Raw genomic sequence first — 576,716 nt, 5'->3', positions numbered from 1 at the left:
AAGCAGATGACAAGCTGGGATCGGCCTTCTTGTCCCATTTCTATCGCTTTCGATTCGCCCTCACGTAGACGGCTTGGCTTTGCTGGGCCCAGTTTCCCCAGCTGGAAAAAGGATGGACTTAGATCAGCGTTTGTGTCCCAGGGCGTGATGTCGTTACTGGTGGAATAAGGGATTATTTGGGGTCATATATGGATAGACATTTTTTTCATTGTTATATATATTTTGTCATGTCTATTTAATATATATAATGTATGTATATGCGTGTGTGTGTGTGTGTGTGTGTATAAAACAGATAAATATTCTCTCTCTTTGTCTTTTGATCCCTACATATATACACAAAATGTCCCCAAACCTGTGATATCAAGGCTGTTGTATGGGATGAGACCACCGTGGATAGTGGCATCAGAGTTGGGAACTGAGCTCAGAGCACAGAATCAGAAAGCTGACAGACAAGGCGGGTCCTTGACCCCCACAGTCCCCGCCCTGCCGATGTCAACGCAGTTGGGTGAGGATAACTCCATCCAGGGCCCCCCGGGCCTGGCCACACTGAGTGCCCTGGAGAGGGGCACGTGATCCAAATCAGCCATCGAGGCCTCCCGGGGCTTTTGCCGGCACAATGGGAAAGGCCAGCACTGCCAGGAGCATCTTGCCACCGTTAAGAGGTGACAGGGAGAGGACGGAGACACAGAGGGGCCAGGAGAGGCAGACAGGGCCCCCCCGCCGTCTCAGGGCACCCCCTGAGTCTCACAGCCGGCTGGGCAGACACCAGATCTGGCCCTGGACCTGTCCTTTACGTAAGACACACGTCTTCCCCTAGTTTGACTTTGGGTTCTGTTCCTCGCGGAGTCTCCTTTATCACAGGTATGAAGACGGTCTGGGGACTTTGTGACCAGCTGCTGTTTCCTAGTACAGGTGCTGACAGCATCATCGAAAAAGCCACAGCAACTTTGGTGGGGAGAGAGGAGAGACTGGTGTCGCATCCACTCCTCTGCTGGAAGTGACATCTGTGTGTCTCACCATGTGTCAGACAGCACGGGGGACAGAAGAGAAGCAAACCTCAGGATTGACTTCCCCAAGCCTCAGTTCCTCATCTGTCAAATGGGAATACTAATGTTTCCTGGGCCTAGATGGCATGACATCAGCAACCTGTCTAATGAAGTGTCCTGGCCCAGAAAACGGTCGTGATTGTCATCTTGGTTTTTTATAAGGTATTGCATTGAATGTCACCCTTACCCCAACCCCACACTTCAAAACCATCAACCCCATTTTACTGCAGAGGCACCGGAATGCAGAGAACTTAGGTAACTTGTCCACTGTCATTCGAGCCAGGTCTGACTCCCCTAACCCAAGTCCTGGGTGCCTTGAAATAACATCCCAGGGTCCAAAGCATGATCCCAAGGAGTCAATCATCAGAGGCAAAGGGCGTGAAGACCACCGGCGGTGGCGAAGAAGTAAGACAAGATAGTAAAGCGAATTCCCCAAAGAGCTCCTTTATATCCTGCCCACCTTGGAAAGTTCCTTGGAAAATCCTGGGGCTAAGGCTTGGAGGAAAATCAGCTTCATGGAACAAAGGTATAGAATAATCCAGCAAAGCGCCCAGTCCCGATGCATCAAGACGAGCTGACATTAATACACGACCACAGATCCCAGATGTTGTTATGGTTGGATTACACGGACTTGGAAAGTTCCGGCATGAAATGCCTGAACGATAACAATAGAAAACAGATCAAAAGCCCAAAGAAAGAAATGAGGAGAAATGAAAAACAGAAGGAACTGCTGGGGAAGATGAAAGCAGAGAATTTCAATTTGACACCAATGTGGAGCCAGTGTTTAAGGTTTTGCTGGCAGTTGACCCATATCCAGATGAGATTTTTGCAGCATTAAATTGGAGGTATGAAATTACCATCTTTGAGTGGTTTCGTAGACTTCTGGGACCTCAGGGTCAAAAGAGTCCCCCAGCAGTCTCCTAAGCTCACCTCTCTCTTTAAATAATCTTGGAGGTGACCAGTGCTTGAATCTGCACAGACCCTGTCATGATGCGTTCCTCCATAAAGACCAGGGAGGTCAGCAAGCCACAATCCCCCTGGCCAGCTTCCTATGCCTCATTGTACCATGGATCGGAACACTCTCTGTGTCTCAGTTCAGATGACAGAGAACCCAATTTACACCGACTTTAGCAGAAACCTATCGAGATGCGATGGCAAATTTCAAGCCTGTGTCCTTCCAGGTTTGAGCCCAGCAAACGTCTTTCCCAAAGAGTCCCGGCAAAAGACTCATCAAGACCCACTGGCCCTAATCAGGTCATAAGCCCAGCCCACTGGCAAGAGGGACATGATGCTCTGATTGAGCTGGGTCACATGCCTGTACTTAGAACAGGTAGTAAAGTCAACTCCATCCCCAGATTGAGAACCGAGATGAGAGTTTCTCCCGAAAAAGTGGGTTTCCATCTTTGGGAGGAGGTAAATGAATGCTGGAAATCAGCGCCAAGGGAAGTCCACAACTCCACAACCCAGCCCTGTCCCCTGAATACGACTCCCCTTCGCGATTCTTCCCCCATCACGACAGAACAGGAAGTAACAGCATTATTACCTGGTGCCTAAATATCAACGTCATGTATCATCCAAATAAGAAGCTCTATCGACACCTGCCTTGACGATGCAGTATTCTAGGAAAGCGGGGACACAAAGGGAGTTATCATGCAGAAATATCATGTGGAAACCCACGCTCTAGGAAGGTTTAGGAGAACATTGGCCTGAAGGGAGAAATATTAATATTAAACAAATTAGTATTACATTTCTCATGGAACTCCTTGGTTCCTCAGTGAGGTCTCTTGGAAAGACACCTGCCCTGCCCCCATTTCGTACCCCAAATTGTAACTAATGGCAGCTAACAACACACAGTTACGTTTAGTTTTACGTCTGAGACTCCCGATATCTCAAGGAGCTGTTCTTATGGGGTGTTTTACGGATGGGAGAGAACAGCTCAGAGAGGTTGGGTGACTCACAGGGGCTCACACAGCTTCGGGGTGGTTATGCTCAAACTTCAAATCCGCCCCCCCACCCCCCCCCACCCCCCCCAAGCCACGGGAACCTGCCAGAAAGAAGTCACACACTTTGTTGCTCGACCTGGATACAAAGGAGGCCAGAGGTACAAACAAGAGGTTGTCCCAAGACGGCAGAGCCAGAAGCCGCTTAAGGCCCACGTTGTCACCTTTTAGCCTGTACTACTCAAGCCACACGTGTACAATTGTAAGCCTGACGCCCCCTGAATTCATTCAATCAGCAGCATTTGTTTGCTTTTTGTTTGTTTGGCCTGCTACTAGAATGCCCTGGGATTACCGACACAGAATGAGTCCCCGGCCTTCCAGGAACACACATTCTGGGAAGGCGGAAAGAGAGCAGAAGCCCTGCGGTGAACGCGGTGGTTAAGAAATGCGCAGCCAGGGGCGCCTGGGTGGCGCCGTCGGTTGAGCGTCCGACCTCGGCTCAGGTCACGATCTCGCGGCCCGGGAGTTCGAGCCCCGCGTCGGGCTCCGGGCTGACGGCTCGGAGCCTGGCGCCTGCTTCCGATTCTGTGTCTCCCTCTCTCTCTGCCCCTCCCCCGTTCATGCTCTGTCTCTCGCTGTCCCCAAAATAAATAAACGTTGGAAAAAAAAAAAAAAAATTAAAAAAGAAATGCGCAGCCAGCTCCAGGATCCAGGAGAGGGGCTGAGAAGGCTTCCAGGAAGAGGAGGCCTGGGGGGGGGGGGGGGGGGGGGGGGAGGGGGAGGGGGCTGGGTAGAGAGACTGTGGGCTGTGCCGGCTATCGGGGTTGAGAAGAAAGAATGTTCACGTGGACTGGAAGCAGAGAGAAATGAAGGGAGTCAGGGAGGCAAGGGTGGTGATTCTGGAAAGGCCACAATGGGTACAAAAGGAGACCAGCCACGCAAGCCGGCGGGCCAGAGGGGTCTCCGAAGTGGACGGACGTTCACTTCCCTCGGATGGGTTGGCTGCGGGCAAGTCTGCGGGCAAACAGAACTGATGGGGGAGCTGTGGAATCGTCCCGGTGAGGCTCGCGGCCTCTGGAGCCAGGGCTATATGGTGGGGGTGGGGAGGAAGGCAGGGATTGGGGCAGAATGCGCCCGGAGACACGGTCCGTGAGGGGGACGCGGGGCATGTGCGAGGGGGAGGCTGAGAGGTCTGAACCGCGTGGTTTCCGGAAAGCAGAGCAAATCCCTCCGCTGCAGGAATCGAGGCAGAGACTGGGACCAGAATCATCCCGGGGTATCCATGGCAGCGCTCAAGCACCTCTGGGATTGGATGCCATGGCCTGGGAAGAGTTTATCCACGAGAAACAGACCCAAGTATAAACTCCCGGAAGACAACACTTAACCAGTACAAAGAAACCCAGGAGGGACAGGTGCCCTGGGAGCCACGGGAAGGGAAACCTTTTTTTTTTTTTTTTTTTTTTTAATTTTTGAGAGAGAGAAAGAACAAGTGGGGGACGGGGAGGGGGAAGGAGAGAGAGAGACAGAAACCGAAGCAGGCTCTGAGCTGTCAGCACAGATCCCAGGGTGGGGCTTGAACTCACAAACCACAAGATCACGACCTGAGCCAAAGTCAGAGGCTTAACCGACTGGGCCACCCAAGGCGCCCCAGGAAGGGGAAAAGCTTTTTAAGGAGAGATCAACGCTCCAAGACTGCGAGGCATCTGGAGAGATAAGGGCAAGAGATAAGGGCAGCTCTTGAGGAGTGAATGGGAGGGGACAAAGCAATGGTGGCTGGAGACAACTCTTTTCCAGAAGCTTGGCAGGGAAGGGACGGAGAGAGGGTTTGGAGCCTGGAGGGTTAGGCTGTTGTTATTTTAAGATGGTAAAAGGCCCGGGTGTTTTTTATATGATATCTTAGGACCCTGGGCGCTCAGGCAGGGGTTGATTCAGAACTCGGAGGACGGGATAAGTGCCTTCCTCTGATGCTGGAAGAAAGGAGAGGAGGGCAAGTCAAGATTTAGGTAAATGTGTTGGTGTGAAGGCAAGACTTTGAGAGATGTCAGCCCAATAATCCAGATTTTTTTGGTCAAAGAACCAGGGGAAGGAGTGTCAGGGGCCAGAAGGGGGGCCAGGCTGGGCTTGGAGATGGTGGTAAAGATTCCAAGCAACACTGGAGAGGACAAGAAAGGCAGCCAAGCGGTGATGGGACCCTTGCATTTGAAGCTCTGAGCCCTTGTGCTTCAGAGCAACCCAATGTGTATGGTTTTCCGGTCTTCTGATCTGGATTTTGTGGCCAGGCCAAGGGGGCTGGGCTGAAATATTTTACTTATATAGAACGAATTGTCAAACTGATAAAGACAGTAAAATAAAACTGGAGAGAAATTATTTAATACCCTCAAGGGAACCCACTTTTCAAGGATGTGGGCGGCCTCCATCGACTGCCCAAGCGATAAAAAGGTGGAAAAAGACGTTACACGTTCTTGGAGGTAGGTCCGCACAGTTCCTCCTTGACGACACTTCTTAACCTGGACTGTTTCCCTCAAAGTCCTTGAACGTTAAGCTTTTCCAAATGTACCCTGACTTCTATTTTTTTTTTCTTTCAATAATTCAGGCTGGGCAATGGGAATGAGTAAAAACATATTTTAACATCAAATGGAATTTTACATTAAAAAAAAAAATGGATGCCAAGAACCAAAACCCCGGCATAAACCAGGGGTGGTTTGGGTGTGTGTCTTCCGCTGGGAGCAACAGGCCAACATTCTTGTCTCTGTCCTTCTAAACCCAAAACAGATCCGCTGAGGATGGAGAGGGAATAAGGGTGGTTATCCAATGGTCCCCCTACCATAGGAATAGAACATTCTGCGAGGGGAGTGGGGTGGAGGGAAAGGTCGGTCCCCTGAGAGGGACCACTATCTGGAGCAGGTACCCTGTTGGTGATAATATCAAGAGCTAACATTTATTGAGGGTCCCTCTGGTCTGACTTTGCGCTTAGGCCTTTACGTGGGCTTTCTCGGGGGATCCAAAGAATAGCATGTGTTACCATTAGTTACCGTCATTGCCACCTCCATTTTGGAGCTGAGGACAGACATCGAGACCCGTTGAGGGGAGGTAGCAGGTTCAAGGTGGCACAGCCAGCAGGGGGCAGAGCCGGGATGGAAGTCCAGATTGGCCTGACTCAAGGCCAATGTTTTGAACCAAGGCACTTTACTGCCCTATTTATTGTCCATCCTACAGAAAAGATGATACCGAGTATGACACTTTATTGCCGTAAAGAGATTAACCCATTTGCTTGTATTAACAAATGCGTTTCCGCACCTCTGATCACCTACGTATGTGTCTGTTCTTCAGGTTCTCCTTGGAACAGGTTGTAACGTCTTAGCGGAGTTCCCTCGATAATTAAGGAGTTAAATAGAATCTTTGATGTGTCCATTTATATTTGCTTGACTGTCACAATGTTACCTTTTTGAACATTACCTTTTAATAGCCGGCATGGCAAAACGTTGACGCGGCAGACCAAGGATTGGCAAACTATGGATTGTGAGCCAAATCTGGCCTGCTGCCTATTTGTATAAATAAAGTTTTATTGGAACACAGACACACAGGTTTGGATCCTGTGGCTCTGCTGCTTATCAGCCATTCGTCCTGCAGATCTAGTCGTCAGGGTGAGGTGAGGTGAGGTGAGCATGTGAACAGGTGCTGAGGGAACCTTGACCGTCAGTGCAAAGCATTACTCTCACTTTGTCCCCCACATAACATTACGGAGCGGCTAGACTCTGTGTAACGTTATAAATAAATAAGATGAGGGAACGATTATCTAGGAGGGGGTCGTATAATTAGGAGGGAACCGTACAATTTTTTGTCCAAACCAGGATGGTGTTGAGCATGAAAGGGAAACTCTTACCAATGATACGGGGGTAGCAGTAGGAAACCGGGACAGAGGGTCACCGGGTCGTGGACCACACAATGACTTGGGAGCAGCCCAGTTTCATGGGCGTGCCACCTGTTCAGCAACAAGGGCGTCACACGTAGAGCCCCGGGCATGGTTGAAGGCTCTCGCTGTTGCCATCTTGAAATTCTTTGTTGAACGGGGCACCTCGCAAATTATGCAACTGGCCTTGGAGGGAGGATCCTGCTGTACGGCGAGCAGATAGGGCATGACCTCCGAGCCCCCTTCCAGGCGAAGGCAGCCCCCTTCTGGGCCCGCGAGGGGTAAGTTCTGGTTTTAAGCCCGGCCGATTCAAATCCCCTAGACCTAAAAGTGGCAGCAGGTAATCAGGTGAAGGAGGGAGCCTGGGGTCCCCGAGCTGTCGCTTTACCCGTTCTGCCCGGCTCGGAGCAGGTGCTGGCCTGCAGGGAAGGGCCCGCCCGCACAAGCTCAGAGGTGTTCCCGGGAGCGACCTCGTGCCTGTTTGAACTCTGGTTTTGTTCTTGGCTGACATTTCCGCAGCCTGGCAGAGGCTTGGGCAACTCGGCGGCAAGATGAACCCTGGAGGGTATTTGCGTCCTAGCCATCCTGTGAAGTCAACCCTACTGATCTGGCAAGCCCCAGCCCCTCTAGTGGCGGTGAACGCCGTTTACAGGGCTTTCAAGGGCACTAACTGTAAAACCCAGTCCACCGTCTTAACAACCCAGAACGAAGCCAGGCAGCGTGCTTTCACAGAAGGGTACAGCGGCTTCAACCCCAAACGAGAAGCGGATCCGAAACTCTGGGGGGAGCCCTACGTGAACGGCAAGAAGCCACGCAAAGGACAGACCGCCCCAGCCTGATGGGGGGCGGGGGGGGGGGGGGGGGGTACAATGGAGACCAGCGTTTCCGGGGCCCCCCTTTTCCCATCAGTTGGGGCAATTTCTCAGCCCTGCACCGTGCCCGACGCTGGGGCTGGGTCATTCTGTGTTGGGGGCCCTGTCCCGGGCCCTGTCGCACGTTTAGCAGCGACCCTGGCCTCCACCTGACAGATGCCCACTGGTACTCCCTCCCCCTCCCCCTCCCTCCGCAGCTTAATGACCCCAAAATGTCCTCGGACTTTGCCAAATGCCCTTTGGGGAGCAAAATTACATCCAGTTGAGAACTCAGGTTTACGGCAGCAAAGAGCATCTGTATTTAGGCTGATGGCAAGGATGAGATGAGCTCATCGTCGTTAACTTCGAACGGCGCCCCACACGGACACGGGGTTAGTTGCATGCACTGTAAGGACACCACGGGCTCCCCTTGCCTGCTCAGCTCCCCTCCCCCCCACCTCCCAACCTCGTGTTGTTCGTGCCACGTGCTATTCTTGCGACAACAGGTGGGGGAGGGGCAGAGAGAAGGAGAGACGGAATCCCAAGCAGGGGCTTGAGCTCACGAACTGTGTAATCGTGACCTGAGCTGAGATCAAGAGTCGGACGCTTAACTGACTGCACCACCCAGGCGCCCCTTCTTTCTCTAAGATGGGGGTTCGTGAGGGACGCCTGGGTGGCCCAGTCAGTTAAGGGTCCAAGTACGGCTCAGGTCATGGTCTCCCGGTTCGTGGGTTCGAGCCCCGCGTCGGGCTCTGTGCTGACAGCTCGGGGCCTGGAGCCTGCTTCGGATTCTGTGTCTCACCAGCTCATGCTCTGTCTCTCTATTTCTCTCTGTCTCTCAAAATTAATAAACGTTAAAAAAAAATTGAAACGGGGGTTAGTGAGAGGACGGTAGAACTGAGTCCTGCTACCAAGGGCCCAACCCCACTGCTCTAGACGCTGCAAGGGCCACCTTGTGTTCCTAAAAGGCTCTTCTGCAGCTGATCCGTCCCCCGCAGCCCCTTTGGGGGAGTGGGCAGTGGGGCGGTGTGCCTGATGGCAGGGTGAGCCAATGTCCAGGTTTGCCCAGGACCGAGGGGGGTCCTGGGAAGCTAAAATCCAGAAAGTCCTGGGCCAGAGTCAGGTGGTCGCCCTGGGTGAGAGTTTGGGACTCCATTTGGACTCCTGTCTGGATTACGGGCTTACCGGCTGAGATGATCCTTCCTTGTCCACAACTCTTTCCCAGAGGGAGATGTGAAATGGGAGACCGAGAGATGCCTTCCAAGCGGCCCCAGCTACACTGAGGGCAAGCCCTGGCTCCCCTCAGCCCCAGCAGGGGTGTGGGCACCATGACCGGCTACCGCCCTGCTCCCGTTCTGCCCTTTGTGTCCAGGAGTCTGGCAGCGGCCGTCCAAAGCCTGTCCCTGGGAAGGGGCTCTGCTGTGCCAGCCCCAGCCACCGGCACCTTCCGGCCCCCACCTGTGCTGGGGTCCCCTGTGGGTGCTCACAGGGCCCCCTGCTCCCTCCCTCGGGCTCCCCTGCCTCCCCCTGGGTGGCTCCCAACACTGGGTCTCTCTTCCTAAAGAGAAACACTGGAATCAGACTTTAGGGATTTATCGGTGTTCTTCTGCCTTCCTCCAAACCTTCCAGAAAGCACACCTGTGGACAAGGGCAGCCATTAACATTACGATCCATCAAGAATCACAAATAAAACCCAATGACTGTTGTGAATCATTAGAGCCATAACCACTTCAAACATCGAGGGGTTTGTTCTATTTTCTCTGATCCAGAGAGGGTGTGGAGAGGATGTATGTATATATGAGTCATATATGTTGTGTGTATGTGTATGGATATGTGTATGTGTATATAGGTGTGTACATGTGTGTGTATATGTGTGTATGTATATGTATGTGTGTATATGTGTATACGTATGTCTATGTGTGTATGTGCGTTTGTGTTTATGTGTATGTATATGTATGTGTGTATACGTGTTTGCGTGTATATGTACGTGTGTGTATATGTGACTGTGCCACTTTTCAAATTTATTGCTCCATACCTCTCTCCTAGAGGCAGAGAAATTGGACCCACTGAAAAATCGCACAGCTCTGAAATTGGCCACAGGGAAAAAGCCCGGGCAAGGACACCAGACGGGACAGACCCCAGGCAGTCCCCATGGAGATAGAAGATTGAGGAAGCCCTCTGCAATTTTAACTCATGCTTTTAAATTTAACTATGCTCAAAATTTTAACTATGCTTTTGATATCATACCAAGTCCCCAAGGAAAAGGAAAGAGAAACGTGCCTTCACACACACACCTACCCCTACCCTTTGCCAGGCATCACGGGGAAATGATCTGGGGAGGAAAAACACGAGGGGAAGAAAACCAGAAAGCTGCTTTTGTCAACTTGCATTTGTTTGCAGACGAATGCGGTGTTGATGGGAAGGAAGTCTATTTGTCCCAAGAGGGGATCCCCAAAGAAGAGTAAGCTTTGGAGTCAGTCCCCCCAAGACACCTCTACAGACGGGGGCCACCCCCTCCCCAAGTCTGATGAGAGTTCTAGGGTCACTAGTTCTGCAACCATTGGTGGTCCGTCCTCGACAGTGACTGAGTGGTTATTGAGGGCTCGGGAGGCTTTTCCTAGAGATAATTTACATCTCGTTTGGATCTCAGCTCTTCAGTTTTCTGCCACAGCTCTGGGCTTTTTTTTTTTTAACTAAATCCATTTAATACTCATGCTTATTCTCCAAAATGCCTTAGATCAGTATCTGCAACTTGAATCAAGTTTCCCCCCCCAACCCAAAATGAAGAAACTCTCTGGCTCTGATCCCTACTGATCTTTCTTGCTCTTCTGTAGTTGAAAAGTGCTTTGGGGCGGGGGGTGGGGGGGGGGAATTTAAAAATAATTACCGCCAAATACTTTGAGTGGAATTCAGATTGGAGCCCCATGGCACATTTCATGCTTTCGTGACATTCTTGTTCGGGAATGAATCTTTTATGAAAGGTCTATTTTAAGTTGCACCTTCCAGAACCTTATTTTTGTCTCAGAAAGGAAAAGGCAGAGGCAGGAGCCGAAGTCTTCTGATTCACCGTGAGCTTAACTTGGCTCCCCGGGAGGGCGGTGGGCTCTAAGAGGACATTCTGGCTGTGCGCTAGGGCCCTGCCGTTTTTTCAATCAGCCTGTTTTACTCAACGGAAAACAAGTTCCCGAGGATTTAAGCACGCGTCCGCTCTTTCCCAGAGGTGGGGAATCTCGTGTGATCTCAGGCACCAACTGCGGACCAGTGAGATTTCTCACCTTGGCCAGGGAACAACCCCTTTGAATTCCCAACACCTCGAGGGGCCTGGAGGCTGCTTCTGGCCCTCTGTCAGCCGACCCAGAGTTGTTTTTCCAGGTGTGGGGGACGGTTTCCACGGAGTCTTTTCTGCCCACTCTTGTCTGTTCATGCCACAGATTTTTACGAACTTCTGTTAAGAAGAAAATATCCCCAAACCTGGAAATAGGACGAAAAGATTCCTCCATGCCCTTGCAAAATGATACTAGATCATTATTTAACAAGCCCTCCTGGACTTGAACTCTGAGACAGCGGAAGGTCTGCTGGGGGGGGGGCGGGGGTGCAGAGAGCCTGATGCGGGGCTCGAACTCACGAACCTTGAGATCATCACCTGAACTGAAGTCGGACACGCAACCAGTTGAGCCACCCAGGTGCTCCTAATATCTCTTCTCCCCATGACAACATACACGTCAGCCTCTTGCACACTCCTCTGAACCAGCTTTGCTGTCCTGCTGGTTTCCTGGTTCATGAATTAAATAAATCTCTGCCCCATGGAGGACTGGGAGTGGGAGGAGGCCATCTCTGCCTCCCCCTAGTCCCCACCCTGGACCCATTCTCGCTATATGAACCTGAGTCGTGTTCTTAATTTCTTAGAAGTTAAACTTTTTTTTTAATGGTTATTTACTTTTGAGAGAGAGAGCACGAGCAGGGGAAGGGGAGAGAGAGGGGGGCGGGGGGACAGAGGATCCAAAGAGGGCTCTGCGCTGACAGCAGAGAGCCCGATTCAGGGCTTGAACTCACAAACCGTGAGATCATGACCTGAGCCGAGGTCAGAGGCTTAACCAACTGAGCCACCCAGGCGCCCCCGGAAGTTACACTTTGATACCTGTGAGCACCTGTTATACTGTCAGTGTTGATTCGGCCATACTCTGGTGAGGTCCGGGTGTTTGCTGGGGTCTATCCCTCACTCCAGGGTGGCCGGAGGCCAGCAGGTGCCTGATGTGTTCCAGGCAGTGTCTGAGACACAAGGGTGAAGCTGGGAGGCCGTCCGGTAGGGTAGGTGGGAGTCGAGGCCCTGGATTCAAATCTGCGACTTACTGTTAGCCTTATGGTCCTTGGCAAATGGCTGAAATTCTCTGAGCCTCAGCTTGTACATCCTTAAAATGACGCTTAGGGAGCTGATGCATGTAAGGTGCTTTGCCCAGGGACTGCCAAATAATAAGAATTCAATAAATGGCAGCTGTTAGTACCAGACATTCTTTTTTTTTTACTGTGATAAACAGAGAACACAAAATTAAGATTTTAGCCGTTTTTAAGGGCACAGTTCTATGGCATTAAGTACATTCACAATGTTGTCTAACCATCACCGCCATCTATTTCCAGGACTTTTTCATCATCCCCGACGGAAAACCTGTGCCCGCTAAACACGGACTCCCATTTCCTCCTCCCCACAGCCCCCCCTCTACTTTCTGTCCTCTGTGAACTTGACTACTCTAGGGATCTCATCTAAGTAGAGCCATACAATACTTGTCTTCTTGTATCTGACTTACGTCACTTGGCATAACGTCTTCAAGGTTTGCCCATGTTATACCATGAGTTAGAGTCTCATTCCTTTGAGGGCTGAACAACATTCCACTGTATGGATACACCATATTTTGTTTATCCATTCATCCACTGATGGACACTTGGGTTGTTTCCACCTCTTGCCTCTTGTAACTAAAGCTGCTGTAATTATGGGTGTACAAATATCTGTTCAAGTCTCTGCTTTCAGTTCTTTGGGTGTATACCTAAGAGCAGAATTGCTAGACCATGTGATAATTTTATGTCTTATTTTCTTGAGGAACCGCCATATTGTTTTTCCATAGTGGCTGCACCATTTGACATTCCCACCAGCAGTGCACAAAAGTTCTAATTTCTCTACATCCTCCTCAACATTTGTCCTTTTATGGCTTTGTTTTTTGTGTTTTAACAATAGCCACCCTAATGGTTGGGAAGTGGTGTCTCATTGTGGTTTGAATATCTGTTCAAGTCCTTTGCCCATATTTTGATTGGGTTGTTTTTTAAAAAAAAATTTTTTTCAACGTTTATTTATTTTCTTGGGGACAGAGAGAGACAGAGCATGAACGGGGGAGGGGCAGAGAGAGAGGGAGACACAGAATTGGAAACAGGCTCCAGGCTCTGAGCCATCAGCCCAGAGCCTGACGCGGGGCTCGAACTCACGGACCGCGAGATCGTGACCTGGCTGAAGTCGGACGCTCAACCGACTGCGCCACCCAGGCGCCCCTGGGTTGTTTTTATCATTGCTGACTTGTAGGAGTACTAGCCATCCTTTTTTTTTTTTTTAATTTTTTTTAACATTAATTTATTTTTGGGAGACAGAGTGAGACAGAGCATGAGCGGGGGAGGGGCGGGGGGTGGCGCAGACACAGATTCTGAAGCAGGCTCCGGGCTCCGAGCTGTCAGCACAGAGCCTGACGCGGGGCTTGAACTCACAGAGCACGAGATCATGACCTGAGCGGAAGTAGGACGCTTACCCAACTGAGCCATCCAGGCGCCCCAGTACTAGATATCCTTAAGAAGACAGCTCTATCCAGCACACACACACACACACACACACACACACACTTACCCAAATATACTCTAGACCATGTGATGGACTTGGAGGATCGGGACAGATCTCTGAAATACGAAGTAAGAAAGTGCCACAGCAGTGCCTAGACCTGCCTGAGATTCAGCCACTCGGGTCAGGGGGGCAGGTTGCCCACCTAGGCAGAATACTCCAACCAACTCGAGCACATCGAGACACTGGCTTCCTGAGAGCGGCGTGCTCTAACCCAGTGAGATAAGTGGCCACAGATGAAGCAGTTCAAACACCGAGACAACTTGGCTCACCACCCACCCACTGGGAGAGGATTTGGTCTTTGCACACCAGCCTCCATACTGGCCTCATTGATCTCCTCAGGTAGAGAAGCTGAACAGACTGGGGCCTTCCCCTCTCACCCTGAGGCCGAGCCAACGAGGGAGCAAGTGACCAGGAAGTCTGAGCTTAAAATAGGAGACCCAGTGCCAAGACCAAGGCTTCCCTTTGCATTAATTAAGGATAGCACCCTGGACTCTTCTGAGTCTAAACTGGCTTCTTCTGGGTTGTATACCTAACTCAGCGCCTGGAACATTAGAAGAGATTTGATAAAGTTGCATTGGACTTGGGAGCCCTGGGTGAAACCTGGGATCAGCCCACAGGTAAGTGTTTCTGTCTCTTCATAAGGGAAACCAAGGCACGCCCTTGCCGAGAATCTGACACAGATTTGCAGATAGCTGAAGTACTCCCCAGGGCCAAGCCGGACAAAACATTGCATCTGTATTAGCTTCCTAGGGCCTCCATGATAACCTACTCAGTCACAGGCTGAGTAGCTCAAACACCAGAAACCCAGTGTCTTGTGGTTCCAAAGGCTGGAAGTCCAAGATCGAGGTGTCAGTATGCTGGGTTCTCTCCGAAGACTGTGAGGGAGAATCTGTTTCATGTGTCTCCCTTTCTGGTGACATCTGGCCATCTCTGGCATTGCTTGACTCTGTCACTCTGATGTCTGCCCTCACTCTTACATGGTCTTACGTGGGTTTCTCCCTGTATTTCTGTACCCTCACATGGCCATCTTCCTATGCAGACATAGGGGACATACAGCCATATAGGACCAGGGGCCCATCTATCCTGGTATGACCTCGTCCCAGTTTAACTCATTATACCTGCGATGATCCTATTTGCAAATAAGGTTATTCTGAAGTATTAGGGGATTAGGACTTCAGCATATGAGTTTAGGGGGATATATTCAACCCATAATAGCATCCAGCATCTCCATTAGTCCTCTCCTTTCATTTGGAAAAGCCAGAAAATAGCACCAATATTTCCTTTTTTAAAAACTTTTTGTAATGTTTATTCATTTTTGAGAGACAGGAACAGAGAGTGAGTGGGGGGAGGGGCAGAGAGAGAGGGGGAGACACAGAATCTGAGGCAGGCTCCAGGCTCTGAGCTGTCAGCGCAGAGCCCGACGCGGGGCTCGAACCCACGAACGATGGGATCATGACCTGAGCCAAAGTCAGACGCTTAACCGACTGAGCCACCCAGGTGCCCCAGCACTGATATTTCTTAAATAATGTCAGGGAGAGGGGGTATCCTATCATCCTATCCCCAACCCCTACCACAGGCCTTATGTAAAAAGTAGCTGCAGAGGTTTGAGCATCAGATAGGCCTTTCCCTGAAGCCCAGTTCCACCATTTCCTTCCTGGGTGACCTAGAAAACATTACATAATCCCTCTGACGAGCAGTTTTCTAATTTATTTATTTTTTGATGTTTATTTTTGAGAGAGGGCAAGCAGGGGAGGGGCAGAGAGAGGGAGACAGAGGATCTGAAGCAGGCTCTGTGCCGACAGCAGAGAGCCCAATGTGGAGCTCAAACTCCCAAACTGTGAAATCATGACCCGAGACGAAGTCGAACGCTTAACTGACTGAGTCACCCAGGCGCCCCTGTCATTTACACGAAGGGGAGGAAAAGAATCAAATGGCAGAGTTGTCGAGATAAGAAGATAAAATACAGCGCTTGATCCAGAGTGAAAACTTAAACACATCAGTGCAGGAGAATGGTAATGGCCACTGTTCTCTATAGTAATAAAGACTCAGTGGTTAGCAGGGCATATGGCCACTAAACTTCCGCTTGTTGCTAAGTGTGGTCATGTGACCAAGCTTGGCCGATGGTATCTAGGCGTAAGTATCACACGAGAGCTTCCAGGAATCATCATTAAGACAAAGCCAGGGCCCCCTCTTTGCTTTTCTTCTCCATCTCACCCACCTTCCTGTTGCTGATGGACCTGATGGCCAGAGCAGGTGTCTGAGACCATGCGGTGACACTGGGAATGGAGGGCATGCATGGTGGACCCGCAAGATGAAAGGAGCCCGGTCCAGCCGGACTTCCCAGGGCAAATGATATGAGGGGCTCCCTTTGCTGGTTTGGAATAAGTGACCGTCACACATTTGCTGGACGGAGCCACATATGTGCTGCTGCTGGGAGTCTGAGACATTCATGTTCACAAGCTTTCATTGTTCGACTCTTCTGAATCTTCAGGGTTGAGTGTTCCCTCGGTGGGCAGTGGAGAGGCTGGCACCCCTCCCTTGGATCCCATGCCCCTGTGCAGGTAGTGGTGAGTCCGTGACTCAGAATAAAACCCTTGCTACCCTCCGGGCACAACAGAGCATGTTACTGAGGGCCCACTGGGGTAGTTTGTTCTCCGTGAGCACACGGAGGTGGGCAAGGGAAAAGAATAGAAAAAGAGCGATGCAATCTCTTGAGCCCCTGCTGCTCATTCTGCTTTGTCTCCCAGCCTCTCCAGAATAACAGGGCCACTCTTCTTGAACACAGTCTATATGCATGATTAGCAATCTTGCAGACCAGGGAACACTTCTCCCATTGAGCGGACGATGCTTGCCGGTTGGCTCGAGGCTCACAGCTATGGAGTCAAGATTTGAGTCTGCAAAGCTCCAAGATCTGAGCTCTCCCCAAAACCCTATTTAACTTCCCAACTCTGTGTCCTCCTTGCTGTTGGGGAAGCTGCACCTTTCTAGACGTACACTCACGTTGCTCTGAGTCTCTGCCCATGCCAGAGCCCATCACAATCCAGAATGCACAATATGGCAGAAATAGGTAGGCTTTAAGATACAAATCCCCACTGCCCTCACTCAGCAGCTCTATAGCCCTGGACGCCTTCCTCGGCTTTTCGACATTCATTTCTTCCTCTGCAAACAGCAAGAACACTTATCTTAAATGTGTCCCAGGAGGACTGAATTGGAACCGATGTGACAACTTATGAAAGTCTCTGGCAAAAGAAGGGGCTCCATAAATATAAATAGTAACTCTCTCCCCTTTGGTTTTGTCTAGAAGTCCTGCCTAGTAAAGAATGTGGGGACAGAAATGGGGCACGTCTGAATTGGCTGTCCAAACAGTCTCCAGCACCATCATGCCTCTTGCCTGGAAGTCTGGTGGAATTGAGGGACATGAGCTAGAGAATCAAAAGACCAGGAGCCCCTTGCTAGCTGGGTCACCTTGGGCAAGAAGTGTAACCTCTCTGCAGACCTCATGAGATCGCACACATGAAAGAATTTCATAAAGTATAAAGGGTGAGCAAACAAAAATGGCCGCCCAAGTGTTCAGACGGAGCCCGGGGAGAGAAACCATCACTCCACTTGTGTTCTTTTTAGAGGACAGCTGGACAAAGGACTCTCCTCCACAAAAGACTGGAGAAGGCAGTTTGGTTAATGGTCCTTCACCCAGAGGCCAAAAGGTGAAAGGTTACAAGGAGGCCTTGTCTACCAGGGGGGATTCCTGCTGAGAGGCCTGGGGGCTGCTTGCCCTTGTGAGGCCCAGGGCAACTGGCTCTCTATCCAAAGAAAGGGACACTTTGTTCTCAAGATTCCAGGGAGGCTGAAAGAGAAGGAGGAGAGTGGGCAATAAACTGAGGCTGCCAGAGTCACCCCTCGCTTCCTGACCAACTCGCGGGACACTCAGCAGGATCCAGATGCTCGTTTGTTGATGTCCATCATTACTATGATTGGCTGACCTCTGTCGTACATGGTCTGAGGCCCAGCACCTCGCCAAGGAAGCACTGTCTCACCGAACCCTCGTGACAACCTGATGTGAGATTGAACTACCTTAACATCTCCATTCAGCTGACCTGGTGACTGAGGTTCGAGGAGCCTTCCTGAGTGACCCCAGTGCCATCCTGTGTGAGTGCTCTCTAGACATCAGACTCTGCTAGCCATGGCTGGAGAGATCGAAATGACTCTAGCAAGGTCACCAGCTTGAAGCCCAGGGAGGAACGAAGGCTTAAATAGGAAGGAGGATGTTCACAGAGCTTGGGGGCCCCACCTCCAGCTACCCTGCCCTGGGTACCACCCACCCACCGCCCTGGGATTTCAGAGACTGAAGAGTCAGTCTCTCTCACCCCAACCCTTACACTCAGCCACTGGTGCGGGTCAGCAAGTTTGACCCAAGGTCCCGGGCTAGGAGTGCCTGGGCGTCTGAATCATCCGATCCCCATCACCAAATGTCCTGAAGAAATCGGTACAAGTTCTGTTGCCGGAAAATGGGTGAGATGGTGACAAGAGCCAGTCATTCCAAGTCAACACGGATCAAGCTTCTTGGGCTGCTTCGCTTGACCAGTTGTCTCACGGGTTCTTATTCCCTCCTCCCAACCGCTCTGGGATGTGGTTTGTATCCCTACTTCGCAGATGCGGAATCCGAGGATCAGGGGAAGGAGGAACCTGCCCAGGGTCACGCGGGGAGGCAGCGGGAAAGCCAGATCTTCTCCATCCAGGTCATTATACCGTCCAGATTTATAGACCGGGAAGATGGGACAAAGACGCTTCTGGAAAGGCTTCTCTGAGGAGGGGTCCCTCGCCCTTGGAATAATCTTAGTATGGGCTTGGAAGCCAAGCTGCTTGAGTTCGAATCTTATCTCCACACTCACTAGCCTCACAGTCTCAGGATCCCCCTATAAAACAGAGGGGATAATAGTACCTATCTCTTGGGACTATTGTGAAATTAAGTAAGTCGATGAAGATGAAGCAGTTGGAATAATGGTGTTATCGTATCATGGAAGGATACTAATCTTAGCCCATTGGTATCACTACTGAAGGATGATGGCGATCTGCTTGCTGAGCGTCTGTCCTGTGCCGGGCGCCATGTCGGATGGTTCCCTGGACATCATCGCTACAGCTCACTGGCTTTTCTGCCCCACCGGAAGAAACTCAAACCCAGAGAGGACGCGGTAGCCGGCCTCCACGACAGCACCCCAGTGTCCTTCCCCTCCTGGTGTTCATAGCCCTGAACACCCTTGTCCCACACAAGATAGAGCTGATCTACGTAACCAAGAGGACGTTGTGAAAATGACAGCGTGTATCCTCTGAGGTCTGAAAACACACGTGGCAGCTTCTGTATTGCTCTCTTAGATCCCCCGGCTTGGGAGAAGCCAGTGGCCGTGTCATGCACCTAGGAGGAGGAACCGCGGCCTCCTGCCGATGGCCAGCATTGATTCACCAACACGTGAGGGGCCGCTGAGGCCACCGATCTTCCAACTGCAACTGACATCTTGACCAACCTCACGAGAGATCTGCAACCAGCGCCACGGGTGAGCCACTCCTGAACCCTTGAAACACAGACACTGTAAGACGACACAATTTTGGGGGGGGGGGGGTCTCTACGCTCTGGGGTTATACAGCAGATTATAATGAATGCAGAAGATGAGCGAGTTGGATCACAGGATTTAAACTCAGGTCTGCCCGGCTCCAGTCCGTGCCCGTACCCACCATGTCATGGTCAAGGAGTGATTTCCAAGGCAGAAGAGAAGGGGAAGGATATTCTGGGTGGAGGTGTATTGCCTCCTGTACTAGCCTGTCCGCCCGGAGTCCAGTTGGCTGGAGAGTCAGGCTCAGAAAGACGCCGTGCTGGAGGCTAAAGCCAGACCCAGCCTGATTCAGGAGCAGAACTGAGGGCCGCCTCCAGGTTGGGTGCAGCTGGCTGACCGCCGTACTCTTTATTTGCTGAGGACCTCAAGAAGGGGCTGTTCATCTTGTTGGAAGCCCCCGACTCAGGCCAGTGTCTGTGGCAACATTCGGCATTCAGAGCTTCCTCTAAGCCTGGGAGCTGCCCAAGGAGGCAGCCACTACTGTCCGGATGTGCCCTCCGGCATCCTAGGGCTCCCAGCTTCCCCCAGGCAGAGCCACCCCAGGCTGGGCACAGCCACCTCCTAGAGGAGCTCTGCTGGGGGGAAGGCAAGGGGCCCTTTCCCACCCCTCAGCCTCTTTCTCTCTGCTCCCAGTTGCCCTCTGCTCAGCAGGGCACTTGACCTCTCTTCTGGGAAGGGCCCAGTAACCACTGAGCCAAGTGCTCCCAGAGCCTTTCCCCTGGGCCAGCCAGCATTCTGGGCTGTGAGATGGCCAAAGCACCCTGGCTCGCTTTGAAAGCGTCTGGGGAGCTTTTGATCCTCTGCAAAAAAAGAAAACAAGAAAAGAAAAAGTATTTATTATCAGAGACTGTTTGTCCCAGGTTTTAGTGTCCTCAAGAGACAAAGTGAATTCTCTCTGCTATTTAGGAAGCTTCAAAATAGGAAATCGGAGGGGCGGGCAGGCGTGGGCACCGGTCAGAAAGTTAACATCTATCACCCAGGATGGAAGGGGGGCTATAAGCCTCGTGGGGGCTGAGGGGCCCTGGACGCCCAGCCCTGCCCCAAGAATCCAGGTCTATCTGACTCCAAGGAGGAGGGGACGCGGGAGGGCAGAGTCAGTGGGCATCTCAGCCCTTCTGCTCTCGGCTTTGGTGGCCACAGTCAGTCTGTCTGTCTGTGGTCTCCTGTCTTCACCCCTCCCTTCTCTATCCTCCCCGTGCCCAGTAAAAACCTTCTCTTAGCATTGGTTGGGGAAAGGACATCTCGCAGATCTCACAACTCCCCAGCATGTCCCTGAGGCCGACGATGGGAGTCCAGCCGCCGTCCACGGCGTGCTTCCTCACCGAGAGCTTTTAAACCTATTCCTTCGAGTGAGTCTCACGTCATAAAATAGAAAGAACCTGGGGCTTTGGAAACAAATGGACTTGGCAAATGGACTTGGATTTCAATTCTAAATTTGTGGGCTCCCCTGGGTCAGTGGGATGAATCCCTGTGGTCCCCAACCCCAGAGTGCTGTTGGAGGACTAAACAGATAGCAAGTGCAATGGCCAGTGCAGGGCCAAAGCTCAAAGACAACGGCTGTCATTAAGAATGAGGAAACTGAGGCCCAGAGGCCATTTCAAGGTCACAGAGCCCAGACCGGCCCCAGATCCCCACACACCTTGCCATTTATTTCTCTAAACTGGCTAGACATCTCCTGTCCCCATCTGTAAAATGGGCCTGGGGCTACTCTCTATCTGTAAGGGATCTGTAGGGACAAACGAGGCCAGTGTGGGTATGGCTGATCATGTGCACTCTGGAACCAAGTGCCTGGGTTCAAATCCCAGTTCTTTATGTATGGACTCTGTGACACTGGGTAAGCTATCCACATCTGGGTGCCTCATTTCTTCCATTTGCAAACTGGAGCTAATAAGGTCCAGGGTAGGCTTGTTGGGAGGAGTTAAATGGGTTAGTAATCAATAAGCAGAACCATTATTCTAAAGTCCCAATGCCCAGGGGTGCCCGTGCCACAGAGACCCAGGCTAACCAAGCACAGGGAGATGGAAGGAGCTGGCCGAGGAGCGAGCGCCCCTGACCCTGACCCCACAGAGGGCTTGGGGACAAAGACAGGCACTACTGGATGGTGACCGGATGGGGCTGGGACAGAGAGAGAAGACCCAGCAGACTGGAGGCCGGCCCTCCACCCCCACTCTGCCACCATCAGCCCGGCGTTACATGATGGGGCGCCTCCTGTCCAGCATTAGGAGAATGGTGGGCACACAGCCCAAGTTCTTGGGTAACCTGGTTTTGAGCAATTCCCTCAAAGGATACAAAGTCCCAAAGGAGCACATGTCAGCGGTGTCATTACATCCTCCAGTTTGATCCCTGTTTTAAGGACATTCGTTAATCTCTCCCATTCTATTTTTAGACAGCTCATGCCTAGCCATCAGCCAGACGCTGGCCCCTCTCCGAGACTGGACTTTGTTTTCCAATTTTTTTTTAACCACTTTTGTTGTTGTTGTTGTTGTTAATGATCACTGAAGCAATTTCTTCATGCTCCTTTCAGAAAGGGGAAATAGACAGAGGCCACTCCGCGTCCTATCAACAGCTTGCAAACTACGGAAAATCAGGGCTTTCTCTTTTGCTAAGTTAAGACAAAATGAGTTATCCCGCCAACAGCGTGGTCATCCATTTCTGTTTTGGGATTTTCACCCTCTTTTGCGATTGTGTCTTCAAGAGCCAGCCTCCCCCTGTCAGCCTGGGAAAGAACGGGGCCTTACTCCCTCACTGTCGTCATGATTTCTGTACCTGTGTTCCCAGAAACCAACACGGTGCCGGGAAAGTGAGGGTCTCCAGGGATGTTTGTCAGGTGAGTGCTCCTTCTTGCCAGCCCCACCCCCACTTCCCTTCAGCGAGGCATGTGGCACGTTGGGGGCCGGCTGTGGGGCGTTTGGGACAGCCCACACTGTTGTCCTTCCCTCTTCTGATACAGGAATCCTCTTTCTACTGGGAACACGTCCCATGTGGTTCCAATGAGGTGAACGTTGCCCATGGGGTCAAACGTGACCCCCCCACCTGGGCAGAGTTCCCCCACTTCTATGGGCCCGGACTTGTGAGCTAAGAAGAGCGGCCCGGAGCACCCCAAGAGAGTGGGACAGCAGTAGTCACCAGCCACACGGAGCTATTTACCTTTAAATTTATAGCTTTCACATGGTTCTATGTCTCGGGACACTTGTCCACAGCACCCGGCCAGGCCGCGAAAAACAGACCACGTGGAGAGGACCACGTGAAGAAGACCCAAGCACTAGCTGAGCAACCGAGTGATGGATGCGCCCACGGCCAGCCATGAGTGTGCCATCTTGAAAGCAGATGCCCCAGTCTGCTAAAACCAGGCCAGACAACACCACAAGGACCAGCAGTGAGACTTCCTCACCGAGCCCCATTTGAACTGCAGAATCAGGAGCAAGAAGTGATTGTTGTTCGAAGTCCCTACCTTTTGGGGTGGTTGGTAAGGCCGCAGGAGATCGCTGGAACAATGACGCGCTGTCTTGGATTTACGAAAGATACCCCTCTATCCTTAGAGCACGTGGCTTACGCTGGTTCACGTGGATTTCTTTGACCTGCAACTAAAGAATGAAAACTATGGAAGGCCTCTTTTCCCGTTTTAGACAGGAGTGGGGGGGGGAAGGAAAATAAACTCAGGCTGTCTTTCTGATCTGCACCCCTCCGTGTGCATTCAAGAAAGAGTCCTGAGTTTTTTACACATGCATATGTGTATTTGTGCAGCAGGGTCCTTGGGGTTTTTTAGTCTCTTGGAAACTAGTTATGGGACTTTGCACACAATGGACACTCAACCCTGGACATGACCATCAGCCACACGGCAGTCACAAAACCAGAAGACTGCTCTGATTGGGAGAAATGATCCGTCTTGGCACAGGCCGCCCTCCCCAGCAATCGTTGCATAATACTGCAGGTGCACATGTTCCAACACCCCTTCAACTGGTGCAGAAGGGAAAACAAAGGTTTAAAGTCTGGATGACTTGGCTTTTTACACTGCACCCTCAGAGACCGGATGCCCAACCAATGTCAGGGCGCTCAAGACGCCCAGGTGCCCTAAGGTTGAGCTGAGCCTTCAGCCGCAAGCACTAGGGATCCGTCATCAGGACAGAAGCAAGCAGGAATTGGAAAAAGCTGTAGTCCATTAAAAAGTTCCAGTCACTCGAGTTGTGCCCGTGACATATGTTCACCACAAATCCCATCACAACAAAATCTCCATGTCATGTGAGGTTTCCAAGACCCGTTGGCAAGCACCCACATACTGAATTCCAGGGCAATCAGTGACTTTCAACGGGGCTTTGACACATGGGGCAATGAGACTTGGCCCATTATCATTTCCAGGGATGGGGAAATAATTGGCATCAAAGAGGCCAGAACATACAACCCTTGCTGTGCAACTCCTCTTACCCCCAGAACCGGGGGCCACTTCACCCTTCTGATACTTAAAAACCGACCTGCCTCCCGAGACCCCTGGTTACTCCGCCGGTGCCCGTGTGCAACCTGCACGTGGCCCTGCATCATGTGCACTGTCCTCCTCCCCTGGGGTGTGAGTTTGTGTGACTAATAGCCCACCGTTGGTGCATTTGATCACGTGTTGTGCATCCTGCCATTGCCATAGCCCGAGGATAGGAATCCCTTCCTCACCAATGGGATGACCAGAAGGCAATTAAACCAGTAGCCTTTGAAAAAGCTTTGGGGTCTCCTCACCAGCGTTGTTGGCGGTGCTGAGAATATCAGAGCTCATCTGCGGGGTAGTTGCCTTTGGTGGTCCTGGGCCTGGACGCTACATGCCTCCCCCTTGGTACTCTCTCAGACAGTGCTCTCCACTCTTCAAGGAGCGCCACCTCCGTTCCCATCCGCTGTCCCAGCAGCTCAGGGAGTCAGGTGGGGGAATGTGATCATCTACCCCATTTGACAGGGGAGGGCCTTGGGCTTGAAGAGGTTCACGCACTTGCTGGAGGCCTCCCCCTTGATCCGGAAACACAGACCCCATCTTGGCTTTTGTGGCACCTTCAGTAGCTCCTGAGGGGCATTGGGAGTTCTGGCCCAAGGCGAACAAAGGTGACTCACTCCCTTATTCTTTCACTATGGCTGTTCTTGGGTAATAGGATCAGAGAAGTTCATCCTCCTGTTCTTTAAAAAAATTTTTTTAATGTTCTATTTATTTTTGGAAGAAGGTGAGAGAGACAGCGTGAGCAGGGGAGGGACAGAGAGAGAGGGAGACGCAGAATCTGAAGACAGGCCGGAGGCTCTGAGCTGTCAGCACAGAGCCCGACGCGGGGCTCGAACTCGCCAACCGTGAGATCACGACCTGAGCCGAAGTCGGACGCTTAACTGACTGAGCCACCCAGGTGCCCCATCCTTCTATTCTTTTAATAGTTCCCAGCCTTGGGGCTGGAAATAAAAAATAAAAGTTCCCAGCCTTTCAGAAGGGAGGAAAAGGCCCACGATCAGAATACCTTCCAGCGAAAACACGCTTCCAGGAGCCTTACTGTGTTTGGTTTACATTGGGTATCAGTTTCCTGGGGCCTCGGTAACAATCTCAAACTGGGTGCTTTAAAACAACAGAAATGTATTCTCTCACAGTTTTGGAAGCTAGAAGTAGGAAACTGCGATGTCACAGGGCCGCGCTCCCTCTAGATGCTCTAGGGGAGAATCGTCCTTGTCTCCTCCAGCTCCTGGTGGTCCCAGCCATCCTGGGCGTGCCCTGGCTTTTAGCCGTGTCACTGCGATCTCTCTCTGTGTCTTCACATGGCTTTCTTCTCTCCACGTGTCTCTGTGTCCTCTCCTCTTAGAAGGACACCAGCCATTACATTTAGAGCCCGCCCAAACTCACTATGACTTCATCTCAACTTGGCTAATTACATCTGCAAAGATCCTACTTCCAAATGCGGTCGCATTCGGAAGCTCTGGGTGGACATGTGTTTGGGGGGACACAACTGAACCCACCACACACATTGTGCTCATCGGCGCTGTGACCAGAGGCTCACTGGGTTAGCCAGCACTGAACCCAGCTAACTACATACACAGCATCTGTGACTTCTAGTTCCCCCAGAGCATTGTCACCTCGGTATGTCTTCTAAAACCCCCGTCTCCCTCCTTCTCGAGCTGCTTCTTCTCCCACATTCCCCTCGTGGGCAAACAGTGCAGCCGCATGTTCAACAATCGCTGGTGCCAAAAACTTGAGGGTCAATCTCAACGGCTCATGCCCCGCCCCCACTTCCTCCAGCTCCAAACCTAAGAGTCTCACAGCCTCCTACGTGCTTATTCTTACACCTGTCACCTTCTCTCCACTCCTTCGCATTTCTGCCTTACGTCTCGCCCCCTTTCACCTGGCCCCCTATGGAAATTTCCCATCCCCCATCCTCTCTCCACTGGAATAATCTAAAATGTAAAACTGGCCCCGGGCCTTCCCCAAACCCCTTTGGGTAGCACTGGAAAGTACCGGACCCTCGGGGCACCTGGCTGGCTCAGTCACTACAGCGTGTGACTCTTGTGACTCTTGATCCCGGGGGTGTGAGTTCAAAACCCATGTTGAGTGCACAGATTACTTTAAAAAATAAAATCTAAAAATAAAAATCATAAACATAACAGATCCGGGGCGCCTGGGCGGCTCAGCCGGTTGAGCGTCCGACTTCGGCTCAGGTCATGATCTCGCGGTCTGTGGGTCCGAGCCCTGCGTCGGGCTCTGTGCTGATGGCTCAGAGCCTGGAGCCTGCTTCGGATTCCGTGACTCCCTCTCTCTCTCTCCCCCTCCCCTGCTCGTGCTCTGTCTCTCTCTCAAAAATAAACAAACATTAGGAAAAAAAAAATTAAAAAAAAAATAGATCCTCAGCTTCAGGAAAACGTCCGTGGGCACATAGCACACAATTTCACACAGAATTTCAAGGGGTTCACAAAGTCCCGTTACGCAGAGGGCAAGGCTTCTCAAACTTGAAGTCCCCCGGAAACCTTGTTAAGATGCTGGCTCTGTCTCCGGGAGTCTGGGGTGGACTGAGAATCTGCATTTCTCCCAGCTCCCAGGTGAGGTAGACGCTGCTGGGTGAAGACATCGTCATCACGACAACCTCCAGTTATAGTAAAATCGCATTTAATCCCTCCAGCGACCCCAAATGATTGGCATCATCGGCCCATTTTGTAGGTTAAAAAACAGAGTTTTAGCCAGGAAACTGCCCAGGGTCAAACAACCAGTACTCTGGAGAGCCAGGATCTGAACCCAGGAATTTCTTGTCCTGAAATTCGCTGCTGTTAACCCCACATTAAAATGCCCGATAAACCCTGCTCATCCCTCTCGGAACCAAGGCGGATGGGACTGTCTCCTACTCGGGGACCTGTGCCGAGAACTCTGTTCACAGCGCTTTTAATATTTCCGTCACAACTATTTGTTCGTGTTCCTGCCTTCCGTGTCTTTGACTCCCCAGCCCTCAGACAATGTGCCACACAGAGTAGGGGCTCCCTAACCCCACAGGTGGCCTCCCACCCCAGAGAGGTGGATGGGGGGCCATTTGGCCCCAGCCTGTGCCTGTGAGCTCTGAGCCGAGAACCGGACCCCTGCTCTGCGCCAACCGTTCACGGGGGAGAAACGATGAAGAAGCTGGAGAGGCCGGCTCACGAGGAAATATGAAAAAAAGCGCAACAGGCCCCAACTATGTTTCGCTTGGCTCGCACACAAAGGGGGGACGTGATAAGGGCTCCGAGTTGGAGGCGGCCACATGGAGGCGGGAGAACTGTGACCGTGGCCGACCAGGAGGGGTCCCCACCCATGGGGAGGAAGGAGGAAACAGAGGCTGACCCAATGTGGGGTCTGTGCCTCAGAAAAACCGGTTCCCAGAGCTCAGGGTCGGCTTTCCCCGGGAGGGACGGAGTGGAGGGGGGCCTCTCCATGTGGGCTCCGCGAGGCCTTGGCCCCGGGAGACTAACGGCTGGTTCCTCCAGCAAATGCCCCATGCCCACCCCAGGCCAGGCACCCCAGGCGTCCCAACTGGGCTGCAGGCTCACCCAGAGAAAGAAAGCAACGTCCCTGCCCTCAGGCAGCTGATATTCTATCAGGAAGAAGCAGCCCCTGAGGCCTTTGCCCTGGCCATCCCCTCTTTCTAGAATGTTCTTTCTTCAGATATCCCTAAGGCCAACTCCCTCGCTGCTGTCAAGTTTTATTCGGATGATGCCTCCTCCGTGAGAAGGTTCTGGAACATTCTCCCTTGTCTTCTATGGCAACCATACTACTCACCACCTTATTGAATACCACCACCCACTCCTCCACTCTGTTCCACTTGTTCCGTTTTCCACTTTGCACTCACACACTAATTACTGGTTTGTTTTATCCATTGTTTCTTGTCCGCAACTCCCCCTCAGAAAGGCCTCCCGCTCCCAGTGACCCACAGGACCGGGGCAGAGCACATACTGGGTTTGTCCCCCCGCTTCAGGGTTCCTGTGTGTGAGTCGAGACCCCTCTTCACCTTGCTTCCCTCCCAAGTCACCTCCTTTGGGCCTCTTTTCCTCCAGCCGCTCTGTGAGCCAGTCTGGCTTCCCCACAGTGGTAAAGAAATAATAAAGAATCATCAGGCCAAAGAGGAGGGAGGTGATTGCTGGAAACTCCCAGCCACATGACAGACAACCGCCTGTTGATTTATTGTGGGAAAGACGGAAATACCGGTCTGGGCCCTGAGCAGGAACACGCGTTCTTAGCCACGTGGTAGCTGCTGAAAACGCACCATCGGGGGTGCTCACCCTCTAGCGGGGTGCAGGGGGGTGCCGAGACGCCAAAGCTGCACCAGGAGTGAGCGACGGTTAAAACAACAGCTTCTTGGGGCGCCTGGGTGGCTCAGTCGGTTGGGCGTCCGACTTCGGCTCAGGTCATGATCTCGCGGTCCGTGAGTTCGAGCCCCGCGTCGGGCTCTGGGCTGACAGCTCGGAGCCTGGAGCCTGTTTCAGATTCTGTGTCTCCCTCTCTCTGCCCCTCCCCTGTTCATGCTCTGTCTCTCTCTGTCTCAAAAATAAATAAACGTTAAAAAAAATTTTTTTTAAAAAACAACAGCTTCTTTCCCTTAGCCCCTTCACCTGGCTACCACGAAATGAGCCCAAATAACCCGCAGGGTTAAGCATGGGTCAGAAACTCAGAAGGCTTAAATCCCAACTGCCAGTCAGTACCGTGTGACCTTGGTTATGTTGGTTGATGACGCCGAGCCTCAGCTTTTCCATCTAAAAATGGGCTTTAATGATCGTTCCTTCCCCGCTGGGTTCATGCGAAGTCAGGAATCAACGTCAACCGCTCAACAGGGAGGACGCATTTCATGGTAGCCGTTGCCGTGATGGAGCAGGGTCGCGTTAGCAGCCGTGAGGGACAGAAGGTATGAGGGGGACAGTTTCTCCCCTCAGGGACTCCGCGTATGGTTGGGAAGATAATATGGGGCCCCATAGACTTAGGGGGCTGTGCCCCACCAGATTAGGGCATCCCCACATCCTGGTCTGACTTTCAGCTCAGCCTTGTGTCTCCTGCTCTCGCACACGTGCTCGCTTGCCCATCTTTGTTTCCTGGGGCGAGAACCACATCTCGCGCCTTCCCATCCTCCATCCCAAGCTAACAAGGCGCTTTGCACCAGCAGGCATCCAACATGTTTGTTAATGTGCAGTGAGATAGAGGTAGACAGTTGATGAAGGCGACCTAAGCGAAGTGCCTCGGTATAGCTGGGGGTACCGTGAGGTACCTGGAGGGTGTGGGCGGAGCCCAGGGCCACACAACCATTTAGAAGAGCCCCGATGCCTGGCTCCAGCCTCGCTCGTTAGCCCTCAAGTGATGTGCCGTTCGTATCCCCTGGTACCCAGTGACCCAAGAATGTTGTTCCATTATCAGAAGGATGGGGGAATGTGGCCTTTCACGAATGAGACGAAAGGTCAATGGCCAAAAAAAAAAAAAAAAATCTACTGCTGTCTGAGCAACAGAGACAGAAGAGGAAATTCTAGAGAACCCAAGAAGTACTGAGCAAGAATGAGGCGTTGCTATCTTGTTAAAGGCTAAGCTCTGCCTTCTGCCCGGAGCTTTGAAGGCCCAGCGCTTGGCAGGGGCTGTGGGTGGGGGAGGGGAGACTGGAGCCTGCGCCAGGGAGGGTGGGGGTGGGGAGGGCTCCAGCTCCTTCCACTTCCACCCTAGCTTTCATCCGAGGTCTCTGCTTTTATAGCTTTTATTTGTATATATTTCTGGGTACAATTTCCTTTGAACAAAGGGATCTGTGACTAAGAGAATGTTTGAAAGGCACTTACTATTTCCAGTACGAGATCAAGGCAAAGAAAAATCAGAAATGGCTGGGAAAGCTGGGGCAGGCCTCCGGGAGGCATGGTCAGGATTTGGGTGGGGAGAGGGAAGAAGAGAAGGGGCCTTGGGTAGGAGTGGGGCGACCACCAGCCAGGTGGCTGTTGGACAGCAAGGGACCTTCTCAGATAAGAGCAACAGTCCTGTTGGAAAACACGGAAGTGTGGAGAGGGGATCTGGTTTGAGGGGATGGATCTTCCTCCGTCCTCCAGAAGATCCCTCTGGTCTCTCACTGGTGAGGTCCCCCGTGTAGCAAGGCCAGATTTTAGGGCCTATGATGGCCATTCCCAAACCCTGCTTCCAGAACATTCTAGGCATCTCCCACCATCTTCAGGAAGTCTACAGTCTGTGATGTAATCTGAGAAGCTCCAGCAGAATCCAAGTGCTCAGAAATACCTTCCCTACCCTGCTGCGCCGACCTCCTTGCCCCAAGGATTCACGCCTAAGCTTCCAAAGGTATCTCTCATCGTTAACATACCAGCATCCAACCCAGCAGTTGTACTCTTGGGCGCTCATCCCAGAGAAACGAAACTTAGGTTTGCCCCAAACACCTGTCCAGGAACGTTCATGGCAGATTGGTTTGTAGCAATCCCAAACTGAAGACAACTCCTTCACCACGGTCACCATGCCCGTCACCGTGGTCATTCCCTGTGGGTGAATGGTCCACCTACGAGGCAACACCACTCGGTAATAAAAGGAGCGAACCATGCCTATGCACAAGTACTTGGCTGCATCTCAAGGGAATTCTACTGAGTAAAACCCCAATCTCAAAAAGTCACCTACTATTTGGTTCCATTTATATAACATCCTTGATGGGACAAAGTTGCAGAGGTGGAGAAAAGACTAGTGGCTGCCCGGAGTTAAGGATGAGTTAAGAGTAAGCGTGGCTATAAAGGGGTAACACCAGAAAGCCTGGGGGGTAATGCAACCGTTCTGTATCTTAATGATGTTTTTTTTAAGGTTTGTTTTTATTTTAGAGACAGAGAGAGTAGGAGGGGGGCAGAGAGAGAGGGGGACAGAGGATTTGAAGCAGGCTGTGTGCTTACAGCGGAGAGCCCGACGTGGGGCTCGAACTCACGAACCATGAGATCGGGACCTGAGCCGAAGTCAGATGCTTAACCGACTGAGCCACCCTGGCGCCCCAACAGTTCTGTATCTTGATGGTGGTGGTGGTTATGCCAATCTACACGTGTGGATAGAACTGCATAGAACCACATACCCATACACGTCAGGGCACGTAAACAGCTTTATGGATTTTACCAACGTCAACTCCTTGATACTGTACTATATCCTTTTGAAATCGTACTAAAGTTACACAAGAGGTTATCACTGGGGAAAACTGAATGAAGGGTACACAAGACCTCCTACCAATGTTTTACTGTTGTTGTCATTGTTTTTGTTCGCTTGGTTTTGCAATTTCCTCTGGATCCGTACTTCAAAATGTTAAGTTTTTAAATACCCAGGTGTTCCCGGGAGGGCTAACACTTGTTAGGTTAAGGTCTTATAATTGTATCAGTTAAGGTCTTATAAATTAATCAAGTCTTTGGCAGATAGCAGAGGAGGTGGCCGGGAAGGGAAGGTCCCAGAATCTCAGCCAGCATCTCAACTCTGGGGGGCACCTGCCCTGGCCCCAAAGCCAGTGGAATGTTACAAAATTAAAGCAAAACAAAACACCTCCGGCTGAATGTATTGTTGGGTTACTTTGAAACAGAATGGTCCAGGGGTGTGCTAGAGCCCGTGGGTAACATTTCTTCTCAACTTCAAGTTCAGTGAGTCATGTTGTAGCTTATAATCAGTCAGAGTGGGGGTATTTACACCGCAGAAATTGGCAACTGCTACAAATTCGGGTTTGTTGGGTTTTTTTATTCAGAAAGCCCATGGTTAAATATTTACCTGTACGCTGTTGAGAATATCTGACCAGAATCATCTTGGACTTTAAAGACACTTATCAACATCTAAAACGAGGTCCTATAAGGCAGGGGGTCCCAGGACTGGTCAGTGTGGTAAGCTAAATAATGGCCCTCCAAATATAGTCACATCCTAATCTTTAGAATCTGTGAATGGGACCTTAGATGGCAAAATAGACTCTGCACATGTGATTAAATTAAGGGCCTCGAGAGGAGAGACCATGGTGGATTATCTGCGTGGGTTCGATGCAATCACAAAGATCTTTATGGGAGACACAGAAGGAGTTGGAGTCAGAAGAGAAGGCACCGTGGTAACAGAGGCGGCTGGAGGGATGCACTTTGGTGATGCTCTGATGGTGACCCAGGGCTCACAAGCCAAGGAATGCAGGAAGGCTTGTGAACTGAAACAGATATGGAAATAGATCCTTCCCTCAGAGCCTTCAGAAGGAACAGCCCTGCTGATACCTTGACTTCAGCCCAGTCAACCAATTTCAGGCTTCTGACCTTTAAAACTGTAAGAGAATAATTGTGTTGTTTAAGCCACTGAGCTTGTGAAAATTTGTTACAATAGCAATAAGAAACACAGGGCGCCTGGGTAGCTCAGTCCGTTAAGCGTCTGACTCTTGGTTTGGGCTCAGGCCATGACCTCATGGTTTGTGAGCTCGAGCCCCACATTGTGCTCTGCGCTGACAACATGGAGCCTGCTTGGGATTCTCTCTCTCCCTCTCTCTCTGCCCTTTCTGTCCCCCACTCCTGGATTTTCCCTCATGGTCACAAAATAGTTGCTGTAGCTCCATGTATCACACATCCTCACATAACCACGCTCAAAGGCAGCTAACTTATAACCTTTGTAAATAAGAAGGTATTGTGTTTGGCTGTACTCAGCTCAATATTTTTCCTTTGTTTGTTTTATGTATATTTATTTGTTTTTGAGAGAGAGAATGTGAGCAGGGGAGAGGCAGACAGAGGGAGATAGAAAATCCAAAGCAGGCTTCTCACTGTCAGCACAGAGCCCGACATGGGGCTCGAACCCACAAACCGTGAGATCACGACCTGACCCCAAGTCAGACCCTTAACTCACTGAGCCCCCCCAGGCGCCCCAATATGCACCCTTTGTGCTGAGAAAGGGTTCATGAAACAAGCACCTATCAGTATTGGAACACAGTCGGGTCTCGGGACAGAGGATAAAGAGAAAGTAACACAGCTCAGTGATCTCCAGAGGTCGTAAGGTTCTCAGGTATATGGACGGTCTTCCCAAGAAAAACAGCTCCTCTCCACCCGGTGCTCAGAACGTGGAGCGAAGGGAGAAGGACTGAGTAACATTTACTGAATGTATGCTGGGTGCCTGGTGTCTTCCCTGCCACCTCACTGTGTGTCTTCACCGTATCCCAGAAGCTCAGGGACTCAGAAAGTTCTAGAAATTTGTCCAAACCTACACAGTCTGCCAGAAACCAAGGTGGGATTGGAGCTCAGGCCTTTCCAGCCACAAAGTGTGCGGGCTGTCCAGGACCATGGCTTCCCAGACAAGTATAAGCCTCACCGGCCCCCACCCCCCTACACACATTCACATCTGCCTCCCAGGCTTCCCACCTCTGTGAGCTGACTTGAATCAGGCATTGCTGTTCCCCAGACTTTTAACACTTCATCTAGAATTCCAGGAGCCTGGGTCTCTAACAAGCTGGCAACTTCAAATGACTTCTCTGGCCTTCCACATCCGCCGCCCCAACCTCACGCCCTCTCCGGTCACTTAACTCTGAGTCACCACCTCCTCGCTGCCAGTCAAAAGGAGGAGGGTGCCTCCATCCCTCCAGTCGTGCGGTTGCCCAGAGTCACCCCTTCCCCACCTCGGCTCTATCACCCGTCGGCTGCGTGAACCTTGGTCAGGTGATTAACCTGTCTGAGTCTCAGGTCCTCGCGGACAAAAGGAGGTGACGGGGTTCGTGGGAGAACTATAGAAGAGTGGGATTGCCCACACTGGGGCGCCTGGGCCTTAGGACATTCTTAAGAAATATTAGGCTTTTGCCAATAGAAACCTTCGGGAAACCGAGCTCAGTGTGTGGCAAGTTGTAGGTTACGGTGAAAACCAGGCCTAAGGGCCTGAGAAAGGACGGGCCTCTTTGGCCCCGAGCACACCAGGACATGCCTCTTTGCGTCCTTAATGCACCTTAGCGTCACGCAGGCACGAGCGGATGACTCCATCTGTTGTCCTCAGGCCCTGAGGAAGGCGGCGAGCACGGCTCCGTTAGAGCCGTGAGCCCTGAACACATGCACTGGCCGAAGGAATGGCTGAGGGCCTAGCTCTGCTTTTGTTCGGCAGGTGCGATCCGTGCGCTTGATGTGATGCATCTTCGTTGTCACCTAAAGAGATGTGACACGATGGCGGGTGACTTCTCCGGTTGCACTCCATCCAGCGTAGTGCCTCTACGGGGCAAGGTCCGTATCACCAACCACTGATCTTTACTGGGCACTGATACCCATCAGGAGGCAGAGGGCTCCTCATCTGGACCACTGCGGACACCGAGGCAGGGAAACCAGAGGGATTCCTTCAAAGACAACCGCTTTTGCTCCTTTTCCTGCTTCTGTTCTTGCTGGGACTGCACCCCCGCCTTACACACGCCTTCTAGAACAGGGAGCGTCTGTCCTCCTTGTGAAGGTCAAGGAGTTAATGATTTCTCTGGACTCTTCCAGCAAAGGAGATAACATCTAAGGAGGGACCGGGCGAGTTCCTCAGGAACCTGTTCCGAGACCATTGACTCACCAAGCCCCCTTGCTCCGGTGCATAAGTGGCTTCTGCGGAACACCTAAACACTCGTCTTGGTTCCCGGATGCCTGAGAAGGCATCCCGGATGCCTTGGTTCCCGGATGCCTGGACCACAATCCTCAGTAAAAGCCCCAGACTCCAAGCAAAGACGAGACTCAGCGTCCTTTCCTTCCTCGTCTCCCAGACACTCTGTATCTGCACTCTATCTGCTCTCACTTGCTCTTGGCTCTCGTTTGATTTCTATCCTGCAGGGTCCCCTCTGGGCCCTCAGACCTGGCCAGCCTTCATCAAGAGAAATTGTTTAACTGATGGCTGCTCAACAGTTTAGCTGATGGCCGCTGCCTCCTTTGTTCAACTGATGGCTGCTGTCTCCAATGGGATAGGTAGAGTACCTGCCCATTAGTAGTTACCAGTTGGAGGCTCACATAACTATCACTTATTAGCTATCTGAACTTGGCCCTGGGCACTTAGTCCTCTGAGTCTCAGTTTCCCTCTCTGAAAATAGGTATGATGCTGATGCTGGCTGTCCTGCCTGCACCTGGTTTCCTGGGAGGAGATAAGAGGTGTAGACAAGGAAGGGCTTTGTGAACGGTCAGACTCTGCTGCAAACCCCACCATCATCACCAGATGGCCTACTGATCGCACACAATGGGTGTGATCACAGGCGTGTTCCTGAGGACTAAGGACAGGGGCAGGATATACCCTTCTGATAGCTCAAAATCCATCCTCCGGAGAGACGAGTTATAAACTCAGCAAGGAGGCCCCAAAACAAGTATAATCTATTTGATCTATTCATCACACGATGCTAGAAAATCCATTCATGGCTCCAGCCCTCAGTTTCTCCATGTACAAAATAAAGGAGGAGCCTGGGTGGGGTGATCTACTTGTTGGCTCTCTGGCTTTCCGTGGTTACTAACAGGCGTGAGATTCTGAGGCGCACAGACCCCGACATCCACAACCACACCGCTGTCCGAGCGCAACTGAATCACCCCGGGAAGCCCTGTGCTTCAGCTTATCCATCCCCACAACAACCTAGTCTACGAGGAAAGAGAGGATCCGAGAAGGTAGCCTTCCCCGGGCCACGCTTAATGAACAACGGGCCAGGGCTTGAACTTGGGCCTGCCCGCCTCTACACCTGCATTCTTCCTTCTTTTGGCGGGGAACACAGAGGTTTTCCAAATTTGCAATGAAATATTTCTATGTTGCTTTGTAGGGCAGCCAGCTATATTTCCCAAAGCCCTTTAGAAGGCCAAGACTACAGTCACTTAACAGGGTGAATGGTCGAGCCCCTCAACATACGACACCCTGCGTGTAAACCGCACCCAGAATCCAGACCTTTCGAGACGGAGGAGGAGAGGCCGCGGGAAGGACGGATGCCCGGTGGCACCTGTCAGGTCTCTGAAAGATGGAAGAGGTTGAAGAAAAAAGAGTAGGAGGAGGGTTTACTTCCCCTCCCCCCACCCCCTAGTTGGGAAGCAGGCAGAGAGAGAAAGAGATCAAAAACCACTAAAGGTCCCTCATGTCAACCTCTCCCTGTTTTAATTAAGCAGCCAGTCCACACGCCCACCCCCTCTCCCTCAAAAATGCTTTGCACTCAGCAAGAGCTGCTTCCCAGCGGCTGGCAGTTAAGCCTTCAAACAGCCAGCAGCCTCAGGAAATGCCAGCCGCCCACAGGTGCGGGCGCGGCAGGGCCCCTCCCGCCATCCCGCACCCGGGCAGAATGGTCACAGGATGGACCGAGAAGCTGCAAGAACATTCCCTGGACTCTCCTCCACGGAGCCGTGACCCACAGCAGCGTGCCTCCGGCCGCAGTGACCCTCAGTAGGAAACGCATTTTCTGTGTCGACCCAGGTCACTCCTGCCCACGTCCATACCTATAAAACTCAAGCCTCGTAAAACAGCACTTACCTCCGCGACGGGCGACGCAGTCGTATTTTCCACTCTTTTGTAACGCGGGTGGCAGCCTGGTACCTCAGTCTCACCTCTCCACCATGGCTTCCTTTGGAAAACCTAGCTGCTGGAGGAGACGAGGCCCTGGCCTGGCCTCCTGGGTCTTCTCCTCTCCTCTGCTGGGCCGAGGTCCCACGCTCCAGCAAGGGCCAGATGGTTCTAGAATTCTTCTAGTTCTTCTGCGCCTCTGGGGTTTGCCCAAATTCCTTGCACAGGCTGGATGTCCGTTCCTCTGTCCGCTGACTTTTCCTACACTTGTGACCACCTCAGCGAAGTCTTCCCTGAATTTCTGATTTGTACCCCTAGCCGTTGGTGAGCACCTCTGTTCTCCACTGATCATACTAGGCATGGTCATCCTACGGGGACAGGGTGTGAGTCCTCCCGGACGTGTTCCTCCCGCATGGCCGGTGTCTCACAAATCACGGTTTCTCTACCTGCACGTGGATGGAAGAGGGTGGCAAGAAAGGAAGAACAAGTGGAGGCAGGATCTGAACCCCCTCCAGGGGCAGGACCAGGTTCTCAGGAAGGAGAGTGGCATTTATCGAGCGTCACCTCTGTGCCAAGGACCTTCCAGGCTTAGTAGAAAGAAGACAGCGCTTTCCAAACGCAACACTTCCCGCAGCAGCCTGGCCTCCAGGGTGGGGACATGATCCATCCTGGAGGTGAGATGTCTAAGAAAACCCTTAGTGATCCCCTGATGGGCTTTCTGGGAAGAGAAAAACAAGACCCATTGGGTCTAATCCAGAAAAGGAGGAGCGAAGTGGAGATCTCGGAATCGGAGATGGGAAGGGAGCCAGGAGAGAAGGAGCCCCCCACAAGGGTCTGCCACTGTGAAGGGGACTGTGGATCGCCCTGTTTCTAGAGCAGTGTCGCCCTTGAACCTGGAGAGTGACCCCAAACCCCGGCCCTTAGTTACTAGCGTCGGGGCCCTTCAGGGGCCAGAAGGAAGGGGGAACAGACGCCCTTCCCCACTATCACTTGGGGACTTAAATGGATTAACACCTACAAGGCACTGACGACAGGGCCTGGTGCAGAACAAGAGTTCCATCCATTTTATTACCCAACACATCAACTCCTCAAAGTGAGTATCATTGTCTCCATTATACAGACAAAGCAGCTGGGGCTTCAGGGCTCCGAGACAATCAATTCAAAAAGAATGAGTGTCATGGAATCAGCTACATAAAGAATGTTTGATTGAGCACCTCTCCAGTGAGAGGCACTAGAGAATTCAGGGCTGTCTAAAGTCCCCTCCCTGCCCTGGAGAGGTTGGTGTTGTTGGTTGGGCTGGAATGGAAGTTCCAATAAAGGCTTTCTAAATTCAAAAGGGCAGAGAGAGCCTGGGGGGAAGGGAGGTGGGAAAGGAAGGGATTTGGGCTGGGCAGGGAAAGCGTTGCTGGTGAGCCCGGCCTTGAAATTTCTAATCACACGTTTGCTATCAGGCGTGGGGGGTAGAAACCATCAGGATTCAGAGGCAAGATGTTGGAGTCATATTTGCATCCTCCACCCTCGGACCCTGCACTCGCGGGTCCTGATTGCAGACACAGTCCCCTCTGGGCCAGAGGACATGGAGGGATGCAGTCACCAAGGGCAGCTCATGTCGACTTTTGATCTCCAAGTGAGGTTACGTACCCCGCTTCAACTCTGCCAAGGTGGAAAGCGGTGTCCACCCTCTTTATGATCATCATTAAAGGTAAACATGTAAGGCACAGTTACAAGCCAGTGGCCCTCAGCCTTGGTGGCACACTAGAACCCCATAGGGTGTCCAACCTCACCCCAATTAGGTCTGAATCTCTGGGGATGGGGCCCTGACTGGCATCAGGGTTTAAAGCTCTCCAGGGCTGCTGTGTTGGTGGGCATGAAAGGCAAGCTGAGGCTCTGTTCTTTCATGAAGAAGAAGAAGAAGAAGAAGAAGAAGAAGAAGTGGAGGAGGAGGAAGAAGGAGAAGAAGAAGAAGAAGAGGAAGAAGAAGGAGGAGGAGAAGGAGGAGGAGGAGGAGGAAGAGGAGGAAGAAGGAGAAGAAGAAGAGGAAGAAGGAGAAGAAAAAGAAGAAGGAGGAGAAGGAGGAGGAGGAGGAAGAGGAGGAAGAAGGAGAAGAAGAAGGAGGAGGAGGAGGAGGAGGAAGAAGGAGAAGAAGAAGAGGAAGAATGATAAGAAGAGGAAGAAGGAGAAGAAGAAGGAGGAGGAGGAGGAGGAGGGAAAGAAGGAAAAATGGAAGTGGCCACAGCCTCCTTCCAGGCGAGGAACAGAAAGCAGGAAAGAACTGGCTTCTCCTTGTGATCTCGGTCCAAACCCTTTCTTCTCTCACTGAGGGATTCTCCCAGCAACCTCCCAGCAACCAGCCAAAAGATGCTGCCCTGAATTTTCAGTTCTCAGCTATAGAACAAAGAAGTCTTTGGAGTTTAAGAAGAGGCTTCTCAGCTCTCTGGCCCCTGGGCTACTAGGATCTAGAGCGGGAGTCCAGGCTGCCCCATCTAGGACACAGAGAGCCTCGGAGTGGGGCTGTTGGGCTGGAGGACTCCAAAGGCAGCATCCCTGCTACCTCTAACCACCTCTTTCTGACCTGAAAGCCAGCAGCTCACCCTGCAGGACCCCTGTACTCTGTTAGGATTCCAGGCAGGGAACCACAGACCCCACCCCCACCCCTCCCTCACTCCACTGGAGAAAAACCTGCCTAAATCGGACTTGATCAGTGGGAATACCTCTGTTTGTCAATGCCAGGGTCTCTCAAGTGTCCTGCTCCCCAACTTTGTTCCCCGGGGATGCTCGTTCAGGTAGGCAGAAACCTAGCTTGTCTGAAGTGGTCCCGAATCCCAATCCCCTCGGGTTGGGAGAACAGGAAGAGAGTGCTTGCAATGGACTTGGGTCATGGGAATGGGGTGAAGGGTGAAGGGGGCATTTGACTCCACCTTCTCTACACTCTGCAGCCTTGGGGGCAGGAAATACTGAGTGGCAGTCCAGAAAAAGTTGACGCCCCCAAGCCTTAGTTTGGGACACTGCTAATCACCCTTCTCATTCCTGCAGTTTTAATGGCTCGTTCTTTTTTTTTTTTTTAATGTTAATATATTTATTTTGAGAGAGTAAGCATGAGCAGAAGAGGGGCAGGGAGAGGGAGGCGAAGAATACCAAGCAGGCTCCACACTCCACGCAGAGCCTGATGCAGGGCTCAATCTCACAACCGTGAGATCTTGACCTGAGCTGAGATCGAGAGTCAGACATTCAACGGACTGAGCCATCCAGGCGCCCCTTAATGGCTCACTCTTAACTTTTAAGTTGGCTCTATGCGTGTCCATTTCTCTACAGGGTCAACCGTCAACCTACCCTCTCCCACCTCACTTATTCTTTTGGGATCCTCACCTTCTGGTCATGCTTCAGTCCTTCCACTGGTGGTTCTGTCTGATGACTTCCCAGACCCACGTTGCATGGACATTTCCACTCCTCTTGACCAGTATCTCAGCTGCCTTGGATACTGCCTCCACACGTCGCAGTTGTGGTTATAGGAGGGAGATGCCAGGGGGGGACAAATCAGCTCCTCGGCATTGGTTTGAGGCCTGATGAAAGTAGCCATCCCTGACCTCCTTGGTCCACCTTCTTTGAAGACCACCATCCTTGGGGTGGAGAGAGACAGTGAGTTTGTCCCTTCCTTATCTTTCCAAAGAAGCAGCACAACCAGAAGTCAGGATGGGTAGGTCTTGAGATAGAAGTGACTCGTGATGCCCCAGTCTTCCCAGTGGCTCCTTTAATAAGCAATTTTTCCTATTCTTTTTCCTTTGGAGACTTGGGGTTAGTTTGCAACGGAGCTGGTAGCCTGGTTGTTCCGTTTTAAGGATGTACAGCCCTGGAAGAAAACACCAACTAAGAAAATGAAACACCTATAAAAGTCAGACAAAGGAAAGATAAGGAATGGCTAAATCCATAGTCTTAAAAAATTTAGTAAGAGAAACACAAAAAATATTAGTGAAAAGTTATGAGCTCAGCTATGGAAACATTTCCAAGCATAAACATCTTCAGAATATATATTGTTCTTAATTCATTTGAATACATTTTTTAATGTAAAATTTCTCTATGTTAAAGAGAATAATTTCTATGGGTAGAAGGAAAAATGTATACAACTACACAGGTTAAAGAATAAAATATTTGAACATATATGACAAAGTCAATATCCTTAATATGTAAAGAGCTCTTATAAATCAATAAGGAAAAAAAAACAAAATCCCTGTTTAAAAAGAAGCTCAATAAACATGAATATGTAATTTACAAATGAAGACATATACATGTAAAAAGTAAATCCTATCAAGTAATAAAATAAGTCCAAACTAAAATAACAATGAAATTCCATTTTTTTCCACTTACTTTACAGTCAGTTATTAAAAACCAACATTTAGGGGCGCCTGGGTGGCGCAGTCGGTTGGGCGTCCGACTTCAGCCAGGTCACGATCTCGCGGTCCGTGAGTTCGAGCCCCGTGTCAGGCTCTGGGCTGATGGCTCAGAACCTGGAGCCTGTTTCTGATTCTGTGTCTCCCTCTCTCTCTGCCCCTCCCCCGTTCATGCTCTGTCTCTCTCTGTCCCAAAAATAAATAAACGTTGAAAAAAAAAAAAAAACAAAAAAAACCCAACATTTAATGTTGCTAAGAGTATGGGAAACAGGAGCTCTGATTCAAAGCTAGTGAAAATATGAAGTGATACAACATTTCTGGGGGCAGTTTGCTAATATGAATTAAACCTTTTTAATCCCTTGACTTAACCACGTTCATTTTCAGGAATGTCACTGAAGACAATAATTAGAATTGTGTATGAAGATTTGCATATAAATAAATTAATCACAGAGTTCTTCATATACTTTACAATTAAGAAGAACCTAAATGTTTGTAGAAGGACCTAAATGTTTGTAAATAGGGAATTGGTTTAATATAGTTTGACATAAATATATTGAATAGAAACTATACAGCCAATAAAAATCATGTTTTCAAAGAACATTTAAGAACATACAGAAACGCTCACAATGTAACATTAAGTTAAAAAAAAAAAAAGCAGACCACAATACTTTGTATGCGATGGAAGACAAATATGGTTAAAAAAAGAAAAGGGAAAAAAACTAAAGGAGATTGGGAAGCTATGCCCATCCCTGAGCCAAATACTTGGCCAGATGGATAGACTATATGAGTGCTTCCCCTTAGATATTTTACCCCTGACACAGGAGGTAGGGCTCTGTGATTAGCAGCTCATCAGAATCACAAGACTTGGGGCAAGGAATTTCCCCAAGGGATAGAATGCAAGATAGACAAATATGTCCACATGTTTGCAGTTGTGGAAGTTGGCTGTGGTGATGGTTGTGGGCAGGGGGGTTGCGGAGGGATACTGAGGGGGTGCCGTCTGCCATGCTGGAATTCCCAATGGCATTCTAACCATGTGCTTGGACAGCCACCTACAAAGCAGGGTACAAGAAACTAATTTTTAAATGTTTCCAAAAAGCTTCAAAATAAGGGAAAACCAGAAATTACTGATTTCCTTATTTTTATTTTGTAGTTTAGCATTCTATTTATTTGCCAGTTTAGTATTGTTTTCCTTTTACCTATTCCTTATAGTTTATTTGTGGTTTAGTATTGTTTTTCTTTTGGATTAAAGGTGGCGGGGCAAAGAGGGGGCACAGTCGTAGTCTGGTGCTCATTATCACCCTGTGTCACCCCCAGACTGCTGGGCAGGGGGTGATCTCCAGCCCACCCAGAGGAGAGGAGCTTGGTCCCTCCTACCTGGGGAACTGAAGGGTGGGAGGAGATACAGAGTCTGGAGAGTCTCCTAGAGAGTGCCAAGGCTCTCAGACCAGAGCTCAGTACAACCCCCAGAGGACAAAGTGGGAATGAAGAGTCAAGATGGGGAACCTGGGGCTCAGAGGACCTTGTTTCTGATTGAGGAGGGTATGCCTCCATATCTTTTATGTAGTTTTTATGCCAACGCCTCCCCCACAGCCCTCATTCCACCCCCACCACCAGGTCCTGATGCGCTAAAAGCATTGAAGTCAGCTGATGCAGCAGAGAAGACGAGGGAAAGCCCCTCAGATGGGGGTCAGAAAACCCAAGTTTTCACATAACGATACACTTGTGTCCGAGCACGCTGGGTATGAGGCTTTGTACCAGGAATTTACATTTAGGACCTCATGCAATCCTCAAAGCATTCCCGTGAGGTTGGAATGATTCTTCTCTTTCTCAGAGTAAGGGAATTGGGTCCAAAGTTAAGGGAAGGGAGGAAATAAACATTTATTAAGTACATCCTATGTACAAGACTTTATATTCTTTGCATATGACAGCAGCCTGGGTTTTGTTTTGCTCTTTTAATTTTATAGATGAGGAAAGGAGGCACAGAGGAGATGAGTACATTATACAAAGTTGAGTGGGGAAGGTTAAGTTCAAATTCAAGTCGATTGGGCCTCAAAACTCACTTTTTTCTGCCTCCCTACTTGTTAAATAATTTACCTAGCTAGTAGGAGAACAAAAATAACCATTAAAGTAGCTAACATCCATTGGACACTTTCTTTTTTTTTTTTTGTAATGTTTTATTTTTGAGAGAGAGAGCGTGAGTGGAGGAGGGGCAGAGAGAGAGGGGGACCAAGGATCCGAAGCAGGCTCTGTGCTGATAGCAGTGAGCCCAATGTGGGGCTTGAACTCAGGAACCATGAGATCATGATCTGAGCCAAAGTCGGGTGCTCAACTGATTGAGCCACCCAGGTGCCCCATCATTGGGCACTTTGTATATGCTCATCTTGACATAGCACCTGCTATAGATTGAATGTTTGTGTTCCTCCAAAATTCATATGTTGAAACATAACCCCCAAGAAGATGGTGTAAGGAGGTGGGGACTTTGGGAGGTGATTAGGTCATGAGGGTGGGGCCTTCATTAACGGGATTAGTGCCCATTATAAAAATGACCTGAGAAAGCTCCCTTGCCCTTTCCACCATGTGAGGTACAGCTAGAAGATGTCATCTCTGAACCAGAAAATGGATTCTCACCAGACACTAAATGTGCCAGTGCTTGGATCTTGGACTTCCAGCCTCCAGAGCTGTGGGAGATAAATGCTGGTTGTTTATAGGGCACCCAGTCTGTGGTATTTTTTTAGCAGCCCCAATGGATGAAGACCTTCCATCTCGTGCAGTCCTCACGCTGACCCTCTGAAGAAGACTCTGTTGTATTCATTCCCATGTTATAGATGAAGAAACGGAGGCTCACGGAGAAGCACCCATGGTCACCTGGCTAGCAATGGCAGATCAGTTTTCTCAAGCTTGAAGCTCCTATCCTCTACTCTGCTGCCTCTGGCCATGGCCCTACTCCTTGTCCACGACTCCCCAAGCTCCTCAGGGCTAAGGAACAATAGTGACAGGAAGTTGCCTGACGAAGTAAGAGATGTGCAGGGACTCTGCCATTTTGTCACTGTGGCCTGGACAAAGTGTCATCCTTTCTCATGGGTATCAATTCCCAAGGGCTGTGGTAATAAAATCCCACAAATTTGGTGGCTTAAGACAACAGGAATTTAATTTTCTCAAAGTTCTGGAAGCCCGACGTCCAAAATCAAGGTGTCGGTGGACCAAGTTCCTTCTTCTCCAAAAGTTCTACTAGGTGAAGATTCATCTTTGCCTCCTCCAGCCTCTGGTGGCTCTGGCATTCCTTGGCTTGTGGCCGCATCAGTCCAATGTCCCTGTCTTCACATGATGTCTTCTCTATGTCTCTGTGTGTCCAAATCTCTCTTTGTTCTTATTTAGACCCTGCTCATGGCAATTGGGGTCCACCCTAAATCCAGGATGATTTCATCTCGAGATCCTTAACTAATCACATCTGTAAAGACCCTATTTCCAAATAAGGCCACTTTCTAAGATTCTGGGTGATTATGAATTTGGAGGGAACATTATACAAGTTACCACACCATGGTTGTTGAGGCAGGCTTCAGTCCCTTTAAAGATGGTGGTCAGAATGATGCACTTGACCAGTCGGGCACAAAAAAATCCACTAGTCCCTTTGGAGAATCCTTCTGCCTATTCTCACAGGTGAAGGATTCCCCAGGTTATCCTTGTCTTCCTTAGAACAGTGTCTTCTTCTGGTAAGACCCTCTGCCTAGACTGTATCCTGTGGCTAAACATTGCAGTCCGGCTTTCTTCAGTCAGAATCCCCATCACCTCAGACTTTTCAGCAGCCTCTTCCCGCAACCCCAACCCCACTGTCGGCATGACCCCACTGCCAAAGGTCAGACAGCAAAGAGTGGAGATGAGGTTTGAACCCAGTCAGATGCCAGACCCTAAAAGCCTAAGCTCCATCCTACACAGTCTAGGTTCCTGCTACCCAAAGTGGAGCTCATCATCACAAAATCCCCCTGGCTCATAGGCACATTTAAGAAACGCTGGGATGTTGTGACCTTGCAAATCCTGATTTAGCAGGTCTGGGGAGCACCTGAGCTTCTGCATTTCTCATCAGATCCCCGTGGATGTGCTACTGCTGGTCCGCGGACCACACTTGGGGGAAAGAGGGTCCACTTTGCTCCACTCTGACACAGAAGCAGGACGCAGGATGCCCTCTTCCCTCTCACCTGCAGAAGCAGGGCTCAATCTCTCTCACCTGTTCTCCGCAGCCTCCCACTTACTACACCACCTGGCTCCACCATGGAGCCTCCAAGTTTAAATCTCCTCCATTGCCCACCCACCCCCACTTTCACTGACACATTTTCATGACTTTGGCTCTTCCTTTTCTTTACCGATTCCCTCAGAAGCAACCCTAGCAATGGCTTCAGATCTCCCTCTCTCTCTCTCTCTCTCTCTCTGCTAACTAGATTTTCAAAAGTTACCAACAACCTCCTAATGATTATTGATCTTTTCTTAGTCTCCGTCCTTGACCTTCTGCCCCATTGAATGCTGGTGACCAAACCCACACAGCTCAGCATGAAATCTTTATCCTGGCTCATCTGGATCGCTTCCCACCTCTCAGGCCTCTCTCCTTCATTCCAGCTCTTCATTCTGTTCCCCACATTGTATGCCCACTTGCAAGTTCAGTTGCCATGCAAAGCTAAATCTTCAGCCCCAACGTCTCTCTAAATTTCCAGCCATGTATTTCTGATTCCTGAAACTCAAAGTCTCAAAAGAAATTCATTATCTTCCCATTTAATTCGTTGGCACTCAATAAACAAGAGTGGCTAGGTGTTGTGCCGTGAAAACAAAATGGCAGAGCCCTTCCCGTGAGGGGTTCCCAGGAGCAAGCCCGCCTGAGCCCACAGGTGTGCTGGTAAACCAGCTTTCCTAAAGAGAAGGCTCTGCCTTGTGGCATGTGCCAACTCCGTGTAAATATTCCACGATGGCTGATTTCAAGCTTCTAACATAACATTACTGAACATGGAGTTGGGAAGACATGCCCAGAATCAGTTCTCCTGAGCTGGTATGAGCCAGCTCCAATACACCACTGCATGACCTTCACATACATACTGGCTACTGGCTTTTCTCCCAGTCACCCACTGTCAAACCTTAGAAACATCCTTGACAGTCTCCTCTCCCATTCATCCTCACGTCTAGTAAATCAGCAAATGTCATGATTTGCAAATGAAGCCCTAAAATTCTTTAAGGTAGATGTTAAAAAAAAAAAAAAAAAAAAAAAGAGTTAACAGCACATAAAAAAAAAAAATAGCAAGATGGCAGAGATTTAAACACAATCATGTTGATAATTACATGAAACATAAATGGTCCAAACACTCCAATTAAGAGGCAGAGATTATCGGGTGCCTGGGTGGCTCAGTCGGCTGAGCGTCCGACTTCGGCTCAGGTCACGATCTCGCAGTCCGTGAGTTCGAGCCCCGCGTCGGGCTCTGTGCTGACTGCTCAGAGCCTGGAGCCTGTTTCCGATTCTGTGTCTCCCTCTCTCTCTGACCCTCCCCTGTTCATGCTCTGTCTCTCTCTGTCTCAAAAATAAATAAACGTTAAAAAAAAAAATTTTTTTTTAATTAAAAAAAAAGAGGCAGAGATTATCAATAAAATGGATTTTTTTTTAAAAAGACCCGATTATTTGTTGTCTATAAAAAACACACTTTAAATATAAAGACATAGATTGAAGGTAAAAGTATGAAAAAAGATAATACAACATACATAGGAAAGTTAGCTATATTGATATCAGACCAAAGTAACTTCAGGACAAGGAACATGATCAGGGATAGAAAGAGATATTTCTTAATGGTTTAAAGGTCAATTTATCAAGGCATATCGATCAAAATGTGTATAAACTAACAAAATTAAAGCAGGAATAAAAAGAAATCCACAATTGTACCTAGAGGCTTTAAGCCTCTTTTTCAAAATTGGTACAGCAGATAGATAGAAAAGCAGTAAAGATGTAGAAGACTTGAATGATGCTGCCAACCATACTGACCTAACTGCCATTAATAGAACACTCTACCTGGCATCAGTAGAATATACATTATTTTCAAATGCACATGGAGCATTCATCATGGTAGACCATTTGCTCTACCATAAGTCAGCTATCGATACATGTAGAAGGGTTGAACCCATAGATGATATTCTCTGACAACAGAATTAAATAAAAAACAAGAGAGAACAATATACTTCTAAATAGCACATGAATCAAAAGAGAAGTCAAAGGAGGAATCAGAAAATATTTTGAACTGAATGATAAGGAAATCACAACGTATCAAAATTTGGAATTAGGAAATATCTGAAACTCCAGCTGGAGTAACCAAAGGGAAAAAAAAGAGAAAGAACGTGTAAATCATCATTATCAGGAATGAACAAGGGATATCATTACAAATCCTATAGATAATGAAAGGATAATTAGAAAATAATATAAATATTTTTTGTTGATTAATTCAACAATGTAGATAAAATGGACAAATTACTGGGGTGCCTGGGTGACTCAATCGGTTAAGCATCCAATTCTTGATTTCAACTCAGGTGCACACTGACTGGATCTCGTGGTTCGTGGGTTCAAGCCCCACTTCGGGCTATGCCTTAACAGGGCAGAAAAGACGGATGAATTACTTGGGCAAAAATTTACAAAACTGGCCCAAGAAGAAATAGTCAACGAGAAAGAGCCCTAATCTATTAAAGAAATTTAATTTGTCAAAATTTAAAAACGATTTTTTCTGCAAAAGAAAACTCTAGGCCAAATGGCTGCACTGGTAAATCCAAACACTTTAAAGAAGTTATATGTCAATCTTTCACAAATTTTTTGGAAAATCAAGGGGGGAAGGGACCACTTCTCAAGTCATTAGCAATTCAAAGCCAACAATAATTAAAATAGATAACACATTATGACTAACTGGGATTTACCCCAGAGACACTAGAATGGTTTAACATTTTAAAATCAACCAACGTAGGGGTGGCTGGCCGTAACTCTGTAGAGCATGTAACTCTTGATATCAGGGTCATGATTCGAACTCCATGTTGGGTATAGAGATTACTAAAAAAAATTAATAAACTTAAATAAAATAAATACAAAATAAAAATCCACCAATGTAAATCATCTGACTCATAATAAAGGGGAAAATTCGATAGTCAAATCAACAGACGTAAAAAAACAAACAAACAAACAAACAAACTATTTGACAAAGTAAAACTTACGTTCACGATAAAAACTCTGAGGAAACAGCAACACAAGGGAACAACATCAATCCGATCATCTGCCACCATCTGCCACTAACCCCAAACCTAATCATGAATGACTGGACACTTTCCACTTAAGACTGACAATGAGCAAGGATATCTGACCTCATAACCTTTACTTAACATTTTATAGCAGGTCTTAGTGCACAAAATAATTGTATACATAGAAAACCTTTATGAAAGTATTTTTTAAAAGCTAACAAAAATAAGTGAATTCAGCAAGAGCATATGATACTAGGTAAAAATAAAAAATCAACGATATATCTATATACTACCAAAGAACAATTAGAAAAACACCTAGGGGGGCCTGGGTGGCTCAGTGGGTTGAGCGTCCGACTTCGGCTCAGGTCATGATCTCGCGGTCCGTGAGTTGGAGCCCCGCGTCGGGCTCTGTGCTGACAGGTCGGAGCCTGGAGCCTGCTTCGGGTCCTGTGTCTCCCTCTCTCTCTGCCCCTCCCTTGCTCATCCTCTGTCTCTCTCTGTCTCAAAAATAAATAAAACGTTAAAAAAAAAAAAGAAAGAACACCTAAAAATACCATTTATGGGACGCCTCGGTGGCTCAGTCGGTTAAGCATCTGACTCTTGATTTCAGCTCAGGTCATGATCTCACAGTTCATGAGTCCGAGCCCAGCACCTGGCTCCACACTGACAGTGCAGAGCCTGGTTGGGATTCTCTCTCTCTTTCTCTCTCTATCTCTTTGCCTCTCCTGTGTACTCTTTCAAAATAAATAAATAAACTTACAAAAAATACCATTTACAATAGCGTCAAAAAAACCCCCATGAGATACTTAAGGATAAATTTAACAAAATATACCCAAAATATGTACACTGAAAATGTACAATTAAAGAAGGCCTAAGTAAATGGTAAAATATGCTGTGTTCACGGGTTGGAAAACTCAGTGTTGTTAAGATGTTAGTTTTACCGAAATTGACCTATGGATTCAACTTGGTCCCAGTAAAAACTCCAAAGCTTTTTGATAGAAATTGACAAACTGTAAAATTTGTAGGGAAATTCAGAGGGCCTAAACTAGCCAAAAAGCATTTTTAATGATTATTAAAGAATAAATTGAGAAGACTTACACTACCTGATTCCAAGACTTATTATAAGGCTACAGTAATCAAGACAGTGTGGTATGGCATCAAGAAAGATAAATTTATTAATAGAACAGGCTAGAGAGTCCAGAAATAGACCCACACATACGTATGCAATTGGTTTTCCAATGAGGATGCTTGGATAATTCGACAAGGAAAGAATAGCTTTTACAAAAATGGTGTTAGAAAAACTGGATATCCATATGAGAAAAAAATTAACTTTAAATCTTACCCTACATCATAGACAAAAATTAACCCAATATCAGTCACAGAGCTCTACTTTATAAAAGCTAAAATCATAAAAAATAAAAATAAAAATTGGAGAAGAAATAGAAAGAAAACTTTTTGACCTTGGTGTAGACAAAACTTTTTTTATAGAAAAACCATAAAATGCACTACTGAAAAAGAAGAATAAATTTGACTTCACTGAAATTAAAAATATTTGCTCTTCAAAAATGCCATTAAAGAATTAAAAAAGAAAGCCAAGGACTGGTAGAAAACCTTTCAAATACAAATGTCTGGCAAAGGACTTGTACCCAGAATATATAAAGAACACTTATAACTCAGTAATATGAAAAACACTGATCTAATTTTAAAAATAGGCAAAAGATGTGTTCAGATATTTCCCAAAAGAAGATATATTAATGCCCAGTAAGTGCACGAAGGTCATCAATGTCACTAGTCATCAGAGAAATGCAGGCACGGGCGGGTTTAGAATGAAAAAGACTTGTCTTCCAAATGTCAAAGAAGATTCGGATCAGCTAGAACTCTCATACATTTTCACACGCTTTCAGTGGAAATATAACATGATAAAACCACTTTGGGAAAGAGTTGGGCGTTCTTGTAAAGTTCAAAAAATGTGCTCACATTCATCTCCGTGATTTCACTTCCTACCGAAAAGACGTAAAAGCATACGCTCACCAGACATGTAAACGGATGTTCCTAATAGACTTGGTCACTGTGTCCCCATGTTGCAAACAGCCCAGGGGCACCCGGGTGGCTCAGTTAGTGGAGGGTCCAACTTAGGCTCAGGTCATGGAATCAAGGTTCGTGAGTTTGAGCCCCACATGGGGCTCTCTGCTGTCAGCACAGAACCTGCTTTGGCTCCTCTGTCCCCGTCTGTCTCCGCCCGCCCCCTTCAGAAATAAATAAAACATTAAAAAAAGCTTTAGGGGCGCCTGGGTGGCTCAGGCGATTAAGTATCCGACTCTCGGTTTCGGCTTAGGTCATGATCTCACTTTCATGAGGTCGAGCCCCCAGTGGGGCTCTGCTGGTAGCACGGAGCCTGCTTGGGATTCTCCCTCTCTCCCTCCCTCTCTGCCCTTCCCTCACTGGTGCTGTCTCTCTCTCTCTCTCTCTCTCTCTCAAAATAAATAAATAAATTAAATAAATATTAAAAAAAAAAGTTTAAAAAGGAAAAAAAAAAACAGCCCCAATGTCCAGCAACAGGTGAGCAGATAAAATGAGTTATCATGCAGCCACACAATGGACTAACACTCCACAAGAAAAAGGAACACACTTTTCAGACGCTCAACAACAGGGACGAATCCCCAAACCTGGACTGAGCAAAGGAAGCCAGGCACAAAAGAGCACATTGTGTAGGACTCATGTATGTGAAATTCTAGAAGTGTCACCTGTGGGTGATTTTGCCCTTCGGGGGACACTCGGAAATATCTGGAACCATGTTTGGTCTGTCACAAGTTGGCGAATGCTACCGGCATCTAGTGAGTAGAGAGGCTGGAGAGGCCGCTAAATATCCTACTTTGCCCAGGTCAGCCCCACCGCAAAGAATGACCCCAAATGTCCTTAGTGCTGAAGCTGAAAACCCTCAGCTAAGTTAACCTACAGTGACAGGAAGCAGATCGGTGATTGGCACTGGCTGGGGGTGGGAGAGTGAAGGTTGCCTGCAAAGGAGTGAAGAAAATGGTTTATATCTTTTTCTTTTTTTAATCTTTATTTTTTAGAGAGAGAGAGAGAGAGAGAGAGAGAGAGAGAGAGAGAGAGACAGAGCACGAGCAGGGGAGGAACAGAGAGAGAGGGAGACACAGAATCGGAAGCAGGCTCCAGGCTCTGAGCTGTCGGCACAGGGCCCGGTGCGGGGCTCGAACTCACGGACCGCGAGATCATGACCTGAGCCGAAGTCGGACGCTTAACCGACTGAGCCACCCAGGGGCCCCCCAAAAATGGTTTATATCTTGATTGTGGTCAAATGGAGCATTGTATTTTATGGACAATATACCTCAGTAAAATTGGGTTTTTTTAGAGAAACGACTGAAATCTTTCCTGTCATTCCCATCGGTCGGGTAACTTAAAAGTGCATAATCCTTACCGTAAATGACGCTGAGCAAATCTCTCCACCTTAAATAGACTGGAGATACCACCCCTCACATCCTACAAAATTGAATACGGTAAAACACGGGATTGTGAGTAACTTGTTCCGCGAGTGTGCCTCGAGAGGAGCAAATATTTCTAATAAGTTTTAACCTGTTAAATGAGCGATGTCTTGCAACACAAGTCGTACGTGATGCCCAACGTCCCGTGATCACAACTGAGCCAGAGGTTCTTGAAACTTGCTTTGAAATACGAGAGCTTTGGATGGCAAGCATGTTTCGGGAATGAGTTATGCTTGCAAACCAAGGTTTTACTGTACTTGCTTTCTAATTAGAATATGACGAGACAGAACAAAGAAAGGGGCAAGAACAAAGATGTCCCTTGGGCAGTCAACAGTATGATAGTATTTCCTACATACACGTGTGTGTGGTGTGTGTGTGTGGACACAGGCACACAGCCATTTAGCTGCACATGTGCCATTTGCATGGTGCCCAACACAAAGAGACACATACTAAGTGTTAATAACGTTCGCCCCAGGGCGCCTGGGTGGCTCAGTCGGTTGGGCGTCTGACTTCGGCTCAGGTCGTGATCTCGCGGTCCGTGAGTTCGAGCCCCGCATCAGGCTCTGGGCTGACAGCTCAGAGCCTAGAGCCTGCTTCGGATTCTGTGTCCCCCCCTCTCTCTGACCCTCCCCTGCTCATGCTCTGTCTCTCTCTGTCTCAAAAATAAATAAATGTTAAAAAATAAAATAACGTTCGCCCCAACCTCACACTCTTTCTGCTTTTCAGCTCTACACCCACTGATGCTTTCATAAAGCAAAAGACTCCTTAACCTTTTAGCTTAGGGTGCCGGTCTTCTAGAACAAGGGCCTCATGAAGAGAAGGCGGCTTCCGTGGCGCGTTAACGACAACGATGGGGCCTTTTTCAGGGGTGTCTCCTAGCTAGCTGTTTCCACCGAAAATCAACGGAGATGGGAGCATTTACACCAGGGATGTTGGCAAATGCTGCAAATGAGGGCAGGTTGCCTGGAGAGCAGGTTGTTCGACCATTTGCCAGCAGGCTACGGCCTCTGACTCTGAAAGAAAGGAAATTCGTACAAAAAGAGAACGCACGTGGGTGTAAACATGGATTTATGATGTTTCCTCTTATGTCGTAAACACAGTTGCGATCGCCCTGAAGACCGATCTTTCTGTAAAACGAGGGGGTGGGGGTGGGGGCGGAGCCTGGATATATTCCATTTGGTGGTTTAAAAGAACATCATAATTGGTAGCATAGGGGGCTTCTGGTTAAGCAAAACAAAATGCTGTTTTAAAAAAATTTTTTAATGTTTATTTATATTTGAGGGAGACAGAAAGAGAGAGAGAGAGACAGAGTGTGAGCAGGGGAGGGGCAGAGAGAGACGGAGACAGAATCCAAAGCAGGTTCCAGGCTCTGAGCTGTCAGCCCAGAGCCCAAAGCGTGGCTCAAACCCATGAGCTGGGAGATTGTGACCTGAGCCGAAGTCGGGCGCTTAACCGACTGAGCCAGCCAGGTGCCCCAAGCAAACAAAATGTTTATTTTAAAAACCTGTGTTGGGGATAAAGCTGAATGGAGGTACAGAGTTGGGTGAGATCTTAGAGCATGTCCTCAAAGGAAGGGCAGAGAAGACGTAATTTAAAGGCAGGGTCTAGGGGCGCCTGGGTGGCTCAGTCGGTTAAGCGTCCAACTTCGGCTCAGGTCATGATCTCACAGTCCGTGAGTTCCAGCCCCGTGTCAGGTTCTGCGCTGACAGTGTGGGCCTTGCCTGGGATTCAATCTCTCTCTCTCTCTCTTTCAAAATAAATAAATAAACTTTAAAGGAGGGACTGGCTTCTGCCTGATAGATGTGCTTTCCCGTGTTTCATGATCCCTCAAGGACGTGGAGCCCAAGACAGAAGCGCTCACCTTAATCCTTGGCTGTTTTTCCAAGCCAGGAAGGCCAGGGCAGAAGGAGGGAAACATTTCCCAAAGACCAGACGCTCTGGCGAGCTGTAGCTCTGCCCTGAGCTGCCTCTAGCTTTCTGGGTGCTGAGCTGGCCCATGAGAGAAAGCTCACCTCCATCTGGCATGGGGAGCAAAGAGACTCCCCCGATATCCCAGGCACAGCTCAATCGAGATCAGTAAAACTGAGGCCTTGGATGGGGGAGCCAGAGTCCTGTGGTTTGAAGGCTCTTCTAGAATTTATTTAAACCACCTTTAAAATGTGATTCCCCCCCATCAAGGAATAGTATGGGGTCGCTACAAGATACTCATCCATGTCCTTGGACTTGGAAATCAGACCTGGAAAACTGAAGGCCTTCTCTGAGCCCCTTCTGAGGGCAGATGCTGGGAAACCCCCCTCCGCTACCCTGGGTAACAAAATGGAGCAGAGAGAGGTAGAGAACCAACTTCCAGCAGCCCTGCTGGGCCGGCCAGAGCCAGAGCTGGGCCCAGAATCTAGGCCAGCACCCTACTGCCACCCCCCCCACCCCCCACCCCCGCTTGCTTCTGAAAGAACCCTGGGCTCCTACGGATCCCTCTGGACAGACCAGAATGGAGTCATCAGCATGTCAGTACCGCCCCCCCCACGCCCCCACCCCCACCAAACCCAAGCAGAACAGGGGGAAGGGCGACCTGGTCTCCTGGATTTGATGGGGTGGGGGCAGACCTTTCCCTCTCTCTCTCTCTCTCTCTCTCTCTCTGCTGCCGTCACCATCTGATAGTGGGATTTTAAGAACTTGATCAAAAAAAATAAATAAAAAAAAAAAAGAAAGAAAGAAAGCAAAAAAGCAGGGAGGTGGGGGGAACCCTAGGTAGAAATCAATGAAGCCTTTAAACCTTCCACACTGAAAAAGTCTGCATTTCTCTGTTGTCTTTGGGAACCCGCTGAATGGCTGGGAAACTGTTTTTAATAAACAAGAGTTCAAACGCTGAGGCTCCATAGCCAGCAGTCACGCCTTAAACTCTAAACTTTACATGAAAACTCTCCCATCCCTTTGAACTCGCCTTCCCTCTCCGGCGGAGCATTCCAGTGTTTATGCATTTTTTGAGATTGCTGGCAGGATTGCTTTGAATACTTTCCCTCTCTTTAGCAACCTCCTCCCTTCAGAACCCATTAATGCCCCACTCAGCAACATCAAGGTATTGCTTTGAAGTCCCTTCTGGCTACGGGCCGCTCACACTCTTTGGTTACTGTGCAATCAAATAATTAAATGGATTCTCAGGGAAAAAAAAAAAAATCATTCTTTTCCTTGGTAATTAAACACTCCAGGTTGGACAGGAGTGCTGGGTTGCCAAGGGAGTGAGGATCTATAAAGACTCGGAGCCCAGAATTCTTTGCTCATGACCCCCAGGGGAGAAAAATAATAACAAGAGAGTCTGCTCAGTCCTCACTTCCCTTGCGCTCTGGCAGCTTCTCTGGGCCCAGGACTTCCCTTCTGAGAAAGAGAGCGAGAGAGCGGGGTAGGGGGCAGCCCGGCCAAGAGAGTTCCTTTCTGGGGTGGGGGATGGCCAGGGTTGTGGGAGCATCTCTGGCCCAAAATAAGCCTGAGAGGGATTGTGGCTGCTGGAGGGCAGGGAGCGGGGCTCACCAGGGGTCCCAAGGTGATTCTGCCCCTAATATGGCTGGGAGGTGGGGGACAGACGGAGGAGGGCGACAGGGGGGAGGGGGAGGGGAAAGTAAAGGGAGGAGAAAGGGAGTAGGAGGAAGGAGAAAGAAGGGGAGAAGGAAGTGAGGGGAGGGGGAGGCGAGGGGGGAGGAGGGAAGGGAGGGAAACAGGGAGGGAGGTGAGTGGGGAGAGTGAGAGGATGTGGACGGGGAGAACTAGGGGGACTGGGGAGGAGCGGGCAGGGCAGGGAGGTAAGCGTGGGGGAGGGGAGGGCCAGCGGACAATCTGCTTCTGCAGCCGCTGCTACTGGTCTTGTGTCTCTCAGGCCTCCACCAGGGTCAGCTTCTCCCAGGTTAAAGGGGTCCCACTTTCAGCTGGGGTGAAGACCCCAGGTCCTCTTTGCCACCTGCTCCACTTTGTGGCCTCCACAGTCCACCCCCCCCCCCCACCTTCTCCTTACTCACCTTCTTGCCTCTCCCAAGATTGCCCTTCCATTAGTCTGATCACTCCCCGGGGCCCTGCAAGTCCCAGCCCAGAAGTGGCTTCCCTCCGGGTCTGCAGACCAGCTCTCTTTAGGCACTTCTCACAGTGAACTGTAATGCCTTCACCGGGGGCTGCTCCGGGTTGGGGGCCGTGTCTTCATCGTCTGTATGCCCCCCAACCCCCAACTCCTGGCACGGGCACATGGTACCTCTCAGTAGGTATTGGTGATGAGGATGTTCATCAGAGAACAGTGAAAGTGGCCTCGGGTCCCACGAGTCACGTTACACAAAGACCATCGTAGAACCTAAGCCTTTGGTTGCCAGCATCTAAACATGGCATTCTTCATCACTTGAACTTGAGGTTATCTCTCCGTCATCCAGCTGTTTCTCAAAGCCACCGGTTTCTCCTCTTGAATCTCTCGCCCCTCATTTCAGGCCATGTAAGGCACACACCTCAAACTCCAGGAGCCTAGACTCTCTACCACCCAAACTGGCCTTGAGAACAGATCCTCCGTGCCCCCCCCCCCCCCCCCCCCCCCCCCCCCCCCCCAGGGACAGGAGCTGTATTATTAGTCTAAATTCTTTTGGTTGAGTATGACAAAAAACCCAAGTCAAATCAACTTAAGAAAAAAAAAGAGATGAGAGGATTTACTGACTCACAGGCTGGGCAGTTGAATCTAAGGATCCAAGGGACGCTGACAATCACTTGGGTGATTGTTCTCCCTCCCCCTCCATCGTGTGGCTCTGAATTTCTTCGTTGGCTTTCCTGGCAAGGAAGCTCTCTCCAGTCCTGGGCCCCCAGAAGCTCCATGATTTTGCCCTACCATTTTAGAAGCCCCAGTAGAAAGAGAGCACCCTATTCTCCAAATTGCTGGCCCAAGTTCCATGGCTGAATCTCATCGGACCAACTTAAGTCACGTGTCCATCCCTGAGCCAATCACGGTAGCCAAAGCTATGGACTCTACCAATTGGCCAGATCATGTGCCATTCTTTTAGGTGAGTGCTCTTCCCCGAAAGAAAACCAAGGTGCTATTATCAGGAGATGAAAACGTGGATCCTGGCCCCAATAAAATAACAGATGACCACTGCAAGAACAAATCTCACTGGTGTCATTTATGGAGATTCTTGGAAGACGGTGACTGGGAGAAAACACTGTGTGTTGGAAGCAAAAGGGCGCAGATAAACCAGGACAAGACTTCATCCGATGTGGTACAAAGGCGTGAGTGATGAAACTCGACAAGCGGCAGTCGAATCAAGCAGCCATGATCCAGGAGCAGGTCTTCCCAACAGATTGGGGGGTGGGGGGGGGGGGGGGGCGAGGCAGGCAGGAACTCCAAACTACTCCTTCTGGGCACAGAGGGTATTCTACAGTTCCTAGAGCATCAGGAGCCTATGCGGGACCTCACCTGCCTCTCTGCCTCCGTAGAGGAGAGGCTGTGCTATGCTTCATTTTGGAAAAGGAGGTTCCGGTTAGAAGGATCAAGACGGATCTGCACAGTGACCAGGGCGGTTTGCAGAAATGGCCACCAAGGCTGCCGGAAACAACGACAATATTCACACATGTCGAGATTTACCCTAAAAAATGATGAGAGGCTCAGAACTCTTTACTGAGCAAGAGAGCATGCCATATATTGGCAGGAGATCTACCAGAATGTTATCAATTGGTATCTCTGGGTAGCGGGATTATAGGTGGGTTTCTTTGCCTTTTGTGTAATTCTATGTATTTTTCCTTTTTTTTTTTTTTTTTTTTTTTTACCATGATTATTTATTTTCGTGGTTGGGGGAGAAAAATACGAACTACACGGAAACAAAAACAAAAACAAAAAAAACCTCTAAAGGGAAAACACTCTACAAGTCAACCTTTTCCTGCCCTGATCCACTCTTCTTCCATTTAATTCATTTTCTCACTGTCTCTCTGTCTCTCGCCCTGGGGACCTGGCTGTCCCTCAGTCTGGATAATTGGCCTCTGGCCGACTGGGAAGCAGGTGGCTCAAGCAGTCCTGTCCTCTCAAGTGAGGTTGGGAGGGGTCGCTGCTCCTCCAGGCGAGGCGGGCTCCCACTGAGCTCAGATGGAAGGCAGCTGTGACCCTCCCCCAGAGCGCGCCCCTCCCCCTTCCCTCGCCCCCTGGGCTCTTTCGGGCTGGATGAATGAACAACAAAGGCCTGTGGCCATCTCAGGCATGCCAAGAAGTGGGTGTCATCTGGAGGACGCTTCAGCCCAAACCTTTTAAGTTGACACACCATGACTCACGAATCATTTATACAATTGATTATCGCCGAGAGATTTTACCCTGGTGGAAACAGACACCCGGGCACCCACTGCCTGGCTGGGGATGGGAGCTGAGGCTCGGTTAACCAATGAAGGTCCCTGCCAGGACACAAAGCCTCCCCTGAAAGTCCATAAGAACTGCCCGCTCGCCAGTGACCAGGGGGCTGATCCCTTCTCTTGGGAAAATACGGTAGAATTGCCCTCGTGGGCCTGTGCCACACTCAGAATCCCAGAGAGGAGGCGTTTTGGACATCTCCTCCAGTAAGGGTGCAGCCTCCAGACCAGAAGAGGCCCAAAAGCCATGGAAGGTATGTTGGCTTTCTATCCTCCACCTGGAAATCTTTGGAGAAGAACATTTCATAATTTCTCCCAGGGACCTCTTCCAGGGTTTTTTGATATCCTGGTAGCCAAGATAGTTTTTGGAGAGATGGTCGCATCTGCTTTTCATACGGTTCTACCATGAGCATCAGGGGGAAAGGGCTCAGATTCTAGCTTCCCCTTCAGGAGGGCCGAAGACGGGCAACCTGGATTTTCTGGCGTGACCCAGGCTGAGTGGAGATGAAACCAGAGGTGTGTGAAGTCGTCAGGACGGAATGTGCCCAGGATAAACTGGCCTCGTCTGCACGGGGCCGTGAGGGCAGGTGGGCAGGGAGGATGTAGTGATGTGGGAGGTAGCGATGAAGGGACCGGCGGGCAGATGGAAAAAGGGAGATCGTGCACGGGGTCATGGGGCATTTCTCCTTGAGGTGATTATTGAAGTTTTTGTCCTTGAAAGATCTGTGCTTTTCTTTGCCTGTCAGGACAGACAAATGATAGGAGTCGCAATTTTGTCAGTCGGGAGAAGGACACCACTCTAAGTATTTGTTAGGGGTTGGATCGTGTCCTCACAAAAAGGTATAGTGAAGTCCTAACTAACCCAGGACCTCAGAATGTGACCTTCTTTGGCAATAAGGTCTTTGCAGATGTAAGTTAAGATGAGGTCAGCTGGGCCCTAATCCAGTATGAGTGGTGCCCTTATAAAAAGGGGAAATTCAGGCACAGTCACAGACAAGTACAGAGGAAGGACTGTGGGATAAGACGCTGGGAGAGGGGCGCCTGAGTGGCTCAGTGGGTTAAGCGTCTGACTCTTGATTTCGGCTCAGGTTGTGATCTCACGGTCGTGGGATTGAGCCCCGTGTTGGACCCTGTGCTGAGTGTGGAGCCTGCTTGGGATTCTCTCTCCGCCTCTCTCTCTCTCTCTCTCTCTGCCCCTCCCCTGCATGTACTCTCTCTCTCTCAAAATAAATAAATAAACTCAAAAAAAAAAAAAAAACAAAACCCACAGGGAGAAGACTCTTAAAGTTGGAGTTTTGCAGCCACAGCTCAGGAATGCCTGGGACCACCTGAAGCCTGAAGAGACAGGCAAGGCTCCTTCCCTTCCAGGTTTCAGAGGGAACACGGCCCTGTCGATACCTTGTTTTCCGATGTCCAGCCTCCAGAACTGAGACAATAAATGTCTGTTGTTCTAAGCTACCAGTTTGTGGTGCTTTTTCACAGCAGCCCCAAATGAGTACAACTTAAAGAAATTTTTTTTAAATGTTTATTTCTTTTTGAGAGAGACAGAGAGAGAGAGAGAGAGAGAGACAGAGTATGAACAGGGGAGAGGCAGAGAGAGAGGGAGACACAGAATCGGGAAGCAGGCTCCAGGCTCTGAGCTGTCAGCACAGAGCCCAACGCGGGGCTCGAACTCGTAAAGCACGAGATCACGACCTGAGCTGAAGTCAGACACTCAACCGACTGAGCCACCCAGGCGCCCCATGACGAGTTTCACTTTTTAACAGAAAGTAAATTAATACAAGGTTTGAGGCGCTTAGGCATTTGTTTAAGGAGTCAACAAATGGAATAGACTGAGCCTTTGGCCATGACTTCCAAATCTCCTAGGCTCATCTGGCCTAGGAGTGTTCATGTGCCATGGGCACAGCCATGTTATCAGGAAGCGGCCACAGCTGCCGCACATCCAGGAGCTAGTGGCTGGACACCGAAATGGGGAGTCCGGACATCTGTCCCAGATCCACGCCCCCCAGTACCGAGGATGCTGGGAACAGACGCCCACGTGGTTGCAATAAAGCCCTATGACTCCATGACTTTGTTGGCGAACACAAACCCGAGGAAGATGTCTCCGTCTCCCAGGGAGCAAACCCCAATGATGGAACCCACTTCGAATCGAGACACAAAGCAGCCTGGAAAAGGGAGAGTTTCGCTTTCCAATCTCTGTATTTGAGACAGCACACTGGGAGCAAAGAGGAAGGAAGGTTGAGTGGGCAATCCAAAGCATCGACCACAACTGGAGTCGCCAGTCTAAATGCCAGATGCCCGGTTAAGTATGAATTTCAGATAAACGACAGATATGTTTCTAGTATAAGTATGTCCCAACTACTGCAGGGGACATACTTATATTAAAAAAAATTGTTCATCATTTATATGAAATTCAAATTTAATTGGGCGTCCTGTATTTTAATTTGCTAAATCGAGTGACTCTAACCACAGTATCATCCATGGCTGGTTTCCAGTCTCTTCTTGTTGAGATCACTGGGAGATGGTGGGAGGGAAAGCCAACCTCAACCCCTGTGACCATCGGATCCTCCCCTGCTCCTCCCCATGTCCCATGTCTGATACAGAGAGCATGAAAGTCTCAGGGGCTCCCAATAACATAATTTGGTCCAAAGTTGAATTTGGGAAAATGAAGCAAAGTCAGATGGAGAGTTAAGAAGGGTGGTGTGGTCACAGGATGTCTGGAGGAGTCTTACTCAACACTCTGTGTATCACTCAGGGTGACTTTTTTTCCTGTATAGCTCTTTTTATTTTCTTTTAAAGATTTTGGTTTTAAGTAATCTCTACACCCAAGGTGGGGCTTGAACTCACAACTCTGAGATCAAGAGGTGCATGCTCTGTGCACTGAGCCAGCCGGGAAACCCATAATGCTCTTGTACATCAATGTCTGAGCCACAGACCCGGTTCCCTGTTCTCAAAGTGGTTTACCACTCAGGGGAGGAAGAAGAAAAGGAGGAAGGGAGGAAGTCACCATAGGCTGAGCACTGGAGGAAGTCAGGTCCTCCTGGATTCTGAAGGGGAAGCCGGGGTAGGCAGGGAGGGGTGTCAGGGGCCACATTGGGGCTTGCATATCACGGGTGAGAGAAAGGAGGGGAAAAGGCTGAGCAGAGTCAGGTATAAAGACTGGATGGTGGGGATCAGCAGGTGATAATGGCAACGGATGTGTATGAGGCCTTGAGCACGGGCCAGACTCACCAAGAACTCCGCACACCTTCGCAACTTTCATCAGCACAGTGAAGGTGTTAGTGACTCTCCTCAGTTGAGAGTCAAACCCAGGAACGGGGACGTTCTTTGCTCAAGGCCACTCAGCTTGTAAATGGAGATAATACCAGGAAGGCAGGCTTGGCTCAGAGTGGGCAGAGACTTGACTATGTAGGTTTGAGATTGAAATTTTTGTTTAATGTTTATTTATTTTTGAGAGAGGGAAAGACAGAGCATGAGCGGGAGAGGGGCACAAAGAGTGGGAGGCACAGAATCCGAAGCAGGCTCCAGGCTCCGAGCCGTCAGCACAGAGCCCCACGTGGAGCTCGAACTCTCGAACCATGAGATCATGATCTGAGCCGAAGGCGGACGCTCAACCGACTGAGCCACCCAGGCGCCCCTAGGCTTGAGATTTAAATGGATGGCATAGGGGCACCTGGATGACTCAGGTTGGTTGAGCGTCCGTCTTCGGCTCACGTCGTGATCTCGTGGTTTGTGAGTTCGAGTCCCACTTCTGGCTCACTGCTGTCAGCTTGTCAGCACAGAGCCTGCTTTGGATCTTCTGTCCTCTCTCTGCCCTTCCCCCGCTTACACACACACACTCTCTCTCAAACAAAACGAAAACAACCAAAAAACAACACTAACTAGATGGATGGCATAAATATGGCTTGAATGCCAACTGTGGGCAAGTCACTGGAGAGTCAAACACAAGCCACTCTCTCAGACAGTCTGGCAGGATGTGGCCAAAGCCCTAAAAAGGAACTTTGATCTAGAGATTCTACATGAAAAAACCTACATCCTAATAATTAAAGACTATTTAGCGATGAATACCGAGGGAGGGTTTAGGTGGAAAGAGTTCACTACAATGGGACCTACAATGGCAGAATTTGTAAACTATATAAATGTCCAACCATAGTGATGAGTTAAATAAATGCAGCCATACATTCAGCTCGTGTTGTAGAACAATACAGAAAAGTATTTATTGATATGGAAGTATGCCAATGACATATTACTGAATGAGAAATACAGATTACAAAATAGTGTATCCCATATGGGTGCCTGTGTGCGTGTCTGTGTGTTTTACCCAGAGACAGATACTGTAAAGTGTTAATAGTGATTATTTTCATTATGGGTTATACTCTAGTTACCAGAGGCAATTTCTGTTTTCTTTTTTCCTTCCATTCTATAATGCCTGCTAAGTGCCAAGCACCATGCCGGCCATTACATACATAATGGTGAATAAAAGCGTATTTACCCCCTGCCACATGAACGAGTAAGTGGGCAATGAAATCATTATTGTACAGGTACAAATGAGAATGTGCAGTGAAAGGGTGAAGGAAGTTCTGTGGTGGAGAGGGCCAGGTGAGGACATACAGGGACCCCGGATGGTCAGGGAAGATCTCTTGACATTTAAGTCAACACCCAGAGGCTGAAAAGCAGACAACCTCAGGAAGGGCTGAGGGAGGGGGCGAGCCCGGCACAGGGAACAGCATATGCAAAGACGCTGAGCAGCAGAGCACGTTAGGGACACTAAAAGGTCGGTGTGGATGACGCACAGGAATTTATGTTTTCAGAATTAGGCATTATCCGTATGGAGGACCCCCTTCCTGGGACACAGAATACAGCATAGGTTCACTCTCATATCAGAATTTTAGGAACTCTGGTTGATAAAGTAGAATAATGATGCGAAGGAAGGTGTGGATCACTCTTTTGAATCCTCTATGCAGTTTGGGGAGTTCCTGTACAACCAAATTAAGTTCCTGTACAACCAAATTCTTTCTTAAAGGTAAAAAAAAAAAAAAAAAAAAAAAAAAAGGAACATTTCTCTTTTTAAAAAAACATTTTTTTAAGGCTTATTTATTTTTGAGAGACAGAGAGAGAGAGAGAGAGGGTGTGAGCAGGGGAGGAGCAGAGAGACAGAGGGAGACACAGAATCCAAAGCAGGCTCCAGGCTCCGAGCCGTCAGCACAGAGCCCGACGCGGGGCTTGAACTCATGAGCCGTGAGATCATGACCTGAGCCGAAGTCGGACTTTTAACCAACCGAGCCACCCAGGCGCCCCAATAAAAGAAAATTTAAAGATGCTCTGGGGCCAAAGCTCTGCTCTAAGCTGAAAGCCCTCAATCGAGCAGCCTAACAGCCCCTTTGTCCGCCGCCCTCTTGGTTTTGCACCCGGGGCAAGGGAAGGGGGACGTGGGAGCCCGGATGTTGCAGCGTTAGGAATGGGGCGGGGTGGGATTTCCAAAGGAGGAGCTGATAATGATACAGGACGTCAGAAGGGAGCTGAGGTTTCCCTGGGACCCTGAGCCTCACTCCGCTGGCACAGCAACCCCGGAAGGCCACCCAGGCCAGGTAAAGAGCAGCTGGCAGCTAACACACAAAAGGCAGAGAAAGAGGACCTCCGAGGGGAGCCGCACATGTGAGTGACCGCCTGGCCTGCTTGCCTTCTCACGGGTGCGACGGGCCCCCAGACGGGGCCGGCACAGGGACTGGAGCCCGGGTCCGTCTGAGCCCCAGGCCTGCGTTGTAGCGCGTTATGCTTGTGGGATGAATCAAAAGGCCTGAAGATTAAAAGCCAGAAGCTCCTACCCGCACCACACACAGCAGGTTATGTCTCGTTGTCTTTTTGGATTGCAAAGAACCTCACAATTTGGCAGTGGGTCCGGGACGCCGTCCGCTGTGAGCCCCCATTCCAGCTGGGAGGGGAGGGTGCGTCAGGCCGCATCACGAGGACCGAGATCGAGGACTCCTGCGGCCCGGCGTCCCGATTCCCCGGCACCCTGGCCTGGCCCCGCCAGCGGCCGCCCCCGATGCCTCCTCACGCTGCCACGCTGAGGCTGGCCGGTTCAAGACGGCCGCTAACCCCACGCGGCCAGGACGCCGGCCCTCCCCTCCCGTCAGGTGTTGCAGCAGGGACGGAAAGCCACCCGGATCTGCTGCAGACCCCATCTCAGGAAAGCTCCGTAGAAGAGAAGTCAAGTCCAGCAGATCCTCTTTTCCTAAAATGGGTCCATTATAGGGATCTTCGAAAGTAGACACGCTCTCCCAGATTGGAATTACAGCCCGGCCTCCGAATGCCCGACACACCGGGAGGTAACCCGAAGTTTGTGGAGTGAAACCACCACCGACGACCGGCTTCCACGGCTGCACGAAGCACACTTTCCTGGGAACCGTGTAGTTTTCCTGCTGAACCACCTTCTTCCCACCACCTTTGCAGCCCGGACGCTTGCTGAAGGTATCGTTTGAGTTGGCACAGCCACGGAGCGGGTGCCTGGTTAGCCCCGAGCTCAAGGGTCATTCGTCCCACTAGACATTCCAGATCCACGCACCATTTCCTGGAAACGCAAGGGTTCCTGGGAGAAGGCCATCTCAGCTCCGTATCTCCGGTCCCCGCCTGGCCGGATCAGAGGAAGAGGCAGCACAGGAAATGAAGTTGTCTACGGCCTGCTCCGGGACAAGAAAATCCTCAGCCAGTAACCAGGTGATTTTTTGAAGCACTGGTTTTTCAAAACCCCCAGGTGGGGTGAGAAGACGTGGGGGACAGTCAGAGCTGGGCTCAAGCAAGACGGGACATCAAGGGCAGCTGCTCACACTCGGAAGGGTGCCTCTGCCCTGCTCCCACCCCCGCGGATGCAAAGACGAGGCCCATGTTTTGAAAAATATAAAATTTTAATAAAGGCTACATCTCTTAATTGCAATAATTATTGTACCAAGTAGATTTCCTTAAATGAACTCTTTATAGTGCATAATTTACAGTATAAGTAGAACAAAATGCCATGGCGAAAGTCGTTGAGTACAAGACTTGTAATAAAAAGGCGTAAAATATATTTATACATAAACCCCTTTCAAAAAACAAGGGAAAGCTTGAGCCCTCAATATAGGGCGACGCACGGAGCAGGACCCCGTGCAGGTACAGGTACTGTACTGATTTAAAGTCAAGCACTAGAGATAGTGGATTAATACTCTCTTGTCATACAATATATACAGACATATAGTACAAGGAACAATGGCAAACAGAATGTACAGATGAACTTCACACAAAAACCCGAACGTCAAAATGAAGGTGTCTGGAGGAAAGGGTGCTGCTAGGTCTTGCCACAACTGTCCGCTTCTTTGCAGGGCAAGGAGTGGGGGGGGGGGGGGGGTGTCGGGGTGGTTTCCAGAACGGCGGTGGTCCAAAGACTAATTAAAACAAAAAAACCTCCTCCCCCCCCCCCAAACTCCAAGGAGTCGTTATCTCAATAAAAGCACAAGTTGAACTCCAAGGTTCTAGCAAGCCTCCGCCATGGGGCGCCGGACCTCGGTGGGGTTAGAAAAGTTACTGAGTAAATCTGGGGTCCCAAAAGGGAGGCTTCCCACCCTGCACCCCACAATGGATCCCCATCCAATGTGATGACACTACATGGCGGTGACGTTGCCATATAAATCAGGGCCTTTACGACAAAATAGAGCAGCACAGAAAGAAAAAAATGCACCAATTTCTGCGTGTGTCAATGGTAGGGCACCATTTGTAAAAGTCTATCTTCGCTTGGAGAAGGGCAGGGCAAAGCATAAGAAATCCTCTTTTAATGAAGAAATCATTCATGCAGTCCTAGCTCAACCCCTAAGTTTGGATAGGGCAATTAAAACTTCCTCTCTCCCCCTTCTGTGTTTAAAGCAGCATATCCATAAACTGGGGACAGGGGGAATCAATTGTTCAATAAATAGCAGTAAGGGTTCCTGTTCAGGTAAGCTATACACAGTTTCTCTTAGTTTATGGATTTCAGATCCCTAGGCAGTCATATATTATGTATGGCAGTCTCTCAAATACAGTCAGTATCTTCAATAGCCAAGAGTGGTCATGTTTTTAATAAATAGTTCAGGCTTTTCTTATCTCAGTACCCAGCTCGTGAATAATGAAAACCAACCTCCCCCTCCCCCCACCCTCCTCCCCAAGTGGCCAGTGGCCAATTCTCCCCTAGACTTCGTCTTCTTCATTGGTTTAGTTTTCCTTCAAAAGGTCTTGTCGCGGTCCGTCACGGCCAAGGCCGGGGGCGTGGGTGTCGGCCCCCACAGTCCGCCAGAGCCCGACCCCAAGGGCTCAATCGATCCTCTCCACCTTCCCCAGAATCCTGCCTTCGTACATGGGGAGCACGGCCTCATCGTCCCAGATCTCCTCAAACACGGCTCCGCAGGCAAACTCGTCGCTTGCTTTTTTGAAGTAATACCTTAAAAGGAAAACCCAAAACGCGTCTTGGTTAAGACTGCATTTTCTGCTTTGTTTAAAAGAGAGGTTATGTCAACACCGAGACGACAAAGGGGTCCTGAGGGTTCTGCTGCAGCTGGCGTGCATGTAAACCTCGGCCCGCATCCGACTGACGACGGCCACCGGGGCGTCACGGGAGGCCACCCCGGGAGCAGCGGGCCGGGCGGCCAACCGCCTGCGGACAGCTCCGAGGCTGCGGTCTTCGGCCCGGCACGCACACCAGGGCAAGCGCACGTTGCGGGCAGAGCTGTCTTTCTCCCTTTTTACCAAGGGGGGCATGGGGAGGGCAAAACATGCCTGGTGCATCTGCAGCAGCAGCTGAGACGGGCCCCTCAGAGAGGCCCCAGCCCCCCGGACCTGCAGAAGTCCGGAGAAGGCAGAGACCCCAGCCTCCGCTGCCCACAGGCCCGCTCTCCTGGCCCGACCCCGGCTCAGCCATGGGACAGGCTGCTGTCCTCAGTGGCCCCTGCGGGAGGCTGGCCAGCCCCACCTTGCTTCCCAGGGCTGCAGACTGGCCCCGGCCCCGCTGCTCTCCCCTCTTCGCCCCGTTTCCCTCCCACCCCTCCGGGGTCAAACACTAAAGACCCTTCTATTATGCCCGTTGATTAAAGGTTCCTTTTATCCCACCCCAGACTTCTTTCTTCTAAGGCTGTTTAATTGTCTGGACGCAAATGACCGGCCTCTCTCAGGAGAGCCACATTCAGAAACGACGGCTTGTCCTCCAGGCGGGCTCACCCCCAAGCCCCTTCCTTCCCCGGTCCCCTTCCAAGGAGACCCCCTCAGGCGGATTAAACTCGCCCCTGCAAGCCGGCACCTCCAGCCAATAAAGGCCACTCACGGAGGGAGGGTCACGATCCTCTGGGGGTTGGGCGGGGGGGGGGGGGGTGGGGGGGGTGGCCGGCTCTCTTAAAAAATTCAATTGTGTCTCAGGGTTACAGTTGGTTTTTGTTTCTGTCTTTTCATTAAAAAAAAAAAAAAAAAAAAAAAATTCCCCTTGGTTAGAGCTAAACTTCTTTCCTCTTTAATGAAGGCAAGCCAAATACTTTCATAGGAGATAAGGCTGAATAAAGTGAACCAGCTGGGTTTAGTCAAGGTTCCTGGTTTTTAGCCCTCGCAGCTGGGCCACAAGCACCGGGGTGAACGGCACGGCCCGGACGGGTCAGTGGGGAGAGCGCTTCCTATCGAGGGGGTCGGAACACTCGGGGGGCCGGAGAGGAGATGGGGGTGGGGGGGGGAGGGGCACTGTGCACAGGAGATGCCGGACAGAGAGGGGGGGAGGCCACCTTTCCCACAAGGGTCTCCCGTTCTGACGTCCCCCTCCATTGAGCCCCACGGCCCCCCAGCTCTGACCCCCCCGGGTCTACCGAGTTGGGCCCTCTCTGGGCACCTCTGAGCAAACACACAGTGACCTTTCACAGAAATACAACCTCTTCCAGAGAGGAGAGAGGCCTCGCGTTCCCTCGGCCCCAGCCCCAAGACTTCAAACACACTGCGCTGCCCTCATTTTCTCCAAGAAACGGGCTTTTCCACTGCAACATGCTTTCTGTGGCAAACTTTGCTTTCTTCTGACATCTGGCACCGATAGCGTCTGGCACGTCTGGAGAGACTGTTCTCCTTTTGAACCCCTGCCATGTTGAGATGACTCAATGCGGCCCAGGTCCCCCACTCCCGTGGCCCCATCCCCGCTGGGCTTTTTTATTGGGGGGGGTGTTGCTGAGGGGGAGCCCCACCCCTGCCGGGCGGGCCAGGCACGACACCCTGTGCCCCCACGAGCCAGGAGAGCAAGTACAGAGAGATAAGGCGGCTGGGAAGGGCCTGGCCACAGCCTGATCCAATCAGTAAAGAATTCGAGAGTCAACCATTTGTGCAAGTCTTTGTGCATTAAAGGGGAGGCCGAGGCTTCAAAGCCAGGCTTATTAAGTGTGCCTTAGGAAAAAAAAAAAAAAAATCAGAGCCAGATGTGGCCGGAGTGGCTGAGCGCGGACCCTCCCCTGCAGCCTCAGCTCGGCGCTCCGTGGCCCTTTCTCCCCTGAAGGTCACCTGCAGCTCCACTCAGAGTCCAGCCGAGTCAAAGCTGAGATCAAAATGAATCCCTGGAGGGGCACACTTGTGTAATTAGTTTCACCTTGTGTCTGTTCAAGATAAAAAAGAAAGAAGAAGAAGAAGACGACGACGACGACGAAGCGGAAGCAGCCAGGCCCGTGCCCCAATCCCTCTGCAACATTTGCAGCATTGTCTCTGCCCCGCCGTAAAATGGAAAGATCTAAGCCCAGCTCCACACCCTGCTTCTCGGTCACTGACAGGGTCCTGGCCTCGGAGCCCTATCCTTTCCCTGCAAAAGGAAATCACTGTGGGCCCCTGCCCCAGTCAGCGCCTAGGCAGAGTGCCTGGGAGAGATACGCAAGGCCCGCTCCGGCAGGGACAAGGTCTCGGGGTCCTGGAGGTGGACTCTGGGAGCCAGCGCCCACCGGCACGTTGCTAACTGCTACTCGGGTTCTCCGTTCCCATCCTGGGCTGGCGGCGGGAATGGGCGGGCACCTTCCGAGCACGTACCGTGCTCCTCCTGAAGCCGTGTGTGCCCGGGCACCTCACCTGCCTCCCCCTTGCCCTGGCCCTGCACACGGCACCCCAGACACAGCTGTAGCAGAACCCACATATTCCCTTGGGATGAAGGCCATGTGAGGAGGGGCGGCTAGGCCTCCGGGCGAACGGGGGTGGAGTCATCACCCACCCCAAGTTAAGGGGAAAGTCACCAAGAAAATGGTCCCTGCTCTTGGATCCTCTCGGGGGCCGTAGGAGGCCAGAGGAGCATCTCCGCTGAGCAGGCAGGGAAAGGAAGCCTGGGTTGGCGGGGTGGGGGGCAGGTTCCCTTGCCAAGGCCCCAGCAGAAAGAGTAGCCAGCCCTGTCCGCCCGGCGCCCACCCATGGGTCCTGCCCCTTCTCTGATGAGCATTCCTGCTTCACATGGCCCGTTCACCACAGGAGGTAGTTCTTCAGGCAGAAAGGCTGAGTAAGGAGAATGCTGTCTAGATTCCTAGGCAATGGTCCCTGCCCTTCCCCAAGCCTTCAGCGTGGACAGTCTCTCCTAGACCCAAGCCTCCCTCACTGGTCGGTCCGTCTGTCTCTCCCCGACACACACACCCCTCCTCTCCCTTTCAGGTAGGGCGTCCACAAGATGGCCCAAGCCCAGCTCTCCTGGCAAAGCCCCTTTTCCCCTCAGAGTCTCGTTCACCTGGTAGAAAAAGCCCGTCCCGGTCCCCACAGAGCCCTCCCAGAGGCCTCCCTGCTGCTGTGTTATTTCTGTCAGTGGTGAGGGGAGAGAGGAAATGAGAAGGAACCAAGCACCAGGCAGCCCAATGGCCTCCCGAAGCGCCTGCCTCCTGGCCCCTCCCGGGTCCGGCCGGGCCAGGGAAGCGACTCTGGCTCTCGGTTTTGAGCAAACAAACTCTGGAGCGGCAAGAAGCCGCAGGGCCCTTACCTATAATTTCCCTTTTTGCTGAGCTGCTCTTTAAAGTGGCCCAGGGTCAAGCTCTGAGCCTTCAGCATCCTCCTGTATGGAATTTCTTCTCCACAGAAAAAGTATGTGACGACCAGCTCGCTGGCCTGGAGCGCGTGCACCGCCGCCAGCTTCTTTGGCTCTTTGTGACTGAAAAATAGGATGGAACGCAACGAGTTCAGCATCCGAAGGCAGCAAGTGCTCCCCGCACACACACAGGCTCTCAAACAGTCTCCAGAGATAAAGCGGGGCTGTAGCTAGAAGCTCAAAGGGGGCTTGGGTGGGGGGGCCCCTGGATCACAGAGGCAGCCACCTCTGGGAGCACACAGCCCACCTCCGGGTCACCTGCACGGCGCACAGAGGAAGGGACAGTTTCCTTTTGGTTGTAGACACTGCTGTTGTTTCCCTCGCTAGCTCCAAAAGGAGGGGGGGGAACAGAACAGTCTCTTTCAGGATGGCACACGGGGTGCCTGCCAATGAAGACGGGAGGGGAAGCGACCACAGAGCCATGGGAATGCTGTAGAGACAAACCAGAGCATCTCCTGGGATGGCATGGATGCCAGAGCCCCCTGGGAAGGCGAGCCCAGGCATTGTGACCTCCCTCGTTTATTCGGAGTTTGTAGAGTGGCATTAAGAAGAAAAAAGAGGGGCGCCTGGGTGGCGCAGTCGGTTAAGCGTCCGACTTCAGCCAGGTCACGATCTCGCGGTCCGTGTGTTCGAGCCCCGCGTCGGGCTCTGGGCTGATGGCTCAGAGCCTGGAGCCTGTTTCCGATTCTGTGTCTCCCTCTCTCTCTGCCCCTCCCCCGTTCATGCTCTGTCTCTCTCTGTCCCAAAAATAAATAAACGTTGAATGAATGAATGAATGAATGAATGAATAAATAAATAAATAAATAAATAAATAAATAAATAAATAAATAAGAAGAAAAAAGACAGCTGGTACCCTTCAGGTCGACCAATGAAAACAAAAGGGTCCAGGGCGGTGGCTTATTCAGGACCTCAAACGTTGCTCATCGCTCAAGAGGAACAAGTTAAGCCAAGAAACCTCGAATCACTGAGCCCATTTCACACCCCTGCAGATTTCTTTCTAACTGCACCAGCCTGTAAACGAACCAAGCTCCTCGGTCCACTTTGCAAGAGTGTAAATTGACGACAAGGATCGTGGCCCGACTGGGGAAGGCAACCAACAGAGCAAACAAAGCAAAACAACAAACACTGTCCTCTCTCCATCTCTGCAATGGCGGAGACTCCTCTTCCTGCTCAAAGTTTCCAACTTGCTAACTTCAAGCTGAACGAAGGCAACTTTTCCATCCAGGTTTGGGGACCCCTTTTATCCACCTGCTAACGGCGTCACATCTCAGCTCTTTGACGGCGGCGTGCCCAGGAGCCCTGAGCCACCCACCTCTTCGGGAAACAACACCTGTGTACGAGCCACGGTGCGTTTCCGGTAAAGGCCGAGTTTCCGAGATCCTGGTTTACGGCCACCTCTGCATCTGCTGGTCCTCGTTGCTAATGTTAAAATCGAGGTGATTTTAACCTACTAGAAAAAATTTCCAAAAAATCCCAACGCCAGAGAGTTGACGCCCTGAAACGTAAACCACGAGGCGGATCCCAGGAAGGTCGGGGTAAAGACACTCACTCTTCTGAAGCCAGGCTTGGGTTAGAGGAGGGCGTGGCTCCCGCCTGACCAACGGCCGAGTGGTTCCTGTCCCTCTGCTGACTGGCCGCACAGCACCTGAGGGCACACAGCCGGAGCGGAGGATTGAGAGAGAAGCCTGCTGTCCCCTGGCAAAGGGGGAGCAGACAGAAAAGGAGTTCCCCGTAGGCCCTAAAGAGACACAGAGCCAACTTCCATCCCAATGGGGCACAGCCATCCTAGGTCCCCTGGGAGCCTGGGACTGGACACTGCCAGCCCAGGCAAAGGGCTGAGCTCTAAGTTCGCCACCAGTCACGGCTTCTTAAGTGTTCATCTAACCGGCTTCACGTGATCAGGGCGGCTGTAGGGAATGGGATTTGTAAGGAATTACTGAAATTCATTCTCCTGCAAGGCCTGACTTGCCCAACAAACAGATCCTTTACCGGCTGGCTCTTCAGAACAAACAGAACTAAGAGGAACAATTTCCAGCAGGTGGGAAGGGGACTCGTTATATGGCCAGAAGCCTCCCCTCCTCCCTGAGGGGCGACGGGGACCCATGTAGAGAGGGCAAGAGGCTCTTTTGTGAGAGGCCAGGTCCCAGCCTCTGCCTTCACCTCTGTGCTGCTTGCACTCACCGCTGCTTGGGGGGCTTGGACACCTCGGCCAGCCTGCGGCAGGCTTCCTCTAGCTGCGCCAGCGTGTTGGGTGGGGTCAGGGGAGGCATCGCGGGGTCCTGGGTGAACGGGTGGGCTCGGGGGGCAGCGCGGGGGTGCCCGTTACTGCCCCCCAGCAGGTGGTGCCGGCCGGCTCGCTCGGCGGGGGACGCGCGGGCGCACTCTAAGGGGTAGGCCCTTTTTGTGCTCTGGGCACTGAACAAGGAAGGAGAGAGAAAGCAGAAGGAAAGAAACTGGGTTAGAGAAACTGGAAAATATGACTTCAATAGAAACTTCTCTATTCTGCCTTCAAAGAGAGGAGAGAAAAAAAAACCCCTACCATAACACGCACAGGGGGTGTTGCCAAAACATGGCATTTTTGTGGTCTGCTCAGTCCAACGTTTAATATTAAGGCGGCAGGAGCAAACAGTCATATTTGTTTTCGGCCCACTGCAAAATTAGCCATCCCCACGATACCTCTGTGGTGACTGCCCGTGACCCCCGCCGCGGCCGCGGTGTTTACCTATGGGGCTTGGGCTTGCTCTGCCGCTCACTCTCCAGCATCCACTGCCAGACATCCTGCGACCTGTCTCCTTCCTCCCCGGGCAGCTGCAGGGCCCCGGGTCCGCCTGGGGCGCCTCCTTCCCTGGCTGGCAGGGCCGGGCCCGGCTCCACGCTTTTCCCGGTCCGTCTGGGCGGGGTACCACCTCTGCTGCTGCGGGGAACCAAGAACCACACCCATCCCAGGGGCCCCGTTACACCTCTGGGACCCCTTGAACCGGTGGGTTCAGCGGGTTGGGGGGGGGGGCAGGGGGACACCAAAGACCCCGCCCCCCGCGCCTCCCTCCCGGAAGCCAAGTGCCCGTGACCTCCCACCCCCACCGGGAAGCTCCAGAATCGCCAGTCTGCCCTCCACACTTACCCGAACTGCTCGGCTGGCACGGGCTCCAGAGCCCTGGGGTGGCTCTTGCACTTCGAGTAGCAGTAATACTCGGAGCCCCCCGGGCAGAAGCAGCGCACCCTCTGGGCGGCCTCCGCCTCGATCTCCTCCTTGGTCTTGGGGAGGGCGTGGTGGTGGATGTAGTGGTGGTGGACGTGCTTCGTCGTCTGCTTGGTCACGAAGCCCTTGGCTCCCAGGAGGGGGCAACCGGCCTGCGAGGCGGCCACGGGGGGCAACTTGCCCCCGGGCGGGAGGAGGGGGTGGTGCTGCTGGTGGTGGTGGTGGTGGTCGGGGGAACGGGAGCGGGGGCTGTAGCGGCCCACTCCCGGCGACTGGCAGCCGGGGGTCTTGAGGACCCTGGACAGGTGGTCGTCCAGAATGGTCTGCGGGTCCTCCTCGTAGCTGCCGGAGGGCAGGAGGGAGAGGGGGTGCGGGGTGGGGCCCCCCTCCCTGGAGCTCAGCGCTAGCTCAGAGGCCTCCTTCTCTTCATCCTGGAGGGAAAGGCAACACAGGGGTGGGGCGGGGGGGGGGTGGTAAGCGGACAAGCAAGCAGCAGGGAACGGCCAAGTCTCCAGTGGGCCGGGGGGAGGGGCGGGGCCACGGCTGCGCAGGGTCAGGGGGAGGGGCGGGGCCACGGCACAGAGGTGGGGCCGCAGCAAAGGCACCTGCCAGCCAGCCAGCCCCAGGGTGGGCGGTGGGCGGTGGGGGTGGGGGTGGGGGCGGGGAGAGGGACAGGGCCCAGTGCTACCTCTCGGATCTGCTGCAGGCGCTCCTCCAGGCTGTGCCGGCTCTCCAGCTCCAGCTTCAGCTTCTCCAGCCTGGAGATGAGCTCGGCCGCAAAGGTGGCGGGCTCCACGGGGGTCATCTCCTTGGGCAGGCGGTGGGTTCTCTACGGGGCGCGGGGAGGGGAGACACGACGCACGTTCAGGAGGGCCGGCACGCGGCGCCCGCCGGAGCTTCCCGGGCGCGGTGGCCACGGCCACGGCCGCACGGGCGGGCGGAGAGCGGCAGGCGCGGCGCCCCGGCTGCTCCGGAGCTTTATGCGCCGGCGCCGCGACCTCATGGAGAGCCATGGTCCCCACCAGCGTTTGCCTTGGGCAGGAGCAGTTGGTCGCACTCCGAGAGGCCCCGCTTGTTCTCTCTGTAGTACAACCAGCCCATCAGTAGCTACTCTGAAGTAGAAAATCTTCAAAGACTGTTGTCAAACATCAAAAAAAAAAAAAAAAAAAAAAAAAAAAGCAGCCCTCTGAGGTGGGGAGGGGAGAGGGACAACTCAAGGAATAAAAAGTAGAGTCTAAACAGAAAGGGAGCTGGAAATTAAAAAAAAAAATAATAATAAGATTGGAAGGGAGGTGGGGGTGGGGGAGGGAGAAAAGGGGGGAAAAAAGGGAGTCACACGGCCGGATCAGAAGAAGTGGTAATTTATTTCCTGGCCGCACACTGCGCACCTTTGAGGTGGTGTTGTCTCAACAGTGTCCTAGATCTCCCTGGTTCTCTCCACCCCTCCTCCCCGTCTCTTTGTACAGAAAATGAAGAAAGATGCTGCGGGCTAGTAGCAGAACACTGCTGAGCTTGGCTGCCTGAAGCTGATCTATCAAGGGAAAAGGGAACATCTCCAAATCAAGTGCAGAATATAAAAAGGCATCGAGGATGCCTGCCAAGAGCAGCAAACAGAGAACTCCCACCGCCCGGCTCTCTGTCCTCCTGTCCTCCCGCCACCCCCTCCCCTGGCTTGTCTGCCTCCCTCTTCCTCACTCCCCTCTTGCTCTGCCCTTTGCTTTAGGGTAGGCGGGGGCATCGGAGAGCCAACCTGCGAAAGCCGGCTTTTCCCTGCAGAGAGCAGGCCTCACCACCGTGACCGGCAACCACTTAGCCACAGAACGGAGTGGGGGAAAGAGAAGGCCCCCCAACCCCCACCCCCACCCCCACCCCCTGTAGGAGCCGGCCCTTCTCATGCAGGCTGGCTCCGCGCAGCCCCGATCAAAGCGCTGCCTTGTGGAGAAAGTCGATTTGCGCACCCCAGGACCAAATCATCTAATTTACAAGCTTGGGCCACAGAACTTTTCTTTATTAACACACGTTCGCCCCCTGCATCCCCCAACGCCCAGCCGAAAAAATCTGTATCATCAATACTGTTGTGTTTGGGGGGGTAATATTACTGAGGAGGGGAGGGGGATGCTGAAGGTCCCTAGAAAAGCATCCTAACAGGCCAATTTTAGGACAAAGTCTGCCCTGTGGGAGGGGCTTTTGGAGAGGAGTTGCTCTAGCAACTAACACCCCATGCACTAATGCAATGTGGGATTAGCAATGCGACGTGTTAATTTTCTGAATGCAACCTAACTGATGAACCAACTGAATTCTTGGAAGCCGGCAGAAAGGATTCACAGACAGAGATGCCGCTCAAAGGCGGGCACTCTCTTCCCCTGCCCAGGGAGCAGTTTTCTTGCAGTCTGGGTCTCAGCGGATTGCATGAGGCTTCTGAGGCTTTGCAGAGTACAGGGGGCCACATGCTGGCTGCCCTCTGCGACGTGGAAACAGATGGGGGAGAGGCCAGGAAAGCATCTTCACGCTTTGGTGGCCTCTCACATCAGTCGCAGGGAGGAACTGTTTATGAGATCCTTGCTTCCAAACACTTCACTCGTTCTGCATTCATTAGATGCAGATCCAACTGCAGGTACTAGACCAAGTTCTGGGGTTGGGAACAGACAGGACAGAACAGCTGCCCTCCAGGGCTTGGGAAGTCAACAGGAGAAATGGCCAAGTACATAGATGAATGGAGGACCGAAACGATCGAGCTGTACCGTCAACACGAGGAGAATGTCTCAGGGACAGGATTTTCCTTCTGCAGGAGGCAGAGATTTCTCTAGTCTCCTCATTCACAGATTCAGTCAACACATCTTAGTCAACACCTGTTACGTGCCAGGTGCTGTTCTAGTCTCTGTGGACAGGGCTTTCAACATCACAGACACAACTCCCTGCCCTCAGGGGACTTCCATTCTAGCGGGAACCCAATGAGAAGCATGGACTAACTCCTACCATTTCTTGGTTTCTGGAAAAGCACTGGTATGGTTTTCTCATGGAGAATTTTCTTTTTTGAATTGAGAAAACATAGAAGTTCAAGTAGGTCATCTTGAGCTCTACTCTGCTCAGCATCACACCTCAAGGAAGCATGTAACCCTCTTGCCTGGCTCCTCCCTTCCCCTTCCCCTAGTGGACACCCCCAGACCCTGCTCCTCCTCTTACCCTACACCTCCCTCCTTCCACCTCCCATCCCTTTTCTTCAAGACTCAACACGGCTGAAAACATCTGCCTTCCCCACCAGACTGTACTCACCGGGAAATGAGGTAGAGACACTTGGCCATTGGCCTTCACACTGCGATGCATTTCTCTCTGGAGCTGTTTCTTACTCCCCACACGATAAGGAGGGATTCCATCTCTAAGGGAAGGGAAAAGACAGAAGCCACAGGCTCACGAGGATGCTTTCAGGATGTGGGCTGATTCACAAGCCATTCTGAGATCCCACCGGAGGTCAGAGCCACCCACCTCCATGCAAGTGTACCACCGTCCTGGGCGCCATGGCTGTTCCCAAGGTTGGATTGAAAGATCAATCCAAGATCGAACTGCCAAACTCCCTCTCAGGTTCAGGATCGTTGACTTGGAAAGAGCTTGGTAAAGCTCATCTCTCAAGCTCTGCCTTCGAATGGATTACATTCCGGCCAGCCCAAAGTAAAGGCTCCCGTTTTATTTTACAGGCGTCCCAAGCAGGAGAATCTAAGGCCTCTTTGGTCCTCCCAACCGTCTGTCGTACTGCCCCAAACCAGGAAACCAGGGCCTTATGGAGTCCACCAGGGCAAAATATTGTAAGAAGAGGGACCACGCCCGCAGAAGACTGAGCCAGGCATTAATGAAGGTGTGTGTAATTCTCCAACAGTCAAGCTCCCGACTGTTTCCAAATTTCTTCCTTTTATAAATCACCACAAGAGGGGCGCCTGGGTGGCTCAGTCGGTTAAGCGTCCGACTTCAGCTCAGGTCATGATCTCGCGGTCCGTGAGTTCAAGCCCCGCATCGGGCTCTGTGCTGACAGCTCAGAGCCTGGAGCCTGTTTCGGATTCTGTGTCTCCCTCTCTCTCTGACCCTCCCCCGTTCATGCTCTGTCTCTCTCTGTCTCAAAAATAAATAAATGTTAAAAAAAATTAAAAAAAAAATCACCACAAGAGTATCTTTGGGCTCCTTCCTTCCCTCAGCTCCAAACCCTCCCACCCCCAAACTAAGGAAGTGCCAAGGACACACGATTAATGTGGGCATAAAGAGAAAGCCCCTACTATGTGGCATTCTGTGCAATTCGTTCAAATGTTTGAGTACCTACTATGTGTCAGACCTTGTTCCAGGCACTGGGTGAGACAGCAGTGAAGGAAGGGGACAAAAATGCAGACAATTGCCCCTCACAAGGCTTAAGGTCCAATGGGTGGCAGGCAAGAAGCAAAAATACAAAAACAAAGTCTACAGCAGCTTAGAAAGTGGTAAGCACTAGGACAAAATACAGGGCAGGAAATGGGAAGAAAGGATGCGGTGGGGGGTGAGGGGGAGTTCCGATGGAGTTCTCGCAGTGAGGGTGACCTTTGAGCAAAGACCTGAAGGCAGGATGAGCCCCTATGTCCTTCATCTTTTAAAGCAAGTGGACTTAAGAAAAGCCTCCACCCTGGCTAGTCTGCACTAAAACATGACTTGGCACTAGTAGGATTTCTTTTAAAAAGAAATTTGAGCCTGGAAGTCGTCAAACGCTCAAGGTGTGACTATATTCCCATTGCCGTCCCTTCTGGAGGCCACTTATTTACAAAAGCGCCAGGGTTCCAACATTCCCATACTGAATCATACTTGGAGGCTGTAAACATCGAGATTAGGTACTTGGTTATTTCCCTTTTCCCGGTGTTTTGTTCATCACGGGGTGGAAGGAAGAACAACATCTGGGCTCATCAGCAGTGGGTGAAAGTCAGCAATGCCTAAAAATACCCGGGAGCACACGGGGGCAACTGGTTGACCTCTAGCTCCTCATGTGTAATGCCCTAAAATTCCAAGTGGCTGAAATGTCCAGAAGTCTGTTGACCTAGGCCAGATCACAGGGCCACCGCGGGGATGATACAGATCGACCATGGTAGGTCAATACATCAATGAGGTATGTCAGCCCAACTCTGGCTAGGAATTAGCACGTGAAGGAGACTTGTACTGAGGACACAAGGGGACAAACAGGATTAATCTAAAGCAAGGACATACACACAGGGTGAGCCCCGTCCCAGATTAAGGCCAAGAGGGCCAGAGATAGCACGCCAGTTGACCAGCGCAGGTTGAGAGTCCCAGACATCTTCTCACTCACTTGACCGGGCCCTGGAAGGCCAGGCGGGATAAAAGGTTCTAGGTTCAGAAACTTACTGAACCACCTGGAATGTATTCACCGGGACTCCATGTTTTCACTATGGGATCACCTCCAAGACGGGAGAAAACTGGGTGCTCACGAGCTGAGCTTGACCAGCTGTTACTGGCTTGGCCAGTAACCAGATTCTACACCAGGGGTCTGACTCTAACTCGAGGCTGCCAGCCCCCACGTACCGGTTCCCACTGTAGGTCAGACACACGTGACGTCTAATCCGACTGTATTTTCACAAAATCCCAAATTCACCAAGTTTTAAGATGGTCAGGGACTCTCTGCAGCTCTCCTAGAGTCAGTCAGTAGCAGTTAGACCCAGGGTACAAATCTGAGCCACTGCTGGGCCCCAGAACAGGTGTCCTTAACTCAGCAACCCACCCTCCCGCCCCACCTGGAGGTGCCAAGCTTCCCGATGGCCCATTCGTTAAGCCCTGTGAAGTCACGTGACATTCTGAAGGGGCGAATGGAAGATCTGGGGAACATTCTGGAACATCCTACCCCACCACTTAGCACTCACTGGCTATGGGGCATGCCAGGTGGTTCCCAAGGCACAGTGAAGATCCCCTTGTCTCTTACCTAACGTTCCTTGTGGGGTGGGGGTGACCACGGGGGTCCCCTAGATTGGGTCTCACATTGGTATAACCAACTTCTACTGCCCCAGGGCTGCAAGACAAGGTCCCTGCCTTTCTCTCCTGACCAGCAACTCCTCTGGGGACTTAATAAGGATAGATGGCCTCTGCCCCAGGCCTCCTTCCTGACAATGTCGGGGGGAAGGAATCAAGCACCCCCCAGACTTTGCCGTGACACAGGCAAGGCTTCAAGAGTCCTGGAGGAGGTCCCCATCCACCTCCTCCGAGACTCTGTCCTCGGGTGCCAGCTAGTAGCCTCTGCTCTTCCCCTTTCCACACAGATGCAAATTAGTGGGCTCTTTTATACCTCTTTTGCTCCTTCCATACAGGACAGAAGGAAGAAGAGAACTGGAGGAAGTACGTAGAGCTTCTCTGCGGGGGAAGCAGGTCCCTGGCCAATCGAAGGCAAGAGGAACAAATGATTCCAGCACCCCCACCTCCCAACCAATGCACGCCCCCACCACACCCAGGGCAGATGCCAAGAGCGGGACAGGAAACTCGTGACCAGGGCAGACAAGAGACGTCAACTTGTAGAGGCTCAGAGGCGTAACCGGTGCCTTCACGGAAATGGCGCTTTACCTCCCCACCAGCCAAGAGTCCTCTTCCAAAACAGCCGCTCATTCCAGAAGAGGGCCACTCTTCTTTGTGCTCAGGCCCTAAAAGTCTACGATCCATTTCCTGGATGCCCAACGCTGCGAGCTCAAGAGTGTCCGAGTTTTGGTCCCTATACCATCTCCTTTGATTATGAGCCTTTTAGCTAACGAGCCCGCTGCTGGGCCCAGCTGTTTCTGGGGAGCAGTGGTTTTGAAGTGTGGGCTCCACTTAGCTGCCATTTAAGCCGAGCCAATTAGCTTAGCCTTTTGACTCCGCCGTGCCCCGCCTAACCCAAGTGTCATCCTCCCGAGGCTTCGCCATATACGACTCACTCGTACATGCGTCCACTCGCATTCCCATTTGGCAACCACTCAGAAGGCAGCCTCTGATCGCAGCCAACATCAAAAGCCTGGTTTGTAAGATAAGATAATATTTGAAGTTCACTCAGATGCTTTCCCTGGTGTCCAAAGCAAACCCATAAATAAGATACAAGGAAATAAAAATAAATAAGGAAAAGAACCTGAGCCACCCCTCCGCACGAAACGCGAGGGAAGCATCTTGCGCTGGTTCGGTGACACCCTGGGCGGAAGCTAATGTCGAGCTGACCCCGACTGTTAGAGAGGGCTGCTCTGCGCACACAGCCAAGACAGATGCCCTCACGCTGCAGATGAAGCTTCCACGCTTTCGGGCAGCCTCTGACACAGAAGCCGCGCTTAGGCGGCGAAGAACCTGCTGCTGGTGATGTTTTCCGCCTCCGCCCACCCCCACGGGCTGCATCTTCCCAGGCCTGATGCCCTAGAACGGTCCCCACAATCCTCTGTGCCCAACACTCCAAGGACTGGGCTTTAGGACTTCGCTGGCAGGCTGGCAGCTAACTTCCCCCCCCAAAAAAAAGAAAAAGAAAAGGAAAAGAAAAGCAAAGCAAGAAGCAAGCTATTTCTTCTGAGAATGCAGGTTTCAGAGTAACAGGCTCATAAAACAGCCTTCTCAGAGGCCTACCATGAAGACCCAATCCCCAGCCATCTTTAACAGGGCTTTCTACTTAGCAGGAAAACAGAAGTCAGCAGTGGGCTGTGGGAGAAGGCAATGATTTCTTTGGAGCCCCTGCCAGCTCTGTACCTGTGGGCCCTGGCGCCCGGTTCCCTGAACAGCCAAGTGCAGGCTGGCCCTGCCCAACTTCTACTCGGCCCTCTTTGCAAAGGCCCCCAGGACTTAATTGGTCCTGTGGCAAATGAGACCATTGCTTCTCGGGCTTGTGTCTAATGAACTCCAACCTTCTGGAGTCTATTGAAGGCCGCCTGTGACCCCCTCTCCCCCTCCCCGGCCGGGTCCCCTCCCCAGCTCCCAGCGGGGCGGCCAGGCCCCACCCCCCAGCCCCCCACAGCCCCCCTGGCAGCCAGAGCCGGCCATTGTGACAGGGAGAAACAGCCAGGGTTCTTTTCACGCTTTATGGGGCGCTCCTATTCACTTGTTCAAGGAAATTTCAAAGGGGCCTGCTACCCTCTTATCCCCGCTAAGCTTCCCCAGAAGAACAATGGGCTGAAAGCGGTTCAGTTCAGCTTTTCATCCCCCACACATTTTATTTCTCGCCTGCTCCGTGCTCTCATCTGTGCGAGGCCCACAATTGGCAGAGCTCTGAAGAGGGGTCTAATCCCAGCCCTGGGAATCCCGGGTGACCCGCCCAACACTGGGCAGATCACACACACCCAGGGCCAGCCGGCCAGAAAGCGGCTCGCACAGCCCGGGCCCTCACGCCAAGCCTGAGGAGAGCAGGAGGGCCCAGGGACCCCCAGCGCCTGGCAGCCTGAGACCCTTGGGAACATCCTCCTCCCTCATCTGATGGGCTCTTGATCCGGAGTCCTCTCTGTCCCCCACTGTAGGCAGCATGAGGCAAACCGCCCTGGACAAACATCTCCCCAGAGAGAAGGACCCCGCACTGCTGAGCAATTCGTCCCAGTCGGTATGAACATGCCCAAGGGGGTACAGATGTGATGGCTGCATAGGATAGCCTGCCCACTTGGTTGGGAGAAGATTCAGACAGAGCACCTAACACTCCCGTCAAGAAGATCACACCCGGGCCGCCTGGGTGGCTCAGTCTGTTGAGTGTCCAACTCTTGGTTTCAGCTCAGGTCATGATCTCAAGGTTCGTGGGTTTGAGCCCCACATCCGGCTCTGAACTGGCAGCATGGAGCCTCCTTGGGAGTGTCTCTCTCTCTCTCTCTCTCTCTCTCTCTCTCTCTCTCTCTCTCCCCTTCCCCTTCTCACTCATTCTCTCTCTCAAAATAAATAAATAAACTTAAAAAAAAAAAAAAAAAAGAAGCTCAGACCCAACATGGAGGCCCCAGGTCTCCGAGCCTTCCAGGCACTTTCCCTTGGCCTTGGGGTCCTGGGTCCTCACCACCAATCCCAGACAGCTACACTGCAGGAGGGGTGGACAACACTGAGGTCCTGCCTCTTGGGACCCAGTGCCCCAAAAAGAAAGCTGCTCATCAAGGGCTTGCCCTTTGCTGTCTCTATATCCAAGTGGACTTTCCTGGCCCACACCCAGCCCCTGGCTACCTAGAACAGCCGGCTGGCCAAGGTAACTTCTCTGATCCCAGACGGGGGCTAGTGGGTGTTCCAAGTCCACAAGTGTCTTAGCTGAAGTGGGAAGGGAGAGAACTTTCAAGTCGTCTCTAAATAAAATTGAGAAAGTTCTTCTGGGAAAGCATTAAGGAAGTGGGGGGCAGTGTGCAGGGGAGAAGTTGCAAATGTGCTCCCTCCTACCCCTCCTCCAACCCATTACAAAAGAAAGCAGTGTGATTCCCTCATAAATAAAAGAAACGCAAAGTGGCTCAAAGGTCTCATTATCAACTGGTCCTACTAACATCTCATGTTGGCAATTTACATGCTTGTGGGGAGGGGAGTAGTAGGCAAAGAGCAAGGACCTATGTCTGGTCTGGATTTGAGCTCTGTCTTGCGGGGCCAGCACTGGGCCTTACTGTCCCATCTGTGAAAGTCACGAGTGACTGCCTGCCTTCCTGCGTGGGTCTTGTGAGGCTCAAACATGCGCGGGGACTACAACCACCAAGTCAGCTTATCATGTACCCAGAGTGACACCTCCATCCATGGTGGGGACTGAAATGCAGACAAGGACCAGGAAGCAAGCCAAAAACAGTCTCTAAGAAAACTAAACAGAGGCCTTTACAGTCTTAAGTGCATCTGACTTAGGAGATTCACTCAACCCCCTCGTTCAAATCCAACTTACTCTCGTTTTACTCAGAAAGTAAGGCCCCCATGCAATCCACAAATAAAAGCTAAAGGGGTGATGTTGCTAGAGGCGAGCACACACACAGGAGCAGCAAAATGACAGCGGGCAGCATGACCGAGAGAAAAAAGAATCAACTGTTTTTTCAAAAAGCCAGTATGTGTGTACAGGGGCAGACAGCCTTACCTAACCTTGTACTCCAGGAGATACTACAGTAGACCATGAAAACAGATCTTTGTATTAATTATCGGGATCAAGAAATAAATTATGCCTGGGGCGCCTGGGTGGCTCAGTCCCTGAAGCAACCGGCTTCGGCTCAGGTCACGAGCTCGTGTTTTATGAGTTCGAGCCCCACGTCGGGCTCTGTGCTGACAGCAGCCTGGAGCCTGCTTCTGTCTCCCTCTGTCTCTGCTCCTCCCCTGCTCATGCTCTGTCTCTCTCTCTCTCAAAAATAAACAAACATTAAAAAAAATAATAATTAAAAAAAGAAGTGGGTTATGCCTAATACTATCCAACATAAACCAAAAACGTATTCTTTTAAGAACTACGGCGATCAAGCGATAATTGTTCTCAGGTGCAGGGACTAAGAGTTCAGTCAATATGAAAAAGTAACTTCAGTGGAACCGCTCATTTCTCTATGTTGGATGGAAGAGGTGTACCCTTATTCTATTTTTACTATTGCCAAAATACTCTTCTTTTATTAAAACGGAACCTTTCCCCTGGTGGATCTCTCTCCCTTGACTAACAGGGGAATCTGAGACAACACAGTGAAAGCCGCTGGGGAAAATCAATGGCAGAATCCCAAACCCACCAACCTCATCAACTTCTCTTCCAACTGCTTCCATGCCACAGGCCAACAAACAGGACACTGGCCAACGGAAACCAGGTGATTTCAAACAAACTGGAAGAATAGATGGTCCAGTTTTAGGAAGCTAAAAGGAAAAAACTCTACACATGCCATGATACATGGCTCAGTGGGTTTGCCTTTCAAAACTGGTCCCTTAGCAAAAGAACTTCCTACTGCAAAATACTTGTGGGAAAGCCTTTGAAGACCATTTCTGGAGTGGTAGTTCTCAACTGGAAGTTGGGTGAGCTCTTGGGGGAGTTTTGCCCAATCCCAGGCTCCGCCTCTCTTGCCTCTGCTGAATCAGAACCTCAAAGGAGGGCAAGAGATGGGGACACCCAGCTCAACACACACACACACACACACACACACACACACACACACACACACACACGGTGAGACTCAGAATGGCTGCTCTCTACCCGGAGATCACCACTGCCCGACTTCAAATGACTTACAATGCATATCGTGACCCCCACCTGACGGCCTGCTGACATCATCAGACCTTCCACCCTGAGGACTTGGATTGTGGTTTAGAAAGCAAAGGAACAAACGCTAGGTGGGTGGGGGGCTGGGCGAAATAGGTGAAGAGGACGAAGAGGTCCAAACTGCCAGTTTCGAAATAGGAAAGTCAGAGATGAAAAGTACGGCGAAGGGAATATCGTTAAGAACACCGTAGCAACATTGTATGGGGACAGGTGGCGACTACACTTATCGCGGTCAACACTGAGTAATGTATAGAATTGTCGAATCACTACGTTGCACACCTAAAACTAATGAAGCATTGTGTCAACTATTCTTCAATAATTTTTTTTTTTTTTTTTAAAGGAACAAACTCTTAGTATGCCAAGTGCAGCCATCTGCAAAAGATCCAAGATCAGACTCCGGAGAGAAGCCCTACTTAGGGGAAGAACCTGACGCGTAGCAGGCACCCCACCAACACTCAGTGAACTGAATCGTGTCCATTTGAACACACCTGTGAGGCAACATTACACCCAGTGGGCCTTCAGAGAGCGCCGGGCGTCTGGCCCCCACCTTCAATGCCTTTTCCTTCAGGAACAATGCACACCTGCACACAAAGCTTTCTCATGCCACCCCATCTCCCGCCTGCTGGTTCCGCAGATTGGATTACCTGGATTTCGAGACCAGCCAAGCACTTCTACCCAGGGAAGAAAGGCGGAATGGCAACCAGAAGATGGGTCTCTCAACTCAAGAAACCTCTGGAGAAGCATCTTAACCTTCTACCTTACTTTCGTTTTCTACCAGTCAACTTTCCTTTCAAGGCTCAAAGCACTGGCACACTCCCCTCCCGCCAAGCAAAGGTACACACACACACACACACACACACACACACACACACACACACACACACGGGGTTTGCAAAGCCAGCTGAGGATGGCTGGCTGAGGACTCTGCCCAGCTGGCCTGGTGAGTCACTGCCAACCGCGTACATGATGGGGATAGCAGGATACTTACACACTACTGTCCGTCATGGACATGGAATCATCAGTCAGTGCATCGCTGGATATCTCGCTATCATTGGCGCTGGTAGCCGGCGCGAAGACATAGCCAGAACCTACGTGGTATGGATTAACAGGGTCGCTCCTCTTGAAGGACCTGCGGGGAAAGTACAACCGCAGTGCGTCACGGCTTCGCACCAGACACCCAGGTAACCAGGCAATCCGGGGACCCGCGAGTGCATGATCCCGCCATGTGCTCAGGCCAACCTGCTGCCCAGGGCCAGGTGCTCATCTGGGCAGACGGCAGGGGCCACTGGCTCGCCCTGGGGAGAAAGCAGGCCGGGATCCTGTGCTGTTAAGGGCAAGTCTGTCAGGGGTGACAGGAAGCCATAAGCAGCCCAGGGGCCCCTACCGAGTGCTAAATACACACTCAGATAGAGGAAGGAAAAGGGGAGGCTACTGAGTGAAAGAGGAGAATTAGTCCATACGGGTGAAGGGTCTTCTCCCTCCCCACCACCATACCCACGCCTACACTGGAGGAACACAGTTCCAGAGCCCCCGAGAGGTCTTTCGCATCCCAACTCCCTGTCTGGGGTCTGTTGGCGTAGTTCCAGGTTTCGAGCAACCAAAGGCCTGGCGTAACCTTCTCATTTCAACCTGGGTCCAGTACACTGGTCAGATGGGACAGAGACACTCAAGGCTGCCACCCCACCCGGAGCTGGGCCTCTGCCGCGCCCCCCCCCCCACCTGGGCAGCTAGGCTAAGGCTAAGACCAAGCCCTGCAGGATTAAAATGAGCAGCGCCACTGTTTCAAAGGAAGGTCCAGGCCCCTCCTCCAGTGTCTCCTGCCCTTTGTTTCGGTGGCCTCAGCCTCCCCATTCTGCTCTCTTGATCTCCTCCCAGAACAACCAGTGTCCCTGTCCCCTGCTGGGCTGCATTCCTCTTGTGTCACCAGCAAGGGACATAGTGGGGAGGGTCGGTGGGGGGGGGGGGGGGGGGAAGGGGCCACTGTGGTCCGTGAGCTGCAGGAAGGGGGGCCTGTCAAGCCTGAAGTTGCAAGAGGCCTCAATGACAAAGAGCCCAGCACACTCGACTGGGCCCACCCAGTCTAAGCCAACAGCAAAGAACTCAGCTGGGGGAGAAGCGGAAGGCCCAGAAGAGAGAACCTATTCCAGCAGGCCATTGCACAGGTCTCTAAAGATGCCCTTGGGGGTGGCACATGAAAGGGACTCGTGAAAGGTCAAAGCAGTCTCCACGCGTGATCGCGGCAGTCCTATTCACCAGTACGTGTGCAGCACTGTGCTGAGCTCTGGACTGACCCAGCCCGGGTCTCTGGTCTCCTGGCACAACAGGGCCTGGTCACAACAGGGGGCGCTGCCACTGGGGAGGCAGACTGCGTCATCACTGGCCCACAAAGAGGGGCACACCTTCACACACATCCTTTCAGCCCCAGCCCATGCTTGCAGCCACCTGGGGGCAGGAGGCGTTCTGGGCACACGGGTGGTGGCCCTGCAGGACAGCAGCCTGTCCCCAGGTCAGAGCTGGGACTCGCCTGCATGACACAGATCTGTTTGGCTCTCACCCAAACCCTTCCTGCCTCCCAATACAAAGACCGGCCTCAACAGTTCAAAAAGTTCTAGCAGCATGAGTGACCCAGGCCGGGCTCCCAGGTTGGACCGATGGACCGAAGGAGGGTCGGGTGTGGGCAGGGAGTTGTGGCCACAGTTTGGTGTGAGGGAGTCAACGGGGGCAGCTGGGATGGGAAAGACGTGGAAGGGTCAGGGCCCTGTCGTTAAGGCCTGCACTCCAGCTCGAGTGATACCACGAACAAGAAAAGTTACATCCAGGGGCGCCTGGGGGGCTCAGTCAGTTAAGCGTCCGACTTCGGCTCAGGTCGTGATCTCGCAGTGTGTGAGTTCGAGCCCCGCGTCGGGCTCTGTGCCGACAGCTCGGAGCCTGGAGCCAGCTTCTGATTCTGTGTCTCGCTCTCTCTCTGCCCCTCCCCTGCTCATGCTTGGTGTCTCTCTGTCTCTCAGTAATAAATAAACATTTAAAAAAGAAAGAAAGAAAAAAGAAAAGTGACATCTAGTGTCCTAACACGTTAGAGCCAGAACGAACCTCTAGCAGAGAGGACCTAGGCCAAGCCCCTCGGTTTAGAAATGTGACTAAAAACCAAGCATCTCCACAGACGGCACGGTTAGTCCAGGAGGGCCCTTGTTTTTGGCGCGGCCGTGTGCCCAGCACACAGTAGGTGCTCAAGGAACGTCCGCGGCCCCGGCGTCATGCAGCCTCACGACCGTGGCAGGAGGCGCGGAGCCCCAGGTGGGGGCCAAAAGCCTGGTTGGAGGCCACCTGGCTGGAGACCTGGCCACACAGGGAGCCCACATCCAGACTCCCACAGGTGCTCCACATCAGCAGGGACCATCTTAGAAATGGCAGGTGGGTGCAGAACGAACCAGAAAGCACACATGAGGAATGTCACCCTTGAATCTGCTGAATACCTTGGACCAAGGGATGGTCCACTGAACGGGCACTGGGACACTGGCCCTGTCCTTGTATCTGTGGAGGGCAAGGAGTCTCAGGATATCCCCCCAGGATACGCCAGGCTAACTAAATAAGAAGGGAAGGTCCTCCCGGCCTCAGAGCTGGTCCTGTGTCAATATGGGATTTCCAGACACCAGGGCTGGAGAGAGAGAAGCGGTGGGCGCAGAGGAGAGGCAGATGACTTTTCCTGGGGAAGAGATGGGATGAGGAGGATTCAGTGACAATGTCTCCTAACTGATAAGGCAAGCCGATCGGAGGCAGAGGATGGCTGTGTTGGCATCGCCACTAACGGCAGAGCAAGAGGAGACTGGGCTCTTAAGTCAGAACGAAGAAAGTGCTGCCCGCTGGTCCGAGCGGACCCATGGATGTTATGGAATCACCCGAGTCTTGAAAACCGTCCCAAGTACCCAGCTCTCCGGGGGGCCTGGACAGGGCTACTGCCTCGAAGCAGGATGAACGAACGAGAGGAAAGTCTCCAGGGTCCCCTCCTGGCTTCAGAAGCCCAGGGCAGGTAAGCGCTCCCAGCCCTGGACAGGGAACAGGAGTGGAGAGGCGAGAACCGCTGCTGGCTCAGCCCCCCGGCCGGCAGGTGACCACAGTCACGTCACCGCCTCCACTGACGTGGGGTCTCTACCTAAGAAGCACACGGGTCAGACTGGGCCAGCGGCACCAAGTTCTTGCGTTCTCTGAAGACTCCAGAGCGCTGCGATTTGGGGAGACGGTAGTCCTACTCCAAAGACCCAACCGCCAACGAAAACAGAGCTGCCGCAACTCTCCTGCAGGGTTTGTGGTGACTTTTCCTTTTTTCAATTTTATTTTTTTTAATTTGCGTCCAAATTGGCTAGCGTATGGTGCAACAACGATTTGATGGTGACTTCTAACCACGCGGCGCCGGTGTGTTCGCACGCTGGATGCCTGTCCTGTGCAACCAGACTGTAAACTCCATGAGGGCAAGGACCGGATCGGTCTTCTCTGCGCGCGGCCCCTCAGTGGCGGGGGGCGGTGGAGCGTGGCAGGCGCTCTAGACTTTGCTGAACCTCCTTAAAAGACCTGGGACCGTCCTGTGGGTGGCTGGAAAGTTCTTTTAGTCTAAGAGACATCAGTACGAGATCAGGAGAGCCCAGATAGCCCTGAAGAGCAGACCCTCTCTACCCCTCCAGTGCTGCCATCTCTGTGGTATCAACGCACTGACAAGGTCCCGAATTCAACCTCTGCACGGGGGAAAAAGAACTCACTAGAAATCCCTCCCTCCCCGACTAAGAAGACAGCAGACTCCAATCCGTGTGTGCGCATGGCCTCGCGCTCACCAGAGTGGATCACAAAACACATGGATCCCCAAAGAAACTCGTCCTCCGTCACTTCCAAAACAGAGGGCTCCCGTGTGACCCGTACTTAAGAACAGAATACACCACTCTCAGCTCACTTGGCGGCAATAAAGTATTTGGGTTTTCCTACGATCGTGACAGAAGAAGGAGGGCAAAGCAGAGGAAGGGGCCGGGTTGTGGAGGAGAGAGAGACGGAAACTCCATTTTTAAGAACCCAGAACTTTGTCAGAATTGCCACATAATTTTAAGAACACGGATTAGAGCTCTTTTCTCGTATCTTAACAAACAGGAAAGAAACTCAACCACGCTACAGTAATTGTACCCAGATGCTTTATTTCTCCGGTGCTCCCACAGTTGCTGCAAGGATTTTAAATTCCTACAGAGAGTGGGGGCCTATGTGGCAGACTTCGCACCGGGCGTGCGTCCACGGACCCCCATGTGCTGTCAGGGAGCAGAAGTCCTGGGACCTTAAGGGGAGGGAAACTGCTGGCCTTTTCTCCCCAGCTTATTCTTTTTTTTTTCTTAACGTTTTTTTTTAAATTTATTTTTGAGACAGAGAGAGACAGAGCACGAGCAGGGAAGGGGCAGAGAGAGAGGGAGACACAGAATCGGAAGCAGGCTCCAGGCTCTGAGCCATCAGCACAGAGCCCGATGCGGGGGTCGAACTCACAGACTGTGAGATCATGACCTGAGCGGAAGTAGGACGCTCAACCGACTGAGCCACCCAGGCGCCCCTCCCCAGCTTATTCTTATCTCTTATCTCCATGAAGGTGCTGTGGACCCGCCGCACCCCCCCCCCCCCAGCACACCAGTGCACAACAGACCTGACCTTTGGGATCTCCCTCCGGATCCCCCCCACCCACCACCAAAACAATGCAACTTAACAAGTATTTGCTTCTAAAAGCTGTGCCCTAGACAGTGTACTTACAAAGTCACTGCCCAAAAGGCAACCCTCTCTTCAAGAAGCATTTTCTAAGGCAAGATCAAGGGGGCGTTCAGGGAGGGGTCTGGCACTCGCGTGGCACTGAGCGCCAGAGCCATTAGATAGGCAAACTTTCACCAGTGAGTCTCGGCACACTGCCTCCATCAGAGGCTCCGTCCTCTAACTGGGGGCTCCTGCCTCCAGCCTATCTTTCCTATGGCATCAGTTTCTTTGATAATTGCAGCCAAGCTGGATGCCGGTGGCTTCGCAGGCCTCATCGGTGAGTTCTTTCAGAGAACAGGAAGCACTTGGAGCCAGCAGAGGGCCATCTGCTGGGCCCGACTTATCTCAAGGGAGGCCGGAGGAGAGCCGCCAGGCACCAGAGGATGGCACCAGGGCCAGGGCAGACTGGGAAGGGCACAGGGAGCACTCTGTGAGCCCAGCACTGTCTCCTTCCCAAAATAAATGCTGGGCTGAGCTCCTAATCCCACAGCCCCTCCACACACACACACACACACACACACACACACACACACACACCTCAGCGTTCTGTGGATATGTCTGTGTGCTGGGGTTTTACACGTGCTCTACCAACGGGTCACTCTTGCTCTAAGTTATTTATAGAGACCATCAAAAGCCCAGGCATCCCACTCAAGCACCCACAAACCAGAGTCCTTCCCTCCGAGGATAATTCCTGCTCTTCCGTTCCAACTATTTATATTAAACCTGACACCAGATCAGTAAGGACACAAACAAGTCGTTACAAGTGAGGCTCCTCTGAGCGCCCAAGGAGAACGCGGGGCTTGGAAGGCACCCAGCTGCCGGGGCTGCTCCTCAACAGCTGATGGGGACCCTCAGCAGGACTCCCGGTCTCTGTTTCATTCACGTTACTAACTTATGAAGCCCATCCCCGAAGCCCCGTACCTCGCTCGATGAGTGAGTGCACTGCAAGGAGGGGCAGACCTGGAAGAGCAGGAAAGGATCCCCCATCCCAGTAACGGGCTGAAAAGACAGACTTAAGCTCAACAGGTAGAGGAAGTTGAGGCCCGGGAAGGGGGGCCACTCTAAAACTTGACAGTGACTGCGGGCTGGAGGCCGGGACTCACTCTCTGAAAGGGACATCCTAACCTGGTTGCCCTTCTCACACATGTACTCATCATCGGGATTAAATTATACTAGTTCTAATGCTTTACGACTATTCACAACGTTTCCCTTTACAAAGGGCTCCCGGGTCTATTGTTTTGATCCCGTAAGAGCAACCTAGGACATGAACAGGACGGATGGTGCCAGTCACTGCACAGAAGGACACATGGGGTTCATAAGACTTCAGCCCAGGTACGCAGGCAGTGGACAGGGCTGGGACCCAGGCCTTGGAAGAATTTGGGACACCGCCCAATACGTCATAGGCACGCCTGAATATCTCGTATGTGAAAATGAAATCGGATGGCTCTTCAGTTCTCTGTGACGATGCCCGGTTAAGACATATGGGCTTCGTGTAGTCCAGGTAAAATACTTCATTTCAACCCAACGCTGGGAGAAAGCACACACAAATAGAGCCTGGAAACTCCAGGGGCGGATGAAAAGGTGTCATCTATAGATCAATGATGCCAGGGGGTCACAACCAAGAAGGCAAGCCCTGGCAACACAAAGGATCTTTGGCCGCTGCCCCTGGGGATCTAAAAAGCTTCACAAGAGTAATCTCCAGAAAGGGGAGGGGCACAGCGAGGCTGGGTCTCTACTGCCCACCCACAAAGGGGAGGGGTCACGAAGGGTCCTGCTTGGGAGCATTTTCTTAGGGTGAGAAGTCCCAAGCCACCAAACCAGGTGCAGTTTACAAAGGGGGCACTCTGGGTCCTGACTCGGGCAGACACAGAAGCTCCACTGTTGGAAAGCCCCTGGAGAAGCAGCCTTACCACAGGGCTTAAGTAGTCTCAGCTTCAGCTGCCAAACTGGAGGGCAAGGAGGCCAGCAGAGATTTACCAGAATGTCCGCCTAACGGAACGGGGCAGTAACAGGTGCCCAGTGACTGCCCAGCCACAGGCGCCAGACCTAGTATCTTCCCTTCAAACAACCTGAAACCATAAGCTTAAAGATGCTGAAACAACTCCTTTCACGTGATCCCATGCTTCGTTTCAGAAGCCAATCCAGAGCTACTTAGGTGTAGACCAGATGTCTGAGTGTGAGTAAACTCGCTCTCAAGGCTGTAGGAGCGCCCTCTGGTGGCTGGAGAACAAGCTCTTCGCTCCCAATGGAAAGTCAAAAAGCTCTTGGCCACCCCCTAAGTCACTGCTTCTAGGCTCGGACATCACTATCCTGCCCCCTCGTACTATCGCTTTTGACACTGAAGGCCCCTCTCTACAGGGAGAGGGCCATCTCCACGGAGGCAGCCACCAGATCGCATCCCCGGTTCCAAACACACGAAGAAATACACAACGGAGAGCAAGATAAACCATTCAGGTAGCTATCGAGTGCCCACCGCCCCTTCCACGGCACGCCAAGGGCAACGACCTCAAAGAAAAAGGCTCGTTCTGGAGAGCTGGAAGGGGAGAGAGGGAGAGACACAGAAAGACTCATTCTAACGGGAGGTCTGAAGTTGCTGGCAAAGGTCAAGAATCTTAAGACTTGGCCATTCTCCTTCTGTAAAGGGCTGTTGATCTTTGAAGCCTCTAAAAGGGACAGTACTCCAGGGCCCCGTCCTCTTCGCCCAAGACTCTTCTCCGCCAGCACCAAGCAACACATCGATCAGCTGAGGTCTGACCCTTGGGCTGCAAGCATTTAAAACCTAGATTCCTATGCCAGCGGGCTCCAAAGCTAAGGGTCCTTTTATTCAGGGAAGTCACGGGACCTTGCCTAGTTAGGATAGGTTTCCTGGCGGGTACATACCTATTTCTCCAAAGAGAACTACAGCCAGAGTTGTTGAGCCAACTGCTGGCTCTTATCTTAACAGAAAAGTTCCAAAGACCCCACTTACCCCCATGTCCGATGGGTGCACACGCTATTTCCCGGGCCTCCACGACCCAGCTGCCTCCCCAACCACACTAATTCCACTCTCTACTGATTAGTGGTGAGTGACCCCTTCCCAAAGTGGTGTTTAGTGTATTTGGTGACTCAGAGGCATCAAAAGCTGCTGTCCTCTCCCTCTATCCCTCTTTCTCTCTCTCCCTTCTAAGACTGGCCCAGGATAATAAGTAACCCGCATTAATGAACACTGCTTGCCCCTGTTTGAAGTTAGCCCTGGAAGACTGCAGGTATGTAGCTGTGGGAGCACACTCTTCCCCACTTTAAACAGCGAAAAGCCAAGATCAAAGGGTTCGTGGCCAGCGGTCCTAGCTCTCAACAGACCTTTGTCGGCCTCAGCGGCACATCCATCCAACCATCCACCCCACTTAACTCCAAACATCTGCAAAGTCCGTGCCCTCCTCCAGCCCCGGCCCTCTCCCCGGCCCAGGTCTTACCTGTATCCATTTTCAATGGTCTCCGCGGACCTCGAGTTGGCTGTAGCCCGCAGGGTTTTGCTGGACAAGCCCACCACGGTGGGTGACAGTTTGCACTTGAAGTCGGCACAAGCCCACTCCTCTTCCTCATTCAAGGTGGGGAGGTAGCCACACACGACCTTTAGACTCCCCAGGCCCCCGTTACTCATGTAAGCTGTGTTTTCTCCCCCACTCCTCACATATTCGAGGTATATATCAGAAGTCAAAAACATCTGGTAGGCATTTTCCTCCATCACCGACTGGATCTCAGTCTGGGCCTGGTCGAACATGATGGAGTCAATCTGCTGCTTCCTGATGCCATCTCTAATGTAGGTCTTGGTGGCAGGCTTCAGCTGCTTGGAGACGATGCTGTTGTTCTCGATGTACCTTTTGTAGATCGCTTTGGCTACTCGTAAAGTTTTGGTATCCTTCAGGTTCATCTGCCTGAACCCATTGCAGGCAAACCAGAAGTCCAAGGTATCCACGCATTTGTCCCTCTCCAGGAAAGTGCGGAAGAGATAAGCACCGTCTTGATCGCCCAACAAATAGTGCAAAGACTTGGTCCACCTGGTCAGAGGGGAGTCCGGGGATGCCCGCCCCTCAGGCTCTCCCAGCCCACCCTCGTTCCGCCTGGCGTTGGAGGAGACAGGCATGGGTTTGGTGACCTGGCCCTTTCCCACCCCGGGCTGGCACGGTGGGGTCTCCCCTTCTTCCCCCGGAACGGGGGGCCGGGGGGCATCCTCGTGGAAGCTGCTGCTGGGGTCTGGGAGGCGAGTCACCAGCACAGCACTGCTCATGGCGAGGGAGCTCTGTGCACGGAGTTCGGGAATTGTTCTCTTCCCCCAGCTCCTGTCAGCGATCAGCGTGGTCTCTCTTTCTCTCTCAAGTCAGCAGGGGCTCATCTGAGCCTCCTTTCTGGAAAGAAAAGGAAGGGGGGAGGTAGGGAGAGAGAAAGGGGTATTGATCTAATCAAAACCAGATCTACCCAACATCAAAGCAAGAAAGTAAACAGGCTTTTCAACTCCTCAAATTCAAATCAAGCAACCCAGCTATCTGCGAGGTGCTCATCTAAAGTATCCGACGCTGCTTTTTCAAAGGCGAAATCTGAGCTCCCAGCACGTTTTGGGAGGGGGAGGGCGGGGAAGGTGAGCCGTGAGCTCGGAGGGTGGGAGCTGGGGGTGGGGGCGGGGGGGGGGTTGGAAGGTGTAAGACCGAGCCTTCCAAAAACCCACTCGGCCTGCGCGCACGCAGTGCTGCCTGGGCTCCGCTACCCACCCCCACCCCCCACCCCCGTCAGCATCAACTCCAAAGACGCACACCCCGAGCCGCCGGGCTGTGTGCAGGTGAAACCAATTTCGGTAAATTTCCCCACTCGGCTCTCCGCACAGATAACTCGAGCTCCAAACGTGCCCTTCCCCGTCATCTGGTTCCCATTCCCCCCACCCACCCCTTCCCTCTGCGCTCCCCCTTCCCACTCCTTAAAAATTCAGAAGATCCTCGACCGAGAAAGAAGCCCGCCCAGCAAGGGGCGGAATGGGCTCCCAGCTGGAAAACGCCCCCCTCCACCCAGATGTAAATGTTCGCTGCGCCCCCGCCTCCCGCCAAGAATCCGGCTCAGTCTACACCTCTGTGTTCCCCGTTCGCCAGAACCAGAAATCAACTCATTCAGGCACGACTTTGATCTCCAAACTTTGCGAGAGAGCAGAGAAGCCTCAAGACCGGCCGCCCCCTACGCCCCCCACTTCCGCCCCCAGCTCCCCTCCCGGAGCCACAAACCCTACAAAACCGGATCAGAAACCGTCTCACGCTACCATTGCCTCTGCCAAGAATCCCAAACTCTACTGACCTCGAGCCTGTCTTTTTTCCAAAAGAAAAAAGTCTTATCTAACCAATAAACAAGCCGCTTTCCCTAGCACTGGAAGGATCAAACTAAGGAGGGCAGGGGCGGGCCGGGGGGGATGGGGCGCGACCCCGAACCAGGGGCCCCAGGCCGCCGGGCTGGGCAGCTCCGCCGGCGGAGTGGCGGGGCCGCCGGTAGCGCCGCGCTGCCGAGGCGGAGGGAAGGTGGGGCGGCCCCGTTACCTGGAAGACGAAGGCGGCCCGAGGCCGGGCTCTCATCTCCGCGGAGCCCCACCGGCCCGCCCCCCCACCCCCCGGCCCAAATCCAACCGAACGCTTCCAGAGCCCCGGCGAGCGGGCCGCGGAGCGCGGGGCAGGAGCCCCGGGAGGCGCTCGCGGCACCCCGAGCCCGGGTCGGTCCCCGGCGCCGCCGCTCGCAGAGACGCCCGCAGAAAAGGCACGGAAAGCAGCAGCCTAGTCCAGAAATGGCGACGCGCGGAGTCTCTGCCTCTCCGCAAAAGGGGCCGGGGCGGCCGGGGGCGCGGGGCCCGGGCGGGGAGGAGGGACGCGGGGGACGCGGGCGCCCCGGGCTCGGGCCGCTCCTGCGCGCAGACTGAGCCCGGGCCAGCGCTCGGGGCCCCTAAGCGCGGACCAGCGGCCGGGAAGGGAGGAGGGGAGGAGGGGAGGAGGGGAGGGGGGAGAGAGGCGGGAGGGGAGGAGGGGGCGGAGGGAGAGGCGGGGGGGGGGTTGGGAGGGGGCGGGGGGAGGGCAAGCGGGGGGCGCCGCCACCCTTTCATCCCACCTTCCAAAGGCACTCCCGCGCACACTCACACCCCGACTCACATCCATAACAACGCCTGCGACGCGACCCCCGGGGGGGATCTGCCCCCTCTCCGCCCCCGCCGCAGCCGCCACTTGCAGAAGTCTCTCGGCCGGGCCCCCCGCCACCCGCTGGGGAGGGGGCCCGGGCGCAGGGCGCGCGGGGCGGCCCGGCCAAGCCCCCCGGAGCGCTGGGCGCCGGGCCCGTCGCTCCCCTCCGCGCCAGCCCGGAGAGCGCCCCGAAATAGCCGGCCTGCCAACTTCAAAGGGCCGCCGGCACATCAAAGCGCGCGGGCCGCCCGGCCGCCGCGGCCTCGGCACTCACCATTGATCCGCGCGCGCGCTCCGCGGCGAGACCTCGCAGGCGCCCCGGGCAGGGCCCCGGCCCCGGCCCCCGGATCGGCTCGCAGCGGCGGCCCCGGGCCCCCCCGGGCCGGTCCCGGCGTCGGGGAACATCGGGAGTCGCGCGGCAGGGGAGGGGGGTGCGGGGAAACAACAATCCCGGGATTAGAGCAAGATCCACCGGGAGGGAGGGTGAAGCGGCGCGCTCCGCCGCCCCTTTTATGCAAAAGACCCGAGTGGGCCTCCGCCCCCGCCGCGGCCGCCCCCGGCCCCTCCGGCCCCCGCCCGGCCCGGCTTTCAACACAGGTCCTGTTTCCAGCAGTCACTCCGCGCACCAAATGTCCTCCGGGCGCTTCCAACAAAAACTGCGCTGTGGATTTAACTGTGCACTTCAAAGGCGCGAGCCGAGCGCACGGTCCTGAAAGGGAGGTACGCGCCGGCCGCGCCCCGGGCCGCCCCCCCCGTGCCCCGGCCGCCCCTCCCCAGGGCCGTCCGGCTCGCACCACCCCACCGAGCACGGGCTCGGCCCGGTCGGACCCCCTCCCGTCCCCGGCGCCCGCGACGCGGCTCGGCGCGACCTCGCCCCCCGTCCAAGGGGGGCTTTCTTTGAAGCGGCTCCGCTGGGGCCGCGCCTCCACCCCCACCTTTTACAGCAGGGCTTTCCGCGGGGGAGACGGGCGCCTCGGACGCCGGGCGGCCGCGAAGTCCATTGCTGTGAAGGGTTATTTTTATTTCCCGGCTCTCGGGTTGTTACTGAGTTGCCAGGACCTTATCAAAGCGCAGCCGGCTCCAGCCGACTCCCCCGGGCCGGGCTTGGGGAGCCAGTGATCCCGCCGCGCCAATCACAGCCGCGCTCGGCCGGCCCGCGCCGCCCGCCTTAAAGGGACAGCGCCCCGCGCCTGCACGGCCCGGCCCGGCCCGCCCCCGCCGCACGCCCGTCTCCCGCGTTAACTCTTCCAGGGTCCTCCTCCACCCCCTGCGAGGCCCCCGCCGCCCCGGGGGCGCTCTCAGCCGGAGTTCCAACTCCGTCTTTCAAGTTCTCCGGCCTCTTTGCTCCAGCTTCCTCCCCCTGCCTGCCCTCGCCCTCCCCAGCTCTGGAAAGCAACAGTTTATTGTAGCATTCTGGCCGTCGCAAGAACTGCAGGCAAGCAGATTTTTTTTTTTTTTTCCTATCATCAAACACTTTTCCACCTCTATTCAAGTTTCCCTGGGAATTTGGGCTGCCAGGATCTTGTAAAGGGAGTTCCAGTCCTGGGATCCATTGGCCAAGTGTCATAGGGCGAACGCGGGCCTGGACGCGGAAGGCATGTGTGTGCCCTTGCGCGCGTTTTTCTGAGTGTGGTGCGTTTGTGGATGTGTGAAGATGGGGGGTGTGAGTCTGCCAGCACAGGCCTGAGTGCTGGAGATGGGCTCTGACACCTCGTTAGGGAGCGTGCCTCAGTTCCCTGAGATTTAACTCCCAACTTACCAACCTGGCCGCCAGAACCCTTCTTGGGCGCGCACAGAACATCTTTCTGTAACAACCGCATTCCCCACGCGCTATTGCCGGCGTCGCCTATGCTGCCATATGTTACGTATTAAACAGACATGGAATGTCTTTTTTCTCCTTGATCTGCAGTGTGGATGTATTGAAAACTCCTCACCCACTGTCACCTTTGAGTGTCACCTCCCCACATGCCGCCAGTAATGTTGATGAGGCACAACCGTCTCTTCTCGCTTAACGTAACAAGAAAACAGGCCACAAACCTAGAACGTCTATTGCTATAGAATGGTCCCTCATATGATGCGCTATTAACTTGAAAATCTTAAAGGTGTCAGATTGTTTCAATAAGTGAAAAGGGAAGCCCAGCGCAGATACTGGGCCAGGCTTGGGGTCCCCAGCTCTACTCACTTTCTTATTTACTTTTTTTGTTGAATTAATGGATGACAACGCTTTTCAATGCAGAAGGGCCTGTAGCCTATCATGAGACCTTCGGAACTTTGAAAGGTGCAAGAAATGGGTCTCGTTAGGCTTCTGTAGGAAAAGAGAAGGATGGTAAAACACCCACGATGTGCCGGAGAAGAATAAGCAGTGGGGGGCTGTGCCCTGCTGCCCCCAGCCGGTGGGGCTGCAACAAGGGACTAGAGGCCTTTGCAGACCACGCTGCCAGACTTTTTCGCTCCCGAGAGCCAAGGCGGGTGACATTTCCCTTCCCAATACCTGCCCTTCTGTGTCCATGGCTCACCTCCCCAGGCAGCCAGGCTGACAGCCAGCCAGCAGTCCAGGCTACGGATTATGGCCACCTCAGGGCAAACCGGGAAGGCTGGGGCTACAGTGTGGCCGGATGACTCATCTTTGCCTTGGGTCAGCTGCTGGGTGTGAGGAGCCTGGCAGCCAGTCCCCTTCAGGTCGGCTCCGTCTAAGAGCCTGGCCTTCCGGTATGCTGGTGCGTGGGACCTATGGCCAAGGGCACACCCACCCACTTTGGCGACCCCACGACAGCCGGGGGCAAAGCCGTCCCTGTGGTTCCAGGGAGTCTTTAGGCCACAGAGGGTGTCATTACAGGAACAGAAGTTGTATACAGAGGGGAATAAATTGCCACGGCAGTGTCTACAACGTAAACAACAGTAGCATGCGCGTGCACACACACACACACACACACACACACACACACACCATGTGGGGGAGGGGAGATAGAAAAAGCAAAACATCCAAAATCAAAATAAACAATGATCAGAAAGAGGAGGCTTTAAAAAGGGAAGTGGAAACTTGGTCTTCATGGGTGGTTTTCCTCCCCTCCCAGCTGTCCCCACTGACCCTTCGCTGCCCCCCAGCCAGCCTTCATCATCGCAGGCTCTGCTTCAACGGAAGATTCTCCTGTTCCCTCATTATCCCGGCGCTGCGGCAGCCGGAGGGAGGGAATGGGGATGGGGGACACAGACACAAGGCCTGGTGTAGTTTGGATCTTCTCCTTGATGACCCCTCTGAGAGCCTGATTTCCAGAACAGGTGCTTGGTCACCTTGGCCCAATGACTCCCCCTCCATCTCACCCCTGCCCTTTCTCCTTCCCCCTTGACTTCAGATCTGGTGGTACATTTCCCATTCAGCAGGAGGCGGGGCCAAGTGCTGAGAAGCCGGGAGCCCTCTCAAGCCTCCGGGTCTTTGACTACTTGTTGATAATATTTCTGGAAGAGAATCCAAAGTCCTCTGCTTATACCCAGCCCCTTTCTCAAGATAGCACAGTTTTCCATTTTCCCCTTCTCCCTGGCAGCAGGGATATCATGTGACTTGTTGTAATCCTGCACAGTTGCCTGGAAACTGGAAAGCAAGGTGATGGATTTCTGCACATGCTCACTTAGCCCCCTCCTTTAAAGAAAAACCCTACAGAGGATAAACCGCCTACTTTGCCTAAGTGCAGACAAGTTTAATAAAGCAGAGAGTATAATTCTTTTCTGGAATTGTGTATTGGGTTGAAATCCTAGAATCCCAGAAAACAAAGACTCGGGACTCCCTGGGAAGCATCTGGCCAGATCTCCAAACTTTAGTCGGCCCCCCAGAAACCCTTCTGGAGTGGAAGTCACACCAGTTGAGACTTCGGAGGACACGGTTTTCTAAGATTCAGTGACTTTGCCTTCTTTCTTTGGAAAAGTGCCACCTTGGACAATGTACCTCTGATTAAGGAGGGAGGCGGAGACAGGCGGAGGTAACCTTTCCTAAGACGGCAGGTTACCGAGTCGTTCTGAGTCTCTGTGTGTTCATCTGTAGAGTGGAGGAAACATCTCCGAATGCCGTTATGAGGATAGGCAAGAAGATTCCAGCAACATGTTTGACACACAGTAGGCACTCCGAACTGGCCCCCCAATAGCCTGGGAAGAAACTCTCTGTCTCCAAAGCAAAGATGCCCTCCAGTCAGGAGTCATGGCCGGGGTTGGGGGCGGGGGGCTGGGTGCTACCAAGGAGGTCCTACAGAGGTGAGCCAACCCTGCCATCCTCCCTGCAGAGAGGAGCAGGCGGAGGGGGAAAGGGGGCTGTGCCTCTGCCGTCTCTCAGAAACAGTCCTCTCCTGTACCCCCCAAAGAAACATCCTAATTTTCTAGCCAGGGGCCACTTAAAGTGTTATCTGATCCAATCCGCATTTTGAGATGGGGAACTTACGCTAGGAAGAGGTGAAGAGATTTTTCCCAGGATCACTCCGCCCATGCTGGAGCTGAGCTGACACCTTGTGAGGGTTCTGACTCCTGGTCCATCCTCCCGGGAGGAGACCCCGGAGAGGGCTGGCTAAGAGGGGGGCCCTGACTTTCTCAAGTCCCTGACTAATAAACATGTTTTGAGATGTTTTGCTAAAAGAATCACCCCAGGGCTTCAGCCTGAAATTTGACTGAAGTACACTTCCTTCTGCCCCTGTTTGTGGACCATCTCCGCGCCCCCCCGCCCCCCCCCCCCCCCCCGCCAGGAGCTAGGCTATTCCACGAAGTCTCTTAAGGTGGCAGGTGTTCCCGGGGGCATCTGGGGGTGGGGGGGCTGGTTCACCTAAGGGAAAACTGACTCTAACAGAGCCCAAGAGAAGAAGAGAAGAGGAAAAAGCCAACCCAACTTCCCACCCTTCCCCCTTCCTACTTCCTCTCCCCTTAGCAGAGGGGGGACTGGGAGGCCAAGGTGGAAATTTTGAAGCCACAAGAGAAAAGGGGAGGGTTCTCGAAGAAATCGTGTCCGTAGAAGTGTCAGGGAAACTTACTCGTTAATAAAATTAATAGAAACACATCATTTAGATGTTAAATTGAAAACAGAGCTAATAATGTAAAACTTCCTAATCTGACTTACTTCCAAGGGCCTTTAATAGTTATTATAAATGGAGCTACAAACTGCCGGGCTTCTGGTATCTCGCCATTCAGCATCTTTTAAGAGTTGGCCTGAGCTTGTAGCCAGAGGAGACCATCAGTACGAACACAAATCCAGAAAGAGGTTCTGAGTTTTGAAATGTGCTTCTCCATAGCGTCAAGCGGACACACACGAAAAAGGTTGTTTTCAGGAAAGGACGTGAGGAAGAGGTAGGAAAAGGATCTCTGAAGTACCACCCAAGCGGCAGCATGGGAAACGTTGCTATAAATAGGTCTGTGATGCCAAGCTCTCTCCATAGACCTTGCTTTCTGCTCCTCATGTCTCATCCTGCTCATTTGAAGCAACTTCTGGAAAGTGAGGTTCTGCCAAGCTTGGAATCCGTTCCTTTATTCTTTCATGTCACGTCGGTGTCTTGATTGGCTTCGAACATTCCCACAAGCTGATGGCCTGCTTTCTCTGCCTCCAGGGGATTGGCCACAGCCCGGGGGGGGGGGGGGAGGAGAGGATGCTTGGCAGAGTCCCAGGCCGCCCCAGCACACCTAGAATGCTTCTGGATATTCGCTCCCCATGAAAGAACCTTCCCCAGGTCAAGTTCTCAACATGCCACTTGATTATGCAAACTGCCTTGGATGCTGCCTGCACAGCCCATCCCACACCTCGCTGGCACCTGGCTGGTGCTCCGGTAATATGCTGGCAAACGAGGAGTCTACACTTGCTGTCTACACTTCCTCCTCTCTCATTGTCCCCTCAACCCTCAATTGTCTTTCCCTCCTTGAAAATCACTTTCAGCCACTTAAAAACCATCCTGATTGGTAAATTCCATGGGCCCGTTTTGCTCTGGCTAGGGCTGTACTTAAGCAGCAGCCTGGCTCCTTCTTCTTGCTGTAGTTCAAGCCTCTCCCGTATCTGTCAGGACTTTCTTACCAGGAACACCTGTATCTCACACTGCTCCGCACTCCTCCCCAGCCCGAACACCCTGCTCTTCCTCTGGTTCCTTCCCCCTGAAATGGTTTCTGGGCCATTTCCTGCCCCACCCAGCCCTCCAAGCCCCATTCCCTAGAGGCCTGGGGGGCGGGGAGGGGGGGGAGGCCACAGCTGTCTCACATTTCGCATCTTAAAACGGAACCTACTTAGTCCCTGGTGAAACCAGCCATCCTCCTGGCAGGCAGCGACCTCACCAGGCCCCGCTGCCTCAGTTAGAAACCTGGGCCATTTCTAGATCCTTCCTTTCCCTCATCCATCCCCACTCAGTCACCCGGCTTGGTTGATTCTGCCTCTGAAACATCTCCTAAAATCACCGCCTTCCCTCCGGGTCCACAAACCACCCGCCAAGCTCGGCTGTTATCTCTTGTCGGGAACAGCAACATTCTGTTCTCCCGGACTGCAGTGTATATAGCCCCTGCCCCTGGGTCCCCGACATGTTGCCACCATAGAGAGAGCATTCTGCACTCCAAGATTGACCATATCATTCCCAGCTTCAAATCCTCTCTTGGCCACATGCGGCCTCCGGGACCGGCCCACACAGAGCCGGCTGTACGGTGCCCAAGGTGGTTGGCCCTGGCCAATCTCAGGCTCCGTCTCCTGCTGCCTCTGGCTCCCAAGCCCCTGCCAAGGGCGGTTCTGCATGGTGACTCCCATCTGCTATTCCTTCGTCCTTTTGAACTTGCGAGATTCCCTTGGCCAGCAGGCCACCCTCTTTAGCTTCTTCAATCCCTCCCCTGCCGCGCCCCCCCAAGACTGGGAGAGGCTCCTCTCTTCCATCTTTCCAGGGCACCAGGGCCTCACCTCTAGCACACCTCTGCTGACCTACTTATCTTTACCACCCATTCACCCGGGGACTCTGAAGAAGGGGCCCTGTCTTTTGATACCTTTCTCCCTCAACCCAGTCCATGGCCGAACGCGTTGTGGACACAGGTGGTAGGTGAAATATTGAACGACTGGGGTACCACACGCATGGGCCAACCAGCACGGATGCCAGCCTGGGTCCCGGGGCTGGGTCACGAAGTCCCCCCAACCAGGGGCAAGCCTTTAGTTGCTGTGCTTGGGGAATTGCGGTTGGTGTCCTCTAAGTGGCCCTCAAAGATCCCTGTGTCCTGTACCCTGCCCTGTGTCATTCCCTCCCTTGAGCGCGGTGGGGCTTAGTGATTTGCACCTCACGAACGGAATACGGCAGACAGGACGGGACGTCCCTTTTGAGACTGGATTTTAAAAAGATGGTGACTTTTATTTTAGGTGCTTTTTTAGGCTCGTGAGGCAGCCCTGTGGAAGGGAGAGGCCCAGGTGGCCAGGGACAAGGCTTCCACCAATGGAGGGAGGGATCCTGGAAGGTGATTCCTACCCAGCCAAGCCTGGAGCCCCGTGGAGGCCAGCTGATAGCTTGCCTGCAACTGCATGAACCCACCTTGAGCCAGAGGCACCAGCTAAGCCCAGATTCTGGACCCACGAATTGAGATGCGTCCTTTCAGAAGGGGAGTGGCAGGCCTGTGGGTGAGACTTTTGCCCTGTCAACTCACACTGCGGATGCTGAGAACCAACTTGCAATACGTGGGGGTTCCAGGGGTCTTTTCTGCACTTATATAACAGCACATTGATGGGGAATGGCGACGAGCGTAAACCGGCAATAATTATAACGTTTGAAGTTCTTCCAAGGTTACTGGATGTTTCTGTAAAAACATATCCAATTTCCCCAAATAGGTTGCGACACGAAAAACCAAAATCGTTTTGAGATTTTACTGTGTTACAGGCTAGTGACGTTTGATCACACCCAAAAACGTTTACTTTGCTGCCACCTTTCCCAAGTTATCGGGGTTCTCCCCCAACTAAATGGAAAGACAGAACTTATTTGTCTATCTAGAAGGTAAATAGGAATATTATTTGTTCGTTTATTGCTTCAGATTTAGAGGAGGCAAAGGAACCTTTCCCCTTGGAGCAGCAGGGAACCTGGAAGAAAGACGCAAATGAGGATATCTTTGGGATTAAAATGTGTCACCCAAAGTAGCAGGGGCTGGGGTTCATTCTCTGTAAGACATTTGTAAAGGAATCTTCAGAATTCCTATCCAGGAACTTAGATGCAGGGGAGTAAACTCCTGACTGGGGTGGCCCAGAGTAACTCTGGAGACGTCTTTATTGTTTTTGTTTTGTGGATGTGATCACTGACTGCACATCAGGTATGGGCTGAACGTATTTAATGGTTTTCTTAGCAAAAACGCGAGTCACATCCCAAAATTAAAATGTGCGGAGTGAGCCTCTCCTCCTCTTACTAATGCTCTGTGCATTAAAATTGCCCCAATAACTTTTCAGTGTAGAAAAAAGATACAGTAATCATTGAAACCACAAAATCTGTCTTGATAATCTCAACGAATCACCCCCACACTTGGGGGATGTTAGGGGGAAAAATTAAGTGGAAAAAGTCAGCCTTGAACCAGCCCGGCTCTCCAGACAAGGAAGACTGGAGTTCTTCGTGATGCCACGAACTTCAACAGATGCCCTGATGGGAAGGCCAGTGTTTTAAGCTGAAAATACCATTTCCCCTCTCCCTGAACTGATGAGTATTTCTTTTTTGCAGACTTAAATACCTTTCTCAAGGTCAATTGGTTCAATGCGTCAAGTGTATCTACCTGGGTACAACTTTTTGCATGAATCCATTAATTCAGAAATAAAGGAATAATCGAAATCTGGTTGCCTGACTTTGGGGTCACAAGAAGTGGGTGAGTAAGGGGCTTCCTCCTCCTCCCCTTCTCAACGCCAAGGTCAGAGGAGAGCAGTGAGCCAGGTGTGAAGGGCAGGTGTGAGACAGCTGCCTGCCGAGTGGAGTGCCTTCCTGGTGGCTGCTCAGAGGGAGCCCTGGAGGAACCCCAGGTGCAGGACAGCTTCCAGAGGTCAAGACCTAGAAGTTCTGCCACCCAGAAAGGGCGTGGGCGCCCAATGGCCGCCAGCTTCCCCCCCCCCCCCCACTCTGCCCCCTGCTCAGCTTTCTTAGGTGACCACCCACTTCCTGTGGGTCTAGCAGCTGCTTCAACTTGGCTTTTCGGTAACAGACATGACCTTCCCAACCCCCATCCCAGCTTTAACCTTTTCTACCCCGACAAAGGCCGCTTCCCCCACTCCAGCCTCCCCAGGGGGTCCCTGCTCTGAATTCCCCTGTGAAAAGGTGTCAACCTTACACTCTACAAGACAATGGAGGGCCTGGTGTGCACTTGGGATGCTGCTCAGCTCCAGAAGAAGGGACCTTTTCTCAGGGGGCCCGGAGGGAAGAGGAAGGTGGGAGTCCAATGCCACGGGCACTAGGGCCCCAACGTGGATTCAAAAGCCAGAGTACCTGACCTCTGCAGCTAGCTGTCAGGGGGAAGGTGGGGAGGAAGAGATCTACTGGAGTGGGAGGGCTCACGTGGGGCTCTGACCACCCGGGAAGGGAAAGCCTGGTGGGAGGAAGAGCCCAGAATCCAGGCTCTGAGAAGGGATGGCCGGCCCCCTACAGAGAGAGTCTGTCCTTTCTCTGTGCCTCAGTTCCCCCAAGTATAAATTAGGAAGAATGGCGGTGCCTGGCTCGGGGGTTGAAGATCAAATGAGATGATGCAGTACAGTGGCTGGAACCCCCCCCCCCCCCGCCCACCGCTGACCCTCGAGCAGGGATTAACCGTCTTGGGGAAAAAACTAAGAGAACAACCCAGACTGGGGCCTGGCTGCCCCGCTAAGGACACCCTGCAAGTCTTTTGGGCTCTTTGAGACTCCCTTCCCTTAACTAGAAAACGAGAATAAAGTAATGGCAGGTTTCAGATGGAGCCTGAGGGGAAACGTTCTAGCCAGTAAGTTCCGCTCCTGGAAGATGCTGGTGCTCAGCCTTCTGGGACGGACGGTTTGCCAAGGCCAGCTGAGGTCTTGGCACACGTTTTGTCTTCTCTGTGCTCACCCCAGTCCTCAACGAGGGGTAATTAATGGCTGCAGCCAGCTAACTTCATGCGGGTCTTCTCGAAAGCACCCCCAAGCTTTGCGGCCATGACAGTGGGCCAGCCGTTTCGTCTTCAGGGCATGAACCCTTGTCCAGCATTGGCACCCCCGGCCGTGCTGCCTCCTGTCACCACCACCTTCCACCCTCCATGCCTTCCCCGGGCTCCCACATGAACGGCCTTGGTGCGTTTTATGATTCTGCTGTTCCTCCCAAGGGCCGTGAGGTGGGCCCCCAGGGGGTGAGGTCAAGAGAAGGGTGTGCCCACCCCTGGCCCTACTTGTCCTCAAACCTCCCAGCAGCTACCCCTTCCTCAGAGCCTTCCACGGAGCTTCACCCAATTGGCAACAGGCATACACCACGGTGTGCTGGTTCTCTTTTTGTTTCAAACAATTTTTTAATGATCCGGATGTGACCGCCAAGTTGGTGATGCCTTACCCCCGGCACATTTGTTCCTCTCTTTGTAAATCCTGCAAGGTGCTGCATTTCAACGATCCTTTTCTCTATGGATTCCGTCCCTTATTCTTACTCTGCGTCGACGAAAAGCTTGTTCAAAGACAGTCCTCCGGGCGTGTTAGACGGCCACAGACATGTCACGTCTTCCTGCCAGGGTGCGTTTTCTGTTGCTGGCCAGGGGGTTCCTAAAGTGCTGGTGTGTGGGGGTACGGGCCCGTCTTGCTCACCAACGAGGCTTCTGCGTGTCTCTGAGATGCAGCCAGCTGTGACCTTGGTGTTGCCGTGATGTCGGGCAGCCCCCCCCACCCCCGGCCCCGCCAGGGGGGGCCACCCCGGGGCAGACGAGAGGTTCAGAGGATGACAAGAGTCCAAGAAGGAGCCTCTCCCGGAGCCTCTCCGCCCCTCTGGCGCTCTGCACGCTGACTCAATGCTCGTCTAACGTGCTGTCCTGTACCCTTTGCCCTACCTGGGCTATCCTCACGCTGTGTGTGCCTGGCACGGATCTACAGTGTCCCGGAGGCGACTTACCCAGGGCTCCCAGAGCCCCCTCGGCAGGGATTCATCACACGACACTGAAGGGGCGAGCGAGTCCCCTTGTGTCTCCCCAGCACACAGTGCCCCGCAGAGCAGGCGTTCAGTGCTGGAGGCAGTAGGAGGGGAGGCGGAGAGGGAGAGGTGAGTTTGGTCCCCCCCTGGTGGCCCACGAAGGAGCCTGGATGAGCTTACTAGGTACAGTGCACTCAGCACGGCGTTCCTAGGCCTTGTTTCCTGAGGCTGGATGAATGTGTGGGGGCAGGGAAGGGCAATGGAAACACTTTGGGGCTCTCCTGCTGGCCCTTCACTACTTGGCCTTGTCCACTTTCAGTAAAGTGGGCACTTCTCTTCCTTGACCACGTCTTCCGACCACCCTTCGCGGACACAGGCCTGCTCCATCCTTTGCTGGTCAGCCGGGGGGCTGGGGGGCTAGGTCTCCCCCACCGGCCCCGCACACGAGCATGCCTCCTCCCACTCCTGTAGTCCCCAGGCGAGGGAGGGACCCCTGGCCCCAGGAGAGGAGGACACTAACCAGGGTGTATATAACGCTGCCCATCCCTCCTTGGAGTTGGCCTGCCGTCTCCCCATCTCCGTCTGCTCCCCCAAGGCCTAAGTTCCACAGGCAGACCCCACTGGGAAGACCCCGAGTTTTCTCTCCAAACCAGTGTCAAGTAAGCGTGTCTAATTTGGAATCCAGCTCCAGGGAGATGGCGATTACTGCTTCCTGCCGGGCATTTACTCGATCGGCAGCAACCTTGACGTACCTGACTCCACCTGCCTGACGCCTGTGTCTTCTCTCATTCAGCCCTCTCCCCTGGAGCAGGGAAAGGGGGTGCTCTTTATTAGCACCCCCGCCCGAACCTCAATACCCAACTTGGAAGTTGTTTTCTCTCTAAACGTACTCTTTGAGGTGGGTCTCATTCAGGGCACCCAAGGCTGACAGGGGAAGTAACACAGAGGCAGGAAGTTACAGCTACTCGCACCCCAGAAATATCTTTTCCCACCCTTCTGCACGAGGCCTGGGCTGGCCTTGCATATATGCTTGTCTTGCATATATAAGGTGCCAGACTCACCCAGGGAAACTTATCTGAACAACCCGACCTGCACAGAGCTATCAGTGGCTGGGACCAAGCCTACCACTTCCTCATCCAGGAAAGTATAATGAAGGAAGGAGCAGGGGAATTAATGAACGAGAAGCAATACCATCCTTTGGACTCAGGAGTTGGATACACATCAAGTTTCAAGTCCGCACCCCACCACTGACCTGGAATAAGTTGTATACCCTTTTCAGAAGTTACATATCCCTTGAAGCCTTGATTTCCTCATCCATAAAAGAGAGCTAAGGATAAAGAACCACTTTTAAGGGTTATGACCGAAATAATTTTCAAGCTATCTTTTTTTTTTTTTTTTAATGTTTCCCACTTACCAGTCCCGGGCTAACAGGCCCCAGAGGCTGTGGGAATCAAGATGATATGCGCAAAGTGCCAGCCACAGTCGCTGGCATGGAGAGAGCAGAGTGACCGCTATTTGCTGTTAATGGTACCATCTGTCCAGTCCAGGAAGCTGACCCCAGAGACCTGGGCAGGATGATCACACTCAGTCCTGTACTCGTGGCTTCTGGGCCCAGTCAGACATTACTATAGACCTTTCCTGGCTGACCCTGCCCAGGCTGCAGGGAATCCAAGGCCTGCGGCCCAGAGGGAAGGTGGGTCTGTGGCTCCCTCCTTGGTGCCATCTTCCGTCACAAAGAGCGGCTCTGTCTGAACCCCCAGGGCCCAGGGCAGTAAAAGGGCCATAAACAGAGCGAGCTGCCATAAACCAGAGACAGAGTCGTTAGCAGTTTCCTTTCTGATAAGGGCTTCAAGGGCCCCGAGAAGACTGCTGTGATTTCCAAGTCTGGTCCTTGCGCCCCAGATATTTGAGTCCTTGGGTCAGAGTCCACAGAGAGAGAGAGAGGAGATTGAGGAGAAGTCCTCCGAGGGGACGGGAAAGACCGGGAGGGCAAGAGGCAGGCTGTAGAGGGTTTGGGGTAATAACAGTAGCCAAGTGGCTGAGGCTAGGAGGCACTTCCTGTGGGCCAGGCTCTCTGCGAAGAGGTCATCTCGTCAACTCCCCTGCCCAACCACTCCCTGTGGCAGACACTACTATTATCAATCTATTTCACAGGAAACACAGGCCTGGGGGCAGGATACAGCCTAAAAACACTGAATGCAGGCCCCCTGTCCAACATCAGGTACTTCAAGATGGCGCCACCATGGCGCCTCTGAGCATGGGGACTGTGTGTCTGCACTGATCACCTACCCATGAAGCTAGCCCATCTAGGGGGCTCCAGACGCTCAGTGAAGGTCACACACGGCAGTCACACAGTGCACTTGGGAAAGAACAAGGCTGTGGGTTGGTTCCTTGATTCCTCCCGGCCCTTTTACCCCAAGGCCATTGCCATTGTCTTGTAAGATGTTAATCTCCACTTGCTTAGACACCCTCCTGGGGGCAGTGGAAGCACCCAGCTGGAAGGAGATGCCCCGTAAACATCCCTTGAGGACAGACGTGAGGGCTCTGCTACTGGGCACCTGCCTGGCGCTTTAGCCGATGGAGTTTTCTCATAAAAACTCTTGTCCCGTGTTAGCTTCCCGTTCTCTGAATGACAGGTGTCAGCTCCCATAGGCCTAAGTATCTGATGGCATCTAGTCTGACCCGCTAGTTTTAAGAACAATAGCCATCACACTGAAGAGGCGTTTTATTGCATTTCCAGTTGGCTCTGTGTTCTTGCTGATCAAGCGCATAATCGGGGGGGTTAGGGGCCAGCGCCCACACCTACATCTCAGTCCTGGCTCCAACTTGCTCAGTGGCCCAGGACACTCTGGGCAGTGCAGGGTTCTCACCTGCACAAGGAAGGGCTTGGATACCAGCGTCTCTGATCCTTCCATTCCAGACTCTTCTTTTAAAAAAAAAAAAATTTTTTTAAGTTTATTTACTTCTCACAGAGAGAGACAGACAGAGCATGGGTGGGGGAGGGGCAGAGAATGAGAGAGGGAGACACAGATTCTGAAACAGCCTCCAGGCTCCGAGCTGTCAGCACAGAGCCCAACGCGGGGCTCGAACTCACGGGCCGCGAGATCATGACCTGAGCCGAAGGCAGACGCTCAACCGACGGAGCCACCCAGGCGCCCCTCATTCCAGACTCTTCTACTCCATTCTCCCTGCTCACTGCACGTTGCACCCACAGGAGATAGGCACAGCCTCACCTAGGCTGTGGCCAGGCTCATCGGGTAAAGAGGAACGAAGACTTCAGAAGGCAGCAGACTGTCACCTACTCGCTCCTCTTCTGCACGTGCAGCTCGGGGAGGTGGGGGGCTCCCTGGAGGGAGCGGAGAAGTGCTGGTCTGTGACCTTTGGTCTTGATCACAGGTGCAGCACTCAAGAATGATAACATGGATACAAGCAGACGCCGACAGGTTGGGACCCGCTTCTTCCTTCTGTCCCTGTGGCCTCTTCCAAAGGGCCATTGTGCCTCTGTTTGGGGAGGAAGGGCCAAGTTTCCCAAACTCTCCTGGAATTAGTGATGAGTCCAGGATGCCATCTCGTGCATTCCAAAGCATTCAGGGTTATGCAGAACAATAGGAATCCATGTCTGTAAGAGGAGCGATTAAGTAAATCATACCCACGGCACAGGCAGTATAGGAACATTATACGAACTTTTAAAAGGTAATGGCGTTGTAATGATACTGGAAGGACATGTGAAATCAACTCCAAAAAGCAAGAGGCAAAAGTTGCATAAAACATGTATTCAACTAGGTAAAACATATAGAAAAATGAATTGAATAGTAGATGGCAGGATTGCGGATCGCTTTTCTCTGGCTTTTTATAGGTTCTCGGCCACCCCCAGCCAGGCCTGGATGGTGACATTTTGTGCCGTGTGACCCTATCCCTTTCTGGGCACAGCTGATTGAACTGTGTGCGGCCATGTCACTCATGGGCGGCCCGTCACAGGCTAGCCAGTGCCCCTTGACTGGAGTAGTGAGGCCTAGAGAGAGGAGCTGGGTTGTTCAGTTTGCCTCCTGAGCTCAGAAATTTGAGCAGGGAGACAAAACGAGAGCGAGGCTGGGGAAACAGTAGCCATGGCCTGGGAGGTGTTGAAGTTATGAGTGGCAGAGGCTGGGGCCGTGCCCTGAGGGATCCCGAAAGCCCTGTTCTTGCAATGCACCCCTATTTTCCCTTGGGGTCAATTGACTGCCTCTCTGGTCCTTGAAATGGAATATTATTATTTTGTATTTTCCAAAACTTCTATAATGACATTATATTACTTTTAATAATTCACTACCAAAGAGGGGTTCCGTGGCATCCTTGGCGACCCTGCCATTTTGAAATGCCTTCTACTGAGTCAAATATTTTACATAAGCTTGGCTTTGCATCATTTCACCAGGGTTACGGAACAGTGGCCCGTCAAGGCCATTTGGACGCTGTGCAACGCAGATCTTCGGCTGGGGGCCTTGGCATCAGACTCTCCCAGCCAGGGCCTGCTGGGGACAACCTGACAGGCCCACAGGGCCTTGTCCCTCTCAGAAATGTCATCTCTGAAAAGCAGCTTGGCGTCGCTTGTTTCGTGCCCACCACGGTTTTAGGTAAGTTGGTGAATCTGCGTTCGCACAATACCTCATCTGTACTGCATTACACGGCCACTCACGCGCGCCAGCCAGAAAGCGAACGGCCTGGAAATACCGGACAAGAAGATGGGAGAAAATGTGGAATCTGGTTTTGAGAATCTGAGATCCATTTCCTCAGCGAGGGGACTTGTGTTAGTAAGTCTGAACAGATAAGAGTGATCAGCTCCTGGCCCTGTAATCCTTCGGCATTTCCACTGCACTCCAACGTTTCTCCCCTTGAAGTTTTAGTTCTCCACACTTCCTGCTATCTCAGACTCTTGGCCAGACCTGCTGACTTGAAAGGGGCGGCAGAACGGCCTCAAACGTTCTCTCCTCCTGGATACAATGCACAAGGCCACGTTCACCTATATTAGCTTTTGTGAACCTCCTTCCTGCCTGTTTGCAGTGCCGACTGCTGGGCAGGTGAGGCCCTGGCTGGGCGACACGGGAAGGGGCGGTGTATGGGCTCTCCGAGCACCCTGAGCTTCTAGGGGAGAAGGCAGGGATGACGCAGCCAGATGAAAGCTACTGGGGACACCCCAGCCCCGGGCTCCTGGCCTGGTTTCACCACTTCAAAGCTGTGCGGTTTGGGCAAAAGCTTTTGCCCTTCCTGTGCCTCAATTTTCTCAACGGTGAAATGGGAATGAACTGTTAACAGGGAGGCCGAAATGAGAAAATGGGCGTAAAGGTCCACGTGGCCAGTCAGTGTCCTGTGAACACTGGCTTCCCTTCATCCTCGGGAACCGGGCTGCGGCCGCCTCTCCTCTCCCTCCCCTCGTGCCTCCACCGGAAAGAGGTCCGGGGGCCTCTGGAGAGACTGGTGGGGGCTGGGCATGCAGAGCACAGGGCAGACACCCCAGGCCAGGCACCTTCGAGATTCTTCCTTGAGCCAACCAACTGCTCGTTTCGCAGACTCTGTCAGCACGCAATGCTGTCCTGGCCCAGGGAAGGGTGAGTGGCTGCAACCAGGTTTAGAAACACATGTCAAACCCAATTCCAACCAGATGAGGCTGGCCTGCTTCCAACGGCCACTTTCCATCGCTTCCAGCCAGAGGGAGGCTCGTCCAGATCCCACCCCCAGGCAAGCCAGGCCTGTTGCTTCCCCCACGGTCCTTGGGTCCAGACTGAGAAGCTCACCTCTCTGCTCAGGAGGCTCCTTCCAGAAGGTCCAAACCATGAGTCATGGAGCTCAAGGAAGCAGCAACCTTCCGGAGAACCCACGGCCCATCCTATAGTTAAACGGGCCAGTTCTCTCCCTGACAAGGGGAGGAGCTGGGCAAAGGAGGAGGCGAGGAGGTGCTGTTTAACCACCACAACAAGGGGGCTAGATGAGCCACTTGGCCAGGAAGCCACCGGCTTCTCTTTGCTGGGTTAAAAATGGTGGCTGGAAAAAAAAAAAAAAGCCACCACCACCCAAAAAACCAACCCACCAGAGAACGCGGCATACCAGCAAAGAGTCAAGAAGGAAAGGAAATCCAAATGTTTTGAGTTTAGCTATTAAGCATAGTTTCCAGCGAATGTACTCATGTCTTGAAATGAAACAGATGAAAGCAACATGTGTCAATGGTTGTAGGAAGGCAATAATGTCATCAACAGGAAATAAAGAAATTGAACACTGAAGCCTCAGCCCAGAACTTAACTCTTCTGCTCCAGTCCCAAAGGCTTTCTGCATGGAAGGCTGGGGAAGTTTCTTGCACCGCTGGGTCTCTGCCTCCACGGGCCCTGAGAGAACCCTCCGTACGCACCAGAGGACTTGCTTTGTTAAGGGCTGATAGCCTTGGAAGGAAAGGAGCCCCACAAGCCCAGGAAGAGCTAAAGGGGAGCCACACAGCCTCTGTCCACGAGCAATTACAAATCCTTGGTGCCGGGACCACAGCGAAGAGTTCTTGGCAAGCGCCGAACTGGCTGCTGGCAGGGGTGGCCAAGCCAAGGCCAATGTGCTGGCACTGAAAGGGTGGGTGGTGCCCCCAGGGGACCTGCGGGCCCCAGGAGGTGGTCAGGGCTGCTCTATGGCCGGGGGTACAGATGGAACAGGCTCTTCTCACCCAATCCCTCCACTCAGGACGGAATGGAGAAAGTGCACACCCACTCCTCTGGCCCACCCCCAGAGAACCGGGAGAAGCAGTGACTCTGGGCCCCTGGGAAGGTGAAGCCGATGTCCACACGCCTTGGAGGTGCTGAGAATGGCTTCTGCAGGCCTCTCTCTCCCCGCTTTCATTTCTGATGGACTGACACTACTCAGCTTTGGGGATACCTGCCTCACTATTGAGTCTATCACATGCAAATAATACATAAAATTTAAAAATGAAACAGGAAGGGGGGGGAACACAACAGATAAATAAAGCAGGATCATGGCGCGAGAGCGTTTGTTAGTCTGGTTTTAGATGTGGCCTTGGCCACAGGCCGCACCCGTCACCTGCATCAGAATCCTTGGGGAGCTTCGGAGCTCGGCTCGGGAGACGCAGAAGGCCAGCTTTAGGGATCAGGGAGCTGGTCCACAGATTTTCACACTAGGCTGGACCGAGATAATCTAAAGCAAATGGATGGTAACATTGTCATTACAGGCAGATAAAATTAACGGGCAGAAATGCTCTAATTCCTCCTTTCATCATTAAAAACAATTACACTTCTAACAGGTCTCAGTGCCGGATTCCAGTATAGGTGCTTTGGTATTACTTGGAAATATATATACTTGGATTTACCGTGCCTATGTATACTGGTCTGCTCGGGCCATCATAACAAAATTCCGTAGACCGGACAGTTTACGCAACAGGAATTTCTTCCTCACAGTTCTGGAGGCTGGAAATCCACGACCAAGGTTCCAGACAATTCAGTTCCTGAGGAGACCTCTCTTACTGGCTTCCGGTAACTGGCAACCATCTCACTATGTCCTCATTCGGTAGAGAGAGTGAGCGAGTTCTGTTCTCTTCCTCTTCTAATAAGGGCACTGATCCAATCGTGGGCGTCCCGCCCCCATGGCCTCGTCTGACCCAAAGTACCTCCCCAAAGCTCCATCTCCGAACACCATCATCTCGGGAGTTAGGGGTTCAACATGGGAATGGGGGTGGGGCACAGCTCATCCCACAGCAGCGTGTCTGGAGGACGGTCACCAGGTCAACCTGACCCCCATCGGCAGGTGCCTGCCATGTGCCACGCACTGTCTTAGGCTCAGGGACAGTGTCAGCGACGGTCAGACACAGGTTGTGTCCTCTAAGAGTCTGGGAGGTAAACACAGAAGCAGACAACATAACAATAACAGGGGAAGAGCCAAAGCGGCGATGGACACGGGATGCTGGGGGGAGGGGCGACAAAGGGGCGGAAACGAGTCCAAGGAAGTCAAGAAGGCCAGCCCTGGAAGGCAGAAGAACACGAGCAAAGGCCCAGACACCAGACACAGTCCTGGGCGTGGGCACAGCTGGGCGCAGGAACGTACCTTAGGAGAATACAACGTGCCAGGTGAGCGGGCGTCCAGAGCGGAGCTGGTGTGGCCAGAGCAAGGAGAAATGGAATGTTCTGGTCCAGAATATGGCCTTGACTTTATAGAGAAACCAGCTAGCGGGCGAGCTATGTCATCAACTGTGTTTCAGGAAGTACCTGCTTGTGGGGTGGGGAGCTGCGTCTAATGACAGGTGAGATTCAGGAAGCAGGGACCCTGGTGGGAGTCCCTGATAATCTAAGAGGTTGTATTTGGTTAGATATTTACATTTTATTTCCGCAACTTTCTTAGGTCGCGCTCCCCAGAAGCAGGATTCCTGAGACTGGAATTCAAGTGGATTATTAGGAAACAGTCTCAGGGAAAACCTGTAGGGTGGCAGGAAGGTGGCCTGGAGAAGGGAAGGAGGCCGGTGAGTGCGTGATGTCCATCAGTGTCCCCCAGAGGGTAACTATGGCTTACTGTCATCCTGGCTCGGGGACAAAGGAGCTGGAGAATTTATGCCATGGCATTTGTAGTATGACACATGGTTAAGGGCTAGAGGGAGAGGATAGGGGGTACAGGCAATTCTTGCTCTCCAAGCTTGCAGGCAGAGTGGGTCCCAGCAGCTTCCACTGGAGATGCAGGAGGGAAAGCTGGGGCTGAAGGCAGGAAGAAACCGGAGCCGCAGGGAAGTAGGGGTCGGGGCTGGGGGAGGCTGGCAGAGTGTTGAGTTTTGGTTGTCCGCTATGGGTGGTTATGAGACCTCCCAAGGACTCCCATTGTGTCCCGTGAGCATCAGAATTAGCCAGGAATTATTGCTTTGGAAGAACTTAGATGGTTCAAATCTGGAAGGTCAAGAAAAGTCCAGAGCAGGACTGAAGCATCAGCTCTGTCGCCAGGATTGTGGGGATCTTGTGGCTCTAGAAGATTCCTCCCAGCTGTGAAAGGGGCAAGGGACACGCAGGGAAAGGAATGTTGGCCCCATATTGAGCCAAGAGCTAACTATGAACCTCATTGTTGGCTACAACGTGGCTGCACGGCCAAAAGTGGGGCTCTTAGAGCCAGGGAGCCACTGACTGCTTATCTGAATGTGGGGCAAGGGTGCGTCCCCATCCATTGGTGACTCAGTGCCCTTTATTCCCATAACCAGGATGGCTCTACCTGCCCTGCCCATTTCTAAGATTGTTATAGGGATAAAAATAGGAATCCACCCTGGGAAAGTTCTCCAAGAATGTTCAAGCACACTCCACTTCCTAAATGGTGAGTAATGTCAGCCGTGGGCAGGCAGGAGGAAAGTGACATTCGCTCAACATCCCCTACAGGCTGCTGGCTGCCCTTGCAGGTCTCATGCAAATGAGGGCAGAACTTTGACCCTCAGGCGGGATACTGACAGAGACCTTGGTCTGTCCCTACAAGCCACGGATACCACTAAGTCATGTGATCTCTACCTAAATGCAATTAATCACCAGGCATCTGAGTTACCTCTTCAGACTTGAGGATAGAGATCAAAGTCGGCCAGCCAGGGAGGCTTTGATAAGCCTTTAACCAGGTCCAGAGCCAGCTCCCGGCCCTGCCTCCCCATCCAGCCAGACACACTCGGCCACCCTCCAAGGCCAGGCCAGACTTCCCTGGGGCTCCGGAGCCAGTTAGCTCCAAAGTTAACCCCGTCTCCTTTAGAATGGGGCAGAGAAGTCATTGCTTTTCTCTTGGAAAACCAGCCCTGTGGGTGATATGGCCTGGGGACGCCATCCTGCTCCCTCTTTCCCTTGCTGGCCCCTCCACATCCTCTTCCTGCTAGACCCACAAGCAGAAGTCTCCCTCTAAAACATTAAAGTCTGTGCCTCAGGCCCATTTACAAAGCCCACGTATCTTGGACCCTCAAGCTTGAAGGGAAAAAATCAAAAGTGTGACTGTACCATCTGAACTGTCAGGGAGCACCTGTATAAACTTGGAGAGCTTCTCTGTTAGGATTTGTGCCCTGTCTTACTGTGGGGACTCTGGTACTACAAGGTAGTCAGGCTCTCCTAGGACGTTTGTGTCCACACCCAAGTCCTCTCATTCTACTGGATGGCAAGGCAGGCTGTATGTGCCTGTGGCTCTGGAGCTCTTTAAAGGCAAGGATGAAATGCATTCACTTTTACATCCCCAGAACCTCACCCAGGCAGGTGCCCAGCACGAGTAGGTGGCCTTGATGCCTGGCTCACAGGTGACTGTATTTCCTTGCACACCACCCAAGGACCTGAGGACCTGAGAGGCTATGGGGCTTGTCCAAGCTGAGCCGGTCAGTAAATGTCAGAGTCTGAACTTGAACGCATGTCTGTCTGACTTCAAAGTCTGGGCTTATTCCAATACACCTCACGTGCGTCTAAACCAAGACATCTGGGTTACAACATCATAAAAATCAAAGGTTGGTGATACTCGCATTCCCAGCATCCAGTTTCACACATGGACTTGTTCTGTCCCAGAGCCAAGGACTTGCGGCCCTGACCTCAGGCACATCTTTGCTGACAAGGGGTTCTGGGTACAAGAAGGCAGAAGGTGTCCCCGCAGTTCCCGGGGATAAATATGTTTTCATATGTTTTCAGCTCCCTCCTCCTAAATATGGTTTCAGCTCTCTCCAAGAGCTCTCTTCTATAGAGTACGCAGTTATAGTAGAGAAGCCTAAATTAGCAGATGATTTTTGGAAAACTTTGGAGTGGAGCAAATCATCGAGATCATTTTTCCCTATTAGGCTACCCTGAAAATGCATCAGAATTTTCTAAGAACAGACCAAATGCGAGGAACTGGCCAGGCAATCCTGACTGGCCCACGCTGGAGGGTACACCACCCCTGTGTGATTGGGGAGAATCTACGGGGGGAGGGCCCTGTCTTGTTGCGACACTTGTGTTTAAACCTCAGGACGCCACCAGCTCCCCTCCCTGGTCCCTCTTGCTGCCCCGCCTCCTCCATGGCAGTCAGTTCTGCAAGGGGGTGGCCGCTGCTGTGACCGCAGAGGTGCCAGGAGGATCCCCAGCTCTCTCCTGCTGGGCCCTGATTCTCTTCCATGGGAGGACTGAGTCTGCAATTTCACTTCGGGAGTTTGCTTCCCCTGGGGCATTGACGCCTCTGGAGGGAAGGTTTTGCAAGGACTGGAGTGAAGTCTGCAGGTGGATGGGGCTGGCGTCAGGTGGTCTCAGGCCCACCCGGGAGCAGAGCAGAGCAGAGTCCTTTTGCGCTCTGCGCACCCTCAGGGACCTTCACAGGGCGCACCACTTGGTGGCAAACAGTGCATCAGTCCTGGTGGCCCAGGGTGCATTTTCTGGTCCCCCTGGGGACTCAGGTGGCTCTCTATAGAAGCCCCGGAGGGGTTGACTCAGCGGGGAAGGTATTCCAGTAACTTCCCCCAGCCCCCAGCATCCTGCACGGGACGGGCTCAAGAATGCGGTTGATCCGAGAGCCCTGCCCCAAGTCTGCAGAGGGGCTACAGCCGCCCTGGCAGCTGTTCAAGTGTCGATCCATTTCAAAGGCCTATTGTTAAACTTCTAACGGCCAAAAGGACAGCCCGAAGCCACGCACAGGGAAGTCCTCCAATTGCAGTGACCTGGAAGGCTATCAAACTCCCCTCCAACCCGGGGAGCAGAGCTGGGAGCTGGGTAATCAGCGCCATAAATCAGGGGGCGGGTCGGAGAGGCCGTAGTGACCAGGAGGAGACCTCTTCTGGCCTCTGGGATTTACCGAAGGGCCACATGCAGGTGCACAGAGCAGGACGGCGGCGACACAGAGGTTTTTCACAGATGCTATCGAGGGAGGTTGCAAATGTCTACGCTAAACGTAGGTTGGGTCTCCCTTGGGCGATTTTCTAGTTCATTTTCCCCGGGTCTTGTCTGCTCCTTCATCGTCAGCTATGGGAGGTAGAGCTCCTGACTCTGCTACTACCAATTAGCTGGTGATTTCAGTCACCCCACCTTTCAGAAATGCGGTTTCCTCACCATAAAACAGACGTTGGCCTGGTTTGCCAGGCCAGATTCTCTCCAAGAATGCCAGGGGCTCAGCTGGGAGGCGGGGTTGAGGAAGGGGGCCCACAGGGGGCCCCATGCCACCCCCAGAGGCCCCTGAGGGTTCAAACCCTCCTCCCACCCACTGCCCACCCCCCCCCAGACCAGTGCAGACTGGATTTGGGCTCCAAGGCCACTGCCCCCCAAACCCCCACCTCTGTAAAGCCTACCCCGGTTTCAGTCCCCCCCCCCCCAGACCCTTGTGCTTTTTATGTGTCTTCATTTGATTTGAATTCTCAAGTGCCATCATGAAGAGGTGGGGGCCAAGTGGGACCTTTGATCTTCTCGCACCCCTCCCTCCACGGCCTCCCCCCCTCCCCCGCCAGTTTCTGGGGTCTGTGGTTTGGCAGAAAGGTTTGGGGTTAGGAGCAATCACTGCCATCCCGGGAACGGAGCGCTCAGGCCCAAATTGATGTCAGGTTCCCCAGCCGGACGGAGTGTTACCTGGAGCTTTGAAGCTGGTAAGGACTCCAGACTGTCTTCTCAAGTCAGAGGCTACAAATGTTAATAAAATTAAAGCCACCTGAGAGCTCGCCCGGGGATCCTTTGAAAGCGAGTCTGTGATGGGTTATTACCCTCAATTATCTAGTTGTCCACTCTCTTAGCTTGGGGTTAAACTCTTAACTCTTCCCTTTGAAGTCATTACCCTTTTATCTACGACTGGACCAAGGAATCTCAGGACAATAATCAATGGAAACTTCCTAAGAATAGAAGAGCCGGGAGGGAAAAGGTGTGAATATCCCTTTAACCACTGGCCTGCCTGGGAGCGGGGGAGGGATGGGGCGGGCGCAGGACCAACGCCCCCCCAGCTTGGAGAAGAAAAAAAAGAGGCAGGGAAACCCCAAAACAACAACCCAGTGAGCAATCTGCAGATTCCCTGGAAAATAAAGAGGAAGGGATCATTTGGGGGGCTCTCAGAGAGGTGCAGCCCTCATCAAAAGGAGGAGAGAAAGTAATGAAGCAAAAAGACACAATTAAAGAATGGGTTTAATTAGGGCTTTGATGTCTGACATGGTGCACAACACCATTCAAGGGGGAAGGGGACCAAACTATTCATGTGCCAGGAAATGGCTTGTTAAAAAGATCTGTCCCCCAAAGGGGCCCTCGGAGAGGGGACTTTCATCCTGGCTTCTCGCACCGAGGAGGAAAGTTGGTCTCACACAGATCCTCAGCATCGGGAGGAAAAACATCACAACTCCCTTTTTTTTTTTTTTTTTTTTTGCAAAAGTCTTTCTGGGCTCCTGGAGTCCTGGAGGCAGGAGCTCTTTTAGGATCATTATGCTGCCTGTCTCCCTGTTTAAAGAGAGAGAGAGACAGAGAGAGAGAGAGAGAGAGAGAGAGAGAAATGGGGAGGGGGGGTTGCTAACTAACGTTGGAAATGTGTTTTATTTCTCCATTCCACTGAATCCCATTTGGAACGCTTGTCTACACAGAAAAGATGAAAACACATAGGGAAAGTGCATGCTTCTGCAGTCCCCCAGCCCTGCTGGAGCAAGGGGCTGTCTCCTGTGACCAGAAGCAGCCCTGCCCCGGGTTTAAACGGGACATTGCCAGCGTCTGCCCCTCCACCGTGCAGCCCACACCTCTTTTTCTGCCCGACACACACACACACACACACACACACACACACACACAGGCACCTCCGACCGAGGATTTGAAGGCTCACATTTTGCCCTTGTTACAACTCCCCCTCTCCTCATTAAAAAAAGAAATAATAAAATAAAAACTCGCTTTATTGTGCGCAACATCTGGAAAGCTCCCTTCTCCATCTGCCGGGCCCTGACAGTGTTTTCAACCACAGAGCCAACCTCTCCCCCTGTAAATGTGTCATAGAGCTCGGGGAGGGGGGTGGGGGGTGGGAGGCCCAGACGGAGGAAGCCCTGGGCAGGGACGAGGTGGGTCAGACAAACAGGCCTGCCCTTTGCCTGCGAGATGCCGGGGCTTTCTAAACTCAGGGCCAGAGCTGGACCCCTGGGCCTGGGTTCCGGGGCCTGCGCCTCATGGTTTAAGGGAGGCAGCTGGTGGCTCCCCAAGTCTGTTCAGACAGGAAGCAATGGCCTCACACTCTCCTGTTCCTGGGAATGACTTGGTCAGGCCCTCCTGCCAGAGCCGGAAAGAAGTGGGGCAAACCGCTCTGAGCCCCCCAGTGCACATGCTTCTGATGAGATTTGAAATGAGCCTGTCTTGGGTTTTGTTTCAAAATACCTCTGCCTTGCGTTTTTATTTCTTCTATCTTATTTAGACACACACTTCAGCTAGCACTCTGGGAAAAAAAAAAAAAAAGCAGAGGTTTTGAAAAGCAGAGTCGTTTACGTGCAAAGATCAAAATGTTTCTCATACTTTCTCCAAAGGCCTATGGCTCTTCTCTCCCAGGGACTGAACTTTTTCTCTGAGAGAGTAATCCTTTAAAGCCTCAGCCCTCATTTCTTTTAGGTCACTCTTCCATTTCTTGGATTTAAAGGAACCAGAAGGGTCACAAATGTGGGCACGTCACTCAAAAGCAGCCACAGGGCTTGGGCCGTTCTGCTTCTGGGAATGAAGGTGTGTGAAAAGGGCGGGGGGGGGGGGCCTGGATGGTGACCTGACAGTCGAGAAGGGCAGGTGATGCCGGCCCAGCCAATGAGAAGTCACAGAAAAGTAGGGGACTCCAGCCCCTGTAGAGGGTGGTGGATGTCCCGGGCTGTGCTTACCTGCGACGTACTACATATATGTAGACATGCACAACTATATGTGAGCAGAGTCTGGGAAGCGGTGGTGAACCTGCTCCCAATTAGAATCGATGCTAAAGTTAGCTTAACAGAAAACAACTTCTTCAAATCAAGTGTAATTATTCTAGATACATAAAAGCGGCTTTATAATATGATTTGCGCAGACCCTGGAGGAACTTCCACTTGAATAGGAGGGTTTCATTTGCATTTTTTGCCAGAACTACAACGGCTCAAACTTTTCTACCGTGAAGAAGTCAAAGATTTAAAAGGCACGGTGAGCCCAAAGTGGCCCACGTTAGGAATAACCGTAATCTCGCGTCCTCACTTCAGGATTTTCCATTTTATAGTGGTTTTCCGATCTTTTGCACATTGGAAACTAAGATGCTTTGGGATGTTTATAATGGAGGGTGGTGGGAGGAGAAACTTACGGAGGGCCTAGGTTTTGTTTTGTTTTTGTTTTTGTTTTAAAGAGCTTTAGTGTGCTTTGGGTTATTCTAGAATACTTTTGAAACATTTCTTTCAGTGTTCTTTCCTCACAAAAGGAAGGTGTGCTATGAAGTATATTTTTAATAGTTGGTTTTGGGAAAGTCTTGTCTGTGCTCCTGATATAAAATTCAGCTGGATGGGGCTGGGCTGTAAGGTGAGGGGAGAGATCTCTGGGCTGGCACAGAGACCCTGGGAGTCCGGAACAGTGGCCCTGGATGTTTCGGGGGACTGGGGTCAGGGGTTGGCTTGATTCTTCAACATCCCTCGTCCAGATCTCGCTTTGGGGTATGCCAGTGTTTCCCCTTCACATCTTGCCTCTTTTTTTTTTTTTTTTTAATGTGACAAATATTTCTGCAGCAGGAGAAAATGGATGTTTATTATCAAGTGAGGCTAAACTCGTATTTACCAAGAAGCTTCTCCAAAAGAGGCTGCAAGGCCTGAGAGAGAGTCTGACTTCAGGAACCAAGTAAAAGGCTGTCTTTTCATGTTGTTTTCAGAGAGGAAGCCTTCCCATGTGATCAGAGTAGGTGTCAGAACAAGCACTAGGAGAGGTGGCTTTGCTGGAGGCAGCAGAAGGGCCCAAAGCCAGGGACGTTCTTAATAAGCTTCCACCGGGCTCTGCCCTCAAAGCAGAGACAAGGCCCCAGGTCAGCACCCAAAGGATGCATGGCTCCCTTTCCTTGGGCACCCGGTCACCCACTGGAGAGGACATGGGGTACACGTGTGTATGCGTGTGTGTCCACACATGTGTGAGTCTGTGTGTGTTCGCATGCAGGTGGGGGAGGTGGAGGGGGGAGAACACTCCAGAATGCTTTTCGCTTCTGTGGAAGTAAAGAATGAACTTAAGATCCGCAGACCCAGGGTGAGTTACACCTGCCGTCCCAGGAAGCTGGCGTTGTCTCTGTTCACCTAGCAGTTGTGTAGACTCTGCCTCCATCCACCCTGGCTATCTTTTCTGGGCCCCACGGCCCATCTATCATTTGGCCTGAGTCTACACCTCGCTGTGCTGCATGTTGGCTGAGGGCATTTCCCGGAACAAGTTGCCCGACCTCTCCCTGCCTCAAAGTCCTACCGTGTAAGATGGGGCGGAGGGGGCATCCCTGTCTCGGAGAATTGCCGTGATTTTCAGAGGCAGTGAGTGTCTTTGGCACCTTGTAGCAGGTGCTCAGTGCGCTCTTATTGTTCTGTGGGCACAAAACCGGATGAGAATGAGTGGATTTCACGTAGCCCCAAACACTGTAAATTTCTTAGCGATTGTGTCTTCCTTTGTATCCTCAGGTCCTAGCACTCTGCCAGTAACATCATGGGCACCAGTAAGCGGTTGTGGTTGCTGTCATGGACCCCGGCAGACTTGCCATTGGTCAGAGGTGGGGGGGGCGGCGAGGAGAACTCCAGTCACCTTTGCTTTACAAGAGCATAATCTTACAGGATTGTCAAAAATCGGACGCTGATTAGTTTCGCCGAATGGAAGTGGCCGACCTCAGGTGCAAGTTGAAAGTCCCCCGTGTGTTGAAGGGGGGCACCTACTGGTAAAGCCTGCAAATGCGACCTGCGCCTAGTAGACATTGCCAGCCATTGGCCCTAAGGAAGAGGAAGAGGAGGAGGAAGTTCAGAGTTGGGGGGTCTTTGGCCCTAGAGGCAACCGAAGAGGCGATGAAAGTGAAGGAGACATTCTTAACTTAGAAGAGTCTAAATGCCACCACGTTCTCAAATTGCTGGGGAGACGTCACACCCAGAGACGAAACGCATCCAACATGCCACCCAGACCTTCATTCCCCGGTGGACTCCGCTCCTTACTGAATGTCCCTGTTCATCTAGCAGTTGCGAAGGCTCTGCCTCCATCCACCCTAGCTATCTTGTCTGGGCTCCGTGGCCCATCACAAACATAAAATGACCGACTAGGGCACGATCTTTAATGCTGGCACAAAGAAAATGGAAAGAGCCACGGGGGGATCAAAACCATGGCCTTGACACACGCTCTAATGGACTGAAGTAATCACAGAGGTTCCCCTGCACCACCCGAATGACAGTAACTCAGGTCTCCCGATAGAAGCCATGGGAAAATAGGGTTCACTTTACAGTGATCGTGGCTGGAACCCGTTCGTTTTGTGTACGTGCCTTGGCCTTTGCTCTTGGTGGGAGTGGATGTGTGGTTCACCTGATGAGGTTGTCCCCTACTTATTTCCACTAACGTTCATTGAGCGCCTACTGGGTGCCGGGCACCGTGCTCAGACCAAAGCCCCCCTAGAGTTGCGTAACGTGGGTGTGCCAGGTGCCCCGTGTACAGTGCTCACCTGTGTCAGGGCCACGTGACCAGCTCATGGTTACCACCGGCGGGCCACCTGGCCTCGGCCAAGCCATTTAGATTCTCCCTCTCCTGGTTGCTTCTTCTGTGACGTGAGGGGTTTGGCCTAGACCATCTCCAAAGTCTCTTTCGGCAAGAATACTCTAAGCATCATGATCCATGTGGAAAAGAACAGGTAATTGCCATCACGCAGTATAATCGCAGTGTTGCTAAAAAGCGTGGTAATAGCTCCTCTCGCTGTCTGTCATAATCATGTTCTGCCCCATCACCTCCCTTCACACACAGATGTTTTCTCCCCTATCAAAAGTCTGCTCCCTCCCGACAGAGTGCCTTGCCACTCTTGGTGCCATCCACCTCTGGTGGGCTCCTTATTAGAACTGCCAGAGCCCTCGATGCCATCCCGTCCCTGATGCGAAGGGAAACAAGTCATATGCGTGACAGCTCATCCACTCTTCTCGGAGCGCCTCCCGAAGGGGAGGAGGAAATGGGGCCATCCGAGGTGGGAGAATAAACGCGGAGATCTTCTTCTAGAACAGTCAGGTCGATGGCAGGGCGGCACCGCGTTCCTGAAGTTCCAATAGTCCCCCAACTGCCGGGCTCACATCTGGGGCGGTTTTCTGGGGCCAGACGAATGGCATATGCTTCCATATCTTTTGAGAAGATTATCAGGTGTGAGCCTTAGCATCTTAACATTTTTGTAATTATTTCTCCATTGAAATGGAAATGGCTTCCCTCCTACCCTGTTTTACTGGAACACTGTGTAGGGTAGGTCTTCTGTTGTTCAAAAAAGAGAAACTGTTTGGAACGGTTTGAAATATCTTTCAAGGAACAGTCAAATCATCCATTCAACTAAATAGGAGTCAACTCCCCTAGAAATAACTTACAAAAACTTCTTTGGAGTATGACATTTTCAAAGCAAAATTCTTTTCTTTTTTCAAAATACCACAAGCAATGCATTGAGTTCAGGGAATACTGCCTGCCAAACTTCAATTTTTATATTTAACCTTTCTTCTTTTTTAATGTCTTGCAAAAACATGCTTGAAACTCTTCAAAAACCTTTTCAGCTTGAAAGTTTGGGAAAGAGTCTTAACTGACGAAACCCTCGGCTCTTAGCTTCCCTGTACCTTCCCTGCCCCCCCTTCCCCGGTTAAGGAGAAAAAATTATTACTGACTGTTCACCAAAGTTAACTCTCATCAGGCTGGGAAGGGCCCGACGCTCAGTGCTGGTTGCTGACTTTCAATGTCCATACTGCCCAAATGACTCTTAATTAACTCACAGGTTCTGGGACCATTAAAAGTGAGAACCCTCTCCCCAGTCTGTGGTTATGGGAGATCAAACACACCCCACTCTTCTTGTGTCAAGGCAAAGAAGCATTGCGTAGTTCTGTCAAAAGGACTGAAAAAGTATAGCTATATAAATATATCAATAACTAGTGACTAGTCAGGATGAGAACTGAACTTTTAAAGAAATGTTGATAAAATACTTGTTAGAGCGGGAAAATTGGATTAGTGGTGGTGTTCTGGGCATGACGTCCTTTGGGCCAAAAATAATAATAAAAAAAAATCATCTTGTTCTTTTTTTCCTGGAGCCCCGAAAAGCACTCTCAGCCCAAACGTCAGCCCCTTAATCTTATTTTCTTTTTCTCTAGCATGTATTTTATTAACCCATTTTCTCATTTACCCACTCTGAATAGCGCAGTGGGTCGCATCCTTCTTAGAAAGTGAAAGCCTCCTTGGAGATGCTGTGTTGGGACAGAAATGCACACAGACTCCCAGGCCTAGTGCAGCAAAGAAAAGCCCCTTCTGTAATCCTGTCTGGTGAATCCACACATTGTATTCCGGCTTGCCAGGAGTGCTCAGGCCTTATTAAAACATGGGCCGTCGAGGAATGCAGCTGGCAACAGGCATGCAGTTTGCAAAGTGATTAATATCTAGGTGGGGATGAAAAGCTGTCGGTTCAATCCAGGAGCCAAGGCAAAGGCAGTTGTCTTCCACTTATCTGCCACCTGGCCACAGGCTACTGTCCTAAACGCGACAGTACCGGCCTGGATGGCCTCTCGGAAGCATCAGGTGCAGCTCGCCTGAGATCAGCCACGGGTTTAGATTCAGCCAGGTGACCTGAGCTCTCACCTTAGTTGTGCTACCATCTCGATAGAACGAACTTGGAGCCACTTTCCTTTTCGTTTAGAGGGGCAGTCCTCAGTGATCTTACTGTCCAGGGAAGCTGGGAAAAATTCTAGGACCGTGCCCAGTTCTAGTTCCCTTGGAAGAATGATGTAGGCACGCTGTCCCTATTTCCAAGGGCCTTAAGGTAGGGGATAGTTACATTTCAGGAAGTGAGGCGACTCAACTTTAATTCAGCGAACACAGTACCTACGATCTGCTCTAGTCCCTGTGAGGTGCTGGGATGACACATTACTCATCAGGGAAATGCCAATTAAAACCACAAGAAGTGAAACAGTACACATCCACCAGAATGACTTAAATTAAAAAGACTGACAATACCATGTGTTGGCAAGCATGTGAGGCAATGGGAGCTCTCGAACATCATCGATAGGAGCGTAAATTGGTTCGACCACTTTGGAAAATTGTTTAGCTGTATCTCCTAGAGCTAAATATTTGTCTACCCTGTGCCCCATTAACTCTACTTCTGGTCCATATCCAGAGGAAATGTTGCACACACCCACCAAAAGACATGTATAATAATATTCACAGCATTTTAATTCTTAGTAGCCCCAAACTGGAAACAACTCAAATGTCCATCGGTGGGTAAATGGACAAATAAACCGTGGGATATTATATGATGGGATACTACAGAGCAACAAAAAGAAATTAAGTACCAACACGAGCAGTAACACAGCTGAAACTCACACAGATGTTTGGTTAACAAAAGAGACCAGGTACAAGAGGACATACTAGGGCGCCCGGGGGGCTCCGTCGGTTAAGCGTCTGACTTCCGCTCGGGTCATGATCTCATGGTTCATGGGTTTGAGCCCCGCATCGGGCTCTCTACTGTCAGTGTCAGAACCCGCTCTGGATCCCTTGTCCCCCTCTCTCTGCCCCTCCCCTGCTTGCTCTCTCTCTTGAAAATAAAAATAAACATAAAAAAGAGGACATACTACACGAGTCCATTTGTATTAAGTGTCACAACAGGCAAACTGTAACTTTGGTTATAGAAGTCAGACTAGTGGTTACCTCTGGTTGTGGGCACTGACTGAGAAGGGGCAGGAGAGAACCTTCTGGGGTGATGGAAATGTTTTACATCTTAACCTAAGTGATGCTTATAACAGTGTACACATATATAACAATCAAGCTCTACACTTAAACTTTGTGTTCTTTACTGTATATAAATTACATTCAATACAAAAAGCTACATAAGGGTGCCGGGGTGACTCAGTCGGTTGAGCATCCAACTTTGGCTCAGGTCATGTTCTCGCAGTTCGTGGGTTCAAGCCCCGTATCGGGCTCTGTGCTGACAGCTCGGAGCCACGAGCCTGCTTCGGATTCTGTGTCTCCCTCTCTCTCTGCCACTCACCTGCTCACACTCTGTCTCTTTCTCTCTCTCAAAAATAAATAAAACATTTAAAAAAATTTTTTAAATCTAAATAAAACAAAAACATTTCTTAATGTATATTTTAGCTTTTGTGTTTCCTTGATCTTCTTAACCGGGCTATAACTTCTTTAGCACAAAACTATGTCTTATGCTAATAAATCCCTATTAGAAAAAAAGCCAATGAAACAAAATAGCCACATGTGTGATAAAATTGCACTGAGCACACACATGTACATACGTGCATTTCCCGTGCTCTCCAAGCCAAGCTGCAGAAGCTGTCAGAGAGGGGAGTAGGGGTTAAAAGAGAGTTGCTAAAACAATCTGAAAGGATGCTGACATCTTTTCAGCAGTTTCTAGATGATCCATTGTCTTCTGGCCCCCCAGTGCCTCCGATGAGCGTTTCCAAAGTATCAGGATCAAAGCTGAGCTCCTGACCGACCGTTCCCTCCAACTGGCAGTCCACACAGTCTGTCATCTCACTTCAGGGCAACTGCTTGCTTTGTGTTGCTCAGGCCACACAATTTCGAGTGATCTGCATTTGCTCCCTCACATCCCGCTTCGACTCCATCAAGAAATCTTACCCCATCTGAGTTGGTCTCCAGGCCTAATTAAGTCAGCCCATCCTAATAACAGCAGTGTATTAATTTCCCTTTGTTTTTAACAAATGAAGGGAAAAGGCATTTGAGTTGTCCGCTAAGTCATTGGCTAGATGAATGCCCAAGACCGTGGCTTCAGGTCTGAAATCTTCCAGTCTGGTGAACTTGGGCAAATTCCTCCTCCATGAAGTCCAACATGGCTGCCCTACCCAATCCATCCCAACTGGCTTAGGCCTAAGGATATCCTGAGATATCTCCAGCTTTACTTTTCTTCTGTCTGCAAATCTCCCTCCTTTACCTCTCACAGAAGCACAAGAGCTTGGGTTGCTTGTCATTTTGTGGTCCCTTTGAGGGATGAAATTCCTCAAACTCTGCCTCCGTGGTGTTTGTGGGCGGCGCTCTTCATTTCCCGAAGAACAAAATGGTGAGGATTAAGTCTCATAGTGAGTGGGCTGGAGTATAACTGACTCTTAGCCTCTCCTCTCTCTTGCTAGCGCTGGCCAACCCCATAAGGACAAGGACAACTTATTACTGGGGAGCCACCACAATTCTTAGGTCACCCATGACAGAGGTTGCCACTGGAGGGGAGGCATCTGAATTGGCTACATATGTTGTAGATTTAGTGTAACATTTGCTGCCTTTTCAAAACAGAACTTTAAAATGAAGATTGAAAAGTCCTATTGATTTTCAATTAGAAAATTTCATTTCACCCCCTTGTCTCTTTGGTCATTCTGAAGACACAATGGATGGGCACGGTATAATGGGATCCTCCTTTGAATGAATGGGTTGATCCAATGCTCCCCGGGATCTGAAAACAACTGGTGATGGGTCCTATCGTTCTTTACATTTGGAGACAGGATGTGCACTGGAGTGGAAGTAAGGACAAGCGGAGGTAGGGGCCTTGAAGGGGAAGGAGGGGACTCAGGACTCAATTTTAGGGATTTTGGTAAAAGGCATATTTGCTTAGCTAATCCGCCTACGCCAGCCTTCTGTTCATCTTGGGACACTGGAGAGGTAACTATTTTGTCTGGGTTGGGGCGATGCATCACCTTGGAGGGATAACATATCAGGGGGATTGGTGGGGCTAGCTCAGTACAACCCTGTGCAAGGTATGCGTTGTATCCTGTTATACAGGAGAGGGGACTAAACTCAGTGGAACCAAACTCAGAGGGACCAAGTCATATTGCAAGGTCACAGAGTTAGTAAATGCTGGGACTGGGATCTGAAGCCACTCAAGCTTCAGGGTCAGGCTCCTGTCCCTTCGTCATGCTCTGTCCTGCCCAGGTGTGCTGTGAAGGGCAGAGTCCTCTGCACCCTCTGTCCCCTGGCCACGAATTGGCTGGTCCTAAGATGAGCTGTGAATGAACGGGATGATCAGGAAAAGTCTGGGCTACAAGATGCTCTCCGTAGGTAGTGGACCCTTCCCTTCCTGTAGTGCGAGGGGCCCTGGGCTCAGTGCTTTTCCATGTGTTCCTAAGAACATGGCATTGAGGTACCAGGGTTGGCTAGAGGGGCAGGGCACCCAAATAGGGGAGGAAAACGGGTCAGTACATGGATTCCTCCTCCTTGTCACCATCACTTCCATCACCATTCACGGGGTGCTTTGCCAGTGCCTGGCTCTGGCTTGGCACACTACTTGCATTACTGTCTTTAATTCTATAGCTATCCTAGGAGGCAGGTTTTTCTGTCCCTATAAGTGGAGGATGGGGTGGGGGTGGGCATAGGGAATCTGAGTGCCTTTGTTTCTCTGCTCTCACAACGGGCAGGTTCTTGGGAGAGGGGACATTCGGAGAAGCCCCAGCTCAGGCTGGGAGAGGCAGATGGGAGGGTGTGTTGGACTCCTTCCCAATGCAAGGAGCAACAAGGGCAGTGAAAGCATCTGCAGGAGAGACGGCCCCACCGGCTTGCTCCAAGTTCACCCTGCCTGGCACCTGGATTTTGAAGCGGTTCAGCACCCCCCAAGTCATTCCTCCCCCACAGGCAGTCCGATGGCCAAGCTGTGCAGAGGGGACCTCCTATCTTCACCGATTTATTTCCCCAATATCAACAGCTGAGACAGAGATGTGCTTCTCGCACACTCCACGGGACCCTTCACACCACAGTGCACTGGGGCCACGCCTGTGCGACAGAAAATGCTTCAAAGCATCAACCAAGCCTTCACCTAGTGGCCAATTTTGGCACGTGTAGGGTGGAATCCCTCTTCGCAGCAGACTTCCTTCTCCATTCTTTTTGGGGATTCTTATAAGTGTCTATCAAGTCTGGGACTTGAAGGTCCTTGAGCAGTGCTCTTGTCCCCGGCTGAGTGTTGGGATAATCTGGGAGCTTTGAAAACATCAGCGGGCCACAGTGCCAGCGGTGAGCTTTTTGTTTAATGGGTCTTGGGTGAACAACGGGCCTGGGCGTGTCTTAAAAGCTTCCCAGAGGATCTAATGTGCAGCACAGGTGAGGACCACTGTCTACTCTTGCTGGGTCAGTGGGAAGGTCTTCATGAGACAGACCTGGGTTCGAGTGCCTGTTCTACCACCAGGACTGCCTCTCCTTGGGAAAGAGCTTCTCAGCCTCACTTCTTCAGCTGTTGTCAAGAAGAGCCGATGGCGTCCACCTCACAGAGCGGTTGTGATGATTCTGGAGAAAGGCCTGGAAGAGTGGCTTTGCCCTCAGAAAATAGATTGTTCCCAATCGGCCCACATGCGAGTGCTTTTTAGTTCAAAGTTGGTATGCCCTATGCTGTTCAAGGGTAAACACAGCCAGCGACCGAGGTCAGGCTCTCTCAAGGAATTGCCTACACCCTTTTTTTTGCAACCTGTGCGCAACCCAGAGAAGAGATGGGGACTCCAGGCTTATTCTGAAGTAATCCTGTGCCCCGACGACTTGTGATGGGTCCGGAAGCCCTTGGCCCCATGGGAAATGATCTGCATATCATGCTGTCTTGAAGCATTTTGTTTCAAGCAAAAAAAAAAAAAAAAAAAAAAAAAAGAGAGAGAGAGAGAGAGAGAGAGATTTTTAATCTGTCTTCAGTGACAGGGAGACCCAAACATGGAAAACAGGAAGCTCTGCTTCTTCCCTTCTTGCGTGACGTCTCCGGCTGCCCCAGAAACCAGCAACATTTCATTCACATCCTTAGTTTGTGTTTCTACCATCTCCAGATGGAAATCGGACATGGCAGCAACAGGGAGGCCAAATCCTTATGCGTTAGAGTTTTTTAAAAATAATGTCCCCGTGTGAGGATTTATGGCTGGAAATCAAGGATCCGCCTGGTTGCTTCATACTTTTCCCTCCCATTGCCCAAGTGCCGCTACTTATCTGCATCCTAGGATTTTGTCATAGGATCTTGGAGTTACAAAGGACCCACGAGATACAGATCAAGGGCTTGCACAACGCACTCTCTCATTTTCCCTACTTCTTCCCCTGACACCGCTGCTCCAAGGCTTACAGGAATGAGAACCCACTAGCTTCCAGGAGAATTGAAGGCCTATCTAAGATGGCTACCGTAACCTTGCAAATAAAGGGAAAGAAATGAAATTGCAAAGACAAAGAACTGCCTTACTCAGTTCTAGCACTGGCTGCCTTTGGAAGGCAGAGGCTTCCTTGTGGACCCTTTTCCCACTGCCCGGAGAGGATCTCTCTGGAGAATAGAGAGGAAGCGGAGAGCAGGCATGGAAGGAGACTTGCTTGAGGCCAGAGAGCATTTGGAAGTGATGCCAGGACTCCTGTCTTGCAATCCCCTCTTCATTTCGCATACTCTTGCCCAACAGCAGACTCTTGCACATGCCGCTTCTCTGGCAAGTGTGGTTCTTCTGTAAAATATCTTATCAGATGGTTTATGAAATTAAGCTTTGATGCCTTATAACACATTTCCAAACAGACACTGTTGCCAGGGCCAGGAAGGTCTAGCCAGACCTTTTAGCCTTTCTAGATCACGAGGCACATAAAATACCGAAGAAACTAGAAAATGGATATTGGCCCAAGTGTGACCATTATGAAAAAAAAAATCCTTGCCTCAGAGCTAAATTAATGTGTCTAATACATTATGAGCGAAGGACGGGAAGGGACAAGCAATAAGGGGGGTGGGGAATTATGGGTTATGAAACCAAAAACTTGGGTTCTAGACCGAATCTGGCCACTTGGTAGTTGATCTTTGACCTCAGGAAAATCGCTCATAAACACTAGATCGTAATGTTCCTTTTTGAAAGCTGTTGTTGGATGAGTTTTCTTAAAACAGGAGTCCAGTGGCGTTGGGCCGACAATGGCATCTTTGTTTCAGGATGTTTCATTGCCTTGGAGGGCCTGGGAACTGTGTTCAAAGTGAGGGTCATGTCTAGAAAACAGGTACTATGGCTATAATGCGCACGGATGCTCTAGAAAAAACCATCAAGTGGTAACTGCCGGGGGACAGAAGATTCCATTGCTTCCGTTTATTAACTTTTCTGTAGAATTCTTGGACGCCTCGGAATAGGTTCTGAAGGCTTTCTCCTGCCTGTACTTTGACATCAAACCAACAAATTCATTTCCAGAAGCGAGGAGACACTGCTTTGGTGGCACTGAAAAGGCCTTCCTGTTCGTACGTATTTGGGAGAAAAGGGATTCTTTAGTCTGAACAACCGCTGGATTCTGAAGCATATGGGTTCATTAGGTTTCTATTTTGCCATCAAAATTCTTTTCTACTTTATAAATGAGCCTATCACATTCTCTTACAACTGAAGAATCGGCACTATACATGCTTCCCATTTTGGTGTCTTCCATTTTCATGAAATGCTTTATTTCCAAAACTATGGCCTTTGTTTATTCTTTTGTTGATTCAAGAATCCACACATCACATGTGTTTTGAAAACACTTTAATACTTGATGAATTTTTTTTTTTAATGTAGCCTCCACACCCAATGTGGGGCTTGAACTCACAACCCCGAGATCAAGACTTGGACGCTCTACCAACTGAGCCACCCAGGCACCCCAACTTGATGATTTTTGTTTTCCAGTGAGTGTTGCAAAGAGGGTGTGTTTTTCTTTTCTAAGGTGCAGATGGAGTCAGATGAATGACTACCAACCTTGACCTTGAGTGGTAGACTGTATAGCTGACATATTTAGGCCACAGTGAATACATGTGTTGGTGGTAAGTCGTGGTTTTAATCAGGTGAACAGAAGACCTTAGGGCAGCGATGCGTGCCAAGACCAGCGCTGAATGTGAAACTGCTGTCCACAGCTGCTGTCGATGGCATTTCCCTTTCAAGATGGCCTACATGATTTCTCCAGTATGACTTCTAGATCTTAAACACATCACTAATTTGATAATCGTATAGTCATTATTTCTTGTCTATTTATCTAGATAATGAAGGTAAGGCACACAGAGTTTAAGAAGGTAGCCTAAAGGCCAATTTCCACCAGTGTTAGAAATTAAATTTGTCTACCAGTACAAGCTCTTGCCTTAAATAAAGTATCGTGAACTATCCTTGCACAATAAAATATTTAATAACTCGCCTGAAGACACAGTCGAATTATACTTTCTCTTTCCTGTGGTCGGAAGGCATAATGTAAAATTCAACTACCCTTGGGGGTGTAATCACAGATAAAACTATTATGACCAAGTAGGAATTACAGTATAAAATCTAAGTTTATATAAAATGGAATTATTTAGATGGTGTTACAGTCGAGCCAACCTGAAATAAGGCTTTACTTGTTTTTGGCTCAAAGACTCCTCTCAGAGGTAAATGCTACTCCCAGTTTTGCACATATTTCTAGGAGCACAACTCAACGCTTTCCTCAGTATTGTTGGGATCCTCTCGAGTTGTTCCTGAAGTGCCTGGGTGAACAGCACATCCTATCCATCCAGAGTGGTAAGTATTCAAAAATCAAGTTGCTAATGACTCATGGCATTGCTCAGTTTGCCTTTGGCTGATGCCATCTAGCAGAAAAGTGGCATCACTTCCGGCAGCAGAAAAACCCCAAGTCAATGTCTACAAACCTCCCTCTCACTGTCTATACGGCTGATCTCTGCAACGGACAAGACACATATTGACATTCTCTAAAGTCAAGACTGGGTTCCAATTTCTCTTTTTTGTAGCTTGAGTTGGGGGGGGGGCGCGCAGGGTGGGGAGTGGGTGGAGGAAAGAAATCCAGAGCTAATTGGCATGAAGGAAATTTTGGTGCTAACCTATTACAAAATAAGTAAAGGAAGACATTTATGGTTTCTAGACATTGTGAGTAAATATTTACAAAATTTATTAAAGAAATTTAGGGCATCAAAATGCTTTTAGGGGGCTCCTGGGTGGCATAGTGGGATAAGCATCCAACTCTTGATTTTGGCTCGGGTCATGAACTCATCATGGTCATGAGATTGAGCCCCGTGTCAGGCTGCGTGTTGGGCATGGAGATGGCTTAGGATTCTCCCTCCATCTCCCTCTGCCCCTTCCCCAGTCATTCTCTCTCTCTCTCTCTCTCCCAAAAAACAAACAAATAAATAAATAGCTTCAGGTAGTAAGGAAGTCTCACCCATATTTCTAGAATATTAGTAAGCTTAATTTCCCTTAAAAAAATTTTTTTTAATGTTTATTCATCTTTGAGAGACAGAGAGAGACAGAGCATGAGCAGGGAAGGGGCAGAGAGAGGGAGACACGGAATCCGAAGCGGGCTCCAGGCTCTGAGCTGTCAGCACAGAACCAGACGTGGGGCTCAAACTCACGAACTGCGAGATCATGACCTGAGCGGAAGTCAGACGCTCAACGGACTGAGCCACCCAGGTGCCCTGTTTAATTTCCCTTTTTAAAAAGTTGTTTCATCTTGTGGTCTTCCACTCTAAATTCCCTCTGTTGCCCTTATATTTTGCTCAGTTTTTAATGCAATCTTGTTTACCCTCAAAACGTATCCACTCGGTTTTCTTAACTGTTTGGGATTTGGGCGGGGGGGGGGGGGGGGGGGGGGAATGGGACACTAAGAGTGTAATTTTGTGATCAAGTATTCTAACTCCGGGTTGTAAGTTCTACCTGAATGTTGAGTTCAAGTTGACTTTTTGTTGTCGCTGTTGTAAAAATAAAATTGCCTGAAGACCAACAATAAGTCCCTATCGGTGGGGGCCAGAAACAAAAAATATTTGAACGTACAGTAAACGTCATCAATTTTATTGTCACGGTTTATCCCAAGGGCCGGTTTGCAAAAACGGCTAACTTCATTCAGTGACTCTGCAAGATGGACAGATCGGCGAAGACCGTGTGAGGACAGAAGAGCTGAACTTTCCAAAACAACGTCCCTAAACTTCCGTAGACCGTCCCCGACACCCATCCGCATGGCCGGGCCTACGCTAGCTCCAGGGCGTTTGCGGGGTTGGTGTTCGGGGGAACCTTTGCCAACTGCCAGCTGCCATCTGGGATCGAAGGAGGAAACCCGGCCTCCGATCCCCAAGGAGCCCTCAGAACTCCGCACCCGGCTCTCCCCCTCTTATCTCAGGGTTGTGGATGTCTGAGAGGCACCGCGCCCTCCAGTTTGGACCTCCAGGGAATTTACAGGGCTCCTCTAATCCACACCCCTCCCGCCTCTGTCCTCAGGGGCAAACCTCGGATCTTCTCAGTCCTGGACTAAGCACCCTGTGCCTCACCCTGCTGCCAGCCCTCTCCTTATCTCTACTTTTCAACTCTTCAGCTGTCAGTGCAACTGTGCGCCCCCTTCTGGTCCCCGCCTGTCCCCCTCCGTCTCCTCTTCGGATTCCCCCAAACCTCTCCCCTTCTTGGTGACCCGATCAACTCTCTCAGCACCAACTCTCACCCACACGTTCCTGACTGACTAATCCCTGGGTCCTGACCCAGGCTTCCAGCTACCTGATGAAGTGCAGCGTGTCTACGCCCAGACTCGTCACCCCCACTCCCAAAGCTGGTGCCCCGCATCTCGTGGGGCTGGAAACCTTGGTCCTACATTTGTTTCTTTCTCCTTTACAATCATCTTATTCATTCAGGTGCCATGGTAGCTCTTGAATCTTTGACCTACTTTCTGTTCACAGAGAGATGCTCCTCTCCCTGGGGATGTGGTGGCACTTACGGGACTCCTGCACGCACGTCCTGTCCTCTTCTCTGCCTCCACCCTCAGACTACCCTGCCTCACGCCGTCAGGACACGTGTTCCTGAAGCAGTTTCTCCTGGTGTCACTCCCTTGCTCAAAACTCTAACTGCTCCCTGTTTTTCTAGAACATAAAGTCCGGACCTCTCCTCATCCGTGGAGGCAATGCCATATAGGAGGAGTGAATCACAGGGACAGGGGTTCCAACTTCTGCTCCCTTCACTTATTAGAAGTGAAGCCGCGGGCAAATTCCCAAGCTTCTCTTTGCCTCCGTATCCTCCAGCATAAATCATACTTAGCTCATGAAATTATTGAGGATTGGCAGAAAACACAAACTTAGCCTTCATTTATTGAAGGTTTGTTGCATGACTTTTAAAATGCACTTATCACAGTTAATCTTCACAATCATGTTTCTACCATTTCCTCCACCTTCTGAGATGAGGAAACAGAGATTCAAGAGACTGAGCAACTTGCCCGGCTCCAGACCCCTCGGACTCCGAGGCCCTTCACCACATGCGCTGGGAGGCCTGCTCAGCACTGATGGTGGTCACTGACTTCCGCCTGGCTGCCACAATCTGCCTCCAACTCCTTTTATTTAGCTATTTATTTGTTAATGTTTATTTATTTGAGGGAGACTGAGAGGGAGGCAGGCAGGGAGAGAATGAGACAGAGAATCCGAAGCTGGGCTGTCAGCACAGAGCCGGACGTGGGGCCTGAACCCACGAACCACGAGATCGTGACCTGAGCCGAAGTCGGACGCTCAACCGACTGAGCCACCCAGGCGCCCCCAACACACCTTTTAAATCTCTCACGCGCTACTCTTCTCCCAGCACGTGATTGTAGAGCCTGTGAAGGACTTTCTTGGCTAGGATTCCATCTAGAACGCCCGGCCCACATTGCCGTCAACTGAAATCTTACTCTTACCCCAACGTCCAGACTAAAATGTCACCTCCTCCTGAGGGGCGATTTCAAAATGTTACTACTTCCTTCAAATTCCCAGAATACTTGGCATTTCTCTTATACAAAGATCATGCTCTGTCTTATCATTGTTGTTGTTGTTGTTTTTTCCTTCCTCTAGATGTCTTATCTTCCCACATGGGTTACAAGCCCTTTGCAGGCAAGGAGCAGATCTTACTTATCTTTGTGCGTCTCATCTGGAACAGACGAGGCACTCAGCAAAGGTCTGCAGGATACTTAATTTGGGAGCCAAAGCATTCAAGTTTTGAAGGGCTGAGCTCGATGTAGAGCTTGCGTGAAGTAAAAGTGTTCCTCGTACATTAGAGGTGATGCCACGGAGAGAACAATAATTACAATGCAAGACAGAGATGAGGCCAATTAATCTTTCTCCTTTACCAATAAAAAGGCAGAGACGGTGACCATTAGATGGTCAGAAGGAAAGCACCTGATAGCAGGGGCCAGCAGTAGGTGGTCTACTTGGGTTTGCTGTCTTAATTAGCCGATTAGAAAAAAAAAGCTACACACACACACACACACACACACACACCGCAAATAATATCGCAGAAATGATTTTGAAAGAAAAAAAAATTCCTTCCATCAACCCAATTTGCATTCCAGCAGCTTCCAAACTCACCTGCCCAAATGCATCAATAAAAATACCGAAGAAGACAATCAGATAACACAAGTGGGAACTCAGTCAGACAAAGGTTCCCTAACATCGTCAGAAATACCACGCTAGGCAGAAAGCGGCGACCAGATCCTTAACTCTGGGAAGGAGCAGGTGGTGACATGAAGCGGCAGTCGTGGCCCAGGCTTCACGCGGTAACCACCGCACCCGGCTTGGATAAATATTTTTATTACAAACACAATGGTATGTGATGGGCCACATTATCAGTTCTGACAAGGATTGCACACAGGATTGTGACACTGCAGTAGCTGGGAAACACGAGACGTTCGCGGGACGCTGGACTGCAACCTGACTTTGCAGGGAACTTGAAGAGCGACATCAGGGCTGATGTCAGGTAAGTGACAGCTTCAGTCAACGTGTGTGAAGCCAAACCGGGGAATGCAGACTCGCTTCTGAGACATCTTTTTGATGTCAAGGTATTTCTGCAAGAAGAGCAAGACGTTCGGGGACTCTCTACCGCCCTGTTAGGAAAAGACTTCCTCTTCCTGGGGAGACGATGTCTTTTCTAGTTTCCTTTCCCCCCTTACTGTGTCAGGCTCTGCTTGCTGAACAGAGCTGAACTCCGGGCAAACCAACGCTTGTGATGTTTCCGAAACACAAGCCGATCACCAGGTCGGATCAATCCATCAACTGCAGTGTTCGGTAAGATCTGGAGTTAGAAGGCAGAGGAACGGTAACTTGGCTTCAGTTACACGTTTGCCTCCCCCACCCGGTTCAGACTCCGACGACGGTGAGATCTGGGAGCTGGGATAAGTGGCAGGAATCGAGATAACCCGGCAGTGGTGAGAAAGCTAACGGGGCAATTAGGAGGCTGATTCATTTGTTTATCTGGATGATTAGTTGAGTAGTTTCTGACTGCTCTGTGGTTCAGGGAATTCTCCCTCACAGGCTCATCAAGACCACACCCTTCCATGCGCCTGATATTTCCACGAAAGAAGGGAAAACCACGCTAAGCACAGGGTACGTGTTTCGGCGGACCTTTATAATAATACATTTGCTAAGATAATTATAGTAAACAATGCATACCAAGCCCCGAACAGAGAAGAGTTGAGAGAAACATTCAAACTGTGGTCCCTACCATCTTTTCAAAGAATCACAGAGGAAGGCACGGCCTCAGTGAACACTCGTTAACTCAGGGCTTCCCAAATCTTGTGTCACCTGTGATTGTAGAAATACAGTGCAGACCAACAGAATGTTGCACAGGAAGAAACTTTTTAGCAACCACCTAGATTTGGGCTCTTCTCAGCGTCTCGCAGAACCCTGGTCCATAAAATAGGTGCACTACAGAGAAAGTCTTCCACGGGTCAATTTGTTTAAGGAGACATTCCAGGTCAAAGACAGATAGGTCGCTTTCTCCAAGGGTGTGGCAGGCCACAGACAGCCACGGATCCCTTGACATTGCTGCGTCCACTACCCTTGACTCTGGGTGGGCTCTGCCTCGGACAAAGTTCAGTAGAAGAGATGCTGTGCTATTCCTGGGCCCGTGGCTCGTGGCTTCCATGTCTGGTCTCTCGTGGGGCTTGCTCTTGGGGGCTCCTGATGGCCGCCCTGTGAGCGATTCATCATGGGTTCCAGCCCTCTGAGCCTCCCGTGGTGGTAACCCGGCTGACATCTGACGGCACCTGCTGGAAACCCAAGTGAGAACGGCCCTGCTGAGCCTGGTCAACCCTCTTCACCCAGAGAGATGCTACGTTACCGTTAAGCCACTAACTTTGGAGGTGGCTAATGTGCCGTCTAGCACATAGTAGGTACTCAGCATTTATCAGACGGATGACTGACTGAGTGGGTGATATGAACGTGAACCTTCAAGAGGGGGATACGGCATGCCACGTTTCCTAAATATGACATCTGTATACGTCAAGACAAGTCATACAGAACAGAGCTTGATAGAATACTCGTGTGGGAAACCCTGAATTATAGGACTGAAATGGTGGAGTTTGGGAAATATCGCTCTACCCCTTCATGTTGCAGATTGCCAAAGTGAGGCCCAGACAGGGGAAGGGAATTACGTAGGGAAACAAAGCTAATTGGTAGACCCCACCTATGAACTCCTTTCCTTTCCTACCTGAAGTAAAGGAGTATGGACGACGTGGTCTCACTTACGTGAACACATTCAGCTAATTAAATATATTGGGCTTCTCATTAGGTAGCCTTGTCTTTCTACTCGCTCATCAGGTCTTTGTGTCCAGCTAGCTGTTTTCCAGGAGACCTCTCCTAAATGGTAGACTCCCAAAGAGGATACAAGGGTATTTATTAGCCTGACGTCTAGACTAAGGTCAGTTCTGAAGACAGCAGAGTCTAGAGCGACATCTTGGGCCTGTGGTCTTAAAACACTTGCCTGATGGAAAGGCTTGCTTAAAGCTGAAATCTCTGGGAGAATGAATGTTCAAGTGGCCTAGACATTGGTCAGGGATCCAGAGTTCTCAATTCCTTTAGTCTTAGGTTCCAAATCCCACCTCTCTTCCTCCATGACAGAGCTAAATGATAGGATCCGAAGTCTGACTCAGTTCCGCAAATAGTACAGTGAAGAATGTCAATACCAGTCAAAATTTGTGATGTTCGGTTTTTACCTTTCAAGTACCATTCCCGCCTGTGCCACTGTTTGCCCATTGGGTCTCCAAATCCAAGAACCACTTCAACAGCTGAAAAGAGGTTTTCTCTAATTATCTTCTTTTCCTCCTTTGAATTGACCAACCATGTATCTTTTTTTGGTTTTATCAAAGGGTCTGCCAGGACAAAAGCACATCCAATTTTAAGTGAGCTTTAGTTAGCAGACTTAAAATTGATCATGCATTTTAGTTTCAGTAACTCGCAATTTCTACACACTTTGATAATTCACTTTAAAGAGCAAACCGTCTTTAATGACAAGGCTTAAAAGAGACGACCTTTCTGAACAAAATATGAAAGCTCAGGACGGATGGCGCTTTTAAGGAAACTCTGAATTAAAATGACCTTGTGTTCTGAAACTTTTCTCCAACCATTTTTGATGTTTTGCCTTCCCTTTTTACTCTTAGAAAGAAAGCTAAAACACCACCGCGTGCCGTGGATGGTGATGCACTTCAATAAGAGAGCTGTTAATTGTTAATTCAAACTCATAGTTTTTCTGTCTGCACTTTCTTTAATGAGGTTGCTCACGACTGCAGGCATATGCCCGTTTCTGAGGAATTCGCTGTTACTGTGTGACATGACAGGGTGACGTTTGAATCGGAGCGAGTTCCCTGGAGTCACGGCCGGTTCTTTTGTACAAACTATGGAGCAAGTCGACCCACTCTCTGTCCTCCTTTGTGCCCCTGGATGGCTGCCCTCCGAGGAGCTGATTGTTGAGTGGGGAGGTTGCAAAATCAGGGGTCAGACCCCTGAAAGGGCTCACTGCCTGGTGACGCAGAAACGGTGGAGCTTGAACAAAACCATGACATGTGCCGATGACTGACGGCCGGCCTTCGCGTTAACCCTTCTCCTGCCCGACCCTCTGGGGAGGTGCAAACATGCACCAAGAACACCGTGCTTTCCTTCTGCTTGGTTGTCCCCACTGCCTTATCACCCACTACCTGTTCATGATTGCACGCTGACACGTCAAAAGCACAGGTGGATGGCTACGGTGCAGTAGCCAAGAATAATAACTTGAAAGGTAACTAAATTAGGTACTTGCGATGAACAATCGATCTTCCGCCAGATAAAAGAGGGGATGAGATCTTAGATGATTTTATAATAAGGCGCGATGTGTATAATTTATTTCCTGAGCACTTGCTTTCTCTCCCAGTAGCCATTTATATACTCGGTGCTCAATTCAGTAAGGAATTCTAAACGTGCCAAGCGCAATTTTTCTTTCTCTTCCTTTATCGGAGAACGTTCACAGAAACATTAGTGTCGGCCATCTACTCCTATCACATACGATCAAACCGACCTAGAGTTTCAGCACACGCACTCCCAAATGTATGTGACACGCATCAGAAGGGAACGAGATCTGGGTGATGTCAAAGGTTCACTAGTAATTTCATAACCCTTGAAATAAGGAAAAGAAAGAATAGCAGGCAACTTTCCAAAACACCTACTGATATTTACTCATAGAAAACAAATATTCCGGAGTGGGAGTTCCAATTCCAGCACACCATATAGTTCACAAAGCATTTTCACTTCAGGTAGCTAATAACCTTCCTAATGAAATCTGTTCGGCTTCGACTTGTTTTCACGGTCTGTAGAGAAGCACTTAAAATTAATCACATAGCCTTAATCTTTCCCTTTTGAGCACTAAATCATAGGCTGAGCACTAACTGTCCTCATTCGTTAGGTGCTTCTAATAGCATTTGCTTCAGTTTTGCTTTTTCCTGAATATTTTTCAAGCCAATGCCGTAATTCATTGTAGATGCAAGAAAGACCTCAGCTTTCAAAGGACAGTCCTCTATTCCCAGAAGAGGCATCAGGGCAGACATTACCAGGCAGAGGTGAGCTAGAGCAGGAAGGCAAGGCTTTCTTGCTTTCTTTCTTTCTTTTTTTTAATTAAAAAAAAATGTTGATTTATTTTTGAGAGAGACAGAGCGCCAATGGGGGAGGGGCAGAGAGAGGGGAGACACAGAATCCGAAGCAGGTTCTAGGCTCCGAGCTGTAGCACAGAGCCCGACGCGGGGCTCGAACCCACAAACCGCGAGATCATGACCTGAGCCGAAGTCAGAGGCTCAACCCATTGAGCCACCCAGGCATCCCAGAAAGGCAAGGCTTTCTATCGATGGTCACCACAAGTCGGCGTTTATGCCAATCCCGGCCCTGGCTTTGGTAGTGGCTGTAAAACCTATTACTTCCTTATCATCTCTGGGTCTCCGTTACAGTGCAAAAAAGGGTAATTAATCCCTAGGCAGCAAACAACACAGATGGGTGTGGGAAACTGAAAAGAATTTTGAAAAAGTATACAAAAATGTTCTGTCCTGTCCTTTTACGGTAAACCGGATGATTATGGCCCTGGCGGCGGTCCAGAGTTTGAGTGTCTCGAAGGGCCCGTGGCACATGCCACAATGCGGTTGGAAGAACCCGGAGCAGTCGTCTGTCCAGTGCAATTCAAAATTTCCTTGGCAAATGGGGTTGACCAATCAACATAGAACTGCTTCCTGGCACCGGTTGGAGACAAACACCCAAGCATGGGAACAACACCGTATTCTCAGAGGACAACGGGACCAATCGCAGCGCACCCGCCATCACTTGCCAGCGTTTGGCGGGTCCCTGTGACGCACCCCTGCATTTTTAGGCTTTCTTAAGGAATGCCAACCGATATCAGAATGAAAACGGCAACCACAGAAAAGAGTAAGTAACAAGAAGACCAGGGCTGCTACATAAAACCCTTAAACTGTTCTGCCTCTGGAGACCAACAGGACAACTACTTGCACGGGTGTCAGATGATCCAGTGAGTGTTATTCTAAATAAACGCACTGCTTATGGATTTGATCTCTGACCTGACATAAGGGATTTCCCCCCAGAGTACAATTTGAGATGGTCAGTTATCGTCCAGGGGAAAAATACCATGGATGTATCACACTTATTGTAGCAAATGATATGCAATAAAAAGTAGAAATAAAACTGATAAGTACAAAATACAATGTTTTAATCATACATGAGCATGAAAACAAGGGAAGCATGTTCACATTTGGGACGCGACACTACAAACGTGATGTTGATCGTACGCGACTGGTAAAATCCTACGCAAACGCGTCAACGAGGTATCTTATGAGCAATCATTTCTTTTCCCCGCAGAAGCAACTCTCAGGCCACGCTCAAATGCATGCAAATATGGAAATCAGAAATAAAGAAATGTTAAAAAAAAATAATAACTTAGGCAGACACAAATAAAAACCACCCCGTAGCGTCCAAGTGATGCATGTGTTTATGATCTTAATTACATTTAAGTATTAAAAAACGTTCACTGATCTCACAGTTTATTCTACAACATCCAAATCTTCAAACCTGCTGGAAGAAGTCCACAGTATAAGCCCGGGTGCGTCTGCCACCTTTGCCTGTGCTACTCAGGTAAGCCTCCGTGCAGTTACCTGAAAGTAAAAGTCTCAGTTGTGACTTTCTGCAGGTCTGATGGGCATGCCACAGATAAAACATGTTCTAACTCAGGAGGAGTTGGCCAGAGGTTAGAACTGAATAGAGGGGCGCCCGGGTGGCTCAGTCGGTTGAGCGTCCGACTTCAGCTCCTGGCATGATCCACCGGTTCATGAGTTCGAGCCCCATGTCGGGCTCTCTGCGGTCAACATGGAGCCCACTTTGGATCCTCTGCCCCTGCCTCGCTCGCGCGCGCGCTCTCTCTCTCTCCCCTCTCAAAAATAAATAAATAAATAAATAAACATTTTTAAAAAGCTTATTAAGAAAAAGGATACTTGATATCAAAATTTCCTCATTTATGCCCAGAAACGATCAAATCCCATCAGCACCAGGCAACAGAATCTTTTGAAAAGTGAATGATTCACAAGGTCTTTACTTTTAATTCACTGCCAAATAAGTAATTCGGCCTTTAACTGCACGAAGAGGGAAGCTGTTGGAAAGACAGCTACATGATCTATGTCAGAGACGTTGCTGGGAACGGTGGACTGAAAAGGCACCTTGAGAAGCACACGGTGAAGTCACAGTGTTGCCACACCACCCAGCCGTTTATCTATTTTGGTCTAGAGAACATCTGCGGGAGCGCCAAACCCCCAGGGCACACGGGGCTTTGAAGATGTGGGCCGCCATGCTAAGAATTGCGTCATCTTAAAAGAAAGATGGTCCCCTCAACCCTGCAACCGGGCTTCAAGACAATGTCTTGTCATGACTATGCAGGTGAGGCCCAGGCTTGTCAGGCACCTGCAGATTCTCTCAGTTTGTTCTGATCGTACTGACTAAGCACCGTGATTACAAGGAGTGGGCGGCTTCTCGAAGACAGGCTATTTACTAGAAATAAGTTTCCCCCCCACAAATGGATATTATGTGTAAGCATTGTATTTATTTACTTACTTACTTAAATGTTTATTCATTTTTGAGAGAGAGACAGAGAGAGAGAGAGAGAGAGAGAGCACAAGCAGGGGAGGGGTAGAGACAGAGAAGGAGACACAGATTCCGAAGCAGGCACCAGGCTCTGAGCTGTCAGCACAGAGCTGGATGCGGGGCTTAAACCCACGAACCATGAGACCATGACCTGAGCCACCCAGGCACCCCCACGTTTAAGCATTTCAATAAGGACCTTAATGTCAAACCAGGGGGACTGACTCCCAGGGGCAAAAAATACAAACTAATCAGCAGGCATTCGGAGCATGGGCTGTACCTTCTGCCTTGGTAGGTCGTCAGTTCTTCCTGAAGGATGGACGCTCGCTTTTGCAGAAAGTTAACCTGGAAAAAGACACTGTGTGTGAGCAGAGGTGAATATGGCTTCCGTGGCAGTAGCGTGCAACTAACGTGGTCAAATTTTATTCAGTTCTGGCAGTTGCCCGGATCAAATGCAGAAGATTCGCTGCATGTCAATGTTGCGTTTTTAACGTCTGGTCACACTGCATCCCTCCTGAAAATCCATCAGAGACCACAGAATCCATCTGAACTCCTGTCGCAGAGCCATTGGGACCTGGCCCCGGCCTCTCTTTGAGGCACCACCTCTCCTCCCGTCCTCCCCGACCCCTCCCCACCCACTATGTCTTCCCCACCCTTTTGCCCTTTGGCGCGGGGCCTCCTCTCCCTTTGGAAAGCTTGGCTCACCATCTCCTATTTGTCCCCCGCTATTCGGTTCAAATGTCACTGCCCCTACCGACTTTCTCGACTCCTCCCCAACTGCCCACTGCATCCCAGGCAAGATCGTCAACAGCTCCATTATTAGCATAGCCTTGTGGGTTTGGGTTTTCATATCTCTCCCCCCCCCCCCCCCCCCCCCCCCCCCCCCCCCGCCAACCTGAGAGCTCTTCTGGGTTAGGGAGGATGTTTCTTCGTCTCTGTGTCCCCAGTCTCTTTTCACAGGGCTGGGCATGAACCTGGCATTCACTAGTGTTTAAGGAATGGATGAGTGGGTAGAAAGAAAACGACTGTCTTCTGGAAACCTCCAGCCATCCTGGGGATTCCCTGAGGTTGGAGAGACAATATTTTGTAGTGGCAAGGGCCTAAGCTTCGTCTGAAGTTGGGCCACCTTGGGTTCAACTCCTGGCTTGGCCTCTATGGCTCTAGGAAAGTTACTTAAGCTCTTGATGCCTCATCTGTGAAATGGGATTAATGACAGCTCCTTGCCAAGGTTATGAGGATAACGTGAAATGACTGATAGAAACTGCCTCGTGCAGAGCTCACAGCCGGTACCACCTCCCGCTCCCACTCCCGGGGGGTGCTGAGAGCTAGAGGAAACTGGTGGCTTAGCATAGGCTCTTAAATCAGATCTCTACAAAGTGATTTGTTTTTTTTTTCTTTTTTTTTTGAAGCATACATTTCTATACACCACTAAAGATACCTATATCACGTATAAATTCAAAAGCACCTTACACGGCCACATAGAAACGGTCTGGGGGTAACCTCTATGGCTTGATGTAATCAAGACTCGACGGTATTTGATCACTTCGGAATTGTTTACTCTTGCCTCTTTGGTCTGAACTGAAACCATGGCAACGGTTGGTTCTGAAACACAGGCAAGAGGATACAGCTGGCAGAAGAGCAAATGTGCTCTGCAAGGGAGGGAAGCGCAGTTTTTCGAAGTGGGTACACAGCCAAGGGGTCCCCTCGGTTTTGCTTACTTATAGTATCAGCCCGGTCTTAGTTCTGTCCAATTGCTCAAAAGACCCATGGGACAATTGATAATGTTGACAGATGCAAGGATTACACTGATTCGGCTTCCCTCCCCCCTGCCGTGCTTTGCCACTGGAATTCCAACAATTTTCAGAAAACACAGGCACCTGTGCTTTCAAACTAAATTTGCTCACTATATGGCCTGTGACTCCCCCACGCAGCTGCCAATTCTGAGGCCCTAACGCAGCTGGCAGCACTCCCTTTCTGGGTCAACATCCAGTTTTAGGAGGCTGAAGTGGCTTTTATTACAGTGAAATGATATGAATGATAACAGAAGCCCTGCAGGTGGATATGAGCTTTTCTTTTCTTTTCTTTTCTTTTCTTTTCTTTTCTTTTCTTTTCTTTTCTTTTCTTTTCTTTCTTTTCTTTTCTTTTCTTTCTTTCTTTTCTTTCTTTCTTCCTTCCTTCTTCTTTCTTTCTTTTTTTCTTTCTTTCTTTCCTTCCTTCCTTCCTTCCTTCCTTCCTTCCTTCCTTCCAAAAAAAACCCAAAACCCAAAAAACGAAAAACACAATAAAACCCTCCTCTGAAGGTGCCAGGTCCTACATAGCTGACCCTATGGAAGCTCTCCTACAAAGTTAATGGGTAAACCACACTTCAAGGGGAGCTTTTCATGTAAATAAAGACGACTTAACCCTTTCTATGTCAACACTTTCCTGCAGTACTTATTTTTCTGTGTAGAAGCAAACAAGGCAACACTTAGCTGACGGAAGCAATGGCCGAAGGAAGCAATGGCAGGCGGAAGCAATGGCCAACGGAAGCAAAGGCCGACGGTAGCAATGGCCAATGGAAGCAATGGCCGAAGGAAGCAATGGCAGGCGGAAGCAATGGCCAATGGAAGCAATGGCCGAAGGAAGCAATGGCCGACGGAAGCACATGTATGGAATGATGCAATGAACATTTCATTTTCAGAGAAGAGGCTTTTTACTGAGGGGAATGAATGCATATGGGGCGGCTAAAATTTGCCCCATGCTCTGTCTCACATATTATAAAAAAGTGAATGTGACTATCGTTACCAAAATCGTTATCATTTCATAAATACATTTATCGAGCGCTCACTATGTGACCAGCAGTACTCTCGGCACAGAGAGCAAAGATCTCTTTCTCTGATGGAGCTTTTCCGGAAAAAAAGTACGTTTTCCTTTTTTTTCCATTTCTTAACAGAGACACGATTTGCAAATATTTTCTCCTATTCCATGGTATGTCTCTTTGGTTTCTGCCTCTTGTTGCCTTTTGAAATACGAAGTTTTAAATTTTGTAAAGTCCAGTTCATCTGGTTGGTTGTTTTCGGTGTCATAGCTAAAAAACTCCCACCTGCCCAATGTACAAGGATTTTCTCCTTCATCTAAGAAGATTTCTTCTTAGAGTTTTCTTCTCTGAGTTTCCCTGTGGAAAACACGTGAGGAAGGACTCCAACTTCATTCTTTTTTCCATGGGAGTTATCCGACTGCCCCTGCACTGTTCTATTTGTCCCTCAGTGGAACCGTCCTGCAACACTTGAAAATTAACTGACCAAAAATAGAAGGTTCCCCCCCCCACCCCCGGACTCTCAATTCCATTTCATTGACCTCTGTGTCTATCCCTTTGCCAATATTACACTGTTTTGATTATTACAGCCTCGTAGTGAATTTTGAAATTGGGAAGCATGAGTCCTTCAAATTCATTCTGACTTTTTCAAGATGGTTTTGACTACTGTGGGTCCTCGCTATTGTTTTTCGTCATTCTCCGCCCTACAAGGATTCTTAGACACATGAAGGCAATGCGATTGTCGTAAATTAAAACATGACGTTTTAAATTTCTGAGTGTATGAGTGGGAATGTGTGGATTCTTTCCTCTGTTAGAGTATAACAAGCTCATTGGCCTGGCGACACATAAAACGTGTTTACAGAAGTACGTGGAAAAAACTCACATTGGAAGTTGTTGAATTATTTTGAGCATCTAAATTTACATCAATCATATCTCTCATATTTCATAAACTCTACCAAGAACTACACATCTCAGCAAGAAATACACATTTCAGCAAGAATATTTAACTGAATTGTTTGAATACCTTGTCATTATTCTGCTTGGAATTTAAAATGCATCTTATTCTGTCTAACAACCACATAAAACACAGCAGAATAAAAATGCTTCTCATTTAACCATGGTTTCTGTTTCTCTGCACTTTCACAGTCAGAAATCAACAATGTGCCAAGGGATGGCATTTGGGGCCTGGTACCAAGAGTAAAAAGGGTGAGGCTGTACTAGAATGTGACTGTAAATGAGTAAAAGTAACCATAACTGAACTTTTCAATTTCACGGTGCTTTTAAGAGAATCTTACCGAGACAGTGAGTTCCAAAACCAGTAAGGAAAACATTCTCAAAACAAAACAAAAAACATGGGGCACCTGGGTGGCTCAGTCGGTTAAGCGTCCGACTTCAACTCAGGTCACGATCTCGCGGTCTGTGAGTTCGAGCCCCGCGTCGGGCTCTGGGCTGACAGCTCAGAGCCTGGAACCTGCTTCGGATTCTGTGTCTCCCTCTCTCTCTGACCCTCCCCCGTTCATGCTCTGTCTCTCTCTGTCTCAAAAATAAATAAACGTTAAAAAAAAATTAAAAAAAAACAAAACAAAAAACAAAAACAAAACAAAAAAACCAAAGCAAAACAAAAAAGCAAAAACAAACCTCAAACCAAAAACCGATTCATCCTGAGTTGCACGTTATACTAGGATATGATATTACTTTTCGGCAGTCAATTCCAAATTAAACTTATTTGTAAGGTCTGTTTTCAGGATACACACATCACCTGAACCCTTAGGAAAGGCCTTGATTCTAGTAATTACCTGTGACTTGAGGGAGGAAATGGTGTCTTCAAGCTCTTGCCTTAGAGATGCTGGCATCAATCCTTTGAATTTTGTTTCATATTCTTGCCGTATATAAGTTATCTGAAGTGGGAAAAAAAAAAAGAAAGCTTATCGACGTCTCCACGGCAATGATCGTTTCAAATTTCAGGAATCTCGGGAGAACATCGATGTATCACAAAGCTAAGTTTGTTACACGTGGTCCATAAAGATGAAATGAGAGGAAACAAGAGTTACAAACCGAAAAAGGCATTCAGTCTACCCTTGTGAGTCCGTGAGAGAAGTCCCTGAAACACTTTGTTTCTTTAAAATCCCCATTAACACAATTTATAGCGCTTGATAAGGAAACCACCTGTTCTCTCCTCGCCACTCAGGACAGACACGCTATGCTAATCTTCTCTTGCTCAGGATGTGGACTGTGATCATGACACATTGTGATCTGGGGACAACGTGTGGTGCGGTGTTGCTTGGATTAAGGCACTTCTTCAACCTGGCTGGGCACCTGGGCGCTCGATATAATCCATAGGACTATGAAGATGGGAATGAAAGAGAATCTACACTGCCGGGTCTCCAGATCTCCTCAACACAGTGAGACAGGCGGAAGGAGAGTCTTTGGAGGGATGCACCTGCGCAGGGTAAAGAGGTACAAGAGGGTGAGCACGAATGCGAGTGTGTCTGTCTTGGTGTCTTTCTCCAGCTACGTTTATTTCTCTTCCTCCTGATCTGAGATGCAACGGAATTAAAAAACAAAAACAAAAACAAAAACAAAAACCCGTTGCACGTGCTGTGTTTAACTTAATGGAATATTAAAGCTGAACGGCAGGGTATCCCATAAATGATTTCATCGGACGCATCTGGAAAGAAGGTAATATGCTATGAAAATACATGCACCTGGGCTCAGTTAGACACGTCTATGGACTTACTGAAGATACTTTAAAATCACCAGCCTTCGACTTCCACCTTTTCTTACATTAAACTGGATTAAGAGATGTGTTCTAACAGTTCTTTTCACTGCCCACTAAAATTGCACAGCAAAGGTTCTAGAACGGGATTTTTCCATTTTTCGCAAAGCGTTTTTTGACCTATGTTATAATCTTGTGATTTACACCTAAAAACAGAAATAACGAAAAATAATCTCTCCCAGGGATGCAGTATTTGATCTTTCCCACCTTCTCTTCTTGGACTTAAGTTCAATAGTTACATCAAACGAAAGGCACAGGCAAAGCAAAACACGTACTTTATAACACAGATCTCAGGGGCAACATTTGTTGAGGATCCACAAGCTACTCTATTGACCTTATTTTTCTATCATTCAACACTGGCTCTGAAATTCTGAGCTGCTACTCTTAAAAGGGATTCCTGCGTGCTTTCTTGTACCCTTGTTTGTTTGGAGTGTCTACGTTTGAAAGACAACAGGGCTGGGTATAAGAGTGCCCAACCCCACTTCCTTTCCCTCGGAACCCTGGAGACGTTTCTCTTCAAGGTCTTCCGGCATCGCATGCACCTATGGCGAAGGCTGAAGGCAGGCTGATTTGTTTTCCATGTTGAACGTGACTTTCTTTCTTTGCTTCAGTGCCCACACGATTTTCTTTTTCTTCGATGCAGGAGCTTCACTGGGATAGGTTTTGGTACTAACGACGACCAACGTTCGTGAGAACACGGTGTGTTCCCTTTCATGCAGTTCTTTGAAGAATAGTTTCGTGGGGCCATCTCTCCTCAGTTTCAAGTACGTTGGAGGTGAAGGCCAAGCACATCAGCTCTTGGGTTAAACCTCCTTGTTCCTCTGGACTCCCCTGCCCCCACTTCACTTTTCATATCTGATGGTCACCCTCTATTGGAGGCTGGGCTGTAGACGGCAGAGAACTGTGGGTGAACGAGACTGCCATGTGATCGCCCCTATCACATCCCTTTTTAAATCCAGCATGCTGTATTTTCCACCTTCAACTGAGGACCAGACATTTCTACTTCCTGTCTGCTATTCCTTTGTTTTTATTTCACTGAATCTAAGTAAATGAGCTCTTGGAAAATCTGAAATTACCTCACTTATGAATGAGACTATGAATCAGGAAAATACTACTATCCTGCCTTCTTAAACCCATTATCTTGAATTTAAAAATCATCATACCAAGCAGAATCGTTACTTGAATAAAGTCACAGAAAACTTTAATCTGTTTTTTGCTCTATTTACAAGGCTGACGATGTTACTACCAGCAAACATTTATTGAGTACTTTCAGTGTGCCAGATGCAATTCTGAGTGCTTTAGTAAGCGGTTAGTGCTTCTGACAACCCAGGGAAGGAAGCACAGAGAGGTGAGCCAGGATTTGAACTCAAGGAGTCTGATTCTCAAGTACGTACTCTCAGGCACTATGCTCTGCTGTTTCTCAAATAATCTCTCCAAATGCTGAAATGTTTTTTCCACCCCAAAAGCAAAAGGACGTCACAGACACAGCCAGTTCGAGAAGTTTCATCCACTACACAGCAGTGCTCTCCTCAACGTAACAGGGGCTATGAGAAGGGGGCAGATGTATTACCGCCCTTCCAGACTTCCATCTAGTCTTTGTGGGTTTTTCGGTTTTTTTTTGGATGACTGTAATAACAACAACGATGACAATAATTGCTTCCCCATACTTTCCCCTTGGCTTAACATTTTTTAAAACATTTTTTAAAGTTTATTTATTTTGAGAGAGAGAGAGAGAGAGAGTGGGGAGGGGGAGTTAAGCGCCCATTGGCTTACCACTTGAATCGAAGATTTATAAATAAGACTAATTTCAAACATCTATATAAGTGCAATGGACATACTGACCTAAACCACAAGCTCCATAACTCCCCCACGTAAGCAGACATTTTAAGGTCTGACCTGTGAGTAAGTTTGTCATATGGCATAATGAGCAAGAGTAGGGAAAGAATTAGCTTATTGGCCTTCATATCACTTTTGACTCCGGCTACTAATTTACTGTCCCCGTCTGTGATCCAGGATGTGTCTGAGGGAGAATAATGTGGGAGTGATAACCTTTGTCTAGAAACTAATCGCAAACTGTGAGCTGCTACCTATGCTAATCTCCCTCCCTTTCCCTGTCTTCCCACATTTCCCTGGTGACCTGAATCCGGCCTTACCACAGATCAAGAAGCAGAAGGAATCGGAGTGGATCTAAGCAAAGGATTTGATGGACATACGTTCCTTTTCCTAAGGGAAATGCAAGTTTTTACATAGAAATCTAGTTTGTTAGTAGGCTTGAATATTAATTTCCATTAGCATACACTGTCCAATTACACTAGTGAGCGCTATGTTAGTTTATGAAACACAGAAGCATTTGAGGACTGCTCTCACTTGAGTAATTCTGGAAAGGAAGAGCCAGGGCTGTTTTGGCTCATTTCCATCCCACCTCACCACTCCCACCTCCCTCTAAAAGCTTCCACATTCCTCGGCCACGCCACACCAAATAGACATAAGCCTCCCTCTCTCCCTCTTTTCCTTCCCTTTCTTCCGTTTGGCAGAAAAAAATTAGGAAACCTAGGATCATGACAAATAGTGACACTCCTGTAATGTAGTAAGACCCCTGTATGCCCAGTGGAAATGGTGTATGAATAACATGGCACCCATGTGACCAAAGATAGCTGTGCTCTGCACCATGGCAACAGATTGCCCACCTTTCCCTTGAAGGCATAGCACTGACAGTATTTCCTTTAATTTCTAAAATGGACCATGAAGACTGAGAACACCCATGACTAGAGTTCAGTGTTGCACTTCGGTTAAATGTATATCCTGGGTAATCGGACAAATACTCATTTGCATAAATAAGAGTCCACAGAGCGTACAGAATAGGGAGTCGACTTGCGCCAGTAGGGTCTCTGGAGATAAAAATTCAAAGTGATGCCGAGCAAAGTGAAGCTTGGAAATCTTATAATTTTCCTAAAAATATGGAAGGAGCACTAAAGCGTATTTTGTGGTGTTTTTATTGAAAAACACTATCAACTAGTCACGTCGAGATGTCCAATCCATGTCCAATATGTCATCCTCCTGTCGCGTAACAAAGCAAGTAAGATACAAGTGTGAGGCTTTGTACAAACAACTTAAGGGCCTCAGCCACAGCGTATTTGATTGCAAGCTCCAGTGTGCCCGATACGGCATTCACTTTTGAAGAGGCGAGGAAAGGGCCACTGGCGGCCACCAGTGTTGCTTTGTCATGTGTCCCTGCACAGCCATTTGTAATTGTCTTCTGAGGTAAGACTGAAGCAGTTCAGGAAAATGAGTGTGCTTGATATTACCTTACACAATCCAACCAAGCATTTCTGGGGTCCGTTCAGCAGAGGGAGAAGGGAACTAAGTCACAATTCTACTGATGGCATCTCTGAAATGTCTCCTCACTTCTCTGCGTTGCCCCTGGGACCAGTCCAGTCTGGATGTCTTCATCTTGTACCTGGCCCACTGCAATACTGGTATGTTGGTTTTGGGTTTTGATTCAAATTTTCTTAACATTGAAAATGAAACTCAGAGGCGCCTGGGTGACTCAGTAGGTTAAGTTCCAACTCTTGATTTGGGCTCAGGTCATGATCTCACAGTTCGTGAGATGGAGCCCTGTGTCGGGCTCTGTGCTGATGGCATGGAGCCTGCTTGGGATTCTGTCTCCCCCTCTCTCTTCGCCCCTCCCCTGCTCATGCTGTCTCTCTCTCAAAGTAAATAAATAAACGTTAAAAAAAATAAAATTAAAATTGAATCCTTTAAAAGGCCAACAGGGTCCTGTCCAGTCTGGCCCCTATCCACCTCGTATTCCTGTCACTTGAGGGTCCCCTCACTTCCAGACACCAGACCGGACGGCTTCTTTCTGTCCACTCACCAGGTTCCCAGACGCTTGTCCTCACAACAGGCCTTTCTCATCTTCCTCTCCTTACTTTCCCATCCCATGGGGCCTTGCTGTTCCTCCACCTAGATCTCTGGGCATGAGGGTCCTGAAGTGTGGTGATCTCAGGGGTGCTATCCACCCAAGCACCCAGCGCAGGGACCTTGGCAGGCCCTGGTCAGGACGTTGCATCTGGGGCAACCACCTTCCAACTTCATATGGGCTGGAGCCCCTCACTGTGGCAGGCAGCAGCTTTCCTCAGTTTCCTTTTGGAAACGGAGGCCACACCAGCCCTTGCTTTCAAGCTGCGACCCAGTCTCTTGTCATCTACCTGGCAAGGCGCCCTCTCAGCGCTTTTGTTCCCCGTTACCCCTGGGATTTTCGTCCCAGCTGCCTCTGCCTGCTGATGGGCTCAGGACCCTGTACTCATGGTTTTGGCTTCACTCGCCACTCCGGGGTTCTGTTCTGTTTCCAGGTCACGTGCACGGATGTCCATCCTACTTCTGACACCAAATACATTTTACTTTTCTGTTTTTATATTTTGCCAATCATCATTGAGTGTTTGGAGCAGAGGGGGTGCCTCATAACTTGACCATATAGAGCCATCTTGTGCAAAGGGGCAGACCATAACCTGCCTTTTAACTTAATATAGTCAACTGTGGGAGTTAAGAACCCAGACTCTGGAGTGGGAATGTTGGAGCTGAATCTGGGTCCCTAACTGCATGCCCTGGGAAGGTTAACTTCTCTGTGCCTCCACTTCTTTTTCAGGAAAATGGGAATTATAACTTCTTGAGACTACTGTGGGGATTAGATGACTTAACACATGTAGAAGTTTTACAAGAGTGGCACTTAGTAAATGTTCAATAAATGTTAGTTATCCTTACACCATGTATTGGAGACTATACATATATATTTCATTATATTATATACACGTGTGTTATGAAATTATACACACACACACACACACACACACACACACACACACACATATATATTTCATTTAGCCAAGCCTCTATCATTAGACTTTTTGATTTCTAATTATTTGTAATAGCAGAAATCCTGATAACAAATTATTTAAATTATTTGCATATATTCATGATTAACTTGAGGGCTCCATTTAAATCTCCTTTTGCATTTTTTAGTATCTACTGATTGAGAAAGTACATAATGACAAAAACCTTCTAAGAATTCAGAATCAACTTTAAGTGAACTTGTATTTAATAACTAAAATCATCTACATGCATTTGGAAAGTAGTAGTACCTGTTTTTGAGCCATATTATTTATCCAGGCTACTGACAATGATTGGTGTATGTATGAATTTTCTCGACCCTTCCTTGCCAATAGCCCTGGCCCACAGGTGGGGAATCATTGCTTCATGCTGCATGATTTAAGGCAAGAATCTCAGCTCCAAACTCTCCCTCCATCCAGCCTGGATTTCTACCAATTAGATAAATATTGGCATGGGGGAAACTGTCAGATGCTTCTTCTCATGACGGGTTAATGTGTTCAGAACGATGTCCTTCTAACACCTGGCTTAGCTCAACGCCATAAAGCAAAGTGGGTTTGACTGCTGAGAGTAGATTGAAGGGTTGGAGACGAGGGAAAGATCAAGAGGGAGATTTGGAGCACAGTAGATACTCTGGGAGAAGGGGAACGTGGTGGGAGCACTGCAGGAGGGGGTTTGGAGTAAGTGCAGCACATCAAAAAGATGCTGGGCTGCCGAAGGGCCGTGACAAGCAGGTAAGAGGAGGGCAGGAGAGGGACACAGGGAAGGAGGCTGCTGGGGGGATCCGATATAAGGCGAACAGAAATGTGGGGGATGCGTCTGAGTGATGGGCCTTTGTGCAGCAAAAAGTTTTTGCGGGGGCTTTTTAGGGGAGTGAGTCTATAAAACTCATTGGTTTGATATTGAATTCCAATGTGGTTTAAAGAGTAAGAATGAAAGAAATTGTAGTGAATGATGGTACCAAAAAAAAAAAAAAAAGAAAAAGAAAAAACAAAAGCTCTGGTGCAGCTGAGAAAAAATGCTCTGCCTTCTAAGAAATTTCATTTTTATTGGGGTTAAGGTATTATGTGTTGCCACAGCAAGAGAGATCCATTTTAAGAAGGGCGCTCTGCAGCAAAGCTGGTGTACTTTGATTCTGGAGTACAAAGTGGAAATGCAGAAGCAACCATAATTTTCTCAACAGTCTCCGAAAGATTCATTTCCCCCTCTTTCTTCAACATGGTTTTTTCTTACGGTTCTTTATTCCGACCGGCGTAGCCTCCACGCCCCGCACGTGGGGACCAGTGTACGCCCCAAGGGGGTGACGCCCGGTGCTGACTGGGGCCGAGCCTCTCAGGAAAGGGGGTGGCTGACTAACGAAGCAGCCACCGACCCCTATATGGTGGGAGGAGAGCGTGAACTAGTTTCCGGAAAGGGCTCTGGTTTTAGGAGGAAGGAACACTTTTCCGGTACCGTGGAGGAAATGGTGGCCTGGGGATGAAGACCACGGTTCAAACCTAGCACTTTAATTAGGTTTGGATGCTCTGAATCCAGATTTGGGTAGGTGAAAAAATTCCTGACACCAAAAAAGAAATGTGGGTCTGAGAATTTACACATACAGAAAAGACGGGAAGCAGGTATGATAATCGGAAAATACCAATAAACTGCCCAAATCTGCCCACGAATCAAAGGCTTAACGAACTAATAAAAAGACTGGGGTTGTGCCGTGAAATAAACATTTGCAAATATTAAAATTTGAGGGGATGTTTGGCACATAAGCTGTACCCTTTCCCTCCTGATGGAGAAGAAAAAGCTGAAATTGTATTTTTGGGCTCCTATAAACGAATGCGGTCTTTGGAGGTACTCATTTGGAATTGCACAAGATACATGTTGTGGATATCTGTTTCACCCTTCAGCATTCATTTAAGGGTCTTCCAATTACTGGCATACATCCCCCGCACACACGCTGTCCCATCCAAGGTCACAGCGATAGAGTATGTGACAAGGCCTAGGCAATCATCACATCATATTCCCCCTATGCTGGGATCATTTGGGGCCTGGATACATGATCCAAGTTCAGGTAAGCAGAGTCACCAAGAGTCAGGAGACAAACGCTCTCATCCACTAGACTTCACCCAGGGGGATGTCCTTCTGGGGTTGTGGCCGCCATCTTGCTACCACAGAGTGAAAGCTGGACTGAGGGGGAGCCAATCCATAGGAAGAAGAGCTGAAAACTAGAGAGAGGAAGAGAGAGAGAAATAGGGCCCTTGGTCAAGCTGAACCTGAAGCTAGCCCCGTCCTGACATTTTTCAGTTGGGGTTGCGTTTTCTGTCACACGCAACCAAAATAGTCCTGACTGAACCAACGTGGAGTATGTAAAACATTAGCTTGCATCTATGTGTTGCGTCTGTTTGACCAGGGCTCAGCAAATTTGGGCCCACAGGCCAAATGTGGCCCACCACCTATTTTTGTCAATAAAGCTTTATTGGAACCCAGTCATGCTCATTTGCTTCCCCGTCAGCTACGGCTGCTTTCACGTGCATTGATCGCTCAGGCAGAGCTGTGCGATCTTGACAGAGACCCGACGGCCTGCTGAGCCTAAACCATTTTCTGTGTAGCCCTTCACAGAAAGTCGGCTGGTCCTTGCACAAGGCTGAGAAACCCAAGGCAGGGACTGGACTTGCTCTGCCGAGTGCTGAGGCCGCAGCGTTTGTCTCACCGCCTGGCAGACGGTAGCAGCTCGGTCAATATTTGTGGAGTGCACGAACGAATCCGACCTCACGGCACACAGGGTTGAAAGCCAGTCTCTGTCTCAAGACGACAGGGTCTTCGGAATGTTGAGGAAACTAATCACAAAACCTCTCCCCAAATACAGAGAGCAGATGCTGTCATCACAGCCTGCAATTTTTAATCGGCACTGTGGCTACACAGCAGGCCAGCGTCAGGGCTGAGAACATCTGAGGCAAACACGAGGCCTGTGGGGCTGCTGAGGTTCACCCTGAAGGAGAGGAGTTGGCTTCGTCCGTGTTCTGTCCCCTCCTCTGGCTTCTTCCCCCTTCCTCTCACTACCAGACTTTTTATAGGGTTGCAACATTAAATGACTCATGCCTCTTAGCTTGTATGTTTTCTCCTGAAATTAAACGCTGGCTCTTTTCTCACTGGAATATATTATTTTGGCTTCTGTTCCTAATGTTTTTCTTCCTGATGATACCGTTCCTGATACTTTTCTTCGCATAGGTTGCTGTATACTATGAACACACCCTCACTTCAAAGAAAGGCTGGTATGAAGTCTGAGAGGATTATGACGTGTGTGCCAATTCTGGAGGCAGGGACTGAGAAAGGCTGAGTGTGGGAGCCCGGGGAGGTACACGCTGGAGATCGGGGACACCGAGCGGAGGGCCAAGTTCACGGGAGTTAAAGGGAAGCCATATGTCCACTTGCCTTGGGAAAAGTACATCTCTGAAAGGGTTTGGAGAGAACACTTTGGGGAGGGACAGGGCTCCTAGAAGTGCCTGGCCTTCCCCTCAGAGATAGAGTTCTGGGTCAGCTCTTTCTGGTTGGGGCCACACCTTGTGAAAAGGTCATGTCTGTCAACGCAGGGCCAAAACCCCAACTGCGGGGGGGAGGTTGTTAATAGGAGACCCAGGAAGACTTGGGGAGCGAGACTGGTATTCAGTAAGGCCGGTTTGGGTTTTGGAGTCCACTGGACATTTACTCTTTGTACCCTGAAGTAAGGTCGGAAGACAGGGCACGTAGTAAATGCTCAGCGAACGTTGTTTTAATGAGTTAATGACTGAACAAAGCTGTGGGTGAATAGGTAGCTGGGACCTGGAAATTACCGAGGGCAGCAAAAGTCACCCCCCACGAGTTTGAACTGAATGTAACAGAAAATGAGGGGAGATCAACACTTTAAATACCTGAGGTGCTAGGGGACTGTATTAAGGAATTGATAATCCTCCATGTATTATGAAGACGCTGCTCAATCCTTCCATAAAGTCTGGGAGACAGAGGATAGCCTACCCATTTCATAGATTAAGAAACAGGCCCACAGTGAGTGAGTACTAGAACCAGGCCGAAGCCAGATATGTAAACCTGCACTGGGCCCGCTCATTACTGGGAGGTGGGGGGTGAGGAGGATTAATCTGGAAGCGTTGAGAGAAATCTGAAGGGAGACAGCCTGGGGCTCAGGGACAGTGGGAGCGGCTGTAGTGATGTAGGAGAGCAAGAGCTCTGGTCTGAAGGCAGGGCTGTGGAAGGTCCTACAACAGAAGCTGATGATGAACTGGCTTGTAAAAAATAAAAGCGAGAGGTGAGCTGGAAGAGAATTCGGGCCTCAGCCACGTGCCCAGAAGAGCGATGGCGCTGGAGAGATGGGGTAATGGGTGGCGGGGGCCCGTCTCTGCGTGTGTGGGAGAGAAGACATGGCTTCGGGTCTCATTTACTTAGTCTGAGGTGCCGGGGAGACGCTGATGAAGAAAAGCCAAGGGGGCTGATGAGGAAGGCCAGGATTGGAGGTCCGAGAGCCCTAGGCTGGAAAAGCAAGGTGAAGCCTTGGGAACGGACGGGCTCTCTGAAGGGGGAAGGAGAGACTAAGAACCTGCCAGGAGCAGAGAATCATCCCCAAGGGGCTCCACCATTCAGGGTGCGGGGGCACTGGAATGAGAGATCAGGAATGGTGGGAGAAAGGCAGGGGAGTGGGGAGCTCGGCCTTGAATTTCGCAGGAGGGGCTGCTGCCGGGAGGCCACGGATCATGGCCATCATCGCCTCCCATGTTGTCACGACGCGTGAAACAAAGCCATCTAGACAGCGTATCAGCCCTGAGGGATTTGGGTGAACAGCCATGCTACAACTAAAGAGAGCGTGGGATGATGGGATTAGTCCGTTGATAAATGTGTTGTTTCCCATTTTAAAAGCAAAAATTACAGCAGGGGTGTCCGCATTCTCACGTTCCGTTAAATATCATCCCAAATAGCTGATTTAGTCGGAGCTCTTTGACCCGGTTTGAGGGCATTTTTTGAAAGAGGCAAGCTATGAGTGCTCTTTCTTTTCTGCATATTTAAACTCTTGACAATTATAAATAAGTTAAACCTCTCCCTCAAAGTACCAATTATCTCCTTATGTTTGAGAAGGCATGTCTTGCCAGATATGGCATTCTATACAAAACACAAAACGGGAACACAAAGGCGGCCATTGTCCTACTGGTGTGCCCGGGATTTACTTAGGCAGCTCCTAATGAGGGTTTTGTGCCTGAATCCCCTTACCTCCCAACGAATGGGAACAGAGACCCCACAACCTCATAGCAGAAAATTTCAAAACACCATTGTAAATAGTCACTGACTAAATTCACCAGTTGTTCACCTTTACACAGCGGAGATAAAAGGAATTTTCATTCAATTAAAAGTTGGGGAACGTGCAGTTATCCAAAGACTTCATTCAGGCTTTCTGAAGGACAACGGTCGGGATGTGTATCGAACCAACGTTCACGGGTGATTACGCCGCATGGCCGTGTGCGGAGTAGCAAACGGTTTTTGTCCTTGGGAAGCTTATGCATTTGACATCAGACGTGTAGAAAGGAGCTACATAAAAACATAATTGAAGCATAATAGGCCAAGGAGGGGAATCGGAGAGATTGATCACTTCTAAGTGGGATAATGGGAGTCTTTACAGAGGGGAAGAGATCTGCCTTGGACGTTGTGGAAAGACTAGGAACTTTCTGGATGGATGAGGGGGAGGAGCGGGAAGCATCCAGGTGAATGTGTGTGGCACGCTTTGGGACCGCCAGGTGTGGATGGGGGTCATGCGGTGAGCAGGGGGTGAAGGAGACAGGTGGAGACTGCTTCTAGTTTTGTTTTTTTTTTCTTCAGCTGATTATCTACACTGTTGCCCGTTTCTCGAAAATGCAGATCTGATCATCTTGCTCCCCCCACACCCCCAACCCCCATCATGAAAGCACTTCAGTGACTTTTTTTTAACCTGTACACTAAGGACAACCTTGTTGGCACAGATTGGCTAAGAACCCTGTTGGCTGATCTTAGCCTAACTTTCCAGGACACCTTGTGCTCCAGCGATGACTGGCGTCTTCTCTCCAAATCCCGTGCCACCGTGTGCCTTGCGCCCTTGCCCGTATTGTTCTCTTCCTCCTGACCAGCCAGCGAGAATTACTCACTGTTCTCACAGAGACCTTCTCTGGGACGCTACTCTTCAGTTGCCCATCAGGCCAACTGTTCCTCCTCTAAGATGTCTCAAAGTTGTACGCACAGAACAGTTATCGATTGTTGTGATGGTGGGTCGTCATCGCCACCTGACAATCACTAAGTGTTTTCTGTGTATTGCGTACCACATCCTTCTGCATATATTTTATTCAATCTTCCTACCAATCCAGGTGGTGCTTTTTTGGCTCTTGTCATAGGAAGACACAGCTAATTAGTGAGCTTGGACCCATATCTATGTTTTCCTTAGCCCAGAGCTTCTCTTGTCCTTCATTGTCACATAACATTACAATTATTGCCTTATGCACTGCTTTTTCCCATTAGACAGTGAGCTTCCTGAGGGTAGGTTCTATGCTTTACTGGAGATCAGTGCTATTTAAAAAGAAAATAAGATCACCTCATTATCTATCTGAAGTTTGAAAACATTATAAGGATTGTTTCTGCCATCACAAAGGCATTTCTGCCAATAGCTCATGCAGGCTGGAGTTTGCACAGAGCAGAACATACCTGACCACCTATGTCTGGGTTTTCCATACCTGCTCCAGGTCAGATGGAGAAACGGCCGGAGAGCAGTTCACTTTCAGTCTGAGAGAGACTGGGGTTTCTGTTTTTACAAATCAGATAAACTGGTAGGGATATTAACTTGGCTTGGCCAACTTGGACTTCCGTGAAAGTAACATTTCTGTTAGAAACAGTTACATTAGAGGATCTTTTAAAAACTTAGGTTCTTATTGCGGTCTTCAATAAAACCAACACAACCCTAAGAAACTATGGGGAGATTAGCAGCCGTCCGTTACACTGAGCAAGAGCCTTCCTCTTCTAATCTTTTTTTCATTATTATTTTCACTAGCGTGCTTTTCCAGGAATGTCTCGGTGCATTCTTTGTAAAACCGTTGCCCAGATCTTTTTTAAAACACATCAAACCAACAAAGGTCAAGTAAAGAGCAGGAAGATTTTGTTCTTTCAGTTGAAGACATTTCTTTAATATGAAAAATGTACTGAAATCTAGAAACATATTCTGATGATGTCTGAAAAGAATTCATGGTGGAGCCTCAAAACACAAAGAAAAAACAGCTCTCGACAACCGTTGGTGGCTGAGGGATTCTCATCGGAAAGGCTTTTTTCTTTACCTCAATGACAGAGAAAAATCACTATTTAAAATGAGAACAAGAATTTCTCGAACATTAGGTGCTGATACTATGACTAATGTTATTCTTCATGCTTACTGGCCTTCGAGGTAAAACATTTCAACTCCCTCATTTCTACGTGAAAACAAACAGAAGGAGTGTCTTTTCTAATTCAGATTGAATTCTAGGGGGTTTGTTTTTGCTATTTATTTCCAAGCATTGGAGGCTGCTATAGGATCTTTCTGTATCGCTCGAGTGCCCGAGTGGGTAGCTCAGAACTCCAAAGTCATTTCATTCCCCCTTCTTTGTCCTGCACGTATATTTAAAACCAACAGGGTGGCAGCAGAAAGTCTAAGATTTGGGGGATAAGGATACCATTTATCTTGCATTATGCTAACATTTTTTTCCCAGCCTCAAGAAAATCTTTTTGTGACAGATTTTTTTTTTTTTTTTGAGAAAATTAATCTTGCTTCCTCCTGGCTTTCAGAAGATTTTCAATAGACAGGTGGCCCAAGACCCTGTACTAAAAATGGCCATGTGACCTTTATCATGTCCACTGATCTTGGAGAAACAAGGGTTGTTGAATGTGCAAACTTAGGTTAATATATACTTTAAATGTTCCTTCAGGCAGAGTAAATGTTTGATGCAAGAGAACTTCAGAAGATCCGGCAGAATGTTTTAATTTAATCTACCCCCAATGTGGCTTGGCTGTGTTGTTGGATCGCATGTGGTAACCACTCGAAGCATGGGAGAAAGGCAGGTAGCCGCTGTGGCTATATAAGGATTAGGTGCAAAGTATCAAAGAGTAGTCTTGGGCACAGAGGTCTTTAAACTACTACGCCAGGATTTCGGGAGCAACTTTTACATCTCAATTTAAAGGATTCCATGCAGGGCCACCTGGGTGGCTCAGTTGGTTAAGCGTCCGGATTTGGCTCAGGTCATGATCTCACGGTTCGTGGGTTCGAGCCCTGTGTCGGGCTCTGTGCTGACGGCTCGGAGCCTGGAGCCTGTGTCAGATTCTGTGTCTCCCTCTCTCTGCCCTTCTCCCAGTTGCGCCCCATCTCTCCCTTAAAAATGAATAAACGTTAAAAAAAAAACACACACGGATTCCATGCCTATGGGCGTAGAGGCTGGTGGGTGGTCAGGTGGGAAGCCTCTAGGAAGCCTAGCTCCCTGTATGCTCAGGACTGGACATACACACACTTTGTACGAGTGGCTCCCTCTTCACCTCTCCTAATCATTGCTGAACCCCTAATCGTTCTCAGTACCGGTCTATGCTTGGTGGGGAACACAGAGGAAGAATTAAACCCTGTCTCCGAGGAGTTTACAATTTCGTTGGGAAACCGAATTAGCCCACAAACATCACACGTTCTGCGATGGGGAAACCGAGCATAAAAGAGACTTGGGAAAGGAAAAAGATCTTTGCGGTGTGGAACAGTGTAGGAAGGTGACAGGAAGAGAAGGGCGGTGTCAGCTGTACCCCCAAAGGTGAACAGCAGTTGGATGGGCAGAACTTTGGTGAAAGGGAATTCCAGGTCGAGGAAAAAACCAACCAGACCAAACCCGTGAGCCATGATGCAAATGAGCATGGCTGCCGTGGGAGCTGAGAGCCTGCTCCACTGAGGCCTGCCCGCAGGGCCCGGGGGCCACTAGACACAAGACCGAAGAATTCGTCCAGACTACAAGGGCCCTCGAAATCAGGCAGAGAAGTCCGGTAAGCGAGAGGGAGCCAGTGGTCTCTTCCAGCGGGAGAAAACATGACCACAGTAGTACTTCAAGAAGATGGCTCAAAGAGGAGAGGCAGGGACACCAGCTAGGAAGAGGCCACTTCCTCCAAACTCGAGGTGAGTAGGACTCAAACAAAGGCGCCAGCCAGGAGGGGCAGAGGAGATGAGCAGAACTGAAGGGGAGAGAGAAATCACACTCGGTGAGGAGATGGTTACGAGGTGTGACCGCTGGAGGAGGCAGGGTCCAGGACAACGTCAAGCACAGGCTTCCTCTCAATCCTGCTAACACCGTTAGGGCCCAGTGTCCTCACTGATGGATTATCTTCATTACCTTTGGCCTCTTGGTTCCCACTGGTCATTAAGTCAGCTCAGGCTGTTATAACAGAATCCCAAGCCCGGTGGCTTAAACAAAAGACACCTATTTCTCATGGTTCCGGAGGCTGGGAAGTCTAAGATCAGGGAGCCAGCGGCACCAGGATCTGGCGAGAGCCCTCTTCCCGACTTACAGCCAGCCCCCTTTCGTGCAGTGTCCTTACCATAAGAATGAGACAGATCTCTCCTGTCCCTTCTTACAAGGGCACTAATCACAAGGGCTCCCCCTACCCAACCTAACTACCTCCCACAGGCCCCATCTCCTAATACCTTCACATGGGGACTCAGGGCTTCGACATAAGAATTTGGGGGAGATACAAACATCCAACCCATAACACCACCTCACTTTTAGTGACCACCATTTCCACACTCTAGATATTTTTCACCCCCATTTGGCTTGAGTCACTTGGCCTTTTCGTTGGTAAGCCCAGTCGCAAAACCTTCTGAGACAACACAGGTAAGGACAAGACGCAGCTTAGTAGCTGAGGCCAAGCAGCTGGAGACAGCTGACTTCTCGTACTTTTGAGGACTCAGTCCCCAGTGGCCGCAGGACCCATGATGGCAGTTTGCCTCATGAGCCCCGTTCGTTTGCATGAACTGCCATTCCCCCCTAGCTTCAGAGCTTGGGGCCAACGAAGCAGAGCCCAAGACTTCTGCTGCTGTAGAAGGGAACCTCCTCTTTTCTACTGATTTGAGCCTGGAAACACAGGCCAAGGAACTGCTACCAGCTACCTTGCGGCCACAAGGGGATAACCTGCCAACAATGCAGCCAGCAATAAGGGACACAGAGCTGAAAAAAATGGAGAGAGAACTGGCTTTTGGTCACATAATTTGAGTAATTGGATTAAGCCGCCTTTGAAGTCAATACTATTTCTCAGTTACATGAACCAAAACATTCTTACTGTTTCAACCAGTGTGAGTTTCAACCAGCTATTTCTAATGGATTATCTGACAAGGGCCAAGATTCTCTCCAAGGGCCTTGACTTCCCACCCGACCAGCAGAGCCAACCAATCAGCCAGCGACCTAACGACGGCCACTATTTAAGTCACCATGCCCTACTGACTGGACCGCATCCTTAGGCGACTGACATCTGCCCCAACCCCACACCAACTTCCACACCACCAACTACCTTGCCTCACTCTCCACACTGTCACCTGCGTTACAACTCTGGTCACTCAAAGCCTCCCTGCTTTCCAAATTAATGGGCTAGTTCCCACGTGAGCTCTCTGGCTGACTTAAGCCAGACTTAACGCACTATCGTCTGATGTGGCTGGGTCCTCTGGGCCAAACCCCAGCTCCGGGGTTGCTCCCCACCACTCGCTTGCCCCATCTGGAGGCTCTCTTTTGCTGCTGCAGAAAGTAAAGAACAACAACAACAACAAAAACAACAACATGCACACACACACACTATTTTGATAGGGTCAGCTACAAATTCATGCTATTTAACCTCCTCAGTGGACCTTCTCCACTGGTGACAAGCCTTTCACTGACCTCTGTTTTACACTGTGCGGTGGGCCTTTTTCTACGCAACTTCTACCTTACGAGAGACCTACGTACCTAACAGCCGATACTGCCGGTGCCCGGTCAATGACTGGCCTTGGTGTAATCCAGGCCCTAATTCACCTGTGCTCGGTGAAGCTTCTGGTAACACTTAGGGAGCATCATGGGAACTAACTATGTGAAGACAGGGGGCTCGGTTCTTTTCCGTGTGTCTTCACTGGCACAGACCATCAATGCGAGAGTTTCAGAGGTAACTGCAGCGAGCCAGGAGGGTGCCGTTTAAAACAAGCGTTGCCCGGGCTCCTCAAAACATAACCAAACTGCCTGGCAGGAGAAACTGCTTTTGTTCTTACTAAAAAGCACTAATGACGAGCCACGGGGACGTTCAACTGATAATTAAAGTAAAAGCACGCTTCCCTTCTGAGCTGTCGTAAGCGAGGCAAGATTCTTTGCAAGTTATGACGGTCTGCCAAGACACAGTCGACGTGCTCTGGTGTCTTCGCACCCTTCTCCCTTTCATTTCAGATTTTTCTATGAATGAAACACGGTGAGTAATTCCTTGTCTCTGGATCCTCCAGGATGTTATTTAAACACTGGCATCTGGTCGAAGGGAAATTTAATGCTAAGTCAGAGGAGCACGTGAAAAATACGTGACATCTGGTTTCGCACCACCCATCCCTGGAAGAACAGGGGAGCAGAGGAAATGACAGCAGGGCTGATTCTCTGGGCCCGGGGGCTGGTGGGGGGGAGGGGGCGGGCGGGTGCCTTCGCTGTAATGCATACCACAGCGTTCCCTTTTACAAAGTGAGGGATTAGTGCCACCTTCTTTGTAGCAATGTCGTGACCTCTATAATGCTTCTTAAATTGAGGACAATGATGGACCCACCAAGCCTTAACACATGATTTAAATCTGATCTGACAGTACTTAAACCCAGAAGTCCAGAAGGCTAATGGTTGAACAAGCTTGGGAAAATGCCCAGGGAACCAAATGGAGAAGCCCAAGGAGTTACAGAGAGCAATCACAACTTCAGGGCAGCGGGGTAAGGGGATAAAGGGATATTTTCTGTGTTGGTATCTGTCATAGGATTGACTTAAATTGTGGTCCCACTCCGATGTACTTGGAAGGGGAAAAAAAAAACCCAAGAAAATAAAACAAAGACCCCCAAACAAACCCCCAAAACTCTAAAATCCTATATTCTCTTCTCTTGTGCCTCTGTAGTTTATTATATTACAGATCTGCATCTTAAAAACATTCCTGCTTTCTCACAAAAAACAAAAGGCCCATTGAAAGGCGTCCAAGAGAGGTTAAAACTTAGCAGAGGGAATTAGGGTGATAATTAATTTTAGGAACAAGTGTATTTTACATTTCATACATTTAGGTAGACAAAAATGAAAATGGCATTCAGGTCAGTTTGTATTATTTGCATACTGAGGACAAACAACCTTACAGAACAACCACAAAAAAACAAAATGCGCACCGACACGGACCTCCCAGAACCTATCCTCGCCTGGCGGTGAATACCTCCAGTGTCTCCCTTGGCCTGGGAAGCTTGGTCACAGCAGCCATTCCTGCCCGACGCCCGGGACACCGTTCTTAGGGCAGTCACCCCATTTCAACACCAACAAAAGACCTTGTTACCCCAGTGACTTGCATTTTGGTATTTGTCTTTTCCTAACTCCGATGCCCTACCTGGAAAATCTTCTGTTTGTGGTTAAGTGCTAAAAGTCTATATAATGCACAACTACAAGGGCAGAGAGAACTCTAAAAGCACCTGACTACATGTGGCCGTTGGGGAGCAACATTCCTGGGATTATATAAGTTGAACGGGCATCACAAGAACAGGGTCAGATGGGCTCTTTATTTCTCTTTTTTCTTTTTTGGTTTTAAGTTTTTATTTAAATTCCAGTTAGTTAAGATACAGTGCAATATTAGTTTCAGGTGTACAAGAGAGCCATTCCACACTCCCGTACATCACCCGGCGCTCGTCACAAGTGCACCCCTTCATCGCCATCACTGGATGGGCTTTTTTGACCACCAGGCCAGCACTACGCAAAACCACCTTGTCCCGGTTTCTCCTTTCTCTGTCCTTCTCCTCACACAGAAATCTTGTCCTCCTCCCCAGCCCGTTCTGGTGTCCAATACTTTCACGTTTTTTTCCACTGCTTTCTCCTTGCCAAATGTCTTTTGGTAAACGTTGTGACAGGTGACCGTTTTGCGAGGTATCTTGCACTGGTCTGCCTTTAATTGAAAAATAAAGTCTGGTCTCTGATACCTGAAATTGTGACCCGTAATTTCAGTTTCCAGCAAGTCAGGAGAGCAAACATTTTGGGGAAAGGGGCAGCTGACCCTTCCTTCTTCACTGAAATCACACCACCAGCTTGACCGCTTAGTCGGAAGGCAAAATCTATTAATACTTCCTATTCCTGGGGCGCCTGGGGGGCTCAGTCAGTTAAGCGTCCGACTCTTGGTTTCTGCTCAGGTCAGGATCTCACGGTTTGTGGGATCGATCCTTGCAGTGGGTTCCGCGTTGACCGCGCAGAGCCTGCTTGGGATTGGGTCTCTCCCTCTCTCTTAGGAGAGATCGAGACCAAGCCCAGAGTCAGGCTCTGTGCCGACAGTGTGGAGCCTTCTTGGGATTCTCTTTTAAGCTTGAGAGTCTGATAGGCCACGCTAAGATGCGTGTGTCATCACCACACAGACAGAAATGCAGGACAAGAGTTGGACAAAGAGGGATGCCCGCGAATAGAGATTTGTAAATCGCTGCGACAAATGAGTGCTGACGCCCGTGGGGACAGGCGACGCCATTGACGAAGAGAGCATAGATAGTTGTAAGACGTAAGAAACAAAGACCAGAAAATAGAGGTTACCTACAAAAGGGGCAATTGCCAAAGACCAGAGGTCAGTAGAAGAGATCGTGAAGCAGATCTAAAAAGGAGCAGAAAAATGGGACTATGCCGGGTCAACAGGCCAATACAGCTTAACTTTAAGAATCTCTTCTACTAGCCCGTCAGCTCCTTTGATCCACTCACCTTACACTCCAGGCTAATGGCGCCTGGCCCCGAGGAGGTGTTCAGGAAACGTTTGCCAAACGAACAGGAGCCATCGCCCGTTAGAACTAGCTTGTTTCTCCCATCGGTGAAGCATCTCTTCTTTGAGGCTTATTGATGCTTAAAAGAGAGTCTAAAACTTCTGAGTTCCGTCATTTCCAAAAAATACTCCAATGATACGTTAATGTAATCGCATAGGTACCATAGCTTCATTTCCCTAACAAGCAGGTCAACTCACTGTTTGGGTCTTGTTACTCCAAATTGTTACAACTTTGTTGGAATTTTTAAAACTCACACTTTAAATTCTCAGGGAACTTTCTACTTGCTGGCACATCTTTGAACACACCAATGTGAACTTTTATCATTGTTTGCCACCTGTTTAAAAACCAAATACTAAGGGGCGCCTGGGTGGCTCAGTCGGTTGAGTGTCCGACTTCGGCTCAGGTCATGATCTCACAGATTGCGGGTTTGAGCCCCGCGTCGGGCTCTGTGCTGACAGCTCAGAGCCTGGAGCCTGCTTCGGATTCTGCGCCTCCCTCTGTCTCTCTGCCCCTCCCCCACCACACTCTGTCTCTCTCTCAAAAATAAGTAAACATTGAAGAAATGAAAAATAAATAAATAAACACCAAAGTGCCAACTCTACTGCAAATCATGCCTACTTCAAGCTGCAACCAAACCTTGCCCTCCCCCAGACTTAGGTGCTCCTGGAGGCCACGCGGGACCGACCACAATTAACTGACATCATTTTCACATATGCAGGCTTTGCTAAAAAGGTCAACATATGCATAAGCCAAACTTTAGCAGTTTTAAAGGTTAATGAAAAATAAGTAGACGCTACTTCAGAATAATAAATCAGAGAGCCAGCCAACTCAGTCCGAAAATTTGTGGGCTGCATTCTTCATATATCCACTGATCAAGCGGTTGAATACCCACCCTCTGCCAAGCACTGTGTGGATGCTGTGGCTGGGGGGGGGGTGGGGGAGGAGGGGAGGGGGGAGGGGGAGGGGAGGGGGGAGGGGGAGGTACCAAGATTAAGCTCAGTGTAAATGATTGGGGAATTAAGCGCATGTTACTGTCCTTGAAAGAATGACTTACTATTATAAAGAAATGATGACTATAATAGATATATTAACATGTGAACATGTAAGGAAATGTGTACTATTACTTCTAAAGGGTAGGGCATTTCTCAGATGTCCTCTGAGGTTGTCTGGTCGTGCGGAGGAGGGTGAAACAAAGAGCAGGCAGCTGGTTAAAAAGAGCGATACTGCAAGCAGGTGGCAAAAGGGAAAACCGTGGTCAGCGGGCCAGGCGTCTGAAGGCCAGACCACAGGGAGGCATCCTGGAAAAGAGACCCCCTGACTGTGGTCTAAGGGCTCCAGAAGGGGGAGTTGGGAGGGAATGTGCAGTCAGGGGAGAAGTCCCCTCAGACCGCTGAAGAGGGAGGAGGCCACACCTTGGAGGTGAGGGTCTTGCACAGTGTGGAAGAGACCCCATCGGTGTAATCGGGGGGGGGGGGGGGAAGAGTAGTCGCTTGTGGCCGACAAAAGGAGAAGGCGGAAGGCAGTGGTGTTTCTATCTCACGTACACAGGAGAACTCGGAGGCCTTCTGTGTATCTGTGTAACTGGTGCAGGTCCCAACTAATTCTGTCTTCTCCATGGTGAAAGTTGACTATGAGGCAGATGTATCTATTATACATACACACACAGACGCACAACTCAGGTATATGCATATATACACACACGTGTGTGTGCATGTGTTCCCACTCTCATATATACTTGGCCTTTAAAGGAATCATAGCCTAATGGGAAGGACAAAACACGGACACAGGCAATTATAACGAAGGTCACGTGTCTCAACCCAGCTCAACCCAGCAGAGAGTAACTATCAGAAACCCTCAGAAGCCAAACAATTGAGTGAGACCTAGGAAGCATTCTCATTAAAAATGAGTCAAAGATGGGGCCCCCGGGGTGGCTCAGTCGGTTGAGCGTCCGACTTCGGCTCGGGTCATGATCTCGCGGTCTGTGGGTTCGAGCCCCGCGTCGGGCTCTGTGCTGATGGCTCAGAGCCTGGAGCCTGCTTCGGATTCTGCATCTCCCTCTCTCTCTGCCCCTCCCCCGCTCGTGCTCAGTCTCTCTCTCTCCATCTAAAATGAAATAAACATCAAAAAGTGTTTTTTAAATGAGTCAGAGACAAGGACACGTTGCCATTGCTACTCTCCAATGCTCAACTAGAGGCCCAGCCTGTGCGATGACAAAATCAATTACAGGTGAAAGATGGAAAGGAAGACACACAATTATCTAAGGAACAATACAATCGCCTACTTACATAAATTTCAGAAATTAACTGAAAATTCAATAGAGTTAAGGTTGAGGATAGTTCTGGTTGGCTGGGTATATACAAACGGTACATGAGAACACTTGCCTAAACGTGAGTAATTGTTTAGAGAATATATGAGGAAAATCCACGAAAGGGAAACAAAATGCCGTAACATACCTGGGGATAAATTTAATGAGAAACGTGCCACATCCATAAAAAGATAAATTTCAACTGCAAGACACAAAAGACACAAGGAAATGCAAAGAGACGTAAAGTTCCTGAATGAGCAGACTCGGGACTCCAAAGACGGCCATTCTTGCCAGCTTAACTTACCACCTCAGTGCAATTCGAACCAGCCAATCACAGAGATTTTACAAAATGGAAATTGGCGAGATTATGTTCAGATTCACATGAAGGTGTAATGCTGGAGCATAACTAAGGCAATTCTAAAAAGAGATCACAAGGGGAGACTTTCCCTAGAGATAATAGGTACCATGTACCTAGCACTTTTTTACAGGTGTTGCTTGTAATAACGGACAATTCTCACCATTTTCTGAGGTGGGTACTACTATTAACCCATTTCCAAGACAGGAAAACTGAGGCATGAAAGTAAAGTAACTTGCTTGAAGTTCCAGAGCGAGTAAATGGAAATGGCGGAGCTGGGATTTGAACCCAGGCACTGTGGCTCCAGAGCTGATCCTCTTCAGCACCATAAAAATGACTCTTATTGGCACAACTAATGGATGAACAGGAAAGAATGCAGAGTCCCACACAGATTCGCGCATACGTGGAAAATGTGATTTTTGACAAAGGTAGCATTTCACACACATGGGGGGAAGAATATCTCAGTCAATAAATGGTATCCATAATTGGCTTATCTACTTGGAAATAAAACTAATAAGGTAACATCCCCGCATTAGCTTTCTACTGTTGCTCTAACAAACTGCGATAAATTTAGCAGTTTGAAACTATGCAAATTCATTATCTCACAGTTCCATAGGTCAGAAGTCTGATGAGGCTCAGCTGGTTCCTCTGCTCTGGTATCTCAAGGTCAGAATCGTGGTGTTGGCCAAGCCTAGACTCATCTGGAGGCTCTGGGGGAGCATTTGTTTCCGAGCTCGTTCAGGGTTTGGGCAGAATTCAGTGCCTTGCAGCTGTAAAGGCTGATGTCCCCATTGCCTTGCTAGCCGTCTGCTGGGAGCCTCTCTGAGCCCCTGAAGGTCACCTATATCGCCCCCTTGAATTTTAATCAGCAGTGGTGCACTGGGTCCTTCTCACACTTCAAATCTCTCTGACCAACCGCCAACCTCCCCCCCCCCCCCACTCTGCCACATCTCTTCTGCCTCCAGCCAGAGATGTTCTCTACCCTTAAGTGGTCACATGTTTAGACTGGCCCTACTCCCTATTTTGAAGTCAGTGATTAGTAACTCTAACTACATTTACAAAGTTTCTTTTGCCATGTAATGTACATATTCACAGATTCCAGGGATTAGAGAATGGATCTCTTTGGGGAAACATTCTAAATATTGCAATCCTTACACCACACAGTATATAACAATAAATTTGAGGTAGAATAAAGAGTTAAATGCACAAGACAAAGCTTTAAAAGTACTAGAAGAAAATCAAAGAGAATATATTTCATAATCTTGGGGTAGGGAAGACCTTCCTAGGCAAACTTAGAAACCATAAAGAAAGAATGAAAACTAACGTTCCCCAAAACTTAAAATATTGAATAAAAAATAAAAAGATAAGCAACTCAAAGAATTTGCAACTTATTTACCAAACCACTAACATACAGAATACGTGAGCAGAGTAGAGAAACAAATCAATAGAGCAAATCAGCACTGAATGTGATTAAACAACTCACAGAAATGCAAATACTGGGTTTCCACTTCTATAATGGACACTTACAAAATTCTCTCCCAAGTCTGTTTCAAAATGTTAGGGAACTAACATTCCTAAAAAAGTGGGAACACTTTTACGTAGTGGCCTTTGCCAATTCTAGGCTGGTTGGTAAGAAGCTGAGAAACTAAACAGATCTTTTAACAGCCTCACAAAAAACCCCACAGAGGCACAAACTACAGTCCAGGTCTCACTAAAGGGGAGTGCCTGGTAAAATCTCATGCTTTGGGTGGATCCCAAAGGTCTACACCCTATGAGAAGGCGTGAATTGGAAAGAGACCAGCCCTCTCTAAAACTCAAGTCTAGTTTCAAATCATCTCAATCCCTGAAAATGGATTAAGGTTATTCAGGATACCAAGTGCTACTACCTCCCTACCCAAAAGCAAAGGTAAATTCTCTCTGGAGGAAATTATCATTGTTTGAGGCCTCAAATTATTTCTATAAAGTTCTATATAAAATATCTGGCGCCCAGTCACAAATAGCCAGGCTCACACGAAAGCAAGACAGTATGACCAAAAGCCAAGAGAAACAAAAACAATAAGATCCACGTGAATTCCACATAACAATGATCAGACTTAGACTTTAAAAGAACCAAGATAAATATGTCCAACAAAATAAGAAAAACAGTTGTGAACTTCAGCACACGACAGGAAACTAAAAAGAAACTAAGTAGAAATTCTAGCTCTGGAAAATATAATAACCAAAATTAAGAATGGGCTTAACAGCAGATTAAAGAGAGTTAAGGAAAGAATCAGTGAACTAGAAGCTGGATTAAAAAAAAATCCAGAACACATACAGAATATAGGGAACAAAGTTAGAAGGTCTAATATACATATAATTATAGTCTCAAAAAGAGAAGAGAGAATTAGGCAGACGTTAAAATAGAAAATCTGATACTACAAGCACAAAAGAAAATATATACATGATTAACGGAACATCTTCCAACAAAGAAAACTCTAGGCTCCAATGGCTTCAGCTACCATTTTAAGGTTGAAATAATATCAGCATTGCACAAACTCTTCCAGAAAATAGATAGAGGACATTCTAGTTTGTTTTATGAGGCCAGAAAACTTTGATACCAAAATCTAGTAAGAATATTATAATAAAATTATAAGCTAATCTTACTCATAAACACAGATGTAAAATTCCTAAACAAAATACTGGCAAACCAAAATCCAGCAAAAGATAAAATGGGATAAGTCATCAGGATCCAAAAGGGCTTATTCCAGAAACTCAACACAGATGATTCAATGTTAGAAAACTAATCTATAAAGTTCACTGTAGTAGAAGAATGACGGACAAAATTCACATAACTATCCCAAAAGATGGGGAAAAAAGGCATTTAAAAAGTATCCACTTATGATTTAAAAGAGAAAAAAAGAATCTTTGTGAGAATAGAAAATAACTTTCTTAATATGATAAAGGGAATCTACATAGAAGCCAACTTTATTTCTATATACCAGGAAGAAACTGTGAGAAAATAAAAATTTAAAAGTAATACCATCTTAAATAGCATAATATGTAAAATAAGTAGAAATAAATCTAACATAAGATGTTTAAGATATCTTCACATAAAATGATAAAAACTTAACAAAAATTAAAGAATGTTTAAATCAAGTGGAGGGATATACTATGTTCATGGACTGTGAGACTTACAAGAAATTGACATGTCGAGTATAAAGTTTATAGAGAAATGCAAGAGGCTATGAGAACCTATCACTAAAATGCAATCTTCACAAGATCAAGGATTTTTGTTTGCTCATTGATGTCTATCAAGGCCAATGTGGGCCTGATATATAGCAGGCGCTCAGGAATACTTGTTGAATTGAATTGAAATGTTGAATGTATGTATCACTTAGGAGTTTAGGAAGAGTTCACCCTGAACTGTCATTTAGTTACCATGGCACGTTCTGATTTAGCATCTAATTTACCCTCCTCTGTTTACCAAGTCAAGTAAAACTTCAAAATCTCATGAGCTGAATGAAGCATTTGGAGTCATTCAGTCTAAGTTTCCAATTCTTGCCCATTCTTTCTGCATGGGCATTCATTCAAACAAAATCTTCAAGCTGAAGGGTAGAAAAACAAGATAAATTGCTGCTCTTGTTCTATAGGGGGTGCCAGGTCTGACGTCCCACCTGTCAGATCCTTTCTGCTTCTGCTTCTTATAAGAACCAGCACACGTACCGGAGCCCGACATCTGGGCCCTTTCTTCTCCACCAGCCTTGCTGCCTACCTGAGCTGGGAAGAGCCCCCCACATTAAGTCTGGTGTGGCCAACACAGTGCAAATCCTCCTTTCCTTCTTTTTTTTTAATTTTTAATTTTTATTTTGAGCGAGACAGAGTGCAGGCAGGGGAGGGGCAGAGAGAGAAGGAGACACAGAATCCAAAGCAGGCTCCAGGCTCTGAGCTGTCAGTACAGAGCCTGAGGTGGGGCTCAAACTCATGAACTGTGAGATCATGACCTGAGTTGAAGTTGGGTGCTTAACCAACTGGGCCACCCAGGCACCCCAACCCTCCTTTACTTCTTAATTAAAATTAGAAAATCTCCTGTCAGAGGGCTTTCCACTCTTACTTCTCACCTCTTCTCAATAAACCTGAGTGTAAATCTCACATACAAAGACAGAAATGGATCTTTAAATGATGTTCTCCTTTATTATAATAACAGAAGGTCCTAGAAGCCAGCAAGATTTCCATGTCATGTCTATATGCTGAGAGCTGAGGAGGTATTAGGTTGTCGGCTTAACAAAAGAGAGCGGGGTTGGTCAGGGGTGACCGGGTGGCTCAGTCTGTTAAGCATCCAACTCTTGATCTCAGCTCAGGTCATGATCTCACGGTTCATGTGTTCGAGCCCCATGTCAGGCTGTGCACTGACAGTGTGGAGTCTGCTTGGAATTCTCTCCCTCTCTCTCTGCCCCTACCCCATGTGTGCTCTCTCTCTGTCAAAATAGATACACTAAAAAAAAAATTTTTTTTTTAAAGGGGTCATATTTCGCAAAATTCTGATAACACCAATGGTGCTATATTCTTCATTAGTTCTAACTTCTCCATTTGATTCAAGAAGTCATTCTTTGCACTTGAACATTTTATGACAATATTTTTTTCAACTGGAACTGTTCTCTAGTTCTGTATAGAAATCCCAAAGGTTACCTACATGTAAAGTATGTTCAAAGGGCCTTTTAAATTTCTGAATTTTCCTTTGTATAAAAATATCACCTTTCCATCCTTATTTCTAATTTAAACAGATATGCATCCGATGCCTGTAAAACACTTGTGCTCTGTTATTGTTTAACAATAAGCAATTTCCATCGCTTCTACCTCAAAATAGCCCCTTTCAGAACAGGAATGAGATCTTTTCTGGCTGGACCAAAGTGGGAAAGGAATTGTAAATACATGGCATCAGAATATTTGATAACTTCTCTGAATGTGACAGACACAGTAAACAGTCATCAAACTTTTCTCCCTGTAACCATGCTGACTCACCGCTACCCTCTTTTACTGTCTCTGTGTTTCTCTCTTTTACTTCCTCTTTCCAGCTCTTCACTCAATTCCACGAATTCAAAGCTTAGCAGCTGCCGGAAAAGTAAGCCTTCGTAGGACACTGTGTCTCCTATGGAGGAGGAAAAAGGAAAATATTCTCCTTTTTCTCTTCCTGGGAGACTGTATTCCATTACCCGGGTTAATGCCTGTGATAATTCTTCTTGTCCACCCATTTTAAAAGGTGGCATGGGGGCACCTGGGTGGCTCAGTGGGTAAAGTGTCCGACTTCGGCTCAGGTCATGATCTCATGGTTCGTGAGTTCGAGCCCCGCATCGGGCTCTGTGCTGACAGCTCAGAGCCTGGAGCCTGCTTCGGATTCCGTGTCACCCTGTCTCTTTGCCCTTCCCCGCCTGTGCTGTCTCTGACTCTCTCTCTCTTAAAAATAAATAAGCATTTTAAAAAAGCAAAAATAAATAAGAAGGCGGCATAGAAGGAAGCTTGATTTTAAGCTTTGGTTCTTGATTTTTAAGGTGCCTCGTCATTTATTGACTTGGAGTAAATCACTTATGGAAGAAAAAAATAATTTGACAAAACCCACTAAAATTAAAGCCCAAACTACCTAAAAAAAAAAAAAAATCAGTCCAAAAGAAGTGAGAATGTATGATCACATTACTTCATTACAGGAGTGAAAGATGAGACCCTGCCCCAGGCAGTCACAGCCAGGCTTTGAAGCCAGCAGCCCCAGGTCAGAGCCCCCCCCTGCAGCCCCTTTGTGGCCCTCAGCCCAGTCCCCATCGTTCCCGCCTGGTGGTCACTGCCTGGACAAAGAGCCACTTCGACAATGCAGAAGATGCTTTATGGAAAAACACCTGGAATGATGCGGTGGGCGCTTTGCTGACACTTGGATTAGATACGTCAGCAAAGCACAGGATTAAAAACACGCCTCCATTCTCCTCCCCCTTGCGTGCCCCCCCTCCCAGCACAACCAGCCCAGCGAAGTTAAAAACAAAGGGAATCTCAAGAAAGCAATGAGGAAACACGGAGCACAGTCATCCCAGAGAGGCGGCTTTTTAAAAAAACGGTGTTGTGATCATGGTGCATAGTTTGTCGCAGAGGTTTTGGGTACAAGTGTTGACTTGCTTTGCCGCTAAAACCTACTACGATAACTGATTTATAAGGAATATTTTGAGGAGATGTCTATTTTAATGAAAATACGCATGTCCTTGACACTGTGCTTCAAGTGTTTTTCAGAAAACAGAGGCAAGTATTCAAACAAACTCTCATTGAGAACAAGATGCAGCCAAAATTAAATGTGGTTCTGTCCCTCATAACAACACAAATTTTAGAAGGATGCATCATACCAGCTGTCTGGGAACAAATGTATTTTGTTGGCATGGGAACAAAAGAATTAGTCTGAATTTTGTAAATAAACTGTGGTTATTAAAATTACTCGAAACAAGCCAGAATAATAACCATTAAACATGAAAAGTCAATAAAAGTCTTTGAATTATATTTCTGTTGCAATTATTATTCCTGTTTTCATAATGTGCTTTGGGATAAAACATAGTTTTGGGCTGTTAGTACTTTTTAAATAGATTTCACTGCAGATGAGTTAGCCAACAGCAGCTAAGACTGGAAAGTTTAAAAAATCCATTATGGAAAACAGAAATGAAAGGCTTGGAAATCTGCAAAAGACCAATTCTTCCTTTTAACAATTGTCATGATTATTGCTTAATTGATTTTCTGTCTACACAGCGTCTTCTTCTGTAAGGCTGCCTGTTACTCTATAGATCTGTTAGTTCCTCTTGATGATGACTGAGGTGGTTTAAAGATAAGCAGTGCTACCCAATGAAGCCTTTAAATATATTGATGCCGCTTCTCCTAATATCCATGCTACTCCCAGGTAGATCACTGGGCTTTGTGGGAGGCCAATAGATTCTTTGGGAATGCAAATGGTAATAGTTGTAATGGTGGAAACATTACCGAAGGAGGTTAGGCACTTTCAGAGATGCCTCACATCACCCCAAAACCACTGATCCTAAAGGATCCGATTTTATTCTTAAACCCAGGAACCTTGGAGTGAACCTGCAGAGTGCTACGTTTGTCTGTAGAGAAAATAAGGGACTTTGTTGGCATCCTTCGTGCTTTGGCTTTCTGAGGGCGTCTTCAGACAGACAGTCTTGCAAGGAAAATCGAGCCTGGTTCAGAGAAGAGCGGAAAGGTGGGCTGCAAGGTGTCTGCGACAACATGGATGAACCCGGAGGGCATTAGGCTAAGAGAACTCAGACGGCCTCACCCCTCTGTGGCTTTAAAACAAAGAATGGAAAAAAGGCGGACTCACGGAAACAGAGTGGGATGGGGGCTGTGAGGGGCTGGAGAGTGGGGGAGACGTGGAGAAGCTGGGTAAAGGGTGGAGACGTGCAGTTATAAGATAGTTCTGGAACCTTCTGCACAGTGGGGTGACTACCGTTAATAAGACTGGCAAGTTTAAAAAATCCATTATGGAAAACAGAAATGAAAGGCTTTCATCAGAAGAATAATGAAATTTGCCAGGAGAGTAGATCTTAGGCACACGTACCACACACACACACACACACACACACACACACACACACACACAGATGGGTAACTATGCGAGGTCCTGGAAGTGTGAATTGATTTACTTGTGGCAATCGTTTCACCACGTGTATCAAACTGTCATGTTGTGCATTTTAAATATACACAATCTCATTTGTCAATTATACCTCAATAAGGCTGGAAAAAATTAACAAGAAAAAAAAAAGAGGAAAGGTGGGCTGTAAGGGTGGGGTGCTGGCATTGTGCCTTCTCTTGGTTTTTCCCAACGTACGACCCCTTCTGAGGGCCACAGATAAGCCAGGAGAACGCTCAATGATCCCACTCACCCCAGATGACAATTATAAAAGAATATTTATTCAAATAGAAGCCTAGACAAGAACATGTTTAGAAAGCATCTACTTAGCATATGTTTGGGGGTGCAATGCAAAAGATTTGGAATCACTACCCAAGTTCGGTGGCTTTTGGAACTCTTCATTCTGACACTCCCTGAGGCAGGTGATGCTGCCAATACTGTCTCCCTCTTTTCTGTCTTCCTTCCATGAATTCACCGAATACTACGTGGGCCCAGCACTGGGCTGGATGCTGACATACAAGGGTGAATGTGACATACAGTCCCAGCTCGGGGGCCTACCATCTACTAAGGGGGTTTGATGGGAAAACCTTTAATAGAGTTTCACAGAAAGTGTCAAAAGAGCACAGAAGAAAGAAGGACATGGAATGTGGGCAAAGGCGTTTTGAGGATGAGACTCAGGGCACCAAAGGGTTTACAATTCAGTTTAAGGACAAGCACTAGTGGGTGTCCAGAGATGTTAGATAGGGCCATTACCCTCAAGGAGCTTAACGTCTAGCGGGAAACTCTCTTTGGTTTTCATGACACTAAATTCTTCCACCTGTGCTCTTATCTCCCTGACCATTCATTCCTTCAAAATCCTCTTTGTATCTTCCATACTTTTTCTTGTCCATGCATCTGCCCATGGGCGTCCTATCCATCTCTCTGCCCTTCCCTCTCAGTAACACCCGCATCCTGTGGGCTTTGCTACCCCCCCCCCCCCCACCAAGAGGATTCAGACATGTAGGCATTCCTTTCTCGAGTTCTAGATGCAGATTTTCTTTTTTTTCTTTTTTTTTTTTTTTTTAATTTTTTTTTTTCTTTTCAACGTTTTTATTTTATTTTTGGGACAGAGAGAGACAGAGCATGAACGGGGGAGGGGCAGAGAGAGAGGGAGACACAGAATCGGAAACAGGCTCCAGGCTCTGAGCCATCAGCCCAGAGCCTGACGCGGGGCTCAAACTCACGGACCGCGAGATCGTGACCTGGCTGAAGTCGGACGCTTAACCGACTGCGCCACCCAGGCGCCCCTAGATGCAGATTTTCAACCTGGGCTCTCTCTCATGTTGTAGTTCAGATTTTCAAGTACACGTCCCCAAGTGAACATCCCACTGCTAGCCTCTCAGACTCAACATCTAGTGGACAATACATGAGCTTATCAATGAAAAACCTTGGTATTATTCTTTCTTTTGCCCTCTCAGTCTTTGCGTTCTGTGAATTTCAAGCAAGTCTTCACATCTACTCTTTCTTTCTGCTCCCTTTAATAATATCCAGTTCAAGCTCTCCTGATTTCTCTTGTCTCGTGATGCGAATTTTAGTGCGATACCCTCTGAATTCATCTTTTGTTCCAATCTCATCTGCTGCCGCCAGATTAATCTTTCTAAAGTATCAATGCAATCATATAAGACTACCCAGTGAAAGGACAAAAATCCTCAATGGCTGACAACTGCTCTCTGACCGACTGAACTCCTTAGCCCGGCATCCAAGATTGGCCACCAACGTTCCTAACACATAGCATAGTGCTTGGTAAAGAACAGATAATAACAGAGGTTTGTTCTTTTTTCCAATGGATGAAATGAACGAAGCTAACTTTGTGGGGTTTTTTTCCCCTTCACTGATGCTACCCTCTGACCAAGACATTATTTGCTCTCTCCTGAACCTTCTGAGCCTCTTTTGCCTCATGTCTTCCCTCATTCTGTTCCCAAAGTCTTTCCTTCCTGTTCATGCCTTAAGCTCATGTGTCCCCTTGTACTCTATGGCTAACTAAAGTGACACACATTTCATCTGCATTATGTTTTAGAGTTTTGAAGTACTTGTTATCCATTATCTTATGTTGATGTTCATATCGCCCCTGTGGGAAGGTATTATTACCGACCTTTTGAGAAGCCGATATCCAGAAAGTTTAAGTGATTGGCTCAAGAGCACATGACCAGGAGTGACAAGAACCAGTAGAGTTCTTGTCTCTGATACACTGGATCCACAAGTAGGATTCCACTGGATCGTACTTGTCCTTGAAGCCTCTCCTTTTCCCCCCCTCCCTGTCTTGGTAGAGATCTCTGGGACAACCTCTGCTCCCTCCCCAAACACACACGATTATCTAAGACTGTCTTGTCTAGGTTTTCTCTTAAATTAATTGATGTGCCTCAACCTTAAAGTGGGCTGCTACAAAGCTGTGATTGAAATGTTAAGTGTGACCGGATTATATAAGTAATATGGATTATATACAATACACTATATATTATACATGATGTAATTCATACGTATAATATAAATATATTCGATTATTTCATTTGTTTTTGTACTTTTAAATAATTTTTCCATTTTTTAATCTGCATATAGCTGACACACAACGTCAGGGAATAGTTCCAGGTGTACAACATAGCGATTCGACAAACGTAAACATTATGCTATGTTCTTCACAAGTGTAGGTACCACCTGTTACCGTACAGCTTTATCATAGTATCATTTACTATATTCTTTATGCTGTGCCTTTATTCACATGACATTCATTCCATAGCTGGAAGCCTGCACCTCCCACTCCCCTTTACCCATTTTGCCCATCCCTCCGTCCCCCCCTTCCTTCTGCCAAAACATTGGTTTGTTCTCTGTATTTATAGGTTTGATCCTGCTTTTTGTTTGTTTATTCATTTAGCTTGTTTGTTTGTTTGTTTGTTTGTTTGTTTTAGAATCCACAGGAGTGAAATCATATGGTAATTGACTTTCTCAGTCTGACTCATCTCACTTGGCACTTTAGGTCCATCCATATTGTTGCAAATGCATGATCTTATTCCTTTTTAGGGCTGTGTAATATTCCACCATGTGTATACATGTATAGAGAGAGAATTTGTTATTTCCTCTCCCTGACACACACCCTCTCTCTCTCTCTCCTCTCTCTCTCTCTCATACATATGTATGCCACATTTTCCTTATCCATTCTTCCATTGATGGACACTGAGGTTGCTTCCATATCTTGGGTATTGTAAATAATACTGCAATAAAAACAGAAGCATATATCTTTTTGAATCAGTGTTTTTGTTTTCTTTGGGTAAATACCCAGTAGTGGAATTATTGCATCATATGGTGTGTCATTTTTTAATTTTTTGAGGAACCTCCACACTGTCTTCCACAGTGGTTGTACCAACTTAGATTCCCACCAGCATGAGAATTCCTTTTTTTCCACAACCTCGCCAACACTTGTTATTTCTTGTCTTTTTGATTTCAGCCATTCTTGGAGGTATAAGGTGATATCTCGTTGTGGTTTTGATTTGCATTTCCTCGGTGATGAGTGATGTTGAACATCTTCTCATGTGTCTGAGGGCCATCTGTGTGTCTTCTTTGGAAAAATGTCTATTCAGGTCCTCTGCCCATTTTTTAATCAGATTGCTTGGGGGGTTTTGGTGTTGAGTTGTGTAAATTCTTTATATACTTTGGATGTTAGCCATTAGAGGACAGACCATTTGCATACCTTTTCCCATTCAGTAGGTTGAGACGGAGAGACACAGAGTGTGAGCGGAGGAGGGGCAGAAAGAGAGGGAGATGCAGAATCTCAAAAAGGCTCCAGGTTCTCAGCTGTCAGCACAGAGCCTGATGGGGCTTCAAGCATGATCATGACCCGAGTCGAAGTTGGATGCTTAACTGACTGAGCCACCCGGGCGCCCCCGCCTTCCCTACATGTTTTAAGACCACTTATGGGTTACTTGTGACACACCAGACAAGACTAAGAGCTAAACCAGTTGGCTGCCCCAAAACGCTAGCCATAAAACCAGGGGGGGCTCTCTAGGGGCAGTCCCAGGCAACAAGACGAGGTAGGGGCCCAGGGGCTCCATGAGAAGGGGGCAGAGACACTGCTTCCTCCCTGACCTCTCAGCAAGGACCTGGTTCCCTTGAAGGCCACAGGATCCCGAAACCACTGCCCGCCTGTAAGCTGTGAGCCCAGCCGGGGAGGTGGACCCTAACTTTTTACCAGCTAAAGATCTCCCCCCTTCCTTGTGGACAGCAGTACCAATGCGTGTTCTTTCTACATCTTGTGATTCTGAGCCTTTGTGCCATTTAGAAGAAAAAGAACCTCCTTTAAATTCCATGTCTGGAGTCCATTTTCCACATATGTCCTCTGCTCTACACGACTATAAACTCCTTGAGGACAAGAACCATAACTTACTCATCTTTGTTTCTCCTTAGTACCTATCACTATCCAGCACAATACATTCTGTCAAAAGAAAGAAATGTGCCAAAAAAAAAAAAAAAAAAAAAGTATGACCCTGCAAGCAACATGCACAGCATCTATTTTATTTATTAGATCTCGAAGGTATTGTTTTTTCCCTCACTAATTTATTTAAGATAAGCTTCTGAGAAACTCAGTGACCAATGTAATCTAAGCTACTCAGACTTTCAAAACGTAAGCTACTAGGTTCAAAGGAGGCATCTTGTCCCATGTATGTTATTATCTGACATTGTTTAGTGCCTTTGTGATAAATGTATACTTTGTACGGTGTCAAAAATGCTAAGTAAAATGTTAGACTATTTCTTTTCTTCCCTCTCTTTTCTGTAACTTCTCAGACTGAACAATCTTGGCTCAGGCTAGCAAATTAGTCTCACTGCAAATAGTGAAATATCATTTGCTTCCAAAAATGAGATTTGGTTTTACACATACCTGAACCTAAGTGATACGTGGCACTTACTCATTTTACATCGTGCTCAATATAATGGATAATATCATCCCAGGAGTGAGCAGCCCGTCTAACACACAGGTGGGAGCAGTCCTACCCTGGGGCCGTCACTAACATGTCAGGGAAGTCACTCTTCTTGACAACTCAGTTTCCTTAAACCATGAGGAAGTTCGCTCAGAGCTCTGAGCCACCCTTCCTTGTTGCCATTATGGGATTCTTGCTCGGATCTAATCTAGAATGAGAAATTATTAACTCCTGGCATGGATAAAAATGATGATGCTTTTTAAATTGCCTTGTTATTTATGGATTATAGGAAGAATGCTTCTACACGGCTGACTTAGAAAATTACTATTTTCTAATTTTATGTGAGTTACATTGAATGTGCACCAGGAGCAAATGAACCCCCCAGAACTACGGATGAGCAAGCCTCGTTTGGTCACTCCGCCGACCGACCTGCCCAGGGTGAGGAGAGAGGCGATAGCACCCAGGCAAGTTGCGGAGGGGGGCAGTGCGGGGCAGCAAAATCGTACCACCCAGCAAGACCTGATGCGAAGCAGCTTTTTGTTTTTAATTAAAAACATAACTTTCAAAATGCCTCATTCAGTTTTTGTTTTTCTAGACTCAAAACACAGGAATTTTTCTTAAATGAAAAGCAGAAACAGTTTAAACTTTTTTTAAGCAAAGCAAGTTAAAAAAGGAAGCCCAGGAAATTGTCCTTTGTAATTCTGCCAGTTTCAATTTTGATTCTTTGAGCAACTAGTATCGGGATAATAATATTTGGTTGAAAAGAAAGAGAAGAAAATTTCCAAGAAGCTGTTTTGATTATTTGATAGGCTGATGTCAGGCTGGCTACTGTTACTACAGTTGTTCTGACAGATGCATAAAGGAAAATCATACACAACAATTTCGACATCCGAAATACCCTCAGTCAGCTCATACAGGAGCAAACCCTACAAGACGTCCACGGCAATACTTCTAATTATTTTCGACAACTCCCATTAGTGTTACAGACTGAAAGGGGACAAAGGTCAAATCTGGATAAAACAAAAGTTACATTAAGTGAAATCTAGATGAACAGAACTTAATTCGTCATTATTTGCTCTCCGGTTTCGTTGAAACAGTTGGCATTTAATTCCAGCTACACCCTAGGATCTTGTGGAAAGAACTCAACTTTTTTATGGCTGCAGAGATTATGAAATATTCAGTTTTCCCCATGGGTATTTCCTGACATTTCTTTGGTAAACTGTAGCCCTCACAGAAGATATCAGGAGTTAGTGCAAGAAATAGTCTAAAAAGCTATTGTCACTGCAAAGATGAAAGCAACTTTGATGATCAAAAAGGAGTCAATAAAAAAAGACTGAAAATGGTTCCTGAATCCTTCCCTATTGTTCATCGGGGATTTCTTAATTTCCCCACTCTCGATATATTATGGAATTTTCTGTGTGAAGTTTTGCCATGAGTTACAGTGATGTCAACAAAGTTTTACCTTAAGTCATATTTTATCGCAAGTCGGAGAAGCCCAGGAGGGAGCACCATTTCCGCCTTTTAAGCAGCCGGGCTTCTAGTGACGAGTGTCCTGGACAGAGGGTGAGCTCAGCTGCTCTTCAGTGACAAGTAGACCCACACCGGCCCCACCCGGAACACTCCACTGCACAAGCGCCGTCTGAGGAGGCCTTTTCGTCTGTGCCAAGTCTGTTCTCTGCCCACGGAGGGTCAAGGGCACTGGCTACTGTGCCAGGTGTCTGGAGCCGTATGTGACTGCTGTGCAGCCTTTTTATTAACTAAAAGGGAGCAAGGTTCGGAATTCTGATAAATCTGGGTTTGAACCCACCTCGACTGTTCACTAGCTGTATGAGCTTGGACGAGTTGCTCACCCTCTCGGGGTTTTAGTGTGCCGTCTGTGAAACGGGGATGAAAATACTGGTCTGATATGGCTATTATGCCCAATGAACTAATATGTGTAATGTTTCTGGGACGGTGTCTGTCATCTTACAGGCCTCTGAAAACGTATAGTTACTATTAAATTTGTCACCCTAGAATTGCCCTGTGTTATAGTCCTGTTATTGACAGAATAGACTTTCTGCAAATCATATATATCCACGTGTATCCATATATATTTACGCACATTGTATAATACATGATACACGCATATATACGTGGTATGTATGTTACACAGGACATATACTACAGAGTAGGAAGGAGTTACAGGAGGTCAAGTCAGTTCACCAAGTTATTAATATTCAGCATCTATTAGATGCTTACATTTGCCATTTTGGGCAAACCACTATCTTCGATCCTGTTTGTAAACATCTGCAAAGATGAAAAAAGTTCAATTCTCTAAACCTAACGTTTCTACGAGACAACCAAAGTGACAAGATCTGTCAATACCTACAGCAGTTTCTGTGCATAATGGCTGGTGGCACTTAGAAGAATGTTAGCAATCCTATACCTGATGGCTGAGGACAACGCATTTATCAAAGGTTTCATTAAGACTTGTGATCTCTATCGATACATTATTGACTTTTTTAAAGTGTTTATTTATTTTTGTGCGGGGGTGGGGGGGTGGTAGTGGCAGAGATAGAGAATCCCAAGCAGGCTCCGCACTGTCAGCACAGAGCCCAACGTGGGGCTCCTTCTCACGACCCGTGAGATCATGACCTGAGCCAAAATCAAGAGTCGGACGCTTAACCGACTGAGCCACCCAGGCGCCGCGATATGTCGTTGACTTTTTAGTTTAAACCGTCAAAATTGCCACAAAGACAAATTCACTACAACCAGAAGAATTGGATGAAAATAATCCTGTCATTTGAAAACAGAATAGGTCATTAGCTATTGTCATAGCCAGAATACTGTGGTTATATTAGATTTATTTCATTAACATAATGGAAAGAGGGAGAAAAGTCAAGTTCAAAAGAAAACCTGATTTGTGAGAGTACGATAATGTCCACTTACATCAGTATGATGACATGGCAGACACGGTCAGCTGCACACTCCCCCCTTCCCGGTCCAGGTTATCCTTCCTCTCCTAGTCCCTGGCCAGCAGATGGATCCTGATGGGTCTAGGCCAGTTTGGGTTCCCTTAGTTCTCTTGCCAGGGATTGGACTTGCCAGACCGAGCACGTGACCGGTTCTGGCCAATGAGACGTGAAGGGAGGTATGTGTGTCGGGGGCTGCTTCTGGGAAAGGTCGTCTTCCTCTTCAGAAGGCCTCCCTGGAAACAGACAGTCCCTTTCTGCCTCTGGACGTCGCTAGGTCTACGTGGGATGACGGCAGTGGCTGTAGCCATCTTGGATTGCTTTGGGGATGAAGCCACCATAGGAGGTAGAGCCATGAGAATGGCAGAGAAGCAAAGCCCGGCCCTACCCGCAGACTTCCGGTCTTGTGAGGTAAACAGTCCCTAAGCTGTTTATGCCAACTAGGGGTGGGGCACTCGGTTACCTGCAGCCAAAGCATCCCAGCGGACACAGGAAGTAGATGAGCTCCCAGACCCGGAGAAAGTTAGGAAGCCAACCAGCCAAGCAGAAGTAGGAGAGTACCTGTTCCTGTGACTCCAGTTCCTTGTGTTGTAGTTTTTTCTCTGCACATCGCACTTGGTTAGAGCGGTTTTCTAGTTCGTCTTGCAAAGCCTGAAACAACGTAAGATAAACACATAAACATTAAAAATGAGCATCCTTGAAAAGAAGTTTTACCAGCCGAATTGGCATCAAAAAGGTCTCGGCTCTAGTCCATTACTGTTGTTCCACAGAGTTCGGGCAAACAAAACCAGACTTTTAATGTCACGCCCAGGTAGTTTTTGCTTTAGGAATCACTGGTATAACAAGCTCCAAACATAAAACAGACACATTAGGGACGCCTGGGTGGCTCGGTCGGTTGAGCGTGCGACTTCGGCTCAGGTCATGATCTCACAGTCCGTGACTTCAAGCCCCGCGTCAGTCTCTGTGCTGACAGCTCGGAGCCTAGAGCCTGCTTCAGATTCTGTGTCTCCCTCTCTCTCTGCCCCTCCCCCGCTCATGCTCTGTCTCTCTCTCTCTGTCAAAAATAAATAAACATTAAAAAAAGAAAACAAAACAGACACATTAGCAGGTGCCAATTCATTTAATAAAAATGGCTCTTACATTCCCAGCATAGAACCAAAGCGTGCAATAAAGCTTAAAGCTATTGCTAATTAAAGTGGCTCTACCAGTACACCTTCAAGGAACGCTGAGCTCTGAAAAGTATGGTGACATCTAGGAACAGTAATGTTGGACCAACGTGATGGTCTTCCAAATGATACTAATAGTAACCTCCAAGGAATTTCTTTTTTTTTTTTAACAGTTAATTTTTTACTTATTTTTGAGATAGAGAGACACAGTGTGATAGGAGAGGGGCAGAGAGAGGGAGACAGAATCCGAAGCAGGCTCCAGGCTCTGGGCTGTCAGCACAGAGCCCGACGTGGGGCTGGAACTCACGAACTGTGAGATCATGACCCGAGCCGAAGTCGAACACTTAGCCGACGGAGCCACCCACGTGCCCCAAGGAATTTCTTTTTTTAAGTCATTAAGGATGGTGTGGAATTCGCGGAACCTGTCAGAAGTGTTCAGAGAGGAACCCTTTCAGTTGCCAAGTGGCTGATGGAAACAGAATTCAGGTTAACATGGGGAATTTAGAAACCATAAGATGAGTAATCGTCATTGCATCAATGACTATTTTAAGTAAAGAGGTGAATTAGAGAAGAAACAGAACACATTCAAACAATATGCCATAATTATGGATATAATATATAAAAGTTACGGTGAGCAAAACACATGGCCTAGTAATTGCAAAGATGCCAAAAAAGGTCTTAAAATAAAATTCATTCAGCGAAGACAACTGACCTTCTGTTATATGTCAAGAACTGTGATAGGTATTCTCAATAGAACAGTAAAAGAAAACAGACCAAAAAAAAAATCCCTCTCATGAAGCTTATATTATGTTGGGGGGTAAGACAATAAGGATACAATACGTATAATATATCAGTGATAAGTGCAGAAGAGAAATAAAGCAGGGGTAGGAGGATATTCTGGAGTGGGGCTGGGAAAGATGTTGCGATTTTTAAAGATATTTATTTATTTTGAGAGAGAGCGAGTGGGAGAGAGCAGGGGAGCGTCAGAGAGAGGGAGAGAGAGAATCCCAAGCAGGTTCCGCACCATCAGCGCACAGCCCAAAGTGGGGCTCAATCCCACCAACCGCGAGATCATGACCTGAGCCGACATCAAGAGTCAAATGCTTAACCGAGAAGATGACTGACTCCGAAGATGTTGCAGATGGCCCAAGAAAACGTGAGCAAAGACCTGAAGGAGGAGAGCAAGTCATATGACTATCTGCAGGAAAAGACTGCCAAGCTGGGGATACTGTATGTGCAAAGGCCCTGGTGCGGCATGTTTGAGGGAACTCCAAGAGCCAGTGTGGAGAGTGAGCACAGGGGGAGCCACAATGTCAGGGATGTCACAGGTGCCCAGTTGCATCAGGTCACACAGAGCCTCAGGGGGCAGCGAAGAACTGCAGATTTTCTTCAGAGGTAGAAGGAAAGCTATCGCAGGGCTGTGGGCAAGTGCTGCTTTGGCTGCTGCGAAGAATAGTTGGAAGAAGGATGAGGGCAGGAGCAGGGAGGCCGGGGAGAGGCCACTGAAACATACTGGGGAAGGGTGATGCGGAACTGGACCAGGGTGGTGCTGGTAGCAGCTGGGGGTGAGGGACGCGTCGGATCCCTGATATATTTGAAGACAGAGTGACAGCCCCAAGGGGTGGATGCATAGCATGAAAGTAAAAAGCCCCCCAGGATTCTGGGTGGAGCAGGTAGAGGAATGCAGTTGGGGAAGCTAAGGGAGGGATGGGGGAACCTAGGATACGTTAAGTCAGGAACGCCCACTACACATCCAAGCAAAGACGCTGGGTTGCAGCTTGATGTCAGAGTCTGAAGTCCAGGGAGAATGTCTAAGTCGGTGTCCATTAAGAATTCTTCCAACGCGGGGTGCCTGGCTGGCTCAGTCGGTTAAGCGTCAGACTTCAGCTCAGGTCATGATCTCGCGGTCTGTGAGTTCGAGCCCCGCGTCGGGCTCTGGGCTGACAGCTCAGAGCCTGGAGCCTGCTTCAGATTCTGTGTCACCGTCTCTTTCTGCCTCTCCCCTGCTCATGCTCTGTCTCTCTCTCAAAAATAAATAAACAGGGGCGCCTGGGTGGCGCAGTCGGTTGAGCGGCCGACTTCAGCCAGGTCACGATCTCGCGCTCCGTGAGTTCGAGCCCCGCGTCAGGCTCTGGGCTGATGGCTCGGAGCCTGGAGCCTGTTTCCGATGCTGTGTCTCCCTCTCTCTCTGCCCCTCCCCAGTTCATGCTCTGTCTCTCTCTGTCCCAAAAATAAATAAAAAAAAAAAAAAAACGTTGAAAAAAAAATAAACATTAACAAAAATAAAAATAAAGAATTCCTTCAGTGCAATGCCAGTCTTTTCTATATACCGATATACGCAGTGGTTCTTCACCTTTTCTGGGGTTCTAGACGCAGCCAATCAGCATCTGAAGCATGTTATGTGCTCACTCCGCAACATGGAAAAAGTACACTTATGATTTTGCCTCTGATTTCAGGAAGTCCACATACTGCCTGAAGCCCATCCACGGATGAACCCCAGGCCAAGAACCTCTAGCTTAAAAAGTGAAATGGTTGGAGGGTGAGGCGAAAAGCTTTGGGGGCTCTTTGATGTTATACTTGACTATTAAATTCACCATTCAGCCACGTCTGCCAATGAGCTTGAAACGATTCTTGTTCATAATTCTGTGGCTGTGGTCTCTGAATGCAATTGTTCCTAAGTTGGTTGATCAAGTGGCATTTCTTTTTCCTTTGGTAGCTACCAATAAATAGGATCTTGTCAGCTTCGCTTCTCGCATAACTGGGGAGAGTAATGACCACTGTATTAGGAAGAATGCTGGCACGTTTTTCTGTTCCCAGTGTCTCCTGCTCTCCCATTCACTCTCAGCCTGCTGTCGGAGTGATCTTCTTAAGCCGAAATCTAATTATGTCAGTCCCCCCGCTGAAATGCTTCCACAATACTCCAGCATCCCCGAGAAACAGCTCACGCTCCTGAGCATGGCGCTCGGGGATCTGGGTCTTCTGGCCCTGGCCAGGCTGAGCCCCATGACGCCTCAGTGTCAATAACAACAGGGACTGTCACTGACTCCGTGGGTTTTATTTTTAGCCCTCACCGCAATCCCGGACAGCAGGTATTCCTTCACGTTCCTCAGAGAACGCAGAATTGAGGCTCCGTGAGGTTAAACGGCCCGCTGGGGTCTCTGTGGCCAGTACGAAGGAAACCGGACTGGCAGGTTAAAACACGGACTCATTTCCAGTCCTATACATTTGGCTACGGGCGCTGCCTCTTTCTCCCTCTGTACCTGCTTTCCTTTTCCTTTGCCTGGATGCTGTCCCACCTGCTCTGCTTGATGGTATCCATCCTGAGAGCAAAGTACGGAGGCCTCTGGGCTTTTATCCATCCAGCGTTCAAGGGAATCAGGGCCTGGGTCTGTGCGAGACAGCGACGGACGCTCAGGGCTCTCTCCTCTTCGGGTCCGGAGGCCTAATGCCAAGCCAGCTCGACGCCTGGCACACGCCTGACACCGGATTCATGTTTGAGGAAGGAGCTAATAAATATTTGAACTACACTCCCCGAGGAGATGTACTTCAATCATCAGGGCTTCCAAATGTCCTTAATACAGCACATTAAACTAAAGGTTATTATGTTTCTGGAAATACAGGCTATACAACTATACCTTCCAAATACCTATATCTAGACACGTGTCATATATGTACATATATGATATTACCGTTCTTTGTGATAATACATTGTCTGGTGTCTGCCACATTCAAGAATACAACATGCCCTTGATTTTTTCCTTTAGTTTTTCTTTTTATTTCACAGAACAAAAAAATAAATAAATAAAGGAGATGTACACCTCTCTTGTCTTACACAAAAAATTGCTCCCGGCCTCCTGCGTCGGCTCCCTCCTCCTCCACCAGCGGACCCTGGGCATGGCCACGTGCAGTGTCTCCCCCCTCCCATCTCCTCTCCGCCCTCTCGATGCCGCATCACACCTGCCAGCTGCCCCCACCATGCTCCTCCGTCCGTGTCCGTCACAGCCCCTGGTTCCCTCCCAAACGCCAAAGCCAGAAGCCAATTTTCTCCCTCGCTCCACGGCCACATTTGGTGCTGCTCGTGTCCCAATGTCTTTGCCCTTGAACTGTGAGGAACTCATTCTGCAGGGTGAAGCTGGGGGTCAGGTAAGGAGGCCGCTGCAAAAGCGCCGGCCAGGCACGCGAGGGCTTGAAAGAGGGCAGCGGGCACAGGGATGGGGGTGGGGTGGTAGAGTCACGAATGGGGCGTCCGGGGAAGGGGGGGGGCTCCGAGATACCGCAAGGCCTTGACACTGAACGGCCACAGGACACGACGCCACGAGCTACCGAAGGGACAAGAAGCAAGGCGGGGCGGTAGGGGCAGGATGGTTTTCTGCAAGTTGAGTTTAAGGCGCTGGCGGGACTTCTGAAGGGACCGGTCACGCTGGGAGGGGGTTCTGAGCAGGGGAGAGGGGTCTCAGACCAGGTGCAGACGGCACACTTCCTTGGGGAAGAAAGTAGAAGAAGCTTTTGCAAACCTGACTACTGGGTGCCAGCCACACGTCAGAGCAGGCAGAGGGAGAGGGGGCAGGGGGGCCGGTAAGAACTCGGGGGTCAGGAGGCAGCCGAGAAGCCAGTATCCCAGGTGTGTGGCTGAAAGCATTTCTGACCGGACAGGTAACAGAATTAGCTCTGATGCGTTCTCCACACCTCACGCGGCAGGAAGTCCAAGTCGGCCATATTTTATCAATGTTATCAAAATCGAAGCGAAATTACAGTTGCTTTTCAAAATGGGACCCCTTTTCAAACGTGCTCACAGTTTAAAGATGTAAGACGTGATCTTTTTAAGGTTAATCAGAGAAAGCGGTTATGTCCAGAAATTACTTTTATTATCTGCTAAAAAATCAGTTTCAGAAATTGAAAAGTAACCGAATAATATACCACTTTCCAAAAAAGTTAAATGTACTAGATGAAAGGAAAACAGCCGTTTACATTGGCAGCCGTTCCCGGTCTCATATTCTAAAAAATTATTAGGCCATTAGAGTTCCAACCTCAGAACCTGACACAAGGACTGTGCAAGAGTGGCCACAATTACTCACTAGGAACGAGCAAGAACATTCTCGCAAGTTGTGGCTTCTTTACTCAAAAGCCTTCAGATCTGACATACACACACAAAAAAAATCACAACTTGGAGTTTATTTCTGAAAAAAAGCCCATGATAATGAAAGAACAGAATGTCCAACATGGGGTCACAAATTTGAAGCAAAAAACTCCAACTCGAACAGTTACACAGTTTATTCTGCAAAATGATTCCTCATCTCTCAGCTCTGCTGTGTTCACTTACATCGCTACTGAAAAGGCAGTTTTTTTCTCCCAACTAAACCCGCCTTGAAATGCCATGTAAGGCAGCTGGCCGTAGGAAGTTACACTTGCCGATTTTCAGGTTGCTTTGTGGCCGCTGGGAACAAAGAATGACACTTTGCAGAAGAAAAATGTAAATGGCATAATAAGCTTTGCAAGAACAACGAGAGTATGCCGCACTCTTTAAAAGGGAGCACGTTATAAAGTAATCTGAGTTGTTTGTTTAAAATATGAAAATAATTAGAGCAAATTAAAGTCTGAAAGATTACACACATCAGTGGACTTCGCAGGGTGAGGAGACGCGCTGGGAGCTAATGGGCCTGCTGAATGGCACCTGTGTTAGTCCTAGAGCTTTTCTGTTGGTTTGGGGGGAGAGTAAAGAGTATGGAGTCAATGCTATTTTCATAAAAATTATAAACATGATTCAAAGCAAACCACTCAACTTGTAAAACCATGCATTAAGGAATTATGTGTAGTCTTATTAAAACCCAGTTTCTCTTGCAGTTCTAAAGCAATTAAACAAACATGAAATGATGAAACAAAAGGGTTCATTTCAATTATAAAGTGGTTAAAAAGTTATTTAATGAAGGAAAAATTCATTGGCAGGGAGAAACACTGCGCTATAGTGGTAAAAAGATATTGGGGCGCCTGGTGGGCTTGGCCAGTAGAGCATGTGACTCTTGATCTTGGGGTCATGACTTTGAGCCCACACTGGTGTAGAGACTGGATAGATAGATGATAGATAGATAGATAGATAGATAGACAGATACATAGATAATCAGAATGGTCCCAGCATACAAGGCATATGGCAGAGTCTTATGAATGACCAGAAGTCTTTCCAGATATCTGACCTGGCCTTTGGCTCACCTCTTAGCCAGCTCCACAGGTGGGGGCGGTGGTAGGTGTCCATTCTGGCCTATGAGAGCTATTACTTTATGATCCTTTTTCAGTAGGCCATCCGGGCAAGCATATTTGTCCTCAGCTCATCACCCAGAATATTTGTGCTCTCTCTCTAGAGAATACAATCTCAAACTCTCTACTTCCCCATCTTTACCAAAACCTCAGTTGTGAGAAATTTGGAAAACTACTTTCCATTCAAAACAGAATCAACAGGAAAAGGCTGCCCTTCTCCTGAGTCACTTCTGAAAACACTGTCAGCAGAGTGGACTCTTACCTTTTTGTTACACATGCTACAGGACTATGCCTTCCTGATTTTTAAGAGTTTTCAAACCAGTCCTCGCAGACTTGAAATTTAATGCATTTTATGCTTATATTCTGCCTCATTCTGTGTTGCCAAGTCTTGGCCAAATGCTTACGTCTGGCCTTTTCACAAATCACCACGAGGCCTACGGGCACATTTTTCTGAGCCTGCCATACAGTGAGGGGCAAAGGGTACACGGACCCTTTCCCTGGTTCTGTCCCATAGACCATGTTCCACATGTTCTCTGGGAAGTGGGAATCTTGAGTAGCATTCTTTTATTTAAAGAAACTGGGTTAAAGCATATGTTGGGCGCCTGGGTGGCGCAGTCGGTTAAGCGTCCGACTTCAGCCAGGTCACGATCTCGCAGTCCGTGAGTTCGAGCCCCGTGTCAGGCTCTGGGCTGATGGCTCAGAGCCTGGAGCCTGTTTCCGATTCTGTGTCTCCCTCTCTCTCTGCCCCTCCCCCGTTCATGCTCTGTCTCTCTCTGTCCCCAAAATAAATAAACGTTGAAAAAAAAATTTAAATAATAAAGCATATGTAAACCAAACAATCACGGATTAAGTTTTGCCCTGTATGAATATAAAATTGGGATCCTCAAAGTCGTTGATTTTGAGGACTTTGGGTTAAGTCTGTGGCCATGAAATGAGAAAGAGGATGAGCCTCTCCTGGGTGGGATGCAGAAAGGAACTTGTTAGCCCCAGGCTCTGCCCCGCTGAGGAGTTTCAACAAGAACAAAGAAGCAGAGTATTTGTGCTAAAGATGTTGCTCGAAAGAAGTCAACCCGTTGAAAACGGGTGGAGCTGGGTGACGGGTAGGTGGGGGTTCTGCATACTATTCGCCCTACTTGTGTGTATGTTGGAAAGTTTCCATAACAAAAAGTTAGAAAAATTTCAAGCTTTTCCTACTTAAAAAACATGAAGTCACCCTAACGTCCCTTTCATGAGGCTTGAATTTACTCTCTTACTTCAGAGAAGACACGTGGCTCATTCGGCATTCCGTGGGCAGGAGAGACGTAGAAGGATTTCCCCATGTGTATTCTGAACGGAAAGTTAAGGAAGCAAGGAGTGATGTTCATATTTTGACCTCAGGAGAAGATAACTGGAAAGGGCAGGCTTCTTTGTATTTTTATTAAGATATGATTTACATACAGTAAAATTCCAGGTTTATTTTTCAATGGAAATGGTCTCTCTTCCATTTAAAACATGTCAGGTGCTTTCAAAGTTTGTGCCATAAAACATCTATTAGGATTATAAAATCTTGGTATCAACCATCATCCATTGATTGGTTTACCCCCCAAACGGAAACGACACCTGAACTGTGACTACGGGGAGGGGACACTACTTATGAAGGGGAAATAGGGATGACTCTCATTTAAACCTTAACTGTCTTTTTAATAATGCCCACGTTTGCTCGCGTAGCATTTACTTCAACTCAGTTTACAAATGGTGCCGACAATATTGCGCGTGAGTACGTTTTCTTGGACGTGTCGACTGGCCCAGAAGCTGCAGATGATTTTCTTTCTACTATTGCTCAGTGAAAGCTAAGGGAAAATTAAACGCAAGCAATAAGATCTCACTATTGTAAGGTCAGATTTACAGACTTTTTATTTTTTTTATTTTTTGAAAAAAAAATTTTTTTTCAACGTTTATTTATTTTTGGGACAGAGAGAGACAGAGCATGAACGGGGGAGGGGCAGAGAGAGAGGGAGACACAGAATCGGAAACAGGCTCCAGGCTCTGAGCCGTCAGCCCAGAGCACGACGCGGGGCTCGAACTCACGGACCGCGAGATCGTGACCTGGCTGAAGTCGGACGCTTAACCGACTGCGCCACCCAGGCGCCCCTACAGACTTTTTTTTTAAAAGCACATCTTAAACCACCGGCATACAGCAGGAAGCCGTGTCTCCCAGAGGGGGAGATACGAATCTGGAGCGAAGGAGGATGACGCAATGGCAGAGTGACATTTTTACTGGGCGCTCTTACTGGCAATTTACAGAGGCCACTATAGCTCCTGTCTGATTTTATTTTATTTTATTTTTTTTTTTGGACAGGCGAAATCTACTAACAAAAGTAACAAGTCTTCAACTGGAACGCCAGTCAAGATTTCTCTCAAAGTGATTTCTTCATCTAGATGTACCAGGATGAATAACAAACCATAAAAAAGTTTTTCGTAGTGATTCTGCAGTAATGGAGAATGGGTTCATATTATAGATCTAAAGAAACCCAGAACCATAGTCTCTGCAGAGGCCACTAATGTATTCAAAACACAACAGCGGAACTTTTTTTCTCTATGGCTTACGTTCAGGTTTTTAATTTTTTTTTCACATTCCAAGCAAGCGCTTTTTTTTTTTTTCTTTTTTTAACCCTCATAATTCAGCCTCTGGTGATATTGGTATGAAGGAAAGGAGATCTTTGGGGGGGTGTTAACCCCATGCACATGTTACCCTGCACATCAGGCAAAATTCCTTTCAGGTGGAAAGTTTTTAGTCCTTGTTGCCACAAACCACACGTACGAGAAATTGCACTTGGACATGAGCCATGGCTATGGTGCGTAGGAGGCTACTGATTCAACATGAAAAGCAAAAGGATGGCAACCCATATTAAAAAAACAAGAGTAGCGTCTTCACCAAAGAATAAGAGAATAAGTTGTCACTTATTCTCTCTTCTCTCTCTTTCACCCGTCTTCAGTCTTTTAAAATTCCCACATAATTTCCTCTAAAAGTCCTAATACACTTTACAAAAGTTGTTTCCTGGCCTTAACACAGATTCCAGGAACAGAAATCATGTTATCCTGAGACTTTGATGATCTGAAGGAGCTGGTGTCTCCCGGTGGACCTCGTCAGCCTTTCCCTAGCCACCCTCCTGAGCTGACCCATATCTCCTCTTCAACTAGCCCGCGTTTTTGTCCTCAGGAAATCCACAGCACATCCGGCCCCCTCTGCCACTCCAGACAGGCTAACTCGTGAGCAAGCTCCTATTGCAGGTGGTAGAAATCGAGGATCGGGTTCAAGAACCGCAGCTAGGATGCTCAGGACCATGGAGGAGAGGGGCAGAGCGAGGAGTGTCAAAGTCTCGCAGACCACCCCTCCTTGGCATAAGCCCAGGGAAGAGGGAGCACCCATAAGTCATTCATTTCAATTTCGACTCTCCTACAATGGCTGATCCTTCACACGCATGATCCCTTGAGCCTGTAGCACTCGTCCCAATTCGCTTGCAATGAACCATGAATTTCTCCTCTATTAAAACAGAAGAAATGTGCCAGGTATGACAGAGAAGGCACTTCAAAAAATGGCCGCGAGGCCCCCAGCAGGGGTGGCTGGGCGCTGTCATTAACTAAGGTGAGGGGGAAGAGAACAGAATTACAATATACGGAAAGGAAGGGAAAGAAGACGTTTCCGTGCGACATAGATTCAACAGCAATCCAAGGCTAACGACAGCCATCAGAGCATGGTGCAGGAGAGAAATCGTGAAGGAAGCGTTTGGGGGCAGTGAGAGGATGAGTTCAGAGTTAGAGTTTGAGTGCACACCATGACACCAGTGTTCCCTGCCCCATGGGTGGTGTGCCGGGGCCCGGCAGGGGCTGCCCCACTGGTGGTCCTGAAGCTCACCCCCACGCACATCTCACGCGTCCCCCGGGTTGACCTCTCCTACTGTTCCTTATGTGCGTACACGGTGGCCTCCCCGTCACCTCAGACGCATCAAGTCTAAGACCAAACTCAAGATGTTCTTCCTCAACCGGCTTCCCTCCCGCCATCCTGCTGATCAGTGACACAGCACTCTTGTGGCCACCAGGGTTTCCACGCGTCAGCCCTCTGTGGGTCTCCCCTCTTTCAGTTCTCCCTCCCCATTAGCTTCCAGGTTCCTTCCATTTCTCTTAGAAGCGACTCTTCTTTCGGTCTCCATTTTTGTACACGACGATTCCATGTTTTTCCTGGTTGTGACCCCCTGCGTGCCCCTAGGAGACAACATTTTCTCAAAGACTATCTTTTTTATGCCACTCTCCATCTCCAAAACATTAGTGCCTGACCATTTCCTACCCTGTCGATGTTAACCTTACTTCCGCATCCCTCCATCATCTTGCTTATCGCACTCAGCTTCCGAACTCCAAACTAACACGTTAGCTCCTACACCAGGCACTGTGCTAGGAGTCCTAAATACTCCATTCCTTTCACAATAACCCTCTGAGAAACCTCACTTTAGAGGGAGGCAGCTAAGACTGCTACAGGTTGCCCAAGCTTTCCAGCTAGAAAGTCATAGGAAACAGTCGCACGTCAGCTGGACTCGGGAGGAGGAAACTGCACTGCCTGAGCACCTGCCTCTTCTGCCTCTCGACCTCCACTTCCTGCTACCAAGAGGCCCACTCAGCACTGCCCCGTGGGCCTTTGCTCCTTCCTTCAACTTTTTTTTAGTTTATTCATTTATTTTGAGAGAGAGAGAGAAAGAGAGAGAGTGGAGGAGGTACAGAGAGTGGGAGAGAGAGAGAGAATCCCAAGCAGGCTCTGCAACGTCCAATGAAGCCCAACTTGGGACTCAAACTGACAAACCTCGAGATCATGACCTGAGCCGAAATCAAGAGTCAGAGGCTTAACTGACTGAGCCACCCAGGTGCCCCTGTTCCTTTCCTCATCTTATCTAGAATACCTGTTATTGTCTATGCCAACTGCTACCTTCCTTCAATAGCCTCCAGTGACTCAAAATGATCTGGGTCTGGTGTTAAGATATTTAGTCTTTAAGTTAAAAAGCAGGAGGAAAAAGAAGTTTCTGTGGTGTCAAAAGAGAAGGGCGTTACTCCATGTTCTGGGTTGAATTATATCCCCTCAAAAAGATATGCTGAAGTCCTAACCCTCAGAACCTTAAAACATGACCTTATTTGGAAATGAGAGCCATGAAGATGTAATTTGGTGCAAAGAAGTCAAGCTGGATTAGAGTGGGCCCTTAATCCAGGACGCCTGGTGCTCTTACGAGAAGAGAAACACGGGAAGAGGTTGGCCATGTGGCACTCCGGAGCTGGAGAGCGGTGCAGCTACAAGCCAAGGGCACCAAAGCCTGCTGGGAAGCACCAGAAGGTAAAAGAAGGCAAGGGAGGATTCTTCCCGAGAGCCTTCGGAAGGAGCATAGCCTTGCTGGCTCTTTGATTTCAGACCTTTAGTCTTCCGAACTGAGAGACAATCGCTTCCTGCTGTTTCGAGTCACCTGAGCTTGGGTACTTTGCTGCGGCAGCCTAGGAAACTCACACACGTGCCAAGGAACTGCCCTTGGTTTACACGTGTGTTTTCTCTCTGAAACACGATAGTGCAAGCAAACACACGAGCACACGCAGGCACGTTCCTTCCGTACTACCTAGTTCAAGACCACATTTTGTCCATGTGAGGACCCACAGCGTTCTCATTGTGAGACAGTCTGGAAAGGAGATTTCCTCCAAAACTGGCATCTGGAGAGCATTATTATTACACTTATTTGTTTGCATTTCCATAATTGTGTGTCCATGGTCATATCAGGTTACAAAAGGTCATCGATCGTTCCAGTTTAACGGCGGCATGTTCCAAGCCGATGAAAGGAGGATGCCCAAGACGTGGAGGCAGAGATCCTCAGGTGAGCCTGTTTCCAGCACTCCCACATTGACAGAAGGGACAGAAAATATATATGCCAGATAAAGTATCTTCCTCTTTCTTTCTTTCTTTCTTTCTTTCTTTCTTTCTTTCTTTCTTTTTAACCCTAAGATACTGTGATATCTGGAGCCAATACTGACGAAGGAGGAAGTTTAAAACTTTCCGTTTAAACCACTTAGAAGGAGAGGATTTACAAAGATCCTGTTTAATGTTCAGCTGACACATTGTCAAAAACATTTATCATGCAACCTTTTGAAGTTTCTTCTACTCCCTCTTAGTTCTTAAAGCTTGGATTGCAGTTAGTTATCAGCAACAAAGGATACACGTGATAGTGTTTTTATAGTCGGCCTTTCAGTTTGATTGCTGGACTACTAAGCAAAATTAAATTCTCCTGATCAGAAAAATGATTAGTGACCTGGTTTTCATGCCGAATGCACAACACAAGTGATCTCTGAAATCACTTCTACGTGGACCCAGAGACAATGGAGGGGACTTGGAAATTTCACGTAAGTGTTTTATAATGGTCCAAATTGTAAGAATCTTCACATATAAGAACATGCCACTTTACGCTGGGTGGCCAGTTTTGCAATGCCAATTAGGAAATAGTGACCCACGTCAATGAGATTTCTCTGGCAATGTAATCCCAATATAAATTTGTCCCGTTGAGAATACCTCCAGTTCACATTTTTACAAGAGGAATCAAAGCTCTTTCTAAATAATTCCACTGAAGGTTTTTAAAGCATACGCAATGTATTAGACCTCATTTGGAAAAAGCAGAAAGTTGGGGGAGATGTGGTCTCACCTTTTAAGGAGCCTACACTATCACAGAAGGTATGCAATATGGACAAAAAAGCAGGGGAGCCCAAGGGGTGTCTTAAGCATCCAATTGAGAAAACAAAAAGAAAGAGGCAGGACAGGGGAAGAAGTTCAATGATGCCACACAGAAGGAAGTAGGTAAATACAGAATGTGGGACATTCTACAGGACAACCGACTTGGTTTCTGTAAGAAGTCGAGAGCATGGAATAAAAAGTAAGAAAGGCTCTGCTTTTGACTGAAAAAGATACAAGATAAATAATGCACAAATGTAATATTTGGATCTTGTTTGGGGGCGCCTGGGTGGCGCAGTCGGTTAAGCGTCCGACTTCAGCCAGGTCACGATCTCGCGGTCCGTGAGTTCGAGCCCCGCGTCGGGCTCTGGGCTGACGGCTCAGAGCCTGGAGCCTGTTTCCGATTCTGTGTCTCCCTCTCTCTCTGCCCCTCCCCCGTTCATGCTCTGTCTCTCTCTGTCCCAAAAATAAATAAAAAATAAATAAAAAACGTGGATCTTGTTCGGATCCTGATTCAGACAAATGAACTGCAAAATTCTATATTCAATTGGGGATCTCTAGTCATGCAGCAGGCATTTGATGACACATAAAGATAACTGCTAATTTTCTTAGGCACGAGGGTGGCACCGTGGTTGTGTGAGATAATGTCCACGTTTTCCGAGAGGCATTCTGGAATGTCCAGGGTTAAACAACAAGATGTCTGGAATTTGCTTTAAAGTATTTTAGCAAAGAAAATAGGGAGAAAAGAGAAAGTACATATGGCTAAATCTAGATAACTATTGATACATGGGGGTTCATAGTACTATACTCTCTACTTTGGGTATGTTTGCAAATTTCCACAATAAAACTTAAACATATATAAACACACACACACACACACACACACACACACACACACTAAAATGACAAGGGGGTGGGGCACCAGGGTGGCTCAGGTGGCTGAATGTCCAACTCCTGATTTCAGCTCAAGTCATGATTTCACGGTTCGTGGGTTTGAGACCCTCGTTGGGTTCTGTGCTGACAGTGTGGAGCCTGCTCGGGATTCTCTCTTCCTCTCTGCCCCTCCCCTGCTCATTCTCTCTCTCTCTCTCTCTCTCTCTCTCTCTCTCTCTCTAAACAAACAAACATTTTTACAAATGATACGGGCGGAGAAAGCACGAGGAGATAGGAAAGTCCACAGGTAGAAAGTGGCATTTGGGGAAACCTTGTATAATAGTTGTGATTTGGACAGGCAGGTGGGGGAAGGGGAAGAACTGTCTGCCTGGGAAATAGGATTTGCAATTTTTTTTTTTTTTTTTTTTTGCAATTTACAAAAGATAAATAAGAACAAAAATGGGGGCACACTTAGCAAAGAACCTGCAGCTCAAAGGAGCAGCCCCTGTGAGGGGGAAGCAGTCCTGAAAATGGAGTCAAGATCGGAGCACAGAGGCCTTAAATGCCAGGCTGAGTTCACACTTAATTTGGTGAAAAGGAGATGGGTTTTTGTGCAAAAAAACCCCAAGTACTTGCTTAAACTCAAGTACACATGATTACTTCCTGGGCGCTAATGACGCAGGTCCCAGGCTTAACATGCACAAACTGGACATATTATCAGTTCTCCCACCTTCTTCCCCTATCCTCCTACCCATCCCACCCCTCTGTCTAAACCTATTTATCCTCCCTTATACTTAGGTCTGGATTAACGGAACCCACGTTGCCCCAGTCATCCAAATCCGGAAGCTCGAGGACACGCCCGAATTTTCCCTCCCCTGAACCTCCTGTTGGATCACCTGTCTGCCTTCGCTTGCTCATTCTCATCGGGGCTATGAACAACTCGCAGGTCTCTCCTTTCCAACTCACCGTTGCCACAGGAACAGTCCCGACCGACTTCTCCCCACGTCTCTGAACAGCCCCAGCATCACCCACACGATCCAGCAAGTTATCCAAGGCAAAAAAGTCAGGAGGTATCCTCGACAACCTGCTTTTAGTCCGCTTACTCCCCTGCCCCAGGGCCCTAGTCTTCCTCACTAAGCCCTGTGGATTCAACCTCTTCAATACCTTTTGGTTTGGTCCACTTGGTGCCATCTCAGGTGACATCCTCGGACTGTGCTGTCAGAGGCTTCTATCTGGTCTCCACTCATTCCTTGTGGCTCCTATCCGTCTATTCTCCGCACGGCAGTCAGTTATCACGTAAAAGGCTTATCTAGAAGTTACCACGGAGTCCTTTCTTCCCCTCGCCTCCCCTGCCACATGCGATTCATCAGTACGTTCTGCTGCTGACCCTGCCTTACGACGTGCACAACCCACGCCGTTCTCTCCACCTCTGGTTCCGCCAGCCTGGTCTGAGCCGCGGCCATCTTTCACCTGAAGGCTCCCTCTGGTCTCCCTTCACCTCCCTGCACCTGAGAGTCAGCTCCACCCACCTGAAGTGTAAAGGGCTTGCACCTGCTCAAAACTCTCCAGGGGCTTCGTGTTACACTTGGAATAACATCCCAATGCCTCCGGGGCTAGTAAGGCCCTCACAACCCGGCTACCCCGTCCCTCGGCCTCTTGTCCCTGCCTCTCTCTTCTCTGCCCCGGCCCAGCCACACGCTGCCTTCCTTTTATTCTTTGAACATACTAACTTTATTACCACCTTTGAGACGTGAACTAGCTCTTCTCTTCTTTCATGAATATTTTCTCCATGATCTCCACACGGTCAACTCCTTGCTGTAGCTAGTCGCACATCATACATCACTTCCTTAGGGATGCCTTTCACGACCACGTGGCCTAAGTTGGCCTCCTGGTCATGCTCTCCGATATCCCACACTAGGTCTTTGCAGAACACTTATTACCATTTGATACTTCTCCTCTTTGTGTTCTATTTTCTTTTACTTAGAAGACCCTGTGAAGGCCAGGAATGCATCCTGTTTACCACTGAATTTCAGGGACTGGATCTAGAACAGGGCTTGGTGGGGTGCCGGGGTGGCTCAGTCGGTTGAGTGTCTGACTTCAGCTCACGTCACGATCTCACAGCTTGCGAGTTCAAGCCCCTCATTGGGCTCTGTGCTGGCGGCTCAGAGCCTGGAGCCTGCTTCGGATTCTGTGTCCCCCTCTCTCTCCGCCCCACCCCTGCTTGTGCTCTGTCTCTCTCTGTCTTTCAAAAATGAATAAACATTAAGAAAAATTTTAGAATAGGGCTTGGCGTATTAGAAGGGGCTCAGTAAGTATTTGCTGTATAGGATCTGATCACGTCCTCTTCTCTTTAAAATATTCCAAAGGTCTGTACCAAGTCTCAGGCACTCTCCCTTTCTGCCTCCACCCCGCACCACCCTCGCCCACCCCTCGTGCTATAGCTGCACTGGCTTTCGGTCTGTTAAGAGTGCCATCTCGCTCCTGCCACAGGGCCTGGCGTATTCCTTTCTATCCAGAGCATGATTTTGCCCCTTAATGCTTAGTTACCTCTCTCCGCACATCTTTTAGTGCCCAGCCTAAACATCCCTCTTGAAGAGCCACCTCTCCAGTCGGGTCTGCTCTGATGACCTCCTATAGCAGCACATGCCTCACTTCTGTAGCCCCATCAGGATCATATCTTTAATTTATCTCTCTGATTGTTTTACTTGACTGGCATCTGTGTCTTCTTCTAGCCATATTTCCCGTGAGGGCAGAGGCTGTTCTTGGCATTGAAGGACTTTAAAGACCACTGTTAAAAAGGTCATTCTCCCAAGAAATGAAACTTAATGACAGTGGGGGTAGAGAAAATGAGAATTATTTACAAATTCCAATCTGAAAGTCCAATAATGAACATAAACATTAATGCTCCTAAATATATAGCAAAAATTACATTCATGATGAAATTATGAGGCCTTTAATTGGATGATTTATGCTTTTTTTTAAGGTTTATTTTGAGAGAGAGACAGAAAGAGAGAGAGGGAGAATGAGCAGGAGAGGAGCAGACAGAGAGGGAGAAAGAGAATCCCAAAAAGGCTCCGAGCTCTAAGCGTAGACTCATGAACTGTGAGATCATGACCTGAGCCGAGATCAAGAGTTGGACACTTAACTGACTGAGCCACCCAGAAGCCCTGCTACTTTTTTAAGATAAAAATTTAGAGGGGTGCCTGGCTAGCTCAGTTGGTAAAGCATGTGACTCTTGATCTTGGGGTCATGAGTTCAATCCCCACATTGGGCATAGAGCTCACACACTCACTCACACACACACACACACACACACACACACACACACACGAAAGTTTCAGGCGTTTCCAACTGGATTTTTTTTTTTAAGATTGGTTTCCCATGTGAGTTACAAGAACAAAAAGGATTAAAACTCTCTAGTTTAACAGTTACTACTGTCAGGAATGTGTTTTGCCTCAACCACCAGCAGTAGTACATGATAAATACAAAGAAAAGACATTAATAATGTTTCAACACCTTTCCAAGCAGCCTCAACCAGAGACAATGATGTGCAAGGTAAACCATGATGTCACGAACTGCACAAGAGCTAGCCTGAACCCGGCACACTTAAAGTAGGGATGCAAATAGTTAAAAACAATATTTTTAAGTGAAAAACCAAGGCTGGTTCTTGGCAGAGCTTAGCCAAAACATATTTCCCAACCTTCACTTTTCATCAAAGGCTTTCCTTTACTAAAGAATTATGCATATAACCAAAACTGGAAGGATCGCATGGTCCCTTTGAAATGAACTGCTACCAACCAAACACCTACAGGTAAGCACTGTTTCTCTTCAAAATGGACAAGACTCATTTTAGTGCATTACATGATTAGCATCCTTGAAAGAGATGTGGTCTAGGATATCCGATCTTTTTAAAAGTAATTTTTAAAAATTCTGTTTCCTCATCGATTTATTGCTAGCCCGGCTTGTTAGCCCAACTTCTGAATATCTAAGGGCTCTCAACCCCTCATTAGTAGCTCAAACTTTGTCCGGGGACCTAATACCAATTAATTAATTAATTAATTAGTTTATTTATTTATTTAAAAAAAATTTTTTAACGTTTATTTATTATTGAGAGACAAAGCATGAACAGGGGAGGGGCAGAGAGAGAGGGAGACACAGAATCAGAAACAGGCTCCAGGCTCTGAGCTGTCAGCACACAGCCCGACACGGGGCTCGAACTCACGAACCGCGAGCCCATGACCTGAGCTGAAGTCGGACACTCGACCGACTGAGCCACCCGGGTGCCCCATAAATTGCACACGTAGTCTTATTCCATTTGGATCTTTCTTGACAAATTTAAATTGTTCCTACAAGCAATTGAATCTAAGGTAAAACCTATTTAAGGGGCTCCAGAGCACCATTCTATGGCTTATTAGGAACATATTTTTTACTTTGTTTGTCTTTGACCCAGGGACCTGAAGCAGCTGGGTGGTCCTGGTGGAACCTTGCACCCCAACATCCCTGGTGATGGCTAAGATAGGACTGGAGACTTATTGTTATAGTTCGCTCTCCCCTGGGAATATCCCTTAACATTCGTCTTCACCCCGCCTCCTGCGCATTTGCTCTTGGCTCCAACTCTCTCTGTACGTCGATCTTGGCCGGCTGGGTGGAGGGGTCCTCTTTACTCCCCTCTCTCTTCTGCACAGAGAGGGCACGTTGAGTGGGAGTCTATCACCCTGTGTCCATTTAATGAGTGTGTATCCAAGACCCACTGGGCTCAATGGGACAATTCCCAGGACGCTACAAGTGAGGGAAATCAGGGCGTGAAATTCATGGTTCTCGCCCTCACAGGGTAATTATATTTTTTCCCATGACTCATGGATAAGACACACTGAAGATGAATGGTAGAACAGAAAATAAATGCCTCTTCATCCACTTCTTTTGGATCTCTGAGGAGACTCAAGCATTCAGTATTAATACGTCAGGCGGAAAGTAGCCTAGAGAAAATGATGTCTCATATTGCTTCTATCCCAGGCAGGAAGACTTCCAAAGACTTTGGACATATGGCCATATTACAAGTGCTCACAAAAGTAACCTGAAACAGGACAGGGTTATCCGCACCACCACCCTCATTGTATAGTTAAGGGCCTCTTCCCTCTGAGCGGCAAAGCCCAGACAAACATATAATTTCTGCTGTGCCGTGGGGCTTCAAAAGGGTTTTGAGGAACAAAAAAAGCCTCTGCTTTCTCACCAGCAGATGTAAATAGTGACCAAAATAGTACTAGAAAGTAAGCTAGGGTCGGAGATGTCTGGGCCTGCTCTAATTTTCACTTTTGACGAGAACATGTGAGCAAGTCTGTCCTCTGTGTAGGTGGGTGTTGTGGGTGACACTCGAAAGCAAGGGCTGGATGGGGCTCAGAGCTGCACTGTCACCAGCACGGAGCTACAAGGGAGCTTGCGTTTATGCCAAAAATCACCCATGCCCAGCGGAGGTAGCTAATGGTGGGCCAGGAAGGAAGTAAACGGTGGGCATAAAAACCAGGGAAGGCACAAAAGAAACGGGAAAATAGTAAGTCTTCAAAACAGGGCACACGAACAACCCAGACCACTCTATAATCTCCACACGGCAATCACGCTCACTTTTCCTGTGTGCTTTTCTGGTTTCTGCACTTTATGGGAAGGTAGGTAGATGATATATGGCAAGTGGGTATTTTGGTAGCTTTATGGAAATGCGTAATATAGGATGTGAGGAGAGTATGGCTTTCTAGCAGATAGTAGTGGTCTAGGGTGTTACCAGGTATGCAGACAATTAGAACCTGCTGATATAATTAAAATTATTACGGAGCCTTCCACAATTGCTGTTTGTGTTTTGGGGCACGACAAGCCCAAATCTGCAAAGGATACAAATTATATTAACTTTAGAAACAAAAACATAAGAAAATCTAAATGCGGCCATTGGAGGAAAACCTGCACTACCTAAAGAACAGCTTAGAAGTTATTTTAAGAGCTATACCAAATTACTGTGCTATCCATTGGTCCCTATAAACACACACCCAGGTGTTGCAGAATTCAATGATTTCATGAATACAGTCTATTCATATCCCTCAAATTCTTTAATCGCTATTATTTCCTTCCATGTCAAGTCAGTTTACTTTCCTTCTTCCCTTAGTTCCTCTCTGAGGAGCTGTAGAACACTTGAGAGAATACTACGTCTTCTAATTTTGGGCGACCTTCATTTGTGCACCCCACCTTCTTAGCCACCGTTCCACAGGGGACTCTGTCGGTTCTCTAAACCCCAAATATGCTCCTCATCTAAATTATGCAAGCACCTTCTACCTTCTCCACTTCAGAAAGAATTTGATGTTTCCCCAGAGAATATGTCCTTTTGAGCTCCAAACATAACCCTTCTCTCTCTCTCTCTCCCTCCTTCTCTCTCCCTCCTTTCTTTCCCTCTCCCTCTCTCTCTCTCTCTCTCTCTCTCTCTCTCTCTCTCCCTCCTTCTCTCTTTTCCTTTGCCCACAATGTAAACGTGTAACATTTTTAAGGTAATTCTGTTTGTTACGTCTAACTTACTTGGGGTTGCGATAACCCAACTGATGGAAATGTAAAAAAAAGCGAACCAGATATTTTACAAAATTCCTTTCTTTCCTCATCTATTTGATATCAAAAATTTTACCCCTGACTTGACAATTATTGGCCATTTACATAAAGGTGAACATCACCTAACAGTACCTGTATCTATCAGTTCACTCTTGTCCCATTATCTATGGATTTCAGAACCTGACCCAGTCCTGGACTTCCTCTTTCCCAGCTCCCGCAATCACATGACCTCAAGGCCCTCATTAATCAGCCACCAGTGTCCCTAATCACCTCTCAGTTCCTTTTTATTCTTTTTTTAATGTTTACTTATTTTTGAGAGACAAAGAGAATGAGTGGGGGAGGGGCAGAGAGAGAGGGAGAGAGAAGATCCGAAGTAGCCTCTGCACTGTCAGCACAGAGCCCGACACGGGGCTCGAACTCACGAACCATGAGATCAGGACCTGAGCTGAAGTTGGACGCTCAGCCAACTGAGCCACCCAGGTGCCCCTATCTCTTAGTTCCTTCTTTTCCTCTCCTCTGAAAACCTTAACTTCACCTCCATTTTGGCGATGCGTTCTACTGCTATATCATATATGTATTCTCTTATTATTTAGAATTGGTGCATGTCTAAAATCTCAAGTTAAGCAAGCCCATATGCTGGTCTAGTAGAAGGAACAACATCATCCAAAGTTTATACACGAGGAAACAGTGGGTGTAGTTAGGCAATAAAAATCGTCTACTCTGGTTGATGCCTAGGGTACACGTGGAAACATAAGATGAGAGCAGATGGGCCAGTGGAGCTGTTCATGTCTCCCTGGGTGGTGAGGAACATTTGAAAGCTCCTTGGTAGGGGAGTGATATGATGACGTGTGTTTAGACCTATGGCCGATTCATCTGCTCTGCTGATACACGGAGTTGGACGGGAAAGAGGAAGGAGACTCAGGAGGGGTCCGGGAGAAGGGGCATAAGCATAAATCAGAATGCTTCAGAATGCTAATAGAATGAACAGAAAAGGTTAATCTAAGGCCCAGAAACAACTGGCTTTGTGGAACAAGGGAAGAAGTCAGCTGAGAATCTCAGTATAATTTAAGTCCTGAGCAGTAAGAGTGAGAAGGAAGTATGCTGAGTTCTAGATGCCAAGATCATCTGTAAAGAGGTGTCTTCAGTCTGGACCTTGAGAGAAAATCAGGGTCAGCAGTTCTGCAGACGAATGAGGGTTGGAATTGTAGGAGCGATTGCTTTTGTGGAGGGAGAAAGAATGAAGGAAAAAATCAGAGACCACTGGTGTGGAATTTATACTGAGGACTCCCAAAGAGAGAGGAAGAGCCAGTCAATATACCCTTCGAAGATATTTTAAGGGTAGATGGAATGGAATCTGGGGAGCCAAGGAAGGAGAGAATTTCAAGGACGTGGTTATCAGAATTGGATGCTGTTCAGGGCAGTCGGTGAAGAGTCACAACTGATGCCACCCTCTCCGTCACCATCGGCATAATCACCAGGACAACTACCAGCGCTGACAGCAATAATCCAGAGAAGTTCATCATTTCTAAGAATGTGGTTTTATTAGTTGGTAGATGTAAATGCCAAATCCATCTCTTCATTCAACAAATATTTACTGAGTCTTACTATTTGCCAATACTGAACCAGGCACGGGTCGAAAGCAAAGAACGAGAAATAATGCACAGTGAGAAAGCAGAGGGCAGGCACAGCTCTACTCTCGTAAGAATTTGGGGCTGTAATGGGCTGAGAGGGGAAAGTGGTCTAGGTGGGGGAATGAGTCAGAGTCGAGTCAAAGTTTGTTTCTTTGGGGGAAGAACTGAATCTGAACAAGATTATTTTACCTTGATGGGTCTGTCCAAAATATTATATTGTGCTAACTGTAGCGTGGGACCTTTTCACCAGTTATAACAATGTTTCCATTGGAAAATGTGTTCAGAGTTTCCGTTTGGGATGCAAGGAACACATCTTTGTCTACAATAGCCTTGGTAGTGTCATCAATTCAAATTTCGGGAGTAACGGTGGAAATGAGAGGATTATGAGACCATGAGGGCAGAAACAGAGAGCATGATGCCATAAAGGGGCATTGCAGGGGACGATGTGATTCTGAGGGCCTTGCTGGCACCATGATGGGACAAGGAGGCACAGGAAATGGGAGACTGGGGATCATGCTATCATCACAGGTCTGGACTCTAGAAATTATTGCTGTCATAACCTTTAAGTTAAAAATCGCGTCTCATACCTATAGAAGCCAGGAGTCTCTAAGAGAATTGACATTCTCAGCTGCAATAAAATTTATATTTACATGTTCCATTTTACTGAACTCCTAGAAAAATGCTACCTGGGCTCTCCTCAGGAAATGTAATTTGCTCAGCTAAATACACATGTAGATTTTAGGACTTCTTACTATGTCACACTGAAAAGTTTTTACTGTGAACTTCAAAACTTGCCTTGGCCCCGGAAACAGCCTTTGAAAGGATGTCATGTGCCTCAGGCAAGTGACTGGATGGGCAGTACACAGCTCACACATACTCTCTTTAAACCATAATGATCTCACAGATATGAAAACATGTTAGTCCCAGAAGAGAGAGAAGAGTTCCAAAAAGAAACTAGAAATGGAACACAAATAAGGTTTTAAACTTATCTGATGATTTCCATCAAATGGAACGAAACGCCATAATATGACCGCTGTACTTAATTTTTATCCATTCTTTTGATTAGTGATGTTTCCTCTCTGCCTTTTGAATCCTGGCTCTTCCTTCTGGCTCCAGGGCTTAGCCTAAAGGCCGGTATTTGAAAGTACATATTCTCATTCTGTGTCCCCCAGCATCGTAGATATACTTTATAGATGCCATATAATAAATACAAAGCTCTGCTTTGAAAATTTCTTTTTCCCAAATCCTTTTCTCTAGACTCAACTGGCTTTCAGGTTTTAATTTTCCTGAACTCGATTTCTTGGAAGACCCAGAGCTAGAGAGTCTGTGCCCAGGTGAAGGCACGGCTGGCTGAAGGCGGAAATCGTTTCTTTTTTTTTTTTTTTTTTTTTTTTTTTTTTTTTTTTTTTTTTTTTTTATATGAAGTTTATTGACAAATTGGTTTCCATACAACACCCAGTGCTCATCCCAAAAGGTGCCCTCCTCAATACCCATCACCCACCCGCCCCTCCCTCCCACCCCCCATCAACCCTCAGTTTGTTCTCAGTTTTTAACGTGTGGAGGTTCCTCAGAAAATTAAAAATAGACCTACCCTATGACCCAGCAATAGCACTGCTAGGAATCTACCCAAGGGATACAGGAGTACTGATGCATAGGGGCACTTGTACCCCAATGTTCATAGCAGCACTCTCAACAATAGCCAAATTATGGAAAGAGCCTAAATGTCCATCAACTGATGAATGGATAAAGAAATTGTGGTTTATATACACAATGGAATACTACGTGGCAATGAGAAAAAATGAAATATGGCCTTTTGTAGCAACGTGGATGGAACTGGAGAGTGTGATGCTAAGTGAAATAAGCCATACAGAGAAAGACAGATACCATATGGTTTCACTCTTATGTGGATCCTGAGAAACTTAACAGGAACCCATGGGGGAGGGGAAGGGAAAAAAAAAAAAAAAAAAAAAAAAAAGGACGTTAGAGTGGGAGAGAGCCAAAGCATAAGAGACTGTTAAAACGGAAATCGTTTCAAAGGGTCCCTGGCTTCTCGGACAGAAAGAAACGAAACAGAAGCAGGGGAGCCAACTTCTATCTTGTCCACCGACAATCATTTAGTTGGCAGACCCGAGATAAGCATTTGTAGAATCTGACCCTAAAAAAACAAAGGGAGCCACAGAAATTTTTTTTTCTGACGATGTTTCTCTATTAATGTAACACTTGACTCATGGGTTAAGCCTCCGACTTCGGCTCAGGTCATGATCGCACGGTTGGTGAGTTCGAGCCCCGCGTCGGGCTCTGTGCTGACAGCTCAGAACCTGGAGCCTGCTTTGGATGCTGTGTCTCCCTCTCTCTGCCCCCCCCCCCCCACTCATGCTCTGTCTCTCTCTCAAAAATGAATAAACATTAAAAATTAAAAAAAAAAAAAACTTGACTCATCTCTTCAACCCTTCCAAACTTGACTCAGTGAACGTGCTGGAATCTAAGGTGGTATTTTGCTGGCTCTTAACTGGAAGCAGCATTTGCTATTTGAATTTCAAGAAAATATTTACTATATTCCCATAGAATACAATCAAGGATTTCTTGCCAAGAGCCTCCTTCCACTCATTCCATGAGGGAGACAGACTCTTTTCAATAAAATCAACAGAATTGAGGAGGATGTGGTTTAACTATTTTTTTTTCTTCTTTCTTGTCTTTTTCTTTTTTGACATAGTTGTTTATGTTTACTGATAAAAATGAAAGGAATTTTTATGGCATGAACTAATCTAGCCTCGACGAGATGAAACAAAAACTTGGATAAACATCAGAAGGAGAAAGGAAAGGGAAATCCAACTTTTCAGAGCTTCTAGATAGTTTAGGGATTGCGACTGAGAGAGGACCAGACCAGAAAATGTTCTCATCTTGGGGCGAAGCCTGTAAGCATGATTGTTCTTTTAGCCCTAAAAAGTTTGTCAAGTGTTTCCACATGAAATTGTCAGAGAAATGCTCTTCCTGATTGGCCTCAGCAAGGCCTAGAGAGAAAGGGGCAGAAAGGGAGGAGTGGGGAGGTAAACCTTAGGCCTCACTCCGAAACATCATGAAGACTCGAAGAAGTTTTAGATGCTGAAGAAGTTAAATTGCTTGTTTTCTCCGCATATGTGGTGCCATACTATTTTAAGAAGAAAGCGCTTCCTAAAGTGAACTGTGTGTATATATATTATACATTGTATATATATATAAAGTCAACTATATATAATGTATATATAATAAATATATATAAACTATATATAGCTTATATATTTATTACTTATATACTTATTATATATTACGTATATATTATAGTATATATTACTATATACTATAGTAATATATATTACTAATACACACACACACACACACATATATATATATATATATATATATATATATATAACTTATCTATTTAAGTTCATTTATTTATTTTGAGAGAGACAGAGATAGTGCGATCAGGGGAGGAGCAGAGAGAGAGGGAGGGAGGGAGAGTATCCCAAGCAGGTTCTGTGCTACCAACACAGAGCCAGATGTGGGGCTTGAACTCATGAAACTGCAAGATCATGACCTGAGCTGATATAGAGTTGGACGCTTAAGACACTGAGCCACCCAGGTGCCCCGTGAACTATATTTTTATTACTTCATACAGCTCGTGCAGGGGTGGGCACGAGGCCTGGTTATTCGGCAGCCAACATCTGGTGGGTCGACAGATAAACGCTGAGTGACCACGTGTCTCAGGCACTGGGCTCGGTCCTGGGGCTGGCAGCCAGTGGCCCTGTTCTCATGGGGCTCGGAGGCCAAGGGGGAGTGCGGAGAAGGATAGCGGTCCCAGGTCATGTGTGTCCGTGTGACACTGGGCGAATCAGAGGACACAAGAGGAGCAAGAGGGATGGAACAGAAGCCAGTCTTGGGGGGCTGGAATGGCCAAGGAAGTCTTTCTAGGGACAGAGACATCTGAGACGAGACCTGCAGGACGCACAGGAGTTGGGCAGGCAAAGGGGTAAAAGTTGACGATGAGAGAAGCTCAGCAGAGCTTCAGAGTTAGAGGGTGAGTAACGGCGGGAGCATGGGGCCGAGGGAGGCGAGGCAGGCGAGGCGAGAGGTGGCAGAGTCAGGCTGGGCAGGCGTAGAGTCTCGTGAGCCTGGTTGGCGCATCTGGGCCGCACCCTCAGGCTCACGGGGGCCCAGGGCAGCAAAAATCACTCTGGGTGTGGTGTGGAGGAGGGACTGGAGGGGAGAATGCAGCCTGCTGAGGGGAGTCAAGCTGGTGGGTCCCCGCACTGGGGGAAGGGTCTCGTGGGTGCAGAGAAGAGCGTGAGACAAAGTGAAGATCGGAACCAGGGGACCGGCTGCCTGTGGGAAGGAGGGAGAGACAGCCATTAACTGCACTTGGGAACACAGGAGCAGAACCAGGTACGAGGGGCTTGGGTAATCATCTCAGTTTTGGACATGGTTGGGTTTTCAGATTTTTGTAGGACAGGTCAAAATCTGTATAGATAACCAAGGAGCTTCCAGAAAGATCTGGAATGCAGTCAGATCTGAGAGATCTGGGGTAGAGATAGAAAGTTGCCAGTTTTCTTTTTTTTAAGCGTATTTATTTACTTTGAAGGCGCACGAGAGAGTATGCTCACGAGCAAGAATGGGGGAGGGGCAGAGAGACAGAGAGAGAGAGAATCCCAAGCAGGCTCCATGCTGTCTGCATAGAGCCTGGTGTGGGGCTCAAACTCATGAACCATGAGATCATCATCTAAGCCGAAATCAAGAGTCTGAGGCTCAACCGAGGCTCAACTGAGGCTCAACTGAGCCACCCAGGTGTCCCGAAAGTTGCTTGTTTTCAAAATATAGATGGTAGTGGCCAAGACTGCCTACGTGAGATCATCAAGCCTAATTAGAAAGAGAAGCCCAGAACAATCCCTTTGAAGAACAGTGGGGTTTGAGGGCAAGAGAGGCCCATTGATGTGACAGAGGGCGTGCTGCCTTCCACTGCAGGGGAGTCAAGCAGATAAAGACAGAGTCTGGTGGATTTAGCGAAAGGAAGCCACGGGCAACCCAAAGATCAGTTTCTGTGGAGTGATGGGGACAGAAGTAAAAGAACAAAAAAATGAGTAGGAATGAAGCAGAGATGGTCACTAGAAGGGGAAGGGGGTCAAGACAGGTTTACTTACTATGCGTTACATTTGAACAGACTTGAATTCTTATTGCATAGGGTTTCTTGAAAACATAATTTAATGATCACGTAGTAGGACTTCTTAGCAGAAGACACCATTCTAAATGCTTTTCAAGCATTACCTCATTTTTAATTCTCACAGAAATGCCTATAAGTTGTATTATCACTTCCACTTTTTTTTTGAAATGAGGAAACTGAGGCACAGAGCGGTTAAGTAGCTTCTCTGAGGCCCCATGGTTTCGAAATTGTCGAGCCAAGATTTAAAACCCGGCAGTCGGGCTCCAGAACCCATGTGATTAAGCCCCATACCTCTCTTTAACGCAAAACATGCAGGATAATCCAAGAGGATCCTTTGAGCCTTAGAGAAATGAAAACAGTGGTAACATTAAAAAGATCGGGTTTCATGTAACACTTCACAGTTTGGCAAAGGGCGAAAAATCACTCAAAGTAATCCAGAGCCCGCCATCTTCATTCCACTGTGCTAGCGTCCTTCCAAAATTAAAAACCTCTGCTGCCAAGGTATTGACCCCTTTTATTCATTCATTGATCATTTGACATCACACGCATAAAACCATTTGAACTAAATGGATTCCCAAAACGATTGGTTTCCTCTTGCAAAACAAATTCCCCGGCCTCCTCACCAACCCATCTTGGCCCAAGTGTCTTTGCCGACCCCTCCACATCTATAAGGCCGAAGCGATCGTTACTCGTCAACATTTCCTGCCTCTGGAATGCTCTTGAAATTAGGTGAAGTGTTTAGAACGTTACTTTTTAAATCATGACCTCTTTTCCAAATTGGCCTTGAACATCCTGTTTCCAAGGACAGCTAAAGATAATTTTTAAAAGATCACAGCAAGCACCAAAGCCAACTAGCGGAGGAAATGTTTCTTAAACGGTTCAGACGAGAAATGGCTTTGCTGAGCCCCACTCTAAAATCCACGGGGGAGGTTCTGCCGGGGTCACACAAGGAGCCACAGAAGAAAGAGTGTGAGGAAGATGCCCATCCCTTCTGGCAGCTCACTTACATTTTAAAGTAAAAATAGCACCTCCATGTCCATGTGTGTTTGAACACGTGGAGTAGGAGGGAAACACCACAGCCTCGAAAGGCTTGGGGCTCAAGTGTTCACGCTGCCGACGGCTGCGTGGCCAGGCTCTTCCCCTCGCGTGGGCTCAAGATTTTTATTTGTGGGATGGGGGACGAGGATGGGGAGAATAGGAGGTCAGTGAGGTCAAGGGGACCAATTCGCTAAGATTCTTTCCCGGTTTAAGACTCTAGTGATCAGGGGCACCTGGGTGGCTCGATTGGTTGAACGTCCGACTCTCGGTTTTGGCGCAGGTCGCGGCTTTGTGATTTCGAGCCCCACGTTGGGCTCTGCACTGACAGTGCAGAGCCTGCTTGGGATTCTCTCTCTCCCTTTCTCTCTCTGCCCCTCCCCTGCTCACGCTGTCTCTGTCACTCTCAAAATAAATAAGTTAAAAACCAAAAGACTCTGGTAATCAATGAAATCATATGGGACTATGATTTCAGTTTGTAGAAGAGGAAACCATTTCACAGGAATCCACTATATTGAATACTCTGCTCATTAAGCTTTGTTAAGAATACAGGAATGAGGACACGATGTCTGAGAACAGGGAGATGGTGAGCTCAAGTGGAAACCTGTCATCAAGAAGAAAAATCAGAAGAAAAACTCAGCTAGAGGGGACATGACACAGGATCTGACAGACAAGGCTGTTATTTTAATTGCTCAGAGCTCAGGATCAGTTTTTTTTTTTTTTTAACGTGTATTTATTTTTGACACAGAGAGAGAGACAGAGACAGAGACAGAGCATGAGTGGGGGAGGGGCAGAGAGAGAGAGGGAGACACGGAATCTGAAGCAGGATCCAGGCTCCGAGCTGTCAGCACAGAGCCCGACGCGGGGCTCGAACCCACAGACTGTGAGATCATGACCTGAGCCGAAGTCGGACGCTCAACCGACTGAGCCGTCCAGGTGCCCCAGGATCAGTTTTAATGAAAGCACATTAGGCCAAGAAGCGAAATGGTAGACTGGTTAACAGGGGCCACAGCAAAGCTGATTCCGTGGAAGAATAGCCACTGTTTAGGCTGGGAGGGATTTGGGGTTAAGTAAGCGTACATCTTTGGCCTCTCCAAATAAGCATATGCACCTAGTATTGAATCGTATACTACATACAGTGTGTTCAGAGAAGAATAAATACATGGTCCAATGTAGGTCACAAACCATCTTGTGATGTTAATAGTGAACTTGTTCTATATTCTAACAGGAGCCCAAACTGTTGCCGTACCCTTCCTGTGGTAGATTAAAACCTACAATGAGGGGCTATTTATTAACTATGCCAAAGGAAAAAAACAGGTGAAACTCAGACCTTGTAGACTTTGCAGATACTATTTATTTTTTTTTTTTAATTTTTTTTTTCAACATTTATTTTTGGGACAGAGAGAGAGAGACAGAGCATGAACGGGGGAGGGGCAGAGAGAGGGAGACACAGAATCGGAAACAGGCTCCAGGCTCCGAGCCATCAGCCCAGAGCCTGACGCGGGGCTCGAACTCACGGACCGCGAGATCGTGACCTGGCTGAAGTCGGACGCTTAACCGACTGCGCCACCCAGGCGCCCCTGCAGATACTATTTAAAAATAAAACAAAACCAGATAAGCCGGTTTGGAAAACAGAGAGGAAAGTAAATAGATCTCTGAGGGACACAGGTAATATTTGCTAAAATTTGAAATAGTTAAAAAAATTTTTTTTAATGTTTATTGATTTTTGAGAGAGAAAGAGACAGAGCACGAGTGGGGCAGAGAGAGAGGAGACACAGAATCCGAAGCAGGCTCCAGGCTCTGAGCTGTCAGCACAGAGCCCGACGCGGGGCTCGAACTCACGGACCGCGAGATCATGACCTGAGCTGAAGTCGGCCGCTTAACCGACTGAGCCACCCAGGTGCCCCAGAGTTCAGTGCCTTTTCGTAATTCTTAAATATGCAAGCACTTCTTTGGGGTGTCCTCAAGGTCAAAGGAGAACACAGAATATAATGGTTTTATTCCACTGTAAAAAAAAAAGTTTTTTTAATGTTTATTTTTGGGCGAGAAAGAGACAGAACGCGAGTGGGGGAGGGGCAGAGAGAGAGAGGGAGACAAGAATCCGAAGCAGGCTCCAGGCTCTGAGCTGTCAGCACAGAGCCCGACGCGGGGCTCGAACTCACGAACCGTGAAATCATGACCTGAGCCGAAGAGGGACGCTTAACGGACTGAGCCACCCAGGCGCCCCTGAAATAGGTTTTAAAGCAACAATGAAATACCACAGACAAAAACGCACAAAACCTGGCAGGTCCAGCTGGGGTCTGGTCAGAGCTGTAGAGGAAAACAACTTTACTGGGGAGAAGAACTCTGAGAAGCCGCCAGTCTCTGAATGAGAAAATGCAGGTCAGCATCGCTTTTGCCTTTGGAATGAATCTGCCACGAGGAATGGCAAGAATATATGATGGAAAAAGAGCCACTGGGATGAAAAGAAAAATAATGCTTGTTTCTAAGAATGCTGCTGCTTTGTTTTATGAACTAGTCTATTTGTCTTGGCTGCAACTAAACTCAAGAATGTTTTCTGCATATTTTACAGCGTAGTTTATAGACATCAAAGGAACAATCTCTCCTTTCATCATTATTTACACATAAAAATAATGCAATTTGCGGTGCATGGAACATGTTACTTCTTAAAAAGCTCTCGAGTCTAATTTATTAATTGCTTGAGATTTAAAGTTAAACAAGGGTGAGATGCAAATCACATGTTACTCTGAAATATTGTACCACCAAATCTTGTTTTATTAATGAGGTGGTGAACAGCTATATGAATATTTATTTAGGTGGTTAGAGGGCTTGATGAAGAATCCTAGAGCAAGTGACAGAAACATAAAAGCAAAAGCGTTCTGCCTCTCTTGAAGAAAATGGGGGCTGTTTCTTTGTTTTTAATTCCACTTTTTCCTGTGTGCTTCCAACATTAAAGCATTCCTGTAACCCACCAACCACCCCAGATCTCTTGCGCTCCAAATCTTTGGTTTCAGCTGCTACTTCTGTGCCGTGGTAGCAACAGCCTCCTAGTGACAACCTGAAAGTGACATTTTGGTCTTTCCTGACGGCTCAACAGCATCACGTTAGTTCTTTTTTTCTTTTCTTTTTAATTGTATGTGTTTGGAAAACACAATACACGTACAAAAACTAGATTTATTTCGATTCATTTACTGATTTTGATTTAGTTCCTTAGATATTCCGGTAAAGCTATCAATGAACTCTCCACATTCTATGTTTCCTTATGCAACAAATTCCCTAAACACACACACACACACACACACACACACACACACACACACACGGCAGAATGAGCTAGGCGTGTCTTAAATTTTGTTCCATGATTTATAAGGCACATTTATGCAGAATAAACAATGATAATACAACTGTTTATTCACAGCTTTACCCTGTTCTCACTAAGAATATGTAATCACTGCTGGAAAATGTACATGTAGGTACATATGTATGCACTCTCATTCTATCTTTTTTGGAAAAGCATATACACACCAACACACACATACACAAATACATACACTCACATACATATATACATCCACCCTATTTCCTTTTGTGAAAAGCTACCCAAATCCCAACCTGTACCTATCAACATGGAATCATATAAAATAGAGTCAGATAAACTTAGGAAGTCAGGTGTTACACTTCTGTAGCAACAAAGTTGATGACAAACAAAGTCCCACCAGGCATCGGGATCCAGGAGCCCACGCTCCTCCCACCCCTGTCTAGCCTCCTCCCTGTGCACTGTGGCCTCCCCACCTGCCCTCAGAGCTGCCGGCCCTGCCCCAGCTCTGTGCCCCACGCCCCTAAATACCCTGTAGCTCTCTGCTCCAAATACCACTTCCTAGTCCGACAAATGAGATGATCTCATCTAATTGTTGGGAAGAAAGTCTGATTAAACAATCTCACATTAGAGCGTGAACAACTTCAAGTGCTTTTTTAGTATGTTAACACACCAAGGATGTCTGCGTCTTAAAAGAGGAGTCTGCCAACCCAAAGCCTTAGATATTTAACTGCAGTGTGTGTGTGTGTGTGTGTGTGTGTGTGTGTCCCTACTTCTTTTAAATGCAAGGTTGGTGATGATATGCTTAAAACTGCCTTTAAAAAATACAACAATAGACTCAAAACTTAGCATTTAATAATGAGAAATTATATTCTTTAAATCAACTAAGTCCATATTTTGGGGTGCCCACTAATGTGGGTGCTATGCAGAAACCAGAAACAATGAAAGAATCAGTAAGTGTTGAGAGCTTCATGAAAGTAGAAGGTCCCCGGGGAGGGGCAGTCAGAAAAGCTTCCTGGAGGAGGCAGGTGGGACCCTGAGATGGCTTTGCTAATACCTGACAAGTCTGAGCGGTGGAGAAGAGGCCGCAGCATGAATGGAAGGTACACAGCACGAATGGAGGCCGGACGGAGGCACTGACACGGACTTGGGAGCAGGGAGACCAGTTGGCTAGAACAGAATGTACATGTGGAGAAATACTGACAACTCTGGATGGGCTTTGAAAGCCTGGCAGAAGGTCTGGGTCTTGCATTAGAAGCAATCCTCTGAATTCAGTCTACTGATGTGACCTTCCAAGAAATTAAAACATCATCGAAGCGCAGAAAATGAAAAATAAAAAGCCCCAGCCCCCAAATGGCCAACTTGCGCCGTCTTGAGACCCATTGGAGCAAATTTAAATGTATGTGACAGTCTTTTCACGCACAACATGCTGGCGATCTTGTCTCATTTCCCATAGAGACCTACTTCATTGTTTTCCAATGGCCTCGTGGTATTCCTTTGTATGGATGTGCGTACCCCAATTCACAGTTTTCCTAGCTTTTCGCTCAAGGAATGCTACAAAGATAGTGCCTGTCTTCGAAGGTGTGTCCACAGATCACTTCCTACCTGCGGAACTGCTGAGACAGAGGCTGTGTGCTTGTAAAGTGTCTGCCTTCCACAGAGGCTGCCCCCGCTTATGCTCCAACAACTGTGCATTATCAGGTGTTTTTTCAAATTCAAAATTTATGCCTATCAAGCGGCAGCCGAGCCCTTCAAAACTTTGCAGTTTCGATTTACATTTCTTTAATTATGAATGAGAATTAGCATATTTTTCACAGGTTTGCTGGATATTGAATTTTGGGTCCATATCCTTTGCTTTTTTTGGTCCACTGGCTTGTTAGTCTCTTCCTATTGATTTCCAGGCACCCTTGGTAAGGCAGGGAAATCAGCGATTTAAGATTTCTCTGGCAGAGTTCTTCATACTGGACTGTGCAAGAGACTTTTGGCAGGGACGCCAGCTGAGAGGAGGCTGTTTTCAATCAAGCGCAAGTTGAGAAGGGCTCTGAAGAAGGGTCAGAGCAGAGGAATAAGAAATATATTCTAGCATTCTGGTGACAGACCAGAATGGGATGAATTGGGATGAAGGAAAAGAAAGGACAAAGATGACCCCAACATTTCTCCAAGGAAACAGAAAGACTGGGGGTAACCCCGATAGACTAAACAAGAGCCAGTTTGGAAGGGAAGATGCTAACCCAACGTTGTAGTTACTGCGTCTGAAATAGTAGTGCATTCTCTAAATGAAGCTGATTTACAGGCAGTGTGAGATACAGGACAACTGGGAACCAGGCTGAGGCTTCTGGGAAGCATCCCTGTAGAAGTGACAGCTGAAGTCACACGGGGGATGAGCTCATGGAGGAAGGCAAAAGGAGAAGCAAAGCCGGGGACACAGACTCGGGGAACACCCACAGGGAGGAAGAGAGACCAGTAGAGGAAAGAAATAAGAGAAAGACCGTCTAAACTGGGGGAAGAGTGAGTTTCGAGAGCAGCGGTTAGCAAACTATGGCCAACGGGCCCAATAAAGTTTTATAAAAATAAAGTTGTATTGGAGCACAGCCACGCCCATTTGTTGATATCGTCTAAGGCTGCTTTCACACCACAGAAGAAAGAGCTGAAGAGCTGCCACAGAGATCATATGGCCCACAAAGCCTAGAATATTTACTATCTGGCCCTTTACAGAAAAAGTTCACCAATCTCTGTTCTGGAAGGAAAACCGTTGGTCAATATGGTCAAGTGCTGCATTGAGTCAGCGGATGAGTAGAAATGGGAAAACACCATTGAATTTAGAGAAGAGGTAACAGGTCACTTTGTAAACTTCCCGTATCATGTTGGGATTGGAAAAGGGACGCTAAGGGAACATTTGGAAGGGTTGAATCATATAGCACATACCCAAAAAAGCAAATCAAGTGGCTGGTCGGCAGCGAGCGAGAGAAGCAAGAGGGATAACAGAAGGCTGTTTATCCACCTGTCCATCCATTTCCTCCTTGTTTTAAGAAGGTTGAGCAGCACCATGTGCGTGGTGACTAAGAGTTGGAAGTTGGTTTCATCGAGAAAGTAGGGGCAAAGGAACTCTTGTAGCAGCAGTATTCTAGTAAATATTGAATAACTGGCTCTCAAAAAGTCTTTGTAGCAGTGCGCACAGATTTCCACGGTGCACATATTCCAGCTGGCAGAATTCCTAACAGTGTAACAATCAGCTCGCTCCAGCTTGTACAAGCCTGGGCCAGCACACCGACTGGGTGTTGCTGTCACCCATGCTGATGGTGGGGGAGAAAGTACAGAAGACAAGAGCAACAAGGTGAATTTTTTTTTAATGGAGTCTTTTTTGCATTTTTTAAATTATTTTTTAAATGTTTATTTATTTTTGAGAGAGAGAGCGAGAGCACAGGCGGGGAAGGAGCAGAGAGAGGGAGACACAGAATCGGAAGCAGGCTCCAGGCTCCGAGCTGTCAGCACAGAGCCGAATGCGGGGCTCGAACTCACGAACCGCGAGATCATGACCTGAGCCTAAGTCGGACGCTTAGGTGACTGAGCCACCCAGGCACCCCAACAAGTTGAATTCTTTAGGAATAAATCCTGGGAAGCAGGAGATAGTATTATGATTTGTAAAAGGAAGAGGCATAAATTTCACTATTGATAAGCAGTAAAAGAGAGGTTTATCAAGAGTCACCCGAGGCGCCTGGGTGGCGCAGTCGGTTGAGCGTCCGACTTCAGCCAGGTCACGATCTCGCGGTCCGTGAGTTCGAGCCCCGCGTCAGGCTCTGGGCTGATGGCTCAGAGCCTGGAGCCTGTTTCCGATTCTGTGTCTCCCTCTCTCTCTGCCCCTCCCCCGTTCATGCTCTGTCTCTCTCTGTCCCACAAATAAATAAACGTTGAAAAAAAAAAAAAAAAAAAAAAAAGAGTCACCCGAGACTCAACAGAAACCCAGGTTCTCTGCTCAAGAGAGACAGAGAGAGAGAGAGAGAGAGAGAGAGAGAGAGAAGGAGAGGGAGAGAGAGAGGGAGAAAGAGAGAGAGAGAGAGAGGACAAACAGCCAATTAAAGCAAGACATCACAAAATTACTTAATATAATGAATATATGAAATCATGATCAAGCCTTCTAACAATCAAAATTCTTTCTAACCCAGTGCTTCTGAATATACACATGTACGTGAATATATATAATTATGTGTATATACACATATGTATACACATAGTAGTCATTCCGTAATTTTGGTTGTGGAGGCTTACGGTTAATGTATTTCAGTGCTCGTTATATTCATCATACTGACTTTGTAATAGTTTCTGATACAGTTCAGCAGTATTAAAGATTAAAATATTTCTAAATAGTTATTCTTTAAGTTTTTAAAATATAAAAGAAACTGATGCAGATATATTCCGATATTTGATTCACCAAAGCAATTCATACTTTGGATCATGCAGTAATAAAATTCATGTAGTGACTTCCAAAGAGTTTACCCAGCCGTTGGTGAAGAAGAATCTGTTTTCACCTATATTCTTTGAATCACTCTCAGTCATTCACGCATTCCTTCATCGAACCCTAATTGATCCCTTAGTATATACAAGGCAGTGTCCCAGAGGCCGAAGGGATTTTTCATAATGCTTGAAAGTTTTGTCTACTGAAAAAATAATAAAATAACTCGTCTTTAAATAACATTTTGCCAGAGAACAGAACTGAAGGAAAGGTATGGGGTAAACTACTTTGGGGGGTGGGAGAGAATGTTCATTTCTTCTCCGCTCATTTATTGTTATTGCTTCTTCTTGCTCTAGGAAGCGAGGTCATAATTCACTACCACACGGTACCCAATTATCTTCCAGAGCATTCTTCCTGGAAAGTGGCACTTAGGCTTTCTGCTAGTATGACTGAATGGTTCTGTCTTCCTTTCTGAGTGTGCAGGCAAGCCTTCTTGGGTGGGATGGAAAATACATTTCTATTCTTAGCATTATTAATTCTAATTCAGGAGGGCACAAAGAAAATGCCACTTCCCCTGCGCCCTTAGGACATGCATGCAGGGGAGACAAGAATTAAATAATGAACAGGTTCCAAACAAAGCCATTTGATGCTAGGCACTGAGATTTCTTTCTGTTTCTCAATGCTACTAAAACCCCACAATGAGGTTTGTAATTTTATTCTTTGGGAAATGGATTCCTGTAAGCTTTTAGCACAGTGAGAATTGCCCAATCTTATGAAATATTCTCTTTTCCCCCCTCAAGCCCTTCTGGTAATACAGACCAGATTTCTAGATGTCCTACTGGCAGCCGACCTTTTCTCGTGAACTCCAGTCAGTGGCCAAGGGAGAGAAGCATCAATGCTTTAAAATCTCTTTTCTATGCCTGCAAGCAAAAATTTTACAACATTTCTCCTTGATATGAAATCTCTGCTTGGACATCTGGCTTCACAGTGAGGAACTTTCAATACTCCAGCTTCAAAGAAAGGGCTTAGCCCTGGTGGGGCAGTGATGCCAGAAGAATGTTCCACAGTCTTTCTATAGAACTATTCCTAACAATTTTCCCCCAGTGAACTTCTGTGAGTTCAGTGGATATTGCCAACTAACATTCAGATAACTTTGCTTCGGTGGACAGCCTTTTGGGAGCCTTCCCCTGGTGTATGCAGATTACCCTCTCAGATAATATATGCAAGGTGCAGGGTATTTTATTTGAACCCACCTAATCGGGCGAAACGACTCCCTGTTATCACAAGATCCAAGTTATTTATGGATATCTGCTATACCACCCCAAAATATTTACATGAGAATGAATAACATGAGAACGAATTGACGTTCTTAGTGCTGAGAGCCTGGATGTATGAGGCGGCATCGTTCATTCATTCAGCACATTTCTGGCACTTCCCCTGGTCCAAATGTTGCAGCAAGGGCCCGTTCTCAAGAAGCTCAGAGTCTAGTTGGTGAGGAAGGAATTAATCAAAAGACAAGTTTTGCAATCGCCTATCTGCAATCCTGAAATGCAAAAATCCTCCAGAAACCACAAATTATTTTTGAAAGGTTGTGGTTTAACTTGTGAGGCAAGAAAACCTGCCTGGTGCTGTGAGGGTTCCTAGCCTCTCTCTGCCCCGTCTGTTAGACCGGCACGTTTCACTGTGCACTCGAGGGTCTGGGTGCAGCGTGCCGCCCCCACCCCACCGGGGATAAAGGACAAGCTTCGAACCACCTTCCTGGAATCTGCAAACCCTGATTGGCAAAACCTATCCAACATCAAGGTTTTGGATAAAAGGTTGTGGACGAGTGTCACAGCGCAGCAGAAAAGTCACTAGAGGAGTGGCCAACGCTGGCATGACCTTCCTACTCTGACCCTTCACGGAAAAGACGACATTTAAATCTTAAATAAGGAAAGGACCTCACACACGGTTCGTGGGATCTCACCACGAATGCTGAGGAACGTGTGATGAGGTGGACAAAAGGGCAACATCTAGACAAGAAGCTCTCCAAGTTTTTGGTCTCTGGACCCCTTTACGCTCTTAACAACTCAGAAGAGGTTTTGTTTATGTGTGTTCTGTTGATATTTACCACATTGGAAGTTAAAAATTAAGGAACATTAAAATATGTGTGTACAAATTCATTTTAAAGTAAGTCATGAATCCATTATGTGTGACTATAAATATCGTATTTTTCATAAGGCATGACTGTTTTCCAAAGCAAAAAAAATTAGTGAGGAGAGCAGCTATGTTTTACTTTTTTCCAAATCTTTCGAATGTCTGGCTTAGTAGAAGGTAGGTGGATTCTCATATCTGCTTCTGCACTCAATTTTTATTTTTTAATTTTTTTTTTTTTTTTTTTTTTTTTTTTTTTTTTTTTTGAGACAGCGAGTGTGAGCAGGGGAGAGGCGGAGGGGGGTGTGGACAGAGGATCTGAAGCAGGCTCTGTGCTGAGAGCAGCGAGCCTGATGTGGGGCTTGAACTTAGGAACGGCGAGATCATGACCTGAGCCGAAGTCAGACGCTCAACCGACTGAAACCAAGCACAGAAACCAAGAGTCGGATGCTTAACTGTCTGAGCCACCAGGTGCACCAGGAAGGAGTATTTTAGAAGCCTTTTCAGATGATTGTGGATATTCCTCTGGACAACATCAAAACTTGACGAGTGGCAGATTCTTTTTTTTTTATTATTACATTTTTAAAGTTTATTTATTTTGAGAGAGATGGAGACAGCACGAGTGGCAGACGGCCAGAGAGAGAGGGAGAGAGAAAATCCCAAGCAAGCTCTACACTGCCAGCACAGAGCCCGATGCAGGGCTCGGGCTCACGAAACCGTGAGATCATGACCCGAGCCAAAACCAAGAGTCAGGTGCTTAACTGAGCGAGCCACCCAGGGACCCTGACAAGTGGCAGATTCTTAAAAGTTGGCTGCACTATGCCATTTGGAACTCTTAGAGGTGAACTTCGCACACTGCTACATTAAAATCCCTTGTTCTCTTTTACGCTCTGCAAGGATCTTTTACCCGCACGAGAGTTGGTAATACCAGGTACTGGTCATTTGGAAAACACTGGTTCACTGAGTTATATACATCTTCCAAATGTTGATACACTTCATTATATTCCGCCCCCTTTCTTCCATTCGCATCATTAGCAATGCCACTGACCTCATCAGAAAAGTCTTTACGTACTGGGAAGCTGTCAAACTTGCAGTGCTGATCCCAGTTTTCCAAATTTCTGATTTTTTGCTTGAAAGCTCAAATTTTATCATTAGCGACAATATAGTCAGTGGTTGTCCTTGAAGTGCCAGGTTGACTTCCTTCCTTTTTAAGAACACCTCTGCCAGATAGTGAAATCTGAATAAGCACAGTTTGCCTGTCAATCGCTCCTTCCAAGGGCCTAGAGTTCAGCTCACACTCAAACAAATGCAGAACTGCTTTTCCTCGAGACAACCGCCCTACCTCAGTATGCAGCACGCTTTGTGCGTACCTATTAATATTAAAAAGATGTGTTCTCAAGGGTTGACATTTAATAGAATTAATGCACTTTATGGCTTCCATTTTCGTCTTAGAGCACAAGTATGTGGTGGTGAAGAAACTAATCACTACTCATACAGTTTAGTGACGATGTTGCGTTTTGTGCGAAGACACAAGCAGTTTTATCCACCGTTGGTTTCATACCATGAATGCAAATGCGGAACACAGCGAAAAAGGCAAATGATGTCTTAGGGGTATTATGAAAATAGTTTTGACCTTGTGGAGCCCCTGAAAAGGCAGCCGGGACCCACAGGGGTCTGAGGACACCCTGAGAACTGCTGATTTGGATCGTGAAGCATTTTGTATGCCATGCTGGCAAGTATAGACTTTATCTTGCAGGCAATGGAAAGCCAGTGGTGGATTTTAAGTAGCAAACCACACGCTCATATTCGTGTTTTCGAAAGGTTACCTGATCGACAGTGGGACGGATAGAGTTGGGAGGGCTGAGTTATTAGTAGTGGTTCTACAAAGGAGGGATTGTGATAGGTAAAGAACAAGATGACGGTCTAAGAAGATAGGAACTAGTGACTGCGGAATGAGGTAGGAGTTTGCAGATATTTAGGCATTATTTCCGGCAGTTGACCTCAGAGAGGTGAGGGAGGGAAAGGATTCATTTAAGGGGACTTCCAGAATCTGATTTGGGTGACCAGGTGGTGGTACTTTAATTCAGATTATCAACACAACAAGAACAGGTCGGGGGCAATGCAAGAGTTAGAGGAAGTTAAGTTCAGTTTACAGGATGTCTGGTTTGAGCAGCCTAATGGGTCATCCAAGTGAAAACATGCAAGGGTCGTTAGAAGTCTGGACTGAGAGGGGCACCCAAGTGGCTCAGTTTGTTAAGTGTCTGTCTGACACTTGGTTTGGGCTGAGGTCATGATCTCATGGTTTGTGAGTTTCAGCCCCACGTAGGGCTCTGCACTGATGGTGTGGAGCCTGCTTGGGATTCTCTCTCTCTCTCTCTCTCTCTCTCTCTCTCTCCCTCTCTCTCCCTTGCTCTCTGCCCCTCCCCTGCTCATGCTCTCTCTCTCCAAATAAATAAATACACTTAAAAAAAAAAAGTCTGGATTGAGAGCTCAGAAAAATGTCTAGGTGGTGATGAAGATTCAAAACTTGTTTGCATGGAAGCTACCATACATGGAAGGGGTGTGACTGTCCAGGATGCGTACAGGCAAAACAGAAGAGGTCTTGCCTAATACCAACATGTGAGTGCTCAAAGGAGGAAGAGGAGACAAGGCATGGGAGTGGGAAAGAGGGTTTCAGAACAAGAGAGAAACTAGGAATGTATTGCCATGGAGCTGAGGGAGATTTTAGAGATTGTTTCTGTGGGAGATTAAATCACTGTTCATAGATGTTCATGGACTCTTTCTAGAGTGATTCTATAATTTTCCTGCCCCGCTGATGGGGATGAAAATAAGGCTGTGGTTGCAGGGATGTTTTTTCCTACTCATCATTTTTGTACTCATATAACCCACCATGAAGAGGAAGGCCTGAACTCATTCTAACGCCTGGAGTCAAATGCAGCCAATCAACAGCCTGAATCCAAGCCAGCACTGTTTGTTATGCGGCATGATTGTGGCAATAGCTGACCAACACAGGTTCCTTGTTAAATGTTATAAAGGAGTCAAACAGGCTTCTAAGATCAAACAGATTTTACAACACCAAGTGGAGTAAGTAAATAAAAGTAAAAACTAGCAAAAATGCACTGAAGCCCTGAAATAGGGTAGTAAGGGAAACAATACAAAAAAAAAAAAAAAAAAAGAAAGAAAGAAAGAAAATCCTCAAAAGCCTGTGTCAAGGAAAGAAACATAATTCTGGAGCATACTAGAGTATTGCATTCATGATACAACTTCCATATCTGCCAATATCCCCCACATCATCATTCGTTATGAGTTAACAAAATCCTGAGAAATCTCATTAATATCACCAAATCTGGAGGAAAAAAAGCAACCTAAACGGGAGAGGGCATCTGATGTCATTTTCAAGTTTGAATTATCCCAATTTGGCGTGGACCCCTCAAGTCCTGACCCCTTCACTTTTCTTGGAGACAGCCTTGATATTTACCCAATTTTCCACCCGTTCATCTCCTTTTCTCACAGTCCAAACTGGGAGAATTCAAACCCCACAGGGACATCAGATGCCCTCTCCCATTTAGTTGTGTGAACCCCAACCAGACTACACACACACACCTCCTAGCTCTTCTTTTCCCTTCCCTCAGGTTAGAGAAAATGCAGACACCACAAATATATTTGACTTACAGAGAGGGGAGAACCACTAAGCTTCAGAAGCATATATTGAATATTTAACAGGTAGAGCTATTCTGGTTAACAACTGAATTTATCCTGGTTAATCTATCAAAGTTAACACAATAAAGAGAGACTTCTTCAGGAATCTCTCAAAAAAAAAAGGCAAATCATTTACATGAGGGAAAGCCTAGTGTTGCTCAGCCTTCTCCACAGCAATATTAAATGCTAGGTGAGCAATGTTTATTGTCCTCATGGGAAAACATATGAACAAGAACATGGTGCTCATCTAACGTGTTGTTCAAACATAAAGGTTAATCGGCAGACATTCTTAAACATGAACAATCCAGAGAAGATAGTACCATGAGTCTTGCAAAACCAACTTGACGGTGAAATCCAGACAATTAAGAACCAGATCAAAGTGAAAACTTTAGAAATGGAGTCACCGTGCTAAAAGGCCTAGGGGTAAGCACCACATCCATTAAGGACAGCATGAGTATTAAACTAAAGGCTATGGTTATGGACAAATTGTGAATATCACAAACCTGGACAGTGTAAAAATAATATCACCACCCTGCCAGGAGGTGGAAAGGAGGGGTTATGAGAGGAAATATGCATGCACTAATGTATGCCTTTTTCAACCCAATATTAAGTTCTGTCCAAAAGTCCAACAATTCCTTCTTTTGACACTAGTTTCTTTCATCTGTTGAACTGAAGTAAAATTAACTTAAGAGACCTTTCTAAAACAAACAGGGATACAGAATCTGGAGTATTAGCTCATTTTGTGACTATTTGGCTTTCCTTCTCTTTTTTCCTCATACGTACGATACCTGAAATCATGTTCACCTTAATGCTATGATGTAATTTCTTTTTCTTAAAGTTTATCTATTTATTTTGAGAGGTGGGGGGAGGGAAGGGCAGAGAGAGGCAGAGCGAGAATCCCAAGCAGGCTCTGTGCTGTCAATGCAGAGCCCGATACAGGACTCAAACTCACCCACTGTGAGATCCTGACCTGAGCCAAGGTCAAGAGGCAGATGCTTAACCAACTGAGCCACCCAGGCGCCCCTGTAAACCACATTTTCAAGGAAAACTATCTTGTGAACATTTTCAATATCCTTATATATGCTTCTCCAACACCATTTTCAATATTGCATACTTTTAATTCATGTACTATGGCAAAAAAATACCGAAAGGAAATAGAAAATGCTAGTATTGTGGGTGCCTAGCATGTAACGGGACCTTGATAAATAGCTATTGGATGAATGAATGAATGAATGAATGCTAGAACAAACATCCTTTTGGCTAGCTAAAGTTCACTGCAACCCTTTAACTTCCACCTTAGGGCAAATTCTGGAAATGGGTCCAAACTTGGGCATGCCTCTCAGGCAATTTAATAATGATAGGGGTTGCCAAATTATTCTCCAGAAATGTTTTATCAGGTTACACTATACCACTCTGGTGGCCCTTATAAGTGGATTTTAGTAGACTACTTTATACCCTAACTTCTTCCCAAAGAATTACTTTAAAAGAAGGTTTGTTGATCCACGGAGACATTATTTATTGTAAGCTCTGGCAGGGGAAGAATCAGATTTACTCTCTGTCCTCTTCCCTGACCGCCAGCTTGGGAGCTCAGCTCATCCCCAAACCAGAAAGTGGGATGAAGTACATTTCATAATTAGCAAGCACACTCCTTATCCAGCACTCTTTGATTCTATTGTTTCAACACTAATATTTAATATCACAAAATATTAGGCACATAATGACCTTGGGCTGGTTACGTAACCTCAGAGCCTCAGTTTTCACACTTTTAAGATGGGGGTGATAGAAATGCCCTCCTTATAAAGATTACTATAAGGCTTAAATGAGATAATGGAATTGGTGATGAATAAAAATGTCTGGCAGACAGCCTGATACATAGTACATGTTAAGTAAGTATTAGCTATTACTCCTTTTATGTTTTGTGACATAGTCTGGAAAAAAAAAAAAGCAAGGCAAGGAGTGCTAATGAATTATTTATCTTAAGTAGGTTAGTAAAAAAAAAACAACCAAACAAACCCACAAATGTCATTCACTTTACACATAATCTAATTGAGTCAATCAAAAGTGAACTGTAGCTTACCTACATTATAACTTTAGTTGTTTTCAGCTACCTGTGTTTGGAGGTCATAAATATCACATAATCTATATTTTAATATGATATTATGTATGTACTTATATACCACCATCTTTTAATGTCAGTCTTTAGGAACTGACGCTTTTTTGGAAATTAGGATCACAGTGTTTTTCCATTTTGACAGGTAAATGGATTAAAACTGCAAAAACACTTAAAACTAGGCAGTTGTGCTAGTGATGTTGCTTTCAAGATTTTTTTTTAATCTTAAGAAACATACTAGAAACTGTGCTCTAAATCTATGTTTTCCCTTTCTGTGTATATTGGGATTCAACTATTTATTTAAAATTTGGAACTTAGCTACCACATGGTATTTGGAAAAGAAATGCACTTAAAATGAAATTTGTAGGGAAGTCTGGGTGGCTCAAGTGTCTGACTTTTTTTTTTTTTTTAATGTTTATTTATTTTTGAAGGAGAGAGAGAGAGAGAGAGACAGAGAGAGAGACAGAGTGTGAGCAGGGGAGGGGCAGAGAGAGAGGGAGACACAGAATCCGAAGCAGGCTCCAGGCTCCGAGCTGTCAGCACAAGGCCCAACGTGGGGCTCAAACTCATGAACCGTGAGATCATGACCTGAGCCAAAGTCGGACGCTTAACCGACTGTGCCACCCAGGTGCCCCTAAGCCTCTGACTCTTGATTTTGGCTTAGGTCATGATCTCACGGTTCCTGAGGTCGAGCCCCGCATTGGGCTCTGGGCTGACAGCATGGAGCCTGCTTGGGATTCTCTGTCTCTCCCTCTCTCTCTGCCTCTTGCCCGCCCATGTGTGCACATTTGCTCCCTCTCCCTCTCAAAATAAGTAAGTAAACTTTGGGGCGCCTGGGTGGCGCAGTCGGTTAGGCGTCCGACTTCAACCAGGTCACGATCTCGCGGTCCGTGAGTTCGAGCCCCGCGTCAGGCTCTGGGCTGATGGCTCAGAGCCTGGAGCCTGTTTCCAATTCTGTGTCTCCCTCTCTCTCTCTGCCCCTCCCCCGTTCATGCTCTGTCTCTCTCTGTCCCAAAAATAAATAAACGTTGGAAAAAAAAAATTTTTTTTAAAAAATAAGTAAGTAAACTTAAAAAAAAATGAAATTTTTATACAACTAAAAGAGTTTAAACAAAGTATTCAACTCGAAAATGAAACAGTTACACAGATCAGTGAGTACCTACTGTGCATTTACAAATGAGAAGAGCTTCACAAATATTTTTTTCAACTACCAGAATATAAAAAAAGAAACCTCTTCTTTTGTCATGTATCACATGTAGGGGGAAAAAAAGCTCACTGATGGCAATATATAGGGAAAATCTCATTAAGGACAAAATGAAGTAAGTCCTCACCTCTAAAGTGAGGAGGCTGGAAGGAATAGCCACCAAGATTTTGTCCATATCTGAAGGGTTTTTATTCCATTCAGCGTCGTCCAGGCTCAAATAAGAGTGTATTTTAAAAAGCAACTTACATTAACACTAGCGTTTCCGTAAATTACTCAGATTGCCCACAATAGGCTATAGAAAAGAAAGACGGAGGGGTTAGGCAGAAAAGGGCAGTGATAAAACCCAAATGTTTCTTTTATTTTTCCTTGCTTTGTATGATTACTCGACATGCTTTAAGCATTGTTATAACAAAGTAAAATCACTGAAAAATAATCTTTTGCTGGAAATTCTTAGAAAAAAAATTTTTGTTCTCTTTTAAATCTTATTTATAAAGGTTTCCAGATGCTTATCCTCACAGATTAAACACAGCATGATGTAGACACTTACAATAATATTCGCTGCTATGAAGCCAAGAAAAAAACTACTTTGAGATCTAACTGCCTATCACCTAAAGAATCAGGGTCCAGGGAATTTTCTGTTGCTATTAAAGGCGTGATTCTCTGAAGCCATTTGGAAACGGCCTAGGTTCTCAGCAGCACCGCATCTACCCTGTGCTATGTCAAAGCACATCAAATGGTTGGCATTCCAAACCTCAAACAGGTTATTTCTCATTACGTGAATGCATAATGAAAGGATGTGGGCAAAGAACAGAATGTAAATTGGAAGCTGACTTCTGAATTTATTAGCCAGCAGTACTGGGCTAAAACAGTCTTCCTAATATCAAGAGACAGTTCCAAAGTGGTTCTCAAGAGAAAGGACAGGGTATTTTTCAAATATTTGTTCAATGTGAATGGACTGGGCTTGCCAAAAATGACTTTTTATGCCGGCATGTGATCTCTTAGAGGGAAGTCAGCCTGAGTCACTGGATACATCAAAGGTAGAGTCCAGCGAATGGAATTACTGCAGGCTGTGTGAACAAGCCAGATACCTGCATTCATCTGCCCACTGCTGGGATTTCAGCCCTCCTTTTAATTACATTAAAGCAGCTAGTACCACTGGTTACTGAAGTCTTCAGATTACCTTGATTGCTCGGTCATTATCTCTAATCAGCTGCTTCTTCTCATCTTCAAACTTCTGTGTAACGTCCTGGAGCCGTCTTTCTGTAGCAAGCTGCAGCCGGCTGTTCTCCTCTTTCAGAGAGGAAATGGTTGTCTGAAGTTCTGCTATGATCTAAAATGAAAACAGCATGCGAGAACTTCAAATTCTTCAGTGAGAGGCATCTATTTTATATGTATTTATGCTCAACAAAAGGGCGGATTTGGCAAAACTCTAATCCACAAACTAAATATTTTCAATTAACATATCGCACACTATAATGCATGAAATTCCACACAATAAGAGACTATAATAAAACTGTGAATGGTGAACAACTGCTGAACCAATTATATTTGGAAGACATTTCCACTATAACATTCCACAATATTTACTCATCAGAAGAAAGAACATCTGTGATCTCAAAAATATGAAAAGCGTCAGATTTTATTTCACTGAGAAACACACTTATTAGAATGAAAAAAAAAAAGCTATTTTGCCTTTCCTAACACTTGGAACTGTAATAACCAAAGAAAATAATGAACAGACCTCATTCTTTAGAGTTACCCAGTTCCACACAACAATTTTTGAGTACTCACTAAGGTTTGTGCATTGTGCTAAGTGCCTTAAATTCCTATGTCATTTACAAACATTATTATCACCCATCTTTTATAAGTGGAGAGAGAAAGAGAGGTGCAGAAAGAGGTCAAAATGTCACATTGCTGAAGATGACATCCAACCAAAAAGTCAGGCGGGACTTGAGCCACATAGATCGATTGCCATACTAATTGGTTGTTCTAAGTAGCCTTTGTTTTTCTCTTAAGCAAGATTTTGGTAGGGAAGAGAATCTTACATGACCTAGTTCCAAATGAGTTGCCTTTTCCCTAACTGATAGATATCCATGAAAGTTTATTCAGAAAGTTTATTCTCCACATTGGATAACTGGTTCTCTCCATGAATGGGTCCCCTCCATGTTCTCCCAAGTAATCATCTGATGAGGGACCTTTTTCAATGAGCTGACTGAGAATATCACTCTTCCTTGGGCTTGGATGTATCCATTTCCTTCCAAATTCAATAGCGATGACTTTTTAAAAGCAGGAAATAGTTGTTTCTTCTTCTAATTAAAACCAAACCAAACCAAACAAAAAAATACTTTAGTCCCAGGTTAGAATAGAAGACTGTTGGTTCTATGGGCGCAGGGCTGGTTGGTGAGATACACTGGACAAGTTAATCACCTTGCTTGAGATTCAGTTTTTCCACCTAATAGTTGACAACAAAACTCAAGTACGGCATTACAAGGCAATAAATAGAAACTGTCTGGAGTCTCCCAGAAGCCAAGTCCTATAGAAATATCACTCGTTACTATGGACATAAATAATAGCATATTTACAATAAAATAGGGAGTATCTTATGCTTTTAGAAGTGAGCAAGCTCACTGTAACAAAGTTTAACATTTAGAATTTGTCAATAATCAAATGAAAAGACCACTGGGAGATACATGGTAAAATACGTAACAGCAGTACATTAATATTTTTAAATACAAATTGAACCTTTTGCTACGAGTGCGGGAATTCATTTACTGAGAATAAAGATGTTTTTCATCTGTTTTCTGAATTTTGATTAAATGTTGTTCTCATTCTGGCATCAATTCAATTAATTCTCCTAGCACTTCCATCAAACAGGGAAGGTTAAATTCTTATAGTGAATGTCAAAAACTGAGGCACAGAATAATCAACTCACTCGCAGTCACAGAGCAAGAGGAGCCAGAGATAAGAAAGAGCCAAATTTCCTTGGCCCAACATGAAACCTAAGATTGATATTTTATACGAGCATGGAGCCAAATAGTAAAAATAACTCACTATTTCAATGACTATTGGAGCGTTTCAAGTTGAGTAAACTACAACTCTGTAGCAGTGGTAAGCCCAACTCTGTCACGTGTTCGCTGTGTGTGTTCGGTGTCTGTGTGCGTACGTGTGTGTGTGCGTGCTATGTGCGTGCAAGAGTGTGTGTTTGGTGCTATGCAGTTGTGTCACATGCATAGATTCGTATATCTGCTACCGTGATCATGTAATAACGTTTCTAAAGTGCAAAGTAATTTTTTTTCTTTAAAAAACAGTAAGATTAGATTAGCTTTTAGTTGACCGAGACTAAAGATAAAAAATATTTGAGAATTCTTCAAGTGACCACAAGGGCATGAAACCAGGGTCTCTCGTTTTCAGAAGCTTAATGACAAGAGAACATCAAAAAGAAGTAAGTGCAGGTTTTGGAAGGAACCATCAGCAAAGTCCAGGATGTTCTGAGAAGAGTGTGCTTGCTTTTGTGCGGAAAAGGAAACCCTGCATTCTTTGGGGGAATAATGAGACTCCTTGGGGGAAGTAATGAGATTATCTTGGGAAAGTTATTTTAAAAACTCACGAAGATGATCTAGGGAGAATGTGAAAACACTTCAGGTGAAACACGTTAGGCAGATGAGTAGATAAATCAGTTGACAGACTAATAGATGAGACAGATATGGAGAGGTGGCTAAAATGTGGACATTTTTTAAAACCGGAATGGAGATTTAAGACTGAGAAATAATACTAACTAGATTAATATGCTTTAGGTAAAGAACAAAACTCACTTGGTTGTAGATATACAGTAAAAGACAATAGACTATGTTCACCTTAGCTCAGTGCACATAACCAGCACTTAATATTTAAGGAGTAGAACTATAATCATAGTAAATAAAAAATAATAATTACCTGGTAAATTATATCGAGATAATCTAGCCTTTCATAGGACAAGAACGTAAAAAGTTGCTGAGAAAAATCAGAACTAATCTATGCAATCATAAACCCCACCAGTTTTGACTGAATCATAATTAAACACCATAAAACACAAATGTTGCCACTCAACTGAATGTTTACCCTGTATTAGCTTCAGAGAAAGATGTGGATTCGAACACTTCCATGCGATATTAAAAATTAATATTTTGGGAAGCAAAATGAGATCTGTTTCAGGCTGAGGCCACAAGCAACCTAACTCATGAAAGCCATAATAGTTAATTATTGCTAAGCAGTTAACACTTGGCAAAAAGGCTAGTGGTCTTAAAAATAGGATTCTGAATAGAGGTTAACATTTCATCTTTAACTCACTCTGATGTTTTTCAGATTGTAGTATACTTTGAGATTTTTACAAAAGTCTTCTTTAAAATACAACAGACGGGGCCTACTTGGGAAGATTTGGTGAACACTGAAGATCCTCATAAAAGAATGGCACCCCGGCACCTTTTGCATTCTGGTTGCTTTTCTGGAGAACCACGTGAAGGCTGGGGGCACGTGGGACCCGTGGAATATGCCGAGGCCTAATCTGCACTGGGTCCGTGCGAGTGAGCGAGGGCCCTGGGGGGAGCCAGGCCCTTGGCAATGGGCAAGTTCCACTGGTATTCTGGCTCTAGACTTGTCCCAAACTACCTCCATTCTTGCAAAATGGCGATCTCTCTCTCTCTCTCTGAAAAATGGCCACCAGGTGAGTCAGCTGAGTGGGGACAACTGTGCTAACATTGAAAAGGCAAGGTTAATATGTAATAGTAAGACAAAAAGAACAAATATGTGATTCTGATGGAAATCCCATTTGTGAGTGTACCCAGAGATGATGCAAACATTGCCATCGTGGCGAACGCTGAGAATCCCAGAAGGGGCACACTCCTGGGTATGCCAAGGGTTTAAGCGTTCGTGGTCCATTAGATCCTAAAAACTCAATAAAATCTTAAAGATTAAGTAACGTCCTGTACGGGAGGAAAATATTTAAAATACTTTCCAAATGTGACCTGATGGTCTCCTGGGTACCAATGCATTCATTACAAATGCATTCATCATATCACTTAAAAAAAAATTTTTTTTTTCCAGAGATGGAGTTTTTTAAAACCTGATGAACGGTTAAGCAAACTTTGCTTCTGGAATTCTCCTCATCTTAGATATGAGTTAGAGATGCCAGCAAACTCTCACTGGAAAACAGAAAAAGTCAATCTGTGGTTCTGTTTGCAATGTTGATTTTCAAATAATCTGTTTCCTTAAACTGACTGGATTATAGACTGATGTTTCTCAAATGCCAGTACACAGATACAAATATACACATATATTTATAGACATATAAACATTTACGTATATTTAGAGGTGGGCCAACAAAATGTTATCAATGTAAGGTTGTCATCCTACCTTTTTTGAGGAGGATGGGCTGTCTTTTATTATGTTATTACACTCTCACAAAGATTTCTTTTCTTTTTTGGTGTTGCTCTGTTCTCTGATGTATGAAATAATGGCTACAGGACAGGATAGCTTTACTAGTTGGGTTTTTATGCTCCTCCTCCTCCCCCTCCCCCTCCCCCTCCTCCTCCTGCTTCTTTATGTCTTTACTTGGGAAAATATTTAGCAACTCGCTCCCTCTCCAAATTTTGCAGGGAGATTTTACCAATTCTTGAACACCGAAAGTAAATTAAAAACAGTGAGTGTCTTGTGCCTTCCCTATCCTTTTTATTCTTTGCTTCCTCCTTTCTTTTCTCTATTCCGACCTTAATACTGCTGCCATACGAGCTAACAGTTATTCAGTGCTTTGCTGTGTACTAAGCACTGTGTACTTGCATTATATTACTTAATACTTAAAACTATCCTATGAGGTAAGTACTACTCCCTCATTTTACAAGTGAGGAAACTGAATTCCAGAGAGTGCAGGTAACTCGCTCAAGGTCCTCTAAGTAGCAGGGCTGGTATTCAAATTCGGGTCTGACAGACTCCAGAACTTAGGCTTTCTTCCACGCTAACTTACGTTTAATTTGTTTTAATATGAACTAATCAGGCTTCTTCATACATTCCTTTAGATAAATACTCCTGTTTATACTCCCATTATTTAAGCATTTTTAGGAGCTATCTTACATCTCACTTTCGGTCTGCCTCCCCCATTTGACATAAAGCAAAATTAGCAGGACGTGATTAGCAGGATTTTTCATGTCTTAGTCCAAACTTGAACTTTTGCAGTCATAATATTTCTTCTGACTGTACGACTCTCTTTCAGAGGGGTGCCTGGGTGGCTCAGTCGGTTAAGCATCGACATCAGCTCATGTGATGATCTCAGTTTGTGAGTTCAAGCCCCGCGTGGGGTTCTCTGCTGTCAGCACATACCCCACTTCAGATCCTCAGTCTCCCTCTCTCTCTGCCCCTCCCCTGCTCCCACACTTTCCCTCTCAAAAATAAACATTGACAGAAAAAAAAGAATCTTTCTCAGTGGTTAAAAAAGGATATTTCCTCAAGTTCCTTCTTCAAGAAAGGGCTGGGATAATGGCAATCAAGACATAATCATCATCTTTTAAATAAACACATATAAATCTTCACTTAGACAAAGACATTCTGCTTTCTGAATGGGATGTATATTATATGACATATGCACCTTTTAGAAATAATTGTATAATCTAAGAAATTTCATGATAGGTATCACCAGAGTTCTGCCATATTTAAAAACGGGAGGGACTGGGCCAGGCTGATGACGTCAGGCTGCGAGCTTCTGTTCCCAAGTCAGATGCAGGCGGGGTCCTGGCTTGGTCACTCGCTAACTCCTGTGACCTCACCTCTCTGGGTCTCAGTCTCCTCAACTTGGAAAATGGAGCCAATCATGGTTCCTAACCCCAGAGTTACAGTGAACGAACACTGAGTCACCGTGAACGAACACTGAGTCAACATGATTAGTGCCCCGTAAAATTCTTGATTTTATTACTGTGTTTTGGTCCTTGTGTTGCTATTACTACCATGGTGTGGTAACTTATAAAATGGTACATAAATTTCAGTTCACGGCCACACATCACTGTGTGGATGCCAAAATGCTATGAAAGTCTGATTTTAAAAATCATTAGATACGATGCCCACAAAAGTGAATGGCTTACCGTATCCATCTATGCAGTGAAAATCAGTGTTTTTTATTCTGGGATTACTCATAAAACTAAGGAATGCTTGGGACTCCCTAAATGATACTATAGGATATTATTGTAACAACCGGTGCAGAAAAATGATTTTAAGCATCATAGGTCGAGTTGAGACAAGCATTCAATTACTGGCCTTCTCCTAAAAGTGCAATAGCAACAACATGAAACAAGATAGGAAGGTAGGGATTTCTAATTCTTTTCCCCCAAAGGAGTCAGCCATCAGGCAGCTAATTTAACCCAGAGCATTCATCATCTTGAATTTTGTTGGTAAGCAGACTTGAGGTGCAACTAAATGGAATATTGCAAAAAAGGTACAGAGGGTATCAAAGTGCTTACATCACAAATGTAGGTGTGTATTTCCCGCCCTTGCGAAATATGCTGCAGCCTGGGCTTGTTCAAGTGCACAGGCTGGTTTTACAACATCTGACTGCGTGTGTGTGTGTGGATGTGTTAGTTCAAATGGTTTGATACGCCTAACTTCAAGAATCTTTTAATAAGACCCAAATACGAAGGGCATGTGTTATTGATCCATACTCCCATCAACAATAGGATACTAACCCGTAAAAACACTGAAGGGGATGAAGCTTAACTCTAAGGTACAGATGCTTTTACGTGTAGGTTTCTTTTTTGTTTGTTTCAGTTTTGTTTGTTTGTTTGTTGTTTTGCTTGCAACGTTCTTACCTGTGAAGATTTGGCGAGCTTCTGGGTGTATTCCTTCTCGATCTGCTTCAGTCTGCTGTTGGCCTGAAAGACACACGTACACGAACACACACACACACACACACACACACAGTGACCTGTGAGTTTGGTATCTCTTCCACATGCCTATCACCAGGCAGCTGGGATGGCTGCCAGCTGCACCGCCCTTCTGGGGCAGCCAGAAAACCACAGGGCTTGTCTTTGATCTAACGCCAACTATTCATCACTTAAAAAGCAAAAAGCAAAAGCAAAAAAAAAAAAAGAAAAAAAAATCTCTCCTGCCAATTATTAGACAAACACAGACTTCTGTGGAGAGAAAGAGAAAGGGAGAAGAAGAGACAGAAATAGACCTAGCAAGGGTGTGAAGGCTCAGAGGGTAAAGTATGGAAAGGGGGAAGAATCAAAGGGAGAAGGGAAGGGAAACAAGGGAGGGGAGAGGAGGAGGAGAAACAGGAAGAGGTAAATTTAATCCTCTTTCTCATTGTTGGAAGATGAAAGAACGAGATGCTCCTGGACAGAGGCAGATAGGAGATTCTGAGACTCACCGAGCAAAAGACGGGAGTCCCCACTCTGCCTCACACACCAGAACGACTTTTTCAAAGTGACAAATATATCTAAGTCAAACAATGTCCACGTCCCGGAAGCAGGGTCGCCTTCCCAGAGTAAGTCCCTTTTCCTCAGAACCCAACTATCTCTTTTGCCACCCAGTCCCCATCCTCCGCAGGCGACCCGCTTTCCTGCCCTCCGGAAGCCTCCCTGCATCCTGGGCGCTGGGCAACGGCTCAGCCACACATCTGTGCCAGGCCTGCTTCTCATCGTGCAAGTGCAAAGTAGCTGTGTCCTTTGCTTCTAGAAGAGCTTGGGTCATGGCTTTCAGAATTTCCGCTCTCTGTACCCAGGTCCCCCTCTCTCTCGTCTGTCTTCACAGCTCTGACTGCTCAGGTTTATCGTCTCTTCCTTCTCGTTATTTCTATTTTCCATTTCTTTGTCTTTTTGATCTTTCACGGAGAGCTTTCAACTTTTCGCTTTAAGTTTCTATTGAACTAAAAAAAAAAAAAATCTGCCATACTACTCACAATTTCCAAGAGGATTGTTTTTGTTCTCTGAGTAGCAACGTCAATGCCCTTTTCCAAATGAGGTAATGGAGGTACAGAGAGGTTAAGCAGCTTGCCCAGCATCACACAGCCAGGAAGTGACGGAGCCACTTTAAACCCACACAGTAGAGCACACAGCATACCTCTCTGTGCCTAGGTTAGCAGATTCACATACACGTCATTCATATTTCTATGTCTGTACATACACAACACATTTTTCCGCTCTCTAGAGCGTCTGTGTTTTTTTCCGAGTTCCTTTAATTTATTTGCTTTGCCAACCAGTTCTGTCTCTGTTTCTCCCTTTAGAAACTTTCCTCAACAATCAGGTGATCTTTCTTATTTAAAGTGAGGCCTCCAGGGGCGCCTGCGTGACTCAGTCGGTTGAGCGTCCGACTTCGGCTCAGGTCATGATCTAGAGGTTCCTGAGTTCGATCCCCCCGGTTGGGCTCTGTGCTGACGGCTTGGAGCCGGGAGCCTGCTTCGGATTCTGTGTCTCCCTCTCTCTCTCTCTGCCCCTCCCCCACTCATGCTCTTTCTCGCTCTCAAAAATAAACATTAAGAATAAACAGTAATAAAGCGAAGCCTCTAAAACAGGCCACGGATGCATGGACTCCACGTCAGGGTGTGTCGGGAGGGCCTGGGCTCTCCCATGCCCATCCCTGACTGGACCTTCGTCTTGAACCATTTTGCCCAGACCTGCATCCTCCAGTGTCCTTCCTGGCGGCAGAGATCTGGCTACTGATGTTTGCAGAGGGCTGCCTACGGGTTCCGGATATGGACTCTTGCACAAACCCAATTTCTCGTTGCCCCCAGCCGCGCCTGTGTCCTCTCTCTCATTCCATCTCCCCAGAGAGCAAACCAGGAGCGGGGGGCAGAGGCAGACACGGAATAAACACATATGCTGAAACCCTAATCCCAATGTGATGGTATTTGGAGGTGAGGCCTTTGGTGGAATCCCCTCGTGGATGGGATTAGTGCCCTAATAAGAAGCCAGAGAGCTCGCTTTCTCCTGCCCCGTGAGGACATAACAAGATGGGGTCTGCGACCCGGAAGGAGGCTCTCACCAGAACCCGATACACTGGCAGGCACCCGGGTCGCAGGCTTCCAGCTTCCAGAACTATCAGGGATGAATTTCTGTTCTGGATAAGCCTCCCAGCGTATGGCGTTTTGTTACAGAACCCGCGTTAAGACAACAGCCGTGTGTTTTATGGACTTAAGGTCAAAAGCAATTCTTCAGAGTTTATTCCATAAATCTCTCTGCATCTATAGTCCCACTCAGTACAGTGAGTAGTGGTGGGTTTTGTTTTTTTTTTTCAGAAGAGAGGGCCTGCGACTATTACTTTTTTTTCTCTTAAAGCCACCAAACTCTATTCTACCTCTGTAATTAATAAATTACACTCTCCATTAGAGAATTAAGGCCGCTCTGAACCTCGTGAGGCTTATCTGTCTTGGCTGACATTCCACTGGTGTTGTTTTTAATCACAAAATGCTTGATAAAGTATTTTTTGCTCATTTAACAAAGAGCTCTTCCCACGTGGCAGGTGGCGTGGCAGGTGCCCTACAGATACTTACTCACTAGAAAATATAAAAATCACAGCGTCGTGAAGATTAGGTTATTTTCCCTAAAGAAGCTGGAATCAGAGATGCTGGTGTGTGCAAGACAGCCTGTGTCAGAAGCCCGCAGACTCGTGTCAGTTCCTTTGCCATCGAATGCATTCATCCGTTCCAGGCCACTGGGGCTAGAGCAGTGAAGAAAGCAGACAAACATCCCTCCCGACCTTTACGGAAATGCTATGCTAGCGAGTCAACGCAACAGCTTACGGGGTGACGATATTTTAGGTGGTAAAAGGGCCATGGGGACAACGAAACAGGGAAGAGATGAGAGGTGATGGAAGGTGGGAGTAGTTTACCGTCTAACAGTGTGCGAGGCGGGGGGCACCTGGGTGGCTCCGCTGGTTGAGCATCCGACTCTTGGTTTCAGCTCAGGTCATGACCTCACGGTTCATGAGTTCAATTGAGCCCCGCACTGGGCTCTGTGCTGCAAAGCCTGGAGCCTGCTTCGGATCCTCTAACCCCACCTTGCTCTCTACGCCTCCCCTGCTCATGCGTGCGCTCTCTCTCAAAATAAATAAACATAATGCAAAAAATTTACAAAATGTGGGAGTTAGGGAAAGCCTCACGGGAGGGATACGACGGAGGAGCACAGCCCTGTAGGAGATAAAGGAGCACCAAAAGAGCTCAGGCAGAGGGAGGGCCGGTTACCACAGCCTGGAGGCAGAGGGATGTCTGGCACGTTGCGGTTGTGGGCGTGGTGAGGCGGCCAGCGCGGTTGGGTTCGTGAGCCACGTCTCCCTGGGATAAGGTTTGAGAGAGAAGGAGAAGCCAGAACCTTCTTGGTGTTGTAGGCAATGGTATGGAATGTGGCTTTTACTGTGAGTGAAATGGAGAGTCACTGAAGAGGTCTCAGTTACGGGAGTGACATGACTGAACTCAGCCCGGCTCCTGTTTGGGGCAAGAAGCCAGCAGAGAAGCCAGTTGAGAGGCTGTCGCAAATAATCCGGGCCGGTAACAGAGGATGTGGTGAGAAGTGGTCAGATTCTTTGAAAGAGTTGGAAGTAGAGCCAACTGGATATGCCGTACGATAAAAAGGAGATGAACCAAGAATGGCTTCGAGATTTTTCTCCCAAGCAACTACAAGAGCGGGGCTGTCGTTACCTCACATCAGAAAAATTATGGGTGGAACAGGTTTCGGGGGGAAGATGAAGAGATCGGTTTCGGACACATTAAGCATGGGGATGCTTATCGGCCATCTGGTGTTGAAGTGAATATTTGGATATTGAAGTCAGGAGTTCAGAGGGAAGGTCTAGGTTAGAAGTATACATCCACCACCAGTACGGGAGCGGCATACGGAACTATGCTCCTGGATGAGATCTCAAGGCACTGAGTGGATATGAAAAGGAGAAGTCTAGGTATACTGAGCCCAGAGCCTGCCAGTGTCAGGAGGCTGGAGATAAGCAGGAGAGCAAACCGAAGGAATGGCCAGAGAGATACAAAACGAGGATAACAGGGGATCCTGAAGCCAAGTGAGGAAAGTGCTTCAAGGACGTGTCAGGTGCTACAGAGGCATCACGTGAGGGGAGGACTGAAAAATAAGCATGTGGCTGAAGCACGTGGGGGACTGGCGATCTGAACGCAAGCCCGCGCGCTGTGCTGGCGGGGATGAGAGTGCGACTCGAGGAAGCTCACGAGAAGGAGAGGAAGTGGAGCAGAGACAATTTTTTCAGACTTCTGTCACCAGGGGAAGAAGAGGAATGGGCTGGAGGCTGCAGGGGAAGTGGGTAAGGAAAGGTCTGCCTTATGTGGTTTGGTTTTTTGCACCAGGAGAGAACTACCAGCATGTGTGGAGGCTGATGGGAAAGATCTGGCAGGAGAAAGGGAAAACTAGGTTCTGCCAGAGATTCAGAGGAGACGTGTCCTTGAGAAAGGAGAGGGGATGGGATCGGGAGCACAGGGGACAGGATCGGGGAGAGGAGAGGGCCCTCGCTAGGAGTTACAGGTAAATCACCACCCCCAGCAGCAGTGGGGCAAGTTCCGTTTGCTTCCGCCTCACCCAGGAAGTAGGAAGGAAGACCCACAGCCAAGAATGTGATGGCAGAAAAGACTACTGGGAGATTCAAGGTGTGAGGGAAGGGTATGGACAGTCGTCTAGGAAAGTGGGAAGGGACCGAGGAACGCAGCGTGAGTCTCAGGACTCCAGGAAGCATCAGGGCCCATTTGAAATCACTAATGCTGAACTTAAAGTGAGGTCAGCTGATAACATAATAACACCTCTAGAGCGTGCCGATAGCTAAATACAACAGAACTGATACTTTGGGGAATAATGAGAGTAATTGAAGAAACACAATTAATCTCTCAACCTTCACGGTTTTGACTATGTATTTGAAACTCAGTCACAACTGCGTGAATTCCTGAGCTCCTCAAAAAAAAAAATCTAAAAAGTTCTGGTTTAGCATGGCTGGAAATATACAGCTAATTTCTCATGCAAGATGTCCCTAAAACATGTTTTGAATAATTTTATTCTCAGGATGGTAGTGACCGTACATTTCCATACAAAAAAACCGAGTTATAGTTATTTTAATCCAAGTCTTATTTTTATAGCTATCATTACTATATAGAAATACAATTTTCAAACATCTGTGGCATAGCCTGAACAGATGTAGAGTAACAGATGAGAGGAAAATCATAATTCGGAAGTGAGCGAAGTTGTTTTGTTTGGTGGTTGCTGTTGTTTTAATCTCTGGCTCTTTCTAACTGCTCCATTATGGCTGGTCATGCCCTCCACCCTCCACTGAGTACTTGGTTTGTCTCTGCTTTTCGACAGCCTCTCTCTCAGGTCAGTCTTCCTGAGTAAAAAGCCCAGTATGTCGGTCCTCTTTCTCTGTGCAATTCCTATCAAAATCTTGGGCTTGGAACTCTAGTGGGAAGAAACAAACCAATTTTCAGAAAGGTATCAATGGTTGTTAGTCATCTTAATATGGTACTCTTTTCTTGTAGGGTACTTTGCATTATGCCTTCATTCAAAAAGTCCTTCATTAGAAGTCAAACTTTCACTTTTCACAGATGATGTGATACTTTACATGGAAAACCTGAAGGACTCCATCAAAAAACTGCTAGAACAGATACATTCAGTAAATTCAGTAAAGTAGCAGGATATAAAATCAATGTACAGAAATCAGTTGCATTTCTATACACCAATAATGAAGCAACAGAAAGAGAGATCAAGGAGTCGATCCCATTTACAACTGCACCAAGAACCATAAAATACCTAAGAATAAATCTAACCGAAGAGGTAAAAGATCTGTACACTGAAAACCATAGAAAGTCTATGAAAGAAATTGAAGAAGACACAAAGAAATGGAAAAACATTCCACACTCATGGATTGGAAGAAATTGTTAAAATGTTGATACTACCCAAAGCAATCTACACACTCAAGGCAAAACCTATCAAAACAACTCCAGCATTCTTCACAGAGCTAGAGCAAACAATCCTAAAATTTGTATGAAACCACAAAGCACCCTGAATAGCCAGAGTAATGTTGAAAAAGAAAACCAAACCTGGAGGCATCACAATCTGGGACTTTAGCAAAGGTGTAATTATTAAGACAATATGATATTGGCACAAAAACAGACACACAGACCAATGGAGTAGAATAGAGAACTCGGAAATGGATCCACAAATATATGGCCAACTAATCTTCAACAAAGCAGGAAAGAGTATCCAACGGAAAAAAAGACAAGTCTCTTTAGCAAATGGTGCTGGGAGAACTGGACAGCAACATGCACAAGAATGAACCTGGACCACTTTCTTACACCATACACAAAAATAAATTCAAAACGGATGAAAGGCCTAAATGTGAGACAGGAAACCATCAAAATGCTACAGGAGAAACCAGGCAGCAACTTCTCTGACCTTGGCCTCAGCAACTTCTGACTTGACATGTCTCCGAAGGCAAGGGTAACACAAGCGAAAATGAACTACTGGGACCTCATCAAGATAAAAAGCTTCTGCACAGCAACGGAAACAATCAACAAAACTAAAAGGCAACCAACGGAACGGGAGAAGATATTTGCAAATGACATATCAGATAAAGGGTTAGTGAGTATCAAAAATCTATAAAGAACTTGCCATAAGTCAGTGAAGAAATGGGCAGCAGACATGAACAGACACTTTTCCAAAGATAAACACCCAGAAAGCAAACAGACAAATAAAAAGATGCTCAACATCGCTCATCATCAGGGAAATACAAATCAAAACCACACTGAGATACCACCTCACGCCAGTCAGGCAACATCTCAGGCAACAACAAATGTTGGCAAGGATGTGGAGAAAGGGTAACCTTCTTGCACTGTCGGTGGGAATGCAAACTGATGCAGCCACTCTAAAAAACAGTGTGGGGTTTCTCAAAAAATTAAAAAGAATTACCCTATGACCCAGCAATAGCAGTGCTAGGAATTTAGCCAGAGGATAGAGGAGTGCTGATCCATAGAGGCACATGTACCCCAATGTTTATAGCAGCGCTCTCAACAATAGCCAAAGTATGGAAAGAATCCAAATGTCCTTCAACTGATGGGTGGATAAAGAAGACGTGGTATATACAATGGAATACTACTCAGTGATTAAAAAAAGGATGAAATCTTGCCATTTGCAACAATATGGATGAACTGGAGGGTATTATGCTAAGTGAGATAAGTCAGTCAGAGAAAGACAGATATCAGGTGTTTTCACTTCTATGTGGAATTTGAGAAACTTAACAGAAGACCATAGGGGAAAGGAAGGAAAAGTAAGTTACAGACAGAGAGGAAGGCAAACCATAGAGACTCTTAAATGCAGAGAACTGAGGATTGATGGAGGTGGGGTGTTGAAGGGATGGGGAAAACGAGTGATGGGCATTGAGGAGGGCACTCGTTGGGATGAGCCCCGGGTGTTGTACGTAAGCGATGAATCACGAGAATCTACTCCTGAAGCCAAGACTACACTGTATGTTAGCTAACTTGACAATAAATTAAAAAAAAAGTCCCTCAAAAAACAAAACAAAACAAAACAAAACACAAAAGTCCTTCATTCCTTTATTTTCCATTTCTTATTATTAGTGAAAGTTCAGGCATTCATTTTTCCGGGAAGGTAATTTAGAGGAAAATTAGGGAACTTCTCCAGAATACTTATACTTAAGGCAAACACAGATGTTATAAAGATAAATTTCCTTAAAACATACCAGCAATAGTTTCTGAATTAAATATTTGTTTTTATGATTAAAAAAAAAGGATGCTTCCCAAATTCTTGAAACATAGCATAAAGCTCAGATTATTATGCAGTATTTTCTACTCAGAAGCTTTGAAGATATCTATTTGAAGCTTCTTCAAACACTGTGAATAAATGCAGTTTTGGCCATTTGGTGCCAGATGTTAATATATAACTATGCATTTCCCTAAAAATGAAAATATTTAGAGAATTCATAGAACACATTTATATATTTAATTTAAAATATTTGCAGAACTGGGGTGCCTGGGTGGCTCAGTTGGTTGAGCGTCCGACTTCGGCTCAGGTCATGATCTCACAGCTCATGAGTTCGAGCCCCGCGTCAGGCTCTGCGCTGACAGCTCGGAGCCTGGAGCCCGCTTCGGATTCTGTGTCTCCCTCTCTCTCTGCCCCTCCCTGCTCATGCTCTGTCTCTCTCCCCCCCCCCCCGTCAAAAATAAATAAACATTAAAACAAATTGACAAATTTGTGAAGCATAAATAAAATTCATCATTTCTGCCTGGGCCATGATAGAGTAACTAGGACCATACCTAATCTGCCATAGTAAACAGCTAGAGAGCTGGACAAAATATAGGAAACACTGTTTTAGGATGCTGAGAAACAGGAAGCAGAGGGTTGTGACCCTGTGAAGAAAAGGGAAACAGGGGAGGTGCACCCTACAATCACCCCTGCTTTCTTCCTGGAGGCACATCTGGGCCTGAACATAGGGAAGGGAAGCAAAGTACAGCATAGCAGGATTGTGCATTGAGGAGACAAGGACTAGAGTTCGGGAAAGCTGACGCAGTTGGAATTTGGGGGGAACAGCGCTAAACAGAAGGGAGGGATGCACAGAAAGAGCTCCATATACTGGCATGGGCTCCCTCTGCGTCTGTTGCTGATACATGGCCATGCATGTGTAGGGTTAGGATCTATAAGGCCAAGTAAAAACTGACTGGTGGGATTTAAGATCAACAATTTGCACACAAAGCTGAGAGATATTTGAGTTCTGACAAGCCAGAATGAATGGTTCTCACAGAACACCCAGGAAGGTCACACCTAAGTCATGGGATCAAATTAGCCTTGGAGTAAAGTCAACTTTACGTCTGTTCTAACAAAACTTAAAAATATGCCTCAGATGGATCAAACTGGTCATTGACAAGTAACTGCTTCCCTAAATAAAGTCCAATGTTTTTTAAAAGAAGTCAAGAAAATCTAGCATTCAACAACATAAATTTTATAATGTCCACCATCCAATGAAAGATGGCATGAGAAGAAGCAGGAGAAAAATTAGTCAATAGAGTGAGACTCAAAAATGACAGATATGGTGGAATCAGTAGACAAAGACTTTAAAATAGCTATTAAAACATACCTAAATATTTAAACAAAAACATGAACGCAATAAGGAGAGAAATAGAAGATATGCAAAAAGAACTATACAGACTAGGGCAAAGAAATACATTATCTGAAAGGAAAATTTCACTGGATGGCACAATAGAAGAAAAAAATCAGTGATGTTGAAGAAAAAGCATTTTAAGTATCCAAATGACTGCCACAAAGACAAAAGACAGAATTTAGCGAATAATCACAGTAATGGATGAGATTATATCACATCATCTAACGTATGTGTAATTGCAGATTAGAAGGAGAAAGGTTTGGGAAAATATTTGCCGACCCAATAGCTACAAATTTTGCAATACAAAGAAAACTGTAAACCCACCAGTGGAAGAAGACCAATGAACCAAAGAGATAAACAAAGAAGACCACAATCTGATACATCATAATCAAATTGCAAGAACATAACTAAAGATAACATCTTAGAAGCAGCCAGAGAAAGCACATGCATTAAAAAGATAAGAATGACTGAGGATGAGGATTTCTCATCTGAATGATGTCAGAAGATAACATAGTGAGTCTTTAAAGCACTGAAAGAAAAAAAAAAACCTGTCAATCTAGAATTGCATATTTAGGGGCGCCTGCCTGGGTGGCTCTGTCGGTTAAGCGGCCGACTTCGGCTCAGGTCACGATCTCGCGGTCCGGGAGTTCGAGCCCCACGTCGGGCTCTGTGCTGACAGCTCGGAGCCTGGAGCCTGCTTCCGATTCTGCGTCTCCCTCTCTCTCTGCCCCTCCCCTGCTTGTGCTGTCTCTCTCTCTCAAAAATAAACATTAAAAAAAGAACTAGAATTGTATATTTAATAGAAATATCCTTTAAAACTGAGGTGAACTACAGACATCTTCAAACAAAAATCTGTCACCAGCAGACATGAGCTACGGGAAAGGTTAAAGGACGTCATTCAGGTAGATGGAAAACGATACCAAATGCAAATGTGGAAACCTGGATCAACTCAAGGAATAAAGAGCACTGGACACAGAGGATAAGTGTGTAAATGTAAATTATCTTTTTTCTCCTTTTGAAAATTTCTTTGAAAGAAAATGTACTTTTAAAAGAAGAGATAATACAACTCTATTGGGGTTCATAATGTATGTAGAAACAGGTTTGGAATAGGGAAATAGAGCTACAGTGTTATTAAGGCCCTTACATTTTATGGTACACTGGTATAAGAGTACTCGAAGGCAGAGCATAGGAAAGAGCCGTGTTGCAAAAAAGAAAAATAAAGAAAAAGGTGTATCTACTAAGCCAATAGTAGAAATAAAATGGAGTATTAGTTAAGTACTCAGTGAATCAATAAAAGGTACGATAAGAGGAAAAGGGAAAAAGAGATGGGACAAATTGAAAACAAGCAGCAAAATGGTAAAATGAAACCCAACAATACCCATAATTACATTAAACACAAATAGTTAAAAATTTCATCTAAATGACACAGCCTGTCGTACTGGATCTGGAAGGAGGTGTAACTATGTAGTATTTTCAAAATAAACTTTGTATATTTAAACACACTGAAAGTAAAAGGATGAAGAAAGATGTACCATGCAAACAGTAATCAGAAGAAAAGTGGGGTGGCTATGCTAATATCCAAGTAGATTTGAGAACAAAGAAATTTAGCAGAAACAAAAGAATATTTCATAGTGATAAAAATTTAATTCATAAAAATGATAGAGCGATCTTAATGTTATGTACCTAATTTCAAGAGCTTTGAAATACATGAGGCAAAGATTGACAGCACTGAAAGGAGAAATAGGCAAATCAAAAAATTATAAATGAGGAGATTTCAACCCTCTTCTCTCAGGAATTGATAAAAAAAAAAAGTAGATAGAAAATTAGTGAGGATATAGATGATCTGAAAAACGTTGTCAACCAACTTGACCATTAATCAGACACCACATTCTGGGCCATACAACAACTTTCAATAAATTTTAAAAGGATTAAAATCAGGGGTGCCTGGGTGATTCAGTGTCCGACTCTTGATTTCAGCTCAGGTCACGATCCTGGGGCATGGAATTAAGCCCCATGTCTGGCTCTAGGCTGACTGTGGAGCCTGCTTAAGACCCTCTCTCTCTCCCTCTGCCCCTCTGCACACATATGCTCTCTCTGTCTCTAAATTAAAAAAAAAGAAAAAAAAATATGTATGTGTATATATATATATATATATATATACACACACACACACACACACACACATATATAAAAGGATTAAAATCACACACAGTATATTCTCTGATCACAATGAAATTAAATTAGAAATCCATATATAACTGATATTCCCAAAATATTCAGAAAATTAGAAATACACCTAATTTCAAAAAAATACACCTAATTTCTATGGGTCAAACAAGAATTTACAAGGTGAATTAGAAAATATTTAAAAATTAATAAAAAATGGAAGCATAGTGTTTGTGGAATGCAGCTAAATCAGTGCTTTGGGGAAATTTTTATCCTTGAATTATTTTATTAGCAAAGAAGGAAAATCTAAAATAAGCGATAGAAGCTTCCCCTGAAGAAACTTATACAAGAATAGCAAATGAAAGGCAAAATAAGCAAAAGAAAGAAAATAATAAATGTAAGAGTAGAAATAATGAAATAGAAAACAAAAACAATAGAGAAAATCAGTGAAACCAAAATCTGGTTCTTTGAGATCAATAAAATGGATAGATCTCTAGGTAGACTGATCAGAAACAATGGAGAGAAAATATAAATTAACTAATGTCGGGAATGAGAGAAAGTGGACATCGCTATCTGATCCTACAGACATTAAGAGGGCAATAAGGAAGTTTTATGAATAACATATTGCCAAAAGTTTTGATAATTCAGGTAAAATACAGAAGTCTCTTAAATAATACAAATTAACAAAAGTAAGGCAAGAGTAGAAAACTCAAAGAGTTGTATATCCCTCTAAGTATTAAACATACACACACACACACACACACACACACACACACACACACACACTCACAGCCCTCTGAAATCCTGATAGATCCCTGTGATGCTTTTCTAAACATTTACTTTGAGTACCTCCCCTGTGTCGGGCTCTCTATGTTTACATAGGTAAATGATTTAACGCAGCCAGGGAGGAGACAAATAAGTGAATAAATAAAATATGGCATAAATGTCATGGGAGAGCTATGCACAGAGTGCTATTAGGGAAAAACTATGAGATACCTACACTGGAGAAGCCTTTTGTAAGGACATGAATATTAAAGGATAATGATGTTGATGGTGTTGCTGATGCTGAGGGCGATGACTGATGGGGATGAATGAGATGATGACGATGACGATGACAGCAACAACAAAACAACTAATATTTACTTTGCTCTTACTCTACTGACATGTATTGCTTCGGTGTTTTACATATATTAACAGATCTAACACTCCCAAAACTCTGTGAGGTAGACACGATTATTATCCTCATTTACAGACAGTGAAACTGAGAGACAGGTGACGAAACTTGCTCGAGGTTATCAGCTTGGAATGAACAGGAATCAACGAATTGGAAAAGAAAGAGAAGATAATCCCAAATGGAAGGAGTAACAGGTACAAAATCCTGCAGGACTGTGGGATATTGGAGGCGTCAGGCTTGCTTTTCTTCCGTCACAGGCACATTTGCGGGAAAGGCGATCTCTACCCTCTGTCCCCACTTTCACTCTCTCGTTACTTCGAGAAATATTTACTGAGCAGCTCGGTGACTGTCCATTCTTTACCTGAGTTTGACCCCACCCCCTCCATTCAGCTCAGCGATGACCTTCTCGTGGCTGGTAAAAGAGGCCATTTTAATAAACATTTCTTTTTATTATAAAAGTAAATACAGAGTGTGGTGGTGGTTATACAGTTCCATAAATCTATTTTAAAAATCATTCTACAGCACTCTAAGCAGAAGAATTCTATGGTATGAAAATTATACCTCAATAAAGCTGTTTTTAAAAAGTAAATATAGGGGCGCCTGGGTGGCTCAGTCAGTTAAGTGTCCGACTTTGGCTCAGGTCACGATCTCACGGTTCGTGGGTTCAAGCCCCGCGTTGGGCTCTGTGCTGACAGCTTACAGCCTGGGGCCTGCTTCGGATTCTGTGTCTCCCTCTCTCTCCGCCCCTCCCCTGCTCACACTCTGTCTCTCTCTCTCTCAAAAATAAATAAACATAAGAAAAAAATTTTTTTAAATAAATAAAAAGTAAATGTATACTCAGTATAGAATATGTAAATTCTATGTAATTATATAAAAATTACATAGAATATATGTATTCTATATATAAATATATAAAAACTACATAGAATTTATGTAAATGCAGGGCGCCTGGGTCGCAGGGTCATTAAGCATACGACTTCGGCTCAGGTCATGACCTCATGGTTCACGATTTTGACTCCCACATTGGGTGAGCACGAGCCCCAAGCCCCACTTCAGGTAAAAAACCCCCACTTTGGGTGAGTACTGCTTCTCTCTCTCTTTCCCTCTTTGTCTCTCTCTCTCTGCCCTCACTCACTTGTACCCTCTCTCTCTCTCTCAAAAAATATATGTAAATGTACAAAAATTATATATAGAAAATATAAATATATTTTAAATAATATATTTTAATATATTAGTATATTTTAAAAATATATTTATATGTACTAACACATGATATACTTTAATATATTAACATTTAGCAATATATTTTAAATAAGTTATAACAGATAAAAAATATATTTATACGGCATACATATGAAATTGCCTACCATCTATCATCCAGAGTAACAATGTTGACATCTTAGTGATTTTTTTTTTCAACGTTTATTTATTTTTGGGACAGAGAGAGAGACAGAGCATGAACGGGGGAGGGGCAGAGAGAGAGGGAGACACAGAATCGGAAACAGGCTCCAGGCTCCGAGCCATCAGCCCAGAGCCCGACGCGGGGCTCGAACTCCCGGACCGCGAGATCGTGACCTGGCTGAAGTCGGACGCTTAACCGACTGCGCCACCCAGGCGCCCCGACATCTTAGTGATTTTTATGTAGAACATACTTGCAGGTACCAGGATATTTCCGAAGTCCTAAACCTGGTGTTTTCTTCCATTTCTCAACCTTTCCCAGCTTGGCCTGCTGCCCTTACTACCTCACAGAAAGGATGACACAACAGAAGTATAGAGAAACCAAACGAGGCAGTTTTTGGCTTTTGACTCTCTAACCTGGGCCAGTGGGGCTCGGGCATAGAAGTGTATCAGTCACAGTGGGTCTTACCCTGCCTGCTTCCCGACTCTAGACTAGAAATGATTCTCCAACCTGGAGTAATGAGGCATAATCTGAAGTGAAGGGGAAAACGATTATCTGTGAGTCTGTTTCTGAGCAAAGGCCTTGTTTCTTGCCCCATTCTCTGGGCCAAGCCTGACGGACGGGGAAGGCGCAGAAACCCCACAGAGATGGGGCCGCTCTCATTGCAGGGGGGCCTGTGCTCACAGGCCAGATGGATGGAGGCAAGGGGCTGTATGACCTTGAGTTCTTAGCCACACCGGCAGGTATATTTGGAGCCAGAAGCAGAAATGGGCTGTGTGGTGTGTGCGTGTGTAAGCAGGCCAGCGACTGCTACACCCAGTTTCCTGTGTGTTCACGCCTCTCCCTGACAAAAGGCAGGAAGAATATAAAACCTCCGAGGTGTCGGAGAGAAGTATGGATGCAGCAAAGAGAATGCAGGGCTTGAAGGGGCTTTCAAAGAGGAAGGAAGGGTTACAGAGAAGTAACCGGTATCAACCGGCCACCAAAGGTCCGTGGGGGCAACAGATGTCTCGGTGGATGCCTCTGTGGATGGGTGATATGCACGATCAGAGGGCTCCATGCCTCATCCACCACACCATGGCATGAGAGAGCCCTTGGTTCTCACATGGTATCCTGGGGAAGCGACTGACGTCCGGGGTGACCGAGGACTAGTATCAAGTTTTGGCCGTGCAGCCAAATGGTGACTCAAAACAGAAACTGAGAGTATAGTACAATAAGCTCATTTGAGTTTACGGCCTGAGATTCGTGCCATTTCTTAACTCGCCAGTAAGAGTTGGGGTGAGACTTTGGTGGTATTTGGTTCAGATCCCATCTGCCATCATGCCTCCTCCTCTCCATGAAGGAGATGTCCATGAGAGGAATGGTAGCAATCGAGAGGCAGACGACAGGCTGATTCTGTGCCCCATACTTGATGCGGTGAGTGTACTGAAGGCCTAGACTCCCTCCTTCTAGGCTTGAGTTAACATTTGACCTGCAGATGTCAGTCCATATTTAGCGACTCTTCAGCTTTAGTTAATTTCTAAAGAATTGATTAAGTCATTTTATATAGTTGCTTTACCCAGAACCAGAATCGAGGAATTAGAAACCCAAGTGTTTTGTTTTTGTCACTGCCTAATTATTTTGTAAGAATTCCAGGGAGAAGCCACATCCCCTACAAGGGAAGAGAGAAGCCGGACAGTCTTGGAAAAGGGCCGTGGTATCATTATCGATATCACTGTTTCTTGAGTACCCAGTAAATATTGGTGGATCCATTCTTAGAAAAAGTGCCCATATTCCCCAATTTGGCCCTACTTCTGAATATGTCCAACTAGTAGTGAATAGAGTCTCTTGTCTCCATTAAATAATGTGCACTTAATGACAGTTAACCTATAGAAGAAGCTGGGACAGTTGATTTTCTGCCCTCACTGTAATTCAGAAGGACTAATTTTCTTGCCATTGCAACATAGGTATTTATGCGGCTAACACCCATAAATGATCACATAAGATTTACATGAATTTCCACCCCACTCGCTGAATAAGAAAGCAAACTGTGAAACAAGCTTATGGAAATAGTTAAAGAATTAAGATCTAATCATATTTCAAAAGCTCACCCTCAGAGGAACGCTCTGAAGCAGAGGCCACAGAAACTGAAACTCATTTATTACTTGGGCAGAAACACAAACTTTAAGAGAATGAGGGAGGAAAAAAAAAACTTTACTTTGCTCTAGGGAAGAAGCAACTATTCTCTGATGTGCAAAAAAGAATTTATCATCAAAGACCAAATGTAAATGGGGCCAATTAATTTTTTTAAGAATCTCTACCTTCTCTAATATTTTTATGTCTTTGTTACTGTTAGGCACGACACCAAAATCTAATGTTGCATGATTTGACAAATGTTAAAGAAAAAGAAGAAATTTAAAAATATATAATTAATATACACTTTAAATATACTTAATATATTTACATATGAGTGTCATCAACCGTTGGTGTAGTACTTTTAGGAAGCCGATGGAAGATCTATCTCAAATATCTGACTTTAGACATTGAAGAATGGTGACAATTGTCCAATGACCAAATGATGTTAATTGAATTGTTGGTCCGGCAACAAATTATTTCAAATAAGCTTTGAATTTGGGAGTTAGACGTTCTGATCTGTCATACTCATAAATCTCATTAATATTCTACTTATTGTTTTGGAAATTTTTCTACTTTTTGGCTCATTTGTATAAGAAAAAAGAATGTAATGAATATTAATTGGAAAGTTTATGAAACAATGTATTTACAGGAAGTTGCCCTGTTAGATTTGCAGGCAGTTCAATATAAATCTCGATACTTAACAAAATCTCTATTGTCTCTGTTGGATAATTTGGAAGTTTGGAATAGGTGCTGGGAAGACATTCTTGAAATGTAGTCATCAGATCTTCCTAATTAAAAACAGCTTTGAGCTTATCCAGCTTTCCAGGGTCATCTACACTGAGACAGAATTACCATACCAATTTATTTAAAAGTAATATTCACAGTGTTTGGCAAGAGTATGATGCTCTATCCCATACTCCATCCGCACACAGAAGGTCTTGTTAGTTTTGTGGCTGTGTAGGTGAATTTCCCATCACCCAGACCCTCAAAGCTGCTTCAGCCATCTTTTTTCATCAACTCAAGTTACTTTGATTGACGATTCCAACAACTGTTGCCAAAGGGTAAGCAGTAGAGCATGGTGGGAAAGAGCACAAGCTTTGAAGTTAAACCAACTCGGGTGGTGTGACCACGGGCAACTTCTTGAACTTTCCCGCTCACTATTTTATAATGTGCAGATAAAGTGGACAATAAAGATTAAATAGGACTGAGGTTTAGCAACATAGGCATCGTGGCAGTTCTAGATGGCAAGGGATCAGAGAGTGGTGAGTAAGCACTGGAATGAGGATAAAGACCAGGTTCTTCACGCGTGAGGGAAGGGGAAAAATAAAAGGTAAGGCAACAGTGATCAAAAGGCGGACCTGATGGACTGGGATCGTGGAGGCGAACTAGCTGAGTAATGTTGAGGTCTAAGGCATGTCTGCATTTTTTGATGGGTAAAGTGGAAACAAGAGAGAGGTTACTTTAGTGGAGATGAGCTTACAAAACTGTAGGATCGGGCTATTAGAAAAGTCAGCTGTCAAAATCAATCTTTTGTTACTCTTTCTTGTTCATTCGTTCTCTTTGGGTCCTTTGGGTTCACTTCGGGACTTTGGGTCCTTCACTGCTTGTCTTAGATTCTTTTTTTTCAAAGTTTATTTAATTATTTTGAGAGAGAGAGAGAGAGAGAGAGAGAGAGAGAACATGCACAAGTCAGGGAAAGGCAGAGAGAGAGGAGGAGACAGAATTCCAAGCAGGTTCCACCCTGTCAGCACAGAGCCCCACGAGGGGCTTGAACTCACGAACTGCGAGATCATGACCTAGGCCGAAACCAAGAGCCAGACGCTTAACCAACTGAGCCACCCAGGCGCCCCTGCTTGTTTCAGATTCTTTCATGGGGGAGGAATTTTTTTTCCTGACATGCATCCAGAAACGGGGGTGCTCTGCTGCTTTTGATATTGCTAATGGTTTTTAGTTGTAATTGTTTACATTATATAATGGATAGATAAAAAAGAACATTCTACACGATTATGAGAAACGATAAAGAACCCTCCTAAAACAACCACACCACTTAACATCTAGCATCACAAATGCTGAGCCGAAATCAAGAGTCGGATGCGTTACCGACTGAGCCACCGAGGCGCCCCTCTCACACATTTTTAGAAGAATTCGTTCATGATGCTTCATTTGAAACTGTATTTTCTTCATAGCCACTGCTTTAGAATATTCAATGGTGTGAACAGATCAAAATCATCCCTGAATTGATGGTTCAGAAATCAAATGTTCAACTTCAAAGGATAATGCCACCAACATTTTATAGTCTCACTACAACATAGAAGAGTTCTTTCTGTTCCACTTTCTTTCTTTCTTTTGTTAAGTTTATTTCTTTTGAGAGAGAGCGAGTGCAAGCAGGGGAAGGGCAGAGAGATAGGGAGAGAGAGAATCCCAGGCAGGGGGAACTCTCGAACCGTGAGATCATGACCTGAGCCAAAATCAAGAGTCAGATGCTTAACCGACTGAGCCCCCCAGGTGCCCCTGTTCCACACTTTCAACCCTCCTCAGCATCGTCAGACTTCCTATGTTTAACAGCAGATTTAGTAAGATATAATTCACATATCATAAAGTTCACACTTCTAACCTGTACGATTCTGTGGTTTTTAGCGTATTCATAGAGCTGTATGTCTATCACCACTATCAACTTCCAGAACATTTTCATCACCTCAAAAAGAAACCCCACACCCATTAGCAATCACTTCCCTTTTTCCCTCCCCCCAGCCACTGACCACCAGTAATCTCTTTTCTGCCTCTACAGATGTTCCTATTCTGGACATGTCATATAAATGGAGTCATACACATGTGGCCTTTTGTGACTGGTTTCTTTCACTTAGTGCATCTTTAGGGTTCATCTGTGTTGCAGCACGTGTCAGGATGTCATTACTTTTCATTGTCAAATAATATTCCATTGTATAGAAAAATGTATTTTATTTATCCATTCATCAGCTGATCGACATTTGAGATGCTTCCATTTCTTGGCTATTATAAATAATGTTGCTGTAAACATTCTTATACAAGCATTTTGGAGGGGAAATGTATTTTCCATTTTCATCCTTCAACAGAAGATCATGGAGATTTTATTTGCAGGCCTCAGGCTCCTAGGTAGCAGCAGAAATGCTAGGTCATATGGTAACTCTATGTTAAACTTTCTAGGAACTGCCAAACTATTTTCCAAAATGGCTGCACCATGTTTCATTTCCACCAGCAAAGAATTAGGGTTCTAATTTTTCCACATCCTGGCTAAAATGTGTCATTTTCTCTTTTTGACTGTGGCCATCCCGGTGGATATGAAGTGGTGTTTTTGGCTCCTTTGATCCCTTGCCCAGAAGTAGCAGCAAACGTATGGGCTCAGGTCATTCTCTCAAAGCTCTACTTGGTTTGTTTTTTTTCATGGAGATGCTCTAAAATAGTGGCTCCAATCTGGGAGCAGTGGAGTTAGGAGGCATCCATCACAGCATTATCAGAAGGCGTGAGAAAAAGCACATTAGAAGAGCTTGAGGCCTGGAAATAAAGTCTCCATGATCTACTGTTGAAGAGTATGCCTTACCCTCTTACAGATGCTGAATTCTTCAAACTGTTCAGTGTCTTCCAACTAGTCCTTTGCAGCATCCCTGTTAAACTTTCCATCTTGGTTGAACACTCTCTTGGGGCTATAACTGACATGCGCACTCACCAACTTGCCTTTTATTTCCTTTTGGACCAAAATCAGCACCACAAGCCACCCTATCTATATCCCAATTACACTTAATCCTGATGCCATTTGGACTGGACGGGTCTTAATCCTCATATGACCTTTTGGGGATGATTTGTTTGTGTCAGACGCCAGACGGATTTATTACAGCATAAATCTTGAGAAACAATTTCGCATAGCTTCAGTATCTGTGAATAGGCTACAGCAATGAACAATATTTCCCCCAAACAGGACTACAATGAAGGAGGGAGTAGAGATGACATCAGAGTGAGAGGTAAAAAATGTTATTTGAGATTCTAAAGCTACTGAATCAGAATCTCCAGGATCTTGTGGCCCAGGAATCTGTATTAAAAAACTTTCTCATTGCTTCCGATAATCAGTCAAGTTTGGGAGCCACTGCTCCAGCTAACTGAGGATATCACTGGGAGCACTCTCCTAAATAAAAGACAGTCATTTATAAAGCACATAATTTCTGCTTCTGCTATATTATCTCATTTCTCCTGTGACTTTCCTGGGCAGAGAACCCAACGAGTTGAGGCTGGTTGTTTTCAATAAATGAGTATCATCAACTTTGATAACCCCCAAAGAGTTGCTATGGTAACATAGAACAAGGATAATACCCATCAAGATCTAAATAATCAAGGCTGCTCCGTGATCTTAAGCTGGCTTACTTTTAATGGTTTTAAGTGCAGAGAAAAGCAAACAGCTCCAAGGAGTCAGGCTCTATTAGTACCAGAGTATTTAACTAATTGCGTGCTCCCCCAACACCGCAAATAACAGCAGAGGGGAATAGGCTGTTTGGTCACGAAGGCAGTTAAAATACAGAAATGCAGTTTTCACGGAGCCCTCCACCCTGCACTGGTCTTTATCTAATTCGAGTCAGGCAGCTAGGTGTTGGAATTAACTTCTCTGAACTAAATACAAAAATTCAAAGTCATTTTGGGATTTGATGCTCATTCATTTTCAACCAAATATTCACATTCATTTCAAATTCACACAAGGACTGCAACAGCTTCACCTAAATCAGTTTTCTACAAGTTAAACATCCCTCCTACACTCAGATGTGATGGTGGGACCACTTTGATCTTTATTCCCAAATTTATTGCTCTGTGTAATCCATGACAAAATGTAATGTGATTTACTATATCTCTATATGACAGCCCAGCAGCTGACAGAACTTAATAATTCAGCATAAGAAAAAACCCTTCTGGCACCAAAATAGACAGATCATAATGGGGGCTCTTTAGTATCAGTTTACAATGAAGCCGATACAAGCTGATCCTAAGAACTTCAAAACAATTCCTTTTTTTTTCTCACGTATTTAATGAAGGAAATTTTCATTCCCTAAACGTGTTTTGTAGCTGCAAGCAAGTAATTTTGGACCATTCTGCTTTTGTTCTCATTAAAACAATGTAGGACTAGTCATAGCTGATGTTCCTTTCACAAAGAAAAGGACTAAATGTTTCCATTTAATTGGAAATAAGAGAAGAAACACAATTGTGGGAATGTGGGAGATTCTAGAAGAAGTAGATTTATATTTGGTTATGGTATAGAAAAAGCATAGATGGGCTAATTAAGCACTGTATATATAATTATTGGAATTAAGACCTGCCTTTGAAATTGCTAGGGCTGAAGTTTCTCTGAAATTCCTTCTCCCTGAACACAAGTCGGAATCCGGAGATGGAAATGTCAGACCAGACAGCCCTTAGGTCTCTTTCAACTAAAATTTCCAAGATTTTTGGGGCGCCTGGGTGGCGCAGTCGGTTAAGCGTCCAACTTCAGCCAGGTCACAATCTCGCGGTCCGTGAGTTCGAGCCCCGCATCAGGCTCTGGGCTGATGGCTCGGAGCCTGGAGCCTGTTTCCGATTCTGTGTCTCCCTCTCTCTCTGCCCCTCCCCCGTTCATGCTCTGTCTCTCTCTGTCCCAAAAATAAATAAACGTTGAAAAAAAAAATTTTTTTTTAAATTTCCAAGATTTTTGACACTGCTTTTTAGAGGGTCATGGTGGTTCTTGTTGGGAGTGGTGGTGATGGGTGTGAGAATCTCTTATGCTCCTGGCCAAAATGGGAGAGGTGGAAGATGCTTACAGCTCACTCGTCTAGCTCCCATAGAGGTGACTGGATGGTGTGTGAATATGGGGCCTCAGCAAGGAGGTCTAGCTGGGTTGGGAGAGCTCCAAGTTCCTTCTGGACTCTCACTGGGTTTCCAGCACTGTGGTTCTCAACAAAATGCCCCCAGATGCCCATCTCTTGGATCTTTAGATATCTGTCAACCTATGACCCAATCAATGGGGAGTCACCTTCCTATCACCTCTCCAGGATATCTGATTATAAAAGGTAGATTATATATTCACGACTTCAATTAAAAAATTTGAAAGTTAATGTCTTCTTATAGACACTTGGATGAAACATTCTTCCTTAGGTTCGTGTATTGTTTGGAAAGGCTGGCGGGTTGGCTAACTTTCAAGAGTACTCCAGCGGTCCTTGTAAAACCATCCAGGAGGTGCAATGAACTAGTCAAAACCCACCACCGATCACAATCCGATTCCCCGCTTTGCATGTCCAAAAACTCAATGTGGCAAGTGCTCCTGTGTAGGTTACTGGACTCACACGGACCAAATCTATAGCAGACCTAGGTTCTGAAGGTCATTTGATGCTATGTTCTATCCATTATGAAATTTCAATTATATTTGCACATAACCTTGCTCTTGACATGCTTGGTACTGGTCATTTGTCAATAATGATCATCTTTAGTACTATAATCTCAGAACAGAACTCAGAAAAATTCTAAGAATGTGTACTGTCTCTTGTTTGGAAATGTTAGAGTTCACTGACACAGAATCTAAGGCTATTAAAATCCTTCAAGTGCTTTTCTAATGAACTACATGAATTTACATCGTTTGCAATTCACCTAAAAATAAAGACCAAATAAAGCTGAACAAATATATCATGAACCAGACTCTGTTCTGTAGTGCTTTAGTGGGCCTTTAATTTTTTCTTAACTGGCCACAACATTTCAGAGGTTTAAAAAAAAAAAAAAAAAGATGTGAACTAAATAATTTACTACAAACAGGCAGAAACTAAATTTTTAAATTTCCTTGACCGGTTAAAGGTATAATACAAATCTTTTCACACAAAATAGACTCAGAAGTTGTTCTCCTCCACTTGCTTTTCCAAGTTAAATTTGTTTTTAATGTTTATTTATTTTTGAGACAGAGCATGAACGGGGGAGGGTCAGAGAGAGGGAGACACAGAATCCCAAACAGGCTCCAGGCTCCGAGCTGTCAGCACAGAGCCCGAAGCGGGGCTCGAACTCACGGACCGCGAGATCATGACCTGAGCTGAAGTCGTATGCTTAACCGACTGAGCCACGCAGGTGCCCCTTACTTTTCAAAGTTTAAATTTAAGAGTGTAGTATTTAATTCTCCAGTGTTACTTGCCTTTTATTTTGAGGTGAAAGAAAGAGAAGTGTTTTCTACACACAATTTCCTAAAAATGGTTTGTTTTCATTTGTTCCTTCCATTTGAAAGAACCCTTGTGGCTGCCAACAGAAGATGTTTAGAAATTTCTACCAATAAGAAGTGCTGTGTCCTTGACAGCTTTAGACAGAAAGCTCCTAATACCCCCAATATAATTTCCCAATATGCTAACCCCCTCCACTTCACCCAGACATACATACTCATTATTGTTGCTATCTACTCTCTTGTTTGTCTCCCATTCAATTATGACTTCAGAGCCAAAAATTCAGGGTTTTGGCCAAATCAAGGAATCTCAGGCCAAGGAGTTTGGATTTCATTCTGGATGCGGTGGGATGCATTAAAGGTTTGTTAGCAGGGAGTGAAATCGTAAAGGTATCGTTGAGGAGATGGCTCGCCTGGGACCATGGAGAACGAACCAGAAAAAACTGAGGAGATAACTGTGGCTATAGTCAAAGAGCTGCTACCAATGGGTGAGGGCTTTGGTTCAAAGTCTTAATGAGATGACGATAATTGGAGAAACAAAGGAGATGAAAAAGGGCTATCCTAGCCTTGTGCCTCTTTCTGAAGAAGAAAGCTGCATTAGCAAAAATCACAAAATTAAACAGAAGGAAATAATGGCATTTTGAATTCTGCACATTTCTACCCAAATACTGTCTTTCACCCAAATATGGACCCATTCACAAATGGATTTTCCTATAGTAACCCTTTGGCTAAATATGCTTACTTTTGGCATATTTTTCACAGAGCAACTGGAAAAAATGAAAGATGTATTAAGAGATTTAACTATGGGTGGATTATAAATAATTCCGCAGAAACTGAGCATGAGAAACTAACCCTTGGGTGGGTGTGAAATCAATCAATCATGAGTTCTCCCACCTCTTGATACATTCCGTTCTCAGTATTATTGATTGCCTTTTTTTACATAACCCACTCTCTCTTTTTAAAATTGATACATAATTCATTTATTATCTTACCTTTCTGGAAGTGTATGATTCAGCAGTTTTTAATATATTCACAAAGTTGTGCAACCATCTAATTCCAGAATATTTCACCAGCCAAGAGGTAACCTTATACCATTAGCTGTCATTCTCCATTTCCTCCATCCTCTCAGCTCCTGGAAACCTCTGGCCCACTTTCTGTCTCTATGGATTTGTCTACTCTGAACACTTCGTATAAATGGACTCATGCAATGTGTAGCCTTTTGAGTCTGGCTTCTTTCACTTGCATAAGATTTTCAAGGTTTATCTGTATTGTAGCATGTATCAGTACTTTGTTCTTTTTCATGGCCAAATAATATTCCATTGTACAGATATACAACATTTTGTTTATTTATCACTAGTGGGCATTTGGGTTATTTCCACTTTTTGACAATTATGAATAATGCTATGAACATTTATGTACAAGTTTTTGCATGGACATATGTTCTCAATTCTTTGGAGAGATACCTAAAAGTGGAATTGCTGGGTCCTCTGGCAATTTTATGTTTAACTTTTTGGGAACTGCCAATGGTTTTCCAAAGTGGCTGCCATTTTACATTCCTACCAGCAAAACATGAGGGTTTTAATTTGTCCATCTCTTTGACACCTCTTAGCATTTGGTCTTTTTGACTATAGCCATGTTAGTGGGTGTGAAGTACTATCTCACTATGGGTTTGATTTGCATTTCTGAAAAGGCAAATAATGTTGAGCATCTTTTCGATGTGCTTATTGGCCATTTACAGACTTTCCTGGGGGAAATATCTATTCAAACGATTTGCTCATTTTAAAATTGGATTATCTATCTTTCTATTGTTGGGTTATAAAAGTTCTTTCCACGCTTGTCAGATAGAGGATTTACAAATATTGTATCCCATTCCGTGGACTGTCTTTTCAGTCTTTGGTGGTTATGTTCTTAGAAGCACAGTTTTTTTTTTCTTTACTTTTGATGAAGTCCAATTTATCTATTTTCTCTTTTGTGGCTTCTGCTTTTGTTGTCATATCTAGGGATCTGTTGCCTAACCCAAGGTCACAAAGATGGATGGTGTGTTTTCTTTTAGGGGCTTCATAACTTTAGCTCTTACGTTTAGATCTAGCAGGGTTACTATTGACAAATTCTCACAGGTTTTGTTTATCTGTGTATCTTTTCATTTATCCTTTCATTCTGAAAAATGATTTTACCCAATGTAGAATTCTTGCTTGATAGTCTTCCTTTGGGACTTTGAATATTTCATTCCACTGCCTTCTGACCTTCATGGTTTCTGATGAGAAATCAGCTGTTGATCTTTCCATTAGTTCTTTATACATTTCTTTGAACATATCTCAAATAGCTGATATAAAGTCTTTATCTACTAAGTCCAACATCCAGGCTTCTTCAGGGACAGTCTCTATTGATTGTTTTTTTCCTGCCCAGAGGCTATACTTTCTTTCTTTGCATGCCTCATCATTCTTTTGTTAAAAACTGGCCGTTTTGGATATTATGAGGTGGCAATTATGGAAATCAGATTCTCTCCCTTCCTTCAGAGTTTTTTGTTGTTGCTGGAGTTTTATTGTTGTTGTTATTGTTAGTGACTTTTCTGAACGAATGCTGCAAACTATGTATTCTGTCATAAATGGTCACTGAAGTCTCTGCTGAATTATTGGTTTACTAATGATTGAGCAGAGGTTCCTTAAATGTTTGGAAACAGTAAGTCTTCCGGTTTTTGCCAAGGACCTCTGTGTGCATGCTGGTGAGCACCTTCAATGCTAGGATGGAAGATTACAACTCTGCCTTAGCCTTCTCTTCCTATTTGTGAAGCGCCTCAAGGTCAGCCAGAGGTGAGAGTTTGGAACCTTCTCAGATCCTTCCTGAGCATGCACACAGCCCCGGGTGTGCACATAGCCATACAAATGTACACAGATGGCATTCTAGATTCCAAGTAATATGCTGGAGATTACCAAAGCCCCTATGCACAGCTCGTTTCCTAGTTTTATATTTTAAGCTTTGGGTTAGCCTATTGTTTGCCACAGCTGTTATGTACCACCTCAGGCAGCCACGATCTTAAACAATTATCTCTAATTGTGTTTGAAGAGTACTCCCAGGGAAAAGGGTTTTTCAAACTGGGTAAGCTCCAAGTCAGGACAGATAAAGACACCTTTGTGAATGAGGTCTCCCTGGGATCCATTAGACAGGACAAATAATAATAGTTCTCAGGAAATGGGCTTTGAAGGAGCTGCCCTGTTTTGCCTTCTCCAGTGGTTTCCAGGCTACTAATTTTCTCCATGATTGTGGCTGTTGGTTTTCTTTTTTTTTTTTTTTCAACGTGTATTTATTTTTGGGACAGAGAGAGACAGAGCATGAACAGGGGAGGGGCAGAGAGAGAGGGAGACACAGGATCTGAAGCAGGCTCCGGGCTCTGAGCTGTCAGCCCAGAGCCCGACGCGGGGCTCGAACTCACAGACCACGAGATCGTGACCTGGCTGAAGTCGGACGCTTAACCGACTGCGCCACCCAGGCGCCCCGACTGTTGGTTTTCAATGCTACTACAGAAACTGGGAAGAAAGGTAGGATAGGAATAGAATAAGTTAACCAGTCACGAAGCTTGCTCTTCTTACTGGGTTCAGCTGAGTTTTGTTTTCATTTTTAATGAATGCTCCCTAGATTGCTCTAAGCCTATGATTAATTTCCATAGTTCTGTAAGGTTGATTATAATCATTTTTGCCTGTTTTCTCTTTGGTTTCACAGAGGAAAGGACTTTTGGAGATCCTGACTCTGACATTTATCCTGACATCCTCCCGATGTCATCCAACCCTCCACAGGGTTACATCATTTACTGTTTTCTCCTTAGGAAAATATCATCCATGTGTAGGTCTTCAGATTCTACCCCAAAGTCAGTATCTCTCAAATCTACATCTTTAACACACAAATTTTCCCTGGAAGCCTTATTGATGACCAATGGCCATTTCTATGTGGATATTTTACAGGTATCTCCAGCCAACATGTCTTAAAAACTTCATGCACTTGATTACCCAAACCAGGAAACTGGGAAACATTCTAGGTTACTCACTTTCTTTTACCTTAAAATATTTTTATCTTAAAATCATCAAACACCTCTTCCATCAAATCTGCCAACATCCCACCTTCCACAAAGCTAATCATTCTCTTATTACACCTATCCCCTTGTATAAAATTTACTTACATGGATATTCCCCTTACTAGACTACAGCATCACACAAGCAGGAATTGTATACTATTCATCGTCTTATTCCCAAAACTCATCCTATTGCCTAGCACATTATAGTCAGTCATATATTTTATCAGTGCAGCAGATTGCCCACACACCAATATATACCCTTTCTCACATGTTCTGTTCATAATATAGTATTCACATTCCTCCATCAGGAGATGAATGAGGTCAATGATCTCTCTTCTTCTTTTTTTTTAAAATGTTTTGAAGTTTATTTGAGAGAGAGAGAGAAAGAGCACAAGTGGGGGAGGGTCAGAGTGAAGGAGAGACAGAATCTAGAGCAGGCTCTGCAACATCAGCACAGAGCCCGATGCAGGGCTGGAACCCACGAACCATGAGATCATGACCTGAGCCAAGACCAAGAGTCAGACGCTTAACTGACTGTGCCACCCAGGCACCCCAATTATCTCTCTTCTTGCAACTGGGCAAAACTTCGTAGCTGTCTTGACTGAAAGAATGTAGCTGAAATGACACTACTTGATTTCTGAGAGTAGGTCAAAAGGGTGATAGGGATTTCACCTGGTTCTCTGTCTCAGGACGTGGGTCCTGGGAGTCTTAAGCCAACATGTGAGAAATCTCACTACCCTGAAGCTGCCACGGGGAGAGATCACATAAAGAGAGATCCCAGAGGAGCCCCAGCTATTTGAACCTTTCTTGTATGAAACCCAGAAATGTGAGTGAAGAAGGCCTCAGGTGGCCTTGGCCCCAGAGAAATCCCAAGCCAGAACCACCCAGTGACATAGCTCCATTTCTGAATGACAGAAAGTTCAGTGATAATAAATGAAGGAATGAAGGTGACAGAGGTATCTTGGTGTGTGGATATCCCTCTTTGCTTTCTCTACCATGCGTCGTTTTTCAATGGAAAAAAAAAAGGTAAATATGTGATTTAAAGAAAAATATCTCGTACTTGAGTCAAAATTTTTCAAAATGTAATCTATGTAGATGCAAAATTAACTGCCATCTAGCAAGGAAGACTTTTCCCCCAGATACTTAGAGACTGCATTATTTTTCTCTAAATACATTGGACTCCATTATTTAACCTGAAAAACTATTCTCCACTCCTCCAAATAAATGATTTCATACACACAATCTCTGGATCATAAAGAAGGATTGTGGATCATTCCTATTACAAGTTGACAGCATTATAATATCTAAATGTATCATGTTTCATGCATTGAATGTTCATAGGCAATTTTTTGCTAAATTAAATGTCTTCATGTGTTTTAGTAGGTTTCTAATCAAGAGTCATTTTGTGAATCATTGAATACTTCTAATTCTGAATTTTCACACATTTAGTGATAATAAATTTAAAAGTGGTTTATCTTCATGAATTATTTAATATATCCTAGATGGAGACAAATCCACAATGACAGAAATGATTCTGTTTTTAACACATGTTTAACCTCAAGTTAATAGCTGTTAATCTTGAGATTATATTTTTTTAGAACAGATGCTTTCTTAGCACAGATAAAAGAAGTTAAACAATAAACAAAGCCTCCTCCAAAAGAATACGCCACCTTTCAATAACCTCTCAGCATGTTCTAAGAGAGTTGTGATTAATTACCTGTAATTTTTAAAAATGTGTTTTGCCTGGTTTACCTAAGCCAAACTCAGTGTTAATTTAAGTAAACACAAGAAAAGCCTTGTATTTTGATTCAAAAATATAAAAAAAAACTTCTCTCTGTATTGTTAAAATTAGATGCACAATCTATGCTCGTGGCATTGTTTTATATATTAAATCTATAAAGCTTTTTTTTAGAAAACAAACTTTAGATATTTTTACTCTTCAAATGTAGGTAAATAAATCTAATTACTCACTCAACAGATGTGTTGGGAGTACTATATAAACTGTCAAAATTCCTCCCACATGAGATGTATAGTTTACAGTTATCAGGAAAAACTTCCTCAGTTCACATTTCTTTTTGCTTAGTACACTGAGCATAATTTTTCATTAAAGTCTATTTCTGATGCCATCACTTAAAAAAATTCCATATCTGAGTTTTAATTCCCAATTTCAGGCAGCTACATTCTGGGCTGAATGAAAAAATTAATAGTAGTTTGTGAATTACTTAAAATGCCTTACTGGGGCACCTGGGTGGCTCAGTTGGTTAAGCATCCAACTTCTGCTCAGGTTATGATCTCACCTTTTGTGAGTTCGAGCCCTGCGTTGGGCTCTGTGCTGACAGCTCAGAGCCTGGAGCCTGCTTCAGATTCTGTGTCTACCTCTCTCTCTGCCCCTCCCCTGCTCGTGCTCTGTCTGTCTGTCCATCTCTCTCAAAGATAAATAAACATTAAAAAAATGCCTTATGTACAAGGGTGAATATGATTTATTGTCAAGATTGGATGATTTTTGAGAATGAATAAAGTGTTAAGAATTACACTGAGGAAACAGGAATTGAAACTAGGACCTATGGTCATCCTACATTTGAATTATATCTTTAATATGCTTTTAATGGAATAACATTAAATACCACTCTCCTAGGTCAAGTCCACAGTCCATCTAACCAGGAGAGATCCTATACAAGTAATCTTTATAGAGGCAGGAAGAGTCATAAAGGTCCTCCTCAACACCATCATTTTCATGTATTTTGGGTGTAGAAAATCAGCCAACAGATTGAAAGCGGTTGCCATCAGCATAAAGGGACACCTGAGGAAGCGGATTTAGAACCATAAAAGGAGAGAGCCAGAATGACGACGGAATACGCTGGTTTTAAGTCATCGTCTGTGTGGCACCACGTTGTCCACAGAGACGACTGAATGGTCAGGAGGGTTGCTGATGTCCGACATCATCAGCATTTTTTGTTTAAAAGAGTCGGGGAGGGGTACATTAGAGAAATCGTCTTCAAAATGTCAGTGTGGGCACATGCATAGGGATTACATTTTAGTTATTTAGAAACCGATACCGGGAACATTTTATTCCTGGACAGTATCTGGTGAATGAGGCATTCCTGTACTTCCTTTTATTTGTCTTGAAACTATCTCTTTCAAATTTTTCCAAACAGTGCTTCGTTGAAAAAAATAATCCGAATTAACCCAATCGTGGTACCAGAAGATCAGAGAATCTGATTCAAAATACCTCTCAATCTTCTGCCTAAAATGAGAATTTCAGAAAATCTTCACACGGAAGTTGTCTCATTCCCTTTATCCTTTGGTTATCCTGTTTCAAATGTTTACCAGTTCTGTGTTTTCATAATTTTAAGTTTCATTATGGATATATTCAAATCACATTTGATACAATAGCAGCACAAATGTTGTGATCTATTCTGTTTTTAGAGAGCTAGGCAGCATTTGTGTCAATTTTACTGGTTTGTGAAATCAAGGCCCAAGAATTATTCTTTTTTAAACTATTTTTTAAATGTTTATTTAGAGAGAGAGAGAGTGAAAGAGCATACTTGCACAAGTACAAGAGGGGGAGGGACAGAGAGAGGGAGAGAGAGAATCCTAAGCAGGCGCCACACCGTCAGCGTAGAGTCTGATGCGGGGCTCGAACTCATTACCTGTACCGAAATCAAGAGTCAGACGCTGAACTGACTGAGCCACCCAGGCACCCCACCAAGAATTATTCTTTATGAGATCTTTTCAGTCTATTTGGGGCACTATAATCGAGAAAACTATAACGAACCATCCCTCCATCTATCTATCCAATAAATTTTTACTGGACATCTACCATGTGTCAAGCACTGTTCTAGACCCAGAAGAAACAACACTGAATAATGACCAAGTAAACAAATAATAATAAATCATGAGTGAGAAGTGTGGGTACAATAACAGAAAGTGGGGGGGGGGGAGTTTAACACTTAGGCAGGGACGACCCGGGCATTGGGAGATACGAGATCTGAAGGAGTAATGGAAAAAGTAAGTGTAAAGGCCTGATACAGGAACAAGCCTGGCATATTTGTAAATAATAAGCTGCATTCCAGATCTGCCTAACTGAGGGGGAGAGGAGCAGGAGATATGTTGAACGTTAGGCAGGGGCTGGATCTCACAGCGCCTGGAGGGCAAAGCTAAGGAGTTTCCATTTTGCTCTAATAGTGATGAGAAGCCACTGGAGGGTTTTGAGCAGGGGAATACACTGACTGTTGTGTGCAGAACAGACTGTTGGAGCAAGCGTGAAAACAAAGAGCCCAGGTGCTTGTGGATGAGGGTGATAGTGGCAGAGGTGATGACAAGAGGTCTGATGTGGGATATATTTTGAAGATAAAATCGGCAGGACTTTCCTGATAGGAAGAATGTAGGTGCAAAAGGATGAAATGAGTCAAGAGTAACTGAGTCCTACTTACTGGTTTGGAGAAGACTGGTTTGGGGAGGATAAGAGTTCTGTTTCAGAAAGGGTAGGTGTGGGATTTCTATTAGAATTTCAGGGTGGATGTCTATGAAGAGGTTGGATATCTGAGTTTGGAGTTCAGGGGTGAGAGACTAGGACAAGAGACACAAACTGGAAGTGGTCAGCATGTAGATGTCACACAAAGCTGTGAGACTGGACAAGATCAGTTAGGGACTGAGCAGAGAAACATGAAGAGATCTGGAGACGAGGTGGGGCCAGTAAAGGAGGTGGGGGAACAGCAGCGAGCCAGTCTGGAGAGACCCCTGGAAAGTATGATGTTCCTCCTAACCGATCACGTGATTGAAGTCTCAGAAGAGGGAGTGGTGGGTGGTACCAGAACTGCTGAGACATTGCTAGGGATGGAGACTGAGGAAAGAGCACTGCATTTACTGTTGAGGTCATTCGTTGACTGGACAAAGGTTTTCGTGTACTGGAGCAGCTGAGGGCCCCATTGACATGGACGCCAGAAGAGAACACGAGAAATGGAGCAAGTAAGGAGACAACTCTTTCTGGAGAGTTTGATTATAAAGAAAGGCAGAGAAAAGGCAGAGTGGTTAAAGAGGGACTTGGCCTTCAACAGAGCCTTTATTGCTTGTTGAATATTCATTTGCCTCTTAGTATCCCTCAACTACATTTCCCAGCCCCCCACATGTCCATGGGCCCTCTGTCTAATTTTGGCTGAGGAGCTGGGAGTAGAATACATGTCACTTCTGGGCCAAAGCACAAAGAACCAGGGAGGAGTTCTTCAAGTCCTCTTTTCTCCAACCATGGGTGACTGGTGCTGTTCAAGATGGTAAAGTCTCCCTGTCAGACAATATTGGACTTACAGCCCAATACTTACAGGAGAGTATTCCTTAGTCCCATGAGATTATCAATACTTAACCAGTTTAGACCTACAAAGCAGCACTTTATGGTTTAAGTTAACAATATATGTTTGTTAAGCCACTGAGATTTTGGGGTCAATTTGTTAATACAGTACAACATATAATTTGGTCAAAGCATTCTTTAAAATATAGGGGTGCCTGCATGGCTCAGTCAGTTAAGTGTCTGACTTTTGATTTCGGCTGACAGCATGGAGACTGCTTGGGATTCTCTCTCTCCCTCTCTTTCTCTCTGCCCCTCCCCCTCACTCTCCTTGACAAAATAAACATTTAAAAAATATTATGGTGTGTTTTTATGATTTTGTAAATAATACAGTAGAGAGGAAATTGACATAAGAAAATTAATGGGTAATTAAGGGAGAAAGTCCTTCAGCAGAGATGAGGGGTGCCGTGCCCTATGTAAAGGCCTTGGAAAGAGGCAAACGTCCTTAAGTAAGGTACCATGCACTTTAAAGGAGGGAAGGTGAAAAACAGGGGCACAGATGCAACTGGAAGGTGGATATGGAGTGGGCCAATGAGGTGAGAGAGAGAGAGAGAGAGACTGAGGTTGGAGAAGACAAGAGAGGTAGGAAAACTTCTTAGGTAGTAGGAAAGGAATTAACTATTGCCATCCCGAGGCCCCACTTGAGCTTTCTGGCCTTAAGTTTAAGTGAGACCAGTTAGCCTAAGTGTCTTTCACTCTGAAACAAGATTAGACACAAGAGTAGGGCACACAAGCATTTGGTTCAACCAGGGCTGAGGATTTGTCAGCGAGAAAGGTCGAGGAAAAGAGTGACAAGGAAGGTGAGGGTAGTTTGAGGGAAGGATTACATTGATCGGCTATGAAACTTGAGTTAGAGAATGAAGACATAGGAAGTTGATGGAAAGTGGAAAATGGGGAGACTAAAGGCTTGGAAGCTCCCACTGGACAATGGTTTGGGTTAGAACATGCTTTGCTCCGTCTGTACCAATTTCGTTACATGCAAATTGCAGGCATAAATGTCAAGCCCTATGAGATAGTGTTTATGACAACATCTAAATTTCATAAGGAAACTGTTACCCAGTTAAATGAAAGTTTAAAAGCTTTTGCTCTCCTTCACTTTATCAATGTATTTAGAACTGAAAACTAGACAAAGAACCATACGTTTCTGCAACAACAGAAAGCCTCATATCTGGCGTACTATTCTAAATTTTACTATTAAAATATGTGTAAAACCATTCTTGGCGTTTCCCCCCTATTATTACACTTTTTTTTCATTTCTGCTTTCCAATAATAATCGTATGCATTGAAAAGCCATTTTTCTTATTGAAAAATATCTTATTCTCCATTGACTTTATATTCTTGCTTTCCAGGATATTTACATGAAGAATTGGCTTTTCCCCCTTGTAGATGATTCACAGTTAAGAAAAGAATAGAACTGCTTTATATTCCAACACAGACCCTAAGAGCCCAGAGAAAATTCTTCCACATCTATCAAAAGCAGCAGTCTCACCCAGCTGACAAGGACACCGAAAGCCATCCAACAAAAGCCAGCCTATTTATAATTGAAGGTTTTTTATTGAACTATTTTGGGTTCCTGTTATATATTATCTCCACAAGAAACCAATCAGATTAAAATGAAATATTACAATGAAACAACAAAACTTCAGTTTTATTTAGAAAAAAAAAAAAAAAGGCAACCTTCCAAACAAACATCCTAATCTCTCAAAGACAATGATAAGGCAATCTGGCACCTTTCAAAAGTCAAAGCGACTTTTAAGCACTGTTATTTACGTGAACAGAATTTTCTACAGATGTCAATGCAAATTTTTAAAAAAGAACACTTTAAAAAAATAAATGTGTGAAACTTTAGAGTTTATATGGGATAAAACTTGTTTTCAACATTTTTAAGATTGAAAGTAAACACACACACTGCTTTTTGCAAGTAGTTTTGAACAAAACAATCGTCTTATGAAAGTACACATCTAATCGAGTACAAATTCAAACACAAAGCAAAAATCAGAAGATGAATATTGAAGAGTCAGACAAAGCATAGGCAAACATTTCCTCTGACACCACAGAACCCAAACGACTCACAGCACGAGGCAGGAGGAGTACCCTTCTGGTCGTCCCACACAGAAACACCAAAGAAAGGTCTGGTGTTTGTCTAGGAAAATGGACCAGTAATTCTTCTAGAAAAGGTACATTAAAAGAATCCTAGCAAGTCAAACAGATCTGAGGTCAAGTCCAAAGTGATCAAGTAAGAGCTGAAAGATGAGTCAGCTACCAATTATTCAAGGAGACCCATAAAGGTAGAAATAAGAAAGACAGATAAGGAAGCTTGTGGACAGAAGGTGTGGGTAATAAGGAGCCAGGAACCCAAATCAGAGTCTGGATGGAAATGAGGGAGGTGGCCATAGGCATGAATTGGTCCATAAAGCCAACTATCTTGTGATGAAGAGCTGCTTCTATCTTTTGCTCATGGAGCCATATCTGAACCAGCATATGGCTAGATTAGCTGGGTCATGACATGGAAAGCAAACAATTCCTTGCACAGGTTCAGAGAATTCAGAACTGGAATTGGAATCTCGGTTCTGCAACTTGTGGCCGTGTAACCCTGAGCGGGGGGTTAATTCCTCCAAGCTTCAGTATCTCAAACTATACTAAGGGAATAGGCCTTCGAATGAATTAACGCAGAGTAACGTGGGAATTAAGGTTGATAATGTATGTCCAAGTACCTGACATGTGGTAGGTGTAATATAATATCTCCTTCCATTAGGTCAATACATACTGAACACGCTTCTCAGTTGTTTTAATTTACATCGAGTATTTCCAAGAAGTTACCTGAGCACAAAGCAGTGCAAGACAGAGAATCCATGTTTGCCAGTCTTACAAAAATAGAGAAGATAGTTACTTTGACCTATGACATTGAAAGTGTCAACTTTCAACAAGAATGATTCTATAAAAAATTCTTGTATTGCCTGATCAAATTGTTGGGGTGGAAATGAGACGGGACAGAGGGTAGTAAACAAAGTAATCACTGAAAACACAGAGAAAAGGAGACACAGAATCTGAAGCAGGCTCCAGTCTCTGAGCTGCCAGCACAAAGCCCGATGGGGGGCTCAAACTCCTGAACCCCAAGATCATGACCTGGGCTGAAGTTGGATGTTCAATCGACTGAGCCACTTAGGTGTCCCTAACATTCACTCTTATCAAAGGAGCAGCATTGGCATAATTTCTCCAGGGAAGACTTTTTGAGACCAGAAACCAAGTTGTTGGCTCTGGTGTATTCTCATATCTCCCTACGTTTCCCTTCTCAGCACAGTCATCAAACATATTGTTACCACACGTACAATATAAGAGCAGTTAAGGGCACAGGTTCTGGAGTCACACTGGGCTTGAATCTCGTCTCTCCAATTACTGAACCTATCTATCGAAGCCTCCACAAAGGGAATGGCTGCACTTCCAGGGGATGGTGAGAGGGGACAGCGAGACAAGCCTTTACAACAATGCTTGACACTTTGTGCAATAAACGCTGGCCATTTTTGTTACTAGTCAGTAAGGGTGATCAGGGCAAGGAGTGTTTAATACCAGATGTTTGGTGCATACGGGCTGTGGTGCTCCCCAAAGCAACGTAGAATGTGTGTCCCTTATTGGACACTCAGTGGAGTTGAAAACCCAGAAAATTCATACACTTGGAAGGCAGTTGTGATTCTGTTTCTTACACATACGCAGTCTTTGCCGTGCCCAGTTATTTGCATTGATTTTCATGGTTTCATTAGATGAGCCCAATGCCCCAACAGCACAGTTAAGTTTTCAGTTAGAACGGTACATCTCCTGGGGTGAAGAATGGTAAACGGTTTTCTGATTTGTAAAAAGTTTATGGTCTTCTTATCAAGTTATAAGAATTTTTATATGTGTTTGACAAGAATCTTTTATTAAAAAATTCTTTAGAAGATCACACATTGTGCAGATATTTTCTCCCAGTCTGTGGCCTTTTTATTTTCTTAAGAGTGTCTCTCCAAGAGCAAAAATTTTAAGTCCAGCTTACCAATCTTTTTTTCTTTCATAGTTTATACATTTTAAGTCCAATCAAAGAAAATTTTGCCTAAACCAACATCAGTAAGGTTTTCCCTTAGGGTTTTATTTCTACTTTCATCATTTACGTGTAGGCCCATGATCCATTTGACAATACTTTTGTATCCTAAGTTCGAGGTATATGCTGAGGTTGTTCCCCACCCCCCACCCCCACATAAATATCCATTTGTTCCAGAACTATTTGTGGAAAGACCATCCTCTCCTCATGCATTATCTTAGCACATTTCTATAAAAAATCAGTTGGTTATACCCGTGCAGGTGTATTTCGGGATTCTTCATATTGACGCATTGATTGGGAAGTTTTCCTTACACCAATACCACCTTCTCTTGATGGCTGTAGGTTTCTACTTAGTCAAAAGCTCGAGCAGTGGGCATCCTCCAACTTTACCCTTTTTCAACATTGATTTGGCAGTGCTTTGCATTGTCAAGTAGAATTCAGAGTCAGCCGGTCAATTTCAACACAGAAAACTGCTGAGATTTTTATTTGGGTTGCACTTAACCGAAGGATCAACTTGGGGGAGAAATGACATTCCAACAAAGTTGCATCTTCTCACCCATGAGTTTGATATTTCTCTCCCCTTATTGAGGTCCTCTTCAGTTTATGTCACCAATGTTTTCTAATTGTCAGTGTAGGGATCCTGTACACGTTTTGTTAAAATCTGAAGTAGTCCATCTCTCTGTTGCCATTTTAAATGGTACTGATTTTTGAAAATTCAAATCATTATTACATAACACATTACTAGTACGCAGAAATCCAGCTGAGCTGGTACCTTGTGACCTGGCTCAGTTTACCTATTCTGGCAGGGGTTGTTTTTGTTTATTCGCTTGTTGTTTTGTAGGTTCCTTTCGATTACTTCAGATAGATGACACGTTACCTGCGAATAAAGACAGTTTTACGTCTTCCTGATTTATATGCTTTTTCTTTTCTTTCTTCTGATTTATTTATTTATTTATTTATTTATTTATTTATTGGTCTTTTTTCACTGACTAGGATCTTCAATATAAAATAGAATTATAGGGGGAGAGGGGAAAATGGGTGATGGGCATTGAGGAGGGCACTTGTTGGGATGGGCACTGGGTGCTGTCTGTAAGCAATGAATCACAGGAATCTACCCCCAAAACCACGAGCAGACTGTATACACTGTATGTTAGCCAACTCAACAATAAATTATATTAAAAAATTAAAAAATAAACGCCCCCCCACACACGCACACATACACACACACACACACAAATACAATAAATTGGAATTATAAGTGAGAATGGACATCTTTGTCTTCCTACCAGTCTTAAGGAAAAATCATACAGTCTGTCACCATTAAGCACACTTTTAGCTGTAGGTTTTTCTTTTTCTAATATTTGCTCTTTACCCTATTTTTCTGAGAGTTACCATAGATGGGAGTTAAACTTTGTCAAGTGTTTTTAAGCATTTACTGAGTTAGTATCATGGTTTTCTTTTTTAGCCTTTTAATATGGTAAATTACACTGACTGATTTTTGAATGCTGACTCAACTTTGCATTGCGGTGATAAATGCCACTTGGCCATGATGTGTTACCCTTTTTCTACATTGCTAGATTTGACTGGTTAATATTTTGATAAGGAACTTTTTGTGTCTGTAGTCTTCTTTCCGTAAATTGTCCAGTTTTGGCGTCAAGGTAATGTTAAATTCATATGCTGAGAAGGGCTTCTCCTCTTCTATTTTCCAAAAGAGTTCGTGTTGAATGGTATTATTTCTCCCTTGAATGTTGGATAGAATTCACCAGTATAGTCATCTGGGTTAAAAGGTGCTTGTTTATTCATTTATTATTTATTGTTTATTATTCATTTATTATCTCAGGCTAATTACATAAAAAGACTGTGGAAGTGGTTGCTTAGCGAAGCATTGACAGAGGCCTGGCAATTTCCAGAGAGTGCTAGTATAGTTACTTGCATAGAGACTAACAATTACAGATTTATGAAAGCAAAAATTAAAATGTTACCTGGCTTATGTTTTTCTTAACTCAAAAAATATTTTGTGTGTGATTAGAAAATATAGGTGGTAATTTATATATGCATTAATATGTAATGAATTTAGATGAAAGATAATATTAAAAGCTATTTTACAAATACAAAATTATAAAGGGGATGTGTACACACTAATTAACAGTTAAATATAAACATTCACCACATTGACCAGTGCTCTTCATTTAATTAGGTGATTAATGAAACTACCTAAGTCATAAGAACAAAACGAAAATATCATCTAAATTAAAAATGTTACAAAACAGTGGCTGAAATACTTGATGTGAAGATGTGTAAAAAGCTGAAACAACCAACAGCTGTTTAAATGAACACGATTACAAAATGGTTTCTTCCGAAGTAACTTTCTCTTTTCCTTCTTGAAAGATCTAATCCGGGGCACCTGGGTGGCTCAGTCGGTTAAGCGTCCAACTCTTGGTTTCAGCTCAGGTCATGCTGGTCTCATGGTTCGCGGGTTCAAGCCCCACACTGGGTTCTGTGCGCTGACAGCGTGGAGCCTGCTTGGGATTCTCTCTCTCCTACTCTCTCTGCCCCTCCCCCACTCTCTCTCTCTCTAAACAAATAAATAAAACTTTAAAAAAACAAAGAAACAAAGAGAGCTGATCAAAGCCAACATCAGACTCCTTTCTTTTTTTGTATTTTTTCTAAATGTTTCTTTTTTTTTTTTTTTTAATTTGAGAGAGAGAGACAGAGAGACAGAGAGACAGAGAGACACCCGAGGGAGAGGGAGAGGCAGAGGAAGTCCTAAGGAGGCTCCTGGCCCAGCATGGGGCCCAACACAGGGTTCAATCCCATGACCCTGTGATCATGACCTGAACTGAAATCAAGTTGGAGGCTCAACCAAGTCAACCAGGCACCCCCAGACTCTTTTCACGTTCGTGTACATCCCTGCTCACGTGATTTTTAAAAATCTAAGATTCCCCCAAGAATTGCCTATCAAAAACTGTGCTGTTTCTAGCTTCTGAGTAGTAAAGACTGGGTCTCCAGCATTGGCCAATTCTGACTTGGTTCTATTCCCAAGGTTTCACAGAGTATTTAAAAAACAACAACAACAGCAACAACAAAAACACTGATCTTCACATCTGGAGTTTTTATTAAAATGCTGTCTAATTCCTTGGCCATATAAGGCACACTTTAAAAAGATGGTACGGGGTGGTTAAAAGTCATGCCAAACGTCACTCTGACTGGAAACTTTTATAGTATTTTATTTTCAGCTTATAACCTAATAAACACAGATAACATGGAACTTCTAGAGATCCTGCCAAATATAGTCCACTGACCCTGGATGAGCTCTTCATCTAATCTGAGCTGATACTATGTTGGGGCTAGTTTATTCTCAGCTACACTGTATAGAAATAAGCTAATGTATAATTTTTTAAAATCTGTGTTAAAATATATTGTTGCTCTTTAGGTCCTTATCTTTACTCTGTATCCTCCATACTTCAAGTGTTCCCTAGCTCACATTAACTTGAATATGAAGTTCCACTGAATTAAGCTGGTAATATGGCAACTTGCAGAATAATCCAGAGATTCAGATGCTAATGCGATATACAATGTGATTCATATATGTGATTACACGTTTAGTTTTCCTTCATTGAAAGTTGTTCTAAATGTACAAATACATTTACTTTGCATACATCAGATAGGTAGCCAGCCATTCATGTATATGCTGTGAAAAGGTCGTTTATTTATTTATTTTAAATGCTTACTTATTTTTTGAGAGAGAGAGAGAGAGAGAGAGTGGGGGAGGGGCTGAGAGAGAGGGGGACAGAGGTTCTGAAACGGGCTCCGCACTGACAGCAGACAGCCGGGTGCCAGGCTCACAAACTGTGAGATCATGACCTGAGCCGAAGTTGGATGCTTAACCAACTGGGCCACCCAGGTGCCCCTGTGAAAAGGTTTTTTAAGCTTTTTGTTAAAAATAGCCAAGACTTGATTGCAGATCAAAAGTCACATATTTGACAGTAATGTCAAAATCTTCAATAGTTTCAGATGTATAGAAATAGAAAATGGGGGCTCCTGAGTGGCTCAGCTGGTTGAGCGTCTGACTCTTGATTTTGGCTCCGGTCATGATGCCAGGGTCGTGACATTGAGCCCCATGTCAGGCTCCACACCGAGCATGGAGCCTGCGGAAGATTCTCTCTCTCCCCCCTCACTCCCCTGCTCATACTCTCCTCTAAGATAAAAAATATATTATAATATAATAAAATTAATATAATATAATACAATATAAAAACAAAGATAAAATTAAAAAATAGAAATAGACAATTAACAAAAGAAAAACTAAGCAGAAGCAAAACTTGAAGAATCTTCTCAAGAAGTCCAACAAATAGGGCAAATGCTTGGCAAACCTCAATTTTGTTAGCTTTCTCCTCAAGGTTAATATTGTGGGACTTTTTTTAAAAAAGTTTTTTAAATGTTTATTTATTTTGGAGACAGAGAGAGAGACAGAGCACGAGAAGGGGAGGGGCAGAGAGAGAGGGAGACACAGAATCTGAAGCGGGCTCCAGCCTCCGAGCTGTCAGCACAGAGCCCGACGCGGGGCTCAAACCGACGAGCCGTGAGATCATGATGTGAGCCGAAGTTGGATGCTTAACCGATTGAGCCACCCAGGCGGCCCTGTGGGACTATCTTATAACAAGGTTATTCTGGGACATTCCTATTTAATCTTCTTTACATGACTTGAGACCAAATGATTTCTACTCCAGAGAAAACACTATTATGAAAGGTTTTGGTTAGTTAGCACAGTAGCATTGCCTAGTGGGGATTCAAGTTTTATTCAAGTAAGCACTATCTGGTCAGTAATTTCTTTGATCCCAATTAATTTCAGGAACCTTCCAAGAACTTTTATGGGTTCTTTAGGACTTCTGGAGCTTGCATTGATTTCTAATATATTATATCTCATGGTAACAGTTCCACTATTTTTAGAAAAGTTGAACTCAATATGTACTACAATTCCATTTTAAGAAACTATCTGATAAAAATGTTATGTTTCACAAGACTGTTGAGGATGTTAACCACATTATATACTGACTTCTTTGTGAGAAGCTCTAGTAAATTTTTCTCTGAAGATTTCAATTGCAGGAACTTGAACTAATTAATTTTCAAAATCTGACTGCACTGAATCTTGTTCTAATTATGATGCTCTCTTTACATTTGTTCCTGGAAAATGTAGTCAAATTGAGGTTGCTTTCTAGGTATACAAACCCTTGTATCATGAATTGTTTTTTTCACAAGACTCCACCTTTAGTTTATTTTTTTTTTTCTTTTCCTTTAGAGTTAAATCCTTACTCTAAAAAACTTGCATTTAAAAAGTCACCTTGGGACACCTGGGTGGCTCATCTGGTTAAGTGTTCAACTCTTGATTTCGGCTCAGGTCATGATCTCATGGTTGTGAGACTGAGCCCCGCATCAGGCTCCACACTGGGCTGGGTATGGAGCCTGCTTAAGATTCTCTCTCTCTCTCCCTCTATCCTTCTCCCACTCGCTCATTTGCTCTCTCTCTCTCCCTCTCTCTCTCTCTCAAAAAAAAAGTAACCTTGACTTCCAATATTTTCTTTCCTAAGACATTAAAAACTAAAAATGAAAATTAAAAACAAAATACCTCCCTCAGCATAAGTTAAAGCCAGAAAATGCCAAAACTTCAAAGGAACTGATTAAAAAAAGGTAACAATAGTGTTGAAGGCAAGATTCACCAATGGATGCCAAAATTAGTGGAGGCAAGTCTGAGGAGGGATAGAACATTTCTCAAAGAACCTCCTCAAGGTAGTTTACATATTACAAAGAGAATACATAAGGGAAACCCGGCAGATAGCACCTTAAACAAGTGATCAATGTCACCGTCACCAGTGGTAAGATATTTCGGTATCATGCGCCCCTTGATATAATGCACTTGAGAAAGGAAGAACATCATTTCCATAGTATTCTTGCCAAAAATGCCTAACCTCAGTGCAATCATGAAAAAACATTAGGCAGACCCAAAGTGAGAAACAGCCTAGAAAATAACTAGTACCCTTCAAAGATGTCAAGGTCAAGAAAGAGACAGAAGACTGAGAAACTGCCACAGACTGGAGGAGACGAAAACGACATGGCTACTACACGTGGCGGTAGATCCCAGAACAACGCAAAAGGAACCCTCGCGGGAAAACCGGTGAAATTCAAATAAGCCCTACAGTTATTACCAGTGCAAATGCATTCTGCCAACGTTAAAGGATCTTACTGTTCATTTCCTCATTTTATTGGATGTACCATTGATAAATAGGATGTTGACACAGGGTAAGCTGGGTGAAGGGTGCATGGGGATTTCTCTGTACTATTTTTACAACTTTTCGGCAAGTGTAAATTAAGTTTTAAAATAAAAAACGTTTCAAAAATTCACCGTCAATCTTTTTTATAAGTAAGGTTTTCCTAATTACTGTTTGACATTCTCTCAATTCGCCCTAAGCTCATGGCTTCCCATTATATCCCCTTGGACTGCCTCCGAAATTTCTTCCTGTCTAGTGCCAATCCAAATATTGTACTTCAAGGATCACCTCCTCTATAAAACATCCTCTGAATATTACAGACCTTCTCAGATTTCCCAGCATTATACACTAATCTAGAATTTTATTATGCAGAGTTATATAGTTTTTAAAGTTCTTTTATGCTTGTATTTCTCATTATCGCTACAATAATAAAAGCTTCCAGAAAGCAGGGACAAAGTTACCTTCCTTTTTAGGATCAGCACTGAGCTAAGTATATAGTAAATGCTTGTTAAATATATGTTGCCTCATTCACCCACAAATTATTAAGGAGACTGGAGATGTGGACGTTCAACATACCCATATACTTGTGAAAGGTAAGGCTTGTGAAAAAAACAATGATCTTGGTGCCATTAGACATCAAATATGGGACTAAATGGGCCATCCATTATGACCTAAGTATGGCAATTCTAATAATTTCTTAATCTCAGGAAGTCTCTAAAATGGATGACACTTTCAATCTAATAAAATAGTCTGGGTTGAATAAACACCATCATCCACATTAGAATTGCAATCATTAATAGAATTATAGGCCTAAATTATAACTCTTTAAAAGCTCATTGGAAGATCTGTTAAAATCCCTTATTCAATAATGATATTAGATGTACAGTAACATAAGCAGCTGTCACAAATAGATTCAAAGATATCAAACTTTGATGAGATATTTTCCATGACCCAGGGTTGCTTCCTCAGAGTATCCCTAGGATGTCTACTGATCTATTAAATTCACGCAGTGGGAACAAATGTCCATTTTCTCTGCCAAGTAAATACCATAGATGAATATTAAAAATTGTTCTGTTCGCCAAAATTCACATCTGCACACACTTAAAAATGTAGCTTTTCTTTTTTCAGTAACAATTTGCAATACATTCTGGAAAATACAAAAAATATTATACAATACACCTGGCTGGTTAGTCAGCCATAAGTGCAATGATAGGGCCTATATTATTATTGGAATTGATTAGTATACTCTAAATTGTGGACACATGTATATCTCTCTCTCTATGGGTGAGATATATTCCCCAAAAAGTTACTTGAAAGAGAGCTGGTTGTGAATCAGAACATAAAGTTCAAAATACACTCTAATGATGTAAGGGACGAGTTAAAAAATATTTTTGAGGAAAAAAAAAAGAAAAAAATATTTTCAAGGGGAACGTAATGTCAAACATGGAAGTTAAAAAGATTTTCTACACAATTTGGTGATTCCAATACTTTAAAAAAAACTTATCAAAGTAATATTGATTTTTTAAAAAGTCATTCATTCACTGAGAAGGACATATCAAAATGGTTTTTTGTTTTTACCAATTTTTCAGATGAGGTCAGGCGCATTCAGGGTGGTATAGCATAGACTTTTCTTTTCTTTTTTTCTAACCAATTTTTCAATATGTGTGTAGAAGACCTACATTTCTGGCCTGACTTCAATATTGTTACATTTGTAAAATTTTTATTATTTTATTTTATTTTATTTTATTTTATTATTTAACATTTATTCATTTTTGAGAGTGAGAGAGACAGAGCATGAGCAGGGGAGGGGCAGAGAGAGAGAGGGAGACAGAGAATCCGAAGCAGGCTTCAGGCTCCGAGCTGTCAGCACAGGGCCCGACGTGGGGCTTGAACTCACGGACTGCGAGATCATGACCTGAGCTGAAGTCGGACACTTAACCGACTGAGCAGCCCACCCCTAAAAATTTTATAATTTTAAATAGCAGAGGCTCTCAATCGAATGTGATGTTTAGAATATATTCATAAATTATATTATTTTAAACATTTTAAAATCATTTTGATTTTTAAAAAGGATGATCAATATGGGAAGTAAAGACCAAGAATAATTTGCATCTTAAAAAGAGGTATTTGAAAATACCCATGACTTTGCCTATCATATGTTTGTTTGTATTATTGTTATTTTTAAAAATCATATACATATCACTGGACATAACAAAATACACTGGGAAATTACAAATGCGCCTGCCTCCACATCCTATATGCATTTTCTCCGATTGGTGTAATCTCATTTGATTTTTCTTAGGTTAGGTTTGTTTTGAGAAGTCATTTTCTAAAAGTCACCAGTCTAATAAAATAATTATGTCAGTGAGAGTGTTGAGAAATATCTTGATATATTTTGCTTCATTAAAAAAAGAAACTCACAAGGAAAATTATTAAATAACAGGTACTTCTCTGATTATGTAGAAATCCCAAAGGATCTATAAAAAAAGAAAGTAACTAGAACTAAGAAGTGAGTTGAGGAAGTAGAAAGGTCATAGGCCACAAGATCAATATTAAAAAATCGACTGTATTTTTATATATTAGCAACCAACAACTGGGAATTAAAGTTAAAAACATGAAATGGTTAGGTATAAATCTAACAAGATAAATGCCAAATCTGTATGTTGAGAGCTATAAACCTTGATGAAAGAAATTAAAGAAAACCTGAATAAATGGCAAGATAGTCTATTTTCATGGATTGGAAAATTCAATATCATTAAGATTTCATTTCTTTCCAAACTCACAAATAGAGTCAACACAGGTTTTTAAAAACCCCAGCAGTATTTTATGCAGACTTTACTATGCTGATTCTAAGAAAAGCAAAGGAACCACCATAGGCAAAACGTTCTTGAAAAAGAACAAAGTTGGACAACTTACAGCACCTGTCTTCTAGACCAATTATAGAACTACATTAATCGACACCCTGTCGTATTGGAAAAGAACAGTCATGTATATCAATTGTACAAAATTAGAGTCTAGCAGCACACTACATATTTATGGTCAATTGATTTTCAACAGGCTGCAAAGGCAATTTAACAGAGAAAAGATAGTCTTTTCAACAAATAGTGCTGAAACAATTGAATCGTTTTTTTACGTTTATTATTTTTTCTTTTATTTTGAGGGAGAGAAAGAGAGAGGGAGAGAGAGACAACGCCAAGCAGGCTCTGCACTGACAGCACAGGGCTCAAACAGGGCTTGAACCCATGAACCATGAGATCATGACCTGAGCCGAAATCAAGAGTCGGACGCTTAACCAACTGAGCTACCCAGGCGCCCCCGAAACAATTGAATCTTAATCTGTGCCTTGCACCATTCCCCAAAACTGACTCAAAATGGAGCACAGATCTAAATATAAAACTTAAAACATAAAACTTCCGCAAGGAAACAGGAGGAACTCTACGTGACTTTATGTCGGGCACAGATTTCTTAGATATGACACCAGAAATGTGATCTGTAAAAGAACAAAGTGATAAATTAAACCTCATAAAAATTAAGAAACCCTGCTCTCTGAAAGGCACTATTTAAGGATGAGAAGTTAAGCCACTGACTGTGAAAAGTGTGTGCAAGTCATACATCTTACAAAGGCCTGGTATCCAGAATATATAAAGAACTATCAAAATTCAATAAAAAGAAAACAAACACATATAAAATCAGAAAAACATTTACGCTTTACCAAGAGAGACAGTCAAATGACACATACCTGAAGATGTTCAACATTATTAGTTATTAGGGAAACACATAAGCCATGTGACACAGCCGTTAGGATAGCTAAAATGACATTACAAATTCAACAATATCAAATGCTGGTGAGGATACAGAGCACCTAGAATTCATAGATGCTGTCTGAATGCAAAATGATACAGCCAATTTGGAAAACAGTTTGGCAGCTTCTAAGAAAGTTTAAAAATACAGTTATGGGCGCCTGGGTGGCTCAGTCAGTTGAGTGTCCTAGTTCAGCTCAGGTCACAAACCTTGCGGTTCCTGAGTTCAAGCTCTGCATCGGGCTCACTGCTGTCAGCACAGGGCCTACTCCAGATCTTCCATCCCCCTCTTTCTCCGCCTCTCCCCTGCTCATGCTCTCACTCTCAAAAATAAATGAACATTTAGAAAATATACATATAAACAGTTAACATGCAACTCAGCGATCCCACTCCTTGTTATTGACCCAAGTGGAATGAAAAATTTATGTTCCTACAAAACTCTTACATGAATGTTTAACCACCCAAATATTTCTCAACTAGCGAAGGGACAAAGTTGGTACATATGTGCAGTGGAATATTATTAGCAATAAATAAGAATAGACTGCCGCTACACACAAGAACATAAATGAATCTCAAATGCATGATGCTAAAGGGAAAGAAACCAGACACAAAGGGCTATAAACAGAATGATTCATTTATATAACATTCCAGAAGAGGCGAATCTAATAGTCACAGAAAGTAGATGAGTGGTTACCGGGAATTGGGGCTAAAGGAAGTGGGATTGACAACAAAGGGTCTGGAGAATATTCGAGGTGGTGGAATAGCTGTTCATCTTGATTGTGGTGACGGCTTGTCAAAAGTTGCATAATGAAACATCATCAGTAGGTGAATTATATCTTGATAAAAAAAAATGTTTTTAAGAGAAGACACCTGATATGGGAAAAAGCCTGATGTCTTCTGGAGCTGGTATAAGAAGGAGTAAGACAAGGACAGGTCACATCTCTGAATGAGGACAATGCGTTCACCAGGTCTTCCTGGCAGAGAGAAAAAAAACACACGTAAAGCTGTGAAGGCAGAATGCTTCTGGCCTCTTTGTGGAAAAGGGAACCTGGTGGGGTGGGCGCACAGCACAGGTTGTGTCTGTGGTGGGGAGACAGCTGAGAAAGGTAGAGGATGATCCCAACTCACACTCGTTTTGATGGCAATTAGAGAGACAAAACAAATCCAAACCAAGTGTTGGTTGGGGCATCTGAGTGGTTCCGTGGCTTAAGTGTCCGACTTCAGCTCAGGTCATGATCTCACGGTCTGTGAGTTCGAGCCCCACGTCGGGCTCTGTGCTGACAGCCCAGAGCCTGAAGCTTGCTTCACATTCTGTGTCTCCCTCTCTCTCTGCCCCTGCCCGACTCACTCTGTCTCTCAAAAATGAATAAATGTTAAAAAAAAATTTTTTTTTTTTATATCAAGTGTCGGCAACGATGTGGAGAAACTGGAACCCTCATGCACCTGCTAGTGGGAATGGAAATAAGGCTCCAGCTATGGAAAAGAGTATGGAGGGTTCCTCCAAAAAGTTAAAACAGAATTACCACCTGGCCCAGCAATTCCACACTGAGTATTATACCCAAAATAATTGAAAGCAGAAACTCAGATATTTGCACACCCAGATTCATAGTAGAATGAGTCACAACAGCCAAAAAATGGAAGCCACCGAAACGTGTACTGATGGGCCAAATGGGTAAACAAAGGGTGGTGTATCATACAGTGGAGTATTATTCAGCCTTTTTTAAGAAGAGGAAACTCTGGGGTGCCTTGGTGCCTCAGTCAGTTAAGCGTCCAACTCTTGATTTTGGCTCAGGTCATGATTTCATGGTTCCTGAGATCGAGCCTGGCATTGGGCTCTGGGCTGACAGTGCAGATCCTGCTTAGGACTCTCTCTCTCTCTCTCTCTCTCCCAAAATAAATAAACTTTAAAAAAAGAAGCATTAAAAAAGGACACTCTACGCATGCTACAACGTGGATAAACCTTGAAGACCTTGTGCTAAGTGAAACACACCAGTTACAAAAAGATAAATACTGTTTGATTCCACTCTCAAGAGGTACTGAGGGTCACCAAGTCCATAGAGAGAGAAGGTAGAATGCTGGGTGCCAAGGGCTAGGGGAGGGAGAAATAGAGAGTTAGTGTTTAATGGGGACAGGTCAGGTTTTGCAAGATGAACAATCTACCTTGTCCAGAAGGTCCTGCTGGATTCTACCCCTCCCCCACAGACTTCCTGGGAGTTCCTCAAGTCATGCTGGCCAACAGACCTAGACAATGGCTCCGATTTCAGTTAAATGTAATCACAATTTCGTTTGTTCCCATTATCTCTGCCCCATTAAAGGAAATCTCTTTGAGGGGAGAGGCTGTTTTCATATTGCCAGTGCCTAATCCGGCCCAGCAATGAGATCTGTGTGTGTGTTTTTTCTTTTTGTAAAGTAAGCCGTGATTCCCACCATGGGGCTTGAACTCACGACCTCAAGATCAAGAGTTGCATGCTCTACCGGCTGAGCCAGCTAGGCGCCCCCGAGATTTGTTTTTTAAAAAGATCCCTGTCTCAGGAGCACAGAGAGTGTCTCTGTCTTACCTTCTTCTCTCTGAGGTCAGATGGTCATGTATCCCTCAGACTACCCGCCTGCTCAGTCTCAGGACCAAAACCATCTTCTCCTTTCTTCCCTAGCAGACCCGGGGTCTGGTTTTCCTTGGGGGAGTAGTCTAAAGTCAGAGAAGCCCACATTTCCTTTGGCACTCATCAGGGTTGCAGGAGCAAAAGTGAGAGCCCTTCGAGCAGGCTGCAGCTAGGCAATCAAGCTTTGCTTCTGCTTTTCTGTGAAGCCCCCCTGCCCTGATGGAAAGATGACCTGGACCAGGGGAAGGGTCTTCGAGAAGCCCCCAACCTCGCAGGCAAGGCTGAGGAGGGACTGGTGACATCACAATCATGCCGCTCAGTTTCTGATGTCAGCTAATGTGACACCAGGACTGAAGGGCCGGCCGGCACATCCTTTTTTGTGTGCAACTCTGGTCTCTCAGGGCGGAAAAGGGGAAGCAGGCGGAAGACGTCCCAGGGCTCGGGGAAGGACAACACTAGAACTAGCTGGTGACTTGTACATCGCTGTCGGACTATGATGTGGTTATAACATAGAACGTTCTGAAAAACCACATAATCCCATCCCACAGAGATGAACCAGCATATTTGCATTTTTCCCATCGTAAACGTAATCTATGACCTCTTTTCTCTGGATGGGTCTCACGTCCCAGATCAAATCCATCAAGAAGCCGTGCTGGCACTAGCTTCAAATACACCCAGAACCTGACCACCTCCACTGACGCCACTCCGGCCCAAGCCCCCATAATCTCTCCCTTGGGGTACAGCAGTACCCCTCTAATGGGTTTCCCACTTTCATCCTCACACTGCCAGAATGATCTTTGCAAGTCTAAGTTGGATCACATCACTCCTTGGCCCGATGCCCTAATGTGCTTCCATCACTCAGAGTGAAAGTCAAAAGTCCTGACGGCCTCGCAGGCCCTATGTGATCAGGACCCCTAGGATCCCTCAAACCTCATCTCCTGCTCTCTCGCCCTGTCTGCTCTACTCTCCCCACACTGGTTCCCAGCTGGTCCTTCACCAAACCAGTCTTGCTTGGCCTTTGCACTGGCTGTTCGCTCCATCAGGAATTGCTTCCTCCAGGCATCCGTATCGTTCATTCAACTCCTTCCTTGACTTTCTCAATGAGGCCAACCCGATCGCATTACTTAAATGTCCCCAATTCTGGCACTCCAGAGTCTCCCTTCATCTTTTCTATCATTTCTTATTCAGTAGCACTTACACACCTTTTTGTTTGTTTGTTTAACAATTCAGTGTAAGTTCATTATGTGGCATGCTCACTATTTACTGTCTGTCTCTCCTGCTAGAATGTGAGCTCTGAGGACACAGGAATATCTGCCTGTTTTGTTCATTACTATATCCAGCATCTAGGACGGCTATACACAAAACAGGCACCAAATGCTGAAAGCATTAAGAGAGTGCCATGGCCTGCTAACCGTCCCTCAGCTAGCTAGCTTTCTTTCCCTCCCTCCCTTCCTTCCTTTCTAAATTTATTTTAATTCCAGTAGAGTTAACATATAGTGTGCTATTAGTTTCAGGTGTACAATGGGGTGATATACTCCCACACATCGCCCAGTACCCGTCACGACAAGTGCACTCCTTAATCCCTATCATATGTTTCACCCATCCCCTCTGGTAATCACCATTTTGTTCTCTATAGTTAAGAGTCTGTCTGTCTGTCTCTCTCTTTTTTTAATTTGCTCATTTTTTGTTTCTTAAGTTCCACACTAGTGAAATCATATGGCATTTGTTCTCTCACTGACATATTTCACTTAGCATTCTACTCCCCAGCTCCACCCATGTCATTGCAAATGGCAAGATTTCATTCTTTTTTATGGCTGAATAATATTCCATTGTGTGTATCTATATCTATATACATATACATGTGTATGTGTATATATATATGTGTGTGTGTGTGTGTATATATCTATATCTATATCTATATCTATATCTATATCTATATCTATATCTATATATCACACCTTCTTTATCCATTCATCTATTGATGAACACTTGGACTGCTTCCATATCTCGGCTATTATAAATAAAGCTGTTTTAAACATAGGGGTGCATGTATTCCTCTGAATTCGTGTTTTTTGTATTTTAGGGGAAAATAGTAGTGCAATTACTGGATTGTAAGGTAGTTCTATTTTTAACTTTAGGAGGAACCTCCATACTGTTTTCCACAGTGGCTGCACCAGTTTGCATTCCCACCACCAGTGCATGAGGGTCCCCTTTCTACATAGCCTTGCCAACACCTGTTGTTTCTTGTGACTTTTATTTTAGGCATTCTGACAGGTGTGAGGTGGTATCTCATTGCAGTTTCATTTCACTTTCCTAATGATGAGTGATGTTGAGCACCTTTTCATGTGTCTGTTGGACATCTGGATGTCTTTGGAGAAATGTGTTTATGTCCTCTGTCCATTATTAAATTGGTTTATTTGTTCTTGGGTCTTGACTTGTATAAGTTCCTTATATATTTTGCATACTAACCCTTTTTGGATATATCATTTGCAAATATGTTCTCCAATTCAGTAGACTGCCTATTAGTTTTGTTGATTGCTTCCTTTTCTGTGCAGAAGATTTTTTTTTTCTTATGTAGTCTCAATAGTTTGTTTTTGCTTTTATTTCCCTTGCCTCAGGAGATATATCTAGAAAAATGTTGCTATGGCTAATGTCAGAGACATTAACTGCTTGTGCTCTCTTCTAGGATTTTTATGGTTCAGGTCAAACCATTTTGAGTTTATTTTTGTGTATGGTGTTGGAAAGTGGTCCAGGGTCATTCTTTTACACATAACTGACCAGTTTTCTCAACACCATTTGTTGAACAGATGTCTTTTTCCCACTGGATATTCTTTCCTGCTTTGTCAAAGATTAATTGACAATATAATTGTGAATTTATATCTGGGTTTTCTATTCTGTTCTATTGACCTATGTATCCATTTTTGTGCCAGTATGGTACTGTTTTGATCACTGAAGCTCTGCAATATAACTTGAAGTCTGGAATTGTAACACCTCCAGCTTTGCCTTTCTTTTTCGAGATTGCTTTGGCTTTTTGAGTCTTCTGAGGCTCCATATAAATTTTAGGGATTTGTTGTTGTTGTTGTTGTTCTAGTTCTGTGAAAAATGCTGTTGTTATTTTCATAAGGAATGCATTAAATCTGTAGAGTGCTTTGGGTAGTGTAGACCATTTTAACAATATTTGTTCTTCCAACCCATGAGCATGGAACATCTTTCCATTTCTTTGTGTTGTCTCCAATTTCTTTCATCAGTGTTTTATAGTTTTCAGAGCACAGGTCTTTCACCACTTCAGGTAGGTAAATTCCTAGGTATCTTATATTTGGTACAATTTTAAATGTGATTATTTTTTTTCTTTTTAAAAATTTTTAATGTTTATTTATTTTTGAGAGAGAGAGATGGAGTGCAAGCAGGGGAGGGGCAGAGAGAAAGGGGGACACAGAATCCGAAGCAGGCTCCAGGCTCTGAGGTGTCAGCACAGAGTACGACGTGGAGCTTGAACCCAGGAACTGTGAGATCATGACCTGAGCTGAAGTTGGATGCTTAACTGACCGAGCCACCCAGGCTCCCCCAAATGCAATTGTTTTCTTAATTTTCTTCCTTCTGCTTTATTTTTGGTGTATAGAAATGCAACAGACTTCTGAGATTAATCTGTTGTTAGAGGGCTACCTGTTTTGGGTTTTGGTATTGATGTTATGCTAACCAAGAAACAGACTACTAAGGGGCGCCTGGGTGGCGCAGTCGGTTAAGCGTCCGACTTCAGCAGGTCACGATCTCGCGGTCCGTGAGTTCGAGCCCCGCGTCGGGCTCTGGGCTGATGGCTCAGAGCCTGGAGCCTGTTTCTGATTCTGTGTCTCCCTCTCTCTCTGCTCCTCCCCCGTTCATGCTCTGTCTCTCTCTGTCCCAAAAATAAATAAACGTTGAAAAAAAAAAAAAACAGACTACTAAATCAAAAGAGATGAATATTTTAGAAGTCCACAGTATAGATAATTAAAGGCTTTCAGGAAAGTTGTACCAATTTACATTCCCACTAATAGAATTTAGAATTTTGGAGTATTTATCTATTGCACCCTTGGTATTTCATATCATTAATTAAAAGTGATACTCGGTATCATTTAAAATAATTTGTTTACTCAATACATGAAAAATAGTATCTTGTCTACATTAGTACTTCCTTCATTACTCATGAGGATAAAGAGCAATATTTAAACCAAATGCACTTTTTCTGGTCATATACTATATTTATTTTTACTGTGTCCCATAATGTATCCAACTTAGTTATATTCATTGGCCATTTTTGATTATTAACTTAATCCTCACGACATTGAATTAGAAAACCCCCTTCCACAGGAATGACTGCCGCCCTCCCATTATAAACAATGATTAGGACAAGACTTGACTCCCATCCCAGAGCTCTACCCATGTGCTACGCCCTCTGACACCTCTGAGAGTCAGACACTCTGCCTACCACCTGATGCCGATCAGCTCGTCCTCTGCCCTCACCTCCCAGAAAGTCTCCAAACAAAGAAGGCAGGAGTATGGATAGGGAGGCTCTGTCCCTTCATTCCAACTTCCTTGAGCCTCCTAACAACTGGAAAATGCTTTTGTCCTAAGTGCATAAAACGTTACTGAAATGTTGGCCTGGGATAGAAAAAACATCAGGAAAGGCTAGTTAGAATGTTAACATAATTAGAGTCTAGTTGCCTATAGTTTAAGTTTAGTATTATTTTCAAAAAGGCACTCATTTAAAATCTATGTAGTCAGCATTATAATGTTCAACAACTAAATCATAGGATATATAAAGAGAAGAGATGCCTCCTTCACATAAAAAGCACCCTCATAGTTAGGGTAATCACAGAGCTTAACATGCAGGCTGGGACATGTTTAAAAGTGAAAGGAGGAGGGGGGTGTTAAATCATTCAGGATCCTGGGGCAACAGGTGCAAACTGGGACCTTCCCAGGTAGGTTGGGAGGCGTAAGCCCCCTATTTATGGTAAACCATCAAGACGGTGCCTTAAATGACAATTTCTGTTCTTATTTGTAATCATTTCATCATTGCCGAAGATATTAATGAAATGCACATTTTTTTCATTTTTTTTCTTCAGTGTTATGAAAAAAGATACACTGCTAGTAAGACTCCTACAGGTTCGACCATGAAGCTGAAAGGATCAAAAAGGATTGTACAGTTATCAGTACTCATCTCAAACACACACACACACACACGCACACGCGCACGCACAGACGCAAAAAACCTCACAGAAACCAAAACGAACACACATACAAACGCTTTTGGGCACAAATACCTACTTATTTTACTCTCAGTTCTCTCAGTTGGGATATCACTCTCTGAAGATGCCAAATAAATTGTTCTGTTTCCAGTAACTTCTAAAGTCAAAATACCATCTTTCTACCCTGGCCTAACAGAGATTTTCCCTTTATTCTAGGTAGAGATTTTCTCCCTTCAGAAAACCCCAAAGGATAAAACCAGTAACTTCCCATGAACGGCGGGCTTCCACTGCCAACGGTGCAATTAGAATATTAGAAAGTTAGGCTGGAGAACAAGGGAGGGTTAATCTTGTAAACTGTAAATATTTACTTTAAAAATAAACAAAGATTCACTTATAATTCTAGATTTTATTTTGAAATAGCCTTAACGTAGAATATACTGCCTTTTAATTTTCTCCAAGTAAAACATAGCTCTCTGGCCTAGGAAAACTAGACTTTGAAGTTAAGCTATTGATTTGCTCTCCCAGATTGCCAGAGAACGGAAGTGCTCTTTAACATGCAGCACGGAGGCAGGGGGAGCATCGGCGGAAGATTCTGTGGGAAACAGCAAGAGCCATTCAGCAGGGAGCAGCCCCACTGCCATGTGCATCTGGGACTCCACCCTGGCATTGAGTTTGGCAGCCCCACTCGGGTTGGGACGGCAAAACCCTGACAGCGTGAATATCCAATGTCTGCTCTTCTTGCTCAATAGGCAAACACCTCACACCTCATTCCAGGACTCATCTAGTGGAATCGCTGTGAGACAGGTGACCCGCATGAGAACAAGAAAAAGTAGGAGAGAGCTGGGGATCGGCGCAAAACTGTGTCTCTAGGGAACACACAATTCCTCTTGTGACGCAGAAGATACATAGACCGATTTAACGAAAATACTTGGTTTGGGCTGATGTGCAGATATTGTCGAAATGACCAAAAAGTCTTAGCTCTGGTATAAAACAAGACTTGGGCCCTTTCAGCACTTCAACGAGGTTCCCAATGGAGGTACTCTGAAGATGCTTCGAAATTCTAAACTTTGATATAAATGAACACCAACTCATCACATTCAAAGTATGTGCACAAAGTTTTCCAAGTTGTCATTTGTGCATGTTTTTCTTTTGTAAATTAATCTACTGTTAGGTTGAGAATTATCATTATGGTCCATTCTATCAAACTGTGACTTTTACACCCGGGAGAAAATGCCAACTGGGAAGTTCCTCAACATTTGTGGAATATTGTAAAAGTTAGGCAGGATGTTATTTGTCAATCAATTTTTATAAATCTCAACTGTTTAGGGATAATATTTAATTTAAAAATTTAAGGATATAAAACTTCACATTTTTAGCAAAGGAAAAAGTCAGGGAAAAGATCAAAGTAAAGGGAACAGAATTGAGATTAGAAATCCATTTTAAGCCAAGATGACAATGTCTTCATAAGTTAATATTAATCCTTTAATTATAAATTTCAAAGGTTTAAGTAGTTTCTATGACCTTAGCTTTGAATAATTATGCCATATGGAGCTTTTCTTAAATTTGAAAAAGATGCTGAATTGTTGCTCAAAGCCTTTTAATGACTTCAGGCTGGCAGAATTCCAGTATAATCCTTCAGATACTATTAAAATTACAGACCAGCAGCCCAAGCTGGTAAATGCTATGTCAATTTCATAAGCGCTTTTTACTTAGTAGAGTATGGTGTGGAAAATGTTTGATGTGTTCATATGTTTTTAAATATCATATTGTGAAGCTTAAAACAACTATTCATGGAGAATTCACAAAGGAAATGATGGATGGATTACACTAAACACAAATAGGATCTTTTGTGTATCATAAAATTAAATGATAAAGTTAAAAGGCAAACACCAAAAATAGTTGCCACAAAGATAAGAATTTTTTCGTCCTAAATGCAAATGAGTTTATGTAAGGTGAGGACAAAAACATCAGGTCACTAACAGAAGAGAAATTGTCAAAGGATATGAAGAGGCAATTCTCAGAAAATGAAATATGGACAACCAATTTATTTTAAATGTTCAATCTCAGTCTTAAAATACAAATTAAAACAATAAATTATTGACCAAAAACTACCAAAAATTAAAGAAAAGTATTAATAATGAGGACTGGTTAGATAAAACAGATATTCTGTTGTGGAAAATATAAATTAGTACAACCTTTTGGAAAAAGTAACCTGACCCCATAATTCTACTGGGATCTTAACCTAAGGAAAAAAAAAAAATGGAAATGTTGAAAAAAATTTACATAAGAAGATGTTAATCTCTATATCAATGTAGGCAATTTTTTAAGAAGCTAAATGTTCAAAAATAAGAGAATGCTACAATAAATTATGCTACATTCATAGTATAGAATATCATGAAAACTATATTTTCAAAGAATCTCAAATGCCATTGGAATATTCTTAGTGTAACTTTTTAAAAAAGCAAAAGACTGCACTACATGATCTCATTTGGTGTGATCTCAGTCTGCTAAGTTCATATAGCTATTGTACATGCTCATTAAATCACTGCTCTTGGTTTCCTCTGGCCGGTGGTAGTAACAGGAAATTTTACACTTCTATATTTTCCAAATTTTCTAACATAGCACCTTATTTCAAGAAACGTATCTTAAAAGCAACTGAATAGATTTCTGAAACAATGGTAAATTTTCAATTCCAAAGGTTTTGTTTCTTCTTCCAAGATTTTATTTAAATTCAAGTTAGTGAACATATAATATAGTACTGGTTTCAGGAGTAGAATTTAGTGACTTATCACTTAACATACAACACCCTCCCGCTGTCCTGGCAACAAGCACCCTCCTTAATGCCCATAACCCATCTAGCCCAACCCTCTCCCACCTCCCGCCATCAACTCTCAGTTTGTCCTCTATAGTTAAGAGTCTCTTATGGTTTGCCTCCCTCTCTGTTAAATACCAAAGTTTTAATCAAACTTCGGCAAATGACCCACCACCATCACTTAGTAATATTCTGTAATTTTCAAAGGTTCACGTTTTCTGTGGACTTTGTCTCAGATTGGTTTCAAAAGATTTTAAAAGGTGTGGGGCTCCTGGGTGGCTCAGTAGGTTAAGCGTCCGACTTGGGCTCAGGTCATGGTCTTACGGTTCGTGGGTCCGAGCCCCGTGTCGGGCTCTGTGGGAACAGCTCAGAGCCTAGAGCCTGCTTTTTAGATTCTGTGTCTCCCTCTCTCTCTGCCCCTCCCCAATTCATGCTCGCTCTCCCTCTCTCAAAAATAAATAAACTTAAAAAAGAGATTTTAAAAGGTGAGTAAAGCAGCTTTCGCTTTTCAGATGTCAATCATTGCCTCTCTTGGATTCTCTGTTGCAAATCTTTCGACCTTGTAGAGGCATTACAGGTTTCTCTTCAAGCCGCTGAAGATGTCAGCAAGGCCTGAATTGCTGCGGACAGAGGCTCAGGTAGGGGCTGGACTCAGGAATTCTCTCATGACCTCAATGCTGTAAGTGCCACCAACAACCCAACCACAGGGAGTGTCACGTTCAGAGTATTTATTATTCTGGTGTTATTCTCCTCTCCTCTTTGAACCTCACTTTTATACTTAATGAGAGAAAAATTAATTTCTAAACCCCCCAATTCTGACAGGATTCCAAGCTGCTGGCGAATATTTCAACTTTCAGATTTAAAACGTGACAAAACATTAAATCTTTTATAAAAATACAGTAGAAGAATTCAACTGTCCCACACAATGACACAACAGGCAGCAATAGGATTGCCAGTTTACTGGCACCAGTTTGCCAGTAAACTGGCACCAGTTTACTGGTGTTAATTCAGATTTTTATATTAAGAATTCTACTGGGGAGCCTGGGTGGGTCAGTCAGTTGAGCATCTGACTTCGGCTCAGGTCATGATCTCGCAGTTTGTGGGTTCGAGCCCCACGTCGGGCTCTGTGCTGACGGCTCGGAGCCTGGAGCCTGCTTCGGATTCTGTGTCTCCTTCTCTCTCTGCCTCTCCCCCGCTCACGCTTTGTCTCACTCGTTTCTCAAAAATAAATAAATGTTAAAAAAAAATTTTTAAGAACTCTACTAATTTGTGTAAAAAGAACTGTCTGAAAAAAGCTTTATGCTAGACATTTAACGTACTAAGAAACATAAATATTTGAATATAAAAATGTATCTTGTCCCAACGGAAGTATTTACAATGGGTCAAAATCAAATATGGATGAATCAAAACCAAGGTTTTATTTATTCACACTGCCTTTCACAGTGCCTAGACTGAATTTCTCAGTTCATCATCATTCTTTCATTTTCTCGACATTTATGTATGGTGCTTTGTCTCAGGTGCCACGCGTGGTCCTGGGGCTTTAGAAATGAGTGTTTTACACGGACGGTTTTCAGGGCACTCAGTCCAGGTCTTCCTGCACTTAGAAATACTGCACTCCTTTCACTAGTTAAGTTAGAACATTTATCAATCAGAAACGCCAACGGCTCTTCCCATCAAGAGCCCAGCACTTGTTTTCTATCACATGGACTTTGGGATTGGCTAATTCCACCAACTCAACAAAAACCAAACTCATGGCACTGAACACCGGTCCACTTTAGCGCTCTTGTCCCTTTCCCCAGACTCTCCTTCTGCCAACAAGTCACTACATTCTGATGAACCCCTCCAGCACCTTTAACCATGGTGGCTAATGTTACCACGCTAAAACCCCATTTCTGCCTTCTTGTGTTACTTGTGTTCTCAGTTCAATTCAGGACCATTCCATTCTTCCAGACTCACGCTGCCATCGCCCCTCCTCTACCTGCAGGACTCCAAATCCACCTGGTCAAATTCCCTTCCACCTGCTTCCTGCCACGTTCCAGCCATCTGCCCAGGCTGAAGCCTGGCCATTTCCACCGTCCTGACACTCCTCACTCAGAAGACTACTGCTATTCTTTACAGAGAATAGAGACGGTATCAGATAGAAGCCCTTCGCAAGTCTCGTCGTGGAACCCCCTTGTATCTTTACCAATCCTCTCCCTTCTTCCGTCCTTGAAAGTCGTGGCTTCTATCATTCCCTCACTCATATATGTGCCAAGTTTTCTAAACACGAGCAGTACAGACATGAACGAGACAGACCCAGATCCTGCTCATGGAGCTCACATTCCAATGGGGGGTGGGGAGGGGAAGAATAGAAAATAAACAATCAGAAAAATGAAAAGATGATTCCAGATGGTGACCTGAGGTATGAAGACAGGGAAAAACTGAGAGCTTTTTCCCTGAGATCAGGAACACAACAGGGATGTCCACTCTCACCGCTGTTGTTTAACACAGTGTTGTAAGTTCTAGCATCAGCAATCAGACAACAAAAGGAAATCAAAGGCATCAAAATTGGCAAAGATGAAGTTAAGCTTTCACTTTTTGCAGATGACATGATATTATACATGGAAAATCCGAAAGACTCCACCAAAAGTCTGCTAGAACTGATACATGAATTTAGCAAAGTCGCAGGATACAAAATCAATGTACAGAAATCAGTTGCATTCTTATACACTAATAATGAAGCAACAGAAAGACAAATAAAGAAACTGATCCCATTCACAATTGCACCAAGAAGCATAAAATACCTAGGGATAAATCTAACCAAAGATATAAAAGATCTGTATGCTGAAAACTATAGAATGCTTATGAAGGAAATTGAAGAAGATATAAAGAAGTGGAAAAACATTCTGTGCTCATGGATTGGAAGAATAAATATTGTCAAAATGTCAATACTACCCAAAGCTATCTACACATTCAATGCAATCCCAGTCAAAATTGCACCATCATTCTTCTCGAAACTAGAACAAGCAATCCTAAAATTCATATGGAACCACAAAAGGCCCCGAATAGCCAAAGTAATTTTGAAGAAGAAGACCAAAGCAGGAGGCATCACAATCCCGGACTTTAGCCTCTACTACAAAGCTGTAATCATCAAGACGGCATGGTATTGGCACAAAAACAGACACACAGACCAATGGAATAGAATAGAAACCCCAGAACTAGACCCACAAACGTATGGCCAACTAATCTTTGACAAAGCAGGAAAGAACATCCAATGGAAAAAAGACAGTCTCTTTAACAAGTGGTGCTGGGAGAACTGGACAGCAACATGCAGAAGATTGAAACTAGACCACTTTCTCACACCATTCACAAAAATAAACTCAAAATGGATAAAGGACCTGAATGTGAGACAGGAAACCATCAAAACCCTAGAGGAGAAAGCAAGAAAAGACCTCTCTGACCTCAGCCGTAGCAATTTCTTACTTGACACATCCCCAAAGGCAAGGGAATTAAAAGCAAAAATGAACTACTGGGACCTTATGAAGATAAAAAGCTTCTGCACAGCAAAGGAAACAACCAACAAAACTAAAAGGCAACCAACGGAATGGGAAAATATATTTGTAAATGACATATCGGACAAAGGGCTAGTATCCAAAATCTATAAAGAGCTCACCAAACTCCACACCCGAAAAACAAATAACCCAGTGAAGAAATGGGCAGGAAACATGAATAGACACTTCTCTAAAGAAGACATCCGGATGGCCAACAGGCACATGAAAAGATGCTCAACGTCGCTCCTCATCAGGGAAATACAAATCAAAACCACACTCAGATATCACCTCACGCCAGTCAGAGTGGCCAAAATGAACAAATCAGGAGACTATAGATGCTGGAGAGGATGTGGAGAAACGGGAACCCTCTTGCACTGTTGGTGGGAATGCAAATTGGTGCAGCTGCTCTGGAAAACAGTGTGGAGGTTCCTCAAAAAATTAAAAATAGACCTACCCTATGACCCAGCAATAGCACTGCTAGGAATTTACCCAAGGGATACAGGAGTACTGATGCATAAGGGCACTTGTACCCCAATGTTTAGAGCAGCACTCTCAACAATAGCCAAATTATGGAAAGAGCCTAAATGTCCATCAACTGAAGAATGGATAAAGAAATTGTGGTTTATATACACAATAGAGTACTACGTGGCAATGAGAAAGAATGAAATATGGCCCTTTGTAGCAACGTGGATGGAACTGGAGAGTGTGATGCTAAATGAAATAAGCCATACAGAGAAAAACAGATACCATATGTTTTCACTCTTATGTGGATCCTGAGAAACTTAACAGAAACCCACGGGGGAGGGGAAGGAAAAAAAAAAAAAGAGGTTAGAGTGGGAGACAGCCAAAGCATAAGAGACTCTTAAAAACTGAGAACAAACTGAGGGTTGATGGGGGTGGGAGGGAGGGGAGGGTGGGTGATGGGTATTGAGGAGGGCACCTTTTGGGATGAGCACCTGGGTGTTGTATGGAAACCAATTTGACAATAAATTTCATATACTGAAAAAAAAACACAACAGCTTAAAAAAAAAAAAAGAAGTATGAAGACAATGGGACCAGCAACGCCGGTAGAGCTGGGCAAGACTTCGGAGAGCGAGGTCAGAGAAGGACACAGAGCAGTGCAGAGTGAGGAGGAGGAGAGCCACAGAGACTCCAGGGGAGGGGAAGAACATCCCAGGCTGAGAGGCGGCAGGTATAAAGGCCTGGAGGAAGGAGAGCGCGAGGCAGGCTCCAGAAACAGGCCAAGGTCTCACACGGCTGGATCCTCGCGGCCAAGGGCCCAGGGTGGGCCTGTGCCACTCTTTCAACCACACCCTATGTCTCAGATGGCAAACCCTCAAGTGTCTGTGGTTCTCTGCCTCACTAAGCTCTTCCTGTCCACTAGTTCCCTTCTCCTGTATTTCAAGACATTTGCAGCCTAAAAATATACTCCTTTGGAACTACACCTTCCTTTTAATATCCGGTTTTCTGAAACAACAGAGTATTCACGAACCTTCCCTTCCTCACTCCTCTCTCATCTTCTGCAACAGTGTTCCTGTCCACACTATCCCTTGAGGGTTCTGCCCAAGATCATCAATGAATTCTCAGTTTCAAATCCCGTGACCTCTCCTCTGCCCTCATCCTTCCTGATTTTGCGTCACGTTCTTGAAAATCCTCCTTTCCAAATATTCTCTGCCTTTGTGTCCATGAAAATACAGTCTTCTCAGATTCCTCTTACCTCAATGACCCTTCTTTGGCTGCTTCCTCCCCAACATCTTCAATGAAGTTCTTCCTTCACGGCTGACTGTTTTCTTTCTATATTCCTCTCAGGAACAGGCCCTCCCTGTGGGTGACACCCCACAGCTGTTTCTTCGAGTCCTGCCCTCTCTTCTGGCTCTCTACAGACATTCCTTCAACAGCAAGTGAACGAGCGTCACAGCTGGGTGGAGTGGAGGCACGTCCAACTCAGCAAATGGTACATGCCTTCTTTCTCCCCAACCAGACTTCTCCCTTCCCCGTGTATTCAGGGCTGGATGTAACTTTGACAAGTGTAATCAATGTCACCTCTGAGATGATTCTCAGCCATGTTCCCTCCAGCCCATTGTCACCACTAGGCTCTCACAGCCTTCCCGCATTTCTAACGTGCTCACAGAGACCTCCTGCCCGTGTTATTAATCCGGTCCCCACCAATTGGCATTCCCACTGCAACAACACCGACAGAAAGATTTTCCCAAGAATCACTTGAATGCTGACTTTCAGGGCTTAAAATCTTTCAGCAGCTCCTCACCGTTTACCCCATGAAGCTAAAATACTATCACGGCTTTGGAGAGTCTCAGTGATCCTAGAATGTCTTTTAGCCTGATCACTAACCACTCCCCTTGATTAACCTCAATGCCATATAAACAGTTTTGTTTGTCTTGCTGTTAAGTCCTCTGGCTTTGAATGCCCCCTTGCATATCTACTAGTCAAAATCCTACAGATTCCTTATATCTGGTAAAAGTGACACCTCTTCCAGTGAATCTTCCCTGATTTCCTTAACAGGAATGATCTCCCCCAATTCACACTCCACCTTGCATTATAGTCATTTTTCTACGTGTGAATATCTTACTGCCACTGTTACTTTCAGATCTCCTTAAGGACAGTACCTTTTTTGTTTCTTTTTTCTATGTGTCCGCACAGTGCCTGGGATGTGCCTTTCTAGGTTACAGAAGATCTTCCAGAAATGTTTGCCAACTGAATCACTAATGGTTCTATTACTATTTTTCTTTATTATCTGCAAACTGCTAATTAGTTACAACACGTGTAGACCTATACTTGAAAAGGTTCATCTTCTAGTAAAAAGAAACATCTGAAATATGAATATATAATGCAAGAAAATTAAGGCCCAGCTTGTATGTTTTTAAGTCTGGTTTTGGTACGTCCAGTTTTCTGAAATCAGTGTGCAGGGGTTCCTGTGCCATTTAAGAACATCTCCTTAGAAGCACTTTGAGCTGCTGGCTAGAGCTGATTGGCACCAAGGCGAGGGGAGGGGCATGTAAGAGTCACCGGAGAGGATGGGCCGACATCCCTTTCGCTCTCCATCAGTCTGGCTGATCTGCTATTTTCAGAGGGCTAAAACAGTCTCAATAAGGACGCTTTCTAATTCCTGAAACTCTGTATATTTTAGCATCAAAACATTCTTATTTTGTACTGCCTTGATGGAATTACCACAAATTCCTCACTTAGGTGTATAAAAGGCATCGCAACCCGGACCCGCCCCCAGTGGCCCCACCACCTGCTCTGTTACTCTTCCTTCAACAACAAATAACTCCACTGGTCCGCTGGCTCCCGCAAGACACTGTGAAACCGCCCTTGACTGCGCCATAGCATACGCCCCTCTCTTTCTCTCTTGACTCCACGTCTGAACCAACAGCAGACACTGTCTGTTCCCTTTTCCGAACCCAACCCGAATCTCATCAGTTTTGACCACTTTTGCTGCCACTGCCCAGGCCCGGGCCTCTGTCATCTCGTCTAAACTTCCTGCAATGGACTTTTCACTGGGGTCCCTACTGCCTTCTGTGCCCTCAGTTCGGTCTGTTCTTAGCTTGCGCAGAGAGATGCTACTCAAATGGGAATCAGAGCATCATCCCTCCTCTGCTCAAAACCTGCAAAGCCTCCTTACTCTCAGAGAGTCAAAGCAAAACCCTGCCAAGGGCCCACGTAGGCCCACAGGACCCGAGGTTTCTTCCCTAGCCTCATCACCTCCTTCTCTTTCTCCTCCTCGGTCACCATTTCTGGCCACGCCAGTCTCCTTGCTATTCCTCTAAGAAGCCAGGCTACCTTCTGCCTCTTTATAGAGTCTTGTTCCTATTTATTTCTGGGTTCAGGGTTATGCTGCCAAGGGCAAAGCCTGATAAAATCCGAGCTCCCGAGAAATTAAGACACTATCAGGGAAGCATCTTAGGGTCACAATCCGTGTAATATCAGTGGAGCAGGGGCACCTGGGTGGCTCCGTCGGTTAAGCATCCGACTTCGGCCCAGGTCATGATCTCGCAGTCCGTGAGTTTGAGCCCCGTGTCGGGCTCTGTGCTGACAGCTCAGAGCCTGAAACCTGCTTTGGATTCTGTGTGTGTATCTCTCTCTGCCCCTCCCTCGCTCACGCTCTGTCTCTCTCTCTCTCTCTCTCTCTCTCTCTCTCAAAAGTAAATAAACATTAAAAAAATAAAATCAGTGAAGCATTAGAATGGTGTTGTGTGTTCTGTGAAGACAGAGTATTCAAAGATGAAGAAGAAAAGGTAAAAAAAATAAGCAGAATTAGAAGACTCTTAGATTACCCTATTCAAGTTTTTTGATCTCAAGATAAGAGACGGGTCTGTAGGAACTCAAGAGGTCATTTACAGCTGCTATGATTTATAACAGTTCACATTTACTACCCAATTAAAATGTTTCCACTTTTTCAGAACATTGAAAGAATGAATATTTGAGATTATACCTGGAATACAAGTCAACCCCAAATGTGTGAACATTATGCTGACATCTTTTTCAAAAATATATAATTCTAAAGAAACTTTTCTTAATCTGAAACATCTGTCTGGGAAACTACATCATCATTTATGTCACGCTATTACAAAAGACTGTGAAATATAGAAACAACTACTGGAAAAACTACCAAAGATCTAGTCTTAACCTAGGAAAACTTCGGGCTATCGCCCAAGGATCCCTGCTCAGCACAATACTGGACAGTGTTCTACACTGCTCTATCACCACGTGTATTCAATCCCTACGGAAATGGGATATTCCCACTATCCCTTCCATGAACGTCAAGGGAAAAGTTAGGGAACCTACTCCCCGCATTCTTCTCGTGGTGTTTAAACATAGAGCGAGATACTGAAACTGCTCATGTGAATAGTTTACAAATTTCGGGAGTGGTTCTAGGCCTGCCATCTTTGAGAGATCAAATGCAAGGGTGGCAGCAGTGGTATCCAAACATGGGTCCCAGGGATCTGTACGAATCCAGCGGGATGCCTTACCTTTTCCAGTGCCACGTCTGTCTCAGCGGCATGAGCCCTCTTCAGCTCCAACTTCATCTTTTCTGACTCGGCCTTCAGCTTATAGACCGCGGTCTCGTGGTCCCTTGCAGCCTTTTGCTTCTCCTCTTCACGAAGAAGGCCGAGTTCCACCAGCTGCTGTTTCCGCTGTGAGTTCACATGAATCAGCTCTTCTCTCAACTTGTGAACTTGGGCTTCCATGTCGGCAATAGCCTTATTTTTAAAAATGAAAAACGGGTAGAGGATATGAATAGGAAAATCATAAAAGAAGAATCACAAAAGGTTAATAAATCTACCAAAAAAGTTCCCTTCATTCCTTCCTTCCTCCCTTCCTTCCTTCCCTTATTCTCCCATCCCATGCCATCCCCTCCTCGTTTAGACATAAATGCTACCTAGAATATTTTACCATATACAACATAGTCCATTTCATTTGCTTCAAATATTTATGTAAATGGAATGTTATATGTATTCCTTTGCAACTTGCTTTTTCAATATTCAACATTATGTTCCGAAGATTCATCTAGTACTTGCTATTGTATTTTCGGGCTTTTTTAAGTTCATTTATTTTGAGAGAGAGAGAGCTCGTGCACAAGCAGGGGAGAGGCAGAGAGAGAGGCAGAGACAGAGAGACAGAGAGGCAGAGACAGAAAGAGTCGCAAACAGGCTCCATGCTGTCAGCGTAGAGCCCGACACAGGGCTCGGTCCCACAACCATGACCTGAACCGAAATCAAGAGTCAGACGCTTAACCAAAACTAAGCCACCCAGGTGCCCTTGTATTTTCGTTTTTGTTTCATATGATGTCTGCTCTGATTTCATGACGTCTAGCATTCTACGTTCTTGGGTTTATTTTATATTCCTCCTCCTATTTTCTTATTTTCAGTATTTAAGTCATTTATTTTTATACTTACTTCTTTTCTGATTTATAAACTTAAGACTATAAATATCCCTCCAACTATTGCTTACGTTTAATCTCTTAGGTGTAGAAATATGAGATTTTCATTATCATTTAGCTCAAACATTTTTAACTTCCATTATTATTTTCTTCTTCGACTTATAAACCATTTCGAAGTACGTTTCTTAATTCCCAAACATACGGGGTATATTAGTTTCCTGAGGCTGCCATTAACAAAGTACTATAAACTGAGTGGCTTAATACAACAGACACCTATTCTCTCACAGTTCCAGAGATTAGTAGTCTGAAATCAAGGTGTTGGTAGAGTGGATTCCTTTTGGAGGCTCAGAGGGAAAAATCTGTTCCATGCCTCTCTTCTAGCTTCTGGGGTTTGCTGGAGATCTTTGGTGTTCCTCGGCTTACAGACATATCGCTCCAGTCTCTGCTCTGTCTTCACATGGCTTCTTTGTGTGTCTGTGTCCCTGGGTCCAAATTTTCCTCTTCTATTAAGGATATTGGTCATCTTGGGCCTTCAGGATATGATTTATGCCTTTATAAAACGGGATTAGTGCCTTTTGAAAAGAGACTCGGAAATCCCTTTCCCCTTCTACCATGTAAGGACGCAGGGAGAAGGCGCTAGCCATGAACCAGGAAGAGGGTCCTCATTACAACACAAACATGCTGGTGCCTTGGTCTTCGACTTCCAGCTTCCAGAAATGGGACAGGTGCATGTCTGCTGCTTATAACCCACCCAGCCCATGGTATGTTCTTATAGTAGCCAGGACAGACTAAGACGTAGTCTGAGAGAAACAGACTTGCAAAGGTTTTATCCAAATTCAGACTGATTTGATTTGAAAGCCTTTGTTTTTATCACCTACTATACTGTATCAAAGTTGTAAGAATTTTTTATAGACAATGACATTTGTTGTATTTTGTTCATTTATTCTTACTGCACACCCCTAACTTCTCATTTTCACCAGGATTAGTACAAAGCTGCATCCCAAAGTCACAGGGTCATAACGTCTTTGTAAAAAATAAAAAACGAACAAAATAAGTTAGCTTCCCAAAACCACCGAAACCACCCCAAACTGAATTTCCATCTTTGTCGATGTACATAAAATATTTACTTTCTTTTTTTTTTTAAGTTTATTTATTTATTTATTTTGAGAGAGAGAGAAAGTGTAAGTGGGGGAGGGGCAGAGAGAGAGGGCGTGAGAGAATCCCCAGCAGACTCTGTGCTGTCAGCGCAGAGCCCCTGGGGGGGCTTGATCTCACAAACTGTGAGGTCATGACCTGAGCTGAAATCAAGAGTTACGCACTTAACTGAGTCACCCGGGCACGCCCATAAAAATATTTTCAATGTTATAGTCACGTTTAGATGCTGTTCTACCTTTTCCTATACCTAACTTTATGTCTTCATTTCCATTTATTAGCGTACTTGTCACTCTTTTTTCTTCTTTTTTTTTTAAATTTTTTTTCAACCTTTTTTATTTATTTTTAAGACACAGAGAAACAGAGCATGAACGGGGGAGGGGCAGAGAGAGAGGGAGACACAGCATCGGAAACAGGCTCCAGGCTCCGAGCCATCAGCCCAGAGCCTGATGCGGGGCTCGAACTCACGGACCGCGAGATCGTGACCTGGCTGAAGTTGGACGCTTAACCGACTGCGCCACCCAGGCGCCCCAACATACTTGTCACTCTTAGTAGCTCTTTAATATTTCATCATTGCAATATATCGCCATTTACTTAATCATATTACTTTTGGATATTTGTCTTATTTCCAATTAGTCATTATTACATATGCGACACCTATGAATACATTACAATGCTATTTTGCTTTTAGTTTACATTATGAAGATTATTTCGTCAAAAGATAAGAATGACTTTGTAGCTTTTTTTCCAAATTGCTCTACAGGAACACTGAGTCCATTTTCCAATGTGAACAACAGTGTATACGGGAACCTGTTTCTGCACACCCGAGCCACTGGTGCACTTTGTAATTCTGTATATTTTTATTAGTTGACTAGGAATGTGATGAGAACTTAAGGAAGGCATTTTAAGTTGCTGGCACATTGATATGCACTGGCTTTAGTCCAATGACGATTTTCAAACAGAAAAACTATACTGAAAAACGTATCAACTAATTATGGGAGAAATAAACATTAAATGAAAGAACTTAACGCTGAAGGCTTCCCTGGGGTATTTAATATTTCAGTCCTTAGCAAGTGCTGATAACTAGAGTGACAGAACTGCCAAGATCAATCTGGAACAGACGTGTTCATTTTTCTTTACGATTATAAATAACGAGCTATCAAACTTCATCCATCTGACTGATATAGAACAGGAGAATTACAACAACATTTAACAAATTAATAAAGGTTGTTATCTGTCTATAGGGGACACACACCGTAAGCACAACTTTTAATCGAGCTGAGTTCAATTAACAGTTAAAAACATACAGACAGACCAGAAAACATGGAAGCAACTGAATGCCCATCAACAGATAGGGGGATAAGCAAAACGGGGTCTGTATGTACGATGCATTGTTCTTCGGCCTACAGAAAGAAGGAAATTCTGACTTATACTATAGCACGGATGAAACTTGAGGACATTATGCTCAGTGAAATAAGCCAGTCACCAAAAGACAAACACCAAACATTTATACCAATTTCCTTAGAAAGCTAATGACTCTTTTTTTAATGTTTATTTTTGAAAGAGAAGAGCGAGTGCACGTGTGCACATGTGCGAGTGGGGGAGGGGCAGAGAGCGAGGGGGACAGAGGATCCAAAGCGGGTTCTGTGCTGACAGCAGAGAGCCAGACACAGGGCTCAACCTCATGACCTGATGATGAACTCATGACTCAGATCATGATCTGAGCTGAAGTAGGACACTTAACCTACTGAGCCACCCAGGCGCCCCAGAAAGCTAATGACTCTTCAAACCACTCTGAATCTGACAAGTTCTGGCAAGAGCAGTGAGAGGTTGAAACATCTCATAAGTGATAATAGATTGCCAGGATTATCATCAAAGTGGTCCCAAACAAAATTCAAAAATGCATTTTATGAAAGCAAAATGTGTCTAAGTTGAGAACATGTTCATGGTTAAGAAAGAATCATTTGGACTATCTTGGAAATCCAAGAATTGTTCTATAGGTGCTCTTGGAATAAAGACAACGTTAATATAGTTATTAATGTATTAGGTTACCTTTGTACCGTCACAGAAAGTTTGTGAGCAATCACCACCAAGAGCTGAAATGTTTCCAGTGTGCTACTCTTTAATGTGTAGGTATATGTAATCTACCATTTGTTAGGATCTATGATGTGGAAGCCACCATAAGTGACTTCTAGAGAAAAAACTTTACCCATAGAGTTTAGACTATAATAAATAAGCTACACACACACACACACACACACACACACACACAAACACACACACCCCATAGAGCCATAAGAGAAGACGATGTGCCATAAAAGTTCAAAAGAGGGAGCCCTTACTTTGAGCTAAGAATTCTGAAAACCTAAATAAAATTGAATGCATCTGAGATGTACCTTAAGAGAGAAATTAGCACCATTTGGGAACAGGGATAAATACAGGACATTTCAGGAAGAAAGAATGAGTTGCATGGAAGAAGAAAAACAGAACGTCAAAGAGGAACAGGAGAAACTCAGAAAACAGAGATTTGCTGCAGATATTGAAGACATTAAACTACAGGAGTTGGAAATCAAGGCACTGGAGGACCAGTAAGATACCTAAATTGGGTTCTGGAAAGGAGTATGTGGGGATAGTAAGTCAAGAAATACTACTGAATTTGTATTAAGAAAGACTAACCTGCAGGCAGTTTATATCATGGGTTAGACACACCAGAGATGGGAAGGCCAGCAGTAGTGGAAAGAGTGGAATGGATGGGAATACAATTTTAGAAGTAGAACTGAAACGGTTAGGGGAAGGCACCTGGGTGGTGCAGCGGGTTAAGCGTCTGACTCTTGATCTCAGCTCAGGTAATGATCTCGCGGTTCATGGGTTCGAGCCCCACATGAGGCTCTGCACTGATGGCACGGAGCCTACTTGGGATCTGTGTCTCTCCTTCTTTCTGCCCATCCCCCACTTGTGCTCTCTCAAAAATAAACATTAAAAAAAGGGCTGAACAACTAAATGCATGATGAAGGCAAGGAAGAGAGAGGAATATTGGTGATTTAGGACGGTTACCTCAGGCAGTTTGGCAGATTAGATATTCTGAGAGACCTTCATGAGATGAAACAACTAGATTCTGTACAAAATACAATGTTTTCTTTCTTTGCTTATAGGAAGTAAGAGAAAAATCCAAAAGAAAAAAACAAAACAAAAATCACACACTATAAAACTGCCTGTGTCAAAAATAGGATAGTGAGCACTGAGCATGCTCAAAAGGCAATGTATCTTGGAGGACAAATGTCTTTATGAGCATTGCAGCTTCTGGGGGCAAGGAATATGGGAGCTGAACATGATTCCATGGAATTAAGTCAGCGGGCCTGGAATAGAACTAATGTGGTTCTAGGTCCATAGTGTTATTTACTCCCGCCCGATGCTAAAATAAATTCCCTCTGGAAAAAAGTTTCTTTAGTTTAATGTCTCCAAGTTTTCCATAAATTAAGGTAAACCAAGAATGAGCTCATAATTTAAAAATTACTAAATCCAGGGAAAAAAACACCTGAGAGTCAGCAAAAACAGATTCCCACTGGCAGGCACTTCAAATATGAGAATTATCAGAAAAATAAGATAAAATAACATGTATTAAATGTTTTAAAAAACAAAAGATGAAACATTAAAAAAAAATTTTAAAGGGGCGCCTGGGTGGCTCAGTTGGTTAAACATCTGATTCTTGATATTGGCTCAGGTCATGATCTCATGGTTCGTGAGATCAAGCCCCATGTTGGGCTCTGCATTGACAGTGTGGGGGATGCTTGGGATTCTCTCTCTCCCTGTCTCTCTGCCCCTCCCCCCTTTCCCCTTCTCTCTTTCCCTCTCTCAAAATAAAGAAATAAGCACAAAAAAAAATGTTTTTAAAAGATAGAATCACAAAGTGAGTAAGTCACAAGAGACCAAGCAAAAATTATCATATTTGAGAAAGAATCAAATATAACTTCCAAAAAAAGTTTTTGAATAAGAGAATAGATGAGTTAAGGCAGTTTAAACACAGCAAAAGCAAAAAAGTAATGAAACAGAGGAGGGATATTAATAAATTACTTAGAACACAGCAAATTAATAATCAGAAGATAACTGTAAGTGAGTTGTTTAAAGCTATGGAAGGTAAAATAAAAATATCTAATATATGTCTGGAGTTCTAGAAGGAGGGGACAGAAAAGAGAAGATAGGAAGGATATGCAAAAATGAGAATTTTCAGAACTGAGGAAAAATAAGAATCCTCAGAATTAGTGAGCAGAATAAATATCAGACAGGACAGAAAAGAAGGAAGGAAGGAAGGAAGGAAGGAAGGAAGGAAGGAAGGAAGGAAGGAAGGAAGGAAGGAAGGAAGGAAAAGCAGGAAGGAAGGGAGGAAGGGAGGAAGGGAGGGAGGGGTCTAATCTGTATACTAGGTAATGAAATGGCAGAACACAAAAGACAAAGAGAAAAGCTTAAAAGCAGGTAAAGTGAGGAAAAAAAAGAATATATTCAGTAAATGACATCCCAGTAGCAACAAATACACCAAGCGCTCAGATTCTGGGTTCTAGTACCATTCCCTGATAAAAGGAAACAGTGGCCCTTAGACAAATGACTGAGTCTAAGAGTGAGCAGGAAATATATAAGATGAACCAGAGCATCTTGCTGTGCTAGTAGTAAGGAAGTGCTCCTTGATGAGAGTATATTAAAGATACAAGAACCAACTGAAGGAGCTCCCAATGGCCAAAGCTGGAACAATTTGAGAAAAAAAAAAAAAAAAAAAAAAAAAGGATTGGATTATATTTCAAAGAATAAAATAAATATCCATGAGTACATACTCATATAAATGATTTATTTAATAAGTTAACTAATAGGGAGAAACAAATCTTCCTTGCAGAGGTATTCCAAATTACAATGAAGGGCATTTTACAAATTCCTAATGGGCGTTCCTCAAAACTGTCAAGGTTATCAAAAGTAAGGAAAATCTGACAAACTATCATAGCAGAAGAGACTAAGGAAAGAAGACAACTAAATGTAATGTGATATTCTAGATGGGATTGTGTAACAAAAAAAGGACACTAGGTAAAAACTAAGCAAATCTGAATAAGGTATGGATTTTAGTTAATGATGACATATCAACATTGGTGTGTAATTTAAACAATGTACCATATTACGTAAGATGTTAATAAAAGGGGAAACTGGGTGCAAGGTATATGGGAAAACTTTATACTATCTTCGCAATTTTCTCTATAAATTTAAAAATGTTTTTAAAATACATGTCAGGCTCTGTGCTGACAGCTCAGAACCTGGAGCCTGTTTCAGATTCTGTGTCTCCCTCTCTCTCTGTCCCTCCCCCGCTCATGCTCGCTCTGTCTCTGTCTCTCAAAAAGTGAATAAAGATTTAAAAGAAATTAAATTAGGAACCTTGGCAAAAATAGCAACAACAAAACCAAAATAATCCCCTAATACTTCAAAGTTTTAAACACAGTTTAAATAATTCATGGTTCAAAACAAATTTAAGATAAAAATTAAAGTACTTAGAAGACCCAAGACATTTTTTTTTTCACATTTGTACTGTTTTAAATGGGAATGAGGGGGTTAGTATCAACAGTCATGGGTTCATGGGAGATATTTTATTGTATCTATTTTTGTGACTTTTAAATTGATTGATGTTGGGGTGCCTGCGTGGCTCAGTCTCTTAAGAGTCTGACTTCAGCTCAGGTTATGACTGCACGGTTTGTGGGTTCAAGCCCCACATCAGGCTCTCTGCTGTCAGCACAGAGCTCAGAGCCTGCTTAGGATTCTCTATCTCCCTTTCTCTCTGCTCCTCCCCTGCTCATGCATGCTCTCTGTCCCTCTCTCTTTAAAATAAATAAACATTAAAAAAATTTTAATTGATTGATGTTAACATATTTCCTAATCAAAAATAAATTCATAACATTTAAATAAAAATTCTTAGAAATGATTTACAAAGAAAATATTACTTACGAAATCCTGAAGGATGAAGGTGAAGTGAAGGAAATATGTTGCCATAACATATTATTTATTTTTAAAAGGCTAATTGTTAATGAAAAAAAGGCCAATTTAAGAAATTACAAGATAGAACAATTTCTGCTAAGACCGATGAAGGAAACAGGAGAGAAGACACAAATAAACAATACTGGGGCTGCAAATAAAGCTATGGCAATATTACCTAGAAAAAAGAGATAACTAATACTAACATTAAAAAAAAACCATACCACAAATCCATCCGACATTAAAGAGATAAATAAGATCATACCATAAAAATATTATGCCAACGGGTACCTGGCTGGCCCAGTCAGTAAAGCACCTGACTCTTGATTTTGGCTGAGGTCATGATCTCACAGTCATGAGACTGTGCCCCACATTGGGCTCTGTGCTGACAGTGCAGAACCTACTTGGGATTTCTCTTTCTTCCTCTCCCTCTCTGCCCCTCCACCACTTGTGCACTCTCTCTCAAAAAAAAAAAAAAAAAAAAAAAAAAAGATTAGGGGAACCTGGGTGGCTCAGTCGGTTAAGCATCTGACTTTGGCTCAGGTCATGAGCTCATGGTTCGTGGGTTCTAGCCCCACATAGTGCTCTATGCTGGTGGTGTAGAGCCTGCTTGGGATTCTCCCTCTCCCTCTCTCTGTCTGTTCCTCACTCACTCTCTCTCTCTCTTTCCCTCAAAATAAATGAACTTTAAAAAAATAAAAATGAAAGATTATGCCAATACTTGGAGAACAGAAGTGAAATAGATTCCCAGGAAAATATAAAATGCCAAAAAGAAGAAATAAAACAATCTAATTAGATAAATTGGAAGACTAGTGAAAATGTTTCCTACAAAGAAAACAATAAGTTTAGATAATTTCACAGGTGAGTTCTAAAAACATCTTCCAGAAGATAGATCATTCTAGTCTTTTATAATCTCTTGCAGAGAATAGAGAAATGTACTCTCAAACTATTTCAGAAGTTATAATATTGATAACAAAGGATGACAAGAATACGAAGAGAAACACAAATTACAGGTCAGCTTACTCATGAACACAGACATAAAATCCTAAACAAATTACTAGCAGACCAAGTCCAGTAATGAATACAAATAAAATATGTTATTGCCAAGTTGTACAGAATGCAAGGGTAGTTTAACATTTCTCAAAATCTGTAAGTGCCAACAAATTATCAAATTTAAATGAAGAGGAAAATTCATAAACTATAAAAATTTACCAAAACTGGCTAAAAAATTGGAAAATGTGAATCATCCAACAACCATTAGAAAAATTTAAATAGTAGTCAAAAATCTTTCCTGAAATGAAATATCAAGCCCAGATGGTTCTACTGGCCAGATTTACCAAATTTTTAAGAAACAAATAATTCACTCGTGGATTAATTCTTCCAGGGACTCAAAAAAAGATTACTCAGCAACTCAATTTATGAGGCTAGCATAACATCGATTAAAAATATGCCTAAAAAAGAAAAATTCAGGTCAATCACTCTCAAAAATTGTTAGCAAATTGAAGCCAGCAATAATACATCATTTAAAAATTGGATGAGACATAATGTTGGTGTAATGGTAAAACATAACCTATGATATGATTTTTTTCCATTAATGTATTCAAAGAAAAAAGCCTTATGGTTATCTCAATAAACAAACAAAAAAAAATTGAAAAAAACTCCATGACAGGAACTCTTGGCCATTTTTTAAGTTTTTATTATTTTTTAAGTTTTATTTATTTTTGAAAGAGAGAGAGAGAACAAGCAGAGAGGGCAGAGAGAGAGGAAAAGAGAGGGTCCCAAGGCAGGTTCTGCACTGTCAGTAAAGAGCCTGACATGGGGCTCGAACTCATGAGCCATGAGATCATGACCTGAGCCAAAATAAAGAGTCAGATGCTTAACCAACTGAGTCACCCAGGCACCCCAGAAGAGACCATTCTTAACCAGATGAAAGATATTTACCAAAAACTCAGCAAATTTTATTTATTATTTATTGTGCAGGAAGAAGAAATCAGGAAAAAGAAAAAAATGTCTATCACGACTTACATTCATAAATGTATGACAAGAGAAAAAAAAGGGAAACAAACTGTCTTCAGTCATGAAAGCTATGATTGTCTATATAGAGAGAACGCGAAATGAATGTACAAATCATTAGGAATAATAAGAGTTTAGAAAGGTGTTTGAATTAAAGAGCCATGTTTAAAAATTATTTGTAATCTTTACACATCAGCACAAAAATTATAAACACCATGAATAGCTATAACAAACAGAAGATTCTCAGAAATAAGTCTACCAAAAGATGTGCAAAATTCTAGAGAAAAAATTATAAGCCTTTTTAAAGGACATTAATGAAAATCTAAATAACAGAGATACATCATGGGGATGGAAAGCCTTCCGACAGTTCTCCCCAAATTGATGGCATCGATGCAAATCCAATTAAAATTTTAACAAAAGCTTCCAAGAAACTTGACAAGCTGAACCTAAAATGTACAGGATGAACAGAATCCCATGATAGTCCCAATGAACAAATGGCCTGACACGCCACAGATCAGGGCCTAGAATAATGTGACTGAAATTAATACAGTATAGTATTATCATAAAAAATAGGAAATTTTGACTAATGGAACATAATAGTGAACCTAGAAACAAGGTCACATTGGTTGGAGCTGGTACTGCACTTTTTTAAAAAAAAAGTTTTATTTTTAAAATTTTTATTTATTTTACTTAGAGAGAGAGAGAGAGAGAGAGAGAGAAGGTGAGCAGGGGTGGGGACAGGAAGAGAAATAATTCCAAGCAGGCTCCGTGCTGTCAGCACAGAGCCCCAATGCAAGGCTTGATCTCACAACCCTGGGATCATGACCCAAGTTGAAATCAAGAGTCAGAAGCTCAATTGACTGAGCCACCCACGCATCCCATTGGTATTGCACTTTTGGAGGGCAGTGGTGAACCAGTTTCAAAACTATGCTAAGACAATAAGTTACTCATATGGGAAAGAATGAAATCGGATCCCTACCTTACAGAATAGACAAAAATCAATTCTCTCCACTTCTAAGTATATACCCAAGACAAATAAAGCATATCTCTGCACAAAAACATGTATGTGTTCATAGCAGCATTATTCATAACAGCCAAAAAGTAGACGAACTGTCAATCAACTGATGAATGAACAAATAAAATATAATATAGATAAACAATGGAATATTATTCAGCAACAACAAGGAATGGAGAGCTAATATAGGGTATGACATGAATGAACCTTGAAAGCACAACAAATGAAAGAAACTAGTCACAAAAGACCACATAATGTATGATTCTACTCATAAGAAATAGCACAAGCAGATGTAGAGGCACAGGATTTAGATGAGTGGTTGCCCAGGGCTGTTGTGGGGAAAATGGAGGGTGATAGACTGTTGGTAAATATCTGTTTGGGGGGAGGAGGTGATAAAATGTTCCAAAATTTGGGGGGTGATGGTTGCGCAACTCTGTGAACCACACTGAAACCCATGCGACTGTATACTTTAAAAGGGTTAATTGTATGATGTGGAAATTATATCTCGATAAGGCTAATATTTTAAAAATCAGTGCATAGTGATCAGGGACCAAAAGTGAAAGATGACGTTTTTAAAAATACAGGGGAGGGCTTTTTTACTTGAAGATAAGAAACTTCCTTAAACACGACTCACAAGGCACTGACTTGAAAAGATTGATAAGTTAGACTATAATATAATTAGGAACATTCATTCATCAAAAGACACCATAAAGATAATGAAAATGTAAATAAAACTTTTAAAGGGGAGATTTGTAACATATATAATTGATGAAAGAACAGTGTCCAGAATTTGTGAGGCATACCAATAAATGAAGATAAACAGTCCAATAGAGAAATGAGAAAAAGGTATGATCAAGAACTTTATTATAGGGGCGCCTGGGTGGCTCAGTCGGTTGAGTGTCCGACTTCGGCTCAGGTCATGATCTCACAGTCCGTGAGTTCAAGCCTCGCATCCGGCCCTGTGCTGACAACTCAGAGCCTGGAGCCCGCTTCAGATTCTGTGTCTCCCTCTGTCTCTACCCTTCCCGCACTTGTGTTCTGTCTCTCTCTCAAAAATAAACATTAAAAAGTTTTTTTAAATAAATAAATAAAAGAACCTTATTATAAACGGAAACATTTTAATGGTAAACACATGAAAAGGTGTCCAACTTCACTGGTCATCAGAAAATGCAAATTCATTTTACAATCACTGTATTAGCAAAAATTAATAAGTCTGACAGTACCAACTGTTGGCAAGGATGTGTATCAATGGCGCTCTTACATGCTAATGATATGAGTACAAAGCGACAAAACCCTGTTGTGAATTAAATTGGCGATACCTAGAAAAACTGAACATTTTCTTAAGTTATGTCCCAACATTTTGTAGAAAAACTCTTAACACCCGTACACCAAGGACATGTCCAAGGATGTGCACAGCGGAGTTGTAAAAACTACCTAGCTAGAGATGACTCAAATGTGTATCGCAAGTAACGGGACACTGTATCTAGACAAATGAATGAATTGGAACCGCACACAAGAGAATGGATGAATCTTAAAAAATATTGAGGGAAAAAATTCAAATCATGGATTACCTGTAATATGCAACCATTTTTATGAAGTTCAAATGTAAGCAAAAGCAAACAATATACTGCTTAGGGAACGGGTATGTGACAAGGCTATACTGAAAAAAATGTTAGGTAACCATCAACACACATTTACGGCCAATGGTTGCCTCTGGCGCAGACACCAGGAAGTGGGGAGAGCAAGGAGCATCTGGACAGAGGTGATGGATTCAGCAACGTTCTAATTCTTCACTTGGGTGGTCAGTTCCTGATGTTCGTTCTGATTGTGTGCATTAGTGCTTAAATATTATTTATGACATATATTTTTTGTATGTATAAGACACGACACAATAACATTTTTTTAATAATGCAGATGTTTTATGCCTAGATGGCAAGGAGAATGCTTCTAACAAGTAACTTCTTAAAGTATAATACAGTAATTATTGTTAATATAGTCTTAATTATGGAAATGCACAATCCTCTGACAGTTTTTCTTTTTATTGTGCGTTTTTCAAAGGAGACCCTTGATTTCAGTTATGTTTTGGAACATCACATTACTTCATTATTGTCTACCTCTCATTATTACGTAAAGAAGTTTCAACTGATATATTTTCTTTAGAACAACATAGTAAGAGTTCTAAAACACACTTTAATTACTCATGGTTAGCAGGCCACCAAGTGTTATTTAAAGTCATATAAAACTGACCAAAACGATTTGTCTTCTTTCATTATGTTAAACCTAATAAATAAATATCTGGATTTAAGCTTCCAGATTCAAAGCAAACACACTCTTTCGAGTTGTGGCCTTTTAATTTTTTAGCATTATTTTATAAATATCAAATGCAATAGAATTTTCTATCGTAAATAGGTCCCATAGAAACTTTAGCATAAAAGAGAATTTAACCTTGTAAGAACAGTGCTTTTGTCTCTCCAAGAAAAAAGTACCAGAAATAATGATAGATGATTTGTGTGTCTAACAAATGAAACACAACAGTCAAACTCCAATCAGCGCTGTTCTGAGGCAGGACAATTGGTGCGTAAGAACACCAAGGCTCAGGCAGTAGGGTCAGACAGTATGGATGGACAGGATTAAACAGAAACAAAGTGATAAAAAGGCAAGAGTTTTCAATTCAGAATGGCCTGAGGCAGAGGTGTTTGTAAAATGGGGAGTGCCTCCCGGTGAACTCTTGCTTTCACACAGGTCTCGTGTCTTTCGAGACTTGTGATCCTTAGGTAGGTCAAGGCTCCCTGCTCAGCTATGTCAGTCATGGGTTTGTCCATCTGTGTGTCCATCCATCTAAACATCCATTGCCTCACTGAATTATGTTTTAAGGACCTTCAGTGGCTATTTCTGAAGAGTTGTGTTCTCATTCACAATGAGGTTTAGCAAGGAAGGAGAATCCTCCGAGGAAATGGATTGGGATTGCATTTCAAGAGAAACAGACCAAACTACTAACCTCCTCCTCACTAGAAATTTCCCCCCACGATGAAAGGGCAAGACCCTGAGACCAGGGGCCCTGACACCATTCCCCGCCTTCCTTAGACATTCTTTGGCTGGTGACAGGGGTTGGAATGAGGAAGTGGAATGGCACGGAAGCAGATAACGTTCGTTTAGCCATTGTAACCGCTTCACACCGGCTTCAAGAGCAAGAGGGCACAGAATTCAAACACACCTGCATGTCTTACATGAATTATGAGAGTGGAGTGGAAGGGCTGCGATGTGCCCGCTAATCTCTGCGGGGTGCAGGGGAGAGCTGTGAAACACCGTGTGCAACTTCATCATTTCAAGGAAGTCACACATAAATGCCACAGGAATGCAACCCTCGTGGGTGGGTGAAGGTTTGAAGAAATGACCATCTAATTTCTTGGCCGGTAACATCATGCAGAAAAGGTCAGAGCACTCCGTATCTTGCAGTTAAGCGGCCTTGAGAGATTATGTGTTTTCATCTTTTATTCACTTGGTCCTTTCATTTTAGCTCACACAGCAAGCACTAGGGCGGTTGGTCTGCACGGCAGGTAGACCTGAGACAATTAACTCATTGTCGATATCACAAATTGCAAGAACTGAGTGCACCCGGCCAGGGAAGGCAAGTTGCTGCATATATACTTACAATACTTCAATCTTTCTTTGAAGATTTTGAAGATATTCCCAGGCCATAAAATAATTCAAGGTCATTATAATAAATACCAACCGGCATCGTAAAGAACATAAATGTATGCAGTTTAAGGTATTGGGGTTAATCTGTGGTGACCAGATGGATATTCTAGGAGTAATTTTGGAAAAAATATCCTTGCTGTCTGCTATTTACTTTTATGAAACATATACATAGGAGTTTATTGTAGAATAACTTAGCTTTATTTTTTGTTATATTCCTATTTTAAATGTGTTTTGTTTTTTTCTAATATGATGCTCATCATTTTTTAAAGTTTATTTATTTTGAGAGAGAGAGAGAGAGCACAAGCCGGGGGGGGGGGGGGGGGACAGAGAGAGAGGAAGAGAGAGAATCCCAAGCAGGCTCTGCTCTGTCAGGGCAGAGCCTGATGCAGGGCTCGATCCCACAAACCGTGAGATGGTGACCTGAGCCGAAATCGGGATGACTCTTTGTTAGTTATGATATATAATCTAGTTATAATACCTTTATTATGAGTTTACATTATTTATTTTCAGTACCAACTATTAAATTTTTAAAATAGATAGCAGCTTGCTTTCTGTTATGTTGGGTTATTGATCACTCCTTATGTCTAAGTTATTTCTGAAGCAAAACTTTAGGCTCTTATTCTGCTAGAACTTTCACTCCACCCAAATAAAATGTCCCATTTTGGTTTGTTTTTTGTTTTCTTTGGGGGTTTTGGTTTTTTGGTTTTGAGAGAGTGAGTGTGCACCTGAGTGGGAGAGGGACAAGGGAAGGGGGGCCAGGGAGAGAGAGAAAGAGAGAGAGAGAGAAAGAGAATCTTAGGCAGGCTCCATGCATACATGGAGCCCAACGTGGGGCTCAATCTCATCACGGTGAGATCATGACCTGAGCCAAGATCAAGAGTCAGACGCTTAACTGACTGAGCCACCCAGGCAATCCCTCATTTTTTCTAATGAAAGGAATAATTTGAATGAAATATGCATTTCTGAGATTTTATTAAATATATAGAATTGGTGTGAAAGTGGGTATTCAGATTTCAAGGAAGGACAGCATATATATTAAAAAGTCATTAGGAGAATATATTAGAATACTGTTGGATCAGTAAAAAATAGTGTTTTGTGAAAGTTTAACGTATCTATTTTAGAGAGTAAATTTATATCGTGCGTAAAGCTATATCTTATATTTACTGTCATTTAAAAACCATATTTATTGCCATTTAAAAACTGAAATTCATATAAACAGTGAAAACAGTAATCTTATTTTACTGTATAATTATAGCATATGACATAATATACCTGTTAACATTTTTTGGAAATCAATGATTTCAAATTACGCCAAATGTTATAAAATTATTTTATATGTATGGTAACGTTTTTAGATAAAAGTTTATATTTTTATAGCATTTTTATAGGGCTAAAGCTTTTAGAATGTGCTCTCATATGCCACAGGAAAGACAGGTAGTTGATAAAAGTAGAAAAAAGATTATTAAGGGATGTAGTTAAAGTCACATAAAAGTTTGGGTAGGAAACCAAATCTTCAGATTCCCAGGACAGCATTTTATCTATTTTTAACCTGATGCATCTAAGCTGCAAATAGAGATTCCTTGAATCATAATGCTGATGTCCTATCAAACGAAAAATACATTTTACATCCCTTAAATGACTGAGAGATATTTGAACTCAGAGCCAGCAGATGTACATTTAAATAATTCAAAACTTTCTTGGGCATCCAATATAAATGTGTGGTATATTTAAAGAACACTTGTGGGTTGTTTTTTTTTTTAACATTTATTCATTTTTGAGCGTGAGAGAGACTGAGTGTGAGTGTGGGAGGGGCAGAGAGAGAGGGAGACACAGAATCTGAAGCAGGCTCTAGGCTCTCAGCTGTGAGCACAGAGCCCGACGCAGGGCTTGAACTCATAAACTTTGAGATCACGACCTGAGCCAAAGTCGGATGCTTAACTGAATGAGTCACCCAGGCGCCCCAAGAACACTTGTGTTTTTAGACTCCTGTTCTATAGTTATTAGGCCTGGTAACTAAAAATAAAATCATTATTCCACTTTGTGGTTCAATGACAATATCTCCTCTACAACTTGTAGAGATGAGATGGGCTAGAATTCCTCCAAATTCCAAGAGACTAGCTTAGCTCTGGAAGGAATTTGATACACAAAATTAAAATAAAATGTGGTACTGTGGTTCGCACGGACACTACTAAATTATGTGACGAAAGAGAGGACAGAGCTTACCATATAGGAAAGGCAAGAAAAACTTTAATTTGGGAAAAAACTTTAGAACAACAAATATTCAGTTTGGGAGTATACTACATAGGGCTTAAGAAAGGAAATATGTTTTTACCTGCAAAAGAAGGGAGCGTTCTAAGTAGAGAATAGAAAGAAAGAAAGAAAGAAAGAAAGAAAGAAAGAAAGAAAGAAAGAAAGAAAGAAAGATTAAGAAAAAAAGAAAGAAAAGAAAAGAGAAAAGAAAAGAAAAAAGAAAAGAAAAGAAGAGTAAAATTTTTAAAAAAAGTCTTCAGTAATTTACATGCCTATCTGCAGAAAAAAAGCTTCAAAAGAAGTTGAACATGTAATGAGTCACAGGAACTGGCAAACATTAAGGCTGTATTTGTTTTTTTGTGAGTAATGATGATATTGCTAAAAACTCATAACTGATGTTGAAATTTCTAGTGTTATTCTAAAAGTACCACCCAAACCATCTATTTGAAAATAGGTCTTGAGGAAAGTGAATAAAAAACCCACAGCAAATTGCTTAGTTTAGGTTAAAATTAAAAGGGGGAAAAGAGGGTTCCTAACACATTGGCCCATTTTGGAAATTTGCAAGTGGAATGTTGACCAGACATAAAATGACTGTGTATGGGCATTTATTTTAAAAGTTAAACTATATAAATAATTCATAGCAGCACAAAATATAAATGTTTACGTTCAGGATTCAAATGGAATTATAAGAGTGGAAATATTCCACTTGAGAATGACTTCCCTTAAAAAAAGGCACTATCCACAAACACCACTTTTAATAATCTCATCTCCAGAATGCAAAATGTAAGTATTCAAAAGCGAAAACAGAGGTAGGATCCACAACATTTTGGTGCAACATCGGGGCTCAGGAAAAGGACCACATGTGGGGAAGAGGTTATTTGCAGCATCTAGAAACATTTAAAGCTATTTTCTTGTTAGAGTGTTTCCAGGAGTGACAGGTAACCTACTGGGCCTTGGAAGAAAAATAAAATTCAGGCTGAATTCTTCTTCACTAGAAACCTCCTATAAAGAATGACATTCAAGTAATTGGAAAGCAGATCTCAATACTCTCTCCACTTACTATACTTTCCCGTCCCAGGAAAATAAAGCTTTGACCTAGGTATTCCGCAAGTTCAGCTGCTCTATCCAAACATCCTGTACACACGTAAGGTCACAAGAACCCACACATTACATTACACTAGTGCCATTCAGAAGCACTGATTACTACGCTAACAACAACCGTATGACTTTTCTAAAGCAAAGTGTTCACAAGTTTGGGCTAGCCAGTGAAACATAAGAAAATCTTGAACACTTAAAAGCACAAATAGATAACCTGATAACAATGAGCTGATGAAAGAGAAAGGAGTCCTGCCCCTTAGGAAAGTGGAAGCTGACTCAGTGACTTCCTCTGTCAGAATGGACACAGCACCCTCCCCCGCCCTTATCATGATTACTTTTAGCAGCATTTCCTCCCCATTGGGTGTACTTTCTTACACATTGTGCGACCGTGATGTAACTAATTCTTTAAATATATGCAGAAACTAATACAGAAGGATCACATGATATGTTTTAAATCAGTAGCATGTAAACACCAGAATCACATTTGTAACTTAGGTGTGTAATAAAAACATACAAGTAAGTCAATAATCTGAAACATGATATTGTCATTCCAGCCATTTTTCGCTCGACCATCAGATTACAAGTGAGGATATCTAGTTTAATATTCCTTTCACTAACTGTATAAGATTCTTGATAGATCTAGGTCTAGGGATTCTGAAAGCTCAAGATAAATATCCAAGAAATCCACTCTCAAGCCACGGAGGCTTTGGTGGTAAATCTCTCCAGCACAGTAGCATAGTATCCTCCGCAGTCGACTTGACCTTATAGGACAGTTTTACTGCCCAGGTGAGCCTCCCCAAGGTATCGTAAGTGTCAGAATACTTGCCTTATGTTTACTTTATCATGAAAGAAGACAGAGGGAGGTTACCTTACTCTCAGCCCAGGAAAGCATCCTGGATGATTGTGACATCAACACAGCGACCCCATGAGAGAGCAATGTACTATAATAATTTGTACTTTGCATATGACCTGTTACTTGCTGCTTTTACCTCTCCATTCATACAATGAATTTACCTAATGTAAAAAGATATACTGCAGGCAAAGCCAATGCAAATAACTACAAAAAATGCACTAACTATATCCATGGTGATATTATTTGCCTCTGCTTATAAATATAAAATATATAATTGCTAATTTTTAATAAGTTAGCCATTTCACTTTAAAATTACTTAAGGTGTCTAAGTAGCTCAGTCGGTTAAGTGTCCCACTCTTGATTTTGGCCCAGGTCATGATCTCACAGTCATGAGATCGAGCCCCTTGTTGGGCTCTGCGCTGGGCACGGCGTCTGCCTGAGATTCTCTCTCTCCCTCTCCCCCGTGCGCACAGGCTTTCTCCCGCTCTCTCTCTCAAAACAAATAAATAAAATAACTTTAAATTTTATTAACATTTTTTTAGCTGAGGCTCTGTAAGATGATAGAAAGGTTGTTCTTAAATATATTGAAGTGTGTATTCAAAAGGCATCAATAGTTCTAATTACTCAGCGATCAAAAAGAATGGAGTCTTGTCATTTGCAATGAGGCAGATGGAACTAGAGTGTATTACGCTAAGTGAAATAAGCCAGTCAGAGAAAGACAAATTCCATATGATTTCACTAATATATGGAATTTAAGAAGCAAAACAGATGAACATAGGGGAAGAGAAGGAAAAATAAGATAAGATAAAAACAGAGAGGGAGGCAAACCATAAGAGACTCATCTATAGAGAACAAACTGAGGGTTGCTGGAGAGATGTTGGGCAGGGCGATAAGCTAAACGGGTGACATTAAGGAGGGCACTTGTTGGGATAAGCACTGGGTATTACATGTAAGTGCTGAATCACTGAATTGTACTCCTGAAATCAATTCTAGACTATCTGTTAACTAACTTGAATTTAAATAAAATCTTGGAAGAAAAATAAATCCCCAAAGCTGTACTAATAAAAACAGTATGATGCTGGCACAAAAGTAGACACATTGATCAACAGAACAGAATAGAAAATACAGAAATAGACCCATACAAATATGGTCATTTAATTTATGACACAGGAGTCAAAATATACAATGAGGTAAGGATAGTCCCTTCAATCAATGCTGTTGGAAAAACTGGATAGCCACATGCAATCAATCAATCAATCAATCAGTCAATAAAACTGGACCACTCTCCTATATCATATACAAAAAAAAAAAAAACCCCAAAAAACAAAAAAACCAAAACACATCTCAAATTGGACTACAGACTTCAATGTAAGACCTGAAACCACAAAACTCCTAGAAAAAAAAAATGTAAGCTCCTAGACATTGATGTTGGCAATGAGTTTTTGGATTTGACACCAAAAGCAAAGAAAATAAATTAAGGGGAACTACACTAGTGTGCCTGTTCTGCCCAGGTAGGCTTAAAATAATAAAAAATAGTTCTATAATAACTGGCATGCAGACATTAGAAACATGATTCATAACAATGATATAACATAAAAATGAAGGTTTCAAATTAATTTATAGAAGGATTTAGACTATCATTTTTATGAATTTATCTTGCTAGATGTCATGTTAAATGCTTCTCAACGTTATATTCTTGCACCTGGTAAAACTAGACACTTATGTACATAGTCTAAGTTACGCATCTTAGATATTCATACACTTAGCTATAGGCACTCTGCTCTTAATACATTTTTATTTTTTTATTTTTTTTTATTTTTTTTCAACGTTTATTTATTTTTGGGACAGAGAGAGACAGAGCATGAACGGGGGAGGCGCAGAGAGAGAGGGAGACACAGAATCGGAACCAGGCTCCAGGCTCTGAGCCATCAGCCCAGAGCCTGACGCGGGGCTCGAACTCACAGACCGCGAGATCGTGACCTGGCTGAAGTCGGACGCTTAACCGACTGCGCCACCCAGGCGCCCCTTAATATATTTTTAAAATGAAATAAATTAAAAAAAAGCTACCCAGATCAAGATCATGGATACCAACTGATCTGCAAAAGTCTTAGAAAAATGCAGGGGCACCTGGGTGGCTCAGTCAGTTGAGTGTCCAACTCTTGATTTCAGCTCAGGTCATTGGTCTCACGATTTGTGAGATCAAGCCCCACATCGGGCTCTCGCCTGGCAACACTGAGCCTGCTTGGGATTCTCTCTCTCTTCCTCTCTCTCTCTGCCCCACCCCTGCTTGCACTCTCTCTCTCTCTCTCTCTCTCTCTCTCTCTCCTTCTCTCTCTCAAAATAAATAAGAAAGAAAAAAAATTTTTAATTAAAAAAAAAAAACAGGGGCGCCTGGGTGGCGCAGTCGGTTAAGCGTCCGACTTCAGCCAGGTCACGATCTCGTGGTCCGTGAGTTCAAGCCCCGCATCGGGCTCTGGGCTGATGGCTCAGAGCCTGGAGCCTGCTTCCGATTCTGTGTCTCCCTCTCTCTCTGCCCCTCCCCCGTTCATGCTCTGTCTCTCTCTGTCCCAAAAATAAATAAACGTTGAAAAAAAAAATTAAAAAAAAAAAAAACCAGAGAAAAATGTTGTAAGTAAATTTAGAGATGAACAAAAGAAATATGAAGTGTTTCAATCAGCCTAACACTTTTGATAAATACGTAACTTGATTTTTCTCCCCTAAGCACTAACAGACATCAAATGTATTTTAAGATTGACAGATTTGTTAACAAAAATGGCTTACAGAATTTAACACAGAGCTCTTCGAAAATCATTCTGTGCTTAAAAGCTCTGGCCATATTTACTACCTATGTAGTAATACCACCACTAATCAGTTATTCACCAAGTTTCCAATGCCTGTTAAGATACTGGTAACCTGCTAGTTGCCTGCTGTATTCAGTGTACTGAGCCACGTCACTTGACATGTACGAGACAGACGATTTACGAGACTGTTTTTTCTTTTTATTAACCTAAAAGGTTCAGAAACTCCCTTCACTCTCTCTCCCGTTTAACCTCAAGCACAAGGTGGTACATGCCCATCCACTCACTGGATCGTTCCCTGCTAAGGAAGGGCACACCCAGGAGGGCTTTGGCCAAAAGAGACCTTGCCTCTAAACTAGGCTCACGGCCATGAACTCTGGGCACCTGCCTGACGACAACCTTTCTGCTACCCTCAACCTCTGATACTTGTTTACCTGATGATCTGGGATTTGGATTCCTGATGTTATGCGTGTTCCAAAATGAGAGTTACTACCGGTTTCCTGGTAGTGTTTAGATTCTTGCTGTGATTAGATTCTCGATATTATGTAATTACATCCTTTTTATCTCTTGTTTTAACTACCTGGACTCTCAAAGTCCTTTTCATGATCTCTTGATCTGACTTCATTATTCTAAAAATGACCTACCTGAATTTCTGAGCCTCCCAGTACCTTAACGGCCCATGTTAACGCCTAGCCTTCTGGTCTCCTCTCTCCGCCATGTCCTAGTGTACTGAATTTTTTTCTCAGGGCATTTATTGAGCCATCTATCCCCCAAAGCAACTGGCAAGCCCTAAGAAAGTATAAGAATGAAAATAAGTACCTGCAAAGTGTTGAAACAGAAATATATGTTGCTATGGATACAGAACTCTGTTTATGACCATAGTTTTATTCTGTGCAGTAGCCAATAGGGAGGGAGAAATTTAGAACTCAGAATGTAATCAAAGAAATCAGAAAGTACACATTACTTTTATTAGCAGAAAATTATATAAAGGATTCTTTGATTTTATTGTGAGATGTCTTGAATGTGGGTATAATACCATACACCAATTTCGTTAGTCATAAAGAAAGAATTTTTCCCAATTCTGCATGATTATATGAATGTATATCATAAAGTAGATGCCATTAATTACAATGCTATGCATAATACAAACCACATCACTTAAATAACCCTCTGTTTCAATTCTACATTTTAGAAAATTATTGTGTATGTGTATTCTACATGCTGCAAAATTTTATACACAGCTTCACAAATTTATCTGAAATCCTTGTAACAAATATGAAGGTTTTATCATTTCCGTTAAAAATGATAAAATGGGTACTCTAAAAGGTTGTATTGAGGTATCTATTTAAAAATTTTTTTTTTTTAATGTTTATTTATTTTGGGGACAGAGAGAGACAGAGCATGAACGGGGGAGGGGCAGAGAGAGAGAGGGAGACACAGAATCGGAAGCAGGCTCCAGGCTCTGAGCCATCAGCCCAGAGCCTGACGCGGGGCTCGAACTCACGGACCGCGAGATCGTGACCCGAGCTGAAGTCGGACACTTAACCGACTGAGCCACCCAGGCGCCCCTTGAGGTATCTATTTTAGTTTGAAAGTCTTGCAAGTAACAATCAGGATTGGCTCCCGGGACCTCGATTTTCCTCATCTGTGCTATTAGCACGGTTTTAGCTAATTAAATCTCCTTGCCTTAGAGCTCAGAGAAATTTGTACAGAGGTTTAGACTCAAGTGACTGGGGCACTTTAAACAATTTTTAATTAAAATCTTTAATAACCATTATTAATCTTATTTTAAAAACAGTTGCCAGCTGGAGAAATAAAAAAGATTTAACTAACGTGTCAATTCTAAAGAAATCTGAAATAACATTAGTGGAAAAAAGCACAAGATTCTTCCACATGGAGGGATTGCCCATATACGGGTGAATTACCTAACTGAAATAGTATCATTTTATTAAAGCCTGATATTTTGTTTCTCACCTCAAATTTTATTGCATCATGAAATTACATTTCAACAAGATGTTCAAGATTTATTAAGAAAGTCTTGCCTCAATCAGTCTTCTATTTATTTCCACCAAGATTTCATGCAGTTTCTGTTTCTCAGAGCATTCTTCTACGTCCTCCATCTACTTAGATTTCCTATCTTCTATTTGCTACGACACTGAGTACCATACCAGGGGGGCTGACTCACGTACTCTCTATACCAATGAAACTACACCTGAGTTGTGTTCTTCACCTCGCAACAGAAAACATGTCACTTGTCTTACTGCATCGATGACCACCACTGTGGGTATCACTAAGGTTTCCCCTGTACCGTCTTGAGTTATTATCCCAATAATCGCTCCAATCGATACTTACTTATCCTTGCCTTCCTAACCCTGAAATGTAAATACCTCTGTTGCACCGATGACCTTAACTGACCACTCTTAGGGGCACATAGTAATAGATGGTACCATAAGATGTTGTGCAGGATGCCAGATAGCTGCATTCCAAAGTATCAGATGCAAATTGGAAATGTCTTCTGAATAGCTCCCAATTTCCCTGAAAAAGTGCATCATGAATTAACGAGTGAAGAATTTGCCCAAACTGATCAGGAACCTAAGTCTGAGCGACACCCCAGGAAACAAAGAGTAGAGATGAAAACGGAAAAAGAAAAACCCGGCCATATTCCATTAATTACGAACTTAGTCACTACCTATTTGTTTCCTGCTATGAAAGATGAGGATTCAGCTTCCTTACACCATTACTGGCCCTCCTTCTCCATGTTTGAAATATAGTGACTTCAGCATTTTTAGTTCCTTTTTTGATTACCTTTCTAACATCTTTCCAGTTTTATTGATAATTGACATATAATATTGGATAAGTTGAAGGTGTACACCATTTTTTCTTGTGATGAGAATTTTTAAGATTGATTCTCTTAGAAACTTTCAAATATACAGGAAAATACCGCTAACTACAGCCACCACACTACATCCTCGGAACTTAATTATAACTGGAAATATGTGCTGTTTGACCATCTTCACCCAGTTTCTCTACTCATACATCCCCTTCCCCTGCCTCTGGCAACCGCCATCAGTTCTTTGCTTCTATGAGTTTGGGTTTATTAAGACATCACACGTAAGTGAGATCATATGCTATTTGTCTATCTCTGCCTGACTTATTTCACTTAGCACGATGCCCTCAAGGTCCATCCATATTGTCATAAATGGCAGGATTTCCTTCTTTTTTATGGCTGAATAGTATCCCATTGCGTAGGTATAGCACATTTTCTTTACCCATTCATTCATCGATAGACTCTTAGGTTGTTTCGATGTCCTGGCTAGCGTAAATAATGCTGCCATGAATATGGGGGTGCAGACATCTCAGGATAGTGATTTAATTTCCTTCCGAGGTAGAATTGCTAGATCATATGGTAGTTCTCCCTTTAATTTGCTGATGTAGAGAAAAGAAAACCCTTGCACACTCTTGGTGGGAATGTAAATTGGTACAGCCACTATGGAAACACAGCATGGAGGTTCCCCTCAAAGTTAAAAGTACTGCTTTAAATAAAATAGTTCAACTTTACCAGCAATTATGGATGGTCTCTTCATTCTTAACTTAATTCAATGAGTATATTAGAACTGCCTAACCTCACCTGTCCTAACCATTCTCACAATCTTGATTGTCTGAGTTTATATTCCTATTACGTGTACTTCTGTTAAGATTGGTAACCTTCATGTTATATCTGTAACTATGAATAAATTTCCTGTCCAGTTGTACATAAATTGATTTCAAACAAGCATCTAGTTATTGCTCAAAACACAACCAGGTAATATATTATGTAACTACATTTTGCTTCCCACACACTCCCACCCTGAGGCTTCCAATTAGCTTTTATCACCCTTGAAGTTTCTGCTATTATGGCCTCCTAACATTATTAAGAATTCCCAGGAATAGTATCTAGATTCTTCCTCCCTTCACCCCACATCTGTTCCAATCTGGACCCCATGTTTTCTAGATTCATTGTGCAGATCGTCTTTGCAACTTCTCTTCCCTCCTCTCCTGTTTGGATCTGTTGGTGCTTGAATCCTTGAATTTGTAGTTCTTTAATATTTACTCCTCTAATTTACTGAGGAACATCTACAAGCAACTACCAAAGAAATGCAGATGAACTTTCCAGATCCTTCCATGTCTGCCATGTCTTTCTCCAACCGAATGACTGACTGAACTTTGACTTAGGTATAGAAACCTGGTTTGAAAAAATGTTTCTTTTGTAGTTCTGATGAAAGCATTTTTGTCTCTTACCATTATTGAAAATGTGGTGTGCATCTATCTACCTTCTTCCCGGTCAGGGGGCCCGCTTTTTCTCTGCAAGGTTTTAGGATCTCTTTTATTCCTGCTATCCTGAGATTTAACAAAGCCGTGATAGACTTACTCGCCTTTTCAATCTGAGGACACGCACCCTTCAGCCTTGTGAACTTCGCTACTCTTCTTGCAGTGATAACAGGTCCTCTATCCTATTTTCTGCTTCTGGAACATCAGCTAAATATCAAGCACCCTGGCTTAATCACCTGCGCTTCACCTTTGAAAGCTGCAGTTTTACACTCATGTTTTTGTCTCTGCTTTTTGTTCTCTCTTGCGGGAGGTTTCCCCGACGTTAGTTTCGGCAAACGTTGAAAACAAGTTTTCATTTTCAAAGCCCTTTCTTATGCCCTGGTTTGTGATCTGGTCACAGCAGTCTGTTCTTCTTTTGTGAGTATAGTACCATAGCTGGCGTTCTGGTTTTGCCTTCCTTCAGTTTCCTTTTTTTTCTCCCTGATGTTCCTTGTTTTCTCTGGAGTCATCTGTTTAGTTCTTCTCTCTTGTGCCTCGGGGGCATGCCTCAAATGTCCGATGATCCAGGGCTTTCTGCTCCTAGTCGAGATCAAAGAGATAACATGCAGACTGGAAGGTCTGCGTGTGTAAGGGGTCACTACAGTTGAAGGCGGAGAGGAAGCAGGATGCAGATCCCTCTACATCCTGGGAAGCAGGCGGCTTTGCTCCCAGGCGTCACTTTCCACACCAGCTTCCCCGTACTCTTCCCAGATAGATCATTCATTTCTCGCAGCCTGAGAATAAATGCCTGATGGGCTCCCCATTCTGGGCTCGTGGGAGAGAGAAAAGGCCTATGCCACACGCCGACTTTAAATGAATCCTGTTTTCACCCCCACATCTCTCTTCTGCTACCCTCCGTTCCTGCCATCTCCGAGTCCTGGGTCTCTCTTGGCTTTGGTGAGGAAGACAGGTTCTCTCCTAGGCTGTAATCTTCATGTGGAGCAGGACTGCCGGGCATCTCGGCTGCTTCCAGAAATGTGTCTAAGTCTCCTGTCTGCTGATGGCCTGTCTCGTTTTTCATCGCTATGGTAGTTTTATGCCTTTGTTATTCCATTATTATCATTCTATGGAGGCCTTGTGAAGGACAGGAAATGAACTCATGGGTCTCACTATCTGGAGCTTCTATGGGCAAATAAACATGATTCAAATCTCTGAAAGAACTTTTAGTGCAGTTATGGAGGGAAGACTACTGTGTACAGAAAGATGCATCTAGGGGCGCCTGGGTGGCTCAGTAGGTTAGGCGTCCGACTTCAGCTCAGGTCATGATCTCACGGTCCGTGAGTTCGAGCCCCGTGTCCAGCTCTGTGCTGACAGCTCAGAACCTGGAGCCCGTTTCAGATTCTGTGTCTCCCTCTCTCTCTGCCCCTCCCCTGCTCATGCTCTGTCTCTGTCTCAAAAATAAAAACATTAAAAAAAAAAAAAAAAGAAAGATGCATCTCTATTTCTATTCCACTTTCACTCTTTCCATTCATTCTAGATGCTTCCAGGGTCTTTGGCCACATCTCTTTGACCTGTCTGATGGCAGCCCAGTTGACGCAGGAACTCATATGCGATTCCACCTCCAATGGGCTATTATGGCGTGACTCAATTTTGTCACCTTGCGCTTTCTCCAAGGACAGCGAAGGCTACTCAGACAGGACGTGCAGGAGCAGGCAGAAGGGTATGCGCGGCCAGGAAGTGCAAGTGTGGCCAGAAAATGCAGGAGAAGATGCCCCCTAGGAGTACCCTCAACTGAAAGGAGCTGGAATTCTGTGGATAAATGCTCCAGATTCTCATTCTTTGGTGGGATAATTCCATGGTGTGTTCTAGAAGATTATCCAGGGTCCTCAGTGGAAGGAGTCACCCTGCTCTCAGCAGTAACTCAATCAATTAGGTGCCCTTCATTGGGTTTTCGCTTCCTTGTTTCATTCTCCTCTTTCCCTCCCTTCGGATTCCGGGAATCCCCTCCAGCAATAAACTACCTGCACGCTAATTCGTGCATCAGGCTCTGTGTTGAAAATAGCCCGAACCTCCACAACATCATGCACAATTAAGCTCCTAATAATGGGCTTGGTAATTATATTACTTTACAATGTAAAATGGCAAAGGAAGTGGCAGGCTGGATTTCTATTAATATGTCTAGTTATCTTTCATTCCAACCCATTTTAATGGCCATTAGTTTAAAAATTAATGTGCATCAAATCGTTTGATGTGATAGGCAACGTAAACTAGCAAAGAGTTTCAGCTGATACTCATTCCTTGAATGCAGTATTTTAGTCATTATATGCATAAATATTTTACATCTTTAAGTGAATATTGTGATGCATCAATAAGTCTGCTTTTGGGGCACTTGGGTGGCTCAGTTGGGTAAGTGTCCAACTCCTGATTTTGGCTGAGGTCATGATCTCACAGTCTGTGAGATCAAGGGGCTAACAGTGCAGAGCCTGCTTGGGATTCTCTCTCTCTCTCTGCCTCTCCCCTGCTTGCATGTGCGCTCTCTCTCACTCTCTCTCTCTCTCTCTCTTAAATAACAAACATTAAAAAAAAAAAGAATTCTGGGGCGCTGGGTGGCTCAGTTGGTTCAGCGTCTCACTTCAGCTCAGATCACAATCTCAGAACAAATCTCACGGTTCCTGAGTTCGAGCCCCGCGTCGGGCTCTGTGCTGACAGCTCAGAGCCTGGAGCCTGTTTTCAGATTCTGTGTCTCCCTCTCTCTCTGACCCTCCCCTGTTCATGCTCTGTCTCTCTCTGCCTCAAAAATAAATAAACGTTAACAAAAAAAATTAAAAAAAAAAAAACAAGCTCCTCAAGGTCTATGTACAAAGGAAGTGGGCCCCACCCCAACCTGCAGACAGCAGGCAATCCAGGTGAAAATTAGGAGGCTCTTCCCTAAGACACAGAAGGAACTATCCAGGGAAACCTATGGCTTCAAGTGTGGATTCAGCAACCCTGGAACGTAGCCCTCTTCATTCTAGCATTTAAAGAGCCTGGATTCTAACACATCTTTCGGTCCAAATGTCACATCCTGTCCCAGAACTCACTCTGATTTTCCTACTCAGGGAGAGACGCACCAGGGCGGGGAGTGGGGGAAAAAATTCCATTTACACAAGTCCGCTCTCCTTTACCCAAAGATGTGCACATCCTAACCCTCAGAAGGTGTCACTATGTCACCTGACATGGTAACGATATGCCACAGATGTGATTAAGGATGCTGGGATGGAGGTTATCCTGGAGTATGCACATGGCCTGATGCAGTCACAAAGGTCGTTTTAAGAAGGAAGAAGGCCATTGTCACAGTGGAAACAACAAGAGGAGAGGCCATGGGGGCCACAAACCAGGAATGGACGTGGCCTCTAGAAGCTGGAGAAGACAAGGAAGCATATTCTTCCCCGGAAACTCCAGGAAGATCCATCCTTGCCAACAAGATGATTTTAATTTTGTCAAGCTAACTTCAGACTTCTCATCTTCAGAGCCGTAAGATAATAAATTTCTTGTTGTTTTTAAGCCACAAAGTTTGGGGTAACCTGTTACAACAGCAATAGGAAACTAACACACGTTCATCTTTTGTAAATATCAACAGAAAGCCAGAATCACCAAGCATGTAAGAAAAGTGAGAGAAATTAATATGAAAGACAAGCAGAAAGATAAATAGAAAAACCAGCCCTGAAGGAAAGAAAGAGATAATTTCAGGGAATGGAACTAAAAACATTCTAATTCGTAACGCGGGGAGAGGAAAATTTATTACATCTATCAAATGAAAACAAGATGCTCTGAAAAATAAATAGCAAAAGTACAAAAAGATCTTTTAGGCCTTCAAAACATGATTCTTGAGCGTAAAGGGAAAGGGAAGGAAAATCTGCAAAAAACATTGAGCAAAGAAAAAATGAAGACAAATTCGAGGAAGTAACAGTCACAAAGGCTTTCTGAGGTCTTTGATTTAGAATTAGAGCAAGCTTGATAAAGGCAATTAACCACCTTGTGGTTGTGAGGAGTGAAAAATTGCCAAGGACAAGACTGTCTCGTACCTCTGACCACAGTATGGGGCACGTGGCCAGTGCTCAGTACTAGTTGTCTTAACTTTTCTTAGTCAAGTGCTAACATCTCCCAATTGTTCCACCTCAGACCCTGCCTAGTAAGGAACAATGTTTATTAATCCCACACTCTCTGTCTCAGATTAGAAAGTTATAATTACGGTGAGTACGAAAACGAGGAATAGCAGGTCGAAGGCCCTCTGTCACATAGGGCGATGCTGCTTTATTGTAACTGACATATTTTTTCCCTTTGTGTCATTTTTATAAGAGTGGACACAGCCAACTTTATACATTAACTTCAGAGGCAAAGCTGGAAAAAAGGCTGTGTGTGTATCTGCGTGTGTGTGTGTGTGTGTGCACATGTGCATGTGTGTGTGTTTTTCCCCCTTGGCCAGCAGACATAGCTTCAAACAACTGTCTTATTATTTTATCCCTCAAAAGTTAATTTATTGCCTGGAAAAGAGCTAAAGAAGTTCCTGAAGATGATCTCACACTGTGTTCCCTTTGCCAACTGACTATCCTTAATTATAGCATCATACCCATTGGACGCGGATGAAAGAATGAGGGACGGTCCCATGGTACCACAGTACCCATCACACAGTCACCACATTTGTCCTCGCAGTGGCAACACTTCCATGGCATTTAAGGAGGATTTCTACACACGCTGAATTCATCTATGTACCAGAGAAGCACCTAGAAAATCTCTACGATAAAAACCATACCGATCTCAATACCCTAAGAGAAGACAACAAAATTAAAGACGCTCTCTATCCCCCAACCCCCTTGTGAAGATTTCGTGTGAAGTGTAGAGAGGGACATTAAGTTGGGCAGGAATATTGTTCTAACACCACACACTAGGTAGTGCCATTCACCCCTTGGGAGACCATGAGGGCTTTCTGCCAAGGAATGAGACAAGGACTTTGTTGGTTGTGCTCCTGCTTCTACGGACACGGCAGCCTCTACAGGAAGAAGCGACATGGAATAACGTAATTTTGTATTTACTGGGAAAAAAGCTGAGAGAAATAATAAAGGAGGAAAAGCACACTCTTTTCGATGGAAAGAAAACGCCACAAGGGCAGAGTCCAAGGAGCACGGACTGTTCAAAGGTGGAGCCACCTCCCGGAGTGGCTTCAGTCTTCTTCATGGTTCACCATGCTTCGTTCCATCTCCAGCACTGAGCTCGGCACGTTACTTCGCAACTATGTTTCTCTTTTACTCCCTGCGATTAACTGTGTCTATACATTTCTGCATCCTCAGCAGCTATCGATGTGCCTGACACTGAGGCCGTCAGCACACGTTGGATGCTTATTTCATAATTTTAATCATATTACCAAAATAGTAACCAGCTCCCTGAAGTGATTATTAGAGATACAACAGACAACCTCCGCATATTTCAGAAGTCGGAAGGTTAAAAAATATGCTATGGGAACCAGCAAAGCCCAGACCTACACCAATCCCTGCCAAACGGTTAAATTTGTTGATCTGTGTTCATTCATTCACTGAGGAAGCATCAGCACTGGGGCCAGGCCCTCTAGTAGACAGGTTCTTAGAGAGGCAAAGACAGAGAAGCTATAGTCTCTCCTCTGGAGACCCAAACATGTAATTAATAATGACACCAGTAACTGTGGGCTAATTATGTAGTAAAACCTAGGATTGTGAGTAACTTGTCTGCGAGTGTTCAGCAAGATAAGCAAACATTTCCAATAAATTTTAACTTGATACACGAGTGATGTCTCGCAGTACAAGTCGTACGTGACGCTGAACCTCACATGATCTCAACCGAGCCAATGGTTCCTCTCTCTCGCTCTGCGGGATTGTGGGTAATCATCTCTCATGTTCCGACGCTTGGTCTCAGGCTGCAGTGTTTGACAGAAATCAAAGATTTTTTTCAGAACACTGGAAGGTGCCCACAACTGGTACTACTGTGTTTTTTGTCACTTGAAAGCACCTAACGGGCATCCCTTTGCTTTTCTACACAAGAGGAAGTTTAGGAATGCTTCACTTCATTCTAGGTTATTGGATAGGCTCCTTGTTTAAAACTGCATGAAAAGAAAAAAGATTCCATTGCACAAACAGCAGTGATTCCACGAATGATAGTGAAAAGCCGTCCTACACAGTAACCCTCCTCTCTCCGGTCTCCCTCACACCAGCCACGAACATTTTGAAAGGTAAGTGCAGGTCAATTTGTTTATTTTTCTTCATATTTTGTATTTTTTTACTATTTTGTACTATATTACAGTATTGTAATCATTCTTTACATTAATATTTTTGGGTTGTGGAAACAAGTCCATCTGAGTTTCATGATTCTTATGAGGAAATTCGCTTGATATACATTGGCTTTGGATTACAAGCATGTTTCTGGGATCAATTATGCTCGCAAACCAAGGTTTTCCTATATATTTTCTTTCAATTTTATTTTCATAGTTTTTGGTTGCTGCCTTTTAGAAGTTCCGTGGGAACTCAAGGGACGGGAACACTTAAGTACCACTGCCGTCTCAAATGCCATCTGAACAACCAGAACAAACAGACAAAAAGAAACAAAACTCAAGCAAAACCGAACAAGAAACAAAGAGCTAACATGGATTGGTGGCCTCTGTGACGGCATGGCAACCATCAGCCTCTTCCTCGGAGACCTAATCCAACCACTAGCTCCTCAGAGAAGAGCTCAGCTGTCCTCTGGCTGCCGCTGATCAGGGACCCTGCTCTTATCAGTACAGATGGTCAACAATGTTTCCTGAGGCCACAGTATGTACCAGGAATCTTTTAGGTACAGGTATACCGAAGTGAGGAAAAGGGACAGGGTCCCTCTTTTCGGTCTCTTTGAGGGAGTAGGCAAAAATTAATAAGTATGTAAAATAAATAGAAAAGTGCTCTGAAGTTCACAAACGAGGTGCTCTGATAGAGGGTAGCAGGGCGAGGCCTTCTTGGAGAGAGTCGCTTGAGAAGTCCTATCGAGGAGTTAACAATCGGCGAAGACTTACAGAATGAGGAGAAGCCGATCCTATGAAGCGCTAGAGCAAATGCCTTCCAGTTCCAACGAACATGACGAGCCAAAGTGTGAAGGCAACAAAGAGTATGGTATATCTGAGTAACTAAAAAGAGGCTCCTGGAACTCAAGTATGGGCAGCAAGGGAGGAGCTGCTGGAGAAGAGGTTGGGAAGGTAACGCTAGGACCAGAACGTGCAAGGTAACGTAGGCCATGCTAAGAGGTTTGGGTTTTATTCTAAGTACAGGCTCTTGAAGGATTTTATTTATTTATTTATTTTTAATGTTTATTTATTTTTGAGAGAGACCCAGAGAATGCAAGCAGAGGAGGGGCAGAGAGAGAAGAGGGAGACACAGAATCCGAAGCAGGCTCCAGGCTCCGAGCTGTCAACACAGGGCCCGACACAGCTTGAACCCATGAGCTGTGAGATCATGACCTGAGCTGAAGGCAGATGCTCAACCGGCTGAGCTACCCAGGCGCCCCAAGAGGGATTTTAAACTCCCTTGCTTAAAATCCTTCAATAAACATTTTGATCACTATGGCTGTCGAGGAGAACGAGAGAGAAAGTGAGGCTCTCGGAAGACTACTGTTGAGGTCTGGGTAAAAGGCAGCGGTGAGCTGCACTAAAGGAGTAGGCGGAAGAGAAGGAAGTGAATGGGATTAGACATCTATTTGGGGGCTGAATCTATAGCATTTACTGGTGAATTGAGAGAAAGGGAAGCCATTTCAGAATGGGCCTCTAAGTTCTGTCTTGAGTCACTGACTGAAAAGTGATTGCCATTTATAGACACAAGACACAGAGAAGATGGGTGTGGAGGGTTCGGCCCTGGATGTGTGAAATCCGAGGTGTCTGTGAGCTAAGTGGGGAGAAGAGGCCAAGAGGCGGCTGGATATTTGAGTCCAGCTCTCTGATGAGAGATAAGAACTTTGAGGTTATTAGCACAGACTTATTTAAGGCCACTAAAATGCAGATGATCACTTTACAGAAGAATGAAGAGGAAAAGAGAAGGACCCAGCCTCGAATATTTAGCGGAGAGGTAGAGCGGCTGGTCGAGAAAAGACAAGCTAAGATGGAGAAGTAGGGGAAGAGGAGGAGAACGGGGACTCAGTGGGAAGACAGACATAGTTCAGCACGATAAGAGAAGGAGATAAGTCAGTGATAAAAACCTAAGTATGTGGCTAAAAGCAGCGAAAAGACTGGCCAGTCACAGTATAATAAAAAGGGGGGGTTAAAAGAGGTCCCAGGGTGAAAAACGGTGATGATTACAACTGAGAGGAAAATCCAGCTTCTGCCAAGTCACTCAATAAACTCTCATGAATCTACAAAAAAATATGTAAGGACTAGCAAAATAGATTTCCTGGTAAATCCTATACCAAAAAAAGTAAATTAAATTAAATTAAGAAAATAATAAAAAGGTTTTCTTCTAAGGAGAAAAGAGAGAGAGAGAGAGAGAGTAAAAGAAACATTCTAGAATGAGGTGGACCATGGCCTGGAGTAAAAGAATTCATGTATCACTCCTCTTACTAATAACTCTTCTCCTAATTTGAAACTGAACATATTCAGAATTTCTTCAAACTATAGTTTGGATATTAATTTGTAGCTTAAATAGAAGTTGTTGGTGGATGGGCAAAAAAAAAAAAAAAAAAAAAAAATGTGGTGCAGAATGACCAGATCTGTAGAATTAAATAGTACCAAACTGTCCAAGTAAATGGAAGAACCATCTTTATTCTGAGCAGCAGACAGCAAATTTCTAATGGTAAAGCAGGTGGACGTTATCCTATGAAAATTCTCCATTGGGGGAAAAGTACTATTTATCCTGAATTACTATTAGAAAATTTAAAAATAATCACTTTCCACAACTTTAACACGGACTTTTATCTATGTTCTAGGTTTGTAATGACCCTAAACTACTCATCTAGTGACTTAACTATTTGGCTCAAGATAGTATTTATCATACAACAGGCATACTGAGCAAAGACAAATGTTGAAGTCTGCCTTAATGATTTTTTTTTTTTTCCAGGTCAAAACTCGGGTGAGGGGAAACATTTCAGTGCAAAAGAAGCAAAATGTTTTAGAATCGCGTGTTTTCCTTTTTTCAAAAAAAAAAAAAAAAGTGTTTCAAATTCACTGATTACACTTCATTACCCCGCGATGCACTTGAACACATTAACACAGCAAGACGAATATGTAATAAAAAAGAGGATGCGTCTCTTAATCCTTCCTGTCAAATTTAAAGAGATACCAATCAACCAAACGCCTCGCTAAGAGTCATGAGACTGCTGTTTTAATTAGCTGGTGATATTTTGACTAAAGATCTCAGATGATGAAACCGTTTTTTCCTTGTATTGAACCAGCTTGGCCCAGACTAGCCTGTCCCGCAGTGACATGTATATTGAATACAAATCAGACGGCAGCTTTAAGTCTGTGTTGCAGCTCTCATTTCCAATTCGAGAACTGTACTATAATCATAAGCTTCTGGTGGATGAAAGGAAATCAGCTCTCTGAATATTAGCTAATGCCACATTTGCAAGTCCTGAAGAGATCTGTGCTGTTAAAAAAAAAAAAAATAGATCATTTCGCGTGAACCTATATATATGAATTGCTTTGTACTGCTGAACTGATAGAAGCAATGCCTGTGCTGGGATTAAACCCCTTTTCATCATAAAACCTCATCTGGTTCGGAGTCCAAGTCCATCAAACCTTTTTCCTTTAAAGTCCCGCCTTTGATTCTACATCAATTTATTCAAACCGCAGCTGGGTGGCTGAAAACGAAAGGACAGCATCATTTAAACCAACCATGTTCCCAACTTGAAAGAAGGGCTATAATTAAAAAAATGGGCATAAAAGAATGGAAATGGGATAATATTTTTTAATGGTAGTTCAAAGGCCGACAGATGTCAGAGCCTTTGAAGATGTCAGTACACTGAGCAAGAAGTTGCCATGAAAGAGCTTGCCTGAGAGGTGAAGCAGCTTGTTAATGGCTGAAAAAACCCTTGCAGACACATCCTTGTGTTTTTAATTTGTCAGAGTTTCTGCAGTATTTTCTGATTAATGACACATGATTATAACTGCATAGCCGACATATTTTTATACTCGCTTAAATGAATAGTTTATTTCCACATTCTTTAGAAGTAGATAAAGAACGGGGACACTTTCCGAGGAAGGCCAAAACTGTTCTGATTGCCTCGCATATTTATGCTAATTTTGTGGGACTGGCCAAATTCAGACTTACTATATGTTGCCAGCTTTTGTTCTTTAATAGTCTGATTGCTAGTAACATCACAATTCACATGCGGTCGGCAGAATGTGATTCACTACAATTTCACGTACGTGGGGCAAGATGCGCCTGAATAATTAATTTGTGCACCAAGTCATGTCAAACCAAATTAACGTTTAAAAACATCGCTGAGCTCAATCTAAACAACCGTGGGCTGCCATCAGGTTCCAGAAGGGAAAGAGCCGCTTAAGGGGAAAACTTGCAGCCATAACTATGCTATGGCATTAATGACTACTCAAAAACAAAGAGCTGCAATACCGTGTTTTAGGGAGAAGCTTTGCTGAGATCTGGGGGGAGGGACTCGGAATATCCCTGAACTATTTGTTCTTCTAAATAGTTCTGACATGTCAATTTGATTTGTTCTGTGAAATCGCCCTCACGATATTCATGAATGTTAACCACAAGTCACCAGTGAGTACTAGTAGCACAAAAAGGCTTTCCCACCAACGGGTATGCCTTTAATTTCCATCAGGACGAGGTGCAGGGGAGAGAAAGTTCACAGGCTTTGAAGTCAGAAAGATTTGGGTTCGAGTCCCAGCCCTTTCACTTATAAGGTGCACAGCTTGGGTCAGCCTTCCCCTCTGTAAACCTGGGATAATACCTACATCCTTCCAGAAAGCATGTGAAAGGGTCTAGCATATCACGTTATGCTCAATTCCCCGTCTCAAAATAAATGATACACAGAACGATTAAAATGGCCATCTCTTGTTGAGAATGTTTGTATTTCTACATACAACAGAATCACGTTTTCAGGAAAGCGACCGTTCTTTTGAAAGTGGATGTTCAAATTTCCCACTGTCCCAGTTCCAGTAGCTCGCAAGTACAGCCTCTTTCTCTGGTGGAAACTTACCTGGCCGTGACCAGCCAAACCCTTGGGCACACACCTGTTTGCTTGTGACAGCTCACCTTTAGCCCAGTCGTGCAAGCACACCCATGGAGGCGGCTCAGCAGATGGGGCTCCAGGGCAGGGAATGCAGTGCAGGAGAGGGAATAACGTGCTGGAACAGGATCAGGCAACCGACCTGGGAAGTCAAGAGGAGGAGGACCCAGGACTCCCCAACCCAGAGACAGGAGGTCTCTCACGGGCGGGAGGCCTACAGCCTTATTCTACAGGAGCTCACCCGTATCCTCTCACCTGTCTCCAGGCTTTGTATGAAGACTGGCGGGTCTTGGGGCTTATTTCCCTAAGGGAGGGGCTGTTTCCCCTTTTGTGACTCAAGGTGGCTATGGTTGGGGCATTGCTCACCCCGGGCACAACTTCAAAGCCGGTGGGGCTTGCCAGAAGCACCTTCCTACCTCCTCGTCTGCACTGCCTAAGTCTTTTGCTCCCCTCCCCCACCTCCAGATGTCCAAATCTTCTGACTACAGCCCCCTATGGCACCTTCCTTCTCTTTCTACACTCTTTCCATCCCTCAAGACTCCCATTTCTTCAGTGTAATGGATTTCTGCTTAATGAGAGCAATTTAATGAGACACAATCTCACGATACGGTAGCCGTACAGCCATAGCAGCAATTATGCCGTTTGCAACACTACGTGTACTTGCTAAACGGTCTGGCCAGGCTGTGAATTTCTCCAGGAAAGGGTTTTGTCTTACTTGTTTTTGTATGCCTCCTTTGAGCACAGCGACTGTGTACAGGAAGACATCTGCTAAATGAGAAATGAATGGAGACAGAGGAAGAAATCCTTGGAGATGTATTTTCATCTTGAAAGAGATAATTTGGGTTTTTTTTTTTAACCATATATCGTTCCTTATTTAAATTTTAAAAGTGTTCCTGAATTACCTATTCAAGAATGCATTTTACTGTATAGATTTATCCATTTTGGATTTTTAAAGGCTCACATGGGCCACCTAGTCGAGGCCAATGCATTCAGTAAAGAAAAGGGCAAGCAAGAGAGAGAGAAAACCCAAATTCTACTTAGAGATATTTCAAGCAATGTAACTGACAGATCCCAGGCACGGTGGTTGACTATTCTGGGCGGGAGATTTTTCACAGCACAGTGACTCAGTCTGAGAACCTGGGCTTTTTAGGGGAGCTTCAGAGAAGCTTGTGATCTTACCTCCTGTCAACTGACACTAGATATGTTCTCCCTCCCATCTCAGACCCTCAAACTCTTGGCTCTTACACAGACCCAGGCAAAACTTGTTCATTTGTATCTTACTGGGTGATTCTAGACAATCGATCCCTGCTTCCCTAGGTGAGCTGTGAAACCTTTCTCTGTACCCAACCTGGAAAGGCTCTCTGTGCACCTGAAACCTCCTTGGTCCCAGGAGCAGTGGAGGGATCGCAGGCACGGAGCAGGCCACATAGCTGACCCTCCCCACATTGCTACGGGAGCCTGGTTTAGTCATGCCTGCAAACCATACCCGACTCTGCCACTACCCGCCCGAGCGGCTTCATTTCCTCGGTCTCGTGTTTCCCATCTCTGAAATGGACTCGCTGTTCTCAAAGCCCACGTCTGGCTGCAGGATTGTGGGGCCAGTCTTCAGGGACTGTTGGCTGTTTGGTGCAGTAGTCTATTTATGTTGTGTGGCCACAGTTCACAAATTGAAATAAACTGATATTTATCAGGTTATTAAAAAATACTTGCCATTTCGAATTCTTATAAACAATCCAGAAGTTTAGTATTGTGATTTGTCCTCGCTCGTGAAATGCCACTTTCTCTCGGGTCCCTTCCTATCATCTTTGACCCACTCTCTCGGTCTTCTTGACCTGCTCTTTTTCCTCCGCCTTCCCTTAGGCAATGAGTGTCGTCTATTCTCATTCTACTCCAGGTCCTTAGCAAAACCCACCTTCACCATTGGTATCCATTACTATCCATCCTGGTGACTCTCAAATCTGTATCCCCAAAGGAGAGCTCTCTTTTGAACTCTGGTCCTGCATTTCCACTTACTTACATAATAACATGGACACCTAAGTGTCCGGTGGCACAGCAAGCCACATCCCTGGGTCTCCTCTCTCTCCCTCACTGCCATGTCAACTCACCCACTGCTGATACCTTAGCCAAGTCCCTCATCATCTGGGATGACTCCTAGCTAGTCACCCACCCTCCAATGTCACTCCCTTCTGCTTCCAAATCCTCTGCTTACAGTTTCTCAGTGACTTCTGATTGTTGACAGTTACGATCCCTAAAGTTTGTTATTGGACATTTCTATCATAAAAATTTGGGGCGGGGTGGCTGGGTGGCTCAGTCGGTTAAGTGTCCGACTCTTGACTTTGGCTCAGGTAATGACCTCACGATTTGTGAGATCAAGCCCCGCATTGGGCTCTGCATTGACAGTGTAGAGCCTGCTTGGGTTTCTCTCTCTCTCCCTCCCTCTCTCTCTCTCTCTCATCTCAAAATAAACAAATAAACATGAAAAAAAATGTAATTGGGGCATGAAAGCCAGTGTGTACATGTATAAATCTGTAACACCACTGTACTGATACATTATGCACGTTATAAAAATTCACCCCAAATGGGTATTTTGACAAGATGAAATACAAGTACATGTAAAAAGAAGTTGTACATTTTATCTTCCTATATGCTAATAAACCCTGCTTGGGAGAACACTGTGTGTATACACACACACACACACACACACACACACACACACACACACATATCTGTATCTGTAACTCTGGAAGGCTTAAAGGCCAGGCACACTAGACAAGGCCACAGAATAAAACTGTCCGTTTTCATGCTGATATAGTTACCAGTTCCTTACACACCTGGTGGGCAAGGCAGGCATGCAGGCAAAGTTTCCAGACAATAGAAAGGGGCCAGGAAGATATTAATCTCCCTCCACCCTACTGAATGGTGAAGGAAGTATCTTAAAGGGGCTCATTAAGACATCACGCTAAATCGGGTGGTGTCAATGGCAAAGGGATGCCTTCATGGGGACTTGAGGGCCCAGGCAGGGTGTCCTTCTGACCAAGGGTGTTACTATGTCTGCTCTTATGTGTGGTAAGATGCATCCTCCATCTATGTTAAAGGAAGGCATTCTTTGCTCCTATCCGTTGGTATGAATCATATTACCCTCCAGATGCAAAATTCCCATTGCCCCAGAGACTGTAAGCTAGAGGGCAGGGATCGTTCCTTTTTTAATATTCCAAGGCCTAGTATAGTGCCTGACAGGTGGCGGCAGCTCAACAGGTGATGCTGAATGAATGAATGAATGAATGAACGAGTGAATATTACAGATGTGAAAATGATGATCAGAGATATGAAAGAGGTCACTCAGGTTTATAGCAGCCGCTAAGTGGTAGAGGCTGGCCATGAACCAGCATCACTGTCTTCATATTTGATAAGAAAGTGGTCATTGCTTCCAGGTCCATGCTTTAATTACTATCTACATGCCAATGATGTCCAAATTCCTTTTTCTGGAACCTTGACCCGTGTACTCAACTCCTCGGCTGACACATCTCCATCTGGATGTTAAAGATGTCACTCAAACTCAGCTTGGCAACAACAGAACTCTTGATTTTGTTGTTATTCCCTCCGAACCATGGTCACATTTGAACCCATCATTTATCTTAACAGCTCAGACTAAAACTCTAAAGGATCCTCTTTCCTTCCCCTCCCACACTTAACCCATCAGAAAGTCCTATTGACTCAAATACATGTATCAAATAGAAACCCAGGACTGCACACAACAGCCTGAATGGACTTCAAAAAACATGAACTGGATCCTGCCGCATCACTGCTTGGAATCCTCTCATTGTCTTCCAGGGGCACCTGGGTGGCTCAGTCGGTTAAGCGGCTGACTTCGGCTCAGGTCAAGATCTCACGGTTCGTGGGTTTGAGCCACGCATCGAGCTCTGTGCTGACAGCTCAGAGCCCGGAGCCTGCTTCGGATTCTGTGTCTCCCTCTCTCTCTGCCCCTCCCCGCTCGTGCTCGCATGCTCTCTTCTCTCTCTCTCTCCCAAAAATAAACATCAAAAAAAATTGTTTTTTAATAAAATGGAATCCCAGTTCTTCAAAGGCCCTGTAACCTTCCCCGTACCTGCTACATTCATGCCATCAGACTTCCTTTTTTATTTCTTGAACACACCACATTTATTCTCCCCCAGGGTCTCCTCACTGGTTGTCCCCGCAGCCTGGCTGGCTTCTCCTCAATCAGATCTTTCTTAGCTCAGACAGCTCTTCCTTGGAGAGGCCTTCTCCGGTGGCTCGCTAAGACACTCACTCAGTCACCCGTCATACCTCTCTGGGTTAATTTTCAACCTACCCATTATTGCTATGTGATGCTCTCCCTGTCACTTTGGCTGTTTTTGTGTTATCATCTGCCTTCCCCCATTCAAGTGTAAGTTCCTTTAGAGCAGAGTATTGGTCTCTCTTGTTCTTTTCCATACCCAGAGCAGGAACCCCCTTAGGGCTAGATGGGCCACACTTTACATAACCCTCGGACAATATTCACGTGCACCAGGATGTGAAACACACCTCCTGAAACACCCAGCCTCAGGGCCTGGTACAGAACAGCACTCAAGAAATCTTCATCGAATAAATGAATCAAGCTGAATAAAGTCTCTGTCATGAGGAAATTCCATATACATAATTCTGCCCAATTTTTACAGATGGAAAAATGTATATGGAAATAAACTTGATTCATACGTTATCTGAAGAGTCACAGTTACTAAACTTTTGAAATCACAGTTCCCTTTTGTTGACATCAGTGTGGAACAATGAGATTTCAAAAAGCCATCAGAATAGTTAACGATAATGATTTTCAGGAGAAGATTTACTAGTCTTATTTCTGAACTGAATGACTTATTTTAAGAAATGCCAACTTTGTAGGCACGGGTTGTGACGTTTACTGCCGTCACTAGCGATGATCCCAGAGGTCTAAGTACACGAGTGCATCTCCATGTTTCCCAAAGTCTGAACCAGGATATGAACAGTCAGGATTGACATTAATAGCGGCTGGCAACACCCTGTACCCCTTGAACTCATGGCTTTTGTCTAATGACAGCTTTGGCATAATTTCTGAATAAGTGAAGAACAAAAGTTTTCAAACCTCACACTCCACTTTCATTGCCCATGCCAACATCACTTTATCTGGAGCTACTATAAAACTTGCCCAACAAGTGAGGATAACGTTTACATTACAAAAAAATTAGCTCTTCGGGAAACATTTGGTGAACACATGGATTTTGTACATTAAATGACATCTTTGCAAATAACAAAATAAATAAGGTCCTGCTTGACCCTAGGGATCTGGGCTTTGTTTCATTAATAAATACTGACTTAAGAGGCAAACTTAAGATGAATGAATCACCAGTTTAATTTTAACCTTTTTAAAGACCTGTACCTTTCGAGTCCTTCCACTGGAAAATTCCCTGGTTTTGAGATGGTAGGGGCTGGCTGGGCTGTTGGTTTCATGTTCACTGGAAGCTCCTGTGTACCACAGAGTGATATCAGTGGGAGAGACCTGAGCACGCACGCGCGCACGCACATACACACACACACACACACACACACACACACACACAGGCACAATGCAAGACTAATGTTGCATTACAATGGCCCCCACTAACAAGGGAAGAGACCCCCGATCCAGGCCACAGACTTCAGCAAACTTCATTCTCAGAGGATGCCATTATCTCATTTCCAAATAGGACTAATACTTTTAGGCCTTGACCTCATACCTAAGGAAAACAAATCAAACGAACCGGAAAAATAACACACATTTTCCATCCCTGCAAGTCGAATTGTGTACAGTTTCTTTCTGATTTCTCGTGATCTCTCTCCAACCTCCCAGGACACAATTATCCGAAAATACTCGAGAGGCCAGGTAACAATGTAAGATAAGTGACGAAAAAGAATTTTCGCTGAATTTTAACATTCCTTTCAATGGGAAAACGCTACTCCCAAGTTTCACATGAATCCACCAATTTCAGTGCTTTAAGTCTCAGTTAGGCCAGTTTTTTTATTATCTCCTATTAACAGTATTTTTCAAACATTTTCTGTACACAAACATTAAAGTAGCTTGAAAATAGACTATTATTTCATGTAATGCCTTGCTCCCCTCCTCAGACATGAGTTTACGGTCTCCCTGACATCAATTCCTGTCATTTTTTCTCATGAGAAATTCTCAGGTGTTAAGTATCTTTCCTATCATGCAACTAGGCATGATTCCAATTAGTCCTGAATGGAAGACAAAATGACAGTTTAATAAGCTTCAATTTGCCAGTGCTTTGAACGTGTGATGATATCATCATTTTGCCAATCATTTCTTGCACTTTGGCTCCGACCTCTCTGTCACAAAAAATTACCTCAAATGTATAAATAAAGACATCAAGGATGTCTCTCAGAGAACGGACTGAGTCAGAAATCCAAAAACGACTTTTCCAAGACATCAAGAAAGAAGAGTTATTCATGCAGTGTTTCCTCCAAGATAATTTCTGCCAACATTCTTAGTAATTTTTTTGAGGCAGAGGTGAAAAGGACAAGGAGGAGCAATACGCTAAAAATAACTGAAGGCAATTTTTCCTTATGTCAATGGGAATGACATTCAGGATGTGGAATAACAATTTATCTCTGGGGTATTTTATGTAAAGAGAAGAATTCATCTGAAAACTTCTCATCCGGACCAAAGTCAGTCTAGAATTGAGCTATAACTGCATCAACATAAATTGTCTTTGAGGATTCTAAAAGAAACACGGTTTCTAATTATTCCTTGTATTTCTAGAGAGTCTCTGGGTTTGAATTTACTAAACTGCCTTGACCTCACTTCTAAAAGGTTTGGACTAGCTGCTGTCATGCAATAAAGATCATTACACGGGTTCCCTTAGGGGAGAAATTGGGAAACTGAAGTCTTTGAGATTTAAAAATTCATTCCATAAAGTGAAGGGATCGTATGTGAAATTCCAAACTGGTGTGTGACTATGATAGGTGTTCGCCTATAATAGGCCATTGACACCAGAGCTCATTTCACCAGTACCAACTGCAGATTCCTGCTAATTTTTATCGAGATTGGTAGGTTCATTGACGTAAAAGCTTCCTACATTCTTCCTCTAGACACATCTTCTCATTTCAGTAATAATGCAAAAGCCAAAAGTGAACCCATTTCAAAAACATATTTATTTTTCCAGTCTACAAATTCTGAAATTTGTGGGAAGGAATTCTCTTCCAAATAAAATATTAAGAACTGCCTATCTCTTCGGAGTTAAATGTGTCTCAGAAGAGAGACACACAGCCATGGCTTGTGGCGTCGGAGAAAGTTTGAAACCGTTGCTCAATCTTGATTTGGATTTAAACGGTCTGAGGTATGGGTATCAGTACGTTAAATCTAGCCATGAGTTGACAATCCAACATCGAAAATATAGTGGAATTTATGCAGAACAAATGAAACTCAGAGACGACGGACTCATACACAAGTAGGCATATGGGGCACGTGACTCTGCCACACGAGTCTCAGCTACACTAACTTACCTACTAAGTTACACAGGCACAACGTCCTGCGTCCACACACTTGTAACCGTGGGCATTCTACTTATGCTTTCTGAAACTTGTCTCCTTGATAAAATGGACTAACATACATTCGTCTTTGGACCCAGGCAAGAAGGTCCAAACAGAGCTCCCAAATGGGAAGTTTAATCCTCATGGGGGGTTGGAAGTGTTCAAAGAGATGGTGCATCGCGAAGGACCTAGCAGAGAGCCTGGTGCACGCAAGGCACGCAATAAACATTTGCTGCTGCTGCTGCCGCCGCCGCTGCTGTTAAGCACAAACAAGCACAGGAATTCAGTGCTGTTCAGGGAGGTACTGCTTACTAAAGCTGGAACTCACGCAGCAGGATTCAATTATGACTTTGCAGCAACGGCAAGTATGGCAACTCACGGAAAGAAATGCGAATGGTGAGGAGCCTCTCAGCTTGGGGAGCAGGGTACCGGCGTCTCTCTCACGCTAGGCAAGGGCTCACGTATAACCCTGTGCCTTTTTTGCCATGTCCGAGTCTCTCCCCAAATCTAAAATCTCTCTTGCAAGAGGCTGGGGGATCGAGAACGAGTACTGAATTAAGACTAAGGAGCCCTGCTTTGCTAGTTCTGTGACCTTGGGCAAGGTAGTGGCCTTGAACCCTAGGTTCTTCATCTGTAAACTGAGAATAATTGGATGTGGTCATCTCTTTACTCAGTCTGGCTGTGCTGCTGCTGGATACGTAGATACCTGCACAGGTGCACGTCTGGCACAACGTCCTGTGTCCACACACTTGTCCCTCGCCATCTCCCCGGTTTTCACCACTGTACCCCCTATTTTAAATATCTCCAGCATTTAATTATTACTTCTTCAAGGACAACTTTAATCTATCTAAAAAATCTATGAAGTAGAGTGAGAACAAAAGACAGATTTTTAAAGCAATCATTTAATTGACACAAAGTTGTTGATTCAAAGGGAATACTTCATGCCATTATTTGGAAGGTTTGTCTTTAAAAGGAATATGCTTTATCTAAAAGTGGACCACATGCCATGGAATGTGGTTTCCATGGTAACTGCCACATTTAAAAAATATGCACAGGACTAAAGATACACTGTATAATACTTCTACAAATGGATCATTCCTAGAGAAATCAATTTCCTTGTCTCAGCCTGTTATTGTTTTTTCAACGTAATGTAATTTTCTCCACGACGAGGACCAAGTTGAATTATTTATAATAGTTTAATTATAGGAATATACGCTATTTGTGTGCCTATAAGATGAAAATAATTACAGAAGTTTAGAATTATAATGGAAAAAGAAGGCTAGTGATCTACAAAAAATGTAAACTTTACTTTGAAAGGTCATCTTCCTATATTTTCTCCTAATTAAGTACCTAAGAAATAGTATTCTTATACATAGTAATACATAGAACATATAAATAAAACATATTATTAAATTCATATGTAATACTATTAGACAAAACACCATTGGCTACTGATAAAACAGGATCTTTGCATCAATATATCTGTGTCAAAATATGAAATGAACTTTGATCCTCCTTGGAAATTTCTGTATAACCTGTGCTTTTGGTATCAGAAAAACAGTATTTCCCGCACAGGCTTTTCAAAATGGCTCAGTTAGGAAAACCTCTGTTTATATTCTAAATGTATGCAGTAAGTTTTCGATCGGTCTTAAATGCAGCTCTTCGATAATACCATAAAGCTTCATCTAAAGAAAATAAATTGAAACCTGTAATGTGTGGTTTTACCACAAGTCCACTGAAAAAGTCTTACTTTCTTTTCGCAGAATAATAAATTGTTAAAAACATCTTCCCACCAACCCTTCTTATGTCTGACATTACACATTATGTGCATTGCAGCAAAACCCACCTAATACTGAAAGCACGCTTAATTCCATGCCTCTTTCCCTCTACTACAAATAACTTAGTGTATCGGGGGTAAGTATCAAAGCACGGTGTGCACACAGCTGGAACACCAGGCATCCACTCTGATGTGACTGTGGGTGTCACCAGGGACAGGAAGGGAACAAAAAAGCAGGGTTACATTGACCGCAACAGCCTCATTATGGTAGGGGGAAAATATTTACATAGTTTGTTTTTTTCCACATGATCTGTCCAGTTGACCCAAAGAATGAAAATATTTACTACCTCAAAACCAAGTAGTGATCTTAGTGAATAAAGACGATGAAATACCATTTTGGTCATGGAGGGAGAAAGGGAACTGTTTTAGTACAGGTACAAATACCCTATGCTCCTGAACCAAATTACCACTTGCTTTTATTTCTTATAGTTTTCCATAGTATAAATTCAGAGGACAAGAGAATCAGCTGGAAGAAAGAGAGCAACAGATTTCGAAATGAACAGCTGGGCATTAGCTTTTAAACTACCTCTAATCTCAGCCATGTTTCTCTAAAGATGCTTTGTAAGGGCTACAGGATCAGTCACATAATGAAAGTACTAGACTTTGCTAGTCTCGCGATTTAAAATATCCTTTCATTTGATTCATATGTACAAAATTGGATCTCCTGAAGCACGTGTGTTTTTTGATATTGAGCATGATGGTATTCATCATTTTATTTGATCAAAATGAAACGTGGGCGCATTAAAATATAACCTGCTCATTACATTTTGTGAAAGTACTTAAAGACTCCAAGATGTTCCCGCCACATTTCATTTCCAAATGTTTTAATACACAGAGATGTCAACGGTTATATTGGTCAGTATCCTTCAGGCTAAGTCCGCTGTCATATATTTCTCTCAGAATTGGGAGCTAGAAAAAAAGTGAACTGGTATGATTTCTTTCACAGATCATCAGAATGACACAATTCATCATGTTCCCCTCTTCACTGTGGCTTCTAGGTGCGCTCAGAGCTAAAACTGGTACGTCACTAAAGCATTTTTAAAAGTAGTATAGGTTTCCTGATGGAGTGAATATCGTTTATTGCTTAATTACTATTTTCAGTTATATTTTAGCTGTTTAAATGTTTTTTTTATTACAGAATGCCGCCTCACATCCCTTTTGAAAGTGGTTGACATATAAAAAATTAAAATCAATGTTTCCAATGGAAAAATGCTACCCGAAAAAAGCCCAAAGACCATGCACAGGTTAGCTGTAATGTTTAGAATGTACATATTGCTCAATTCATCCATAAGTAACCTTAGAAGAATCTTAGAACAGCCAATATTTAGTCCACCATACACAGGCACACACCCAGTTTTAGAAATGAACATTTTTAATCTGGGCCCGGATTACCAAATTCATGGAAAAGAAAGTGATGTCATCGAGATATAATTTTAAAAATTACAATTGTCTTACCACAAACATCTTTTCTGGAGATCTTTTTTTAAGTAGAAGAGAGAAAGAAGATTTCTGAAAACCCTACATTTTACAATTAGCCATAGGACAGCCTCTTACTGTGAATCAATATGGCAAAACAAGATGTTCTGTCCATTTATTATGCAAACTCGTTCATAATAGCATCATGATTCTCAGGTTAGGAAATCAAGAAAGGCATCAAGATCCCAAAGTTAGGAAAGATTCCATCTCCTGTATGCAAATTTTTAAGTTTCATGTATTTTGGATCCCGTGACAACCGTCTCCCAAGTCGGCTCTATTAATTTGCCTTCTACTGATGGTGGTTCACAGTGGCTGCTGTGGTCACCCTGAGTCTTCCAGGGGCCCGTACCTCAACAGGTGACATAGACAGCTGCCCCATGATGGGAACCCCACCTTTGGGGCGGATCTCAAAGGTCCTCTACGATATTCATACCCACCACTCACTCTGGCAACAAACATAAAAGATCAAGCAATCTCCAAGTGGTTCAGGGTCCTAAGAGAACAACTGAAAAGTCAGGGAACCTACGTTCTGTTTTTCTTATAATTCAAAGGAATAAACTGAGAAATTCTCTCACTACACTGCAGTTCAAAAGCAAAATCACATGCAGAACCACCATGCTAGAAGAGGTTCTCCTAAGATGATCATAACAAAACTATGAATTTTCTTTATGTGAAAAAAACATGATGAAGTCAATCAAACCATCCTCCAAATTAATTTCAATAAGAGGGATCTGGCAAAGGAGAAATATCCGACACTGAGGCTGTGACTTTCTATATGTCTTGGTACCTACTGATCTGGATGCTTTTTCTTAAACATTGTAACCTCAGGTAGACACCAGGCTGACCATCTTCTACGAAGGTGATAAAATTTAATGTGCATTTTAGCAAATGTAAGTATCACCACATAAAATATCCTACCATTGGAAGTCAAGGTATTATGACAAAGATATAATATATGCATAGAATAATTAGCCAAATACACCAAATAAAATGAAAGAAATGGTTACTTATCTTTAGTTGCATTGCCATACCGTATGATTTCTCTAGAAAACAGAAATTCCTTGGGTATAAAGTAACCTGTAATAATTATATAGCACATTCACCACAAGGGAGTTCCTGTCTGATATATGATTTACCTTACGGTAGGTAACTATACTTTATGATAATGGTTTTCTTATCAGTACATAATACATAATATATATGGAAGAAGCCCAAAGTAGACTTTTACTATATTGTCTGAATTCACAAATCTGATAGAAGAAAAAGCAGCAAGCAAAGCTAGAGTATCCAAAATTGGTACTTCCCTGGTCCTTTTTTGGTTAAGTATTTCAAACAGTCCTTTTTACAAAATGGCCTCCATTGCTAAACGGGAGTAGCCAAACGTGAACTGAAAATCAGATCTCTCTGGACCTAAAATGAAAAATGATCCAATCCAATATTTAAGGTACATAATACATGTGTCAAGCCACAAAACAGTGATTTGGAAAAGAAGATCTTCTATTTTTAAAAAAATATATGTCCACTTTGTTTTTCTGAAATTTGTGAATGGAATTCAGGACTTAAAAGGCTTCACACATCACATTATTTAAGTCACAATCATGAAAAGATTTATTTGGAAAATTTAGAACTTACCTGATGGAAACTCTGAATTAATACCCTCAGTGAATAACCAAAATAAATACAAATTATTAGCATTTTGGTACACACGATAAGGTTTTAAAAAATACAACTCATTGGCAAATTAAAAAAAAATACATTCTCTAAAAACAATCAATCAAGTTTGGCTTCCACAGAAAATCATTTTCATTCAGATCAAGAATGCATTTAGCCTAAGTTTCCATTGCTTTACTAGGCGTTCCTATGACAGCAATTCCAATTGTTCCAAGAAAGACAAAATAGGAGAAACACAATCCTATGCTACAGCATTTGAAGAGGTCATATGGTCCTCATACTGATTATTTCAATTAGCAGAAATTCAATTAAGAACCTTATTGTACCTCTCCCTGTGGCTTAATTATACGTAATAATTCTAAAATTTCCCTTTTGTTATTGGGTGAACCGCAACCCTGTATATGGCAGATACGACATATGTAATATCACAAAGATTTCCTCTAAATTTGGCCTCCACTACTGTCGGCTTTCCACAACAGCACCAAAACAGTGGGAGTTATATAAATAAGGTATTTTATTGTATCACGGACTCAATTCTACTATGCAAACAGACCCTACACAGACTCAGAACCCAAATACTTTATCATTGAAGACAATGCTGAGGCTTAGCATCATCTTTGAAGGAGAATGTTAAGTTGGAAAATATTCTTAGTAAATTATATGGCTAACAATCGGAAGATCAGCTATATTTTTATAAAGGCTCTGATGAGGTTGGTGGCAAAAATATAACCCACATTGACTTAGCAGGAACCACCTGACTCTTCGGGTACCATGGCTACTACAATGACTACCTTTTTAGTTAGCAAATCCCCATAAAACAAATTGAAAATAGTTCTCCTATAAGCGTATATTAGTGACCAAAAAATCTGTGCTGAGTATACTTTGGGCCCCAGTCATTCTCTGAAGGTAAAAGACAACTCAAGGTCAAATGAAAAATAACCAAGAACTCCTATTCTTTGCCTTACCGCCTCCCGCCCTCCACCCAAGAAATAAACATCTTACTTAATCAGCAGTTTTATAGTTGAGATGATTATAAAATGTTTAAACACATGTCATAAAAATAGAAGGCTTATTTCATTGTTTAAAAATTATATCATTTGGGGAGAAAGGATATTGAGGAAGAAGCTTGTATGTGATATGAATAATATGGTTAAGATTTCAATGGGAAAAGAGGTATTTATTAGACCTAGTAGATGATATGGTTTTATTAGAAAAGAAAATTATCTTTTTTTGTTATCAGTTGCTCTTCAATTTTTCTTTAATAAAATTTCACAGCAATCTCAGGAGGATACACGAAAGGCCTTTGATTATATATACCCCAAAGAACGTATTGTACCACAAAGATGCCCACACCCAATAAGATTTTTTTTTTCATCTGAAATTTATAAAGATAATTTTCCATGCTGACAGTGCACATTTCATCCATAAGTTTGAAGAGTCAAATGCTACCACAGCTGGGGGTTATTCTGCCAAATGGTTTCCAACAGGGACTACAGAGGTGGAGGCTGGGGGGCATGTGCATGTCGGAAAAAGCGACAGACCTGATGGGAAATAGCCCTTCTCTGGAGTCATTTTTACCAATTGCCATCTGAGTGATCTAATCAAATATAGAGTCTAATGAAAAAAAAAAAAAAAAAAAAAAGCAACACCAGGAAGGAAAAGCAAATATTAAAACAGCTGCTTGATTACCTACAGAGATTAAAACAAAAAGCAAGGAGTAAGGCTGATATATTTCATAGGGATTTGCAGAGGCTGAGGGGAGGGGTAAGGGGCAGATACCTTAAAAAAAAAATCCATCATGAAAGGAACTGAGACAAGATTATAAAAAAGGGGCCAAGTTATAGCGCGCCATGGGATTTTTAATCTGGCTACCTGTGGTTTCTGTAGTTAAAGCCTTATTCATCCTCAAAACGGGGGGAGGGGGGAGAAGAAAACAAAAAAATCACATTTATATGTCAGTTTTGCAAATGATCAAACAGCGTGCACCAACAAGAATAATAAGAAAACACTAAACGCTGATGACTTTTTAAAAATAGATAGCCGTTTTATCAAATATTATTGATAATTACCTGTGAATCTCGTTTCTTGAACTCTTGAATTTGATTTTCGTGCTCCATATTGGCAGCGCGAAGCTGTTTTTCCAGGTTTTCAATTTCCCGTTCATGGTCTCGGACTAGGCTATCCTTCTCTGCGTTATGCTGCTGTAATAGGTGCGTCTTCTCCTGTTCATGCTCCAGCTTCAGCTCTACTATCTGATTGGACAATGAGGAGGACAGTTCATCAACAGAACATCCTTGTCGTCATGACAACTCATGGACAGCTTAATTTTTCTCTAATTTGTCCAAGTTGAAAATTTTATTTTTGCGTCATTATTACCTCACCCTTGAAATACTCCGTCTGGGGGGAGGGGGTGATTTTATCCAAACCTCCTAATATTCAAGCCAGTTGGGCATATTCAGGAAATCGTTCTGCAATCTGTTGACATAAATGCCTGAACATTGAAAAAATTAGTCGAATGCTACGTATTTCCTACCCAAGAATTCTGGGTATTACTGATCAGCAATGGTTATAAATGGTTAATAGTCAGTACGCGTTGCTGTTTGCTTAAATATATACACGTAAAAAGCGCATTAAATCGGTCAGTTTTCTTTATGATTTTCAAATAAAAGATCGAAGCTAAATACGCATCTGGATTATTGTATATACGTTGTCTTTTTAAAAAATAAAATGATAAATTTCAAAGCTCTATTATCTCGTTGTCAGCTACGGTATACCAACATAAACAGATGTTATGTGTTTCCAGAAGGCACCTGCTGTGCTGCAGGCTTGCGCCATGATTTCATAAAGAGCATTCTATTCTCAGGATCCTTTCCCAGTCCACTCCACACTGGAGACTGTGACCTTGGCCATCTTAGCCTCTCCCTGCTAGACTGAATGGCAGCCGAGACCAAGGGCCTGGTTGCCGCAGCTTTGATACTAATCCTCCCAGACTGTGCACAATGGCCACCTACCTGGCCTGCAAACTATAGCCGCCAGGCTGTCTTTGAAGCAGGTGATGAATAGGGGACTGCAGGAAGCCAGCTTCCCCAGTGAACTCAGGCCACACAGCTGCTAAGAACAGTCACTTGGATGTTTCTTCAGTTTTGGTGGAGTTCAGGGGAAAAAACTGCTGTTATCTAGAATAGTGTGTTATTTTCGGCGTGAGAATCCATCTTCAAAAAAGCTAACAGTAGGAGCCTGCTCCAAATCGATCTTGTTTCTTGGGTCGTGCAATGAATCACCAGCCTACCTTTATCTTAAGCGTAGCATTTCATTTCTCCAGGCGTACATGCTACGCTAAATTTCAGAACTTCTTTTCTTTTTGAGATTTGAAATTCTCATCCTCTAATGCAAATTAAGAATCAAAACACGAACTGAATGTGCTTACACACAGGTTTCACATGTTTCCTTACTGTGATTTTTCTTGGAGTTGGAAAATGAGCACGAAATTTCTGGCCACTCATAAATGTACTATACTATTTAGAAGAAAGAAAAAGGATACTCGCTCTTCATATCCATTTATCAGAACAAAATAATGTATAAAATAATATAGAAATATTTATTTTGCATCTGAGAACAAAGACGCATTCTAGTGAATTTGTGCCTACTTAAAATGTAGGGATCTTTCTTCCATAGTATTCTACTGTTGGCAACATATAGAAAAATAACATAAACATCGTCTGCTTATCTACCAAAGTATAAAGCTTTCTTATTTAAAATTAATGTGCATGTTTTACTCTGTGATTTCACCCGACTATAATGTTAATCGCAAAAAAAGAATTCAACGTTTATTGCTATTACTGCATTATTTCAGGCATCTGAGTTTATGAATTATTGAGTTAGAATATTTTTAGTTCTTGGACACATTATTATTTCTACTCAGTGTACACTATCAAGCATTATATAATAAATTTATAAGTTTTAATTAAAATCATTTAAGTATATAACACACTGAAAGAAGTGGATGGAGGTAGAAAGTTCTAGTGAGATCTGATTCTCAAAAGTCTCAGGAACATTGAGAGAATGGATAGGATTTAAAATTGATGGAAAACCAATATTTTATACACTCAAGGAAAAAGCAACCAGTTGACCTGTAATTAGGGCAGAAGAAGTACAGAAGAACTTCTTTCCCCCAAGAAAAAACACACCACACGATCGGGAGTCACTATCAGATAGATTGTGAGTAATGGCGCTGCCTCATTCTAGGCTCTAAGTAAGGTACTTTCATAGTAACTTTCTCCGAGTTATTTGAAGAGCTCTTGTAGACTGATCAATGGCCTGCCCATGTTCAGATTTCAGTTTATTCATTTTTAAAAATCAGGAACAAATGAAATAGAGATAGTAGAATTTCGAGCCTAAAGTCAGATGTTCATAAATTAGTAGTACTTTGTTATTTTGTCAGGACCCATTGCTCAGTGATGCTAGTGAATGAATGAATAAATCTCAGGTTGCGAGAGCCTTTTAAAGTGAAATAGCAGAGGCCTGTCTGCTCACACCAACACTACCTGGCCAACCTCTAGGTGTTATGAACCCTTTCCGGTCTTTGCCCAGGATTCCTCACTGTTAGTACCTTCTGGCAGATGTCTTCTCCTCATAAATAGCAGAGTCCAGAAGAAAACCCTAATGCTCTGGAAACAACTTAACGATGATATTCATAACCACAAAGGCCATCATCCAAGTGGATCTGTGTTTAAATTGAAGATTTCACTGGTCCCTAGCCCCTTCCATGTAAGTAAATGTTAACAGAGTTTTTTGCCTTTTCCAGTTCCGTCTTTTACTTGTGGGCATATCTCAAAAGCAAACATGAAGTACAGTACTTTATCTTGGACTAATAGATACTTCTGGTTGACCAACAATAATGTCTAACGGAGTTAATGGTGACCAGGAGGTTGTAAATCGCAGAAAATGTGGAGGATGTAAAAGTACACAGCATCCACAAAGACGAATGTTCAGTGACAACGAGGTCTCTGTGTCGAAGCGGTCCAGAACCCATAATCTATCCTACAGGGGCAAACAGGATGCACCATCACCCAGGAACGTGCTTCAATAAGGCCAGCTACAGAGCTCCCTGTAATAAAGGAAGGAAAGCTTTAAGTTCCCTAATCTGAAAGCACGGGGCTATGGGCCAGGTATCTACACTGGATAGGTATACCCGCTCTACATGTACAAAAGCAGATGGCGGGGAGCCTGGGTGACACAGTCGGATAAGTGTCTGACTCTTGATTTTGGCTCAGGTCATGAGCTCACGGTTCGTGGGATCAAGCCCCTCATCAGGCTCCATACTGACAGCACAGGGCCTGCTTGGGATTCTCTCTCTCCCTCTCTTTCTGTCCCTCCCCGGCTCATGTGCACATGCTCGCTTGCTCGCTCTCTCTCCTCTTTCAAAACAATAAACTTAAGAAAAAAGGCAGCTTGACATGTCTTCCGGGGGAGTAAAGTGAATAGCCCTCAAGTGCAAGCGTCTGGTAGCATCTGGTAGTGCCCTTAGGTGCTGGGCTTGATGCCTTGGTGGTTGGGGTTCAAGTGAGAAAATGGCTTTATAGCCTAGACACTATTAGGTTGACAACAACTATCATTTTTGTAGGTCAAAATAGGAGATGATGCTCCATCCACTATGCTACCCCCCAACACAGACTACACATGAAGTTCAAGAGTGAAGTTTTAAAGTTCTGAAGTCCCTGAAAGCAGAGCCATCCATCACAGACTAAATCATCGTACAGTCTGGTGCCGGCGTCCCCATTCTAAGTGAGGCTTCACGTACGTGTCCAAGAGCAGAAGTACATTCCAGGCTCTGAGAAAGACCAAGATGGAACCACCAAATACGCAAGTCTCTGGGGGCCCCGGAATGTATATTTTAAGTCCTGGTAACTGCTTTCCAGTGAAATCAGTGCTGGCAAATGTGGCCTGAACATATTTTAAAAATCTCATAAAGAAAACGACAATGGGGACAGAAGAAGTCATTACTTCTCAGTACACAACCCACAGAAGACCAACACATCCCAGTAACACACCTCAACGTCAGAAATTCCAAAACCAGAAGCATAATTATAGAAGTGACAGAATACATCCAACATATTTTTTAAAGGGGCTGGTGGTACAGAATACTAACTAAAATAACCTTAAACATAACCAAATTACAAAATCTATATTCTGAAGCCTTGGTATAAGAATGGGTTAAAGCTACAGGAAGTAGAAAAAAGAGGTCCTCCGCAGGCTCTGGCGGGGGAAAGGAGGAGGGGAGGAGTCTCCAGTTAGGAGCCCTCGGGATAGACGTTGTCTTACAACTCAGTGGTGACTGCTCTCATTTCAAGTGAACAGAAGTATGAAAGTTGAAGTTTGGACACGGGTGAAGGCTACCAAGGTAATACAATGTCCAGCTTAATCCACAAGACTTCCCTGTAACACCCGGACAGTCAGTCACTCAGCTGCTGATGGGATGCTTTTGGCAAGAAGGGAACAAGTGGCTTCCAAGGCGACCAGTGCCTCATGGCGAACACACCTGGCATCACAACTTCTGGGGAAAGACTGCCGAAAAATTGTGAAAGGAACGAAACAAATGTAAAACACAATAGGACATTCACTGGCAACAACCAAACAAGGAAAGAAGGTTATCACCTTGGCCATCCATGGCAAAGGGTGGTAGTCAAGAAAGAAAGAGAGGCTCTACTATTCTGTTCCTTCCCCAGAGGCAGAAATGCTGAGCAAAGTACTGCTGAGGAACATCTTCTAAGGTAAGGGTAAGGGCGTAACTGCATCAGTGGAAATGGCTGCTGGAAAGAGATGGATGAGAAAGTGAAAAATTGTGGCTGATTCTGATCGAAGCACAGGCTTCAGAGTTCCCATAAGAAAAGAAAAGAAAAGAAAAGAAAAGAAAAGAAAAGAAAAGAAAAGAAAAGAAAAGAAAAGAAAAACCGGTCCAATACAGAAAGCAAATCTTGGGGGAAGACATTAGCAAAATGTTAAAAGACACAGCAAGGGGGCGCCTGGGTGGCGCAGTCGGTTAAGCGTACGACTTCAGCCAGGTCACGATCTCGCGGTCCGGGAGTTCGAGCCCCGCGTCAGGCTCTGGGCTGATGGCTCAGAGCCTGGAGCCTGTTTCCGATTCTGTGTCTCCCTCTCTCTCTGCCCCTCCCCCGTTCATGCTCTGTCTCTCTCTGTCCCAAAAATAAATAAACGATTGAAAAAAAAAAATTAAAAAAAAAAAAAAAAAAGACACAGCAGGTATCGGTTTCTCTAACAAAGTGCACCACTGCCCTCACCTAAGTTCCCCTCCTCGACCTTATCCTAATCTCAAGCTGTAGAAAGTAAATACAACAGAATACCTTTGCCCTCAAACTGAAACCTAGAGGAAGACAGACAGGCTGAAAGAAAAAAGGCAGAAATGGAGTCAGAGAGAATTCACGTGTATAAACCAAAATGAATAGATTCGGAGAGTGCTGCCCACTTAAAGCCCAAGTGAGATGAAAAGAAAAAGTGTCTAGACAGCTATAAAAATATTACACCAACTAAAAAACAAACTAAAAGTTGGGGGAGGGGCACCTGGGTGGCTCAGTCGGTTAAGCATCTGACTTCAGCTCGGGTCATGATCTCCCAGTTTGGGGATGCAAGCCCCACGTCGGGCTGTGTGCTGACAGTTCAGAGCCTGGAGCCTGCTTCGGATTCTCTCTCTCCCTCTCTCTCTGCCCTTCCTGTGCTTGTGCTCTGTCTCTCTCTCCCTCTCTCTCTCTCTCTCTCTCTCTCTCAAAAATAAATATTAAAAAATAATAATAAATAAAAATGTTTTTTTAAAAGAGGTGGGGAAGGAGAAGGAAGAAAGGAAGGCAGGCCCATCATTCTCGAGGGAAGGAAACACACCCTCAAAATCAGGAGCAAGTGGAGTGACAGGGGACCTAGTAGGAGCACAACAGCGACAGAAGAAGAACCCATAGACAAGAAGATAAAACAACAGAATTAACCAAGGACCAAAATAACCCAATCACAAAGTTAATTGTAAATTCTCCATTAGAAACAACAATCAACTGAATAAACGTGGCTGAAAATCGAATAACTGACATTGACAGAAGACTTGAGAGAATGAAGGAGAGAAGAGAATGTGGAGAGCAAATAGCAAGAAAACCCATGTACACACAGATGTATCAGAAAATTTCCCTGTGGGGCGCCTGGGTGGCTCAGTCGGTTGAGTGCCCGACTTCAGCTCAGGTCATGATCTCGTGGTCTGTGAATCCTGCTTCGGATTCGGTGTCTCCCTCTCTCTCTGCCCCTCCCCTGCTCACGCTCTGTCTTTCTCTCTCTGTCAAAAATAAATAAACATTAAAAAAAATTAAAAAAAAAAAAGAAAGAAAATTTCCCTGTAATGAATGAAGGAAGGAAGAGTTGAGTGTGTGTAACAAAGAAACACACCGTATGCCACAAAAAGCCTTTTTTTTTTTTTTTTCCAATTGAGGAAAATAACAGCTCAAGAATACTACAACTAAACTTGAAACTATGGAACCCAAACCACTCTAGGAAAAAAAAAAACAAAAACGTGAGGATGAAATCCAGGCAACCAAGAGACGACCAGGGCAGCTCAGGGCCAAAATATAGTGGAACCATATGTACAAAGCTTCAGGGAAAAAAGGTCCACCAGAGCATGTAATGCCCAGCCCAAACTAAGGGAACATAGAGAGATTTTCAAGCATGCAAAAATGCAGCGAATACAACAATTATATGCCCTTCTTGGAAAAAACAACTCCGTGATGAAATCTCAGCGCTCAACAGATGAATCACAGTGAAGGAAACTGCTATGGAGGGGGGGTGCTGGATGTCCCCGTGGTGAGCACAAAAATGGTTTCAATAAAAACCGAACTCCATGTAATGATGTTATGATCTTTGTGCTTATAGAACAGAATACAAATGCTATAACCCTCCACGATGTGTAAATGACATGATAATTTGACGAAATAGAGTGGGAGGGGACTGGGTGGAAGGAGGGTTGAGCATGTCAATTTTTTTTTTTATTGTAGTGAGGAAACTAATGCTCTCAAAATCGAACCATAAAATTCAAAATGACTCTAACCTCCATGTATTTTTTTATTTTTATTTCTTAATGTTCTAAGAAATCACCTGTTGTCATATGGTAAAGAAACATTTTTCTACACTTCAGAAATTCCTTAAGTTTTCCTTGTTTCTTTACTTCAACTGATTTCACATGAGATTATTCTAATATAAGTAGAATATACGGTATAGTCTCATTTCTTTTTTTTATTTTTATTTATTTACTTACTTATTTATTATTTTTTTTAACATTTACTTATTTTTGAGCGACAGAAAGAGGCAGAGCATGAGCAGGGGAGGGGGAGAGAGAGAGAGAGAGATACAGAATCCGAAGCAGGCTCCAGGCTCTGAACTGTCAGCACAGAGCCCGACACGGGGCTCAAACTCACGGACCGTGAGACCATGACCTGAGCTGAAGTCGGACGCTCAACAGACTGAGCCACCCAGGCGCCCCAGCATAGTCTCATTTCTTAAAAAATGTTTTTGTCTTTATATCTACAAAACCTTCTATTTATCCATCTCTCAGAAATTTCTGGAATTATACTCATACCACATTAACAGGAGTCACTCCAGAATAAGACTCCAGGGAAATTTCTGCTTCCTCCACTGTGTGCTGTATGTACCATGTCAGCTGGCAACAGCTCCCCTTGGGGAGATATTTACTTGGCATTGTAAGAACCCTTATCAAGGGTCCGTGAACTATGAACTTAGATCTGGAAACTGGATGAAGGACCATGATTTTCCACTCAAGTGGAGAATTGTCTAAAGTTCACTCATCAGCTCTTGACTTTTTCTTGATGTTGTGCAAGTAGTACTCTCGTTGGTCTCTGTCTCTCTTATCCCCCGAGACAACTGCTGTAGGCACCATCTCTGTTTACATATCCCTGCCCGACTAGACACCTTGATTGCCTCCCTAGCCTTGGGGCCCATTAGAGGAATCACTTCTACCTTCCGTCTGACGTTCAAGTGCCCCACCTCCAGCTGGCGCCTGCTATTTTGGAACCCTACCATCCTCTTGGAAGTAGGCAACCCAGTTCCATGGCAGCATCTCCCGTGACAGGTGCCAGCACGTGGAGGAAGCCACCGCGTAGCTGCTCAACAGCATCAGTGCCCCCACCGTCAGTGCATTCCTCAACACCTTAGTGAAGGCAGTATCTTCTAGGCCCTCCCGCGGAGTAGGTTATCTGGTCTAAAGTAGCAGTATCATTCGAATATTCTCATTTTCCTGAGACTTTTTGAACTCTTCCTCAGTACTACACTATGGCAGTTCTGGATCCCCCCAGCCTGGTTCAGCTTGAGTAAAGTCGTAGGGAAGACCAATGCCTCGTAAAACCAACTACTGAAATGTGCTACCTTTTTAAAAAGAGAGACGAAGGTCAGTTCAACTACTGTGAGTAATTACATACATATAGGGTTAATAGTTCAAGGGGTACTTTGAAGAGGTGGCCATTTAAAGAAAAAAACAAGGATTTTCCAGGGATTAAGAGTACACTTATCATGATGAGCCCTGAGCAATGGGCAGAATGGTTGAATCACTATATTGTACACCTGAAACTAATAATACACTGTATGCTAACTAACTGGAATTCGAATAAGAACTTTAAAAAAGAAAAGATAAGCCTAAGGACATATACAATCTGCTCTGAGCCTTTGGAGTCAGAGTGAAAATTCAGCACAAGTTGGCACAGAAAATGCCGCAGAACAGTCTGACCTCACGAACAACATCTTCACAGAAACAGGCACCAACAGCAACAACAAAAAAAAGCACAAAGTCATCCGTGTGTCAAGCGCAGAAGTAGAACCTGTCACCTGCGGGTGGCCGTGGGGCTCCAGGACTAGATGTCCACTACAACCAAAGAAGCCATCAACGGAATCTGTCAACGGTTCCGTGTAGTTATGCAAGTTCTCTTCTCTTCAAAGGTTAGTGTTGCTGTGCTAACTGCTATTCGGGATGGAACGAGGGCCCGCCAGCACGTGCAGCTGCTTCCCCTCTTGCTCTCTACTGAGGCATCCGTAGGAGGGACAAGAGCGAGCGGACGTTCCTAAAGCTCAGGATACCTAAGGGCTGAAGGCCGCAAGCGCACCAGCAGCCACGGAGGAAAGGTGGGAAAATGCTGCAAGTATCAGAAGCCAGCACTCTCCTCTGCAGCCTTCTTTCCCACCAAACACTGCAAAATACCTTCCCGGCGCCTGCGGGTCATGAGTGACAACAATGACCTTGAGCTTTCACAACTTTTTGGAAAACTGGCTACTATTTTCTGGGTCCTTATCTGCCAGATCTCAGTTAAAACCCAGGAAGGATTCATTCAGATAGTCCAATATTTCAAGATTCTTCTTCACGGTTTAATGACGGTCAATTTAAGCCACTCAAAAGTGAGAAAATTCATTAACTGAGAATTCACTCTCTTAGACAGAGTTCAGCATTTGGGGGGAAAACATGCCTTCACTGCACATTTTAGTTTCAATTTCTTTTGCCTGATGTCTGTTCCTCTAAAATGCATTCAGTTTGTCTTAATCTGGCACATCACTGCTGCAGAATGAATATGAAATACAAAAATCATCAGAGTTTCTGGCTAGCGTGAGATTTACGGCTAGTATGGGCTTCAGAAGGACAAAGAGATCAACCAGGTTATAAATTCCTCCAAGACATGGACTGTGCCTTTACTTTCTTTTTACTTTCCACACACCACCTACTATAATGCTTCACAATCATTCATCATCTTGAATGGAGCAGGTGGCATTCAGGAACAAACAACAGAAAGAGTTTGAAGGGAATGGCTTCCTCTCATCATCACGTTGACATGTCTACCTGCCTAGGTAGCCTCTGCCTTTCCTGTGACTGAAATGGGTGGCCGTCCTTGTTGCCACCTCAGGAGAGCCCCGCCTTCCGGTGCCATCCCCCCTTGCCAAATCAAGCACTTGCTCTCACAATGATCCCACCAGGGTCTGCATCACCGACATCGTCTTCCCCAACGGACCATGGTCATCAGCAAACGGACCTTCGTACCTATCTCATTTTCTAAAACCTTCCCGTTGACCCTGCATGCCCCTCAGGCTACCACCTCATTTCTCAGCTCCCTTCCTTCGAAATCTCCCAAAAGGGGTGCTCATGTCCCTTTCTCTCTCCAGCCCCATCACTCAGGCTTCTGTTCCCGCCTTCCACTGAAACTGGCCTTGAATGAGGTGGCGAAAGACCTTGTCGCCGAGTCCGTCGGCCAGCTCTCCGTCTCCATCTGATTTCCCTTCTTGGCAACACCTGAAACAAGAGGTCACTCACTTCTTCCTTCCTGAAACGCTCACTGCACATGGTTTATGGGAAAACAGACCTTCCGAGTCTCCCTGCTGCCTCATTGGCTGTTCTTTCCGGTCTCTGTATTTCCTCCACCTCCTCCGCATCTCCAGGTGTTGTAGTAGCCCTGGGCTCAGCCCTGGGACCTCCTTTCTCTTCTCTCTCTACTCACAGGTCTGTGTCTGTCACTACCATTCACCTGGTTGTTGGGCTGGGAAACTCAGGAGTCGTGTTTGAGTTCCCTCTTCCCCTCACACTCCATTTCGCATCCATTAACAAGTCCTTCCTACAAAATACGGCCCAATCTGACCACCTGCTGTCACCCCCAGCGCACCCCCCTGGGTCCAAAGCAGGGTCGTCTCTCACCAGACCACCGCCTTTGTCTCCTGGCTGGCCTCCCTGCCTCCCCTACAATCAATGCTCTGCACAGCAGCTAGAGAAGGCATTTTAAGCAGCAGGTCAGATCTTGCTCAAATGTTCCCACGGCTCTCCATCATCAGAATAAAACTGAAGCTTCCCACCACAGTGGGACATGAACATGGTGCAAGCTGTCCACAGCCTGACCTTGGCTCCTAACACTCTCTCCCTCACTCACTCCATGCCAGCCACATACAAGCCCATTCCTTCTACGCAAACTTTTCTCTCCGTACCTCAAGTTTTGTATGGTCTCCTCCTTCCCTTCACGCAGGTTTTAATTTAATTCTTTAATTTAGAGAACATCACTTCTTTAGAGCCTTTCACTGACCTTATCGAAAATAACACCTTCTGTGAAACAACTCTATATAAGATAGCCCTTTCACTCCAACATCTGATCTTGCTTTATTTCATAGCAATTAGCATTACCTTACCTTACATTTTGAGAGAGAGAGAGAGAGAGAGAGAGAGAGAGAGGTATTGTTGTCTCCTCTATCGTAATAATAGAGACTATTGTGTTCATTGCCATATCCTAAGCACCTGGAACAGTGTTTAGCACAAAGTAGTTGCTCAATAAACATACGTTAAATAATGATTGGTTGGAAAGTCACTGCTTCTCTTGTAGACTCCTAAGGGATCTAGGGAATGGGAATCCTCAGTCAGCCATACCGCTATCTAGGAAACATTGTTCAAATGAAGTACCCCTGAAATGAAACATACATGCTTCACATTACAGTTACTGAAAATAGATGTGTTCACCATCGCCCTCTTCATTCCCACTCCAGATAAAAGGGCCATTTGTCTTAACTAGATGAGGAAAGTTCCAAACAAGCAAGCAAACAGAAAGGAAGAGGCCTGCTGTACGCACCTTTCACGAAGCATCAACGCCCATTCTGTGGACCCAGGCCACAGACACACGGGCCCAGCCTCTGTGGTGCCACAGGCTCACATCCAGGAATCTGGCACTTTGCCCGTGGCCTGTAGGACCAATGTGTGCCTTGCAGCAGTAATGGATCAAGAATGCCTCTTCCTCGACCACCGCGGAGAGAACAGGGTGGCTGATACGCAGCTTAGGCTCAAAAATTATTGGTTACAAACTGGAAAAGGAAAGCCGAGCCAAAAGACTTAAAAAGGGTAAGATAAGTGAGCAGGACGACGACAAAGAGAATGACAGAGCGGACCCGAGGTATGATGAATGCTCCTGCGTGTTCGGAAAGCGAGAAATCCCATGAAAATCCATTTTGAAGAGACCCCCAAATTCATGGTCATTAACCTCATCAGGGACCTCAGTGCCAAAAAGAAGTTTCACCCAGGTTGTCCTAGTCAGATCAGTCATGCCATCTCCACAACAATATCACACGACCCCCACATCTCTCAGCCCTGCCGCCCACATAACGCCTCCAGTCTCAGCAAAGCATCTCGCCTCCTCTCTCACAAAGGAAAACCTCTTAGGAACAAGAGTGTCCTCATTTCCTTGCTGCAGATATACAAACTTCTGTGCATCTGTCCTCCCTCCTCTTTTCACTAGTTACAGCAGAGGCCTACCCCTCCCCTCTGATGCTAACACCCTCTCCCTGGGCTGGGGTCCCGCCCGCACACCTCCGCCTTGTGGTGGTGGGGCCGGGGTGGGGGGCGGGAAGTGCACCCTGACTAGTCAGTGCCTTCACTCTCTTCCTCAACATATTGCTTTGTACTGTCTCCTTCTCTAATGAAGCTAAAAAAAAAAAATCCAGATAACAAAAAACTAAAACATTTGCAGGGGAAAAACCTGGGAAGCACAGGCTAGTTGCAAACTGAGTATCTCAACTGATCTTAAAATTTCCCAACTACTTACTTACCTGGTATAATCTGTCTCATCTTTACACTCTCTTTGCTGCCAAAATATTTTTAAGTTTCAAATAATAGTGATGTGTAAGCGGCTGGCCCTTCGGTGTTTTTTAACAATCATTGACAATAACCATCTATTCTTTCCCAAGAACTCGACCACTTGTTTATCTGTTGAACTACATTTCCCTTTAAAGGCTTTGGAGTGAAAAGAGAAGATATAAAATATAAGACTAAAGAATGATCTGATGGGACTGCCAAAAAAAATCTCCATAGTTCAGGAAATCCTAGCATGCCTGGTTTGCTGTTTGTTTCCAGCTTGAATGAGGGTTGTGCAGACAATTAGAATTGTCTTTTTGTTCCAATGGGTTATACAGGAAAGAAACAGGAAATCTTGATGAAAGCTTGGGCTTTACAGGATATTTGTGTGAGTGTTTAGCCCATGTGTTTGATGTTTTTCTCTCCACAGCTGCCCACTTTATGCCTGCACTCTGCCTGAAATATTTTAAAATACCACTTTGCTTTTTTCACTTCATTGCAGCTACTGGCATGATGTTTTCTATATGAGAGGGACTCAAAAACGAAAACCAAGTAAGGAAACTGAGGCCCCACAAGCACAAGTCATTCATTTCCTCTGGATGTCAATTCTCATGATAAAAAGTGAGGACCGGGGCGCCTGGGGGCTCAGTCGGTTGAGCGTCCGACTTCGGCTCAGGTCACGATCTCACTGCTTGTGAGTTCGAGCCCCGCGTCGGGCTCTGTGCTGACTGCTCAGAGCCTGGAGCTGCTTCAGATTCTGTGTCTCCCTCTCTCTCTGCCCCTCCCATGCTCATGCTCTGTCTCTCTCTGTCTCTCAAGAATAAATAAAACATTAAAAAAAATTTTTTTAAAGTGAGGATTACACTAGATAAGTGCTTCTACAACTTTTCCACTGAAGTACCCCCAGCAGCAGTGAAAATGAATAGCAACCCCCCTCCGCCCTCCAGGGGGATCTGAGGGCATAGCCTGAAGCAGCCTCTGCAAGCTGGAAGTTTCTTTGAAATGCCCTATTTTATCTTATAAATTCATGACAACTTTGCATTTTACAAAACAGGAAAGTCTATGTTTGTTTTAATATGACGGTGCCCTCAATAGTAAAACTGCGTTGCTTTCCCACAAAATCATCAGGTGACTAGAACCTTCCAGGAAGCTTGTATGGTAGCTTCACATACGCCCTGACCGTGGCTCACTCACTACCCCAGTTTGAGAAAGAAGGGCCTGGGAGATGAGCACTGACATCTCCTTCCAGTGTGAAATGCTATTGGCCATATCACTTAAGATCTCACATGTTGTAGAAAAGTCAGACAAAGTAATAGAAGAATCGTCACACTCGGACCTGAATGTCGGCAGAAGCCCTGAAATAAGGAAGTCCAGCCAGACAGGTACGTAAGTCAACGAGCCGGTGGTGTTGCCAACTCATCTACACCTACAAGAGATCTAAGTCTGTCAAGAGATGCACAGACGGGCTGCAGTCTAATCAGGCAAAAGAACAGAAAGTCATTGAACACTGGATTTGGAAGGGACCTTAGCAGTGGGACAGCCCCCCCAAGGGCACAGGGTCCGTCCACAACACGCCCGACAGGCACTTCCACAGGCTCGGGCTGGGGAACTTACTCTCTCACGAGATACACCATTGCCCATTTGAATAATTCTTTAGGAAAGGACTATTTCAAAATGACTCAAAATATGCCTCACAGTACTACCTACACATGGCTGCAGTGTCTGCCCCCCGGAACTGCAAGGGGGGTCGGAGCGTGGCTCTGGTGCAGGTTCTGATTCTCTCATCTGTTAAGTGTGCGGGACCTCAGGTTACTTAAGAGGATGTGCTTCAGTTTCTACAGCTAGAAGATGGGAATGACAAGTAATGGTCTCTGCCTCCCCCTCCTGTGAGGGGGGGACACGGCTCAATTCACGTGGACCGTGTAGGAGAGATACGTGGCCCGGAGCAGGTGCTACCAACTGCTGGCTGTTGGGATATTACCACACAGACCAGTCCTCAGATTTCCTGTATGACAGACCTTGACTCCAAAAATAAATAGATCTGGGGGCGCCCGGGAGGCTCAGTCCAACTTCGGACTCATGGTTCGTGAGTTAGAGTCCCACATTGGGCCCAGAGCCTGGAGCCTGCTTCAGATTCCGTGTCTCCCTCTCTCTCTGCCCCTCCCCTGCTTGCACTCTGTCACAGTCCATCTCTCTCTCAAAAATAAATAATAAACATTAAAATAAATAAATAAAAAGAAACAGATCTGCTATTCTCCTCAGTCTTGTCTTCTCTCGGCAAATCTCCTCTGAGATGGTTCCAAACCTTTCTATATTCTGGAGACTTTCATTTGAACATGTCTGTCTGTCGGTGTCCTACTTAAGATGTGGTGACCACAACGGACTTATTTCTTATGTGACCCGATACGTAAACAATGTGCTAGGACCATTATCCCCACCATCCCAGGCATTTTTTTCTGTCTTCCTTGCTGTCCCCACCATTTATGCCCCTCCCTTACATTACCCCCGACCCTTGCCTCGTATTTTTTGCAGATGATTGTATCATCTAAGCATAGGATTTTATATTCAATCCCAATAAATTTAATCATCTTAATTTCAGCTGTTTAAAGCTTCAGAGAACTGACTGTTCTATCCTCCGTGTTAACTACTCCTCTGGGCTCTATGGAAGCAGGGAACTTTACCTCTTTATCATCATCCAGTGACTGACACACTCAGAAATCTCAATTCAGGTCGACACTAGTCATTCAGAGATGGCCCTCTGAACTCTCACTTAACCACATAAATGCACCAATATCTAAACCATTCTTTCCCATATTGCCTTTGTGAGGGACCTTGCCAGATGGCTCAGCGAAGTCCAGTTACACTATATCTATTCCCCTTTCTTTATCTACCAGCCTGGCCCCCCTGTTCAAAGAAGGAAATGAGCTTAGTTTAATCGGCTGCATTTTTAGTGAACTTGCGCTAGCTTGCAGGGACCACAACTACATGCTTATCATTGCTTATGATAAACTTTCCCAGCAAAAAATCTTAACAATTTGGAGAGGTCTGGGGGAATACTGTTCCTGTTAACAGAATTTTCTGCTGGAAAAGGTTTTAAAAAGTTGGTATATTATCACACTGGTAAATATTCTCCTAAAATCTCCTAGCTCAGATTCCTGCCTTTGTCTTTCCCTAGCGAGTTACTGCCTGGGATCTCCATTCTCAAGTCTAATAAACAGGCCTACAGATACAGGAAGAATAAAGTGGGTGAAATCACCAAGACCTGAGGGATCCTTGTGCGAGGTGTTTTTTTTTTAATTTCCTGTTATGCATTTGCATACCACTTGTATCATTTATCCCTTTTTCATGAAAGTGAAATACAGAAAAATTAATGCAACAGCATGTAGTTTCTATTAATAGCATCAATTCTTTAAAAAATTAATTAATTCCTCTAATTAAGCATTTTTAAGCAAGACTATACAAAGGATAAACTTTGGTAGATTTTTAAAAGGATCATTCTGAGAAAAGACTTTGAAACTTAACATTGTTTCAAATGAAGTTTATGTAAGTTTATTCGTAAACTAAAAACACGACTGTCACATTTAAAAAGACGCTATCATGATGTGGAAAGTAAGGAATGTAGAAAAAGAACCAACCGTGATTCCATCACCTAAATGATAATTGACATTATTGTTTGACTATTTCTGTCTGAGATTAACAATAATTGGGCCAGCGGGTGTAAACACTTTTTATGACTCTTGGTAGATAGTGCCAAAATCCTCTCCAAAAAGGCTGTATTAATTTAAATGCCATCAGCAATATATGAAAGTACAAATTTCACTAAACTTTTGCCAACTTTAGATGGCACATCATTGTTAATTCTAATTTGCATTTTTATTAACGCCAAGGCTGTAGATGTTTCTACACTGTCGTTTATTCATTTCTTATCTCCTTCGGTCCTTTGCCAGGTCATTTATCGGGACATTAATGATTTTCTTATGATTTGTGCTAATTACTTAATTTAAATGCTAATTATTTTTATTTGTTATAAATTTATTAATTTCATAAGAGAGCCATTCTTTGCCTATCACATTTGTTGCAAGTATTATCCCTTTTTTTTTAAACTTAAAATAAGTTTTATTTAGTCAAATGTTCATTTTCCGTGGTGGTTATCCTTATGTGTCCCAACTTTAAAAAGCCAGAGCTCTGCAAAAACAATCACAACATAATGCAAATCAGGCACTGAAGTCACGTGGCTATCTCTGGCTATAAATTCGTCACCTACACAATTATCATCAAAATGAAAATACAATCTTTTAAACTCTCAAAGAAAATGCTCCTACCCCTACACTCATCCTGAAACACAACAGTTTCTGAGTCATATCTGTGTCTCTCTCCCCTGTTCCTCCACCACTTTACTTAGAGGAAGTAACATTTTTCTTGTTATTGTTTTTGCTTCTAATATCGCTTTTAATCCAAGAATCACCTCCATTATACTTGTAACTAGAACATGACAATATGCAACACTTCTTGCCCATTCTTAATATTCTTCTCTATATTTGGCTATGACCTCAGCTTCTTTCTTATCCCCACTTCCCACCCAAGTCAATTAAACAATAATGAATTCGATAATGTATTTCTAGTATCGGCTCAATCACAGAAACATAACGTAACTGAGGCTGGAAGAAAAGTAAGAGACAGTTTCTGCTCCCTGGTACTCCATTCTGGATTAAGAACAGCTCTAGACGATATTTTACAAGAGCTGATTTCAGTGTAAGGAATGATGAGGTGATTAATGCCATAATGTCAGAGAAGGAAGAAATGGGCATGGGCCCAAAAGGTCATGTTCATGTAACGTTTTAGGGAAGTGTTGAAGCAGAATGGAGCAGGACAATACAGATGATGGCAATAACAAAGAAGGACCGATTTGCAAACTTCTGTCTTTGGAACTCTTTTGCCTTTACACCATCCCTGTGAAAGTAACTCAGGTATTTTTACCAACATCTTAAGATGAAAACAGCAACAACAACGTACCAACAGTCAGGTCACATGTCAGACCAGACTTTCTTTTCATGGAACTCAACTGAGTCCCTAATTGCTATCACTTCGGAGAGGGATTTGAATCCAGTAATCACAAGGGATTAATTAGTTTTTGATGCAGTACCCACTTAATAAGGAATTGAAAATACAATAATGAAAAAAATTATTGAGGTTTTCAGAATAAAAAGGTTCAAATACTATCTTTAATTTTTCTTAGTGATTAAGCTAATTAACATTTTTTCCAGATGTTAAGGAAATTAGGGAAATAAATTAGACAAATAAGTAAAAATTAATAGCCATCTTAAATATTCCAAGAATTAGCTGGACTACGTTCTTAGAAAAGACACTACCCCGGATGTCCTGGTCCTAGCCAAATTCTCACCCATCTCCTACAGCTAGAAGCTTCCTCTCTACATACATGCTGAACCAGCCTCTACTGTCATTTTTTTTATGTTTATTTATTTTTGAGAGAGAGAGAGAGCAGGGGAGGGGCAGAGAAAGAGGGGGACAGAGGATCCGAAGCAGGCTCTACACCGTGAGCTCAGAGCCTGAAACGGGCTCGACCTCATGAACCATGAGATCACGACCTGAGCCAAAGTCAGACACTTAACCAACTGAGCCACTCAGGCGCTCCCCCACTTTACTGTCATCTTTTGTTCCTTGAACGCTCCCAGCTGGCGCTCATCAGATCCTTGCACGCATCGCTCCCTCAGTCCAGAATACTCTTCTTCCAGAGACTTCACGGCTGGCTCAGTGCTAGTTTTCAAGATTCTGAGCACAAAGTTCCCTGCTCAGAGGGCTTCCCTGACCACCTGTCAGTGCCGGTAATCCCCTTCCCGACTCTCCCCGATGAGGCCTCTGTACACACCTCCTCGCGACTTCATAAATCACTCTTCAAAATTATCTCATCTGTTTGGTTTTGTTTGGTTTTTTATTAATGGGTTGGCTGCGCACCAAGTGGAGTGTGTATGTTCTGTGAGCAAAGGAACACTGTCGGTCCTGCTGACAGCTCTGTCCAGGGTCGGGACATGGTGGGCACCCAAAACCACTTCTCAAATAAGTGAGTGGGTCACACTTAGGCCCTGCCAGGAACAGAAGGACTCGGGAATCACAATAAATGTTTCAATTCAACATGCAGATGGATAAACTGTCGGAACAGACTTCAGCGAAGAGCTAAAATTCTGTTTCTGGATTTTACCGAAACAGATCTTATTTTAAACGACTCCCATACACTGGTAACAACATTCTTAGTAAAATTTTCACTGGGCAGGGATTTTATGATATAATGATATTTTTTTAGGATTTTATTTTTGGGGCGCCTGGGTGGCTAAGTCGGTTAGGTGTCCAACTCTGGATTTCGGCTCAGGTCATGATTTCACGGTTTGTGAGTTTCAGCCCTGCTTTGATTGGCCTCTGCACTGACAGTATGGAGCCTGCTTGGAATCCTCTCTCTCCTTCCCTCTCTGTCCTTACCTCTCTCTCTCTCTCTCAAAATAAATAAATAAACTTAAAAAAAAATTTTATTTTTAAGTAATCTCTATTCCCAATGTGGGGCTCATACTCACGACCCCGAGATCCAAGAGTTACACGCTCCACCGACTGAGCCAGCCAGGTGTCCGTGATATAATGAGATTTTTAAAAGAGAGATTGCACATGCATTTAAAAATTCAAAGGCATCGTCAAAATGAAAGACCAACCTGCTGTTCGTATCGTTGTTTGACGTCCTCCAGCTGCCATAGAAACTCCTTTGACTGTTTCTCACGAAGAGACTTGGATCTGGTCAGATCTGCTTCCACTTTTTCCATCTGTAAGATTTAAAAATCAAATATATTTTTTAAACAAAAAACTAATCACATTCCATGTTTTTACAATTTGCCCATTCATTAAAATGGCAGATTTTAAACACCCCCTACCAATCATAATACTGAATTTAGAGATGGTAAGCTTATGAAAGCTCTATCCATTTATTACTCATATTTAGTAGTTTAAGTCAGGGAAATTAGCATTGACATATAATTAACTGAATTCTAATTCTATAGTAACATTGTAATGCGAATATAATTTTGAACATTCAAATACTTACTCAACAAGATTTTTTAAGGCCTAGATGTGTGCTGAATGGGAGAAAATATCTGCAAACCATACATCTGATAAGGGATTTGTATCAAGAATACATAAAGATTGCTCATGGCTCAGTAAGAAGTGGACAATTTTACCCAATTTTAAAATGGGCAGGGGTGTCTGGGTGGTGGCTCAGTCGGTTATGCTTCCCACTTCGGCTCAGGTCATGATCTCGCGGTTTGTGAGTTCGAGCCCCGCATCGGGCTCTGTGCTGACAGCTCAGAGCCTGGGGCCTGCTTCGGATTCTGTGTCTCCCTCCCCTGCTCACACTCTGTCTCTTTCGCTCTCAAAAATAAAAAAAAAAAAAAACGTTAAAAAAAATTTTTTTTAATGGGCAAAGGAACTGAAAAGACGTTTCTCCAAAGAAGATATACAATGGGCCAACAAGCACATGAGAAGATGTTCAACATCACTGTAGTTAGGCGATTTCAAATTAAAACACTAATGATGTACCACTTGACGCCCACTAGGATGGTCCGAATCAAAAGACAGCTAGTAGCAAGTGCTGGTGAAGATGTGGAGAAACCCTGCGGGTAGGAAGGCCAGTGGAAGATAGTTTGGTAGTTCCTCAAAAGGTTAAACATAGTTATCACATGTTCCAGGAAGTCCACTTCTGGGTGAGAAATGAAAACACGCACCCACACAAAAACTTGCAGATAAATATTCGTAGCAGCATTACTCCTAATAGCCCAAAAGAGGAGCTAACCCAGATGTTCCTCAATTGATGAATGGATAAACAAAGTGTTGTATGTCCATCCAGAGGGGTATCATTCAATCATGAAAAGGAATGAAATACTAACACACGTTAACACGGATCAACCTTGAAAATGCTACGCTAACTGAAAGGAGGCAGTCACGAAAAACTATGTTTTGTATGATCCTGTTTCTACTGAATATCTAGAAGGCAAATCCATAGAAAGTAGATTACTGGTTGCCTGGAGGGTTGCCTGGAGTGAGAGGGGTTGGAGTGTGGGTTGCTGACTGCTAAAGGGTATCAGATTTCTTTGAGGGGCAATGGAAATTTAAAATTGATTGTGGGGATGGTTACGGAAGGTTGAATATAATAAAAACCATTAAATTGGACACTTACAATGAATTAATTGCTGGTATGTGAATTGTATCTTAATAAAGCTGTTATTATAAGAAAAAAAAAATTAAAAGCCAAACACACCATCACATTCCATGAGGCCTCAGGTGATCCAATCCCAGGTACCCCTCTCAATTCACCTCTACCACTCTATACCAACCCCCCCCCCCCCCCCCCTGCAGCCCACCTGCCTCCTTGCTGGGTGGACGACATGCCAGAGATGCTCTCGCCTTGGTGTCTGGAAGCTTCTCCTCAGATAGTCACATGACTTCTTTCTCAAAGTCTTAAGTTTCTGCTTAAATGTTATCTTGGTACTGAAGTCTCCCTGACCACCCTATTTTAAATTGCAGCCTTGCCCCCCGCCCTCCCAGTCTCCCTTTCCTTGTTTTACTGTTCCTTTTTACCATAGAACATATAACCTTCAAGTACCCTACGCAATTGACTTCTTCATCTAGGGCTCCTTTTAAGATCTGCCTTGCCCACCGTAATGCAACCCCGCATTCACTCATGTATCCCAACAATTTGGCACACTGCCTGGCACATCTAGGGACTCCGTAAATACCAATCAAATGAAAAAAAAAAAAAAAACCACCAAACAAACAAACAAAAAAACCCAAGACAGACCAAGTATATGCAACTAGGTTTGAGATTTGCTGAATAAACAATTTTCAACATTTAATAGTGCCAGATTCTCTATAACAAATACAAAATCATGTTGGATCTGATGCTTTCTAGCACATACAAAATTAGAGATGATGCATTATTATCCTCGCTCTTGCCAGATGGTCGCTCATAGGTGGCAAGAAAGAAAAATTCTTACGTTTGGTAATGAAAAATCTCTCCACATCGATAACATGAAAATGGCAACTTATATTCATAGTGCAGTTTTTCATGTCTTTTTTTAATTTTTTTTTTTTTTTCAACGTTTATTTATTTTTGGGACAGAGAGAGACAGAGCATGAACGGGGGAGGGGCAGAGAGAGAGGGAGACACAGAATCGGAAACAGGCTCCAGGCTCCGAGCCATCAGCCGAGAGCCTGACGCGGGGCTCGAACTCACAGACCGCGAGATCGTGACCTGGCTGAAGTCGGACGCTTAACCGACTGCGCCACCCAGGCGCCCCTCATGTCTTTTTTTAATGTTTATTTCTGAGAGAGAGAGAGAGAAAGAGAGAGAGACAGTGCACACACAAGTGGGGGAGGGGCAGAAAGAGAGGGAGACACAGAATCCGAAGCAGGCTCCAGACTCTGAGCTGTCAGCACAGAGCCCCACGCGGGGCTCGAACTCACCAACTGTGAGATCACGACCTGAGCCAAAGTCGGAAGCTTAACTGACTGAGCCACCCAGGCGCCCCTCATTTGTCTTTCTTTCCCTGGCTAGTTTTGTCTCAGAAGATATTTTTTTTCTGAGACAATCGTCAGTTAGTGTGACAATCATCCTATCACTGGCTACTCTTACTTACTATTCTCACTTATTATTCTGCTTATTATTACTTATTATTCTGCTTCACTGGTAGGTTGAGATTATTTCTTTTTTTTCAGCTTGTACACCATGCTCTCTTTCAGGTTACCTTTTGGTAATTGCTAGGATTAGACAAAACATGAATACTGGGGAAAATGAACCCTAAGAATGCTTCCTTCCCAGTTCAAGTGCATTTATTCAGACATGATTATTAAACCTTAATTCTCTAGGAGCAAAAATGTTCGCTGAAGAGAGGCCAGTTTCAGTGGACAAGAACAAAATGCATATGGCCGCTCATGACTGCTACCCAACAGTACAGTGCAGTTTCTGTTTCTCACAGTGAAGTCTGGGGTATCTACATAACGGCACGAGATTTAGCCTAAGGATTTCTCTGCGCAACCCTAATAACACTAAGTCATCTGCTTCCAAGTTCAATGATCGGTGTTTTAAGGCTATTGATCTACAGGTAGTCAGTATTGTGGCCAACAATAAATTCATTAGGGAATTACTGAAGGAAACACATTCAAGCCTTCCGCACTAAGAGCTTTCTTTCGTCTCTAACTCAAGATGTGGGTGTCAAGGCTCTCTCTCCTTCAATGCTTTTCACAGTAGACCTCACACAGAAAGCTCCTTAATTTGTCCCGAGCAGTCGGGCACTCCCTATACTCTAGTATCATTGGCCTTTCCAAACTCTGGTATCATTGGCATTTCCCAAACAAGCCAAGTCTGTTCTTGATTCTTTAGACTTTTGCTCGTTGCACTATCTGGAAAGTCCCTTCATTTGTTTCCTCATCCAAAGGGATCATCTTCAAGGCTGACTCAAGTCTTCTCTCCTCTTTGAGGTGTTCTTTTTTTTTTTTAATGTTTATTTATTTTTGATGAAGAGAGAGACAGAGCACAAGCAGGGAAGGAGCAGAGAGAGAGGGAGACAGAATCCAAGCAGGCTCCAGGCTCTGAGCAGTCAGCACAGAGCCCGACGCGGGGCTCGAACTCACGAACCGTGAAATCATGACCTGAGCCGAAGTGGGACACTTAACCAAGTGAGCCATCCAGGCGCCCCGGAGGTGTTCTTTAATCCCACCAACCGACATTAATGCCTTCCTTCTCTCAATGCTCAAGGATCTATTTTCATAGGACACTCTGTTTTTCTCTGTAATGTGGAAGTGTTTCAAATGTGTGAACTTTGTTTATTCATCTAGATCATGAGCCAGCAAATAGAAGGAAATATGATTTATAATTCTCTTCTATCTTAATTATTAATTTATCAGCATGGTGCGCAGAATAAATATGCATTAAATCCTTAGGGATGCGCCTGGGTGGCTCAGTCAGTTGAGCGTCCGACTTCGGCTCAGGTCATGATCTCACGGTTCGTGAGTTTGAGCCCCACGTTGGGCTCTGTACTGACAGCTCGGAGCCTGAAGCCTGCTTCGGATTCTGGGTCTCCCTCTCTCTGACCCTCTCTTGCTCACGTTCTGTCTCTCTCTCAAAAATAAATAAAACATTAAAAACAATTTTTTTAATCCTTAAGGATGAATAAAATGATTGATTGGCAAAAGCAAAGGGGAAAGAAAAAAGAGAAGGTAAACCAAGGAGGGAAGACCTGTTTTATTTAGTAATTTTAAGACAGATCTTCATATGAAGTTGATCTTAGGTTCCTATTTTACTTGGGTACAGACTGAATATTAAGGTAAATAATAAGTATTTTAAAATTTTGAATATTCAGAATTTGAAATAAAAACTAAGCTTTATGTACTCAAAGTTTCTAAAAAAAAAACCCAGAATATCTTCAAGAAAAAAAACAGAAGTATCTTCTAAAATCAAAACAGAAAACAATTTAAAGCAAATAAAAAGACCTTTTATACCTAAATGGTAAGACACATTCAAAGTAAATAATAACTAATACAAGAAAACGAAATGCATGTCATTTTAGATTATACTGACCGAAAATGCAAGGCCCCACTCCATTTTCCTTCAACAATTTAACAAAAAAATAAAAAAAGTCTTGTAAAATACTTGGCTTGTATAAAAACACCGTGTTCTCAGTTGCCATAGATACAAAAGATTCTGCTTCCTCATACATCATTCCCCATTCCGTTCAAGCGTCAGAAAAATAACAACAACAACACTCCTTTATTGTGTAACTCTGGCTTCAAAAAACCTAACAGTAAAACTTGGTGGTCAAATTAGGAGCAAAAAGGGTCTGGGTGCATTTCTGTGAACGTTTAGTGTTTAAAGAAGGAAGGAGAGGTTTAAAAAGGAGTGGGGGTTGTGTTTTCCTTGTATGGTGCCTCAGGCATTCATTACTTCAGCTACATGTAAGAGAAAACCCAAGTAACCATGCATAGCTTAAACAACATAGGCCCTTTATGTTTTCCTGTGCCACAAGTTCAGAAAGAGGCTGCTACATTGGCAGTTCAAAGATGTCAGGGTTAAGGACTCTGCAATTCAACCTGCCCCTAATAGTTGCAAAATGGCTTCTGCAGCTCTGAACATCTGGGAAGGGAAGGGCAAAGGGTCCGTGTTAGCGGAGCTGAATGCCCTGTTCAGGAGCGTTCCTGCAAGTTCTTGTCAATAGCAAATTAACTATGCTGTTTGCGTCTCATTCACTGGAGCTGCATTAAAAGGTAAGCTCCATCTGCAAGGTGAGAGACCGCAGTTTGAAAACTGTGCCTAATGCCACCTTAAATCACATCAGGGCTCCATGAGTAAGAAAGCAGGCATGGACGTTTGGCAGTCACTGTCAAACAGGGTCGTAAGTTATCGCTCTTTCTCTAGTATTCTTGTGTTATTATATTGAGTAATTCAACATGAACAATTCACACTACAATAAGCATACATTTGTATAGAAATATACAGTTCAAAATGTATTTTTGTATTTAATACATATGCAGATAAACTATGAAAAACTGTTCTTCAAGTATGTTCAGATTGATCGATCGATCGATCAATTGATCAAGACAGGCAGGCAGATAGATATAAATGGGAGGAAAGACAGATCGTTATATCTGTGCTTGGCTAAAGACTCAGTGGGAACTAATATACTTAACAGGGAAAACCAATCAACACATTAATTGATTATATCTATAGTTCTTTTGTGAGCAACAACCATAAATTGATATAAAACATAAGATTTCTGGTATCTGTCCTTAATGGTTGATGAGAATTCTGAATCTGTTCTGGATATGAATTTTTGGTTCAATATCTGAATTACAAATGTCTTCTCCCACTCTGAGGCTGCCTTTCCATTTTCTACTGGTCTCTTTTAATAAACAAAAGTTTTTTTTGTTTTTGTTTTTGTTTTATTTTAGTGAGGTTAAATTTGACAATATTTGGGGTTTTGTTTTTAATGCCTTTTCGTTTCCTATTTAGAAAATCTTTACCTGGTTCCAACTATCAAAATTTTCTACATTTTCTTCTGAAAGTTTTATTGTTCTACCTATCACTTGTACATCTATAATCCTGGAATTGATTTTGTGAATGGGGTAAAGTAAGAGACGAGATTCTTTTTTTTTTCCCTCCACATGGCTATTCAATTGAGACTGTGGCATTTATTGAAATGATCATTCTTTCCCTGCTGCAACTGCAATCCTTCCTTTGACATGAATCAGATTGATCATGGATGTGTGAGTCTACTTCGGGCTCTCTTTCTTCTGTAACACTGATCATCCTTGTGCCCAAATCATGCTGTATTAATTCTGTAGCTGAATATTAGCTTCAATATCTGGTCATACAAGTTCTCCAGTTGTGCTTTTCTTCCAGATTGCCAGAGCAAGTATTAGCCCTTTGCATTTTCAAATCAGCTGTCAGTTTCTCTCACTTCCTTTCACCTCACCAAAAAGAAACAAAAAACAACTACTACTAACATTTTGATTTTTAGAGAACTGTGTTGCTTTATAGATTAATGTGGGGAGAACTGACATGTTTATAACATCGAGTCTTTGAATCCCCCAATTTCTTTAGGTATTCTTGATTTCTTTTGATCATGTTTGCCAGTTTTTATATATTTTTTTAATTTTAGAGAGAGAGAGTGTGTGCGAGTGGGGAAAGGAGTAGAGGGAGAAAGAGAGAGAATCTTAAGCAGGTTCCATGCTCAGTGCGGAGCCCGACGCAGGGCTCAATCCCACAACCCTGGGATCATGACCCGAGCCGTAATCAAGACTAAGGCCCTCAATCGACTGAGCCAACAGGTGCCCCAATATTTTCCAGTTTTTAAACAGAGGCCTTGCCATTTTTTGTTAGATTTATTTTTAGGTCCGTGAAGCTTTTTCGTACAATGACATCTTTTTCAAAGTTTATTTTCTATTTGTTGTATGCTGATATATGGAACTAAAACTGAATTGTCTATCTGACCTTATACTTAAAGACTTTACTAAACTCATTACCAGTAACGTCTAAACAAGTAAATATTTGAGAAATTTGTAGTTACACAAAGATTCCATAATTGCAGGTAATTGCATAACTCACTGGGGAGCTCAGCTGTTTCTCCTCCGTGTTCTCTTACTGACCTATTTATCCCACCAACTACACCACTTATTAAATCACACGCTTCTATGCATCGGTCTATCACACAAGCCACACACATGTCTTAATAATCTCTGAACTCCCAGAATCAGTAACAATGGCTGGTGTAGAGCAAGTATTCATGCATTTTTTTAATAAATGAATGAAAGAAGTCAAGTCTATTGAATCCTTGGCCAGTAAGTCAATAAAATAATTGAAGCATTAAAAATAATAATGTTACTATTTCACAATTAACCCTTCGAATCAGTCAAATACAGAAAAAACAATGACATATTTTCCGGTCCAATGTCCTCAGTAGATTTTTTTTGGTTTATCTTCCTTCTGCGAAAGAGATTAGTCATTGATAAATATTACAAGGAAAAAGCTTCACTTACTCCTCTTACAGTAAGCATTTAAAGATAAAAGGTAAAATTTCTTTTATTTGTTTTGCTGTTGTTTAGTTTTGCTTTTCAAAGCCAAAGACTTATACATATTCTCTGCATGTTGCCATTTGGAATTAATTACCACAGTAGGCTCTATGGAAACATTTAAATATAATTCTAGAATTTTACTTCTGCTGCTTAATCTCATTCAGACACAAAATTCCAAATGGTAAAAGGGTGGAGAGACTTCTCCATTATCATCAAAAAGTAACTGAGGGAAAACGCTTCTATTTATGTTGGATCTTTTACTATCTTAAAACTGGTCTAAAAAAACTTATTTAAAATTACATGAATCAGCATGACCCTTAACGGACAAGAGGACAAAGGTGTAAGTCACAGTAAATGGTTTGTATGATTCTTTCTTTCTTTGTCTGTTTGTTATCCATTGACACTTAAGGACACAAATATATCCAGATGGCATTCTTTCTTCCTTGTAACTTGAGAATTTTTTTCAGCCATTCAACAGCAATAATAGGATGATGAAGTGAATTTGCAACCTCTAAGAATATAAGAAACTGCTAACCAGTTTCAATTGTACGAGGAGCCAGAGGCAACCTCACTAGTCAACAGCAATGTTTCAGAATTGTGCTTTCATGGCAAGCCAGTGGGTTCTCCGAAGTCCAAAGCTAACATCATGTAGCTGATGACTATAAAGAAAAAAGGAATAGAATTTAAAGCCAGATATTTAGCAGCAAATACCCTTTAATGGGGACATATTTTCAAGGAGACAGAAATTATCTAGAAGTCAAGTGGCTAGCAGAAGCCCCAAGAGGAACGAGTTAGCCAACATCCATGCAATCATTTTACCAGACGAAAAAATGTCACTTTAGAATGACTGCCAGTACTTCTAAAAACTTAGCCGTCTTTTCAGTCATTTATTTGTTTCACAGAGAATGGGTAAATATAGAACACCATTTCTTTTAAAGATATGATTACACATATATACAGAAAATTCTAGAACAGGAGTATGTTGTCACCATTAAAATGTGTATATTTTATACAACTAATTGCTGACAGCTAACACTTTAATGGGTTTCACTATGGAGTAAAAATTAGGTTATTGAAGCAATCTTAAATGAGATCAAAAGTTCTTCAAAGTGAAAGAAACAGTGTGAAGCAATTTTTTAAAAAACTTTCTCCTGTTCCATTTTCTCTCATGGGCCTCATTTTTGAAATAGCAATTCACTTTCAAAAACAAACTCAAAGCTTTTCTTTTTTTTAATTCAAATTCCCATTGTCTGCTATCTGCAGCAGTTTCCAAATGGAAAAAGATGCCCTGAGCTCTGCTGGCTTTTACACAAAAGATTTTAGTAAGAAGAGAAAAGAGCAGTTCAAAACAATAACAGAAAAGAAAGACTAGTGAAAATATAGACTATGGAACAATTGTGAAAACATGACGATTCTCCAAATAATGAATCTGCTGAATGATTTTTTTAGAATTTGAGCTAGATCAGATGCACACTTTTTAATCAACTGAAAATATGGAATAGAAGACGTCTAATTTACCATGTTTTGTCATATATATTTTATTTAGCATTTGGGTTTTTTAATGTTTATTTATTTACTTAGTTTGAGAGAAAGAGAGAGAGAGAGAGAGAGAGAGAGAGAGAGAGAGAGAGAAAACTCAGGCAGGGGAAGGGCACAGAGAGGGAGAGAGAGAATCCCAAGCAGTCTCTCAGCTGGTAACACAGAGCCCGAAGCAGGGCTCGATCTCACAAACTGTGAGATCATGACCTGAGCTGAGATCAAGAGTTAGACACTTAACCAACAGGGCCACTCTGGTGCCCCTTTACTTGGCATTTGTTGAAATTTGCCATGTAAGAATTATTTGATTTGTGAATGAGCCTAGCTCTTCAGATTCTGTTACAAATGTTGTTATTATTATACTCACACCAAAGGTGCTTTCTCTAGTTCAGAAACTCAACTGCACCTGGCAAAGAAAGCTATATATGATGGAAACCACTGAAGAATATTTCTTCTACAGAAGACAATCAAAAGAATTTCCTGTTCATCGGTTGCCATCACTGTTATTTTTCAAGGAGCCTAAACCGAGCACCACTGGGCAAATCAGACCTGGTGAGGACTACTCACAAAGACAGGATACGGGACTAGGATATGTGGAGGAAGAAAAGAATCTCAGGGGCATGACCCCAGTAGGGTCCTTCATGGGATCATTTAACCAGTCCACAGAGATGGATGTGATACCTAGAAGACAGAAACACATTAACTCAACATCCAGAAGTGGGAGAGTCAAATGCGTCTGGCAGGACTGGTGAAGTAAAACAGCAGACAGACCATGAACCAGGCACATAACAGAACAGTCAGACATATGAGGGAGGAACAATTAAGGGTGGTTCCAGAATCAGTTTCATGAATACTATCGTCCATCCCTGGCTTTCCTTATTTTATGGCAGTCTTACATTGTGGCTAGATAGGGTTCTTTTTTTTTTTTTAATGGTTGTTTTTTTTGTTTTGTTTTTTATCATTTATTTATTTTGAGAGAGAGAGCATGAGTAGGGGAGGGGAAGAGAGAGCAGGAGAGAGAGAATCCCAAGAAGGCTCCATGCTGTCAGCACAGAGCCTGACGCAGGGCTTTGATCCCTCTATCTCACGAGCCATGAGATCACAACCTGAGCCGAAATCAAGAGTTGGACACTTAACCAAATGAGCTAACCAGGCGCCCCCGTTGCTAGGTAGGGTTCTTAATTTATTGGTTCCCGAGATGACTTTGTCTCCAGGGCTTTTAGTTCTGCCACAAAACTCTGAGACTTCTTTTTCATCTTAAAATATATACATATATATCAATTTGAAAACATTCTCATGACTCTGGATTAAATTGTTTTCTTAATTTCATTTGCAGATGTTTCATTGCTAGTGTATAGAAGTATGGCTAAATTTTGTATAATGACCTCGTATCCTGAAAATTTATTTAAATCATTTATTAGTTCTTGTCTTTTTTTAATGGATTTTGACCATATGGAATGATTGTGTCATCATACTTCCTTTCCAATTTTTATTCTTTCTTTCCCTTTTCTTTCTTTCTTTTCTTTCTTTCTCTCTCTCTTTTTCCTTCCATTTCCTTACCTCCCCTCCCCTTCCCTTTCCTTTCCTTTTTCTTTCCCCTTTGTGTGCTGGCTAGAATCTCCAATACAATGTCAAATGGAAGTGGCAAAAGCAGGCATGGTTTCCTTGTTCTTAGGAGGAAAAGCATTAAGCCTTCCAACACGAAGTATACAAGTCATAGAGTTTTCATAAATGACCTTTATTAGGTTAAGTATGTTTGCTTCTGGTCTTAATTTGCCAAGTATTTTTTTTAAATCATGAATGATATTGAACAAACTTTTTCAAATGCTTTTTCTGCCTCTACTGAGATGATCATGTTGTTTTCTCCTTTATTAATATGTGGCATGACACCAATTAATTTTCAAATGCTAACACCACCTGGGATTCCTGGAATAAATCCCACTTGGTTGTGATGTATAATCATTTTTATATGTTTCTAGATTCCATTTACTAAAATATCATTAAAGATTTTTGTGTCTGTAATCATGACAGATTTATTTTGTAGTTTCCTTACAGTGTCTTTGGCTTTGATATTAGAGTAATCCTGGCTTTATAGAATGAATTGGAAAGTGTTGCTTCCTCCTCAATTTTCTGAAAGTGTTCAAAGAACTCAAAATTATTTTTTCCTTAATATTTGATGGAAATCACCAGTGAAGCCACCTGGTGGTCCTGGGCTTTTCTTTGTGAAAAGATTTTTAATTGTAAATTAAATATCTTTATTATTGCACAATTCAGATTTTCTATCTCTTCTTGAGACAGTTTTAGTAATTTGGGTCTTTGGGTCTTTCTCTGAATTTGTCCATTTCACCTGAGTTTTGTAATTTGTTGGCATAAGTTTATAAAATATCACCTTGTAGTTCTTTCATTTTCTACAGGATCAGTAATGGTGTCCTCTCCTCTTTTATTCCCAACCTTGCTAATTTGCTTCTTCTCACTTTTCTTCCCATTAGCCATGCTAAAGATTTGTCAGTTTCGTTGATCTTTTCAAAAAACCAACTTTCGGCATCATGAATTTTCTCCCCCCCCCTTTTTTTTTTGCTTTCTACTTCTTTGTTTTCTGCAAAAATATAAAGATATTTTCTATTTCCTTTCTTCTGCTTGCTCAGGTAGAAGCTTTTCTTTTTCTGGTTTCTTTCTTTCTTCTTTTTTTTTTTTTTAAACATTATTTGTTTTATTTTGAGAGAGAGAGAGCATGTGTGAGCAGGGGAGGAGCAGAGAGAGAGGAGAGAGAGGATCCCAAGCAGGCTCCGCACTGTCAGCACAGAGCCCCATGCAGGGCTTGATCTCAAGAACTGCGATATCATAACCTGAGCTGAAATCAAGAGTCAGACACAACCAACTGAGCCATTCAGGTGCCCCCTCTTTTTCTGGTTTCTTAAGATGAAGTTTAGGCTACTGATTTGAGAACTTTCTTTTGGGGTATAGACGTTTAAAGCTATAAACTTTTCTCTAAGTACTGCTTTAGCTGCATTCCATAAATTTTGATATGCCCACGTTTTTGTTTTAATGCAGTTCAAAATATTTCCTCATTTTCCTTGTAATATCTTCGTTGACCCATGAGTTGTTTATGTTATTTAATCTCGAAATATGTGGGGACTTCCCAGATTTCTTATTGTTGTTTATTTCTAATTTATTATCATTGAACACATTTTGCATGACTTTAATCCTTTTAAATTTATTGAGAATTGTTTTGTGTCCAAGCATATGGTCTACCCTGGGGAATGTCCCACGAGTGCCTGCATGGAGTGATTACTGGGTGGAGTGATTTAAATACCACCCAAATCTCAGACTCCCTCCTGACCGGCACAATCAAAACAGACCCAAAGCAGCAGAGCAAAGGCTTTGGAACTTCACTAAAACTGAAACCCGCCCACAGAAGAAGAGACAGGAGTTTTGCTCTGAAACAAACTAGGTTGATAATCTGCTAAAACGAGAACCTCAAGATCATCGGGGAAATTCCAACCTTACTCAGAGAGTATACTAACAAAAACTTGACGAGCATCTTGAGACTCATCCATGTTGTTGTAAGCATCAGTAATTCATTCCTTTATATTGCTGAGTAGTATTCGGTTGTATATACTGCATGTTGATTGTTCTTTCAACTTCGGAGGAACATTTGGGCTGTTCAAGTTAGAGGCTTTTGTGAATAAAACCGCTATCAACATTTGTGTACAAGACTTTGTCTGGATATGTCTTCATTTCTCTTGGTTAAGCACATAGAATGGAATGAGTGATAGAGATGGTCACTGAATGTTTAACATCTTAAGAAATTGGCACTTTTTTGGGGCGCCTGGGTGGCGCAGTCTGTTAAGCGTCCAACTTCAGCCAGGTCACGATCTCGCGGTCCGTGAGTTCGAGCCCTGCGTCAGGCTCTGGGCTGATGGCTCAGAGCCTGGAGCCTGTTTCCGATTCTGTGTCTCCCTCTCTCTCTGCCCCTCCCCCGTTCATGCTCTGTCTCTCTCTGTCCCAAAAATAAATAACCGTTGAAAAAAAAAAATTAAAAAAAAAAAAAAAGAAATTGGCACTTTTCGCATAGGCAGCATGTGACAGCTCCATCTAATAGCATCTTCACCAACATTCAGCATTATCAACCAATCTTTATAGTTTTTTTTTTAAATGTTTATTTATTTTTGAGAGAGAGAGAGAGAGAGAGAGAAAGACAGAGTGTGAGCCAGGGAGGGGCAGACAGAGAGGGAGACACAGAATCCGAAGCAGGCTCCAGGCTCGGAGCTGTTAGCACAGGGCCCGATGTGGGGCTCGAACCCATGAACCAAGAGATCATGACCTGAGCTGAAGTCAGACACTTAACCGACTGAGCCACCCAGGCGCCCCTGCAATCTTTATAATTTTAACCATTCTAATGAGCATGTATAGTGGCGTTTCATTTGATTTTAATTTCCCTGATGAATGATGACCTATTGAACATCTTTTCATGTGCTTATTAGTCATTTGTATATCTTCTTCTGTAAGGTGTCCAAAATTTTGCCTATTTTTAACTGGGTTGTTTGTCTTCTAATTACTGAGTTGTAAGATTTCTTTTATACTCTAGATACAAGTTCTTGGAAATATTTGTAAATCTCTTCTCCCATTCTCTGGCTTGTCTTACTTCCTTTTGTTGTTTTTTAATGGTGTCTTTCAAAGAGCAAAAGTTTTTAATTTTGGTGAAGTGGAATGTAGCAACTTTAATTGCGATTAATTTCTGATTTTATTGCATTGTGGTAAAAAAAATATGTGCTGTCATATCAAGTTTTAGAAACATACTGAGTGTCTCTTTATGGTCTACTAAGTTTTATAACTGTTCCAAGGGAGTAGGACTTTAACAGGTCATATTTAAAGGGTAGAAAGTAGAAATATAGGTATTGTATAAACTGTTATTTAGACCTCCTATTTGTTTTGTTTTCGCCCCCTGATCTTAGATGGAGAAAACTATATGAAAGCTCCCCAATGCTATTTAATTCTCCATGCATTCCTAACATTTTTTCATATTTGAATACTCTTGCCTTTAGCATGCAAAAATATATCCATTCATCTAGTTTATTAACTTTATTATGATAGTATTATATTCTTTTCTTCTGAATACAAGTGATATATTTTTATAATCTAATATAATTTTTGTGTAAACTAGTTGTATCTTTTATAAACAGCATACACATGGATTTAAGTCAATTAGTCAATATCTTATTTTACTAAAAAAATTAACCTATTAATATTTATTATGACAGTTACATACTCTGTCTCATTTTGGATATCTCGTTCTGTTTCTACTTCTGTTCCTTTGGCAACATCTCCTCTCAAGTTTTGCCTTTATCTCCTTGAGATTTTTATGAAAGTGTAATACCTTGTTGATTTGATTTATGCCTAAGCTTATACATTCCAAAACTATTTTAATCTGCATTTCTCTGATTTTAAGATCTTTTGAGTCTCCCCTTTCCATGGCCAAGAATTTTAGCCTACTAAATTGTTTTTACGTTGTTATTAAATTTGTATTGGCCACTTTATATACCTTCTTTTTCAAAACTCAATAAACATGAGCATTCTTTCTTACAATCAGAGTTGTAACAATTAGTTAAACTTGTTTTTATTTTGCTGGATTCCATTGTTCCCTACTCATCCTTAAATATGATGGTTTCCCCATGTGTGCAATGTCTTTGGCTTCATCTCTGGATTGGTTGATCTGTTCACATAATTTTTTCCAGAAAAGAAACAAGCAGTATACATTTTATGAGCTCTTACTAAGAATATGTTTTTCTGTTGATTTTGCAAGTGAAAAACTCTTTGGTTATGTATAAAACTGGGTCACAACCTTCCTCCTTCAAAACTCTGAAACATTATCCATTATTTTTCTAATTTCTTTGCCAGTTTCATCCTGTCTAGAAACTTGTGGGATTTTCATTTTTATTTTTGAGGTGCATTTTTTTTCCCAGAATGTATCCAGGTTTCATTGCATTAATTTTACTTAATATGTGTGGCCTCTTTCTTAGAGATCATGTCTTCTTATACAAAGATACTACTTTTCTGATATTTTTTTTCAGAATTCCACCATAGATCATTTTCAGAAGTATGCTTTTATTCTGTAACTGCTGAATACAAATGTCTTTTTCCTGTTCTACAGAATGCTTTCACAAGTTCCATGCTGTTTGCTTGTTTGTTCTCCTTCTTACCCGTGAGTACCGTGACCTGCTAATATTACATCATCAGCTCCAAGTGGAAGAGTGAGCCAAAGGTACCTGTCATGGTCTCATGACAGCCTTCCTCAGAACTTGCACTGTCAGTCTCAGCAATTTCAAATGCCTCATTTTTAGCCTTCTCGACTCTATACTTAAACTTTCTTGCCAGGGGCCCCCTCCTTCAGGATTTTCTGTATTCCTTAAGTGTCAAGCTGATCAGAGAATTTCCTCTGTAGCTCCACTGCATACTTGGACCAAATACACATTCTAGGGACCGGGCCCTGTTCCTAGCAGGGAGCTGGAAGATGGACATCCAAGCAGCAGGGTCTGGTCTCCACCTTCTGGCACAATTACTCTGCAGGAATCCAGCTTCTGCCCTAGGCAGTGAGGGGGAAAATGGAAGAATGGGATCTCAGAGCCCCATTCTCAAAACCCAGATTCACACAACTCAATAGGAGTGGAAATCCGAATCAAGAAAATAACAACAAGAAAGCACAGTTCCAAACTAGTCAACAGTACAGGGCTCATAGAGATCCTTCCATAGGGATGTTTCCACCACCCCATATGTGCTTGGGGCTCCTGAGGAAGTGAACTCCCACTGAAAAGGAGATCACAAACACGACTGCACCATTTTTTAGAATGAAGAAAACCTGAAGAAAATAAACCAAATACCCTTGGATAGAGGAGCTGATAAATGAAATGTGCTACATTCATAGGCTAAAATACATTCAGTGTTAAAAGGACTGCACTAAATCAGCATGGACAGGGCAGGGATACGTAAAGTTAAATATAAAAGAGCAGCCTCGCACCAAGTGGAAAATAAAGTCCAAGCAGCCAGTTACAAAAAAACAAAAAAACACAAACAATAAAATATAAAAGAGCAAATAAGGCATACGTGAAATCTGTAGTATTTACCTAACTTTTAAAAAGTAGATGCACAAAAATTTTTAGATGCATGTAATATGTATAGGCGTAACGTATACATATAAGATACATGAACATTATATATGCACATAAAAATATAAAAGAGACTGAAATAATACACACTAAATTAATGACAGTGGTTTTCTCAGAAGTGGAAAGGAGGGAGTAATGTGACTAGATACGAATAACAAAGCAAATGAAAACTTCATCTGGAGGGTTGCAGTTTAAATAAACACCGTGTTAACAATGGTTGATTCTTCATGAGGGGCACCTAGGGGTTTGCTCCCTGTTCCCTTTTCAAATTTTTTATTTTCTCTCAAAACTAAAAAGCGTTCCACTTCACCTGTGCACGAACTGGAGACGGCCTCTGTCCTGAAATGTCAGTTGCCAACAACTTGCTGTAACTGACAAATACAACACTACTTACGGAACACGGACGAGCACAGACACGGTTAACCTGAGCCCCTGCACCACTGGTGGGTCACAGGGTTTTACTTGTAGGCGGATCCACGAGACACACTCTTGCCATTGCCACATTTGTAGCTACGACTTTAACTTCATGTACTTATTTTGAGAGAAACAGAGTGAGCAGGGGAGGGGCAGGGAGAGAGGGAGAGAGAGAAGCAGGCTCTGTACTATCAGCACAGAGCTCCATGCAGGGCTTGAACTCGCGAACCGTGAGATTGTGACCTGAGCCGAGACTGAGAGTCAGAGGCTTGACCAACTGAGCCACCCAGGTGCCCCTATAGCTACGCCTTTAAATGACTATTGTGGTTTTGCTTGAAGGCGAATCAAGGACTCCTGAAGGAGGAAGCTGGGCCCATCTCCTTGCCTGCAGAGCTCCAGGTGGGTGTCCACCCTCCTCCTTCCACACACTGCCACCAAGGTTTGCTGGTCAGCGGCCACCCGGTAGCCCGGGGAGCACGGAGAGGCACGCCAGAGCTACATGCAGTGGCTTCCTCACGTCACACGCTCTGCAGGGAGCCGGGGGGGACCTGCCGGCCAAGCCCTCCCGGCCAGGGCCCTCCTTCTTGGCCGAGAGGGACCACCTCTTCTTTCCAGGCTCCGGGGGGAGGTGGGTGTCCTCCTCTGCCAGGGCTACTGTTCCTTTTTCATTCTGAACCTGTGACCCAATAGTATGGCTAATTTTGATAAAACTTTGGTTAGAAGTAAATATGTTTCTGTCATATAAAGATCAGAATGTACCTTCCTACTGAGAGAGCGACTTTCAAAAAAGATGCCACAGCGGCCTCCTCACCTGCTCTTTCATTTCGGCGTAGACTTTCTCTGAGTTCAGTTCCACCTGCCGCTTAAACTCTTCCAGGGCAGCATCCGCCTGCTGGGCCTGCGACCTCTGAACTTCAGTCACACGAGTCAGCTGCTCCTCTTTCTCCCTAGAAAAGTCCAGAAAAGCTTCAGAGTTGAAATGTAAAATAAAAGAACAAGGCTTGAATGAAAGGGCAGTATTTCACCCTCTCTAAAATAACATTCAGATTGCAAGTTTTTGATCCAAATTCTATAAAACTTCCCTTTCAAAAGTTGACAATAAAATACTTTGTCTCCAGAAAAAGAGACAGAGTGTTCTGATGACTAGTCTCAAAGATTTCTCTCAAACTGCTTCCAAAGATTTCCTTAAAAACAAAACCCGTTTAAAACCACTTAGCTCCATCAAATGATGGATGGATAAACAAGAACAAGATGTTCAAGGTGTACAATGCAATATTATTCAGCCTTAAAAAACACTGAAGTTCTGGGGCACCTGGGTGGCTCAGTCGATTAAGCGTCCGACTTTGGCACAGGTCATGATCTCACGGTGCATGGGTTCGAGCCCCGCGTCGGGCTGGGTGCTCATAGCTCAGAGCCCAGAGTCTGCTTTGGATTCTGTGTCTCCCTCTCTCTCTCTACCCCTTCCCCCACTCACACTCTGTTTCTCTCTTTCTCTCAGAAATAAACATTAAAAAATTAAAAAAAAAAAAAAAACAAACACACTGAGGTTCTGACACATGCTACATGGAGGAACCTTGAACACGGGAAGCCAGAGACAAGAGGCGACATATTGTACGATTCCATTTATGTGTAATACCCAGAAAAGCTAAGTGCTTACAGACAGGAAGTAGATTAGAGGTGGCCAGCAGCTGGTGGGGGGGGGGGAGGGAGTGGGCAGGGGGAATGAAGAGTGACTGCTAATGGATATAGGGTGTCTTTTCTGGTGATGGAAACGTCCCGGAATTAGATAGTGGCGATGGTTGCACCTCCTTAGGAATATACTGAACTCTGCTGAGATTTGCACTTTACAAGGATGAATTTTATAGTATGTGAGTTATATCTCAATTTTAAAAAAGCCACATACCATTAGAGATATCTCTAATATGCATGCGTAGCAGTTCACCTGTGGGGTGACAGGTGCAACGCAGCCACTTGGTGGCCTGAGATTGTGCCACCGCCCTGCAGGACACGTGCCTACTGATCACCATCTCACCTCTTTACGTCTTGAACTCAAGTTCTATGGTCACAGGGGCTCAAAACACAAGAGAAATCTCTGCAGAGTCACACAGGGAAAAAAATAAAGGCTTTCGGTTATAAATGCATGAAAGTTCATGATGGCTAATACGGAGTTCTGACTCGTGCTGGGCCCAGTGCAAAATATTTTTACATCTCTTCTCTCCTTTACTCTCAAAGCAAACGTGTATCAAAGTATTATTATACCCGTAGTTTTGGAGAACAGGAAACTGAGGCTTAGGGAGTGGTTCTGAGATACCACATTTAGTAACGGATCAAGCCAGGACCGGTCCCGGCCGTCTGACCCTGAGCTCATGCTGCAGGCTACTCGTCTGCTTTCCTGATTTTCCAGGTGCCATACTTTAGGGTCTGAATGTGTCCCCTTAAAGGAAATGAATGCTCTTCTAAACGAGGTTCCAGAGAGATCCCATGACCCCTTCACCAGGTGAGGACGCAGGGAGAGGACGCCAGCCCCGAACCAAGAAAAGGGCCCTCATCAGAACACCACCATCCTGGTGCCTTGGTCTTGAATTTCCCAACCTCCCAGAACTGTGAGAAATAAACTTCTGTTGCTTATAAACTATCCAGTCGGCGATATTCTGCTACAGCAGCCTGAGCAGACTGAGACATCACAAATAAGATCAACTTGGTTCATCTTCCCTAAATGCGAAAGTTTACACACGTATAAACATCATCTCCTTAACTGCAACGCCAAAGAATGCTGGGGGGGGGGGGGTGGAGTGATTTAACTCACACAAATCCAATTGTTTTTTGTTTACTTATTTATTTTGAGAGAGCGAGAGAGAGCACGAGCAGGGCGCAGGACAGAGAGAGAGGGAGAGAGAAAAATCCCACGTGGGCTCCCCACTGTCAGTGCAGATCCCGACACGGGACTTGATCGCACAAATTGTGAGATCGTGACCTGAGCCCAAATCAAGAGTCGGATGCTTAACCCCCACAAATCAAATTTTAGGAAAACATCATGACGGGGCGGGCAGGAGCGCGGAATCCAAACAATGATGCTACTGTCTTTTAAGACGTGGACAAACGGTAATTTGAGTGTTTTGACTTACTCAGATCTGAGCTTAAAAACCCCTCTAAGACACAGTAACTTTCAGGCTTTCCAATAAGAGCACACATGTGATACATGTGATATAAGATATCAAAATACCAAACTTTCTCCACAAATACTGAAAACTTTCTCAGAGCTTTAATGCAAAAATACTGAGAAGTGTCACCCAGTTTCCACTTCAGCAGGATCCTCCTGTCCCTTTGTAAAAAAAAAAAAAATGTGGCAATGCGTATTTAGTTTCGAGTCCCCCTCCCCCCACCCCAGTTTGGATAGTCTCTGCGTACAAGCTGGAAGAAGATATTCCACATCCACCTTCCCCTAATTTTTCATTGTATACGATGTGCGTCTACCTCTTCATACCCACCACACAGCCTTGTACCTGAAGAAGACCAAATCCACACACACCCCCGCCCCCGTGCTAAACAAGGCAGCTTTTCCACTGAAACCCCTTTCCACACGTCTGTTTCACAGGTGGAGCCACTATTTTAATGACCCCAGGGTTTAACACTCGGCCCCAAGGTGTGTGAGGCCCTGCATGAGAGCAAAGCCATTGGAGGTGGTGCTGCGTGCCAGATGTAGCTCCTGGTCACTGCGTTTTACAGCGATGTGGGTACAGGTTTCTGGAACTTTTTAAAAAGCTTTCCTTTAAGCGGTTTGCTTCAGGTGACTATTCAACAGGAACCGGAGTATCTTGCCGTCCTCCATTTTTCTTACCCGTTGTTAAAATGAAACGACTGTAATGTTAACCGGTTGCCAAATTCGAAGGCCTAAATGTTTTGTTTCTTTGCCACTTAACGTTAATATTAGCTCCTAGACAACAGTGATTAATAACCGGATATTAATACTGAAGACTGATTCAAGAGACATCACCGCACAAAAGACTGAGCACTCTGACGGCAGGAGAGAATTTTAATTTGGTCTGGTGTGTTTTCATCCTTCTTATAGTACCCTGCCCAAGAAGGAGGAGGAAGACTTGACTAGGGTTTCCCTGATACGAACATGGACTATTTTGTTTAAAAATTCAAATATCTGAACACTAACGCAACATATGAGAACAACACAAAGTCATACAAAATATATCGGGTACCATGTCCTAGCCCTAGGTTGGCAAATGCGATGGATATTTGCCATAAACATTTTGTCACACATGTTCAGTGGACATTTTCTCTGGTGCGACAGACCCAAATGACTGAAGGGGGCTGCCTAGGAGGCTCTGTTAAAAGGATTCTGAGACCAGGCTCAGAGGCAAAGGCCACCGTGGTCGATGAATACTGTCCCCTTGTAGGTGTTTGGGGTTAGACGGCACAAGAGCTACTTCCGCACTATCCCGGGACTACAGTGATTAGTGTATCCTGTGTTACTCTTTCGTTTTTAAGCCTCCTAAAAGAACTTGAAAAGGGCTACTTCCTATCAGGATTACAATTTTTCAAAGGTTCACTTTGCTTGGTCACGTAACAGTCAGTTACGTGCTCCATAAACACGAAAGAAAGTACATTGGACACTATTTGAAAACTTTACAAATTCATTTCTCATAGAATCTAAAAATTATGTACCATTCCTTGGCCAAAAGAAAAGTTTTGCTAACACCTGTTATGAAACATACGACCAGTGGCTGAATGTTGAAAGTCAGCTGTTTTACACTTTTTGCCCAAATATCCACAGGAGCCGTTTAGTTAATGTAAACACTTTCAATTTAATAGGGCAAATATTTTCTCCATCATTTCATTCTTACCTACCAAGTTTAGCCATTTACTTTGTAACTAGCTTATAGCCACATAAATCAAAGTCTTAAACTTTACCTATAATCAGGTATATATCACAGACCATATTTAAAATACTGTTAGGGGCGCCTGGGTGGCTCAGTCGGTTAAGCCTCTGACTTCAGCCTAGGTCATGATCTCACGATCCATGAGTTCAAGCCCCGCGTCAGGCTCTGTGCGGACGGCTCAGAGCCTGGAGCCTGCTTCGGATTCTGTGTCTCCCTCTCTCTCTCTCTCTGCCCCTCCCCTGCTTACGCTGTCTCTCTCTGTCTCTCAAAAATAAATAAATGTAAAAAAAAAAAAAATTTTTTTTTAAAATGTTAAAAAAAATTTGAATACTGTTAGAATAAAGCCTTGTGCAGTAAGGCACATCTTACCTTATAATTTCTATCCTGACCTACAAATACAAAACATTGTCATATATTAAATAACAGGTATGGGGAAGTGAAGAAACCTTCCATCTAGCTTCTGGTCCCACCACACTTGCTAATAGTAAGCTAAATATCAAAGAAGACCTCACTCAGTATAAATCACGACAAATACATTGAGCTCCACTAATATGTAGGAAGCTTCTCTCTTAATATAAATAAAATATCTGTCTTAATTTAAGTAAATAGATGATATTCATTTCAATGAAAGATCCATTTTAATTTCTATCAAAGTAATGAGGTAGAAGTGAAAACTTTCACCATTTGAAAAAGAGAAACGTCTGCTCCTGAGAACAGTTTTCCCTTTTACCAATGATTCCGAATTGTGTCCTGTAAGAAGCAAAAAAAAAAAAAAAAAAAAAAAAAAAAAAATGACTTTGAAGATTATTTTTTCCAGTGCAACTAGTTGTGGGGCCGAATATAAATGCATCGCTCAAATGCCTTAAAGCAGGGCCTCCTTGAAGATAAAAAGGTGGGAAGAAAAATTTGCTTTTTAGTTCTGATTTATTTATAAAATGCAGTAAATTTTCCTCATCGGAGAATATAAAGCATAAAGAAAAAAGAAGCTGCATTCTTATACAACCACAAGCCAGCTCAGATGAAAGGATGTTCTGAAGTACATGATTATTCCAAAAAGGCAATAAAATGTAGGAGACTAATAGACTACAATTTGGTATTTCTTGAGCTTTACAAGCTAACATTTATATGTGCAGGCCAACCTTAATTTGAAAATCTTCCCTTTGCACATTTCTTCACCAGCACTTTTGATAATGATGGCAGTGATCCAACATATATTTATAAGGCTTCACATTACAGGATACTTCATTTACTGCCAGCGTGGCATCTCCACTGGAAACTCCAAGAAAAAAACAAAACAAAACAAAAAAAAACTTCAAACAAGTCTGAAAAACAGCTAGAAGAGTCTCCATTCCCTTTCCAGCTGGGCTGAAAAACAAGACTTTCAAGCAGCTATAGCCTCTACGTTCGTGGCTGCTGATTGGTGCTTAAAGGGAATACAGTGAGTCAGTCAAAGACATGAAGATACAACTCCGACTTAAAAGGCACTAAAAATAATACCTTTCACCAAGCATGATAAATGAAGGAAATTCTTTGGCCTCTTTTTCACACAGCTGCTAAGACTAGTGGCCTCTGCTAAATTCTTGTAAAAAAAGAAAAAAAAAAGGTAAATACTGTGAATATCTACACATTTGTTACTTCAAGAATCAGAAAGAAATGTACAGTAAAATGGAAATTAGTATTCTCTCCATATTGGAAAGATGACAAGACTCCTCCATTGATCTACGGATGCAACACAATCCCTGTCAAAACCCCAGGTGACATTTGGCAGAAATTGACAAGCGGACCCTAAAATTCATATGGGATGCAAGGTACCCAGAAAGCAAAACAATCTTGAAAAAGAAGAACGCTGGAGAACTCACAAAACTTATTACAAGCTGGGTTAATCAAAATCGTGTGCTACTGGCATAAGGATACACATATAAATCAATGGAACAGGATTAAGATCCCAGAAATAAACCCTTAACATCGATGATCAGTAGACTTTCAGCAAGGGTGCCAAGACAAGTCACTGGAGAAATGGCAGTTTTTACAACAAATGACACTGGGACAACAGGATATTCATTTGCAAAAGAATAAAGTTAAGATTCCTTCTTTACACAATACACAAAAATTAACTCAAGATAAACCACAGACCTCAATACAAGAGCTAAAAAATAGGAAAGTCTTAGAAGAAAACAGGAGTAAATTTCTGTGACTTTGAGCTAAGCAAAGCTTTCTTAGAAGTAACCAAAGGCATAAACAAGAAAATAAAATATAAACAGATTCAGCAAATTTAAAAAACTCTTGTGCTGCAAGGAATGTCATCAAATATGAAAGGAAAATCCACAGAATAGGATAAAATACTTGCAAATCATAGATCTGAAAAGAGACTTGTATTAAGAATACATAAAGAACTCTTACAGACCCATAATTAAAAAATAAAGAACACACTTTTTAATAACATTAAAAAATAAAGCACCTTTATCATTAGGTTCTTTATTAGAAAATATTTTTATTAAAAAACAAAGAACCTAAAAATAGGTAATGAATCGGAATAGATGTTTCTCCAAAGAGGATATACAATCGGCCATAAGCACATGAAACGTCACTCACTAGAATCGGTCATCCAAAAAATGCACTTCAAAATCACAATGAGATACCTTTACCCAACGTCTAGTTTGGCTTATAAATCACAAGACAGATTGTAGCAAGTATTGGTGCTTTTGTTTTGTTCTGTTTTGCATTTACCCTGCGTGGCCTTTGTGGAGCTTCTTGAATCAATATAATTATGTCTTTCATGAACGTGGAAAATTTTGGCTATTACGTATTAAAACATTTCTGCCTCTTTGCGCTCTTTCCTCCACTTTTGTGACTCAAATATACTTTATACATTGTCGTCTTCCAAGTCCCTGCAGCTCTTTTTTTTGGTGGGGGGGGGGGGGTTATGTTTTTCTCTCTGGCCTCAGATTGGGTAATTTCTATTAATTTTCACATTCACCGAATCTTCTTGTTCTCCATTCTGTTGTTATATTCAGCCCACATTTTAAATTTCAAATGTTGTATTTTTCACTGTTTTTCACTCCCGAGATTTCCTACTTTCTCACTCATTGCTACCAATTTTTCTTATTGCCCTGAGCACAACTATAATAGCTACTTTAAATGTTTTATCTGCTAACCCGAGCGTCTAATTCATCCTGGGGTGGTCTCCATTGATCATTTTCTCTTGAGAATAAACAGGTCATGTTAACCTGTTTTTTCATACGTCGAGTATTTTGGGCTTGTGTCTTTACGAATGAGACACTGTAGAGAGTGTGGATTCTGCTACTTTCCTCTGAATGGTATTAATGGTTAATTTTAATTGTCAGTTTTTAGCAGGCAGTTCACTTGGCTGGATACAAACTATAAATTCTGTCTCCTCTGCAGAAGACAAAAGTTCATATATAAATGTTCGGCTCTTTGAGTTTTACCTAAGCTGTTTAGAATCTTCTCCAACCATGCATGTTTCACAGATCAGCCAGAAATATGGGTGGACCAAGATCACACAAAGAATTTGGGGCCCTTCCCTGCTTGCTCACTTTATTTCCTGGGTGTCCCTCCATCTGAGTTTGTCACTGGCTGCCCTGATCTTTCACCTGGTTCTCTAAGCGCTAAGACCACAGTTATTGGGGCGCCTGGGTGGCTCAGTCGGTTGGGCGTCCGACTTCGGCTCAGGTCATGATCTCACAGTCCGTGGGTACGAGCCCCGTGTCGGGCTCTGTGCCAACAGCTCAGAGCCTGGAGCCTGCTTTGGATTCTGGGTCTCCCTCTCTCTCTGCCCCTCCCCCACTCGTGCTCTGTCCCTCTCTATCAAAAAATGAATAAACGTTTAAAAAAAATTTCTTTTAAAGACCACAGTGATAGACCCAAATTCCAGCCGTCCCACGTGGCACCAAATGTGGGAAAATGAATGCTATAAAGATGTGAAATTCCCTTTCTTTCTTCCAAGTATGTCCTCCTTTCTACCACCTCTTCATATTTATCTGTTCTCCAAGGCCATCCGGTAGTTGTATTTTATACTTTGTTCACAGCTTATATTTGTGGGAGAATTGGTCTGATAGGAGCTTACTTGCCATAATATAAACTGGAACCTCCCTTCTTTGTTGTTTTGACTGGTAGGTTACCACTTATTCCGTAGGGGTTCAAATGCCAAGTTTTTGGACAGAATTGCTATTTCTTTTGTCCTTGTCAGCACTTTTTATATACTGCCACTGTAGCATTTTATATACACTATCACAGTTGTTAATTTATACATTTGTCTTTTCTAGGATAATGAAATCTCATTGAGGCTCGGGGAATGGACGATGTGGGGACACAGCTGTCTTCTTCATATTTATGTTAGATACCTTGAGCATGCCATATGCAGAGAATAATTCAATATTTGTTTCATAAGCCTACATTATATCATCTAGATAGAACCAGAGCAAACCATGGAACATAAAAAAATTCCTCAACCTCAGCACTACTGACACACGTGGTCAGATAATTCTTTGTTGTAAGGACCTGTCCTATGCCTTGGGATACATTTAGCAGCATCCCTGGCCTCTACTCACTAGATCCCAGTGACAATGTCCCCCGCCCCCCAATTCTGACAACCCAAAAATGTCTACAGACGTGCCAGATAGGCCCTGGAGGGGCAAAACCATGCCTGGTTGAGAACCACTTGTTCTTTATCAAATTTCATGGAGTGAAAGAAGCCTTAGGTTTCATTTGCTTTCTGGGTGTCCGATTTGCAAACAAGGTTTTGGTCACTGTTGGTGGAGAATGACCCGAAAAAGCAATTACCATCCAACTTCTTTGAGAATCCAACGCCATGCATTGCTTATAAATGACTATAATGACTCCACCACCAGGAATTTGCTCATTCTTACAGTGTGTGTCTTATAGGTGTTTTTGACCTGGAGAGAGAAGACCCAGATAACCCTAAATTGATGATGATGATGATGATGATGGTGATGGTGATATGCTTATATTAATAGCTCCTTGCAGTTTAAGAGTTTTGGCACATATCTTCCCAACTAGATATAGGTTTCTAACGGAAAATGTTAAAGAGAAAGTAAAACTATTAAGGGGCCAAACTGATAATTACAGTTAATTAAGACAGTATACTCTGCAGGCTAATTGTACTTAACATGTATAGATTTTTCAGTGTCGAGGAAGGAATATTTTGTGATTACGGAGTTGGAATGAAAGACACCACAAGTTGTTTCTTTGGTTCATCAAATGACCTTTGAAAGGCAGCAGAGGAAGAGTAAATTCAGATATGAAAGGAAGAGAAGTAGTTATGTCTTAAAAAGACAACCTACAGAAGACAAACTTAATGCTATCCAAAATATAACTGGAAGAATAGTTCATACGTGAATGAGGGAATCGTGGTAGCTAAAAAGTTCTTGTTGCACAGAATGAAAGGGTGACTGGTGAGATTCTCAGCATTAAGGATGTGATGTAGGGCAGACAGAGGTAATTCAGTAATGAAGTCCATGGAGCTACATATGAAAGTAGCTTGGTGTATTAGTTTCCTGCAGCTGTTGTAACAAATTACTAAACACTGAGTATTTTAAAACAACAGGAGTTTATTCTCTCTCAGTTCTGGAGGCCAAAAGTCTAAAGTCAAGGAGTCAGCGGAGCTATACTCCCTCTGGAGGCTCTAGGGGAGAATCCATTCCTTGGCACTTGCAGCTTCTGGAGACTGCTGGCATTCCTTGGCTTGTGACGGTGTCTCTCTCTGATCTATCTTCGCATCACCTTCTCCTCGGTGTCCCTTCTCCACCGTTTCTCTTTATTTAAAAAGATACTCATGACTGTTTTTAGGACCCACCTGGATAATCTCACCTCCAGATCTTTAACTCAGGTACATCAGCAGAGATCCTCTTTTCAAATAAGAACATTCACAAGTTCTGAGGATTAGGATACGGACATACCTTTTGGGGGCATCACCGATCAGCCCACTACACGTGGGTTGATAAGGTACAGTCTACTTTCTGTTTGGGGGCTCTGATGCTTAGCTCTACATCAAACTTCTGTTCAGCTTGGCACACAGAAGGCTTCACTTCAAATACACTATATCCAAGAGCCCACTTAAAGTGACATCATCAAGACAGTGACATAAATCATCCCCACCTTCAGTGCCCCTCACCAAAAGACCAACTAGCAACTATCCATAGACAAGATATCATTGTGAGAATCCCACACCCAAGGGTGTGAATGAAGCACCCGCATTGGACCACAGAGACTGGGAAGGATTACATTAGAAAGGTAAGAGGAGTGTCTACACTCTGCATCGTCACCTACCCACCTCAGGCCAGCATGACACTACACCAACAGGGCCACCCTGGTTTCTCCAGTGGAGAAGGGGGAGTTCATGATGGACACCCAGGTCCTCCAGTACTGCAGGATGCTTCCTAGAAATCCCACTATAGTAATCAAAGCAGTATGATACTGCCATTTTAAAAAACAAAAACAAAACAAACCCCCAAACCAACCAACAAACAAAAAACAGACCAGCAGAACAGAATTAAAAGCCCAGAAACAAATCCATGCATGTACAGCCAACTAGTATTTGACAAGAAAGCCAAGACTACTCAATGGGGAAATGACAGTCTCTTCAATATAGGGTGTTGGGAAAACTGGATATTCACACGCAAAAGAATGAAATTGGGCCTCTATCTCACCCCACTCACAAAAATTAACTCAAAATGGATTAAAGACTTAAATGTTAGGCCTGAACCTATAAAACTCCTAGAAGGAAACAGGATTATAATCTTGACATTGGATTTAGCAATGACTTCATGAATATGACACCAAAAGCATAAGCAACAAAAGCAAAAAGAAACAAGTTAGACTAAATCAAACTGAAAAGCTTCTGCACAGCAAAATCAATGGTCAAGAAAATGAAGGCAATCTACACAATGGGGGAAAACATGGCAAATCACATATCTGATAAGATAAGGGTTAATATCCAAAATATATAACTCAATAGAAAAAAAGCAAATAATCCAATAAAAAATGGGCAGAGAAGCAAAATAGACAATTTTCCAAAGAAGATATTCAAATGGTCAATAGATACTTAAAGGTGCTCAACATCATTAATCATCAGGGAGACGCAAATTAAAACCACAATGAGATATTACTTCAAACCTGTTAGAATGGCTATCATCTAACAGAGATAACAAGAATTGGTGAGGATGTGGGAAAAAGGGAATACACACACACACACACACACACACACACACACACACACACACACTGGAATATTATTCAGCCATAAAAAAGAAAGAAATACTGCCAGTTGCAAAAACATGGATGGACCCTGAAGGCACTGTCTGTGCTAAGTGAAATAAGTCAGACAGAAAAAGACACATACTGTATAATCTCACTTTTTTATGAAATCTAAAACACCCAAACTCAGAAACAGAGAGCAGATTGGTGGCTGCCAGTGGAGTGGTGGGGGGGGGGGGGGGAGAAAATGGGTGAAGGTGTTCAAGGAGTACAAACTTCCAGTTATAAGATAAATAACTTCTGAGGATGTAATATACAGTATAGTTAACCATATTGTACTGTATATATGTTTGAAAATTGCTGAGAGAGTAAATAGCAAGAAATTGTCATCTCAAAAAAAATTTTAATTATGTGAGGTGCTACATGTGTTAACTAACTTTATTGTGGGAATTGGATTGCAGTAAATACATATAACGAATCATTACGTTGTACACCTTATCAGCTTCACCATGTTATATGCCTTATCAGCTTCACCATGTTATATGCCAGTTATATCTCAACAAAGCTGGTGGGGGTGGGGAGGAATGAGACCATTTAAGAGGTAACATCACACCATTATGCTTTGACTATGATGCATCCACATCTTGTGATGCCTGGGAAAATTAGACTCCTTGTTCTTACCTTTCATCAATTAGCTCTATGAGGTATGGATGGAAAATTACGGGGGATATGTTTTTAGAGGGAGTTGAAAGTCATTTCTCCTATCAGTGATACCAACTCTAGTATCCAACAGAGTATATCAACTGATTAAGTCTGAAACGGTACTGAAAGGCAGTAGGCTGAATAATGGTTCCTCAAAGATACTCATATTTTAATCCCTGGAACTGTAGATATGCTACCTTATATAGCAAAAGAGACTTTGAGATGTGACTAAGTTAAATATCTGAGATGGGGCGGTCATCCCAGATTACCTAGTTAGGCCTCAAATGTAATCATAAGGTCTTTGTAAGAGGGAAGCAAGAAGGTCAAAGGACAAACAAGACAATATGAGAGAGGAAGCAATGGAGAAAAGACAATATGACTCAGGGTCACAAACCAAAGAATGAAGACAGCCTCCAGAAGATAGAAAAACCAAGAACAGAGTCTTCCCTGAAACCTCCCTGCAAAACCAGACCTGATGACACCTTGATCTTAGGCCCTAAGTCTCCTTTTGGACTTCCGATCTCCCAAACCATAAAATAATAAATTTGAATTGTTTTAAGATGCCATGTTTGTGGTATAGCAGCGATAGAAAACAATAACAACAAACAAAACTAGTATATATTCAAAATTTAGAACGTATCAAGGGCTGTCTGAGGAACTTAATATGTAATATTTATAATTGCCTTAATGCTATATGGGTAAACAAATAAGTTGGGAATACAACAAATTTTAAAAGTTAAATCAGGCAAAGAAAAAATCCATAGGCTAAATTTTGTTTCAGTCTTTAAGCATTTAAAGTTTTCATTTTTGTTCTTACTTGACTCCTTCTAGGTAATGTCACCAGGTTTAAAAAATGATCAAAAGGGATGCCCGGGTGGCTCAGTCAGTTAAGTGTCCAACTTGGGCTCAGGTCATGATCTCATGGTTCATGAGTTTGAGCCCCGCATTGGGCTCTGCTTCAGATTCTGTGTCTCCCTCTCTCTCTACCCCTCCCTCGCTCATGCTCGCTCTCTCTCTCAAAAATAAACATCAAAGAAAATAATAAAAAAAATTAAAAATCACCAAAAAAAGCCAAATTATTTCTTCCCAAAGGGCATATTTACACCTAATAGTGGCAAATCTAGATGAGACAGGACCCAGGGTAAAACTGCCCAAAGACTATTCAATTAGTTCCAGATATTCTCCTTCACCAAGATGCATCCCCCCAAATACGCAAATTCTGAGTGCGGTCAAGTGCAAAGAATCAGCACGGTTCTGAATTAAAATTTCTGGAGCTCAACAAATGACTGCTAAGACTTGCAAAGAAAGAAGTGACCAAAGAAAGTGTTAGTTTCTTGAAGGCAAGTTCATAAGACCACAAACAGGCAAAGAAAAGGAGCATGTGATGGCTAATGAGGAATGAGCGGCTGTGGAAAACCCCAGGGCACCCTAGCGATTTTGAAATACTGAAGGAGAATGCCAATTCACAGCTAAGGTGACTTCTTATGGAAAAGTTTTAAGGCCCCATAAGGAAATGTCGCTGCCAAGCATTTCTGCACTGCTCACAGCAAAGACATACATCACGGGTTTGAAACACAGTGTGGGTGTGCATGGTGCTAATCCAATTCAACTACACAGGGACAGCGCTCGCTTCAGCAACACATATACCAAAGTGGGAACGATACAGAGAAGGTTAGCGTGGCCCCAGCACAAGGATGACACATAAAATACACAAAGTCCTTTCCCAAGTCACAGAGTAGACCATGCAGAAGATAATCATATAACCACTGAAGCCTGAAAAACAAACATAAATACATCTTTCATAATATATTGGAAGATAAAAAGAATATTTTTTGAGTTTATTTATTTATTTTGAGAGGGACAGAGAGAACGCGTATGCATGTATGTGTGAGCAGGGGAGGGGCACAGAAAGAGAGAGACAAAGAGAGAGACAGAGAGAGAGAGAGAGAGAGAGAGAGAGAGAGAATCTCAAGCAGGCTCCACACACAACGTGGAACCCAACACAGGGCTCGATCTCACAACCATGAGATCATGACCTGAGCTGAAATCAACAGTTGGAGGCTTAACCAACTGAGCCACCCATGTGCCCCTACAAAGAGTATTTCCAAGGAAAACAAAATTATGTCTAAAATGGCCATAGCAAACCTGAGAAGATTTTTTCCATTCTTTTTCCTCCTAAAAAAACATCATATTTTGAGTTTACAACAAGTTCATCCAACCTTTTCTTAACTCATTCTTCAAAAATTGCCTAAGACCTACGTGTTTACCATTAACTTATACTAAGGAACAAAGCTATATAAGAACCCTGTCTTTTAAAAAAAATTTTTTTTAATGTTTATTTTTGAGAGAGAGAGTGCGAGACAGAGCGTGAGCGGGGGACAGGCAGAGAGAGAGGGAGACACAGAATCCGAAGCAGGCTCCAGGCTGAGCTGTCAGCACAGAGCCCAATGCGGGGCTCGAACCACGAACTGTGAGATCATGACCTGAGCCGAAGCTGGACACTTAACCGACTGAGCACCCAAGCGCCCCACGAACCCTGTCTTTTTAAGAAGACTCCATGAAGTAAAGGGAAAAAATAAAGATAAATACTAAATATTATAACAGATATTTGAACATAGGGTCTTGAGAAACAGAAGGAGAGGCTTCAGGGAGATTTCGTTCCACGCCAGTTAATGGAAGAGATGGGACTGTAAGACCGATCTCTACTGCCGGAATCTCCATCCTACTCTGGTGAATCAGAACAACCTTCTTAGAAGCCCTTTAGGGGTAAGTGGGCTTACGTGCAGCAACGGTAAAGGTAGAACGAAGAAAGTCAGCAGTTCTCAGCATAATCCTGCCTCAAATAGGATGGCATTGAGATGACCACAGGCAAACACACAACGAGGCTCCGTGCAACCAGGATACTCCAGTGCTAAACCAGCTAGGGATGCTTCTCTTGGTACAAGTAGAAATCCTCCAAAGGGGTTTGGTAACAGGATAAAGAAGTGCTATGGGACTCTCTTCTAACAAGACTCTTTCACAGTCAATGCTTCCCCAGAAGTCTGTGACCCCAGGACCAGGCTCCAGTCCTGAAGAACCATGATTGGTTTTGAAGCATGTTACGAATAAGAATGAGGAATCTCTTCAACTACCCAAAAATCTCTTAAAAACATGGATTTCGGCTATGAGGTCTACAAATTCCTTGACAACAACAGGATTTGAGTCATGATTCTAAAGAATTGATCCTGGCATCAACCTCCTAGCCTGTATTTTCAGTAACTGAGTCATGTTCTAAGAACTGAGGCAAGAGTCCTGGCAGCAAATTCTGAGATCTACTAGGTCAGATACTGCAAAAATCCTGGAAGTATAAAAATGGATCCTCTCTCAGGGCACCTGGGTGGCTCAATCAGTTAAGTGGCCGACTTCAGCTGTGAGTTCGAGCCCCGCATCGGGCTCTGTGCTGACAGCTCAGAGCCTGGAGCCTGTTTCAGATTCTGTGCCTCCCCTCTCTGACCCTCCCACGTTCATGCTCTGTCTCTCTCTGTCTCAAAAATAAATAAAGGTTAAAAAAAATTTTTTTTAAATGGATCCTCTCTTGGAGAAACCACAATCTGATTAAGGGGGAAAAATGCAAGAAAAAGAATCATATAGTAGTGTAATATTATATATATTGTGTGACAAATTCTAAGTCTATAGGAATATGACAAATGGAAAGAGTCAGAGAGAAAACCAATCTCGGGGTGCCTGGATGGCTCAGTCAGCTCTCTTGGATGCTCACTCTCTCCCTTTCTCTGTCCCTCCCCTATTTGCGCTCGCTCTCTCTCTCTCTCAAAATAAATAAATAAACTTTAAAAAAAGAAAAGAGGGGTGCCTGGTGGCTCAGTCAGCTAAGCGTCCAACTTCGGTTCAGGTCATGATCTCGCTGCTCATGGGTTCAAGCCCCCCATCAGGCTCTGTGCTGACAGCTCAGAGCCTGGACCCTGCTTCGGAATCTCGGTCTCCTTCTGTCTCTGCCCCTCCCTCACTCATGCTGTCTCTCTCTCTCTCTCTCTCTCTCTCTCTCTCTCTCTCTCTCTCAAAAATAAACACTAAAAAAAAAAAAATCTCAGGAGATCAGAAGATTTGTCTGTAAAGTATAAAATTAAGCAATATAGGTAAATGTAATGAAATGTTTAAGCAGTTTAAAGTTTTATATAATAATTATGTGCTAAACTAACTTCTTCCTATAATATAGGCCTATAAATAAATTAAAAGAACTCTACTGCAGGAACTCCAGTTGCTAATAGAAAAGCAACTGGAATATTTATGGTAAAATACAGAAAACCCTGAGAAAGTTATCCTTAAAGATAAAACAGCTACAGTGTATAATGAAGAAAAATTCCTTTAAAATCTTTAAACTCTTTAAGCTTCAAAAAATCTCAAATCTAATGTTTGTTTTTATGTTTCTTATATTTAAGAAAGTACTGATTAAAAGTTCCATATATAAATTATACATCATACATGCAAAGTTACACACACACACACACACACACACACACACACCCCAACCCAGCTTACTTTACAGGCAGGAGTATATCAGTAAATAATAAGGAAAGGCACGTTCATCCTATAAAACGACAAAGCCTAAATATATTGAAATAAGTACAGGACCACTTCTTGTTACTAGGGAGAGGAAGAAGGCAATGCGAAGTCATTCAAGCAGAATAATAAGTAAACCAAAGCCAGATCAAAGGAACACAGAAGAAAGGCTGAAACGTGAAGCTGAAATATTTATTTCCTTCAAAACATCATCCATGCCTTGTCCCTGGGCAGTTCAATATTTCAAAGTAGCAAGAAAATATTCTCACTTACATTCATCACTATGCACAAGTAGATCAAATTTTAAGTAGGCAAATTTTCTCGTTATTTACCAAACATAAATATCATATTTATCATTGAGAGAAGGTTTTCTGCTTATCAGAAATGATTTCTAAATTATACGAAATAATTTTAAAATCACGATAGCCACTGCTCAGTACTTCTGGTGGATGAAGCCTGCTACAAGCTATAGCATTTATAGTGTAACCTAATTTTTAATGTCTTCACAAAGGATGAAAAAGAGTGAAAATTTACTGAGTGTTTATTATGCTCGTTAGTTTAGAGCAGTTCATGTATTATTTCATTCCATTTTTATAATGATAAAAAAGTTCTCATTTAGTTTTTTTCACAAATGAAAACAAGGAGGTTTAGAAGAGTTAAGTGATTTGTCCAAGTTTACATAGTCAATGGCAGAAGGAGAAATTAAACCAGCCCACCTGACCTCAAGGTCCAAAGTCGTTTTACGACATCATGCTATTTCTTTAAGCCTGAAGACAAGTAGGTCTTCACTATAACTTGCCCTCACATAACATTAATATTTTCATGCCAAATCACTTTTAGAACATTTGAAAGTTAAAATATCTATCAAGCATTTACTTAACTCCTATTTTATGCCAGGATCTATGCTTGGTGCTAGAAATACAAAAATAACCAACACATTGTCCCTGCAGGCAATATAGGAAAGAAGACAAACTCTATACTACTTCCAGGGCCACAAAAGCTACACAATAATATGAACATAATACTCTGAGCAAACAAGGACCAGAGGAATAATTATCTGTGCCTACGGTAAAATAGAAAAGCTTCATAAAAGGCATGTCATTTGGTAAGATCATCACTCAATGTTTTTTTTAATGTTTTTTTTTTTAATTTTTATTTTTGAGAGAGAGAGAGTGTGTGAGAAGGGGAGAGGTGGAGAGAGAGGGATACACAGAATCTGAAGCAGGCTCCAGGCTCTGAGCTGTTAGCACACAACCCGATGCGGGGCTCGAACTCATGAACCACAAGATCATGACCTGAGCCAAATTTGGATGCTTAACTGACTGAGCCACCCAGGTGCCCCCATCACTCAGAATGTTTAAGAGGAGTAACATATATATTTTGGTAACTATATGTATTAAAATGTGGATGTATCTGTAAAAGACATACTGTATTTGATATTTATAAAATATCTTTTATTTTCCTCCTTACCATCATACTTTCCCTGAAAAGAGAAAATCTCCATCAGAAGATTCTTATTTATTTCAAGGGGAAGATGAATCTGGTAAGAGATTTCTAAAGATAAAGTTTTGTTTCAGCTATAAGAAAGTATGCAACCATTTTTACTGATTATAAAAGGCTATTGATAAGTCCATGAAAGTACATGAGCTGGATTTATGTTAGTTTTCAGATATGTCTTTATTTATAAACATATATCATCCATGTTCCACTGACCATTCCCTCCTGCCTCATACTAAATTTTTCCAAAGGCTCCAGTGATATTCTTAAATGTGCTTAATAAGAAGTTCAGTCACTTCTGAATGAATGTGGTATTCATTAATTCATTTATTGTTAGTATGTTAAGTACCCATTATTTGCAAGGGACCTTGCTAGATGTTGAGCAGACATCACTGAAATAACCACCTCAGCTTCTGTGCTAAGGGAGCTTTAAGTAGAGCAAAGAAAAAAAGACATCGAATTAATACAAATAAGAACAGTGAGGATTCAATTCAATGATCAAAACAGAAATATAGAGTACTAAGGGTTTATATGTAATGGGTGAAAAACCTTACCTAGGAATTAGGATGAAAGAAAGTGATGTCAAAGTTAACTGAACTGTATGTCAATTACACTTCAATGTACACATCAAATGTACATACATCTTTTTTTTTTTTCCTATCAAAAAGAAGAAGCTAACTGAAGGATGTGGAGGACTAGATAGAAGAAAATGCAGGAAAGGGCACTCCCAGCATAAAGGGCAACAAACTGAGAAGGTGTGAAAGGCAATGACTGTGGTTAAATCCTGGAAGAGAACAGGGGTCAAGATACCAATACAAACAACGGAGAGAAAGGGGCCTGGGATGAGGCTGAGAATTATGTTGTCATACTGAAAATACTAGAGACAGAATTTTGGTAGTTTTGTAGACAAACTAGTGTGTGAGATGAAGAATAAAACAGATGGGATTTACAGGCATTGCTAAAGAAAAGGTCTGTGAACTTGAAGACTTAGCAAAGGAAACCAACCAAACCAAAGCACAAGAAGAAAAACAGAGTAATAAAAAAGAAGCAAAGCATCAGTGACAACTATCAGCAACCTAATACATGTGTGTTTGGAGTTTTTAAATGAAGAGAGGGGTAGGGACAGAAAAGTATTTGAAGAAATCATGGCCAAAAGCTTTCCAAATTTAATTAAAATTATAAATCTACACATCCAAGAACTCAAAGAACTCCAAACATGAGATAAAGAAAACTACATGAAGGCACATCATAATCGATCTCTCCCAAAATCAGTGACAAAGAAAAAAAAAAAAGAATCTTGAAAACAGCCAGAAAAAAGAATGTTCCAGAGAAACAAAAGTAAGGAGAGCAGCAGATTCATGGTAGAAGCAGCACAAGCGAGAAGACAGTCAGTGACATCTTTAAATCACCGACAATTAAGCTGGATCTATGCCATGAAGGCAAGAATAGCTCATTATTGGATAACCTAATACTACATTTAGTAATGACTACATTACCTAAGTCCAAGATGATCAATAAAATTAATAAACCTCTGGCCAGACTGACAGGGAAAAAGAGACAATACAAGTTAACATTACGAGTGAGAGAGGTTTCATCACTACAGATTCTACACATATTAGAAGGACAATGACGCAGTATTATGAAAGAAAGAGAAAAAAGAATTTTAATCCATACTTCCCAGCACATACAAAATTAACTTTAAAAATGGGTCAAAATCCCAAATGTAAAACCTGGAACTGTGATCAGGGACCAGGAAAAGATTTCTTAGATGTGACCTCAAAAGCACAATCCATAAAAGAACAAATAAATGCAATGGACTTCATCAAAGTTTAAAACACCAGTTCTTTCAAAGAAACCATGAAAAGAATAAAAAGGAAAGCCACATACTGGGAGAAAGCATTTGCAAATCGTCTGTTAAAAGACTTGTATCCAATATATACAAAGAACTTTCAAGACTCAATAATAAGAAAACAACCAACCCAGTTTAAAAAAAAAAAAAAGGCTAAAATTTTGAACAGTCACCAAAGGAGATATATTTATAGCAAAAAAAAAAAAAAAAAAAAAAAAACATGAAAAGTTTTTCAACATTAGTCACTAGGGAAATGCAAATTACAACCACAATGAAAAATAAAATAAAATAAAAAATAAAACTACAGTGAAATACTTAGACAAGCCTGTTGGAATTGTGAAAATAACAACACTGACCATATCAAGTATTGATAAGGATGTGGAGGAAACAGAACTCCAAACGCTACTGGGGGGGAACGTAAAACAGTACAATTCCATTTATTTAAAATTCTAGTAACTAAAGTATAGTGACAGAAAGGAGATTTGTGCTTGGGGCATCTGGGTGGGTCAGTTGGTTAAGCGTCCTACTCTTGATTCCGAATTCGGTCATGATCTCACGGTTCGTGAGTTTGAGCCCCATGTCAGACTCAGTGCTGACAGCACGAAGCCTGCTTGAAATTCTCCCTCTTTCTCTGCCCCTCACCTTCTCACACTCTCTGTGTCTCTCTCAAAATAAATAAACTTAAAGAGAGAGAGAGAGAGAGAGAGAGAGAGAGAGAGAGGAGATTAGTGCCTGCCTCCATAAGGAGAAGTCAGAGAAAGGTAGATAGGAGAGATTTCATAGGGGCATGACAAAACTTTTGGGAATAATTATATGCTGACAGAGACATATTTCTTATGTTGGTACTTTCCTTTCACAACTGTAGACATATGTCAGAATGTGAAACTGTATACTTTAAATATGTGAGATGTGTTGAATTTCAACTACAACTCAATAAAGCTGCTGAAGTGGTCCTTAAATATATTACGATATGTTTACTCCCACTTATTATAAGAGAACTACAAGCTTCAACTATATTGGGATACAACGTATCACACCTATCACCTTATCAGGCAAATATTTTAAAAATATAACAACACATTCTATTTGGGAGGCTGTGGGTCAAAAGTCATTCTAATATATATCCAGTGGACATTCAATCAGTACCACCTTCATGCAGGAGCATTTGGCAATAGAGAACAAAACTACATATATGTTTATCTTTTGACCCAGCGTTCCCCCGCCTAGAAAGTTACGGCGAATATATATTTCAAACAATACAAAAATACACGTCTACTAGGTTATTCATTACAGTATCCCCTGTAATTGCAAATACTGGGAACAACCTGTATGCCCATAGGTAGGAGAGCTGTTGAATAAACTGATTCATCCACACATTAGCATACGACACCGATGTACAAAGAACGAATGACCTTCAGTTTACAACAAATGAAAAAACAAAGCGCAAGAAAAATCCACTGAGATATGCATGTAGCGTATCTGCTCATCTGTGCAAAAGCAAATATAGAAGGGATCTGTCAGAGACCAATGAATGAGATCACCCACCTATGGGAGCTGGGGTCTGAGAAGAAAGGACAGAAGGAGTGGGGGTGGGGCGTCACTTGTCTGAATATACCTTTTAGTGAAGGTCTGATTTTTAAAACCATCTTAATGCTCCATTTACTCAAAAAATAAAGGATAAAATCAATGAGGGGAGGGTGAGCTTCTAAAATGAAATGCCAACAGAAAAAAGAAAAGAAAAGAGGAGTCTGGGTGGCTCAGTCAGTTAAGCGTCCGACTTAGGCTCGGGTCATGATCTCACGGTTCGTGAGTTCGAGCCCCGCGTCCGGCTCTGTGCTGACAGCTCAGAGCCTGGGACCTGCTTCGGATTCTGTGTCTCCCTCTCTCTCTGCCCCTCTCCTGCTCGTGGTCTGTCTCTCTCAGTCTCTCAAAAATAAATAAATGTTAAAAAAATTTTATTTTTTTTATTTTTTTTTATATATATGAAATTTATTGACAAATTGGTTTCCATACAACACCCAGTGCTCATCCCTAAAGGTGCCCTCCTCAATACCCATCACCCACCCTCCCCTCCCTCCCACCCCCCATCAACCCTCAGTTTGTTCTCAGTTTTTAACAGTCTCTTATGCTTTGGCTCTCTCCCACTCTAACCTCTTTTTTTTTTTTTTTTCCTTCCCCTCCCCCATGGGTTCCTGTTAAGTTTCTCAGGATCCACATAAGAGTGAAAAAATCTAACAAGACTTCAGCTCCGTCAGCAAGAAGAGAACTTCTGCCCCTTTGGGTCCGGCTCTCTCCCACACCTGCTAACAATGCTGTGTTTGGGGAGAAACAATTGTGAATGCTCTGTTCAGCCCCTCTTTTCTCTCTCCAGGAATTTCTTCTGCTGCGCACAGACTCTTGGGCTTTGACCAGGCAAGTGCATTAATTCTAGGAGGAAGGATTCCCAAGCCGAATGTTGGCCACATACCTAAACCACAACTTCAGCTACCTGATTCTTCTGTTTTTTTCAAATTAATTCTAAATTTGAGAGGGAAAGGAAGTATTATTTACTGGCTTCTAATCTCTCGCAAATAAAAAATGTTACAAAATTTTGGGGTTTTTTAAAACTTTACATTAAGAATTTATCCCTAAGGAATAAATCCTAGATGTTCCTAGTAAAGCAGTATCATTAATTTTATTTTCATAATAGTCTTTCTTAAAATTCCTAAGGAATCTATAGAAGCATGCCATTTCCGTATTAATTCAGGCTTTGTTAGTAAATATTTGTGATAATTTTGACAGAGGAGACATTTAAGTTCAGTTTTATTTGTTCTAAATATCTTTTTTATCTTTTGTTATTCCAGAATTGAAGCTTTTAATGTAGCAAAGAAAACCATATTTATATGTGGGAAAAAAACAGAAATAAAGCCTGAAAAAAACCCCTCAAATCTCTGTGAGAGTTCTACAGAATAAAGTGTCAAATTCAGAACAATCTCAATTAAACTTTATTGAAAAAGAAAATGTTCTTAACCAGTTAATTGAATAAATGTCTTTTCAAAATAAATAATTTGGAATAACGTTATATAGGCCACACTGAATCTATTTTTTATTTTTTTTTATTTTTTTTTTTTAATTTTTTTTCAACGTTTTTTATTTATTTTTGGGACAGAGAGAGACAGAGCATGAACGGGGGAGGGGCAGAGAGAGAGGGAGACACAGAATCGGAAACAGGCTCCAGGCTCCGAGCCATCAGCCCAGAGCCCGAAGCGGGGCTCGAACTCACAGACCGCGAGATCGTGACCTGGCTGATGTCGGACGCTTAACCGACTGCGCCACCCAGGCGCCCCTGAATCTATTTTTTAAAAAAAAATAACTATTTAAATAAATTGTTAATGTACCTTCCAACTCACACTACCAAAATAAAATGGGTACATACTGTAAAGATGGGAGATCTTGATGAAGTGTCTCTTTTTTATTTTTTAGAGAGAGAGAGTGTCAGCACAAGGTGGGGAGGGGCAGAGAGAGAGAGAGAGAGAGAGAGAGAGAGAGAGAACCCTAGGCAGGATCCACACTCGGCGTGGAGCCCCACTTGGGGCTCAATTCCATGACCGTGAGATCATGACTTGAGCCAAACTCAAGACTGGGACACTTAACATCTGAGCCACCCAGGCGCCCTGGAAGTGTCTCTCCTGAGACGGAGCTGGAATAGACAAAGCTTTTGTTCACATGGGCTGCGCTGCTTACAGCTTCCCTGCATGGCTCCGTTTTCTTCTTGACTTCAGCATAATTACTCGGAACTTTAGCCTGCGTACGGCCCATAGCAGCTGCCTAGCCAATCTTCATCCTGGTAACTTTCCGTGTTTCCAGCTTCTGCGCTGATTTAGTCTCTAGGTTTCCCAGTTCCAAATTCCCAAGGTCAGGATGGAGGGGCAGTGCCCTATAATGGCTAAGAACAGGGGCTTCAGAGTCAAACACATACAATTTCAAGCCCTCGCACCTCTACTTACGAGCCGTGTGACCTTAAGCTCTTTGTATCTTAGAGTAAAATGAATTTGCTGCCTTTGGATCGCGTGTCCCACTCTAGACCCAATGCACATGGCAGAGAAGGGGAAGCGGTCCCATGGTGGGCAGTTGTCAGAAGCTGTGGGCAGGGCATATTCTCCCATTTGGGTCTTCAGGCAAGAATTAGCAATGACATATATCTAGTAAATGTTGCCATCTCTGAATCATTTGGATCAAGTCACTTTAAAAGCACAAAAGGAGACCTACTGAGCGACACAAAAGCTAAAAGTCAGCATTCTATCAGGAAAAGAGCACTGAATCAGAAACTGGAAGGCCTAGGATTAAATCCTAGCCCAGCCACATATTAACCGTGCCAAACTGGTTAAACTGCTTAATCTCTTTGAACCTCAGTTTCTCCTTTTACATTGAAAACAATAACAAACAACCACGTAAGATTCTTTGAAGGATGAACTAAGGGAACATATACATTTTGTTAACTATAAAATATTAAAGTATTCCTATATTTTATTAGTTTATCAACTCCCCACCAAGCTCAAATTCATTGTACCACATTTCATTACTAAAGTGAATTCTGATTGTAATAAAACTCAGGAGGCTATATACACACACTGCTAAAAAAAATGAATTTTGCAAACTTAACTCCTGAAGAAAGAATCTAATAAACCTAAGAGTCTCACGTTACAGACGAAACCCGTCATGTGAAATAGCGTCCCGGATGTCTCCGTCAGTAAGAGGCCTCTTGACCATCATATTATACTGACGCTGATTTAAAGCAGTGTGTTCCCATGAGAAGAAATACAGAGTTCTGTAAAGACATACCTACAAAGAAGTACTTAATAAATTTTTTTTTTCAACGTTTATTTATTTTTGGGACAGAGAGAGACAGAGCATGAACGGGGGAGGGGCAGAGAGAGAGGGAGACACAGAATCGGAAACAGGCTCCAGGCTCTGAGCAGTCAGCCCAGAGCCCGACGCGGGGCTCGAACTCATGGACCGCGAGATCGTGACCTGGCTGAAGTCGGACGCTTAACCGACTGCGCCACCCAGGCACCCCAAGAAGTACTTAATAGAATAGAAACTTCCTTTTCGATTTGAAACAAGGTCACCACAGATTTCTGTCCTCCCTTGAACCTTCCATCGTGCTTCTTAGAGGGAAGGTTATGTCAGCATGCTCACTGGGGCTAAGGAATGCCTATAGTGAACGGGAAGCTTTGACTGCTCTCCACCTAAAATGGTTTCAGATGCTCGAGCAGAATGCAGAAAAGAGAAAAGATGGGTCCCCACCAGCACCACCACTGATACTTAAGAGTGCTATCTCTAAGGGGAAAAAAAAAAAAAAAGAAATTCTATTCAGAGTCTGCAGGCACTTTCCAAAGTGTAGGGATAACTTTTCTCAAGATGACACAAAGGTTTGCATCAATGCCAAACTAAATAGTTTTTAAATCACCTAACAAAACGAATATAAATTTTTTTAATGTTTATTATTTGAGAGAGAGAGAGAGAGAGAGAGAGAGAGCAAGCAGAGGAGAGGCAAAGAGAGAGGGAAACACAGAATCTAACGCAGGCTCCAGGCTCTGAGCTGCCAGCACAGAGCCCGATGTGGGGCTCCAACCCACAGACCACAAGATCATGACCTGAGCTGAAGTCCGCCGCCCAACCGACTGAGCCACCCAGGCGCCCCAAAAACGAATATAAATTTTTGATGCAGCCTTCTAGTCATTTATCCATAATTTCCAAATTCAAATGTAATGGTACCAGTTGCAAGAAGACAAACTACTATATTCCCAGTAAGTACTTAGAAAATTACTAAAATGAAACTTCTTAAATACGTTATAAATATATGTTCACACCAGAGCCACAACCTGCAGAAGGAATGACTACAGTTTATGCATGTGGGAATCTTTCATCATGAATTGGAACTCTCTCTACCAAACAAGGTGAATCTCCTTAGTAACAATTTCAAACACTGCTACCATTCAAGGCCACTGATTAGTCAGAATAGAGCAAGCGAAGGAACAATTAACTTCCCAAGTAAAGAACTTGAAATGTTTCTAATTATAATCACATAGCACCCCTTTAAAAAGAAAAAGCAAAATCAAAGAATCAGACATCAAAAGACCATTAGGTCTTTCAATATAGACCATTTCCAGACCTACTTTACTCCACATAAAACCTCCTTTGGGGTGCTTTCATTTTTCACTAAGAATAGAGATATATGGTTCAAATTACTGAAAGTTTCTTCAAAGTTCCTTGACATTTGTGTATTCCACACCTAAAATGAATAAATGTTATATCAAGTAATAAAAAACCAGAAGATCCAAATTTTAACAAAGTGACCAATTTTTAAATTCCCTTGTTAAATTTCATGACCTCAAACTTCAGGCACTATGGTTTATCGAGGAATAAAGGACATTCAGCAAGGAAGTAAAAGCATGTTTTTCCTAAGATTGCAAATGTTTGACATTTGCTTATTTATTGTTCATTATAGTCTAACAAAAGTCTCTCTTCCAGAAAATCAGGTCTGTTTGCTCTCCTCCTAACCTCATGCTTAGACAGTAACACATTACCACATTCATCTCTTGAAACATTTTATTCCTTCTAGCAGGGAAATTCTCTTCTCCACGAGCTCATTTTCTATTCTTCAAAACCTAGTTTATTGCAGAGAGATATTCAGGAAGACTAAGTCTTCCTCCAACATCAGTTTCATCATATGCTATGCTGCTACTAAATTCTCCAACCATTCTCTGTTCCCTACAGGACAGGCTACATTCTTCTGCCCCCACCACTGTGGGGGTTGGGTCCCTTTCAATCTTGACCACCAGTTTCCTGGATCCCTGTTCCAACTGGGCTCATTTTCTCAGCTTTCTTCACATACACTCTTGCCCCCTCCATCCTTCCATATTAATTCATATACTCTTCCAACTTCTTGGATGACTTTTACCACATATAAGAATAAATGTTATCAGATATGTAAGACACTGTGTTTAGAATATATATTCCTTGGGGATACCATCAGAAAGAGATCTACTACTAAAATTAACATCAGATTGAGAGTTAGCTTACACGAATATATTACTGATGAAACTTATTTTCTGAATCTCCATGAAGAAATCAAAGTATCTGATAGCTAGCAGCTAACATAACTGTGAGAAGTTACCATCATTAAGGATGTTTTCTAGTACTTCAGATGTGTTATTTAATTTTGCTTTCTTCCTGGGGCACCAGGTGGTATGGGGAGGGAGGGAGGCTCCATTGGTTAAGTATCTGACTTCCTCTCAGGTCATGATCTCATAGTTCATGGGTTCGAGCCCCGCATCAGGCTCTGTGCTGACAGCTCAGAGCCTGGAGCCTGCTTGGGATTCGCTCTCTCCCCTCTCTCTGCCCCTCCCCTGCTCACGCTCCATCCATCTCTCTCTCTCTCTCTCTCTCTCTCTCTCTCTCTCTCTCAAAAATAAGTAAAACATTAAAAAAAATTTTTAAGCCTCTTGTAATTTTGTTTTCTTCCTTTATATTTTTAATACACAGGCTTAAGTCCAATGTGAAATTCATTGAGCTTAAAGAAACATTGCTTTCAACATGGGCAATAATTTTCTATCTTGTCTCAATTATGCTTTGTTTGGAAGATTTCATTTCTTTTTTTTTTAAATAGACTGATTTTTTTTAGAATAGTTCTTGATTTATAGAAAACCTGAAAAGATAATACAGAGAGTTTCTACATACCCTACACCCAGCATCCTTTATTATTAACATCTTACATTAATATAGCACTTTTGTTACAATTAAAGCACCAATATTGACACATTCTCATTAAGTAAAACCTATACTTTATTCAGATTTCCATAGTTTTTACCTAATGTCCTTGTTCTGTTTCAGAATCCCATCTAGGACACCACAATACATTTATTTGTCATATCTCCTTGGGCTTCTTTGGGCTGTGACAGTTTCTTAGACTTTCTTTGGTTGTGATAACCTCAGTGGTTTTGAGGAACATTGGTCAGGTGTTTTGTAGTATGCTCCGCTATTAGAACTGGTCCAGTGTTTTTCTCAAAAAATGGTTAGGCTGGTGTTGTAGATCTTTAGGAAGAAGGCCATAGAAATAAAGTGTGCTTTTTATCACATCATATTAAGGGTAATACTGTCTACATGATTTATCACTATGGATGTTGACCTTGATCACGTGGATAAAGTCTGGCATTACTTGTTATTTTATTTATTATTTTATTTTATTTTATTTTATTTTATTTTATTTTATTTTATTTTATTTTTAAACTTACACCCAAGTTGGTTAGCATATAGTGCAATAATGGTTTCAGAAGAGACACAGTGAGGCAGAGTATGAGCAGGGGAGGGGCAGAGAGAGAGAGGGAGACACAGAATCCAAGCAGGCTCCAGGCTCTGAGCTGTCAGCACACAGCCTGCCTGATGCAGGGTTCGAACCCACAAACTGTGAGAGATCATGACCTCAGCCGAAGTTGGACGCTCAACCGACGGAGTCAGTCACCCAGGCACCCAGATCTTGCATGGTTTAAGCGGAAACAGAATTTCAAATTTCACGTGAAGTCTCCTAATTTTATAATGTTGGCAAGTGATTCAAGTTTTTCAAACCACTTGGCGGGTCAAACTGAACATAGTGCAGGATGACTCCATGTGCAGGCCGAGAAAGCATGAGCTTGAGCAGAAGAACATCAAAATGGACAAGAAGAAAGCACAGAAAGGGCTAAGATATGAGCATCACGAAGGAGAAAAGAAGGGAAAGTAGTGGCTTCTGGGACATCCTGAAATTCTGTAGGAAGTGAATTTAAAAGTGGAAAATAATTACAAATATTCAAATATATAGTAATAAGTGCTATAAAGAAAATTAAGGAAGTAAAGGGCCTGAGACTAAGACATACATGAGTAAGTCACTGCCGTAAGAATGGTCTGGAAGAATGCCTTCTAAAGCTAGGGGCTTGGACTGGATTGTTCCAGAGAGGAGCCAGAGGGAGCAGAGGAGGGGATGAAAATGCAACCAAGACTGAGTAGAAGGAAGAAAATCAGGATAAGGTGTGCCCCAAAAGCTGAAGAGGAAACTGTCGTAGGGAAGGAGACCGAACAAAAGCCAGATCCAAGGTCACTGAAGCCTTAGGAGAAGCTCTGCAGCATGATGGAAGCAGCCAGACTAAACTGGGCTGAAGACGAAAAAATGGGAGGAAACTCACAAAATAACTGCAGGCACCTGCCTATAAAAGCAAAGAGGGAGATGCGCCTGGGTGGCTCATTCCGTTAAGCATCTGACTCTTGATTTCGACTCAGGTCAGGATCTCACAGTTCTTGGGATTGAGCCCCATGTCAGGGCTTGGGATTCTCTCTCTTTACCTCTCTCTCTCTGTCCCTCTCCTACTCATGAATGCACATGTGCTCGCTCGCTCGCTCTCAAGATAAATAAATTAATTAAAAAACAGCAAAGAGGGAAAAGGGTCACAGATAGGGGGTGGCGGTTGAGAAACGGTGTTTTAAGGTGGATGCTTACTCTTGTCTACATGTTAAAAGAACCAGTGCAGGGAGCCTGGGTGGCTCAGTTGGTTAAGCGTCCAACTTCGGCTCAGGTCATGATCTCACAGTTTGTGGGTTCGAGCCCCGCGTCAGGCTCTGTGCTGACAGCTCAGAGCTTGGAGCTTGCTTCGGATTCTGTGTCTCCCTCTCTCTCTGCCCCTCCCCTGCTCATGCTCTGTCTCTGTCTCAAAAATAAATTAAAAAAAAACAAAAACATTAAAAGGACCAGTGCAGCTGAGAGATAACAAAGGGGTCTTAAATTAGTCTGTGCAATGGAGAAAAGGCCATAATTGTGAAAGGAGCCAAAGAATGCATGGAAGGATGGGCCTGGGGGACGGCCTTCTACGTTAACAGGATATAGGAAAGGAAGGGATTCAAACAAGGACTTTAATGAAAGCAGAAACTACTTTGGAGGTGCAAGAAGAGAAACAGCACCAATTTTACATGTAATTAGTGACAGGTGGCAGGTGACGAGGAGGAGATGATGACAAAGTGATGACAAAGGCTTCCCTATGTGCTCCACGAGTATATGATGACACAAACAGCGTTAGGAAAAAATAAACAGCGATAAAAGTTCAGAAGAAGTGGACGGTGGTCTATTACATTAATAAAGCACATATCAGTGGTACGAAAATGAAGGAATACTCATGGCAACAGAGAGTATGATGATTTTCTGGATTTAGAAAAAAAACCATTTGGGAGATCTGGGTCGGCCTTTGATTCACTTATTAATTTTGCAGAAAGCTAACAGCATTGCACTGCTCAGGAGGTCATACAGCTCCACATGGCTTGCTAGCCTCCTGAAAAAAGAGGCAAAAGACCACAAAGCAAGCTGAGATCAAGGAATTTTTAAAAATCAAGTTTCAAGGTCATGGGGAGGTCACTATGTATTTACATTTTAGTCACATAAACTAATCTATAATTGAATCTATAGTAAATCACAATAATTGATTCCACAAATGACGATTCTGACTTATCATAAATTGTTTTCATTATGCGATGGTAAAAAGGATGGAAGTGTATATATTACATTTCAAAAAGAATTCTATCAGAAAATAAGTTAAAAATAGTTCTGGTCTCCATATACAAAATGGAATCTGGCTAACAACTCCTGAATCCTGCAAATACTCACTAAAATACCTAGAAAGAGAAACGGGGAAAAAATGGGGCAAAAACCCCAAGAACAAGAACTGAGATAAACAAACAACTTGATGAAAGAAGGTGGGAGGAATTGCCAATAATTCAAAGCAAGTGGAAGCAGATTGATAAAAAAGTATCTATATACAGATCCACTTAAGAGCAAAAGTAAACTGGTCTTTGGAAACAGAACCAGAGAAAAATGAGGTAGGAAGACACCCTCTTCCTCCCTTAGGTAAAAGATTCTGTGTCTAAACAAATTTTTAAAATTTACTGGCTGGGGTTCTTTCACATAACAGAGAAAATCCGAGTAATATCCACAAATGTTCCATATACATCCATTCAGAGCCAGTAAGTCCCAGGAAACATGGGGACGGAGAGTAACAAATGAATGAATGACGGTACACAGTATGCAGGGAGCTGTAATTTCCACAGCTAAAGCAATTTGGCTGGATGGAAACAAAAACTATTTTTTAACTTATTTGAGAGAGAAAGCGCAAGTGTGGGAGGGGCAGAGAGAGAAGGAGAGAGAGGATCCCAAGCAGGCTCTGTGCTATCAGTGCAGAGCCTGATGCAGAGCTCGATCCCACGACCCTAGGATCATGACCGGAGCCAAAATGAATAGTCGGATGCTCAACTGACTGGGCCATCCAGGCACCCCAAAGTATATTTTTTAAAATGTATGTCTATCAACTGGGTCCTTCAAGTAGAAAATATAAGTTTAGGGGCACCTGGGTAGCTTAGTTGGTTAAGCATCTGACTTTGGCTCAGGTCATGATCTCACGGCTCGTGAGTTTGAGCCCCACGTCGGGCTCTGTGCTGACAGCTCAGAACCTAGAGCCTGCTTTGGATTCTGTGTCTCCCTGTCTCTCTGTCCCTCCACTGCTCACTCACTATCTCTCTCTCTCTCAAATATACATAAACATTAATAAATACACATATATAAGTTTGGGGCACCTGGGTGGCTCAGTCGCTTGGGTGTCTGACTTCAGCTCAGGTCATGATCTCATGGTCTGGTCCATGGGTTTGAGCCCCACATCAGGCTCTGCACTGGCAGCTCGGAGCCTGGAGCCTGCTTCAGATTCTGTGTCTCCCTCTCTCTCTGCTCCTCCCCTGCTCACACACTCTCTCTCTCTCTCTCAAAAATAAGTAAATATTAAAAAAAGTTAAAATATATATGTTTAAAAAAGAAAAATACAAAATGGTAGCATAAACTATATGTAAGAATAAATTTAACAAAAATATGTAAAATATATGTGGAGAGAATTATAAACATTAAAAGCCATTAAAACAGACTAATGGAGAAATATGTATAGAAGAAAGAAACCAATGTCGTAAAATTTTTAATTCTACTTAATCTATAAAGATAATGCAAATATAATAAAATATCAACAGAATTTTAGTAAAACCAGATTCTGAAATTGAAATAGAAGACCAAATAAGAATGGCTAAGACAATTTTGGAGATAAAGAGTAGAGTGCGGCAAAAAGAAAAAAGCACAGAGTGTGGGAGGGGATGTTATCACCGTATGAGAGCTCAAGACTTAATATGTATTTGAAGTAATTAAAAGTTCCTCATTAAGTATCATAAGTTACAGCCTACTTTATATTGTAGTGGAATAGTTTTTATAATTATATTTCAAGAAAGGTTTTTAAAAGTACAAATTTGTTTTCTAAACAGAATACATTTTCTTATTGAGGTAAAGATGTTTTCATTCACTTATTAGGCATAGAAATCTTTAGCTTCTTTCTATATAGCTCCTTAATTCAATTTTTTCCATTTTAAAGCATATATCACGAGTAATTCCTTGAGATTTTTTCACCAACCTTACAAACAAAAGGACCAAGCCGCAGTCCCTCATTCAGGCAATATATAAAACTGAATTTAGAATTATACGACTCAGCTATACTTGAAAATTTCTACACGAGGCTGATTGAACCTAGCTCTCCCTTTCTACCAAAATTCAAAATTCAAGCCTCTGGGTAAACTGGAAGGTTATCTGCTTTTAATGGAACTTCATCTAAATTTTTGAAATAAGCAAAGTTCCAATAAAAAACAAACCTAATCAAAATGTAGTCCACTCCCTCTTTGGAATAATCACAAGATTATTTAGTATTCCATTTAAGTCTTCTTTTAAGATTAGTTACTAGCAAATAAAAGGACAAAAACACAGTCATTATAACATTGCAGTTTTATTATCTATACTCTAAGGCATTCCTATTTGAAGATTAATCCCCATTCCTACTAATATGATAAATGTTGATTTATAACAACAAACAACCAAAAGATAAATGAAGGAGATTTAAAAGAACCTTACAGGGAAGCTTTTCCACTCATGTTTAAAAATATAACTTCTTTAAAAGTATAACTTTAGGGGTAAATAATCTGTTTTCCACTGTAATGGGGGATTATAAATACTGTGTATAGTAAGCAAGAAAAGACTGTTTTCTAAAATGTGTTGGAAAAATAAAACCTCCAAAATATTTCATAAATTAATGCATTTTAAATAAAACTCTAAAGTCAGGCAGAAGAAGAGAAGCTGTTCATTTTTGCGTAAATAATTTTACAGAATGACTTTCAATAAACCAAATGATGACCATCTGCTGCCTAGCACTAGCACTGAGAGTTGGCTGCAAAACAAATAAAAATATAATTCAAGAACATTCTGAATTACCTCAGAAAACATCAAGAATTTTTTTTTATTAAAAAAAATTTTTTTGAACATTTATTCATTTTTGAGAGACAGATAGAGGGGGAAGGGCACAGAGAGAAAGAGAGACACAGAATCCAAAGCAGGCTCCAGGCTCTGAGCTGTCAGCACAGAGCCCAACGCGAGGCTTGAACTTGTGAATGTGAGATCATGACCTGAGCTGAAGTCAGATGCTTAACTGACTGAGCCACCCAGGTGCCCCTCAAGAATTTTTTTTCTAATAATTTATGTGCAAGTGAAATTATACTTGAAAAAGCAGTGCTACCTGAAAATATGATTATATATTTAAAAAACAAACAAACAGCTATTGAGAATTTGTTGGAGGAATATTTTAAAATATTAAAATATTTAAGATTAAAATATTAATTTTATTAATAGAATTAGAGGTTCAAAACTGCACCAGGGTGAAGTTACAGTGAGGAAAGCCCTCCAACTTCTTCCCTTTGGTCCCAGAGCAACCCGAACCCCCATTAACTTCACTCGGTTCTTTGACAATGCCAATGAATGATCTAAAAGCCTGCATGTGTCCAGCTTGGCACAACATGAAAATTTGGATGAAGGTAGATATATCCAACAGAAATGTGTGTATGTGAAAGAAACATAGTAAGAATATCCATTGCAGCACTATTAATAATATCCCCAAACTAGAAACTGACAGTAGAATGGATAAGTACATTGCGGTATGTTCACTTTGAAATATTATTCAACAGATGAGAATACATTACAATGCTATGTAACAACAGGATCTCACAAACCTAAAGGTTGTGCAAAAGAAGCTCATTTCTGTCTCACCCCATCCAGAGTACTGAAGGACGAGCTGCGTGACCAGCGGGTGGGAAGAGGCTGGGAGAAAAGCAGACAGGGCTCTCAGAGGGCATTAACAGTGCTCGCGTCCTACTCACTCCATCATGGATTCCACCAAGAAGCCTGCCCAGGAGCCACTGGGAATGCCCTACCCACAGATCCCTCAACAGGCCCACAGCCACCCATAGCACTCTGTGCACCTTACCCACACCCCCCCCCCCATCCTACGGCCAGCTCCCTGCACAAGGTTTCAATGGCAGCAGGCAGAGCAAGCTTGCGCATGGCACAGAGAGCCAGCCTAAATCTGAGGGCCAGGAAAAGACCACAAACTTGAGCTTCTGCACCATTTCTGTAAAAACAAATGAGTCTGTCGACACTTAGCCTGGTATGGTGCAGGATCAAAGAAATGAACGGGCTTAAGAATTCTGCCACAAGAGGGAGGAAAAGCATAGAGCAGGTGTACTCTAGAAAGTCTGAGAAAGCTTCAGAATACCTAGCAGGGCTGAAGGAAGGCATTTCTCTCCTGAAGGCAATTAGTAAAGACCCCTGGTCAGTAACTGCTACTTCAAATGTGAGGATAGCAATGCAAAACTTCAAGGAACGTGAAAAATCAAGGAAACATGACATCACCAAAGGATCAAAATAATCTAGCAAATGACCCCAAAGACATGGAGATCTGTGATTTACACGATAAAGAATACAAAATATATTTTTAAGGGTGAGGCACAAAAAACACAGAAAGACAAATCAACGAAATCAAGAAAAGAGCACATGGACAAAATAAGAAGTTTAACAGAGAAATCATAAAAAAAAAAAAAAAAAAAAGAAGAACCAAATAGGAATTCTGGAGTTGTAGAATATACAATGAATATGAAAAAATACAATAGAAAGCGGTCATGGAAAAGAACCAACAGTATCCACAGCAATGTGGATCAGGCAAAAAAATAAAAATTAAAATAAAATTAAATAAATAAATAAATAAATAAATAAATAAATAAATAGAAAGGAAAAAAGTATCTGTGAGACGGAAGACAGGAAATTACCCAGAGGAGAAAAAGGATGAATAACGCCTCCATGAACTGTGAGATGCCATCAGAAGAACCAATTTGTGAATTACTAGAGTTTCAGAAGAAGACAGGGAGAAGAGAGGAGGAAACTTACTGAAAGAAATAATGGCTGAATTATGAAAAACAGTATGGAGGACCCTCAAAAAATTAAAAACAGAACCACCATATGCTCCAGCAATACTACATCTGGGAATATATACAAAGGAAATGAAAACACCAACTCAAAAATATATCTGCACCCCCATATTCATAGCAGCATTATTTACAATTGCCAAGACATGGAAACAACCAAAGTGTCCATTGGCAGATGAATGGATAAAGAAGTTGTGGTACACACACACACACACACACACACACACACACACACACAGAGTGGAATATTATTCTGCCATAAAAAGAAGGAAATCCTGTCACTTGCAACAAATGCATTGACCTTGAAGGCACTCTGCTAAGTAAAATAAGTCAGACTAGGAAAGACAAATACAAAAATTCAGAAACAGAGTGGAACAAGTGAAGGCCAGGGGCTGGGAGGGAAGGGATAAGGGGGAGATGTTTGTTAGAGAGGACAAACTTCCAGTTATTAGATGAATACGTTCTTGGGATCTAATGTACAGCACGGTTAACAAGACTGTATTATACACTTGAAAGTTGCTAAGAGAGCAGATCTTAATGGTTCTCACCACAAAAGAAATGGTAATTCTGTGAGCTGATGGAGGTGTTAGCCAAAGCTATCATGACAATCTTTTCACAATATAGAAGTGTAGCAAGTCAACACATTATGCACCTTAAGCTTAAACAATGTCATAAGTCAATCATACCTCAATAAAGCTGGAACAAAATTTAATAATAATAGTTAAGCAGCTCTAAATTTGTATGTTCTGAGATCACCAAACAGTATTTTAAAATGCAGTACCTTAACTTAATGTTTCCATTTACTCCACAATCTCTGTTACCCCTACGTGGAACAAAAATATAAAGCAGTATAGCTTTTCCATCAGCAATTTATTTGTGAAAGTTCATTCTGACTTTGAATTCTAAAGAATGCTTAGATGAACTCAATGGCTCCAAAGCAGCTGTTTTCCCTGGAGGCTGCATTTATACTTCGTCACAGACTCACCACCCTCTGTGTCTACTGTCTTTCACATGGACTCTTAACAGTGTCCTCATCTTCCTTGTTTTCCTGCCTCTGATTTCTTGTTACTCATCTGTATGATATTCTCACTCCTGCCAGGATCATCTCCCTAAAGTACAGGTCAGGCATGAGATTCACCTGCCTTGAAATATTGGGGCAGTCTTCTGCATGTACTTTTGACCCCCGACTCAGCCACCTTATCAGAATAGGCCTCAGGGCTTGGAACACTTCTCCACGGATAAGGAGGCCCCAAAGCCTGTGCTGAGCTTATCACCTTGGGTGGAATATTTCTCCCAGGTTCAGCTCAAAGAATGCTCTGTTGTCTTTGAAGTATGTGCATCATCTGGCACCTGGCCAACGTTGCTGTCAACTATCCATCCTCCACAGGGAGAGGACAGGCAGGGTTCTTCTACTGCAGCACAGGAGAGGTAGGAAAATTGCCTGTGACAGCGGTGGGGAGAGAGCCACTGCCCGTGGGGGACTGAGCCCACTACTGAAGTGGCTCTTGCTGTCTCTTCTTTGTGTCAGTAAAGCATCATTCTGTTCGCGGCTGGATCGTGTTGTATTCTTGGTGACTCCAATACTAAAGGGCAGTAGGCAGAAATGTTTGGACTTCTATTCCCAGTGGCTGGCATTGTGGCATGTTCTGTCCTCCAAGTAGCTGGAGTCCTCCCCAGGGATCGGAATCTGGGGCATGATGCCTTACTCTTGGGTGCAAACCAGTGTATGTAACCCACTGTGGCATTAGGAATCAAAATATGTGTACCACAAGCAGATTCAAGTTTATAAAATACGGTTCATAAATTAAAAGTGAAAAATGAATCTACTTATTATATGAGAATTCCCACAAGGAAACCTAAAGCATGTCAAAAATGTAGTATAATCTCCCACGGCAAATACCTTTTACATTCATTAAGAATATCCTAATTATAGGGGCGCCTGGGTGGCTCAGTCGGTTGAGCGTCCGACTTCAGCTCAGGTCACGATCTCGCAGTCCATGAGTTCGAGCCCCACGTCAGGCTGTGGGCTGATGGCTCAGAGCCTGGAGCCTGCTTCGGATTCTGTGTCTCCCTCTCTCTCTGCCCCTCCCCCGTTCATGCTCTGTCTCTCTCTGTCTCAAAAATAAAATAAATGTTAAAAAAAATTTTTTTTTAAAAAGAATATCCTAATTATATATTTATTAGAAACCTGTATTTTCTATTCTATATTCCACAGGCTTCCTAACAGCCTTTCTTAACATGTTGTAGCAGGGTATCCCTTCATTCTAGATGACAAAAATTCTCACCTATAAAAAAAAAAAAAGTAATGTCAACCTTATCACCTATCCTTTTGTTATAAGAAATACATGAAAAGTTTTTTCCAATTAAAACCCCAAAATATTGAGGGGCACCTAGGTGGCTGAGTCGGTTCAGTGTCCAACTTTGGCTCAGGTCATGATCTTGCAGTTGGTGAGTTCAAGCCCCACACAGGGTTCCGCAATGACACTGTATAGCCTGCTTGGGATTCTGTCTCTCCCTTTCTCTCTGCTCCTCCCCCACTTGCAGTCTCTCTGTCTCTCTTTCAAAATAACAAATACATGAAATGAACTTAAAAAAAAATATTTAGACTTAGGGTATTTCCAGAGACTGTCTGGGTTTACTGCCTGCTCCAGCCCATGCTGGCTAAGAGGGTTAGAACAAGTTGAAAGTGTCTCAGGACTCTGAGGAACTAATGGACGTATGTATTTCAGAATACGTAAAATACAGAGCATAAGTCCCATATGCTCACCAACGAGAGGTGACCATTATTAATATTTCAGAATTCTTCCTTCTAAAATCTCTAGTGTTTCTTTGTTTGGTCTTTTATTATTAAGCTATAAAAGTAATCATACTATTCTTATTGGAAAAGACTCAAATAATATACAAATACAGAGACGAAAACATGAACATCACCCCTACTCTCACTGCAAACACTTTGGCACATATACACACACACACACACACACACACACACACACACACACACACATATATATATATACACTATATATATACACATATATATATCCCTCACATATGTATATATATATATATGTGTATATATATATGTGTGTGTATACGTGTATATATGTGTGTATATGTGTATATATATGTATATATGTGTGTGTACATATATGTGTGCGTATATATGTGTGTGCATATATATATGTGTATATATGTGTATATATATGTATATATCTGTGTATATATGTGTGTATATGTGTGTATATATGTGTATGTGTGTATACATATATGTGTGTGTATATATATGTATGTATATATGTATATATGTGTGTGTATATGTGTATATGTGTTATACACATATATGTGTATGTGTATGTGTGTATACACATATATGTATATATGTGTGTGTATATATACACACATGTATACATATATACACATATATATGTATATATATACATATGTGAGGGATATATATATGTAGATATATGTGTGTGTGTATATATATGTGCCAAAGTGTGCCATATATATATATACATATATATACACACATATATATACACACACACACATATATACATATATATACATATATATATGTGTGTATATATATATATGTGTGTGTATATATATATATATATATAGTTCCAGATCCCTCTCAGTGCATTTACATGTGCATGCATGTGCCCGCGTGCACGTGCGCACACACCCACGCACACACACGTGCACACACACAGACACCATGAATGCTTTCTAAATTCATCCCTGTATTAAAGCATCAGAAAGTTAAAGAACCCAGAAGCAACATATTAGGGCTCCATTTGGTTAGGTCTCCACAAAATGCCAAAGTACATCTCAATATGATGACTTCACTTGATTGAGGGTCAAAATAAGAAGTGGTCAGTTAGCATTTTACATAAAATAATTGCCAAAGATCTTGTCCCTTATTACTTATTCCTTTCAGTCCGGAAAAAAAAAATCAACTATGATAATTTCCTTCTAAAATCTGGTGCCATAAGGGATCTTTGGGGCTGATGAAAACGTTCTAAACTTGAGTCACGGTGATGGTGGCACAAACTGTAAATTTACTAAAAGCCACTTTCAGCACTGCTTAAAATGAGGAAATTCTATGCTGTGATAATTACACATCAATAAAACTGTTTAAAACCATACTGGTGCCAGGGAAAGATTATGTCTTCTGAAGAATTTGTTTGTGTCCTCTGATAAGGCTATGGCAAACAAAATGCGAAGGGCTCATACATGTATGTAACACACAGTGTTCTAAATGCTTCTTATTAACGCTTCCAAGCCTCTCAGCAATCTTAGGAGGAAGATATTATTCTCATTTTACAGATGTAAAGACTACAGCACATGGAAGTTAAGCACCACACACAAGATCACACAGCTGGTCATCTGAGCAGGAATTTGGATCTAGGACAGTTGGGTCCAGAGCCCATCTCTTAACCTACAATAAACTCAAATGCCTCCTAAAACCACCTGAAAGAGTTCAGGTCAGGGCAAATTTAGAATTTAAATACAGAAATAATTTTATTGCTGGTACAATAATATCTTCCTTTTTCTACATGTTTATGTTATATTTTAGTTTTAATTATATGTTAATATTTGTTTATACTATAAAGGTCATTTCAGTCTGTTTTAAAAATAGACATTTTACTTGTCTTATAATAAGCTCACTCTGTATTATAAACCCATTACATACTATTATTATAAATACATGAACTATTTACTTGCTGAAATAAACTCTACTAGAAGTTATTATTATTTACTTTTCCTATATCCATTCATTATTTAAACGATAAAATCCTGAAAGCATTCAAATCCATAAGCTGTCTACAATCGGCACTACAAAAAATCAGTAGCATTCTAAAGAGTTCTGGATAGAAATTCCAAAGTAAATACGACTTTTGTATTTAAGTTCCTAAGATTGTTTTTCCTCCAAAAGGAAAAGTTGGGTAGCTTTAGAGACATCCTATCAGACTGGCCTCCAGAAGAAAATGACACTGATATTCATTCTGCATGCATGAACAGAGGAAAACATTACACAAAGGATAACCGTGATGCGCTCCGAACATTTGAGTTGACGGTAACCAGTAAAGGGAAGCCAGCGAAGCAGTTAAGACCCTTAGGAGCTGCTCAGACAACTGAGCTTCAAAAAGATGCCATGGGCGTAGGAGGTTAAGCAGACTGATTCTGGACTTCCTATAAATTACCAGCCTGAACTCTTGAAATGGTTCCTGAAACATTTCTTGTTTGTTTTTTCTATTTTTCTATTTCCATTATAAAAAAAAAATTCTATTTTTACAAACAGGGCCGCAATCCCAACAATAGTTTAACAGAAGGCAAAATAATTATTTTCTACTAAGCAAATAAAATAAGATCAATAATATCTGAGGTTATCGAGTAAAGCAGGAAAACCACACCCAACTTCCGGAAGGAACATCACACAGCAGTCTCTGTGAACAGTGCCCTCCGTGGTGCGGGCACTGATACGTAGTGTACCATACTAATATACTAACAAATGATGTAGTATGCAGTACAAAACCTGTGCAGCTGTATACGGTGGCCACAGCAGAGACCATGCCTGCTTTGATCAGCACTTTATATGCTTAGTACCAACAAAATTCCTAGGATACAATATATGTTAGGAGGAATTAATACATTAATTTGATTCAAATCAGATATAAGGCATTGAATGGCTACAGGAGAAGTATAAACAAAGCACATAATGCCCTCAGGAGTTCTGCATTCTTCACATAAAAGTACATGGGGTGTCCGAAAAGTACAGAGATTTTATCTTTTTTCTTTTAAGTTTATTTATTTTGAGAGAGACAGCACGAGTGGAGGAAGGGCAGAGAGAGAGAGAGGAAGAGAGAGAATCCCAAGAAGGCTCCGTGCTGCCAGCCCAGAGCACAATGCAAGGCTCAAACTCACAAAGCTGCAAGATCATGACCTGAGCCAAAACCAAGAGTCACAGATATTTTAAAACCTATACCTCAAATTCTGTATGAAACTTCAAATGTAGAAGGCACAACTTCCTACATGTTTCAATTTTCACATCACTCACCCTGATAGTCAAAATACTAGTACATATGCTTTATATGAAAGAACCAACTTGTGATATTTAAGTAACATAAATTTCGTAAGAACAATGTCTGTTTCAAAAACAAGTGTAGCTATAGAATGGCACAAGAGAAGACCTGACCCAATAGAAAGGCGTATCACGATCTTGCATAAAAAGATTTAACATTAAAAGATGTCAATTCTGCCTCTGTTGAGCTATACATATTTGACAACATTAACAAAAAGACTAATGGGAATGATGTTTTTTTTCTTTTTGTAACTAGACAGCTAACTGTAAAGCTCAAGTGGAAACATATAAATAAGAAAGAAAAAGATTCTAAAAAAAGGACCACCGTGGCAGAATAAGAGGTCCTACCAGACATTAAATGTTATTTTTAAACTGCAGTAATTAAAAGAATATGAGGCTGGTGGAAGCCTATCTAGAACTCTGGAGCGGAACAAAAAATCTAGAAACACATCCAATGATAAAGGCCCTGGGGCAGAACTCAAATGAGGGAAAGACTAGGTTATTAAATAAATGATCTTAAGTAAGTAACCACTGGACAAACAACAAAAACAACAGGATCCCTACCTCACAGCCAACACTGGACACATTCCAAATGGATCACAGATTTAAAGGTTAAAATCAAACCATACAGGTACCAGACGACACATGGAAGAACGGGCATCAGTACCGAACCAGTTACACAGATTATATCAAATGCATAAATTAGATGGGGAAGCAGCTCTTTATGTCCTTACAGGAAATAATCTCTAATGAATACTGATGAGTCAGAATGACAAAAAGAAGGAAGATGAGGATATATGTAGAGTTCAAGAGGAAAGACGATGGGGAAGGAATATTTACGCTTGCATATGAAAGGCTACACAAAAACTGGCAACATGGCTGCTTCCGGAAAGGGAAAATACACAGCTAGAAGGCTTAAATGGGAGGGGGGCTTTTCCCCGTATGCTCTTTTTTTTCTTTTTTTCTTTTTTATCTTTCAGATTTTAAACCATGGTACTCTATGATCTAGCTTCAGAACGATTATTTAAAAATTGTAAGGGTACAATTAGCCACTGTTTCACTTTTCCTTATAGTGTTTTTGTTTACAGCAAATTCTAAGCAAGAGCAAACTTAGCATCTATTTCTAAATATTTATATATTCAAATATCTTCTAGGTTTGCATTTTATATATTATAAAAATTTGCAAAAAAGTCAGATAATCCCATGTTTCAGGATTATAAAGTAACTGTGATAAAAATTTAAGGAAGGCAACGATTAAAAAGAAAAATAAAGGAATAGCCAGTTTTCATAAGACGTCTCCTTTTAACAAAAATGCATGTTTGTTTCAGTAATGTCAACAGGCCTCTGGGCTGAGAGGTTAAGGCCCAGATCTGAGTTTGTTTCATCCCTCTGTACTTCTTCTTAAAACCCAGTAGAAGTTTAATTCACACACAGTCATGTATACATATATATATGTATACATAACAACTACAACCAAAACAATATGTTTTAGTTAAATAAGGGCTTGCTTCCTGTAGGGTCACTTCTCACCATATCATCTAAAGACCAACATTATCATATGTTCTAGTAAAATCACGACTACATATTTTCAGTACCAATTAAAAACCAGAAAGCTTTTATATGTATATATTAGTGTGAGGGTAGAAATACTTATAATGTTTACAATTTGACAACGCAAAAGAGTTAAAATGGATCAGAATAAATCTGTTTCAAGAAAGTTTTGTATTTGACTGCAAAAGAAATGCTTGAGAGTATCAATCAAAAAGAAGACTTAGCAATGTTTCATCAAATACTTTAAAACAGACAATGTATACAGTATCTCAGAACCATGCTTTATTATTTTCATAGCACAAAAAACTCAGATATCAAATCTGTTAAAAATATATGAATACTGAAAAGGAATAAACCAAATCTATGCTATCTACCTCTCTTGTTTATAGATTTTTAACTTCTCTAAAAATAAAAAAAAAAAATTCTTTCCATGTTAGTCCTTCAAAGAGCTACACCAAATTATCTTGCTATCTATGGTCATTTTCCATTCATTAGTCTACTATGCTTCCCATATGTTTTAATTACTTATCTTTGAAAACAAATGAGCACATACAACTCATACCATTGATAGTTACAGCTAACTTTCAGTTATTGGAGGATATTAAAATTATTTTCTAGAATAAAAATAAAATAGAAAGCAAAAACTATTTAGGATATGTGTAGAATAAGAACTCTAAGTAGCGCAGTAATAGTAAACTAGTTTTATTTCTGGAAAATAATAACGATGGGCAAATGAGCTTTAAGGAGTCAGCATCTTAAGTGAATGCTGACGGCAAATCAGGGTCCCTCTTTAATAATGAGAGGTTCTCAGCTATCATCTTGAGCTGTTAACTGAAGATTGAGTTGAATACATTTATCATGGGTTCCCACACATATGAATTCCTATGTATGAACTGCTGTCTCTGCTGGTCTCTACCACACATTCAACACACACAGAAGAAATAAACCCTTCATGAGTAAATGAAAAAATGATGAAATGAATAAATACCACCACATTCAAAAGTGAGATTTTCCACTTTGTGTATATTTATTACAGAAAACATTTTGCTAATAATCAAGGCAAATTTCTAGATCATACATAGCTGTGTTCTGGGAAAAATGGAATTGTCCCTGGACCCCAACTGGGTCTAACACAGTTCTTAGATTCAAAAGCAGTAGCAGTCACTCTCCAGACTATTTTCCTTGGGGAGACAGCCAGCTTGGGCTGTTGACTCTGAAGTTCAGACCACACAACAACTTACTCTGTTCCTTTCATGCCAGAATGCTCGTGCTATCCTAGGTGTTGGACTGTTAAGGTCAGACAGACATTTAGTCAAAACGAAGACATCTCCTACACAGGAAATGGGAGAAACAGGCCTATGGGGGAATTTTAGTAAAAATCTAAAATAAAATAGCCTTTTTAACTCCAAGTAAAATTTGGTTTTTGGTATAGACCTTTAAAGCCTTAAACAATGTGACTTGGCTCAGTGAATGGTAATGTTGTATACAGAAAACTACAGAGGTTTCAGGGGGCTTACACTATCTATCAGTGAACATTAAAAGATACTATGCTATTTTACACATAAACTCTCAATATGCCACTGGAAAGATCTTTCTGAATTCCAACTGCACTTATTGTCAACAAGTGAGTATCCGGGACTCTAAGTACTGCCAAAGCCTAACTTGGACTACACAAAATCTTTAAGAACAACAGTATGTCTTGACTTACATCTTCTAGACCTTCTACTTGAGGATACCACAGCCTATAGACAATGTAAGTACCAAACAAATATTTGTTGACGTACTGTTATTCAAAGGGATTTTCTCTTCTTCAGGGATATAAAATGCAAGTCAACAAACCAATGAAAAAAGTATAGAGAAATTACAAAAGAAGAGAGATGAAGTAGAACAAAAGAGAAATGAAAATGGTGATAAACTGAATAGATGAAGAAAGTTATTAATCAACATTTTAAGGAGGACAAAATGAATGCAGAATAAAGGAAGGGCATCCCATCCATAAAGAGAGCAAGAATGCCCTAGTTTTGTCCAACTTAGAGCATAAAGCACACTTGTTGAACTTAATGTTTAATGAATATTACAGTTCTCTTCTGACTTTATCTAATTCATACGTAGTGATGTGAACAAATAAGGCATAAGTCCTTGTGTAGATACAAAATTGATACCCCATGACGTCCTAGTACATAAATTATTTTAACATGTTCTATATGGCAACTCAGCTAATACATTTTATTAACAAGGAAAATGAGGGAGAGGAAATGGTCATGCAGTCTTCACAGGCAGAATCTGAAACTAAGTTTATTTGATTCTGAGCGTTCTTTTTTGGCCTTTCTAGAAATTGTTTGAAGTTTTGAGGAAGAAGGAAAAATCGAATTAGCTGATTCTCTGAGTTAGCTAGATAAAACGTACTCAAGTAAGCTTCCCTTCTTAAATCTCTTTTTTGGGTCAGGTACCCTGTTCTTACCACTCTGTGATAAAATTGCCAAAGGTCTTGAATATCTTTCCAACCAACCCCAAGGTCCTCTGGGAAGGTACTACACACTACCTGACATATGGTGGAAACTCAATATTTATTGACTAAATCAATGTTTTCCAGCTAGAAACCGAACGATAAAACCTACTGATAAGAAGGGCCTAATCAACCTAGTAAATGAATGGAGAAGACAAATAAAATCTGATACTTTAATGTGTATATTTAAGTGTTTTATCATGAGACAAAATCTTTTCTAAACAATGCTTGTATAGTAGTCCATTTTCAAATATAACAACTGGAACATTTCATTACCCAAATTTGTCAAAAAAAAAAAAAATCTACAGAGGAATTTCTAAATGTCCTAAGACCTCAATCTTCTTTTTTTTTCGTTTTAATCTGTTTTCATTTAAGAGGAAGAAAGCATCTAAAACCACTAAGTTCTATTTTCTTACATTCCTATCACTTAAAAACAGATGAACTGATTTTTCATTTAAAAAAAAATGTGCTGGCTAGTAATAAAATTCAGAAAATAGAGATTCACGATGGAAAATGGACTCAAACTAAACCACAGCAAGGCTGTTATAAAAAGATGATGTTTAAGTTCTAGTTACTTCATTTGGCCCACAGATTAGAACAAGAGCATTTTTTAATTAAATATATTACAATTTTACTCACTTCAGTGCTTCCTCAAGTTTATGGATTTTCTTTTGAGCTTCTTCTTTCTCTTTACCAAGTTCACTCTCCAGGTCATGAGTCTGCCATGACAAAAACGGTAAAATTTACCAGAAGGCAAGTGCTCAAAGGAGAAACACAAACAATGAAGCAGTAATCTTAAATCTATTTTTAACGTCAAATTAGATTTAGATATTTGAAGACAGAGACTTGGTTAACCATGTTCGTTTACCGTACAACTATTTCACTTACTATACTTTCAATACCTCTTTTCTGGTCAAAGTTCGTAACTGTGTGAATCTACCTGTGTGGGGATTTCCTGTAAAATAAACTGACGTGTAAGACCTTCAAAGCGGGAGCGATCACTTTTGAATTTTTTTTAACTTACATATTAGCCAGAGGAAAGGAATCTCACAAGATTCAGGAGAATGCGATACATGACGTGTCTACATTCTGCAAACATATACAGGTTATGATGAAACAGTCCTCCCTTCCACTGCTGGGGATGGTTTGAACAAGCGTCCACTGGGTGTGGGAGGCAATCCCCCCACCATGAGTATCTCTTTCCTAAACGCAGCATCCTTCGAGTTGGGGGGAAGGCAGCGTGAATCATGAGGGCTGGAAATTTCTCTTCACAGAAAAGTCTTCAGGTGTAAATGCACATAAGCATATCCAACAAGGACATTACATGGATCTAGAGGGAAAGGAGACTTTGGGACAGCTGGACGGGAAGGGAGGAGCCAACAGGTAGCCACGGTTCCACACACAAGGGAGCCTGGCTGGGAGGTGAGAAATCACAAGTCACTTAGTGGGCTGGGAAAACTGGCTGTGTACCTGCTGGCAGCCCAGGTAAGGCTGACAGGGCCACTGGTGGGTACAGGGGCTGGGAGAGGAATGACAGGCAAAAAAAACCAACAACACACACACATACACAACACTTCAAACACTGACTCAGTGCTAGCCCAAAATGCCTGTCCTTAGCTATTTGTATCAGTTTGGATGGAGACCTCTCTAAATTCAAAAACCTTTTCCTTTGGGAGTGCCTGGGTGGCTCAGTAGTTAAGTGTCCAGCTTCGGCTCAGGTCATGATCTCGCGGTTCACGGGTTCGAGCCCCGTGTCGGGCTCTGTGCTCACAGCTCGGAGCCTGGAGCCTGCATTGGATTCTGTGTCTCCCTGTCTCTCTGCCCCTTCCCTGCTCATACTCTGTCTCTCTCTCTCTCAAAAATAAACAAAAATATTTTTTTAAAAAAACGTTTTCCTTTGATAATTCTCTTACATTTTTCTCCTTTGGTGCTTTAGTAAAATCAATACATAAATAAAATCCATTGTCTGTAGACTCAAAGGAGAGGAGAAAGGACATTTTCCTTGAGTTTTTTCATATTTTGATATTCCATGAGAATATCAAAAAGCTTCTACTGGCTGCTGTGAGAACAAGAGGTGAGAAAAAATGGGAAACAGGAACCCACAGGGTGGTGGCAAGGGTAGGCCCTCAGGAGAATGAGGACAGGGGACGCCTCTCCCCCATATTCTAAATAGTAAAGTTAAAATACCTTATAAATACCGACCTCACTAAAAAGAGAAACAGCATCTAACCTGCCTTGTAAATTTTTGCCACTGCATTTATTTTACTTTCCATGAGGAAAAAAATTCAATTGTCCACAATTTTACCAGGTTCTAGACTGAAATTACTGTCTTTCTTCTATTGGATCCCTGGTCTGTACTGTATTATAGGCTTGGCACATAGTAGGCATGCTAAAATGGAGTAAGTACATAATAAAGCAACAGAAGCAGCAACCCCACACTGATCTGGTCCCTTTAACGTACAGTATGAAAGAGATTAAAGCCCAAAATTAAACCCAGAGATGACCCAGCGTGGACATTTTGGAAACATGCATATTCGTATCGGTAAAATCCTCTCTTGAAATAAAATCTTAAGTAAAAATCCAAACATCCACTAACATAAAAACACAAAGAAAAGAAAAGCTGTTTGAGTGGAAGATGTGGAAATGACATTTGGGAAGTTAACGTCTCAGTGTTAATGTTTCTACTGCTGTCACATGTTTCCCTAGGCTTTTTGCTTAAGTTTCCTCAGTTAATTAATTTTAAGTCTTTTACAAATATCACACAGATTGGGCTTTTGACCCAAATTACACATTTTCTCTTACTAGGGGAGATTATTGAGTTTATTGTCATCACTAAAATACTCTTTTTTAAATGCTTATTTATTTTTGAGAGAGAGAGAGACAGCATGAGTGGGGGAGGGGCAGGGAGAAGGGGACACAGAATCCGAAGCAGGATCCAGGCTCCAAGCTGTCAGCACAGAGCCTGACACGGGGCTCGAACTCACAAACCGCGAGGTCACGGCCTGAGCCGAAGTCGGATGCTTAACCAACTGAGCCACTCAGGTGCCCCAATCACGAAAGTATTCTTATTTACACATTTTTCTTTAGGCTTTCGGGGTTTTTATGTTCCCTTTTTATATAGCTTTTGTTGTTCCAAACTCGTCTATGTTCTGATAGATTGACATAGATTTTTCATTTCACCAGTGATACTACAAAGATATCACAATTATTTTTAACCAATATTTCTAATAGTCAACAAGTGAAAAATTAGCCTCTGTGTCCTATCTTTTTAAGTGACAGCTTAGCACGTTAACTTCTCCTGCCCATTCTGTTTTCTTTTAAACCTGGTTGATTTGATCCAGATAACTGTTTTAACATTTTTCTTTATCTACACATCTCTTCTCTCGAGAAATTTTTCCGACATCTGCATTATTTTGTATCATGTACACAAAAAACATTTAAAATTCAACCCTATTTTAGTTATTTGTGGCATGCACCCCTACTTCCTTTTCATTCTTGAGTATTTTCTGTTGTTTTGTTTGATGTGAGGTTTTGCTTATCCTTAGGTGAATTAAAGTACATCAGCCAGTAAGAATTTATTTTCAAAAAGAATATCTGGGTGACCTATCTCTGAGGCTCTTCACGTCCAAGAAGGTCAGCTGTTGCCCTTGCACTTGAGGGAAAGGGTGTGTATAAGATTACGGAGTCACAACATTTTGGCCTAAAAACAGCATTTGTCACTCTACTGCTTTGAGCCATTCAGATTTGCAACCAGGGAGACTAAACTCCCCTGACCTCGGCCCCCTCTCACCCGGGCCTGGATATTTACAAAACCACTCTCTGCACTGAGGTTCAAATGCTGTTGAATCGCTTTATTGCTTTTTACCTGATACAGGGTGACTCTTCTAAATCCGTATACAGAGACCTTCAGGAAGGTTCTCTCCTACCTTTCCTTTTGTGCGAATCTATTCTGAGCCCCCTTCAGGAATATCAATTGTATGCTCATTTCCTGTTTTCTGCTTTCGTATCTACCTCCTGTCTCCAGATGTTTCATTCTTTGCCTTTGCCTTGCAGTCTGCAGGATAATGGTTTGTCCTGATTGACACTTTACAGCATCTGCTCTACCCCACCCCAGCTCCTACGTGAATCTTGGACCTGCTATCGTGTTTTCAGGGTCTCCGCAACCCTTTCCGTGACAAGTACCTCCGTTTTCACTTCATCCTTCTCTTTCCTTATGATGTCTCCTCCTCTTTCACAGACATCGTACTTTCCGGGATTCTACTGATGAATTTTTTTGGATGTTTTCTTTTGGAGTAATACCTATCAGAAGAAACCCCGTTCTCTGGGTCTTCTGTATTGGCCTCCCTTTGCTCTATGCTGTTTTTCCACAGACCCCATTTTGGCTCTTTTCTCCTACTCATTTGTAAAGGGCGTGTTACCCTTTCGGATTTGAGGCTTGGACAAGAATGCGGGGGACACAACCTGGCTTCCGTGACACGCCGGCTAGGGCGGTCTTCTTCTCGGGACCGCCGCTGCAATCCAGGTCCCGGGAAGTCCCCAGGGCGGTGGACTGGGGATTTCTACCGAGGAGGAGTTTTCTCCACACCTCACAGCCTACTTGTGCGGGACTCTGAAGCCACCTGCTACATGGGGAACTAACAGGGAGCCGCTGGCAGGGTTACTGGTCGGCCAGTGATGTTGTACATATTGGGACTGCACCTCCGCGACGCCCTGCACTGCACCACCAGGGGTTTCCCCTGTTCCCTGCTAAGTTTTGTTTTGTTTTGTTTTTCTGGGACTCAGAATGCTCTGCATGAAGGTGTCGTTGAGATTTACCCCTTTAAGTGAAAACTTCAAAAAAATTACCCATACCTTTGAGGAAAACCTATCTGAAGTGACAGGGTGATCTTGAGTGCAAGCTGTGGAGTCAGACTGCATGGGTTTCTACCCTGCTCCTCCGCAAGTTACTTGACACTCTGTGCCTCCGCTGCATCCCCCCCCCACCCTGAAAAACAGGGGTTAACGGTAACTATATTTCAAACATTGTGATGAGTTAGTAAGTGACTCCATGGAAAATAAGTTAATTGTGATGAGTTAATAAACTACTTCCTGTATAGCCCTTAGAACAATTTCAGGAACATAATAATAAATTCTCAGCAAATGTTACCTTCTCACACTGAACACTCTATACATAAAACAGTTTCTTGAAAACCCAAGGTCATTATGAAGACCCAAAGTCACAGTGATGGCCCAGTACAGTAAATCCCTTAGATGGGCTGTCTGCCCTTTCAGAAAATAGCCCCTGAGTTGCTAAGAATTTGAGCTCTTGTAAGTGCTTTTTATCCCTCTCTGTTCAACCTTAACCTTGTCGTCAGGTTTGCAGCTGTGCCTTCCTGACACCAGTCGGTGCGCTAACGCAAGCACCTTGATCTGATTTATTGCCTCTAAACCACCGGAACCACTTCTGAAGCAGAAGTGGGACCATCTGAGGGGGAGAATGAGAGGCTTCCCTCGGAGGTAAAGGTGCATGTGTCAATGCACAGACTTTTGAGCTGAGGGGTCCTTAAAGCTAGAAGCTGTTTCTTTCTCATGTATGTCTACATCCCCAGCACAATACCTGGCCCACATAAGATCTGTTTATTTGTCCTTAATTGAATACATTTGTATTGGGTGGTTAACTGCCTTTTTGGACTCTATTTTTAGTTGTTACCTATATTCCAGGTAGATATTTATTTTACCTATATTCTATAGTTTAGTTTTTACCTATATTCCAGGTAAATATATATTTTACCTATATTCTATACCTGTGGTGATAAAGATAATGTTTCTGTCAACCTTTCCTTTTTTATGTACTCTACGCAGTGGAGAATAACCTGATCTTGTAATCCTTTCCCTACTATATATGGCTAATACCAAAAATAAATTTTAATCACTTAAATAATGAAAATACAAACCGGAGAGTCAAAGACGCAGCACCTATTCCCCCACATGGGAGTCTGATGTAAATAACTGATTGAACTAGACATAACCACAATTATTGAACATTTACTAAACGCATGTAAACATATGTAAAATATTACGTCTATTTTCCCTGGCAGCCCAAGAATTTAAGTGATCCAAAAAAAGGAGTACTCGTACAAATAAGAAAGAGATTCTGCTCTGCAGAAGGACACAGATACACGGTGGCAGACATCCCAGCACAGGAAGGGGCCACGCACCCACACCGTCTGGCTAATTCCACCCCATCCCCAGCCTCGGCTTCCCCGCAAGAGAAACGCAGGCATCGGGCTGCATGACTTCTCACCACAATACGTTTCACTGTGCCATTTCATTTTTCCCAGACTTCACTCGAGGCACACTGTCCTCTTAAGGAAAACCATGCCAGTAGAAGATGCAAAATACTACACAGTATATTCTGTGTAAAGCTGTGACCATTTTAAATTATTTTAACCTGATTAAAAGAATTATAAGTGAAGGTGAAACACTGGAATACGATTTTGTGATGGTTTCGAGCTCCAGCAGACGCTGTATCTCATCTGTTCCACAGTTACAGCAGAGTCATTATAAGTAGGTATTTTAATTCTCGCACATTTCAGAATATACATGCTTAACATCTGTCTCACAAACTTCTTTAGGTAAACAGTACCATCTTTCACTCTTTGGTGACTGTTTGGAAAACAAGCAATGGGTTATTTGTAGGAGGCAGGTGTTTCCTTGCTAGTAAAATCATTTAGCCCGACCATTTCCTGATTTAACAGATTAGGACACTTCATCAAACAATGACATTTAGTTTTACTACCTATTATTTGTTTGATGTTCAAAGATCTTAAGAGCAGGCAATAGCCGCTAGAGATCAATAAAAACCATTAGATAATATGTGTGTGTGCTTAAATTAGGGACAGCATTTGATGCTGTTTCTCTGACCTCAAAGACAAGTTAGAATCGCTCATGCTGCTTTCTTATTGGCGTGAGGAAATAATGTCACTCAGATGGCATTTCCTCCTCCTGAACAGATATTCAGAACTAAGTTTTCTACCAAAAGTTATTGAACGTGCACACCTGTAACACCGGCTGACCAACAAAAACCCTATACAACCCACTTGGCTATTGAGTCCACAGTCCAGGACTGTGTCAGATTTATGTCAGCTCTTTGTGCAGTCAAGAAGGATATTCCCTGAGGGGGGTACAAGACATCAAATCTTCAAGGACTGAGATCACAGCAGGTTTAATAAAGAAATAAGAACAGATGTCAATTTAAAAGGGGGAGACTGTGAAATTAATTGTAAAACAAAAAGTGACATGCTGAGCAACATTTTCTTCCAGCGCAAATGAAGTCAGAACACATGCAATGTGACCAATTGTGCTTATTTTTCTTTTAAGGATTGCTATTATTTTAAACACTTCTTATTTACATTGAAAACAATTAACGCACTTTAACTACTTACATTATTAAAAAGCTAGGCCAGCTGATACCGTGTGGAAAGGGAAAAAGCTGTAGTTAGGACGCCTACTAAAAAGGACTCAGCTTTGCTCCCCTGTCACTCAGGGAAACACAACAGGAGTGGGTGGGAGGTTACTGGACAGGCGCAAACTGAGCTCGAACGTTGCTTCCTGTGTGTGTCCGCCAGGCAGAGGGGCTGATCCAGAAACCTTAATGTACTTTGTGGCTAACTAGCCAAGAGAAGACAGTGGTAGGAGATGGGCTCTCCAGCTCTAACAGTCCTCAGTAGAACTTAACAGGAGTTTGGGATAGGAATACATTCTTTCAAAATTAGTCAGTGCCTGCCCTTCTCTTTGCTCCCAGCCCCTCCTTCCACCTCATAGGTACCCAGATACTATCTCAGGAGGAGAGCTGACCACAGAGCTTAAAGAAGCAGGAGGCCAAGGTGTTCCTTAATGAACAGGAAGCCAGACATCTGCCCAACGAATGAACAATGGACCAACAAGTACACCCAGAGGGTGCGTTATTCAGTGGGGGTGAGGCTTATGATAACGTATGGTCTTCTTTTAGTAAGAAAAATATTTACGAAGCTGCATGCTCAGCAGTAAAAAACTAAAAAAACAAGTTCTTTATTTCAATGAAAACAATATTTCCCTCTCTTGTTCAGATACCATTTTGTACACATGAAATATATTTAAGATCTTGCATTGAGGCCGCATTAAAACAGCAGGAGAAAAAACCTTAGCAATAAGAAAATTATAATTTAAAAAAAATTTTTTAACGTTTATTTTTGAGAAAAAGAGAGAGCACGCGAGCAGGGGTGGGGGAGGGAGGGAGACATAAAATCTGAAGCAGGTTCCAGGCTCTGAGCTGTCAGCACAGAGCCTGATGCGGGGCTTGAACTCATGAACTGCGAGATCATGACCTGAGCTGAAGTCAGACACACAACCTACTGAGCCACCCGGGCGCCCCAGAAAATTGTAATTTTAAAGGGCATGTATTCAGGTCAATACATGTCAGTAGAAATATTCACTTTTCCAAATGACAGAAACACTCTTCCTAGATATTAAGCTCCTGGAAGGCAGAATCTATGCTAATTTATCCTTAACCTTCTCCCCCATTCCAATGACACCTTCGACCAATGAAAGTGTTTAATGAATATCTGCTGAGTGACTATATGGATAAGTGAGATGAGGTATACACAGTGTTTTAAGAATGCTGTGCTATAAAACCTGCTTAATTTTAAACTGTATGTATTTAATTATTGAAGGATTAATGTTTTTCTCATTTTCTTTTATATGTATATTTTTACAAGTAGATTAATTTGGCTAATATTGCAACAATAAATAATTCCAAAAGCAGCAATAAAATCTTTGCTATTTAACTGTTCTTTACTATCCAGGTTATACAGCAAACAACAAATTCAAAACTAAAGTTTAAAAGTCACAAACCTAGGGGCACCTGGGTGGCTTGGTCGGTTAAGCTCCGACTCCTGATTTCGGCTCAGGTCATGATCTCATGAGCTCAGGTCATGATCTCACGGTTCACAAGATCATGGGATCGAGCCCTGCATCAGGCTCAGTGCTTACAGTGTGGAGCCTGCTTGAGATTCTCCCCCTCCCTCTCTCTCTGCCCCTCCCTTGTGCGCACACATGCACGCACTCTCTCAATAAATAAACAAACATTAAAAAATAAGTCACAAACCTATAGAACCTTGCATTTTATTGCCAAAGGTGTTAATAGTATATCAATAAACCCCCAGTTATTACTGATAACACGGATGCCAGCATATGCAGAATTATTCACTGTTCTAAATAACATGAAACAATTATTCACGAAATTTTTAACTAGTAGACAATTCTTTCATTGTTTTATATTCCTTGGTTAAATATTTAGCATTACCGCACATATGATACAACAGAACACAAACAGCTCCTATCACTTGTATCATATTTTTAAACTGGTAGAAAAAAGTATAATTTCAAAGTGTTATGAGAAGTTAATACCACAATACTCTTCACTCACTAAATATAATATACAAGGGGTGTTTTTACATTGATACAATTAATCGAATTAAAGAAGCTGTTTATAAACATGGAAAATGAAGAAGCAAAATTTGATCACTGGCTAGCTGAAATAAACTTGAGAAATAAATGATTCTTTAAAGTCTAGAATGCATGGCTTTGTAAAAACCAGCCCTCATGCTCGCTGCCTTACAGTGCCCCACAAAACACATTACCTTTTTCTCATAGGTGTGTTTTAAATGACTTTTCTCCATTTGAAACTTATTTTCTTGATCCTGTGAATAATAAATATTTATTTTTATTATAGTTAAAGTTGCTACTGGAGTCAATAAAATTAGTAATCTAAATAAATTCTGGGATGAGCACTGAGTGTTGTATGTAAATGATGAATCAGGGGATTCTATCCCCAAAACCAAGAGCACACTGTACACATTGTATGTTAGCCAACTTGACAATAAATTATATTAGAAATAAATAAATAAACAGACAAACAAACAAACCAAACTACCTGATGACAAACCTTATTGAAGTTTTGCATATTATGACAAGAGCCCTACCTGTCCAATGATGTAAACTACAAATAGAAATATGAATAGCTTTATGTTAGGGCAGAACAGAAAACCTTAGTTATCTGAAGATGTTAACTACTCTCACAAGGACCTACTTTAGAGTGGAAGAGAAACTTTCTGGCCCTTATTATTAGGAGATTACTTAAAAGCAACCAACTGACTCAATATAGAAATAATACACTTGAAATTATATCAGATGCCAGTCTGGCATTTCTTGACCATGAGGGCAAAGGAAGGATCTAGAAGATGTGAAGAAGAAAGAAATTATGAAGACTGGTTGAGAGGAATTTAAAGGGAGGAGATTATTCTAAAATAATAATGTATTTAAATAAGGCTTATTTTTTGAATGAATCAAAAAAGATTATTCCAATTAAAATTATTGTTCTTTATTCTCTATATCCCACTAGCATCTTCTTTTGTTAAAATAAATAAGATGGAAAATGTTACAATGTAACAAAAGAAAAAATGGCTAGTTCCATGTCTGAGGGATTCTTTTAAATCAACTCTTACTTATACATATAATCAAGACAAGGAAAGGTGAGATTTAGCCACTGCTCTGTATAAAAATAAGGACTCACCCTTAGCTGTTGCTTTCTTTGAAGTTCTGATTCCTGGAGCTGCTGTTTTAATTGACAGATGTTCTGTTCTAGTTCTTTAATCATACCAGATGCCTAAAAGAATTTTAAGAATAATGAAAACCAGTACCATCCTAGAACTTCTGGTTGAATAAATGTATCTTTTTTCCCCTCCGATTAAAGGTTTAATCAGAATTAAAATAATCTATAAATCTGAATGAAAGATATGTTTTCAAAAAAGCTTAAAAATCTTTTAAAGTAAAAATACAAACTAAATTCTGCACAGTATTTAAAGTTATGAAAATACAATACTGATAAAGATAACAGGCTGACAGAAGACATTCTAAATTTTAATTTTAAAATGAAATCCACTGGAATACTTAATTCATAACATAGCAAGTAACTGATTGCCTTAGAATTGTAGCTATAGAATTCTCTTTGTGGAAAGCTTCAGTATCAGACACAAAAGTGTGTGGCTGCTAGTAAGGGTTCTTGCAGATGTATGTGATGACAGGAAAACTAAAGCATGACCCAGATTTCCAAATAATAATAATAATAATAATGTACATCGTTCTCTAAAAACGTATTATTAACACAACTGAGCATTTCTTCTTGTATTTTTATATGTTCTCTCCTTTAAAAACTTTGGTATTAGAAAGGGTTAACTCATAGCAAAATTTAGTTTATTAAATATTTATATCATGCTCTGTATTAGACATTTAGCATTTTCAGCATTTTATAATTTTTTTTAATGCTTATTTATTTTTCATAGAGTGAGGGAGACAGAGTGCGAGCAAGGGAGGGGCAGAGAGACTGAGACACAGAATCCGAAGCAGGCTCCAAGCTCTGAGCTGTCAGTACAGAGCCCAACGCGGGGCTCGAACTCACAAACCCCGAGATCATGACCCGAGCCAAAGTTGGATGCTTAACCAACTGAGCCACGCAGGTACCCCAGCATTTTCCATATTTTAAATACCAATAAAAATCCTTACGAGTTTCAGTTATTCCAAGAATAAAGCAAAAAAGAAACTAATTTCAAATGCCAAATAGTTAGCTTCCCACGTGGCTAATCTACACCTCTAAGCTGAGTAAAGTAAGTAACTACTTTGTACGACTGTATCTACAGCATCTAATACCTTAGAAGCTGAAAAAGCATGTTCCTTTTTCAGAAGGTTTATATCAGCATCATATTTGGTTTGTAATAGTTTCATGTTTTGTTCATAATCATTCACAAGGTGATCTTTCTCTTTATGTAGTGAGTTGCGCCTAAAAGCAATAAGAGAGTAAAATATACTTCCAATACGTTTAGAATCAACCTCTAAAATGAAAATTTTTAGTGAACCAAACTCAAATGCATTATCTTTTTTTTTAAACACTTTTTTAAGTTTACTTATTTATTTTGAAAGAGAGAGAGAGAGCAAGCAAGCAGGGGAGAGGCAGAGAGAGAGGGAGAGAGAGAATCCCAAGCAGGCTCCACACTGTCAGCACAGAGCCCGATGCAGGGTTTGAACTCACAAACTGTGAGATCATGACCTGAGCTGAAACCAAGAGTTGGACACAACCAACTGAGCCACCCCAGTGCTCCCATTATCTTTCAATACATCAAACGAGTATCCTACTTACATTTTTACCAACTTCTTAAATGTTATACTTCTTATATTAAGTGGGACTTTTAAAATTAATAAATGGCAGTCTCCGTGCTGGAAACCTCCCGAGGTTAAATGTGTAATTAACTCTGGCAAATAATTTTTAGAGTCAATATCAGTACTTTACAGCCACCCTTGATAGATATCTGACTTCAGACGATACCTTGCCGTTACTTCTTGTAATTCATTACATGCTATCTGGTAAATTCTCTCAAGTTCCAATCTTTCTTGAATTAATTTCTGTCTCTGTAAATTACTGTTCTCTGCTTCTCCAGTCAGCTGCTGGACACGGGACTCCAGTTCCTTGACCATCTGGTTCTGAAATAATAAGTCATTGTTAAGAAAGCCCCTGACTGACTTTATAACACTTCTGTATCATTAAGTAGCCTGAAGAAAATATACGCCCCGTTACAGATAACAATACAATATTCTTACTAATAAAAATTAAACCAACCTCTAAGTTAACAAAATCTTTACAAAGAAAAAAAAATGCTTTCTCCCATAGGAGTAAGATCATCATGTTTATATGCTTTTAGCTATTCATTTGTTCAGTGAATATTTACTGAATGTGGTATGATTCCAGGATCTATGGACAAACCAGTAAATATGAGAGATGAAGTCCTTATCCTTACAAAATCCTTATCCTTCATGTAACTCAATAACTTGTTAGGTAAGTACTTGGCAATATTCTTTATTCTTCATTTGAAGTTTTAGAAACTTATTAAAATTATAAAGGCAATGTAATAATATTTTTAAAAAGAAACTTTAAATTTTAATTTTTAAAATTTTAAAGTAAGTGATACACATATCATCAATCAGTGTATAAAAGTATTTTATTACACAGTTGCAGTATTAGTGAAAAAATATTTCATTTGTTTCAGATTTTTATTTACTTACCATTTTGCCAAAAGCACTGCTTTTCCAGGAGTCTTCAAAATCATCACATAATTAAATCATTTCCCTACTACTTGATGCCTAAGTCATTTTGAATTTCTCACCTTTATAAAACTAGATCAAGGTATTTATGACTAGGGACTTTATCTAAAATTAGGGTAGGCAGGCATTAGCTGAAGGGACAATTGATTTTCATTTTAACAATTAACCTTCCAGTAAGTGTGAGCAATTGGAAAAGGTTAGGATGATATTCCAATTAGTTCTTTTATACTCATCCTGAGATAAACATTCAAAATAAAGTTGAAACACTAAATAACAGTACAACCCCAACACTGTTTATTCGTTCCATCCTTTCTTCATTATAATACAAATTTAGATATATAATTTAAATTTTGGAAACAACAGGTTCTAAATTTGAGAAATGAAAACAATTACAACTAACGTAAAAACATGGTATGAAGATACGGTATATAGAAAATACATACAATTCCTAGCTCAGAGCCTGACACATATCAGATGCTCAGATTTCTTCTCCATGGATCCTATTCATTCTGCCTCTTTATTAATGATCCCTCTGCTTTGGGAATTCCTTTCAGAAGATCATTTTCCAATGTATACTCTAATTTCCTTGTTTCCTAAATATTGATTGACTGGAAGAAACAAAGAAAAGAATACATCCTTGGCCTTCCAGTTTTAAATGGTAGCATAAAAATGATTTTTATTCCTTCTTCTCTTGGAAATTACCAAAAAGAGACCAGATATACTAGAAACGGAAATGAAACCCTGTCTTAGTAAACCCTAAGAGAGAAAAACTTCTCTCTCTCGCTATGAAGGAGTAGGTTGCAATAATAGATCACACTTGCACTGAGAACAAGTGAAAAAACCAAAAGACACCAAGAAAAAAGCAATTTGAAGGCATTCGAGAACTTCCAAGGCAGCTGGGATTTAAGGGGGCCAGAGACAGAAACCGTAGAGAGACCAGTCAACATTCCGTAAGTTGCGGCATTCCTGAGGATGAGGCACGGCAATTAGAGCAGGCCTAGGCAGCCAGGACTTGAAGAATCAAGATCCCTGAGAGAAAAGGTTCACAGAAGAAGGGACTCCACACAGGAAGTTTTCTCCTTGAGGCATTTGCCAAATTTCTAACATTTACAGGACAGATGCCCGTGAGACCAAGGGAAAAGATTCTGAAAAGCAGACTAGACTTTTCAGCAGTATCACTGAGGAGTGAAAAAACTGTAGATTATTCAAGGAGGAAGGCCCCTGGTAACGTCAGAGACTTTCACTTGAAACCGTGTATAAGGCCACACTAGGAGTTGGGGTGAATCAAGAGGTAGACCAAGGACTGCAACCCTGCCTTGAGCCATTTTGGTCACTGAATGGATCAAGGAAAGTTGTCTCCACACAAGATCCTTCTTGGAGGTTAGGGTGGTGCCTCTCTGGAAGAAGATAACATCATCCAGATCATTTATTATCATTCATACACAATGTCTAGCATTCAATCAGAAAACACAAGGCATGGCGGTGCCTGGGTAGCTCAGTAGGTTAAGTGTCCGACTTCGGCTCAGGTCATGATCTCACAGCTCGTGAGTTCTAGTCCCAGGTCAGGCTCTGCGCTGACAGCTCAGAGCCTGGAGCCTGCTTCAGATTCTGTGTCTCCCTCTCTCTCTCTGCCCCTCCCCAACTCATGCTCTGTGTCTCGCTCTCTCTCAAAAATAAATAGACATTAAAAAACTTAAAAGAAGAAAATATAAGGCATGTCAAAAGTTAGAATCAAGAGGATAAAAACCAGAAATCAACATGCAGATGGCCCAGATACTGAAATTTAAAAATCTATGATGAATTTGTTACATGACTCAAAATATATAAGGAAGGTCTGCTAAATTAAATGATGATCAAATACAAATGCAAGAATACTCCAAGAAAGGATGACCCAAGGCTGGAGATCTTAGAAAATATCATCAGAACATAGTTATCCAAAGTAAGTGGATAATCTGTTGCCTGGTTCAACAACAGCATATGCACAGGTTGTGACGATAGCATCTCTGAGCCCAATCTGGCATGAAGAATAAGCAGGAAAGTCAGGGCTCTGTGAAAAATCACATACACCCATATTCACAGGAAGCAAATTAGGACTGAGGTCAATTCAGGAAAAGAACAACAGCATAAGAAGTCTTACAGTGCCTGTAGAATAATAAATGCCAACAGATTCACCCATACATACCCCTGCACAGTAAGACAGTTATTCATTTTATTATTTTTAATTTATTATTATTTTATTTTCATCATCTATTTTTAAAGCATTTTCCTAACACTCATGGTGTCTTACACAAAATAGACACAGAGTAAATAAAATAAATTTATGAGAAAGCATACAGGCGTACATGAAATAGCTTAAGACAATAATATTTACACAACATAAACTTTTTTTATTTTTTTTAACGTTTATTTATTTTTGAGACAGAGAGAGACAGAGCATGAATGGGGGAGGGGCAGAGAGAGAGGGAGACACAGAATCTGAAATGGGCTCCAGGCTCCAAGCCGTCAGCACAGAGCCCGACGTGGGGCTCGAACTCGCGGACCGTGAGATCATGACCAGAGCCGAAGTCGGATGCTCAACCAACTGAGCCACCCAGGCGCCCCGACGTAATCTTTTTTAAACTGAATACAAAGAACTGAAGGGATACAAAATAACAGAAGCCTCAAAATGGGGTAAAAAGTTATTCAGGAAAAGAGATGTTGATGTCAGATCATACTTTGCAGGCTGTGACAGGCAGCGTGGAGGGAAATTCGGGGTAGGGAACAACAGGATGAAGGAAGGAACAAATAACTGTATACATAATGACAAACAGATTACCATGTATGCAGAGAATATCCTCCCACATCGTGAACTCAAATGTGGCATTCGGAAGACAAGGCTGGAGTTCCTGAACGGGCATGGCTTATACGAAGAACTTATAATAGGCATTAGATTAGTAATTAAAGTTCTTGATCATGGGTAAATGGGACAAACTGCATTTGTGAGATACAGAACAAAAGGAGACAGGGACAGGGACTGGCAGGTTACCAGAAGGGTCCTGGAATGAGGCAACAATGGCCTGAACTCAAGCGGTAGCTGTGGAAACAGAAGGGAAGAGAGCAGATCCAAGAAATTTTTCAGAGAACTAAACGGTATGATTAAGCAAAATATCAAGTAAAGGAGGTAAGGTGGCACGAATCATAAATCTTCCAGGTTCAAAATCTAATATGCCAGGAGAAGTATAGCACATTAGGAATTAAAAGAAAGTCTGGCAAAGAATATTACTTTGGTAGGAAATAAAGACGTGATTTTCAACAAATTATGCGTTAGGATCAGTTATGCAACTGACAGGATGAGATGTAAGGGCTAGAAATACAGATGTTGGACCTTTACCCACAGACATTTGAAATCCTATAGGAGCTAAAAATTAGAAAGGGTTGGCAACTCAGCAACTATTTAGAAGCTAAAGTTCGACTCCTGTGGCAAAAAGAGTGACATATTTTATCCTATTTCATAATCTTAGTGAAATATGACAAGAAGATGTACAAATCCTAAGCATACATTTTAATAACTTTACAAACTGAAAACACCCATGAGCCACTGCAAACGTAAACATCACCAGCCACTCTGAAGTCTTATGGCTCATCCTCTCCAGAAAGGCAACCACTACTCTGACTTCCATCAGAAAAAAATTAATTTTGGCTGTTGTTAAACATCCTATGGATGGAATCATAGGTTACTCTTTTGGGTCAGGCTTCGTCATGCATATTGTATGTCTGAGAGATTCATCCATGTCATGGGGCACAACCGTAATTAAAACTTTTTCGTTGTTATATATAGTTTTCCTTTGTGTGAATATACCTAAAATAATTTATCCATTTTACTGATGGGTCGTTTTCAGTGTCTGGCTATGAAAAATAATGTTGCCATGAACACTTCCATAAATATTTTGTGGTACACATACGCACTGATTTATTCTGCTTATACTTCCTGTGGCAAAGTTGCAATTGATTTGAGTCACAATTGATTTGAAAACTATGTCCCTGCAAAACCCTATGAAGTGAATGTTTATAACAGCTCTATTCATCATTGCCCAAAACTGGACATAACCAAGATATCTTTCAATAGACAAGTGGATAAACAAGCTATGGTACATCCATATCATTGAATGTTATTCAGCAATAAAGAGAAATGAGCTTTTAAGCCTCAAAAACACGTGAAGAACCCTTAAAGGTATGATTGCTTTTTATTTTAATGTTTACTTATTTTGGGGGGAGAGAGAGAGAGAGAGAGAGAGAGAGAGAGAGAGAGAGAGAAAATGAATGAGTGGGGGAGGGGTAGAGAACGAGAGAGACACAGAATCTGAAGCAGGCTCCAGGCTCTGAGCTGTCAGCACAGAGCCCGACATGCGTCTCGAACTCACAAACTGTGAGATGACCTGAGCTGAAGTCAGAGGTCTAACCGACTGAGCCACCCAGGTGCCCCAAAGGTACAACAGCTTAATGAAAGAAATCGGTCTGAAAAGGATACATACTGTCTGATTCCAATTACATGACATTTTGAAAATGACAAACTATACAAACAGTAAGAAAGATCAGGGGTTGCCAGGGATTTTAGGGAGAGGAGTAGGGACAAACAGAGTGAAGCACAGGTGATTTTTAGAACAGTGAAAATATTATGTACGATACTACAATGATGCATACATGAGAAGATACATTTGTCAAAGCACATGGAATTTTAAAGTACGAAGAATGAACCTTATTTTACTCAAATTAAAAAAATCATTTGGGAATTTGGGGAAATCTCAGGAAGAAATGCAGACTGTGACAAGAGAATCTAGTTACATTACAAATATATGAAAAAACCTCATCGAAGGGATGGGGGGAAAGGTGATGGTCTAAGCAATTTTGAAATGAGTGGAGTCTGTAAGACCAAAAGCAAAAAGTAACTGCTCATAAGCACTGTACCCAAAGTTGGTTCCTATAGGGGTACACTCTGAGAGAGGTATACATGCACACTGGAATTGAACAATTAACAACAAGGAGGATGGTGGAAGCCATGCTTCCACTGCTGGATTGAGAATTTACAGGTACACAAGGGGAAGAGGCTAGGATAATCCATGTGGTAATAGATTAGAGTTACAGACATCAGTAAGAAATTATGCTTAGCTTAATAAAGATACAGTTGATTACATATAGAAATGCATATATTCACAGATCAGCACATGCACATATACTCCCTTCCTCTGTCAGGTAAAAGGGTATAAAAGAAATGACACCCCAGCAGTAATGAGCACACCCAGCACACAGATCATGGTTTCTAATACCTTCTCCATGGAATCCACATTAATGGGGGTATGTCAAAGGGGCACAGGAGCCCACTGAAAGATCTCTCAATGGCCAAAGCTGGAATAATACCAGCAACAAAATAAAATATGGGAATACTGGACTATAACCCAGAGTCTAAAATAAATAATATCCACAAGTCCATACTGATACAAATAAATGATTCAATAAATGTATAAATAAGGGAGAAGAGACAAATCTCTCATGCAGAAAAGCTTCAAACAATTTATATAGATATCCCACCCTCAAGTAATGAGAACATAACTCCCTACTTGTGAAGCATAAGTAACTTTCTTCCAAAGAGGACAGTACGGAAAGGTGGGAAGTAACTTTATGGTGAAAACCCTAACAAACACTCCCTCAGCCAGGTGATCAAAATTAATAGCAAAAGTGGTAGGTCATTAATACCATGTGCCACTGATACGATGCGATGAGAATAAGTGTACCTGTGGGATCCTACGGCCTCAACCCATAACCCCAGTCTAATCGTGAGAAAAACATGAGACAAAATCCAATAGAGGAGCATCCTACAACATGCCTGCCCCCCATTCCTCAAAACTGTTGGGATCATGAGAAGCAAGTTAAGTCTGAGAAACTGTCACAGCCAAGAGGAAACTAGGGAGAAGTAACAACTAAATGTAATGTGATATCCTGGATAAGAAACAACATTATGTAAAAATTAAGGAAAACTGAATAACCTATGGTCTCTCGTTAATTATGGTAGATCGGTACTGATTCATTTGTAACAAGCAGGCCAAAATCATGGAAGATGTTAGTAAAGGAAATTGGGTGTGGGGCATATGGAAACTGTGGACGACCTTGTCAAATCTTCTGTAAATCTAATACTATTCTAAAAAATAAAGTCTTCCTTTTTTTTAAATGGTTATTTAATTCAAAATGATGAACTGGTGCTATCTGGGGGTTTCTTTATAACTATGAAGCTGGAAGAAGAAATGGTGGTGGTGACTACAAAATGACAAATTCCAGTGATCTCAGAGAGGACACAGGTTGCCCCATGAATTACCACATGTCCCTACTAACAACAGGTAATCATGGCCAACAGAATATCTCAGGTGTCTGAGGCCCTTTGACACTCTTTACGGTTGGATCTCTTAACCTTGATCCAGGTCGATGAGCACAATTCACAGTGTCAGGAAACCGGAATGGAAAAGAAAATCTCACCTTAATTTTCACTACCCTGACCTTCCGCATTACCCTTCAACTGAATATAGTCAACAAACCAGGGCAGTATTTAGCAATACCTACGGCTAACAGAAATCACAGATAGTTGTACAGTCCATCATAGTTTTGGATAATCACTAAATACTGTTCATCCTCATTATTACTCACAAATTACCACAGTTATTAGGCCCACTGCTAAATCTTGATATGTATTCCATTAGTTTGGAAACATATATATATTACTTTATCATGACTTTATTATTACTATTATGATAACTGTAACTCAAAAAATTGCCTCTCTTTGTGACCTGTTTTATTAAACGTAAAAATCTTATTCTGAGAAGGACTACACAGACTTCACAAGGTTGCCACCAAGATCCGTGATACAGAAAAAGGTAAAGAACTCCTCTAAGAGAACCTAAAATCTCAATAAAGCCATCCACAGACTTCTCGTGTGTGTCTCAGTGCTGATCTGAATCGAGCCTTATATTTTACCACTGTCACTTCCCCGAGCATCTAAGCATTTTGCCATGGTTTTCAGATGTGTAAGTTCTAATGTATTGTTTTAAAAATTCAGTGTTTACATGTTTTAATTATGAATCTCACACAAGAAAATCCCCGCCAATACCAAAGAACGTAAGTCTAATAATCTATACAAGTGTCTGCTTACAAAAAATGGCATGGAAACAAATCGACAAGAAAGAAAGAAAGAAGAAAGAAAGAAAGAAAGAAAGAAAGAAAGAAAGAAAGAAAGAAAGAAAAGAAAAGAAAAGAAAGAAAAGGAAGAAAAGGAAGAAAGAAAGAAAGAAAGAAAGAAAGAAAGAAAGAAAGAAAGAAAGAGCCCGAAAGAACAAAACAGAGGAACTAATTCTCAGTGACAGTCCTGTCTTTCATCTTTAGCCATGCCTTGAACTCTAGCTTATTTAATTATTAAATCAGGAGCTGCTTAGCAAGATTTGTCTAGTTTTGATGATTCTTAAATCCAACCCTGCTGACAGACTCTGTCCATTTTACTCTATATTTACTGTTACCTACTGACAAGGGCTGAATGCTAATCTTTAACTCCAATTTTCATTAAAAATAGAATGAAGTTTCGCTGACCATGACCACCTGGCTCGAAAGCATCATTTTCCTTTACATCCCAAGTGCATGAAGATTAAAAATTCCACCGTGAAAGATACTGCTTTTATATTAATTAATGAAATATAACTACGCAGTCAACATTGTAGGCAATCCGTATGTTTCACAGCTTTCAACTTTAGAATTGCTTAATATGTTCAACTCATGTTTGCAAAAATTTAGGATTTTGAGATGACAAAAATGTATCTTCAGATACAAATCTGATTGTTGTTCGTGACTTTAAATACATCATCATGCTGATTATCCAGAAAATAAATTCTTTTTTAAAAAAATGTTTATTTATTTTTGAGAGAGAGAGAAACAGAGCGTGAGCAGGGGAGGGGCAGGGACAGAGGGAGACACAGAATCGGAAGCAGGCTCCGGGCTCTGTCTGAGCTGTCGGCACAGAACCTGACCCGGGCTCAAACCATGAACTGTGAGATCGTGACCCGAGCTGAACTCAGACACTTTAACCAACTGAGCCACCGGGCACCCCGGAAAATAAATTCTTCATATTTTTTTACCCCCAAAACCATGGTCCACCTGCAGCCAGCCTTCCGCTTTGCGCTGAACAGCATCGTCATTTGCTGGCTGTGGCTGATACTCATGCCCAAGCCAGCCCCTCTCTTACCTGGGCTACAATAAAAGCTTCCTAATCAGTCTCCCTGCTCCCATCCTCGGCCCCTCACACTTTTTTCTCTGCACGGGACCAGAGGGACACATTTAAAACATCAGTCAGATGGAATCACTTCCAAGTGCTCAACCCATTAAAAATTCAATACATATACACTAAAAGTTCACTGACTTGTACACTTCAAAATAATTTTGTAAAATATAAATTATACCTCAGTCAAGCTATTTAAAAAAAAAAAAGAATCCATCACAATGGTCTACACAGCTTTCTCTGATTTGTCCCCTAACTTGTTTCCTACCACCCCCCCTTCTGCTCTGCCTTTTGGTCTGCATTGCCCCCTTGCTGTCCTCCGAACTTGCCCAACACATCCCAGTGTTAGGATCTTTGCACTGGCTGTTCCTTCTGCCTGAAATGCTGTTCCCAGATTATCACATGGCTCCGTCCCACATTTCCTGAGGTCTCTGTGTAAATGTCCCACCTTCAGAACGGCTTTCCATTACCTCCTTACCTATGGTAGCACCCTCCTCCACGCTCTCCCCTCACACCAGTGTTGCTCAACCTTTTTTTCCTTCTAATTACTGCCCCCTCAATTAAGACTCTTTATATATTTTTCTTTTAATTGTTCCCTACCATAAAATTTTAATACCTCAGACCTCCTCTTTATAAACTGTACCCACTGAGGGTCACAAGCCACTACAATATCTGAAATTTCTTTTATCCCAACAACCAATTCCCACCATCTTGAGGACAAATCAGCCCTATTTATGGGGGAAGATGCATGTCTTCTATTGACTTCTTTTTCATCAGAGCACTGACCACCACTGGACATTTATAGTCATTGATTGGCTGTCACGCCCACAAAACTGTGAGCAAAGACATTCTGGTCATCACTATGGCTCGAGGACCCAGTATAATGCCTGCCATGTTTTTATAAGGGACTAAATATGTCTCTTGGACTTATTATGCTTTAAATAGGGAGGAGAGGGTGAGCCTCAGCAGAAAGGGCACCAGAAACTGTTGTTGTTGAGTTGTAGGAGTTCCTCATCTGTTCTGGTCTAATATGGTCTAACAAGGCTTGAGATTCTCTCACTCTCTCTCTGCCCCTCCCTCACTCGTGCTCACTCACTCTCAAAATAAATACAAAGTCCCCCCCCCACAAAAAACAGGAAAAAGAAAAAAAATCCCTTTAGAAAATAATTCATGTCTTCCACTAATATCCCCCCCACGTTCCATGAAGTGGGTGGAAGAGGGACAGAAAGATCTGGTTGGTTTGGGTTGTTAATTTTACCATCAAAAAAGTTTCATTATGGGACATTTCAAACATATACAAAAGTAAAAGGTATAGTATAATAAATCCACTTGTGTCCATCACTCAGAGTCAACATCTAGCTGCTTAAACAAACTTTCTAGGAATCCAAGGTACTGAAGCACCACCTGACCCTCCTATTCCAGCAGGGACTGATGCTGACAAGCCCTGCACATCTAGAAGACCCATGGTGCCATCCAGTTTGCTTGTACATTTCTTCAGTGCTGACTGAGGGTTCTGCTTTCTTGAACTGGCTAGGTCAGTTTCACCTACAACCTCCCAACTCCAAAAACTGTATTACTGTCAAATGCTCTTTGTCCTTCTGGGTTTATGCCTTTTTCTTTATCCCTTTACTATCATTTTTGTGGGCAGGGATAGAGGCCAACATGATCTTCAACCTGCCATCTTCAAACAAATGTTGATTAACTTCTTGACTTAATTATTTTCTCATTTATATGTCTCTCTTATTATTCCTACATGTTACATTTTCAAAGATAACATTAAAAAATTAACTATTGATGGGGCGCCTGGGTGGCGCAGTCGGTTAAGCGCCGGACTTCAGCCAGGTCGCGATCTCGTGGTCCGTGAGTTCGAGCCCCGCGTCAGGCTCTGGGCTGATGGCTCGGAGCCTGGAGCCTGTTTCCGATTCTGTGTCTCCCTCTCTCTCTGCCCCTCCCCTGTTCATGCTCTGTCTCTCTCTGTCCCAAAAATAAATAAACGTTGAAAAAAAAAAATTAAAAAAAAAAATTAACTATTGAGTACTTATTACATAACTTATGCATATTAATTTATTTAAAATTTCCAACAATATATATTACACTGTACTACTGTTATCCTATCCAGCAGATGAGGAAAATTAACACCGGAAGAATTGACAAGGCACTCAAGCTAGTAAGAAGCTGGGATTTGAACCCAAGACCCTAACGCCTAAGTTCCAAGTCTCTATGGATCCTGCTTCTCATTTCTTTAGCCCTGTGAGACAGGCCCTAGAGCTGGTCTAGGGGTCTCCACGATATGATTGAATAACTGACTCATGTTCAAGCACCACACCTTTAATTTTTTTTTTTCCAACGTTTATTTATTTTTGGGACAGAGAGAGACAGAGCATGAACGGGGGAGGGGCAGAGAGAGAGGGAGACACAAAATCAGAAATAGGCTCCAGGCTCTGAGCCATCAGCCCAGAGCCTGACGCGGGGCTCGAACTCACGGACCGCGAGATCGTGACCTGGCTGAAGTCGGACGCTTAACCGACTGCACCACCCAGGCGCCCCGTCAAGCACCACACCTTTAAATTCAAGGAAGTACAGGGTCAAGGCCAGGGTGGCCCGGGTGGGCCGTCAGTGGGAAATGAGAACAGGGTTCAGCCTGACACAAGGCTCTACCATTCAGTGGGGTCACATCACATATTAGGAACAAGACTGATGAGGTACACTTGCTTCAGATGCGAGGAGCCCTGTTCACGTACCCATTAGCCTACCTGTTTCAGGCTTACGTATTTGAGGAAGTCAGCTAAGCTTCTCAAAGGCCGAAGAACTCACTCTCTCAGACCCATCTTCTGCAACCACATGCTCTCCGAGGAGGCTGTTGAGGGGAATCCTTCATGTTTCCTGAGAGAAAGTTACTGGTCTCTCTGCTGTGAACTATGGTGACCTTCTTCTGCATCCTTTCAGGAAGGGAACTTTTGGGGATTACCACATGACATCTCTGGTCCCTCAGTCAAGTTGAAATGAAACAAACAAACTAACAAAACAGAAAGAGAAAGAAAGAAAGAAAGAAAGAAAGAAAGAAAGAAAGAAAGAAGAAAGAGAGAGAGAAAGGAAGAAAGAGAGAAAGGAAGAAAGAGAGAAAGAGAAAGATAGACTCTAGACTGAAAGTCTAGACTGAAATCTCTAGACTGACAGTCAGTGAAAAAACAAGAAAAAAAGATTTGTCAAGGCTTCTGGGAGGTGAAAAAAAAAAAAAAAAAAAAGCACCACTGAACAATCCAGAGTAAAATCCCACAGCAAACTTCAACAGACTGTCCATTGTTGCATATAATTTTGCATCAAGTAAGAAGGTAAAATGTTGTTTTAAATTCTGTAACACATTTATTTATGCACGGCACATGTCGGGGAAGCATGGAGTCATGGAGATTAATAGGATAGTTACTAAAAATGGCAAGAAAAGGGAAAAAAGCCTCACCGTGGACTGTGTCTGTGCCATGTATTCACCCTCCATTTTATTCAGACGTACATTTGTGTCCTCGAGCAACTCTTGAATATTTTCCGTGTGCCGCTTTTGAAGATCAAACTTCTCCTTTTCCATTTCTGCCACGGCATTGTGGAGCTACACAGTGAATTCAAGAATTGACTCTTTCACCATTATTATAGAACAGATTAGTTTGCAACTCAAAAAAAAAATGTTTGCCTCTATTTCTCTCTTTATTTATTTGGTGACCTAACAACAAAAGATGTAAAACTCACAAATAAATATTCACAGTAAAGATATTGTATAGAGTGTGACTAAGAAATAATTTTTCTCTTGACTTTCCTGAAGGGAAAATTTTAATGAACAAATGAATATGAAAGGGAATTCTCCACCTCAGGTAGAAAGGGTAAATAAATCACACAGATAGCACAACGCCTCAGGTACACAACACTAGTATTTGCCTGAAATCAGAAAACAGAAAAGTTTATAATATTGTTATTGATTAGGAACATCATCCGTCAGGATTTTCAGTTCATTTGCACAAAATTTTGTGTAAGAGTAAGGTTAACAATGCCTTCTCCTTCACCCTCACCCCCAACAAGAAACTATTTTTACCCATTCCGTAGTCTATCCAAAAGTAGAGGTAAAGATAGCATTTATAAATCAAATAGGGAAAGAGTTCCCTAAGGAGAACTATATACTACGTGTCCTCAAGTATACAGGTTTGCTAAAGACTAGGTATTCACCGTTTACACGGACGAAGCTCCAAAATATCTATGTAACTAAGGTAAAGAAAACAAGGTTCGGCGGATAGCTTCTAAACCGAGTTGCTGCGAGCCTGGGCTCCCAGCCTGGGAGCGGTTCCTTCACTTATCTTAATGGGAGGGAGATTCTGAGTCTAACTCCTGTCCCTGCATCCAACCCCAGGCTCACGCAATAGATGGGGCGGGAGAAGTCCAGAATAGATTAAAGGACAGATTGGATTTCCCATTCACGAATAGGAGACACAAGGATGTAACACGTGCACAGAGATTCTTAAGACACTGAACTAATAGGGAAAACCCAGAGACAGGGTGGAAATTCAAGGCAGAATGCGGGCAATAATTGTTTTCCAATTCCAAGAAGTTTGCTAATTTCTAGCTGAACGGGAAAAGTGACGATGGCTCAGTAACAGCCACACAAAAGAAGACCCTGGGGCTCCACAAATTCAACATATGCAGTGTGGGCTACTTTTGAGTGGTCCCCCAAATCCCTGGGAGGTTGTTATTTGTACTTTTTGCCAAAGTATATGCTTTAAACTGGCGTTAGGTCTGGTATTCAAAAGTCAGTCACTTAGCTGGCATGTGAATGTGGCAAAGCCCACAGCACCTCGGTTTCGGTGCCGTCAACTGATGTGCGTAGTAACTCTAATAAGTGATCTAAAAGGGTCACTTAGGATTTTGTGGTTTTACTCCTATTGTAGTGGTTTCTTTCTCTTTTTTTAATGTTTATTTATTTTTGAGAGAGAGAGAGAGAGAGAGAGACAAAGCATGAGCAGAGCAGAGGATGGGTCAGAGAGAGAGGGAGACACAGAATCCGAAGCAGGTTCCAGGCTCCGAGCTGTCAGCAGCACAGAGCCCGATGCGGGGCTTGAACTCACAAACCAGGAGATCACGACCTGAGCCGAAGTCTGACGCTTAACCAACTGAGCCACCCGGGGGGCCCTGTTGTAGTGGTTTCTTTATGTTTATGGTCTCCCGGGGCACCCAGGACATCTGCCTACTTAGTGTTAAAAATCCAAAGCATCTAGTACATGGTTGAAGCTAGAGGAGGATCTGTACGTCAGTCTGAGTCATCTCATCCGGGGAATTTACAGTTGAGCCTGCAAGGGGAAACATGACACTGGCAGAAACAAGTATGCTCCAACTTGGCTGATACGTTTGAGGATCAAACAGGTGTATCTAGTCCAATTATCTGACTGGAAATGACTAATACTCAAGTATTCATCTAGAAATTCTATCGGTATCTACCAAGTCCCAGGCACAATAGATCACAGCGAGCTTTCCCAAACCTAGCAATGAATTAGCATCTAGGTAATTTGGTCTGGGAGGCTTTAAGAGGGAAAACACGACCCTCGGGGATAAACTGAGCAGCAAATACTACTTGTCATGCTCTAAAGGACAGACCTGGCTAGGGGTTCTTAAGCCATCGAGATGCCACCAGAGCCCTGTGATCATCAGGGGATCCACACATTCTTTAGCCAGGGTTTTGACAGTGGGTGTAGGGGATGCAAAGGTTTTCCCAGGGTCCTACATATCGATCTTTAGCCTGGACATTTGGCCATGTAGTTGTCTCATGACAGAAGAGACCCAGAAAAACTAGGAATCTGCATAAATAGGTGGAGAAGTATTGTAAAAGCCCACAGGTTAATGGGTGCAGCCACTCTGGAAAACAGTCAGGCAGTTCCTTGAAATGTTAAACACAGAATTACCATATGACCCAGAAATTCCACTCCTCAGTATATCCCCGTGAAGTAACAGAAAATAGATATATTGGTCTCCGCCCCCAGTTCCTGGCATAGAACTAAAACCCTTGTCATGTCCGAAGTGGTAAAAGCACTAAGAGCATCTTTTCTTCTAATATTTGGTCTTTGACCTTGGTTCCTGGGCTAGAGCTCCTAAATCCCTTAGAATTTCCTAGGTGAGGGGCGCCTGGGTGGCTCAGTCGGTTAAGCATCTGACTTCGGCTCAGGTCACGATCTCATAGTTCATGGGTTTGAGCCCTGCGTCAGGTTCTGTGCTGATGGCTCAGAGCCTGGAACCTACTTTGGATTCTGTGTCTCCCTCTCTCTTTGCCTTCTCCCCTGCTTTCTCTCTCTCTCTCTCTCTCTCTCTCTCTCTCTCTCTGTCTCTCTCTCTCTCTGTCTCTCTCAAAAATAAAAGAACATTAAAAAAAATGTTTTGAAGAATTTCCTAAGTGAGGGGTGCCTGGGTGACTTGGTCGGCTGAGTGTCTGACTTTAGCTCAGGTCATGACCTCACGGTTCATGGGTTTGAGCTCCACGTCAGGCTCTCTGCTGACAGTTCAGGGCCTGGAGTCTGCTTTGGATTCTGTGTCTCCCTCTCTCTCTGCCCCTTCCCCACTCACACTCTGTCTCTCTCTCTCTCAGAAACAAAAAACATTTAAAAAAAATTTTTTTTTTTTAAGAATTTCGTAGGTGAAACGAGTGTGTTTTGTTTCAGTGAGATGACTCTTGATGGGCTCTTTAGGATGGAGGTAATCCTGGAAGATCAAGCCATGACTGATGAATGGATAATCAAAATGTGGTATGTCCATTCAATGGGTTATTCAGCCATGATGCTGACTAAACTCTTGATTCATGCCACGACATGGTGAAACTAAAAAACATACGGTGAGAGAAGGCAGTCACAAACCACCACATAGTATGTGCTTCTATAGGCAGAATTCCAGAGACAGAGAGTGAATTAGTGTTTGCAAGAGGCCGGAGGGAAGGGAAATGGGAAGTGACTGCTAATGGGTTTCTTTCTGGGGTGACAGAAATTAAATGGTGATGATGGTCACACAATCTTGTGAATATAATGAAAACCACTGAACTGTACACTTTAAAAGGGTAAATTTTATGGTGTGTGAATCATAACTCAATGTTTTTAAAGGCGCACAGATTAGAAACAGCACGGTAGAATCAGACAACTGGGAAAGTTCCGTGAAGCTAGTCCAAAAGTACAAGAAACAGCGTAGGGTCGTGACAGAAGGTGAAGCTTGAAAGATCCAGAGTCTCAGTCATGAAGAGTCCTGTAAATTTCCTACCAGGAAATAACTGGTGTGATTTAAACATGGTGCGTGTGGGGCGGGGCGGGGACCAGTGTGTTAGAAAGACCATTGGTGTGGTGTATTGTGGGGGGGGGGGGGTGGACTGAAGAGGTGCAGAGAGTCCGGTTACAGCAAATCTAGGAAGAGGTGATAGTCTCTGGAACTAGGGAAGGACCAAGGGTGAATAACAAAACAAGTAACAAAACAACAGAACTGGATAAGTGATTGGATGTGGAGGTGAGGCAGAAAGAAGAACCTAAGCATCTGAGCAAACAGCAATGCCACGGGGAACAGGGAATTAAGGAAAACCCCTAGGAGGAGATGTTTTAGCAACAAAGGAAGAAGATGGCGTTTGGGAAGAACGATGGGATTTCGATCAAGGAGACATCTTAAATAGGAAGTTGTATAATGGACTTGGAGTGAGACATGTGCAGCGGAGATCTCTAATGGGATATTAGGGAGTACGCACACATGCATGAGTGTGCACACACACCCCACCCATACACACGCATGCGTGCACACACCACACACAATGTGCATACACCACGCACGTGCACACGCATGTACACACATGCACGTGCACAAACTTGCACCACCTGTCCATATAGGTACTTCATAATTTTTTAATGAATGCTTGCATAAATCGTAAGGTACACCTATCATCGCCTTATTAATTTTTGGTACCTATCTTACTTGCACCACATTTTCCCATCTGCCCAGATTTACGTGCAATTGTACTTCATAAAAAAGACCATCAATCACGTTCACAGTGGATTTCACATCCGCTGATTACCATGTAGCTGTAAGAAAGATTTGCTAATCCGGCCAAAGGAACAAAATGTACCCTTGTACATGGTAGAACGCAGAAGGCTTTTCTCTTCTAACACCCAGCAATTTAAACTGAAAAGTAAGGAACTAGGGAATTCAGACAAAGGGAGGAAGGACACCTGTTCTGTATGCAATGTACCTGCAACAAACACAAAAATATGCCGAACTTATGGAAAAAAGGCAAAACCAAAATGTGAGAATGAGAAAAAGCACATAAATTGACAAAATAAAACTAGAAAAGAGTGGATTCTCCCCATCGTAATACATCTGCAGCGCACTTCCCAGACTCGGCCTAAAGCTACCATTGCCAGGACAGATTTCAGACCAACGGCGTCTGCCTGGAAAGGCACTGATAACTTTCAGTAAAACGTTTTGAACCCTGACTATTATTGAGAGAATATGAGTTAACAGTATGAGTTATCTTTATGATGGAATACCTCAAAAGAAGTAACCTAATTTATTGTAAGCACATATTGTAATCTGAACTAATGGTCAAGGGCTCCTAAGTCAAAGTACTATATGACTATGTGAGATTCGTTCATAACAAGTATTTTTATTACATTGATCTTGGCACTACTAAATTATATGAAAATATTTCCTTAATTAAATTAAATGCTCCTCCAAGAAAAACCCATCCGCTACTAATTTCGTTTACATCAAAAATAAGTTTATACTATAAATATTGTATTATCCGAAATTTCAGAAAAGAAATGATCCAATGGCCAAAATCCAAAATTAAAAAGGTATAATTTCCAAAAATTATCCTGCGGTTTTTTCCCTACTAATTTTCCTTAAAATCTATAAGCTATGACAAAAATTTCAGAACATGAAATTCAAGAATTAATCAAAAGTAAGTTTTCTAAGTGAAACCTACTTTATAAACCATTACACTTCTAGAATATACCAAAACATGAACAGTAGCTATTTCTAGACAGTTGGGCCTGAATTTTAAGTTATCTTATTTTCTTTTTTCATACTTTTCTGTATATTCTGTGAATATATTTTTATAATTAAATATATTACTTTCAAGCGTATACCTTTGTATTTTCCATTACCATCTTATGTCGCTTACCTTTTTTTCCCAGTCATTATTCAGAGATTCGGTACTCTGTTCACATATCTTTTTTAGCTCTGTAATCTGGTTTTCTTTGGTCTCTCTGATAACTTGACAGTCACGTATAAGGATCTGAACTGTCAAAAATGATGAAACACATAGTTAAACCAATTCTAGCTACCTCATCAGAGTCTGATGACAGAAAATAAGGTTTGCCAGTTAATAGATAATTCCATTTTTCTGCAACTCTTCTCAATTGTCTTTTCTGAAGGATCTCTTATTCTTTCCTCGCTTTCTCTCCATTTCTATCACCACAGAATTGGTTGAATCCGTTACTACTCACTCCCTAGACAATTTTAACAGTGTGCTGGCCTCTATATCATTTCCTTCCAGTGGGTCCTCCGTGGCTTTGAAGAGACCTTTCTACAGTGCAAATGCAGCACTGTTACTCTCAGACTTGAAATCTTTCTACAACTTCCCTCACCTAAAACATAAAAACCAAAAATCTCTAATATGGAAAACAGCTCCTCATGATCTATTTCCTGCCATATTTCTCACCACTTCCATATTTTTAAACTTGTATTGTAAACACACCAACCTACCCACAGCTTCCTGAGGCCATGTCCTTTCATCTGTTCTCTGCCTAACTGTGATCATTTATTACCCAGAATGCCCATCTCTTTCTTACTGAAAAACCCCTACTTATCCTTAGTCTTAATTTGAGTATCACCTTCTACTCTTTTTTTAATGTTTAATTAGTTTTTGAAAGAGAGAGAGAGTGTGTGTGTGTATGAGCAAGTGGGGGAGGAGCAGAGAGAGAGGGAGAGAGAGACCCTCAAGCAGGCTCTGCACTGTCAGCCCAGAGCCTGACACCGGGCTCGATCCCACGACCTATGAGATCAAGACCTGAGATCAAGAGTTGGACGCTTACCCAACTAAGCCATCCAAGTGCCCCTCGAGTATCACCCTCTTTATGAACCATTCACCAACCAGATTCCTCCCCTTGCTGGGGCAGAAAGAAACTCCTCTTTATTCCCAGGGAACCTCATCCATTTCTCCAATAAATCACTTATTACTTTATATGTTATAATGGTTTACTTGCCTATCTCCTAAGGAGAAAGATATTTCAACTTTTTATCTACAGGCCAAAACACTGTCACATAGGCAAGTACTCAAAAAGATGTGTCCTGAATAAACAGATGAAGGAACTCATCATTTCAATATACTGTCGCTTCTAGATACATTAAAATGATTACCAAGGTTTGTGTTACTGAAACAAAACAGGCTTTCAATTATATAAAACGCTTCCCTTATAAATCATCTAAATTTCTACCTTCTTATTAAAAATGCTTTATGGGGCACCTGGGTGGCTCAGTCGGTTAAGCATCCGACTTCAGCTCAGGCCATGATCTCACGGTGTGTGAGTTCGAGCTCCGCATCAGGCTCTGTACTGACAGCTCAGAGCTTGGAGCCTGCTTTGATTTTGTGTCTCCCTCTCTCTCTGTCCTCCCCACTCACACTCTGTCTCCCTCTCTCTCAAAAATAAACATTAAAGGGGCGCCTGGGTGGCGCAGTCGGTTAAGCGTCCGACTTCAGCCAGGTCACGATCTCGCGGTCCGGGAGTTCGAGCCCCGCGTCAGGCTCTGGGCTGATGGCTCAGAGCCTGGAGCCTGTTTCCGATTCTGTGTCTCCCTCTCTCTCTGCCCCTCCCCCATTCATGCTCTGTCTCTCTCTGTCCCAAAAATAAATAAACGTTGAAAAAAAAAAATTTTTTTTTAAATAAATAAATAAACATTAAAAAAATTTTTTTAATGATTTATACTGTTGCTGATTTAAGTGAACATTTGTTTAATACACTCATGTCTTCTGGAGGGTAAAATAAATTCACTTGCGTTGTTACTTGAATGTACTACTTTCCTAGCTTACTGAACATGTTCTTCTTCACTTACTTTAAGATAGCAAAATTTTCATAAACATTTACAGAGAAACTTATTTCACACATAGATCTCAGCCATGCAACACAAAAGGGGAAAAAGAAAAGAATCCAGGTTAGCCTAATATTAGTCTTCAGCATCGACAGCATTTTACTTCACAATTCCAAAATTAAAACTAAGATCTGTTTGCAGTTCAAAAAGCCTTAGGAAATATTATTTTGAAATCTCAGGCATGTTCAAATTGCCTGGTTTGAATCAGCATTAAGAAACGAAAACCTAGAAAAAATTTTTAACTATTTTTGTAGCCACTGATATTTGGCGAAAGAACCTGAACAAATGTCTAATTACCTTCACCAACATTTAAGTCTGGAAATAAACCTAAAAATATCTGCTTTGTTAGTTAACTTACATATATAATTGCCACCCTAAATTTCAAGGGCATTATCCTCTCAGATACACTCAGGTTTGGTGGTTTGGGAGACAGCAAGTTCTATACGGAAACCCGAAACAGAAACCTCTCCCATCGATTCTATCTCACCATTCACCAAATCCTCCGAATCCTCCAAAATGTCTTCTTCAGTTCCACTCTCACTGCCTCCCAGCGCCCTGCCATCATTCCAGTATTCTCATGCCAAGTTACAGAAGCATGGAAGCAGAACATCCTCGAGTTGGAAGGGACTTTATACATTATTGATTCCAACCTCACCGTTTTATAAAGAGTAAGCCATAGCCAAGAAACTTCGGGATGTCATAGAGCAGACATCGAACGGCAGGGCTGGGATCAGAGCCCATGTTTCTAATAAGTAGAATAATTCGCTTGCTCACTCGCTCGCTCTCTCTCTCCACGCCACCTCTATTATAACAGGCTAGAAACCAGCCTCATCTTGTTTGTCACACTCACCATTACCAGGCTACTCCTCCTAAAACATGAGGTTCTAAAGCTCACCTCTCAAAAATCTTGTCTGATCCCCAGCACCTACAGGATAAGCTTGGAACTTCTAAATCTGAAATTCAAGGCCATGCTTAAGCTCCCCTGTCTGGTCCTTTTCAATCCTTCTCCTAATGTACAGGACGTCTGCTCCAGCTCAAGGGCTCTCCAACGCCCTTCGCACACCAGACGGCACAGCATCCTTGCCCCAGTACCTGGAACCCTTCCCTCCAACTAACCAAATCTCACAAAACCATCATTAAGGTTCCTTTGCCTACAACAGATTTTTAAAACTCTCTCTGACTGCCTGTTGCAGTTCAATGTTTTACCCTATAGTCACAGTCAATTTAACACTTGATTACATGCTTTCTTTTCCTTCGTAATGAAAGTGTAAATGGGGAATACCTTTTAAATGTTTGTTCTGTCAATCACAACACCAGCCTATAGCACAAGGCTTAAAGTAGATACTTAATGTAATGAATTTTATTAGGCCAAGAGGAATAATTTCCCTAGACTTCCGCGGGAAAGCCAGTAAGCTCTAATCTATGACTGACCCATGGCCGCTCCAGTCCAATAAGGAGAGAGAGTTAGGAAGTAGAAGAGTAGTGACAGATTCATCCAACTGCTTAATCAAACCAACCACCACTGCCACCATCACACACAAACGCACACACACACCACATACCCCATACGCACACATACATACACACACCACACACACACATATAAACATATTACAGACATACACACACATACATACGCACACATACACACACACACACACACACACACACACACACACACAGTTTTGACTCAGTCATATGGAAGCCCATATAAACATCCCCATCTCATATTAAAGGTCAGAACTAAAATTTTACTTTATACAACCATTAAAATAAAATGGAAATGCTTTCAAAAAGTTGATGTAACAATACATCACCTTTCTTTTCAAGTTTTCTAACAGTCTCCTCCATTTCATTTTGTTTCTTTTTGTATAAAATTTTCAATTCTTCTATTTCATTATTCTTTCTTTCTAAAATCTGCAAATAAATTTAAAACGTTTTAGTAAACTATTTTTATATAGAGAACACGTAACTTTTAAAACAAGCACAATATTTTTTGTTAAGTCTCACTTAATCCCATAAATGGGTTTCCAAAAAAAAGATGTAAAAACTATCTTCTAGGGCATTGAGAAAATATAAAATATACTAAAATAATTGATTACTGAAAGAAATATGTCATCAGCTTTCAATTTTCATGTATCAATTTTCAAGGAGAACATAAATAATAAATTGATTCTCTAAAATATAATTCAGAGATTAAAGTGTGTCATAAAGAAGCATAGAGAAGCCGTCAGAAACTTGGCTGGCACAGCACAATCCACCCTTCCCCCACCCCCCCTCCACTGCACTGGGACAGGACACCTTCAGATGAGCGGACCCCTGGATCCTCCCTCTGGTGTCCTTTCATTTTCATGCACAATAACAAAAATCCCCAGACACATGGGAAGATGACCTGTAATAGGCTTTTTTTAGATCTAGCTTTGCTATTATGAATCAAAAAAAGTCAGTTCAAAATAAGTCAAAAATTACATGAATATTTTACATCATTAATTGTATTGTGTCAGAAGTTTTAAATGAATCATTTATTAGGGTTGAATCATGATTTTATACTCCTAAATACATCTACACACACACACACACACACACACACACACACACACACACGAGAAATAACCAAAATGCAGTAGTTAGCAAGTAGAACAAAAAATGTGCTAACAAAGGGGAAAAAAGAAAACCAAATTGAGGCAAGAGTATGAATACCCACTTTTCATACGGTTGGAGTATATTTCCTGTACACTCAAATTCAGCTTAAAAAATATTGGCAGGGAAGGTTGTTCACCAACGTCTCACCAGCCTTTTCTTAGTGCTTTTATTACCAGCATTTTACTTTATCTTTCATGGTTTTAGTTCCACCTCTAAGAATGATTGGTAAATAGAAAAGAGGCTAGTTTGATCCTGAAGTCCACAAAAAAGCAAAAAAGGAAAAGAATGTACACAAACAGATAAAACACTCTAATTTTATTCCTCCCTGATTCCTGACACTTAGAAAATGCCATTCAAGCAACAAACTGAGGAATATACTTTCCAAACCTGGCGTAAGGTCAAGGATTTTATTTATATTTTACCTGGCATTTCAAACTAGTTGCATTGCTTTCTTTTTTCATGCAGAATTTATTTTAAAGGAGAAATTCCTGGAAAGAATTTTATTATTAAATGTTTTTCTTAGAACTGATCTTTGTAACGGACATACCAAGAAGCCTAGTTCAAACTCTATTACCGTGATTTTTCCAAATATATTTTTGTATTTATTTATCTTATACATCAATAGATTCCATTTCATTTGGATATATATTATGTTCTATTAAAATTACATTACCAAATCTCTAACATATTTGTGATAGCTGTTTTTATCTAACCAATTTGAGCTAGAGTAAAATTCCACTAAGAGCAGAAAGTAATACTGGCCTTCAAAACGTGAATGGGAAAGAAGAAAGAAGAAGGAAAAGGATTCAATATTTTTTCTCTTTCTAATTTTCAATCAGTGGTTTCCTTCTTGTTGCTTTGAAAGAAAATGAGCCAAACAGGCACCTGACTAAATATGAATATATTTTCAGCTTTTAAGAAAGCTTGGATATGTGATGTGTGGCTTCAACTCTCTGCCACCATCTCTGTCACTCAGTTTTGTGACGCAGAATCAGGCTTAGTGGTGCAACAGTAAATGCCAAGTTTCAATTTGGATTAATCTTTATGCATTGAAATATAGATGTATATATCACTCAACTTTTGAAATCAATACTAAAATATGCTAACCACTCAAATGCCATGTAGGATAACCATAAACTGATTATTATTGCTGTGCCCATTAAGAATAAAAATAAGTTTTCTTTAAAAATACAAATGGAAACACAGAAAGGCATAAATCCCAGTGAGCTACTGGGAAAAAGAAGCGTACATTCAGTGCTACCAACACAATGCATGCAGTCTATTACAAACAGAACTAAATCCAAAAGTTCCTTTTTAAATCAAAAAGCAAATTTTAATTTCCAGAAAACCAAAAGGAATATCAGACTAAAACAAACACTAGTGTGTACAGTTGATGTCTTACTTCAGCTTTTACGAAAGGTAATGCTAGAATGCAGATTAAGGACTCTAAGAAGGCCAGCCTTCACACAACAGAGGAAGAACTCAAGGTAGTGGCAACTATAAGGATTTACATAAACACATTTGTTTAGAAAGTGAAGTATAAAGATCCGACTTTGGCCAAAATACTAATTAGCAAATCCTATTTATAACGACTATTTAATCAGTGGACCATGGGATGGATGGTCACAAGACCTAGAATATTCTGAGTATTCAACGTTAATGAAAGAATAAACGGTAGAGAGCCTACCTTCTGAACATCGGCATCATGTTTCTGCTGCAGTTTCAGCTTCTCCTCGTGGCATTTGGCTTCTATCATTTTTGTTTTTATGTCCAACTTCAAGAAAAAAATTTCAAAGGTGTTATTTCCCTTTGGCAAAAGTCCCCCACTCAATGAAAATAATTCCTGATGTGAAAGTGTCCTTCTCCACATTTTCCTTCTAGCCACCGGTCTAGCAAATCACATCACTTTACCAACATGTTGGTTACATTCTTTGATTACTTCCAAGCTAAGTTAAGTGCTTCAGGTAAATTTCACTTGACAGACAACATTGAGAGTACTAAATACAGATTTACCAGTTATCCCCACCCCACTCCACCCCTAAAAAAAGTCATCTGAAATTTTTCTAAAGCCAATGGTTTAGCCTTTGCTTACTATTTTTAATGTGGTCTCGAATCAACCTTTTTACTTTTTGTCTTTTCTCATAGCTACATGTTCATTAAAACTACTCTTATTTATCTCCATACTTGAATGTGACAATTTGAGAGTGGATGTCCACAATTTGGGCATATCACTGATAACTGTACATTTTTCTTAAAAGATTCTCCAGTTCTGTCTCCTGGAATCATAGACCCCGACTACCTCAAGGAAGTCACTTTCAAGCATTCATTAACAACTCCTTTTATCCTCCTAACACCAACAGACACTGTACCAGCGCTCTGAGCAAAACCAGCCAAAATGTGACCAAATTGTTGATAATAATGGGTGCATCTCAGAATTAAAAAAATAATAGTGACATGTTTTAAGACAAATAACATAAAACTAATTATCTCAAAATGTGAAAGTATTTGAACACCGGATTCCTTACCATTTGCAAGAGTGTATACATCGGAGTCTAACAGACCTCATTTCTACTTTGGATTTTAATGCCACTATATTAACTATTGTGACTTTGGGCAAGTCACCCTTTGAGATTCTATTTCCTTTCCTGCTAGTCAAACTCGCCTCAATGAGTTGTGAAGCTTATTTTCAGTAATATCTTTTTTTTAACTTTTTTTTTTAAACATTTATTCATTTTTGAGAAACAGAGAGAGACAGAGCATGAGCGGGGGAGGGGCAGAGAGAGAGGGATGCGCAGACTCCGAAGCAGGCTCCAGGCTGTGAGCTGTCAGCACAGAGCCCGACGCGGGGCCTGAACTCATGAGCTGTGAGATCATGACCTGAGCCGAAGGCAGATGCTTAGCCGACTAAGCTACCAAGGTGCCCCTATTTTCAGTAATATCATTTAAGTAACTATACTCAGGACACAAAGTAGGTACTCAAAAAAATTAGTCTACAACCTTCAGGAAAATTTTCTGTTATAATATTAGAAATATACTGTCAAAATAATCTCTTGGAAATTTTTGAAATATACTTTATATATTTCAATTCCTGTTTCAAAAAAGTAATGAATCTGGGGTGCCTGGGTGGCTCCGTAGTTTAAGCATCCAACTTTTAATCTCAGCTCAAGTCATGATCGCACAGTTCATGGGATCAAGTCCCACATCAGGCTCTAGCCTGACAGTGAGGAGCCTGCTTGGGATTCCCTCTCTCTCATTTTCTCTGCCCCTCCCCTGCTCGCTCACTCTCTCTCAAAATAAATAGACATTAAAAAAAAAGTAATAACCCCTAAGGTCAGGAACATGACAGGGATGTCCCCTCTCACCACTGTTGTTCAACATAGTGTTGGAAGTTCTAGCCTCAGCAATCAGACAACAAAAAAGAAAGAAAAGGCATTCAAATCACAAGGGAGAAGTCAAACTTTCACTCTTCCCACATGACATGATACTCTATCTGGAAAACCCAAAAGACTCCACCAAAATACCACTAGAATTACTACATGAATTCAGCAAAGTCACAGAATATAAAATTAACGTACAGAAATCAGTGGCATTTCTATACACCAATAATGAAGCAGCAGAAAGAGAAATCAAGGAATCTATCCCATTTACAATTGCACTGAAAACCACAAAATACCTAGGAATAAACTTTTTTTTTTTTTTTTTGAGAGAGAGATTGACAGAGCGTGAGCAGGGGAGAGGCAAAGAGACAGGGAGACAAAAAATCCCAAGTAGGCTCCAAGCTCTGACCTGCCAGCGCAGAGCCTGACATGGGACTCGAACTCACAAATCATGAGATCATGACCTGGGCCGAAGTTGGATGCTCAACCAACTGAGCCACTGAGGCACCCCAACCTAGGAATAAACTTAACCAATGAGGTAAAAGATCTACAACCTGAAAACAATAGAAAGTTTATGAAAAAAAAGTGAACAAGACACAAAGAAATTGAAAAATATCCCATGCTCCTGGATTAGAAGAGCAAATATTGTTAAAATGTCAGTACTACCCAAAGCAATCTACGTATTCAATGCAATCCCTATCAAAATAACACCAGCATTCTTCACAGAGCTAGAGCAAACAATCCTAAAATTTGTATGGAATAAGAAAAGACTCCAAATAGCCAAAGTAATGTTGAAAAAGAAAACCAAAGCAGGAGGCATCACAATTCTGGACTTCAAGCTGTATTACAAAGCTGTAATCATCAAGACAATATGCTACTGGCACAAAAACACACTCAGATCAATGGAACAGAATAGAGGACCCAGAAATGGACCCACAAACGTATGGCCAACTAATCTTTGACAAAGCAGGAAAGAGTATCCAATGGAAAAAAAGACAGTCTCTTCAGCAAATGGTGCTGGGAAAACTGGACAGCGACATGCAGAAAAATGAACCTGGACCACTTTCTTACACCAGACACAAAAATAAACTCAAAATGGATGAAAGATCTAAATGTAAGACAGGAAGCCATCAAAATCCTAGAGGAGAAAACAGGCAACAAACTCTTTGACCTTGGCCACAGCAACTTCTTACTAGACATGTCTTCAGATACAAGGGAAACAAAAGCAAAAAGGAATTATTGGGACCTCATCAAGATAAAAAGCTTCTGCACAGCGAAGGAAACAATCGACAAAACTAAAAGGCAACTGATGGAATGGGAGAACATATTTGCAAATGACACATCAGATGATGGGTTTGTATCCAAAAATCTATAACGAACTTAAGCTCAACACCCAAAAAACAAATAATCCACTGAAGAAGTGGGCAAAAGACTTGAACAGACAATTTTCTAAAGAAGACATCCAGATGGCTAACAGACACATGAAGAGATGCTCAACATCACTCATCATCAGGGAAATACAAACCAAAACACCTGTCAGAATGGCTAAAATTAACAACTCAGGAAGCCACAGATGTTGGCGAGGATGCAGAGAAAAGAGGAACCGTTTTGCACTGCTGGTGGGAAACTGGAGCAGCCACTCTGGAAAACAGTCTGGAGGGTCCTCAAAAAAGTAAAAATAGAACTAGCTTACGACCCAGCAATTGCACTACTAGGTATTTATCCAAAGGATATAGGTGTGCCGATTCGAAGGGGCACATGCACCCCAATGTTTATAGCAGTGCTATCGACAATAACCAAAGTATGGAAAGAGCCCAAATGTCCATCAATGGTTGAATGGATAAAGAAGATGTGGTATGTATGTGCATACACACACACACAATGGAATATTACTCAGCAATCAAAAAGAATGAAATCTTGCCATTTGCAACAACATGGATAGAACTAGAGTGTATTATGCTAAGCGCAATAAGTCAGACAGAGAAAGACAAATGTATGACTTTACTCATAGGTGGGATTTAAGATACAAAACAGATGAACATAAGGGAAGGGAAGCAAAAAATAATATAAAAACAGACAGAGAGACAAACCATAAGAGACTCTTAAATACAGAGAACAAACTGAGGGTTGTTGGTGGGGTGTTGGGTGGGGGGATGGGCATTAAGGAGCGCACTGATGAGCACCGGGTGTTATATGTAAGTGATGAATCACTAAATTCCATTCCTGAAATCATTATCACACTATATGTTAACTAACTTGGATTTAAATAAAATTTTAAAAAATTGTTTTTAAATAATGAATCTGAACTTAAGATAAACATGCATGATCAAATCAACATAGTCAAATGAAACTTAAAAGTTTTACAACAAAAGTTAACACAGACTCATGGTTTTTTAAACACTCAGTAGTGGGGAGGGAAGCAGTCATCCATTTACTATACAAAAGAAAGAAATTCTGAATGTTTCCATTCTCTTGCCTCTAACTCCCATCATACTTCTTCCTCATTTTAGCAGAAACTTGGGTGATCCAAGTTCACGTGGAGATCCTCAACAGAAGCATTTTAGGAGTCTATTAAAAAGTAAACTCAAAAAGCAATATAAGCAAGCTGGGCGGATACAGGAGACACAGTTCACTGCCGTATCTTTCTATAGCGCCTTCAAGAGAATTTATTACACCGTAGGCTTGTGAGTGAAAGCCCTAAACGCCATGGAACTATGTTGCATGTTTCAACCCACCTTCTCCATCTGTTCCACCTCAATCCTGTGACCCGATTAAGAATAAACACTTGACATATGTTTAAGCAATGCATTAGCTAGAGAATAACGGTGATATTTCTCTCAAGAATCTGAAGTAGGACAGCAAGTTAGCAACTTTGAGGAACAATTTCTAGAGGGGCAACAACCAAGAGAAAGCAGATAAATCCAGTATACAGAAGAGAGCAAAGCAAATGCACCACGACTGCAAAGACTAGAAACCACACGGCATCTGAAACGTGAAGTAAGCAAACTCAGGCCCTAATAGTCTCCATGAGACTAGGCATACTTGAATTTGAAAGTCTCTGTACTCCTTTTTATTTTAGGTAAGCTTGATGGATCTCTGTTCTTGCAACCTAGAGATGTATCACTATTTGATTTTTCTGCTGTAACTTTTTACTTTGGTATAATATTAAACTTAAAGAAAATTTGCAATAATAGTACAAGGAGCTCCCATATGCCCTCTACCCAGATTCACAAGCTGTTTATATTTGGCCCGATGTGCTGTATCAATTTTTTGTATCTATATCTACTTACAGATGTACATAAAACTATTTTCAGAACCATTTGTGAGAAAGCTAGAGATGCCGTGCTTCTTTATCCCTAAAAAACTCAGTGTATATTTCCTTAAAACAAAGATGCTGTCTTTTAACATCACAGCCCTTATCGAAATCAGGAAATGTAATGTAACACAGTAAGATTACTTAATGCACAATCTATAGTCAAGCTTTATTGATTATCACAATAATGTCCTTTATAGCTATTTTTTTAGTCCAAGATCCAATTCAGGAGCACGCACTGCCCTTAGTTATCATATCAACTGTATCTCCTTTAATTTGGAATAGCCTTTCTTTGTGTTTCTTGATCTTGACATTTCTGAAGAGTATAGCCAGTTACTGAAAGTCCCTCAGTTTGGATTTGTCTGATGCTTCCAGATGACTAGACTTATTCGATTTTCATGGGATTAACACTAATGTGATGTTATATCCCTTTTCATTCCATCTTATTAGGAAAAGGTTGGTTTGTCCCCATATTGCCAATGTAACATTTGATAACTTGGTTAAGAGAGTGAACACCAGAACTATAGACAAATTTCCCTGATGAACATGGATGCAAAAATCCTTAACAAGATATTAGCCAACCGGATCCAACATTACATTAAAAAAATTATTCACCACGACCAAGTGGGATTTATACCTGGGATGCAGGGCTGGTTCAATATCCGTAAAACAATCAATGTAATTCATCACATTAATAAAAGAAAGGACAAGAACCACATGATCCTCTCAATAGATGCAGAGAAAGCATTTGACAAAATACAGCATCCTTTCTTGAAAACCCTCAACAAAGTAGGGAGAGAAGGATCATACCTCAAGATCATAAAAGCCATATAGAAAGACCCAACGCTAATATCGTCCTCACTGGGGAAAAACTGAGAGCTCTCCCGCTAAGGTCAGGAACAAGACAGGGATGTCCACTCTCGCCACTGTTATTCAACATAGTATTGGAAGTCTTAGCCTCAGCAGTCAGACAACAAAAAGAAATAAAAGGCATCCAAATCGGCGAGGAGGAGGTCAAACTTTCACTCTTCCCAGATGGCATGATACTCTATATGGAAACCCCAAAAGATTCCACCAAAAAACTGCTAGAACTGATTCATGAATTCAGCAAAGTTGCAGGATACAAAATCAATGCACAGAAATCGGTTGTATTCCTATACACCAATGATGAAGCAACAGAAAGAGAAATCAAGGAATCAATCCCATTTACAACAGCACCAAAAACCATAAAATACCTAGGATTAAATCTAACGAAAGAGGGGAAAAGCTACACACTAAAAACTATAGAAAGCTTATGAAAGAAATTGAAGAAAACACAAAAAAAGGAAAAATATTCCATGCTCCTGGATTAGAAGAGCGAATATTGTTAAAATGTCAATACTACCCAAAGCAATCTACGTATTCAATGCAATCCCTATCAAAGTAACACCAGAATTCTTCACAGAGCTAGAACAAACAATCCTAAAATTTGTACGGAACCAGAAAAGACCCCAAATAGCCAAAGCAATCTTGAAAAAGAAAACCAAAGCAGGAGGCATCACAATTCTCGACTTCAAGCTGTATTACAAAGCTGTAATCATCAAGACAATATGCTACTGGCACAAAAACACACTCAGATCAATGGAACAGAATAGAGGACCCAGAAATGGACCCACAAACGTATGGCCAACTAATCTCTGACAAAGCAGGAAAGAGTATCCAATGGAAAAAAAAAAAGTCTCTACAGCAAATGGTGCTGGGAAAACTGGACAGCGACGTGCAGAAAAATGAACCTGGACCACTTTCTTACACCAGACACAAAAATAAACTCAAAATGGATGAAAGATCTAAATGTAAGACAGGAAGCCATCAAAATTCTAGAGGAGAAAGCAGGCAAAAACCTCTTTGACCTTAGCCGCAGTAACTTCTTACTGAACACATCTCTGGAGGCAAGGGAAACAAAAGCAAAAGTGAACTACTGGGACCTCATCAAAATAAAAAGCTTCTGCACAGCGAAGGAAACAATCAGCAAAACTAAAAGGCAACCGACAGAATGGAAGAAGATACTTGCAAATGACTATCAGATAAAGGGTTAGTATCCAAAATCTATAAAGAACTTATCAAACTCAACACCCAAAACACAAATAATCCAGTGAAGAAATGGGCACAGACATGAATAGACACTTCTCCAAAGAAGACAGCCAGATGGCCAACTGACACATGAAAAAATGCTCAACATCACTCATCATCAGGGAAATACAAATCAAAATCACCCTGAGATACCACTTCACACCTGTCAGAATGGCTAACATTCACAACTCAGGCAACAACAGATGTTGGCAAGGATGCGGGGAAAGAGGATCTCTTTTGCACTGCTGTTGGGAATGCAAACTGGTGCAGCCACTCTGGAGAACAGTATGGAGGTTCCTCAAAAAATTAAAAATAGAACTACCCTACGACCCAGCAATTGCACTACTAGGTCTTTATCCAAGGGATACAGGTGTGCTGTTTTGAAAGGGAACATGCACCCCCATGTTTATAGCAGCGCTATCTACAACAGCCAAAGTACGGAAGGAGCCCAAATGTCCATCAATGGATAAATGGGCAAAGAAGATGTGGTGTGTATATACAACGGAGTACTACTCGGTGATCAAAAAGAATGAAATCTTGCCATCTGCAACTACGTGGATGGAACTAGAGAGTATTACGCTAAGCGAAATTAGTCAGAGAAAGACAAATATCATATGACTTCATTCATATGAGAACTTTAACACACAGAACAGATGAACAGAAGGGAAGGGAAGCAAAAATAATATAAAAACAGGGAGGGGGACAAAACACAAGAGACTCTTAAATATGGAGAACAAACAGAAGGTTATTCGAGGGCGTGTGGGAGGGGGGATGGGCTAAATGGACAAGCGGCATTAAGGAATCTGCCCCTGAAGTCACTGTTGCACTAGATGCTAACTATTTGGATGTAAATTTAAAAAATAAAATTAAAAAAAAAAAGAGTGAACACCAAGTTATTATAAGGGTGGTATTAAAAAGAAAGTTTCTCCATTACCATTCTAAAATAATAATAATAATAATAATAATAATAATAATAAGAGTATCTCAGAAACAATAAAGGGGTTTCTCTTTTCTGGAAACTCTTATCTTGATACCACAGAATAGCTCTATATTTCTGCCTCTAGGGCATGATTCATGATAAATTATCATGATTAGACTACAGAAACAATCTTTCTAGCACCATATATAAACACAATACAGGATACAAATATAGATACATAGATTTATAGAGATGTATATAGACATATAAATATAGATATAGAGATGTATGTACATATGTGTGCACCTATATACACATACCTATATGCATATGAAAAAGCAGTAAACAGGCTTACACAAAGACTGACATTGAAAGATAGGATATAACACTACTAATCTGTTTGACCTCCCAGTAAGTCTGACTCCTAACAACATTTAAGTTTTCTTTCACTGGGCTCAGTAATTACACTGTTGATTTCAACTTAAGAACCATGGAGCTCTACTTCAGGCTATAATGGAGTAACTAGTACCAAACTCACCTCCCACTGTTAACAACCACAGAACGGGATAAAATAGATGAGGTACCCATTCCTGGTATTAGAAAACAGGAAATGCAGGGCGGCGCCTGGGAGGGCTCAGTCAGTTAAGCGACTAACTCTTGATTTCGGCTCAGGTCATGATCTCAGGGTTGTGAGATCGAGCATCACATCGGGCACCGCACTGGGCATGAAGCTTCCTTAAGATTCTCTGGCTCCCCTCTCCTTCTGCCCCTCATCCTCTCCCTCTCTCCGTCTCTCTCTCTCTCTCTCTTCCTCACAAAAAAAAGAAAAAGACAAAAGAAAGAAAATAGTGCAATACTGTCATCCTCATAAGCCGAGCCCCACTACCATTCTGGCTCTCTGCATGGGCACAACTGGAGTCCCAAGTAGAGCCCCAAAGCTCTACTGAACCGGAAAGGCAAAGGTCAGAGTTCAGGACAGTTGAAGAAGCTGGAATCCTAAGTAGAGGGCACTAGGGAAGTGAGAACTGCCAATAGGGACCCCTGCCAGTCCTTGACCATGGGCTGGGATGTGAGTGTGCATGAGCCGCACTGGGTGCAGGCACTAGGTAAATAACAATGCACAGCTGCTATAATTAGGAAATATAATGGCTACCACAGATTAAACAGTGCCGTGAGATACTGAAGGCCCAGCCCAAACAAATTGTGGAGACACCTTCCTAACAACTTGGAAATACCTGGGCATCCAGCTGAAACACCACAAAGGCCACACTTTAGGCTTTAACCTGCCCAATAAAACCTAAAAGCAAACCTTTATAAGATCCTCAAAAGAGACAGGGTTTGTAGATTAGAGCCCACCATATTGGAGGAGTTTGAGAAATATCTTTGGCTTTCCATATATTTGCCTTAATAGAATGCAAAACCAAGTTTACACAAGGTAGAGGTAATTGCCCAAGAACTGAACAGTCCACCAGAACAACAACAACAAAAATCACTATTCTATGGAGGAAGACAACGGAATCTAGAGGTCTCTAAAATGTATCATCCACAATGTCCTTCATGCAGAAATTAATAAACATGAAAAAAAGAAAAGTGTCTATAGGCAACAACAAATACATGAAAGGAGTTAATAAGGCCCAAGATGAACCTACTTAGCATACATGACTTTAAAGCGGTTAATATAAATACTTGAAAGAAGCAGGGGAAAATATATTCAAAAAATTAAAGAAAAATTTATTGTAATGAGAGAAGAGATAAGGAATCTCAGCAGCAAAGTGGAATTGTAAGAAGGAAATAAGCAGAAATTCCAGGATGCAAAATTATAATAACTGAAAGGTGGGGGGGGGGATCCCTTGATAAGCTTAACAGTACATTTGAAATGGCAGAAGAAAGTGTCTGTAAATTTAATGACACATCAATAGAAATTACCTAACCCAATGACCTGAGAGAAAAAAAGATTGAAGAATTAATGAAAAAATAAACAAAACTTAAAGAACCTGTGGGACAAAAATCAAAGAGTCTAAATACACCTAAAGAGGGCAATTAGAAAAGAGAGGGCAATATTTAAAGAAATAATGGCCCAAAACTTCCCAAGTTTGATAAAAAATAAAAAACACTAACTCAGAGATCCAAGATGCTCCGTGAACTCTTAAGCGGGATAAATACAAAGAAAACAACATCCAGGTGTGTATAGTCTCACTACTGAAAACCAAAGAGAAAGAGAAAGTTTTAAAAACAGCCAGAAGAAAAGAGACATTATCTACAGGGGAACAATAATAAGAATGACTGCCTGCTGCTCGTGAGAAACAATAGAGGCCAGAGGACAAAGGAGCAATATCTTAGAAGTGCTAAGAGGGGAAAAGAAAAAACATTTCAGATAAAAGAAACATTGACGGAGGCTGTCACTATTAGAACTGTACCACAAGAAGTAATAAAAGATGTTCCTGAGGATGAAAGGAAATTACACCAGATACAAACTCAGATACAGAAGAACGAAGAGTACTTGAAATAGTAAATAAGTGCATAAACACACCAGAGTGTTTTTCTCTTACAATGTCCTCAAAAGACATCTATTTAAAGTAACAGTAACGACACTGGAAGGTGGGGTTTAATGCATGCAGAACTTTGTCAACAATAGCACAGGGAATCGGGACAGGGTTAAACTGAATACTATTTTTTAATTGTTAGATTTGCAACGTGGGAAGCAGAGTGTGGGAAAGGTCCAGCGTGAAGCGGTTCCTTATGGACTCTACATAGACCTTGACAGGGTCAGGATGCACATTTTTAGCCCTAGAACAACCGATAAAGAAAACTATCAAGGGATATATAACTTAAGAATTCAACAGAAAATTTTTTTAATTTTTTTTTTATAAAGGGAGTGTCTCTTTCTTTGTTTTTTGGGTTTTTTTATGTGTATTTATTTTTGAGACAGAGAGAGACAGAGCATGAGCAGGGGAGGGGCAGAGAGAGAGGGAGACACAGAATCCGAAGCAGGCTCCAGGCTCTGAGCGGTCAGCACAGAGCCCAACGCGGGGCCCGAACCCACAAACCGTGAGATCATGACCTGAGCCGAAGTCTGACGCTCAACCGACTGGGCCACCCAGGCTCCCCCCAATAGAAAAATTTAAATGAAATAACTTTTTAAATGAATAGCTGAAAATAGGACAATAAAGGAGTGGGGGATGGGGGGGAAGTAATGATGACAACAAATACCAAGAAAGTACACTTAAAGCCAACCAGCCATATCAATAATTACATTAAATTTAAACGAACTAACAATTCCAATTAATGAGACAGAGACTGTTAAGGCTACTTTTTTAAAGAATGGCCCCACTATATGTTGTCTACCATTACTCTGTTTTAAATATAAATGCACAAATCGATTGAAAATTAAAGGATACAAAAAGATAAGCCATGCTCATGCAAGCCAAGACAAAGACTGCTATAAAAGATAGAGGATATTTTACAGTGATAAGGGAATTCATCCCAGTGATATTAAGAAGACATCCTAATTATGTATGTACCAAAAAACAAAGTTTTTCCATTTATATCCAGAGTAGAAAAATATATTTTATATCCAGAATATTAAAAGTATCTAGAATATAAAATATTGATTTGTATCCCGAATTTAAAAGAACTCTTACAACTTAATAATAAAGTGGCAAATAACCTTATTTCTTTTTCAATGTAATAGCATGAAACAAATACTTCACAAAGAAAGATATACAGGGGCGCCTGGGGGGCTGTAGGTTGAACGCCCGGCTCTTGATTTCGGCTCAGGTCACGGTTCACCGATTGTGGGATCGAGCCCCACACTGGGCTCTGCACTGACAGTATGGCGTCTGCTTGAGATTCTGTCTCTCTCCCTCTCTCTCTGCCCCTCCTCTGCTCTCTCTTTCTCTCTCTCAAAATAAGTAAATAAGCATTGAAAAAGAAAAGAAATTGCAGAAGCAGAAAAACAACAACAAACATTGGATTGATTATAACCTATTTGCAAAGCTCTGTTCCTAACAATTTACCTGCATTATTTCATTATTTCAAGTAATCCTCAAAATGACATTGGCAAGTCCATTTTAAAAATAGCGGTTTTTAGGGCATATTATTCTATATGATACTAGAATGGCAGACATGTGACATTATACATTTTTCAAAACCCACAAAACTATAGAACTCCATATATACTACATATATAACTACATATATTTAAAGTAAATCCTGGACTTTAGTTAATAATAATGTATCCATATTGACTCATTAAAGCACAAAGAGGTACCTGCTCAAGGTCACCAGGCCAGAGAGGTACAAAGCCTGAGTTCATACTCCCAATGAACTCAAGCTAAATAAAGGTAAGTAGCTTTTAAAACAGGAGTGTTCACCTACTTTAACCAGCTCAAAATGTAGACAGAACTCAAGAAAGGAAAGTAAGATGCTCTCTAACTAAACAATCCTACAGTTTTAATAAGAAGCGCTAGCCTGGGACAGAAAACCCGGCACAACTGAGGAGGAAAGAAGGGACGGGCCCACAACCACAAGTCACTGACACTCTTAAAACATGCTGTGATTCAACTTTCGTTCCCTAAAGACTTCTTTTAATTTTGGTAAATAAATTAAGAGCTCCTACCGTTTGTAGACCTTTACACACACTTTCCTCAGTGATACTTATTTACTAGATTGATTAAATTAATATTTGATTTTTTTTTTTTAAAGACCAATTCAGAGTTACCAGCAGAGAGGCACCTGGGTGGCTCAGTCGGTTAAGCATCCAACTCTTGATTTTGGCTCAGGCCATAATCTCGCAGTTTGTGAGTTTGAGCCCCACGTTGGGCTCTGTGCTGACAGTGCAGAGCCTGCTTGGGATCCTCTCTCTCCCTTTCTCTCTGCCCCTCCCTGGCTCGTGGTCGCTGTCGCGCTCTCTCTCTCTCTCCCTCTCTCTCTCAAAATAAATAAACACACACAAAATAAGAGTTACCAGGAGGAATTGCTATTTTAAAAATATATGAGCTTTCACCAGAGTATCATTGGTTTTTCTCTTTTCCTTCTCATTTTTAACTGATGACCCTTTCACTCCACATGTATTCCACATTCTGTATTTCCACTTCTTCCCTTCATCATTTGCCTTTCACCTTTCATTAAAACTGCCATCTCAAAGGTCACCTTGTGACATAATTATCATTTTTCCTCCAAAAGCCCCTTGGATCACCAAATCTAAGGGCAAATTCCACGCTTTTGTCTCCGTGATTCGCACTAGGACCATCTTTTTTTCCTCAGCTTCTGTGACCCTGTGCTGTTCGGGGGCTCCCCTCGATCTGGAGAGTATTTCTCTGTCTCCTCTTCATCATCCCATTCTTCCAATGTGCCCCAGAGCCGCCTTCACTAAAAGTAAACATTTGCCTTTGGTGAGTTTCACTCTGATCTCGCACGCAATTGAGTCACTACTGTCCGTCTCTAAGACCCGGGTCTTTCCTAGTTTCTACCACCTCCTAGCCGCCTCCAGTTGGACGTCGCTGCAGTACAATTCAACATTCAGTACAAAATAATACTCACTACGTACAAACAGGTGCCTTATCTTTGACTCCTCCTTGTCCCTGACCCTCAACATCCCCCGAGTCACCACATTCTGTTACCGTCCTACAGAGTTCCCCGCGCACCCACACCTCCGCCGTCGGACAGCCTCTTCACTACAGATGCCTCACTCCCATCCCCCACCCCACTGACCCCCCCGAGACCCCACTGCTCATTCACCTTCCTCAAGCACAGTTGTGGAAAAGGCATACTTCAGTAGCTCCCTGGGCCTTGGCTCGGCGGCGACATGCGTGTGTGATTTTACCACACTCCCTTCCTTGTCTTTTCCCTGTACCACCAGCCAAGGGGTCTATGAGCTCCAGCTAAACACACACACTCTGGGTTCCTGCTTCCATGTCTTCTCTTCCTGTTAACATCTCGTGACTCAGGTGTCACTTTCCCCGTCAAGTCTTCCCCAAGCTTCCCAGAAAACAGCAATTTTTCCTTCTCGATATACCTCGTATCACTTTAAATTCCACAGGGCCCTGTAGTTGGTTTTCACTATACTTTCTTTGCTTCTTTCCTGGAACGGAAATACAAGTTTTAGGGGCTTTTCTCATAATGTCTGCCGAATAAAACAATTAAACTTTGTAGTCACATCCGTATTCTCTTTGTACTATACTTATGTACACGTATAAGTACACGGGTACATATATGTTAACGTAAGTTTTAAAAATTAGACAAATGAATAACTGAGCCTAAATTATAGAACTCTCGATGTCAGGCTAAGAAGAGGGAGCCACTAAGGAGTGTGGGCAGAGGAGCCCTTCTTCAAGCGATGCGTGAGAAAAGTGAGTACTTTTACCCTATTTCCAAAATCAGCCACTGTTCAACTTGTTTTCATCTATCAATCCTGTAATGTAAGAGGGGTTTGGTTTGGAACTAAAATACCTGCCTAGGCCGTTTGCCCCTCAAAAATATTTTCTGGCAAGAATCCGTTGGGATAAATGGAAGGAGGAAAGCATTACCTCCTTTGACCAAGTCCCTAAGCAAAAGGACCAGAAGATCCACTCAATTCCTTGAACCACCACCTCAGGGCTAAACCACCCACTTCTAGAAAAAGCAGCAGACAGCCAGCAAGAGACTAGGACTATGCCGCAGGAATACAAGGAGTGTGTGACAAGCCGATCCACGGATAACCTACTGCCAAAGCAAAGAAACTGAAAATGGAAAGTTTCCCTCTGTGGAGGGCATGCCCTGAGGCTATTTTTCAGAGAATTTCTAGAATTTTTACTTAGACCTTAAGACATTTTACTTAGAAAGTCCACTTGGCTTCATAATCTCTTAAGTATGTGCTTCAAAGAATAGCTCTGAGGTTGGACATTCTTACCAAATGAATAAAGCTGATGAAGGTGCTCACTTAGGATTAAAGTTTTTCCTTGGGTTTAAAAACATCCCACTTACAGTATGAAACTAGCTAAAGTTTAGGACAGTCACCATTGTCATTTCACTCAATGGAAAACTCGTGAACTTTGAATTAAGTGGTGTGTTTTTTAAGGAATATTTGTCAATCTACTTGCTCACGCATTCAACATTCACTCCTACAGAAAAGTAAATTTCTTATTCAAAACGGTACTTTTGCCTATTAGCAATTTTGCAGGTGCAAACTTTAATATTTGATACTGAAATCAGTCGAACACCAATAATAAAAATACACCAAAAATAAAATAGCATAATAACTATTGATGACTTTGTAAAAATATATATATATTAAAGTTATTTAGGCAGGCATCATCTACATATTTTAAAGTACAAGTGGGGGCGCCTGGGTGGCTCAGTCGGTTGAGCGGCCGACTTCGGCTCAGGTCACGATCTCGCGGTCCGTGAGTTCGAGCCCCGTGTCGGGCTCTGTGCTGACAGCTCAGAGCCTGGAGCCTGTTTCAGATTCTGTGTCTCCCTCTCTCTGACCCTCCCCCGTTCATGCTCTGTCTCTCTCTGTCTCAAAAATCAATAAACGTTAAAAAAAAATTTAAAAAAAAAGTACAAGTGAATTCCTTCTAATGTTATCCCAAAGCTTTACGTTGATAACTACCATTCATATCATATCAAATCATATCAATCATCATCAGTCATATCAAAAGGAATAAGAGATACAAAAAGGGCAAGACTTATTCTGATGCAGAGAATAATTCTACAAACTATAAGTTTTCAATAAAGTAAAAAATGTAACATCACCAAAATATTGTTCGCCTTTATTTACTGTACCTGCATAGTAATTAAATTGTAAGGCATAAAAGCTCAAAAACACTGCTGATGTCAACGATCTGTACTGCCCGGCAATTTCGAAAGCAACATAGCTGCACGATATAGTTGCTTACTCACACTTTCTACATCTCAACCAACATGACGGCAAATTGCAGAAGCGATTTCGAAAATAATCATCACTCTACTTACTCGGATAACTAATTGTTATAATCATCTTTTTAAAGAATTCTGTTACTTACTACTCGGGGGATATTATCATGTGTTAGTAACTAAGATTCTTCCCGATTAACATCTCCAGGGTATCCTATTCTCACGATATTCATTTGCAATATTTCATAATACCAATCGTTATTTGTTGTGCTTATTTATAGACGCAGCACAAAGAACAATGCATCTCTCTCGTTACCTTATCCGCGAGGCTTAGAGATGTACGGAATTCTCCTCAACGGTAATTTCTAGTCTCCTCAGAACTCATTACATTCAGGAAAGAAGTGATATTTAAACACACCCAGTGCATGCTGGTATTTTTTTCTAATTTTTAAACTTTCTTATATATCATACATGAACGCACACTACATGAAACACAAACGTAATCCTAAACATCCTCCATACTGAGTTTTTGTTTATTTTGTTTCGCTTCTCTGCACTCCTTGGTGTTCATTTCCTTTGAATTCCTCCCTCTTCTCCCCATGTGCTTCTACATCAATACCCGCATGGGGTATTCCCTACTAACAGTCCATTGTATCTGCTTATCTCCTGCCCTGTTCACAGAATCACGTACAAACACACTTAGGCAAAAATGCATACACTAGTTTGGGGTTTTATAGCACAGACTGCCAATGTACTCAGATATCTACCTTCCTTTTCTTCCTTTGAGGCCCCCCCACCACCACCAAATTCGGGCTGGGCTGTACCACAGGAGGCTGCTTGTAACCATGGGACTAGGTATGGTCAAGGAGGCTATTGGGACAGAAATGTCATAGGCAACTTTGACTGGATAGCTTTAAAAATAAAGTATGGGGCGCCTGGGTGGCTCAGTCGGTTAAGCGGCCGACTTCGGCTCAGGTCACGATCTCGCGGTCCGTGAGTTTGAGCCCCGCGTCGGGCTCTGTGCTGACGGCTCAGAGCCTGGAGCCTGTTTCAGATTCTGTGTCTCCCTCTCTCTGACCCTCCCCCGTTCATGCTCTGTCTCTCTCTGTCTCAAAAATCAATAAACGTTAAAAAAAATTTTTTTTAATAAAAAATAAATAAATAAAATAAAATAAAGTAAAAAAATAAAGTGGCTTTCTCTCCATGTTTTCTGTCTTTCTGAAGGATGACACTTAAAAAGTAAGGTACTTGGGAGCAACTGCCATCTCAGACCCAGAGACTGAAGTCACACGCTGAAGAGGACAGAGCTTCCCCAACACCTGGGTCCCTGATGATGTCACAGAGCGGAGCACTCCCAACGCCCCCTGGACTGTCCGATGCAAGTGAAACAAATTATCTTCTTTAAACCACTATGCCTTTGCCATACATATCTTATTATGAATGTTTTACCCACACAAATATATTTTTTTTCTGCATCTCGCTTTTCTTTGTGAACAGTACCTCATGCTACTCTAAAACACCTGCTATCGTTTTTATTCATTCCTTTCAGTTGCTTCCACCTAATCCTTAATGAAAACAAAGTTTGTTCAACATTCCCCTTAAGTTTTTTCCATCTCATTTTCTTTTTTTTAATGTTTATCTTTAAAAGAGAGAGAGAGAGAGAGAGAACGTGGGGGAGTAGCAGAGAGACATGGAGACACAGAATCCTAAGCCGGATGATAAGATAAGAGAATAAGATAGGATAAGATAACACGAAAAGACAAGATAAAATAAAATAAGACCAGTTGTTACCTCTTTACTATTCTTTTTTAATTTTTTTTTAACATTTATTCATTTTTGAAAGGATGAGACAGAGCGGGGAAGGGGCAGAGAAAGAGGGAGACACAGAAACAGAAACAGGCTCCAGGCTCCAAGCTATCAGCACAGAGCCGGACGCAGGGCTCGAACTCACGGACCTTGAGATCATGACCTGAGCCGAAGTCGGACGCTTAACCGACTGAGCCACCCAGGTGCCCCTACTATTCTAATTTGCATGTGCCTGAAAACTACTGTGTCTTAGCCCCTTGTCACACATTTTGGATCTATATGAATCTGTTCTTCTGGAAAATGCCCCTTCACAATTTTGGTCCACATTTCTGTCAGTAAGACCTCCTGCTGTGCTCTACACATTAACACACAGTCTGTCCCAAATATTTTCCCCTTACATGTATTATATTTCCACTGACCTTGTCTGTTGTGGGTTTTTTTTTTTTTTACCACACAAACCCTTTTATTTCACTCAAGTCAAATACTACTATCCTTTCTTTTATACGCTCTGGATTAGGTTAGAAAGATCTTAGGATTCCCAGATTTTTTTTTTTTTTTTTGCAAGATTTCTGTTGTTTTAAGGCTTTTTGTCTGGGCATTTACAGAATGTTTAGTACATCCAGAGTTGGTTTTTGTTTCTTTTTGCTCTTACAGGACAAGGACCCAGTTTTATTTTCTTCCCTATAAGTGAAAGATTGTACCAGCATCATTTATTGTCTTTTCTCAGTGTATTGATAATGAACTTTGTTATTAAATTTTTATTTTTACTGGGATTTAATTTTTTTTCTTGAAATGTCCTTTTTGGTTTTGGTGTCAGAGTCCGTCTCATAAAATGAATTGAGAAGTATTCCTTCCTTCTATACTGTCTCAAAGAATTTGTATAAGTTGGAATTTGCTCTTCCTCAAATGCTTCCTTACATAAATGTGGCTGTAGCTATAGAGGGAAAAAATATTTCGGTGCCCTTTTCAGATAATTATAGACAGTCTTCTGAAGTAGACCAACACTCACAAGTGCTAGGTTTATAGAATTACTCGCATTGTGGAATCTGAAACTTTTCATGCTCTGTCACAGTTAAGTTCTGTTAGTCTCTCTTGAACTTGGAATGGACCTTTTACCCGGGCATGATTTTATGACAGCATGCACTACTCGTCTGGAAAACATCAGTGCAATGAGTTACATGGGTTTCCAAATATTGAAAATTTCATACTCCAATATCAAAACTTCGCATTGGTTAATATCCCCACTGATCTCATCCAAAAAGTCTTAGTATTAGAAAGCTCTCAAGCTCACAAGTGACTGACACAAGTTTTCCAAAATTCTAATATTATCATCAGCAACAAATACCATCAGTTGTTTTACTTGAAGTGACAGGCGCATTTTGTTCACTGTGCAGAGAACGTCTGCCAAATATCCAGGTCTGAATAACCGTCGTTTGTCAGCCATTGCTTCAAATAAAAACAGGATTCCACAAAACAGCAGCAGTTCCTAACTCAAAGAATCACACAAGTGTTTCTCCTCTGGGCAGCCACCATACCTCCGTGTGCCACCCAAGTTTTCAATCAAAGTTCCATTTCATCACTCAGGTATCAAAAATGCATATCGGATTTCACAAAATTAATAGTTGCACTGCTTGCTTCATCAAAAACATTCTGGAGTAAAATTGTTCAGTTTTTCCCGTGACCATGTGGCCCTGAAGAATGTAACAACTACAAGTACAATTTGGTGCCGCTGCCTTGATTTGGGCAAAGATACAGGTGTACCCAGCACTGCACCTGCACCATCGGTGCAAATGTCAACACAGTAAAGTAATAAATAAACAACATCTAAATATTACTACAAAAATAACTTTGACCTCACAAACCTCACGGAAGGGTCACAGACTGCGGGCTCATGGACACTTTGAGAACCCACCTACCCTAGAGAAACTCTTACACATTTGTGTCACGATGCATGCACATGATTGTTTGTAGAATTATTTGTAAAATCCAAAAATTAGGGGCGCCTGGGTGGCTTAGTCGGTTGAGCGGCCACCTTCAGCTCAGGTCATGATCTCATGGTTCATGGGTTTGAGGCCCACGTCGGGCTCTGTGCTGACAGCTCTGAGCCTGGAGCCTGTTTCAGATTCTGTGTCTCCCTCTCTCTGCCCCTCCACCGTTCACTCTCTGTCAGAGTGTCTCTCTCTCTCTCAAAAATAAATAAAAACATTAAAAAATTTTTTAAATCCAAAATTGATAACAGATTCAAAAGAATATGGCAAGAAATTGTGGCAGATTCATTAACAGAAAGCTAGATGGCACAACAAAGATGATCACAGCAGATTTGCCAACATACTACTGAGCAAAAGAAGCAAAAGACTATCTATATAAAGTTTAGTTCTATTTATATGAAGTTTAAAATCTACTAAAATAAAAATATTTTCATTTTTAAGGATACCGGCGTTGGTGATAAAATCAACTTTAAAAACAAAGGAGGGAAATTATCAGAAAAATCAGGATAGCTGTTTACTTCTCGGGAAGATGGAAACGAGCATGTTTGGGAAGGGTCAGACAGCAGGCGCCTGGCATGTTAGCAATGATCTAACCCTTGCCCGGATGCTGTTTACAGTGGTATTCCTTGGTATACTTATTTATTATGTTTTGGGATACTGTGTGTATCTGAATTTATATTCAGGAGAAATGTTTACAAATATCAATTTTTTCACCTATTAGGTCAATAATGTAAGTTTTGCTATCTTGGATGTATTTAAATTCTACATTCAACTAACAGATTCACAAAGGGAAGAATGCCTCATTGGCATTACATGTAAGAAGGAAGCAACATCCTTTTTTACACGATAAGTGAGAACATTCAGTATAAGTGAAGGTGAAGTTCAAAGGAAAGTTTCTATTTTATTTAACAAAAAGAGCAATTTCTACCATCTGTTCTCTGAAAACTGATGGCCGCTCTGAAAACTGATCTCCCCTTGTTGTGTTGTCTCTTACTTCATTTTCAGTGACAACGGTTTTCCAAATGACTTAAGCTGTGTCAGAAATCTTCTCTAAGAACACTAAGAGAAAAAGGCCACTGCTTAATGATGCTCACTGTCACAGAATTCTGTGATGTACATATCACAGGAAATGTGTTAGCAATTACAGAGGCAAACAAGTTCAAGTGTGTTTGCGAATGACAGGCGAGTCAAAATAAAGGACCCCTCTCTCTGAACATGTTTTCCCATAATGCCCAAAATTAATTGGAAATGTAAAAGAACATCTTTAAATATTTTATAGGTGTATATATTTTTAACCACCAAAAGAAAACTACAAGTCTTTAGCTCTAATAAAACAATACTGCAAAAATTACTCATGTAACATCTATGGTATTTTCCACACAATTATAAATTTAAAATGAAAGCTGTGGTTTATAAAGTTTGATTTCTAAAGGCTAATTCAGTATTTTTGGACTCCCTAAAGTTTAAAAAAATTAAATCCTTATTTAATGCTTCATGACATATAAACTCTCTAATCTGCATAAAATTTCATATTAGTCAACTCTCTCCACACTCACTGCCTTTTTTCACATAAGCATTGCAACCTCCTAAATTTTTACTGTAAACATTAAAATTGACTAACCTAGATTACCATCAAAACTTACCATCAAAACTCACAACAAAAGCCTCTGAAACAGATCTGAGATTTACATATAAAAATAAGATTTAAAAAGAGACAAAAATACGAGTTTTTGTTGTTGTTTTTTTTTCCCCCCTAATCTCGGAAGAAGAAATGCTTTTCTGGGTCTGGTACAAAAACCAGAAGCCATAGAGAAAAGATGGACAGATCCAGCTTTTAAAAGAAAACTTCTACACACTAAAAAGAACACCAGAAATAAATCAAAAGATATAGAGAAAGATGCTCACAAGATAAATGACAAAGACCGGAATTCTTTAGCATATTATATAAATTGTCCAGGAATCACAAGGAAGACAAACAATTCAATGAAAATATGGAAAACTCTAAGAAAAGACATCTCGCAAAAGTGAAATTAAAACAGACAAAAAATATGTTCATTCTCATTTATAATAAATGTAAATAGTAAATAAATAAAATAAATACATAAATAAATAAATAAAAACAATAGGATGCTATTTTTCATGTCACAGAGAAGCAAAAATGTCTAGAACTGAGTGTTGATGAAATTGGGAAAACAGACATTCTCACACCATCAGCGCGAGTATAAGCAGATATAACCTTTTGTTAATAGCTTTGTTGAGACAGACCTGACGCCTATACCAGAATAGTCACCTATTTAAAGTATACAATTCAGGGGCACCTGGGTGGCTCAGTTGGTTGAGCATTTGACTTTTGGTTTCGGCTCAGGTCATGATCTTATGGTTCCTGGGATCAAGCCCCATGTCAGGCTCCATGCTGACAACACAGAGCCCCTCTCTGCCTCTCTCTCTGCCCCACCCCCTCAAAATGAATGAATAAACTTTAAAAACATAAAAAATAAATAAAGTATACAATTCAGTGGTTTTTACCATATCAGAGAACGAGGCAACCATCACCACAATCTAATTTCAGCACATTTTCATCACTCCACAGAAGAACTCCCAGACCCTTAGCCATCATTCCCCATTCTTCCCGCACCTGCAGCCCTATGTAGACAGAACCTTACTTCAAGGGCAATCTGTTGATGACAAGAAAAAGTTTAAACGTGCAACCCTGTGAACGAGCAATTCCATTTCACAGAATATATAAGAATAAGCATACGATACACAGAGATTTACACAGGGATGTTCCTAAAACACTGTTTGGGCAAAATACTCTACATAAACTATATCCCTCAGTAGGAAGCCATATTAATAAAATACTGGTACCGCAGTAAAATACGATGTAACTATTTAAAAGAATGGAGACAATTTCTGACATAGAAATATTATCAGAGTATATATTTCAGTTAAAAAAGCAAACTGAAACAGTATATAATGATCTATGATCTCATTTGTATAAACAAATGAGATATTCCTAGAAAATTTTAAAGAGAATACACATTAAATTTTTAGCAATGATTACCTCTGAAGAATGAAGATTAGGTGTTAAGAAAATGAAGATTAAATATTTGATTTAATATTTCATATTTCACTTTATTTTTTTAAGTTTATTTATTTATTTAGTGAGAGAGAAAGAGCATGAGCAGGGGAGGAGCAGGGGTAGAGGGGGAGGGAGACAGAGAATTTTAAGCAGGCTCCGCATTGACGCAGGGCTCAATCTTATGAACCGTGACATCATGACCTGAGCCGAATTCAAGAGCCAGACACTCAACCAACTGAGCCACCCAGACGCCCCTTTCATATTTCATTTTAAAATAAACAATGTTCTCGAAACATTGCTCTTTATGATTTTTAAAACAGCACTCGGCAATAACAAAAGCATTTTTAGATGAGAACATGCACAAGACACATCAGGGTTTTCTTACACAGACGTGCGAGGCTCTAGCAATTTCAAAACAGAAAAGCATTGATCATCATGCCCATAAGTAAATGTTTAATACAAGTGACTAAAGCAAGCACACATAAAGTTATCCTAAAGGATAACCATGCATATCACAACATAACTATATATTTAAATTCAGGGAAAAATATCCAAGTTTGAAAAATATCTCCGGGAAACAGATAAAAATAATAAAACAATATGACTGGTATTTTCTATTTCAAATAGGAAAGTATTAAAAATTTTTGTCCTGCAAATACAAAAAAATATAATTCGTATTTTTGTACTTACGAAGGCAATATAAATTGCTGCTTCCTCAGCCTTCAAATGGCTCCTGTTTTTCTTTGCCTTTTATTTTCATTCTCATTTTTGCATGTAATAAATTCTTTACTCGTATCTTACAGTAACATACAATTTTCAATAGGCTTCCGAGTGTTAATTTTTATTCTAGAAGTTAAATTGTTAATGATACTAAACTTACAGAAATCCACCATTTCAATTTTATCATGTAAGATATAATTCATTACCCCAAAGAAATACTTAGAGGTGCATATAGAGATTATTAAAGACATTTTCCCCAGGATTATTTATATTAGGGAAAAGTATTAAAAATCTCAATGCTGAACAGTAGGGATAAGTTAAATTAACTCAGAATACTTCCATAATTTGAAATATAATACAGCCATTAAAAATAGATGCTTAGGAACAATATTTAATAGAAGGAAAATTACTCAAAATATACAAAGCAATACTTGGTATCACCTCAATTTCCTAAGGAAAAATGTGTGTTTAAAGGATACATAAAGAAAGAAACTGAAAGGTAATAGAATACTTTGCATACATACTTTGCATAAATACAGAGTTTTTATTTCTGGGTGTTGATTTTATAGGTGGTTTTATTTCCTTCTTCACATGTGTCTGTATCTTCCAAAATATCCTCAATAAAAATCCACAGATCACTTTATAATTATAAATACTGCTTTAAAAGAAAGATGAAACCAAGATAATTCTCACCCTGGGGCGATTCAGCATATACTTTTTAAATATTGCAGTATGGAGAAGAAAGATGATAAGAAAACTTCATCCAAAAGTCTAAGACAACTATGTAATCGTACAAAGGATTATTTTAGCCAAAATATAAGCACTGGGTCTGTTTTAAGATATGAAGTAAGTTGATGTTTACATGCAAACTTCTCAACGGTGCCAAAACTATTTTCACAGTATGCCAGAAACAAAAACAGAAACACAAAGGTGTGGAAAAAAATAAAGGCACACACATTTAAAACTGAACCTCTCATGCCACACATGACAGCTTTAATGCTTTTTGAATAAAGATATTACTTCATCGAAGACCCGCAAAAGATTCAAAAGCCAGCACTTCCTTTCAATTATTTTAATTAGTCTGTGGTAACCAGCCTCAGTGGTAAGAATTAGTACGGAATAAAAGTAAAAAGAAAAGTGGTTGGGGATGACTTGGTATGACTCGCAAAAACAGTAATAATTTGGAAAAGAAAGAAATTCAAAATACGAGCACAAGGGGCACCTGGGTCGCTCAGCTGGTTAAGTGTCTGACTTGATTTCAGCTCAGGTCATTATTTCAGGGTTCCTGAGTTTGAGCTCCACCGTCAGTGCTGAGCCTGCTTGGGATTCTCTCTCTCTCTCTCTCTCTCCCTCTCTCCCTCTCTCCCTCTCTCCCTCTCTCCCTCTCTCCCTCTCTCCCTCTCTCCCTCTCCCTCTCCCTCCCTCTCTCTCTCTCTCTCTCTTCTTCTGTCTCTCCCCACTCCATCCCTCCCCAAGGATGCTCTCTCTCAAAATAAATAAATAAATAAATAAATAAACAAAAAGAAAAAAGAAAAAAAGAGCTCAAAAGAAGGTGCATCCGCATGCGACAAGTATTTCCCTCAAAGGCTTTTTAGAACTTTTTATTTCAACAGGTTTTTTCAGCAACAGGATTGCACCAAAAAACAAGACCCTACATGCCTTTAACTGGAGCCATCATATGATAAATATCACTGAAAGCAGCAGCAATAATTCACCAGACTGAAATTTAAAAGAAAAAATAGCCTGTCCTCCTCCACTATCAACAAAAATTAAATTATATGTTCATGCCACTGTTTGGAATATCTAAGAAAGAGATCAACGTCCTTTGTGATATTTTATAAACAGGGTGGTGAGAAAACCCTTTCATGTTGAAAATCGCCAAACTGAAATTGAATTTTACAAATTCTTAGAAGCATCCTCATTAAAATGAAAGAAAAAATAATGAAAGATAAAATTATTTAATTAAATTTATTAGAAACATTAAATCTAAGTCCAATAACATTTTTCACATTTGCACATTTAAATTACCATTTCCAATGCATATTCATTATTCTCATTAATTTTGGTAATGATCCTGCCACATCAATTATTAGCCTCTCGTTAAGCAAAAACTAAACTAATATTCTTGACTTCCCTGGGTCACATGACTAGAGAGTGGTAAAGGCAAATGAAGGACACAGTTCATCAGACTCCTAATCTAACAGTCTTCTATCACACCACACAGGTGACCGAAGCGTTTCACTGGTGCCATAAGCAAAAATAAAAATAATAATGATGATTTTCAAATTTCCTAGAACAGAAATTTTAACAAGAAAATAGCAAAGCAGGGACGCCTGGGTGGCTCAGTCGGTTAAGCATCCAACTCTTGATTTCGGCTCAGGTCATGCTCTCACAGTTCGTAAGTTCCCACCCCACATCAAGCTCTGTGCTGATAGCATGGAGCCTGCTTGGGATTATCTCTCTCTCCCTCTCTCTCTGTCCCTCTCCTGATCGAACTCTCTCTCTCTCTCTCTCTCCCTCCCCCTCTTTCAAAATAAATAAACTTAAAAAAAAAAAAGAAAGAACAAAGCAAATTCACCTTCATTTAATGACTACTATATGTGAAGCACGTAAGTACTTCCAGACTACAAAATCTTCATGCTCAGCCTGTAAAGCAGGTGTCTCCCAAGTTAGATGAGGAAACAGAGACTCAGAGAGGGCAAGTATCTGCCCACTTTCATGCAGCTAGTGAGTAGGGTTTAAATCCAGGTATTCTGGACTCTATAGTCTATGTTTTTAACCAATGATACTGCCTCTTGGATAATTCCACTTTCAAATGATCAAAGAAAGTATGTTATGTTATATGTCAGCCACAGCATGGCTTAATTTAGCAGATCAATTTAAATAGCAGAAACCGTAAGAAGAGCGAAACTAGAAAGGTACGTTACAAGCAAGTTGAGATAAAGGCAGGATGGAGAGATTCGCTGAGGTCAAAGACACTGCTTCTAAAAACTGCCATCTCCCCAAGCCCAGAGAAGTAGGAATGGACAGTCAGGAGACAGCCCTCACCACACTCTCACCAAGTGGGAGATGTGCATGAAAAAAACAGAAGAACAACCCTTACCCCTACCCTGCATCATTATTTTACATTTGTAGCAAACACAATCTCTTCTTACTGAGCATTATGATTCAAAGACCTGAAAACTCACATTATACAAAATACAAAAACCGTGTTCATTATTCAGTACAGCAGAAATGTCTCAATCCTACCTCTTTCTCGTGCATTCGGAAGAGTAGAGGATCATCATGGAGGCTGCTGGATTTTCTCAGGCTAAATTTGGGGGTCATCTGTTGAATGAATAAGAGTTATTCAATACTTTCTCAGGCCTGGCTTATCCTTAACCCAAAAGGAAACTCTAAATTGCCTGAAGTTCATGCCAAGATAACACCAACATTGGAGAAAAAAGTGATTTATTCACTCCCAAGTGATAGGATTAATAAGACTCTCATGCTTCATAATGTGGACCAGTGTTCTTTTCTGTAAATGACTTAATGATTACTTTATTTAGAAATACCTGTACAGGGGCTCCTGGGTGGCTCGCTCGGTTGAGTGTCTGACTTTGGCTCAGGTAACGATCTCACGGCTCGTGGGTTTGAGCCCCGCATCCGGCTCTGTGCTGACAGCTCAGAGCCTGGAACCTACTTCTGCCTCTGTGTCTCCCTCTCTCTCCGCCCCTCCCCTGCTCACACTCTGTTTCTTTCTCTCAAAAATAAATTAAATAAATAAACATTAAAATCAATAAACATTAAAATCAAGTCTGTCCATAGGAAAAGTCCAGTGGAATTCTCACCTACCAGAGCAACTGGGATAGGCTTCTGTCTCAGGTACCGAGGATTTTCTATCTGAAAATTTAAGACAGAAATTAATAATTCTATTAACAATATTTTTTGGTTTTAATTATCATTTGGTAAAACACAGAATTGAACTGTGATGCGGAACATTTTCTGTACGTCTTAATACTGAGTTTGTGTTTTAGGATGGGTAACCCATAATATATTTTCAGTAGCCCACTAACAAATAACATAGAAAACATAAACTCATTTGCAGACAGAAATGCACCTTCGTGACCCTCGCACAGCCTCACTGCCCAGCCTCATCCCCACTACTCCTCACGTCGTGTTTTATCTGCCCAGGATCCTGGCTGACTTACATTACTGAAATATGGCAGTTCTCTTGGGCCTCTCTACCTCTAGGCACTACTCCGTCACCTTATGAATATCCTCCCATTCATCTTTCAAGTCTCAATCTAATCACTACACACCCGGGCAAGTCCAGTACCTGAATCCTTACATTTACCTCCAGGATAGCAACCAGAACAGAGAACTCCTTTGGGACCCCTCCCATATCCGCCTTCCAGGTTCATCTATCCCCCAATATACCCTCTATTCCAAGGACACCAAACATTTGTTTTACCTTTCAAAGCACTACCTTCTCTCCCAAATCTGAGTCTTCGCAAACTATGAAATCATTCTCTTGCAGTTACCTTACTCGAGATGCTTCCCCAGGAAATTTAATTAAGTTGCCACTACTCCAACAGTACCCTTTTATAATCAAACATCTATCTTCTGTTAAAAGAGTGTGAAGTTGAACACAGGCTGTAACAGTCACAACCCATCTATCCCAGCATCTACCACAGGGCCTGACAGGTAGTGGGTGCCCAACAAATACGCATTAAGAAGAAAGAAAGGAAGGCAGGAAGGAGGGAAGGAGGGTAGGAGGGAAGGAAGGGACAAACAGTACCTGATCCCGCCCTCTTACCAAGCTCCTAAAGTATCCCATGTGTCTCTCATAGCTCTGATATTACATTCTAAGTGTTTATTACCAGCATGTCTCCACATCTGTCTTTATGCATGGTGAGTGCTAGGATAATGGCTTCTCAATTTCGTATTCTTGGTACCTAGCACAATACCTAACGTGTAGCAGGCTTTCAAGGAAATATTTATTGGGTGAATATATACTATATGATAAAACAGAAACACTGATTGTTATCCCAACAATTCCATTCACAAATGAAACGATAATTAAAAGCTCTGTCAAATATATATAATCAGAATCTTCTCCTCCAAAACCTTACTGTGTTTTCCAAAGGCTCCTCAAATGAGTTATTATGGTTAATAATCATGGAAGATAATCTATACCCAGGTGGATAATAAAGGAAAGGGTGAATAAAGGATCAATTAATTAAAGAATACAGAGGCAAGGAAATTAAAAATAAAAGTTACATTTAAAAAACATAAAACCATGTACACCAACAGGATCTGAGGAATAACTATATTTTAGCACCTAGATAAGGAGTAATCTACAAATTAATTTTTTCACCCAGAAGGCTGATACCTATGAAGTAATGGCAACTGTCTGAATTTAAATTTCTCTCCACATCCTCCAAAAGTCCATACAGATCAATGAAGAGAGCACATAAAAACACCCACCTCTCATGCCTACACCCTAACAGGGAGAGATCACGAAAACCCTCGATTCACACGTAACTGGCCAAAGAAAGATCACAGATCAGCAGATCAGATCCTAAACCAAACCAGAGTGACAGCATGGAACAAAAAGGAAGGGCCTCGGGATCCTAGTGGTGTCGGAATTTAGACGTCAGCAAATACCGACCTGCAGAAGGAGAGTGGCCTACCTTCCATGGGTTGAACAAAACACCTGACAGATGGGAGCGCTAGAGACGGGAGCAACAAGAGAAGGGTATAAACAGCAATAGCACTACTAGAACTCATCCAAAGGATACAGGAGTGCTGATTCATAGGGGCACGTGTACCCCAATATTTATAGCAGCGCTTTCAACAATAGCCAAATTATGGAAAGAGCCTAAATGTCCATCAACTGATGAATGGATAAAGAAGTTGTGGTTTATATATACAACGGAATACTACTTGGCGATGAAAAAGAATGAAATCTTGCCATTTGCAACAATGTGGATGGAACTGAAGGGTATTAAGCTAAGTGAAATAAGTCAGTCAGAGAAAGACAAATATCTTATGTTCTCATTCATATGTGGAACTTGAGAAACTTAACAGCAGACCATGGGTAAGGGAAGGGGGAAAAATAGTTACAAACAGAGAGGGAGGGAGGCAAACCATAAGAGACACTTAAATACAGAGAACTGAGGGTTGATGGCGGGGGAGAAGGAGGGAGGAAATGGGTGATGGGCATTCAGGAGGGCACTTGTTAAGATGAGCACTGGGTGTTATATGTAAGCGATGAATCAAGGGAATCTACCCCCAAGACCAAGAGCACATGGCATGCACTGTATGTTAGCCAATTTGACAATAAATTATAATGAATGAATGAATGAATGAATGAATAAAGGGTGTAAAAAGTGAACGTGTCAAGAGTCAGAAAGGAACCACTTGTACAGTAGAGAGAGGCCCCTTGGAAGGAAGCCCGTCCACGATGAAGGGAAAGAAAGGAGCTAAAGAAAAAGGACCCTCCAGAAACAAGACAAAACCAATGAAACAGAAGATGACAGCCAAAATGACAACACAGAAGGCACCTCTGATTAAAGAAACTGATCTTCAGTGGAGTAGAAGGCCTTCCCAAACTAAGAAAGCAAGCTACCCAAACCACCCCCCCCCATAACCCCGGCTACTGCTCATTCAAAACAATCTAACATCAACAATTATAAACAAAAACAAAAACAAACAAAGAATCCAATATCCATAAAAACTTTCCACAAAAAACAGAAAATCAAAATCAAAACCTGTCCATAGTAGGAATTACTTTTTTTTAAAGCCATGAAACAGAAGTCAACAGTAACACGGCCTCCTTCGGCCTCCACTTGTCTCCAGCACTAGTGATCACTAGGTTCTCTGTGCCACCCGCTTGAGGTGGGTAGGCCATCCTCCCACAGGTCAACGTTTGATGGTATCTATGTCCCGCCCCCAAGATAATACGTAGTCAAGTATAACTTCTGAATAATCTTAGGACGTTCATAAAGAACACTACAAATAAAGGCAGAAAACAGAAAGATAGGAAACAGGAGTCGACCAAATAAGAGTTTGGCCAAGTTGCAAGATGCCAAATTGATAGGTAAAGGTCAGCTGCACTTCTGCAAATTAGCAAAAATCACCTAGGAAAAGAAAATGTTTTTCCAGGACTAACATTTGTAATCACAAAACAACATGTAATTGCTAAAAGTAAATCTAAGAAAATATACATAAGCCCTTTACAGAGAAAACAATTAAGTTTTTTTGAAAAGCGCTAATAATGAAATAAATAGCAAAACGATGCTTTTAGATAGTCTCAATAGTGTAAAAATGGCAATTCTCCTTGACTTGATCTAGTGACTAAATTTATCCAATCCAAAAATCTCAAGAAGACTTTTGTAAAACTTAATAAGCTCATTATAAAATGTATATAAATAAATAAACAAGAAGAGCCTGAAGAAAAAAATCAAGATGGGGTGACTTACAAAGATATTGTAAAACTATAGTGATGACAGTAAGTCAACAGAACCAACCAGAAAGTACTAGAAATTCAAATAAATATGAGAATGGGATTCATGAAATATCTAGAATTGCAAATTATTGAAAAATTAAAGATGTGTTTAATAAGTGGGAAAAAAGGAGGGGCGCCTGGGTGGCTCAGTCGGTTGAGCATCCGAGTTCAGCTCAGGTCATGATCTCACAGTTCATGGGTTCGAGCCCCACGTCGGGCTCTGTGCTGACAGCTCAGAGCCTGGAGCCTGCTTCAGATTCTGTATCTCCCTCTCCTCTGCCCTTTCCCCACTCAGGCTCTGTCTCACTCTGTCTCAAAAATAAATAAAACATTAAAAAAATGAAAAAAAAAAATAAGTGGGAAAAATGAGATCAGATTCCTTCCTTGCACCATATATAATAAATTCCCAAACGGATTAAATACTTATAATTAAAAGCAGAAGCATAAAAACTTGCAGAAGACAACATAAAAGAATGACTTTGTGACCTCAAAGTAGAAAATTTTCTTAAGCAAGAAACAAGAAAAAAAAGCATACACAAAAAAGAAATTAATAAAGTTGACTACTTTAAGTAAGAACTTCTCTCCAGAAAAGAGATCATAAATAAAATGAAAAGATAATGAATAAAAGATCACAAATAAAATGAAAAGATAAGTCATAAACTGGGAGATGTTTGCACAAATGATCTGTCTCCAAAATGTGTGAAGAAGGTCTTTATAAGTTAATAAAAGAAAGAACAATACAGTTTTTTTAATGGGAAAAACTTGAGACACATTTTACTGGTGAAGAAATCTGAATGACTAATACACACATGAGTGTATACTCAATCTTTTTAGAAATACGAAAAATGTAAAGTAATGCCACAGCGAGAGGGTATTTTCTGCCACCAGATTGGTACACATTAAAAATTTGCCAGTAAAAGTGTCCCAGATGGAGGACCACTGGTGGCTGTATGAATTAGTACACTTTACTTTGGGAAACGTTTAGTTAGTAGGGACAATAATAAAACCCACTTAAATATTATACCAGAGAAAGAGGCACATTCTTTAGTAAATAACACTGTACTATATATAAACACAGCTTTTTGAAAAACAGAGGCAGCAAATTTCCAGCAGGCAGCAAAGTGCTCTCAATAAATATTTATTGTCTGAAGGTATATATATGAATAGTAAGTAACCATTCTCTATTTTTGGAATGGAGAAAAACCAGCCCAGAAAGTAAGTTCTTCAAGGACACACCCAAATCTGCAAATATATAAAACCCTAATTCATGAAGCAGAATTAAATATAAGGGGGAAAATAAAGGAAGGGGAAAACAGAATTCTCAAAGATGCTCAAGCTCTAATTAAGCTTCAAATTTAAAACCAAAAGCCAACAAAGCCATCTGTGACTTATTTTTACACAGCTCTACATTTACAAGCAGAGTACAAAATATTGGTTTAGCTAATTATAATGTAGCCTTTCAACGATGCAGAAGTAACTCCTATTTCATTCTCTTCATCTTTAAAAGCCATTAAATACAGAAGTTAAGGACTCATTCTGTTATCATAAATTTCCTTTCTCAAGTTGACCAAAAAAGAAAGAGTATATTCTAATGTTTAAAAGCAACAATGAACACCGTAAACAAGAATAAATCTTCTTTCTGTAATTGTTACTCATTTACAATCCATGGAGTTTGTCTCATACCCACTTTCAATACGTAATGAGAATTATCCATAGTAAAGCATGTTCTTGAGTCTATTTGGGGGAAATAAGCAATCTATTTTCTGATTTTATAACAGCAGCCAGATGTGCTTTGAAGTTCAATGTTCCCACTTTGTAATCCACCAGTAAATGGACTTGAAGCAATCTGTAAACAGTCTTAACATTTACTTTTTTCATGCTCTTTTAGAAAATTTCTTGTTCTCTCACAATACCTCAAAAAAGAAGACCACAACAAAGAATGTCCAAAATGGAAGATAAAAAGGATTTATGTGAAACATTAAAGTCTAACGAAATATTATACAGAAAACAATGCCAAAAAAAATTAAGTTCCAATAGCAGGAATGAATCACATGACCAAACACTTCTGGCTTAAAGAGCAAATACAAGCATGGTAATAAAATATGTCATCATTTAAACTAGACACAAATACAGATATCTGGATGCTTTCTAATGAAAACTGGCTTTTGACATTTTGTTCTGGTTAGTTTTTTAGCGGATTTGTTTGGTTACAAAGGGTTCTGTCCGTCTATTTCTTTGGATTATTCAGGATTTTGATCAAATTGATCAAATACCCCTCATAGACTAATGTGGATCAGTTAGAGATGTTCTATGATTCCAGAAAAATAGAAAGACATTTTCTATGATATTTTAGCTGCCTTAAAGGAAAGGACATTTTCAAGCAATCTATTACTAACAACACAACTAAATGTTTTTAAGTCATGGCATCAGTTAGAACTGCCAAAACCCTCTCGGTAGTTTTAAATAAATTCAGTCCTCAATGTCAAATCAATTGTGCTCCAAAATAATTTTTTAAGGCAACATTTTAGAACTTGAAAAACATTTATCCACAGAAACAATACTACAAATGAAGGCTCATTTGCTGGTCTACTCACATCTCAACATTTAGTGAGTACAAATTAGATACAGAGAGAAAGGCATAGTCCATCGGCACAAGGAAAAGCAAGTAAGCCAAAGGAACAGAACGGAAATAGACACGTACCGTCACCTGATTTATGGGACAAATAACACTGCGGTACAGCAGGAAGAGTCTTTTCAATAAATAGGAGTGCCACCTTGATATACACAAGGGACCAAACAAATCTTAACTCCCTATCTTATAACATATACCGAAATCACCTCCAGATGGTATGTAATCCAAAGAGAAAAAGTCACATAATAGAGCCGCTGGGAGAAAACAAAGAAGAACATCTTCGGAACCTTAGGACAGTCAAAGATCTTAAACAGGACACAAAACAGCACTAACCACATGGTGAAAAAATGAGAAAGTGAACTGCGTTAAAATTTAAAATTTCTGTTCAGCCAAGACACCAGGAAGAGATTGAAGGAAAGCAACAAAGTAGAAGGAAATATTTACAATACTTACTCGAAAAGGACTCTTATCCAGAACAGAAACAAGGCCCTCAGGTTATCAGTATGAAAAAGGCAAACGACCCAACGGAAAAACTGGCAAAGCCATAGGCAGGCACTTCACTCCGAGAGGCTATCTAGACTGTCAGTGACATAAAAAAGGTCACCTCACTGGATGAGTCACCAGGAAAATATATATGAACACCCCACGGTGCAGTGTCACTAACCACTCTCAAGAACGGCTGAACTTTAAGTTAAACAAACAAAAACAAAACCGGACTGTCAATACCACGATGGAAGAGAAGGTAGATTAATGGGAACGGGCACATCGCTAATGAGGATGCAAATTGGCACAGTCACCTCCGAGAGACGTCTGGCAGCAACCACTGCACCAAGTGGCTTTTTGCTACACCACGAGTCACCCCAAACCTTCAAAGCTTCGCGCTACAGCCATTTTAGTTAGCTCGCAATTCTGTGGTCAGCAACGTGCTCATCTCCTGGAACAGCTCATCTCAAGTGGACTTACTCTTGTGTCTCCCACACCAGCTGCCCCCGAGCCTGATTAGGACGGTTCCCAACAGGCCAGTGAGGAGAACAGCCAGGCTCCCCACATTCCTCACGGGGAGAGTAAAGGCACATCCCCACCCGCTAACGGCTCACCGGTGTCCCCAAGCCCTCGACAGGGAGGTTCACCCCTCCCTGATGGGCCCTGGGCTCCAGGTGGGTCTGCGTGCCTCTGGGGTGCTGTCCACCCGCTGGAGCCACCCGTGGGATCCGACGCTCACGCCTGCTGACCTCGCCCAGCCCCCACTGCCTGTCCTGAGAGCTATCCCTGCACTAAGCCCACATCCCTCCCAGATCCTGCTCCGGGGCTAGGAAGCAAAGAGTCCTCACTGTTCCTTCGCTCCTGGTGGGAGTGAGGCTGTGCGGTCAGCATGCGGACGCAGGATGGGAGTGAGCGGGTGACTGGTAACCAGGATGGAAGGCCCAGAAAAGTCCTCCTCCCAGCCCCCCACCAGGCCCTCAGAAAAAGAAAAAAGAGGAAAGTTTACATAAAGATAGTCAAGCAGGAAATATATGTATCAAATATACTGACAGAGTGAGAAAGTTTCCCCAAAACTAAAGGTTACAAAGTTTAAAGAGTAAGAAAAAAATACAGGAGGAAAATTAAATTGCTAGTTGAGTAAGTGAATCTCTACTTATATTACGTATTCCTAAAAAAATACTAAGACGCTCCTGGGGAAAGAAAGAATATACTTGAGGAAAAAGCGTATTTTTAACAAAAACCAGAAGATTCAAATTCTAGAACCTCTAATGCATCTGAATGAAGGTGTCTGAAAGTCACGTCGGCAATATAAAAAAATGTACCCTCAGCATAGAAAACTAACATTAACTACCATTAACTGATCACTCACAGGAAGAAAGAGAAAAAAAATCCATCACACATTCTAATACAAAACTAAAATCAAAGGGAAATCTAAGCTCTTTAATACACTGGATTCTTAAATTATTCTACTGTGATCAAAAGATAGAGTTCTGCCTGATTAATGTATACACGTTATAAATATATAAAAATGCAAGACTTTCATATTTTACACTGTTAGTGCCTTCTTTGAACAATAAAAGTGTGAAAGAGAACCCAGGCAGACCTAGTTTTAAGGCATCACCTCAAAATATTTTAGATGTTTTATTTTAACTTTACTATACGAATGAAAAATTTAATCCTCTGAACAGTTACATAATCGAGCAAAGTTCTCTGTGGGCTAAGCAACGCACATCAGAAGTGCCAAATGGCTGAGGGCAAAGACAAGTTTAAAAGGCTAGCCCAGAATTTTACTCTTCACTCTGATACCGCTTTCTGGCAAATATCAAAGAAACAACCGTCTTTCTGGGGGATTTTCTGTGCTCTTCTCGCACACCGGTAACGCTAGGACTTCCCTCCAGTGGCAACTTCTCCTCCACCTTCAAACATAACAGTGTTTTCCTTTGGACTTAATATTCCCCTCTTGTTATTAACTTTCTCTCTCTCATCTCTTTCACTAATAGGCTCCCTAAATGGCTACGAGATTCACGTTGCTTTAAATTCTCATCCATTCCCTACCTTCTTCTAATCGTGTCCCTTGCAGTAGCCAGCTGTCCTCATTCCGTCCCCTGAAAGCCCAGCTGTCCAGCCTCTGGGTGGGGACAACACCTCAAACAGCATAACCATAAATAAGATTCCAGCCCTCGAGTCTCCTGAAACTCCAGACCTTGACCTCCCCAACTGGTCTGACCATCTCTTCAAACTCCACCCGTCTAAAATGAAACTTGTAACCCCTAAAATGGATTCCCCCATCTGACAGTTAACTGACAGGAAGCCAATATTCCCATTTTCTAGAAGCAAACCTTTAGGTGCCCTTCTGGTCAGCTCGCCAATCAGTCACGCAGTGTCCTTTCCCCCCATGAAATGGCTTTTCTTTCAACCCTCTCCGTCTCCACAGAAATCACCCGAGTGTGGAGTTCACCACAAACACCAAAAAGATGATGGTTCCCCTTCTCCACTTCTACCCACATCCAATATAACCTCCAAAATGCCACCAAGTCGATTTCCCTAAAGCATTCCTTTCATTAAAGACCATTATTAGTAGGAAGGGTTTTAGGTCTTTTAAAATAATAATCTGTACTGTCAGTGAAGAAGTAAGAAATAGACAATCCTATATCCTGCTGGTTGCAGAAGAAACTGGTATATACCTTCTGGAAGGCTATGTACCAAGATGGGATGTAACCTAAGGAAATACCAAATGTGTACACAAAGATCTGTAGGGAATTGTACTGCAGCATTACTTACATCAGCCACAGCCTGGGAGCAACCAAAATGTCCAGGATGTTTCAATAAGTTATGGAATACCCACCCAAAAGAGAAATTAGTGCTATCATTAATATTCATATATTTACAGAACGGTTATAAACTTCTATCAAACTCAAAACAGCACGTCGTAGAGGCACCTGGATGGCTTAGTCAGTTAAGCATACAGCTCTTGATTTTGGCTCAGGCCATGATCTCAGAGTCTGGAGACTGAGTCCCGTGTCAGGCTATGTGCTGACAGCACAGAGCCTGCATGGGATTTACTCTCTCTCTCTCTCTCTCTCTCTCTCTCCCTCAGCCCCTTCCCCTGCACGCATGTTCTTGCTCTCTCTCTAAAAATTAAAATTAAAATTAAAAAATTAAAAAAAAATTAAAAACAGCACATAGTAAAATAGTATTTATAATATAACCCCAATTTTGTTTAAATTTTAATTGTATAAATGCACACGGAAAAAAAAAAAAGGAGAGGAGGATATCTAAAACAAAATGGTAACCCATCTCTCGGTGTTAAGATTTTCAAATATATTTTAGTCCTCTGATTTCCTATACTTTGCAAATTTTCAAATTAGAAATTATCCTACTAACCAGAAAACGTGATAAAAATTGTTCTAAACCCCTTTTCATTTCCTCAAAGCACTTCAACAGCGTCATGGAAAGTGGAATGTGGAAGGAATAAATAAACCTGCAGGGCTCACTACTGCCTAAAATGTAAAGGCGAAACTGCTCAGTTTAGCCTTCAAACTCCGATACAATCCAGCCTGATTGACACTGGCCCCAACCCCCTGCTTAAGTCCCCAAGATCCAGTCATGTCCATTCACTCACACCACCACACGTGTCTCCAGGCCTGCCTCTTTCCAGTTCCCCACCTCCACACCTACCCAGATGCGTTCATGTCCCTCTCAGTCTTTGCACCTGACAACTGGTGCCCGTGACGGCGGCTCATCAGGAAATCTCCGGATATTTTTAACCCAAATGACCTTGCTTCTCCAAGTCCTCCCTCCCCTTGCCTCCAATTCAATACTCTACTCTCTAAGTCATGTTAGTATTTTACCAGATACTATCTTAAACAATTATTGAACTATGTATGTGTATACCTCCTAAACCCTCGACAAGACAGCTTGTGGAGGGCAGGGACTATGTTTCTCTGGAATGTTATCTGTCTTTCCTGTTCTCTAGATCCTTCTCCCACAGTACCACCACACATCTCAATGGCTGACATCCAATAGTATTCACCAAATAGAATTAGTTCAGATGTTCTCCAAGTACAACAGGATTCTGCTACATCGATGTACATACATAAACCAAGTACTTTTTTTTTTACCCCAAGATTCCAACTATTAAGGCGAGCTTCGATGTCGCTGTCATCCAAAGAAAGAGCAGATCTTTGGGGATGAACTTCCTGAAAGACAAAAGAGAAGAGAGAAGAAGGGGTAGAGGGAAGAAGGAAGAAATAAAAAGGAAAAGGAAGGAGGGAGAGAAGGGGGGAGGGAGAGAGGAAGAGAGGGAGAGAGGCAGGGAGGAAGGGAGGGGGGAAGAAAACAGAAGAAACAGAAAACAGGACAAAATATACGTCATTCAGAGTAACGAGAGTTTCGTGTGCTTTTCTGGTAGTACCGTATTGCCCTCAGAGGGAAGGTTTGTCATAGCTGAGGCAAAGTTCTCAATTCTAAGTAATGACTGTTTACTATAGCTGCTTAGGGCTGCGAGATGCCTTCACAATATATTCATACAGTAACTAGATTTCAAAAAAAAAAAAAAACACATCAAAAGAATATTTTAAAACTTAATCCAGATTCTTCTCTTTAAGTTCTTTTACAAAAAGTTTTAATTGTGGTATACCACAGTAGCTTTAAAGGGGGGGGGGGAACACTTGAAAAGATGAATTATTTACAATCCTTAAAATTAGTTAACAGGGAATTTTGTGTTGATGTCCAAGAAGCTCTTTGTTCTTAAATTAATTCCCATTCATACACTGAATATAAAGAGAAATAAGCTTTGGATTCACAGCATGAGAACACAATTATGGCGAAATTCTACTTTTTTTAAAAATTAAAATTGCATGATTTTTTTTTCCTTCTCATATAACTTATTACACATTTATCAAAGCAGATTAAAACTACAATTAACTGAGGACAGCCTAAAATCTGTGCCCAGAAATGGACAATAATCTGGGAGCTCTAGAAACTTAGAAAGGTAAATCTATTTAAAATAATAATGTATACATTACAGTACAGCCAAAAAATGCATTCTGAAGTTAAATTTGTTGGCACAGCATTTCCACATTTTTAGAACACCTCATTACTAATAAATAAACCTATTTACCTATGATCATTTAAATTATCTGAAGTGATGAAAAATATACTAAAATGTTCTCCATATTTTATTGCCTCCAAATTTCTAATGAACAAAATGTTGAATTTATTTTATATACTATATTTAAACTCATTATTGTTTCGATTGTTGGCCCCCTGTTTCTTGTATGTTTTTCTCTGTGAACAAAAATGTCTTCAGAAAGACATAAAACACCTACCTGCCTTGTTTTATTGTGAATAAATGTAACGGTTCATAAAAAACCCGCAGATATTTAAAATGTGCTGCCCTGAAAGTATTCCCCAAAGTTCCAAACTATCACTGGAGGAAATGCAGTGAGTTAGGTTTAGAGCACAGCCACGCATCACACATGATCTCCTTGTTAAAAGTCATGTAACTCAAGACAAGCCAGAGTTACGCAAGAAAGGCCATAGTAAGCAGGCAAAATTCTTCTCTTTAGGAAGCTAACTGGAATGCTCATTGCACCTTATTCAAACCAAAACTCTGTTAAGCAGTTAGATGTAAGAGGCGTTCACATTTCAGAATATAAACAGTTCACCTTCAGCAGAAAGGCAGTATCCCCCACTTAACTACAAATTAATCCCAGTTTCTTAACTCTGACCACTGGGTGGTCTCTCTCTCTCTCTCTCTCTCTCTCTCTCTCTCTCTCTCTCTCTTTCTCTCTCTCACACACACACACACGGAGTAAAAGGGAAAAGCAAAAAAAAAAAAAAAAAAAAAAAAAAACAACTAAAAAAATGAAGTCTTCCAAAGTTATTCTCCAATGCACAAAAGCAACAATACACATGATATCTCAGAATCATCGAGAAACCACAAGGAGCACTGTGGAATTTACCAAACACATCATTTTCTTTGATATCAGGGTGTTCACCAAAACCTTCAGACTTCATTCAAACACCCACTGTTTTAAAGTAATTGTTAGAACTTTGACAAACATGAAACTAAAAATTTGTAGAGTTATTTTAAAGTAACAAACAAACAAACAAACAAAAGTAGAATCTGATCTTACACAACTCTTTGGGGTAATATTTTGTCCATCTTCTCTGGAGGTTGGACTCACAGAATGTGATCTTGTTTGGAGCTTCGCAGTGTATTGGTTCCTACTAATAGACCAAAATAATAACAATCAGAATGGGGGGAATACAGAGGACAAAGGGGGCATTTAAATCTGGGATTGCCAATTTTTTTCTTTTGGAAATAAGATGATTGTTTATATTTACCAATGATACTTCCATGGCAGAGAAAAAAGAAATGCAAATAATGACCATTTATTATTTCTCACATTTTATTTTTATTTAGATTTAAGTATAAATAAAACATCACCTAAATGCCACGTGCCTGCTCACAAACAAATGCTATTTTTAAGTGGGACTACAATAAACTAAATGTATTTAAATCTTTTCTCCTTCCTCCCCCTCTTCCAAGTATAGAATAAGAAAAAAAAAAAAAAATGAAGCATATACTCTCAAAGAGGATAATCATTTTAAAAGGTTTGTAAGTTTTACTGGATTCATGCTGCACACCAAGATGAAGGCTTAAAATATATAAAATGAAAAAATTCTCATGTAGCTGAAAATTTGGATTAATTTGAAACTATGTCAGAAACTACAGATAAATCAGTCTTAAATTTAAAATACACCATGTTAATTCAGGTAAAATGTTATAAGTACAGTACAAATAGGAAAATAGTTTAAGCTTCCAAATGAATTTCAACAAAAAGACTTTCCTCCAATATAAAATATAGTATAAAATATTATACTCAATATTCTACTTTAGCCTGGAGTCTCTCATATATTTTTATTCAAGCTACTTCAATGAAAGTTTCATTATTAGGAATATCTATCCTCTGAACGGCTCCTTCAAGATACATGAAATGGAAACTAACCATTAAAGAATGAATTAAAGTCACTAACTTTTAACCACAAGCCCTATCAGGATTCCCTTCACAAATATTGGTCCATTTTAGGTATATTCCCAAAGACAGAATTATAACTAAAAAAGACAAGATGACAATGAATGTGTTTTTTGGTAGTAACAATGAAAGAATAACGTTCCGTAGACAAGTCACTAAGTAATGTCAAATGTCTGAAAAAGCTGTTTTAAAGAGAGCTATTAATTTTTTACACCCCTACTCAATATCCCAGATATCCAAACACTTAAAAACTAATGAGAAAAATAGATAAAGCAATAGGCTGAGAATAATTTCATTAGCCCATGTGCTTTAGCTGATATAAACATTTAAAACTCAGGATGTGGGAAGAGGCAACCTGATACACCATACTAAGCAGTGGCCTGTTCTTCTTTAAGAATAGATTAAACAATCATAAAAAGAGCTATACTTAAAAATTGAAAAATGCTTAAATATTAAAAGAAATTCTCATAGAAAATATTAATAAAAAAAGAGGATGGAACCATTTATCTATTTATTACACAGGGTGCATACATAAAACAACATATCCTTTCAGTTCACTTGTAGCTGTCCTCTGTACCAATTTACCCTTTTTCCCTTCACAATAAATTTTCAAAATAAGTTACTAGGCCCATGTCCTAACCTGACGTACACTTGTCAATCAACTACAATCTGATTTCCACTCAACCTAAAAGTGCTGGACACTATCAACGATCTCCTAGTTGCTCAAGCAAATGAACTATCTGTCCTTACCCTAGTTGATCTCACTAAACATTAGGAACAGTGTTTTCAAGATGTCACATCTACTGGCTCCCTAGAACCATTCTTCCCTGATTTTCATTTGATCCTTCAGAAATCTCCTTTATAATAACCTTCAGTAGCCTTTCCTTCCCTGCCTACCCCATGCATCTCAGAGTTCTGTGTCAAACCTTATTTATTTTCCCTTTTACATGCATTCCTTCTGGACAATCCAAACTGCTAATAAAACTGCTACTAGCTTTTCAAATAACAAGGAGCTTGGATTACCAAGTCTGTATCTCCAGCCCAAATTGCTCTTTCTCAGCCTCAAACCCTATTACAAGTACAAATTGAAAAGCCCTACTTACAATTCAATGTGTCCAAAACTAAATTCATTATATTGTCCCTAAAACATGCTCCAGTTCAGGCCAAGGAAAGCAGAGGCGTTGCTGAAGCCAGCTTCTGGTGAAGGCAGCTGAGACGACTAAAGAAGGAGGCCATATCATTGCTAAGATCTGGCAGGCACAAGAGACACAGGGCGTTAGGCACAGAAGTTTTGTTTCTTGCCACTGAGACTGTCTCCTACTGGAAACACCATTAACTGAAACTCAAAGTAGATAGAAAGCTCGAATTCACAGTGACGGGGCTGGAGGTCAGGGTGACAGGGGAACAGAGGGTAGGGGACAAAGCTCAGCCCTGTAAGCCTCTTTAGGAAGAATAGCAATAGATGTCTACCATGCAGACTAGCTCGTAGACAGCCTACAATTGGGACCTGGGACATGATTACAGGAGCTCATGCTTATGCTACTTGCGCCATTTAGAAGAGAACTGTGGCTTGATCAATTTCAGGGTGCTGAAACCAACACAGAAAGAAAAGCTTCCGCACGTTAGGAAGACCCAGGCATGCCCATGCCTTTTTACTGCGTGGAAGGAGTAAAACTGTAGGAAAAATAAATTCTTCCCTTTCGCTTTTTCCTAAAGCTGTAGTATTTTGACAAGAACCCAGAACCACTCTCTCAGCATAATGCGTGATTCCAAATACTAGAGAAACAAAGACTTGTCTCCTTAAAGATAAAGAGATAAGACACAAGATACGTAAGATTTACACCTAAAGGAAGACCAATCAAATGTCTTCCTGCAAAACTTATTATGTATATGTAAAGGGAAACTTCTAAATGTAATTTTTTTAAGTAGGCTTCATACCCTGCATGGAGCCCCATTCTGCACTTGAACTCACAACTCTGAGATCAAGACCTGAGCTGAGATCAAGAGTCGGATGCTCAACTGACTGAGTCACCGAGGTGCCCCTAAATGTAATTTTGTGTTTCCAATGTCATTCAAGTGGATATTTCAGATGTAAAAAGGAAATGAACAATCTGTGGTCATAAAAATGTGCTTACAAATAAAAAACATGATTACCAAATTTTAAAATCATAATGGAAGAAGAGACTAACACATTAAATATAGTATAAAATCAAATCAGCAAATTATAAAATTAGTTCAAGAAATATTCAGATAACACGAAGGAAAACACAAAGGGATGATTACAATAAGTGAAAATTGCAAGAGATAAGGTAGAAAGATTCATAATCTCTGACATCGAAATAATAGGAATTCCAGAAGGAGCAAATAAAACGGAAACTCAAGATAGTTATTAAAAGAAATAGTAGGGACAGTGCCAGTCAAGACTACATCAAAGAACCTAAAAGAAGAACTTATGGTATCACTTTTAGATAGAACAAAAATGTGATGCCATGAAAAGGATGAAAACTGAAGGTCTGCCAGACTCTGGTTCCACAAACAACTAGAGACAGCAGCAAGTGTGACTCTGGAGAAGTAGAAAGCAATCAAAGTTCCCCTAAGTAGAGGAAGAAAGTCAAACCTGCCAGGGGCGCCTGGGTGGCTCAGTCGGTTGAGCGTCTGACTTCGGCTCAGGTCATGATCTCGCGGTCTGTGAGTTCGAGCCCCGAGTCCAGCTCTGTGCTGACAGCTCAGAGCCTGGAGCCTGCTTCCAATTCTGTGTCTCCCTCTGTCTCTCTGCCCCTCCCCCGCTCATGCTCTGTCTCTCTCTCTCTCTCTCTCTCTCTCTCTAAGCATTAAAAAAAAAAAAAGAAAGTCAAACCTGCCAAGAATGTGGAGGCAGGAACAGGCTTCCCTGCTCTTAGAGGAAGCTGAAAATCAGTGCTGGTTCTGAAAGCGATGGCTTATAAGACGATGTATGCCTAGTAGAGGCAAAGGACACAGCCACGGCCTCAAAACTAAGCAATCAGACCAGTTCCAGGTGAGAGGGACAGAGTTCAAAATGAACAGAGAGACATTTGATTCTCCAAATTCCCACAAACAGGAGGCAGGCTGGGAAAACTACTACCCTACTACCCTTAAAGCAAATCATTCCTTCTGGTAAAAAAAAAAAAAAAAAAAAGATAATTCAGAGGGAAAAGCGAAGAGCCCCAGGAACAGAGCGAAGAGCCACGAAGAACACTCCCGGGGAAGGAGCATTAAACCCTAATCAAGATACAGGCAATAAATGCCTGGCTAGATTTCAGAATTGCCAGAGAATTGCCATCACTCCTTCTCTCATTCCGCGTCTCTGAATGGGAATTCTCCAGGCCCTCTATCACCACCGTGGGTTGGCTGTATGGCTGGCAGGGGGACAGAACTTCACTCTTTTCGTCCACAGGTGTTTAGATTGGAAGAAGCCGCACCAAGGAAGCCTCAGCTACACCTGGATGTGATTTTCATTACGTGCGTTGAGGTACAATTGATGGACAATAAAACTGGATCCACTTAAAACGTAGAGTTTGAGGACTTTTGACAAATACCTGTATAACCACCACAATAAAGACACGGATTCCCATCACACCCAAAAGTTCTCTCGAGCTCCTTTGTTAATCGATCTATTCCCTCCTGCAAACCCAGACAACCTCCACTTAGTAGAATCTCATGTATATGGAATCAAACAGTGTGTACATTTTTATGTCTGGCTTCTCTCACTGAGGAAAATGTTTTCCAGATTCAGCCATATTGTTACGTGTATTCAAAGTTCATTTTCGTTTATTGATTAGTGGTATTCCATTATATGAACGAACCATAATTTGTGTATTTATTCATGTGCTGATGGACATCTAGATGGTCTCCACATTTCAGATACTATGAATAAAGCTGCTATGAACACTCTAGTTCAAGTGTTTATGTGGAATAAGTTTTCATTTCTCTTGGCTAAATGTCTAGGAATAGAACTGTGGGGTCATATGGTATGGTATCTTAAACTTTCTAAGAAACTTTCTAAGATCCGGATCCCTGATCCAGAATGCCGCTGACCATCTTTTCAAGTATATACATTAGCCACTCATATAGTTTCTTTTGTCTGTAAAATCTTTTGCACACTGGTTGGGTTGTCCACTTTTCCTTGAATTCTAAGAGTTCTTCACATATTCTAGACACAAGTTCTGTGTCGGATTATATGTATTTAGAATATTTTCTCTCGTTTTGTGCCTTGCCAGGTGAGTTTCCAAATGGTGTTTTTCAAAGAAAGAAAGTTTCAATTTTGATAGTCCAGTTTATAACTTATTTCTTCATTGTTTGTGTCTTTTTATATCCTATTTTAGAAATCTTTGCCTACTCCTAGGTCACAATGATTTTTGGTTTTTTCTAAAAGTTCTCTGGTGTTTAGCATTTTCATTTAAGTCTAAAACCCATTTGATTTTTCTCCCATGTGGATATGCAGTTGTTCCCCCCATAATTTGATTTAATTCCTTTCTTCGTTCAATTCCATTGTCATCTTTGTGGAAAATCAATGGATTTTCAATCGGTATGTGCAGATGTATTTCTAGAACTGGTTCAAATTCTAGAATATGTTCTAATCTCTGGCTTTATCCATCCTTTCCCAACACTGCTATCTTTATTACTGTAGCTTTAATTCTAAAAATTAGGAACGTTAAGTCCTCTTTTTTTTCTTTCTTTATAATTGCTTTGGTTTCTCATGGATAACTTAAATCAAGCAGAGGAAGTTCCCCTCCATTCCTAATTCGCTGAGGGTTTTTATCATGGTTGGTTTTCGCATTTTTGTTAAATGCTTTTTCTGCATCTACTGAGATGATGACATGATTTTTCCTTCTTAAAATACATAGATTTCCAAGTGCCAAAACCCCTCATGTTCCTGGGATTAAACCTCATACATTCATGATATAATATCCTTTTTATCCTTTTTCTGGATACAATTTGCTAATTCAGAGTGTTTAAATCTACGTTCATGAGGGAATACTGGTATGCAGTTTTATGTTCTTATGATGTCTTTGTCTTCTTTTGGAAACAAAGTAATACTGACTTAACAAAATCAGTTGGGAAGCAGTCCCTCTTTCTATTTCCTGAAAAAATTTCATGCAGGATGATATTTCTTCCATAAAAGCCTGATAAAATTCACCAACAAAGCCATCTGGGCCTGGAGATTTCTTTGTGGGAAGGTGGTTAATTATGAATTAAGTTTCCTTGGTAGATAATAGGGCGACTCAAATTTCCCATTTCTTCTTGAGTCAGTATTAGTTTTGTGTCTTTCAGGGAATGTGTCTACTTCATTCAAGTTTTCAGTGGTAGAAGGTGGTTTATATTATTCTCATTATATTCTTAATGTGTACAGGATCCATATGGCGTCTCCTTTTCATTCCTGATACTGTTATTTTGTGTTTTCTTTTAATTTTTTTTATTTTTAATTGTGGCAAAATACATGTAACATAAAATTTACTGTCTCAACCAATTTTTTTTTTTTTTTTTTTTTTGAGAGAGAGAGGCAGAGCAGGGGAGGGGCAGAGAGAGAGAGAGAGAGAAAGAAAGAATCCCAAGCAGGCTCTGCACTCAGTGCAGAACCCAAGTGGGGCTCGATGCCATGTCCCTGAGATCATATCCCGAGCTGAAATCAAGAGCTGGACAAGGGCCCAGCCAACTGGGCCGCCCAGCCACCCCAGGGGTCTTAATAATTTTTAAGCATACAGTTCAGTAGCATTAAGTCCACTCACATTGTTGTGCACCCATCACTACCATCCATAACGTTTTCATCTTCCCAAACTGAAACTCTGTACTCACTAAACAATACCCCATTCCCCTCTCCCTGTAGCCATTAGCAAACACCATTTTACTTTCTGCCTCTACGAATCAGACTACTTTAGGTACCTCGCAGAAGTGCGAACATACGGTATTTGTCTTTTTTGTCACTAGCTTATTTCCCTTAGCATATCTTCAAGTTTCATCCGTGTTGTAACATGTTTCAGAATTTCCTTCCTTTTTAAGGCTCATTCATATTCCACTGTATGTATATACCACAGTTTGTTTCCATCCATCCACTGATGAACACTTGGAATTCTTCCACCTTTTGGCTAGTGCAAATAATGATACCATGAACATGTCAAGTCCTGTTTTCAATTCTTTGGTATAAATACCCAGAAGAGGAATTGGTAGATCAGATGGTAACTATTTCTAGTTTATTTGAGGAGCTGCCATACTATTTTCCACAGTAGTTACCCCATTTTGCATTCCCACCAAGAGTGCTCAAGGGTCCCAATTTCTCCACATCCTTGCTAACATTTAATTTGTTTGTTTGTTTATAGTAGCCATACTCATAGGTGTGAGGTGGTATCTCATTATGGTTTGTTGGAGAGAGAGAGAGAGAAAGAAAGAGAGAGAGAGAGAGAGAGAGAGAGAGAGAGAGAGAATCACAAGCAGACTCCACACTCAGAGCAGAGTCCAACACAGGGATTGATCCCATGACCATGAGGTTATGACCTAGTCAAAGAAATCAAGAGTCAGACACTCAACCAACTGAGCCACCCAGGTGCCCCTCTCATTATGGTTTTGATTGGCATTTCCAAAATGATTATTATGATTATTGACGTTGAGCATCTTTTCATGTGTTTACTGGCCACTTGTACATCTTCTTTGGAGAAATGTCTATTCAAGTTTTTTTGCCCATTTTTTGACCGAGTTGTTATTTCACTGTTGTCATTGAGTTGTAGAAGTTTCTTACATATTCTGAATATTAACTGTTTTTCAGATGTATGATTTGCAAATACCTTCTCCCACTGCATAGGTTGTCTCGTCATTCTTTTGACTGCATCCTTTGACAGACACAAATTTTCCATTTTGATATAACTCAATTCATCATCTTTTTTCTTTTGTTGTCTGTGCTTTTGGTGTCACATCCAGTAAATCATTGTCAAATCCACTGTCATGAAGCTTTTCCCCTATATTTTCAACTAAGAGCTTTATAGTTGTAGCTCTTATGTTTAGGTCTTTGATCCATTTTGAGTTAATTTTTATATATAGTGTAAGGTAAAAGTCCAACTTCATTCTTTTGCATGTGTTTTGCATCCAGTTTTCCCAGCACAATTTGTTGAAAAAAAAATTGTCCTTTTCCTATTGAGTGGTCTTGGCACCTTGTCAAAAAATAATTTGATCATATATGTAAGAGTTTATTTCTGGGGTCTCTATTCTACTCTATTATTCTATATATGTCTGTCTTTATGCCAATACCACACTATTTTGATTACTGTGGCTTTGCAATAAATTTTGAAATTAGGAAGTATGAGTATTCCAGTTTTGTTCTTTTCCAAGACTGTTTTGGCCATTCATTGTCCCTTGAGATTCCATACAAATTTTACAATGTATTTTTGTATTTCTGAAAACAAACACAAACAAACAGAAAAACATGCCACTGGAATCTTGATAGGTACTGCATGGGATCCATTTATCACTTTGAGTAGTACTGACCATATCTTAACATGTTAAGTCTTCCATGAACACTAGGATGTGTTTCCATTTACTAGTGTCTTCTTTAACTTCGTAGTTTTTCAGTGTACAAGGCTTTTACCTCCTTGATTAAGTTTATTCCTAAGTATTTTATTCTTTTTGATGCTATTGTAAATGGAATTATTTTCTTAATTTGTCAGATTGTTTACTGTCAGGATATAAAAAATGAAACTGATTTTTGTGTGTCGGTTTTTTATCCTGATGCTTTGTTGAATTTATTAGTTCTAACAGTTTTATATGGAATACATACATATTCTATGTATATTTTATGTACATATTCTATGTATAAGATCATGTCATCTGTGAACAGAGATGATTTTACTTCTTCCTTTCCGATTTAGATGCCTTTTATTTCTTTTTCTTGCCTAATCGCTCTGGCAATTAGAAAGTCTTTGTCTTTCTCCATTAAGAATGATGTTAGTGATCAGTTTTTCATATACGGCCTATTATTTTGAAATAGCTTCCTTCTATTCCTAGTTTACTAAGTATTTTTATCATGAAAGGGTATTAAATTTTGTCCGATGCTTTTTCTGCATCGTTTGAGATGATCATGTGGCTTTTTCAATCATTCTGTTAATGCAGTGTACTATACTGACTGAGTTTCATATGTTGAATTCTCATTGCATTCCAGGAATACCCCACTTGGTCATGGTGTATAATCTTTTTAATGTGCTGCTGAATTCTGTTTGCTAGTTGTTGTTTCTTTTCTTTGCTGGTTTTGTTTTGTTGGGGTTTTTTGGTTTTGTTGAAGATTTTTACATAAATATTCATCAGGGAAACTTGTCGGTAGTTTTCCAGTAGTGTCTTTGTCTGGCTTTGGTATCAGGGTAATGCTGACCTCATGCGATGAATTTGAAAGTGCTTCCTCTTTTTCAATTTCTGGAAGAGTCTGAGGAGGATTGGTGTTAAATATTCTTTGGATGCTCAGTAGAATTCACCCATGAAGCCATCTGGTCCTAGGCTTTTCTTTGTTGGGAGCTTTTTGAATATTCCTTTAATAACCTTACCAGTTACAGGTCTTTTCAGATTTTATTTCTTCATGATTCAGTCTTGGTAGACTGTTTCTAGTAATTTGTCCATTTCACCTGGTTTATCCAATTTGTCAGCATACATCTACTCATCATACCTATAATCCTTTTTATTTCTGTAAAATCAGTTGTAATACTCCCCCCCTTTCTTTTCTGATTTCAGTTGAGTCTTCTTTCTTTTTAAGCAATTCAGCTAAAGGTTTTTCAATTTTGTTGATTTTTTTCTGAAGAAAACAACTCTTGGTTTCATTTTTTTCTAATATTTTTTCATTCTCCATTTTGTTTATTTCTGCTCTAGTTTTTATTATTTCCTTTCTTCTGCTATCTTTGGAGTTTGTTCTTCTTTTTCTAGTTCCTTAAGATGTAAACTTAGGTTGTCCATGTGAGATCTTTATTCTTTTTTAATGCAAGCTTTTACAACCTTAAGTCTCCTTCTTACTGCTTTCACAGAATCTCCTAAGTTTTGGTACACTGTGTTTTCATTTCCATTTATCTCAAGATATTTTCTAACATCCCTTTTGATTTCTTCTTTGACTCACTCACTGCTTGCTTAGAGTGAGTTATTTAATTCCACACATTTGTGAATTTTCCAGTTTCACTATTAACTTCTAGTTTCCCTATATTTTGCTCAGAAAAAAAATACTCTGTGTGATTTCAATTTTTAAAATGTTATTAAGACTCTTTTGTGGCCTATCACATGATTTACCCTGGAGAATATTCCATGTGTACTTGAAACTATTCCATGTGTACTTGTGTTGGGTGGAATGCTTTGTATATGTCTGTTTGGTCCAATTGGTCTATATAGTACTGTTCAAACCTTCTATTTCTTTATTGATCTTCTGATTGTTCTATCCATTGTTGAATGTGGGAATGCGGGGTACTAAAGTTTCTTACTATTACTCTAGAGCGATTTCTCCCCTCAGTTCTGCCAATGTTGGTCTCATATATTTAGAACTTCTGATGTTTGGTGCATGTATTTTATAATTGTATCTTCTTGGTGAATTGACCCTTTTATCATAATATATGTCCTTCTGTTTCATAGCTGTTTTTTACTTAAAGTCCATTTTGTATGATATACAGTCACCTCTGCTCTCCTTTGGTTACTCTTTACATGAAATATCTTTTTCTATTCTTTCACTTTCAACCTGTGTGTGGGTGTGTGTGTGTCCTTAGATCTAAAGTGAGTCTCCTGTAAACAGCATATAGTTGAATACTGGCATTTTTATACATTCTGCTAAGCCATGACTTTTCATTGTGGAGTTTAATCCATTTACACTTAAAGTGCAATGAATTAGTGATAGACAAAGACTTACTATTGACATTTTGTTATCTTCTGTATGTCTTATAGGTTATTTGTCTCTCATTTCCTCCCTGCCTGCCTTTTTATTTAGTTGACATTTTGTAATGACATGTTTTGATTCCCTTCTCATAGCCTTTTGTGTGTATTTTCTTTGTGGTTACCATGAGGATTAGAAAAAAAATTTTTTAATCCTAAAGTTACAACAATATATTTTAAACTTCAACTACATACAAAAACTCTACTCCTTTATAGCTCCACACCTCTCCCCACAAGTTTATGTTGCTGATACTGCATACCCATTAACGTATATTTATAATTATTTTACACATCTTTCTACTCCTATAAAAAATAAAAATGGAATTATATAGATTTTTTTTAATGTTTATTTATTTTGACAGAGAGAGAAACAGAGCATAAGCAGGGGAGGGGCAGAGAGAGAGGGAGACACAGAATCCAAAGCAGGCTCCAGGCTCTGAGCTGTCAGCACAGCTGACGTGGGTCTCAAACTCACAGACTGCGAGACCATGACCTGAGCTGCAGTCGGACGCTCAACAGACTGAGCCACCCAGGCGCCCCTAAAAATGGAATTATAAACCGAAAGGAAAATTCTACAGGTTTTTATATTTGTCCATATATTTCTTTTTATTTGATAAGTCTGACCAGAATTTATCAATTTTATTTAGCTTTTCAAAAAAATCAATACTTGGTTCATTGATTTTTCTCTACTATTCTCTGTTCCATTGATTTCCACTCATCTATTTTATTTCCTTCATTCCACTTACATTGGGTCCACTTAGCTCTTACTCTTCCAGCTTCAAAAGGGGGAAGCTATGATCACTGATTTCAGATATCTCTTCTTTTCTGATATAAGCATTAAAAACTCTAAATCTCCCTTTAAGCACTGCCTTGGCTGCACTTCATAAAGTTTTATGTATTGTATTTTCCTTATCATTTGTTTGAAAATATTTTCTAAACTCCCTTGTGATTTCTTTCTTCACCAATGGGTATAATTGATTTTTGGAGGGCACCTGACTGGCTCAGTTGTCGGAGAGACTCTTGATCTTGGGGTTATGAATTCAAACCCCACATTGGGTGTGGAGATTACTTAAAAATAAAATCTTAAATGGGGCACCTGGGTGGCTCAGTCAGTTAAGTGTCCAACTCTTGATTTCCGTCCAGGTCATGATCTCATAGTTTGTGAATTTGAACCCTGCATCATGCTCTGCGCTGACAGTGCGGAGCCTGCTTAGAATTCTCTCTCACTCTCTCTCTGCCCCTACCACCAGTGGGCACTCCCTCTCCTCAAAATACACTTTTTTTAAAAAGCAAAAAGAAAGCAATAATAATAAAATAAGATCTTTTCTAGAATCATTTTTTTTAGCTTATAAATATTTTAGGGCTTTTCTGGATATACAGTACTATTATCGTTCATTTCTCATTAAATTCAAATGAGGTCAGACTATATATCGTGCGACTTTCATCTTTGGTGACCAGTTGAGATTTCTTTTATGACCAGACATGACCTATCGAATGAACATTCCATGCACACTTAAAGAATGTGTAATCTGTACTTGTTGGGTGGGGTGTTTTATAGACGTCAATGAGGTTGAGATGGGTCAGTGCACTGTTCACGTCTTCTACATCCTCACTGAATTTTCTGCTCCATCAGTTCCTAAGAAAGGTGTTAAAATCTGCAACGTGTGTGGATTTGTCTATTTCTTCCTTTGGCTGTTATTTATTGACTCGCATATTTCTGAAGCTTTATCATTTGCTACATACACACTTATAACTGTTATGTCATGCTTATGAACTTATTCTTGTATCATTACAAAATAATTATGTTTGTCTCTAATAATTCTCTTTGGCTTAAGGTTTCTTATGCTTCTGTTTTCACTTTATATCTCTTTACATTCCACAACTCTTTCAATTTACTTGTCTTTGCATTGTAAAGTATGTCTCTTATAGATAACATACAACATGGTTCTTGCTTTTTAAATCCAATCTAGTATTCACTGCCTTTGGACTGGACCATTGAGTCCAATTACATTTAATGTAATTATTGATATGGCTCTACTTGGTCTGCCATCTTGCTATTTGTTTTATATTTGTCCCATCTTCTGTTTCTCTGTTCTTCCTTCGCTACCTACTTTTATGTTGACTATTTTACCTTATTCGATTTTAATCTCTTTAGTTATATTTCTTCCTGGTTATATGTCTATTATATTTTTAGTACTTGTTCTAGGTGTGTGGTAGGCAACATCTAATATGGCTCCCAATGACCCCTATCTCCTGGCATTCATGCCCTTGTGTAAACCCTTTTCTCTGAGTATCCACTGAATCTAGTGATTTACTTTTAATAACCTGAATATAACACAAGTGATAGGCTATCACTTCCAAGATTAGCTTACAAAAAAGACCCTGGTTTCCATCTTGCTTCTTTTCTTCAATGCAAGCCAGCTGCCATCTTTCATGCTGCTCATTGGAGAAGTCTGAACAGCAAGAAACTTAAAGAAGCCTCTGAATGAGAGCCCTAAGACTGATGCCCCCAAACACCCCACAAATACTTTGACTGCAGCTTTACAAGAGAACCTGAGCCACAAATCCCAGCTAAGGCATGCCTACAAGATGATAAATTTTGTTGTTTTTAAGTTGCTAACACTCGGAACAATTTGTCATGCAGCAATAGATAACTAATACAGACTTTGGTACCCAGAAACGAGGTACCGCCTAAAAAGTGGAAGTGTCTTTTGAACCAGGGAGTCATCAGAGGCTGGAAGGACTTTGACTTGTATACTAAAAAAAAGACAAAATTGACCGGAAGAGGCTGTTAGCAGAAATCTGGACTTGAGGACTCAAGTGAGATTTGCCAGTGAGAACTCAAGAGGAAGTGAGAGACATGTTACTGAAAAACAGGAGAGGGATCCTTTTATGCAGTGGCCACACTATCACCTTAAGTAACATGTAAAACAGAAGACGTGCTTAATAAGTTGGATGAGTGATATAGTGACGGAGATTTCCAAGCAAAGTATTTCTTGCTGCTTAGAGTGAAATGCAAGAGAAGAGTAATAAATTAAACTAAGTGGAGGACACCTAAAGAAAAAAGAACGAGAACTTCATGATTTTAAAAATTCTCAGTCTCCAGCTAGCAAAAGATGCTAAACTAAGAAATGGCACCCGAGTGAAATCTGAGCACCGCCTAGAGAAAAAGCCAAGAGTATAAATGAAAAACCTTTTTTTAAGATCAAAAAGATCAAAGGTGGTACATCAAGAGTACTATACATTCACACACAGAGAACTTTAAAAAGATTAAGGCGATGCTTTACAGATTCTCTCAATCAAACAACAGAGCCTCTAGAAAGTTAAGGTCATTATCCCTCAATCTTGTCAGAAGCAACCCAACATGGAAAGGGAATCTCAATGAGATTAATACATGTGGCTTTTGTCTAGTGGAATGAACATAAAAGAGATGCACAGGAGGTCTACAAAGGTTTTGAGAAAATTATTCAGCAAAATCACTGCTCCCCTAGACTGAAAAAGATAAGAGTACAAAAGTGTCCAAAATTCTTCTGGAGGGAAAACAGGCTGAGAAAAGTACTAAGCTGCAAATACATGCTATCTTTCATGAAAAAGAACTCAGAAGATGGATTCAGCCCAGTGGGAGGAGCTAGGAGACATGCAATATTAGTCCCAGGTCTTGAGCCTTGATTAAGGAATTTCCAGTATTTGCCCAACTGGATTTCAGAACTGCTATGGAAACCAGTGACTCCTTTGTACTTCCCATTATTCACCCTTTCAGAAATGTCTCTAGTGATCATTGATCGTAGTTGGGTGTGTGGGGAGCAGGTAGCTATCGGAACAGACATTTCTCCAAAGAAGATATACAAATGGTCGTTAACCACATGAAAAGATGCTCAGCATGAGTAGTTATTAGGGGAATGCAAATTAAAACCACAATGCAATACCACTACATGCCCATTAAAATGACCAAAATCAAAAACACTGATAATACCAAGAGGTGAGGATGTGAAAAAACTGAGGCACTCACACGTTGCTAACAGGGATGTCAAATGGCACCGCCACGTTGGGAAATGGTTTGCTACTTCCCTTAAAAAGTTAAATACACACTTCTATAGCCCATTGTTAGATATCTACCCAAAAGAAATGAAAAACACGTGCTCAAACAAAAATTTGCAGTATGAATGTCCACAGCAGCTTAATTCATAATAGCCGAAGTCTGATAACAATCCAAATATCCATGAACTGGTAAATGGATAAACAAAATGTGATATACTCATCAGCAAAATACCATCCAGGGTTAAAAAGGAATGAACTATTGATACAGGCAACATGAACTTCAAAAACAATACCCTAAGTGAAAGAATCAGATGCGTAAGACTACATGGTTTATGTATGTATTTATGTATTTCATCCACTCAGATGAAATTTCTAAAAAAGGCAAAACCATAGACACGAAAAGCAGATCACTGTTTATCTGGGCCTGGGAGTGTAATTCCATATTATAAAGATATTAACTCTTCCTAAATTGATCTATAGACTCAATACATTTCCAATTACAATGTCAACAGAGATACGTGTGTGTGTGTGTGTGTGTGTGTGTGTGTGTGTGTGTGTGTGTATAAACTGGTAAACTAATTGTAAAATTCAGGGGCGCCTGGATGGCTCAATCGGTTAAGTGGCCGACTTCGGCTCAGGTCATGATCTCACAGTCTTTGAGCTCGAGCCCCACATAGGGCTCTGTGCTGTCAGCACAGAGCCTGGAGCCTGCTTTGGATTCTGGGTCTCCCTCTCTCTCTGACCCTCCCCCACTCACTCTCACTCACTCTCTCAAAAAAATAAACATTAAAAACAATTTTAATTATAAAATTTAAATGAGAAGGTAAAGAACCAAGAAGAGCCAGGGCAATCTTGGAGAAGAAAAGAAAGCTGGAATGCATACGCTACACTACTAAGCTGCAGTAATTAAGGCATATAATAATAGCACACAGATAGACAAATAGACCAAAAGAGGAGACGAGGGTCCAGAAATAAACCCACACAAATAAGATTTCCTAGTTTACAATAATGATGCCAACTACAGCAGTGGGGGAAAGGCTGGGTTTTTTTTTTTTTAAGATGTTGGATTAAATGGCTATCCCTCCACTATCCTGGGCTGACTAGGGGTGGGAGAAAGCCCTACCTCATTTCATACATAAAAATCAATTCCAGATGAAGCACATACCTAAATGAGAAAGATAAGAAAGCTTCTAGAAGGCAACATAGGCAAGTATCTCCATTATCTTGGGATAGGCAAGGCAAGAAATCTTAAACAGGACACACAAAAAAAGCACAAACAATATCAGAGACAAACAACAAATAAAACTATAATATAAGTTAATGACATTCGACAGATCATACCAATGAAAGTGGGAGAAGATATATGCCATACGTACATCAACAAAAAATGTATTCTGGATGTGTACATTTGTATCCAGAATATACAAAGAATCGTGACAAATCAAAAAACACTGAGAAGCCATGTTTTATTAAAAAATGAATAGCAACTTCACAAAAGAGGACATCCAAGTGGCCAAAAAGCATAGGAAAAGGTACTCCATGTCATTAGCCATGTGGGACAATGCAAATTAAAACACACCATACTAGACTCGCTAAAACTAAAAGAAACGGACAAACCAAGTATTGGGAGAGCGGGGGAGCCACAGACTCTGAAATCCTACCCTGGAAAAGTAAATTGCCATAACCATTTTGGAAAACTCTCTGGCAGAATGCACTGTAAGTACACTTCCAAGTCAACACAGTGCACACATGGGCACTAAAAGACATGTACGAGAATGTTCACAGCAGAATTATTTGTAACAGCCAAAACCCGGAACAAAACCAAATATCCAACAACAGTAGAATGCATGTATAAATGCGATACATTCACACAGTAATAAATAAAGAAGAATAATCCATTGCTAAACACATCAACACAAATCAATCTCACAACATAACGTTGAGCCAATGAAGCTAGAAAAACGCGAACACGCTTTATGAATCAAAAACTGTTACAGTTGGGGCGCCTGGGTGGCGCAGTCGGTTAAGCGTCCGACTTCAGCCAGGTCACGATCTCGTGGTCCGCGAGTTCGAGCCCCGCGTCAGGCTCTGGGCTGATGGCTCGGAGCCTGGAGCCTGTTTCCGATTCTGTGTCTCCCTCTCTCTCTGCCCCTCCCCCGTTCATGCTCTCTCTCTGTCCCAAAAAAAAAAAAAAAAAAAAAAAAAAAAAAAACCTGTTAAAGCTGATCTACGGTGAGGTAATGCAGAATAGTGGTTACTATTTGGTGGGATGGTAAATGACAGGGGAGGGGCAAGAGAGAGCTTTCTGGAGAGCTGAGGATGGTCTCTCTCTTGCTTTAGAAGATGGTTACATACAGGTATTCATTTTGTAAAACTGCACCAAGCTTTGATTAAGTCTTGTATGTTACACATTGACTTTAAAAGTTTGCCACAAAGAATGAAACACAGCCACATTTATTAACAAGGACAGATCTGAAAAACATGAGAAAAAGAAGCTTCAAAATAATATATTAAGTATGGTCCCACTTATATAAAGTTAAAAAAAAAAAAAAAAGAAAAGAAATGATATACACAAAAGACAGGACAATGGTCCTCTCAGGAGATGACAAGAGGAGCCAGTCAGGAAGGACACCCAAGGTCTCCTGGAGTACTATCATATGCTATTTCTTGGGTGGGTTAAAAGTACAGGGATGTTTATTTTATAACTGTTCTTTAAACTGTACCTGTATATTTTCGTGCACTTTTTTTTGCTTCTACATTTATTTATTTTTGACAGAGAGAGACAGAGCACAAGGAGGGGAGGAGCAGAGAGAGAAGGAGACACAGAATCCGAAGCAGGCTCCAGGCTCTGAGCTGTCAGCACAAAGCCTGACGAGGGGCTCGAACTCACAAACCGTGAGATCATGACCTGAGCCGAAGTCAGATGCTTAACTGACTGAGCCACCCAGGCGCCCCTATTTTCGTGCACTTTTTACATGTACGCTGTGTTTCACAGTTGTAAAACATTGCAAGAATCATACGACTCCTACACAACTACTAGATTATAAATGATCAGGAAACTAAAACGAGAATTAACTAGATTTCATGTCTTTGCATTCATATGAGCAGCGGCTAATAATGTTACACACCACCTAAAGAATCGTCTTCTCAAGGCATTGCTAAATGGAAATGAAACATAAAAATAAATAGCAACAACTAATAATGCAGTAAACTATCAAACTACCCTGAAAATAAGAAAATAAAAATAACTTCCAATGATCCACAACATATTATTTTAATTTTTCAAAGGGAACTTTATTAGGAATAAACAGAAAAACAAAACAAAATGGAAAAAAAAATGAGACGGGTTGACAAAACTAAAAAAATGACCAGAGATTCATAAACAATTTAAGACTTCTTGCTTTCCCCATTTCCTACCTTAAAATAACATTCGATTTTAAAACTTAAAAATAAAAACCGTACAATTAAGTCAACGTTTATTAACTGATCTCTGGTTTAACAGTACAACACTCAGAGAGTATTTTAATTCCCTTAAAATTAAGTTTTACGGTAACATACTTATAAACTTACTGTCATCTTTTTTTTATTAAAAGGACAATCAAAACTATTCAATATTATGACCTCACAAAAAGAAAGTTGCCTGTGAAATAAAAATATGATATTACAAAGCCCCACTCATTAAAATTTTTTAAAAAGCAACTAAATACGTCAAAAATCTGACTCACTAAAACAAACAAAAAAAAAAAAGCCTCAGAAAAATGCAAGCCCATTGTTCTCAAAGCAATTCTATCTCAGTTGCAACTTGTTGCCACTTCCTTGACCTGGTAAACACCGAAGAATGCTATTTAACTAATGTGTTAATGTTGAAAATTAATGAGTAGTTAGGTGGTTTTATGAGTGCATGAAACATTATGTTTTATGGAGTATCCTAAGAAACAGTTTTCATTCCTCATTTATGCAGCAGACTTACTTGTAGAGCTCAAGGATAAGTGTCTACCTAACGAGCAGCCACTGTATCAAAAGTATCCAATGAATCACATGTAATCCATGCTGAGTGTTTTTATTCAAACAAAATGATGAAAAAAATCAACTTAAGGAAAATGATTACTTTTTCTTTCTTTCAAAAAGATTTATTGGCAAGAGCTCCTCTGAAACCTGAGACTGACCAAACAGAAAAGCAACTAGGTGTTGCTCATGGGTGATTATCATCAAAGAAGAGATACCCATGACTCGCAAGTAAGCACAGATAAAAGGGCTCCCCTGTGGCGGAGGCAGTTTATAGGTACCAACACCCAACTCCAGGTCCCTGTCTGCATCCCGCTTCCCCACCTAGACAGCAGCTGTCCGTCTAGGTCAGGCTTTACAGTGGCCCAAAAGAAGACCCAGGTCTACAGTGCCGAGCCCAATACAGGAGCCACTAAATCACATACAGCTATTTAAATTAATTACAACTTAAAATTCCGTTCCTCAGTCACACTAGTCACATTTCAAGGGCTCAACAGTCACATGTGAATAGTGGCTATTGTACTGGATAGCACAGCCATATAACATTTCCACCACTGCAGAAAGTACTACGGGACGGTGCTACTGTAGAATCTATCTTTGCCCAAACAACGGGGCTATTTGTAAATATAATGAATGTACTTTGTAAATATCTAAGGATGTTTTACTGTGTGTAATCCTAACCATATTTATTTATGCCACTGGATATAAAGAATCCCTAGGAAGGAAAGATACTGATCAGCAACCCCATAAATTCATCCAACAATTTAGGAGCAGGGCTATTTATAGTGTTAATGTCACTTACATACAAAAATGGAGTTTAACAAAGAAAAAGATTCCTTTGCAGTTTTTTAAGTATCCAGACTAAAAAATTACATCATTATTTTTGAAGTGAAAAATGGTTTTTCACATAGATGAACATACTCAATCACAAGTACATTTTCATTATACTTGATCACCATCTGCTGGTCATGTCATTAAACTGCACAAGCCAATGAAATGTTAGCTATAATGGGAGACATTTTTAAAGGACATACACAGTCCCAGCTTTCTGCCGCAATGCATTCCTGGAAAACCACATCATAAAGAGGATCATTGTAAAGCAAATCATATTTTCCATAAGGGCAGGGCTATAATTAGATTCCTCATTCCAAACTAAAATCTGGCATCAAATAATCCATGGAAGGATCTCATTAAAGCAAGATGCAAAAATTATAGTCCTCTATAATCACTTAAAATAGGATAATTATTCTCCAAGTCCTTTCTTACAGGTATGAACAAATTTCTTTCTTAGAGGACACAATATAAATTAAAAGATAAAACTTTAATTCATATAAACATAACCTAAATCTCATAGGGTAAGAGTAATATACAGTAAATAATAATTCTGTTTGCACACTCCTAGAATTTTTACGTAATCTAGATGGTGGCTCTTTATAAAATGGCATCTAAAGAAATCTAACCTAATGCCTTCCTTTTTCATGAACAAGGTCCTCTACAGTTAAGTAGAATCCTTGTGTTTCTTCCACTGGGAAGCAGGCTGATTCATCTTGCCTCCCCCCCCCCGCCCCCCCCCACCCTACCCTCTCCTAACCCGGAACTCTTAAGCAAAGTTTCAAGTAAAAACAGTTAAGTGGTATTAAATCATTCTTTTCATCTTTCCTATCCTAGACCCTAACTGCACTTTGGTGATAAAGCTACCAGACCACATTATACTTCACTGAAAAGTCATAAAAATAATCACAAGCCATTAAACAGAAGCTTCAAAACATTTTTCATAGAATCCTAAGAAAAGAATACAACATGTTATCTCCATGTTCTGTGTTTGGGAGAATACACAAAAAGAATACATAGATACGACATGAACTTATGTCTAACTATTACTTAGCTTCTAATTCAGGGTGTGTGGCACAATGCAAAAAGAAAAAAGGGGCCAGCTACACTGTATTCCTTCTATCTGGGGGGAAAAAGGACTTGCTGAGTTATCGAAATAAAGATTCTTTCAAAGCCTCTTTTAAAATACTCTCCCACCTTCTTCTAAGAGTGTGCAGGATTCATACTTACACTGAGAAGCTTTCCACATAGCTAGCCATTAATCTATTTTTCTCAAGTGATTCTCAAAATAATTAATGACTGATGGATTTTAAGATAATATCCTTTAGGAAGATTAGCTAATTAGAGAAGAAAGAATGGTCAAACCATCTAACAAGTATGCTCCTGCAGGAACCATTAAAATAACAATCACCACGCCAGTGATGAAGGTGGCCGCAGCTAACACTTTCTCAGGTCCCTGTCAGAGGCTCTCTAACTCCATTTTACAAATGATGAAACTGGAGGTTAGAGAAATTAAGTCACTTGCCTGAGGACACAGTTGCCAAGTGTCAGAAGAGAGATCTGAACAAAGGCAAACTCCCTCATTTCAGCTCAACCTAGAAATAACCAAGAACAAAGGCACAGTCGCCCAGGACTGCTGATACAGCTTGAGTGGGGGAAAATGATGGATGAAAGTGGAATTTCCACATTTGCTGCATACGGTACTTGTGCCTACAGGATAGACTAGACTAGAATGAACACAGGGTCTAAAATCATCAAACCAAGTGGCGCCTGGGTGGCTCAGTCGGTTGGGCGTCCGACTTCGGCTCAGGTCTTGATCTCACAGTCTGTGAGTTCAAGCCCTGTGTTGGGCTCGGTGCTGACAGTTCAGAGCCTGGAGCCCGCTTCGGATTCTGTGACTCCCTCGCTCTCTGCCCCTCCCCTGCTCATGCTCTGTCTCTGTCTCTCTCTCAAACATAAATAAACATTAAAAAAAAATTAAAATCATCAAGACCTAGATTCCAAAACTGGATCCATCACGGGGAACGTGGTATGACCTCACCGAAGCTGTTACCTCATCTATAAATACAAAGGGCCATCACGTCAGCCTCACAGAAGGGTCGAGAGGATGAAATCAGATAACTTGTAAAAGATTTCTAGCATACAGTAGGTGCTCCATAAATGGCACAACTCGTCCCACCTGATTTCTGTTTTAACAAATTAGAAATACAAGTGAAATCCACAAATACTTATCTATTGGGAAAATTTCATTCTTATGTTTAAATTTGTATAATTATATATAGTTAAATGTGTTAATATGCATCACTATTGTATATGCCCAAACATCTTAACAAGATGGTATTTTGGAGGGCAACTTGACAGTATCTATCAAAAATAAGTATGTGACTATTAAAACTAACATAGACGTATGTACAAAAAAGTTTTTAACATTCCACACCAGACTAGTCCCTCTCTCTAAAGGTAAAACTGTTTCAAATGTGGCACCCAGAAATATCGCAAACACACGTACACATGTGTATCCATATATCCTCTTTGAAATACACCATGCACACACATACATTGAAGCTTACTATGCTTTTATAAACTTCTTTGAAACTTTATGTACCTTAGAGATCTCTCCACACTAGCCCAAATAGATTTTTGTTATCAATCCGCAAGATGCCGTACCTGATAATAATCCCACCAATCCCTTATCCGTTAAATTTGTTAACATACCGGGCTACTAAAACAGTGATTTCTTTCTTGAGCATCAGCAGTAGCCAAAAAATACATGCAGATGCATAATGGTATGTGGACCGAGATGCGAAGGCATTCTTTATAACCGTGAAGAATTAAAAGCAACAGAGACAGGTTAAATTACAGTCAATCCACACTAGGGATTATTATCGGCAGTTAAAAAGACTGCACAGACTATATGACACAGGGTCGGATACAGTTAAGCGGAAAAAGAGCCAGTCTCACCACAGGACATACAGTATAAACTAATGTATAATTTTTTAATTACTTATGTGTGGCTACATGGCTACTGTAGAATGATACACACCAAATTATTGATGACTATTACTTCCCATGAGCAAAGTGGAATAAGGAGGACATGGAGAGAAAGACTTTGACTTTTTACTCCACATATTTCTACTCTGAGGTTTTTACAAGAAGCATGTATTGTATATGGGTTGTATAATTTCCCAAAATGAGGATAAAAACTGTACTAGTCATCTACTGCTGCGTAACAAATTACCACACACTGAAGAGCTTTAAACGACACAGATGTATTTTCTCCTAGTTTCTGTGGGTCAGAAGTACAGACACAGCTGGGCTGGGTCCTCTGCTTAGGGCCATGCAGGCTGCCATCATGGTTTGCCCAGAGCTGGGTTCTCATCTGGAGGCTCTACCGGGGAAGGATCCACCCTCCCCGTGCACATGGTTGTTGGCAGCATTCAGTTCCTGAGAGCTAGAGAATTCATGGCAGCCTGGCTCTTCACAGCCAGCAAGGAAAAGACAGCAAGACTCTGAAGTCAGTCTGCTAGCAGGACAGAGCCTTATGTGTCATAATGTAATCATGGAAATGACATCCCATCACCACTGCCATATCCTATGAGAAGCAAGTCACAGGTCCTGCCTGAACTCAAGAGGAAGGGATTATAAGACTGTGAACACCCAGAGGAGGACCATGGAGTTACCCAGAAGTCCGTCAACCGCAAAGGCAATTAAGGTCTCTACCAGATCATAGTGGTAAGTACCCGAAGGATGACCAGGAAGTAGTATCTATGGATACAGCTCATGGTTGCAGAACTAAATGAAATTAGCCCAACTGTACAGGGATGAGATCTAAGTCTGTGGTCTCATCAGTAACATTTTGTAAAACCATGCACCAAACTCAAATGTAGGTAAATTTTTCACTGTCAAGAAAATAAGCAGGGGGCGCCTGGGTGGCTCCGTCAGTTAAGCGTCCAACTCTTGATTTCGGCTCAGGTCACGATCTCACGTTTCAGGGGATCGAGCCCCACACAGGGCCCTGTGCTGACAGCATGGAGTCTGCTTGGAATTCTCTTCCTCTTTCTCTCTCTCCCCCTCCCCTGCTCATGCTCGCTCTCTCTCTCTCTCTCTCTCAAAATAAACTTTAAAAAAAATTTTTAAAAAGAAAAGCAGATATTTGACATTAAAATACAGTAATAGATCTCTAATAAAACAGCAATGCAATTTAAAAAGTGGTTTTTCTAAAAGAAAACACTGGTAATAACATAACCTTCAACAAGAAAGGTGAAAAAGGAAAGCAAAGAATAAAACCAGGATGGGACTAGCTAGGTGTCGAAGCAATCCAATGTGAAATGCTAAGCTTACTAGTGGATGATGTGTATTTGGGGGGGGGGGGGAGCATGAGAGTAAGCACGATAGCATATAACCTCAAACTACTTCTAACGTGTTTAGAACGAAGAACGCCCCGTCTCTTACAGGAAGAATAAAGGTAAAGGGAAGGTGCCACCTCTCCTGAATAGGGAGGCCTAACAAAGAGGCTTCAAAAGGGCCCTGCATCTTTAACAATATGAAAAGGCTAGGACACAAACAGCATAATCTAAAATGCCATTAGAAATACTTCACATACAAAAAGGTCTAAGTAAAGCAGGATTTTATAAAGTGATCAAAAAAGAAACACTAAGGGGGAAAATCTTTTAAGATTAAAGAGGTTTTTCAAAGGACAAGTTGAAGTGCTTGTAAAATTTATGAGGCAGCATTAAACTTCAGTTCTAAGTAACAATAAATTATTCACTATAAAAACATACATGTGTCAAATATTATAAGCCTCTTAAACTTTTTAAAACAATTTCTTGCAGAACTGATGAGATGTACTAGGTCAACAGTAGCAGACACTGACTTTTTCATCGGCACAGTAAGACCATCAGTAGGGCTCTTCCCGCCCCTTCTGATCTCATCTCACACATCATGTGTTTACTTGGCTTTTAAATCAACTTTGTTGCCATTAGCTAAAAGAAATGTCAGTTTTACTCTTTTTAATGCCTTCCTGTTCACAAAATTACAAATATCTGTTAATTCGTGGACCTGTGGCTTCAAATTTTAAGTCCAATTAAAATTTGCAAATATGATGGAATGAAACGAAGAAGAGAACAATAGAAGAAAAGACAGTCTGAGAGCTTTTGTTTTTGCAGCCCTAAATGGCTGTCAAATAGCCTTCGTGATATTCGGACACTTGACCAGAAAGACAGTTCATTCAGTCTGTCTTTCCCAGCTCACTGTCTTTAGATCACTCACGGTGTGTGAAGGGCATCTCTATAGCCTGTATCCACACCTCTCTTAACTTCTAAAACGGATCCTTTCCTCAACTTGTCCTAAAAGATTTTTTTTTTAAATCCTAGTGGGCCATCCTCTCTGTCACAATCTACCTGTCTCCAAAGGTTTTTGTACAGATTAAATTAAGTAAGTGGCCCAGACTGACACAACACAGTCACTCATGCATGTAAGCACTTATCAAATATAAATACTTACGTGGTTCCCAAGAGGTCCCCGCCCGGTGCGAGACACTGGAAACACAGTGCAAATAGCGAAAGCACAGTCCCTGTCTCCTGACATTTACAGTCTAGCACGGAGAACAGAAACAGAAGACTTTGCACGCCACGAACAAGGAAACACAGAGTCAGTTAAATAGACCTGGGGTGTCAGGCAAGATTTTTTCGAATTGTGAGATCTGAAGGGTTGAGTAGGACCAAAGAACTACCTGCTTTTCCCATTAATTACTTATTACATAACTGATAACTAACTCCTCATACTTGAATAATTTGCATCAAATGCTATTTTATTATAAGTGAGCAACAAAGAAAAAGAAGTTATTTGTTAAAATTGGAGAGATTTGGGGGCGCCCAGGTGGCTCAGTCAGTTAAGCATCTGACTCTTCATTTCAGCTTAGGTCATGATCTCACCGCCATGAGATCAAGCCCCGTACTGGGCTCTCCACTGAGCGTGGGGCATGCTTGGGACTCCCCCTCTCCCTCTCCTGTCCCTCCCTGCACCCTCTCTCCCTGTCTCTCAAAAATAAATACATAAGTAAACAAATAAATAAATACAAATAGGTAAAATTTTTAAAAATGTTTTTAATTATGGAGATTTCACTAGGGTATCATTTTCCAGAAAAGTCACAGGGTAATATCTGAAGAATATTCTCACTGAATTTTCTTAAACGTTATCCTCTGTTCCGAGAAAGAAAAGTCCATTACTTGGATTTCCTGAGATCTCAAGTCTGTTTTCTACCCTAAGCCTCAATTTAACACACACCTCAATCTTCACGAATATCCCCACAACTACACATAACCACTACAAGGAAATTAATCCGTGCACCTAATGTTCTTCCCTGTTTATCTAAAACAACATCAGAAAGTGAATTTCTGCAGGATCTGGGTCACAAGCAAGTGATTATGCTGCCAGACGTAGGGACATTCTTCACTTCTACAAAGATGTGGTCTCCCTCCTCTTTTTGAGTTTTCAGACCCCTCTTCGTCTACCTTTCTTTTTTCCACTTGTGATAGGATGCAAAAGCATTAAAAGAAATACTTCTTCCACCTCTCGACCCTACTTAAAAGGGGAGAAAAAGTTCATAGTCAAACAGAGATGCGACTGATCTCAAAGTCAGTGCCAAAAATGAGCAGCAAATAGCGAAGGCATTTACTGGGGCAGTAACCAAGTGTCACTTGACTCCCACGTGTGACTGGCTTCTGGAAAGACGACTGAGTCTCTAGTTTTTTAAGGAGCCCAGAAAGTCAGGTTTTTGTTTAAGTTTTGGTTTCTTTTAATGTATTTAAGTAATCTCTATACCCAACATGGGGCTCAAACTCATAACCCCGATATCAAGAGTCACATTCTCTTCTGACTTAGCCAACCAGGCACCCCCAGAAAATTACGTTTTTATGTAAAACTCCCAATTGTTCAATTTGAATAACTCGTTCAAAAATCCTTAAAGACACTACAGAAGTCAAACAAAACAAATCGATGCACGTGATTCATTCAGTCCAAGAAGATCGTCAGTTTCCAACCTCTGGTCTCAGCTCCAAGATATGGGAAACTACTTTAGTTCACCTTTATACTGTAAACTCCATATGCATTATACCTAGAAGGAACGCAGCTTTCAGGTGGACGCACAAGAAACGTTTTGGCAAACACCTGATGGATTTTTCAGCCAAACCGAGAACTGTGTTTTCCTTTGCATGCAGACCACATTCTCTTCACACCTCCGTTGATCTGCTATAAGGCTAACGAAAATTCCACAGTAACACCTCCTCTACTTTTAAATCTCCTACGACTGCTAAGGCCAAGAACTGCACACCGTGTGCCAGGGACTCATCTATTCACCTCTTTTTAATCTTCTGAATGCACCCTGAATTCTATCACCCCTTCCTTTTTCGCCTCTCCATTTTGTGTCCCCTTTCTAACCAAAACATTTCACATGGACTGGATCTCTCACGTTGTGTTCGTCCGTTCTTTTCCACCAGAATGCCTGAGGCCTGAAAAACATCAACCGCGCTGCGTCAACCATGAAGACATTTCACATCACTAATAGCATTTCTCCATCTGATTAAGGAATAAACCAAACAAAATTACAGCACAAAAGAGAGATGACACTGGTAACCAAACCAAATTCCAAAAAATGAAAACTACCAAGAGAATGGTGAGGATGAAGTATAAAGTATGATCCATGTCAACTGCCACCGTGCAACATTTTGACGTTTCGGAAAACAGTGCCAAAGGTAAAATTCAAAATTTGCTAAAAGCCCAGTGTAAATCTATCCCCCGTAAGGGCCAAAAGTTATCCTACAACAATAATCTACTTTTTGTGTATTTGCAAAACTTAGAAGTTTATCTTTCTTTGCACTAAAAATCCTTAAGCTTAGTACTCTAGTGGGAAAGCACAGTTGAATGGGGTTTACCTTTAAGTCATTATTAAATCAAAACAAATACTGCTCAATAGGGAAAAAGAAAAGAAATTCAAGTATAAGCTTCGAAATGAATATGCAGGATGTTATATTTTGTTCAAGTCACTGATAATGTTCTTAATTCAGGCTCGTCATGAAGGAACACAGAGAATTAAATTATTTAGAGATTCTCAGGCACTACTTTCCAAGTATTGGCATATATACATATATAAATACATGTATATATATTTAACGGATACCCAGAAGGGGCTAAATATGCAATGGGAATCTTGAATATATGATAAAAGTTAAATTGTTTTACCTACCCAACATCCCCTCACAGCCCTCAACTTTAACAAAATTATAAACTAAACCAACTACTTACCATAAAAATGAAAAAAATGAAAAACACCACCAGGAGAAACAATATATGAAGTTGTGAAGGTAAGCTAAATGACGAATCCCATTTGAATCCCATTTTCATAGCATACCTGTGCACATCAGTCGGCGACTGCACCAAAGAGTAATCTTCTCCAGAAGAAAGCTTCCACGATTCATTTAATTTGTGGTCACTGGTTCCCAGTTCACCCATTACCCAGTCTGGTAATCCTTCCGGGCTTGAAACTTTTGCTTGTGCTGGATTTGGTTCATCAAAATAGATGGACTGATTTTTAAAAATTAGAAAAATTATTCTTTCAAAATGTACTATAATGAAATAATTACTTAAGATGTCCATCAAGTTTCAAGTTTGGTAATAACTTTTCAAATACTCAAATTCAATTATCAGAAAGGCACAACGAATTATAAAATATTAGAATACATAAAACGGATAACATTTTACATTTTAGTTATGTTTTGGTGTATAAGAAATCTGATAAATGGTAAAAATTACATGACAAGTAAGTCTAATAATTATTTGTGCTGCAAAAAAATACACCTTTATAAAAAGGTAAATGGACCACAATGATCTCACACATATGTGGAATTTAAGAAACAAAACAAAGAAAAAAGGAACCAAACGAACAAACCAGACTCTTCACTCTGGAGAGCAAACTAGTAGTTACCAGGGGGGAGGTCTGTGGGGAGATGGGGAAATAAGTGAAGGGATTAAGAGTACGCTCGTCTGGATGAGCACTGAGCGATGTACGGAAGTGTGCAATCATTATATTGTACACCTGAAACTAATATAACACTGTGCATTAACTACACCGGAATTAAAATTAAAAATAACCATAATAATAAAATGCATGTAGGAGTGACATGTTTGGAAACTTACAGCACAAAGAATGGAAAGAGGAAATCCTGTAAAGTTCTTCTATAATCCATAAATTGGTATAATATTTTGGAAGGTAAACTGCCACAAATTAAAGATGCAAATCATAAGCCCTAAGGCAGCTACTAAAAAGGAGACACGAAGCTAATAAACTGATAGTGGAGATAAAATGGAATATTAGAAATGCCCGATTAAAAAAAAAAAAAAAGCAATGGAATGTTCTTTTTAAAAATCATGTACTCTATTTCTTTGTGTGATCAGTAATTACTCTTCACACACACACAAAATCAGTGGGCAGAGAACCCACAATCGATAAAAATCAAAAACAAAAATTAGGCTAGACAATTAAGCTAAAGGAGGAGCAAAAGAGGTGTTGCTAGACTTGTAATTTAGTTCTGGCCAAGCCATAAACTAACTAGAAAATCCAACACGGGTCTCTGGACCTTCTTGTTGTTATTATCTGTGAAGTAAAGCCTTTCCGATGATTCTATGAAATGAGTATGATGCAATATACTGGTATCTTAACATCTGAACACGTTTCAGAAAACGTTCCCCCTTGGGTCTTTAAGAAGAGGACATTCGCCCACTAATAGTTTTTCAAGCAGCGTGGGCTTCTTGATACCCTTCTGAAGAAAACTCTGCATTAACTGGATACTTCTCCAACAATTCTCTGAATCCCACACAAAGAATCCTCGAAAGGGTGTTCTCTGGGAGAGGTGACACACGACCCTCTATCCCAAGTCAGACATGCGCAGCAGTTTTATGAGGCAGTCATTGCAACGTTCAAATATCACGTAACTACCATCACCAAGGCTACTGATCTGAAGCAAAATATATGGCTCTACTTTAACGTACAATTGGTAAAGCATCAAAACTTTTGGCATCTTGGGGGACAAAACATAAAAGACTCTTAAATATAGAGAACAAACAGGGTTGCTGAAGCGGTTGTGGGAGAAAGGATGGGCTAAATGGGTAAGGCGCATTAAGGAATGCACTCCTGAAATCACTGTTGCACCATATGCTAACTAACATTAAATTAAACAATAAGTAAATTAAAAAAAAAAAAAAGACATGACCTTGAAATTAAAAAAAAAAAAACTTTTGGCATCTCTAACTTGGATAACAGAAATTATCATTTAGTGTGCAATGTGCCTCTTGACTGCAAATGGGTTTAAGTTAACCAGAGTTAACTCACAAAGTTAGCTTTTTTAAAAATATATATATATATTTATATTTATATAGTATAATAATATTATGATACTATACTAATATAGTATGTGTGCGTGTGTGTGTGTGTGTGTGTGTGTGTATATATATATGTATATATACATATACACGTACATACATAAAACAGTCCACTACCAATACCCAGTACTCCAGATTTCTCAAGTATTCATCAAACACCACACAAACCAAGGCATATTTCATGGTTACAAGGATCAAGACAGTGACAATTAACCAATGAAACATAATTATAACTGCCTTTCTAATAGCTGATTTTGACAGTGAAATTGAACAAAGTATAAACTCCCAACTTCCTGTCATCATTTCATTAGAGAAGAAAGGAACTTTAGAAGTCACTCAATCCAACCTCTCATGAATTTTTTAATAATGTGTGTGAAAGAGTTTCATAAACTAGAATTTACTAATACACATAAATGATGGTTAATGTAATCCAGCAAAAACTAATGGGAAATTAAGGCTCAATACAAAAAAATTCACTGTGAGTTTTTTAGAAATACTGCAGAATACTGTGGGATGGCTCCATCAATAAGCATAGTCCCCTTAAGGCCAAATCTGACTTCTATTCAAAGTAGTAAAAAGTAAATTAGGAAGGAAAAAGAACAGTTTTAACTAATGTATTATCTAGGACTTGTAACTCAATAATATAACCAATCCTAAAGGGAATGATGAATTGACACTTTTAAAGAAATGGAACTCATACATCTTCCTGTCAGTGACACCTACCATGTAGGAAGGTAAGGTTTTCAGCGTGCCTGGTTCCGGTCGGTGTGTAAAGGGGCCTTCGAGAGCTCCTCGCTTAAGCATATGCAGTAACAGTTTGGCATACAGGTTCCGATTCTTCCTGCCCATTAGTCCTGCACCTGTTCCTGAAGGCTCACACAGCTTTCTGATCCAAAGCGCACACCTCTGTCGTTCTAGAGATACGTAAGAACTATTAAAAACTGGATTTTTCAGGGACTCGGGTGGCTCAGTCAGTTGAGCATTCGACTTCAGCTCGCGGTTCATGATCTCACGGTTCATGGGTTCGAGCCCCACACTGGGTTCTGTCCTGACAGCTAAGAGCCTGGAGCCTGCTTCGGATTGTGTCTCCCTCTCTCTCTGCACGCCGCCCCCGCCATGCCCCCGCTCACACTCTGTCTCTCTCTAGCTCAAAAATAAACAAATATTTAAAAAAAAAAAAAAGAAGCTGGATTTTTCAGAAAATAAAACGTTAAAGACCTACAAAACACCTGCTCTGGTCTAGAGCAGAGACTGGCATACTTTTTCTGTCAAGTGCCAGATAGTCCTCATTTTAGTCTGATCTCTGGCACACCTGCTCGGCTCTGCCACCATAACATGAAAGCAGCCACACACCATATGGAATCAAATGGGCATCAGTATTTTCTAAGAAAACTTTACAGAACAGGTAGCGGGCTAGATTTGGCCCTGGGAGGCTACAGTTCGCCAACAACCTGGTCTACGGTTTATCTTTTTCAGTTCATTAGTGATCAGGTAAGACAAATGTAAAGAAGTACTTTCTAAAAAATAAAATCTCTGGATCACTACCAGATAAAGAAGAGATAAAGTAATATTAAAAGAGATAAAATTTTGCTATAAACACATCTCTAAGGTAATCTTGGTTGGTTTGAAAAAAATCTTCCTATGATTCCAGTTATAGAAACCAAAACAGATATTAAATGCAATCTTATGTAAGCATTTTAAACTTAATCTAAAATTAGATCTTGGGCACCTGGGTGGCTCAGTCAGTTGAGCATCTGACTCTTGACTTTGGCTCAGGTCATGATCCCAAGGTCATGGGATTGAGCCCCGCATCAGTCTCTGCTGAGCATGGGGCCTGCTTACGATTCTTTCTCTCTCTCTCTCTCTCTCTCTCTGCCCCTCTCCCCCACTTGTGCTCTCTCTCTCTCTCTCCCTCCCTTTCTAAAAAACAATAACAAAAAATAAAATTAGATTCCAAATGTTTTCTTTATTAAAGCTGATAAATTTCAGATTTAGAGTTGATTAATTTAGGGTTTTCCTTTAATCCCTCTAAAAATAATTGAGGGCTATTAACGTGTAATTTAGCAAATATAATTATCCTTTTAAAAACCTCCTTAAAAATACAGCACCGTTTAATCCACCATATAACCTATTGACTACATTATCTGAACGTGACACAGAATTGTTTTTAGGTCTCATGAAAGCTATTTTGACATTAATCTTTTATCAGTCTAACTCAACCTGAGGATTATATATCTAACATAAATCATAAGTCTGCTTTAATCTCTTAGTTTCTAAAGGTCACATTCATTTATTGTTTTACCTACAAAAATCGCGAGGGCTGGATTTACCACTTTGCTCATACCAGATTTATCACTACAGGTATGAGGGCTAACCTTTTAAGAAGTTTTGTATTTTTAGCTTTGAAAATTATATAACCACAAAGCAAAGTTCATGAAATAATGGGGGTACTTGGGGCAAAAAGAAAAGTAAAACAGATAAACTTAAGGAAACACTTTTTCAAACTATGTATTTTCTAAATGTCTTGCAGAAAACTGAAACCTATATAATATCCTAATGGCCAGAATTCGGTACAATTTGATTACTGAAAAGAATTCAGTACTCTACTTACAATATTGGGGAGAGCAATTATCAGAAGTAGAATTTAGCTAGAAGAAGATATAAATTATTATTATTGTTCAGGCTCTTGACTAGGATGTGAGTTCCAGATCATTCACTATGAATTAATTAATTAAATAAAAGGGCAGGATATACCAATACCGGCAATGAGTCATGAACCAAAGACTACAATTAGTCCAATTCTATGTACCTAACATCCATTTTTAAAAGAAGATGAAATATGAGGGTAGTTTTATTTGAAATACATTTATAATGGAAGACTTTAATACAAGTTTTTCCTAATGAGCAGATCTAATGAAAAAGAAAAAAAAAAGGTAGTGAACATCATAAGAGAACACAACATAGATATCATTGTGAATACAATTAATCAAATAATATACAAATAATACAAATAACCATGAATGGGCCACGGGACATGAAATATGCATCTTGAAGACTAGCAGAAGAAGAAAGAGGAGGTTAAAGTCTGACAAGGCAAGAGAAGACAGTTGGGAAAGAAGCCTGGAAGAAAGACCATGCTGACTAGGAAAGGTTACAGTCGTGGAACAATGGGGACCACTAGAATGCATAACTGCTACACGACACTCCCTTCTCCCAGCACAGCATCCTGGAACAAACATCTAATGTTGAGTTGCTTCCTCATTTTGAACACACGGTTCACTTAGACACCTCAGGGAAAGAGGGAACTTGGACAAACCTCGGGTAAAAGCCAGAGTTTCTTGGCCCCACTCCCACTCTCCACTGCCAAACTACCCAATCAGATTTGCCTTTACAGCCTATTGTCACTTAGAGAATCATCTTGGCCCCCCCCAAAGTCTCTCCAATTGTCTTCTGATGCCTTAAATTATCTGGAAAGTCTTTGATTTGAGACAGAGACTCTCATTCCATAATTAGAGAAAACAGGCCAAGAAATGCAGACAAGGTAGCAACAAAAACTCATTTGCAATTGATTTCACTCAGTCAACCAACAAGCATACAAGACCAACAGATTCTTTTCTGCTTTGATACATAAAACTGTTAGAGAGCAGAGGGACAGCAGGCTCCTGAAAGAGGAAGCATTTCAGGGAGGAAAAAGATGCCAGAAGGAATAGTTGAGAAGAAATTTTAAATTTTTTTTTTTTTCAACGTTTATTTATTTTCGGGACAGAGAGAGACAGAGCATGAACAGGGGAGGGGCAGAGAGAGAGGGAGACACAGAATCCGAAGCAGGCTCCAGGCTCTGAGCCATCAGCCCAGAGCCCGACGCGGGGCTCGAACTCACTGAGCGCGAGATCGTGACCTGGCTGAAGTCGGACGCTTAACCGACTGCGCCACCCAGGCGCCCCGAGAAGAAATTTTAAACTCTCTAAAGAAACTTTAGAGATCCATGGGCTTTAAGCTCATGATGTCTAAGAGTGGTATCATATTAAGATCTTTCCACAGTTTTCTAGAATATTATCACAAGGGGCGCCTGGGTGGCGCAGTCGGTTAAGCGTCCGACTTCAGCCAGGTCACGATCTCGCGGTCTGGGAGTTCGAGCCCCGCGTCAGGCTCTGGGCTGATGGCTCGGAGCCTGGAGCCTGTTTCCGATTCTGTGTCTCCCTCTCTCTCTGCCCCTCCCCCGTTCATGCTCTGTCTCTCTCTGTCCCAAAAATAAATAAACGTTGAAAAAAAAAAAATTTTTAGATTATCACTAAATTTCTATTTACCCTTGAATAGCTCAAAGCAAACAATCCTACATCAGCTTCAGATGAAATTGTTATTAAAGGAATTCAGCTTTGTTTTCGTTGTGATAGTTCACTGGTTTGAGGAAATATTATAAAGAAAAAAATTAATCTTAAGAATCTAGTTTACAGGGCAGCTGGGTGCCTCAGTTGGTTAAGCGTCTGACCTCGGCTCAGGTCATGATTACACAGTTCGTGGGTTTGAGCCCCATGTCGGGCTCTGCGCTAACAGCTCGGAGCCTGGAGCCTGCCTTGGATTCTGTCTCCCTCTCTCTCTGACTCTTCCCCACTTGAGTGCTTGCTCTCCCTCTCAACCTCTTTTTCAAACATAATAAATAAACATTTTTTTAAAAGAATCTAGTTTACAATCATAATCTTACCTGACCTATGAGGTAATTTTAGAACAAAGGGCTTCATATCTACCACAAAGTGATCAAATTCTGCATCCAGCTTCTCCCACTTTTCTTCTTCACTTCCCATTTCCATAATTCAGTCTGTAAGAGATTTAAAATTAAAATATTAAGATCTGTCTCCTGAGGACCACACGACTCTGATGAAAGAGAGCAAGGAAAACACATTAGTGTCAAATATCCCCAAACTGATCAATAGATTTGTTGTCATCCCAGTCAAAATCCCAGCAATAGTCCTTGTAGATATGCACAAGCTCAGTCTAAAAATGCATATGGAAAGGTAAAGGAACTAGAAGAGTAAAAGCAATTCAGGAAAAAAAGAACAAAGTTGGGGAACTCACACGACCTGATCTTAGGATGTCCAATAAAGCTAAGGAGTCAAGACAATGCGGTGTTAGTGAAAGAAGACACACAGACCAATGGAACTAATCGGAGGTCAGAAATTGACCAACGCAAGTATGGACAGCTGGCATTTGACAAAGGGGCAAATCACGGAGAAATGACAGGTTTTACCACAAATAGGCTGTAACAATTTGGGCACCTATATGCAAAATAAAGAAAAAAAACCTCAACCTAAACCTCACACTGTAGACAAAAGTGAACTCAAAACAAATCACGGACCTAAGTGTAAAATGTAAAACTATAACACTCTTAGAAGAAAACATAGGAGAAAATCTTGATGACTTTGGGTTAGGCAAGGATTTCTTCTCAGGACACCAAAAGAACTACCCATAAAGTAAAAATTATTATATTGGACTTCACCAAAACAGAAAAAAAACTTTTGCTCTGCAAAGGACTCCATTAAGGGATTGAAAAGATAGGTCACAGACTGGGAGAAAATATTTGCAAATCATATATACATATATATATATACACCCATATATATGCGCATATATATGTATATATGAGTCACAAAGGATTTATATCAAGAACATACAAAGAACTCTCAAAACCCAACCGTAAGACAACAGCCCAATAAAAATAGCAAAAAAAAAAAAAAAAAAAAGAAAAAAGTCACTTTACCAAAGAAATTATACAAATGACAACTAAACACATAAAAAGATGCTCAGCATCATTAATCATTAGGGAAATGCAAATTAAAGTCAAAACGAGCTCTCACTACACACTCTGTAGAACAGCTAAAATAAAAAATGCCAAATAAACAATACCAAATGCCAGTGAGCACACACAATGACAGGAACTCTCAGGAACTGCGGGTAGGAGTGCGACACGGCACAGCCACCCGGGATCACGATTTCGTAGCTTCTTACGCCATTCAGCACACGCTTGCCACGTGACCCAGAAATCTCACTCTTGGGTGTTTCCTCAAGCGAAACAGTCTTTATTCACACAACCTTGTATAGCTGCTATCTCCTTGGGTAATCAAACCCCAGGAAACAAGCCCAATGTCCCTCCCCTGGGGAACAGGTAAACAAACTATGATGTACCCACACAACCAAGGAGTACTCAGCAACAGAAAGCAATGAACCACTGGCATCTGAACGGAGCACGCATAAACCGCAAATGTAGCCCGCTAAGCGAAAGAAACCAATCTCAAAGGGCGACACACTGCATGGACCCATTTGTATGACGTTCTAGAAAAGGCAAACAGTGTGGGCACAGAGAACAGTGGTTCACAGGGCTCAGCAGCTGGGGGAGCACTGAACACAAGGCCGTGGCACAAGGAACACAGCTGGGGTGCCGGGACTGTTCCGCGTGTTGTCTGTATAGGAGGTTAGAAGACGCTGTTCCAGGCATGTGTAGAAGCTCACCAAACTGTATACCAAAAAAGTGATTTTTAACTGTATATAAATTCAAAAATGCTAATTCCCCTCAAAAAAAAAAAAACCTTAAAGTATCAGTCCTCACATTTCTTCCTAATCAGCAAGAAAAATACTATATGTAAGAAGGTGAATCCCAAAACTCAGTAGGTTTTGACAAAACTCCTTAAAACTATCTACGCTCACCATGTTCCTTTCAATTAAAACATGTCTTGAGGCACCTGGGTGGCTCAGTCGGTTAAGCGTCTGACTTGGGCTCAGGTCATGATCTCATGGTTTGTGAGTTCGACCCCTGCATCAGGCTCTGTGCTGACAGCTCAGAGCCTGGAGCCTGCTTCGGATTCTGTGTCTCCCTCTCTCTGTGCCCCTCCCCCCGCTCATACTCCTTCTCTCTCTAAAAAATAAATAAACATTAAAAACAATTTTTTTAATGTCTTGAAAGGGATATGGACTCCCTCTACATTACACATAGTCCCCAGTTTGTCATTTACTCATTTACAAATTATATGTTGGAAAAAAGCTCTGTTCTGCCTCATTAGCTGTCTTCCTCCACAGCCGGCCTCGTCTCTGCTCAACCAGCTTCTAATACTTAACCACAGTGCCTTCCATCTTACTACCTACCAACAGGCTCTTCCTAGAAAGTTCTCTCTGCCTGTCTCTGGGAGTAAACCACAGCTTTTGCTGGCCGCCATGACTTCCCTCCCGGTTGTCAGAGGTGAACCCATTCTCTCTCAGGCCCATGGTACCCACTCTCTGGGGTCTTCCACTCTCCCCTCAGCCTCGCCCCGGAAGGAAAACACTTACTGAGATCCGTACTGCCGCGTCCCAACCGCTGCCCCTCCAACCTCAATCCAGAAACTCTCCTCTTATGAGGCCCTCAGCATCTGACTGGCCCTTGTCCTCCTCATTCCCGCCGCTCCGATCTTCCCAAATCCCTTCTATCAGATCACAGCTCTTACCCTCTTAAACGCTCTCCTCCTTCTGCTCCCTCAGCAAGACTGTGCTCCTTGACCACCTGCTTCAATCCCCAACTAAGGGTCTGGAGAAAACAGGCACTGCCTGTAGTCACACAGCTTCCTACCTTACCCGAATTGTCAGGTGTCTTTCACCATTTCCTGCTCCACAAAGCAGTTACCAGACATTTTAAAGCCCCTCAAACTGCTCTTGCCTCCTCTCACTCTGAAATAAAAAAAAATCTTACCTCGTTTCATGGAAAAAATAACAGTCAGGTGGTGACACCCCAAAAGGCTCTTCCTTCTGCCTCTCAGCTTCCCTCTAAGAGAAGAGAATACCTCCTTTCCTCCTTTGCTTCTAGAGCCAAAGCATTAACTCTCCTCTCTACTGCCGACACTTCGATCACCTATCAGTTACCTCTTCCCAGGTTCAAACTCTCCGCTCCCGGGGTCTCCATCCCCTCCCCCGTTCCCATTCTCTAACCCCCCCTGAAGTCAATATATCAACAAATAGTCGGAAATGTCTCAAAACCTGCCTGTTATCTCTCTTCTCGCTGCCACTATCTCAGAGATATTGCAACCCACTATCTGGTTTCCCTGCTTCAGTCACTGGTACCAGAAGAAGCCCCCCCCCCCCCCCCCCCCCCCCCCGCCACCTCCAAGTGCAGAGCTAAGCATATCACTCTATTTTAAAGTCTCTCCTAGAGTGCCTGGGTGGCTCAGTTGGTTAAACGGCCGACTTCATTCAGCTCAGGTCATAATCTCAAGGTTGGTGAGTTCTACCCTTGCATCAGGCTCCGCACCACCAGACCATCTCTCACCTCTCCCTACATACACACTGCCTGATACACCCACCCACCAAAGGCCACCTCCCCACCGATGACCTCCGTGCCATGCCTCCAACCCTCCAAGCCCTTACACGATTCCACGTCTTCCCCACAGGCTGTCCCCTCTGCCTGCGGTCAGGTAAACACAGCTCAAATGGCACTTCTGAATAAAGCCTGCCCTGCTCGGCCTAGACGCCCATTGTGCCAGACTCAGCATGCCCTGCTCACATCTGGGAGCAGCATTCGTCGCGCTATCATTTTTTGTACACATCTATATATTATTTACACGTCTTCCACCATCTGTGACGTGTTCCTGGAAGGCAGGGCCCCTGACTTACACATCTTAGTAGGCACCTAGCACTTTATGTGGCACGTATTAGAAGCTAAAGAACTGACTGGTAAATAAATGCTAACAAAAGGGAACAATGTCCCACTTTAACGTGAACAATAATTTTTTAAAAGACTCTGTTCTGAGTACCAAACAGATCTGCTAGAATAGAAATATTATATGGCTGCGCGCCTGGGTGGCTCAGTCGGTTAAGCATCTGACTTCGGCTCAGGTCATGATCTCACGGTCCGTGAGTCCGAGCCCCGCGTTGGGCTCTGGGCTGACAGCTCGGAGCCTGGAGCCTGCTTTGGATTCTGTGTCTCCCTCTCTCTCTGCCCCTCCCTCCATCGCTACCCCCATGGCCTTGCACTCTGTCTCTCTCTCCAAAATAAATAAACATTAAAAAAAAAATTTTGTTTTAAGAAATATTATATGGCCTTAATTCCATTTACCAAAACTGATAATCCTACCTTCTGCATCACAGAAGAAACATATTTTCAAATTTAAGACTTGGTTAAGAGAAGTTGTATTTAAATGCATTTTCTGATTGGTTAGTTGGCTTGGGGGTGTTTGGGATGGTTGTTTTGCATTCCTACAATAACTAACTGCATTCTAATATAATCACACCCGTTACGTACTTGGTAACAAAAGGCCAGATACCACTGCAGAGTATTAGATCATAAAGGTGAAAAGCAACTATTCAAATGGATGACCAGACAAACAGAAACTCACAAACCCAGAATTCTGAACACAGCTCCAGCCCAGGAGTATACTCCCAGGCTTTAACAATGCATCCTGCCCTCGTACTCACACATTTGCCTGACAACACCCACCAATAAAGCTAAAGCAAAAGATTTGTAATAATCACTAATTGGCAATAAATTCTTTGACACATGCAGGAGATGTTAATGTTTAAGGTTAGAGAAAACTAAAACTCAACAGTTAAAAGACTCACCCAAAGTCATGAAATAAAGCGCAATGCTAGGATTAAAATTCTGAAGTCCCTAGCTCTCAGATCCATTATATGGAACCTGTGGGCCATTTACATACACGTCAGCAATATCTCCAACTAATAAAGGCATATTTTGAAAAGTAGAAAGGCAATTGGAATTGTTATAAGGAGACACAATACTGGAGTACACATTTTTTTAACACAATAAAAGGTCAATATGATATTTACAAAAAGCTAAAAATCTGCATCTCCTTATCCCTTATTTATTCTCCAATAAAATTAAGAAATGCAAAAAGGAAAAACTGTTACCATTTCAAACCTTCAAGGAATTCTTCCTACACAAATGACATCTTTTTTTTCAAGTTCATTCATTTATTTTGAGAGAGAGAGCGTGTGTGCAAGTGCACAAGGGGCAGAAAGAGAGGGACAGAGAATCTCAAGCAGGCTCTGCCCTGTCTCTGCAGAGCCTGATGCAGGGATCGATCTCACAAACCATCAAGACCTGAGCCGAAATCAGGAGTCAGATGCTTAACCAACTAAGCCACCCAAGCGCCCCACAAATTACATCTTATAAACAAGCTATATCTACTTAGTTCCATCTAATCAAAAAGTTTTACCACTATTTAAAGCTCTATCTTTGACTGAGGCTTTAAGTACTTCTCATGTACCTACTAGTCACATAAATTACTTCAAAACCAAAAAAAGAAGTCAATTGGGTGACTCTTCTTAATAGTTATACTCTATATTTGATCATGTCTTTTATTTAACTCACGGCCATTGTCTTTTTTAAAACCTATTTATATGTGGATGCCTCTCAAATAAGCTAAAACCTTCTCAAGGTGCTTAGCTGCCCTAGAAGCCAGCAAGGCAGAAAGAAGCAGGCCACAAATATTAAAAGGCCTTAAAGCCTTTTAAAAAAGCTTTTAAGAAAAGCAGCCACGGGGCGCCTGGGTGGTGCAGTCGGTTAAGCGTCCGACTTCAGCCAGGTCACGATCTCGCGGTCCGGGAGTTCGAGCCCCGCGTCGGGCTCTGGGCTGATGGCTCAGAGCCCGGAGCCTGTTTCCGATTCTGTGTCTCCCTCTCTCTCTGCCCCTCCCCCGTTCATGCTCTGTCTCTCTCTGTCCCAAAAATAAAAAATAAACGTTGAAAAAAAAAAAAGAAAAGCAGCCACACTGCCAAACAAAAAATACACCCCATATTATATATATATATATATATATATATATATATATATATATATGCCCGTTGCCAAACACAATAAACACATTCCTGAAAGTTGCAAGAAAAAAAACCATTTTGTTCAAAACAGATTTTAAATGTATGGTGAGTCATTCCAGAAAACTTGAAATACGTCCCTCAGTAGCTCAGTCTTACAGGTGCATGGGATGTTTGGACAGTTAGGCCAGCACTGATAGAGCCTTCCCTGGCGGCGCCAGGAGCATGCTGTGTGCTTTACAAACGTCTCCGGGTCATAGCCCTGGGAGACAGGCACTATTTCAAAGCCACCTGCCACAGCAGGAACCTGAGGCTTAGCAGAGTTAAGTTACTGACCTAGAGTCAGTCCCACGGAAAGTGGCAGCTGGGCCGGAACACGGTGTGCCCGTCAACGTGCGCTCCACCCCACTGCAGCCTGACCCCTGCGCGGAGGCGCCTGTCGTTTCATTTGCCTTTTCTTATTTTTACTCCTCTCTAAACATAAAGGACAAATAATAATATAGCCACCCAGTGATCAGAATACAGGCTGTTCGTCTGTACCGATGTTGTTTTCTGTTGCACAATGGAACTCGGAAACCCTCGCCGGCCCCAGCACGCCGCGATGCTGGGCCAGGCCTTCCCGAGCTCACTGCTGTCGGGACTGTCCCCACAGAGGAGCCAGCACATGGGTTCTGCCCTCACTCTGGGGTCGCCCATCCTGTCCTGGGAGGAACTTCCCCTGCAAGAGTGGAGAGCGGGCACGGGGCGGGCGGCCTGCGAGGCCGCGGCCGCTTCCCTACCTTGTCCCGGACACATATTTCTCCTCCCCAGCGGAGCGGTCCGATCTCTGGACCCCGGCTCGCGGACCAGCTCCATCCGCCCAGCAAACTTTACCCAGAACTTTCCCCGTCCGCGCCCGGGCTGGGTTTCACTCCACAAGCGGAACAGCAGCGGTCTGCGCCCAGAGCCCCCCAACCGGGCGCGCGCCCCACAGGCCTTGCGAACGGGCCCGGGGCCTGCGGGGCGACGCCCCTCCCCGGACCGGCGGGCACGGGCGGGGCGACCGCCACCCGGCGCAAAATTCCACTCGAGAACCCGGGTTGTAGGGGCAGGACGGGGAAACTCGGGAAATCAAGAACCTGGCGCCCCTACATGCAAGCTTTCCGGTCGGCCGCCGCGCCGCCACCCCCGCCGCCGCCACCGCGAAACGGTTTCAAATCCTTGCGGGCCGCCGCCGTCGCCAGCGCCCAGCAGCCCGGGGGCGGGGACTTCCGCGCTCACATTCCCCGCCCCCTGCCCCACCCCTCCGGCCGCGGCCTGCGCGCGGCGCCGTTGCCATGGCGACGCTCCCGGCGAGGGCCGCCTCCGCCCAGCAAATCGGGGGCGGGACTTCCGCGCTGGTTTCCCCGCCCTCCCGGTCGCTTGGTGGGCCCCGGGCCGTTGCCATGGCGACGCTGCGGGTGGTCGCACTGCCTCCCCGGCCGCCTGGCAGCCTAAAGGCACGTAGGCGGGTCCCAGGCGGAGGTTCCTTGGGAAATCCTACCGCTGTCTGCACAAGGCTGCCCTCGGGCATCCCGCGAGGAGAGTAGCCCGTGAACATTTTAGGCGTCGTGGAGAAGAAACAAGTAGAGGGGAGAAAAAATGGAATTGCTGGAGGGTGTTCACAAAAGGGTGTGCCCATTTGGACAGATGTCGCTGAGTCTCAAGGAGTGAGAGTTTACTGCCTGGTATCTCACAACCCACAAGTGAATGAGGTCAGATTAAAGAGGGAAAATGAGCATTACCTTGTTCCCTTTTTTTTTCCTTTTTCTTTTTCTTTTTTTTTTTTTTTTTTTTTTTGCATTCAGAACTATCTGAGGTTTCAAGAAACTTGCCCCCAAATTCTGAAGATGCTAAAATAAAACAGAAGGTTTTGTGCTTATCAGTTCTGTGTAGAATGGCAAGATAGAGTGGAAAATGTAATTTTGCTCCTCCCAGGAAGCCTCAACCTCCTCAGGGCAGTCTCCGTGTGTGCATTGCTGTGTTATGGTGTTCTTTGGTCTTCTATCGCATTTCTGGAAAGGCTCTGAAGTATATTTATTTAAATACCAGGCAGAAACCAAATTTAAGTTGTAGAAACACTCACTTAAATGAAATTCAGTTTACCACTGTTTTTCATCTAATTTCACAACAGGACTCCTTCTGCAGTGTCTCTGCAACACTCAGTGTGATGCCAAATCTAACATAAGCACAGCTTGAAGCAACTTTTCGGTTTTCCATAAAGAAAATAGAAGATTCATTCACTTGTAACTAGGTACTTTCAAGCTTCCGGAGGGAAGTCCTGGTCTCTCCAAGGTGCTTTTTCAAACCCCTTCCACCAGAAATAAGTACCGACCATTCTTCATTGTTTCAGTGACTAATTATGAAGGCTAAGGGAAGGCAACGGTATGAAATGTTTTTAAAAATGAGTTTTCCAAAGCATATTTGGGCATGTTTATAGCTAAAGAATGATCAGTAATCCGGATCATTCACACTGCCAATCAGGGATGCAAAAGCCATGTACGCAATTGATGGCAGGAATCTGACCACATGGTGAAGAAGTTTAAAATATATAACCGCGTTGCAGGAAGAACATGAAATGAATTTTTGACATTCGATGTCTAAATGAACAGGAGCAAAAAACAAAAAAAAAAAAAAAAGGAAGTTGAAGAAAGGGATCAAGGGGAAAAATGTAACAAAGTCAAATTCATCTGAGGGGAAATTACTGCAGAGGGGAAAAGATGTGACTGAAAGTAAAAAGTCATAAAAACTGATAGTAAACTTCTTATTTTCTCTAAGTGAAAGTAAGAAGAGAAGAAAATCTCCCTTTATACTTTTAAGAACTAGCAGATTGTCACTTTTTTCATTTAAAAATAAAGTATGAGCGCCTGGGTGGCTCAGTCAGTTAAGCGTCCTACTCTTGATTTTGGCTCAGGTCATGATCTCACGGTTCGTGGGTTCGAGCCCCGCGTCGGGCTCTGCACCGACAGTGAGGAGCCTGCTTGGGATTATCTCTCTCTTCCTCTCTCTCTGCCCCTTCCCTGCTTGTGCGCTCTCTCTCTCTCTCTCTCTCTCTCTCTCAAAATAAATAAATAAACTTAAATTTAAAAAAAAAGAATATACAGTTGACCCTTGAACAATATAGGTTAGTACTGCATGGGTCCACTTATACACCATTTTTTTTTTGTAAATACAGTAGCACAGTCCTGTAAATGCTTTTTTTCCCCTCTTCCTTATGATTATCTTTTCTCTAGCTTACTTTATTGTAGGAATACAGTATATGATACATGTAACATACAAAATTCATGTTAATCGACTTTCTATTCTGCTCAACAGTTGGCTATTAATAGTCAAATTTGGGGGGAGTCGAAAATTATACATGGATTTTCAACTGTGGAAAGTTTCATCCACCCTAATCCCCATGTTGTCCAAGGGTCACCTGTACATATATACCTATACAGATGCAAACAAAAATATTGTTATGATAGGCATGGAGGTTTTTATTGTTATTTATGTCATAAATATGTAGGTGAGATACCAGCTTGAGACTGGGCTGTGTTCACCTTAGGATTCAAGCCTATATGTCCTGTTGAGTGACCTCTCATTACATGAGAACCAAGGAACCCCTAAGAGATGGTGAGCAGGTCTGGTTCAGTGGTAAGAAAGAACATTGAAGGAAAGCACTGTGCTGGCCATGCAATGGTTTACAGCTCTCCTCCTCTTGTTGTAGTAGAGTGATTCCTAATCTTCAGAGGTAAGGAACTTCCTCTGAAACTCTTTAAAAGTTATAACCCTCCTCCCTTACTTCTCCACCATCAAACGCCTACATGCCCTAAAATGTGCATACAAATCAAAGGATTTCCAAATTTTCTGAAGTCCATCCATAGTGCCTAGGTTAGGAACTCCTGCTGTGTGGATTTTATTTTTTTTTAATGTTTTTATTTATTTTTGAGACAGATACAGAGCATGAGCAGGGGAGGAGCAGAGAGAGAGGGAGACACAGAATCCGAAGCAGACTCCAGGCTCCGAGGTGTCAGCACAGAGCCTGACACGGGGCTCGAACTCATGGACTGTGAGATCATGACCTGAGCTGAAGTTGGATGCTTAACCAACTGAGCCACCCAGGTGCCCCTGTGTGGATTTTATTTTATTTTTTAATGTTTATTTATTTTTGAGAGAGAGAGAGCACCCAAGAGGGGGAGGGCAGAGACAGAGAGGGAGAGACACAGAATCCAAAGGAGGCTCCAGGCACAGAGCCCGACGTGGGGCTCAAACCCATGAACCAAGAGTTCATGACCTGAGCCGAAGTCTGACGCTTAACTGACTGAGCTACCCAGGTGCCGCCTGCTGTGTGGATTTTATACCCATTTAAACACTGAGAACAGAAGCCATCACCAGCATTTGTGAACATGCTTCTGAAGGTACCACACTCCATACAGACACCATTGCCCCTAGCAATGGGTTCTAGCAACCTCAGGACAGGCATCAGTAAAAAGTAGCAGCAGCAAGGAGGCCTTCATCGAGCATCAGAGACCAGAAGTGAGAATAACAGCATCCTCACAGCTCCTCACACTTGGAAAAAAATAAATGACACACAGCATACAGTAGTTAAGTAAGATACAGAGCACACCCTGTATGCTGGGTGACCCTGAGGACCTCCGTTAATATTTGGGAAGAAATAGCTGGAATGAGAGTCAATTCAGGGACCTCAAGGGTAAAGCCAGATAAATACTCTTTTGTTACTGTTATAGTATAGCCCCAAGCTTATGTGTCCTGAAAAATACAGTTTTATGTAAACCTTTTATGGCCAAACACCTACACCAACCAACTAATAGGACTTCTGTGTCTGGTTATCTTATAAAACATAATGTTTTTTCAGCTCAAAATATATTTATTGAATGCTACTAGGTGTCATTGAACATCTGGCATATATCCTCAGGGAATGTTTCCTTTTTTTTTTTTTTTTTTTTTATTTTGAGAGAGAGAGAGGGAGAGAGAGAATCCCAAGCAGGTTCCACACTGTCAGCGCAGGATAGAGGGCTCAAACTCACGAACCACAAGATCATGACCTGAGCCAAAATCAAGAGTGGGATGCTTAACTGACCAAGCCACCCAGGCACCCCAGCTGTACCAGGAATATTCTGACACTGTTTTTTGCTTCAGCTTAAGTGTCACTTACTCAGAAGGGCTTTCATTGATTTTTTTGTGTGTGTGTGTTTATTTATTTTTGAGAAAGAGAGGGAGCGTGAACAGGGGAGGTGCAGAGAGAGGAGGGGACAAAGTATCTGAAGCAGGCCCTGTGCTGACAGCAGAGAGCCCGATGCAGGGCTCAAAGTCAAGAGCCATGACATCAGGACCTGAGCTGAAGTCGGACGCTCAACCTACTGAGCCACCCAGGCGCCCCAGGCCTTCATTGATTCTTAAACCACCCTTACTCTCTTTCAGGGTCCCCTGTTCCTTTTCTTCACTGCATCTACCAAAATTTATGATCAAATATTAATATCAACAATCTTTTTCAAATGCTGGTGGTTCCATAAGGACAGGAAACACATGTGTTGGGTTCACCGTTGTAGACCCAGCCCCTTGCAGAGGACCTTCCACTTAGAGTCAGTAAATCTTATTGATTCAAAGAATGAAGGCAGATTGGTCTTCTGTGCTTTTCTCTGCACCTGTGGCAGAATAGCCACTCCTTAACTTCCTAGTTTACAGAGCTCCCATTCAGGAGTCCCGGAAGTCTAACTTTTCTGAATCCACATATCTTCCCAGGAGAGTGCACCTGATTCCTCTGGTTGAATCAAATGAGCACACTTCATCAGATTGGGTATGGTCAGGAGATTGGGCATCCCACTGTATAAACGTGACTTTATTAGCTCATCTTTGTGCTCGAGGACAGGGATTGGCATTTCTTTCTCAGAGAAGGGGACGGATGAGGTCCCACAAATGGCCCCAACTACAAAAAAGCTTCAGGAGTTGTGAGGACAAAAATGAGTTTCTGTCCTCTAGAAGTTTCAAATAGAGTAGGAGGTAATAAGACAAACATCAAGTAACCACATTTGGAGTCAGATTTAAAAGGTATATGAATAATATGTTATAGGACTAGAGGGAAGATAAAGCAAACACTATAAAGTGATAAAGTCAGGGTATGAAAATATATACTCAACCTTGTTTTACCTTTGGCTTTAAAAAGGCTTTGAAATTGAAACATTATTTCCATTGAAAATATTGTTTTAAAGAAAAATATTGTTTCCTATCAGCTACAAATGACTTAAATGAAATGAGTTTGTTTCAAAAACAAGTAACATTTTGCCTCAATTTTAAAAAATCGAATGGTAACATAGCTGATATTGTAGTGTAAACATGAGAGTAAAAACATGACTGTAAAACATAAATTGTTTTGGGGCGCCTGGGTGGCGCAGTCGGTTGAGCGTCCGACTTCAGCCAGGTCACGATCTCGCGGTCCGTGAGTTCGAGCCCCGCGTCAGGCTCTGGGCTGATGGCTCGGAGCCCGGAGCCTGTTTCCGATTCTGTGTCTCCCTCTCTCTGCCCCTCCCCCGTTCATGCTCTGTCTCTCTCTGTCCCCAAAAGAAATAAACGTTGAAAAAAAAAAATTTAAAAAAAAAAAAAAACAAAAAAAAACCATAAATTGTTTTTCTTTCTTGTGTGAGAAGTTGATGACGCTATGCTTCTCATGTTGAAAGGAATCTGTTTATTTTCCAAATCTAAAATTGAGAGATTAGTCTAGAGAATACTGAACAATGTGAATTCAATTCTTGCTTACATAAAAACATGGGGAAATGTGACCTTTTGCTAATTAGAAAGATAATAATTATCCATACATAATTTGAACTAAGCCTGCGTTTTGTTGTATTAAATCTGATGAACTCTATATTTTAAACTCCTGATCTATAAAACTGTTGTAACTATAACACAGACCTGGAGATTACCTCCATTTTATTTAAGCCACTGTCATCTGAGTTTTCCGTTTTATAAAGTTAGATATAAATCTAATTACAGTAACTTCTCTTAACTTTAAGTTATGTACATAAAAAATTTACATATTTCCTCAAGGCATTCTTTTGATACCTTGATGGCCCTAAAGATCAATACCAAAAGTATAAGTCTGTGCTAATAACTACTAAAAGTGAGCTGCAAAATATTATTATTCCATTTTACATACCTGCCAGACACACAAAGAAAGGAAAACAACTTGTAAGAATCTGAATCAAATGTGGACAGGGACTCTCTAGGTGAAGCAAATAAAGATATTTTAAGTTCTGTCTACTTTATTTTCCAAATATCCTCAAGCCTCTCCAAAGATAGCACCATTTTGGAGAAATTGACCCGGACACTAAAGTTTGAAATGTAATCTTTCTCCTGTAAAACTTTTTCGAGTCAGGGCTTCAACAACTTCAGTGCGAACGTACCCAGTAAATTGAAGGACTGTGAATAATATAAAAAATAAAGTACAATACAAAAGAACAAATGGTGGTGATTTTGGATCACTGTGGTGGCTTATCTGCCAGTTATTCCCACTTACTATCAAGACTAATCAAGAGTTAAATACAGAGAACAAACTGAGGGTTGACGGGAGTGGGGGAAATGGGTGATGGGCATTAAGGAAGGCGCTTGTTGGGATGGGCACTGGGTATCGTATGTGAGAGATGAATCACTGCATTCTATTCCAGAAGCCAAGGCTACACTGTACGTTAACTAATTTGAGAATTAAAATTTTTAAAAGAGAACAATCAAGAGTTAACCGTAAAGGGAAATGGAACTTTTCTTCCCAGACTGAGGTTTTTGAATTGTGTTTTTTTGTTCAGATTATAAAGGTTTTAAATTTTTTTTTAATTTTAATTAATTTTGAGAGAGAGAGAGAGAGACAGAGCGTGAGAGGGGGAGGGGCAGAGAGAGAGGGAGACACAGAATCCAAAGCAGGCTCCAGGCTCCGAGCTGTCACCACAGAGCCCAATGTGGACCTTGAACCAACGAACTGTGAGATCATGACCTGAGCCGAAGTTGGACGCTTGCAAATGCTTAACTGACTGAGCCACCCAGGCACCCCCAGATTACAAAGTTTTCATGCTACTATATGGAAATTGGAAATCACTGAAAGGTTTAAAGAGGAAAATAAAAAAAATTATGTGTAATCTCACCATTAAAGAGTAACCACTGTTAATAATTACATGTATTTTCTCAAATCATATATGTGTGTGTATACATGTGTGTATAATGATTTTACTATTTATTGCTGCATCATCTGCATGCAACATAATTTGCTTAATTATTCTCCTGTGATTGGATATGTAAGTTATTAGCAATTTTTGGCTCTTGAAAATAATATTACTGTAAATATCTTTTAATATGTACATTATGGTTGAAGTTTCGGCTATCTCCATAAAAGATATCCCTCTGGGCATAAAAATTAAGGCTTTTGGGGGCGCCTGGGTGGCGCAGTCGGTTGGGCGTCCGACTTCAGCCAGGTCACGATCTCGCGGTCCGTGAGTTCGAGCCCCGCGTCAGGCTCTGGGCTGATGGCTCAGAGCCTGGAGCCTGTTTCCGATCCTGTGTCTCCCTCTCTCTCTGCGCCTCCCCCGTTCATGCTCTGTCTCTCTCTGTCCCAAAAATAAATAAAAAAATAAAAAATAAAAAAAAATTAAGGCTTTTGACTGGTACTGTTATATTGCTCTCTAGAAGTGTTTTTGCAAACTTGCAATCCCATCCAATGGTCCCTGAGAGTGGCTGTTTCACATTAAAAATTTTTCTAATCTGTGCTAACTGTGTATATATATATATATATACACACACACAGTGCCTCTTTAATTTGCATTTTCCACTATTCAAAACATTGAAAGATTTAAATATCTCTATTCGTATTTTCCTTCTATTCTTGTGCAAAGAACCACTTTAGCCCTTTGTCCATTTTTCTGGAACTTGACACGATGTACGTAACTTCCATATTCTGACTTATTGTTTCAAACCTAGCAATGGCTCTGTAGACCTCACTTCCGCATGGGCTGATATTCTAACTAATCGCATTTCAGTTGACCCACCATTTTGCATTATCAAGATACTCTGTATTAGTGGAACTAAATAAATGAATGACTCTTCAGCTATCCAAATGGAAAACAATCTATAAATACCAAAAATGATTCCTGTTATGTAAACAGTTTAGAAGTTATCAAAATAATCCCGCAGGCAGTAAATTCCTTAAATTGGATAGAAAATGATTCAGAACTTCCTATTGACAGGTCACAAAAGTATATCTTGGAACACAAAAATAAATGCGGTATAAAGAGAGCTGAAACAGAATCATGAGGCATATTCTCTCTTCTTTCACTACTAAAAAGGAAAAAAAAAAAAGTTACTACCTTTGACACAGTGATACTGTGTTCCCTCCTTATGCCAGAACTAAGCTGTACTCACCATTCTTTTTTTTTTTTTTTTTTTTTTTTTTTTTTTTTTTTCAACGTTCATTCACCTTTGTGTACTCACCATTCTATCCCTACCGGTGTGGCTTACTCTATCCTGCCCTCCTGGGGAATCCATACTGGAGCTCCCAACAGGGATGAACCGGCTTTTCTCCCCTTCCGTATTATGCATACTGCCCTAGACTGTTCCACCTGCTAGGGCACTTGGTAGCCTCACCCGCCCAGAAATGTCTCCACTAACGGTTCAGCACGCCTCCCTGGGCTGTGAAATTCTAACTTTAGACTGCAAGCCTTTCCGCAAAGCCCCTGGGAAAATTCAAAGCTTAACTAGCAGCATAAGAATGGTAGAAACACGGAGCACCTGGGTGGCTCAGTCAGTTGCATGTTCGACTCTTGATTTCGGCTCAGGTCATGATCTCGTGGTCATGAGTTCGAGCCTGTGTTAGGCTCTGCACTGACAGTGAAGAGCCTGCTCAGGATTCTCTCTGTCTCCCTCTCTCTCTCTCTCTGCCCCTCCTGCTCTCTCTCTCTCTCTTTCTCTCTCTCAATAAATAAATATTTTTAAAAATGGTGGAAACGATATAGTCCTGAAGTTTGGATAACTGGTTATGTCACTTACCAGCTCTGTGGCCCAGGTAAAGCAAGTTAGGTAACATCCCTGAGCTTCAGTTTCCTTCCCTTCCCTATGGCACCACTGGGAAGATCCAACTGTCAAACGTGAGGTATATGGAAAATTTTGCCCCGTGCTTGCTTGCCGCAAGGAAACTTGCCTGTCTTTTCATTCCCAGCCTTTTTGCAAGCACTTTTAAAAGTAGTAGATGCCACTGGGAGGCAGCATTTGCACACAAAGAACGAGTTCTCTCGCACGCCCACACATTCATGTCCACACATACATTGCACATTCATACACACCCTCACACACGCATTCATGTGAACCCATGCATCACACATTCACACGCAGATTCATGTACGCACATCGCACATACACGCGCGCACATGCCCTCAAACAACACACCCGCACATGAACAAACACACACTACCACTTGAGGGATAAACTTGCTCACACATGTGCACACCAACCACACAACACTCCTTCACACACACACATTCACGTAAACACAGGCATCACACATTCACACACACACTTGGCCTACGTTCCAGGCTGTTTTCTTTTCTCTCTTTCTTTTATCTTTTTCCTCTTTCCCTTAGGGATTAATATGGGGAAATGATCCTCCGGGTAGATGGGAAATTTCACCGACGAATATTTATTCTGGAGTTTGGGAACTCAGAAACGAGACCCTATAATGTTGAGAGATTGATCAGTGTCTTAGAAACGAGAGAAATCATTCTCGAATACTATAAACCTCTTGCAGATATTATCGGACAGCGTGGAGGAAGAGTTAAACCATGGACACCTTTGCTTTTAGAAGTCTAACCAGCCATAATCCACGAGAAGAAAGCCAGTCATTGGGAAACCCATCTAGGGACCTCCATGTCTTGAAATAAGGCCTCGTTGGCCATGTGCAGCTTAGAGCATCGACTGGGTCTGCAGTCGCTAGTTAATTACTGTCACGTAACATGGGATGACAAATTCAGCCATGCCAGAATATTGGATGCCAACCAGCTCCTTAGCCATAATGTCACCCTTTCTCCACCTGGCTGCCTGTGGGGGGAGGAGGGAAGTACTTCCTGGACTGTCAGCAGGGGAGATCACTGCACGCTGGCTAAAGAGGGCATAGCTGAATTTTGATAACAGGCAACCTGTTGACCTAAGAAGAAAACCATCTGGGAAAGAGAACCTACTAATGTCGCTAAATGGACCACAGACTCACTAAATAGGGTCCTGCAATGGGGCAGTTTCTATGGATGGGACCCTCTAATCCAAATTGCCTCCTCAGGTTGCCAAAATAGATTTTTCTATGAAAATATCGTTAACTTAGAGGACTCGATGCTATGGCCTAAGCTTCAAAGCCTGCTCTGATTAATTTTTCAGGAAACCAAGCTTATCTAGCAGCCTGAAATGCCTCCCAATGAGCACAATGGTACAAAAGGCCATCCTCAACAAACCTACTAGATTCTAGGAGCTTCTTTGTGGGGCAGGCTCACCTTCCTCAGGCGGTGGGAAGTAGAGACGTACTGTAGGTTTCAAATTGGAGGGGCGCCTGGTGGCTCAGTCACTTAAGCGGCTGACTTCAGCTCAGGTCATGATCTCATGGTTCGTGGGTTCGAACCGCGCGTCGGGCTCTGTGCTGACAGCTCGGAGCCTGGAGCCTGCCTTGGATACTGTGTTTCCCTTGCTCTCTGCCCCTCCCCTGCTCACACTCTGTCTCTCTCTGTCTCAAAAATAAACATTTAAAAAAAATTGGTTTTTTGTTTTTTTGTTTTTTTTAAATTTTTTAACGTTTATTTATTTTTGAGACAGAGAGAGACAGAGCATGAACAGGGGAGGGGCAGAGAGAGGGAGACACAGAATCCGAAACAGGCTCCAGGCTCTGAGCGGTCAGCCCAGAGCCCGACGCGGGGCTCGAACTCACGGACCGTGAGATCATGACCTGAGCCGAAATCGGACGCTTAACCGACCAAGCCACCCAGGCGCCCCCAAAAAAATTGGTTTTTAATTGGAGTGCTAGGCTCAGAAACTTTGGGCATTGTGAACACTGGGTGTTAGCAAATAACAGACGCGAAACTACAGTAATCAAGAGAGTGTGGTATTGGCAAAACAATAGACAAATCAAGGGAACAGAATAGAGTGCCCAGAAATAGACCACTGTAAATACATTCCACTGCTCTTTGATAAAGAAGCAAAGGCAATTCAATGGAACAGGGATAGTCATTTTCAATAAATGGTACCGGAATAAATGGACATCCACATGCAAAAAGATTAATCTAGACACAGATCTTATCCATCACTAAACTTAACTTAAAATAGCTCTTAGACCTAAATGTAAAGTGAAAAACTATAAAACTCCGAGAAGATAACACAGGAGCAAATCTAGATGATCTTGGGTATAGTAACTCTTTTTTCAGGTCCAATGTCAAAGACACAATCCATGAAAAAAATCATTGATAGGCTGGACTTCATTAAATTCTGCTCAGCATGGGGCACCTGGGTGGCTCAGTCAGTTAAGCGTCCAACTTTTGATTTCAGCTCGGGTCATGATCTCATGGTGCATGGGTTCAAGCCCCACGTTGGGCTCCACACTGGCAAAGGCAAAGCCTGCTTGGGATTCTCTCTCTCTCTCCCTCTGAGCCACACAGGCACCCCTGTGTGGTTTATTTTTATGTTGTTTGTGTCCTTTCAACATCCAGATGTCCCAAATCTTCTTGAAAGCAGGTATTGCTTCAATGAGATAATATTGAAAAGCTTACACCAATTGGTAGATGGCTGTTGCCCAAAAGTTCTGAGCACCAACCATGAGGCCACCAGCTCTTCCCATAAGACCTCCCATCCTGCTTTCACACGGTTTAACAACTGAAGGGGAGTGCCTGGTGTATGATACATCAGGGGGCTTCGAGTCCCAACTCCCCATCCCAGCCCCCAGTACAGGACCACCACCCATTCTAAGTGGCCACATATCCTACTGATCATACCCTTGAAATAGGTCATGGGAAATAAATACTTAAGTAAAGAATCCTCCATTGGGTATGTTCCTTCATTGGGTATAAGCTGGACTATAGGACTTCAAAAATTCTGGATTATGTCTTTGCTGATCCCAGTAGGTTAATGACCTTGTGAAAGAACAGGAAAGCTTAATTTTGAGTTTTTATTAAAAGGCTCTCAGAGATTGAGCAAAAGGTCTTAGAGCTCAGTTCTACATTACAAAGGTCCCCAGTAACCAACCACCAGATGCCAAAGAAAATCATTACTGACTTTCACTGCTTCCTAGCTCTGTTCAAGTGAGCTGAGGCAAAGTGAGCAATTTAAATTTTTTTCTATGTATTTTGAAATTTTGAAATAATAAAATTAAGTGGAAAAGTATTTTCAACCAAGGGAAGGATAATAAAATATATATATATATATATATATATATATTCTTGGGGCGCCTGGGTGGCTCAGTCGGTTAAGCATCCAACTTCAGCTCAGGTCATGATCTTGCAGTTTGTGAGTTCAAGCCCCGCGTCGGGCTCTGTGCTGACAGCTTGGAGCCTGGAGCCTGTTTCAGATTCTGTGTCTCCCTCTCTCTCTGCCCCTCCCCTGCTCATGCTCTGTCTCTCTCTGTCTCAAAAATAAATACAATGTTAAAAAATTTTAAATATATATATGTATACATATATCCATATATATATATATATATACACATAAATATACATATATATACATAAGGAAAGAATATATATATATATACACATAAATATACATATATATATACATATATATATGTATATGTATGTATGTATATATATATGTATATTTATGTGTATATATATATATATATATTCTTTCCTTATGTATATATATGTATATTTATGTGTATATATATATATGTATATATATATGTATATTTATGTGTATATATATATATATATATATATTCTTTCCTTTTCTGGAACAAACCTTGCGATCATGTCTAGGGCAGGAGGAGATGTTCTAAAACTTTTACTGCTGTCTTGCCATTCCTAGACCTGTGAGGTGGAATGAGGGAGAGGCCCATTCGAAAATTAATATGTAGCAAGTTAAAGAAGACAGTCGGTCTAAAACTTTGGGCTAAGCGAGGAAGTCCAGAGTGGATGGCTCTTTTGTTCAGCAAAATCCTAAAATAGGACTTTTTGGTTTATGAAGGGAGGTACAACAGTCTCAGACCCAACCCCTAATACCCAGAGAGAGAGGGAGGCATAGATAATAAATACAGAAGGAAAGGATTGAGGAAGAAAAAGCAAAATTGTTTTTTAAGGCTAAGTAATGGGATTGTGGAGATTTTGAATGACCACCTGGGAGGGAAGGAAAGGAGGAAGAACAGAGAAATTTCTTGTAGATGAAATCTGCCCCACCCCCCACACCCCCACAGGGAAGCAGGTCAAATCCTGATGAAGAAGCATCAGTTAGGAAATAGCTACGGGGAGATAGATTTCAGGAGAAGTGAGGGGTAATATTTGTGGAGCTGGCAAAGAGAAACAACTTTTTTCAGGACTTTTATAAACTGGGAATAAAGAGACCCTGGGGCAGTAGCTAGAAGAAGATGTCAGTCAACAGGAAGGATTTTTGTAATGGGTCATATCACTGTGCATTTATATACTAATAGAAATGGTCCAACAGAATGGAAAAAAAATTAAAATGTAATATTGCTCAGGGCAGGGGCAAAGTCCTTCAGTAGGAGAAGGAGCATGAGGTCCAGTGAATAAGGTTTGCCCTTAGATGGGAACTCAAGAGTTTATCCATGGCAACAAGATGGAGGGCAAGGAACCTGGTACAGGTCCTGGCTAAGTTGACAGATTTGGTCATGGGAAGATTTTTTTCTAAGGTCTTCTATTTTCTTGGTGACATAGGAGCAAGAATATCAGGAGAGAGAGGGGAGAGAAGGTGGTTTGAGGAGGGTTTGGAAGAGACGTAGCCATGTTGGAGAGGAAGGGAGTGAACAAACTAGAAAAATGCGCTAAGACCGCCAGGCAGAGCCGAGGGCTCATGTGACGGTTCTCTGGAGCATTCTAGGCAAAATACTGCAGTTGCCTTAGGTGAGAGCATTTGAGAGTACAGTGAGGGAGAGGGGAATGGAGTTTCTGGATAATCGGGTACACTTTCCCTTTCTTAGCCGTGTTCCGCGTATTTGTGTTTTTGACCCAGCTAACATAAGTGAAGTCAGCCACCATGCCGCAGTGACAGAGGCAATAAGTTCAGTCACTTTATTTTCCCACTTCCGTTATGTTCCTTGGACAAACACCGATACAAGCGTGGCATTTCATTTTGACTCTGTAAACCCGTTTAGCACGGCTTCACATCGGATGCATCGGTTTTCCAGAAAGCCAGAGAGCTATGTTCTGTTTGGGAAGGAAAAGACAAAGATTCTAAGAGGAACAATCATTTCTTAAATTTGGCAAGTAGCTAAGCCAAATCAAATACGTTGCACAAACGTGTGGAAAAAATTTAATTATATGAATAAAGCCATTTATGTTTTTGTGAATAAAACCATTTATGTTAAAGGTTGAAGTGATGGCAGAAAACATCACGGAGATGATAAGGCACGCATATCCAAGAGAGAAAATAAAAGGTTCTGCGTAACTCTGACAGTCAAGATTAAAAGAAAAAAAACAACATTGTATCAGCCTTTTATTTATTCTCCCATGCACTAACAGCACGGCATCTGTCTGAACACTGTAAGAGACAATAGCCCGAAGAAACACATCAACAAAGCTCTGTTTGGTGTTTTGTTGGTTTTTTTTTTTTTTTTAATTATCCTCTTGTAATATTTTGTGTACTGATT

The 576,716-nt window shown here is 43.3% G+C and overlaps 3 protein-coding genes, 1 long non-coding RNA gene and 1 pseudogene across 13 annotated transcripts in view; 2 read left to right on the top strand and 3 right to left on the bottom strand.

Moving 5' to 3' along the window:
- The first annotated feature begins 57,596 nt into the window (after positions 1-57,596).
- LOC115500389 lies at positions 57,597-59,063 on the top strand. The gene is made up of 2 exons (XR_003964523.1): positions 57,597-57,887; positions 58,904-59,063. It is a non-coding gene; the product is annotated as an uncharacterized LOC115500389 (long non-coding RNA).
- Positions 59,064-64,519: 5,456 nt separating this feature from the next.
- Positions 64,520-97,051, bottom strand: AXIN2 (axin 2). 3 transcript variants are annotated; one of them, XM_030296206.1, is made up of 11 exons: positions 96,941-97,051; positions 93,279-94,211; positions 85,049-85,189; positions 76,170-76,272; positions 73,585-73,725; positions 72,819-73,327; positions 72,420-72,611; positions 71,879-72,112; positions 71,247-71,342; positions 69,593-69,760; positions 64,520-66,076 (listed from the first exon to the last, which is right to left on the bottom strand). In XM_030296206.1, exons 2-11 carry the CDS (start codon positions 94,091-94,093, stop codon positions 65,950-65,952), a joined length of 2,526 nt encoding a protein of 841 aa, XP_030152066.1. In that variant the 5' UTR covers positions 94,094-94,211; positions 96,941-97,051; the 3' UTR covers positions 64,520-65,949. The 3 variants fall into 3 exon arrangements, with proteins under 3 accessions (XP_030152066.1, XP_030152067.1, XP_030152068.1); XM_030296207.1 differs by lacking the exon at positions 96,941-97,051 and adding an exon at positions 96,280-96,346; XM_030296208.1 differs by lacking the exon at positions 96,941-97,051 and adding an exon at positions 95,379-95,439.
- Positions 97,052-144,041: 46,990 nt separating this feature from the next.
- On the bottom strand, positions 144,042-562,090 carry CEP112 (centrosomal protein 112). 8 transcript variants are annotated; one of them, XM_030296738.1, is made up of 27 exons: positions 562,007-562,090; positions 554,790-554,903; positions 550,811-551,001; positions 548,061-548,233; positions 519,980-520,073; positions 517,961-518,038; positions 507,067-507,114; positions 506,482-506,559; positions 479,755-479,841; positions 477,242-477,341; positions 473,458-473,576; positions 467,743-467,886; positions 455,226-455,380; positions 454,553-454,682; positions 453,420-453,512; positions 452,488-452,547; positions 443,468-443,547; positions 397,378-397,513; positions 379,551-379,658; positions 360,266-360,448; positions 308,363-308,593; positions 242,331-242,393; positions 235,688-235,837; positions 188,706-188,795; positions 150,074-150,175; positions 145,764-145,828; positions 144,042-144,507 (listed from the first exon to the last, which is right to left on the bottom strand). In XM_030296738.1, exons 2-27 carry the CDS (start codon positions 554,893-554,895, stop codon positions 144,504-144,506), a joined length of 2,868 nt encoding a protein of 955 aa, XP_030152598.1. In that variant the 5' UTR covers positions 554,896-554,903; positions 562,007-562,090; the 3' UTR covers positions 144,042-144,503. The 8 variants fall into 8 exon arrangements, with proteins under 8 accessions (XP_030152598.1, XP_030152602.1, XP_030152601.1 ...); XM_030296742.1 differs by having other exon boundaries at positions 519,980-520,070; XM_030296741.1 differs by lacking the exon at positions 562,007-562,090 and adding an exon at positions 561,655-561,777.
- Positions 411,016-411,115, top strand: LOC115501872 (annotated as a pseudogene).
- Positions 562,091-576,112: 14,022 nt separating the features above from the next.
- APOH (apolipoprotein H) overlaps positions 576,113-576,716 on the bottom strand; it is a 12,005-nt gene continuing 11,401 nt past the window's right edge. The window contains exon 8 of the mRNA XM_030296747.1: positions 576,113-576,273. Coding sequence (XP_030152607.1) covers positions 576,218-576,273 — 56 coding nt within the window. The 3' untranslated portion in view covers positions 576,113-576,217. The remainder of the gene's footprint in view (positions 576,274-576,716) is intronic.

The sequence above is a fragment of the Lynx canadensis genome, chromosome E1 (genome assembly GCF_007474595.2).
Source record: "Lynx canadensis isolate LIC74 chromosome E1, mLynCan4.pri.v2, whole genome shotgun sequence".
NCBI classification, from domain to species: Eukaryota; Metazoa; Chordata; class Mammalia; order Carnivora; family Felidae; genus Lynx; species Lynx canadensis.
Note: the sequence above shows the minus strand (reverse complement) of the source record. Positions and strands in the feature narration are given on the sequence as shown.

Coding starts and splice junctions, on each gene's coding strand:
- AXIN2 (XM_030296206.1), bottom strand. CDS start 94,093: ATGAGCAGTGCTGTGCTGGTGACTCGCCTCCCAGACCCCAGCAGCAGC. Junction 73,328..73,584: donor GCCTGCAGCAGATCCGAGAG/GTAGCACTGGGC, acceptor CTTTCCCTCCAG/GATGAAGAGAAGGAGGCCTC. Junction 72,113..72,419: donor AGCAAGCCCAAGCCCCATAG/GTAAACACCGCG, acceptor TTCCTTGTTCAG/TGCCCAGAGCACAAAAAGGG.
- CEP112 (XM_030296738.1), bottom strand. CDS start 554,895: ATGGAAATGGGAAGTGAAGAAGAAAAGTGGGAGAAGCTGGATGCAGAA. Junction 454,683..455,225: donor TTACAAGAAGTAACGGCAAG/GTATCGTCTGAA, acceptor TATTGCTTTTAG/GCGCAACTCACTACATAAAG. Junction 379,659..397,377: donor ACGCCGAAATGAAAGAGCAG/GTGAGGAGGCCG, acceptor TAAATCTTACAG/ATGGAAAAAGTGGAAGCAGA.